The 496,687-nt window shown below is 40.9% G+C and overlaps 4 protein-coding genes across 15 annotated transcripts; 2 read left to right on the top strand and 2 right to left on the bottom strand.

Annotated features, from left to right (window-relative positions):
• Positions 1-728: 728 nt before the first annotated feature.
• On the bottom strand, positions 729-88,124 carry CDK8 (cyclin dependent kinase 8). 4 transcript variants are annotated; one of them, XM_075050697.1, is made up of 13 exons: positions 87,814-88,124; positions 59,955-60,030; positions 47,444-47,554; positions 44,135-44,275; positions 24,008-24,065; positions 21,086-21,217; positions 18,789-18,932; positions 16,638-16,707; positions 15,520-15,592; positions 8,423-8,520; positions 6,940-7,018; positions 6,662-6,817; positions 729-2,025 (listed from the first exon to the last, which is right to left on the bottom strand). In XM_075050697.1, exons 1-13 carry the CDS (start codon positions 87,939-87,941, stop codon positions 1,900-1,902), a joined length of 1,392 nt encoding a protein of 463 aa, XP_074906798.1. In that variant the 5' UTR covers positions 87,942-88,124; the 3' UTR covers positions 729-1,899. The 4 variants fall into 4 exon arrangements, with proteins under 4 accessions (XP_074906798.1, XP_074906797.1, XP_074906799.1 ...); XM_075050696.1 differs by having other exon boundaries at positions 6,662-6,820; positions 87,814-88,122; XM_075050698.1 differs by having other exon boundaries at positions 6,662-6,820; positions 87,864-87,909.
• Positions 88,125-95,497: 7,373 nt separating this feature from the next.
• Positions 95,498-106,333, top strand: RNF6 (ring finger protein 6). 6 transcript variants are annotated; one of them, XM_075050703.1, is made up of 4 exons: positions 95,498-95,580; positions 99,423-99,632; positions 100,196-100,303; positions 101,521-106,333. In XM_075050703.1, exons 2-4 carry the CDS (start codon positions 99,440-99,442, stop codon positions 103,254-103,256), a joined length of 2,037 nt encoding a protein of 678 aa, XP_074906804.1. In that variant the 5' UTR covers positions 95,498-95,580; positions 99,423-99,439; the 3' UTR covers positions 103,257-106,333. The 6 variants fall into 6 exon arrangements, with proteins under 6 accessions (XP_074906804.1, XP_074906807.1, XP_074906806.1 ...); XM_075050706.1 differs by having other exon boundaries at positions 95,518-95,580; positions 99,428-99,632; XM_075050705.1 differs by lacking the exon at positions 95,498-95,580 and adding an exon at positions 95,591-95,971.
• Positions 106,334-159,733: 53,400 nt separating this feature from the next.
• ATP8A2 (ATPase phospholipid transporting 8A2) lies at positions 159,734-466,405 on the top strand. The gene is made up of 37 exons (XM_075050583.1): positions 159,734-160,154; positions 160,332-160,476; positions 174,969-175,068; positions 175,697-175,795; positions 176,653-176,698; positions 181,669-181,709; positions 183,535-183,608; positions 186,589-186,658; positions 188,067-188,194; positions 189,236-189,347; positions 190,025-190,190; positions 192,629-192,756; positions 194,033-194,110; positions 196,197-196,285; positions 197,067-197,111; positions 198,373-198,448; positions 205,887-205,992; positions 207,320-207,402; positions 209,087-209,136; positions 211,312-211,381; positions 213,132-213,216; positions 214,503-214,642; positions 218,402-218,540; positions 225,836-225,900; positions 261,067-261,239; positions 313,658-313,841; positions 318,115-318,225; positions 354,276-354,350; positions 357,076-357,198; positions 358,237-358,315; positions 361,681-361,742; positions 362,087-362,143; positions 366,486-366,593; positions 435,980-436,068; positions 442,067-442,171; positions 457,576-457,667; positions 466,007-466,405. Exons 1-37 carry the CDS (start codon positions 159,734-159,736, stop codon positions 466,102-466,104), a joined length of 3,912 nt encoding a protein of 1,303 aa, XP_074906684.1. The 3' UTR covers positions 466,105-466,405.
• A 13,726-nt stretch (positions 466,406-480,131) lies between these two features.
• On the bottom strand, positions 480,132-485,925 carry SHISA2 (shisa family member 2). 4 transcript variants are annotated; one of them, XR_012653512.1, is made up of 3 exons: positions 485,376-485,925; positions 482,536-483,421; positions 480,132-481,212 (listed from the first exon to the last, which is right to left on the bottom strand). XR_012653512.1 is itself a non-coding variant. In XM_075050707.1 (2 exons), exons 1-2 carry the CDS (start codon positions 485,698-485,700, stop codon positions 482,868-482,870), a joined length of 879 nt encoding a protein of 292 aa, XP_074906808.1. In that variant the 5' UTR covers positions 485,701-485,925; the 3' UTR covers positions 481,417-482,867. The 4 variants fall into 4 exon arrangements, 1 of the variants encoding a protein (XP_074906808.1); XR_012653511.1 differs by having other exon boundaries at positions 482,110-483,421; XR_012653510.1 differs by lacking the exon at positions 480,132-481,212 and adding an exon at positions 481,417-482,406.
• Between the last annotated feature and the right edge of the window lie 10,762 nt (positions 485,926-496,687).

A 496,687-nucleotide genomic window follows, 5' to 3' on the forward strand; every position in this document is an offset into this window, starting at 1 on the left:
GAGTCTAGAGAGACTAAACAGGCAAGTTCAAGGCCTATATATAAATTATGGAAAGGACAAAAAAAGGCTTTAATCTGAAAAAACAAATCAAAAAAGTTTAAGGCACTCCTATAAACTGCACTCGGGTTTTTTCTTTAGTTTTAAGTCTCTATTCCCCTCAGATAATTTCATCTTCACCTCAAACATGGTTTGCATTTCAGGCTGGCTACCGATTTGGTTATTCTTTTGCCCCCCATCAGCAGCTCAGTGCATCTGAATGGATCATATTAGCTGATACTCACACTCTATGAAGCACTCGCAGAAAAAAATCCTGCATATATTGCATATATTTATGTCATAAAATCATGGAGCGGTATTGGATACCAAGATAAGAATGAGTTACAGAAACCTTAGAACTGTTCAGACAGCAACATCTCTAGATTTTGTAGATGAAAAGGAGCCGTCTGATCTATGAAACGTAGCTAGTAATAAACCCACATTCAGTGTTTCTCCAGCTGATCAGCTACATGTACACAGCAGAGGTAATGACATTTTACTAAGGCACTGTATTTTTTTCTGCTATTTAAAAAAAAAAATATATATCCTTCTCAGCAGTTAATGGAAGCCTGCCCACTTGCAAGAAAAATTCCTGTCAGATACTGTTTCTCAGGACACAACCTGGTGCAGATGTATGACGGGGGAGCGGGGTGATGTCGCTGATAAAAAGGAATACAGGCAAAGGTCATATGCAGATTTATGAAAAATAAATTTATTACATAACACCTTGTTTTAACAATGTTTGATTTTTTTTTTTATTCAGAATACTTGTGTCATTCATGTAAAATAGTTTGATACAGTACATTGTATGTAAGTTTTTCCTCATAAATTCTAAGGCTCTCCTAACACCTTGATCCTCTGCTGTAGGAATGGCACCCCTAAACAACGTGCGAACGTTTAAAAAAAGATAATTAACTGAACAAAATTTTAAATCCACTACACCAAGCTGGTTCTCAAAAATCATGACAAAATATCTGAATGGATGCCGCACCTTTTTAGGAAATATCATTCATGCTTTTTTAATCCCAAAGCATGCTCACAAATCATTAACACCAACAGGAAAAAAAAAAATAAAACACTGTCTATGACAATCATTTTAGTTTGTTTGCTGAACCAAACATGTTTATATCAATGACAACATACTTATTTTACTATCAAATAGCAGCTTTAATACCAGTCAAGTCATAGATTTAAAAACAAAACTAAAAACTTATGTTGGAAATTAATCTTTGGGACATTTGTAATTGCTGGAAAACAATGCAAACGTTTTCATGTTCTTAAAAAAATCTCATCGTAGCAATCGTGTCGGTCATAAAACATTGATCTAGGTGGAAAATGAACCAACCCACAAAAGTCACTAAAAATAAACGTCTATCAAAATTGTCTCAATCGGAGTCACGGTTAGTTTGCTTTTTTGCCATGGTAACATATACTGTATGCTTCAAGTACCAGTTCAAAGATGTTGTGTACTATTGGTCAGATAAAGTTGTTACATCAAGAGAATTCACCACATACGACAACAAAAATGCTTGCCCCTAGCACATTTCACAGCTTCAACTGCTACAGACTGTCACTGAAAAAAAATGCATCGGTCAGTCTGAACCATGTCAAGTAAACTATGGAAGTAGCATATCCACAACACAAACTGTGCTAGCACTTTCTTTTCAAGTCTAACCCCCAAAACAGGTACGATGGGGGAGCCACTACGCCGCTCTGTGGAAGGGGGTGGATCGTGGCGATCGGACAGGTTGGAGGTGCGGTTTTACAGTACATTCTCGTGGCCCAAGCCAGGTTCCAGGCAGGCAGCTGCGCGGCCGGTCCTGCAGCATTAGCAACAGTGCATTGACGTTATTGGGATGCAGCTCAGTACCGATGTGTCTGATGCGAGTACTGTGGCGGCTGTTGGGAGGTAGTTGAATATCCCATGCTGCTCTGTGGCTGTGATGTGCTTGGTCCGGGGTTGGGGTAGGCAGCATGGGGGTTGGAACGCTGCAGAGGGGTAAGAGCAGAGGAAACGCAATCTTTCATAACGGGTACACCGCAAGACAGTTTCACCTACTGATTTATTTCCTCGAGAGGTCCCGAGCACACGCAGTCTTAAAGCAGCTGCACTTCCAGGCTTCTTTTCCCTTACTCCGATTACAGCGGGTGCAGGTATGAATATCAGGAATACCAGATTAGAAAGTGACAGTTACCACCCTTCAGCTATCCATCCTAATTACCTCCTGTGAATCTACACCCATCATAGTCAAACCTCCAGCCAACCCTCTGGATGGCTACAGTACACCTGCATGTTGGACAAGGCTCCCACCACTCACGGCGGTGGTCTTCTCCGCTTGCTCCCTTCCCCTACCAAGAAGGTATGTTGGGGTGGGGCTCCAGACGGTGCATCTGACTGCTGATGGGCCACTCTGCATTATTCTGGAGATTTTCCTATACAAAGGATATGCTTGCCACCCTTTTGCGTGACCTAGGAGTAAAGGCTGACAGCACTGTGATTATTTAGGCTAAAGTGTCATCTAGCAGCAGCCTTACGAATGGAGAGAGAGTTAAAGACAACAGCCACACGCTTCTCAGTGGAAGCAGATATTTCAGGGGGAAATGGCCACAGATTGTTGCTTGGGAAGTTCAGGTTGGACATTGGGGGCGGGGGGGGAATATCACTAGGAGAAGAGTAGAGCACTAGAAGAACTTGCCCAGAGAGGCTGAGAAGTCTCCATCTATGGAGGTTTTTACGAGTCAGCTAAAGAAAGCCATGGCTGACCTGATTTAGCATTAGCAACAGTCCTGTTTCAAGTGGGAGATTGGGCTAGATGGTCTCCGGAGGCCCCTTTCAACCAGCATTTCTACAATTATTTGAGTGGAGCATTCATCATTGCAAGAAGCTCTGAGCAAACCAGCAACTGCCTACTTCAATTTTAATCTAAAAGTTAGTTATTTACACATCATGCATTATAAAGGAAAAAAGGACTGCATGTGAGATTTTCAAGCTAAGCATATGACCAGTAGCTTTTAACATTTAACTGAATTAACACAATTCCAGTACATTACTGGTGCTGGTTTACATTTATGTTAAGCTTTACACGCACACAAATTTTTGCAGTGTTTAGAGACTGCTGTGTAACTTCTGAACTCTCGACCTTGCAAGATGTATTAGGATTTTTAGAAAAAGCTGCTTCTAGTAAAGGTCTGGAAATATCTCTAAGGTGAATATTCCAGGACTAGGGTATTGCTACTGAGACCTGAATACACAAAACTATGGTGCACCAACATCCTGAAAAAGTAAAATATTAAAATAGCTTTACAGATTTTATAAGTCACAACATAAAATAATAAATAACAACTCCATTCTTTCCTGCCATTCAGCATTTAGAATGGAAGCTATCATCAGGATGCCGAGATGATGGCAGAAATGAAAAGGCAAACTCTACTTGTTAACATATGCTCACAGGACTGAGCTAATTCTCTAGGGGCATACAGTGTAAAGGGGAAGAAATGGCTGGACCAGCACTTAATGCCAGCAGCAACGAAGCAGCGCTGCTGAACGGCCCCGTTAACACAGTGACTGAACTTTGGTTACATTTGCCTTCACTCTTGAGAGATGGACTAAGTCACTTGTCAACAGAAGTGTCACAGCTCTGGGTCACCCTACCCTTCTCCACTTAAATATAGGATGTGCTTCAGAGACCAAAAAACCCCTGAATATTCTTTTTGCCCAAGCGTGGCTCCTGTATGTAGGAAACTATCACAAGTTTAACCACTTAAAAACTGACCATTCATGTCAGTTGTAAACACTTCCTGCACCCTGACTTCTAAGACAGTTCTTATTTTAAGACAGAGGCAATTAAAAATCATCAGATTCTTCATGACACCCAGCGCAACAAATGGCTTTTGATCAAGAAAAAATGTAAATATCCAATCCTTTCTAAATACCATTAAGCACCCAGAGGGTTATCACAAGCAAAAGCTCAGAGTAGTGGAATTGCTCCAGTCTGTTTAATCACATTGCCTTTGGAAGTGTCACACTGCAGATTTACACGAGAAGGCAAGGAAGTCTGTGTGCCACGTGTCTACTATTTTTGTGCGTGGCAGAAAAGGATACAAGGTCAACTTGCTTTGCAGAGAGTAATTTGACTTCTGAGTGGATGGAGAAACTGTCTTAGTGTGCCTTGCCCAGAAGATGGCAATCCTTCTTCACAAGCTTTATATGGGGAATTTGAACAAATTAAATGAAGAACAAAGGAACAGGTGTTTGATTAAAACAGAGGGCTGTATTGTAATATTTGTTTGCTGTCTCCTCAAGTTGCAGGATCAGAAGCAAAAAATGCATGGAATTTTTTTCAGGAAGACCTGCTTCTGTTCCAATGCCAGCAAGCTCAGGTCTCCTCCCTTTGATTACCATGTTCTCCAGATAGCTTAATCAGAACAAATCTACCCACTGCCTTCTTGCAAGACTGGGGAGGGGAGACTTTTTTTTGAAAAGCAGGTGGTTTGCCTCCTAGAGAGACAGCAAAAAGATTAGTCAGGAGCAGGCAAGTTACCAATAAGAGCTCCTGAGAAAGCAAGTAGCAGTTATCACTCTCTCAAGGCAAAAGTATTCTGAAATTATGTTTGTTGACAAGGGCTGCCGCCAGCTATAATCCTGGGATGGATGTCAGAGTACAAAAGTTTTGATGAGCATGAGCTGAAAACAAACCAACAACAACTCCTGCCGAGGCAATTTGAGTCTTCTGACTTCTCAACTAGCAAACCTCAGCTCTTGCTCCCAGAAGTGGAAGCTGAAGTTTGTTCAAAATGCCAAGCTGCAGCAGCAAAATGAGGTGAAGGGCATGTAAATAGGGCATGTAAATGGGGCTCCCTGACACAGTACATGCAACCTCTGCATCAATCTCCTTAGATATGCGACTCAACACGAGGGGAAGATTAAGAGTTACAGCTACATTTGCCTTCTTAAAAATACACACACAGAAGTGGCAGAAAGAGCCAGCTAGAAGGCCAAAACAGCGATTGACTGCAGCTTGCCAAATTGAAAGGGATGAAGCTCCTGTAAGAGAGTGCTCTGTGACGCATAATCTAACTAAAAGAAAGATGATGTTTATACTTAAAGGCACCCCACATTGCAGTACCGTAGTTAAGGCTGAACACTGTTTCAAACGGCTCTAAAAATTCACTGTGTTCAAGGAGAATGACTTGAGAACTAGTATGCTATTGATGTCCTGGAATAAGCTGAGCAAAGGCACTCAGGGACTATATGAAGGGTCTCACAATAAGGCTCCTGAAAATGACCTTACTTTATATTTTTCAGTACTTCCAAGTTTTGGCCAATGTTGGAAGTATACAGATTTATATAAGGATGAGGGTAATGCCCCTAGGCAGCCTTTGGGAATATCTGATACTCTCAGGAACAAACTCTGAAATGCAAGATTTCAAAGCCCATTGGTGTTTATGGAGAAACAGTGTCAAACTGTGAAAAGCAAGTTGACAACAGCAGTTTTACTGACACTGTTCTTTAACTCTCCCTAAGTTTTGCATAGCTAAGTAGGTTCCCCATATTAGGGTCTCAGATTTAGATATTAATCTTTAAAGTAACTGAAAACACTGCCAGCAATTTCTGACTTCCCCATCTTTTGATTTCACCCAAGACTCTCTTCCAACTGGCCTTCTGTACTACACATTCCATGTGAACCAGTATGTAATAGTTCCTTCAGGCTAACATTTCTACCAGCATGCCTCCTCTTGAAATCTTCTACTCCCTAGGCTTCCAAAATCTGCCACCTCTCCAACTGCTCCTATGCATATCATTTGAAGTCTTCCTTTCTCCTCTTTTGTAATTTCTTAGCTTGCATTAACTAAAGGTTCTGTCTGTAACCCTCTTCTCCCCAGTCTCCAAGAGTAACCTCATCCAAACCCACAAATTCAGGCATCATTCCCTGTGATGACTCTCAGATATTCTTCTGCTCCAGACAATTCTGATTTCCTAATGTCTGACCACAAGCTCAAACGCAGGAAGACTAGAACAGTTTTCAAGTTTTCCTCAAGCTTTTTTCCTACGCTCCTCCTCATGTTCCTCACTCATTGATTGCTACCACCTCACATGTCTCTTCAGATCTGTAATACTGGTCTTCCCCAACCTGGAATCTCCCTTTGTCTTCAAACAGAGATTATGACAGCATCATGTGAAGTCTTTCTGCTTGTCATCCAAAATACTGCTTTCCCATCCATCTGCCCAACTAAAACTTGTTCAGATTCTTATTTCACAGCTTCTTTACTGCAATATCCTTTGCTTCCTACCATTACAGGCTTCTTCAAATAAGGAATGGTATTTTTAGGTGATACAGAGCGCAGCACAACAGGCTCCTGGCCCACAATCAGCATTTCCTAATATGAAAGTAATAAATTAGTAAGTGTAATAATCTCTGATCCTAATTTCATTACTGCTAACCTAAAGAGCATCAGCATATCAATTTACACGCAAACCAGCAACTAAATACATCTGAGAAAACATCTAAAAGATGCCAAAAATACCAGTTAATACAGTGACATTTACAAAATGACTTTTTTAGCTTAAAGAAACACTGCTGTAAACATGAGAACCAGATACACAATATATGAATAAAACAAATACCTGATAGTCTGAGGTCATAATAAGTCCACCTGAGGTAGTGGTAGGAGGAACAACTCTCACTTTTTTCAGTGGGGGTCCCTGTGTGTGACTGTTGTCTTGGTTCCCTGGATGACCAGTTCCATTAGTATGGTTATTGCCCTGCTGCTGCTGCTGGTTCTTCTCAATTGTTTAAACACAAAAGAAAATTTCAACTCAAAAGCAGTACGTGAAATAACATGAAAACAGGAAATAGTGTGAAAGCCAGTGAAGCGTGATGATACTGTTCTTCCAGTACTTACTTTGTCTCCTTTATCATCTGGTTCTTCTTCTGTTAAAAATTCTCGTTTTGGGTAAGGGATTTGACAACCTGCAAAAACACTGCCCCCCAAAAAAGTCTATTTATCACTGTATTAGAACAGAAGGGTTAGACCTGTAAGATTCACACTTCACCCATGCTAGTTTCAAGTTGCCTGAGCCACAGCCTAATACCTGCAACTAATGAAGAAGTTTTCCCTGTCTTTCTTTCATCATATTCTAAACTTCGTAAACCTATTCACATTTATTTTTAATCTTCAGTTGCCTCTTACACACTCGTTTAAACTCCTAATAGTTTTCATGGTTTCTGGTAACTAGTGACCAAACTGGTGGCTGGAAAGGTACAACACCTGTTAGATACCTGCAAGAGCACAAAGAGCTATCTTAATCCAGCTATCGTGTAATTCACAATCTCAGGACTAACTAAAAATACTCCTGGAAACTCCACTGTCTATTACTAAAAGTACCTGGAACAAAGTTTAAAACTAACTAGAAGTTTCATCTGTCAGTTCATATCTCATGGTCTGCATGAATTTGCTACTGCTAGTGCAAGCTAATATTACCTGCCCTTAATTAGTAGAATGTATTTATAATAAAGTCTCCATACACCTGTTATAATTACTCATTGTGTATTCACACTAAAATGCCAACCTAAAGTTGAGAAAAGCGCCAAACACTGTCCTAAAAGCAGTTCCTGCAAAAGCAAATCATTCACATGACAACATTAAATCACAGAGACAGGTCAGGAGCTGTTATAAATAATTCAGTAGACTTTAGTGAAATAATTTCATTTTTAATTGATTGCTTATAAATATACATACTATATTTTATAAATTCTTCCCTAGATAATGGTAGAGAATCATACACAGGATGTACTAATAGCTTTCCTAAAAAGGTGTACAATCATGCTCTCTGGCTAGTCTTTTGGGAGGGGGGCTTAATTTTTAATGAAATCATTCATTGTCCCTAAATTTTCTTCCTTTTGTAAATCTCCCCGCGGAAACAAAAAAGAGGAGTGTCTACCGAAAATGGATTTAAGTCTTTAAGGATGACAGCACAGAGACACAGAGTTGACTTCCCCCACCCACTGAATTTACAACAAAGGCTAAGACAGAAAAATGTAAACTAATTAGAGAGTGTCATCTGGCATTCTGGAGCAGAGAAGTGGACCTGCGGGCACTTAGCAGTTGTCTACAAAGATCTGTAGCATGCATAATCAACCTGTCAGTGAATAACAAGATTAGTGCTGCGACTAATAGGATCAAAGTTCCATAAAGCAAAGAGATTAATAAGAATGCTACTTAATTTTAAAAACCACAAATGGCATTTTAGTGGTTATAGCTTTCTCTGGTTGTTAGACAGTAAGTATTTAGCTCAATACTCACAAACATATTTATAGCAGAGAGAAAGCATGCATTTCTAAAGCATCTCTGGATGTACTGATAGGTTAATAAACTGACCACTTACTCGGATGTGGGAAGAGGATCTTCTAAGAAATAGGGATCCTGCATAGCCTGTTCTGAGGTAATTCTCTTTATTGGATCCATAGTGAGCAATTTCTGAAGCTGCAAAAAGAAAAGATAAAAAGCACTGCATTACCAAAACTGTTTACAGAAACTTGACTGTATTATTCCTGAAAGACAAGCTGATACAAACGTGTCTGAACTCAAACCCCTGATCATATATGGCATAACCACAATCTTCTCTCTTGTTAAAATAGTAATTTCATTTCCCATCAAAAACCACCTATTTTTACTTGCAAAAGCCCGGGTCACTCAGTTCTAGTCACAAACATTCTAACAAAAACATTTAAAGAGTTTCCACAATGCACCAGCAGCTTTAATCACAGAATCATAAAATAGTTTGGGTTGGAAGGAACCTTTAAAGCCATCTAGTCCAACACCCCCTGCAATGAGCAGGGACATCTTCAACTAGATCAGGTTGCTCAGAGCCCCGTCCAACCTGACCTTGAACGTTTCCAGGGATGGAGCATCGACCACCTCTCTGGGCAAGCTGTGCCAGTGTTTCACCACCATCACCCTAAAACATTTCTTCCTTACATCTAGTCCAAATCTAACCCTCTTTCAGTTTAAAACCACTACTCCTTGTTCTATCATAACAGGCCCTGCTAAAAAGTTTGTCCCCATCTTCCTTATAAGACCCCTTTAAGTACTGGAAGGCTGCTATAAGGTCTCCCTGGAGCCTTCTCTTCTCCAGGCTGAACAATCCCAACTCTCTCAGCCTTTCCTCACAGGAGAGGTGTTCCTTCCCTCTGATCATTTTCAGGGCTCTCCTCTGGACCTGCTCCAACAGGTCCATGTCTTTCCTGTGCCGAGGACCCCAGAGCTGGACGCAGTACTGCAGGTGGGGTCTCACCAGAGCGGAGTAGAGGGGCAGAATCCCTTCCCTCGACCTGCCGGCCATGCTGCTTTTGATGCAGCCCGGGGTACGGTTGGCTTTCTGGGCTACGAGCGCACATTGCCGGGTCACGTCCAGCTTTTCATCCACCAACACCCCCAAGTCCTCCTCTCTTTAATGGTCTGTTCACTTCCCACAAGAAGATGTAACATGCACTTATTTAACCTGGTTTCTTCAACTACACTGCACTTAACAGGAAGCAACATCATATCCATCTAGATTCAAATAATTCTTAGCAATTAATAAACAAAAGTGATTCCATGTACATTTTTGTTCATTATTTAGTATCGTTGCATTAGTACATCTCCACTGTCATCCACGGTATTTTAAAGATGTTATATGAAGTCAGTCACTCCCTCCTTAGAAAATCTTTGTGCTGTAAAAGAATGTAATCACCAACACATTCAAAAAACCCACCTGGCCAGATAACTTTTTATCACCCACTCCAGTGTGTGCTTGTTTATTCTGACAAATATAGACTCTCAGACACACCTGTGTGCCACGTGCTGCTCAGAAGAGCACTTGTGCAAAATCTTGAATTTTAGTTGATTTTTTTGCATGACATGATGCAAAATACCCTAGAGAAGTCTAATAAGCTGCTTCCTCCATAAGCACATCAAGTCTGAGCTCTGGTGCTTTTGCAGTGTAAGACCTCAGCCTTTATCTTTGTAACAACTGATGAATCAGGTATCAACTACATGAAAAAAAAAATCTTTCCAAAATGCCTGTGTTGGTTAAAAACAATTAAAATGACCACAAAGTATAAATATACAGAAGACAAAGCAAAGTATAATGTTTTACAAAATAGTTGAACTCAGTTCAACTAAAAATCCAGCAAAACCTTACCCTTTGAGACAGCATCTCTTACCCTCATTGGGAAGTGTTAACAGAGGGCTAAGAAGCACGCTAGGTATTTGCTGCCCAATGCCCAACTTTAAAAAATGGCATACAAGATGTTTCAGTAACAGATAGCAGAGCAAGAATCCTAAGGTAATACACAAATGAAAATTTAAGAAAATAAGATCGACCTAACCAAAGCAAAGCGAAAAATTTGTATAAAAAGAGTTACAAACATTGCTACTTAGATGGACATGCTGAGAAATGCTTAGGATACATAGCCAGGAACTCCTCTTGAGTAACTTCAAATACCAATAACAGACACGAAGTCTAAATTCAGTGCAACGTTAAAGATTGAAAGGTAATTCTAAAAACCATTTTTACTGTTTGTACTGTTTTTACTCTTCCAATCTCATTTTGCACCTATGTAAAGATTTCAGAAGGTAGCTGGACTTTATACATTTGTCACTGCAGCATCTCAACAGTGATTTTCAATAAAAACCACACGAGAAACATCATGCTGTCTCCATGGGTTTGAAGATTTTTCTCTGTTTTACGAATAGCAGACCAGAATGATTTTATTTAACTCTAACACTGAATTGCAGTGATGCATTCTAAAAGTGTTTCATGTTCAAAAGGTCTGCTGTATGTGCATATACTTCTCCCCATCCACCCAGCAATTTTGTAGAATACAGCTGTGCTGGACAAGCAACATATACGCGCAGAACGAGGAAACCTTCAGATACTACACAGAAGAAGGAAAACAGTGAGTCTTCATGTTTCACCGCAGAACACATTGTCTGAGGCAAACCTACACCATGATGTATTGTCAAAGACAACAATCTTTAAAAGAAATGCTACACTTTCAGCCTATAGCTTTTTTTTTGGTCATGGATCTAACAAGATATGCAGAAACTACATATGCAAATAATATCCAATTTACACTTGCTATTCATGCTTTTCATGGGATTAAATTCACCTTTTTATAAAGATTCAGTGTCACAATCTATGTCTGAACTGGTCATCTCCTTTCACTAGCTATTAAGTGAGCAGACACAACCACAATGCAGACCTCCATGCTGCAGACAGTTGAAGTTAGGGAAGTACATTTTCTCTTCTCAGCCTTCAGCTTTAATGGCATGGTTAAGAACATAATAAATATGTATTACCACCATCAATCCAGTTTTGTTTTTCACATTGTCAACGAGGACTCACAATAAGTTATTTCAGCTCTCTGAGTCTGCATGTAGTCTTTGTAGAATATTAGTTTGAACAGAACAATTCCCATTCTCTCAAACAGCTCAAAAAGCAATTCCAGGAGCCAGAAAAGGGGAAGGCAAAAAATGAGAAAGAATTGCCAACATGCTGAAAAACATCACAATCAAAAAACGTTGCAAAATTCTGGAATCATTTCTCGCAATTCAGTTATAAAGCTGTCCATCACATGCTGACAAGATGTGAGCAAACTTGGTCATAATCAGCAACAGAAAACAGAAACCATGAGAAAAGTTTAATGATTGTGCAACCATTATCACACAGGGGATCAAAACTCCTATTTTGCCCCCTTGTTCAGGTGCCAGTGCAGAAGTGAATCTTCCACCTATTATTACAAGTATTTTCTACCTTAAAAACTGTTCAATTAAAAGATCACCTGGCCGAATGACATAATAAAAATGCAGTAAACTATGTATCGGCAATGAATGGGACAATCGCTGCAGTTGATACGGACCACGGTAACCAAATGAAAGATGACGCATCACTCAACCAGGAGCAGCAGCCATGTACCCATTTTCTAGGGCATAAACAAATAAAGGGGGTGGGGGGGAATAATCAGGGAAGTGAAGTGGAAAAAATGTAAGCTGCAAAAGCAGGAAGGAGCCAAAGTTGTCTCATGTAACACATCAGTTCCATGTGTGAAAAAGGACCACGTGCATGAATGTCAGTAAAGAGGGAAAAAGTCTGGTTAATTCAAGTTGGGAAATCAAAACATTTCATTTTTGGCAATAACAACAAACTCTGGATTTACTAGTCCTGGAATTATTAATTCTGGCATATTTTACAACAGTAGATGTAGACAGTTTATCTGTTCTCATGCAGAGAGTAAAAGGGCTGTGAAACAGATTGTGGAAAAGTAAGATCTTGGAGTATCTCTGGAAGAACTGGTATGAAGAGATTCACTGAACTTGTTCAGGCTGTGGTGGAGAGACCTAAGGCATTCACCTGCAGTTCAGCCTACCCTCAAACTGAATGCAAACCTAAGGCACCTTCCAATTTTGACAGCCTCTGAACAGAGTTTTAAGATGTTACTTTGGAAAGACCAGGGTTTTTAAATGGGATCTGATTTTCAGTGAATTGCCCTGACAGACTGCAGTGGGTAGAAAACTGAGAGGATCCTATTAGGGCTAATTAGCAATAAACTTCACAGTACTTCCCTCACAATCTGTATATATGGGAGGTACAAAAGAATAAGGCTATGTCTATACTACTAAATACCCTGCTTTTTAGCTTGCATGACACTGACACCATCCAAATTGCATGAAGTGCTGTCTCTCGCTACCAGTTTAGTTGAGGGGAAGGTGGGTAGAGGTTCAAACTGGAGCTAGTGGGAGAGGTAGCAGTTGAGCAGAGTGTTCAATCAGGACTCCATGCTCACTCACCTCCTGGTCCTCTTGTCTGGTACTAACAGGTATGACCAAGGATGGAGGGGTAGTGGCCTGGAAAAGGACCGTTCCTTCATTTTGCATTTTAATGTAACCACTGCTTTTTGGTATAAACACAAACATGCTGAACAGAAATGCTCAATACATTCAAACAGTTATCACCCTGTTGTGATACCGCAGGGAGAAAACGCTGTAGTAAGTGTTTTAAGCTATTCTCATGTGATTATTTTGTGTCTAATTTTGTTGTTCTATTGAAAACAATTTCTAAAATTTGCGAGACTGGGCACTCGCACCTTGTAAGAGAAACTAGTTCATTCAGAGTAGGTCTTTTTATGGACTGCCAAGATGTACAGCAAAGCCTGACCTACTCACTTCTACCTGAGCTTGGTGTTGAGCCAGCAGACCGGAGAGTGGTGAGAAAGCAATAGTTGGGGAATCAAGGGAGGGGAAAAGCACTTACGTTACTTGAAGATGAAGTCACTGGCCATGTTATACAGGTTATTGCATGGAAAAGGTTTTTACCTCAGGTTGCCTAGGTATGATATGAAAATCTAATGCAACTGATTTTAATAGGCAGAACTGACTGAATTTTCTCAGCTGTTCACCAGTAGTCATAATTAGCTACTGTCAGATTTTGGTACAGCAACATAAGCTTAATTTTGAGAGCTTTAGACTCCAAATATGTCACAAGTCAAATTTGTAGGTGACAAGCAGCACGTTTGTTCTCAAAGAAGGTAGAGTTAGAAAGGTAAGTACTGATGCACGCAGTTGCATAATTTTACAGAACACTGGCCTAGAGTGGCTGATGAGAAAGAAATTCACTCAATTTGCTTTACTTAAGAGTCAAAGGATTAGTTTTTATATCCAAACCCCATTCCATGCAAAACATCATATTCAACAGATACTTCATGTTCATTGTTTTTTGCTTGTTGAATTACTTAACATAATCTTCAGAAATACTATTTAGGCTTTGATAGGAATATGAGATATTCTCTACTTGCTATGTCAAATATATCTTTTTTTTAGAGTGTGTATTCTCATACTAAAACATTAGAACATCATGGTAAATACTAAAAATGCATTTATGAAGCTCTGTTATAAATAGCTACGTGGTAAAAACTGGGTTAATTATGAGCAAAATGGGATGGACTGTTTTGCCTGTGCATAACAGGCACTTCAGTTCTTCATATATCAACACAAACTATTTATGCAATACGTACAAATACACAGACTGCTCAGCAGCTTCCAGTTATGCTTGGATACAAAAATCCATAAAAAAAACATCAAAAGCCTCTACCATAGAAGACTAGTTTCCTTGCTTGAGTAAACACCTCTAGTATTTCACCAACTTTTAACTTTGGAGAACAGAGACACATCACAGTAAATTGATGCATAATGGTACAACTACCAGGTAATGTCTCACAATGATTACTTGATTCAGCTGGTTATACTTTTGGTTTTAATCTGAACCTTGAATATACATTCTATTTTAGACCAGCTGCAGTATAACTCATCTGCTTGGAAACCCCCATTCAAACTTGCTCATGTAGTATGCCAGAAGAAGAATATTGCCTCAGAGCTGCTGTGACTGAAAGATAAATTCCAAAATTTATATGGAGGAAAAACTACTGAACAGAAAAAAGACGGCTGCTTAAAAACCCTTGGGTCTGATCATCAGAGAAGGTACAGCTTCCAGTGACTTGAACAAAAGCCACATGGTCCTCAGACACCCAGGCCTCAACCACCTTCCCTTTTCTTCAATTTATTCCTCTCCTCTCCAAGATCAAAAAGCTTCCTGTATTCTTCCCTCACTTCTGCCCCCCCCGCCTCCCCCAATAATATATCTACCTTATAATTCTAGCCTGAAAACATTTCATCTGGGTTGGAAACATGAAGATAGGGAAAATGTCCATTCAGAGAGACTAGATATACTTAAATTTCTTCTTCTCTGTGTATATATTTTATTTTAGAGACTTGAATGTTCTTTAAAACACAGAAGAAATGGCCTAATATAGTAATTTCTGAAACAACATAACGCAGGCACTTCCAGGGCTAAACAAGTATATAATTTTAACTGGAGTCTTCATAAAAATACTTACACATTCTAGAGAGAAAATCATTGTTGTAAGAGTATTAGGATGTTTTCATAAGAAAGCTACGAAGGATTAGTGCACCAGAAGACATACTAAAATTTTCTCAACTACATGTTAAGTCTCAATTTTTTTAAGTCTGTAAGATGTAAGCTTAATAATGAATATGTAAAAAATTAGGCATTTAGGAATTTTTTAAAAAATAAAAAATAGGCTATTTAAAGTATGCAAAGCAGCAAAATGGCTAAGAGTTGCAGCAACACTGCAAATATAATTACAAACTAAACATGACTTAAAGACTGAAAACTTCTGATATACCTGATACAGAACCTAATCCAGTGAATGACACACAGAATCATTTTATCAACGTGAGAAGATAAAGTGGTTTTGCAAATCTCAGACTGCAGAATATCAGTTATTCCTAACTTTATTTATAAAATACAGTATAATATTTATAAGATAAACTTAGTCACAGAATACTTGACACTAGCTCAACTCTCAGCTTGAACATCTGGAACTTATATGAGGGTTTTGGTTTTTCATGCGTGCAGGAACTTACCAAGTGAAATGCCTTACTATCTGGTTTAACTTTATGTTTTTCCATATATTTGATAAGGCTGCAGTTGGTATACCTAGAAAAGGAAAAAAATGTGACATTTCTAATATGCAAATCACTGATACTGCAAAGCTTTCTTAGTAGTCACAAAACTTATTAATAAGAACAGTTTAGTCTCCTGCTAATCCACTAGGCAGGGCAAAACCACAACTACCAACATCAGAGATTGCTTAAAAATCAGACAGTACAGAAATGCATTTCTTTCCCTCACATGCTTGTAAAAACACATCACATCCACACAGAAAGAACACTTTAAACCCACATGCAAACAGCGAACTATCGTGTGGATTTAAACTGCCTTTTAGCAGTTTTACTACTATACAGTTTCATTCTGTCTATTTCTAAAGCCAGTAAACATGGAGATAAATACTAAGCCCATCTTAACACTCTCCTACAATGTATAGGTTGCTACAAGAACATCCATAAATTCACTTTTTTGAAGAGGAGCTCAGAAATAAGGTTTCTAAATGGTTACAATAGCATGGCAGGTGCAAGAAATGTATGTAACAGTACAGCTGCAAATCCCTCAGCATGGAAACAAGGCAACAGGGTAGGGTCTTAGGTGCAGGTATTAGACTTTGGCAATGTGACAGCAAAACTGAGAGGTATTCTTTTCTTTAGTCTTCATAAGCTACCCTAGATACCAAACCTGACAATTATACCCACTGTTTGCTGGAAACAGTATAAGGTCACCAGATCCCTTTTATGCAGCTATCACAGGAAAGTCGTTTCCAGTACCTCCAATTTGGAAACAGCTGTGACAAACTGTGCTTAGCAATCTTCAGAGCTGTGTGGGGTCTTACTGGCATCACGCATTTCACACCTGCCACCTTCCCATTTACAGTGTCTCTGGCTACTCTTCTGATTCACGCCACCTTGACAGGCCAAGTTCACCACTAAGAAACTACTTTATTTTTCTCTTTTCACAATCTAAGTCATAACCATTTCATAGTCCTTGTTTGGCATCTACATAGAAAACAACCTGAGTTACAAGAAATTTAGGGTAGAAGGGAGAAGTAAAACAGGCTTTCTTAGGAAAGCTCAACTCAAAGCAGACTTACGTGTTTCTCCGGAAATCTTTCATTAAAGTTGAATGTTCAGGCATCTTTTTTATGTCTTCCCAATCTTTATCTGCAAAATCAATATTTATTAATACTTTTTTTTTTCCTTGCCCCCCCCAAGTAAAACAAAGCCTTTCCAAGTATTTCCATAGCCTTGATTTGTTTTTGGTTTGTTTTTTTTTTTTTTAGTCTGCTTCTCTAACCTTGCAGTTACTTATTTCTTTGTACTACTTGGCTCATAGTCCTTCGTCACCTCTTCACAATATGAACACCTAAGAAGTTCCAGTTCAGGCTGATTAACTCAAGAGCTTTAAAAAAACCAGTTGCCAGCTACAGTGAAGATCACCATATGCCCAAAAGACAACATAGAAGAAAAACATGTCAGCCATTGCGCTTACAACCTTCAGGACTGTTACTTAATTTATTCAGGCACAGTCATGATCTTGGGACAGGAGTACACAAGACTCTCACAAATGTTCCTTCTAAGGGACTTCCCATTCTGACAGCACTGTCTTTAGTTACAGGAAAATGCCCAGGGGTACTGTGCAAATTTCTGCTGTCTCCATGTAAAGGAAATACTGTTAGCCAACAAAAGGTTAAGAAAAAGTAATATTTGCACACTCAAATTAAAGAATATTTCATCTCAACTTGTTTGTGTAGACAAAGCCTGAAACAGACTTAAAAATAAAACAAACAAAAAAATCACTACCAGCACCTAGCCTCAAATGTATTACACTCTAACTCCTGAAAAGCCTCTGTGGGGAAGTAGTTTGATTCAAGTCAAACGTTTACTAAGACTTATCACAACTGCAGAACACTGGGAGCTTAAAAAATATTAAGTGAATAAATAAATCAGAGACTAATTATTATTTATTTAAATAAAAGATTCTCCTCTTTCCCTATTCCAAAGACATGTGAAACTGTTTCAAATATGGCAAATGTCAATTAAAAAGCACAACATTTGCTGCAATTACATGAAAAACAATATTACTTGGTAAGAACCAAAGACCTTCAAAATCAAATGCAGACCATTAGAAAGGATTATTTAAACCAATCAGAAAACAATAATGAGAATATCATCTATTTCTGTAAGCTACACAAAGACAACGTAAAACCCAAATTAATTAAGAAAAACATAAGAAAAGGGTAAAATTCTAGACTAAAAGCAGAATAGGACAGTATTGCTTAAAGAAGCAAAATTAAGGGGGATTTTCAAGAAAACAAAAGTACTTCATGTGCAAAGGCAACACTTCCAGGAATCTCATACAGCAGTATAGAAACAATGAAGGACATTGCTTCAGGACAAAAAAAAAAAAAAGTCAAAGGGAAAAATAAGAGCAAATTTAATAACAACATTCTAGAACCACACAAACATAAGAGTCCACAAAATTCATGTGATAGGAAGAAGAAAGTCCACCAGAACAGTAAAGAAGAAGATTATTAACAGTGAATGGGCAACAGCAGGGAACACAAGCAGTGAGGAGAAAGATGACCAAAAAGTAAAAATAAGGCCCCTGTTATTCTGACATCTGCGATTGTGTGACCAGTAGAAGACAAAGCATTAACTGAAAGATGCAAGACAGCCTGTAGAAAAACAAGATATGACCAACACTGAGGGGAAAACGCAACAAGTGATATCCACATTGTAATTTGTTTTGGTTCATGCAACCTGTTCTTTGTTCTGGTTTGGAATAAAGAAATTTTCTCCATATCACAAACTTTCTACCAGGGAAAAAAGTAAAATACCCTCCCCTACTTCCAAATGCTATGTTTAATTTAGGATGAGTTAAACATCTGCATAATATTCACTAAATGTATAGATTTTTGCTTGGTTTCATCCAATCATCAGTCCCTTTCCAAATCTATAATCAGTACTGAAGAAATGCAGAAATATTTCTTCTGATTTTTAATCATCTACCATTAAACATGATATTTTAAAATTGTAAAACATTGGTACATGTATGCACAAAGATAGTCCTATCATTAATAATAGGAAAATTATCTAGTATGACCACTAGATTCTAGATTTAATGAAATAAAGACTGTGTTTGAACAGGTTTGTTGCTTTGATCAGCTGCCACCTTCATATGCGAAGAAAGCAATACAGATATCTTTCTTTGAACAGCAGTGTTAAAAAAATACAGTATGTACCTGCAGGAAATCCCATTACATTGAATATTCTGTCCAGCTGGTCATGGTGATAAGGATTACTAGTTTTGATATCTTCTTGTCGACAATGGAATATTGGCTCTGATGTTAGCAGCTCTGCAAATATACACCCTATGGCCCAAATATCTTTAAAAAAGGAGAACAGAAATTAAAAAATCAAATGGATCTTTCCAAAAGCATCTTAGTGAGGTAAAATGTTATTTTTTAGCTTATCAGAGATAAGGTACCTGCATTGAGTATTTCAAGTTTCTATTGTGGAAGTGGAACACTTCCTTGACTTTTCCTTTTAGCTACGGATAGAGGTACACAACTCAGTAACTACAGTGGAGCTGAGAGAGTATCAAACAGGTTTTTGTGTGGTTTTTAAAGTGTAGTTACCATTTATTGCTGTAAAAAAGTAATTTGATTAAGAAGAAAACCAAAGGAAACTATTTGGGTAACCGTCCACACATAAAATACAAATGAAGAAAAGCCAACCAACATCTTGCCCGTTCACTGCCATGCTGTCCCCACCAAGAAACGTCCCCTCTCTGATCACCCACTGGGTTTCATAAGTATTAAACAACCCTAAAAGTACAAGCTGAAAAGCACTGATAGTGGAATAAGATAAATGTTATCTACAAAATCTTGTAGAAAGAGAGTAACAAGAAAATTGCTCCATGCCCACGTAATCTCACCCCTTTTCTTGATCAACCTTCATTAAAAAAAACCAAACCAAAACAAAAAAAACCCAAACACCAACCCCCTTTAACTGTTGTGTCCCAATCTGCAAAATCAGATAGCCTGCATTTTCCCAGTTGTTTTCCTGATTTTTTTCCAGCATATACAAATGAAATTTTTAACTTACATAAAGTAATGCTACACTGAACCTTGAATGAACAAGAAAAGGTCATGAACAAGGACAAAAGCAAATGATGCAGAGAGCATAACCCCATTACTCAGTGTTTGTATACAGTCAGTTTTTATCTATGCTGAAAAAAAATTACGTACTAAAGGCTATGACCATCCATGCAGTTTCACATGCTGCAAGCAGAGGAAAATGTCAGTAAAGTGAAAGAACATGCAAATACAACAAAAAAAAGCAGTTTAAAGGAACGTATAAAGAAACATATTTAATCTATAAAAGAAATATAGTATTAACAGAAAGGTAAATGAAAATACGTTTAAGCCATAAACATTAGAATTTCTGACAAAAACACTGACACGATCTTAAAAAAAATAATGGCCAAGGTCTGAGGAAAGAATTTCAGGTTACAGAAACAACACCATGTACGCTGACATACAACCTCCACGTTTGTGCAGAGGAAGCGGAGTATTTCAGGGGACTTTATTCCCCCAGAAACGGTTGCCAGGCTTTAACATACCTTTTAAACCAGCCAGCAAGAGGAAGAACTTCCCAGTCCTCTTCCCTACAGTCTCTCTCCCTTCCATGGCAAAGCTGTTCACATCCACTAAAGGTGAACCTCCCTTGAAGCCTGCTACCGGGCTATTCCCCCTGTCCTACGGGCACAGCCCACACCGGCTCCTCCTTACCCCGAAACAGCACGAGCAGAGACTGGCAGAGCAAAGTCAACCGTGCCATGCCAAAGCTGTTAAAATTCAGACTGGTAAGTATGAATTAAGTGGTGAGGAGGATGTAGCATTAAGCTGATGTAGCCAATGCCATCCTCGCAGCATCCGCGTTCTGAGGTTTGGGTTGTTCTGGCTATGCCTGATGCAGCATCAAAGCCCAGCCTGTTGCATGACTCTGACCACATCTCACTACTTCCAGCAATTCCTGTTCACAATTGTGCTTTGAAAAAGACATAGAGAGAGGCTAAAATGCAGCTTATTTTTACAGTTTAGTTTCAGTGCAGCCAATATATTCTCCATTCTGTACATTCCTTATTTCACATATTTATTAGATTACGTAAAAACATCCACAACAAAATTAATGCAATGTGCCTCATCATCATAATATGGATTCTACTAATAGTTCGAAGATCCATCCATATTTTTTATTGCCTCTAACAGCATTTATAAAAGTCTTGTGTGAAAGCCATATAAATTTACATTGCATCCCAGGGCATTTGGAGCCAAGACCCAGAAATATTTCATTCCTATATGTAGCCAGAGACCACAGTGAACTAAACAATTTGTCAAAGTTTAATATTTCTTCAAGAAAGCAGTAACATACCTTTAACTCACCTACTGTCCTTTGTACTATTTATCAATGCTTCAATATTTGGGCATACTTTACATAAAGAACAAAACAGTAAGTTTTCATCCAATTTACTTACCAATAGCTTTGGTATAATGCCTTGCTCCCAGAAGCAACTCTGGAGCTCGATACCAGAACGTTACAACTACTGGATCCAAGTCTGCTAAAGGCTTCAGAGGTGAATTAAATAATCGGGCAAAGCCCATGTCAGCTGCAAAATTCAAAGAGAGATGCTTTAAAATTTGACGAAAACTACCAATTTTTTCTTTTCTTTTTTAAAACAGAGTTTACTTGTTAGCGCTACCATCACTGCTAAATAAAATGCAAACGCAGACTGTAGCAGATATAAATTCTGTGAGCATATTTTCTTAAAGCTTTTGTAGAAGTTACTGGATGTCATCACCTATAAAGTATATCATTATAAATCATTACTAACATGAGCCATTTAGAACAAAGAATTAACCATTGTTCTGAAAAAGCGCATCAACTCACTTCTCAGGACACTGGTAAATCCTGACTCATTATACCTGATAGTCTCCGGTAAAATATTCCGTTATTACAGGATGGTCTTTCAACAAGCAGCATTTTAAATGTGAGCAAAATGCAGGTTCTGCAAAGGTTAGAATGATTTATAATACATACGTGCACATCACAAAAGCTCCCTCCTCATGAAGTTAGCTGTAGCAAGATTTCCTTCACACAAAACCAGCAACTAGGCCTACAGCATCTGCCTCCCTGCTAATTTTCTGTCAAGACGTATTTCCAGTATCGAGATACCAGTACTAAATACCATTTAGGCTATGATTTTAAAATGCTGTTTGGGGGCATTATATCATTAAAAACTGCTTTTTAAAATTGGTAGTATACAACTGCCTAGAAAACTGTCTGAACTACCAAATGTAAGTGATACAGGAAAAAATGGGCAGAGACTAAAATATGCACCTTCTCCCACCAAATCGCTTTCCCGACCCACCACTCCCCAAATCCCAAGACAGAGAGACTCTGTGGTGCAGGGATATACACATGCTGAGAAAGACTCGAATGAAATGAGATGAGCAGCAATTCTGAGGGAAAAGGACCTACATGCTATAGCTCACTGGTTGAGGGAAAACTGCAGTGTAAATATAGGTCTCTAACTTGACTACACAACCCTTAATTTTTTTTTTCATATGCATTCCTATTTATGATTGTTTTAAGGCATTTAAAAAGAGAAACATTTTACAGTTTTCTACATTAAAATATCGATTACTCAAGATATGATCAAGTTGCTAGTAACTATGAAAAATAAGGAAAATTGTTGGCAGAAAGTGAATTTATGACTCAAAATGACACAAAAAGCCTATAAAAATTATTTTAAGTTAAATGCCAGTTATGTATTTTTTAGAAAAATTAGTTACACTGGAAAAGTGGAAGCCCTTGGTAGGGGTATAACTTCTGCATTCTTTTCCTGCTGTGGTAATATCTTAAGAAAATAATAATAATAAAAAGAAATCTACATTTTGATAACACACTTAGAAATCCAGGGTCCCCCTCCCTCTTCCACCGCTGGGAATGGATGGCTCAGAGGACTGGTGGTCCGATACAGAATCTTTCACCTGTCCATTAACAGAGTCTGACTAAATTTAGTTGTGTTCTAAGTTATTCCCAAATTAATTCAAAACTATAAATTAAGAAATAAATGGGTGGTCTATGTGCAATTACTAGCAAGTAGTTGTATACAGCAAATATCACCACCACAGTTGAAAGTGAACATGCCCAGAGGATGACCTACATTCTCAATTTTGGAAGCAACTGCTCCATGAAGAATAAGGTAATAGGAAGAAATTTTCCCTTCCGCTGTCCATGCTGTACCTGTTTTGTACGGAGAAGACCTCAATCTCTACTGTCAACCTTAAACCTCGGAAGGGCGTTAAAAACTTTCAGGGTAGGACCTGCAGAAGTGTTCAGCCCTGGCCCATCTGCTCCTTAGATTTCAAAGGGCGAGGGAAGGACTAGAGCAGGACTAAACACTCCAAGAGAATCCTACCCTGAATCATTATACTAGTGATTAACAATATAGTTCAGATAAACAAAACAATAAGAGTACAGAGCAACAATGCAGAAGAATAATCTCATAAAAGAAAGCCAGAGGGAAGTGAAAAAGATGAATTAGCTTTAAAAAAACCCTTCCAAATGGGGCTGCATTACCATAACAAATATAAGTAGGCTGTGCACTAGCAGTCTGCTACCAAAGCACTGCCACCACACTAATGCACAGCCTGGTAGAGCTTATTTCTGTTAGACTACAGTTAATTTTTATTTATTTATTTACTTTAATTTAAAACAATTGAAGTTCTACAAATTATCCTCTCACTGTGAACAGTAACTCCCACCAGAATATATTACAATAGTGGGGAAAGTGTTGGGTCCTTCCTACCCTGGTACACCCCAGTTTGAGCATTTAGCGGTAGTTCTCACTAAGCATTTTGGCTGGATTACTGCGTTTTCTGGACTTTTAGGATCCCTTGCGTTTATTTCCAAGGGACCTGTCTACCCTTTCAAGAATATTTTGTAGGCTAAACGCCACCTTTGATTCCATTATAAAATTTAAAGTTTGTAGTAATGAGTAGTTCCCTATTTAGATTTTTATAAGCAGCAGCAAGATAATGTCATGGCATTACAGGGGTAAATGGAGGACATTTTAAAATCCCCTTTCTCCTCCTTTCCCCCTAGCTAGCTGTCATCTTCATCCCCATATCAAAATCCCCCACCCCACACAAACACCCACTTAAACAAAATATAACGACATTTTCCACTTTTTATTGATGAGGCTACAGCATTTCATCGTCAGAACTGGTGCATGGGGCTAATATCAAGAAGCCAGTCACTCAGAAAACAGCATTTAGGCAATGTGCCCAGGCACATACTAGTATTACAGTGACTACTTTAGGTGGTACAACTGCACCTTCAGAACATTCTAGCTTAAATGCTACACTGGGACTTATCAAAGATATAAACATACCAATTTTTACTCTTCCTCGCTCAGGACCTTCACCCATAACTAAAATATTAGCAGGTTTCTGTGGAAAAAAAAATAAATATACAATACATATACCACGATAAACCTAAACATTAGTCTCTGAAAAGTTAGTTAAGCTTTGTTTTGCCAGTTTTAAACCAACTTTGATAAAAACGACAAGTTTCTCTGTCACAGTAAAGCTGTGCAAGGACCCAGACACAGGCTCTCCCTGACCGCATCTTCCTCACATTTCTTTTCGGTGTTTCTGTGCTCCAGCACCATGCTCCCTAACTGACGCTCCGGTGTCTGTCCTCAACCCGCATGAGCTGGCAGTTGCCGAGCCGCCGAGATTCCTACCGAAATTGCCCTAGGTCCCTTTGGTGGGAGGCAGTCCCATGGCTGCCCACCACCTGCACCCCCGGCACAGGGACGGGAAGCCAACTCTGCAACACGTTTTGCCCAGGGTCATCAGGCGCATTTGCAGACACATTTGACATACAGAATACCCGAGTGAGACACAGATTTAACATTACCATACCACTTTATATCAGAGAGAAAAGCCATCTAAATTATTCCTATTTACAAGTGTATATCAATTCAGACAGTTGCAAAACTGGAAAGCATTGCCTTTATATTATTTTTCTCTCCGTCTTCCCTTTCCTTCTTTTACTAGGGAGGCAAGTTAAAGAACCGAGCTAGAGGTCAGCTGGTTAGAAACATTACCACTCACTTCTTAATCCTATATTTTCTGCTGTCCTGTTTCCCACAGTCCAGTCTCGGCATCTGCAGTCAGAAGATTCCTCAAATGCTAACACTGTTTATATAAGTCAAATCTGCAGTGCTTATTTTGAGGTAAAAAAAATCAGGAAACTCACAACTAAAGATGAAAATGTATGCTAGACTAGTTTTGAACTGGAGTGATTTAGATACCCATTCATACTGTAAATCCTGGACAAAACAAGGGCTCCTATTCAGTTGTGAACTGTAAGAATTATAATACGGCTGAGTTACAGCTTTTGCTTTGCTTTCTCAGTTAAATTGATCTGAAGAAAAAAGTATCCCAGCAAGATAGTTTAGGCTACCTAAAAGTCAATATAATAAATTTTAATATCTTAGTGTGATTTACCAAGCATATATTCTAGGAAATTCTCAAGTCTTCCTGAAACTATCAGGCTCTGGTGTAAATGCATTCAAAGAGACAAAAGACCACAATTTGATATCTTGAGATCTAGAAGTAATTCATATTGTGTAAAACAAGGTGCAAAAATTAATAATCCACAAAAAATTTCCTTGAGAAACTTAATTCCTACTGCTTATGAAAGGCTCCAACATGGATTTCTGAAACTGTACAATACACGTACAGAATATTTAAAAAAAATTTGAGGTGTTGCATCTCTTCTCTGAGAGCAGGTTAAAGACGGAAGAAAATGTTATAGCTTGACCGTGACCAAAAAGGGAAGATATATCCCATTATCTTTCCAACAGCAATAACAACAGATCCAACTTGTGCTGCATTAGCTCAGACATATGCAGAAGAACTTGTGTCCCACACCACCACCATCCCTTTTTGGTTTTTATTAGTAAGTCATACACTCCAGGTAAATACTGCTTCAACAGAAAAAAATGCAGTATGTGGGCACACAGCTCACAAAGCATTCAATTTTGATTGTTTCTAGAAAAGTCCTAGAAATAAACAAGCAGCATAAATCTTTAAATTCAGAGTTAATGTAGAAGTTTAAAGCAATTCAAACTGCTAGATAAGAAAACACATAATTTCACCACATCAACCATTCTATTGCTATGTTGTGACTCAGAGAAAACATGCATATCTTTTACAAAAGCTGCTTCAGTATGTCTGAGGTGTTAATAAGCTACATGCCTAATTAATATTTTTTGAGTACAGTTAATGATACATTACACAGGCACTAAAATTTTTCAGATAAATAATACATTGACCTAAAGTATAATTTCCTCCCCCTGCATTTTCACAGGTTGATAATACTCTAAAAAAATGCTTGTAACATCCTCATGATGTTTTTACCTTAAGATATTTTACTATTTGGATTTTGATAGGGATAAGGAGCCATATTCACACAAAGACTCCATTATGCCAGATGATTAATCAGCACAGCACTGGGTAACAATTCCTGCCCCAAAGATCTTCTACCCTAAGTTCAAGGTAGGTGAGAAGAGAAAGCACAAAGAGGTAAGACAATACTGGTTAGCAACAGCTTGATTCACACTCTGATTTTTTTTTCCTCTCAGGATTTACAGAAAAAGTTTAAAAATACAGACAATTTAGAAATCCGTGTAGGAGTCTTCTAAAGCCGCAAAATGAGAAAAACCTCAGTCGATCTGGAATAACCATTCACAGCAGTTCACCTCTTCCTAGAGTCAAAGGCCCTTCACTGAAACAGCTCTGTTTGAAACAGAAGATTCTTACTACAGACAAAAAGACTTATATAGTCGCATCACTGTAAAGATACAACATCACAGTTACAGACTAAAAAATTTAAATTTAAAATCAGAGGTCTTATTCTGAAGGTTCCCATTCCTAAAATCATTGCATTAGTAGCCTGGAACAACATTGTTAGTTGAAAGAATTTTCGAAATGACAATTCATGAGTATTTGAATTCAATAGGGAAACATCTACCAGAAAACAGTACAGGGACAGTATTGGCGTTCCTAAAATATAAGCATTTTGAGGACTCCCTGAAAAACATTTAAGTCCACTTACAAAATTCAAAATGTGGGTCAGGGATTCTTGTTAGATATCTTTGACTCAAGTCCACCATCTGGAGAAAAAAAAAACTCCCCAGATTTGTCTCTTTGGACAACTCATTACACATTAGAAATTTATTTGCAAAGAAAAACAAGCCATCATTAGAAACAGAAGGGAGAAATCTGGACAAACTTCAGTTTGATTTGTTAAATTTCAGTTTAATTATCCAGAGGAAATGAAAGTTTAAAGTGCTTATTCAAATCACTTGGGCTGAACGAGAAAAATCTTTCAACAATTTTTCTATTGTGTTCTGAAAACACACTACTTTAAAACAGCTTTTTTTTTTATAACTACAAGTGATCAACTTTAAAAAGTCATTCATTTTTGTTCTAATTGAGGCATATTTCCTTTTGCCGCCAAGTAAAATAATTTGCTCATGCCAGACAAATGCAAATGAGAAAGCTGTTATGATCCTAAACCAAATGTGAAGAGCCATGCAGCGACGTACAGCTGAGTACTTCAGAGGCCAACAAACCAACTTTCTGACAACCCCACAGAACAAAATTTAAGAAAAATCACACCACCACCCCCGACACCCCACCTCAGCAGCAGGGGAATAACTCATTCTCATGGAAGAATGGCCTTGTGACCATGGCACAGCACTAAATCTTATGTAGTCCTAGATCTGGCTTTGTAGGACTCCTTGTGTGATTCCTAGACAAATCCTAATCATGTGCATTTAATCACTATTACTACTGAAGAGAGAAAAAAGATCTCACTGAAATACTTTTAAGTACTTCAAATGTAATCATTATTTGCAAAGTGCAAACAGAAATCCAAAGCAGCAGGCTAATTTCAAATAAAGGAGTTAAAAAAACCCCAGAGGCTAAATTGACAGGTTCCCAGATCTACGAAGGACTTGAGGCAGTTACCTTCATCCATCTGCCTGAGTGGACACAAGATACCACTCTCTGTTCACCCTGATCCTGAAGGCTGCACAATTCCCAGGCAATCTACTCCCTTTCACTCCTCTCCATTGCAGCGTTCTTCCTTTCTTTCTAACACAACAAATGAGGTTACTCCCATCACATCTTCTCTTATACATCAGCAGAAAGAGCAGACAACCACTCTCCTTCAGTGCACGGACTTCATACACTTTTGAAGATCTACCTCTCTTTTCAGTCCTATCACCTAGATCAAAAGAACTCTCTTCTGCTCAGTGTTTCCTGGTAGCATATTTTTTCTGGATGTACGATCATTCTTGTTGCTTCCCTCTACCTGTTCTGCCTTGGGCCACCTATTTGTTTGAACTCGAGTGTTCCAAATTACAGACTGCTCCTGCCGAGGCTTCACTAATGCTAAATACAGCAGAGGGCTTTTACATGCCTTGCACAGCATCTTCCACTTTATACAATCCCAGTATGGTATCTTGTTTTGCCTCACTATGTAAGGCTACTGATTCCTGTTGAGGTTGAGCTGTGCATTTTCTTCACATCTTTTCTGCAGCACTGCTCTTATTTTTATTTTTTTTTTAAAAATCATTGTTCCATCTGAACAAACACTGCAATCACATACTGTTTGTGTTCATTGAGAGGGGAAACTCAGACTTGAGAACTTATTTGGTTTTCTATTTTGAAGATAAAAATGCAAACAACATGAAAATTATATCAATCTATGTCTTGATGAGATGTGATCATATCAAAAAAAGCCAGCATTCCTGTTGCTCACAGCAAGTTATTGATAGGAGCGAGAGATGATTACTTATTCTGTGTCCACATACTAGCTGTCTGGAAATCACAGGACATTTTCTCATGCTCCAGGAAAGGTATTCTGCTGTTGGGTCCTCTTTCCCCTAAGTTTTAGTCATCAAAGCAGTGAGGAAAAAAACCTGGCATTTTTGCAGGGCTTAGCCATTGTGATCTTTGATACTTACTACTTTGAGCATCAAACCAGGTCTGTAGGAACTATTTCTCCACATATTTTTTGCTACTGGGCTGTTTCTGAACTCATTAGTTTTCAAAGGTTGATTTTAAACATACCTATCGATGAGTAACCAAAATTCCTTTGAATTATCTATGGTATTAGAAGGTAGATGCTACCTTTTTTCCCCCCACTTATAAACTGTTTGCAGTAGTCCCATGTATATTTATGAACAGACTCACCCTCTTTATACCTCCATTTTAATGCACCTTTTAATAAGGTTTTAGTATCGTCCTAACCAATTTTCATTTGGACAATCCTATACTTCAGAGTTAGGCTACTAAAACATTACTCAGTAGAGGGTTCACAGTGGTGGGGTGAGTCACACCAGTGACTTATGTTAACCACTCATATTTGTGCATCTTTAATGGCTGTGCCACCAATTTTCAGAACTGGCTGTCCCGCCCATTTCTACCTCTGATGAGCCAAGATAATTGAAAAAAGTGTAACACTGGTTTTAATTTTTAAAAAGCAGTTTAACTTTAAAAGAACAATACTAAGCAAAGTGCTTTTATCCCTAAATTATTTTGCTTTTGCAATCATGGCCTCAACAATGATGCTATTAAGATTTAGAATGAATGACTTTTTAATATTTTAGACTTTGAAACATTATATTAAACAATACAGGAACAGATTCAAATGCACAACCCTACAATCATACAAAAAAATTCCACTTCTTCAGCTGTATGTGAGCAAGTGCCTGAGAAGCACAAAACACAAGTAAGTTAAAAATGTCTTGCTGTGAAGTTTGTAATTCAATGGCATGGAAAAAAAAAACAAAACAAAAAGGTTTTGAAAGACAACTGCAAAGGCTTACCAAGTTGTAGCCTGCTTGGAAGAGCACTTTGGTGAAATATATTGATGTGAAATATATTATCACTTCCCAGTTAGGTCCTCTGACAGAAAAAACTGTGCAGCAAAAACCTACTAGCCTTTAGCTAGCCTTGCAAAAGCCACAGCCCATCTCAGGGTCTATGACGCACAAAACATTTACGCTTCTTAAGGTACATCTGTCTTAACAACCTTGTTGATCTTCAAGTAATTATAACATACACCAAAACACTTCCTTATTATCAAGGTGGGATGCTCCCCTATTGCATTCTTAGGGATTGGAACTGACTTTTTTGAACATTTTATGGTTAAAGAAAACAATTCTCTTCCCACTTTGAACAAAACCGACTACTTTATGCTAAATAGTACTCTAGCACAATTAAAGTGTCAATACAACCATATTCAAATGATAGTATCAGCACTTTTCTGAAGTTAATTTACTTCCTTGAATTCAAAGATGTGCATTCACAATTAAGATAATTTCAGATGCATTTATTAACTGATTCGGGGCTTTAAAATAAATTATCATCAAAAGACCACCACAAACACTGGTGAAAACAATGGCTCCACAGAACTCAACATGTATTAAATCTAAACATTTAAGTCATCTTTTTAATTAAAAAACACATGAATTGTGACAAGCATTGGAAAATAAAGAAAATCTATTTTAATTTAATACTTCTTGTTAATTATCTTCTTACAAAGAACATCTCAGATCTGTTTAAAAAAAAGTAAATCAAGTATCTAAATAAAATTCTCATTAAAACCAGAAACCGTTAAAATTACCAGTAACAGCCAAACAAAACCAAAAACCTAAATTATCAAAGCACACATGCTCAAAAAATTTTAAAAGTACAGAAAGTATTTGGATAAGATAGAAGATAGAGGGATGCCGTATCTATGCCAGGGAGGCCTTCTGCTAGTTACCATCACCATATTTTATCTCTGTTTCAGCCTGATGAAAGCTGTTGGCCTCACTGTTCGATTTTTATGCTCTGAACACACTCCAAGAATTTCCTGCCATTGCTGTCACTCAGTCACTGGCAACTTGGGGCAACGTAACTTATTAGAGCTTGTACACAGCCTAATACACAGGCTTTTCTACCACTTTCATTGGAATGGAATTAGAGTTGAAAGAAAAAAAAATTAATTAGACTTTCCAGGCCAACTCTCCCACTCCCTAAAAATATACATCAGGACGAGCTGCAGGGTGTGACTTTCTGTATTAAATCTCCAAGGTAGGAAAGGTGGATATCATGGGTAAAAACATTATTACAGCAGGAAATCTAACATGTCAAATATCATTAACACATCATACAAAAGTATAATAACAAACCTAATAAATTAAAACAAATAGTCTTGCAGAAATTTATTTCCTGTGGGTTTTGCTACACAAGTGATTACTTGTTCATAGCTCAGGATGACTCTGGATGCTGTGGACACATCAGAGCAGCATCAAATGCAAGAAGAGAGTGTGCACTGAAACTGGTTTTTAGGTACTGTGTTATTCCGCATATAATCCCATCTCCTTCTTCAATTCAGAGTTCTGCCTCACAACTGAGGATTTTGAATGGGTAATAAAAAACACTGAGTATCATTTTTGTTCACTCATTTTGTTGGAGCAGCTTCTGCAGATTGATAGGCATTCAGTAGTACTGTAATCTCATACTTCCTAATACTTTACCACGAAGGAAGAGAACTGCCTTATTTACTCTTTGGTTTGCATGCAGTTGTGGTAGCCAATGCCATTGTCCTTAACAGCGCTATTTTATTTTTGTTTTTCATTTAAACAGTACTCTCATCACTTCCATATCACCCTACTTGTACTAATACATAACTCCTCCTGCTCTGGACAAAGGAAAAAAAAAAAAAAAAGGTGAAAAGGCTACGCAATTTATTATTATGCACTTTCCAGTGGTTTGTCTGGGCCTTGTTTGCACTTACTTCTTGAAACACCTTTGTCCACAGAACAAACACAGTATTTCAAACAATGCCCCAAAGATTATCTTTTGTGTCACTTGTGTTCAGAGCAAGTCGGATAAAGTTGGGAGCTCATACAGAGCGAGGTTTTATATGGGATAAGTGTACCCTATTTGTAAGGTGAATTTTTCACAGGCTACTTTGAAACTGCTCAATTTAATCAAAAGATTTTCTTATCTTTTCAACTTTTCCTCTATATTATGAGTACAGATTACACAGAGATCAATGCATTTTCTTTCTACAGCAGGATGCAGACAAAACAATTATTATGGCTATTTCCTGTATTTTGAACAATTTATATTCCTATCTTCCACAGCATTTTATGCAGTGATAACTTTGCCACAACCTTAACAATGTATTTAGTACTAAAAAACCCAACAAAACTAAACTGGAAACTGCATCTAAGTGTTTCTAAAATCATACTCCAGGGTTTTTACTAAATCCTACTGCAGGATTTGCATTGACTAAGCTTACTTCAAAGATACATTTGTGATCAAAGAGCTTCTGGTCCTCCATACCTCTCTCATGTCAGAACCAAAAGTTACATTGATACTTTTTCCATCTGGCTAGTACAGCTCATTACCTTTACGACAGAAATTAGATCTCACATTTCTAGAATGCCTTTCCTCTGTAGAAGTCTTACCTCTATACTTGTATTTATATATCTGGCTATGAGAGGTGTCTCAGCCAGCTTACCTATCACTACTGTGTGGCAATGTGCTGAGATGACTAAACTGGTCTTCAAAGAGTGAAGGATTACTTATTCACGTTATTCTCTCTCCAGCACCATAATCAGGTATCTGGCCATCTTGGAAAGCCAGCACATTAAAAACCAAGCTAGTAACAAAAGAACAAGTTTAAAGTTACAGTGAAGAAAGAAGTCTAGCACAGTCTGCCTTTCAGTTAATGTATTTGCATTCCCAACATTTCACCTAACCCAGGCAGGACTTTTGCGGTAAAAAAGACAAAACCAGATTCAAACTACTTTAAAAAATCCTCACATATATATATATATATAGATAGATATAAAAATTATATCAGGTATCCATATATGAATTATATTCCTCAATATATTACACCCATATAATTCTCATTACATCAACCTACTTCAGGTATCAACCTACTTAAACGCCCTGGAATTTAAAAAAAATCAAAATATTTCTAAGCTTGAAGAAAGCAATAGCAAAAGTATTTCACCAAATCCAAATTTGGCAAAACAGCACCTTAAGTAATGAGCCCTCTTTATATAAAGAATGCTAGTTCTTCAGGCAGGCACCCTGCTTTCTGAAAAGTAGAGAAGTTCAAGACAGAATGATAGAGTAACTACTCTTGCTAGGAAGGTATCTCCTTTGCAGTATTCAAAAATCCTCAGCTACTGGAACTAGAAGAAAGCAAAATATTTTCTAATATTTCAATAAAAAATAGTTGGGAAATACAGAAAACTTCCAAATCTTTACTTTTGTTATGAAGACAGTGGCCATCTGACCATCTTTCCATAAAAGCAAACAGCTACATCCTGCTGCAGCTCCTCCTCCCCTCCTCTCCCATTTTTTTTTACTGCACAACAGAATGAAGTTAGCACAGGTTTTAATGCACATTCCTTCTGCAAACAACTTGCTTTCTTTTCTGAAGAGGGCAGTATACTGCGAGGGACAGTATAAACAGACTCTGAAATTGCTACAGTAACAACTACTAAATGAATTTAGGACTGACTGAAAATGCCAAGTTCGGGACATATAAAGTGACGGGATCTCTCAGCTGTCAGACAATTTGGGGTAGCTGACTAAAGATTTTCAGAACACCACACTTCTAAACACTTCCTTGTCAAAGTTGCTTAATAAAGAACCATTAATAGAAACCTCAAGCCTTTTGGACACTTAAACAATGAAAGCAACTTTTACAAGGAGCTCCTACAACTTCACAAGTAATGCACTTGAGTAAACCTTTCAAAATGTCCAAATAGTCCAATTTTCCTCACATAGTCAGAAATACCAAAAGCACTGTATACACTGATGTGAAATATAAGCGGTATTGTTTTTGTAAGCAATATGAGGATCAAAAATATCCCTCCCAAACCACTTTTCTGTATTAGAAAACCCCTTTTTTTCTTTCTATACATTCTTATTAAAACATTCATCACAAAAATCCTCGACATTTTCTGGTTAAACATGATGCTACTTGGGCAACACTTACACATTTTTCCAAACACTTTTTGTATTACTTGTGTAACTTTCCTACAAAACATTTTCAATTATTTGACTTTCTGTTTTGCTACATATTCCTCTGGCCCCCAATTAAATGAGTCTGCCATAGAATTCTCCATACCTTCATTCAGAGATCCTGCAGAAGAGATACATTGTCATAGAATCATTTAGGTTGGAAAAGACCTTCAAGATCATCGAGTCCAACCATCATCCATGCCCACTAAACCATGCTCCTAAGTGCCTTGTCTACATGCTTTTTTAATATCTCCAGGGATGGTGACGTCACCACTTCCCTGGGCAGCCTGTTCCAATTTTGACAACCCTCTCAGTAAAGAAATTTTTCGTAATATCTAACCTAAATCTCCCCTGCCACAACTTGAGGCCATTTCCTCTCGTCCTATCACTTGTTACCTGACAGAAGAGACCAGCACCCACCTCGCTACAACCCCCTTCAGGGGGTTGTAGAGAGCGATAAGGTCTCCCCTCAGCCTCCTCTTCTCCAGACTGAACAACCCCAGTTCCCTCAGCTGCTCCTCATAAGACTTGTGCTCTAAACCCCTCACCAACTCGGTTGCCCTTCTCTGGACACGCTCCAGCACCTCCATGTCTTTCTTGTAGTGAGGGGCCCAAAACTGAACACAGGACTCGAGGTGCGGCCTCACCAGTGCCCAGTACGGGGGAACGATCCCATCCCTGCTCCTGCTGGCCACGCCATTTCTGATACAGGCCAGGATGCCGTTGGCCTTCTTGGCCACCTGGGCACACTGCTGGCTCATATCCAGCCGGCTGTCAACCAGCACCCCCAGGTCCTTTTCCGCCGGGCAGCTTTCCAGCCGCTCTTCCCCAGCCTGTAGCGCTGCGTGGGGTTGTTGTGACCCAAGTGCAGGACCCGGCACTTGGCCTTGTTGAACCTCATACAGTTGGTCTCGGCCCATCGATCCAGCCTGTCCACATCCCTCTGTAGAGCCTTCCTGCCCTCCAGCAGATCCACCCAACTTGGTGTCATAATATATATAGAACTTTATATAGAACTTTAAACAGGCAGTGCCTTTTTGAACCTTCTTCACAGTTAACAGGAGCTGTTCGTAAGTTTGGCAGATTTAATCTTATAGGCTTCAAGATATTACAGTCTTATCAGCCCTTATTCTCTTAGGGAAGGGATAAAGGACACTTGTGAGGTTTCAGTAATTACAATAAAGAACAAAGATATGAAATCTTTGTTAAAAACCTTCACTTAAAAATATATTTTTTAAAATCTTTCACATAGTTCATGTATCAATTCACTCGTTCTCTTTTTCATCATGAAATCTTTCCATCTGGAGCATCTTAACAGGACGAGGTGTTCTCTGATGGCTGCAGCTCTTGAAGCCCACATCCTCAGCATCGAAGTCCTAGATCTTCCTCCTGCATTTCTCACTGCACATATTCCAGCTCCTTCCTATGCCTTTTTTCCCTGCATCCAGAACCCCCAAGCTCCTTTCCCACCTGCCATCTGTTTTGATGACCAACCATACAGGGCCAGCAGAGAGAGGCACGTGCCATGAATGATCAGTGAACCACTGTCTTTAGAGTGCAGACAAACCAAACTGAAATGGCCCTGGTGCAACTCTCAAAGCATTTCTCCCAGAACGCATGTCCTCCTCTATTTGACATCCGCTTTTCATGAAATTTGAAAGTATTTGACTGCTTTGGTACCCTATCTTTTTACCAAATGTATCTGAGATTTGCTAACAGATGCAAATGTTACTTGGGGGAACTAGCAAAAAAACCAGCAAGCCCAAGTACGCTTTGTCTCCTTAAGCAGCCAGGCTATGGCCACACAGTATCAGGAGACCAACATAAAGGGTTTTTTATTGTGGAACATGCAACACCATTTGCAGTTCTTCAGCTATTTTTCCTAGAGACTATAGTAGCAATGCTATCATTTCTTTGATGTAAAACTCTAAAGCACCACCTCGTTTTCAGTTTATAAATCAGTATGCAATATGCGGACACGTTTCTGGTGCTGTTATTAAATTTACATTCCACCAGGCAACGACAAACTTCTCAAAAGCCACTACAACGACATTAATTCTTGATGAAAGGCACTGAAAAGGCCTGCCCTGATTTGATACCTTCTAAGGTAAAGATGTAAATAGTTATAAAGATCAGTGCTGAAACATTCTACCTAGCACTGAAGGGCTCTAGGGGAAGGAGGAAAAAGAAAACAAAAGCAGTACTCTTCACAGTAGCATTTATAGCCACATGAAGAAAAACTACAAGTTACTTTCAGCCTCAAATTTGCAGTTCCCCTTTTGCAACAGTTCTTCGCTACCTGTTAACTGGTCCGAGATCACAGATTAGAAATTATTTAATTTACAATGACATAGAAATGTCAGGGAAAAAATACTCTGCTTCCATTGCTTCTTGTGTCTGACGGTTCTGCAGCAGGTAAGTGAAAAATATCTCACTAAAATATCAATAATCATGTAATGTAACTCCATGTCTCCAAATACTCATCTGTGTTGTACTTATCTGTCCCCAAGACATCGGGTGGTTAAATAAGCAGCCTTACTTTTTCCATTTCTTTTTTGCACCTTTTACTTTGATGTAGAAGTTTTCACTGACTATAGAACTCCCAATTCAGAAAATTTACCTGCATTTCCTCTAAGCAATAAGTCTAAGAGTAAGTCTGCTTAGATTTGGTCAGATTATTGGCTAGGTAAATTAGCAAAGCTCTTCTAATAATATATACATTGCTCCACCTTGACCTTACGTTTAAACTTTGGACAAAGATTGTGTTTACTGCAGTTTCAAAACAAGGTATGTTCACAAATAGAGCAAAAAAAGCACTGCCAGTATCACTGCCAGTTGTATATGACAAGGTTGTGGAATTTAGCTTTTACCACCACAGAGAATTAACTACTTTGAGAATTATTTATGGAAAAGAAATACTGGGCTAAGAAACAAGAAACTAAATTTAGGTTCCAACAAACAAAACAGAAGTCAGTACACCAGACAAACTGATATAGTCAGACCTTTTGGAAACACCTGCAGAAGATAATAAAAGGCTAAAAAAAAAAAAAATCACTTGTCTTTATGATATTCAGATAAGGTTGGACTTGATGATCAAGTAAATGGGGCTTTGAATCAAAGCAGTAGTCTAAGAGAGGTGGATGTAGAATATGTTCTTGAAATTGTGAGATTTCTGACCTTTCCTTGCACCCATGTTTTCATTTGCAATCAAGTTTATAAACAAGCTGTTTACTTGCAGTCAGAAAAGTATCTACCAAAACTTCTCCTATTCAGCACTTCATCTTACTATAAATAGGAATCTAACAGTACTGTGTGGTAAAAGATTATCAAGAACTTTTAGGATTGGTTTCCCATTTTTGCTAAACACTGATTGCTTGGATAAAAATTATTTTCAGGTGTATCTGTTGATCTCACATAGTATCATAAAACTTGGAGTTCTACTCTATCCTTTCACAATCCTTACTTAAAACTTGTTAACTGACCTTGCACTTGCTTAGAAGATCTTGAGGTTAAAGATGATCAACCTGTAAAAAGCTATGAATGATTATATTCACAGTCAAGAATTGCTTGAATGGAGGTGGTCTATGAATCAAAAAAAATCCATTCACTATCTTTAAAGATGACAAATTTACAAAATCACCAGGAAGTCTTGTAATGAAGACCCAAATACAACTGGAGAAGTAGACTGAATATTGTATTTTCATTTATATTTTCCATTTGTTTTCAGTGCTTCAGCACAATAGGAATAGCATTCCAGCTAAGAATACAAGACATAGGGCTAATCCAAGAGAGATCTAAAAATACGAATCTCCATAACATTTTAATCCCATAGAATTGACAAATTTTTTAATCTCTCAAGACCCAGGTATCTTTCTAGAGATACTGCCGTTACAGAAGCATTTCATACCCAAAGGTGGTTACAATTTGATGATCCAGTAGAAATAGATCTTTCATTTTAAGACCACACAGCTTCCAAAAAAACCTTCCAGGATACATCATCTTTTTTTTCCTCTGGAAAAGAAGATGGCACCATGTCCTCCCTCTCACCATGTTGCAGTCAAGATACATCCCCAAAATGTCCTTCACTGCAAAGGTTTTGTATTTTACCGCTTCCTTCACATTGTTCCTCATTCCATATGAGCTATTTGACCTTTCATATTCTTTTTACTCACACCTGCTCCCACTTCCCTGCTCCCACCCCAGCTTCTATTGATTTGTAAGGAGCTGGATTTTAGATTTTCAAAAAGGAGGAATTGAATTTTTCAAGACAAATCAAATGGTGAAGATACAACACATTCACAGAACAGCTGAGGTTGGAAGGCCCCTCTGGAAATCATCTGTCAACTTGTCAAGAGTATGCACTGTCCCATTGTCCAGGTTATTAATGATGATGTTAAACAGCACTGAACCCAGTATCAGCCCTTGGGATGCTCCACTAGTGACGGGTGTCCAGCTCAACTTTTTGGCACTGATCACAACCCTTTGAGCCAATCAACTCAGGCAGTTTTCAATTCACCTCTCTTCACTGTGCACTTACCTAGTCTGTACTTCATTAGTTTGTCTACATGGATGTTATGGGATGCAGTGTTGAAAGCCTTACTAAAGTAAGCAACATCCACTGCTCTTCCCCCATCCATCGAGCTAGTCATCGAAGGCCTTCAGGTTGGCTAAGCATGATTTTTCCCTTCATAAATCCATGCTGACTAGTCCCAATCACCTTCATGTCTTTCAAATGTTTGGAAATGGCTGCCAGGACGATTTGATCCATCACTTGCCCAGTGATCAAGGCAAGAGTGACTGGCACATAATTTCCCAGATGCTCCTTCTTGCACTTCTTGAAGATTGGAGTGACATTTGCTTTTTTCCCCTCAGGAACCTCCCCTGATTGCTCTGACCTTTCAAAGCAAGTGGCCTCACAATGATTTGCTTATATGAAGCTCATGATTTTATGTATCGCTATAGGCTTCTCTATGATGAATTCAAAGATCTCCAAGCAGTATGCCTTTTACTTTTCTGATTGGAAGGCTGGTAGTACTGCAGCAATATAACTCTGTATTTCTATCTTCAAATCTGCATTTGTACAAAGCTGACAGACATTACTCAATCAAGAGCTTGACCTAGCAAACCATTGCCAACAACAATGTCCAAGACAAAAGTAAGCCAAATGGAATCTCATTTGCACAGCAGTTCTTAAAAAAAAAAAAAGTTGGGTTTTTTTTTTTTAAAGTTACTGGCACAAGCATTGAATACTTAGTTTTGCAGTCTCTTCTGATCATTTCTACACTTTTATTAGTTACTATTTTGAAAGTTTCATCTAAAACAAAGAAAATGCTCAGGAAGGCAGGCAAGGGAGTAGGCATGTTCCCGGTAAACAGGAACATTAGGAAACACTAGATAATGTTATTTTAACTATAGAATATTTAGAATTACAGTAAATTACAAGTAACAGGAAGGCATGTTATTATAGCCTATGCAAAAAAACAAGGTTCTGCCAGACACATTGTTCTTTTCTGATCTCATGAAAGCACACACTTACATAATCAAAACCACCTTGGAAACCAAAAGCTTGGGAAATGCAACACCTGACAACCAAGACAGTGATTAGGTTTGGCTGGGGTTTTTTTTTCCTCCTTTGAAAGCAAATCACCAGTAAGTCATTACAATACCTTTTGGGAAATAATGCCTATTATCTGTTTATATAGTTAAACAGGGTAGAAGACCACCCTGCTTTTAAAAGCTGCTAACTTCTTTCTAGTAACATGCACAGCTTTTCCTACTATTTGTTCTGAAGCATTTAGGTTCATTCCTTCAAATGACCACACAGTTTTGTAAGCACTAGAGCAGGAATGAAGGGCATTCCTGTATTTCTGAAGTAATCCTTGAATATCGATGAGGGAGACATTCTTGGATTCAAGAGCTTTAACGTAGAAAATGGTAAACTGGCAGGGTAAAAGTTCCATATATTTAACTTTGCCTAAAGCACACTTAAGTGATTCATGGCTTGAGCCTGGAAAATGATTCAGATTGTTGCCTACAAAAAAATCACCCTAGCAGTGGCTTCTCCTCATTTAATGTTAAAAGAGTATCTTTAATGTTCCCGCTAATCCCAAACCTGGCAGCAGGTATCCTTGGGAAGAGTCCAGGTCCCAAGAAGCTACGTTCCAAATGTATTAAAGCTTGTCCGCCTCAAAGCTTATTAAAAAACAGTGTTCATCCACCGCAGCAGTTTAGCTGAGCTGCACACTAGGAACACATTAAATAGGCTGCAGTATCCTGTGCTAGTACTAGTTTGCAAATGGTCACATCCACAGTGACACAATCCCAGACTAACTAGGACACAGATGTTACTGACAAAGGCTAAGAGATTGTCATTCCTTTGGCAAGGGATAGGAGGAGGAGAACGGGAAGCAGAAGCCCAGCACTGTGTTACCCACTTCCATACCTGGCTTGCCAAGTCGCAATTCATCTGTTCAGCACCCACTCACACCATGCACAAAGAAATAGGCCAGGGAATTTGGTCTGAACATTTCATCATAGTGTCTCAAGCTGCAGTACTACAAGTAAGAGCTGTGAGATCTCCTCCGGTGTTTTTTGTTTGGGGGTGGGTTTGGGGGTTTTCTGGGGGGATGGTGGTATGTTTTTAAGCATTGCTGCACCACATGAGCACTTTAAATTGTTTCAGACCAAAATCTATTATTAATTTAAATTGCAGACTAATCTTACTGTCACCACACAAAACCAGTGGAGAGGGGTGCTCATCTCTTAGCTGAGACTGGATCCTGACTGTGTGGACAGGACTAACACAAACTAGTATTAAATAAAATGCACTTTTAAATGCTAACAGGCATGGCATAGAAGTTGCTGTACCATGCAAAGGGACCTCTATTTTGAGCGCATTACTCGAAGAAATCTTCCAAGCATGCTGCAAAGTCCATCCTCTCTCTTCTCTTGCTGTTGTGGTTGCAGATTGATGAAAACAGATCTATGGCCAGTCTTCTGCTTATGCTTATTTTTAGGGTGGAATAAGAACTTTGAGTAAAGGAAGAAGTCCAATAGCTGGATATGATAAAATGGAAAAAATACTAGGAAAAGAAGTCAGCAAAATGCAGTATGTTTCAAGCATGCTTGATAACTAAATTCAAAACATTATTAAAACTATAATTGATGCCCTTTGTGGTAATTACATGAAGTATTCTTATTTCCTTCCTGCTACAGTCAGAGCATGAATAAACAATCTGCTTTCATTTGCTCTCAGTCATGAAATTTAAAAAAGCTGAAGCATATGCAAGCCAAATAAGAAATTTTACAAGGACTGACATTTATTTGTTGAAAAATTTTACTGGTATGTTTCAAAGACTTACGGAAAAGCTAACTACTCAAGCAAGCAGCATTCAAAGATAACAAATACAATCAGCATTTCCCTTGCTCTGATGGAAGTGGTGAATTGGCTTTCATGTAACCAGTGAAAGGAGAAAAAATAGCAACAAGAGTTAACTATTTAAATAGTTGAGTTAGTGCTAAGATCTGTATGCATTTCCTTTGTAAAAGACAAACCATAACTAGAAAAAACACAACAGACAATTAATTGTCTTCCTACAGATTTTACTGTTTCATACAGAATACACTCACTTTATACAAATCTCACATGAATTAAGATTCTTCAATTCCACCATTAAGACAAATTTCAGTCTAAGTTTATGTGATTTTAATAGCCATTAAGTTTTACTGCCTGGTTTCTAGATGTTAGCAAGAAAGGAGTTACTTTATGCCGTATTTAGTTTCTGATTACAGAAGTCAAGATCTCAAAAAACTGCAAAACATTACCTACCTAAAAACTAACTTCATTAAGACATCTTAAAAAACTCAAACCCCTAAACCCAGAAAATTGCACTTAAATGGAAGATAATTAATTACTCTCCCAAGAGAAGAGCTTTCTTACCCTTTAAAAAACATCCTTATCCTATGAGAGAGATGTAGCAAAGAACAGACTTTTCTACTGAAGTACTGTATTCTTTACCTTCCTACCACTCCCAAGCACCATCACTCTTGTAATAGCTACTATATGAAATGAAAGCAAGCATGTTACTTAAGCAGCTCTGTGTATCTGTACACATTTAAATCTAGGGAAACATAAAACACTTCGGAAATACAGCAACACCTATCATTTTAAAGGCACAGTAGGAGAAAAATAATAAATCTGTCCAGCCGTCCAATCAGGACTGATGATTTAACACCGATATTCCTGAAGGCTAATTACAGGTATCCTGGAATAGAAACCCACACCTAAGAACAAGTATAATAACAAGAATAACGTCAGTTATTTTGCTTTGGATCAGAATATACATGCTATTGGAGTCCCAATTTGCAAGCTTAACTTTGCACCAATACGCCCCTGTCTGCTAAGACAAAACACTAGGCAGAACCCCTTCTGTTACTCAGGCTATTCCCAGGGATCCCGATAAAAGGAAGAAAATATCTGACAGATACAATTCTGTCTTTTCTCCTGCATGAAACACGTGCCTTCTAAATCCAGCTCATACTGAACAGTTTCAAAGCGACAAACCCGAAGGTTTCCATGGACGAGGCGGCACAAGCAGCCCCTGCACAGCTTTTATAGGATTCTCACCAACATGGCTTGACAAGGTTCCAGTGGGAAGACACCTCAGTCTCTGCCTCAAGCTTTTGGTCTCTTCCTCAGATTATCAAAAGATAGCCAATTGTGATGGTGGTTTTTCTGCTGGAAGAAAACTTCATGCTGGACTGAGACCACCAACTCATTTCACATAGGTCAGAAAATGAGATGGTAATAGTCTGTCGCAGTTGCCAACTTAAACTACATTTGAGCTACAGACCTAGATGTGAAAGGCTCTGTAATAAATTACCAATCTCCTGAGCCATCCAGTTAACAACATGCATGGTTTTCTTTTTAAACTCAATTATGCTTAAGTTCATAAATTTTCTGAAACTGTAGAAAGTAAAACATCAAAAAAATTTAGGTTCTTGATGACAGGTCATTTGTTTTCTGTACGCCTCTTAAAAACATACTGAGGAGTACTGTTGCAGGCAGAACATTAGAGTAAGACATTACATTTTGGTTTAAAACAAAGTGTGTCTCAGTAGTAGCATGCACTATAGATTTCTACATTATGCTCTGCTCCACTATTTCATGAGTCATGACAGAGCCACCACAATCTTTTTGACTTTTCCCCTCAGTGTTGAGGCTTTTGTCTCCTTTCTAAAACCAGGAGCAAAGTAGAAACAATATCCATACAATTATTTTAATAAAACAAAGCTTCCTTGTATTTCAGTTCTGAAAATGTTATTTATCAAAGATAAATCTTTTCACATCGGTTTAAACAGAGACTGGCACTCTGTAAAAGCATTTATTGGGCATGAAAATAGAAGACAAATAACTAGTCATTGATTACATTTCCAGGAACACTATTAAAGCTATTTCGAAGACAGAAAGTGACTCTGGAAGAGTAATAAGGAAGCCAGACTTACTGCACCAAGCATAGAATAGCACTGGTAATACTGACTTATGGGAATGAAAGGTCTAACTAATGATAGTCTCATGCACTAATGAAATTTCAGTAATTAGAAGCATCATATATAGATAGTATCATACTTTGATAGCAATTTTTTTCCAATTTACTTCTAAGAATAAGAGCTACAGACAACTGGGTCAGGAAAACTACCCAATTTTAAGACAACAGACAGAACCAGCCCAGCCAGCTATGAGCATATTTCAAAGGCAAATACATAAGAGTTGGTGAGATTCACCAATTTAAAATATTTAATAGAATTTGCTGGTTAAGAAACACTAACTCAGGTTCAAAATGTTTTGCTTATACTGTAGTTTGGATAAACATTAGTTTATTTGCAGAAGTCTTCAAAAGTTGGCATGGCTATATTTCTGACAGATTATAAATATTAGAAGATACTGGCCTTCAAAAGCTACCTTCGTAAGTAAAACTGATAATTTTAGGGAGTTTTTATTTTTTCAGCAGTTCTTACAGCCAATCATCCTCTCTCCCACCTACACATATGCCGTATTTAGTTATTTATCTTGCCTGCAGTGATACTACCAGAGGCATTTTTTGTACCTCAACAAGCCTGTTATTTAAATGAACACTTTTAGAAATAGTTTATTTAGAAAATCAAAAAAGGAAAACAGCCATCTGATATACTTTGCTGTCATAAGCATATCAGATCATAGCCAGCTTTTAAAATTCACTCTACTAATCAAGGCTGTCTGACTGCAGTATACAAAAATATATATTTATTAGTACATGCCCATAGCACAAAGGTTTTTGTCTCCCAGTGATTTTTCATAAAAAACAATCCTTGCCCTCAATCATCATCCCGGTGCTAAAACCCATTGCAGATCCACTTACCAAATCCCTGTGTAACACCCAGTTAGCATGCAGGTAGTGAATACCATCTAGGATCTGATATAACAGTGACTTCACCATTCCCCGAGGTAACTGAACTGGTTTCTTGTTTGCTTTAGAAGCCCTGTGAAACTTGATTATATGCTGTAAAGGGGAAAAAGAAATCAAAATAAAAGAAGTGTAATGTTTTGATCTACAGCTTTACACAAAAAGATTGCCAGCAATTCCTTACACAGATGTCTTGGGTGGTTTTTTTCAACCTTTCATCATTCATTTTCAAAATTAGAAACACGTACCTTAAGTACTAGAAAATTAATACTATACAAGGTAAAGCGATCACCGTCCCAAGGAAATCTCTCAAAAATGAAATCAGTTGTTGCTATGGTTTAACCCTGGCAGGCAGCTAAGCCCCACACAGCCGCTCACTCACTCTCCCACAGTGGGATGAGGAATACAAAACCAATACAACTGTCAAAGCAAATTCCCTTGCAGATCACTGATCTTGGAGGGTTTAGGGGTATTTTTGTTTGATGATTCTTTTTGTTAAGATAGGCTGACATCTTGTATGTCACAGCACAGAATTAAAAGTGCATTACTTAACTCCTATATTATTTTACTTTTAGGTTTTCTTCTACAGTAATAACAATGCTGTGATATTCAACACCTAACGACAGAAAGAAATTCATGCAAACTGTATTGGGAGTTTTAAACATTTAAATTAGAAGCCTAGATTTATTCCTTCTTTATTTACTATACCCTTAAAGCACACTGCTCTCAAAACAGAAGCTGTTGATAGAGCAAAGCTGAGTCCATCTGAAAGTCAGCCACCAAGTCAGACACAGAAAAAAACCTTTAACAATTATAAGTGTATACACAGGCAATGACATCTAGCAACAATGAGGAGTTCAAAAGGATATGTTGTCTTAGCACTTGAGTCCCAGGTGCCACTAATTTCAATAGCATAAGGTGTGCCACGGTCATGGTAACCATTTCCAAGTTTGTCTCCCTTTGAGAGAGAGGTAATTTCTAGAACAAACTTTTTCATGCATTCACACTTCTTCTCTGTAATGGCTCGCAGTGGTGTGATCATCAAAACAGCCCTGACCTTGTCTGTCCAAAACCTGGCACCAAACTTCTATCATATGTTCTTCCTACATTCCCAAGCTTTCATATTCCTGATGCCAATTAGGTACCCAACTACTCGAGCCCCCTTGGGAAACTGCCTTTCCTCTCTTGCTGCAGCCCAGCTCCATACAGCCCACCCTCCTTTGCTTCAGGTGTCAAGCTTGGCTTTCCTGGGAGGAAAAGGTACATCTCTGCCCTGCCAACGGTAAAAACGGAGCTGCATGGAGGAGAGGAGAGGAGAGAAACATTGATGAAAAGGTGACAGTCCCTGCCCAGTCAGCCAAGCACCACATGCACGAGCATCCCTCAGCCTGAGCCACAAGTTTCGCCTCCTCTCGCCTTCCACTGACTCCAAAGCAAATGTCACTCTTCATGCACCGGTCAGAGAGAAGTGAATCTTCAAAGACAGATGGCTCTTCTGGACTTTTTTGTTCCTGCTCTAATACAGTCTGTGCCCTTTTCCCAGCCTTGTTTGAGACCTGCTGCGCTAAATATGCTCAGTGCTGGAGGACTTGGTCCATAGCCAGCCCAGTCACTCCAGCTAAGTCTCTTGCATCCAGATACAGTGAACACCCAGGAGCTGGTACAGCTGGGGAGTTCTGGAGTTCACACAGGTACATGCATGTAAACATAAAGGTCAAAATTGAGGGTCATTCCTAAGTTACTTATATACAAGCCAGTGTTTCATTAACAGAAGTGCTTCTGCAGTGATTTTGGTTAAGTATGAAGCAATGCAGAAATGTATAAACGCAAACAAGGACAGGTCACTGCTAGTCACAATCATCCAAACAAACACAAAGCCTTGCAGCACATTTTGAAACAGAGAAAAACAAACTCAAACATTCCTAAACTTCTGTACATTAGCATATCATAAATATGGGGGAGCAGTGAAAAAAAGAATGTGCTTGTCTTCTCTCCATGTTAATAAAAACCTTTACTCCATTTCCTCAAGATTTTTTTGGTTTTGTTTTGTACATCAGCCTTTAGAATGTCTCAACATTTCACCTGTTAGGTAACTTTTTTTTTTTCTCTAATTTTATTTTGGTAACAAAATCTCAATACCAAGTATCAGAACTTCCAAGACATTTAACTGGGAGAAAATATCTTCAATTCTGCTTAGCTGAAAGAAAATTGACACACTAGTTCCAGGCAAATACTACTGAATTATTCCCAACTACAGGGAACACCATTTTCACAAAAGAAATTAGTTTTACTTTGGTTTGTGCTGCCTTTCTAAACTATATGCAGACAAAAAACCAACTGATGATCCATGCTGTGCAATTCTTACATGAACGCATACATCAAAATTTCCATCTCATTCCAAATGGCCTCTGATGTACCCTTTGATCTGAATCTTCTTAATATCTTTTAAGGTTAGTATTACAAAACTTGCTCCATTGAGAGCAATGCTCAAAAATGTATGTCAGATTTAATTTGAGGCACACATGTACCTTTTTTTTCAGGGAAGTCAAGGTTGCATGGTATTTTGGATTCTTTACAATGCTACTTTAATTTTTTTTTTTTTTTTAAGTATTCCAAATAGATGTTAAGCTTACAAATATTAAGTTAGCAGAGGAAAAGGGTTTACATCTTAAAATAAATTTACTTTGCCTCTAAAGTGTTTATATTTTAAAGCTGTATCTTGTAATTTGGAATAAACAGCCTTCTTCCCAAATATATGAAATTTCAGCAGATGAGTTGAGTAAAAAGCTCTTCCCACTGAAACACATGAATTAAATTTCAATTATATACACTCATCTCACATTATATACACACATCTCACTTCATGTGAGATGTATGGATGACATGCAATGTAACTAAGACTCTAAACTGTCCTGTTCAGCCAGTAATCTTGTCATTTTTCAAAGAAATCCACCTGCATAATCAATTACATTTTCCTGCACCCTACTTTAGCTGTAATGGAGGGTTATATCTGCATTTATTTAACTAGATTTCTAGCTACTGAGCTCTGAATGCAGATTTTTATCTTCTTAAAAGAGGTCACAGATTAACTGTGTAGTGTGCTTACCCAACATTTTCCATTGCTTTTCTTTTAGTACTGCAAATGTTTCCAGCAAACATGGAGTAAGAGGCTATGCTGTTTTTAAACTGATGTGTCTTCCCTGACCTTGTCCCTTTTCTGCAACTAAAACTCTACGCCTGGTACCTACAAACAATTCACCTTACCCAGAGGTCATGCTCAGCGTAGTCAAAGAGAAGCCACACTTTCCTGTCAGCATGAGAGAGAAACACCTTTTGCAGAGAAATGACATTTGGATGCTTGAGCTCCCGCAGCAACTGCAAAATAAAGAAAGTCCACAACAGTTACATCCACACATCCAGAGCTGTGAAAGGGCTGGAAAGATGAATACTTTCATGGTCTTTGCTATATACTCTACAGTACAAACAATAAAAGTTGAAATTTGCAAGTCACAGAAAACAGCACACATTTTTTTTAATGAAAGAACCAGTCATTAGTTTGAAACCAAAGCTGAAAGCAGGTCATATTACCTTAGGGCACTCACTTCCTATTCATTTCCTAAAAGTTGAAGTCTATGTAAACCTCACCATTATCCAGGATCAAGAAGACTCCGCAAACAGCCAGCTGTGACATCTGCCCTTTCCCATCGGCTCTAATCTTTGACAGAGCCATTTGGGGTATCCAATTTTCTCCTGGCTCCCAATTATCCGAAAACCCTGCATTTTGGTTGCAGTCATTCAAGGCTGAATGGGATGACTCATTTAGAGCCTGTCAATGCAGTCAGCTAAACGAAGATGTGGTTTGTAAGATGGAGTCAGCTGATCTACAAGGTCACCACCACCTACAGAAAAAGGTCCAACTCCCTCCCACAACATATATTACAACAGTTACAGCACTCACAGAAGCCATCCACAAAACAGCTCGGAGTTCAAGAGAAAAAACTAACCCAGACAGACAAAGGCAATAATTTTCTGCAGAGTTCCTGAGCTGAAATGACTCACGGCACTAACAGCAGACCCAGCACTAGTGAAGGGCCACAGCTAAGAGCAAGAACTTCTTTCAGCAGCAGTGAGCCATTAAGCCAGCTCAGCTGCTTTAGAAACTATAGCTATATGCACCACCAGAAGGAAAAGATAGCCAAGATATAGCACAAAAACTGAATGCAGACAGCATCGGTCTATTTGAGCTCTGCTGGTCACGTTACAATCATACTGTACTCACACAATTGCTAAGAAAGAAACAAAAACTTTATCTAAGCAAACTATTGTCAAGCATGGCTACACAAGACTAGACAAATTCTTGCCAGCTCAGTCTGCTAGAAATTATGACATTTTTAATAAAAGGAATGGCTAGGGTTTTTATAAAGCCAAGGGCAATTTATCTACTATTTGAATATAGATTAGAAAATTAACATTTTATTTCTGAGATTGAATCTATCTTCAATAAAATATAATTTTTCCACTACATAATAGAGGGAACAAGAAAATTCATTCCTTTCTACCGATACCTTTGTCACATGTAACATCTTCACTGCTACTCAGATAGTTAACTGGGAGTGGGTATCTGCATATGTTTTGTTTCCTTCTTTTCTATTTCATTTGAGACAGACTTCCATCCCTACTCTGACCAGAGTCTTCAGCGTGGCATTTCTTGAGCAAAAGAACCTATAACCCACAGAGCTTTTATCTCAAGTATGAGATCAAACAGGCAGACAGAGGTTTGAGGAGACAATGCAACATTACAAATCAACGCAGAAGGCAGTGGTTTCAGCACGTTAAACATCTTAAATCCTAAGATTTGTAAAAGCATTACACAGAGGAATTTTAAGGCAGGATCTGCAAGAAGTGTGGAATTCTGTAAATGCCTATAATTCCTACAAAGCATAAGATCAGTGTGGGGAAAACCAAGAAATACTTATTTGCAATTTTTTATCAATTACAGGTGGGGAGCACCTGTGGTAGGTTGACCTCAGCCAGCAGCTATGTCCCACACAGCCACTTGCTCACCCCCCTCAGTCAGATGGGAGAGGAAGAGCAAAAAAAGCAAGAAAGTTTGTAGGTGAGGATAAGACAGTTCAATAAGTGAAGGAAAGAGGAATTAAAAACAAAAAAACAAAACAAACCAAAAAAACAACAGAAGCGATGCAAAGGCTATCACTCAGCACCACCCACAAGCAGACTGATGCCCAGCCAGTCTCAGAGCAAAGGCTACGTCCCCAAAGGGAGGAGGGGCAGAGTGGAAAAAAAGGAAAGCCTGGACAACATGCAACGATTGCTCAGCAATAGCTAAAACACTGGTGGGTTATCAACACTGCTTTAGTTGCAAATCCAAAACACTGCACGATACAGGCTGCTGTGAAGAAGATTAACTGCATCCCAGCCAGACCCAGTACAGCTTCAATGACCATTAGTGGGAGTCAGCCTCTTAATAGCAAATGAGGTTACAGGGTTTAAGGAGACATTGTGCCAGTCCTTATAGTGAAGGTCTTTTTGTTGAATCAGTATGAATTGCCAGCTTCAATTTATGCTAAACATTTTCACAAATTAACTGTACCCAGAAGATTGCATGACAGTTCAGCAACTATGTGTCCATACCAAAATTTTATCAGATGTCCTGTGGCCTGATGACATACCTGTACCAGACACAACAGACCATTCTTTGATGAAAGAGGCAGATACTAGTCAGAGCTCTAGAAAACAATGTCATTTTCCCCTTCACCCCTTCCTGTTCCATGTTAAGTTCGTCCTACTCTTTATTCCCCAGGTAGCAGCTATCATCCACTTCAAAACCCCAACCTCTTCACATCAAATGTGATTCACCTTGGAGGACACACAGACAACCCATCACCAAAGCTGGTCAAGAACATGACACAAAGATGAAAAACTTGGAGTAATGCAGCAGAAGGCTTCCCTGTCTGTATAGCAAGACAACGTAGACATAATTCATTATTTGTTCTAGAGGTAGCCAATACTGCAGACTTTGAGATTCACAGCATCCCTCTTGGTCTGCTAGATGACAGGCTGCTGCTCTTCGCTGTTTTCAAATCCAGCCAGCAACAACATTGAAGAATAACTCCGAGATTTAGAATAGTCTGACTATTTTGTGCAATATGTATTTTGCATCTAACAAATTAACAAGTAAGGCCGTAATCAGAAAGGCACACAGTTGGCATTCATAGAGTAAGGACACCCTGGAACAATTAAGCCTTGATGTTTTGAGGATGCTTTGTGTGCATTGCCAACTTGGCAAGAATACTCAAGGTCCATCAGAGAGAAAAGAAACGTTAAGGATAATTGGACCTAAGAAATGTAGGCTGTGGCTGATAAAAAGAAACATTCCGCTCCAGAAGGTGCCAAAGGCCGGATGATTTCCAAAGAAACATGACCTGGGGGAAAGGTAAAGGTGGCAGGGGGAGACTGTGGCCTCCAACTCGATTCCAGGCTAGAAGAACTTGCCTCCCCACACCTGCAAGGAGCATGCATGCTAATCTACAGAGCAAGCAAAGCTAATTTAAATATAACAGTAGATGAGATGGTGACTACTAACCAATGAATGTAAATTTAGGCTGGTTTTCACTAATCACATAACAGAATAAATACATTCTCTCTCTTTGGTGTGGTGTGCTAGCTTTGTGGAATTACCACCTAGCACCCATCTTTGCACAAACATGAAATAAATAATGTCTCTCCCAAGTGTGTGATTATTAACTCGTTGCACACCAGGAAACAAATCTTTTTGGACAACAACAAGATACGAGTAACTGTGCATGCATTTTCTACAGGCACACACAAAATACAGACATGACCAGCTACGCAGGTATCAACAGAGGCAGGAGAACAGCATCTTCTTTCCAGGCACACACATAAACACCAACAGTACCTACGTAAAACTTGAACAACACAACAGTTTCTCCACTCTGGCTAACCATGCTTAAAGTTCACATACACGGACACCTCCACAGATCCCTCTGACTCCAGTGCAGACCTTACGTCTCTCCAGAATCCCAGCCCAGACACCATGCCCTTTCATCCAGGTTCCAGCTCTGACACCGGGTCTCTCCAGATTTTGGTCTCCTCCTGCTTGCTGGCTCTGCATGCTTGAACTTCACTAGTAGGACACACACACGAGCTACCAGGGAGAGCCGTGTGGGTGTTCATCTCCTGACCTACCTCTCTCCTGCATCCAGCTTCTACAAGACCTGTGGTATTCCCAGCAACTGGCCCCTGCAGACCTCGTCCTGTTCTCACCACCTAGTCCTGCCTGACATTTGCTAGCAGGTTACAGATGCACACACAGAACAGAGAGCACGCTCACACAGAGAATAGTCAGGAACGGACATCGGACAGACTGTGATGACCACGTACAGAGCTTGGCCAGACAAGCACGCTGCCCAGTAGCCTGCTTACATGAAACCTGCCTCTTATTCCCTCTCCATTTTCCATGCCTTTTCCTCCCCAATCTACCTCGATTACTCCCTTTCCTGCCTTTCATCATTCCTCTAAACATCCCACAGAAGTTTTGGAGTCCCAGCAGTCCTCTCAAATACCCAGTAAAACCTCTATCCTCCTATAAGATCCATAGCAATCTGCTTTTCTTCTCACCAGTTACAAAGCTCTGGTTGACTCTCTTTAAGGACACACCTGAGAGGTTCCTTTTGTGGCCGTCACCAATGTTTTAAGAGTTCTGGCCTTTGCTGCCATCCCTGATAGCAGCTGTTATTGTTTGTGCATCTGTGTGCTCAGTTTATCATTCTTGCTGGTTTTTGCCTTTGCCTTTTATGCTGAATAGCCGCTAACTACGTATTCTTTCAGTCTGCTTAAAAAACTGATGGGTTTGGTCAAAGCTAGACAGTTACAAGCACTCCAGTGAATAGAATGGCTAATATACATCAGCAAAACCATCAGAGTAAGGAAATGATTACTGCAGTGGTGACAGATGATCCCTTAATCACTGTCTTGGAAAGGCTGAAACGCTCCAGGACAGTGACAATGCAGAGCAACAAATGCAGATGCTGTCTGAAGGACAGAAAGAGCTCATGCAGATAACACATCACAGGGGCTGTAAACAGCATTTCCAGCAACCTCACTCTCCACAAACTGCGTCTCTCCAGCCCATATGCAACATGCCTTTCCTACCAGATGACTTGACTCGTGTCCAGCAGCTGACAGAGTTCACTGAAGACAAAGTACACTGCAAGAAACACAGTTTGACTGTCAGCATGATGCCTGCTGATGATAAAGGCCTTTTTTTTGCCTAGCGACTCTGATATCCAATTGCTTCTGCCTTAGTTCAGTTCTATAGAACACAAAGAGAAAGCAGACAAAAATTACGCATTCAGCTCTCAGTAAATTACCTTCCTTTTCATTTGCGTATCACATGATGATTCAAATCTATTTCTACAACCAGAAAGGCTTCCCTTAAATTAGTTGGTCTGGGTGCCCCTTATAAAGAAGGAAGGCCCAACTGATCATCAAAGACAGAAATCAGCAAATGATGAAGATGCTGATATATCTGGTTTGACTTGAGTGTTACAACCCCATGTTGTCCCTGGCTGGTCTTGCCCTTGCTTTCACATATATTATTCAAGACACAGCAAGGGAAACAGCATCCCTACTTGCAAGTCCTGGGCTCACACTAAGGTTCCTCTATCTCCCTCTTCAAATGCAGAAATACTCATTCCACAGCCATGAGGCAGCTGAGGGACAGTAAACGAAAGTGTCCTAACAATGCATAAAATTGTTAAATTGCTTCACAAACAAGGACAAAGTAGGGTAAGACAGGACGTTATTAAATAATCAACAGCAGCATTAAGGCAGCCTGGCAAACTGCTGCATGACTAAGGCAAATCTTTGCTTGCACAGGGACACTAACAATAATTACCTTTCACATCAAATATGAGCTGAACTCAGCACAAGTCTTTATGAACATGATCGCCTTCCTCCAGTGATGCTCCCACATTTCCCGTACAGCTCTCCACCACTACAGACGCTTCTCATAAGCCAAGACACTGCATTCTTCACGTAAGAGTGGATTTCTAGCTTTACTGCAAATGTCATTCCACCCCTACTCTTGATGCTTGCTACTAATTGTGGTCCGCAGGGAACGTAACCTGCTTAGTGTTGCAATACCACCATGCTTACCGCTATAATTGAGCGCAGACTCATTTGCTAGAGCAACTGGCCAGGTGTCCTGGCCCAGGAGTTTCTCTGATGTCCTGTCTCAGGGCATCAGCTGTTTTAGAACAGGCAACTTCTTGCTCTCACTGCCTTCCTACGAGTGCTATGCAACACGTTTCTCCCAAAGCTTAGGACAGTCAGAAAGCTGGCTAGACACAAAGCCATTGGCAGTATCAAGCAAAACATTCACTTAAGCAAAAATCACTATTGTGTCATCTTGCTAGTTTGATGGTGTAAATTCAAAATCTAATCATCATCTCATGCTTCAGAAAGGCTCACATCAGTTCCGCCAAGTGATCCAGCAACAAACATATCATATATTAATAGTCATGCTGTGGCCTTCAGATAGAAAATGGGAAAATAGGGACTTGGAACAGAAAGCAGATTGCGGCTGATGCAGAAAGAAAGGCGATTTTCAGACTGGAATACAACTGACAAAGATTTAGTGATCCTGTAACAGATAAGATACCAGTGGAACTACTGCTACAACAAATGAGTATATGCAGTAGTGAGACATTACCTGAAATGCTATGCGCAATTCTGGCCAATTCAGGGAAGATTAATTCCAACTGCAACAGGGCAAAGAAAGCCCAAGCCTACACCCAGGGGAAGGCAGAGCCTACTGCACAATGGGAAACCAGCCAGCCAAGCCAAAATCCTTACAGCCTGCCAAAACAAAGCCAGAGAAAGAAACAGTGTCTCTCTCTCTTTAAAATCAAAGTGGGAGAGAAGAACTATTCTAACTAACTGACAATATTATCATAAGTACAAATGGGTATGAACTAGTCATGATTAATTTTGGCTTAAAGGCTGAATAATGTTTATAGAGTCATTACTATAATGAGACTCAGGAACTGCTTTCAGAGATTCTTCTTTTCCTTACACGTTTAACTTGTAGTTTGCTAAATGTTTGAAGGTGCGCTTTGCTTGTCTGCCAGAGCAGGAGAAGAATATGACAACTCCAGAGGTGTCATCCAATTCTATATTCAAAGTTTCTAAAAAAAAAATTCAAATCACTATTCTTAGTTTCCTATCAAACATTGGAGCTCTACTCAAGTGCTTTAAACTTGTTATTTAAACTAAACCCCGAATTTTATTACATGAGTTCTTAAAACCCAAGTTGGCTTAGCTGCTATCCAGTAGATCGAAAATGTGTTTGTTTCAATGGAAATAAATTTTACAGTTTTATATTCTCATGAGTCAGATATTCCAAAGTACTAAACAAGAACAAAATACCTGCTGAAAGTACATGCTGGTTTCCTTTCAAGTGTTCAAATGAAAGCTTACAAAGGCAATGTAACAGAAAAAGTTGTAATACTGCTCACTCTAAGAATTTATTATGAAGCTGACAATACGTTTTTGAAGCTCCAGTTCTTCAGACATACAAACACGTGAAATCACTGCTTTAGTTTATTCTTTTGTTTTTATTTTTGAAGTCCTAAATGTTGCAAAAAAGAAGCCTGACAACACAAAATATCGAGAGAAAAAAATGTGCATTTGTTTTTCACTTCTGTGATTTCCAAAAGAAATGAGTCTTACATGATCACACATAAAAGTTAATCTTCATTAGCACCTCTTATGCCCAAACACATTCAAAGTATTAGAAGAGGTGTTATTAAAGGTTCTTGGAAAGCAAGGAGATGGATGAAGAATCCGTATAAGATGGACACTGGATGTCAAGCTTGGTCAAATTCTGCTGTTCACAGAAAACATTATGATTCCTAAGGATGCCAATTCCTAACATTTAATCAGTATCGTTGTCCCACTTTCACAGAACTGAAAATAATACTACCCTCCCTTTATGCAAAAATCTCTCAAGAATACTGTTTGTAGCCCTGTAACATAGCTCAGTAAAGTACTTGTCAGTCACAAGTTACATTTTACACACCATACTACTATTAAATTAAAGCATTTAAGAGTCATTAGACTTGCCAAAGAGGGTCAAATCAAACATTTGTCTTCCTCAATACCTTGTCGCCTTTCATGGAAAGACTGCTAAGAAACCATTACTTGTCTTCTGACATGAGGACTGTACTCATCTAAATGATTTCTGTGTTTAGTCCTGTGGGAAACCGCTTCCACTGTTAGTGTGGAAGAGACACGACACCCCCCAGAACCTGACGAACCTACACCCAAATACTGTTCCTTATCGCACAGCTGGTACAGGACCTCTTCCAGCAAGCTCACCGGGACAGTCATTTGTTCCTTCCCAGGGGAAGATGTTGAAGAGGGTGAAAGCCAGGGTGACAGAGCAGTGCAGAGGTGGGCAGGACTGCTCCGGAGGCTTTCCCTTTTGGATAAGGGCAGCACTCATCAACCAGCCGTCTCTCCGCTTATTCTCCCACTGCCTGGGTACCGTCCGCCCGCTCCCTGCAAACCCGGCCAAGTTCCTGACAGAAGGAGAGCTGGACCGGGGGCCCTGAGCCTCCTGCCTGGGAGACAAAAATCAATACTCCCCCTTCTTTTGTTAACACTCAGACACGTGAACCTTAGGGTACAAGTCTGCGTTATACCCAAACTACCCCTGCAGGTTCCTACCGCTTTCTGCGAGTTACATTAAGCAGTGGCGTGACCAAAGGATGGTTCAACTTGGGTTGCTCGCAACAACAGAAAACTAAAAAAACTGTTCACTTCCCCTTCGGTGAAGATGAACTTCCTCATCCTATAGCCACGCTATAGCTAGATCCAACACAGAGGACATTGCCTCTTGTGATGACAGCCTGCATTTATTACAATAGCAAACCACAAAATCCTAGGAATGCCCAAATGGCTCCAAGGCAGACCTAAAGAGTGGAAATGATCAGAGAAGCCAGCTACTTATTGTTCTGCAGTCTTCTGTCCCAGCCCCGGCAGACTCAAGGCTGTTCTAACTTGTACAAGCTGGCTATGGTGTTTGAAGGACACCACACAGACAGGAGACAGCCAGAGCACAGCATCATCCACCCCAGCTCTGCTTTGTCCCATTCAGCATTTCCATCACTGAGAGCGTCTGCCACCGTATCTACCTCTTCCTCTTCAAAGCCAAGTCAAAAACTAATGCTATCATATAAAAATACTATGTGGTGGTTTTACATACAAGCAAGCTTTTCAGGGTTATTTCTGTCAAGCAAACCAGGCACCAAAAACCCCAAAGCTACATGGAATTCCTGCAAAAAGTAAAAGACACCCCCCCCCCCAAAAAAAAAACACCAAAACCCCAACCCAAGCAGCTTCTCACTAGCCAAAGGAAGCAGAGGCAAGTGAAGTACTTGCAAACCTGCTAAAACTGAATGAAAAATGCTAATCAATGAGAAAAATGTCAGAAAGTCACTTGATTACTTTAAAACCTAAGACTTCTGTATAGGAAACTGCCCAACCCAAAATCCTGAAGGTCTATTTGAAGCCTGGTTAACTACGCCAGCTTCCTACAGCCTTGAAGAATTCTCCTGCTTTGCGAACTGTGAAATAGTATTTGCTGCACTATTCCAGGTGGATAGGCTTTAATGACTTTCTTCCTTGTGATTAAATCAGAAGACAAGGAATCGGGTGTTTGGGCTTCTACGTTTTATATATTTTTATAGAAATCTCCTCACCATTCTATCCCTCTGCTCTCCCATCTAATACAAATCCATTTCTTGGTATGATGAGCTGGCAGTTTTTAGTGCCTGCTTAAATCCTCAGAAGTCCAAGTGCAGATCACAAAAAAGATACCCAGAATCCCAGGCAGTACACACGTCTGCAGAGAACAAGAGATGAGCAGCCAAATGTTCAGTTAAGGTTCTGGAAGAGGCAGGATTCACAAACGCTTACCACAGTGGATGAATGGGAGAAAGATAAGCAAGAATATAACGCTACAACTATCTTGCCATTAAAGACACTGACTCAATTAGCATAATTCACACAATTACTGTTAATTCTATCGTTTAAACAAATGGTTCACATAAAATCATTGGAAAAAAACCCTCTTATTTCAACAAAGTAAGAGACTAGCTAGGTTCTTGAACATTATTAGGTCTACAGTTCTCATGCTGCAGGAAGTACTGAAATGTAGGAAGTCTTTCACATACATATATAGGTTGAGCTCACCCCATGACCAAGTCTGCCATTTCAACTCAGGTCTCTGACCTAGTTCAAACCTTTCCCTGTAATTGATATATTTCAGTATTCAGTAATTATTTTCTTTTTCTGAAGATCTGACACCGTTCTTCAGCTCAGGTGTCTGCATCAAATAAACGTCTTAGAAGAGTAGGCTATGGGCGTTTTTAAACATTTAAGTTACTCAAAAATCCAAAACTGAAGTTAGTCATCATAAACAAGACAAAAGCCATTGCAGAGTTGTAAAAACAATGAGAGTTTCACCAGGATTTATATCAAACTGCATTCTTCCCAGACAGTCACAGAGTAAAATATACTAGCTTCAGCTCTCCAGAGAGACTGAAATGGATATACCTTCTATGTAAACCAAGTCATCCTAGTTCCTCCTAATACCACCATGCTTGTAAAATGCATTAATTGGGGTAGTCCAGAATACCTTGTAACAAAGTGTGGCATTCAGCCTTGACTTTTTAAGTATGACAACAAATAATTTCATTAATTAGATGTACAGATGACATTTTAGGATACAACACTGCTGATTAGCTCAGTAGCATTTTCATATATACATTACACATACTCACATAATCAATATAAACAGTGTGGCTATTATCCTCAATTTGATCCATCTCCATATGAGGTTCCTTTTTTTCCTTTTACAATAGTAATTGGTTGAAAGGGGGGGAAAAATTCTGTACAACAGAATTAAAATAAAGAACACATTTTGGGGAAAAAATTCTCCTGTTACCTCCAAACAGCAACATCAAAAGAATGGTAAGGAAAACAAATTCAAAGCCTAGAAGTCCATGGTCAGTTATTAATTCAACTGCAGGAAAATTCAACCACAGTATCAGCAGTTGCAAGCCTGGAAGGATAACCAGAAGGAAAGTCAACAACAGCTCAAGAAATGCTGCTTCAGGTTACTCTTTCTACTACGCCTGCTTCTGGGCTCCACTCCCCTCTTTGCTCTCGATGCCTGCCTTCTTGGCGTCTCTGGTGTCTTCAGTACGTCCCCCTCTCTCCCCCACTAGCCCTGTCCCACATGGGTTCTGCGTTTTACTGCTGCTCTCTTCAAAGGGTGCATGCTGCAGCAGCTCAGAGCAAGGAGAAAGCCTCCCTGCTTCTTGCTCCTCTTCCATCACTGCCGGGGACCCTGATGCCCAAGAGGAACGACTACACAACACTCCGAGCCATGTAACGAGGCCAAATCCTTCCCAACTGCCAGCCAAGTTAGTGATTCTCTTTTAATAGATAGAAGTTGGGTTAGGGTCATACCCAGAGCAGAGAGACCTCCCTAACACCAGCCAAGCTTCTCCTGCCCAAGCTCAAGCAGAACAAACTCTTCAAAATTCTCTACGTAAATCACTGCAAAAAGACAAAGAATTTTCGCAAACCCCTCTGAAATGGTAGCTGACACTTCCGAAAAGCATTCAGCCTGAAAGAGTCACAGTATTTGGACAATTTCTGCCAAAATGTTTGAAATAAGCAAAATTTAAGACCCTGTTTTCAGCTCCTTTAGTTTGGAGTGGATGTCTATGACGGCAGGGAGGCTCAGCTTTCATCAATGGACAGGAAGAGCTTCTCCTGAAGAATATTCTTTGCGCTTCATTTTTTTTCACCTCACTCAGTTCAAAGACTAAAGTGTTCAAAATCACAAAGCCAACTGGAAGTTGACAAAGTAGGAAAGCCTGGTACTCACTTCAGTCAATAAAAATGAAATTAGGCAGGTGTAGTTTTACACTCTTGAGGAATATGGACTGAAAATAAACTATTTGCTTCCCACACACACATCTAACATGCATTTCCTTTTAGTAAGCAATTTCAATTGAAGCATTTCAAGAAAAATAAACCCAAGCAGCAGTATAACATAAGAATGAACAACAGTTAAACTTCAGAATACCAGTTTTACCAGTATTGCCTTGTAAGACTGTCACAAACCATAACTAGACCTATACGCTGGTTTCTAACAATATGGAATATACAAATATAAACCTGAGTAACTTAAGAAAAAGTTTGAATAATATCCATGGGTGTATTACAGCCTCTGAGGCAACAACAATGCCAGTTTATTTTGAAGTCCTCACTTAAATAGAAGCTAACATGTTTTAATCATTATGAGCCAGTAAGAACTAATCTCTTTAGGAAAATAACTGAAGTACTAGTGCAAAAGTCAGATCAAATATGTAATTTAAGCCACTGACTCTAATCATGCTTTTAAACTGCTGCATTTAAAGTTAATCTGCCCTGAGGCAGGCAGTAAATTGTAACTTTGAAACACCGTCATTTTTAGACAGCAAACATAACAGGTGTGCAAAATCTTCCATGACATTTGTACTTCTTTCATACCTCTATGATAAAAATACAGGACCCATAGTAGAATAACATGATTCAGCAAACAAAAACCAGCATGCACTCAAATCCATACTTTTAATAAGTCTGTTTGCTAGTAGAAAGAACTAATGTTACTTACTGCTATTTCTCTGCATGCAGACATAGAAATTCCAGTACCTTCTATTTGCTTTAGCGCATAATCTTTATCATCCTTCCTGTGAAAGAAGAAAATAAGTTTTTTTTTAAAATTGCACCATGAATTCAAAGTGAGCTCTTCACCACCATTAAGAGGACAGTTTCTAATTAATACAAATTCTGCATCTTATTTTCTTTTTATTCTTTCCTGGTTTAATGTCTGGATACCCAGCTAAACCATAAGCCAAGCACACCACCTTGACAAAGCTAAAATATAAATTTGTTCTCACTACGTAAATAGGGATTTTTGAAAAACTTTTTAAGTGCAATGATCGACATCTCTTCCATTCCTTCATTCTCTTTAGAAGAAAACAAAGCAAACATTTAATACATACTAGAAATAAATCTAGCTAGGGCTACATCTCCCATAAATGCATTACTCTGGGACACAGTAAGTCTCCCCCCATTTTAATCAATTCTTGAGTAGCCCAGAAGCAGCATCACAGTAACATCTTCTTTCCTCTAGGTCATAAAAAATGCCCTAAAATTTTGTTCCTACCAAACTAATAAAACTACCAAGATTAATAAAAAACCCACAAGGTATCTGTGCAATCTGAAGAATCCAGAGAAATGTTTGTTCAGCTTTAAACATGTATAACACTTAAAAACAACACCACCACCCCCTCATACTTTAGTCAGCATGTACTTAACAGTCATTTATTTAAAATGCAAGCCTATTAGTAACTCCAGCTACCAAAAGCAAAACGAAGAAGAGAGAACACTGCAGCAAAAGATGACACTGAACTCTTGCCCACGCTCAGTCTCAAAGAGCTCAAACGTTTAGGAGATGGAGTGCTTGTCCTTCCCACTTGTGGGCTGGCATCCACAGCGCTCCTGGGGGACATGGTACTTAACAGTATTGCCTTCAATATTTGGAGCACTCATATAGCCCCAATCTCCAAGTTACATAAGAATCCTTATTAATCTTTAATGAATCCAGCTTTCACAGCTGTTAAGAGCCACCTTGAAAAAAACGCAACTCAAACATCCTGAAGGCAAATAAAACAAAACTCTAGTTAAGCATTTAAAATGTATGCACTTGTTTCCTCCAGCTCTCACTAAACATTTGCAAGGCTTTGAATTACTGTATTTCTACCAGAAACACAGTTTCCCCTATTCATAACTACCTATTTAATCCCTCAAATTATCAGGTCCTGTCCAAGAGATTTTTCATTGGGTTCAAAGACAACCCACTGTTAGCAATAACCTTTCAAAACAGAGGAGAGAGGAAGAAGTGGGAAATTAACGGACAAAATCTGAACACAGTTAATGAGGAGGAAGAATGAAACAGCAAGTGGGCGAGAGCAGATTTCAGTAAGAGGGTAATTACAAGGATTCAGCAAGATAAAAGAGGGTAAAAGATACGGGATCTGACACAAATGGGGGGGGGGGGGGGGGGGAGAGTAAGGAGGACAACGACAGAAGGCATTAAAAAGCTTCCATATAATAAACCCCTAAAACTTCCCAGTCTGGAAGAGAAAGAGCCAGTGCTGAGCACAAACTCATACATGACCAAAACAAGGTGTGAGTAGGGAACAATCCCCTATTTCTCACCCTAGAGGAAAACAACTTCCATGAAGCCCGAAAACAAGAAACCATTATGCTATTAAACACATAATCAAACTGTGCAACTCATGATGAGATAATATTATAGGGACCAAAAGTATAAACAGATTTCAAATCAAATAACGCAAATTTATGGTGTGTAGGGGGGGTTATGGACCACTCCATGAGCAGCTACAGCTCCATGAGCGCCAATCTGCTTTCCAGCGCTGAGATTTCCTATGCTGCTCATAGAAAAAGATACAGGGAAATTTTCTCAGCTAAAAATCATTTTACCCTCTCTCTGCCTTAGCTAGCAATGGCTCACGGCCATTACTGGATACAAATATGAAGCAAAATGGATTGGACCAGAGGTTATTCTCACTGCCCTATGTGCTCACCTACTTAGTTTTCAAGGTGCTTGGAGAGATTCCTATTTCATGGGAAGTGCTATCACACAACTGCTACTGTTACAAGCATCACCAGGGACAGAATATGGAGCAAAACGGGTCAGGCTAAAGGTTATTCTCATTGCCCTGTTGCTTATCCGCTTAGATTCAAGGTATTCGAAGGAGAACTCAGTATAACAAGAAGTGCTACCATACAACTGGTATTATTTCAAGCATTTCTGGTAGCACTGTCTACAATGAAGCCTGCCTTACATTTAAGATTGTACAACTATTTTTTAATCAGTCAATTTTTTGCCAAATTAAGTCTGGACTAAAATTTTCCATACCAGATGGCAGACTTTCTCTGGAAATTTTTAGAAAAAATGTTTCAGCTGTTTCATAGAACAAAACTGGAAGAACACACTTTCAGTTGTGTATGTTAACCCTTTTAAAATCATTGCTTTAATGCTGAAATTTAACAGGGTTTAAGAACGTACCATTTGGTCTCCTCAAAACAATGGATGAAATAAGAAGTCTCTTGAAAATTAATCTTCTCGAATTAAACGGCAGTTAAAGAGTTGAGATCCAGAGATCCCATGCCCAACCTTGCTTTGCCCTTAGGGCAACCCCGGGCTGCAGGGAATTAACCACTCGCTCCTTTGCTCTGCTCTGGTGCTGCATGCAGGAACCAAGAGCAAGCGGACCTATCCAAGTAGTTTAGCAGAAATACAAGCATGGTAAAAAGAAGGAAAAAACCCTACAATTTAGGGATAAAGCACATTTTTAGCACCACACTACACTCTCCTCCAGAACCTGGAAAAATAACCCAAGGCTTCCAAGACTTAAATTCTCTGAATCGTGCACACACAGTCGAGATAAAAAATAATAAACCAATTCTTAACCCTCTCTAACATCTGTTCTGCACTGAGGCTGGTAACACACCACGGTTACCCATTACACCACAAGTACCAGCTCCTACTTCTACCTTTGAGCCAAGTGAGATTTTCTTTATAAAACTTAGTGTAATTTCTTGGGAACCAAGGGAACTGGGGGAATAGTTTTTTAAGGGAGTGATAAGAGTTTACAAAAGTGTTATGAAGCCAAAAGAGAGGCCAGAGTGACCAAACTTATTCTACAAAACTTCCAAAAATATTTTGCCAATAGTCTGTTTAGAATCATAACACAGCCCAAATGGCTTCCCTATGGTTTTGGATATAGGCAATTTCCTTCTCTGAAGATAAAGAGATGTTCAATGCCAAGATGGGAAAAAGCAAACAATAAGAAAAAATAAAAGGGGAAAAAAACCTGTTTATAAACATCTTCCACAGCCAACTGTAAGTAACAAAATTGGCCACTTAACAGCTTGCATTTTAAAGGCACAGTAAGACTCAAAGCATAATTCAGCTAAATTTCTTCCTTCTAACAGAGAGGTCCTGTTGGGAAAACCTGTCCGCTTTCTCTGCTGCCCGGGAATGAGACGTCAAGTAACGTCAGCAGCTCCTCCACCTACCAGCAGGCTTAGAAAACCTCGTCAATCTGCAAACTTATTTTCCTACCAATATATTCCTACTTTCCTGCACTTCAGTAGGCTGGCATCTTGAACACACTGATACTCCCCACTAAGTAACAGGCAGTTGTGAGAGCGGTAAGAATAAGAAAACTCACTTCATACACGGGTGCTGGAAATAGCAGTATTTACTGTAGCCACACAAAAACTACATAACCTTGCTTTAAAATGTCATTTCCTCAGAGAGACAACATTAACATCAGAGGCATAAACTCGGGGGAAAAAAAAAGGCGGGGTAGCTGCAACATCACTTCCAGTGGAGTTTAATGACAAGAACAAATAAATATATCTGCAAAATCACCATAAAAGAGCATAACTACCTAGTGTTGTTCTTACAGCTTGAATAAACTAAAACAAAAAACGCCATCTTAGAGGGTATTAAGCTATTATTGTAATGCTGCTTCAAAATATTATTTTTTTTTTAAAGTTCTGCTGAATCTGGAAGTACAACAGCACCATAAGAGACATACAGTCTATCTGAAAAAAAACTAAAATCAAAAGGAGTAGGAACAGATGCCTGCTGAATGTGAGCACATTGCAAACCTTTAGTATTAAAATGCCTGGTATTTCTGCTCTTTATTTAGAGGGATACTTTAAGCATAAATATGTCAGCAAGTGGGAGAAAATATCCTACACATGGAGAAAAAGGAGGCTTATTACATAAAAGGTAGTTTTAAAAAAAAATCAGTTCTACTGTTACTTCATCTCACATATCATGTTTTATAGAAACATATTGGCACAACACTAGAATATATCCTCTATTCAGATCACTAGATCAGTTTGAAATTCAATTGAGTAATAAAAACAGCAAAATAAAGTAACAAAACCTTAAAATCAGTGGTAATAATTCTAAATTCACATTACAGTTAAAAAAAAGATTTCATTCTAAATTAACAGGTCACAATTTCGGAATAGTTTTTTCTTTATAAACAAGGAAATGTAAAACTTGACTGTAGTTAAACATCTGAGGGAAATAGGCTCTACAGTCTTACAACTACCACAGGGAACTGTAAATGCAATGCAGCATCTCTTCTACAGAAAACTCTAAGGAATCTGTTAATTGTTTATGGTTCTTATTCCCTAAAGAATACAAAAAGCCTGATAATTAAAAGATAAGCCTACCAATAAAACACATGGGGTTTTTTTTTTAATTCTACCCTTGAGAATTCCATTAACATCAATAGTAGTCACAGTAACAGATCCTGAGTAAGCACAACTGTCACACTACTGCTGGAGTGATTCAGCTTCTGCAGTACTAACTCAAAATTCTCTGAATACATTAAATACAGCATTTTGATTTTACTAGCTGAAAATTAATTTGTGCTGTAGAGCACCTTCGCTTTGAACAACTCACCTAGAAGAACACTGAGTAACGCCAAGCCCTAAACTGTACAAACAGTAGCACATCTTCACTATTAACAGCAAAATATGGCCAGGAGCTTTCATTTGGGCTAGGGAGCCAGGTAAGGCAATAATACGAAATCCTTATTACCCACCAGAATGTCATGCAAGGAAATAGATGAATCAGAGGTTTTATTATAGTTTACTTCTAAGTATCAGAATAGTGTTCAACAGTTAAAGATTTAAACTACAAGTGAAGAGAAAGATAACATGAAGTTAAACTGTGGCATTCCCATTAGTTTTCTTTGTCGCTCCTCTCCTATGTGTTTTACTGAAATTTAACATAACAAATACATGGACACGCTCCACGTATAGATTTGAGGTGGACGGAAGAACTTAGCAAAACACACAGCTATAGGTTACAATATGAAAATAAAACACTTATGACAGCAAATTATTACATTTAGGAGACTTGGCATTTTCACTCTGTGGCATCATCCCCTGCCTCCTCCCCCAAGTCATAGTAGTGTTATTTTTTGGTTTTGTTTTTAAATCAGATTTTTAAAAAAATTAAAATCACCCTTGTCACACATGACATCCAGTGAAGCCTACTGGAAGAAGTAGTAATTCAGTTCTTTGGAAGCATATGAATACACAAATGCAAATTTTGAAGCTGAAAGGTTTTATGCATTTATACTAAATGCCAATGCTGTATACACAGCAGACACTTAAACACCCACCAAAACGATGCATCATTTTCTAGAAAGCACAGCAAGGTGAGGGCAGCCTCACTCTCGTGAGTACCCACTCAAATGATGACTTGGAAGAATAGAACCTCTGTTTCCTCCTTCAACACCACATTCATGGCACCAAATAGTCTTGCCAGAATAAGATATTTATACCATGAGTTGTATTTAGAAAAATGCTCAGAAAATGGGCATGGTGGAGAACCAAGTGACAAAGGACACAAAAGAAGCTGAGGTTCTCGATGCCCTCTTGGCATTGGTTTTCACATCACAGTCCACTTGCACAACTACCACGCTCCCAAGGCTAGAGGCACAGTCCTGGTGAAATGAAGTAGAGGAAAATCAAATTAGGGATGACTTCAGCAAAGTGGACAGACACACGCACAAGTCCACATGACCGGGTGGGCTGCATTCAAGGGTGCTTAACAGAGCCGGCAAATGTCATTGCAAACCCACTCTATCATCTGCGAAAGGCCACGGTGATCATGGCAGACTCCTGACAATTAGAAAAGGGCAAATATCAGGACCCTCTTTGAGAAGGGCAAAAGGTTCAATGATATTATAGGCCAATCAGCCTAACCTCAGTCCTTGAAAAGGTTATGCAGCAAACCCTCCTGGGAAGCTATTTTCAGGCCCATGAAGGAAAAGAAATGACTGGAAACAGCTGGCAAGGATTTTCCAAGGGTGAGCTGTGCCTTATCAACCTCATTGTCCTATACAACGAGAGGACTAGCTCTATAGACAATGGAAAAGCACTGGATGTTACACTGGCCTTAGCAAAGCTTGTGACATGATCTCATAGCATACTCACAGCCAAATTAGAGAGCCTGGACAGCTGAACTACAGAACAGATGAAAAAAATCGATTGGACTGCCAGACTTAATTGGTTGTAATCAATGGTACAAATCCAACAGGCTGCCAGTTACTAGTGCATCCCTCAGGGGCAGATACTGGGCCTGATATAACATCTTCATTAATGAAAGGACAACAGGATGGAAGGCGTCCTCAGCAAATCCACAGATGATGCTAAATTGGGGACAATGGTTGATGCACCGAGGAACTGAGTCGCCATTTGGACAGACCTCAACAGACAGGAAAAATGGGCAGACAAGAACCTCAGAAAGTTCAAAGACGAGTGCAAAGACCTGTCTCTATTTCGGAATAACCCCACGCAACGGGACACACTGTCAAATGGGTCAAAAGCAGCTTTACAGAGCAAGACCTGGGTGTCCTGGGGACAAGCTGAACATGACGCAGCAACGTGCCCCTATGGCAAAGGCAGCCAGCCAAATCCTGGGCTGTATGAGCAAGAGTGTACCCAGCAGGTGGAAAACGATGATTATTCGCCTATTATTCAGAAACTACATCTGGGAGCTCCATATTCAGTTTTGGGCTTTCCGGCACAAGAAAAACACTGACACACTGAGCAAGTCCAGCAGGGCAGCAGGAGTCTGAAGTACGTGACCCATCAGGAGAGGCTGAGAGAGCCAGGTTTGTTCAGCCTTCAGAGAAGACCAAGGGGGGACCCGATCGCTGCCTTCAGTCAGCTCATGGGCAGGTACAGGGAAGGAGTCAGACTCTTCTTGGAGGTGCCCAGCAAACTGATGAGAAGCAGCAGTCACAAATGGCAAAAAGAGAAATTCCAATTAGCTAGCATGAAGGAAAAAAAAACCCATGGCTAGTCAAAAAGTATAAGAGATTTGACAGATTTTTCTGTGCTAAGAGATATTTAAAACTCAGCTGGGTAAAACCCTGAGCAGCCTGAGCTAATTTCAAAGTTGGTCCTGCTTTGAGAGGAAGGTTGAACCAGATGCCCTCTAGAGATCCCTTCCAACCTGAGGTACTCTATGTGGGATTGTAAAATAAACTACATTGTTTTTTATTCCTCTCAGACTGTAAAGAGTTTCACAGTTGTCTAGTACATTCATTATACATTTTCAAGACACATAGCTAATTCTTAATACTGTTTTCCATGTCTGACAACATTTCCAAAACTTAGGTAGAAAAGAACAGGGCAATTCTGGATGCATAAATACATAACTTTGAGGACTATTTACTACAGAGAAATGTAAAACTTTTCATTTTCAATTTAATTTAGATTAGTGTGAGGACACAACTTTGAATTTCATGTCTTATTGGAACGCTAATCTTTCTTTATTCAATATTTAGAGTTTGTTCTAGTATTTGCAATGTGTGCAGCGGTAACTGTCTCCAAGGAAATTATTCTGTGACTCGTTGTAAAACTAAAGCAATGCACAGATACCACTACTTGTAAGCAGCATAAAAAAGAAACCCAAAGGTTACATTTATATGAAAAAGAACAAGCCTTTAGAATTACATTTTTCCTCAATAATATAAATACTGGTATCTGAACCTCCAGATCTTAGTATAGTCTGCAAGTGATTTGTATGGATGCCACACAAACCAAGAATAAATTCATTCTACCTACTGGATTTCAGTGGCTTTCACATACATTCCACAAACTTCCAATGTGCTTTGTGCTTACACACAGAAAACCACGGAGACCTACCAAAACCCCTTCACCCCTAATGGAAGTTGACTTATGTCCCCCAAGACCATTGCACCCCAACAAGATAAACGTATTCTAGAAGTGGACACTAGAGCACTGTACTGGTTTTGGCTGGGATGGAGTTAGTTTTCTTCATAGTAGCTCCTATGGGGCTACATTTTGGATTTGTGACCAAAATCACACTGATAACGCACTCATGTTTTACTTATAGCTGAGCAGTGCTTGCACAGTGTCAAAGTCTTTTCTGCTCCTCAGACTGCCTCACCAGCGAGCGGGCTGGGGGGGGCACAAAAAGTTGGGAGGGGACACAGCTGGGACAGCTGACCCCAACTGACCCAAGGGATATCCCAGACCATACGATGTCATCCTCAGCAATAAAAACTGCAGGGAAAAGAAGGAGGAAGGGTGGGCATTCGGAGTGATGGTGTTTGTCTTCCCAAGTCCCCGTTATGCGTGATGGAGCCCTGCTGTCCTGGAGAGGGCTGAACACCTGCCTGCCAGGTATTTGGGAATGAATTCCTTGTTTTGCTTTGCTTGCGTGCAGGGCTTTTGCTTTACCTATTAAACTGTCTTTATCTCAACCCACAAATTTTCTCACTTCTACCCTTCTGATTCTGTCCCCCATCCTACCCCAGGGAGCAAGCGGCTGCGTGGGACTGAGCTGCCTACCAGGGTTAAACCTCAACAAGCACATCCAAGATATACAGCCTTCGTAACTGAAGAATGCACCAAAGTATTGTTTAGTCAGGTTTATAGTCACAGTCCAGCTGACTGAGACTAAAAAAAGTTCCAAATTGTAAAACATCTAAATGCGTGAAACCCAGTGGTTATCATTGCATACATTTAAATGTACAAAGCTGGACGGGTATAGCTGTGCAGATTGAGATATAACAGTTCTGTGAGGATAGAGGGTAACAGCCAAATAGCAAAGATTGTGTGCATCAGCAGAAAATAAACTGCATAGGAAAAAAAATAGTACTAACAACTTGGTACACAGGCTGAGAAAATTGCATTATAAGCACCCGACTTCCCAGAAAGCACATTTTAGGTCAAAACTTTTGTCAAACTAATTAGTACACACAGTAAGTCTGATCGTTGACCTTGTATCTTCAGGTAAACCCAAAATAACGAGCAAAATCTTATAAATCATTCTCTAAAAAAAAGAAGTACCTGAGCTAACAGTGATGCAATGATAACCACTTCATCCTTTTGTAATTCCATTTCTACAAAACCTGCTGGGTTTCATACATTTAAATGTTTTAAAATTACGTTGATAAAAAGAACTGAAAACTAACAGTGAAGTTTTGCACAATAGCTTGCTTTGAGTCAACGGTTGGCTGCTGAAAGAACCCCATCTGCATCCACACACACACTCCTGTCCTTTGCGCTAGAGCCCAGGCACTCATCTGCAGATGGAGATGAGCTTATTCACAGAGTGGAAAGGTATTTCCAATTTTTTGTTTGGTACACTTTCTGCCACATTAGTGAGCTGACTGCTGAATGCTCAGATGAGCACTGGAGCTATCTAAAGGCAGAGAGCAGTCATAGCAGAAGCGCAGTGGTTTCTGCCCACATTCAGGATGAAGTTAGTTTATCTTCTAACTAGTACTTACTTTCCACGTCAGCTTGATGCAGTACACTCACCTTTGCCAGAAAGCTGCAGTTAAATGCTACAGCCACTGCAGAAATAATTCTGTTAACTGGAAAAAACTCACCACAGCTAAAGAAGTAGACTTTCTCAAAATATGGGAACAAGATAAACTAGATTTATGCCCTTCACTTATAGCTTTTTGAGGGTCACTAAAGTTATTTTACTTTTACGGATGCTCTATGCATTACGTATATATATAATTTCCAAAATGAGATTATTCTAAAATTACCTGATTTTCCAAGGGCCACTTTTTATTGGGTTTTGTGAGCAAACAAAAAACACATTTCAGTTATATTGGCTAAGACAAGTTGGATAAAGTAAGACCAGAAGATAAACATTAGCTCAAATTGCTGCTTCTTCATTTGGCTGAACTTCAAAACATTTTGAAAAATGGCCTAGTCCTATAACATGCATTAAACCTACACAAGAGAGGTTAACATTATCTTCTCTCTTATAAACTGCTGGCTACACAACCAAAGCATGACTATTTTTAAAAGTTCAGATTTATTCAAGCCCCAAGTATTTAAATGTATTTACAACCAGCTTAAACTTCATCCCATCATAGATTCTAGCTTGTTCCTTTCACAGAAGAAATCTGCCAAAAATCAGATAAAACCCCAGATTCTGTCATGAAAGCCTCTTATGTATTAATAAATGAGAACGGATCATGAATAATGCAACCCAGTCAGACAAGCTGGGAGTCCGAGCTACTTTGTCGAGGATTTCAGCTCAAATGAGTAGTTCACAACTATTCTTCTCTTCTCTACAAAGTTACCTGCGAAGACTTTCCAGGAAGAGGTGAAAAGAACAGTTGGTACTAGTTAATCTGCAGATGAGGATAAATACAGTTCATAAAGTAGTGTGACTTCTTCTGTATTTGCACTTGCCACTAGAAGCGGCACCTCGCACCCGTCCTAATGCGGCTGCCACCATCGGCACGTGCTTTACAGTTTCGCACGCTTTAACAGTGCTCGCTCCCAAAGGGGAAATTTCAGGCTGCTTCCATATTTCTACAGTAATAAGTGTTATCTACTTTTTCTCTAACTTCAAACATGAGATATGCAAGGAAAATATGAATCAAAAAAACGCACGGTAGCACGTTCAAAAAAAATACGTAGTGAGCAACTGTTGAGAATCAGCTGGAGCTGGATGGGGAGCCTGCACACAAGGGAGCATCCCTGCCGCACCAGACCTCCGCACACCGGGGCAGAGCCGCGCTGGCTGGCACACGGGTTTAACAAATGACCCCAGGCAGCGGGTGGGAAGGGGGGAACAGCCAGCTCACCCCCCCGTCCACACCACCAACCACCTCGGGAGTCAGTGCTGGTCCAGACCCACCCAACAGCAGCTCGCGCAACCCCGAGGAGCCGTCGTCTTCTCCAACAGGTACGTTTCCAAGGGCTCGTCCTCGTTTCCGTAGGTGTTGCTAATGGGCAGGGGCTCTCAAATGATATTAGTACGTAACTATTATCAGGAAGACCAGCTACATCTTGCCTGGTTTCACAGCAGAATATGACAAAAATAGAATAAAGATTAGTGTAAGGCAAGAAAAAAAAATGCATCCCATTCTTCATCTCCTTAGGTTTCTTTTCCTTTGTGTTTAAACAGTTAAAGAGCAACTACAAGCAAACAATACAGCAGAAATCCAGAACCCCAAATTTTAATTTCGCCTTAAGATAATAGTAGTTCTGGATACCAGACGAAGCAGAAATGTAGGAAAGCACTACTACATGCTTGCTCAAGTTTTGCCTCACGTCCTAAGGATACGCTAGAGTTAACTGTCAAAGACAGCTGGATAGGCCTTTCATATGAACTAGAGCAACCACTCCCATTCATCAATACAGCCCTTAATTTTATAAAGACGTGCCATAGATTACAGCTACATCAAGTTTCAATCAATGCGCTGTATGACTATGCTAAGTTTTGGTGAGCCTTAGGAAGTGTTTGCACAGTCATATCATTAAATTTAAATAAATTGCAAAACTCAGAGAAGTTCACAGAAACGTCATATTTAATTTTAATTACCCTGCTGTTCTCTCCTTTCCCTCTTTTTCTTCCAGAGAGGTAACACAAATATAATCACTGTCTTAATGCAAGGCAGTGATTATCTTCAACTTTGTCAGTAATTTCTAGCTGAATTAAAATTTAACTTCAAGAAGGACTAATAGAAAGATCACATTTTAATGTAAATACTAAACAACCTAGCAGAAGAAAAAATTTAAAGACTTATCTCTAAGGTAATATTTCAACGGATTTGCATGGTTAGGGTTTTTCTGCCTTTTAAAGATATGTACATGATGCACAAAAAAAGCAAACAGGTAAAAGACAGCATATTCCAAAACGGGGGGACTGCTAACACTGCAGTACGCCATTTTTAGATACGGTGTGCTTTAAGAAAAAGACAAAAACAACCCCTTTACAAAAGGATAGAAGAGTACAAGGAACTCGGTTTGTGACTGAAGCATGTTTCACGGACTTGGATCTAAATTTACAAGATGTCACATAAAAATAAAAAGCCATATTACTCACCACAGTGCTAACATAAAGAAATTATTGCAGGGGAAGATGCACTACCAGAACTGAATTTATTAAGGGTCTAACTCAGGCATTCATACTTTTTCCATCCCCAGAATACTTAAATGGCAAGATTGCTGTGCCAGAACAGCATCATTACTCTTATCAGATAGCTTATGCTGAGAATATTTTCTACTTCAAAACAAATCCTTCAGTAATCAGACCTTTTCACGGGTAAAGAAAAGGTCATTTCCACAGCTAGAGGAAAAACCATCAACAACAAGCCAATAAACACTTGGGCTTCTGATACTACGAGGTGAATGGCAATTACTGATTCCCTTCATTCCTTTTGTTCTTTCATTTTTTTTAAATTAACACCTTTCGCCATAACATGTAGTTTGGCAAGAAGTTCAAAGTAACCAAGTAAATTCAATGATACACTGTACATGTGGTTCTTCTGATCTAAGAATTTGCTGCTGTGGAAAGAAAAGCCTTGACTCCTCTGCCAGCTCTGATCTGTGCCACACTCCTCCATGGTGATTCACCTCCTGCATTTGGCAAAAAGTTATCCACTTCTTTTTTCCTGGATTAAGTATTTCTGTTAGCCTACAGTGGGGTATGATGAGTATCAAAACCAGCACTAAGTGTGCAGTAAGAACAAAAGACAACAAAAGAATAGGCAGAGGAGAGAGAAATGGAGGAGAAAAAGCAAGATGCCACTCACTTCACTCCCTGCTTTTTAGCGGTGGTGAAACCACGTAATTGAAGAAAAAAAAAAATTAATTTAAAACCAAGCCAACTCCCCCATCTATCCCTGAAATTAACTCCAGAGCAGAAGTTCCACAGAAGCAAGAATCCCTGGGATTTGATTAAGTATCTTCTCCTCCCTTCTCCCACAAAATTGTAATTTGACAGCCAGCCTAAAAACCAAAGTTTTAAAACCACAAAATTATGAAGATTGCTCCTATGAGGAGACTAGTTGATGGGCAGCAACACCCCACTCCAGACTCAAAGCTTCATGCTGCTTTATTAAAGGACATGGCAGTCTTACCAGTACTTTTATGTAAAGCAACACAAATTCTCTATAAAGGAGAAGATTGCTGTATTTCATTTGCACTTTCCTTCTCTCAAATTGCTCTTAAGTCACCTCAATATTTGTACCACTTCAGAAACTAGAAGTTGTATAAAGACAGCACAGCATTTCAAAGCATCTGTTCTGAAATGCAAACAACAAACAGGGTTAAAGCACTGGTCTAAACTTCAGAAAACCATGATTTCATTGGGTAACTTCTATTTTTGGTACATTTTTCTTCAGTAGTCAAATCTGTGAAATTATTTGGTTTAAATGGAGGAAACAGCATATTTGCTGCTTTGAAAAAAACTTTTATGATGAGAAGCTTTTCAAGTCACAAATTTGCCTAACAGTGACAAACATACTACTGTAGGAGCTACAGGTTCATAGATTATATTTTCTTATTTAATAGCCCTTAACGGATTTATCTTTCATAAATGTATGCAGTCGCTGAACAACTGTTTCCTATCTTCTCAATGACACTCAGGATTTCAGAGACTCTCCCTGTCCCTCACTCTCACAGAAGAGTCCTTGTCTATGGGAATGACTTAAATTTTCATAGACACTGCTCCACATTTCTGAGTGTCCTTGTTGGCCCTCCTTAGGTTTATTATACCCTGCGTGGGATGAAGGGATTAGAAATGCCTACAATACTGAAAATAGGATTTAAAGCAACAATGACACCATGTTTTGTGCTCCACTCCATTGGTAGTTAAGTCCTGTGATTCTCCCCGCTTTTTAGCAATTACTTGCACTGAGCTGGCACTTTCACAAAACTGTCCTTTTGAACTCCAAAATCTTTTTCTTAAATAATAAATTCAGAGACTACCGTTGTGTATGTAAAGAAAGGCCCATTTTCTTATACGTATCACTTCACATCAATGAGTATGATCTATTATTAGAGAACTTACTGATATTGAGGGCCAAGCCTGCACAATCAGTCCTTGCCTTCACCATCCCAAGTAGCACTCACTCATCAGCAAAGCTGTTGCCCAACTATTTAAGACAAGTGATTTCCAAACAAAACTTCTGAACAGCACATATTCCCGAGAGATACCAGTAATGACCTCTCACCGTTACTTCACATCTCTAACTAGCTTCTCTATCCAGAGAAGGACCATCTTTAAGTTCACTTTAAGTCTTTGATAGGGGACTTGACAGAACGCCTTTGAACACCTAGATAGATTCCATCAACTACGTTGCCTTAACCTGTATGCTAACTCCGTCAAAAGATTTTAATAGACCTAAAAGGTGTTGAATGCGTTTTATAAGGCTGTTGTCTCCTCACCTCAGCACCTTGCATGTGTCCACTATCTCTGCTCTTGGTTCAGCTTACTAGTTAGTAGTTTCCACTCTTCCAAAAAGGCCTTTTAAAAACTGATCTCACCACTGTCCCTTTCCAGTCTTCCGTGACTGGGACAATTTAAAGCATCGGGTTATACTTTCTGGTTAGTAATTTGCTTACTTCATTCTTGAACTCCTTCAGATGCGCAAACACATCTCATCTTGATGACTGCTCTTCAGTTTGTTCAAATAGCCCCTTCCCCAAACACTGCACTTTGAGACAGATCCCCCAATGCATTCCTTCACCTCCAATTCTTCAAGTTTTTTCATAACGCACAGACAAAACAAAAGCTCTTCTCCTGCTGTCATTTCATCTTCTCTAAACAACTCCTTTTATAGGTCAGTGGTGCCCTGCTTCTACAGATAGCATTGTGCTACTGATAGATCAGAAAATAGGGAGAAAAAGGAAGATTAATTTCATGCCTTTCTCAAGTAGTTTCTCAAGGCAGGGGGAGCTTGTGTGTGTGTTTTTGAAGGCTTATATGGGTTATATGGGGGGGAGGTTGCCAGGTTGGCTCTCACACTACAGTTTTACATTTAGCCTATCACTTTCTATTTCTATATTAATTTTTCAAAGAACATAGCCTTACTCCCAAGGGCTTCCTTTATTTTACTATTTCACCATGTCACGTTTTTTCAACTGATGGTTTTACAGCGTGTCCTGAGTGACACATACTCACTGAGAGCCCACTGAAGCTTCAGAAATGGTTCCCAAGCAGCTTGCAACATTTCACCTTCTCGGCTCTCTTTTACCTTTAAGAAGCCATCTCCTGCCATCACCACCCTTCTCTTTTTTTCTTTTTCAACTGAAGTTGCAGTACGTCAAGCAGATTTCTTAACCTTGTATAGATTCAGCATCCCTCCAGGAGCAAAGAACAAACCATGTTTGCCATAGACAGCCCTCAGCAGTAACAGTTTGAATCTGCTCTTTCATCCTACTGTAGGCCAAGTCCCAAGTCAAAATTCCCTTGTGGTGGCTGTCCTGACTAGCTGCTTCAGTAAGTAGCTACTCACTGTCACAAAGTTTTGCCTCGGCATGCCTCCCTGACAGAGGACCCACCTAAATGAAATGCAGCTAACGAGCCATTCATTGCTGTATTTCCTGCTTTGTAGCCTCTCTGCTCTCACACCGCATAGGCAAACTAGTCAGGCAGATGGAAATGAAGTCCTAACGCTATTTTTCCCCCTTACGTGTGTCTGGAATTCTACCCATAGAGTTTTCCGTGTTGCAATAGCTACTCATTTTTTGAGTCTTTTGGTATCTGACACTCATCTTGCAGATTCATATAAGCTTCCAGTTGAGCTTCTACGAAGTTGAACTAACATAACAGTGAATGGCACTGTTCGCACATGTACTTGTGAGAGGTTGTTTTGTTCAAACCTGATTAAACAGGATTGACATTCACCCCAGAAGAAAAGAGAGAGTTTGAACGCCAAGCAGTTCAAGTACAAAAAGTTAGATAAGACTGAAATTACACTCGGGGACAAATGTGCCACCTTGCTGTCTTGAAGTGTACCCAGGTAGATCTTGCTCCAGTTGCTTTTGTTATGCTCCATACCTTGCATAGTAGCTCCGTGAGAACAACAGAGTTGATGAAATCTGACTTTCCAAGGCTTCATTGTGGGATTATCCAGTGTCTGAACTCAAACTGCAACTGAAAGTACACCTGTAGCTAGGGCTCCCCCTCACAGGGGAAGGTGATGCTGCTCCCAGAAAACATCTCGGCCAGAAATACAGGGTGGAATCGGGTTTGCTGCAATTCAGATCCTTTTGTATTCCAAGTTCTCAGTCGCACGTATTATTCACACAGACAATAATGAATTGAGCCTTCATTTTTAGTGCAACTCTCAAGTGTCCTTTATTCAAATGTCAACATCTTGTATGCAAGGTGTTACAAGCACACAGCACGGAGCTTTCACAGAAAAACAGGCAGATTGTTTCAGTGACCTTTAATTGTGTTCTTCCCTGTTCACAAAACGTGCATTTTTTCAAGACTAATTTTAATTTTGGATGTTTAGGCTATCATCTGTAGTTGAGAAAATCATTATGTTCTCTCGAACATTTTGTCCTTTAAAGAAAATATCTACAGCTTTAATCCTGGCTTATAGTTCTTTTCTTTCAAATTCTAAACTGACTGCACAATATGTTTTGCCGTACTACCACTTAACAGTCAAGGTAGTTAAGAGGCAGTTGAATAGAAAATGTTGCCTAAACAGCAGTATCTTTTTGTTCAAGTATTGCATATAATTTTACAAGGACTCTTTAGCATCCCAATCTTCATATGCTTAAATCAGTCTTTAACTAGGATATGCAAAACACAAGCAACAGGGCAACATCAGTAGAATTCTCTGTAAAAAAGCAGAATATTAAATTGTCTATCCAGTACCTTTCTTATATAAGCTACTAAGAACTTCATATGCTTCTATAGAAAATTCAATATATTTATTCAAATAGCTATTTCTCAAATGGGAAGCCTACAATACACAAAAGTTCGGAACTAGTTCACAAGTGGCCTTGTACCTAACGAAAAATTGTAGCTATGAATAAAGCTATGCTGTAATCCCAAATGTGCTATTATGGGGGCTTGACAAGGTCTCAGAAACCATTTGTTGAGCCTTGGAGGAGACAAGAGAGAACAGCAGGCTAGCCAGCCAGAACACAAAACCCTCCTGAATGGTTATCAGCCTGCACGTAGCAGGAACACGCAGCATTACTTGCCAAGCTTGCAAAGAAAAGATGGGGGGCAGCAGGGGGGAGAGGAGCATGAGAGTTAGAACATTGGAGGGATGAAGCCTGAAACTGAAACTTTATTCCCATCCATTCATGCACAATGGGCTTCTCTACTCTAAACCCAAGACTGTTTTACAGTGGAAGGATACCAGAAAGAAAGCAAGCCTTTTATTAGCAGCAAAGTTAAGTATCTTGATGCTCCTGCCTCAGCTTCATTACCTTACTTGAACAAACTTAGTCTGTATTGAACCTTAAAGAGCATTTCCAAGACTTAAATTAACAGACGAGGGTGAGCTGATCACCATTATCTACACAAAGACAGAATCCACAATCCTGAGTATTTTATAATATTACAAAACAAACTGCTGGCTTACTTTGTTAATACTTTAAACAAGCATAAAAGACACAGCCAATTATATATTGAATGAACATAATCTTCATAGGCTTACTCAGTTTCAAAATGAGAATTTTGAATGAGATCTGACATCCCTTTAGCATGGGCCCTTTTGTCATATTTCAAATGTTTAAGATCTGGCACTTCCTCTTCCTCCAAGACACGCCCAGAAAGCACATTTTTACCACAAATCATCTGAGCTGATCGAATCTAAGATTCTTCACAGCAGCAGACTGGCAGAAGACATGCAGATTATTACTTTTGCACAACATGTTGTTTACCTTATCCTAGGAGAGAGTCCTAGCTACAAGTATACTTCCAATCTGAATTTGCATTTAGACAGTGGATAATTCCACAATAAAGCAAAGAGCCTTGGGGAGGAGGAAAAAATAAATAAATCAGGTTTCATAAATGCCATTATTCACACAACTACTGTGCAAGCTACAAAAAGTTGCAACCAGAACTAGTGCAGCCTACGTGACTAAGACAGCGAGGCTGCAAGTCCGTCTTCAATTTTCCAGTATCTCAAAAGCAGCTAGTACCTCAGATCTCTTTACACAAGGACTCTGTACAGCCGCAGAATTCTTTGCGTTTTAACAGTTTCAGAAATACAGAGGTTATCAGTATGTGTAGCTAGAAAATTAATATTCTTTTTTTCTTCCTTATGGTTAAGACATTTCTGATGTTTTTGCAGAAATATTTGAAAGCTGTATTTTCCACAAAACAGTTATCACATGCAGAGATCACAAACAATATTGTTTAAAATCAGCAAAAAGGTTAAGGAATACATCTGGATACTCATGCACTACAGGTTATTCTTTCAGAATCTGCAAAGGCCAGCGAAGGTCCTGCAGAAGCAAGAAAGCTGTTAGAGCCTCATCACACTCACCCTTAAAAGCAAGTGAGACACCACCACCACCCTTTTTTTTCTTTGTTAAAAAAAAAAAAGTTTATCAGATATGAGGAAAGGCTTCCTCCAAATCTGCTTTCAACCTGTTCACTAAAGAACTGCTACTGCACTGCAAATCACCTGCACTGCATGTACTTACCATTTACTTGCTTATCTACCTCAACTTCTGTTCTCTTAGTCCTTTTCTTCAAATGTACACAATTAGATTAATCCTTTAATGCTACTATTTAATCCTGCTCTTGGACGTAAGGGGGTCCTTCCAGGCCAGGTCTAGGGTTTTTCTATAATTTCTATCAGGATTCTCAAAACTCAGTGCTGGAAACAAGACCTGCAAGATCTGTCCTCCTGGTCCAGGAGACCTCCAGGACCCAGTTTCCTGACTCACCTCTGCCTCCATCCCCATTCCTCCAGACAGAAACCCGATGCTACTCTACACCGAGTTCAGCCCCAGGAAAGTTCCGTCATTTTTCTGCCAGTCTCCAGATTGTTAAAGCAAAGAAGAATCCACTGCCACAGCCCACACCTCGTTTCGCCGTACAAACAGGTGCTTTCCCATGCAGACACTGCCCAAGCTCTGAGCTCCTGCACCCTGCAAAGCCTCCCAGCCACCTCCACCTCTTCTCTCGCCCTCTCCCGAAGAACAGGTTAGCTCCAGGTCCATCTCCTCTTCCTTAGCAATGCACAGCCCACAGCATCCACCACTTTTTTCAGCGCACCCAACAACTGCACGTATTCTGCACTGCTGTCCCAGAAGCGGACAGCGCAGTACGTTGTTTCCAGCATGCCACTAGATATCTTGGTATCTGTGGATAGCTCATGTTTTGTCTTTCATCTCCACCACTTACTTCTAGTGCATAATGTCACCCCCAAGTCCACTCTTTTGGGCACCACTGATGACTGCATGCAGCCTTCATGTGGGTGGACAAGGAAATGGAGCAGTCCCTTCAGCCCTAAATTTCCCTCTGAATTTTTCAGAAGTTTGTGGACATAAACAGCATACAAAACCCCACAGGAATCATTCTCCAAGGTGACTGAAAAATGCAACACAATAGTTCCTAGCATATTGCAGCAGCCTATCAAAAATGCTCTTGCTTACTGAAAAGTACATGCACAAGAGCCCATTTTTAGCACATACAAGAGGGGACAATTAAATCAAAACAAACACCAGTACCAACTCTTCCCTACAATTTGCTTTCAGTCTTCACATTCTGCAGTCATTCACATTTACCAGCCATTTCCATTTTATTCTTTTCATATTCAGTTACATATTATCTTAATGTGTGCAAAAACTAGGATGGCATTAGGTTTGACGCTGCAAATGAGGAGTTTTCTTACGCATGTAGGAGTTCAGAGGGAAAAGGACTATTTGGGAAACTTCAATTGTCTGTCTGTAACCAAAGCCACTTCTGTTTTAAAAATTTTAAATTTTTAAAATTTTTTACACTCTCCAAACAGAATACAGTACCAGATCACCCTCCAAACAGAATACAGCACCAGATCGTTCAGTTATTTATGACCCTGCCTCCACCCACTCCCGATCAGCATACTCTATATGAGCACCGCTGCAACAAATAACTATCACACTTCTGCTGCTTCCAAGGCTGCCACAAAAGGAAGCTAGAGAAGTCCACCTATCACTCACATTACAGACTCTTGTAGGAAAATTCAGATTAACATCACACTTTGAAATGAAATGATTATTGTCTGGAATTAAGAACCAGAGCCAAGCTTGACAGACAGGCTGTATGGCAAAAATATAGACATGGCAAACATTTTATTCCAAGACAAAAAAAAAAAACAAACCCAGCACATCAGGCAAATGAAGACTGAAGATAGCACTCATTTTGTCAGCACAGAACAAAGGAGAACCTGTGAAGCGCATGAGCTGTCTACTTTTGGGGCTGGAGCCCAGCATTCTGTTAAAAAAAAAAAAAGATACTGGTTGCCAATTGTTAGGAGCAATACTCATGATCCTGCTTTCCAGTTCTCACTAAACTAATTTTACATTTAAATCCAAATAAAAGAAAATGAAAGGAGACTGCACCCTTCTGCAGCTGGAGCTGGACCTACCAGTATTAACCACAGCAGAGGTGGGACGACACAGTCCACGCCAGCAGCCTGTGCGCTGCCTCACATGCTCGGTTCATCGAACCACAGCAGCCCAGTCTCCACCGCACATATTCACAACTCCACAACGATAAGGGTCCATAGTAGAAAGAAAGAGTCCTGTTCCCAAGAAAGCCATTGGGGGGGGGGGGGGGGGGGGGAAGTAGTATTTTGTTTAGAAGATGCTGGTACCCAGACATTTGCAATTGATGTCCTGCTACTTGTCTATAGAAAATTATTTTGGTGGAAGATGGAAGCATCTTGGTATTAACTGGCTATTCAGAATCATCTGCTTCTATCGCTATCTCAGGCACACCAATGAATGGCTTAAAGTCAGTAAATTCAATAAAGAGCGAGATTTTTATAACCATTTTGATACTCACAGTGGCACAACAATCACCTTTTAATGCCAAAATGGACACATCTGGGCTTTAACTTGGAGGTCTTGTGCTCCAACAGTATGCGGCAACAGCCACCATGGTGATATGCGCTTCACAACCTTGTCATACACAAATCCGAGCCACTGTACCTTCATTACGTTTCCACCGCAGTTTCCAAATTTCAGCATAACTAAAAGTCTGTTCTCAAGGAACAAGAGATTTTCCAGTTTCTGCTGCAGCAGTCTGCAAATTACAGCTCTTCCGAGTCCAATGGTAATGAAGGATACCTCCATTGTTTTGTGGTTGGTTGTTTGGGGTTTTTTTAGAGCTTCAAAAAGACTTTAAAACAGAAGAATCAAAGAATACCCACCCAAGAGCTAGAGTGAACATACTACCTCACCATCATTTGGCCGAAAGCAGCACTCTCTGATGACATGCACCTTCTCTGTTATCAGCACCCTCAAAAACTATCCCCTATTCCCTCATGAGAAGTCAAGCACAGCAGCACATGCCCCCTTTATTTACATATATTATTCTAATTTATAAATCCAGAATAAAAGCAGATACAGATCTTTGGTGTTCTGCAACACTATCCTCACACCCTCCTCTCTGCACTTGTCAAAGGCTTCAGGTAGAAATGAAACACTAACTCACCTTTGCTGCAGGCTATGAAAATAAATCAACACATCTGTGACAAGATAACAAAATATCACACCAAATAAAGTCCAAGGGCCACAGGAGGACTCACTCAACTGCATGACCTTAAAAACCTATAAAGCTTGGAGCCCCGTTACTGGGTGAAAAGGGAAGGAAGCAGATGGGAAGATAGTTATACAAGTGGTTTACCAGAAAAATTAAAGAGCACAAGACTTCATGCAATACAGCACGCATACCTCATTATGCAGATACAGTTTAATTAAGAACTTTCTAACTACTGTGGTAATGGATCCAAAAGAGACTCAGGGCATATTATTTAAGAAGATAATACCGCATATTACATACATAAACAAAGTCTGTGGCATTTAGAAATTCCACACTATTGTTGACAGGAGTCAGAAGCCAAAGGCTTGCATGCCGACTCTGCGGCTCTCACCAACTGCCTGTAATCTGCACCAACTGCTTCAGTTCAAAACAGTTACAATCAACACACAAGAACATTCAGAAAAAAAACAACCACCCTCATCTCTATTAAACTGAGAGAAGACAAGAATTGTTTGGAAGTTTATAGTGAAAACTAACAGCATGAGCTTCACGATACAGGTCCTGCAAAGGCTCAATACAGAACTAATCAAGAAGCTGTAAGTCCAGAGCTGTTGTTTCACTTCTTGCCAAGTAAAATTTCTCACTGGACTCATTGCCTCTTATTTGTGGCACTCCCAAACTCAATGTACCTCTCACTAAAAATCAGTTTGATATAGACATTGACAAAACAAGTGATCTATGATCTGATGTAACTCAATCAGTACACACCCGTGAACACAAACTGGAACTAATCTGGTATCAACCTTATGAAGGGCCAAGTGTTTCAAAAAAAAAAAAAAACCAAACCAAAAAACAAACACAAAACCAAACCAACCCAAAATTCCTGAAGTAAACAAACAGGGGCTCTTCTGCATGCTCTGCAGAGCTTGGCCTGACCTCTAACAGAGCAGCCTAACTTCTAGAGGAGAAGAGCATTCAACTTGTTGCAACAGTTAGTCAGAAGTGACTGGGTTTGATAACATTACAGAGCAGACACTAAGCTCTTGACTTATCTTTTTGCTTTGATAACAGGTTAAGCAGTTTATCTACATTGCATTAAAACATTTGCTTATTGTTCACCAAAAAAATTCCATGTCCCCCTCTTCAAATACTGTGAAACAAAAATAGCACCAGCATCTTACACATGACCCAAACCACTCATTATTTTATCTAACTTAAACACATTCTGCCTTCTCTGTTTTTCCAAGGGAAATACTCCCAATCTCTTCAGTTTCTCTTTGTATAAAAGTTTTTGAGAGAGAATCATCATCATTCTTGCAATATCCTTTAAACCAGTAAGTAAAAACTATCACATACCATATTAGAGATTAAGCAAACCAGTAGTTTACTGGACATTCACTAGTTTTCCACCATTCTGTTTCTTATTCAACTCACACAGACCCTCAAGGAAAAAAAGTGGATATAGATTTGATTGTTTGAAGCGTGCAAGGAAAAGTCCAACACATAAATGTATTTTCTTCATTTCAATTGTGTGTCAGAATGTCCAAATAAAAGAATCTGTCCCTCCACTTACAGCAATAGCTTCAACACAGAACTACAATAGCTGAAATAAAAAAAAAAAAAATCTCCAACTGCACTTGTGTTTGGGACCTACATCACTTCTCGCAATTCTTGAGAGTGACTAGGTGAGCACTAGCTTGCTTACTGTTGGGTCCCCACCAACAGAGTCTCACCACATAAGTCTCTTTCTGAGAGATTAAGAAAAGCTTCCAATAAAGCACCAGGGGATGTTACTATAGTTGGAGATCTTCAATTATATCATTTTTTGCTGTTGTAATTAAGAAGTTAGGCACTGCCTAACAGTGACATTCAATAGTTTCTTATTCTCATCCAAACCACATCCTATAAACAGGAAAAAATGAGTATTTGGAAACACTCCAAATTCCCACTGAAACAGACAGCCTTGCTCTGCAGAATAGGCTTCTCTCAGATTTCCGACTGTAGCTGTATCATAAAAACAGAAGGGAGAGGACAGCAAACAAAAAAAAAAAAACAGTGCAAGATCAATCCATTAAAACTGGGTACCACTTTGGCATTAGCACATGCTGCCGGCTCCAGGAGAGCGTGTCCCTGCTGGGCTGCACTAGCCGGGCGGCCAGGCTTGCACACGCAGCCCCTTGTGTCCTGCCACCTCAGTCTGCCCGTATCTGGCACTCCGTTCCTAATGAGCTTTGAAGGAGTCTGGTCCTGTCAATTACAAAAAAATTTTTAACAATCAAATCTGTATGTTAGTCCAACAAACTAAAAACCGCTGGCATATTTTCCAAGTCCAGCGTAAGTCAAATAGGTAGGTTTAATATCTGGCTTGAGCAACATTCCCAAGGGAGCACCCAAATAGCATGCAAAACAGCTTTTATGCAGGAAATAACTGACATTTTCTGGACAAAAAAAAAGTAAACTCTCCTACCACCACTAGAGACGAGCAACAGTTTCTTTATCTGAAGACTGATGCTCAACGTGCCATGCCTGCGCTCCCTTCCCAGTGTCTGCCATTAGAGTCAATTCCCTTCTTGTACACCTTTCTGCTATAAAAAGAAACCCTATCAAATCACATAGAGTTTGTCCTAAGCAGGTTTTAGAGCCCACTGCAGGCCCTGTGCTGATGAAATAGACAGCACCATTCAATAAAAAGCCAGGAAGATTCAACCACAGAGATCACAGACTCAAAAATAAGAGGGATTAAAACAAAAACTTGAGAACAGAATGCAATTTTGCTGCAGGCAATGCACCAGGTAGAGCTCAGCTGCGATGCATGACATTGTTACTCAGCTGATTTGATGTTTAGCTGGTCACGTTTGGCAGCGAATATGTAAGAAACCTCCGTGGAGCTGTACCTGGTGATCCTCTAAGACAGCCCAGTGGAGACCCCAAGCCTCACCTCTTGGCAAAGGGCACTGCAGGGCTGGACTGGCTTTTTTGTTGGAGCAGGGCATGAAATCCAGGTCACACCCTCAGCGGATAACTAAAGCACACAGTCCAGAACATCTCTTTCGCTCACTAGAAGGATTCTCACTCCATCAAGATTTCTGTAAGACCGTCCTCTAAAACATTCCTGTGTAGTTTTAATGGCATACAATTAACTTCCTACAATTAGGACACGCAGCTGCTATCTAGTTTTGAATTGCCATACTGCACCTCAGAGGCAGCTGTAAAAGCAATCAAAAAAAAAAAAAAAAAAGGTGTAGACTGCAGTCATACTAAAGACACTAGCTCCTACTCTTAAACTGGATTTTTATTACCAAGGGCTTTTGAACGTACATTTGCACAAACCGAATTATTAAAGTTTAGTTATTTTCTGTGTTTTTTCTATTCATTAGACATCCGTATGTAGATGTCATTAAAGAAAATTTGCCTCAGTATTTTTAACAAAACATTTGCAGTCCTGCAGCCCATTCTTCAAAGTACTCTTAAAATCACGATGCATATTAATAGACTTAAAAGATTTGTGCTATTTAAAATAAGAATTAGAAACGTGTAACAAAGTTTGCTTTAAACTTTAAAGTTCAAGAGAAAAAATTATGAAAATTAACTACAAGATAGCAAACAACTTCATATGTAAAGAAAGTCTGAGCTGTATAGATACTACAAACAACTCAAAAAGCAGATTATTCATCCATCAATATGTACCATTTGGGAAATACTGGAACAACATAAGAGTATTTTTTTCAATATTTGCATATAACAATATACAAACATTGAACTCTGTTTCATACACCCCCCACTGCAAGATATAATGTCCACCCATACATTACCATAGCTTCAGGAAAACGAAATGTTATTACACATTTGCTTTTACAATTTAATTGATTACTTTGGATAATGGGATGTAAAAGGAACCTTTGACTTCAAGCCTAATTCCATCCATATAATTTAAGATCACATTATATACAAGTATACTACAAGCTATAAAAGCATCTACAGATGTTTCTATTTTACATATTTAAGCCATTGTCAAAGGCCAATTAGACAGCATATTTAAAAGAGAAAGTTTTCAGAAATCTCGAAGGGAAATGGGAACTACTAGGGAAAGGTGGGACTAAATGAACAGTAAGGCAAAAAAAGGAAACAATATACGTTGCTCACTTTTTTTTGCAAACTCTAATCAAATACCTTATCTTGATTCCCCCCTCACCAAGAGGAGAGAGGATTTAAAATCATACACAGTCAAGAACCAAGGGGAAATTCTACTTTAAAGCCACCTTTGAGTAACTATCCATTTTTAAAGCACACAGTTCCATTTTTCTGAAATTTCTCGAAATGACACTATCACCAGCAGCTCTAAACACACTCTCCCAAACACCATCAAGCAGACTGATGATTTCACCAAAAGATGTTTGAATATATGCTTCACCAGTGTCACATGCTGAATTCCCTACATGCTGCTGCAGTCCAACATGCTGAACAGCTGCACAGAGCCTGGCACGAACCTTAGAAATGTAGTCATGTCTTTCAGTACCTCAATCTATTTTTCATATTGCAGGTGTCTCTACCGGTGCTGAAACCAGGGCTGGCCGTACTAGCAAAGTCAGTACGTGCATATAAGGAGACTTGAGGCAATAGCTTATCACACTCAGAACAGTTTATTCCCCTTCCCCTCCCTGAAAAAAAAAAGAATTCAAGCAAGGTAAGAATTCCTCCTATGAACAATTTGAAGGATCCAAATGCAAAATTTGAGAAGAAAAGTAGTTAGCTGACTCATACCAGCAAACAAAATTCATGCTGAAGTAACTGTGCCGCAATTAACATCAGTACATTTAAAACACAGGCAAGGGAAGGTGTGACCAGTCCCATTACAACCATTCCATAGGTAATGGCTAAAGCATTTCTAGAATTAAAGCTTATGTACACAGAAGCAGATCATGTTTCAGCCATGACCGACCACAGCCCGCTTTAAAAGTTTTTTATTTATCAAATGTAAAAACAACCCCAGACTTTTAAAATACACGTTATCTGAATGACAACATACAGAGCACCACGGTGAGGAGACTGCAAGAGAAAAGACTGGATATAATTCAAAATTTAGGACCTGTTACAAGAACAGCCCGTGCCTCTCCTGCTTGTTCTGCTCCCCACTTCCTATTGTTCTGCTGTTCAGCAAGTGATGCCATGTCATGGACGAAGGAAACCTAAATGACAGTTTGCTAGATCCTTCTTTAAAACACTTATGCAAAGAAATTCATTTACTCAGGTCTGCACCGAGAACCGGTGACACATAAAGCTCTGTTAAAGCATTCTAAATCCCCGAAAGGACCAGCAGACTTTGGTTCCTGAAGCAGCCAGCAAGAATACCCAAAATGGTGACTACAAGTAATAAATCAGACAAAAAAGCATTATCAAGGAAAAAGAATCGGACCCCGTTCCAGGCAGCTGACGGTCAGGCTGAACATCGGTAAGCGGCTACTCATTTGCTGACGACGAAAACCCGCTAACTTGAGCGTTTTCCTCAACTACACAATTTTTTCCCCCAAACCCGCTCGTACCGAAACGAATGCTCTGGCATCGCGCCGAGGGGACGGGGAACGCTCGGAGCGACCGGCGGGGACCCCGGCACCGTCCGGACGGCAAAACCCGGGGTTTAACCGGGCGGGCAGCAGGAGCCACGGCCCCGGGAGGGGTAGGGAGGGCAGGGGACGGAGAAACGGCGGCATTAACGGGGGTTGGGGGGGGGGGGGGGGGGACACGGGGCCGTGGGGCCGGGGCAGGCGGCGGGCCAGGAGGGTCCGGGGGCAGGAGGGGCGCGGACGGGGCCGGGAACGGGGAACCGGGGTGGGGGAGAGGCGGAGATCCCGCGTTGGGGTGCGGGGGAGCCCCGCTTCTCACTCACCCGTCCTTGCGCTTGGCTTTGTAGACGTGCCCGTAGGTGCCCCTGCCCACCTTGCAGCCCTCGTACTCGAAGAGGTCCTCCACCCGCTCGCGTTCCCCGGTCAGCTTCACCTTGAAGTCATAGTCCATCTTCAGCGCCCGCCGCGCCGCGCCGCCCCGAGACCGCCCCGACAGCCGCGCTCCCCGCCGCGCCCCGCCGCCACCGGGCAGCAGCAGCAGCAGCAAGAGGAGGAGGAGGAGGAGGAGGAGGAGGAGGAAGCCCCCGAGCCGCCCCGCGGACCATCCAGGGGCGGGCGGGCGGCGGCGGGGCTGCTCCCTTCCCTCCCGAGCCCCGTCCTCCGGCTGCTCCCTCCCCGCCCCGCCAGCTAGCGGCACAACAGCCGGTCTCCCCGGCGGAATACGGCGGCCGCGCTGCCGCAAAGGAAACGTCGCAAACCGCGGGCACCTCCCCGGCCACGGGCGCGGCGGGCAGCGCACCACGTGGAAGGCGGCGGGCTGCGACCTCCGCCAGAGCCCCGCCCCGACACCCGTCCCGGCATGCCTCGCGGGTGCGGCAGCACGCTGGGAGATGTAGTACGGGAGGGGAAGGAGGCGGGAGGGGGGCGGGGCGCGATGCATGCCGGGAGTTGTAGTCTTGCCCGCGCCAGGCACGCTGGGAGACGTAGTCTTCAGCCGGCGAGGTGGCGCGCTGCCTGCCGGGAGGTGTAGTCCCGGGACGGGGCGGGGAGCGGGCCGCGGCGGGGCTGGGGAGAGCAGCAGGCCGGGCTCGGCCCACGGCCGGGGGGGGACTGGCAGAGGCCGTGTGTGTGGTTATTTCCTGGAACTGGCTTCCTCGACTGGGCTGCCGGCACCAGGCGCAGCACAGGGCCCTCACCTGCGGGCTGGGCAGCTGGAGCTGGGGCACGGGGCCTGCGATCAGCCGTCGCCACAAGCAGCGGTTGTCGTCATGGTGGGGGTCGGTTACGGTGACTGTCAGGGTCCCCAGCTTGCTCCAGACTGGCGAGGGCAGAGGCCGTCGGTCCTTGCTGGCTCTACCTGCCAGACCGCCTGTTAACAGCGCTGGAATTAAGACAATTCCACGACTTTGGGCATAGACACGGACAGACACCACAGCGCTGACGAACCTTCTCTGCATGGCTGCAGAGACAAATCGGGATCACGGGGCCTGGTATTTAATGCAAAAGCCGTTACGTTTAGCAAGGCCCTTGTGTGTGACCAGTAACCGGGCGCTTTCCAATTCCTTTCTTGACTGACAGAGCCAGAGTTACTAAGCCAAGACAAAGCCAGCTGGTCATTTTATAGGATAGAGAGCTTGTAACTAAACTAAAGCTACACCAATCTTTCTAATTACAGCCTGGCTTTTGGCATTTTTCGTAATCATGCACCTACGCTTCACATTTCATCTCAAGACTGCAATGTGGGTAAGTAAGCGGGCACTCAGATCCCTAACTTAGGGAGAAAATATCATAGAATGTGGGGGCTCCTGAAAGAAGAAACATTCTCTGGAACCGTATGAAAGCACCTGCATTTTCATTTGCACATTAAGGTTAATTCCTGAAAATTGGGAGTAGGGGTGTGTCAGCCTCCTGAGCTGGTATCACCCAATCAGACTGATGTCAGATAACCACAGTTTGACCTTGCTATGGTATGTTGCTATGTAATTGTTAGAGATATTAGATAAAGCAATTAGGCGTGTGTTAGGAAAAATACGTCCAATTGGTAGAAGCGGCAAAACTAAGTTTTATTTGCCCAGCAACCCAACTAAATTATACAAAAATACTGCCTGGCAACTCACTAGGCCAATCAACCAGAAACAGCTCAGGGCAGCCCAGCAGCCCGTAAAGATCAAACAGTCTGGAAGATGCCGTCCACCTCATAAAATTCATCCACCTCAGCCCAGAGCAGGGCAGCACGACTCTGCCTTCGGGGACACCTGGCTTTGGGGACTTCCAGGGACGCCTGGGACCAAGCTTGCATGGTCAAACCCACTACGATCAGCACCTCCTGCCTGGCAACAGCCCTCAGTCCTGTCAGCAAGGAGGGGGGGAGTAGAAATAACCACTCTTCTGTAACTTTGTACTCTTCTTTCTATTATTAATCACTCTTTCATGGAGGCAATAAATACCCAAACTCCTTCACACAGATCCAATTATTGCATGGTAATTAATGGGCGAGTTTAGTCTGTCCTGACCTAAAACACTGCAGGGGGTGGGGGAAGAACAATGTCTGCTTAGAAAGAGAAGAGGACATGAATAAAAACAAGAATACAGTGTCCAGACTCATTTTTCTGAGGACCTGTGCTATGTTTTACATGTTTACATGAATGGCTTGGAAAGAATTCCGTACTTTGACTAACTCTGAGAAGTCAAAACCACAACAGAAGTCACTTTTCTTCTCTTTCAGACTTTGGTCCTTTTGTAACAATGTTTAGAAGTCTGCTTTTCTGCAAATGTTTCTTTCATTAGTTTCTCATAACATTTGGATTATATGACTTCCAGATCGAGTGTAGCTGTAAATATGCTGCTTCTTCACTCTGTTTTCACTTCAGGTATTTGTGTTGTGGGCAACATTCAGTTTTACGAGTTCAGATAGATGGTCCCCAAGTCATAAGAGATTTGAAACAGAAGGCACACCTTGATTCTTTGATGATAAAGAAATGAATATTGACACTTCAAGGTCAACTTTTAATTCTGTTTCATGGAAAGTTGCATGCTTTTTGTGCTTTATTTTAAAATTCTGTCACTGTATAATATAATTTCAAGAAAAAGTTTAATTTTGGCATCCATTTTTAAAAAGAAAGACACGACCAGGTCATGATCTGCTATTCTTGACTCTCATGTTCCCACAGTGGCCTTTTCAATTGATAGGATTTCTTATCTCTTACTGCTTGTTTTGTATTCCCTCCTTTCATGCTGTCTCAGAAATCAATTTAGAAATGCCTAACCCATCCTGCTGAATTTGGCTCTTTGGAGTTTTCCTCCTTCTCTTTTGTATTTATGGCTCGCTTTATCATATCCTTCTGTTCTGAGTTTGTGTAGTTTCTAACGTTTCGTGTACAGACACACTTTTGACTTTTTTTGTTTGAAATCACCACACCTGTGAAGAAAATCCGAGTTCTCCATAGGGAAGTGACTGTTACTGTGTTAGCACCAATAATGTGCAGAGGGTTGGAGACAGTTATCAAACGAGCCGTGTCCTGAGAGGAAAGTAGTCAAGGAGGGTTCACATCATTAAACATCTCTGAATGTAGGGAATTGTATTTCAGGTGAAAGCCCTAGATTGTCTGGGAACTGGCTGGGTTGCGGTATTAAGCAGACGCTGCCTGTTGAGTCACAGCAGCAGATAAAGCGGGTTCTGTACGCGAGCTGGAGCAGAAGTACTGAAAGCAAACTTGGCTTTGTTGCGTGTGTGTGTGCATGCTAATGGCCACAGCGTCTGTGCGAGAATCGGAGTTGTGAAGCAAAGCTTACAGCTGGGGAACGTACAACAGGCTACACGCTCTGTGTTTTGCAGTCTTCTTAAATAGAGGAAAAGACCCACAGAAAAATGTCTCTGATGTTTTTGCTTTCTCATCTTTGTATTTTATAAGTGGGTAACATACAACGCTCAATCACATCCGCATGCCATTAGAATGCCTGCTTGCTCCACTTCCTAATTTGCCAAATTTGAACATACTTTTGCTTTTCAGAGAATTTTTCATGTAAGAGTAGCTACCTGCTAAAAGTTTTCCATATCCCCAAAGGCACATTCTTCAGCACTGTGACTAAGGTGTTCCCAGCTTGGTATTGAGTGAAAAAGGGCCAGTCCTGCTAAGTGCTATACACTTTCCACTTTTGCTTAGACAAGTGAAAGCTGAAGGCAAGAGAATAATATGCGTTTTTTTTCTATTCTGTGTGTAAAGAAAAAAAATCATACTTGCACAGTTTGAGTATTTTCCAGAAACCTTGCAGTTGTTAATGTGCAGATGAGTTGGTTAGCTGAATACTGGCAGCATTTAAGAGTGCAGTTTACTTACAGCAGGTGAGTAAAGTGCTGGTTCTACAAAGAGTTTTGTATGTAAAGCAATGTGTTTTTTTTTTATTTTGCACTTAACTGTACTTTACTGTAAAATCGATCAACTACTATAAAGTTGATCAGACTAGTGATGCGCTTGAGCTAACATGGCATCCTAGATTCTGGCAGGAGTGGAAGTTATTAACAATCATAAATCAGTTCTTTGGATCCAGGTGCTGTACAGGAGAGTCGTGCTTGCATCCAGTGAAACATCTGTTTGCCAGACTCAGGACCACCTACAGTCACCATCAGCCTGATGGTTTTATGCTCCCAAAGAAGCCAGAGAATCAGTTCTCAAGAGCCTTGGCAGACCTTGAAAATTCAGCCTATGAACGCCTGGTTACTTTTGTTATTGAAAAGAGCCCTACCTGACGGGAAATAAACCCTCATAGTGAATATTATTTTATTGCTTTATATTATTTCAGTAAACAGAATCATACAAATATTCAGGTTGGAAGGGGCCTCTGGACATTATCTAGTTCAATACCCTGCTCAAAGCAGGGCTGCTATTAAATTCAGGTTGCTTGAGGCTTTGTCTTCTCAGGTCTTGAAAACCTCTATGGAGGGAGATTCCACAGCTTCTCTCGACCTGACTGTCCTCAGGGTGAAATTTTTTGTCCTTCTATCAGTAAAAATTCTGGAGCTCTCTTCTCAGTAACCTCCTTGTTGGTACTGGCAGGCTGCCCCTTCTCCCAGCGGAAGAAGCCCTGGTGCCCGCAGCCTCTCTCACATGGCCAGTGCTCCAGCCCATGACCGTCTCAGTGCTCTTGGCTGAACTCACTCCAGTTTGTCAGTAATTTTCTGTACCAGGATTGTTCTACCGGAGACCCCCAAACTGAGCATTGTATTCCACATGCAGGCAAACAAGAGCCAAGTAAGGGGAAATAATCACTTCCCAATCACTTCCCGATAATCCGTTGTCTGTGTTCCTCTTGATACAATGCTGTTAGCCTTTGTGGCTGCCAGGGTGCACTCTTGAATCCTGTTCAACCGCTGCCCACCAGGACGCCCCATCCTTTCCAGCACATTCAGTATTGTCCCAGAGGGCTGGTCACTCCTAGAGGGAGGACTTTGCATTTGTCCTCGTTGAACTTCGTGAAGTTCCTGATGGCCTGCTCCTCCAGCCTGTCCAGGTTCCTCTCAAGCACATCAACTTAATGTCACCACTTTGGTGTCATCTGCATGTACTAAGATCCAGTTTAAAAAAACTGATTATGAGGTTCTGCCTTACTTATATAATATCAGGTAATGAAATATGATAGAATAAAGTTACTTTCTAAAGAACTTAAATGACTGAACCAGGGTTACAGATTTTCTGTTATTACAAAACTTAGTAATTGCCTGAGGTTTGCTGCCCTCCACAGGCTATTTTTATTATTTTTCCAAAGATAGTATTTTACTGTGGAAAGCATTGCGACAGTGCAGTAACAATATTCCAGGAAAGATCTACTATTGTTATTTTGTATTAACGACACAGCATAAAATAAACAAATATCATACTTAGTTACAGTGTACTGTTGTGAAACATCAGTACGAACAGGACGTGAACACAAAATTCTCCATTGGAGGACAGGTCACTGGAAAATAAACTAATTCAGTATAAGGCTTCAGTATGGAAATACAGGTTTATTTATCTATCTAAAACATAACCTTCTTCCGGGTGAGCAGCCCATATGTGGGCTTGATACCAGAGAGGATGTTGTGTTTGACTGTGGAATAATAATTACTAAAAACAGACTATGAGAGGTAAAGATTTCAAAAACAGGACAAAAAATAATTGTGAGAACAGACTTTTCAAGGGATCCAGGCACTACTTTATATACTCTGACTTGTATTAGGAAAGTAAAAGTGATCTTTAGGAAGGACATATTTTAATTGCTCCAGGCAAAGGAAATCATATTACAATACTAATTATTCATACTGTGGTGAGGAATGTGAATAACGACGAGGGTGCCATTTTTTTAATACAGTCAGCAGGAAGGAGTAGTCCCTGGTCTGCCCTCAGTGCTAAAAATGTGTCCCAACGGTCAATTTGTCTCCTGGAAACCACGTACTGGCACAAAAGGAGAGTAAACTAACACGGAATCTAAACGTAACACTTGTGTAAACTTTTTTTCTCAGCCAGAATAAAGAAATCCTGGGGTGCGTAGTTGAAGTAGGGAGTGGAGGTATCTTCCTGGACACTGGCCCTGAGCCCTTCCTACCACCTCACTCATTAGTGAGGGTTTGCCTTTGCATCGAGACCAGTTGCACAAAAAATACCCAAACTTTGTTTATGCCTGCAAGCAAGTTTGAACAGAAGTGTGAGCAGTTCGGATATTCTAGGGATGAAGTGCTTTTACATATTTAAAGCATCCTTCTTGTGAAATCCTCTCGTTTTGCTGATTTGAATAGTTTATGTAAGATGTGAAACATGCTCCTCTGTCACAGCCTGCCAGCTTCTGCCATGTGTTGAAAAAATCTGTAGAAGCAACTTAGAAAAGAAAGTTTGTGGATGCTATCAGCATATCAGCAACTAGCGTATGTGAAATTTGTAAAAGGGTTCACATCTTGCGTGAAAAACTTCTAAGGCTCTGCAAATTGAAATTACTAAAATCACAGCTTGAAACCCAAGTTTCTGTGACGGCACTAAGCAATTAATGGTTTATTTTAGAAAATTAAGAAGGTGAAGGGAAATTCCTGCAAAAGGAAGGGTAAACAGAAAGGAAGGAAGGAGAGGCAGATAGTCATGGAAAATGGGAGAAGCGTCCCATTTAAAAATCCAGGCCTAAGAAGGCGAGAGCAGGGGAAGGAGAGTGATTAAAATCTTATTCCTTAGAAGTACCAAACGGCTAACTGAAGCTGCCGTCTTACGCTGATTGGGTATAACATAATAATGATCATTGATATTATGAGTTTAGTGAAATCCTCTTTGTGCGAGTTTATCTACCTTTACAGGTAAGGCTAACACCCACCAGGGCGGTGATAACCACACAGATTTTGACCAACAATGGGCTTGATAACAGAACGCCGCACCTGAAACGACTGCCATTACGTGTTTAAAGTGAAGAAGGACTGTGGAGAACAGCAAGTTAGGCAAAACGAAAACCCCCAAAGCTTTAGCGAGAACATGCGAAGGGAGAGCGCACCCAGCACCCAGCAGGGAGCTTGCGGGCTGCCGGGGGACCGCGACAGGACCAGCCGAGGACGGCGGGCTCCACCGGCCACGATCCGCCTGAGGAGCGGCTGGAGACGAGGACGGGCCGGGGGAACGCTGGTGCTTTGCCTTTTCCTCAGGGTGTTTGCGCTCGTTAACCCCACAGCCGCTTCAGAGACCTGAGCCGCAACCCGCGGTTCTCGGCGGACGGCGGCGAGTGACTTCGGCCTGCTGGAAGGGGAGGACAGCGGGTGCCCAAGGGGGGAGCAGCGGCCCGGCGACAGGGACGGAGGGAACGGGATGGGACGGAGGGAACAAGCCGGAGCCGTCGCCGCCTCACGACGGAGCCACCTTCCCGCCCTCGCCGACCTGCTCGCGCGGCGGCCGTTGACCCCGCCCCGGCGGCACGCGGACCGCCCAACGGCCGCCCGCCCGCCCGCCCCGCAGCCGCGCGCATGTGCGGGAGGGGCGGGGCTTGCCGCCGGGGCCGCCCTCGCGCGCTCGGAACCTGCGCTGGCGGCTGCCGGCAGCCGCCCGGACCGCAATCGGGGCTGGAGCGCGTCGCTCGCACACCCAGGGGTCGGTTTCGTTCCGGCGTTAGGCGGCGGTTGGTCTCTGCCGCCGAGGGGGGAAGGGGAGCGCGGAGCTGGGCCGGGCCCGGCCGGTCGGTCGGCGCCGCGGACGGCAGGGCAGGGACGGGCTCTGGGGTCTCCCCGGCGGCGCTCTGGGCAGACTCCCCCGGGGCTAGGCGGCGGCATGGACGCCTCCCCGGTTTGTCGCAGCGGGTGACGCCGCTCCCCGGCGGGCAGGGGAGACGGGGGGGGGGGGGTGCGGGCGGCGCTGGAGGGAGTCGACCCGACCGGCGGTGGTTAGTGGCGGGGCCCGAGCGGGGAGTCTGGGGAGGAGAGAAGCGGGAGGACACGGGCTGCCCTGCCCTGTTGTGATTGGTCGGCGGCCGCGAGCTGGCCAGGTGATTGGGCGGGAGCCGTGTCAGTCACTCCCCTCGTCCTCCCCTCCCCCAGGCGTCTGGCAACAGGCGCTGTCTGAGGCGGCGGGGGCGGCCGGGCCGGGGGGCTCGGGGCTCCCGGGGCTCCCCGCTCCCGCCGGGGTCCCCCGCGGCTCCCCTGCTCCCCTGGGCGCCGGGCTCGGCCCGTGGCCTCCCCTGGGGGTGGGCCGGAGAGCGTGGGCCCGGCGCGGGGCTGGGATCTGCAGGCCCTGATACTGGCCGGGGGGCGGGCGGCCTCAGGCCCCGGGCTTGGATCGTTTTGGGGTGTCCTGCGGCCTGTTTCTGAATTAGCTTCGGATTCTTCCTTTGTCTGCCTTGCCTTCCCCCTCCCCTTCTTTCTCAGGCTCTGTGGGGTTTTCTTTCTGGGTTTGGTTTGGTTTTTTTTTTTTTCTTTTTTTTTTTTTTCCAATTCGGTGAGATCATCTCTCTTGGAGTCTGCAATGTGACAGAAATGCTAAACAGCCCTGTCGCTCGGGGAGGCTTCCTCATCTAAACTCCGTAGTCGTCTCGCTTGCAATCAGGTGGTAGTCTTTCCGAAGATGAGTACCTAATTGAATTGGGGGCAGCAATTCATGGAAAGAGGCCAAAACCTAAAAGCATAAGGTATATATTGCTTAGATAAAAGCGAGTGTAAATCTTCAAGAATGGGCCAGAGTAACTATGAATTAAAAACTAAAGGAGTTAGTCTTAGGTTGAAAATTCTAGAAAATGTAGATAAACTGTTGGCATGTGGCCCCTGTTCCTTTGCAAAGGAAGAGTAATCCTGAGTCATAACTGGATTTCGATTTCAAGTTTTTTACATCTTAGTAGTTAATACCCTTCAACTTTTCAATACTCTGAAATATTTTATGTGCCAAAGTACTTCACTTTGATGCAGTTAATACCCTTCAACTCTCACTACTCTGAAATATCCTAAGTGCCAAAGTACTTAGTTTTGATGGCGTTTGATAAATATGGATAGTAGTTGTCATCCGTGCAGTTATGTTAAACAGATGGGACAACCAAACACTTCACACTTCTTACTGTTTCTGAGTCATTTAAAGAGTGTGACTAATCATCCTACCATACAGTTGTCAACAAAACAGTAATTTTTTTCTACCACCCACGAAATCTGAAGAAGAGACTTCCAGATTTTCTATGGATGAGAAATTAAAAGTAAAGAGCCTCTCTTTTGAACAACAGTTAAAATTTAGATTGAAGGGGACTACATGTGATGGACTTTTCATCTTAAGAATTTATATGTCATTTTTTCTGTGGAGCAATATAGTGATATACCCAAAAAGTCAGTTAACTCGCTATGACCATTGTCGGGCAAACAGTAACACGTTAGTTGTTTTAAGGCTTGCATCTAAGTAGCAACCTTACCTGAAACTAAATTAATTTTATCTGTCCTCTTTCCCTTGCCTCCTGTGCCTGCGTTGAGTTGAGTGTAAATCATCGAGGACAGAGGCACTTTAATATTCAGTGCAGTATGGATTGGGCATTTTCATGATAATAGTCAAGTGACGGGTGTCATCAGGGTAATAATAGTGCTAACTGTGTGTTGTTGGCGGGGTGGGTGGGAATTGCATTTGTTTTGAGGAAACCAGGGTAGTAAGACAAAGAGCTGGCTGAGAAATTTGTGTTTAGAAATGTTATATGAGAAGTGACCCTATTTGAACATAGCCCTTGTGGGAAATGGAAGTCAGCAGTTACCTACACCTTGTGCGGCTGAGCCAAGAGGGCGACAGTAATTTTTAAACCCCCACAAATATTACGGTAATAGAAAAATTCTTGAAGGGGAGATACTCAGATTTGATTTCTTTTAAGTTAAATAAGTTAAAGAGCTGGGAGGGAAGTATTAAATACATCAAAATGCAGTATTTGACAGAGGAGGCAAATGAGCGGAAAGGTTGATTGGGAAGAGGTGTTTAGAACTGTACTTACGGGGGGGGGCGGGCAGGGGGAAGATGGGGAGAGAAGTAGCATATGGGGTGGAAAATGAGGAGACCAAGAATGCATCAGAATGGATCCCACAAAGAACATAAGAAAGGTATATTAAATGTATGCCAGCTTCTGCTGTTGGCAAATACATTTTCGGATTCTTTGTATCTGTTGGCAGCATTGATAAAGATTTGCTCTTTCTTGACTGTATGTCTAACAGTTAGTTGGTTTGGTCTGTTTTCTCATCGCCTTTCTTGTGAAGACTAATTACTGATTGGGAGTGTGCTGAGAATGCTGTTCTGTGTTTTCCGCATAATTCATACTTGAAGTGACTTTGATATGTTCATGAATTGACCAGAGGAAAAAAAAAAAAAAAGGAAGTATTTACCCAATAATTTTCTCCTCACACAGAGGCAGAATGGTGCCATACGTACGACTGGGTTTTTTGGCCTGGTGATCTCCTCTTTAGAGAAGTGATCTCTTTTGTCAGGTGTCTGCCTCAGCAGGTGTTACAGACGGCTTTTATTAAACAGGAAGCCCTGTTGAAAGGATGACACTTTCTCTTCTTTCAAACTGAATGTTGAAGAACAGGTTTTCTTTAGAAAATAGAAAAGTTGGGGAGTGGTCTGAGAGCTGATCTGCCCAGGATTGAGTCCTAACCAGAGAGAGGTGGTAATGGCACAGAAGTCAATGAAGATGATGCCTCTTCCTGACACTGGAAGGTTATTCATGCCTTCTAATAGTGTGGTCCCACTGGTTGAATATTTGAAAAGTGATGAAGAACTGTGGGTAAAGTATAGCCCTTTCACACCAGTTCTCTGGAGATGAGTATCCCTTTGCTAGCTAATCCTTGGATTAGAGAGCACAAGGAAAGTATACAAATAATGTAAGAATGTCAAAAGAGCCAGTTCCACCAAAAATGAATCTGTAGGCTTTGTGCTATGTGAGGGGTAGTACTGACGGAGATACTAATGTAGTCTTACCTGCTTATCAGTGAGTGTTTCAAGTGGAAGATAGTCTTCTCTAAGCAGTAGTTGTGGTTGTCAGGAGTCTACACTGGATAATTACAGCCCAGTAATTAAAGAACAGTGTTTTCAATGACATTTTAGCTTTAAAAATACTCTCCACTGCTGTTGTGTTTTGCCTGGGAGAAGGGAAATACATTTTATGTTATTCCTTTAACTTTCTAGAATATCCTTATTTAGCTAAAAAAATCTGTCATTGCTTTTTTATTTTAAAGTTGCTGTACCAACTTGTACATCCTTTCAGTGAGCAAAGGGGACTTCTAGAGGTTTTTCAGCAAGCTAGAAGCAAAATACTTACATAATAAACTACACTGTTGACTTGGCAAATAACATGGAGCTTGGCTCACCTTAATCATCTTTAGCTATTAATAAACTAATTTCATTGAAAATGCTGGGAACTCTTTACTGTAAATTAGGTAAATTCTTACTGTGATTGCTGTGCAGTCTAACCTTCTGGTTTCGTTCAGGACAGCCTGGCATTATTATGGATCGCTCTCGGCACCGTGCAGGAAATGGCAGTGAGCAGGCACCTTCACGAGAGCATAGTCATGGAGAAGATGAGAGACAACGACAGCTGGAACGCCTCGGTAGGGAAGAGGCGTATTACCAGTTCATTAATGAACTCAATGAAGAAGACTATAGGTTAATGAGAGACCGCAACCTGCTTGGCACTCCGGGTAAGATGCGGATACCTTCAGTAGGAAAGATGTAATGTGAAGTAACACTACTGCTGTCAGGCACTGCATGTGGTTGTATGACTCAAGTAGCCTGATTTCTGTGGCTTTGTAGAAAGGAAAAAACCCTCCATTTCCATTCAAAATTAATGATGTTGAGTAAAAATTAACAACTTAAGTAGATACTAAAGCTGGAATAAAAATATAACTCTTTCAAATGCAGCATGTCCATATATAGATAATATCCAAACCCAAATAATTAACATTTGGTACACTAAAGTATATCTGTTGGTATGTGGCAATTTTGGGGGCCTCTGGAAGTTGGCATGCTCTTGACAGACCTTCAGCGTCTTTTTTTCCTTCCACCCCAGTACCTATTTCCTCTTTTATCTGTGTACCTGCGTTACAATCTTACACTAGTGCTGTTTTCTTTTTGGTTTCATTAATTTTACCTTATTTCTGAGGACTTCCATTCAAGATGGAAAATATTGTTATTTCTGCATGGCTGTGTTGAGCCAATAACAATGTCTTATCTAACAGTGTTATTAAAATGTAACTTATTTCAGGGGAAATAACAGCAGAAGAGTTGCAGCAACGCTTGGAGGGGGCTAAGGAGCGCCTGGCATCACAGACTGATCTGGATAACAGAGAAGGTGAAAGTAGAACTGTTGGAGGTAAACATCATTCATATATATAGATACACATAGCATGTGATGCATCAATACTGTTCTGTGCAGCTATTTAAGAGAAATGCTGATAGATTTCAGTACCAGCCATTTCAAGTCTTGTTTTTGCATTGTGCCTCTGCATTGTTTGAAAAATGAGAGATCCTAACAATATGAAACCAAACTTGAAATACTTCATGAAAACTGATTTATGTCAACCACAAATTACTGTCTCCTCTTTCCCTGGTTTCTCTTGGCTAGTAAACTTAATAGCGCAAAAATAATTTTCATTCTTCTAATTCTTAAAAGGTTTTATCGTGTATTAGAGAAGTTGGAACAGAGGTTAACTAGGAAACAGTTATTCTTTCCACTGTTTTGTTGTTTTTGTTGTTGCGTTTCCGCTTGTTTTAATGGAGTGAGGTTTGTATTATGTGCACTGTCTGTCTTCACTTCCCCAGCAATATTGGCTTCATCATTTGACCAATTCTGGTCATATTTAGGAGTGGAATAGGCAACTTGGAAACGAAGATGCCAAAGCTTTTGCAGGTTTCATGAAAGTAGGGAGATGGTGAAGTAGGGAGAGCTTAATCTGATCCCTTCAAGGGAAAACCTTCACTGTGATCATGACCATTGGCTTGCTTTATGCACATAGTTAGCACTAACCACAACAATTGTATCTGTTCTTGTAGTTGGAGGAGATTTGGGAATGGAGCTGTGGATATTGCAATAGGAAAAGAGTATATTTACACAAAAGGAGCAAATCTGTCGAAACCATGCATCATTTATTCCACTGCTTATAGAAAACTATTTTTATTTTTTTTTTCCAGAAGATGACAAAATCTGTCATGCTTTTCCTTCCTTTATCAAAATTAGTTGACTAGGATACCCTCAAGTTGATAGCTTAAGCAAGGGACAGATATTGGACAAATACAACTAACTTTGGACCACCTAAATCTGAACACTTTCTCAGAAGAGGCCATCTGTGCTTATTAATTTCTCTGTGTATCTGCTGGTGAGACAAAAATTCTAGGTTGAACTGTTGAGTTTTGTTGATGTTTTCACATACAGCATATTTTCAGCAAAATTATGTTAGCATAGCACGCTAGCTGTCCTGCTACTGTGTTGTTTCTGAAGTCAGGGCCTAGCAAGCACAGAGGATTTGGAGTGCATCATAGTATGCTGAGCGTGCAGTTGTATGAATGTTTGCGCTTTTTTGTTTCTCTCAGATTCTGATGTTCTTGGAGAAAATTCAAATGGTGACTCTTTGCTTGAATGGCTGAACACATTTCGTCGCACGGGAAACGCCACTCGCAGTGGACAGAGTGGGAACCAAACCTGGAGAGCCGTGAGTCGAACAAATCCAAACAGTGGGGAGTTCCGATTTAGTCTGGAAATCAACATAAATCATGAGCATAACAGTTTTGAAACTGCTAGTGAGGAGTATGTGGGTATAGATAGTAGCAGAATGTATTTAGAAAGAAGACATCAAAGAGCTGTCAGTCCAGTAACCCCACGAACGAGGAGCCGGACTGCAAGAGAGGCAAACAGTGAGGCTTCAAGCACTGCAAGGACCAGGTCTGTAAGAAGTTCCGTGGCACAAAGCTCTGAAGCAGCCTCTCGTCCAGTCTCAGGGAGGCTCAGGAGTAGAACGAGGGAGTTGACAGGTGTTTCCCAAACAAATACTACACGTAATAATTCTGCAGCTACTGGTGAACAAAGGGAAACACCAGAAAGAGGTACTTCTACGGGAGTCACAAGAGGTAGAGCTAGAACTAATGTTCGGAGGAGTACAAACCAAAGACTAGAAATTCTGCGGCTGAGGTCTACTTTAAGTAGTCGAAGCCGCTCTCCGCTGCAAAGGCAAGGTGATACTGCTCATTCTGAGGAACGTGGGCAGAGGCAGGAGAGAAATGCACAGCAAGGCAACAGAAGTAGAAGACAAACAGCTCAGCCTTCTCCACAGCCTGCCGAAGAACAAGCAAGAGGTAACACTCAGAATCCTCAACTTTCTGGTGTAGCCCCATCCTTGGGAATAACTTTGGAAGAGGAGGAATCTAGTAGGCCAGTAGCTGCTGTTAGAAGGCATCCAACAATTACGTTAGATCTCCAAGTGAGAAGAATTCGTCCTGGAGAAAATAGAGATCGTGACAGTATTGCCAGTAGAACTCGTTCTAGAGTAGGAATGGCAGAAAACACAGTTACCTTTGAAAGTGACAGTGGGGGATTTCGACGTACGATATCACGATCAGAACGTGCAGGTATTCGAACCTACGTTAGCACTATACGGATACCTCTTCGTCGGATTTCAGAAACTGGGCTTGGTGAACCTTCATCAGTAGCTCTTCGATCAATCCTTAGACAAATTATGACAGGCTTTGGAGAACTGAGTTCTTTAATGGAAACTGAATCTAACTCAGAAGTGCAAAGAGGTGGTCATCACTTACCAGATGTGCAGTCAGAGCAGAATAACTCACGTTCAGCAAACAATAGCAGTGATCCAAGTGAAGTTTCATCTAGAAATGGGCATGCAGTAGAAGGCAGCAGGGAAACAAATGGACAGAGTGATGATATTCAACGCTATGGTCGCAATAACGAAAACCAAGATAACAGGCAGTCTCAGGATGCTAATAACCTAGTAGAAAATGGAACGCTGCCCATACTTCGACTTGCCCACTTCTTCTTGCTGAATGAAGACGATGATGACGATCGTTTAAGAGGTTTAACCAAAGAGCAGATCGACAATCTTTCTACCCGGAACTATGGGGATATTCACACTGAAAATGAAATAAGCAAAACATGTAGTGTTTGCATTAATGAATATGTAACAGGGAATAAGCTAAGGCAGTTACCTTGTATGCATGAGTTTCATATTCATTGTATTGATCGCTGGCTTTCTGAAAACTCCACTTGCCCAATTTGTCGGCAGCCTGTGTTGGGGTCTAATGCCACAGACAATGGCTAGAATTATTTATACTGCTCAGTACTCAAGGATTTGCTTCTGCTCTATTTATGATGAGCCAGATGGAATGAGTTGACTTACATAGGGGTCCATTTGTTTGGGGAGTTTTGTTAAATTTCTTTAAAAATACTAGGAAACTTGTCTAAATCTAGCAATGTAAATACTATTTTTCTCCGAGTGCAGATCTAGGAGTATGCATAGAACCAAATGATATCGGTAAAGTTTATATTTTTTTAGGTAATTTTGTTATGCTAAGCACTTTTGTAAATACAGAAATGCAATAGTTAATCAGTCCTGCTTAATGTATGTTTTTTTAACCGTGTAATGGACTCACTTTATTTAGATTACGAATTATTTCACACAGACCCATCACTGTGTTGAAAAATTAGTGTCTAAATAGCCATTCACTAGCTTTTTGTTCTAAGAACAATTTCTTTTACAGAGAGTTTCTTGCTGGACATGTTTGCTAAAGATATTTAAGTTACTTGAAGTGCTCATTTTAATAGACTATATTTTTTTTAACATTGAAATATCCTTTCCAAAAACTTGCCAATTTGGTTCTATTTAAAAAATTTTATGGCAATTTTTGCATGTGGTTTTACACAATGCTTAATGCTGATGAGTTCATATTCAAAAGTGGATGGGTTAGTGACATTACAAAATGTACATAATTAAATGCTGTCTTTGACAATCTCTGTCTTTTCAATGCAGACAGCAATCAAATCAATAATAATTCTGAGAGGCTGTGTCTTACTGAACATGACATTTGCTCAAAGAACAAATGAGCGCTGAGGAAGCCTTTTTACTGTTCCAAATTACTTGGTTGATATTCATGGGTTTTTAACTGCCTTAGTTTAAAGAGGGAAATATTTCCTTGACCATTATGTTGTCTACAATATGCATGATTTGTGCATCCTACTCAGAAAAACGAAACAAAGGCTTGAAGTGTTTTTGTACAGAAATTTAAGGTACACATATAATATTAGTCCTCTTAAAACATGTCTGAGGACCAAATGGCAAAAGACACTAAAAAGGACAAAATAAGCTTCCCTTAAAGTCCCCAGATTACTGTATAATTAGATATTAAACTTTATACCAATAACTTATAAAGAAATAAAGTTGCACAGTAAGTAATTGAGGCTTTGTGTGAATTACTGTTGAGCTGTATCCTGTAGATTGGTAAGATTTATCATTCTTGATGTTCAGTCTCAGTTCTCACTTTATTCTTTCCCCGGTTTTCCCCAGCTGTGTGCTTGTGTTTCCACAACGTGTATGAGCTGTTACGGTAGATAAAAATGCAAGGCAAAGCACTCTTGAGGCTTCTGAAGTAAGCTGAAGGTTATAAAGCTCATCTGAGCAATATGCATCTCAATCCTTAGATAAAGGCAGAATTGTCTAATACTCTTATGTGTGTGTATTCTGAGTGGTAGAAAGAATACTTAAAGTGAGGAAGTCCTACTGACTTTCTCTGCCTACAGATGGCCTTGACAAATGCACTTCTGTGCCAGGTGCTTCAATTAAAACATCTGCTTATGACATCCTTGAAGGGAAACTATAAAATCCTGTGTTAAGCTATTGGATGTCTACTTCAGTTTTGCAAGTGAAAAACTTGTGAAAAAAGTTCCAGAGGAGTGCTTCTTTTTATTCCTAAAAGTAGCTCTAAGAAATCCTCTTATGAGATTTAGATGAGTTTAAGGATATGATTAAGATATCTTCTGATGTGATTTGGACTGCTAATTATTGCAAACACTGTTGACACTTTTCTTGAGTGCCTCCATAGCCATATTAAAGACTGAGGAGATGTAAATGTGATTGTCAGAGCTAGCTTATATTTACGTTCTTTTTTTCTGTTACTTCTGTTAGCTCCTGATGTTGACAGTATCTAAATACTTGGCTGCCTTCTCATACTTCCTTGTCTCCTTATGGTTTTTCTTTACATTTGAAAGCTGCTTTACTCAAGTGCCACATTTGTAGAAGCCTGTCTTTGGCTTACCATTGCCTTGCTGGTCGGTTCTTTCAAGGTCAGTTTTAACTTAAATCCTTATTGTAGGGGATTTTTTTTTTTTGTACTGCATTTTTTTAACTAAGTGGTTGGAATTCTGCTTGACTGCTACACTAATGCACTAGGGGTAAAGGAAGATTCCCTGTGCCTTCTTTGATTCAGATGGGATTTTACTGTGTAACCATAAGAGCATAGTTTCGTACGTTACAAGATCCTGTATGACAGGGTACTTGTAACTGAGCTGCTGTGGGGGAATATCCAAAAGTACAGTGAGAGCTTTCTGTAGAAATCATAGGCTGTTGGATAGGAAACATAAAGTGTCCCATACTGTATTTCTGTCCTGCTGCATGTGAATTGTCAAGTACTTACCCTCCATTGGAGGGGTGTGTCATTTGTGCCTCAACTTTCCCAGCAAATTGTGTTTATAGGACCAATTACATTTCAGTGGTTCAGTTTGGTATTGGCTTCTGTTACCTGCGTTTCTGTGACATTCCTTCAGTTCTACATATGCACCCCCAAATACTATTTTACCTTGTCCGTGACTGGGAGTTTCATGTTCCAACAGTCATATCTGTGTTCAAGATCTTTGTTAATTTACTCTCCATGCATTTTCTATCACTTCTCAAAGCCATCTGTGTTCTTGATCTCTGTAGCTGCCCATTGCAGTTACACAGTTTGTCTTCTGTGAGCAGTACTTGTTTTATACTTGCTTTTTAGTATCTTATGATCCCTAGTTCTTGTACTGTAAGAAGCAGTGTCACCATAAATGACACCTTTCCATTCACTTGCTGGTGACTTAGCCCATTCTTTTTTTTTTTTTTTTTTAAATAATTGAGGAGTCATTAATTATTATTAATCGCTTTTTATTTAGAAGCTATTCTTTCGAAACTATTCTTGTTCTTTTGAAGTGGGAGGACTTGTGCTCATGCACAATTCAAGATGTGAATGCACTAGGCATTATATGATGATATAACAACTTTTTTTTCTCCTCTGTCATCTTCCAAATAATTCCTAGTATTGTAGAGTTACTTTTGATTGCTGCTCAACACTGAGCTGATACGTTAACAAGTTATGCAAAAAGATTTCATAGTCACTTTCCTGAATGTTAATTGCTAATTTAGCATGGATTATTGTATGCTTTTTTTGTGTACTATTGTACACTTTTTTTTTCCTCTTGGATTATTTTGTATGTTGTGCAAGTCATATTTTCTCATTCCGGGCACCCTGCATCCTGTGATTTGTCTTAGCTTTTAATACCCCAATAATTCTGTACCATTTGCAGATTTTATCACTTGTTACTTATTTCTTTTTTTCTGATCGTTTGTGAGTATGTCACATAGCACAGGTATTTCAGTAGCAATGCCTTCTACATCATAGTTTAACCATTTATTTCTAGCTATTTAATCAGTAATTTCTGAGGGGTTTTGGGGGGTTTGTTTTTTGTTGTTTGGGGTTTTTTTAGTACAGGGGGACTAGAGGTAAATACATGAAGAATTTCAGAAAATAATATGGTAATTGTCCTTAAGCTGATACTTGTTGAGGAGAACTTGAAAGCTAAGTACTTAAAAGTAAGTACTTGAAAGTACTGACAGAGTGAAGCTTGTTTGTTGATTATTAAATTCCTTCAGTTATCCCTGAATTCCATCTGATTAGGTGAGGTAATAACATATTTTATCCTTTCTTTTGCTTGTAAAAGGGCTGAGGACAGGAGTAATATTTGCTTACTCTTTGTATATTTCATGTAAAGGTGCAATAGCCTTTGCCTATATCCTCCTTCACAGGACAGCTTTATAATGTTACTACATGTCATTAAAAGAAAATCTGATACATAAATTAGCACAATGATAAGATACTTTGTCTACTCTGTCTGTAATATTAGGAAGGCATCAAAGTATATTTGTGCATCACATTCTTTGTCAAGAGCAAGATGCAGTTTGTGTTGCTGTCTGCTATTGCTGGAATAAGCTGAGGTCAGACGCTAAAGCAAGTGTGTATGAGTAACATTGAGATCACTCGCTTAGCTATTAGCTTCATTTTTGCAGTTTCAGATGATTTTTGAGTGAGTGAGTTTAGATGCTTAACATTTTGAAGTGGCACAGGATAGGTTTATTTTTAAAGAGCTTTTGTAAACAAATATGTTAAAGGTAGAGATGTCTGGAAAATGGGTTGAATACAAAAGTGTTTGAATCCCATTTGTTACTTAGAATGAGATCAGCATTTTGTGTACTATCCAAAATGTGGTTTTGAAAATGTCAGTTTCTAACATGTTATTCGAGTTTGGAGATACCAATATTTATAGCTGGGTTTTATTTAGTCCTTTTCCACAAAAAGAAATAATGAAGCTTAATGTTCAAATTCTGGAATGCCACAGGTTTGTTCTGTTCTTTTTTTGGTTGATCTCCAGTAGACATTTTCTATTGGTCATCTCCTGCTCCAGGGTGCACAGCTATAGGTACTGGCATCAGGCTAGCTTTATCTCTGGAAGAAGTAAGTGACATGTTAAATGACTTTTACTGGTGACATTGAGAAAAGTAATTTATTTCTATGGAAATAAATAGAAAAATGTGGGCAGAAGTTTTAAAAATAACAATTTATTTAGGTTGACATATTCAATTCACGTCAACTGGCAGCACTAACCCAGAGCCTCTCTAGAAAGCCTTAATGCGGAAAATGACCCGGAGAGCTGGATTGGACAGGGCCTTTGAAATGATATAGAGAACTATCAGGCTGAGTTGATAGGTTTTTCCATTTCTTGCATGTGTGATGCTATCAGTGACTTTCTAGCTGCTATTGTGGCCCTGTATGCCTCTCTAATAGTGTCTTCTTTAATAATACATGATGTAGAAATGGATTCCTGTGTTACCAAATAACTGCAAACTGGGCAGAAGTGTTTTAATTTCATTCTGTTCCTCTGACTCTTTCTAACTTCCTTTTCCTTCTCTTCCATATTCATTAGATCTTTTTGTACACCTGTAATAATTTCCAAGCTTTTTTCAATCTTTCATCTTGGGAACAGACTATTTCCGCAAAGTAATTTCCGCTGGCACTACTGAAAAGTTATGTGAATCATGTACATGTCTAGAAAGGGGGAGAGATTTGGGATAATAGGGGCATCGCTCCTCCTGGTTTTCCTAGTCTCACTTTCAGAGTTTATTGAACACAGAGAATAGCTCCAAAACTAATACAAGGGCATCATACTGGTTTTGTGTTTCAGTAGGTCTGTGACATATTTGTACCCTAACAGTGATGTTTGCTTTATACTGCACCATAAACCAGAAAAGCAACAGCAGAGAACTGTGAAAAGCAAGATGTACAACTTTTATTCGCAGTGCTATGACCCAAGAGGTTTGTCAGACACTCTAATCTGAATTAAACAAAACAAGAAGTTATGACTTTTGCAGCAGCATTCCCGTGATAGGTTGCGCAACCTCTCTTGGCTTGACTCAGTGTCAAGTGGTCATTCTGTTCATGTTTTTATATCTTTAGAAATACAATGAGGGGAATTAGTTAATGAAGTGGTTTGTTGTCTGGTGTACAACTGAATTATAAATGTAGCCTTTTAATCTAAAAACAACAGCTAAATGGAAAACAGAACGCGAAATATGATAGTTTGCCTGGAACATACACATAGGTTATCAGGCTGGTTTTGGCATCGAGCATCTTGGTAAGCCACAGGCATGGTTAAATTATGTTAATATATATATGACAGTAAGGTTTGGCTTAGATGTGGCATGAACATGGCTGATTTGTACAGCCAAACAGAGTTGCACAGCCTAGTTCTATTAATATAAGGCAGACTGTTAATTAGTATGAAAAATAAATATTTAAGTACATAAAGAAAGGAACCAGAGGCATGTGTGAGAGGACAGTTTCCCAGAGCTGCTGACATGACAATTAGCAACATGCAAGTTTGGAAGTATGAAAGGAGATGGTAAATTATAGCAGGCTATGTTCTGCCGCTTAATGCCTTTGCCTTGATGGGAAATAACCATTCTGTTTTTAAAAGCAGATGCTGTTTCCCTGTGCCCAAGCTCCTGCTGAAGTAAGCCTGTGCAGTCATGTAGTAACTACCAAGTGACTGATCAGAGCCCAACCAACCTGGTGAGGAAACCAACCTGAGCACCAGGCCAACTAGGAATGACGAGGAGAAGGACACGACAGCCTGCAGCCAAGTGAGGACGCGGTGGACCAAGATGATAAGCAGAGTGTGCAGGGCAATGCAGACAGGACAAACCGCTTAATCAAGAGAAGAGAGTTGAAGTGGGGTCACTCCAGGTGTGTGCACACAAATAAGGAAGGGCCTACAGGACAGGGTGGTGGGGACAGATGTCTTGCGTTCTCTGGGAAATCAGCATTTCAAGTGCCTGTAGACCCGTGCACACAGCATGGGGCACAAGCAGGAGGAATTAGAGGTGTGTGCGCGGTTACAAGGCTATGATCTCATCAGGATCAGAGACGTGGTGGGATAGCTCACACCACCAGTGTGCTGTAGTGGATGGTTACAGGCTCTTTAGGAAGGACAGCCCAGGATGGTGATGGGGAGAAGCTGCCCTTCGTGTGCGAGAGCGGCAGGAATGCGTGAGCTTTGTCTTGGGATGGATGAGGAGCTAGCTGAGAGCCTACGGGTCATGACTAGTGGGCAGACCAACATAGTCGATGTTGTACTAGGCGTCTGCTATGGACCACCTGGTGAGGAAGAAGAAGTAGATGGGACCTTCTTCAGACAGCTGGAAGAAGCCTCATGGTCACAGGCCCTAGTCTTCGTGGGGGACTTTAACCACCCTGATGTCTTGCTGGAAGAGCCACGCAGCAGGGCACAAACAGTCCAGGAGATTTCTGGATTATCATTTCACAAATGATGGTGAGTATTCTTGCCAGTTTCCTCATCCCATCAAAATTTAAGGACTATTTCTTTCAGTATACACCGCTGAAAAGAAACACTGACGTTAAGTTGATGGAGGGGTTGTAGGATTTACCTCTTCCTGAAGAGGCTTTGAGACCTGCCTCTCCTTTTGAGTGCATTGACCATACATCAGTGCAGTCTGCAGGATTTTAAGAGAGAGAGGGGGCAAATGGCAGAAAGCTCTGCATTATCGTTATCCAGTCATACACTGTGGTTATAACTATGGAGCTGCACGTACCCAGCTTTGATCAGAGCGGCATACACAACAAAAGAAATGGGCACACAACGGTGCAGCATGCAGAGATGACTCTTTAAAATGAAGCATATCATTTGCCCTCCTGAGATGCTGTGCAGCTAATCTGATTTCAGCCTGTATGCAGAAACCATCAACAACAGGCAAGTACTGCCCAGTGTCCTGCAGCCTTCCCTCAGCCTGCTCTCATTACAGCGGCAATGAGGTTAGCCCACCTTTTGGATGTGCAAGGTATCGCTGGACTTCGACCAGTCTAAACGAGACCTGGAGCACGTTCACCAAATGCCAGCTCAGTGCAAGTTGCTCCTTGGCATTCACACTTACTCCAGAAGGTGTTTATCCCACCATTAAATTTATCTTTAGTGTAATGTAAATTGCCTGAAGTGCAAAAAGGAAACATATACACAATAAAACAAAACAAACACAGCTTTGATTTTCTTCTACAAGTTGAACAGCTATAATGGGATATGGGGGATCACTTTGTCCTGTTATTTTAAGCAGTCCTTTATGAAGGCCTAACTTCAGGCATTTATAACCCACAGTTGGGGTTCTTGTCTTGAGTAAAGTGGGACAGATATAGTATATTGCTTACTTCTACTTCCAAGAAAAGCACTTTCATTTTTGCCTTGAACCTTTCTGCCTCATCTTTAGTATTAAGCCTTCATCTAGGCCAGTTCCATTATAACGTACTTCCTTACGCAACATTGCTTTAACTCTGCTGAACATTTGACATAATTTATACAGACTGTGAGCTCTTTTTGCAGTTCACAGGGGTTTGAGCTACCTTAATAATGGCTCATCCCGTTACCTTCAAGCATGCATGCTCAAGAAAGCATTCTCTGTTGCTATTTTAATACAGAGGTCTTGCCCTTATCTGAGTGATACATTAATAGAGCACTGTGGTTGCTGGTACTATTCCTTTTACTGATTCTTGAACACATTTTGCATGCAGTTTATTCCATTTGTTCAGTGTTAATACTGTCCATATAAACACTGAAAGGATAAGAAATGCCAATATGTGTATGAGCATACAGTTAGTGTGTAGTTAGTGTGCGTGTGTGTAGCAGTTAACTTCAGTATGCACACAGTCAGAGTAAAGAATCGTATTATTCCTTGCCTGACACTGTAGGTTGTGTCTCTGTGTACAAACACACACATACACATATATATACATAAGTTGAATTCTGTAGGAAAAAGCATGTATTCATAAGGGGAAAATACAAGCATCATAGCGTAATAATCGATTAAGTTAGAATTATTGCACATCTGAATTCAGGTCCTTCTGTTGGGCTACTTTAGCACTGTGTAGACACAACAGTTGGGGGCTATCCCCAGTATCATGACAGCTGAGACCTTTTTCCTATTTAGACTGTTTCAATTCTGTTTGCTTCGTTTGGGGTTTTTTTTGAAATTTTCTGTTTGATGTGGGACTGGAGTAAAAAAGCAAGTTTGGGGTTATTTCAGCAAAAGGTTTCTAATTTTTTTTTTTCCTTGTACATGCATCTGGCCTCCCGGCTGATTTCAGTCACTCAACTCACATCACGCCCCTGCATCCGTACTGCGCTCTGGCCCACCACGTGAATCAAGTTATAGCTCCTTTCCCACCTCGCCATACCAACCAGGTTGTGAGATGCCCCTGAGAGTAATGCAGTTTGAGACACCCAAGCCCCCAGGAGACACCGTGATGTGATTCCTTCTAACTTCCACGGTGGCAGAAGTGGGGTAGGCAGGACAATTTGAATAAGATGGACCATTCGGGAGGGAAGCGCGCTGAGAGCCCAAGCCTGGCCGGGTCTCTCTGCACTGCCTGGACCCGTTTAATCCCGATTCAACCTTCAGTTTCCAGGATGAAAACGTGTCGGCCAGCAGGCGAGGGCGCCAGACGACAAGGAGCAAGGACGACAAGGAGTAAGGACGACAAGGAGCAAGGGCTGCCTTGGCGGTGCTGCTCGGAGCACAGACCCGTCTCGGAGGAGGAAGGTGACCCGGCGGTACGGCCCTGGGGGGTGGGAGGGGGGGAAGCACGTTGCTCCTCCCTCCGAGCCGCAACTTCTTCTAGCGGGGAGGGCGAAAAATAGAAAGATTGGGGAAGAAAGGTTTCCCTTCCTGCGCTGATGGCCGGGGCGGCCGTGGGAGGGAGGGGAAGGCAGAGCCGAGTTCGGCATTACGGGGCTGCCTTTGTTTGGCTGGGCGTGGGAATACTGACGGGGTGAGCGTTTTAAATGAAACTAAGCAAAGCCAAGTGCTGAATTCGTCGACTGCAGTTTTACTGGCACAGCTCTCGGGCGGTTACCTGGTTCTTTGCGCCCTTTAGCAGGCGGCGTGTCCCCAAGCCCTCGCCCACCGACGCCGTGCCAAACAAAGCGGCCGAACGCCGGCAGCTGCCGAGCGGGCAGAGCCCCCGCCGGGAACGTTTCGCCTTCCCCCCCGCCCTGCAAACCACACGGGGCGACGAGGGACAAAACCCCAACCGCGGCTTGGGATTCCTCCCCAGCCCCCGGAGGGAGGAGGCAGACGCGGAGCCACGGCTGCGGCTCGGCTTGGCTCGGCTCGGGCTCGGCTCGGCTCGGCTCGGGCTCGGCTCGGCTCGGGCTCGGCTCGGCTCGTCCCCGGCGGCGGGAGCTCTCCAAGGTGCTGAAGCGGCGGCGCCGCTGCCCGCCAGCCCCCGCGGGTGTTTGGCGGCGGTGGCCGCAGCGGCACGGCGGTTCTGTGTTGGGGGGGAATCGGGGGTCCCCGTTAGGGCTTTGTTCTCCCGGATACCCCGGCCGAAGTCACCGCCTGTCTCTGCCCGGGGAAGAAAGCTCAGTTTGCTGGGCAGGAGTAGGACGCGTTCGCTGAAGAGCAGAAGGGCAGAGAGCAACTTGCCCTTTATCCTGGTCAGCCAAAACGCTGCAAACAAGGAGTGCTGGGAGTTCTGGTTCCTAGAGTACGCAAAATGCCCCTCTGCTATATTAAACTATATTTCAGTGGTTTGAAAGTTATTTTTTTACTGTGGTACATGACATTTAAATGTTTCTGGTATCTAAATATTTTAAATAGTGTCTAAATCACAGGTACACTATACACTGAACTCTATTTCCACTCAAATGATGGCCTGGCCATAATAGCTGGTTCGAAACCTATTTTGGAACATTTACACACTTGCTGCAGAGCATGGTTTCATCTTAACAAGTTCTCTCCAGCTTCTTTTCAGTCTTTCTGAACATATCTGAATGGGACCAACTTTTGCTTTTCTGCATTTTTTACAACAGTACAAAGTGAGCACCATCAAATCAGCATGGCAGTATTATATGCATGCCCTGGATTCCCTTTGCACCAATCTCACTGATTACAAAGCCAGATAATATCGGACTCACAGCTAGCAACCTAGCCGTGGGACAAGGAAGTGATCAAAAATAATGAAAATACACCCCATGCATTTTGAGAACTATTTACATTCTGGAAATTAATCTCATCTTAAACATTTCTTCATTAAGCTTTTCATTTCTTCAGTATTATCCTTCTTTTATTAAGAATACAATTTTTTCTTCATTACTAGTTAATTACAAACTTGCTCAGTATAATGTCTAAACTACGGTCTACTGTACCATATGTCTTTTCTGTGCAAAGCATTTGTAAGGGTTGTTCTACACACAGTTTTCCATCAATAGCCAGCCTGATTAATTCCTTCTGTGGACACCATTATCATAGAATAAAAATTACTTGTTCCAATTTAGCTCACTGCATTTTGAATGTATGTTTAAAAGCATACAAACTCAGAGTTATTCTGGTAAAGTAATAACACTGATGTTTGTTTCCTGAATTAACTTGCAAGTATGAAGAAGCTCCAACAGTTGTTATGATAAGTACTGAGTCTTGAGTATACTAGAAAAAATTACATTTTTTTCTTTATTTAGTTTCATTGGTTTTGTTAGTGTTAATATAGAAAGGGCTCAGCATTTTTCAGTTTTGCAGTATTTTTAAGGCAAATCACAGATCACCACCTGCTACAAAATGGGTACCGATTTCACTTTCCAACATATCAATGTGATTATTCTACTTACTACAATTTTGTTTACATGTGTCATTATTCAAAAGTCATCTGGAAAATCTTGATGTGCCTGGCCCTGACTATCTTCCATTGGACGGAAAATTTCAACTGGAAGTAAGATGAAAGAACTGTGTAGCCTTGAATAAGATTTGAATGGGACTTGAAAAATGAAGATGGCTACATTTCCAAATCTTTGACCTTTTTTCCCACCATTGCGCTGACAGTTAATGGTTTACCCTTCCTCCACCCTGCCACCCCTTTCCCATGCACCCACTGCATGTGCAATTCATCGTAATTTTTTTCCACCTTTAGGTTAAATCTGTGGGCTATGGTTAACTCTAAGAGCAGTGTATTGTTGAGTAAAGTCCCTTCTGCACTAGAAAGTAGAGGAGACTACCAGATCCTTTAAGAGGTTACAGGTGGGCCATGCATACATTAATACATATTCATGTATTAATGGTCACATCCCATATCAGTCTATAGAGGTACAGCCTCTCTGTGAAGAAGATCCATAAATGATTTCACATGTTTTCTTAAGTTGAGTGATGCTAAGCACACTTTCTGTATCTGGAAGTGGCTTCCTCTATGAACCTAGAAACAGAAAGCACCGGCTTTTTGACCTTTTTTAAAATGTCATGATGAGTGACAGAGAACCTCCCATGTACCTCAGTATATAATTAGCATCATGCTCATTTTGATCCTATGCACGTAAGCAAGGGCAAAGCACCACAGCACAAAGATTTGGTTTAAGAGGAAGACAGCCTGTTGTGGTTTTTTTTAAGACAGCAGAGTTAGACAAGCAGAACTTGCATGCGATTACTCTAGTCCTGTAGCCCAATAACCAGCATTGCTGGTAGGAGGCCACAGGCTTTATACTGACTTTGCAAGGCCTCGGGACTGAGACTTGTTTTGTCTGAGATTTTCTCAACCTGTCTTTGGCTTTCTTCTTACTTTCTTTAGCTGTAACAGCAACATCTCTAGTGAGCAGCTAGCTATGTCTAACTGTTTTACTTTTGCTTAACTTTGTATGGTACAACTGTAGCTTTTATATGGAGAGTGACAAGAAGTCATACTGTGTAGAATGAGATATTTATAACTAGCATAATGATGTAGTGTAGAGAAATACAGGCCTGGTATGACAGCAGAGTGCCCTGAAAGTGGGGAAACAGGACACTGTAGAGGAGGCTTAGGATGATAAAAAAAGGGGCATAGCCTTGGCACTGGAGAACTTGGGGCTATAAAGAGCTCTCCAGCAGTCAGCTAAAGCAGTGCAGACCTGGGAGCTGGGCAAAACTGGTCTAGGGATAACAAAAAAGAACAAACAACAAGTATGTAAAATACATAAATGGCATCACATATAGTAAAATTGGATGTAACGTGGAGCTGTAGACAAATGAAGAAAGAACAAGGTGTAAAGGTGTGTTAAAAACCGTATAAAAATAGCCCCATAATAGTTCTTTGCTTTTCTCAGCAAAGAACTTGTTGGGAAGACACCGATGGCCAGCTGCAGCCCCGACAACCACTGCTTGAGGAAGGCCGGCACTGCCAGCCCTAGGTCCCAGAGGGGCAGCAGAAGGGTAAGCACACCACCAAAAAAACGGCAGACAGGAAGAGTGTGGCTACAAAAAAATGAACAGTATTATTTCTGATGTTTTTTCTGTAACGGCATTCTTTGATTTCTTTCTTTTTTTCTTTCTTTTGCTGTAGCAATTAGCTCTCACCTAATAGTTCTTTGATTAGACTGTCAAGTTTTGCGCTATACTACTAATAAATTCTGAGTAAGGTCTGTTTCTTTTGTTTGTTTGTTTGGTTGGTTTTTTTTGAACCAAACTCTGTGTATAACATTAGTAATTGGAGCAAAGGATGCATCTTTTGGAAATTTGGGCTTAACAATCTCTCCAAGGTCCCAGACGGTATCTGGCACAGTCAGAAATAGAATAAAGATATCCTGTCTCCCAGTCTGGCACATTAACCACAGGACCATTCTTCCTGCCTTTGCTTTATTTATTACATTGAAATAATTATTATGCATACTGAGCTCTTTGAAAGTACATTGCTATAAATACTAGAAAAGTGAGCACATTGTAATTTGAAAAATACCAACTCCTGTTTTTCGGTACATCATTCAAACCATGGAGCCATTACAACAGACCCCAGGGAATCATACTGCCATGACTCAGGGCCCGATAATACACAATTTAGTGCACATCAGCGCTATGACAAAGACAGGCATTGCATAACAAAATGACAAAGGTGAGTTCTGCACAGCTGAACAAGCTGTTTCCTTTCTCAGAACTCAGGGCTAACCTGCTACTTGTCAGCTGGTTACTAGTGAACGTGAGCTTTCAGAAACACAACCAACTCATGTTCACCTCCGGACTGCACACTTAGCTTTCCTGCGGGCCCTACTCTTAAGCCTGCTGAGCAGGACTCAGGTTCTTTCTCAGTTACTGAGATTATCCTGCACACCCGGTTTCCTTAGACACTTTTGCATCCACTTTCTCCCCTTGACTTCCCATTAGACTGCAGTGTACGATTATATCAACTTGTGACTGGAGACAGATACTGCAGGCAGGTCCTCTGATGCTCACAGTCTATGCAGGGGCAAAGATGTTTTTTCTTTCTTCCATACCATTAAGCATCACTGAAATGCCTGGTCGCTAATGCTCAGGGATCTGCCCTCCACAGGGATACATCTCAGGCTTGTTGTGGTAAGTGTGGGTTGGGTAATTAAATGTCTTTGAGGAGCTCGAGTAGTCAAGTTTATGTGACAGAGTAGCCCTGCATAGATGCAAGCCAGATGGCGTGTTAGCTGGAGCACTCTTTGAGAACACTGAGGGCACGGAGGTGAAAGCAAGTGCAGCGTATGAGAAGGAGCAAATGCATTTAGCTGCTGCTTGGGCTTGCAGGCCAACAGGGCTGACGGCTTACAATTGACAATACTTTTAGTGTACAGTAAACAGTTCACCCGAGGATTCATTTCTGAAGAAAAAGTAAACATGAAACCAGGAGCTGCCATTCTTTTTTGGTCCTTTTTTGGAGCACTTTCCTTGACTTTGATCTGACATCTTGAACCCAAAGCAAACTCGACTTTAGTTTGTCTACTAGCTAACAATGTATGTGAATTGATTTTCTTTTCTCCAGGGAATTCCTATGGGTGCAAAACCACTGACCACAACAGAAAATAATTTGTGGAGAGGCGAAAGAGTAAGCTGATGGAGAAAATCATGTTCATGAAAATAACCAGCTCCATGTCATGGGCTTAAAATGGGAAAAGCATGCAGGAACACCAGCATTTGGCATTGCCCTTACCAGATGATTTCATTCACAAAAGCTCTTGGGCCAGCCTTCTCCCAGAGTGCTAAAATCCACAAGACTAAAAGCTTCTCACAGGCCAATAACATGTCTGCAGCAGTTCTGTCACAAAATGAACATCTCTAGGTGGACTATGATGCACTCAGTGAAGTGAGTGTAAAATGCCGCAGTTCTATGCTACTTTGCATTTATGAAGCACAAAGTGATTTTTCAACAAAATTTCTATTTGCAACTTTTTGTGAAGTTGTAGCTGGAAAGTATCAGTTTCCATATTATATGTGAGGACACCGAAGTACAGCGAGGTTCAGTGGTTTAGCATTATTTATGACCTTTGAAGCAACACCCAAATTCCCCATCGTGTATGCCAGCCAACTCTGTATGGTAGAGTGGTTTTGATACAGATTTAGGGCCATTTTTCACAGACCGTCAAGGTACTGGGGACCATTTCTTATGCAGTAGGTCTTCCCAAAACTCAATACATCCTCATCCCGTGGGAGCTTCTGCCTCATTTAAACCATCCTACCTCGAAGCTCACCTAGTAGAGAAGGCAACCCCTTACGATGTAGCAACCACCGGTAGCTATGCCTGACTGAGACCAGCATCTGTAAAGATCGAGAGGCTTCTTTTTAGTTGTTTTTTGCCCTTCGATTTCTTTGCTTCTTTGCCTGTCCTTGGTAGGTAAATTCTCATGGTTGCAAACGCTTTGCACAGAAAGGTGATGTGCTGTGAGATTTAGGTGGCATATTGATTAATCTTTCCTCTATTTCTTTTTTTATCCTCGATTTACCAGATATTTTAAGTTGAGAAGGAACTATACCTTTTGTGAAGAGGCTGGCAGCATGCCACAGTGATGAAAGATGCCCTTGTAACTGGAACAAAGAAGCCCGCTTAGGGATCCTGATCCCAGCGGCGGCTTTCTTGGGATGCTCTATGTGCCTAAAACGTCAGTAAAACACAAGTTTCAGACAGACACCTCAAAAAAACCCACCCGTGCCCCGACTTCATCGCACCGCATGTAATGATTCCCGCCGGGTACATGGAGTTGCGAGAGGCTGCGTTACCAGAGGAGAAGCACTTTGCTGAGGGACAGATGGCTGCAGGGACGTGAGGCAGACCGAGTCCGTTTATAACCTACGAGCGGGGACAACAACGCCGGGCCGGGCCGGGCCGGGCCGGGCCGTTCCCTCTGCCCGCCGGGAAGCCGCTGTTTCTGTGAGGAGACGGTCCGGACCCGGCCCTGCGGCCTGCCTTCTCCCCGCTGGCGTTAACGGAGGAGGCCGGCCGGCGCCCCGCGGCGGTGGGGCCGTCCCGGCCCCTCAGGCCGGTGTCCCCCGGGCCCCTCGGCGGCGAGCCGCGGGCCCGTCCCGGGCGGGAAAGGAGAGGCGGCCCCCGCTGCCGGAGGGGTTGCCTGGGACCCCGTCCCTGAGGGAAAAAAAGGGCTGGAGGAGGACGCGGCGGGGAGCCCAGCCCGGCCAAGGGCTTAGCGCCTCGCCCGCCCCCGCAACCGGGCCGCGGCGGTGCCAGCGGCCGCCGCCGCCGCAGCGCGGCGTCTTGCGTGAGGGGGGGCCCATGGCCAGCCCGCCGCCGCCGCCGCCGCCGCCCTAGCCGGCCGCGGGCTTCGCCTGCCGCCCCGGCCGCAGCATGCCGAACAGGGCCGGCCTGGACACGGCGCTGAGGATGTCCCTGCAGCGGAAATCCTCCAAGATCCACTCCTCGGCTGGTGAGGGAAAAGGCGAGGCGAGGCGGGAGGGAGGAAGGAGGGCGAGGGGAAGGGAGACGGCGCCTCCATAGCCCGGCCCGGCCCGGCCCGGCCGCCCGCGGCCTCGCCTCCTCCTCCGCCCGCCCTCGCCGGGCTGTTCCGGCGGCTGCGGCTGCTGCAGCGGCGGCGGGGAGCCCGCAGAGCCGCCCCCGCCCTCGGGGTCTCTGCGTGGGAAGGAGGCGCCCGCCGTCCTCAGGGGCCGGCCGGGCCGCGGCGGGGCCGGGCAGGGCAGGGCAGCGCTTCCCGCCCGGCCCCCGCGTCCCGCGTGGGCATCGGGCGCCATGTCCCCCTCTCCACACGCCGGCCTCGGCACTGCGCCCCTCGGGGCCTCCCCGCGTCCCCTCCCCTTCCAGTCGCTGCACCCCACGGGGGCCTTACATCCCACTGGGCACCCACCCCCGCGGGGCCCCCCACGTCCCACAGGGCCCCCAGCCCTCAGGGCTCCCCCCCACAGCCCAGGTCGGGCCGCCGTGGCCCGCTGCTGCAGAGGGATCGCCGACCCCTCTCCCTGAGCCGCCGGGGTCAGGGCAGGGGGTGGACAACCAGCGGGCAGCTTGGGTGCTGCCTTCTGGTGATGGCACCCCTGAGGGGGCGAGGCGGCGTCCCCCTTCTTTGTCTTGGTTCTGATGGGGTTTGACTGGAAGATTTCCTCGGTGCGTGTCTGGTCGGAGGGTAATGGGAGGCAGGGGTGCCCCGCACCCCACCAGCATGGTCAGGGGGCTCTGACTGGTGGTGAGGAGCGGGGAGAGCACCGGGCACTGCTGTGGGCTTGCAGAGAGGTAAATTAAGAGGTTTCTCAAGAGGTTCGTTGAGGAAAATGCTTTCCAACTTGTTCATAAGAGAATGGACAAAAATGGAACATTTTGAAGGTGTGATTCTGGTCCCAAAGGATTTCCATTGACCTCTGTAGGACCAAGGTGCATTCAGAATTCGCTTGTGGTATCTGTTTTACTTAAGGGTAGCCGAAGCCTCAGTGACATTGTCTGTGACTTAGAGACAGGTCCAGGAAAAGGCTGAGACACCCGTTCCGGTGCAAAATATTTAGGTGCCTAGTACAATCTCTGCGGTGAGTAAGGGTGCAGTATGATGCTCCTTCAGCACTTTTTATTTGAATAAGGAATGTGCTTTTGAAGCACTTTTCCTGATAAGCTCTACCTTGGGTTAATTCTCAGAGCACCTTGGAGAGCATTTGCTGGATTGCTTTTGGATGATGCTGAACTGGAAGATGTCCTCCAGCCACTCGTGGCTGTTCACCACATGGAACCAGATTAGAGCTAGCTTGAAGGAGAAGCCACCTTCCCTTTGGCTCCTCTGCACAACCTGGTCACTCTACTAATATTCCCCTGTTTGGCCTCATTACTTGCTAATAAGGACAGAACCTGAGGCACCTCTGCGTAGCTGCTGAAGTAAGCAAGATGCTAAGCAAAGAGGTGTGTAATGCTAGCTCATAGGAAATGGTAAGGTTTCAGAGTAGGATTTAGCACATTACCAGCTTTACTTATCTTTAGCGTAAGCTATTGAGATGAAACAGTCGCAGTTAAGCAGATTCCACTCTCCAGTGCTTGGGGTGGTATCCACTTCTGCAGTCTGATCTGAAATTCTGTCCTGTGACAGGGAGGCTCCTTTCCCAGAAGTGCAGTTCGGCAGATCTGTTTGCGACCCAACATTTGGAATCCAAGCCTAGGTGCCCTTACCCATAACCAGCCCTTCAGATGCTGAACACTTGGCACTTGGAGAATGTTCATCATGAACATGGGATACATAAGGAGTTTGAGCTTCAGCTTTTGTAAATTGTACTTGTGGGTCTAGGTGGTTAAGTTGCACCTCGGTCATGCTCTGGATGCCTCAGGCACCCAGATCTTCTAGCTGGGATTTATCTATACACAGCTTTAGACTTTTACATGTTCCCTTCATTTCACATAAGTGAAATCCAAACTAGATGAGACTTTGAAGAAAGATGGGGGTTGCTGGTTAGCGTTAAGATCACTGCTGCTTAGTTGTTGAACAGTGTATTTCCTATTTAGAATATTTTTCTGAAGGATAACAGGAGTAATAGCTAATATAGGTATATATAATGCCTATAAAAATACATAATAGAGGTTTGTGTAACTTATTACATAGGCATATTAAAGGGTATGATTGTAGTTGGCTTAGGACACCAGAGCCAATCTCTCTGCCACCCAGAGAGAAGGTCCTGTCTTCCCCCTTGCTGCGTGTTCCCATTGCTTTGCTTGCGTCGACATTAGCCATCAGATGGTTACATGGTCACCTGGATCAGTGCTGCTGTGGCTCATTACCAGCCTGTATGATCTCAAATGGCAGCAGGGAACAGACACAGAAAGGCTCAGGAGCGCACAGCAGCATGCTGTGGCTCGGTGTGCAGACCTGCTGTCTGTGTGAACCAAACAGGTTCTTACGAGGGGCTCTGGGCTGTGTGAATCCAGCTGTAAAAGCACGCGTTTGGAGACTGAGCCACTGTCAGCTGAAAAGCAGTTCAGATGTGGTTGTGTGAAGCAGTTCAGATGTGGTTGTGTGGTGGCAGTGCAAAATCTGGAGACCCGTCTGAGCTGAATGGTGTGGAGGGAGGAGTGGTCACCCTTTTGTCATCCTTAGTTAGGGTAACCCTGTCTTCATCCACTGTGGTTTTCTTGGCACCTATGTATCAGAATATTCTACCTTCTTTTCTTTTTAGAAGAGAAGATATTTCCTGCTTTAAATTCTTGTAGTTTGTTTGCTAGTCCTGTTTACTTTTGAGGGAGTTCTAGTAATCTTAAAGTATTAGCTTTTAGTTTGGGTCACAAAGATTTATTTTCATACTGTGTAAAGTATTTCAGTAGCTTATAGGTGTTCTTCTTTACTCAAGACCACTACCTCTGTGATGGTCTAATGATGTCTTTTCATGTCAGACCCAGTTGTGATTTTCTACCCTCCTGCATTTTGTAGCATGGCTTCCACATGTGCTAATACAGTATAAAATGTAATTGGTATATTTGGTAGAGTTTTAAACCTGCTTAGCACCGGGATAAAGGACTTCATAGAAGAGCAGATGATATGAAGAGGAGAATTTAGAGATGGCAAGTCACCTCCTGCCACTCAAATGATAAGTCCTCTTCTTTTTTATGCATTTGCTCATTAATCGATCTTTTTTTTTGCTTTGTACAACTAAATCTTTTTATTGCTGTAATGTTGTACCAGCTGAGCTAAATTGATTAGATTTAAATTATTCTCAAAGAGGTCTCCAGCCCTTTACTGTTGGAACCACACACATCAAAGACTAACTTCTCCTTCTCCTTCCTGCCTCCTTAAAGTCACTAAAAATAAGCAACTGTCAATAACACATTAGATGATTATACAATAGCATTTTTATTTTTAGGGGAAAAAATTTCAAATTCCGACTTTAGAATAGATTAAAGGTACAATCATTTACTGTGGTCTTTTTCAACTGCTCAGTGGTGCACATCAGCAAGAAGAAATATTTTTAGTGTAAAGGTACTGACAGAATCTTCTCCCGGGATATGAGGAGCTGAAATATAAACATAATTTCATTGTATGAAACCGTACTCCTTTTATACCTTTTCCACCTACATTTTCCCTGAAATATTTGCTTATATTTTGTGCTGTGCATCTGGTCTTAAGAACAGCGACTGTCTCATAGAGTCTTACTCCCTTCCGACTGACTGTAAAGGATCCATCTCTTTCTTTTGTCAGAGGAATGCCTATGTAAGGACCTCTTTGGGCTAGATCCTATTTTTGTGCTGTGATAGTACATTACAACGATTGCAACTGTTGGGAAATGTCATACCGAGCCGTTACAATTGTGCACAGACACTTGTATTTTGCTCAAGGCTTTCATCTGTAGTCATTCACAGGTTAGACATAATTCCTATAGATCTATGTAAAACACACAGTAGCTATAGGTGAAATACTTAGTCAGCTTTGCACTATTTACATATCGCTGTTGCCACTTCAAAGAATGTGTATTTTGGTATTACGGAGGTCAGGTTCAGTGTAAGCAGCACGGTGAAGGCTAAAGCTTTCGCTGTGAAGCTCACTCGAGTCACCTGTACTCAGGGGATATCTACATCATCTTTTGCAGGCAGATCAGCAGTTGTCCTGAATGCAATTTTAAGCAAACAAATGCTATGAAAGGGGCCAGCACAGTGCTGAGCTAACAGATTCCTAAAATATTAACATTTAAATGAGAGCAAAAGAGCACAAGCCCTTTTCTGCTGTGAGAAATGTACCTGGCAGGTGTAGTGGCAGTGGGCACTAAACAGAGGGGTGTACTTCCTCAGCAAATGCATTTAATGCCCATTAACATTACCAGGAGTTATAGAAACATCTAGCAAGATGATTGCAACCATAGTGTTGGCACATAGAAATTCTACCCTATGATGAGAAATTTTTCCAGGTGAAAGACTAATGTACATGTGTGTTTATGTGCACACTCAAAGTGTGTGGTGGTAATTTTGTCTAAGTGTTACGGAGCTCCCGTTTCTTTTCATCCATGTTTAACTGGCACACAACATAGTATAATGTGCAGTTTATTCAATCACATCAAAGGCCCGATCCTATTTCCATAAACACCAGTGGCAATTACGCCTTTACAGCAAGACCTCATCACAATAAACCCCATGTTTTACGTTACTACATTTCTATAGTAGCACAAAGCGGAGTCTTCTCAAGCAAACTGATCTTGCTCAACTGTGAAGTGAGGTGATGACAGTGACGGGGCTAACTGGAGGCCAGCCTGAACTTCTGCTGTCTTGGGTAACTCCCTTAAAGCTTGTCTGGCTGTGAGAGTTAGTTTGCATTAAGTTAGGAGCGAATTTAAAATACATCTCCTTATGACACTGAATTGGAAAAAGATATTCTATGCATAGTTACTGTGGAATAACTTCATAAATAAACAAGGTCCTAAGTAGTGTGGCAGAAGAAACACTTTTCTGCCTTACTGTGATGGGAGAGGTGAGATCACGAATAAATCCGTTAAAGACCAAACCACTCAGATGACACGGAACATAGTTATTTAGGAGTTAGTTGAAGAGATAAGAGATTTAACTAACCTTCAGTTTTTAAATTAAATGAAATGTATTTAATAAAAATAAAAATTTCCACCCCACTGTATAGCCAATATATGAACTCTCTTATTTTATGCTATTTGAGTATATTCATAACTGCATTGAAAACAGACACATGTACTGTCTATTTATAGGAACTATTTTATTCCTTCTCTGCTCCACTCTCTCTCCACAGGATTTCTGTTTCAGATTTTAGTTCCCCAGCAGTATCTGCTTTTAGTGTACTTCCCTGTGCTGGGTGAGTCAGTGTCCTTCTCATTTTCTGGGTAGACGTAAAAATACTGCCCTGCTAGTGTGATTTGGCAGTAATGCTGTTGTAATTCCACACAGGATTAAAACAACTGACAATAAAATGATTGCAAGGAAACCTGCTTGTCTGTTTAGGGTCCTAGAATATCTCCAAAGCCATGAAACTGCACTTACTGGATACAGAAAGAATAGTCATTTAGTATTGCATTTTCATTGTCACGAGGCTTGAGTATAGTCTTGATCTCTGCCAACTCTGTAGGGAGTTTTTATGTGGAAAACTACAGCTTCAGAAATGGTGCTGATTTAAAGCATTCCCTTCTTTTTTTTTGATGATGATTAACTCTTCTTCCCTCCCCAAGAAGTTCCAAGCTGGCAGCTCCCATTGATTCTACATGGCATTTTGGATGATCATCTGAAAATTGATGGCAGCATCTCAAACTGATCACTCTTCAATTACTTACCAATTCACAAGACATTTTTATTGTAGTGAGGACTTGCTGAGGGCCCTATAAACAACCATGTCGCCCGTTTCTGCTCTTCTGGAAGGTTGTCAAGTGATACTTCATAGACTTGCTACACGGTGGTACTCTTAGCAGGTTCATTTCCCTTTGGCCATTCTTCTTTGAGCTGTCAAGTATACCATCTAAATAATCTTTGAATCTGAGAGGACTGATTTGCTATTTGTGAAGTAATATTCTAAGTGCCTCTGTTAGCTTTATTACTGTAATAGATTACTGTTTCATATTTCTTTTCCTCTACCATGTTGCATTATGGTACATTTTAATTAGTTTGTAGTAGTACAAATATCAGAATATCTGATTGATTGTTGACATGGTGGAAGATTGAGGGGAAAAAAAGTAAAACTGTATGAAGTTTTGGGTTTTTTTTTAAATGCAAAATAAAAAAATGGACTGTCAGTATTGAAAACTTCTTATTTGAACAGTTATTCCAGTATTTGTTTGGAAAGCTTTCAGATTTTTGATTAGCATTATTGCCACCTTTTCATAATGAATTCTGTCTACTGGAAAAGTTCTGGGCAGTTTCTTTCCACCCTAAGGAGTGGATAGCTGCCTGCCTGTTTGGAAGCTCCTGGCTCTCAGACCACTGGTTGAGACCCGTGTCTTCCCATGGCAGTAATTCTTGATTCTGGACATTTTTAATGTGAATACTGGAAGCTAGAACAGAGCGAGCACACCTGAAAACAGAAGATGCTAAGTTTTGTATTTCAAGCCAAGGCATGGTAAGGCAAAGCTGACATAGTACAGATTTTAATGAATGACCCATTCAAATTACCTATTTGCATTCCTCAGAGAAGCGACATAATCCATATAGTTAGAATGTCACATACATGTATATGACATTCAGAGGAGGCTTTCCAGACAGCTAAAGGTGTTTCTTAACAATGTAGTTATCCTTGCAGTGAGCCCTAAAACCAGTTTAAATTAGAAGGAACATGAAGTGTCGGTAAATTAGTCTCAATACCTTCATGTTGTGATGAAGAATCACAAGACATACTGTGGATTTTTTAATATATTTCCAGCGCTTTCCACCCTCACATAGGATTTTTTTGTTATTTTTTGTTCTAATTAACAACTTGGAAATCATTGCACTGGGGCATCAGTGCTAAGTGCAAATAAATGAGAACTTGTCTTCCACTTGACTAAAATGGAAGAGCCATTATTGGGTCAGAGTTGTAATTCGTATTGTAATTCGTAATAGATCCAAGAAAGTATGTCAGTTTGGTTTAGCCAAGGGTTTGGTCTGATGAACTTCTTTTAGAGTATTGTAAATCAGGATTAACACAACTGAAATTAGTGTATAGGTTCGATAAGGGGCAGAAGGCAGCTGTTTAAAACTGACTGGAAGGTCTTGATTTTTAATTCCTAATCTCTCGAATGCAGATGACCAAACCCATTTATTTGATTTTATTAAATAAGTAGGTAGTCATAAAGAGTGAAAGCAAAAGTGTTTATCTCCTTACAATACCACCACCCTGACTCATTTGCTTCTTTGAATAGAAGGAGGGCTCAGGTGTTATCTCCTGCTGACCCAGCACTGTTCTGCCTATTCATACAAAGCACAGTGAAGGCAATCTAACATCCTGTGCCTGTGAGATCTAGGAACGTTCAACCCGATGCTTATAAAAAGGATCTATGAAACAAATGCCCCAGGCTTTTGTGTGCCTTTAAATACTCTAAGCAAACGTCACCTTAACTTAATAGGTGCAGTTTATTTGTAAGCGGGAGACAAAAGATGCTGAAAGAATATGTGCAAAGTCAACAGCAGCCATCATAACTCTGAAACAGATACAGAGGCTACATCTGCGTTTGTCTTATCAGTTACACAGATGGGAATCAGGACTTAACCTGGAAGCCTTAAACTGAAATCCAGTTGTCATTTACTCAGCATTTCAGCATCACTGGGAAGGCTCAGCATAGTTCCTGCTTCAGTGGTCCAGCAGCTACTGAACTGAAATACTTTGACCTCAATCCTGGTGCCTTGTTTTGAAGAGGGACAGAAAGACAGGGGAATTAAGGTATGTGGGTGCTCCCCAGACTGGGGAGAGGACCAGCCCAGCTTGACAGATTAACAGTCAAATCTTCTTCCCAGAGTTTCATTAATACAAGTCTGCACCTGGAAACCATCCTTGTGCCATTTGTCTGCCTGGTCGTAGGGGGGAAAAAAGAACTTTCATAGGAGCTTACCAGACAGGCAAGAAGAAAGAGTGGTATCCTTCTCCCTCCCTGTCCCCAGTCCCACTCATCCTAATCCTGCTCTGCCTGAAGAGAGGGGACTATTCACTCCTTAACTAAAATCCTGACCCTTGCTGAAGTTTTCCCAAAATCTTCAGTAAGTAAAAAGGTTCTTACTCTCTGTTTTTGATGAAAGTAATTTTATTTACGAATCTGAAGTTTGCTTATCCAATCTTTCAAAAGATTTTAAACCCTGCAAATCTTCATTAGGGTAATGACAGGGGGTGATCAGTCTTGAGAAAGAGGAAGGAGTGGCTAGAAAGATCTGAAAGATTTGAGGAGAAAGAGTTGATTCCTTAAAAAAAAAAGGCAAAAAGATTTTGGGAATTGGGGTCGCGAATTAAGACACTTAGGTAAGTGCAATTATTGGTAAATTTATTAACATGCAAATGTGCAAAGGAACTTGTTACTTTAGATATGTTCCATCTTGAGAAATTGGAGTTGGACATCATTTCAGGTCTTTATGTGTTGAGCCCCTATAATAGGAAGAATTAAAAATACATTTTCTGGAGAGGGTGAGTGCAATGTACTCTTATAACATACCATATAGATCCACATTACTGAAGGGGCCACTACAGCTGATGTTTTGAGTGTGATGAAGCTCTTCAGGACAGAATATGTTGTTTCAGTTTGGCCAATACTTCTATATTTACTGTGAGCTTTACAGTATTTTGGTATTTTACTTACCAGCTACCAAACACAAGCTTCTGTCAGCCTAGCTATGACCTAAGCAGTTAAGTTTCTGTACGTGTAGTCAAGAGAGGGAAAAATGATTTTAACTAGAGGATTGTGCTGGTGCAAGAACAAACTTTCACAGACATTTAATCTGAAAGTAATAAGCATATTTCTAATCATCAGACAACTGTTCAGAATAGCTTTCCAGGAAGAGCAGTGTGAAAAAAATCGAGCTTGATCTCATAACTGAATTTGATTGGTATAGGTAAAGGACTATAAAATAATCATCTGTGATAGGGGAATCTGAACTTTTAAACAGGCTTTTGCTTCTAGGTCTGTGTTTTTAACCACCAAGTAGAACCAGGAACTTCATGGGCAGAAAATAGACTGTATACACTGATCTTTCCAGGAGCAGGTTGTAAAACAGCACCTGTACTTAATATCTGGTTTTGACTGAACAATAACAACCATCAAATGCAGTATATTCCAGTACTTCCTTTTTACCGTGCTAGGATTGGGATGATCTGTGATGTCTGCTGTCATTAATTTCCTACTCAGAAATGACCAATAATTGTTTTGGAAAATAGCAAAAAGTGCATAAAGGCAGTAACATGAGAACTGTAAAATAATGGAAGAGCATGGTGGCAGAGGGGGAAGGAGGGAGTCAGTATCCCTAAATGTCCTGCCAACAGAAACAAAATAAATCGGTTTCTCTGGAAGCCAAAAGAGGACAACATGAAGTCACTACAAGCAGCACAACCATGACTGTCCAAGGGAGTAGTCTGAACTGATAAAAGAAAATGTGTATGTCCCTACAAACCATACATAAATAGAGAACACCTGCCTTTTGATTTTTTTAGTGTGAATCTGTGCAGAAAGAGCTATAAACTCTGACTGTGTCCTGCTGCCTGGACTGTATTTTCTGACATCCTGAATTCCAGTCAGTGTATTTTTTTCACTCTGGAATATGCACAGCCTTTAGATACAGCTGGCGATCAAATCACAAGGGAGTTTTATACATCACCTACTCAGGAGGTAGGACAGCACATGTCTCCCAACCTTCCTAATGCCAGTTTATCAAGAGCTTCCTCCAGTGAGTTGTAATGTATGCTGTCAACTGAAAATTGCCCAATAATACAGATGATGCTTTCCCTAAATGCATGCCAGGGAGCCCTTCTGTCACAGGTCTCTGTTAAGTGGGACTATGTATGCAGCATCTTCCATACGCAGCATCTCCCTGTTACCATTCCCTCTCTTCTGACAGAGTATCTCATAGGAGATCTGCAAAACCCCAGATCCTACAGTAGATCCAAGAAGGTCTCTTTAATTGCAGGATCTCTATTGAAAGCAGCTGACGAGGAGGTCCCTTTTGTCTCACAGGAGATGCACCTGCCATTTAAATCACTATCCATTTCCATCACTAATTCCATGCCATCTCCCTTAAATGTGCTTACCCAGATTGGTTCTGGTAGAGTTTGAGTTAGATGCAAAGAACTGTGTCTGGCAGGACATGGGAGAAAGCACTAAGTGGGCTAAGCCTGAACTGCAGGAAAGATCTCAACAATCCTCAACTTTCACCGTCAAGAAAGACTGTTTATCCAGGGCACCAAAGAACATTCTGCAGTCCTCAACACCGGATGGTTTTGTTGAAGTTTTGACATGCCTGCTGATTACCTAAGCCATTTTCTTTGAGGGCTTTTTGCCAAAACACCAAAGAGAGAAAAATGGGAATAAAAGAGCTGCAATAATAGGTCTAATAGGATTTCGTTGAGACAGTGCAGTTTTGTATTAGTGCTAAACAGCATGGGATTTAAATAATTTAGTACTCCTTTTGGTACTTTTTGGTTCATTAGGCAGCCAGGTTCCCAGACTGTGCACTGGCCTTTCCTGCTATGATTGCTGTTGTTTAAAGATACATTAAACTCTTTTATCAGGCTATCAGTGCCATCTCCTATGTAGAGATCCCTGACAACCAGAGGCAAGAGGTAATCTCATACCTTCTTCCTACTGGCTTTAATTTAAAAACAAACAAACAAACAAAAAAACTCAAAAGTCCCTTGTAAGACAGCCAGCACTTTACACACAAACATCTTGCTGAATTTCTGCCTCATTCTGTTACAGGCTACAAATCAAATCAGAACATCAGTTTTGCCCACTGATGAGATGATAGGATTTATATTTCTATGGCCCAGTTCATGTCTAGACAGGGCAGATGGCCCTATTGGAGTGTACACCGTCATTAATTTGGGCCTCAGCAACTGTAAACAACCATATTTTTTATCTTCATCAGAATTAGTGCATGAACTAACATTCAGTAATGAAATATTAGTACCCTAAGCAGAAGCCACAAAATTTACTGAGGTGGAGAAGGACAACAGTGATGTGGTAGCTTCTGTCTTCATGGGGAGCTAAAGCTGTTTCACTTCAGTTCCAAGTATTTTGTCATCAGTGTCTCCGGAGTGAGGGAATAATTTCAGTTATCTGCTTCATAGGGTCAATATGAAGATTACAGGCAGCTACACAGTATTTTTATGGTGCTGGGAAATAGAAGATGGTATACAGAAAGGTGTTTTTAGTCAGGTAAGCTTGCAGCCATCAGGGTTACATTTTTTTCCGTAGTTGCCATCTGGCTTTGGTGGTGTCAGACCTCATGAAACCAAGTCCACGTGGATGTTCTGGAAAAGACAAACAGAGCATGACCTTTTATTTAATCCTCTATTTCTTGTAAAGGTTTATTTTTACAAGGGCATTTTATAAACTATATTTCTGTAGTTTTTAGGCATTATTTCTTATTGTTTAAATAGCTTATTAACAGTGATTCTGCTCCTACATAAACAATTCTAATAAGAAAATTGATATATCAGTTTTTGTAGACTAAAATTTGAGAAGAGTGATTAACAACCTGAAGAAGGGGGAAGGGAAGTCCTACATTAAGAAGATTGGCAGTGCTTCAACTAGAAGACTATGCTGTGACTGAGGCTGTAGCCAGAAATAGAATTGGATTAACAGAAGAAAAGCAAGTAGCTCAAACTAAGGTCAAAGCAGAAATAGATGCTTTAGAATTGTCTCATACACCAAAAGATGGGAGAGACATTCAAGGAGTTTTTCTGTTATACATATACACCTGTAAAAAGGAAAATCAGCTCACACTAAGAGGAACTGTGAAAGAAGACTCAGATAGTAAGAAGCCATTTAAGAGGACAAAAACTAAGTTTTAAAATATAAGAAAAAAATACAATAACCTTTTCTGGTTGTTTATACAGGTTTTAACATATACACTATAACCAATAAATTAAAAAATAAGCTATAAAAGACACCTATAATAGTACCAACACTTACAAAATCAAAGGAACAGTAAAAGTAAGTTGTCCAAAAACTCTCATTCTAGTGGGGCAATACAGTGACCATTCAAGCTAAACAGGTTGGGCTTTAACTACTCATCAGAAAGTAGGCTTAACTAGATACAAGTCCTACCTGATACCAATTATTACAGCTCTGTTTACATTGATGAGCCCCAGCCCCCTAATTTGTGGGTGAGAGAAGCTAATGCATGCAGGTAAAAAAAACTTTAAAAGAGGAGAAAGGAAGTAGAAAATTGTGTCTGTAGAGGTTTTGGTAGGATAAGTTGTAATATCTAGAAGGCTTGTTTTTTCTTTTAGCTTTGGAGTTCAGGTAAGTTTATTTTAGGGTTTGAGGGGAGGGAAGGTTGTATTTGTCAAAAAAATGTGTTTTTAATGTGTTTATCTCTAGTGCTCTGAGGTAGATATTGATTATCCTTACCTTTTTCTCATTTTCCTATGTGGAAAAGCTGAAAGCCTGTTTTCCTGATAGGAAGGTTTACTCACAGGTATAAAAAGAGTCTTGTAATAAGCAAAGTCTACTTCTGCTTTTACTGTAATGGTTTTGTTCTTTTTTCTGTGATTAGATACTGCTTGGTAAAAGTATAGCTAAAACTTAAACCTGAAGAACAAACAATTATAAAACTATATCAGAATAATGCCTTTTTGTAATACTGTGTTCCTGTTGCTGTTGTCATATGCACTTAAACTGTGTGATGTGAGCATTATAGTGGTGGTTCTTAACAACTGCATAGTAGGAGTTATGTTAAAGATGAAAGCTATACTTAATATGAGAGATCCCCTAAAATTTATTAGGGTGTAAGGCTGATTAGTGGTGAGGAACTGTTGTTTTAATAGTGAGCTCAATATTAAGACAGTAACTGAATGGGAGGGATTTCTTTCTGTCAAGTAGCTCTACTATTCACAGCAAAGTAGAACAGCTATGTCAAAATAATATGGTAGTAATATTTTTTAAAACCTCTAAACACAGTATAGCAAACTAATGCTTACCAGCTGGGGACTTCTGCTTATATATGAGCAAATACCTTCTGTAATAGTTTGTGGAGGGAAGAGAAAGAAGGCTTTTAGGCTTTCAGAAAGAATTGCTATATGAAATTTGTCCCCAGTAGTTATTTGAGAGAACTGGTTGCTTGCTTTCATCTTACATAAAAATAACCAAAAATGTGAAGCTTATACTGGGAGTGGGAATTACTATTTCCCTTTCAAAAAGTGTCTCCTTCTTCTTCGTGAAGGAATGAGGAACTTGAGCAACCTGTTACCTAATCCAGGAATGGATACAGCTCAGCACTGTCTGAAACTCTGTACTGAAGAGTTTAGAACTACTTTTTGGCTCTGCATCTTAAACCACTCCCAGCACTGAACAGAAGGAAAGAGAAGAGTGACTGAAGTCTAGCTGAAAAGACTTTCTTAGGAATGAAACAGCAATGCTCGCTGTACCTGGATGGATGCACTATCATTAGAAATTGAGTCAGCTAGGTGGTGATGCTCAGTTTTCAGCAGTGGTTGGTTGGTTTGGACTTTTCTTCCTCTCCTCTGTAGGGCTACTTTTTATGAAAAACTCTTCCAGTACTAGCATATGAGTCATAAGCATAATTTCCTCTAAATCCACAGCAGCCTATGTAATGCTAGATAATTAAATATTGAAAAGGTCTGTGATTCTTGTCTTTGCCCATTCTGGTAGCAGTTCCAATAAAATTCTGCCTATTGCAGACAGGTACTGGAATGTCTCTGAAGTGACAGATGAATACAGCACAAATGTACTTAATCCTCAGCAATTATGGAATAGGTCAAGCTGAATCCTGATCTGATAGAAAACAAACATTTAATGTTTTGGCAATGACAAGCCTTGCGTGAATGCCCGTAGGAGACCTGGATGGTCATAGCCCCAGCTGGTCCGGTTAGTGTAATTCTGCTGAAATCAAACTCGCTGTCACCAGTCTGCAGCAGTTCAGGGTCTGATCTATAAGCTTCCCAGAAGAATCTGTAGAAGCACCATAACACATCTTTTAGAGATCAAGCTGCTGAGACTATTATCTCTCTTTAGGAGGAAAAAATCGTAGGGGAAGAGAGGAAAGAATATTTCTGAACCTCAACCAGTATGGATGCTGCAGACAAGATAGCTGTTCCAGGAAGAATAACTAGCATAAGAAGGCTTACTAGGTTGGGATTTCTCTAATAAAAATACCCTATTGGGGAAAACTTCTCCAGCTATGCTTATAGTATAGGACTTTAGCATAACAGTAGTGGGTGGATAAATAGTAATTATTACTGCAGCATTAAAGTAACTGGTAATTGTTAGTTTTCATATAATGTGCTTCAAAGGGAAAAGGAAGGATCCACATGAGGTTCTAGCTCAGTAAGCCTTCTTCTCGTCCCTGACCTGATCTTCTGACTGAGGCTGTAGAGCAGAGATAAGACTGGCTGATACTGCAAAACCTGTAAGCCTCTCTTATCTGTCGGTATTGCTCTTTGCCTTCAGGGGACAGGCAGAGGCATGTGATGGCAGCTTTTCTCTTGTCCTTGGTTAAACATAGAACTGCTGTTGGATTTTCTGTTTTGGAAGTCTGTTTATACATCCATTAAACTAAAAAATAAACCTGCCCTACACTGAAGATTTTTATTAAGTTCACAAGTCTGTCCTCAGCTTTGTGCAGATGTATGTCTTCATTAAGCTGCCTTAAACATTAGCTGTGTTCTGGTTTTGCCAGTCCTTGGTGATACAGATCACTTAGAAGCTACATGAGAGGCTCTGCACTGGATTCTTGACCCGGTGCTCAAGGTTGGGAGCACAGGAACTACTCTTCTAGGTGCAAATACAAGCCTGAAATGCAGACACCCACTCCTCTACCCCCTTGCTGTAACTCTTCTCTTGGGGAGGTGGTGGTTTCAATCTAGCCTCCAGATCCTCTGGAAACTGCCAGCTGGCGGGGATGGCTGTTAATTCTCACATCAGCTTAGCTACTCCTGGTTTAAGGTGCCTTAAAAGGAAGAAAATGTCTGTTAGTGCCGGAAAATGCATGTCTGAATGTGCTACCTCTCTGGATGCCCTATCCATGTTGTGATGGTGATGTAGGATAGCAGAGTCACTCTGCAATGTATCTGTTGTTACTCCCAGAGCTCTGAAATAGTTAGCCTGAGGTTTATTTCTTCTTCCTGCTGTTAATAGTCAATGCCACGTTGTCCACTCTGCACAGAGGATGGCATTTCTTGTTTCTCTTGCTGGAGCAGAGTGATGGGTCTGCATGGGTTATGTTCATAGCTCTGGGATTCAGTGCAGTCCTGTACATGCATGGGAGTGTTCCCTTCACCATGCTGGGATTGCTGAGCAGTCCTTGGTCTGAACATGGAGGGCTAAAATATTCTGTCTGATTAACAAGACAGTATTAATCTTGTTTCTGCATTATGTCAAACTTCAACATAGTTAGTAGGTATCACATTAGAAAAATTAGTATAAGAGTTAAATAAAAGCAATAGCCTAATTTTATTAGTTATTACACTATGCAGTTACAAAGACACTACTTTCTGTAAGGCATTTGGCTGCTGTGTGAGATAGCTGAAAGTATGTTGCAATTAGTGAGAATGAATTGGTTGCCAATTTCCTTTCTTGAATGGTTCCATTAACAGTCCCACTAATGGTTGTAGTGAACCTTTAATGAATACAATAAGCCACATGACCCACATGAGCCTGCATGGCTTAGTACATGGTGTGTTCTGTAATGGTACCATGTAGTCAGGTTTTCCATCTGATTTACTGAGTACTTCATTAACAACTTGGTATGATTTTTATTTAAAAAATGTTGCCTTAGTGAGGATAATAGACTATAAGTTCTTTTTTTTTTTCCCCCATTATTTCTTTTGTATCTACTTTGTTCTGTGTTAAGCACACTTGAAGAAAGGTGAAAGTAGCAGAGTAGTAAGGATAGAGGGAATTAATAATGTGCTGTTCTTCGTTTAACACGCAATCCTTAGAACTTGTAGTATGATGTTGGAGCACCCTTTTGGTTAGGATCAGTGCCTCACAGAGGCATTTTGGGGGCTTGTGCAAGCAGTGAAACCCCTCAGCATTGCAGACAGTATCTGTTCCATGCCCATTGAAAGGCATATCTGTGTATCCAATATGACTACTCAGACACATAAGCCTGTACTGAATAGCAGGTCCCTCATCTAACAGAGGCAGGATGAGGTCAAGTTAGGTCTTGCTTCTGCAATAGCTGAGCCACAATGAACTTTAGAAGGTTCTAGTCTCTTCGTCCTGCAAGTGATCCTTCCCTCTTGTCTTCTGCATTACATGTGACACAGCTGCCAAGCAGAGAGAAGTGGTTTGAAGGAATGCTGGGAGGGAAGACTGTGGCCGACTGCTTAATCAGTACCCATCTGTCAGTCCTGGGTGATTGAACAGTTCTTCCTGATAACTTCTGGATCAGTCATGGTAGTCTTTCTCCCCCTGCCCCTCGGAAAAGAAGGGATATGTGGATTTGAAACCCTGGGGTTCAAGGGAGGTTGTTCAAACCTTAGTTCCCTACTTTGTAGTCAGATGTCGCCTTGAAAAGGCTGTGTTGTGTGGCATATTGGCATGCTTGGGCTATGCCCACATGGTCATGCTATTTAAATGTGTTTTCCTCAAGATTGGTGTTCTGCTGACATCCTCTAGAGCATGAACTGATGGGTTTTGGCATGTTATGTTGCTGTTTTGGACGAATGTGTCGGTAAAAGATGAGACATTTGGGGGATTTCATAGGGGTGAGTTGGGAGTTGCCCTCAAGAGTGCTGGGGGAGCCCCACTGTCTTTGAGAGCTGGTTCCACTTTGTGCAGGGCCATTCCCTTACCGTGCCATAGCTCAGGTCAGCATTCAAGATGTGGCTCTGTCTCAGCTGTCAGTAGTGCTGGTAAGGAAACAGGGTTCAGTAAGACATGGCTGGCTTGCTGCTGGTTGAGCCCTTTCCAGTGACAGCAGTTGGCAGTGGTGAGATGAAGACAGTGTTGGAATTGTGCTTTTGCAATAGGATCTGTCATAAAATGCAGAGGGACCTGCATTGGTTAGGTTGGCATTAGGGCTGCAGTCTGCTGTGTTTTGTTATTAACTGTTAAAATTCACCCCAATACAGTTATCACCTATGTCTGATTAGGGTAAGATATTCATCCTTGTGTCTGCATAATAGATGAGATGCTTTGAAGAAACAGTGCTGCTCTTAATGTGTTCTTCTGCTGAGCTCTTACACAATACCTCCACACAGGTGTACAGACGTGAGAAGAGAATAAACATGACTTCCTGAACTAATCGTTGTTTTCCCAGTGCTCTTAAAATTTAATAAAGCAGTGGGCTTGTCTTTGTAATCTGATTGCTGTTGACTGATGGAAGTTTAGCAACTCTATTGATCGTGCCTGTTGCTTTTAGCTACAGGACTCTTACTTCACGTGATTTAAGGGTAGGAGCAGTTCTGGCCATGTATCTCATGGCTGCTGCATAGTGCTACCTAGTGAGCAAATGGCTGGTCTAAGCTGGTTTTGACAAATCCAATGAATTATCTGCAGCCTAGCTCATTAACCAAGTCTGAACAGTGAACATCGTGCTATTAGTATTGCTAGTGGTGTATCTTGTGTGCTGTCTTTCATCTTGCCCTCCTGCTGCCTCTTGGTCAGTACTTAAGTTGTGAGGGTACGTGCTAATGCCCTGCATGTGTAGAGCAGGTGTGCAGTGTAAATAATTAATAGGGTTTACATGTTTCAAACAAGTCTAGTTAGTGGGTGAGGGAAACTAAAGCTGAATGATGATAGAAGGTATATAGTACTGGATTTTCATCTAATGCAAACCTGGATTTTGTTAGAGCTATTCTAGATCTCCTCTGTGGTAGCTGAAGCCAGCTTTCCCCAAGACTTGGTCAGACTGATTATCTGCAGTTGCCAGAACAGAGCTATCCCCACCTTACAGCCTGTTTGCCTGCTGTGGGTTCCTTCGATTTTTTTTTTTTTTTTTTTTTTTTTTTTAAACAATTGTTGTTGATACGTAATGAGGATTGCTCATAAGGGAGTTCCTATGGATCCACTAATCATTAGAACTTCTTTCATGAGAAGTCTCAGGGCTGCATTAAATCTGTCTTGAGAACCTGTAGGGAAAAGGCTGTGCTTGGTCTCGGTGCTTACAGCGATAGCATATCATCTTTGAATCCTTAACTTCTCAGATGTTAGTCAAAGGCCGTAAGTTCGGCCACAGGGCTTTGTTAGGCAAGAATTGCTAAGTGATGCAGTTCCGTTTTGGATTAGTGCATGTGTGGCCTTTTAAAAAGTTTTCAAAGGCATTTTTGTACAGCGTTTCAGCTGGTAAATGAGTTCTCTTTTGGCCTGTTAGAAGGCAGCAGTCCCGGGCATAGGCCAAGTGCTACTGCCACAGGGTATGAGCAATGCATTTCTTTGCTTTATCCTGTGACTTTAGGAAGACTTTAAAATGTTTTTTTTTCCCCCTTTAGAGCAATCTAGCATTCTTGCCTCTAGAAATAAAAAATGAGCTAAATCAACTCTATAGCATTGTTAGTGCTGTGTTAATATAAGTGCAAACAAATGCAAGAAGCTGTACTGGCTTCAGGCTACTTAAACCAAACTAAAATTATCTTAACATGGTGAATACTTGACTTTTGTTGGTGTTTACTCAAGGGGATATTAAGAGTAAAAGGTTGGAAGAAAAATGCCTGTTCTTTTTATTGATAGTACTACATTGTTTGCAAGTACTTCATCTTCTTTATCTATGTCAATATTTTAGCTTTCTAAAGTAGAAAGCCTGTTTAACATGGAAGCAACTGTATTGATAACATTGAGACAAAAGCATTGATAACTGGATTGCAAGGATTACCAATTAATAGTCATGCTTCTTTAGCTTGTGTTTTCATGGCCCAAGTTAGTAGTAGAGCACAAGCTAGGTGTCAGGATATTAGTTCACAAAAATTGAGAATAGTTCACGACAACTATTCACTATTACTTTCAGATAATAGATGTATGTAGGCATTGTTCCTGTTTATTTGAAGGCTGGGTCTCTGCGCGTTGGTTTTTATGTTAATTGGAGGGGAGATTGAGTTGGGATGAAAGTGAGTGAGAAGTTGGTTGTCCTGCTAGTGAAATCTAAGACCCAATTTGTTTTTGCTGCAAGTTGGGTTTTTTTTTTTGGTGCCCCCCCCCACCCACCCCCCGAAGTGTTTGTAAATCAGTATTTAAAGAACTGTTTTCTGGTAGTCCTGGATGTTTTTGTGGAAGTTACAGTCATAGATTACTTCAACTGACAAAGCTATATTTCTGGTATACATAGCAGGGGTGGTCTTGCTGCACAAGTACAAAAGCAGCTTTGGAGTTGCAAGGAGGTCCTGTGTTTTGTTGTATCATATGCTGGCAACACTGTGAATGTGGACGTGTTTACAATGAGAATATATGTGATCCTGCATCTCCTTTATTTCAATGCTAGAAGACTGCTCTGGAGTACTTAGAGAACAGAGGTTCACTCTGTGATAACTGTTCATGTCTGCCTCTGAGTTTTTCCAGCCACTAGTATGGGAATATGAGTGACTGTTATGTTCTTTCATCTTTTCTATAGAGATAAAGTTGATGGGGTTTGCATTAATTTTGACTGTGGTTACTTGATGAATAATTCTTTATGGAGAGGAAAGCACTTTGTAAATGTCAAGGGGACTTGCTGTAGATAGTACCAATATAATCTAGGAAGAAATGTAGCTTTGTGAAAGCTTGTTCTCTCTTCCTTTGCATGCCAGGTATCTTAGAAAATGCATTTTTTGAAGATGATCTCTGCATTTGAGTATGTGTAGATGGGACAATGTTTAAAACTCTACCACAAGAAGCCTCTAAGGATGCATACCTACATAGTGAGTGGTAAGCAAGCAGCACAAATTTGGTGGTAGGTGAACAAAAGTCTTGTTGTTATCTTCAAAATTTACTTATTTTTATGCTGCACTTCTGTTTAACTGGGAATAGTTGTGAAAAATCATACTTCAGCAAGATGCTCTTATTTCACACAAGCTGTAGGGGCTTCAGGCCACAGTGCTGTCTCTGTTTTGGGACTTGCTGTGCTCCTTTGCTATAAACCTTGAGACTGAGGCCTGAAGTCAAATTCTTGAGGTGAATTAATGTTTCAGTACCTTCCTGGATTTCTGATCAGAGATGTCAACAATTTGGAGAACTAAGTTCTTGAAACCTGGAAACTTTTCCAAGCTGCAGTCAAATTTTTTTTTTTTGAAATTTACTGGCGGAAGTGTGTACTGGAGAAGCAAAAGCCCTTCCTTCTATATGCTAAGTCAGTGAAGCTGCATTTTATGCTTTTGAGCCACCTCTGGCTTATGGGACAATGGTATTGCTCTCCACATCTGCTGTGCTTGGGGAGTCTAACAGGAAAGCCAGGACTGCACAGTCCAAACTCATTCCCATTTGGGTTCATACGGGATTGATATCAGCATGGGGAGTGGGGGTGTGCAAAATGTTTCTGCATAGTTGTTCTCAGTTATACTGTGGCAATTTCTATTTGTAGAAGTCCCACAGGGTTTTTGCTTTCTTACCAGCAGAATTCACGATGGCATCAGGTTTCTCATTCTGGGATGTGTGTACTGAGCATTGGTCTCTGGAACAAAAGGAGATTAGGGAAAAGAGATCTTGCTCTGAGAAGTCATAGCTATTGCATAAAACTATGGAAACCATATTTCTTTATCACATCTACAGCTTCTGGTTGTCAGATGGACTGCTTTGTTTAGATAGCAAAGAGCCCCAGGTAGTGGCTGAAGGGAAAACTTCATGCAGGAAGGTAAGTGGAATTGAAATAGGGGAAAAGGATGGTGTAAGACTACAGCAAGAGATATGAACTGTGAGAAATGAGACAGTCCGGGTCTCTTTCCAGCATGAACTTGGCAGTTTTGGGTACAGTCAGAATCCTCACTCTGTGGGGCAAAAGTGGTTTGTGAAGAGGGAGGTTTAATTGGGACTCTAGAAGTATAGCTTGTTTTGCCTAGTAAAGAGAAGCTTGTGATACAGGAGCTGGCTTCAATTGTGCCTGTTTGTTTTAAACCCCTTCATTTTCAAAAGTTGTGATACTATGTTTTGTGACAACCTTGAATACAAAACTAGTTTGCAAACATTTTTTCTCCTGTAGAATGCAGCTGCAAAGGCTGCAGGGGAGCAGAAAAGATGACTTTCAGTCAGGTCTGCTGTAAGACTGATCTGAAACAAAGATGGCTAGCAGGTGGGACCAGCTATCTTAATGCTAATCAAGGAATGCCTCACAAAACAGGAGGTCGCTCAACCTGGCTGTCTTTTAAGGCTCCACTTTGCACTGGGAAAAAAAGCGCTTGCAATTTCATTTCTTCCCGTCACCTTTTGAAAAGGAAGCAGTATTTGAAGTAATTTTTGCGGAGAAGAGGAATAGAGGAAGGTCTCCTTTAGAGGGTGTTGCGGTTCCAAAACCAGCACAGAGTGTTATAGATTGTGATGAACCTCACGTTTACTGATTTTTATATATTATATTTAAATAAAAGTAATAGATACGTAGAAAGTCAAGTTCTCTGTAGATCCTATAGCAATATGGGCTTTGGTGCACAATTATGGAATCAAAAATGTTAGTTATACTTTTTTCCCATTAAAATTCCATAAACATGAATTGACTCACTCATCACTGGAGACCTTAATCTTACTCAAATAACATTATAGCACAGAATAAGAGGTTGGAAATTGATTTTTCTTGTTTGTACTCCATGTGTTTGCATGCACGTGCTTCCTATTTCCTGACTCTGAGGCATGCTATCAGCAGCTTGGAGATGATCTGATAAAAATTAACTGGAAACTGAAAATTCACTTACTAAATTATTAGAGGTTACACTATGGTCTCCCTAGCTGCTGAGCTGCTCTGAGAATTAATTCCCTTCCCAGTCTTTGGTAGAGAACATGAATCTTTGATTATACAAGCTAGGGAAATATACTTAAAAGAGAACCTACAGCTACTGTTTCATTATTAACAAATGCCTGTTAGAAGAATTGTCTTCCTGACCCTGCAGGCAGTTCTAGACACATCTGTCAATGTTTGCTATCATGAAAACATAAAACTGGTGCTCAATGCAAGTGTTACCTCAGGATTCTTTTGAACAGGTGCTTTATACAAATCTTCAAGGGATAAATCCTGGAGGGGGGCAAAGAGCAGGTTTCTGAACTTGAACAAAATCCAGCTAAGAACAAAGAAACAAAAATTGGTTATGGCTGAACTTTTGGCTAGAAAATACTCTCAAATGGAAGTGGCTGTAGCAGTTACTACCCAGCTCATTACCTACATTTGAAAAGTTGATTTCGTGATTGGGAAAACTGAGCTTGAACCAGTGGGGTTTGATACACCAGTAAAATGATCTTAAATTGCTTGAATATACTGTGTGACAAACTGATGGTACAAGAGCTGTGTTTTCAATGTTCAAGCACTGTGTCCTCTGAACAGCAGCCTCAGGGAGAAGGGATTAAATCTTTTAATTAGATGCTACCCCCACCAATCTGATGTGTTTTGAGTCACCATGCTAAAGCTTTTTAACCTTTTAGAATGAAATAGCAGGTAAGTTAATACTGGATGGGATGGTGAGGTGTAATGGGTGGAAAACTTCTCAGTTCATCCGAGCAAAACTCCCATGAGCTTCAGTGACACTGACTCTATTTTGAAATTACTCAAACACAGGCTTTCTAACTTAGTGTTTAAGCACTAAATGGCATATTTCTGTTGTAAGGTACTAAAAATCTGAATTGTTATATAACAAATACAATTTATGCCTAAGTATAGCTGCAAAGGACTATGTTCAAGACTTTAGAAATCATTAGCTGCTACAAGACTTGAGTAATTGTTAATTGGTGTGGTTTGTGGCCAGTACTCATTAAGTCACCAGAGCAGGAACAAATGCACTTAAGCCAGTTGTGGTATTTGGTTTCTGGCTTGTAGTCTTTCTCATTGGCTTGCCATAAACCTGGCCTATATATTTACTTGCCTTCCACTTTGCAGTACAAAAAAATGAAGAGATATTTGCTTTATTTCTCATTAATTTGTTGGAACTCTTAAGTTTTTAACAACTTGCAGAGTTCTGAGCTATGCTTGTGGCTGTGGGCGCTGCACTGGCTTTCAGTGCTATGCTGTGTTTATCTTTGCCTGTCCCACTGGTAGATATACATTAAGCAGTCACTTTGTGTGGAATGAAGGTGCTATAGGTGCTCAGCACACAGTGAAGTGATCACGTATTTGAGGGCGTAGGCACAGGAGTGGCTTAAAATCTGAACTTAAATAGTGTTAAGCAGTTTAAACTTCTCTACTGAGTCTTACTCTTTGAGGAGCACAAATCTCTTGCTGTCTACAGAAGGAAAATCTCTTTTTACTAGGACTCCCAGCAGTGAATGTGATGTTGAACAGTGTCAAAAATATATTTCTGCCTCCAGAAGTATTTGCATTTCACAAATAAAAATGAAAGCATGAAGATGCAGTAGAAAACTTCCTTAAAAAAAGATGACATCCTGGTGCTCAGCCTGTGTCTTTAGATCAGTCTCTGCAGCCATCGGTCCCTAGGATATGCTGACCACTTGGACTCCTGGACTTTGTTAGCTTGATTATTTGCTAAGAAAGAAACTTCATCATAGTAAAACTGTATTATATTGAGAGTAGATTGTTAAAGAGAGTACTTGGTAGTTGAACAACATGCTTTGAAAGAGGCTTGCATAAAACTAACTTGAAACAACTCTGTTCAGCTGTGGCCTGTGCTCTTGCTAGATGTGTAGGGACCTGTCAGAACTTGAGAGCAAGACATAAGCCTCCTCTTTAAACTGAAGATTTTCCATAGTGCTCCACTCAAAATCATTTATCCACTTTTATTCCTGAGCTGTAAGTATGCTGGGAAAGGGCCAGGGCTAACTACTAGGGCAGGGGTGTCATGTCTAGACAAGCTGCTATTCAGGGGTCCCTGACAAACAGCCTCATTTTTGCTCGTATGTGCTTTGACCAGCAGTAGCAGTAATTCAGGCCCCTATTTCACTGTTGGGCCAGCATGTTTAGATACTTTCCTAACATGCAATGCCCTTGAAGTTTCATTTTGGCACAGTAAGACACTGAACTGTAATATCCTTCAAGAAAAACTTAAATTAGGCAAGTAAGAAAAAATTATTTTCAAGTTTAAAAAAAAAAAAGACGTTAACTCTGGCTATGTACATATGTGCTGTTGGACTGCAGTTTTGCTTTGTAATTCTTTAACAATTTTTTTTCTCCTTTGGAGACTTGGAACTGTAGGAGCGAGTAGATTTAGACTTGAAAATCCAGAATGTATGGAAGACTGTCAGAAATCCCATATTTAACTTCAAATTATGTTATAATAAGGACAGCTGCAAAGCTTTGAAATCATTCTGCTTAGTACTGTTGAAAAGTCTGATCACTGCTAGTTTACAGTTCTGTGCAATGTGAGGTTATGTTAGGAATGCACAGTAACTGTGCAGTGGCATTAGAGGATGGGAGCGATGCCTACAGTTTCATGTCTTTGATGGAGTCAGCTGTCTGCACAGCTACACAAGTGCGAGAGGAGTGGAAGTTTGAATGCAGAACTAGTGGCAGCAGTACTGCTGTTAAGTGTGGTGATGTCTGTTCTAGGAGGTTTGGCCCATGGGGCCAAAAAGGAGCTGATGCAGGCTCTTGTGGGGAGTGTAGGCTACCTTAGTGATCAAAATCTGGGAGATGGCAAATGGGGAGGGGAGGAGGCTTGTGTTCTGCCTGATAAAGAATCACCCTTTAAATGTTTGTCTGTTCTGGTCAATAATATAATGGTAGAAGATGTATTTTAAAAAAAAAGTGTATCCCCAAAGGGTATGGAATAATTACTAAGGGATATAATTGGGCTTGTAGGGAACAAAGGCCAGGGAAGGCTTAAGACTTGCATGAATTCTTGGGGCTGAGTTCTTGGGAACCCAAAGAGTTCAGAAGTGAATTAAGTGCTGTTGGTGAAATCTGTTAATTAAAGGCCTATTTAGTAATAAAATACTTAATGGTATCTGTGACTTAAAGAACAGCTCAATTTTATGAATGGCGATGTACTGATCTCAGAGGCAAGAATGCTGGAAATGAGCGAGAAGGGTCTGGTGCCTGTTACATGAAGAAGTTCTCCTGTGCTCCACAGCTCCAACTCTGACTGTAGCCAGCTGTGCCTAATGCCCTGGCTGCAAAATAGGAAACCTCTGGTGGTGACTGGGTGTGCTGAGACTGAATGAACACTTGGGAATTAGGTGGTTAGAGATTTCCTTGTGATGTGCTAATGTTGGCGACTATCTAAAGTATTTGCTGTTAGCTGGTACTTCCTTATAAGTGATTTAGCTGTGCATTCCTGGCTTAGCCTAATGTGTAGTTCTGATTATTAGGTTGAACAAGATGATGAAAATTACAGGGTGACTTGAGGAGCAGATATAAGTAATACTACAACTGACCTGGTGTTTAGTCACTCTTTAGAGTTGTCAGTACGTTTGTTCAAGGGTGAGCGGTTTCCTTGGGGAAGAAATGGGGTAAGGAATTTCCTGTCTTTCTGTTCTGTTTGTAAGTTTGTGGTGTTAATCAAGTCCTTCCTTAGTGTGCATATGGAAGTGGGATACTTGGTGAACACTAAACTGGCAAAAAACTGTTAGGGAAGCGTACACAAAAAAAGAAACTTATTTTCAAGTCTCCTGTTATTCTAGAATAAATGTTGGACTCAAAATGACTTGTACTTTGAATGTCCTCACTGAACCTGATGCAAAAACATCTATTACGTTAGGGCTGAACTTTATCTTCAGCATTAAAGGAAATTCCTTGTGCTTGCAGCTTTTGTGATACTTCTGATCAGCCTAATGTTGACCCTCCACCTCACTTTCAAGGTAGCACATAGGGAGATGAACCTGCACTGCAGAACAATCAAGCCGCAATTGCAGGCAATCCTGAAAATGTGACCTGTGTTTACTATAAAGGGTCAGGGGTGAGAAGATGAAGTTTTTAAAAGAACAAAACCAAACCTCAAACCCTGTTGTGGTACCATGCAGGCTGCTTGCTCGCTCACTCCCACTCCTCCCAGTGGGATGGGGAGGAGAATCGGGGGGGAAAAGTGAAACTTCTGGGTTGAGATAAGAATGATTTAATAACTAAAATAAAATGTAATACAAACAATAATATAATAATAATTGTAATGAAAAGGAATATAATAATAGTTAAAAAAAAAAAAAAACCAAGAAAAAAACAGGTGACACACATTGCAGTTGCTCACCACCTGCTGACTGATGCCCAAGCAGTGATCCACCCTTCCTAGCCAACTCCCCCCTAGTTTATATACTGGGCATGGTGTTCTATGGTATGGAATATCCCTTTTGGCTAGTTTGGGTTAAGCTGTTCTGGCTATGCTTCCTCCCAGCTTCTTGTACAGCTGCTCAGTCAGCAGAGCATGGGAAACTGAAAAATCTGTAACTTAGTTGTTGCTAAGTAGCACTTATCCTAAAACATCAGTGTGTTATTGACATTATTCTCACACTAAATTGAAAATGCACTGTACCAGCTACTAAGAAGAAAATTAACTCTAGTCCAGCTGAAACCAGGACGAAGCCCAAGATTCTGAACATCATGATGCTTAAAAAAAAAAAAGTTTTGTGATGTTTTGATATCTGACTTTTTTGTGTTAATGCCTGGCGCTGCCAGTACAGAGTTGCTGGTACTCAGTATTATGCATGGAAGGATTTCCAATAATAAAAAGCAGTACTGATACAAGGCAGTACACAGTTGATAGTAAATATGCCAACAGGACTGACCTAAAATGCCTCCTACTGGTTCGAGTGTAGTGTGACATGGCTTATGTATGTTCTACTTGCTCTGAGAAATGCATAGAGGGGTCTGCACAAGCCACTGAAGGATATATGAAGCTGTAGGGTCAGGCAAGCTCGGAGAGAATTTGAACTGGATCACTTTGCTTGATGAAAAGTACTTTAATTTGGGTGGAGGAACGTGTTTTTTATCTTGTACAATTTTGGAATAGTTGCAAAAATCCTGGAGGTTCATGCTAAGTATCTGTTGTGAGATACTTTTGTTTTATTGATGTGTTTATAAACAATGTGTAACAAGTTCATACTTGGCTTCAGGACAACAAAATAAAACTAATCAATATAGAAAATGTCATGATAGCAAGGTTAAGTCAGTGTGTCTACCCCCTCCACTGAGTATACTTGTCATGTCTATTATATCTGTCAAGGAAAAAATAAGCTGTCTTGAAAAATGTGAAGGTATGGTATCAGTGCAGTGTAAGCATTTAGATGAGGCTTTTTCTCTTTGAAAAGAAATAATGAAGTTAAGAGTGATCTGATTGTATCCTAGTATAATCCCTTATTTTGATCGAGGACTCTTCATAGCAGATTTCTGTCACAAATATATAGCTTGGGCTTACTGATCCAAAGGTGGACTTCTTGTCTGGTGCGTGTGTGTAAGTTACCAAGTTTGGAAAGATCCAAGGGGGCATTTTTGGGGAGCATGCAGTACAAAGTCACGGTACTTTTTATGTAAGTATAACTTGTGTGGTGCTTTAATCTAGAATGACATTAGGCAGATGTTACCCAGACCATGCATTACAGCAGCAGCTGAGCCTTTGAAATAAGGTGGATTCGGGGGTGGCTGTGATGAGGTGGTAGAGGGTAAGTGGAGCCCAGGACAGAAAGCAATTGATGCCTGGCCAGTCCGGTACTATTGGCTTACTGGTCTCTGGATGTGATAACAGTGCTTTTGCTGTCAGATCTTGCTGGCCTGGAGAAGGTGAGATAAGCAGTTTTGGTTCAAGACAGATCATTCATATTGACCTACAATAGGGAACCACTAATCTAGGCTAGCCTAGTTGGATGGTGAGCTTTTACCGTTTTTAGCAAGAGAAACAGAGTATAGCTTTATGCAGAGGACAAACGGATACAATACTGTCTGCTCATGGATTCATCCGTGTAGGGAATAGATAATGTTCTCTAACATTGTTCTCAGATGTTTTCCTCATGCATTATGCAACATGCTTCCCTAATGAAAGCTGGATAAGAGCAACTAAAATTTTGAGTTACCTTCCTCTCCTGAGGAAAAAGCACTTACTTGTAGCTAGCAGTGTCTTCCATGGTTTCCTGTCATTGTCTTGCTCATAAATAATTGATACCCTTTACATGCTTATCTCTTAACAACCTTAGTTGTGCCAATTGCCAGGTGATGTTCTGACTTTCTGCTCCACCCAGCTTCCCCTTGGTGGTAAGAGATAGGCTTGATACACCCCTCTCAGCTGGAGCCTGGCTTTGCACAGGCATGAACAGAACTAAACCCTGAAGTTGGAGGTGTAATGTTAGTGTGCTGGTAGCTTCGCAGAGACTGAACTGACCAAGCTGCAGTTGGTGGTTAACATCCAGTGGTGGTTCTTGCCTTCTTTCCCTGCTAATGAGGTCTGGCTTTCTCAGAGCACACAGCTGTCCTACCATAACTGTACTCCCTTGCTAAAAATAGCACACAGCTGTCCTAGCATAACTGTATTCCCTTGCTAAAAATAGCTGATGTATCACTGAGGTGAGCCTGGTGACCCCAGGGAAATGTTCTGCAGATCCAATACTTTATTGGGGTGGTAACTTCAGATACAGGCCAAGAAGTCAAATCCTTGCCACCTCCTATGGCTGTCTTGTGAGGCTTTAAGCAGGCTGCTGATGTTTCCTTTTCTATTCCCCATCCAAAAAGCAAGCAAATAGTGTGGAGGGGGGCAGTGGGAGGGAGGACCCTGCAAAGCTGCTGTAAGGGCCATATAAGTAGATGTGACTCTAAAGAGAGGCTCATACTGCTGGGGTTGCTACAGGTGAAAAGAAAATGAAAGCTACCCTTTCCTTCCTTAAAGGAGAGGGATTTTTTAGTTGAAGTGATGGCTGAATTCATTTTTAACCTTTTTATTTGAGAGCCAAAATACTTTGCCATTAAACCTGTTCAGGGGCAAGGAAAAGTAAGTTTAAAAAATAATCCTTTATGCCTGCAGAGAAGAATGGATCTCATGACCCGTAACATCACAGACAGCATGTCCAGCGGGAACAGAACTTAAGTTCTTCTGTATCTTTCTACTAGGATTTCGCTTGAGAAATTGTACTTTGAAACCCAGTATGGGGGGTCAGAGTCCATGAACTGGGCATGTGGTTGTTTCAAGTGCTGAAACACAGGATGATGCTCAATTTCCCTTTTTTGCTGAAATGTATTAGAATGTTCCAGTGAAAGCCATAGCTGTCTGTGCATGGGTATACACAGGCACCTACTGCACACTTTCCTTCTGTGAATCCAATGCGGGGCAGTTTGAAAGTGCAAACATATATTTCACAGATTACCATGGGGATCACTTTAATCAGCTTTGAGACCTGCTAATGCTGTAGAGATCTTTGAAGGACTACTGCTGTTTTCGTCTTTGTGCAGCCAGTGCGAGAAGGAATGAACATCATGTCTCTGTGCCGTCGCTGGAAGAGATGCTTCTGTCTAGGTAACTGTACAATGGGCAGCTGCTTTTTGTTGTGCATTACACTGAACTGTGGGTGGACAGAATTAACAACAGCAGCCTTGGGAATGCTTTAGAGTAAAAGGTCAGTATGTATTCAGTAAGTCTTTCTAATCTATTGTTGGCTAGAAGCCAGCGTTACAGGCCTCTGGGCTTTTAGTAGAAGAATACGGATAACTTTACATCATGAGCATATAAATGGGGAAACATTTCTTTTTCTTGTTTAAATTGTTCTCTTGGAAGTCAAGATCAGCTGTGCTTGCAGCTGATATGCTTAAAGCTGTTAGTAAATTGTTATAGGAACAGATGCATTACAGAAATGAAAAAGAGCACTTGTGTGCAAGAATACTAATAGAATTATGATGTGCCAAAGATATTTTTAGCTTGAACCAATATTAATACAGGGAAGCAAGCCTCAAAGGTGGGAGGAGAGAAGGCTGTAACTGCTCTCTTCTAAGGATTAGCTGTGACTGTCAGTTGTGCTAAGGAGATTTCTGATGGCCGTTTTTTGAAATATTCTACTAATCACCTAACAGATTCACTATGCTTGATAGTTATGTAGATGGCCCTCAAATAGGATTACTGGTCATGGTTATCCAAGGTGTATCTGACAAAAGTGCTAGAATTCCAGGGTCTTCCTTGAGCAGTGGGATTATTTAGAAGAGAGATGTTTATTCTTGTTTGAAGTATAAGAATCCAGTTTAGCTGTAACTGCTGCTACCTCATGTTCACTTTTAAAAATTGCTTTAATAATCAAGTCTCTGATAAATTCCAGGAACTGCAAATAATGATACTGGAAGAAGGGAGTAGAATTTCCATTGTGCTTTGTCAAATGCAATGGTTTCTGAGTTAAACTAAGTTTTCCTTTGTCTAGGAAGATTTCTTGAGCTGAAAATTTGAAAGGAACTTCTTAGTTAACTTACCTTCATCTTAGAGGCTGCAAGTGCATGCAGAACAGACACAGTATGTGTTTTCATGTGTTTGCACAGTGGAATTTGCATTTACACTGTTGCCTTGCATATAAAACGCTTCTAAGTTATTGTTAAATAAGGAGCTCTAAAACCAGTGTCCTCCAAACTGAAATGCTGAAGATTTGTTCAGTGCTTTCTAATGTGTACAAATGTGTTCTCAGCTTGACTGGTAGTTGGTAGGCCATGCTAATCCAGGAGCTTAAAAAAAAAAAAAGTAAAAAGAGCAGTGAAATGCTGATGTATGACATCACCAACAGGTGAGCAGAAAAATAGTTCTCCAAAGTCTTAAAACTGTGTAATGCCCAACAGGGAACACTAGTGCTTGGTATATCAGGTTCTCACAGAACCAATGCCTCCATTGCCTCCCTCAAAGCTGCCTTACTGCTGCTTCTTATGGGGCTTAAGTTATGTGCTGTTAGTTGGAAAAAGATGCTGACATTTCTTGTAGGATACCTTGCTGCCTTTATAGTATTTGCTGAGTTGTTGGAAACCTGGGGCATATGGAACTCATAGGTGGTTTTCAGAGTTGAATCTGAGTTTGAGAAATGCCAGTTGTTCGGACTAGCTCTTAGAAAACCTGTTGCACGTGAAGGGTTTGGTTTTGGATTGGACTTGAAGGGTTTCAGGGACAGGTTGGGAGGTTCCTCTGATTTACTGGAGCTGCAGTACTTTCATGCCTATTTAAAGTTCTGATGTTGAACAGTAGCTGCTGAAGCTGAGCATTCAACTTTGTGTCAGGCTATTAGATCTAATTTATCTGCTACCTGAAACTTATTTTTTCAGGCCCCAGATCTATCATTGATTCTCATAAATAAGACACAACATTATATACTGGAAAAAAACACCTGCTTGAAGTCCAGGTTATGGTGACAAGCTGCTAGCAAATACATGAGTTTGGAGAACAACTAAGGAAAGAGTCGAATGGGAGCGAAGCTTCCAGAATTGCCACTTTGTCCAATGCAGTATATGAACTTAAAACCAACAACAAACCACTTGTTTTAACTGGTGTTAATTACTAGTGCCCCTAATGTTTTTGTAAACTCAGTTTGGAAGCTGGGGCAGGGGAAGAAGGGGCAAACTTCTTTTTACTTGGTGATACAGGTTCAGCCTTGGAATTTAGCTGACAGGCATGGCTATGAAGCATGAGGCAGCATAAGAATAGATTATGTTTGTCTCATGCAGCTTTATTAGCTCAGTGTTACCAGCAGAAGCTGCTTGTTTTTGACATTAAGTAAGCAGGTACAAAATTACTTTGGAGATGGAGAGGAGCTATTTTAGGCAAAGTGCTATTCTGCTCGTGGTCCCACTGAGGCTGCATATGAGGCTTGTTAGAGGGAACAGAAACATCAGGCCTTTATTTTGCCATTGAAAGAAGCAAAAAGAAATGGCACAAAGTAGACCTGAACTCAGACCACAGGCAACCTTAGGCACCTTTGCTTTCCCATACCTGAGTGTTCTGCCAATTCATTTTTGCTTTGAATAATGTGGCTGTCCACTCTTCATATAGAAGGAAGTGAATTTTATTGGGTGGACCTGCTTCTTATCCCTTGCCGCAGTAAAAGTTCTGTCTCTTGAAATACACAGTATTTGTGCATGATCATGCATCTGAATCTTCTCTGTGTATAGTTCACACTAAACTCTATGCTCTGTTCCTGCAGTAGCATAATCCTGGTTGCTGCTTCTTAGTTCTCTGAAGTGTCTCTAGCATTCTGCTAGGAATCTGTTCAGTTTGTTAGTGAACATTTAGCTGCTTCATGCAAATCAAATTGGGCATATGCATCAAAATCCAGGCTCCAGCTGTCTCTGTGGCATGCAGTTCCATTCACAATCTGATTGAGGCTGTTCTTCAAAACAAGCTGTGTTTTGTGCCTTGAACTTCTTGGAGTTAAGAACTTTCTAGTTTGTAATCTAAGATTATTCAAAAAAGACCTTTTTCAGTGTTGCCCAATTTAGCTTAAATCAGGGATAAACACATGAAAGAAGCGACTTAACTTCACAAGGCATATACTATTCCTGTTCAGGCTTACATTAACAGGGCCAAGCAAAAGGAGTTCTTGTTCTCGTTTCTGTGATCTCAAGAGTTGCTTTTGTATCAGCTAAGGCTACAAGAAGTCCTTCACAAATGTGTGCGCTTCTAGTCACCTACTGTAAGTGAGAGCTACTGACACTGTGTGTCTGTTAACCTGATTGATCAATCACCTACTAACTACTGACCTACCTAGACTGTGAGTATCTCTGCATCTATCATGACAGTGCAGTTCTTCTGCACATCAGTCCTCCTTGGATTGACCAGTATATCCAAGCTTTTCTTTTGGCTTAGCTGAGCTCCCAATTTATAGCAGCACTTTTTGCACTGATCCCTGAAGTGCACTGTTAGGTGTTTGTACTGTAGGATTTTTAACATTTGTATGTTCCTGAAGACTGGATTAATGTGTGTCTTTAAGACTGACACTTGTAAGCTGCATGTAGGTCTCCAAAGTAAGCAAGCCCAAACCAGTGGCCACTCACCTGTCTTGTGTTTTTGACTGACTAAATGAAACTGTCCCCAAAATTGGTCTCAGAGTAGGTTGACAAGTGACCACTTCTCCAGCATGACCACTTCTTCCCGCATGGCAGCTTCTCTCGCAGAACAATTCACTGACTACTGTTACAGGCAACTACTCTTGAGTTTTAAGCAACTTCTGAAATCAATGAACAATATCACATTGTTTAACTTTCCTGCCCAACAATATCCTTCTTAGTCTTGTTAATTTTGATAATCTATACATGTTGCATGGCTATGAAGAGAAAAGAAGTTACAGACCTGTGTTGTCTTAATTTCCCTTGTGATATCTGGGTTAGCTTGATTGATGACAACTTTCTCCTTGCGTCTTGGAGTTCAGAAAATAAGCTTCCTTTGCTCAGTCCTCTGTCATGCTTCGGAAGCTTTATTTACTCATAATATCCTTTTGGGGGCTACTGTCTTCATCTGAGTCTCAGTTTCTTTATTGGTCTGAAAAAAATTCCTATCTTCAAATCTCATTTTATGCTGTATATAAAACAGCTTTTCTTCCTTGCTGTGCATCTCTAAAATATCTGCTACGTGGGTATGGATATCTTTTTGTGTTCTGACCTGAACAGAGGGGTTATCTGAGAGCTTTTAATTCCCCCTGTCCCAAGTTTGACTTCTAGTAGGATGGTTCCATAGTAATCTCAAATTGCTTGACCTGAACACAAGGTTTTTCTACTATAGCTTTAGCTGTTAACAGATGTAAATTCAGGTCAGCTTTTAGGAATAAGATTTTGTGGAAGAGCTCTAATCTGATGCTCTTTTGCTCACTCAGTATCCTGGTAGTTTTGCTGGACTTTGCAACTACTAAAAAATAAAAATGAAACCCCAAAACAACAGTAACAGACACTTGGAGAATGTACCTACAGTGTCAGAACTGAGTTCACTTCCAACTTTTGTGTTTTATATTGTCTCTAGCCTGTAAGAAAAACAGTACCTTTGCTGGCACTGCATATAATGCTGCTTGTGTGTGTATTAGTGCACAAGCTGGTAACTGGAGGGGCTTGATTTGAGTAGTCACCCAATTACTGAAATGCTAATGCAGACATTTAACTGTACTAATTTGTTGTCCAATTTGTTAGTGTTGCATGGTGGCAAGCATTTAATCTTATTAGTGTTTAGGGCCCATTGCAAGGTTCCTAATGCCTGGAATGATTTAGATGCAGGGATAGCTCTTGCTTCCAGTGTCACAAGCATTTCATGATGGTACTCTGAAGGTTGTGTACATGTGTTCTGCGATGTATTGTCTATGTTGTAGCTAGCAACCATTTTCTGTCACTAGAATTTGTCATGGCCTCCTTGTTATCCTGGACTGAAGCACTGAATGTTAGTATTCAAGTCTAAAAAGACTTTAACTGCTTATGCATAGCCCTTGTGTTAGCAGAACTGACACCATTCCCTTTTCAGGTAACTCTTTGCCCTCTAACCTGATTAGACACTAATAGAAGCTCAGTGCTACTGAAGTCCTAGGCTAAAATATGGAGTTCTTTACTGTCCACTCCTTTTTCCTACATACTATTTGCATTCCTGTTGAGATCTTATACTTGTTACTCTTACGTGTAGAAGGTTGGTTTTAGTAAATAGCCTGTACAGAAGTTCTGGTTGGCCTCGAACCCCAAGGAACTTCCTTGGGAAAGCTGAGGAAAGATATCCTCTTCCCCTTTGCTTTATAACTGCCTATTAAAATTGACGAGATTGATCATGTTTCCATGATCAGTTAATTGAATACCAGACTTCTTAACTGTACCTGCTTAAAGCTTGAAGTTCCTGAAAGATGCGTGTTAGTAACATCCATGATGCTGTTTACAGAACTTAAACAGCCTAAAGTAAAACAGATACAAAAATACCACCTACTAAATACATATATTACTTAGCAGTATTTTTTTTTTTTTTTGAAATAGCTTCTTTTCTTGATGCAACTTGCTTTACTGCTAGGATACAGGGTAAATGTCATCTGGGCAGGAATACTGTGCCATGTTTTCTTCTCCTTTAGCAAATGAAAGACCCATTATCTCTCCAGTAACTTCAAGTAGAGGAGCTCTTGCATAATTCTTGAGAGAAGTGAGAAATGTTTTGCAACTGCAGTATTAACTTCAAGGCTGTTGCTATTATGAACCCTGGTACTTGCATGCGGATGATCTAAAGACATCTTACTTTGCAGGACATGTATCTACGAAGAAGGAAGCATGTTTAAAACTACTCTTGATAATAGAAGAGCTAGAAAATAAAAGCTCCACTGCGAATTATTCTAGAGCTTCCTTTCTTCCGACTTGAGTATGTCGGAACATTTGCCTACAATCTTACACTGTTGAACGCTGTAGAAGGTTTCTAAATTCTAAAAAAAGAAAACCTTAATGCTGTTCATCAAGTTTTTTCACATGACTTGGTTATAACTCAAGCTTAAGGTATCCCAGTCCTGGTGGGAGCAAAGTTTTCCTGGAGGACCTGGTAGCTGAGTTCATGCCCTGCATCTCCTGTGAGATCATGCTGTGCTCTGCCTGTTTGAACTCTTACCTTTATGCACTTTTAGATTCACTTTCAAGTGCATTTCTGTTGAACCGTGAAGGCGGCTAATGAAATAGCGCAAGAAAGAATGTATTTTAGATTAAAGCAACTCGCTTAACCAAGTTTCAGAGTCACTGTTTATATATGAACTTGTTGAAAATTCTCAACTGCAGAACTTCTCATTTGGTGTCATCTTTGGTACTTGGTTTGTAAAGGTAATGATGTGAAAAGGACATTATCCCAAGAAATGACCTGGTGAGTCACTGAATCTGGGGTGGCTCCCTAAGAGCAAACTTTGTATTTCAGTGCAGGCAAAAGTCCAAACTTGTCTGCCACCTCTCTAAATATGGGTCTTCTCTGATGTTCAATTTGCTAACTCTTTATTTGAGACTAAGCCTATAACAATAACATCAAATGACAAAGTTTGGAGGCTTTTGGTGAGGTTTTCTTTTTCACTCTGAGGAAAGCTGTCTTTCAAATGTCTCTTAATTGAAAAATGCCTCTTAAAACAGTTGGGGGGACACAAGGAACTCTCTGGCTACTTAAACTTTGACTTGGGATTGTCTAAGCTTAGAATCACAGAGTAGTTGGGGGTAGAAAAGACCTCTAAACACCATAGCCCACCTCTGCTGAAGTGGGGTCAGCTTCTTTAGCTCAGTGTCCTTTCTTCTAGATCCCAGTCCTGCAAGCAGTTTGTGAAATCAATAGGATGATTCTTGGCTGTGACCTTTCTATTGCTTTAGGTTCTAAACTTGACATGATGAAGCCTGTCTGGTGAAGTTCTCCATTATAAACCTGCTGTTTCTCATAGCTTGTTGCTTTGCTGTCTTGGTGAGGTGCTTAATTGCTCTATTATCACTTGTTCTTAAAAATGGAACACATATTAGAGCAATCAAGCACCTCACCAAGACAGACTGAAGTAGTAACTAGCTGGCTAATCTACTTCAGAGAAAAGTGATACAATTTCAGTAAGAGTTCTCTTGTGGCTCCTGTCAGTTGGCAAGCATCTGAAGTGACTCATCTTTAAAAACACTACAGAATTCACAACACTTTATTTACTCAATCATAGAGAAGCTATGATTATTACTGAGCAGACATTAAGGAGACAGATATACATGGAAAATGTCATCTTTGCAGGCCCAGTGAAGTAAGAGTACTAAATTATAATTTGTTGCTTTTCAAGTGATAACAAATGCAATATGAATTTGTCAGGGCATCAAGGCTGGCTTCTCTTAATGATGAGAGAAAGCTATAAAATCTCTTTATTTTTGTCAGCTTTAATGCTATCTTTTTTAGAAAATCGACTTGTTAAATAGTGTGAAGCAAGAGCCTTGAAGAAACGAATGGGCTCTATAAAAGGGAGTTTATAGCTCAAGTCTGACTCATGGAACTTGTAAAGCACAGTAGGAAACAGTATTAGACTCCTGCAGCAAATGTCTCATGCATCAGAGTTGAAGCCAGATGTCTTGGACACTGTTTAAATCCTGTAAGGATCTAAGTGCCATAAAAACAGGTAGTAATCATAGTGTTTTACTCTAATAATCACATTGTTCTACTAGCTCTTTAGTACTTTCACAGAACACCTATGGGTAGACTGGCTTGCAAGTATCGCTTGAGGGTTTTTTATGTCAGGCTCTCATTTACTTTTTGATGTTTTCTGCTCTACTTAAGCCACCTAAGACTTTTCAAGGTTTCTTTCCTGAAGATGAGTGGGAATAATCACTTAATGACGTGTTTTCATTCTATTCCTGACAACTTTTGGCCAGTACAAAAATCCTGCTTTCCCTTCTCCCTGAAGTACAACTTACTAAACTGAGAGCAGAGTAGCTGGTGACACTGGCAATGGATTCTCATGATTTTGAGGGCAGGGGAAACACTGGGAAGAGGACTAGGAAAACCAACAGCAGAGCCCAGGGAATATGAGCTGAGCCAAATGACATCTCTAGCAAGTGAATAGAGCTGCCCTACTAGCACACCAAAACCGTGCTAGGTTATTCTTGCAGAATCAGCTCCCTTTTATGAAATTGTCCTGACTTCTGAACATCGTACTTGCAATGAATTTACATTCATCTATACACAGGATTTAAGCGTGAGATGATAGACATAAGATCAATGTAGTTAGAAGATCTAAAATCTGAGGTAGCTAAACACACTAAATGAACAGGCTATGAGGTACAATGGTCTACCATTAATATGGTCCTTGAAGCATGAATAGTTTTATCCAAAATAAATTGCGTAGCAGTGGTCCAAGTCTTTGGGCAAATAACAGAAAACATGCAGGTCTTCTGGGAGAGAAGCCTTCCCAGAGTGAAAAGCTGGTGTGCCCTAAAGTGAAGTCAATGAGTCTGATTTGTTTGGATACAGGGAAGTAAACGCTACTGAGTAAGAGCTGCTCAGCCTTCAGTTTTAAGTTCTACTACTGTTGGAAGTGGTCAAATTTGTGCTGTATTTATCCATAGCCTTTCTGAAGCAAGAAGCATCCTTGAGGGGGATGCCTTCTGAAGGTGCTGTAGCCTCTGGGACTGCTGCCCACCAGGAGCCCTTCAGAAGCTCAGGGCTTCTTAATTTTTCTAAATGCAGGCAAGGAGAGCATCTAGCGCCAGTAGCATCGGTCACTTTGTCTGCAGGCTTCTGGGTGTGATCTGCTTAGAAACAGGAGCGGGAGGTAGAAGGCATTCCTGATGGGCAGGATTACTAGATAATCTTCCAAAATGAGGCTTATTCCACTAAGAGTTGAAGCAGCTGACTTGAGCCACTTTGAAAAATGAAAACCTTCTTACAGTACAGCTGTTTCTACACACGCACAAGTCTGCTTTGAAAAATATTTCAGTGCCTCTAAACAATAAGGCAAGTGCTCTTGTCCTTGGGGCACCTTTCTTGGAGAGAGCAGCCAAGAGCATTAAGTAAACCTAAATACTGCTCAACTTTATCAGCTGTATTGACTCAGTGAATCCTTAAAGTTGTGGGGCAGCTTCATGATACTTGGCAGTGAAGAGAACTAGTCAGCAGGAGGATTTCAAGCATCCGAGGGAGTTATGAGAAAGTGAAACAAAAAAGGTCTTTGAAAAAACAATTTTTACAGCATGTTTGTTCTAGAATAATTGCACTTCTGTTCTGGAGCTTGACTATGAAAACAGATGAAAGCTGCTTCCTTGCACTTAATGCTCTTAAGAGTACTGTTGTTTGATCTGCTTTGCAGTTACACAACATGAAATCAATGGGAAAGAACAGCAAGTATCCAGTAGTGCTCTTAGCTCTGTTGTTCTGAAGGGGAAAATAACCACTCAGCAAGGTTGAGCGGTCCCCTGTGTTGGGGCAAGCTTCTTCAGGCTGAGTAACCTAATATAGTATTATAATGGCATAGTCTTGCATAATGTGTAGTCTTACATATTTCACTTCCTAAATTTAGTCCTTTTACACAAAGTAGATAGTATCAAGTTGGCTATTTTTGTTGTCTGAATTAGTGTTGACTGAAATGAAAGAAAATCAATTCATTAGCCTCACACTTACAAGTTCAGCTTAACGTCTCCAAAGTATGAATTCACAATGTGCACCACTTGCCTTGGGCAAGTGGTGGTGCTGTTGAAAGCATGTTAGTTTGTTAATTACATTAGCTTTATTGGCCAGCTACTAGCATGGCAAAGTTGTTTGGCTTTTTTTGTACACCGGACCATGTTGTAAGATGAATGGGTAATGTTGCCCTCCAGTGGCTAACGTCTAGAGGATACAGAGCCTGTTTGCACTAGTGATAAAGAACCAGTCGTTGGGAAAGTCTGGGATGAAAGGGTAGGATGTTAGCTTAGACCTGTAGTCTATTTAAAAGGACAAGTGCTGATAGTGTGTGAGAACGTAAGTGTTCAATATATTGAAGGTTGTATTAGGACTGAAGTTTTTCCCTCAAGCCGTAGTGAAGAAGGACGTAATTTCGGGGGGCTCTCCTCTGTTCACTGAGAGAGTCCCTTTTAGCCACTCACGGTCTGATCAGATCAGTTTGTTGCAGTACGACCTTAGCTTTGTACAGAAATCAGAAATAGCTGCTGGATTTGGCTTTACCGTAGCAGTTTCTCAATGTTAATATTTGAATGGACTTTCCAAAAACCCCCAAAATAATGTATTTACTAGACTCTTACAAAACAAGATGTCTTATTCTTGTCTAGAGCCACCTGTGCTAGCTTGTAAATCCATGGCTTATTTCATAAACTGATATTCTTTTCTAATATATTTACAGCTCAAGTGATGTAAAGTATCTCCATGGCTCAGAATGGAAGGGGAAAGCAATAAATCTGTCTTCAACTTTGGTAATATGTTGAGGCTTGATGGAAGGAATAGCCAGCTCCTTTCCATTTTGGCTTTCTTTTAATGCAAAGCGAAGCAATGCTTCATAGAACTCGATTCACTCCAGCCCAGCCGGAGATGAAAATGACTTTCACGTTTCATCTTTGAAGCCGTAGGCGTAAAGCAAAAAGTTTATTTTTGCTGTTTTCAGTGTAAAACCGAGTCTTACCTTCGGGTACAAACCCTCTCCAGCCAGCCCCAGCCGTGCCCGGGATGCTCGGCGGGGAACTGCGGCAGGCAGCTTGCCCAGCAGCCACGGAACTCGCCGTGCCCGTGGCGAGGCCAGGCCAGGGCTACCTTGCTCCGTGGATCTTGGCTTTAGGCTGGGCCGTGCGGGTGGGCAGCACCGAGGAGCTGAACGGAGCCCCGCGGCGCTGCCCGGTGGGCGTTACAGTCGTGTGTGTGTGTGTGTCCCCCGCTTCACCCAGTGGGCTGTCCCACACCGCAGCCCGCAAAGCTTGGAAGCGGGGAATCCCGGGCGCGGCGGGGGGGGAGCACCGGCCCCTCAGCCCGCCCGGTAGCGGTAGCGCTGCGGGGGCGGGGCGGGGTCTGCGCCCCTCCCCGCGGGCCCCGGCGCTCTCGCCGCTGGCAGCGGGCGGGCCCGGCCGGCCGTTATTTACCAGCCGCCGCTGTGGTAAACGGGGCGGAGGGCGCGCTCCTGGTCGCCGTTCGCCGCCCGCCGCCGGCCCTGGCCCTTCCCTTCCCCGCGGCGCGGCCCCGCCGGGAGCCGCCGGGCCGGCTGCGGCGGGTGCGGGCCCTTCGGTGAGCGCGGCCCCTGGCTGACCGGCTCCCCTCTGCGCTCTCCCCGCAGGACCTGTCTGTTCCCCCTCGGGCTACAAGAAGGCGGATGATGAGATGTCCGGAGCCACGTCCTCGGCGGATCTGGACGAGGCACCAGCCCGCACCATTTACTTGAACCAGCCCCAGCAGAGCAAGTTCCGCGACAACTGGGTCAGGTACGGAGCAATCCCCGCTTCTCCCCTTCCAGGCGGCAGCCGCGGGGGGGGGGCTCCGGTCCGTGCCCCTGCCCAGACCTGCTTTCACCACAGTAAGTCGAGTCTCTGCCGAGGCAGCCGGTTGTTTTGGCTGCGGTGGGCACCGGGGTCTGGGTAGCGGGGCAGGGGAGAGTCGGGGAGGAGGGAGGGATCCGGCAGCAGCAAGGGGTGAACTTCTTGTTTCAAGGGTAGCGAGAGCAGGGGGCTCGTAGAGCTGCACGGGTAAGAGGCATCAAAAAGCCTTTGCTTCAGTAGGGCCACTGAGGTTTGGGATAACAGGACCTCATCTAGCACTCCTGGACACAAGGGCTAACCCATGAAAATTTAGTGTGGGATTTGGATAGAAGCCGCTACGTAAACTCCATGGAGGGTTCTCTTAAAAAGTAGCATCCAGCTGTAAGAATAACTAGACTAAGTATAATAGAAGTACAGAATAGGAAGGATGAAAAGAAAAAGTCCAACAGCACAAGGATACTACAGAGTTTACAAACTCACATCCCTGTGTATACAAGGCTACGGTCCACTTGTGGTTTTTAATTGAAGACCAGAGGGAATTTTCTTCGGCATTTGGAGCCTTTCATTGGAAGGGGGTGTGTTTTAAGACTTCTACTGTATGATTAATGCCGTGCTGTTGCAGTTTGGAAACACAAATAACGTGCACTGAAACACGGAGTATGAGGATGAATAACATAAGCAAGTTGTGGCAGTGCTTGCCACGCTTGCCTGGGGTTAGCTAGGTGAACAGATGGCTCTTGTCATGACTAAGGAGGAGTGTTATTTAGCAGGCTTCTGTTAATGCAAATGTTTGGGTGGTTGTTCAAAGAATGGTTTACATGATGAGTGCCTTTATGAAAATAGAGGAATTTTTATATTTGCCTGAAATAATGATTTCCATTAGCTGGTTTATTGTGTGTATTATCAAGGGCAATTCTAAGAATATCCTCTGGAAGCATGCTGGTGTTCCAGGTAGCACAGCAACTTATTCATACAGGATTTTCTCCTCAACTTTGACTTATTATATACTTGTCTAGGAAATTGTATGGTTTAGGAGCAGTTAAAATGACAGATTTGCTTAGTGTCTTGCTTTTTTTATGTGGGCAGAAACACTGGATGTTTTCTCACTTTATTTTTGTTTTTTTGTGACTAATTATGAGCTGAGTTTGACCGTTTTCTATGGATAGAATACTTGTACTTTCCCTGCTGTACAGAAGGAAAAGCAGGCAATAGAGGGTTGGCAGAAGTGGTAGTTTAGGTTTTCCAGAAGGGATTCTGTTCTCATCTGGCTTAATCTTGTAGAAAAGTAGTGTGTGGCTCTGCTACCAAGAACTTGTTCTGATAGTGCTATTACCAACACCTGAGAGCTGTTGTGTCCAACTCACTGTCTGGAAGCCATGCCCTGGTAGCTGTGAAAGTTTTTTCAATAGCTTTTTGCAGCTTTGCCTCCTGACAAGGGCAACTTGAGTCATGAGGAATATTGGTATGTGAGGGATAGGACAAAATGCAGGTAGTGTTGTGGGAAAGTAGAGATGTTTGCATTGGCTGATTAGGGATCTTAGCTCCGTAGTGTCACTTGGAAATTAAGTTTACTTTATAATAACTTGCTGCTGCTCAATAAGAAAGCTTTGATCTCTCTGACTCTTAAAAGAGTGACGGGCTTTGTCTGTGCTCTCTCCAGCCTCTGGATTAGCTTTCTTCCCTGAGCCCAGTGGAAATGAAGGTAAAGGTGACTCAAGCTCATAACATGAGTAAGGGTGCCTTGTGTGGAGTACGAGTGGTGGTTTATTTACTCGCTTGCTTATGTGTATTGGAGTTTGTCTTGAGGAACTACAGTTTTGTATTGCCCTTGGACTTTCTTACTTACTGCGTTCAGCTTCTGGATTTCTCAGTGCCATTGGATTTGAAGATGTATTGTCTCCATACAAAACATCGGTGTACCACAGTACAGGGTCCTGTGTAAGAGGATAAACATCTGTACGTAAGGGCTTATGGAAAAATTAAACTGAAGGAGATAATAGAAAAGGTTGTTGTAAATCATGTGATCTCTGACTGTCACCTTTTTGGTAGTCATCAAGGATTCTCTGAACGATGGTGGGAATTTGTGAATGCTCATAGGAAGTCTTCCAAATGAAGGGGTAGTGTGGAATACCTTGCTCAAAACTAAGCAAAATACAGCAAGAAATGGAGGTGCAGGGCTGGGGGAAGGTAGGTCAGTGGTATGGCTTTTCATTTAGGATGTTCTAAGCATCTTGAGCTTTTTAACTTTTTGGGGGAGAGAGGCACTGTTAAAAGTGAGTTCTTATGTTTGTTTGTGGGAGCAAAAGGAAAAAAGTGGTAAGTACCAATGTTGTTTAGTTTTGGCCAAGTTAAGCAAAATTGATTATTCCCTAATACCACATCTAAATAGTTTTGTCGTGGTTTAACCCCAGCCAGCAGCTAAGCACTACACAGCTGCTCACTCACTTCCCCCCACCCAGTGGGATGGGGGAGACAATTGGAAGGAAAAAGGTAAAACTTGTGGGTTGAGATAAGAACAGTTTAATGGAACAGAAAGGAAGAAACTAATACAGACAGTAATAACAATAATAAAATGACAATAATAATAGAATTGGAATATACAAAACAAGTGATGCACAATGCAATTGCTTGCCACCCGATGACTGATGCCCAGTTAGTTGCTGAGCAGTGATCCACCCCCCAGGCCAGGTCCCCCCAGTTTATATACTGGGCATGATGTCACCTGGTGTGGAATATCCCTTTGGCCAGTTTGGATCGGCTGTCCTGGCTGTGTCCCCTCCCAACTTCTTGTGCCCTTCCAGCCTTCTTGCTGGCTGGGCATGAGAAGCTGAACAATCCTTGACTTAGTATAAACACTTAATTAGCAACAACTGAAAACACCAGTGTGTTATCAGCTTTCTTCTCATACTGAACCCAAAACATAGAATCATAGAACCGTTTAGGTTGGAAAAGACCTTTGAGATCGAGTCCAACCATCAACCCAACACCACCATGCCCACTAAACCATGTCTTGAATTGCCACACCTATGTGTTTTTGAACACCTCCAGGGATGACGACTCCACCACTTCCCTGGGCAGCCTGTTCCAATGCCTGACAACGCTTTCAGTAAAGAATTTTTTTCTAATACCCAATCTAAACTTTCCCTGGCACAATGTGAGGCCATTTCCTCTTGTCCTATAATAGTACTCTACTAGTTACTAGGAAGAAAATTAACTTTATCCCAGCTGAAACCAGGACAGTATGTAGTGCTATTGCAAAAGCTAAGTGGATGGCAAGGTGACACTAACACTTCCAAAAGTCTTAAAGTGTGAGGATGCAGAAGGAAGAATTGTTTTCTCTTTCCCCAGGCTTTCTGGAGTAAGTGAGACTGAGAACTTGGTAGAGCAATGGCTAAGGTGTTTTGTTTTGGTTTTTTTTCCCTCTTCAAACTTTGTTGCAAACTATTTCAAAACCTAGTGCTGTAAAACTTTGTTGTAGGCTGGGTTTAGCTTTGTCCTTTACATGTGCATATATATGGCTGTCACCATTCTTTATTACACTGCAGCAGCAGTGATTTGTTCTGTAGGAACGTCTCTCTTTTATCTGTATTAGAAGCTGTTTTCATCCCTGCTATGTTGTTTGAAAAACTTTGTGTGTGTGTAACTCTTCGGACTTTTAATAGAAGGTAAATGATGTTCCATTTTCAGCTGAAGCATTTTAGAAGCTTTGAAATATGTAGAAATGGAACAAATACAATTACTTTGTCCAACACAGCTCTAGTTGTGGTATTAAGTATGTTTGCTTTTATGAAAGCTAACTAGTACTTATTTTGACTTGTTCAATATACTTAAATATGTGTCTAATAGGGGCATTTCTGTACTTAAATGTTACATTTCTTACTGAACTTAATGTCCTGAAAACTTCCAGCCACTCTGTACACAGCTCTATGCCACTTAAAGTCAATAGTTATAATCTACTCTCGGGCATTCTACATTTGGGGATTGAAGTCTACTAACAGTCATCAGGTTTAAGACATCCCTGGCTACAGACAGTATGGGATGGTAGTGAAGCTTCTACAGAGACCCCAGCCAGCATATATATATAGATAGATAGATATTGTTGGGGTTTTTTTAGCCCTTCCTTCCAAGGTGCTGTGAGAAAAGGCTTTCTTTGCACTTCTTTAAAATACTGGATTTTACTTCTACCTCAGGTGTGAAACACAAAATGTTATGGATCATTAATGTTTTCAGCCTCTAACTCTTCTACTGTTGACTTGATTCAATGTGAGCAATTATGGTAGTTTGTACACTTGTTATGTAGTGGATCAGCACAGCGTGAAGATAACTGTTTAGCGGAAGTGCCAGCTTGTCTGGTGGTTTTGACTTGAAATGGTTTTTTTGCTACCTGAGTTTGCCTGAGTGCTTAAACCCTAGCTCTTTCTTACAAGTTCGATTTATGTGATTACCTGAATGGTGAGGGAGGTGACTCAGAAGTCTTTATTTTATAGTTTGAAAACAAACTTGCCTATTGCCTTGTAAAAACAGAGATACAGGTGGGGTGTGATGATAGGGGTTTGAATGCTGTGTCAATATTTCTGAGATTGCCAAACCAATGGCATGAATACTTTTCCAAATATATACTCAGTGGAGACTGGTTTATTTTGCTTAAAGCGAGAATGTTCTACAGATCTGGCTTTCATGTAAATAAAATTCCTTGATGTTTCTTATTAATAGAGGAATCCACTCTGACATCAGTGGCTTATACCGAATGTATAACAGTACTGTACTGAAACTTTCTTCCAGTGCAGGGAGTAAAAATCACCAGTTAAGTGATTTGAGCCCCTCACTTGCTGCATGTGTTAATGTTGATGCAGAAGTAGTTGGGACTTCTGGTTTCTTGATCCAGGAAGCACAAAAGTGCTGAAATAACTTTAAGGACATCAGTAATTGTCTCCAGATTTTTGAAGTACATTGCAGTTGCTGTTGTAACTGTTGCTCTATATAATATTCTTATGTTCAAGGCCTGGTAGTGCGTCCTGGTGCAAGTCTGACTTGCATCTGAATCAGGACTCCCAAGTTCAGCCTCAGTATGTGGCTTGAGTGGGAGGTCAGGGGCAGAGCAGCAGTCAAGAAGGGCAAAATTCTACTTGTATACTTTTAATGTTCTTGTTGAAAAGCTTTTCATCAGAACAGAACTTGGTGGCTTGGTCTATTAGGGATGTCCCAAAAGATGCATTCTAATATCCACAAAATAGAGACCGGTCTTCCATACAGGCAAAAGTTAAATTCTGCTAGAAAAGATAATGAGCAGAAAGCCTTCATTGTTCACTTTTAAACTGTACAGGATCCTAAAACTCAAGCAAACTGGTGAGTACTAATTTCTTGTTTCATAAGACAGATGCACCACCACCAGGAATTTACCACTGAAGGCTCTAACAAGGCTTCTAGTAGCACCACAAGTCCTTAAACAGGCTGTTTGTATCTGTAGTCCCAGACTGTCCCATCAGTGTCTGCAGGATGCTTGCCGGTGACCAAATCGTAGGTACAGTCTGAATTCAGCTGTATGTTGCATTTAAATGAAGCTAAGTGCATTGCTTTTTTGGCTTGTAAATAGGTACTGTAGAAGTCATTTGTGGTTTAGAGATGTTAATGCTTTCTTGAATGTGTGGGGAGGTTCTCACTGGTGCGTAGTAAGTCGCTGCTGCTGAAATAGCCGTTGCTCGTATCACTAGCCAGTTAGTATTGACCCTAGTAACATGAATATCCCCAGTAGTGTTCGTTATAATCTGCAGTTGAAAATGTGAATGGTAGTCTGCTATGCGCAAGTACGCTTATCTGCACTTAACACTGTAGACCGGTATTCCTCTTGCACTAAAATGTACCTTTGCTCTTTAGGTAAAACTGTCCCTACTTGTGTTTGGTTTTTTTCCTTGGTGGAGTTCAGACAGTGTGGCTATTTGTACTAGTGGTTGTGTTACATTTGGAAATCTCTTTTGTTGTCATGTGAACAGATCGCTTCCTGACTGCAGAAAAGCATTTTGGAATTCTTCAAAGAACAATTCTGAATGTTACAAGTCTAATCGTGTATTAAACTAATCCTCCAACTCTTTTCAGTTGTAGGTAGATAAAGTTCTTAACTGAGAAGAAATACGTTTACATCTTGTAAATAAGCAAAACCTTAATTTTCCTGCAGTGCAGCTGTTACTGATACTGTAATCTATCACAATGAAAAAGGCTTGGGTACAGCTATAGAAAGATTCTTTTAGCCATTAGAACTTGCTGGTATTTTATGCCTGCTGTTGATATTGTGTTTCCAGATTGTGCCAATGTATTTGAAGTTGCTGCATCTTTGGTCTTAGTGGGCTGCTCCTAGGGTCAGAGTCCCTGGACAGTTTAAGTGTTGAATTTTGCCTAGATGAAATGTCTGGGTGAAAAAATTTGTGAGAGTTCTAGTGCCCTTCCACCTGCTGCATGTTGAGCTCTCTGGCATACTGAACTTGGGTTAGGGTTTTTTTTGGCTTTGTGATGGATTTCATACATTTGCAGTAGCAAAACAGCAGGGTAATTAAACCAGTTTTTCTCCTTTTTAGATAAAGTCACTATTTAAGTGACTTTCAGACACTGGAACCAAAGCTTATATGCAGTCTGACTTCATGCAAACAAAGCTGCTTCCCCACATATTTGTTGAATAAATATTGGCTCATATTCAGCAGTGTGTATTCCCTTGTGACTCTGCATTTCTGCTTATTCCTCCACTGTTGGTAATCTCTGTCCAGAGAAATATGTGAAAAAGAAGAGACAATGTTCTTGGTGATTCCTTGTGTAGTTTGAGTGAGGGTAGAATCAAAGCAGGTGTCTTTAAGGACTTAGAGGTGTTGTGTACAATAAATCACACTTTCTGAAGTATTTTGCTGTTTACAGTTGTGTGTATAGCCTTCTGCTCAGTGCTACAGACCTCACTGTCTGATTGCTGGTGGCCTGTGGAAAAGGGTAGAAGAATAAGAAATTCTCTTTAAGTTGACCTAAATAGAGCTCAAGAACTCTTAACAACTGCTTTTCATATAGTTTGTGGACTGTGAAGATGCTTGTTCAGTTTTGAGAGAAATATAAGTATTCATTTCTTCTGCCACCCTGTTGCTTGTCACTAGAACAATAGCTGCATAAGTTGTGGTGACACTTGAAATTAAATAATGGCTTTAAAACTGAAGTTAGCACTTGGGCTTTTAGACAGCTAGCTATCTTATGTGACTTGTTTTGATATTTTTTCAGTCATCTTCATATCAATGCTGTGTGTTTACTGTGAAGCCTATTTTGGGTTTGCACAGTAACTAAATGTGATATTAAGCTTCCTTTTTTAGACAGTAGTATTTCTAGGTTAATTGTTCTAGTCAACTCTGTTCTGTTGAGTTGTATTTGCCAGCAGGGCTACTGAAAAGCAAGGGCCTATTTCTACAGTGATGACCTGACAATATTGGAGTGTGCTGAAACAACATCATGCCTACAGAGCTTTTAGTGCTGTGTCTAAACAGTCTTTGTCTAATGTATTTGTTGTTGAAAAATAGCCAGGAGTCTGTTCCCCTTTCTGTAGGGTTTGCATGAATAGAGAACAAATGGAAAGAACTTTTTTGTTTGCATGCTTTAGGAAAAGCCTCCAGGGTACAGGATTTGGAAAGCAGAAGTGCTATCACTTGTATTAAATGTGACCACGAGGTTTTGTTTTTAAGTTAAACTGAGCATAAGCAGTCGTGCTAATGCCTGTTTGGTATTAAGATTGTCATGAGCTCTACTGTAGGAGGCATTTCTAGTGGAAGTAATACTTGCTTTGGCAACATCAGTTACATGAGTTTTTGCAGTCTTTCACTGCCAGTGTATGGTAGAAGTCCTGCTGATACTGGGTTGGTTTGGCACAAGATACTGTAGGTTAGAAATTCTGAAAAATCCTTACACAGTTAGGAGTTGATCTTACTAACTAGAGAGTAATAAGACTGACATGCTTCAGCAGACAACAGTTCATAATCCATTTTCATGTACTTTAGTTTTAACAATGGTCTGTACAAAGGTAACCAAAACGAGGATTTGAAGATAAGCTTGTTGCTGATGCAGCTTCTGAGGAAGTGCAGATAGCTCAGCCAAGCTGGGTTTGTCAGCCTAAACATCTTACTCCTGAAATGGAACTTGTGTGTTAGGATAGATAACACTACTTGCCAGCAGAAGCAACAGTAATCAATGAATTGCACTTACCACCCTGCCTTTTTATTGGGTTTTGGTGTAGGACATGACACTAATGATGTGCATTACTATAAAATAATAATGTAAGAATATATTTGAGAAGTCTGTGCTAATTTAGATTTCCCCTTGTGTAAAACACTCCTAAACTTTGGTGGTGGGTTGTCTAGCTGACAGCTGTCTGCTTATCATTTTTTTTGTTTGTTTATTTTAAATTTAGTTATGTATGAGGTCTTGAATTTAACTTGAAGTAAACTCTTCTTCAGAAGAGCTTCAGTGTCTTATTACAGCAGGCCCAAACCATTCTGGCCGACAAAACCCACAAGTTCTGGTGGAACTCGACCTGCAGGGGAGTTAGGCTGGCTTGATATGTCTTGAGTCTTTTATACCTGTATGAAACAATCTTTTTCTCCTCAAATCATATGATTTGAGAAAAGAGGGCTCAAATACTAGACGTGATCAGCTCCTCCTGTTACAAAGGAGGGGAAGAACAAGTCTTCCAAACACACAGTGGTGCCTTTAGTTGCTTCTGGTGGGAGCCCGTCCTATAAATGAAGGAATCCTTGTACTAAGAAACATGTGGGGAAGTGGTGAGGACCTTCAGATGAAAACTGTCCCACTAGTAAGAGTTTTCAGAAGTTACTGGGGACTGCAGTTTGAAGCTGCTAGAAGTGTATTCTGCCAAAGTTCACATGGATTAATTCTAATACATCTGAATACTCCCAATCAGTTTCATTGTGTGCATAATTTAGGACAACAGATTTATCCCTTTTCTACAGTATTGCAGCTTGTTGGGAAATCTTTCAGGATCTGATATTTTGCTGGCTAGGCAGAAGAACATCATTTAAACAAAGTTAAGACTTGTTTTATCTTCTGACAATATATGAACGTGTATGTGTTAGATGTCATTGCAATTATAGAGAAACTGTAGGGGAGTGCAGGAAAAGATGGAAACAAACCAGGCACTTGGACTATGGTCGCTCCAGAGCTGGGTGACAGATATTCTAACATGATGGTTCTTGGTTCTTTGCCTTGCTCTGGCAAGCTTTAAGCAATAATATCTTGTAGGATTCAAGTTTTGCACTCTACTGTGCAAGAGTCAGTCTTGCTTCTTGTATGCTCCTTTTCTGACCTGAGCTCAGAGTCTGTCTCGAACTGTTCAGAGTATTTAAGCACCAGATAAGCTTTTCTTAGCTGATGGAAGCATACAGGCCATATACAGGGTGGTGAAACCCTTTCTGGCTGGAGTCTTCTTCTGTAGCAACTAGTCTCAAGGATTCATCTGGCAGAGCGAGGATCTTTGATTAAATTGGGGACTGCATTGGTTCAGGCAGAAATTGCTGCCTGCTGTAATAAACCAACACTGGTTGTTTAGGACCTAGTTTCCAGTCAACCAATAATCATTGCATAGGCATATATTAATTGCTTCTTATAAGCCTTCATGATGTGTTCTTTGGAGAATTTGTAAGCAGTTGATTTTTATGTCTTTAGTGAGTTATGTGATGAAAATACACTATCTTCTATATGTGCAAGGAGGTAGATGATATTTCACTGTCATTTGCGTGCAACTGCTAAAAGTCTTGTTTGTGACACTTGGATTTGTAACAGCCTAGCCAGTGTTCTGAATGGCAGTGTTGTTGGTTGATGAGATACTCCTATGAATGAGCTTTCTCTGTACCCAGTCTAATAATTGTTTGTTGGTTTTTGTGTTAATGTGGTTAAGTATCACTTGAAATATGTAAAGCTTGCTGCTGTGCCTCTCGCAGCAGTGGTGACTGGAGGTAGCTTGTCTTCATAGTGCTTCTGAAGTTGAGAGCTACAGCAGAATGTCTGAAGCTGATGTCAATCTTGCCATTAAAAGAAGTCATGTGCCCGCAGGACCTTAGCACGCATGCACTATTCCACTGAAGATGGTACTTGAGCCCTTAATTCAAGCAGATCATCTTGGTTTTTAATTAATTTTTCTTCCTTCTCTGTTACAGGTCATCTGATCTTTTGTACGTGTTAATGGAAATAAAGCCTGTTTGAGAGAAGGCTTCAAGTCCTTAATATTTGCTGTAATTACCCAGCCCCTCTGCTGTGGTTCAGATGTCTGTGCCTGGCTTTCTTAGTAATTGATCCTGTGAATTGGTGTGTGTTAAAAGCACTAACATCAAGTAGTACGCATTCTTTAGCTCTCGGATTTGACAGTATTTCAAGTATGTGAACTGTGGAATGGATAGCTGTGGGTGAATGCTGCCCAGGAAAGAACAGTTTGTTGTGCTTATCACCCCTGGAAATGAGACCATATGTGTCTCAAGCATGTCCTGTTTTCTTTATCATGATTAGCCTGAAGGTGAAGTTCATCTCAGAGCTGTCAATATTAATTCTCAAGAAAGGGGTGGAAGTCCTTTAGATGGCTGACTGAGAAGATGTAGAGCTGTGTTCAGCTGCTCATTGCCAGCACATACACACTTCTCAAGGAAGTAACTTCTCTGTCTCTATTATTGGCAGTCTTTGCCTCTTCAAGGATGATTCAATAGAGTAAAACTTGACTTTATGGAAGTTTTGGGGAAATGGGGAAAACGGTAACTACGGGACCCGTAATGCAAAAATTCCATGTTAATAAATGGAGGAACTATACTGGAAAACTGCTACTGTTTCTTGGCATGCTATTTGCTACTTTTCATTTGAATGTTATCAAAATAACTCATCCTTGGTACTCTAGTAGCACAGTATTGAGTTAAGGTATGTGAATGACACTAACTTTTTTCAAATTATACAGTGATTGCTTTCAGAAAAATCTCTGCACTGCCCTAGAAACAGTGGGGCAGATGCTTTTAGCTGTACTGATGTGTATCCAAATTCATGTATTAAACAGGGTTTAGTAGTGTTCCTCCTGACTTGCACAGTGGTGTCATGTGAAACATGACTTATATGAATTAAGTTGCAGATACAGAGAAGACATCTCTTCTAATATTTGCACGCCTGCTTAAACATCGAACTTGTTAACTATGAAAACCTTGCTTAACTACACAACTGTTGCTTAAGGAAAAACCAGTTTGTTGTTTGGTTTCCTGCATGTGTTTCCCTCTTCCCCCTGGCACAACCTGTTCTGTGAGTTGCAGACCTGGCGTTCTTGGAGTTAGGTACAAGGCACTTCTTTAAAGATAAGATGGCTCTGTCTGGGGCTTTTCAGAGGGCTAACCTTTGCAGGTATTTATCTTTAGTGACCAAAATTGTGTTATGAGCGAGCTACCTGAATTTTCTACCTGTCTGTCATCACCATTAACTTCTTTCTGAGCTTTGATTATTCTCAAGTCACCTACAATACATCTCTCTGTTGGCAGGGAGCACAAAGCTTTTTTTATTTTTAAGTATTGTATTTGCCATTTAGGCAGCTGTTCCTCAGAGCCAAATTAATCAAATAGTCCTGCCCAGCTTAGAGTATTAGTTAGCTTTTCATAAGAAGCTTTTTTTTTAATAATAATATGCACCTGCTTTTTAAACACACACATGATTACTGTTCCTGGTCTGCATGGTAACAGCTTAATGTGCCCCTCTAATTAGAACTGTACCTATTTTCTCTAGGCATCTGTCATGTTACTTAAGCAACAAAATACATGGCATGACTTAGCATGTATAACGCTCATTCAAAAGAGCCTTATTGTGTTGGTATTAACACGATGATTAGAGTAAGCATATTGTTTGGATCAGTTAGCTATAAAGTTGGTAAATGGTAGAATGTTGTTAATAAATGTCTCAGCTTGATTGCACTCAGACAAATTCTTGCTTTGATGTAGTCATAGCAATGTGGTATCCAGGGGGATGCTATCTTGATCTAAAAAAAATCTGCTAATACTTGGTTTCTAATTAGTATTGCTTGGGGAATTCACTTGTAGGTCTAAACTGTTAACTTGATTAACCTGTATTTTTTAAGTCACAAGGTACTTCTGAGACGCGTTTAATTATGTTCTGTATTAAAGGAAGGTTATTACACATAAGACCAAGCAAATGTGGCTTAAAAAAAATACTTAGAGTTGGAAGAAATTAATAGCATTTCAAGGAAGTAACTTCATTTATACAATAAATGTACTATGTTACATGCTTTAAACCTGGATGCATGTTTTCACTCTAATGGCTTAGTTGGTATAACTATGTTGAAGTCTGACCCCTTGAAATTTCTGTAAAATACCGCGTTGAGTATTTGAATACATGATTTTGCTATGCAGCAGTAGCAATAGAAAGTCTATAGTCTGTAGCACTGGAAATGCTGTCATGGTACCTTTTTTTAGAGTTCAGTTCAAGTAATAACTGATTGGCATCAAACCTAGTAGTGGTTTGTAGTTGCTTGAAGAGGAAACTAGGTGATAAGATGGGGTCTTAATTGTTCTTTAATTGACCATTTTGTTTAACTTGCCCCACTGATTCTGCTCTAGTGTCCAAAATAGAGCTTTGTATAACAAATTGTACCATGTTCTATCTTGTTACTGTTTGATTCTGGAAGATAGAGCACTATCTCATTAGGTGGCTTGGAGTTGGGGATGGGGACGCTGAGAGGGAGAAGAAAATGGTTAAAGCAAGTAAGTGGTCTTGGAGAATGCAGTTCTTTAACCTTGTACGTACAAAAATAATAAGAGAACCCTATTGAACTTAACTGCTTGTGGATCAAGATTGTAGTAAGATTTTTATGCCTAGCAGTCCATTGTAGAAGGCAGATCCTGTAGATAAAACATCTGATTATACTAGTTCTTCATGATCTGTGAATAGTAATGCCATGGATTTCAGTTGATCTGGAAGGCTTATTGGAGGGAGAAAACCAGAAAAGCATTTCACATCGAGAACCAGGCTTAATGGAAAGGTGCTCTTGACACTTCTAGGAAACTTCAGTAAAACAGCATCTTGTCTGTGTTCAGAGTTGTGTTATTAGTGCTTCAGGAAACAATTTTTTTTTTTCCTTGTAAGGGATATCTCAGGGTTCTCAGTTCCTTGGAAATATAAGACTTAAACACCCCACCCCCACACACCCCCACAAAAAAAACCCAAACCACAACAAAACCAAACCAACAACCAAACAAAAAAACACAGCTCAACAAAATGATGCCCCAACAGACAAACAAAACTCCTGTCACAGGTTGTCTGACTCTTGCAGAGCTTACATTCAGTGTCTGAGGGAAGACACCTGAACTACAACTGCAAGCGCGTGGTTATTAAAACTCCAACTTGGGCTGATGCCTGGTAGTTAACAGTGGGGGAAGATGCTGTGCTAATTCAATGGGGGAAGTAAGGCAGAGTTGCTATTTCTGCTCTAAAAATATTTTTTTCTCATCTAATGGAACACTACATGCTACTGGATAGACTCAGTCACTGGTACAGCTCAGAAGTTCTGCAGCATGAGGAGTTTCTTTGCACTGTCTCGAGAAGACGTGTAGGTGACTGAGTTGTACCTAATGTGTTCAGGGAGTGAGGACTTTGCAAGGTCAAGGGTATTAGTCTCTTTTAGGTTGGTTTTGGTAACTTGACAGCATGGAGGTGGCTTATCCAGCTCATTTAAAAATTGAATGGTTAAATCACCTTGTGATCTTGGACACTTTTTTTCCTGAAGTTGTATTCATGCTCGTCATGGCTTTGATGTGAGGAAGACAAGAAATTACATAGATTATTGAGACTAGTTAGTGCAGTTTACTCTTGTTTTAAGATGGAAGAAATAGTACTGTAACTACTCAGGAAAAATAGCTAGAAAGATTCATCTGAAAAAGTGTGTCTTGTTCTAGAGGATTATTCATAACTGAGTGTAGAGTGGTTCTGAACTGGGAAATGAGGCATTTTTAAAATGGCACCACAGAATTTCTAATTTATCCCATATTCAGCTCTGCCTCCCTTAACATTAAAATTCTTTGTTTTGATGAGGGGTAGGCACTTGATCAAGTGCTTGGAACTGAGGTGAGAGATTGCATGTTCATGGTGCTGAAGTTTGGATGGATAGTAGACTATCTGATTGTTAATCCAGTAATAAAGGCACCAGTGATTAAAGTGGGACTGTGAGACTTCTGGGTCTGTGTGATACCTCTTTTGTTCAGTACAGGTCTTCCTCATAACACAGACAACTTCCTCCATATTCTATATGTCTTTACTGTGTCATCTTTGAACCACTTTCTAACACTGGCTTTTAGAAGCCTACTTGAAACTTTTTGGTCATAATCCCTGTGTGATATTCCGATTGAGTACTAAAATAAAAATCTTCTAACCTCCAGCACAGCCAAGTACAGTGTGGTGACATTTCTACCTCGATTCCTGTATGAGCAGATAAGAAAAGCTGCAAATGCATTCTTCCTCTTCATTGCCTTACTGCAGGTATTGTTTTATTGGTTTGCCTTGATTGTAAAATGGAATTGTAATACAGTAAGAGTTGTTTCAGTTGTTATGCTTAACTGCAAAGAAATCCTTAGACATTTTAATAGCAATACTTCTATACTTCTGTGGATGTATAGTACTTCTGTACTTCTTTGTATATACTTTACAATTGAAATTAGAAGGCAACTTAGAGACTTCTCAATGTGGTTTGTAAAATCAAGCTACTTTTATTCTTAGTAAGACCAAGAAGTAGTACTGTAAAATATGGAGCTATTGACCATACTGAGAAAAGCATGTGTGGATTCTTGTGAAACTGCTGACTGTTTAGATAGTCCAGATTATCACTGCTTCCAGGTAAATTACATCATTTGAATGCTTTTCTTGTGAAGAGAGGAGAAATAGAATAAGACATGTACAACAACTTTATCTTCTAACTTTATGGTAGTAGTTTCTTCAAACCTACTGAGAGCTTAGGCTACTTTGCCCACTGAAATTGGATGTCAGTCAGGCACAAATTAGAAAACTCTGCGTTCTCTTTTCTGAGAGCTTTGCTTAAAGTTCTAAATCTGCTAGAAACTAATTTTAAATACCAATATAAAATGGGTATCTCTTTTTCCTCTGTTTGCAGCAAATTCCAGATGTCTCTCCAACAGGAAGATATACCACCTTGGTGCCATTGCTATTTATTTTAACAGTTGCTGGCATCAAAGAAATCATAGAAGACTATGTGAGTATGATTATGGGGAAGGCTGTGCTAAAGACAAAGTGTTTCAAAAAAAGCTGCAAAATGCCACAAAGCTATGCATCTATGAAGTCAATATTGAGTCATTGCTGAGCAGCAGCAAAATATCCTTTTGATTTTCAAAGCTCTGAACTTGACTAGAATTTCTGTAGCATGTGGAGATAAATCAAGCATTTTTGTTATAGATGGTGAACAAGGAAGCAGTAGAAGTCAGGAAACTTGTTTCTACCTCTTCAAACTTGTTTATTTGTGCTTTTAATAGAAAGGCCTGGCTAAAAAGGCACTGTAGAGTTCTGACAGATACGTGGCCTTTTCATTGGTCTTGAGAAAACTGGGGCGGACTGGGGGTGGCAAGCAGCTTGAGCATAGAGCAAACTATTTGGGGGAAAATCTGCACTAGCTTGCTTGGATGCTGTTTAAAATGAAGAGGTCTTTCTGCTTTGCAAAGTTCTGATGAATAAAATAATTTAGAAATCGGTCTAAACAAACAGCACATAGAATGTGTAGTGCAGCTGTCATCTAAATATACTGTTCCTCATTGTTCCTTTTGTTTTTCTTTCCAAAAACTAGTTTTGGAGACTTAAGTTTTTTTTGCTGATGATCCAGGTTTGAGCCTGACTTTCAAGATGGGGACTCTCACGTTAAAGTTACATTGTATTTTTACAAACCATTTGGATTTAGATGATCTGTATGGCTTTTTTAAAAAAAATGTAACAAAGGCAAAAATGACCCAGTATATCATTTTGCAGTTTGTCATGTTTCTAGCTCTAATGGTTTTGGAATCTGTACTGAAGTGTAATGAAGTGTAATGAGGTGTAATGAAATGTTTTGTTTCCTTGCAGAAAAGGCATAAGGCAGACAGTGCAGTGAATAAAAAGAAAACAATAGGTAAGACTAAACAGTCTTTAAGTTTAAATATTTGAAGTGCAAATAGTGAATACCAGAACACTTACTTTTGAATAATTCTGTTGCTTAAACAGTCATGATGGTGGGGAATGCATGTCTTTTTGGAATAGGTAGTTACTGATATGTTAGGGTTTTACTTTATCCACATCAGTCTGAAACATTTGGTAGTGTGACACTTGAGGGTGAGGCATGGGGGGGATTATTAGAATTTATAAGTTCATGTAACTTAAAGGTTTTCTGAAGTTAAACAGTTCTGAGCTCCTCCAAGGAAACCAAGCAGTCTTCTCCCCTGCCAAACTCTGTCCTGATTATTCTAAAAAAAAAAAAAAAAAAAAAAAAAAAACCCAAAAAAACAAACCTCAACCAAAAAAACCAAAACAAAAAACCCACTGAGAACAAAAACCCCACAAAACAAACACACGCCCCCCCCCCCCAAAGCCCAACCAACAAAAAAAGCCCAACAAACTCTTGAAACACTAAAAGTTGGTGTCAAAGGAATTTTAAGTCATTTTTGTAACTGTTTCTGCCCTTAAAATATAAGAACAACTCTGAGGATTTTGTGCATTTGCTTTCCTGAAGTGTCAGTAAAAGAATTTAACAATGATATTCTCTGAATGCCTACATATATCCCTGAGATATTGACACTACTTGGTACTGAATACCTGAAGACATCATATTCATTTTCTTCATCTCTCTTAAGTGAGAACCTGTGCAGAAAATTGGAATTGTTTATTGAAGGCTACCCTATGATCAGTCTGTGCTGCAGTCATGGGATCTCTGCATTCCTCTGTTGGATAGCTCCCCTCCTGCTCTGTGGAGATCTGTAGGTGAAATGGAAAACACAGGGACTTGACATCTGAAAAGAGCACCTTCCTCCCAGACACATTTAGTTTAAGTGTCAAAAAGCTAGAGAAACCCTTAAAGGACAAGGGGAACGCAACAACCTGCTAGCTCCATCCTTCAGTTAATAGGCATAATGTTTGCGGGACTATTTTCAATGAGTTGTTTTTCTTTCATCCTTGAGAAGTTAAGTTGATCATTGAGACTGTATATTAATGAACATCAAAAAGCATTGCTTTACCAGTTCAAGGTAATTTTGCTACAAGAGTCTGGGAAGATGTTTCAAGTGCAAGAACACTGTATTTATTAGTCATGAGAAATCAGCAATTAACTGGCTGTAGCACAGCAGGCCTTGTTATAGGTAATGTGAAAGACTGTTCTTTCAAAGGTCATATAGGTGCTTCTAATTCATTTGTAGTTAGAGAACATGTGCTAACAAACACTTCAGGGGAAGTTTATCACAGTAATTGTGGAGAGACAACCTTAAACACCACGAGGTATTCTTATGGAGCTAAGTAGCACTTTAAATTATTTTAGTTCAGGTTTTGGTTTTTTAGTATGAATACTCTAAAATAGTTTTCAAAATAATACTTAAAACTGTATCTTCATGTTTCTTAAGAGGAAAGCTAAAGAGGCTCATTCTTGAGATTTGTATTATGAGAATGAAAAGCTAACTTATTTTCAAGGTGGGATTAAGATGAAATAAATTTAGGTTCTGTATGTGTCTTTAGGTTCCTCGTATAGTCAAGTGAGGTCTAGTCGAAGCAGTCAGTACAGAGAGCAGTTCAACTCACTCAAAAATAGACATGTACTGGCTGCTTGGCTATGTTCTGAACTCCAGTGCCTGCAATGACCAGATGCTTGCTTCAGTAGCATGCATGTAGGCTTTGCTTTTATATTCATGCTTAGTTTTTTGGAGCAGTAGTGTATCTTCAAAGCGCATTTCCTATATTAAATTTACCATTGAAAACACTGGCTTGCTTTGCAGAGTGGCTTTGGTATGTAGGAATTAAAATCCCTTTGGAGAAAAGTAGATTGAAAGTTCTGCTCCAGGTGAGCAGTGTACATCTCTGTTAGGAACTGGAGCGTGTTAGGCTCTGAGCCAGTGTTTCATGTCTTGGATGGCTTCACATGGTGTGTACCGAGATGACATTGACTCTCCGGATCAGACTAAATGTAATCCCAAGAGAAGCCCCTGAGCAGCATATTGCATGGATGTAGAGAGCTCAGTAATAACTCTTCTGATGTATTGATCCTCTTGTTGTCAAATGATAGAATAAGCTGCGAGCATTTAATACTGTAAGGGATGCACTCTAATAGTTTGCTAGCCCTGTGCTTGTCTGCTATTGCACAAGACTGATGGGAAAAGCTTGTCGTTCAGGACCAGCACTTTAAATGGCCCTACACACTGAGGTGTGAGTGACAGCATTAAGTCTTAGATCCAGAACATCAATACACTGGTTTTTAGTCTTAGAAAGTCTTAGGTAGAAGGTTTATATTGAAACTCCTGTTTTTGAGTAGGAGCAGTCTTTTTAGATACTTGTTCTTTGTTACTTTAACCAAATACCTTTTGTCAATGAATAATTAATCATTTTCACCCTCCTATAAAACTTTTAGAGAAGACAGTCATTTCTGTCCTTTGGAGTACTCCTATAAAACTGGGTTAAGCATAGCAGAAGGTGCAAAATTGTAGCCCCAAAATTTCTGAACTGTTTTATGTCTAATGGAAGCTTTGTCTTTTGACCGTGGGGTTATGAGTTTAAAAAAAAAAGTAGCTTCAGTAACTTGCTTGACTAATTAATTTCAATACTTAAATTGATTTCGATAAGCATGGAAGTTAAATTGTTTTCTTAAGTGAATTGTCTACAAGACCAAGTTCATGGCACTTGAAGCTACAAAATGCCTTCATTGCCTGTGAACGTGCAACAATGAACTGTGTGCTGAACCATCTCCAAAATTTTCTGTTGCAACAGGGAGCTGTTTAAAGCAAGGCACAGGATATGCTAAGTGTTGCAATTCCTCTGAGGGTTTGGGTTTTTAGTTAAGGCTGAAGGTATGGCTTTTTCACATCAGATTCTGGGCTCAGGCTTTCTCCTGAGTTCTGAATTAAGCAGAGTTCAGTTCAAGCACAGCTTAGAAGAGGGAAGGAAAGGGTGCAACAAAACTGTTCTTCCCCTAAACTGCATAAACTTGTTTGGGTGGAAGCTCAGCAGTTTAGATGCATCACTAGCAGTGCTTCTGCTGCTGCCCACACATTTTTTGTGCACTTCACTGTGATCCATCCACTGTATTATTAAATCTCAGGATTCAGCGCTCTAAAGTGTGCGGCCTGAGGACAGGAATCAAGAAATAGCTTTCTTGTGCTTGATTTGGTCTGAAGAATCTTGCATTCCTGTTTGTAGAGTGACCTAACCTGATTAGGGGGGGCTGAGGCTGTATTCAGCAGAATTGTGTCTTTTGGGAACTTGGTATGGTTTTCAAATGAGCTATATATGTGAATTGCTTAGAACTGAGGAGAAAATTGTTTGTATTAAAAGTAGGGGGCTGGTCTTTTCAATTTTCATCTGTTGTTAGAAGTGTAGCATACATCTTTGAAAACTGGCTGCAGCTGCTTTCACTGAAGTGTTTGTTTAGGTATACTTGGTGTGCTCACACCTGGACTGGATTTGGTTACCCAGCAATGACTGGGCATAAATTTTTGACCTTACTGTTTAGGCTGGGGTAGTATTAAGTATGTATAGAAGCATCTATAAGAACTACCTGGGTGGCAAAGCATGTTCCAGAGTAGATGACCAATGAGTGTGTTAAGACAGCAGTATAGGACTTAGGTGCTACAGAAGCCAAGGCCTGTTTCAGTACCTTGTTTTCAAACTCTTTTGTTTTAATGTGAACTTCAGCACTTAGGATTCATTCTCCTTCAGCCAAAGCTGATGTCTGCTTTTCAGTAGGAGTTTGAGGCTGTCTGACGATTAAGCCTCAGCCTTTGTTAAAGAATTTTCAAACGTGGGTTTCACTAGGTTTGCTTTATTAACAACTCGGAGTTGGGCCACCACCACGGTTAATGGCGAAGGACAACTCAAACACCTTCTATATATACGATTTTACAAAATAGTATGCAATTGATGATTTGTCAAGAGAAGTTCTTGGTGGTCGTCCACGACCTCTCAGTTCTCTATTCTCCACTGGTTTCAAAAGTCCAATACATTTTCCTGTCTCAACTGATTCTTATTGTCTCATCTTGGTTCTTCTGAAGTTGGTGGTCGTAGGCAGGTGTCCAGTCACCATAGTCACTTACCTTCTTACACGTCAGAGATCACCTTTGAATTTCTGAGAATCACTCAGGCTGTTTTAGTAATTCATCTTACTCTAAAGTTAATCACTTACTCTTATCTATTCTTATGTCTTAGGTCTAAGATGTATGATCCTTTTTTTGTTGATTCAGCTTGACTGGGTTCTAAGCCAGCCATGATGAGGGCTATACAAGGGACGAATAAGCAGTTTATGCATATTGTTTTATGAGCACCCGCATTCTATTAATCATATCTAAAACAATCTCTAATTCTTAGTTATATGTCTCATATGAATAGTCTTAGAAACAATGAGGCTTAAGGCCTAATTCCCTTTACAGGCCCTTATAAGGGCAGTTGATGCGGTAGTGAAGTTGGATGTGTCAAAACATTGTGAACAAAATGCAAGGAAAAAGGTGAGAAGTGAAAATTCTGTGGTTAAATCACATATAAAGATGCTTCCTGGTAGTGAATGACAGTGGGCAATAATGCCCTTTGTTTTAAGGAAGTTCACTTCCCAAACAAACAACAACACTGCCCATTTGTGGGTTAGTATGAAATGATGCCAAGAAGAAATCGGGCCACCAACTGTTGTCTAGCAGGTGATAAAAATGATACAAATCCTAAGGGCAGATTCTTCTTCTTTCTTGGATGCACATGCCTACAGCTGTGGACAAAAGTGTGATCCCAGCTTCTGAAAAGTACTTTTCTGATCTGTGTGTGAGTTCCTATTCTGGTCAATGTTTGCTGCTGCTGATACAGTTGTTTTGAGATTTGTCTGAATCTTGGCTATTTATTTAATCTAACTTTAAACTTTCTTTCCAGTTCTAAGAAATGGGATGTGGCAGAACATTATGTGGAAAGAGGTAAATAAAATTGGGGTGGGCGGGAGTGGAAGAGGGTGTTCAAGAATTACTCTTGCCAAAATAAATTCAGAGGCCTAGAATTAATGTATGCTATGTGAGAATTCCCTGTGACTTGGGGTGGGAGGGATCCTTTCTGTTGCAATAGTGAAAATTGCCCTGAGCAAGGCACCTGAGTACCCATCTTTAAATCCTAGTACTATGCTTCAGTCAAACGCTTATGAACTGTTCTAAGTGTTTTTGCTTGGACAGTTAATAGGCTCCAGGGTGTAAAGGGTATTTTTAGTCCACATCTAGAAGAGTAACTTTCACTGCAATGCTGTACCTCACCTGAAAGTCAAACAGAGACTTATTTTGCTTCTTGTGCTAAAAAGTACTTGGGTTTTGAGGCTAGTTAGTAAGCTGTTTTCTCAAGTAAGGAACACAAGCCCTGCTGCTTCCTCAGGCACTTGGGACCCATGTTCTGGGAAGCCCTGTGCGAGGATGTGGTGAGCTTTATTTCTAGAACTTGCTGAAATCCCTCAGGATGTATTGATCTAATCATGGCTCTTAATGCCTTTTTAATGACAAAATTAGCCCTGTTACCTAATAAATGAGGGAAAAAGTACACCCTTTTAAAACCTCTGGGAAATGAGACCTGCTTCAAGAGACCTAAAAGCAATCCTACTCAAATGTTAGGCTATAGTAGAAACTACAGATTGCCAGGGATTCTTATGGTTAATGCTGATGCCTGTTCATGCTGTTCCATGTCCTATTTGAATTGAAAGATATTTAAAGCTGAGCCTGGTATCTGGTTTCCTTACACCCTTAAGCAGTTCTTGAATTGGCCTGTGTCCGCATCTGCATATTGTCCAGGCTCGCATTTATTGTTAGGGAATAACAGTTCTGTATTATCTACCTTGTTTACTTTAAGGCAGACTTCTGATCTTTGTCTTGAAATTGGTAGGGAATTTGTCTTCAGTGGGATCAGAGTAAGACTAATGAATCTGCCTGTTCAAACATGCCATCTGTTTCAATTTTTATAAATTAATGTGTTAAAAATATTTCAAGCCCATTTCAGACTCTTAAGCAGTGCATTGGCGCTAAGCAGCCTGATAATCATCAGGCAAGCCTGGCTTACTGTGTTGAGAGTGCTATTTGGTCCATCTTAGAATGGAAAGTCCCATGCATGTGTGACTCCCATTAAATGTGCCAGAAGCTCTTAGGTCTCCTGTGTTCCAGAAAACAGGACTTGGCACATCTCAAGTGACTATAGGTCAGGGAAGAACTGGTTGATACTATCTATCTGTAGTAGATACTGTAGAGACAATACTTCTTGCTAATGACTACTACAAGCGGTGCATCTAAAGAGGGCTAAGAAAAAATGATAGTGCTGACTGGATAGGTAAGTAGTATGGAGAAGGAATAGGAGAAACTCTTGATACTTGAGGGAAGGTAAATTTTAAGATGGCTTTTGTACTAGGAAAAAAAAAATCTTTCTGTAGGTTTAATAAAGGAAAAAAACCCTCAAGTTTGGTTAGTGGCAGGATTATAGAAACCAAGTAATCTTTACTAAATATAAGCCACCGACGTTCACACTTTGCCACGGTGTGTATCTATTTTTTTCTATAGAGAACTGTTTACTTTGCATTCAAAAAAGGGAATACTTTGATACTTCCAAACTTGCAGTGAAAAGTACTCTGACTTTCAGAAGCACTGTCTGTAGCTGTTCTGTGCATGATGCTGTTCTTTTGACTGGGTGAAACAAAATAACAAACTAACATTCTAGACAAGCGAACTGTTTGTTTTTCTTTTCCATGCTACTGTACTCCTGCCCCTGACTGAACAGGTAGCAGTAGGCGATATTGTGAAGGTCACCAATGGGCAACATCTTCCAGCAGACATGATCATTATATCTTCCAGGTATCCTGAATGGGTGTGGAAGTGATGTGTCTGATGAACTGAGGTGCAGAGGACTTGAAACTCTGTATTTGCTATTAACAGAAACAGACATCAGATGGCACTAATTCTTCTCCACATTTAAAATAAAATTTCAGCAATGTCAAAACAGTGCTTTAGTAGGCAATGATTCATAGATCAATGTAGATAGGTTCTTAAGAAAGAAGGCTTCTTTAAAGACTTCATAGTATTATGTACCTGTAATTCACAAAGTGTATCCCTGAGTTTGTTGGAAGACTGAAGGTCTATTACACAAGTTTCATACATTCAGTTGCTCTTGCTGCTTTCTGAGGATCCCTCCATTTAATTAAGGAAGCTTAAGTTTTTTTCCAATTAATTCCACTGAGTTTCCAGCATATTTTCCTGCCTCTCAGAAAAGATTTCTCTTTCAAACAGTAATTCTAAAAGGCTAGCCCAGCTGGCATCTAATAAGTAGCCTGAAAAATAGCTTTTGGGCTTCATTTGTTTACTCCTTGTCTTTGATACAGCACACGTATAGCCCATCCCTAGCATTGTAGCAGCAGTGAACTGTTGAGCCCTCCTCATTTTGGTTTGTGAAATACAGGACAGTTTCTTTATACTGGCAAACAAAGCTTGGTTGTTAGTTCCTGAAAGCATTTGAGTGGCACTTGGCTGCTGATCTAGATTCTATATTGTGTTGAACAACTTCAGGCCAAATCAAGACCACTGTCCACTTAGATGAGATTGAAACAAGAGACAATAGCGCAGTTCCTGTTGTTGAACATGCTTTTTTCTAATAGCCAAACCTTATGACATCTTGCTCTTCTCCATAATTTCCTTCTGTCTGCATGCTTTTCAACAGTGACTGCAGGTTGCTCTGGTCTCCAGGTTACAGTTCTCTTAGATGACCCAACTTCTGAGGGAACTTGTTTTCTAAGCTGCTGCATTATATGCTCCATCATCCTTGTCTGTGCCGTTCCTGGGAGGTTTCATTTTTTTGAAAGCTGTATAGGGAAGCTCAGTCTTTTTGAACTGTCATGGATTAAGGATAGAGGTATCTTCATTCCGTGGTATACGATATTGTTTGGTTTTGGTTTTGGTTTTTTTAAACGAACCCCAAATTTTAAATAAGCAGTTGTCAACCTTAATATGCAGTTAGCTAGGCTACACTTGAACATCAATAACTTGCTGTTTTAGCACTGAGAAATATTTGTTCTACTTGAGAACTTCTCTAATGTATTATACTAAATACCTTCTGATTTATTTCTTAACTTTCTTTATTTCTGCATGGGTCAGCTTTTTGTTATACATTACTCTACTAACCTTCTGTCACTGATAATCGCATAACTGGAGAATTTAACCCCAAGTATGTTGATTTGGGAGAAGCTTTGCTTGAATTAAATAGCAATTTCTATGGCAGTTCTGCTTTACAATTGGTATTATTCCCATGATTCTTTTAAATTACAATACTAAGTGTCCTCAGTTCACCAGAAGGCTTTGCATGCTCTGAAGGGGTGGGGTCTTTTGCTTGTATGTGTTAATTTTCTGTGTCTGAGCTGACTGTCAGAGGTGAAACAGTTGTTTTTATCTTGAGTCTTTTTTTCCCCTCATAGAAGAAAAGTGACATCAAATGAATTTTACAGAGAGAATAAATATACATGAATGACAAGGTATTTGAATCAAAGTGCGACTTTATATGGAAACACTTCCACGTTTCTGTGGAAACGAGAGGAATTGTATTGCAAGAGGTCTCCCTCCCAAGTTAACCACTTCAGTTGTAGTAGATGAACTATTTGTGACAGAAGTAAAATAGGAATCAAGCTGGACTTAATCTGTGTCTTTCTCGGGTTCAGAATTCAGATTGCCCATGTAGGAGACGACAAAGAGCAAACTCTGAACCTTCTTTTTTTTTTTTTTTTTTTAAGAAAAATTCTCTGGAGAGCGAAGTCTAGCTTCTTACTGTGTTACAAATGTACCTGTCTGTTTATTAACAATTTTTGTCCTAAGGAGCCTTTATTCCTGACTCTTCTGCTGGTTAAGTACATTTGCTGTTAAAGCAGTTGGTTACGTTGAAAAGAAGTAGCAACATCTCAAGAATACCAAAAGTGATATGCTGAAGAAGCACTTGTTTGAGTCCAGATGGGAAACTGCTACTCCATAGTAGCCTGAGAAGACAGTCAGGAAAAAATAGTTTTGGTGGTGCCTTACAGAGGTTTTAAATCTTAAGGGGCATGTTAGGAAAAGATCTATGATGAAGTACCTTTCCTTATCACAGGTGCTACTCATGCAGAGCTCCTCCATGGTAGATGTAGATAAGAGCTTGACTAAGGGAAAACTTAGTTCTGTGAGGAAGTTTGGGTGGTTGGTTGTTTGTTTTTTTGCCCCTGTTGTCAGGGGCAGAAGGATCTCTGGAAGATGCGGATCATAGCCCTCAGTTTCAATCTTATTGTACTTTTTTGTGATTCTTAAAAAACCCAACTGATTAGCAGTGACTTCAGATGTAACTCCCCAAGTCCGTCAACTTCAGGGTGATATTGTGGCCATGACCCTTTGTGTGTGCAGTTTGTCAACAGAACTCAATAGCAGAGAACACTACCCTCTTCATCCAAGCACATCCCCATTCTACACTGTTCAATATGTAGTATTTTATCTATAGCTCTTGACATCTGAAGCAATTTTATGGATCACAACATAAAATAGTCCACTTCAGGCATCTAAGCTTATCATGACCTGTTAAATTCTTATTAACCTTCTGATTTAGACTTGACTTTTTTTCTCCAGTTTCCTGTATGAAAGTGTTCATATCTAAAGACATCCCTGGAAAATGTGTACTTTAAGCTGGCTCTTTCATGGTCACATACCACCAATATGGATTTTTGTCTTCTGCAGTGTATTGAAGAAGTGTATTGTGGACCATTGTACTGCAAAAGTAGCATACAAAAAGTACTGAGTTTTAATATTGAAAATCTTACGCTCCTTACAGTGAACCGCAAGCCATGTGCTATATTGAAACAGCTAATCTTGACGGGGAGACGAATCTTAAAATACGACAGGTAAAACAAACTGAATTTCACCTTTTTTTTTTTTTTTCCCCCATTTAGGTGTCTAATATTAGCTACAAAGCAGAGTCTAGCTTGCATGACAACAACACAAGTACTGTTTTTTAAAGAAAACAAAGCATATCTCTTTCCAGGGGACTGTAAGGTACTTTTTCAACAGATAAAAACCTAAGCAATAATGCTTCATGTGCAAGTGTAAGGAACTAATCTGGAGGAAGCCTACAAAGGCAAATAAAGCAGACCTTGGCAGTGTTTTGCTGAAAGTCCAGTAAGTGGAACTGGAAATGGTATATTAAAAAAAAAAAAAATTAAAAAAATCAGCTGTGCTTGTGATGAGTTGCAGTTTTTGCTGTCACAAGTGCCAATCTGTCTGCTTCTGCCTCTCGAGTGCTGAAAAGGACCTTTTATATGTTTAAATGAATTTGTTCTCTCTTTGTGGTTAGTAGAATTTATTTGGATCTTTCTAGTTTTGTTGAAGAAATACTGTCAATTATGATGTTTAGAAATAATTTAGAATACTTGCCTCCTTTCATTACAAAAAAATGAATTTGGATTAGGATTTTGACATGCAGATTATTTGTTTTTAAGAAGCTGTACATTAGCTGCTTGTTTACTACCGTTGTAGAAATGTGATTTACTGTTGGATCAGCCCAATAGATCAGATCTTGAGTTCCTGTCAGATTTTGCTCGCTTCAGAACACTTGCTTAAAATGCACAAATAAGGTTGTGGAGACTTTCAAGGTCTTGTTCTGGCTTGCAGTGCTGCAGTCAAAATCTGGCAAAAGAAACACTAAATGGATCCCTCTTAAAGTGGAGGTTTCATAGATGAAAAGCAATTGAGTGTTGCATGTGCACTGTGAGATGGAGTAGCAATGCACTAGTTAGAGTTGCATGATGGGTTGATAATTAACCTTGAGTAGGATCAGAGCATAATGGCTGCAGTGACCCAAGAGAGACCACACTTAGGAGTGACTATATTTGGCAGCAGTAACACATCAGCGAGATATACTTTGAGAGAGAAGCCAGGCCTGTTTGTACTGCTTGTCTCCTACTTCCTTCCTCCTGCACATGTGCAACTTCGTCCTTTATGGATGGGACTTTCCTCTTGGTTACCGAGGGATCATATAGGTAATATAACTTTCTTGTGTAGAGGGATTTAAACCAATCCTATATAAGCAGGTTCATATGTGTCCGTAATGAATCTTCCCTGCAGGGTAAGGTTATTGAATACCTGTTTAAAAACAAACAAACAAAACAAAAAGCCGCCAACAAATCCAACAGAAAACACCCACATGTTTAATTACATTTGATATCTTAGATGTTGGCAGAACACACCATTTTCTGAGGTTGCCTTCTAATAAAAAATTTTTGACAAGAGTCTACTTTGGGTTGATTTCTGCAGGGATTGTCTCAAACTGCTAGTCTCCAGTCAAGAGAAGAATTGATGAAAGTTTCTGGAAGGATAGAATGTGAAGGACCCAACCGTCATCTTTACGACTTCACTGGAAACTTGCGCTTAGATGGTCAAAGGTATTGACTTGACAACAAAGCCATAAATTCATTAGGTTAGGAAAAAAGCTTCCTGTGTGCTTTTAGTCTGCAACACTGAGCACGTGGATGTTTTTGCTTGGGAAGAGGAGGGTAATAACAGTTGTTAGAGCATCTGCCAGTATAAGATAACATAGTTCTGTCTTCCTATGGAGTCATCTGCTTGTTATGGGAGAGTTAACTTCTTTGGAATTGTAGTAGTCTTTTTTCAAAAGTAACATCTAAAGAGAAGGAAGAGTGGGGGGAATGATTGGGGTTTTCAGGGTCTTCTTGTTACAGGAGTTACACAGAAGAAATGGGAAACCGTTCTCTTTCAACTAGAGCCAAAGGCTGCACCAAGTGCAGAGCTATAGAGAAAAATGATCCCAGAATCAGGAGTGTTTATCAGTGTGACTTTGATCTATTGCAACTCCTGAAAGAAAAAACTTGGTTTTAGTACTTGAATTGACAGGTCGTTAGGAACACACAGGTTTCATCTGGCTGTACCTGTTTCCTGCACAAAAACTGTATTCCTTGGGCAACGCAGCTGAATTGTGACAGATGCAAGAATAGTAGATCACCACTGGCATCCCACTTGAAAATCACACGGGTAGTACAGTTTTCCCGAAACACTTGTTTAATGGCATATGGGAGGTTATAGTGTGCTTGGAATGGATGATCTGTTTGCAGGCGTGATGCTTCTCTGTCCTTAATGTGAGAGAGAACATATTAGCCAAGGTGAAGTGCAGAGCAGGCTTATGGCTACCACATAAGTTCTCAAGTTTTGGGTAACTAGAGCAGCTCCCTTGTATCACCTTCATCCTACTGTGCTTTAGTAGGGAGTAGACTTGCACAGGTTTCAGTGGTCTCTTGAGTTGTGTGGACAATGTAAGTTCATTATATTACTTTCCTCCTTTTGTGGTTTGTTGTTTTGGGGTTTTTTTGAGGGGTGAGTAAGGCTGAAAGGAGAGCTACTTTACTAAAGCGTTATCAAGAATTGAGATATATATATATATATATATATGTATATTTTTTGCTTTGCAGCCCAGTTCCTGTTGGTCCAGACCAGATCTTGCTAAGAGGTGCACAACTGAGAAACACTCAATGGGTCTTGGGTATTGTTGTTTATACAGGACATGATACAAAACTCATGCAGGTAAAGTTTTTAAGGAGGTCTAGAGCATGTTCCGATAAAGCTGGTCATTTTTCCTGTATTTTACTCATCTTTTGGATTTGAGTTTATGAAATAGTTTGATTCATTGTAGCTGTTTTAGACCTGAAGGCTTTGAGGAATGTAAGGATACTGTTGTACTTGAGATTGCATATCCACATGTGTAAATACTTATTGAGGTATTTATCTCAAAACACTTCAATGTGTAAGCAAAACTAACTGTATTTTATCTTAATTTATCTGGTGGCTGGACAAACCTTAAAACTGAGGTTTAGCAGCTGAGGAGATAGTAATGACCACCTACAACTTTAGCACTTGGAGATAATTAGGTTAAGACTGCAGTCTCTGTATTGCCTTAATGGCAGGGAGTGTCTGGAGAGGCCGGCAACGTGTATGTTTTTCTCACTTTTGGTCTCATTGGGATGGGTAGCCAGGAGATGAGCATACTAGGTCTTTAAAACTCTGATCTCCTATCAGTTTTGGAGTCATTAGAAGTATTCGCTGCTATTACTACATTGTTGAGCTTTGTATACCATATTGAGCTAAATAGAGTTGAAGTAGCAAGTTCTATAATGGATTCTAAAAAGAAAGACTGAGTTTGCCTCTGCAATTTTCTCTTGTATAAGCCATTGCTAGACACTTTTTTTTCTGCTGCTGTTCAGAATTCAACCAAAGCGCCTCTGAAGAGATCAAATGTGGAGAAAGTGACCAACATGCAGATCCTGGTTTTGTTCTGTATTCTCCTGGTGATGGCCCTTGTGAGTTCTGTAGGTGCCTTATTATGGAACAGAACACATGGCGAAGTTGTCTGGTACCTTGGCTCCAACAGTGAGTATGCAGGCAGCGTACTAGGGATGTATCAGACTGTAGGGCCAGCCAGGCCCTTAGCTTTGCTAAATGAATGAATAAAACAAGAAACAATCACAAGAAACAAAGCCTGTTGCTTTTTGGTAGCCCAATTTTTTTTATTTTTTTTTTTTGAGAATGGGCTTGCAAAGTTAAACTTGCCAGGGAGGCTTCTGTTAATAAAACCTTCTAAAGGTTAGGTAAATATCACAGGGCTACCATCCAGGGAGCAGGGTGGAAACAGAAGAGGGGCAAGAGTTATTCTTGGATATTTGGTGTTCTTTCAGCTCTGTGGAGATACCATGCATGAATTTATTTTCAGAGCAGGTTGTGTACTGCTGCCTTACATATCATGTCTTGACTGTACCTGACTGCAGGATAGTAGGGATCAGTTTGATGCTGACTTCAACTTTACTTTCATGTATAGAAGCAAAGGATTTCTTGAGCTGTTTTTCAGTCAGAAATGTTGATCTGCTCTTGTTATAGAGAAAACTGTGAAATGCTAAATGTTGCGACTTTGTGTTTATTGGATAAAGTTTCAGTCTTTGGCTTCTGACTTCTGTTATTTTTAATGAGAAAACTGATCTCTTAGTGTGCTTATTAAAGGGTTTTATTTGATTTCTTTCATACTCCTTGAATTTATTAGTTCAGGTATCTAAGATGGGTCTTATGCAAACACTTAAGGATGAAGTAAATTGCTCTCCAGTATATTTCTGACTTGAGGGGGTTACATTAGTTAGCTATAAAATGTGTTGTTACAAATATCTTGAGATGCAGATCTGAAAACGATTCTCTCAAACTGCAAATGGTCTTTCTGTTGGTGATCGCAAAACAGATGGCAAAGGGTGTCTTCTGCAGTTAAAGAACTGCAATTGTGATAGTAATGAAAAAAATGCCTGCAGGAAGAGCTTAGAAGCGCTTTATTGACGCTTAATTTTTGGTAGTTGTAATGTCTTCTAGTATCAGTATCAGCAACTTTCAAAGTTTCTTCCCTACCCTGCCCCTTGCTTTTTAACGAGGAAGCTTAAATTGGTGTCTTCCAATGATGGAAGTAATATTGGAAAAGATGAATGGAAGAAACTCTTGAACTTGTGCTAATATAAAACAGGTGCAACGTGTAATAAATGAGGATGATACAGTAGTCTGTATAGATGCTTTCTTGTAAATTGAACACAAAATTTCTGTCACTTCTGTTAACTGCCACACATGGGAAAGACACTTTTTCAGGCTAGGCAGGTAGATGTTAAATTTTTGTTAAATATCTAATTTCTATAAAGATTGTATTGGAAACACCTTTTCCAATATCAAGTGTGCTTCTATTCTTTCTGTAAACTGATCAAAGATATGGAATTAATGTGTGCCCAAACTTGGAGGTGCTTGGGTGTTACGGAGGTGTTTCGTTTCCTCTCGGAGGGGGTCTAGTGCCACACAGGGTCAAAACTTCAAGTCTTGCTCCGATCTTCATTAGGCTTCAGCAACTTTCTCTGGCTTTTCTGTCTTCCTACTTTGTTCCCCTGCCTTCTTACTATTTATTTGTAATGCTGAAAACCCCATAGTTGTGGGCTGTGACCCCATTGTGCTGGGTGGTGTGCATGCTGACTGAAGTGTCTCCCTAAGCTTTGAGGCAAGTGAACAGACACATGCGGAGACTTTGGATGTGAAGAGAGGCTGTGGGCAGCACCACGAACAGGAGCCTTCATCCCATGTCTCTGCTGAGGCTTGTCCATTCCTGCCTGCTGTCTGTAAATGATTCCCCTTCCCTTTAGGACCAGTTGTGCTGGCAGATTTACTTGGACAACTTGCCCATTGTCACCATTAATAATAGCTCTTCTGCTTAAGCAGGATGCCTTAGTTCATTTACTAGGTGCTTGTTTAACAGTCAACTTGTTCTCTTAGATTTCTTTAGTGTGAGTTAACTTCTCAATTCTGCCAGTACTGGCAGTTTTTACAACAAATTTTAGTCTTCATTTTTCGTTTTCTAACTCCCCTGAGACAAGTAGGCACTTTCTGAAAGGTAAAGTTATGTTACTAGTGATATTGGTGGCTCTTAATTGGGGCAGTTGAAACATCAGATAAATCTCTAAATTTGGGTTATAATGTGGAATATCATACTTCTCACCATCTGTTTAGCAAAAATGGTTCAGAAAGTGTTCTGTTCTCAAATATATAGCCTTGCCAATCTTGCCCTTCTTCACCTGGCATAATATGCTGTGTATCCAGGCATGTGTTCTGTGGGTGTTTTATATATGTACTATTGAAATCAATATTAAAAAGCCCCTTACACTAGGCCTCAACACGCTTTGTGATTAGCACTACTAAATCTGATTAGGCCACCTGCAGAAAGATGATTGCCCCTATACTGGTACCGCTCAGACTTCTGCCTCCTGTCTGCTGATGTCTTTATGTCTTTTGGTCCACAGAAATGCTGTCTGTCAACTTTGGATACAATCTGCTGACATTTATAATCTTGTACAACAACCTTATTCCAATCAGTCTTCTGGTGACATTGGAAGTTGTCAAGTTTACTCAGGCTCTTTTTATAAATTGGGTAAGTAACAAGAATAAATGTGTTAATGTCAGTTTTGGAAAGTGACATTAAAAAAAAAAAAAAAAACAAACCACCCTGAAGTCTTTACCAGATTTTCTGATGAATTTTCTGATGCAGCTTCTGGGAAAGGCAGGGAGAAGTTCAGAGGGTTTATTCTGTATTAATTCTGTGTTCCACAGGAAATTAAAAAATTTAGTTCTTGGAAGATCCCTTGTGCAAATGATCACTCTTGTATATTTTAGGCTTTCAGTATAAGAAGGAAGGCTCAGCTCTTTTGGTTGAAGGGGATCTCTCAGCTGACTCATGTTCAGTAAATATCTTTTGTAAACTCTTCAGTACTTCATAGCTTCTCTCTCAGCCACAACAGAGGGAAAGACTAGACTACTTTGGGGCTGTGGGCTTTTGGGGGGGGGGTCTGGTGTGGGTTTTTTGTGTTGTGTGTTGTGTGGGGGTTTTTTTTGTGTTTTTTTTTTTTGTTTTGTTTAATCCTGAGGCTGGCCTCAAGGTCACCTCTGGTATGAATCGTAGTATTTCTGTAAAGAGATGAGTTGGTGGTGCCTCATGCAACAGAACAGTGATCCTTCTGTTCAGGCAAGCTTTGACTTCAAAGTGTGTTTCTCTTTAGTTGTACACCAGAAATACTGTAGTGATGCCTCTTAAGCTGGACAAATACAAGAGGAACACCTTGTCTTCGTATGCATTAGTCCTTGGACTTTTGGTGAAGTTGTAGTGGTTCCTCTAAAATACAAATAAATAAGGTCTAATGTGTCTGTTTTCTGAGCTGCTTACAATGTATTGGAGAGTCTTAGCTTATCTGAGAAACTGTTTTTGTTCATATAGCAGCTGTGTTTTGTTTACTTTCCCAATTAAATCTAGTAATAGAAGGAGTTGATTTCAGAGTCACTTAAATTGTCTCTTCAATCATGGCTGTGGCTAGAGTTAATTGTGTTGTTGTGACTGAAGACCTATGATTAGCATGTCTAATGCCTATTAGAACTTCTTCCTACTGTACTGAATTCTTGAACTAGAGATGAAATGAAGAAAATTATAATTACCTATAATTAAATCTGGCTTTTCTCATGTACATGTAGTATGGAGGTATACTTTGGAAAGGAGGCATGCCTGTTCAGCCTTCGATGCTATGTGTGTCTCAAGCCTTCAGAACCCCCACCAATGGAGTTAAGTTAATCAAGCCAAGCTGGAGCTGACTAAAAGAAGACTGGAGACTTCAGTGTTTAATTTGCATAGCATAGGTATACTTTTCCTCTCATTTCAGGACATAGATATGTATTATCCTGAAACAGATACACCTGCAATGGCCAGAACCTCAAACCTTAATGAGGAACTTGGGCAGGTAAGACAACATGCTCTTAAGTGTCATGTTTGTGAGATGTTCTGGGAGGATGGAAGGTATGAGAGCATGCTGTACAAAACTACTTTATTCTGTTGCTTGGTGTTTTGGGTTAATGTGACAGCATTACTTTCATTAGTCCAAGTATTACAAGTAAATAATGAGAGATCACAGGATTAAATATGAGGTCATAGTTTTAAGTCTGCAAATTGAATCTTTATTTCTTACATTATCACTAAACTGACCTTTTCCTCAAGGGTGTTGGAGAGATGCTATGTGGTTGTGACTCTGTATACCAGCGCAGAATGTACAAGACTAAGTTTGGCTGAAGAGCAGGCCAACAGCCTCAGCCTGTGTTCTTAGTTCTTCATATTTCTGACCACCTCACAGGAAATGCAAGTCAAAAATGCACTTCTATTCCTAATTTAGATTGTGTTCCTTCAAGCATTTCCATTTGCCTTTTAAGTAAAGACAACTGTCTATTAACTTGTAGTTGTTATAAGAGATTTGTTATAAATTCTGCAAATGAGTTCTTTTCAAAATGGAAGGGCTTCCCAAAACAAGGTTACTGGAAAACACAACTTTGTCATTGGAATTATTTAGTACCATTGCGAAATCCTAGTCTTTTTTCCTTGACCACCAGTCATAAGTATGTAACTCAACCACATGAACTTCATAATTTGTGTGAATTTAGTGTTGGTGACAATGTTTATGTATGTAAAATAAATAATTACTATGTGCTGCTCAGCAGGGTGATAGTCAATATTCTTTCTGCTTAATCTGATTGGCCTTTTCCTTAGGACTGTTAAAATTTGATTTGTAGTTAGATTGCTTTCATGTGAAGTTATCAGCCTCCAGATTATGGTAGTGTTTTTGTCCGAAGTAAACCATATTACGTAGCATAATGTATATTGTTGGCCAATATGTTGTTTTCAGAAATGACTTACTAGTGATTCCATGTAACTAGGCTGAATTTTTTGATACATTAATTGAATTACTTGTTCACAGGTGCATCTTAAGTTTTTGTTATATGCTAGAATTATTAATGACTTGAAGTTCCTCAGATATTTGGGTACCCACTTTGACTTCTAATTTACACAGGCTCCATTTCCAATGCTGTATTCAACAGCAGTCTAGTGCACAGCTAAAGGATCCCTTAACTGATAGTGTAGTACACTCTCTTGAACTGAATTGCAAATATTGAGGAAAAGCTTTTTGCAACTCTAGACAAAATATTCTGGTCTTTAAATTGGCTAGCTCCTATGTTAGCACCATCCCTTCCCACCTGTTGCTGGCTTAAAATCTTACCTAGTGCAGAGGTGAAACAGTGTGGAATTGAGCTTGCAATTAAGTTTAGTCTGTTGTGACCTGCTGAAGGTGTGAATCTTGCTCCAAGAAGTTGTGTTGCTGTGTTGGCATTGTCTCCAAGTTGTAGCTAAAAGTCACTTGTTTACATTAAGGGATTATTAGCTTGGGCAGCGCTGACTGGCTATGTGTCTTGCACTTCAGGACTGCTCATGACTGGATACCAGAAAAAGCAGCTTATGTTTGCCTGCAGAATACCACTTTGGCTTACTCTAGGATATTTCTTGCACAGGACTGCTTATGGGGGGGGGACGGGACGGACACAAACAAACAAACAAAAACCCCAAACAAATTCCTGGTGATTTTTGGAACATAGAATTTCTTCAGTGTGTTAAATTCTAATGATTCAACAATCTTGAGACTCTTTGTTTTAATTTCTAGTCTTGCTGTTTGATGGTAGTACAGTTGAAAGATTTGGTGAATGTTAACATAGCACAAGCAAGTACATCTGTGCTGACCACACTGGAGCCTTGGCAATTAATACCTACTATTTGAGCCTTTCTGCATTTAGAGATAAAGAAGAAATAATGCCATTAAGTAACTTTACTGATTATTTTCCTGTAGCTTTGGTAAGACAAACCAAGCTGTAATAAGCCTGCATTGGCCAATACTGTGACATTTGAGCCATATGTCTCCCAGAATTTTCCTTATTCCTAATCTGTTTTCCACTTTTGAATTTTGTGATGTTGCAAGTTGAAAATTAGACTTTTTTTTTTTCTTCCAGGTAAAATACCTGTTTTCTGATAAAACAGGTACTCTAACATGCAATATCATGAACTTTAAGAAATGTAGTATTGCTGGAGTGACGTATGGGTAGGTATGACTTTTTTAGAAACTCTGTAGTTTAATCTGTGCTTATTAATGGTACATTTATATCAGAACAGGATTACAACATTCTGTTCTTCAATTTGTATTTTAGTATACTTTGTTGTCTCAGTTAATAGCTTTCATTTTCATGTCCTCTAACACAAATTACGAAATGCAAACCTGGGGAGTACTTTACATGTAGTAAAGAAAACTTGCTTCCTAACTTATCTGATTTAAACTAAACCAGAAGTGTTAAATAACCTCTGTCCTTTCCAGAGGGAAAAAGATGCAGCCCAAGGGTAGTCATGTCAAACATGTCAGTCATGTTTCTTTGACTTCTTCAGATGAACCAGCATTTCATTACAACCATGTAGCTGTAATTGTAGTTGTAAAGTTAAAGATTCCTTGCACGGGAGGGATACCCCCTTACTGGCTTTGTTCTGTTTCTGTCAAAAGGATCCCTTTGAGTTATGCCGGTATTTTGTAGCAGTTGGCCTTTTGAGTCTTGAATACTAAATCTTTGTTTCTGCTTAGTTTTAAATGGGTAGTCTTAAGATCTCTGTGCAAGTTAGCTACCATGAAATTCAAAGGTTAAATTAGTTACATCAAAAGACAGAAAACTGAGTTCAAATTTCTGAACAGCTGAACCCATGGTTACAGCGTATGTTTGTATGTGTGATGACTCATTGATCTTCACCTTCTACCTATTTTTTGGCTTGGGAAGTGGATTAAATGTGGTGTTTTGGTTTTTGGTTTGGTTTTTTTTTTTCCTTTTTCTACTCCTCAGTCACTTTCCTGAACTGGAAAGAGAACGTTCATCAGAAGACTTCAGGTAAATATATTCTAAGATGTTTGTTTTCTGTATAGCAGAATGGGGACAATTTATATAAAGACTTCTTTCCAATTTGGGACTGGAAGAAGCTCAAGGGAGCAATGTGTTTGAGTAAAATGCTCTTCCAGCAGGAGCCTAATGCAGAGCTGGTGGGTGGTGATGGATCTTCTCTTCTGCATAGAGATGGTGGGTGAGGAATAGGCAGTGGCTGGGGTGGCTTGGATGCATGTTAATGTACTGCTTATTTATAATTGCAGACAACCAAGTTGGAAGCTAAGAGTAACCTTTACAGTAACCTTACCTTTAGCTAGAGACTGAATGTCGATCTTTGCAATCACTAAGTTCAAAACTGACAAGGAAAAGAAAAGGAACTTCTTTATTAAAATGCTATGTTTTAATAATTAAACCAGGAAGGGGCTTGATTTGGAGGTGTCGCATGTCAAGAGGACAACTCCTTTTTATTCAGAGATTTAATGAGTAGAGGTGATGGGTCTGTCCCATTCTACAAAAAGGAGTGGAAACCCAGAAGTGTTACGCAGGTGTCACTGTAGCATGTTCAGATTAACAGGAAGGGGGGAAGAGCCAGAGAGGGCTGATGTGGCTTTGGCAAATACAGTGAAGTGAGTTCCCAGCCAAGGAACAGGTGGACACTGCTGTTGGCCACCTTCTGATGAACTAAGTCAGGCTTTTCCACTGGTCCGTCTCATTTTTATGATCACCTTTTAGGAAGGTGATATGATATGATTGTATGTTGCCACTTTGGCTGAGATGTGATTTCTACAGATGCCTCTCTTCCTTTCGGTATGTTGCTGTTTCCTTCATGGTCATCTTTTCTCTCCTTGTACGCTTCTTTTCTAGTCAGTTCTGTGGAGGAGCTTAAAATTCTCCAGGTATCAACTTGAAGCAGAACTCTCTGACTAGAGAGGGAGCTTAGGGATATTGATCTTTGACCTATCTTAAAAGCAAGTCACCTTGAAATCAATTACAAGCTGCTTCTCTGTGTCCTAGGAAGCGTGTTGACACTTGAATCTTCTCAAATACACTTTCAAGCATAACCATTTTGGGTTTCTTGCGGGTGTTCTGAAGAAATTATTGCTCATTTTCAGCACTTTGTGCTTTACTCATATGATCTTTTCACAGTACTTTCAAGGACAGTGGAATCCTACTTTGTCTTTCCTTTGCTTCCCAACAAAATGGATGCAGTAGTAAGACTGGAAATGTTGCCACTGTTATGTTTTAATATGCTTGTCTTGCTCTGCAGCCAGCTACCTCCTTCCACTAGTGAATCGTGTGAATTCGATGACCCAAGACTGCTGCAAAACATTGAAAATGACCATGTGAGTCTACTCTTTGAATATCATGTCTCTTAAACGCCCTGTTCTAGGCCTCTCTGGAGTTGAATGCTAAACAAGTCTAGTTGAGTGATCAAGTCTGCTCTATGGGTGTCATGCAAGCACAGAGTGCAGAAAAAGAAAACAAAAGAGCTCCCCCAACCCCATTCTGCCCACTTGTCTTACTACTGAATTAAAGAAACAATGGCATTGCTATGGGCAACAGCTAGCTATAAAATAGCTTCATATATGCTAGTGTGTATGGAAGATAGTGTCTTGTAGCAAATGATGGTAGAAATTGTAATTCTTCAAAAGAAAAAAATACTTGGAGTGTTCAAACATACTTACAGTTAAAATACCATTTTTAACGGTAATCCAGAGCATTGTAAGGAGGTTCTAGCGTGGAGATGCTTTAAATACTGTAGATGTTGGGAATTCCAGTTATGTAAAGGATGTAAGAGATGGGACTTAATTGCAAGCTTGAGCTTAGCCTGGGACTGAGTGATTAGAAAACTTAGCCTAGCCAGTTGTGTCATGAAGGGACCTAGTCCTTAGAAGAGCGTCAGTTCATTGCTTATTCAGAAGCCCTGCAGCTATGAAGTGTCTGACTGGACATCAGACAATTTAAATCACTTGCAAAAAACCACAACCCTTCTATTCTGCAGAAGCTGTTTTATAGTAGGGGATCTGGGCATTGGCAAGCACAAACTCAGATGACAAACTCAACTAGCTGATTGCTCTCCTTAGTGTGACTTCTGTAACTGGGCAGGTTAAGTTTAGTATGAGCATCTAAAATGTCGTTATAACATACTGGTTTTGTGCAGCAAAGCTTTACTTTCTGTTTTGCTTCACAGTACTTAAGAAGTTGAAATGCAGCATGGTGTAAATGCCTGAAGGAATATGTAATTACTTTGAATGTCACTACGTATTCCTCAGGGTGATAGAGCCTAAAGGTGGCTCTTGTGCTCTAACCTTCAGGATGGTGCCCCTTCCACAACAACATACTGGTTTCCTGTGTGGCTTTTGTAATCGTCTGTACTGGAAGAACTTTCCACTGCATGTCACTTGCAGTTGGGTTGCTTCCTGTTCTTTTGTGTTCTGTTTGTTTATATATGGCTACAGTTATGGTTTATGGCAGTTGCTGACGCCAGGTACTCCTTCTGAATGGGAGGCTACTGGTTTAGGTGCAGGCTACAGGTAAAGTGTGTTTGAGCTCTTCCTCACTGGCTGTTGCTTTAGGCATCTATACAGGAAAGTGCTTTGGTACGCTTTAATAGACTCAGCAGAAAGGACATGTACCAAATGGTCTGTGAGATAGGGTTTCTCATCTAGCCTTGAGATGGCTCTTCAACTTTGGGATATCTAATTCTTTGATCTCCTCTGGGTAGAGCTTCTACTTTGGGAGATAGAATATTTGCTGTTGTAGCAGGTAAATAAAGGATGTTGGTAGCTTCCTTAGGTGTCTACACAGCTCAGATAGAAGTCTTTGTTCTTTACATGCTGAACATTTATGTATCTAGTTTCTTTTTAGCTGGCAACTTGAACCAAGTAAATACTGTTGTCATTGCACAGCTGACTAGGGCTGAGCACACTGTCAACTCAGCCCTCGGAGAATCAGTGGGGAAACTTCTGGCTGATAAAACCTAAGGTGTACCTTGTGTAGGCCAAAGATATCTTTTGGAGCCTGACTGCTGGAGAGATGGATGCCACCCACTGACAAGTGGTGTATTTAGCACAAGACACAAGAATGCAAGGGCTACATGTGACAGCTTGCTTAGGAAGTTAAGATCCATTTGTCAAACTGCATCAGTAGGATGAGGGCTGGATTCCAGGATAGTGGGAGAAGGGAAGTCGTGTGTTTCTAGCCCACTAGCTTTTTGCATGAGGTCGGCTGTTAAGGTGCACAAACGGCTTCCTTGTACTTCAAGCTCCTTAGCGTCTTCGTTTTCACAGCTAGTAGAGAGCTGTGAATGCCATTTACAGATGGCTGACAGTCTTTACTCATTTAGTGAACTAGGTGTTAAAACTGAAGTGTTGTAGAACAAGCTGCCTTGTGGGGTCAGATGGTGCAGTACTCAGCTGGGCAATGAATTCCCTTTAAACATTTGCCTTTTGCATCTGCAGTTGTCGATGTGCCATCTCTCACAAACACTCAGTAAGTACTCATTGCTCTGGTCCTGAAGATTTTATTTTTTTCAGTCCAGTCGCAAGTGTTAGTTTAGAGCTGTCTCAGTGCCAAGTAACTTTTTTTCCAGGTTGAAAACAAAAAATACTGTACTTGTCCTCATGAGACTGTCTTCCATCTGCTAGGAAGGTTTTTAGCATCCTGCATTGCCTCTAAATTTCATAGCTCTTCTGGGCCACTGTTGTGTATAGAGTGACTGGTGGCCAAGTCCACTCTTGAGTAACAGCCAAAGAATTACTGCCTCGCAGGAAGTGTTCCAAGGAAAAATAACTTGTCTTGAAAACACGGGGAGCTATTGCTTTGCTTCTCTGGGATTTTAATGTGGAATTAAGTACCTAGGTTTGTCTGCCTATGCTTTTTCTTTGTAACAGCTTCTGTTGGATGAATGGTGCAGCAGTGCCAAGAGTATGATGCTGACTTGTTTCTATAAGGAAAACAGTGTAAACTCTTATTAGAATAAGAAAAGATCAGTTATTTCCAAAAACTTAAAAGAAAGTTTGGTGAATATGCTACATGGTCTTTATCTTGGTGGTTGTGAGTTGCACATGTGCTGTGAATAAACTCGCCATGGGGATGCAAGCCTATTTGGTGTGGGGTTATTTTTTACCCTGATGATACGAGTGCAGGGAAGTAGGTCAAGAAGCAAAAGAACTAAAACTTGGATCTCATCCTAGAGTTCTCTATCTCCCTGGATTCTCACTGAACTTTCTCCACTAATTCCTATCTGTATATCAGCTATGTTCTGTGGCCCACAAATTAGCTCTTGGGCAAGAAGCAGCAGGCACGTTGTATAGCTGCAGATGCATGAATTGATGTAGTATGTGTGATGAGTAGTTAAGCATCTGGTCAGGCAGAACAGATAACAGTTGTGCTCATGTTGAACCTTTACTGCAATGAAAGTGTTCAGTTACGTCTCCAGCATGTCTGCTTTTTTCATGAAGTGTGTGGGAACTGAGGCTTTTATCCCATCAAGCTTTGAAATGACCACTATAATCAGCTGATTTTTTAATTCCTTAGGAAAGCAGAACAAGAAAAACATATCACTACTGGAATGAAAAACTGGAATTTAAAATACAGTAGGGGAAAATACATTCAGGTGGTGAGAACCTCTGGGAGGCTTTGGTTCAGAAAGTAACTGTTGCCTGAAAACTGTCAAAACATACTGTTTTATAGCTGACAATTAAATTGTTATAGCTTGGTGAGAAACAGCTTTCACTCTTCTGCTTTTGCCCTTAATTGTGCATGGGACTTTAGTACTTTAATTTTGCTCAAGTCCAAGGCAGTATCTTTAATTATAGGTCATATTTCAGTGGCTTTGGACAAGATAAACTTGCATTTAACTTGGTTGATTCTCAAACACTGGTTAATGTTTTCTTTGAGTCTGTGCCTGAAATATCCTGATCCCCTCCAGCCTTACCAGCTCCATTATTCTAGACATGTCCAACATGGACCTATCCTCACATTGTTTTCCAGGTATTTGAATGAACAAAACAGTAGGAACTTCACATTTCTAAGATGGTGAATCATAATTCTCCCTGTTAATGAAGTAGATGAGTATTCTACTAGCTGTCCTTGGCAGAATGTGCCATATTCATGTAAGATAGTAAGCTCAAGCTGTTAATGTGCCTTAATAGCCCATTGGCCATTTTTAGGCCATTTGGTCAAAAAAACTTGTCAGTCCTGCTCATCTGGAAGTACTCTAAATAGAGGCACTGATCTGATACTGCTACAAGTGAAAGGAGAGACGAATAAATATCTTCAACTTCACATGCAACTTCCTTGTAATTTTATCAGACTGTGACCAGTTGGCTAGAATAATGCAGTTTCTGTCTTTAGAGTGAGGAGGCCCAGATAAGGACATGCATGACAAACGTGCAGATATGTAGCTCTGCAGAATGCAGCTTGCTCCCCGAAAGACTGAGTTTAGACTCAGTGTTTTGTTCCCTCTGAGTAAGGGAGAACATACAGGGATGAAAACTTGTTACCCAGCTTCCTGATCAGTGGTCTGTGCCCTGCTTGATAATAGATAATGTTGTGCCTTCTAGATAGGGAAACTTTGCTTTCAGTCTAGATAATGCTTTGCAGATAACAATTGAGAAACTGCTTCCAGAAATATGAGACTATGTCTCAGTGTGTCTGTAGTTCTCAGCTTGTTGGGCCAGTGTGCAAAGTAAGTTTAGCCAGTGGGGTTTATTGCTGGTGTGCAGGTGTTGTACACCAGATGGTCCATGGATCTTTGGAGATGACAGAGAGAAAGAGAAGAAATTGCTTTCACCCAGAGCTGTTGGCACACAGGGAGAAAAAATAGGGGGAGAAGGCACTTAAAATGAGAGCTACCTGTGGACAGATGAACAAGAGACTAAAATATGCCAACTTTGTTCCTGCTACAGATAAATAGAAAAGGAGGAAAATGGGGCGGGAAGAAATAGAGCTGAGCTTATTAAATGAGGAAGCAAGGAATGTCTCACAGAGACCATCAGTAAGAATTGGAGTTCTAAAATGGCAGAGACTTGCTTTAATAGAGGAAAAGAAGCAATAAAGCAGAATCGATTAACCTGTGGGACTTCTGTCTTTTGCTGGGGTTAAACTTGGCATGGTGCAAGGGATGTATTGCCACAGAAGCTATTAATGATATTTCTGTTCACAGTTCTGAAGCAGGAATTTGAATGGCCTATCCTGATTCATGCCAGTGCAACAAATATTTTGTCAGTGCTGGAACAATACAGAAAGGAAACAAATGACAGCTGTGTGGAGGAGCTGATGTGATAAGCTGGGTCTCTGGTGATCACTTGCTATAGAATTGGAAGATTGCCATTTTATACATTGTGAGCTGTGAAAATACCAAGACAGCAACAAATTACATTGCTGGCTTGAAAGCAGAAATAAATACATAGGAAGGATTAAAATCTGTGACATTACCGGAGACAGGTTGTTTCCAGCTGATAGAACATGTACTATGAAAGTGTGTAAAGGGCTAGGTGACACAAGTGTAAGGAGGACAACAAAGGTCTGCAGCAATGGATGCTGAAATAAGAATCTGGCAGGCTGTGCATTTTGAGATGGAGATAAAACTTTCATTGCTTTCACTGGAAATAATGGAGCAGCAGTAACTTCCTGACCAGTAATTTGCTGTGGACTTAACATTTCGCACACTATTCTCTGATTATATTCCATCTGTTCACTTTCTTAACACAGCCTCTGCACTCCAGCATGTCAAAAGCTACAACTGTTGTTATTGTAGTGGTGTGTGACCATACAATTCAGAAGTTTCTGCATGCAAAGATAAAGGTCCTGTGTGGAACAGTTATTTTGAAAATATTCATGATAAAGTACCTGAAGTAAAACAAGAAAATAAGTATTGCATCTTTAGTCTCTTTATTACTTTTTTCCTGATATGCTTACTTTTTGTTTGTGTTTAACACATTTGCCAACTGACACTGTTTCATTGCTTTCATAGTAAATCACTTCCTACTAATTAAACCTTGCTATTGCCAGTGCATCCTTCTGTTATACAAGTATGTAGGCTGTGTGCAACACATTGAAAAAACAAACAAACTCAACAATTTTTGCCCATTCTTGGTCTTGGCCCTGAAACAGGACCTGAGATAGAACAAAACTTTGGTTTTGTTTTTGTCACATAGCTTGGCTTGGGGAGAGAAGCATTGATGTGTCAGAGCCAGTTGGGATTGTGCTCATCTCACTGCTAATTGTGAGAAGTTGAATTTGAAGTGCCCCTCTAAGAGTGGGAAATGGAGGAATCTTTAATGTCTTGGTAGTTATGTGTGATTAAAGGGTTTTCTAAAATAACTGTGTACTGCATGTACTTTTAGAAAAATACATATAATACAAGTTTCTCACAACAGAGGATTTTTGGAGGCATGTATTTTTCACTTGAAAAAGTTTCATTTGAACATTGTAGCCTTTTTTCTGTTGTGAAACATTCTGGTGTACACTAGCAGAATAAATTGTGTAGAAGCATCTTTTAATTAACTCTTTAAAAAACCCGCAAACTTGGATCCTGTTTTACTAGAATCTTGTAGGATTCTTCATCTGATCTTGTTCTTAATATTACAGTAGTGGGGTTTTGGCCTGACCTTGTGCTAACAGCTCTTGTAATCATCTTGAACTTGTAGTAGCTCTGTGAAGACAGAGTATATGCAAAATACGCTATGCTAATGAAAACTTTGGAATCTAGATGATACGTTCATATTGTGAGGGTTTGCCAAGTCAGCTAAGGCTTCTGTGAAGGTAGAACTGCGAAGTTCATGTCTGACTCAGTCACTGAGCAAGCAACTGCTGTGATGTAAGATACTGATGCTACCAAGTGTGGATGTTAGGAATGTAGCAAAGTTGAACATCTGTTCCCTTCAGTTGTTTCAGCCAAGCGTCTTAAAGATCTGTGTGAACTGTGGATGAATTCAGTATGGCAGGTTGTGAGCTGGGCAGCTGAGTACCATTCCTGACTGCTGTGAGACCAGAAATGCTGTGCCAGAGGCAGGAGTGGAAAGGAACGAAGAATGGGATGGGGGATTCCATTTCCAGTCACTATAGCTACATTTGCCACAGTTTGCTGATCAGGGACCTGTGATTTACGTGCCGTAGCACCTTCAGTGAGCTGTAGACCTGGTGTCTCTTTAAGCACTTTGGAATGGCTGGTGACTATGCAGTATGTGCACAATATTTCATACTGTGTGTTCTCGTGATGCTGAATGTGTAGGGACCATTGATCAAATTTCTGCTTGGCTGGATGATGTGTTCCTGTGGAAGAGCACATGATGTTGCCTTCTACTGGCTCATCAGCTGCTGTCAGCTTGGATGTTCATCACTAAGGGTGCAGTTGCAATGAGTTTAATTCTGGTGTGGTTACTGTCAATCTGTTGAAAGCTGTTGTGGAAGCTACCAAAGTAGTATTCCCTGTTGCTTGATTATCATCAGCATCCTGTGGCAGTCATCTTTGCCTATATAAAGCTTGGGGTGATACAAAACTAGTGCTTTTATGTTTGGGGGGGATGGGGGAATATTCTGGCTTCCCAGCTCTCTGCAACTTAAGTGAGGTCTTCATCATTAGCACTCTACTTTATTAAAGCTGGCCCTTAACTTTGCTGTATTGATGTTCTGGGACCAAGACAACTACCGTAAATAGAGAACAGAGTATTTTTTTTTGGTCTGTGGTACTGAAGAGGTCTTCTCAAGTTAGTGAACAGCTGCCTCCCAGTCTGTGTGCAATACTAAACCTGACTCTTCTGATGTCCTGTCTAGCCCACAGCTGTGCACATACAGGAGTTCCTCACTCTGCTGGCGGTGTGTCATACTGTTGTTCCTGAGAGACAAGGAAATAAAATCATCTACCAGGCCTCCTCTCCAGGTTGGTCATTGCTTTCTTTTTTGTGAGGGAAGGAGTGAGGGAGTAGGTGGAAGGAAGGTCCAGAAATTTCCATAAAGGTCATGGATTTTGAAAGCAAGATGTCCCCCATGATGCTAGCAGTAGATCTGGCATCTGCTGTCATTAGTGCACACTGCTTTCGAATGTCTCCCACAAAATGTCCAAGTCCATGATGATTCTGCAGAGCTAGGCTGGCCTTATGCTCCTTTCTGCTCTCATGAGACCTTGTACTTTAGCCTTTCTGCAGGGGTGAAAAGCAAAAGTAAAACTTCTAGTGCATAGGGCTGATCTATGGAAGTACTGATTTATTTCTGCAGGAAGAGTTACTTGCTTTATTTGGCATGAGTGTAAACTGTTTTTCTTGATGTAGTAGATTCCCATCTTGTTCTGTGCACATACAAGGTGCTGATACATGACACAATACAACCAAGAGTAGAGTTGTTGCCATATTTGGGCCTGCCCTTCACCCATTTCTTCCTTCTTTCAGGTAGCACAGAGGTAGCAAAGGAGGTAGGCAGGCCCAAAATGCAGAACAGCAGGGCCCTGCTCACCATCAAATTTATCTCTGTTACTGAGGATGTTTCTAGAATTGTTGTAGTGATGTATTAAGTGATGGAGGAGCATCATTTCTGATTTATGTCCTAATAGAGTGCCTGAAGAGCCCATGTAAGGCAGCTCTGGTCACAGTTCATGAGCTGTGAGGAGACAAGGGAGCTTTAGAGACATTAGGGTTGCTTGAGTTGGGCACTAAACCCACCTATATGGTGGCTGTGCTTAATGTTGCTTGCTCCTTAATGAGGCTCTATAACTACCTACTAGAGGTAGAGGTGTTGGCTCTGGTTTCAGCTGGGTTATTTGACCTCTGAATGACACAGCCCAGTTCAGTCCCCAGAAGACAATGCTGTATTTCTATAGCACCTGATCTTAGTGCCTTTACAGCAGGAAAGGGATTAAATGTATGTTTTAGGAATTCAGAATAACATAGCTTTGATCTTGCTTTCAGAACAGGTATTTCCCCCTTTTCTTGTAGAGAAGTATGTTTTGTCCACAACAATAGAGTTTAATGCTTCAATAATTACAGCACATTTTATACAGGTTGAATATGAAATTTGTGTAGTTGATATTGCACGGCCTTTGTAGGACTAAAATGTGGATGTTCTTCTGGAAGTGTGTGCGGATCTACTCTACAGGTGGCAGAGTACATGGGAAAGGGGGCTTCTGTGTTTTGGCGGTGCGGCAGATTTAAGTATGGGCTTTACAGGCCTCTTCTACACACCAGATTAAACCTAAGCTTTTCTTGTATTGGCAGATGAAGGGGCTTTAGTGAAAGGAGCAAAAAAACTTGGTTATGTCTTCACAGGACGGACTCCACATTCGGTTATTATTGATGCGGTAAGTAGTAGATGCATGTGGCACAGACTGCCAAGCTCATGCAGAGCATAAATGTCTCCTATGTGATTCTTGTAAGTTACCCTTTATAGGGCCTTTAGGGTGCTACATGCAAAAGGCTTTTGCAGACTGGGAAAAGTTGTCTTACTCTGTTTTTTAGATGCAAAGCCCTTTGCCCTTTTGTGTGGCATGGGCAATAGGAAGTTGCAAGCTTGTATGACAAGTGACAGCAGTTGTGCCTGAAGAATATTTCCCTTGTCTGGGAAGCACAGATGAGAACAGTCACATTAGAAGGAAACTTACATGTCTGGGAGACTTTCTATTATGTTTAATGGTTACTGTATTTCTGAATGTTTGATTTCTTGTATTAAAATGTAATTTTTCTTCTGAGTAAGATCTTTTGTAGAAGATATATCTGCTTAACAAGCTCTGTATGCAGGGGTGTATAGTTAATAGATTAGAGTTGACATAGGCAGTCTCAAACCCACAGGGTCACATTCTGACTTAAGTTGCAGTCTAAGCTGAAGTGGCTCCAGATTTACACAGGTGTAGCTAGTAGGGTGGTTATTAAGAATAATGGATGTATTTTTGTCCTTCCTCTCAGGTGCATTCACTTTCAAGTTTCTTGGTACACTACTAAGCCTTTAAGCACTTAAAACATACATCTTCCTGGGACTTGTCACAAACTTTTTACAACTTCTCAGAAAACTGCTGCTTAGTTTAAAGGGGAAAAGCTTAGGATGAGCAGTGTCATCTAGAGCTATCTAGGCTCTTCTCTTTTCTGTGGGAAGACCCAGGCCCACCTGGCCCAGTTTTATACTCATACGTGCCAAGTTGGGAGCATGGTCAGTCTCTAGCCAGGAACAAAAGCTATCATTCCCAGAGGTTCCTGTCTCTCCTCATTGCCTACGTCAGTGGCAGTACATGTAACATGGGTTTGAGGTGGCTTTTCGTCTTGGGGTTATTGCTGAATTGATTTGTGCCTTGTAGGACATAACTCTGTACTGCAATTAGTTTTTGCTACAGCCCTTTCTTTAACCCCGTGCTACAACTACCACTGGAGTTTCAAGACTCCAGTAACTCCTACTGCTCCTTCCATCTGTTGTGCAACAAGAAAGGCAAAGACAAGGTGTTTTGAAATCCTTTTCCTTTCTGAAGTTGCTCATGTTCAACCCCAGTAAACAGTTGTTGATGATAACAGGGATTACTCCTCAGTTAATAATTTTTTGCCACAAAAAAAAATAATCCAATATGCTTGTAAACTCAAGTAAAAGAAATGCTAAGGCAGTTCAGACAAAGGTTATTGTAATACCAGATCTGGATGGCATGTTTACATTAACTTGGAATAATGCTCACTGTCTGTAATATGTCTTTTAGTTGATAGCTGTTAGAAGTAAATATGCAGCTTAACTTTCAGAGCATGCTTACCCTTCTGGAGTAAGATATTCGTTCCTTGAAATGGTGTAAAAATGGTAAATGGAGGATGCTGCAATGCTAGATATTCAAGTAAGATTAGAATGCCTTCATTGAATAGGGCTCTACGTAATTTTTACCAGCAGAGGGAGCTATTACCACATTGTATGTACACTGGGATGTGTGAACCAAGGTGTTTAACCAACTTGCATGTTTGCACATGTAACAATATACTACAAATTATACTTATAATAGTACGTGCTTGCTTTTGTAGCTGGGAAAAGAAAAAACCTTTGAAATTCTTAACGTGCTGGAGTTTTCCAGGTAAGTTTTCCTTTAATGTACTAAATACAGGGTAACAAGAAAACCATTTTGGAAAACATGTTATTGATAATAAAAAGATACAGCTGATGCAGTAGGAAAGCTGAACTTCCCTAATTGTGTCCTGCCCCTCCTTCTCCTCATTTCCAACATAGGACTAACACAAAGCTTCTTACAAACTGGTGGCTGCGGCACGTGAGTATGAAGCTTTCCCCTGCCACTCCAGCTCTGTTGGCTTACTGAGAAATTGCTGCCCTGGAAGTGTCATTCTGTGCCTCATTGATTTCCTGATGTGTCATTTGTCTACTTCAAGAACATGCTTTGCGACCTGAGATTGCACTTGTCTAGTGCTTCTGTAAATTACTTGGTTTTGAGTAGGTGGAATCTACAACTGGAGGACTTTTTGGTGCCCCTTTAAGAACCACTCTAGCTATGAAAAACTAGACCTTGCAAACATTCTTAACTTGTCAGGCTAGTTAAGATGAGCAAGGAACTTTGTGTGATGAAACAGGGCCCTAAATGACTGGAGATGATAAAAGGTGCTTTCTCCTTTTCAGTCGATAAAGTTTTGTCCGTTTGAATGGTGCTAGTCAGCAGGCTTTTTTACTGTTTTTTCTACTGTTACTGTGGCTTAAAGCCTTGGAGTCTTGTTCTCTGCTATCTTTAAGTTGGCTGGTTCTGCTCAAAATGGAGTATGTAAAACTACAGTCAGAGAATATTTGGGCAGGTAGTTTTTCTTGTCTTCTGGCTTGCTTTGAAGATTCCTCTTGGCTACTTTACTCTTTTCATTCAGAATATAGCTACTTAGGCAACTTGTGGGGATATCTAAAATAGTACTAAGCCTTTTAGGGTTTGACAAGTTGACCAGTACCCTGGTGTCTGTAGACAGGAGTAGCTGTAGCCTTCATGTAGCAGAAAGAAGCTGGTTTAGCTCTTGCCTCTGTGTAGCAACTTCCCACTTGACCAGGGAAGGGAGTTCCGATAATTAGATTTCAAAAAGCACATGGAAGTTTCTTAGTGTCATTAGCTTGCTGCAGAAATTTTGGGCACAGCTAATTACTGTCCTTTCAGACTTTCTTTAGAAAGTCTTAGAGACTGTTTTGTCTGACAATACGTGCCAAGAGCTTACTTTCTTACACATGGCTCTTGAGCCCTGAAAAGGGGCTAGATTTCCCAGAGCAACTTCAGAGCAGGAGGAAGATGGCTCTACACCCTGATCTGTTTGTACATATTGGCAAGCAGGCAGTGAGGAAGGAGGCTGCTTTTGAGGTCTCCTTTCACTAAGGAAAAGAATTCTATGAAACCACATGTTCTTAGGGTTCTCTTGATGAGAGTTGATCTGCCTCTGCCTCTTACAAGCTGCATTCTTTTCCAGTGGCTCTTTTAAAGCCACTTGATTGATAAGTGAAATGCCAAAACTGATCTTGTTAAAAAAACAAAACAAAAACAAAACAAAAAACCCACGAAAAACCACACAACAAAAAAACCCCAAAAAACAAACCTTGCCCACCTTCCTTTGTTAAACATCTGTGTACGGTATGCTGCTGTTTACCTTTATTTAAAAAAAAATAAAAAAATTTTCCAACTTGACTGTCTTAATATGCAGCCCTGCTCAGAGGGTCTGATTGTTCTATATAATCTCAACTAAGTAGGTCTGATTAGACCAATATAAAGAACCTATAGGGAAGCCAAGAGCTGGTGTATACCATGATTCCTTTCTATGACATTTCTGCTTTCTTTTGAGTTAGGAAGTTAAATATCTGCCTTTGTCGGTGGATTCTTATTCCAATGTCTGTTATGCCTATAGTAATGATTCCATTTCTAGCCTGAGTCCCCAAAACAATTTTGCTTGAGGAATAAGGAAAAGCTGAGAAGAAATGTGATGCATCTTCTTTTAAGAAGATTTTTGTGCTATCTTTCTCTTTTCCAAATTCTTGCTCATATTTGGGTGCAAGTATGTTCTCATTGAGTGCCTGCCAATGGGAGCCATAGGGCTAAAGCTGGAAATGGGCAATTTATTTCTCCTTGCTGTGAAGGATTGTGGGGGTCTTAAGTTACTACTGTTACATCTCCCCTTATTTCAGATGCAGTAAATGCATCTGAGAAAATTCACTGGCTAGAACAGGACTTACTCTTCATCACTATGACTAATGAAAGCAAATATTTTTCTTTCAATAGCAACAGGAAGAGAATGTCAGTGATAGTTCGAACTCCAGCAGGACAGCTACGTCTCTACTGCAAAGGGGCTGTAAGTAATTATGTTACCTAATGGAGAACTAACACTACCAGTTATTGTTTCAACAGCTGTGGCTGATGCTGGCATTTCATGTCTCATACATAATAGTGGTTGGCTTTCTGTTTAGGGCCAAGTGATTTAAGAGATCTGTCATTCCTTCTCTGACTTTTTGCAGGCAGGAAGGTTGCTAGGCTTTCCACTACTCAGTTGAAATCCTGAAACTAATGGGAGCAGTACCCTTTACTCAAAGTCAGCATCTCACCCAGCTGTGTAGCAGCAGTTCAGGAGCTAGTCTAAATGCTGTTGTCTGAATCTGTAATACTAAAATCTGTTCTCAAGTGCTTGGCTGTTGATACGGCTCTGTCACATCTCTGCATTTGCTCTTATTTGTCATCATGACTTGCACCATGTTGTGCTGCTGTCCTCACTGACAAGAGCAATAACTTGCCAAAGTACAAAGGCTGCAAAACTAGCATTGGCCACAGCCAGAGAGTGGTTCTAATTTCAATGGAAAACTGTGGAGGTGGCTTTTTGCAACAGGGAAAAGTATTTCAGACTTCTGTAAGGATCTGGTTTACTTGAATTTGTCCTGACACAGAGGTCTGGGTGCACTGCGCTGTTGCTTCAGTTTAACTCCCCTGATTTGATTAAGATGTGCCAGCTTCATGCTGTTGTGGTGGGAGTGAATTAAGCCCACTGTCGTGTGCAGTATTTCAAAGTTGTATGTGTAGTAGGACTGCACAGATCTGCAGCTGCTTGTTGCTCGTACCATGCCTGAGTTGATACTGTTTCTTGGAGTGTGGCACTGGAAGAGATGGAGAACAGGAAAGATTGTAGTAAAAAATTCCATGCTGTCTTCCATATGAGGCTTAGATGTCTAACAGAGCAAAAGGGTTGTAGTAATTAGTGTAATCTGGTGTTTTGTCATGTATGTTCTGCTGCATCTGCCACTCATCTGAAGTGCAAGTTCACTGCCTGTTCTATGTGAACTCTTCCGCATTCTGATAGTGATCTATCCTGTCACTTCTATCATAAATTACTTGTTTGTATGCTTGTGTCTAATCAATGATAGGTGTAGGCCTGTTTACTTAGCTTAAGAGTACGTGTTTGAGCAAAAGTAGGGTTTCTGTATTTTATGTGTGTGTAGCAACTTGTCGTGGTAGTTGCAGAATAAAATCCTAGATACAGAGGTGATGGTGCTGTATTTTCATTGCAGCTGTTACCTGGGCCTTTTCAATTGCTGTTTGATTTAGTGATCAAGAAAGTTGCTGCAGGAGGAAGGTTATTTCTGAGAAAATTTTGTGGTAGAACCTGATCAGTGTTTCTGCCTTTTTTTTTTTTAACATCGGTGGAAATCTTTTTTAGAAAGGATTGCCAGAAGCTCTCCTGCACGGGACTACAATGTGTACTGAATAAGACCAGACACTTGCATTCTCTGAAAATCAATGTATCTGCTTAGTAATTCAGAAAGGAGTGTTCTGTACTGCCCAGTAATGGGCACCCCTTTATGGAAAGAGGGAGGAGGGCAGAGTGTACTTCCATCCTCATTGTTTTACGTGGATGCAGTATCTCTGCTCTTGGGCACAATCCAGATGACGTACTCAAACCAGAGTCTCTAAACCCCAAATGTATTCCCTGTAAATATAGTCTTGGGTTCTGTTATTAGCAAGTCCACTCAGGTTACTTCACTTGAGCTTGTAAATATACAGATGGAAACTTCATATGTAGACTTACTCTGTTGTAATGAATTTGGTTTTAATAGGATAATGTAATTTTTGAGAGGCTTTCAAAAGATTCCCAGTATATGGAGCAAACACTGTGCCATCTTGAATACTTCGCAACAGAAGGTAAGAGAAACAGCATGTCACAAGAATTCAGTTTATCAAATTACTTGCAGCACATTCTGCATGGTCTAAGCTTTGCAGTGCTAAATAAGATGGTTATGAAGATAAATTAATACGTGGTGTGTAATCAGCATATTAACAACTCTAGGATAATTTTAAGCTTAAGGAAGTTTGTGCCCTGCTGCTGTGCAATTTCAGTAGAGAAGTGGAATTTAGAAGGAAAAAATGCGGTTCTGTGTGCCCATAGCGAAGGGAAAGGGTATGACTTGTATTGCCTGGAATATGTCAATTAGATTGGAGTTAGAGGTGTTCTTACCAGTGTAGAAATCAGATGATAAAGTCCTTGGCTTTACGAAGCAGAGTGGTAATCTGAACATGCTGAAAAGCCTGGAAGACCGAGACATCAAAGATGACCTGAAATGGTCTGTAAGGCCTTTGACTGATGTAATGCCTCTGTTCACAAGGAAGTACTTAGCTTTGTTCTCTCTTCTGCAGCAACGTAAGATATTTGCATTCTAGTAAAACCATGAACCACTGGTTTTCTTCCTAAATCTGGAAAAAAAAAAAAAAAATAAAAAAAAAATATTATTTTTTTTGCAGACTGCCACATTCCCAGTAATGAAATGTTTGTATTTTATGGCAGAGACTCCTTTCTGCTTGACTCAGGCCAGAAAAAAAAAAATCATTACTTCTGTATGTTAATTTTTGTCAGTGGTCTAATAAAATGGTTTTCATACTTCATGGGCCCTATTCTCTACTCTTTTGTGCATGTGTAACTCCCATTAATAATGTGAGTTAGGTATATACACTGAAGGAGGAAACAGTCTTTCTAAGAGGAAATGTAGACTGTGCACTATGTTTGACTAAGTAGTATCTCCCATCACAATATATAGCCGGTTCTTTAATTTGATCTTCTTGGAAATACATGAAAGCCAAGCTTGCTTTCATACTCAAATTAAAGATTAAAGATGACACTTTGTTGCTCTAGTATGGCTAGATTGCAATATTGAAAATCAGGGAGAATTTTGTGCCCATTAGGGTCTTTCTTGATTTGTACCAACTTTAGTGACCTAAATGAGCTAGACTTTTTGTTTTACATTTGTAAAAACCCAAATGCTTTAAAAATGTACAAGGAGATTTTCTCAAATCCAGAGTTTAACAGTGTGCATGAAAAGCTACTGTTGTTCCAATGAGAGGGTTACAGTCTAGCATTTGTTAGGGCGTTAATGATATGCTGATACTCAGTATAATTTTACTGTGTGTAATGGCTGTTGTCTTCTGATTTGTAGGTCTGAGGACTTTGTGCATTGCTTACGCAGATCTGTCAGAAAACTCTTACAGAGAGTGGTTGAATGTCTACAATGAAAGCAGTACAGTTCTGAAAGACAGAACTCAGAAGCTGGAGGAATGCTATGAGATCATTGAAAAGGTAAGATGCATACTTTTTTGATGATCAGATACAGATTCCCTTACATGTCTCTTCCCATGGAATTTGGGCTTTATACAGTAAAACCAACTGTTGATTTCATTAATGAGAAACTGAAAAGGTATTCTTAGTTGGCAACCTGTTCAGTCCATAGACCTCAAGTTTTAATTCATAAATCCGAGACAAACTTATGTATAAAAAGGTCATTGCTACTTAAACTCTTTTCTCACATTCTTTTTATCTTGTTGTCTTGTGTAAGGTTGATGTAACTTGATAAAGATAACATATAAAATCATCGTGTTGCACAGAGTTCCCATGTACTACTACTATATGAAGAGAAATTTGTTCTTCTTTATACAGCAGTCACAGTTCAGGTTTTCTGAAAGGTGTTGTATTCACTGTAGATGAAAAAAAAGTGCTCATCAAGGCCTGTAGTCGCATGAACTGAAAAAAAAGTGAAAAACCGTGTTCCATGCAAGTTGCAGAACTCATAATTCTGGAAGGGGAGAGCAGGTATCAGAGAACCATTTTGAAATGCTGTAATCCCACAATGAATGAAATGTTAAAATATCAACACTAGGGGCCAGTGTTTCTTTGATAGTTGCTGGTTTTACTGCTTTCTGACATGCTGGTAGTCACACTTCTTACCTACGCTTGTTCATGCTCTTTTCCTTTGGTTCATTCACTCATTTTATTTAGTGGTTTCTTTAAAACACTCTTTGAATTTCAGTCTCTTCTTTAATTAATATTAACAATGCAACTTAAGTTCTGGAGCACTGTTATTTATGTTATTTGGGGCAGAAGAGGGAAAGAGGTCAAGACTAGGATAGGAGCTAACTTTCATGGGGTAACAGAAGAACTCCAAGAACTCTTTAAGAGCTGAAGTTTGGGTCTTGCTTTGTGTTGGTCGGTCAGTAGCAGTGTGGTTATCTAATCCTTGGTTTTGTAGGTTTGCAGAGCTCCTTTCAGGTTTCTGCTTCCTATACTGTGTTGTCATACTCTTGTATTTTCACTGAGGTGAAAAAATGAACATGGCTTGATTCTCTTATTTAAAAATGTCTTCTCAAACCTTAGATCATTTTTGGCCATCTACCTCCTGCCTATTTTCACAATTTTAATATCTTGAAAAAAGGGGACCCATGAGCGGGTTGTAGAATTGGAGTTTGGACTTAGTGCCATATTGGTAGGAAGTATCCCCTGTGTTTCTTTACTGCTAATGTTTGCTTTCTGGTCATACCAAGGAGCAGGGAACTGTACTTGAAACTTAATTTTTTGTTTTTCTGTAGCTGGTGTTTCCCAGGTTAAATTCTCTGGTCTGTAGGCATTTCTAGATAATAAACTGACTTGTGGCTGCAACATAAAATATAATGTATTTTAACAGGCTGTTTTTTTTCATCTAAGGGCTCAAACTAGAGTGGGACAGCTACTTTCAGTGTCATGGTTTAACCCCAGCCAGCAACTAAGCACAATGCAGCTGCTCACTCACTCCCCCCCTCAGTGGGATGGGGGACAGAACTGGGGGGGGGTGAGCAAAACTTGTGGGTTAAGAACAGTTTAATAGAACGAAAAAGAAGAAACTAGTACTGATGATAATAACAATAATAAAATGTCAATAGTAATAATGAAAGGAATGGAATATACAAAACAAGTGATGCACAATGCAATTGCTCACCACTTGCCAACCGATGCCCAGTTAATTCCTGAGCAGTGATCCCCCTCAGGCCAACTCTCCCCAGTTTATACACTGGACATGACATCACATGGCATGGAATACCCCTTTGCTCTGGCTGTGTCCCCTCCCAATTTCTTGTGCCCCTCCACCCTTCTTGCTGGCTGGGCATGAGAAGCTGGAAAATCCTTGACTTTATCCAAATGCTACTTACACACTGATGATTTCAGTTGTTGCTTATCAACATTCTTCTCATATTGAACCCAAAACATAACACTATACCAGCTACCAGAAAGAAAATTAACTCTATCCCAACTGAAACCAGGGCAGTCAGTCTGAGCGTTGAGATCACTAGATCATAGTCCAGGTGCACATGTAGAGACAAACTTAAACTGGCTTCCTTCCCCACCAGTACACTGGTGGAGGGGGTTCAGCAGGCACAATAGTAACTCCCCTGCTTGAGTAGGTCAGCCATGCCGATCCCTTTCTGTCATGTTTAACTGTTGTAAGTGATTTTAGGAATAAAAGACAAATCTACAATTGCACAGTTGGATTGCATTTGTAACCTTCAAATGTTGGCATTGATAGGGCAAACATTTCATCAGGAGGCTGTAGGGTGCTAAAGCACATGACTTATGTAAGTTGTTTCTCCTACCTTTACCAGCTGAATATCTCATTACAAAACTTAAACTTTGTAAGACCTGTAACTCACTCATACAGGTGCATAAGCTGGCATAACTCCTCCTTCTTTATGCATGCAGAGATTCATACAAGCAGGAGCTGCTCAAGATGCCCTCTTTGTAGAATCATAGAAGGGTTTGGGTTGGAAGGGACCTTTTAAAAAAAAATCATCTAGTCCAACCCCCCCCGCCATGGGCAGGGATATCTTCCACTAGATCAGGTCACTCAAAGCTCCGTCCAGCCTGACCTTGAACACTTCCCATGATGGGGCATCCACAACTTCTCTGGGCAGCCTGTTCCAGTGTCTCACCACCCTCGTTGTAAAAAAAAAATAATCCTTCTTTATGTGCAATCTAAATCTATCATCTTTCAGTTTAAAACCATTGCCCCTTGTCCTGCCACTGCAGGCCTTGGTAAACAGTCTTTCTTCATCTTTGTTATAAGTCCCCTATGTAAAAAGGCCACAATAAAGTCCCCTGGAGCCTTGTCTTTTCTAGGCTGAACACCACCAACTCTACTTCTGTTCATTTCATCTGTTTACGCTTGTTTTGAATAATTATAGTCCCTACAAATAGAAGCTGTTACTTTTCATGTGCAATTCCTGAAATGATACAGTATAACTAAACTGAGTTTGTATCCATTTCTTTTTACATATCTAAGGAATCATTAAAATGCTTTTAAAGTTAAAATCTGCTGAGTAGATTGTGCCTTTGACAATGTTTATTTCTTAGGTATTTTTGTCTGTGTGACCTTTTTTTGGTAACATGGCCAAATCTCTTCAAGCAATTACTTTAGAATTGCATAAGAATGTGGCTAACTCTGTAGTATTAAATTTGTTGTACAAGACATGTTTTCCTGGCAGACATCTGTATGTAGACTAGAGATACTTGGATTGATTAATGTTCATACCACTTGTATTATATAAATGTAGTGATTATATCCATAAATAGCTGCAATAATTTTTGCTTTGAGTGATTGTATCCAGTTTGTATGTGCATTTTATGGGGGGGAAATTAGTTTAAATGATGTGATGCCAGGTGACTTTTGTTTTGTGAGCTTAAGAAATACATTAACTGTGACCACTTGTTATGTCGCTATGGTGATTAGTGAATACTCTAGTATATATGTTCATCCATAGGCTAGCTTTGGAGTTGTATAACTTCAATGAATTGCTCTTGAAACTTTGCCATCTTTTTGATCAAAAACACACTGTTCCATTCTGTACCTTTTGAAATGTGAATTGTGTGCAGAGGAAGTAGAATAGCCACACCAGAAATTTACTGTAGTGTATATTGCTTGTCAAAAAGTTGTATTAGCAATGAGGCACAACATGTTGTCCTCGGTTCCTTTTTGAGTATATTCCAAACAGATGTTTATATTAAGAAAACAATCCCTCAAATTCTTTTTTCCAGGATTTACTGCTTCTTGGAGCTACAGCCATTGAAGACCGCCTGCAAGCAGGTGTTCCAGAAACAATAGCCACGCTAATGAAGGCAGAAATTAAGATATGGATTCTGACGGGGGATAAACAGGAAACAGCTCTCAATATAGGTATCCATCTTTCTGGTTACTCTGAATTTGTCTGAGATGTAGCAGGTTACATACTACATCTGTTGTGTGGGGTCTAAAACAAAATTAGGCCTGCTTCTTATAGAAGGGTTCCTTGATAGCAGGGAGGCATGTGGTAGCCTTCCCTTTGGAGAAGAGGGGGGCAGGGTTTGGAGTGAAGTCTTTGCTCTGAGTGTCAGGCTATATTCAGTTTTTCTTAAGGCAAAAGGGACACTTCTGCTCTTGGTTAAGTGAAGTTCTTGTACGGAGTGAATATAGATAACTCTGCCTTCTGATGGAAACTGGAGAGCTCAACCAGACTGTAATGTTTCAATTATGATGTGCATTATATCAAACTGTTACAGCTTTTTTTCTTTCTTACTGATTGCCATGTCTAGATTTTAATGCAGTTTGGGATATGATGGGAAATAGGGTAATACAAAGCGTATAGCTTACAAATTCTTGCAAACCTTGTCTGTGAAATAGGCGGAGGCTTGAACATCCTGCTGTCACCTCATGGCACATGTTAGTCAAGTATGTCATGATTGTCAGTAGAATGTGTTGCTGCTATTGAGTATATGGGTAGAGTTTCATGTGGGTTGTTTTATCAAGGCACAATGCGGACATCCTTGTCTCAAACCTGTTGATGTATATTAACTTACGAACTACCTTCGTTGTAATGCAAAAGAAAGTCTTGCAATGATGTGAACAAAAAGAACAAATTATTTATCAGACAGGTGTGCTTGGGTACTGATGTAGTAGAATGGTAACCTTGAGACATAGGTGTTTATCTGACTACCTGATTTTGCAGCATAAAATTGGAAAGTTTTTAGCACTAAGTTTTAGGTTTGTTGTTAGAAGCAGCACCTAAACATTAGGTTTCCTTTCAGGTTATAAATGTATCTGATAGAATCAGTTTATATATCCAACTCTATCTGTAACTTGTCAAATACAAAGATTTTACTGTAAGGCTGGGCTGAACTGGAGGTGCACAATGTAATTTCAATCCTATAGCAGCTCAATGTAGCACTGCTATTCTGCTAGCCTTGCATTGCATATCCCACATGAGTAGGTCTAGTAAGTACTCAAAACTCAAATCCTTCACCCTTTTTCTCACTGTGAATGCTTTGCAAGGTGGGCAACCTGAGTAGCAATACCTTGTGCTGTCATAGAATGCTGCCATGCTTGAAATGCTGATTTGTGAGCTGTACCTATGCTCCCATCGTGCCGTTGCCCTTCACACTACACTAGTAGCCTCCTAGGAAGGGGGCTATCCAGGTATTAACTGAGTAATAAAGACTTGGTAAAGGAACAGATCCTGATACAAGCATACCTCCCCTTCATGACATCTCTTATCTCCTAAATATAGCATCCTTGGCAGTATAGTGCCATGATGCTCTTGTATTCTTTTTGATTATTTTTCTCCCTATAACTGGTAAATCTGCCCAGAGGTGGCAAGAGGCAGAGTGGCACTCTGGTGATCTGATCTCTTGCAGAAATGAGTGATGCTTTCAACTTGTTTCTTAAGACTATAGCACTGTGCTTATCCCCACTGTCTCTAGTGTGCCCGTGTAAAGTGCCATCCACAACTGCATTCAGATTTGCAGATTTTAGTCTGTTTAGATGTACAGATGTAGGTTAAGGGGATCCTTAAAAGCACGGGTTGCCTTCTGTTGAAGGAGCTATTTCTTTAGCCTTCTCAGGCTCATGTTGACCTCAAGATTTTCTAACTATATGAAGAATTTGACCACTAAAGCTTTTTATATGTAGAACTGCATGTAGATGGGTCTGGGTGTATTTCAGGCTCCCCCTGGCAGAACTGTGATGCTCTGTAACTGAATTTGTTACCTTTAGCGAAACTTCGGGCATTTGCTATTTTTTGTCCCTTTTTTTTTTTTCCTGCTTTAGTTGGTTTAGTGGAATTTAAGAATGTGGTCTGCTTGACTGCCTAGAATTTTTGTTTATTTAGGAAAACTGATTAAAGTTTCATGGATCTTTGTATGTCAAAGTTGGTATCGAGGTGAAACAACTTGCTGAACTGATACAGTTGTAGTAGAAATAAGGTGGATGGCTTAAGTAGACAATTTAAATGGTAGTTATCTGGTTTGAATCACTGTCTGCAGTTTTTGCTTTAAAAGCAGCAGTCAACCTGAGAGGAGGGAAGCATCATCTTTTGACAAATTAAGAAAAAAACCAAACAACCTCCAGATATTGGCATAAATACGTAAAATAAGTTGATATGTTAACTGATAGCAGCTAACCTGAACACAAGTAAATGAGCTTTACAGAGATGGCTTACTGTGAAGGCTGTGAAGGACACCAGCTTGTCTTGAAAGCTGGGGGGTTTTTTTTGTGATAGCAACTTGGAAAAAATAACCATCTCCCTTAACTTCTAAATTATCACTTTGTTTAGTGTATAATTTGTTAATAAAATTTGAACTTAATTAGCTTCATGTTCAAGTTGTCTTGAAAGTACAACCATGGGGCACCATTCCAGTTCTCATATATAACCCATTAAAACTGTAAAAAAAAAAAAAAATCTAAAACCCAATCCACATGTACACTTTATGCTTCAGGTGCAAATATGCTATCTGGGGAGTAAAAGGTATTTTCACTTTCTCATTGTGTGTGGAGCTTGTGCTTATGGACTCTGGCTTGCTGTATGGCTATGCATATGTATTGAGGTGTATTTGAGCTCTTGGCAGGTGCCCTGAGGAGTTGGAGTAGTTTGTTCTTCCAGCTTCCTCTTGATTCTTTGGCCTTCAGAATTTGTGTGTGTGTGAGTGTCTGTTGTCTCTTAATAGCATTCTTGACTTTTCTGAAGAGTAATTATTGACCTTGCTCTGGGGGGTGGTTGCATGCCTTCACTCAGCCGTGTGCCAGCCAATAATTCTGCAGCTGCAGGAGATGAGAGTGTTCCTCGTAAGCTTTAATACTGATCAACCATTTGAACTGTCTGCTTATAGAACATAGGAGTTCCAGGTTAGAAACATCTTTGAGCATAACATATGGTCCTCAGTTTTTATCAGCTGAAACTGTCCTTAGCGAGTGTCTGCAAACAACTCTAGAAGGCTTAACAGTGTTCTTGTAGCTTCATGGTTCTCTTAAAACAGTCTGCAGACTCTGGATCTTCTTTGCCTTTCAGTGAGTCAAAAAAAAAAAGGCAGATTTCTGTTTACCACTATCCTGGTGCTCAGCAGGCTTCCGGAAAATCAGAATTGATGGATTTCCAGCCAATAACTTCCTTAGTAAACAGATTGTTTTCTGGGAATGGGAATGTAGTGTTCACTGAGCTGTATCTGTCCTTCAACAAGAAATCAATTCCTACAGTTGAGCTAAGTGCTCTTACATAGAGTATGCATTGATAGCTGCAAGCACTACCTTACAATCACAGAATCATAGAAGGGTTTGGGTTGGAAGGGGCCTTTAAAGGTTTAGTCCAGTCCTTCTGCCATGGGCAGGGACACCTTCCACAAGACCAGGTTTCTCAAAGCTTCATCCAACCTGGCCTTGAACATTTCCAATGATGGGGCATCCACAACTTCTCTGGGCAACCTGTTCCAGTGCCTCACCACCCCATCATAAAAAAACTATTCCTTATATCTAGTCTAAACCTACACTCTTTGAGTTTAAAACCATTGCCCCTTGTCCTGCCACTGCAGGCCTTGTTAAGAAGTCTTTCCCAGTCTTTCTTAAAAGTACCCTTGCTCTATTGAAAGGTCTTCCCAGAGCCTTTTTTTTCTCCAGGCTGAACAACCCCAACTCTCTCAGCCTGTCTTCCTAGGAGAGATGTTCCAGCCCTCTGATACCTTTTGTGGCCCTTCTGGATATGCTCTAAGAGGTCCAGCCTGTCTTGTGCTGGAGGCCCCAGAGCTGGACACAGTACTCCAGGTGGGGTCTTGTGTCCAATTTTTCATCCGCCAGTATCCCCGGGTACTTCTCAGTAGGGCTGCTCTCAGTCTGTTCATCCCCCACTCTGTACTGATTGATACTTGGAATTGCCACAGCACAGGTACGGGACCTTGCACTTGGCCTTGTTGAACTTCATAATGTTCTTATGGGCTTGCTCCTCAGGCCTGTGAAGGTCCCTCTGGATGGCATCCCTTCCCTCCAGCTTATCAACTGCACCATTCAGCTTGGTGACCTCTGCAAACTTGCTGAGAGTGCACTTAATCCTGCTGACATTAATGAAGATGGCAAATGGTATTGGTCCCAGGACTGACCCCTGAGGGACACCATTCGTTACTGGTTTCCACTTGGATGTTGAGCCATTGACTAACACTTTGGACGCAGCCATCCAGCCAATTCCTTACCCATCTAACAGTCCATCCATCAAACCAATATGTCTCCAATTTAGAGGTAAGACCACTTCTGTTATGGGAAGCTGTGATTTTTTTCAATTGAGGGAAGTGAAGCAATGCCAGTATGCTTGCCTGTATCCCTATGCGAAGTTTGAGCAGGGCATATGTGTCCTCTCTAAACAGAGGATAATCATTCTTGCCTGACATGATGGATTCTGTGGGCTATGATCTTGAAGTCTGGTTCAAGCAATCTTTCTTCCAGGACACTTGAAGGGAAATAAGTGCCAGAAGTTCCTGATTCATCTGCTTCATGGACTTTTAGTCAGGCTTTTAAATTAAAGAGCTAGATATCAACTTACAGGTGTGGATTGACATTTTATACTTAGCTTTGAACCAGCAGTTGATCATATTCTGCTCAAAAACATTGGCAAAAATATGCCGTGATCTTAATGTATTTTTGGTTGCTATCTTAGTACTGCCAGTAATAACTACTACAAAACTATTATAAAACTTGAAAATATGACTACAAATGTTACTTGTAATCTTACAGTTGCCAGTTCATTTGGTTTATACTAGTGCTAGATTTTAACATCTTCATAGTCCTGAAATTGTACATAATGTATAGATTTCCTATAAAACACTGTTAGGCTTGACTTATATCTTCCTATTCCAACCTTGATCTCTTTTCTGTTTAATGTGATGACAAGCTGCAAAATGGCCTCAACTGCAGGATTAGTTCTTCTGACTCTGTGACTTCCAAGATGCACAGCAGAGCAACTCTGTTTTCCATAGTTGTGGTTTTTTTCCAGCTCCACTTGTCGAGTAGCATCTTGCTCTTTTTGAAAGAGGCAAAATGAAACAGTGAGCAGTGGTTTAGAAATTACAGCTTGCTGTTGCACCTGCTGTTCCAATCAAATCCTACTAGAAAATCCTTTTGAATTAGTTATACTGAATTTGTAACAGCCTACGGCGCAAGGCTGTTGCCATTCTCTGGGGAAAGAATAACTGTGATGTGGAGGGAAGTGCTTAAGTTTGTAGTGTTCTCTTTCTCTCCTCAGTAAAAATAAGGAAGGGGTTCTTCAGCCCAGGACTAACTTCTAAAAATGGCAAACTGACTTTTTTACCTAAGTCAGTGTTTTGTCTATACCTGCTGAAGCTTCATTACTCAGTTCTGTATTGCCATCTAAGACGTGTTCACAGGCAGAATCAGAGGCTCTCTGCAAAGCTTTCATACCTTGTAGGCTGTGCTTTCTAGAATATATTTCGTCCTTTTCCCAACAGGTGTGTGTAAGTTCAGTGTTCTTCTGTGTTGTTCTCTAAAGCAGAAAGTAAACCTTAGCTTGTTAACACAAATAAGATGAAAATGTATGTGGAAGGTTGCACCTGATACTCATATTCCACACAACTGTGAAAATGGAAGAGAAATGAAACTTCTGCAGGTAATCAAACCTGCTGCCTGAAAGTGCCTCTATGTGATAGAAGCATGCCTTCCACAAAGGAAGATGAGGGATTTGCTTTCTTGATGGAAGTCATTCATGCAGTGGGCATGTTAACCCTGGATTGTACCTACAAAGCTAGCCCAATTACAAAAATTCTGTAGCCTGAGGAAGTGATTTGCATTGCAATTGGTGAGCCAGTATAGCCTTCCTAAGGAACTAAGAATACCACAGAAAATAAATTCATGCCTCAGTTGTTCTCTTGCTGTTGTGAGATACAGAGAGAAACACTTAATCTTTTTACATTGACTACGCTGTTCTGCTTTTGAACCTGTCAGCCTTGTAGTGGTTCATTGCTGGGCTGTTACTCTTATACTGCAGTAGCCTCCAGTCTCCATTTTAGAAAAGTAAAAGACTTCTGAGACCTCATTTTATTTCACAGCAATTTCTTAAACTTGCTGTGATTCATTTGTATGCAAAAACATAGTAGAAATACAAAATAATTCTATTGTATTTCCTGCTCCTCTGTCACTTAGATCAGCAATAAAAGGCACTTGCTTCAAATAATGAATTCTGTGCTGTTTTATGAAGCTACATGACTGCTAATCCCAAGAGAACTTGCATGAGCTTTTAGGATAATGCAGTGGGGTCAGTCTGATGTGAGTCTGCATTTGTCTCTTGCCATTCATATGAGCTGGAATTAAACTGTTTATTTTGTAAGCGCCAAGTACGTATATCCTGATATGACTTCATCTCATGTCGGTGACAATTGTGTGGCAGAGGAACTGCCACTTCAGTGGCATTGATTGCTACTGCAGTCACTGGCTTTCCCTATTACAGAAATAAAAGGCTTTTTTCAGTATTTTTGCTTTGAATTTTGGTGTCCTGGCAAATGTATAGAACAGCTTTCCGAGTGCTGCTCCAGATTATGGCAACTTGCTCTTGTTCTTTCATGCCCCAGTCCTACACTAAGAATAATTGAGTACAATTACATGATACCTGTAGAAGTTGGTAGGGGCTCGATGTCATTGATCTGTAGTTTTTGATGAAGCTACGGACCTTCCACACTAAACACTCAGGAGTAAAAAATGTTCACGTAACCCAGGTGTGGGCTAAGGGGACTGGGTGGCACCAACTGATTCGATGTGTGTGCTTCCAGTCACGTGGCATAGCTGCAACTGTGCATTCGGATGTGTTCCTGTAATATGTTGAAGACAATTCTGCCCTCATGCAGATTGGAAAAAAAAAAAAGTATAGAAATATTTAAAGTTACTTTAGGGCTATAGCCTGTATTTAATGCATCTAGCTCATACAGTGTTTTCGTTAGTTAAAAAATCTCAAGTGATGTATCTGGAAACGCAGATAAAATGCAGCCTGTGTTGCTAGTAGAATTGTCAAATTGGAGTGTGTCCTATACACCAATGTTTCCATTAGCCTGCTTCTTAGGGGTAACTGCTCAAAGTAAATTGTAATCTGACCTATCAATGCTTATCTTTAAGGTTTAGCTAAATCTTAAATATTCTTCTAAAAAGTAAATTCTTGTGGTTTATTTTTCTTGCAGGGTATTCTTGCAGACTCATTTCACAGAGTATGTCTCTCATCCTGGTCAATGAGGATTCACTAGATGTAAGTAAGCAATTTCAGGTATAATTCTTGACAGAAGGAGGTGTTGCTAACAAAAGGGAAAGTTGTTGAGCTTGCTCATTTTATTTCTCTCACTTGCCTTTAGGGGTAGCAACATAAACAATTCATGCTTAAACAGGGGTGGGTTGTGCAAAATGTACTCCTGAGGTCTCCAGTCACAAGCTGTACAGATCAAACTATAGTCTCAGAACAAGAAACTAATTAGGTCCATGGGTTTGATTCTGCTGCAAACTGGTGAAACCTGCAGTATGTCATCAGGAATATGGTTAGGCTCTAAGGTATAGTTATAGTAGTAATATATTTGAAGAAAGGAAAAAAAAAACCAACAAGCTAAGACTCATTTCAAGATAATAAGCCATCTTCAGCATTGCATGGAACAGCTGTAACCAAACCTATGCCTCAGCAAACTGCATTGTGAGCTTGTCTGTGTACAGCTTTTGAAACCTAAAAATTGCCTGCAAGTGGTTGCCATGCTCTTCAGGTACGTACAAAAATTAACTAGAAAGATCATATACTTGTACGTGAGTCTTCCCAGCAGATCTTTTTTCCAGTTTGCTTGTTTCAGCATCAATACCAGCATTTGATATCACTTGATCATCTGGTTGCTGTTAGAGGTACTTGTAGGACAGATGGTAAGATCTCTAGTAGGCAGCATCTGATACTTCCATTTAGAGTTGACAATTCATCCTGCTTGATTGGATGGGAGGTGTAAAGCCTGTATCTTTGAGTATCAAAGTTGTTACTGGATGTCTGGAGATCTCATAGAAGAGAGGAATACTACTGTAGCAAAGTAATCACCTGATAAGTGTTATTTTCCAGTTGGGTCTATGTGATTTAGTTAACAGCAGCCTTGACAGTGTGTTCAGCTTAGACTGAAGTTCTCTGTATGTGGTTGTGGCATCTCAAGGCCTAGTGTTCTAGCTCACGAGAACTCAGGAGATCCCAGTGAATCCAAGGGGAGATGATCTATCTGTAGAGGCTGGATTGCTAGTTTCTGTGCAGCATAATGCACCCTGATGGGAGTTGTCTCACTGCTGCGCTCTAGCAATGAAGACCGTGTTAGTTCTCTTGTACAAGTTAAGTTTCCTGTGTTTCTGCAGAGTTAAGAGACTAGCTCAGGTAATTCTAGTGGGGTAAGATGACTTCCTTTTTTAAAAAATTTTTTTCAAACTGTTAACTGTGTTAACTGTGTAGATTGGAGTATATAAATTGTTTCAAGCAAATATCTAAATGCCTTCCTGAACACTCATCTGCTGAGACCATCTTCTCCCATTTTTCCACTTCTGTGTGGTCCCTCTTTAAGGGAACAGTTTCCTTATTGTGGGATCAAAATACTGTGCTTCTGTTGAGCTTTCTGCCACACTTGGCTAACTGGACCTCTTAACCTGAAGTAAGATGCAGAACTTCAGCAGAAAACAAGCAGCTGGTGGTCTTTGTTTCCCAAGGCAGGAGGATTGGTTGTTTTAGAATTGTAAGAATAAGAAAACTTTAGGTTTCTTTTTTTCTGAAAGTATTGTGAACTCAACCCAGAAGAAGGAAAATGGTTGTGCTTTGTTTTTATTTTAAAAAAACTTCTTACACATTCTGAAGCCCTGAAGTGTTTTGACCCTGGAAGTAAGGTTCTTATTTCAATCTGAATTAAATAGTAGTTCCTCTAAATTTGAAGAAACAAATTATGTGGGTTTTGTGATGCCTGTTCAGAAATAATAAATGATAAAGATTCTCTATGGCTAAAGCAAGAGGTCCAAACTGAAGATTGGACGGAAGAAGTTCCTGCTAGATCAGAGGAAGAAAATGGAGCTAGCGATGGTTGGTGTTTATAAACATCTGCAAGTTGAACAAGATAGTCCTCAAGCTATGTTAACTTGACTTTTTTGCTACTTCTGGTTTTGAATACAGTGACATAGTGAGAGAGAGATTTTTGAGTACCTCTGTTTCTAGTGAATATAATACAGAAGGTGCTGAGTAGTACCTAACAACTTCAGCACCTGCTTTTAAATTGTGACTTCAGTAATCGGCTGAAAGGACCATGAGAGGACAGGATGAATAATGAAATGGTTTACTACGTATGCCCAAATGGCAAGTGCTTCAACCATGGAGTTTTCCTTTAAATGTCAAACAGCGGTATGGGTAGAATGATTCAAGGAGTTTCAGGGAGAGGCAAAAAATGAAGTAGCTGGTTTTGGGATGAAAGGCTGGTCTTTAGTAAGTGACAAAAATGTGCTTAGACCTCAACTTTTTTTTTTTTCCTCCCTTCCCATCTTCAACAGGAGGAACAGCTTGGCACTGAACTATGTGTAGAACCAGCTCTGGGTAACTGGTGTGATTGCAGTCCTATCTTGTTTACAAAACTGATGTAGACTTACTGAAATGCGTATCATGTAGCTGTACAAAGGAGTGCACTTACATCTATTACTGTAGGATTTTTAGGCCCTGAAAGGCTTCTGTGTTTTATTTTTAAAACTTGGTATGTTTTTCATTGCTTTAGGAAAGTAGGGGGTTTAGCTAATTTTATCTATGCACTTGATGTTCTTGAAGTCCTGTTAGATCCTTCTGCTTTTTAGACACGTCTTTGATTCTTCTCTTGAAACAAGAGAAAATGGAGGCCTATGACAGCTGGGTTTGATTCAATAGACCCTATGTGATGTTGAAAGTGCTGCTTTAGCAAGAACTCGTTGTGAGGCCATATCTCTTCAGCTTGATCTGCTTGCAGTTGATGGGCTGGTATGTGGGTTTTGGGGAAGGCATGCTGACAGTCTCCTTACCCCCCCACTTTTGAGTTCCTTTCAGAGGGTCAGCTGCCTATTTGACAGCTTCTGTTGACAACCTCTGCCTCAGTATATACATTAAATGCCAAACTAATTGTAAAAAGTGAAACTTGTTCTTCTTATTCTTAACTTGATACAGATCTACAGAAACAAAAATGGCTACCAAAGAGAAAATGAAACTGGAGAAAGAAATAAGAGTTAAAGAATGTGGTACAGAAAATCCTGAAAGATAGGAGGTAGTGTACTCCAAGAAAGTATAGAGGGGATCTCCTAATTTAAGATACTTGAAGGCTTATTTTAATTCCTTTCTGTACTTAGCATATGCATTTTGACGTTTTATGTATTCAGCTTTCCCAAACTTTAGCCGAGAGGTATGAGGGAAAGATAATGTAATGTGGGAACTGAACTGGGAGAAAATGTCATTGACCAAAGCATTTTTTCTCACTTTCCCACATGCCAGCTTTGCAAATATGGCGGAGTGACAAAACTTCACGTGGAGTGATAGACAGGATCTCTGTGGAAAGAAATTAATTTAAGTTAGAGGAGGCTAAGTAATCCTTTCCCCATCAAAGGGAGGCTATAAAGGGAAAAGGTGACAGATCCAGCCACCCACTTGTTGAGTCCTGAATCCATTGTCCAGTTTCAGATGGAAGTCTTCTGAGGCAGTGGGAGGAGGACAGGAATGAACAGTCTTCTCTGCTGTTTAGGAGATGGAGACTAGAATCAAGTGAGGAATAGTAGGGCAAGCAGTTATTTTCATAATTTTAAAGCTTTCTTGTAAGTAAACGTTGTGCTCCTCTTTTGAGGTATTCTGTTAACTACTTGAGAAGTAGAAACTGGAAGTCTGGAAAACTGAATACAGAAGTATGTATTTTTGCAGTGATACCCAACAAATAAAAATTAATCTCTGGGTCTTAACTCAGGGGGGTTAACTTTTAATTTCTAGAGAAACTAGACTTCTTAAACAGCTGTATTACAAATGAGAAAATGGATAAAGATAAAAAAAGACAGGGTAATAAACTGAGAAGCTGAATGGCTTGAACAGTCTCAGAAGGTTTGAGGTTGTATTGGTCTTCATGATATGGATTAAGATAAGGAGAAATTATCAAGACTACTGTTACAACTTCATTGGCAATCTGTCATCTTACTATGGTGAAGTGTTGGCAGATTTAACCAATCAACAGTCTCCACTATGAACACCACAGGTATATTGACAGACCCCATGATGGTAAAGGGGGGTCACTGGTCACATGTAAAACATATGAAAATATTACTGGAGTTTCCTACTGTCTCAATGCCAGAAAGCACTTTGGTCAGCTGGATGGGGGTGTGGAGCCTGTATTAAGACCCTTGAGGACTCTGTACTTGTCTTTAAAGAGTGAGTGGGGATGGGAGACTTACTGACTCTACAGAATACTGGCTGTTAAGATGGATCTGTTCCTGAAATAAGAAAAAAGCATGAGAGGTCAAGGGATGACACCATCAGAGCCATTTCATATGCATCTTGCCACATGGCTAAGTCTAAGGATACACTAGAGTGAGAAGCCCTGATCAAACATGGGTTGACGTAGAATGAAACCCATCCCTCACCTCTTTTTGCCTGACCTCTGCCAACATAGAAAAGCAGTATGCAATCAACTTTCAGGCATACTTTAAAATCCCTGGATAAAAAAAGGAAACTCTTATCATCATCTTTTCCCACCTGCTACTTCTAGTTATGTAGCTGGATGAGGAGTTCTGTGGAATACAGTTAGCGCAGCAGCTGCTCCTAAATTTTTAAGTTGGAATTGTAGTGTTGCTGATGGCTCATGTTGAATTGAATACCTTACACCTTCATTTTGGTCTCAACTGTGTTGATCAGTAGTATCACAGTACACTTAAGGATCCACTTTTGCAGATAGCTGAAGATACTTTGGAGAACTTAATGCTAAATGCTTACCTTGGTGAATTAATGTTATGTGGTGCTTGGTGTGCATGAAGTAGTGATGTGAGAATGGGAAGTGGGAAGAAACAATAGACGGGCTCCACCTGTGCATAGCAGTATATCTTCCACACTTTCCAACTTCAGTTGATTCCTTCTGGTTTCCCTTTCATGTGCCAAAAATGTGAGCTAATACTATAACAGTGCTAAAAAAGGTAAAAGGTTGGTGTCTTTAATTTTCATGCTTTTCATTTGTGTAGCTTTACATCTTTGAAACAGCATCATCTAAATTATGCAGTTATAAAAAGTGAGGACATCTCTTTTCTGGTCCTGCAACTTTAGATAAGTTGGAGTTGGAGATGAAAAACTTTGTCAGCTGTACATGTGTGTGGCAGAGGTTCTAAGGAAGGGGTCATGGCTGCTGTTGGAGTGATTTGAGTTTGAAAAGTGATAGTTGTTAAACAACATCCCCTGTGCAAAGTTGAGAATTTACTTCAGACATACCATGCGTCGGTATTCTTGGACCATTTCAGCATTAAGTGCAGACTTTATACTTGAAATAGCCTGTAAGACATAACCATGGTTGATTCATGTTGAGCAATATCAGAGTCCTTAAGCCCCTAGTAAGTGGATAGGTTTTAGCATAAGCAGCAGGTAAAATAGTATCTATTCTTAGTTTATTCAAGTTCTAGTTAGACACTTGTACATTAAAAGAAAGCTTTGGAAAATGAGTGTTGGATGTTCTGCCTTTCCTCTGCTGCCTGCTCATCTAGTAGGTGTTGCAATAATTTCATGCGTGGTACACTTTGCTTATAGAATCCTTCTGTAAACTAAGAGAACAGTATTAGAAGTTTTTCAGTAAACCTAAACATCAATGGAAGCTTTTAGAACACTAAAAAAACCCCCACCCCCCCCCCAAAACAAAACCAGAGAAATGGAGAACCATGGCATGTCAGGCGAGCAAAAAAAACCTCTATTGATATATAGTTGCTGGTCTTTTAAGTGAAGAAAATGGGTGATTACATGGTACATCATGAAGACATATCTAATTTTGAAGGTGACCGTGATGCTTTAGCTCAGATAACATGTGTTTTTTTCCAAAACAGGAGCACAAATTTGTGGCGTTTCTGAACTAGTATATTAAAAATGCTTTGTATTACATCAGTCTTGTTTTCAAACCAAAGTAATTCTGTTCAAGTACTCTCATCACCATTTTTAATGTAGAACTGAATTTTGTGTAAGTCTAAACATAAAACTCTTACATGTTTTGTTAATAATTGCCACTGGTTCTTTTAATTCTAAGGTAATTGTCTGTAGCTACTTATCACTATTTTTTTGGTGTTGGGTCTCCATAGGAATACTTACTTTGTATGTTGCACCTGTAACAAATTATGACTTCTGTTCAACTTAGCCTAAAATCTATCGATAGAAGATTCTCACACTGAAATTCTGTAGCATTATATTTAATATATTCTACCTCTGAAATCCGTTAATGCTAAAAATGAATGTTTACAAGATCCAAGTTGAGCTTAGAGCCTTTAAATATTGATACACTTTCCCCTTTGTACGGTCCCTGTGTGACTTCCCCCCCCCCCCCCCTTCTGCTCCTTGGCATGCAGCAGCAGGTGAGATGTGATCGAACAACTGTCTTGGCTTGTTTTTGAGAGCTAAATTTTATTCTAAATCATGCACTTCAGGGAAAAATCAATCATTTCTGTTCTCTTCAGAGAACTACTGGGAATAGAAAAGACTAATCCCTAGCTTGATTCAGCTGAATTCTAGAAACTTAGCATAATAATCTGCAAATGTTTATCCCTTATAGACTTAGCTACATGCATACGTATGCTCACTTGGTTTTTCTTTCCTTTTCCTAATAAAGCTCTTTTGAAGTGAAAATATTTTGAGCACAAGATTTATTTTGAGTGTAATTCTTAGATTCAGTTAAATTGAAAACACTGTGAAGTCTTATTGTGTGGCTCTTAACCTGGACAAATTTCTTTCATTGTTATCTCATAGAAGTTGACTTGTGAGGGCAGTGAGAGGGAAATCTGAAGAAGGGCAATGTGATGACCCAGAGAGACCCTGAAAGCCTCAGATGAGACTAGTGGATATCACAGCTGAGGAGTGTTGGGCGTGTTCCCCCCCCTGCCTTCAGTGCTGTAGAAAGGAGACCTGGGAACTGTATCAGTTATCACATGGGGTTGTAATTAACAGTAGTGGAAGGGCAAAATTGGAGGGACCCAATTCTGAACACGTGCATGGTATTTTGCTATAAAGTATTTTTGTTGATATAAATGGAGCTACACAGTGAATGTGTCCTGCTGAATGCATGTGCCTGGACTGATGATAGTCATCATCCTGTGTTATACATAGACATGTAAATAACAACAAACTGATACTCCAGTATAAGAACTCTCAATGCCAGTGTTTATGGATGATAATCTGACTAAATGTGTAAGTGTAGACACAGAAGCTGGGCTCCCTCACTTCTCTGCTTGCGCAGCTGTATCTTTTTTTATGCTTCATTGTCTGGATGAGCGACTGAACATGTGCATGGATAAAACTATTTGTGCTACCATGGTATTGTGTAGTATTCTTAAAAAACAAACCAAACTTCACAGTGTTATCTGTTATCTGCTGTTAGTGTCTTGATTGCCCAAACTGGGTCTAAGTACCTGCAGGGAAGCTTTACATGCAGTTATGTTGTGTGTTCTAGTGGTTAAGAGTGAGAACCTGGAAAACTTGGCTATTTTGTTGTTATTTTTGCTATTCTGTAGGGTGGCATTACTATGAAGGTTCTATAACCTGTAAGCAAAATCTCTTAAACATGAGAATATTAGTGGATTTATCCAATGACTTTCATGACATTCTTATGGGCACATTTCCTTCCCACACTTATGAACAGAGTTTAAAAAAAAAAAAATCTATTAAAGAGATCTTTAACAGGCACCATTATTCATTTTATTTAAATACTTATAGATTTGTAGATCTGGGATTACCTGGGAATCATGCATCTGAACTGCTCTGGATCTTCTAAAAAGTAGAGCTCTGATCTGGTCATTGGATTTACCCATATGCTAGAAACAAGCAGGTCATGCTGGGTTGCTGCTTAAAACTTTTTCTGATAACCATTGGGAAAACTCAGCCTGTCTGTGGAAAGGAGGAAAACCTGAGGAGTAGGCCATTAAAAAATTGTCCATCAGCGTGTTTGTCTTCAATCAAAGAACATGGTTCCAATAGTGTCTTCTGTACTATACTTATCAGGACAGAAAGATTTGTGTAGCGTTAGGAAAGGTATTAGCTTTAGTACAGGAATTTTTTTATCATACACAGTATGTGAGTTGTTTTATATAAATGTGTATTTCAAATTATTGAGCACTATAGGAGACAGTGCTTGTGAAACTCTGAGAAACTTTAAAGGTGCTGCTTTTTGGATCCTGATGCTCTTGCTGTTGGAAGAAAGGATGTCTGTGCCTTGTCAGTGATGTCATGCTGATTACTCCCAAGGAATGGGGGTAAAGTCATTGTCAGCTTTTCAGACTAAAACCAAAGTTAGTTACTACTGGGAGCTCCAAAGCATTGGTGTGGTATACTGCAGTCCTATTAAAAGCTAGGAAGGTGTACAAGTAACTGCTGGGAAGATGAGAACAAATCCTGTACTGCTAAAGCCTTGTAGATGCTTTGAAGATTGTATCTGGTCTGTTGCACAAGAGGAAACTAGGATTTTTTTTTTTCTCCCCTGCTATTGTCATCTGCCCAAATGCTTTCAGACAGAGTTAGTATTCTGGAAAACTGATCAGTGTGGACAAGCTCAGTTGTAGCCAACAATCAGCTTGCCTTCAGAGAGGCATCTGGGATGCTCCTCTGGTGTCTTGCGGCTAATAAGTTACTTCAATTACCAGTCAGCCTGGAATTGTAATCAGCTCTTCTGTGTAGTACTGGGAATTTGCAAAGGAAGCTAATTAGGAAAACTAGGGAAAGACTACCTGAACTAAATTCTTTTTATTGCCCAAATTTCATTTTTCCTTAATCTAGAAACAGACAGCAAGCTAATAAGTAGTTACACAAGGAATAATGTCTGGTAATCAGATAGATCTTCAAAAATATTAGGTATAAGAGATGTAGTGTTTTTTCTTGTTTGTTTTTGAGGAACAAGTAGAATCTTTGATAATTACAGGTATTTGATAATCTGCATAGAAAGTTAGTTGTATTGATGTGGAAAATACACAGCTCTTCAGTGAAAAGCTGCTTTGATTTGAGCCCACTGCATAGAATTACAAATGAAAGAATATAGGTGTTACCTGGACCCGTAGGTTTAAGTACACACAGAACTGTGTAACTTAAGTATTAGATTACCATTTTTTTTCAGGAAGTAATACTAATAGGTTTGAGCTGTGAGTGGTGAATGAGTTGGGCTGGTATTTTTGTTTCATCCTGCTTTCCCTTTTCAGCATTCATTAATGACTGTTTTCCCTTATCTGTGGTGCTGTTTTTTCTGTTAGTGTTTTCTGGCACTGTGGTAGTTGGTTTGGAAGAAGCGGGGGCAGTTGGACCTGAAGGAATGCAAGGACCTTTAGGAGTCCAATGACTAGGGTTCTAACTAACTCTTCTTTCCATAACTGGAAATGGGGGGCTGGGGAGGGCTATTAAAAAAAAAAACAAACCAAAACAAACAAACAAACAAAAAAAAACCCAAAAAAAACAAAAAAACAACCCCCTCTTCAAACATAAAAGCTTCCCCCCCTTTTCTATGCTACTTTTCCCTTTATTTCTTAAGTTCTAATAGTGATCACGTTTGACAAGACCCAGAAAAGATATTGCAGCTTTAGGCTGCAGGTATTTTAGCAGCTGGAGGCTCATCCAGCTAATGCCTTGTCCATGCTATAGGACAGAATAGGTCATATTACATAAAACTGGAAAGGAAGAGTGTGTGTTTCTTGAATTCCATCTAAAATTTGCTGTCTCGTTTGTAAGAGTTCTCATGTGTTAAGGGAGAAATGATTGGGGACAAACACTATTTCTCTTAAAACTCCTAATGATCTTCACATATGTGAAGGATTATCTCTCAATAAATGATCCCTGAGTGTTATCCAGATTTGTTTTCTGTTGGGTAAGTAAGAATATAATAATGGCTTCAGCTGGATGGTGAAGGAAGCATCTGTACGCTTTGAAGATTGGATTCTCTGCAGCAGACTGATATACTTCTTCCTAATAAGCATAAGAGACCATGGAAACATAAGGATGCATAAGGAAGTGACAGCAGCATTTTGCTAAATGAGAAGCTACCCATGAAATGCAGCTTTTTGCTTATGTTAAAGCATGATGGTGTGTTTTTTGGGGGGATAAGACTAAGTGTCTGATCTGTAGGTAAATGAGTTGTGGATACTGATCCTCTTGATTGTGATCAACATGGCTGATATCACACATGTAGAAACAGTTCACATTTGTCTTTTGTATTGAAGGGTAAGAATGAAATACTCCTTTCTTCTCTCAAGATACTTATTTTTGTATCTAATCCCCCCCCTTTCATTTAAGGAGAGTGCAAGTCCTTGTTCATGCAAGTTTGTGTGGGTTTTTAAGCATAAGTAGTTTTCCTTTCTTGGTGCGGAGCCAGCCTAAAGCAATAGGATTTATTCACTTGCACTGTTAACTTAATGAAGATAGTGGACAACTACTGCTTCAGGGTAAGAATTAGGGTAGGTCTTCATCACATCTTCAGAAGATGGAGCTAGAGAGATATAGGTATCTACAGAGTCTTATTTTTGTGGTTCCTATAATACTAACTTACTACTTTGTTAAACACTTTTCTGAAGATTATTTCCTTTTTTTCACAACTTAGAGAATAATTTAAGGAAAAAGATTTTATGTTTGGTTGAAGTTAGAAGTCCCACTGAATCTTTCTGAGCTGATTGTTCTGTCGGAAACTAGAATTAAGCAATTCTCCAGCTGTATGAAGTTAATACCTGCCTATGTATGTGTTCCTTCTGTGTAGAGTAGAACTGATCAGAGAAATCTTTTATAAACTTCTAGTGTTTTTACGTGCCTTTGCCACAATGATGTATGCTTATTTTTACTGAAAAATGTGTCAAGGTATGTTTTTGTATATGTAGCTCCAGTCATTTCACTAAGGTAGTGATGCTAGAAGGGTCAGTTTTGCTGTTTCATATTTAGAAAGTGCTTTGTTACAAGATGTAAGCTAATTGAAGCTAGGTAGTGAGTGCGATCTCCTCTCCATACTTTCAAGACAAAACTGATTTGGATATCTTGTATTTTCAAATAATTGCCAAATCTTAAAATTATCATAACCAGTGTTCTAAGTAGGCCTAAAAATCACAGTTATGAAATGTCATAACCTAATGCTTTTTTGGAGAGCTTTGGGAACATGAGTGTTAATCACAGCTGAGGTGATTCAGATGTCTCCTTGAAGCTTCCATTGTGCTGGGTTGCGGAGGTATGTATGCTTGTCATACACTCTGGTTTTTCAAGCTAGTCAGGCAAGGTAAGAGTGCACCTGTGAAGCTCCTGACAGCCCTGATGGACACCAGGGCTGTGGTGGTGGGGAAGACTCTTGGAGATATTACCTCATAAGCTTAGAATTGGTGGAATCTCTTTAGTTCTTGCTAACCTGAGTCTTTTGCTCCTCTCAAGTAGTCCTTTTTCCTTCTACCCAGAAATAGGGTAGTTTAGGAAGAGAATCAATATCCATGGAAGTCTTAACTATTCAATTATACTACTGCATTCTTCCTCTTACCCCACTGTGATAAAAGTAGGTAGTGAGTTTCTGATTTGAGCAATGGTAACAAGTTCTGTGAGCATGTTTCTTGGGAGGCTGGCTGTATTTCATGGCATGGCTTGCTTAAGTAAAATGTGTGTCAAAACAAATGCAGTTTAATCACTGAAGCATGCTCCTCAAGCTGCAGCAAAGCCTCCTGTTCCAGCTATCTGTCTGTTGTTCTGCTGCAAGATGTGCTTATCCTGGGAGTGCTTCAATTTTCTCCCTTCTATATCGTGAACTTTTTTGCTAGTGTTTTTCTAAATGCAGCGTTATAAACATTTTGTGACAGATTATTTGCGTGGCAAAACTAGCTGTGGAGAACATAATAGTGTTCTGAATTGGTAGTTTTCCAACCTTTGCACTGCCTTCCCTTCCCATCCTCTCCGTAAATCTCAAATTTGTGCATATACAGGAGTTGTCATTCAGTTTAGACTTTGCAGTTTGCCTTTGAATTGATAGAAGAAAAGTATATTCTTGCAAAAGCAGAGTGTTTCCATACATCAAGGCAGCTCTCGCATCCTTGTTATTTGCTTAAATAAGCATTGTAAGATATTCTGCTTATTTGACCCTGTTAGTCTTATGGGAGCAGGGTTAAATCTTAAAATTTTCAATCCAGTCAAACTTTAAAGCAAAAAGACTATGGTATAGTCATGTTGTGATGATGTCTTTCTACGGCAGAGTAGTCCACCTGCGTTATCCTTGTTGAGGAATGTATTGCTAGCTTATCATGAACAAGCTGTGTCATTGGGAGAAATCTATTTTTATTTTTTAACAGGCTCCTTAAAACTTTGTTCTTTGGTTTGCTGCTAATTAAAAAAAAAAAAGAAATGTAACAGTTTGCAGAGTTACTTGGGGAATTCTGTGGGTAAATGTTTTGCTGTTGACCCAAGTACAACCACAATAGGGTCCACAAACTAGATGACAAATAATTTCTTTGCAAGTAGGACTGCTGTAAGCTGTGGCTGCATGAGTACTTGTGGAATGGTTGTGTATGTTCTGTGATATTGAGCCATGGAAAAGTCTGAAGAAAAAAGTGATGTATAATTAGTCTGTTGTCTTTACAGTGGCATATATCCTGGAAGTATGATGACCCACAGACAACCTGTGCTGCACAGCCTCTGACAGTTTCTTACTGCATGCTAATAGTCAAAAACAAAATTGCCGATTCGTAAGCTCGGTTCTAATAGCCCTTGCTCGTTATGCGGAGCAACTCCTTTGCTTCAGGACTTGAGAGAAACTGGACCATATCCTCCTGCCATTTACTGCAGGATAATGCTGTTGAAATGATTAGGAATTCCTCAGACACAGTACTGAATTTTTTTTAGAAAATTGCTCGAACCTTACTCTTGCTTGCCAGAACAGTGCTGATACAAGATACTGGTGCAAATTTTCTTCAAATGGCAAAGTGTATGCCACAAACATGTGACAATCTCTTAAAAGACTAACTTTTTTGGTCACTGGATTTGTTAACCATTGATAGCTTCTGCTGGCTGAGATGAGTGCAAGGTGCTTCTAATGTGCAGTTAATTTCACCCTGTGCATTCCTGTTCCATTAGGGGTTAATTTGATGCAGGTCTCTTGCCTTTCTTGAAAACCTGTTTTGGGAAGCAGTTCTGTCAAAATGGCTGTAAAGCCTGGTTTTGCCTGCCCTTCAAGCCTGACTTACTCTTTACTTTTCATCTCCTGATGTGCTCCCAATTTATGGCAATGTCTCTGAGATTGAAACTTTGTTTTGTAATTAGGGGTTTGCAGTTCCATATCTTATAAACTGGGTTTAATAAATGTTCCCTAGGGAGTAGACTGGTATTTGGGATCACTGTGTGCACTTAGACACTGAGTTTTCTGTTCAAGTGATATTGCAGCTGAGAGGGGGGTAGGTGTGTGGAATGGCCAGCTGGGTGTCTGCCTAGTTGTATCTGCAGAGATTCTGAAATAACTAAACCAGAAGTGTTTTCTAGGTGTTGTGGACTTCAAGTCTTTATCGGGGAAACTGCCTTTCTTGTGTTTTATAACAAGCATCTTTGTCAGTTTATCTCACCTTAAATTGAAGTTTGCAAATTATAGCTTTCTCTAATTAATAGATTTTTATTTTTTTAAATAGAGCTGATTATGCTGGAAATTCAGTGTTTAATAATGGTCTTCCATGTGAACTAGCTGCTGATCTGGTATGAAGGGAGTAATGACACTTCTTTGATGAAAGGCTTTATGGACAAATACTTTTAAGTGATCCAGCATGGCAATTCATGTAACGAAGCCCTTAAAAATCAAAGGTGAAAGCCTGGTTACCTAGTCCATTTTGCTAATGTGTTCATTCAATGCATGTGTCTTTGCATGCTTTGGTGCTCCTTTCTGGTCAGGTAAAGAGCATTGTACAATACAATTTCTCATTTCTCTGAAACATTAAAAATAAGTAAATTCTTCATCTTGAAAGGGTTAACTGGATGTTAGGTCAGTCCACTGGCATGTTGCTCTTGTTTGAAGTATGACCATAGATAAATCCTTGTGAGTAGATCTTGTGTCTGAGGCAAGAACTGTTCAGCTGTGGAGTGTTCTACTTTGGGGCCTCTGCTAGCTCATGTAACAGTGACTGTAGGGTAGAAATTAATGCTCATACAGACCTTCTCGATTTAAGCATTTGCTTCATCTTTAGGCTAATATGTACAGCCTGTATGCAGTATTCAACTCTGATCTGCTGTGCCACTCCGGAAAAGAGAAAGTGACCCCGGAGACAAGTAAAGGTAGAAGTGTTTTTCAGCCCAGCTTTATATCGGTAATGGATTGACAATATCCAAATTGCACTAAAAGACTGAGAAATGATGGTGAGTACTTAGTGGGAAGCTGGACATGAAATCTTTGTCCATTTTCTTTTGTCCAGCAAAACCAATGCATCACGAAGAAGCTTTCCTCTGTTTTGAAAGATTGGAGGAATTTGGTGTCTGTTACTAATTCAAGTTCTTGTAGCTAAAGTATAGAATTCACTGAAATAATAAGATACAGCTATTTGTAGAAAGACGTGGTATCAAATTCTACAGTATGACTGGAGACCATTTATATGGCTAATGGTGACCAAAGTTGTCTGGCTTCAAGAATTCTGTGTTCACAGTGGGGAAAAAGGTCAGCAGAGCGTGTGCTTTTGGATGTGGAGTTCTGTAGTCTGTGGAAGTCTGGGGAAACGTAGGTGAATAAAACCAATTAATACTTAAGGGGCTTTGCAAGATCTAGGTTGGTATAGTAATATTTATGTCTTCATTATAGAATTAATATTGCCCAACTTACCTGTAAATAACATAAGGAAAGGTGGGATGGGTTAAAAAATTAACTAGCTGATTTCTTTGGAAACCTCTACTTTTTTCAAGTTATTAAAACTTAATTTAATTGTTCTGTCTATATTAGGTTTAATATTATCAAGTTCTCAAGGGATTTGTAGTTCTATCCGGAGCTTGACAGACAAACTCTACAGTTCAGTAGACAGAGTTAATAGTTTTAGTAAATATTAATAAAATAAATCTATTGTACAACTAAATCTTTAGGGAAATTACTCTGGTGGTTTAATTTTAAAAAAGAAACATGATCTTGATGATTTTGTGGAGTTTTCTTATTAAAATTATTTTTAGTAATTGAAGTGGGTATCATATTTATTAGATAAACTTTAATAAAAACTTAAGATGTACACATGGGGTAAACCGATAGGGAGCTAAGTGGTGTGTTTTTAAAACTCTGGAAAAAAAGGTCTTTGAAAGTTAGTGTTCACCTTAGGGAATGGTGTTTATTTGACTAGAAAAGAGAAGTATGCCTGGGGCTTTCTTACATAGCACCTTTATATTCTTGGCTTTAAAAAAACCCAGTAAAAATACAGGAAACCGTCAGGATGAAAGCAAATCAGGTGTTGTGTCCAGCTTCTCGGTTGAGTCCATACCAGTGTCTCTGCTGGGCAACAGTTAAGCAGTGTTAGTAAGATTTTTTTCCTGTTCTCTAGAATTGGATAAAAGCAGTCAGATGATGAGCAGTGCAGCAGCAGAGCTACTCTTGCTTCCTGAGCTACCTGTGAATGTCAAGGAAATGTCAATTTGCACCAACTGTAAATGGGAATAGAACATTTAAGTTGTTAGGACTAGGATCTGGAACGTTAAAACTTTGATTTTGGATGCAGAGATGCTTCTGAGCTTATCTGAAATGCTATTGTAAATCACTAGTTTATAATGCATTATAGAGTAGTTAAATTCAAACAAGAACAGCATCTACATAAAGGCTGCCCTATGACCTCTATATGTATTAATGCAATGTAGTCATTCCTAGCTGTGGCAATTGCCAACAAATACATGTCAATTTTAGTGTTTTTTGTTGTTTTTTGAATCTGCAAGGAATAAACAAACAAGTCTGCAATAGAGGAAGGGGATAGAATGGGTTACCTGTGTGAGTCTGGCAGGGTATAGGGTAACTGGATTAAGGTGCTACTTCCTCTGTGGTTCATCACCTGCCATTAGCAATTTTACTGGAATTTGTATTGTAGGTGGACAGAGTATTTTGGAGAAGTCAAGGACAGTGGAGCAATTCAGTGTGTTGGTTTTGGATGGAGAAAAGGCAGCAGATAGTTTAGTTCATTTCATGGGGTGATTGTGTGTGGGGTTTTTTGTTGTTGTTTGTTTTGGTTTTGTTTTTGTGGTTTTTTGGGGGTGGTTTTTTTTTTTGCTAAGAAATTGAAATAGTTTAGCTACTTGACATTGCAAATGAAATGGACCTTGTGACAGATTATTTGACTCATGGTTTGTCCAGCACCCAGGAACCACATGAACCTTCAATAAGGAAATATGCAAATCAGAAGGATTATTCTGGCAAAAAATGTTAGAAATTGTTTGCTGAGAATGAGTCATTCCTGTATGTCAGTACACTAGGAGGGTGCTGTGCTCAAGGAAATAAAAAGTTGTTGCTGTAGCTGTTGAACAGAAGTGTAGTAGATTTACTCATCTCCCAGGAGCAATACAGATACTCAGTATAACTTTTTGTGGTGGTCACCTACAGGAAATTATCAGTATTATTCAAAATGCACGTTGAAGTAAGTGGTAGTCAAGTAGAACCAAACATGTACCTAGCACAATCTCTTCTCTTTATAAGAGATGAAGCACTCCTACTCATACTGCCTTAATCTCTGCACTGGGAACTTAGATCAGTGGACAGGCAAGGTAACTAACTGCTGTGTATTGCCTACTTGGTGAATTTAAAGTGCTGGAGTGCCTCTGTCTACTTTTCAATCATAGCAGTATCTACCAAAAAATGGCCTGGTTCCTTATTGGTTTTTTTGGCTATTGATATGCATACTGTCTTTGTTGCTGTCATCAGTATTCTAACTTTTTTTTTAATGGAGGGATGTTTGTTACATATGTGCGCTTAACAGAAGGCTGGTGTTAATATGGGTTAAAGTAGATCATGTATTTTAAGGACTAAATAGGCTAAATAACATGGGCTAAAATGGGGGGGGGATAATCTTGTATTCCAGTAAGACATCAAATAGAAACATATTCTGCTGGAAAAATTGCCAGTGTTGTTTTAAGACCATGCCTACTGCCTCATAAATGCTGTTTCAATGGTCCTAAGTTTGGGTTCACATGTACAAATGGCTGGGTACAATATTCTTTTCCATTAAGCTTTTTTTGAAACACATGATGCGTTATGAGCAAAGGTTAACTAGGGCCTGAAGGAAGCTTGGAGCAGGAAAGTACAGATGTATTTGTAGCAATGAGGACCACTTGCCAAGCTCAGGATTATTATTGCTACAGATTATTTAAAGGTAGACTCTCTGTTGTTCAACTCTGCCAGTGTCTTCCAAAAGATGGTGTTCTGCCCTAAATTTCAATGTCAAAGTCTTTGTGGATAAATCCCGAATTCCCACATGATACAATTTCAGTTCACATGTTAGAAAGGTAGCCTGTATGATATAAGAATGAATATTTTTCTCTTAGGATTATGAATAGTGTTACCTTAACAGTGTGTTACTCTACACTGGAATTAGAGCTCTGAAAAATCTTTATGGTGCTGCTTTTTTGCAATTGTGCATTTGTATAGAGTATTTTTAGTAGTTGTACATAGTTATCTTGTCAGATAATGGAATAAGTTGTGGGAGGAATGCAGTACCTGGAGCCTTGGGAGGCTGCGATAATTGAGGGTTCAGCATCCCTGTGAGTTTCAGGGGTCTTGCATGCAGTCCGAAAAATTGCTGTGATAGACTTCATTATTTTGGGTATTTCTGATTCTTGTCAGAATTCATTGCCCCAGGTTAAGCATTTATTGACTTCAGCTGGGAGAAGACTTTTTGTGGATTTTGTTTTATATTTAAAGTATCAAATTGCTGAAACTGGTTGTTACGTGATGTTAATATAATTTTAACACTGTTTCAGTGAGTACTTACCTGTTTGGGAGCTCTCCATAGATTCTCATCAGTACTGGAATTTCAAGATTATTAAAATAGTTGTGTGAAGTGATTTGAAATTTAACATCAGGGTCCAACATCAGGACAGCTCTTTAAAAATAGTCCTTGGATGAACTGTTCAATCACTGAAGTAAATGTGTTTCACCTCTCCCCTTCAAACACATTACCTGGGATTGCTGTCTCTTGTGTAGCTTTGAAAATATGAAGACACTAAATTGTCAACTGAACACATGTAATCTTTCAAAGTTTCAGTTTGTCTGAAATATCAGTGCTAACTGTGTACTATGGCTGGTGAAGAAACTGCCTTAACCATTCAATGATGTGATGGCAGGGGCAAATGACATTTTAATGTCCTCCTTATGTCATCTTATGTAACATTAAATAGGACTGTGTTTAGCGAAGGCCACTTTTCTATTCCTGTGCATCTTGGAGATGCTTGGAATGCTGAAGACTTTACTATAATTTTTTAAAACAACCGTAGTTAACAAAATAACTAGAAATGCTGTTTAGGGAACAATTGAGTGGAGGCACTCACTTCCTTTGATCTGCAAGGAGGCCAGTGGCCAAGCTGCCCTTGTTCTTGCTTGTATCCTTTTCCACAGCCGTGTAAGGATGTTGCAAGGCCAGACCGTCCCCAGGCAGTGCCTCTCTGATGCTGCTGTAGGGAGACCCATGCCTGTTCATGCATGTCACCCTTCCCCAAGGATATAGCTTGTGCCGTGAAGGTAATGGTATTTAAGGGGGTCAAGTAGCATAAAGTTATCTCGGGCTGCTGGCTGACATTCAGGAAAATCTTGGTGCCCTCTATCGTTATCATTTAAAAAAAACCTGAAATTTTTATGTTTTTCCTGTTTTAAAACTCTCTAGACAAGGCTTCAGGCCCTTTAGGAGCTTCCAGCCATGCACTTTTATCACTAAACCTAATCTCTTCTGAGCCATTAAAGCTGTGGTGTAATAGCAAACCTTTTTTGAAAAATCTGCACAAAAATGAATTAAATTTGACTTAAAACTGAAATGAAAATCAACAGAAAGTGACAATTTTATTTCAACTTCTGGACTAGCTGTTGTGAGCTACTCCATACCCCCAGGCCCCACTTTTGAGACAGTGAACCTCGGGAGGTGGGCAGCGACTGTACCCTGCTGCTGGTTCACGTGCCATGTGGCAAGAGATGGGCCGGAGGAACTGGTTGCCTTGTGCCCAGTTTCGGAAGCGGAACTGGGAGCAGGACAGGGGGATTCGGATCTGTGCCACATCCTGTTTGCTGTTGCTCACACGTGTGCTGCCAGTTGAAGTAAAATCAGTTGCTCCAAGAAAGCTTGCTTGTATTTGCTTTTTCAGAGCTTTCTATTTTTGTTCCTTTCTTGCTCGTTAATCTGCTGTACTTGCATTTCTTTTGGTACTTTGAAGATAAACAACAGCATTGAGCATGAATTGATCTTTGTAGAACTCTTAGAAAAATCTACTCTTCCGACTTCCTCTGACAAAAGGTGTTAAAGCTGGACAACCTTAAGGTATTTACCTGGTGTTATTGTTGTGTAGTACTAATTTTGTAATCAAACGGTGGCAGAAGAGTTGGCATCGTGACCAAATCTTATTTGAGCAAAACTAGTAAGTTGATTCAACAGGCTGGCTTGCATAAAACCAGTTGGATAATTTTGCCATGCTTTTTTCATTTCATGATCTAATGCTCTGCAGGTAGTTCAGCTATAGGTCCTGTATCAGCTGAACATGTATATAGCTATCTGCATTTCCGGTATTTGAGTGTCACACTAACTTCTTCAGTTTTCATTATTTTTTTACATGCTCTGCCAATGTCAGTGTTTTGGATAGCTCTTCTGTCACTAATTACTGAGTGAGAGTTTTTTGATCCTATAGATCCAGCAAGTGTACAGATAGTGAAGATCTTTGCTGCTGATGTGGCAGGGATGTTTCCTAGCATCTTGCTTGTTGAATGCAGTAGGGTTTCTCTCCTTCCCTAGTGTTTGCATCTACTTCAGCACCGTAATTGATGGGTTTAAAAACTGTAATCCAAGGTAGACTTTTTTAGTCCTGCTACTGTTCTCTCCTTGAATGCTGAGCTATAGAGCTCTTAATTTTAGTTTTGGGGCATGACAGAAAATCCAGTTTCCCACATCTTTGCTGTTCCTGCTTCCCCATCTCCACTTCTGACAACCTGTTTCCCAGGTGCAGGAGTGTCCAGACTGTTGCTCTTCAGGATATGCTCGGTGTTTTCTTCGCTTAGGCTATTGCTCAGCCTTCACCTGCCCTTGTGGGGCAGTTTAGGCACTGTTTTGTCTTTAACACAAGCATTGTCAGTCTTGAGTGTGATCTTTCCAGTTGCTTGCTGAAGGGATTAGCTTAGGCAGGAGAACGTTGCCTCACTGTCTGCTTGCTGGACTCTCTTTCATTAGAAGTCCTGAGAGGGTGCAGATGGGACCGAGGCCAGGAATGAAGTGGTGAGGACAGCCTGTTGCACCCTACCTACTCTTGGGCAGCTGCCAAAGGGCAGGAAGCCTGAACTAATTCTTTAATGAGTCAGTGATGTTCTGGGACTGTAAATGAGCTCAGGAGTCCTTACAGCAATCCCAGTTGGATGGGAACAGTCAACAAATGTGCGTGTTCCCCATTTCCAAGAGGCTGTTGGGAAAGAGGTAAGGTCATGGGAGTACAGCTTGTATCAGATCCTTCTGAAAACACCTTTGTGTGTTGCTTTATTGCCTAGTCAGCCATAGGTAAAAAGGAAAAATATATAGTCCAAGGAGTGTGAGTAACTTCTGATGGTTGTCGTGCTTTAAAGGTAGAAGTAAAATCTCAAAGGGTGTTTCAAGAACTAACTTCTGTCATATTTCTGTTCAATACCTGTATTGTGTCTAAATCAAAACCAGGGCTTTAAGAAAACAAATTGGGTTAAAAGCAATTTGCTGCTTAAAAGCCAGTTTTATTACAGAGCTTGCTTGTGCTAATCAGCTGCTCTGGAACTTTCTCAGCTTCACTGGGAGAAACAGATTTGATAGTACACAAGCACTTGAAAGGAAGACTAATACGACAGGTTGGCTTGTTGCATGAGTGGGACTGTCCTGAGTAGCTTTGAGTTTATAGTTTGCTATTTGGCTTAATGCTCAAAGCAGTTTCTTTACTTAAGTACTGGAATAACTTTGGCTATGAACTCTGACAGCGGTATGGCCTCTGTTACTTACACTAGCATGCAACTGAGCTATTAACTACACAGATGCTAATAGTGATTTTTTTTTTTTTAAGGGGGATTTTGGAGAGGAAACTGAGTGGAAGACTAAAACTAATTGAAGCCTCTGGCTTTCCCTAGCCCTTTTTTAAATTTTATTAGTCTGTAGAGAGGAAAATTCTGTCCTTCCAGCTTTATTTTGATGTCTTACAGATTGGCATTACCTTTTCATATAAGGTAAAACCAGAATGTTTTCTTTTGCAAACTACAGATGTAGTATGACTTGAAAATAGTAAATGATTTTTTTCGTAGTGAACGCTATTTTTGGAACATGCTTATGTCTGTACTGGCAACAGTGCAGCATGGGAAAATCATGTTGAGGCAGTCCTGTCTTGTACAAATCAATCTACTCAATACTACGTGTTTCCTGTGTATAGCATTCTTCTGGAGAAAAGGTGGGTTCTGTTATCCAGTCTATATTTCATTGTGGCTACTGTTCAGTCTTTTATACATTAATAAACATGGATTCCTTACTAGCAGTGATAAAACTCTGTCAGTATTATCTTGGCTATGTTGTTGGCTGTTCTTTCTTTCTCCCTTTCAGGAAAAGTTGTTCTAATCTTGTTGAATCAGGATGGTTATGTTTTATATATATCAACCAGGGTATTATAATAGTAATAATACATATCCACATTAATTTGTATGTTTTCTTTTATAGATGCACACATGTGAAAAAGTCAGGATCTCTAGCTGACATCTGGGTCTTTTAAGCACCCTACATGTATATAATGAGAAAATACCACTATTTTTTTCTGGGAGTAAATTATTGGCTGACTTGTATGTCCACACACTGGTGTCATTTTTTGGCTGAATTCTCTTCAGGACTTTGTGGGCATCCATGTGTACTAAGAACTTAAAGCACAGAAGCATGTGCTTAAGACACTGTAACACAGAATCCTGTATCTTCATGATCTAAAGCAGAAGGTTGTGGTTTCTTCTTGATCTGAAGATTTACCCAGTGAGATGAAAGGTTGGCTTTTATCTCTGGGAAATTACTTAGCAGAAACATAATTTCTTTGGAGGTCTAAACAAGAGCTTGTTCTTGCTCCGGAAAAGCTGGACTGTTACTGGAAAGAGAAAAAGCAATTGGGACTTGTTTGACAGAAGTAGAAGGAAATAAAACAAAAAGCCTACTCTGTTGAATGAATTTAATAAAGCTAAAATATCAAAATATAAAGACACTGAGATATTCTAGCTTGTTAGCGAAACTAACAGACTGCTTCCTCTTGGCAGAGTACAGTTGCTTTTAATAATTAAACAGATGTGTTAGTGTCCAGAACAAGCATTTCCTTCTTGCCCTTTCTGTAGTATGAGATACAAACTATCTTATGTGTACCATAAACTGTTCTGTGGTCAAACATCTAAGATGTATTCAAAGCGGTAGAGAGATTGTCCTATGTAGAGCATTTCTGGAGTAAATGAAAGTCATGTAATAAGCCTAATCCTGTTCTTAGTGTGAAGAGAAAAGGATTTTAGTTATACTATTTGAAATCTGTAGTCTTCCCACAGTACACGTGTTTCTTGCTAAAGTTAGAAATATTTAAAAATGTCAAACTGAACAAATGTGGTATTTTATAGCATTTGAAGAACATTTGATGATGAATCATCCCTTTGACTGTAGTTGTTTCTACAGTTCTTCTTTATGCAGTAAGCTTTGTTCTCTGAGAACTCAAGGGTTGCAAAAGGCTCATGGGTTTCAAGATGGTGTCTTTGGCAGCCATGCTGCACTGGGTGACTACCTAGGATGTCAGTTCTTTGGGTTGAGAATGCTGAGACTTGTGCCACTTTCCTTGATTTTTAAGAAATAAATCTAGTATTTTAGTGAGGGTTTGCAGTTAAGATTGGCATTTTGAAGATGCCACTCCCATAATCAGTGTCTCTCTAATCTGAGGGAAAAGTAATGTTGCAGGAACCTGGAGGTTTTATTTCAAAAGGCTAAAATGCTAGGACCACTGCTTCTGGCAGCACACACTGCCATGATACTTGGTCATCTCCCATCTTGCAGATTGGTTAGTGAAATCTTGAACAAATCAGTTATACCTCTTAATTTGGAAAAAGCCTCTCTTTGTACTTCTCTCCCTCTTCCCTCTGAGCCCCCAGCTCATGGATTGCAGGGTTCTTCATACATACTCCTTTATGAAGACACCACTTCTTTCTTCACTGAGAGCCTTAAGTTTAGCATGCAGCCATCTGGCATTCTGCATTAAGTTGGAGTTGAACACTTAACCATGTACTTCTCAAGCGGTCAGCTGTTTAGTGCTGTACTCTACCGTGTACTTGAACTACCTGCAGTGCTTTATACAGGATATGTGTTTGAGATAGTATGTCTGACTGACATATTTGGAGATGACTTTTCAGTGATCAGACAAAGCTTGTAAAAGACCTACTTCATTTTTCTTCTTAAACTACGTGGAACATGCTTGGAGATAAATGTACTGCTGATGGTTTCTTTAGGGTGTATTTTCTTCATGATTTACCAAGTTCCCTGGCTCTTGCATAATCAGTTTGTTACAGAACTGAAAACATCCTTGAATAATTATCTACAGCTCTTGCTATAGCTGTTGATGGTCCAGTTCATCTGGACTTTCAGCTGCCACTGGAGACATAGAAGTACTGATATGATCTGTTTTTCTAATTTTTTAAGGCAAGATTTGGTCTGTATGTGTGATAACCTGAGACTTGCTATGCAGATTAAGGACTCTTTGTATGTAGATGTTTTAGATTCGTTGGCTTACTGTGAAGTAATTTCAGGTCGAAGTTAGATTGAAAGCTATGAAAATGATCTGAGTGAGGCCATCTAATATCTCTGGGTCCTCCATATGATATTTTTCTTGGCATGGTAGGAGATCATATTCATCAAGCAAAATCATGGTGCTATGAAATAATCAAGTACTGCTGTGTAGAATTAGTGAGTCATTTGATTAACGTGTTTTATGAATGGGTTCTTGTTGTCTTGCCTTACATTTTTAGTGATACTTGCACTCGCTGTGTAACAATATTTGCCTAATATTTTATATGTTGTTGTTCTTTAAACATTATAGAATTACAGAACGGTTTGGGTTGGAAGGGACCTTAAAGACCATCTAGTTCCAACCCCTCTGCCATAGGCAGGGACACTTTCCACAAGACCAGGTTGCTCAAAGCTCCATCCAACCTGGCCTTGAACACTTCCAGGGATGGGGCATCCACAAATTCTCTGGGCAATGTGTTCCAGTGTCTCGCCACCCTCACAGTAAAGAATTGCTTCCTAATATGTAATCTCAATCTACCCTCTTTCAGTTTAAAGCCATTACTCCTTTTCTTATCACTACATGCCCTTGTAAAAAGTTCCTCTCCAGTTTTCTTGTAGGCCCCTGTTAGGTACTGGAAGGCTGCTATAAGGTCTCTCTGGAGCCTCCTCTTCTCCAGGCTGAACAACCCCAACTCTCTCAGTCTGTCTTCATAGGAGAGGTGCTCCAGCTCCCTGATCATCTTCATGGCCCTCCTCTGGACCTGCTCCAACAGGTCCATGATGTTCTTATGTTGGGGGCTCCAGAGCTGAAGGCAGTACCGCAGGTGCGGTCTCACAAGAAGGGGGTAGAGGGAATGTCACCTTCCTTGACCTGCTGGTCACGCTTCTTTTGATGCAGCCCAGAATGCAATTGGCTTTCTGGGCTGGGAGTACACATTGCTGGCTCATATTCAGTTTTTCATCCACTAATACCCTTAAGTCCTGAGGTGACTTATGGTGAACTTACTCTCATAAATGGGTTTGGATGAACAGATGGCATATTGCTGGGATGGTTTGTGTGTAATTGTGGTATCTGAGCTTATTAAATACTTTCATGAGACAAATGCAGATTTTGCTTGATCAGCTTCTCCAGACTCTCATGGGAAGGCAGATCATGACCGTAATAATACCTTTTGGAAAAATTATCTACTCGTATCACTCAAAGTTAAGCTTCCAGGGGCTTTGTGAGGAATCTTGCTGGGAATGATTTTAAAACTGCAGGTTTTCTTTATGATACCTGCAGAAATGGTTCAGAATATGCTATTTCCCAGCTATTGTACATACATGCTCCTGTTCTCACCAGGCTCTGAGAATATTAAACTATCTTGGCACTCATGTTAGAGGAATCTGGGATCAAATGTCTTATAACTAGTTCAGGCTGAAGTTTTGTCAAAATCATGCTTGTTTTATATTAGAGAGGAAATAATGGCACACTTTATACATTTCAGTCTTTTTTTTGGAGAATTGCTTCAAAGCGGTGAAGTCAAGTAATTGATTGGGACTTAGAGGATCAAGTTAGGGTTTGTAACTGTGAAGTGTCATTGGAGTGCTCACACAGTGTGTGCTCTTACATATCCCTTCAAATCGACGTGTGACGTAGGCTGAGCACTGCAGTAATACTGAGCAACAGCTATTGATGACCCTGATTATTTTTTTTTGGTTAAATTTTGATCATACTGAAAAGAATAAATTGAAGGTAGTCAGATGGGATCTGATCTTCTCCCATGATCCATTTGCTGAGTGGTTTTGTGTGTAGAGGTTGAGTTTGAACTGAGTCATGTATTTTAAAGTATTCAAGGTTTCCTAAACTGGGAGGTGCTCATAGTATTTGTTTTGAAATGTGAAGTAGTGAAGTATTCACAGTTGGAGTCTTCAGCTTTCAAAGGATCTCTTGGCTTTGGAACTGGAGGGTGTCCTTATATTCTGTTCTTCCTGTGAAGCTAGGAAATAGATGGACTCTTAAAATTGGGGTTTAAAAATGTGTAATCTTCAGAGGCATCTCTGCATAAGGCTCTTTTCAGTGAGTTAATAAAACAACCTCACTGCTAATATTTCTACTTTGGGTTTTACAAGAACCTTACAGGTGATGGGTTTTCTTATGGAGACCCATAGTTTGTCTCTTTGTGTATTATTGAGATATATTGGTATATAAGTTTTTCTAGGAGTCATCTTAGTCTAATTTCTCCTCTTGGCTCCTCTGCTATAATCCTGTAGCTCATAGGTCCCAATATTACTGCTGTTCCTTCAGGTGTATTCATCTTGTGAGACACTTCCAAGTCTTTCATGAGTCTCAGAACTTGTATGAGCACCTGATCACACTTTTCTGCTTTTCTAGTCCTTTATCCTGGTCTCTTCTAGAAGAAGCTATAAAAAAAAAGGGAAGATGCAAGATCATATTCTTGCACAGGAGTGCTCAACCATGAGAACACAAGATGGGGGACAGAAAAGGAGTTGGTGGGTCACAAGCTGAATGTTAGTTAATGGTTATGCTGTGGTGAAAAAGGCAAAAGGCAAGAAAGTATGGCAGAGGAATATAGCCTACTCTGTCAACACATACTGCCTTACCTGTTGCACTGTGTAGCTAGGTGGTCAGACTAATGTCCATATAGCTATAAAGTTTGATTATTTTTTTTTAAATTGTGTTATAGTTTTAAGAGTAGAAGAAAGCCAGGGTAGTTTAGTGGATGCTCTTAAGAACAGCCTCATAGTTAAGAAAGTATGCAAATGTTTGCCTGAAAACTTCTGTGAGTTGAATATGGAAGTCCATGTTATTGTAGAGTTGATTGTATTAGGCCATGCATATCCTCATATTAATAATCAAATATTTTCAATTCTAATGATGTTTTGAGTTTCCATTTAATTGGCTGTAAAGCAGGGTGTTGGGATCAGTTTTATGTAAGCGGGTGACACTGCACCTAGCAAACACTACTATGTTTGAATTTGTATTTGCATCCACAATCTAACTCTAAAAGTACACAGAAGCAGTTAAAGTATCAGCTGTTTGAAGACAGATCAGTTGTAGGAAGTCACAAAAGAAGGGGGGCAGAGGAACCTGACCAACAAATCCTGCATTTGGCCTCTTTCTGTGCGCAAGAAGTCATTTTACTTTTGTGGAAATGTACTTCACACACTTGCTTGTAACTAGGTCTTTGGAACTTGCCTGTTTGCTTTCAGAAATTGAAGTTGTTTGCTGTCCTAGTCAAGTTTGGGTTAACTTGGAAGACTGGTAAAAATGAGTATTTGCTCTGTAGATAAAGTGGTATTTCTTCCTTGGTTTTAAGAGAGGTTTCAAGGTTAGTACTTGTCCATGTGCTATTTATTGTGGAAAGCACTTCCAGTGACTCTTCTGCCTAACATGTGTTGCTCTAAATACTTGTATCGTGTTTCACCAGCTTTGATTTAAACATTAGTTTGTCTTGCCTTTATGCTCGTTATCCCTATTCTTCTGCCAGATGTCCTTACAGATTCCTCTGGTGCAGCAACTAGACAGTTTGAAGTGGAAGACTTCACCAAATGTGGTGGAGTTTGAGTTGCAATTAAGATACAGTGGAATATTTTCTGTGAAGTAGGGCTGGCAAATGTTACCTTGAATGGGGTTATGCAGTAAAGTCCTTGCTTGTCTTAAGTCCTCCTTGGAAGATTTTTTCATTTAATGCTGAGGGAGGTGGGGGACATGCCTGGTATTTTGACTTGAAACCACTTTTTCAGCACAGTAAAGAAGTTGTTACATGTGATTATTCACATTATCTATGTATAGGAAGGAAACAGCGGGAGTCATGAAAAGTAAATTCTTGGATTAGTAAAATAGGTTGAGCTGACACTTCAGTATACTCCAGAACAATGAGTTAGCAGATTGTGTAATTTGTATCATCTGACAGATTTAGTGGTTTGGAAATGAATTATAGGATGATGGAAGAAGTTAACTTGGAAAAAATCTTTAAACTGCTGTAGCTAGCAGAACTTCCTAGATTTATGATAAATAAAGCAAGAAGTAGTATGTGCAGTTGACTTACATTAGTTTAACTGTAAGTTAAGTGTTAGTTTAATATCTCTTGTTCTGTGAGGATCACTTTAGCCCTTCTGTGATAGAGGAAAGGCCATACAGGAAGAGTGTGTGAAATGTAGATGCCCAAGAAGGCCCAAATGTAAGGCTGATTTAGGCTTAATGAGTGCGTGCGTGTGTGTGTCTCAGAGGTCACAGGTCTGGGAGTGAGTAGTTCTTTTCAGCTAAACAGGCCTTCTTGTCTACGTGATGTTATTTGCCATTTAGTTTTCTTCCCAAGACCTTTTACCTTGTGGGCCATGTTATCAGTCTGGGCTTAGAATGAAACATGAGAGTAGTTGCTATGCAAATGAGGCTTCGTTTCTTTCTCCTGCTATCATTTCAGTGATTTTGTGAGCCTTTCCAGGGAGAAGCAGGGGAGGAAGGGGAAGAGGAGATTTGGAGCTATTATCTTACAGTAAAATTGTCTAGCTTTTCTCTAGGTATCAGTTTATTTGTAAGATAAACTTAGGGAACGGGTGTTACCCTGCGCAAGTCTTTTGCACCCAAAGTTTTTGCAAGTCCTACTGACTTTTTTTTTCCTTGGCAAGTATCTGGTATTGTTGTTCTGTATTGGATACCAAATTGCTTCATACACTAATATTTCTTGCTGTAGCATGCAAACTTAAAGCTCTTATGGGAGGGAGTGGGTTGTATCGTGTGCAGCTGCTGTTAAAAAAAACACCACCACAACCTCCCCCTGCCCCAAACACCAAATCAAAACACCCAAAGGCACACAAAACCCCCTCTCTTAATGTCTTGTTATATAGCCTGTGTAGGAATGTTTCTGATGGTTTTTATTATGGTATTGAGGAGTGAACTCTTGTTCTCAGTGAAGTCAGAAGAGCTTTGATTCACTTAGCTCTGATTGCATTGACTTCCAAATTCATTCTAAGCATCATGTGAAAATTAATAGTATTTGCTCTGTTAAACTACAAAATAATAGCCTGGGAAATCCCAGAATTTATTTGTCAGTTTCATTATTTCAATACAAAGTTGGACATAGCAGTGTTTTTCTGATTTCCAGCTTTGGAAAGTGAGAATATACAAACATGCTATTAAAAGATTTGTTAAAGATCCTGAGAGTGCATTCCAGAGAAGACCACACAAACTCTGCTTCAGGATGTTTTTGTTTTCTGCCTGTCAACAAATTATACTTTGCTATGGAGATTTGTAGTAGTGTACTAATAATGTTACTTGGTGTTCTGAATGGAAAATATACACACACAGAAGAATAAAATCTGAAAGTTTAAGACAGTAATGCAGGTAAATGCTCTGCTCAGAGTTTGTATTTGTGGTTGTGACTTGTTGAAATGGAAATGGGAAAACAAACAGGAAAAGCAGGTGGGGTAGGTTTATTATGGAATATACCACCATGTCTTGAATTTAACTCAAGCACAGACACCCTAACATTAACCCTTAAATGCATTTGTGTGAGTCAGAATTGTTGGTATTTTTAGAATCAGCTCCCCCAACCATGTCAAATGTGCAAAAATAGAATAAAAATAAATGAAAACCTAATTTTCTTAGTTGCCTTAGTTTGAGCTCTGTGGTTGACCTTTGCAATGTAACTGATTTATTTTTTTTTAATGTTTGTGCTGTGAAGCTTTGATTTAGTTGGTGGTCTTGTATGAATGGATTCTTAAGCCCCTGTAAAGCTCTAATTAAACTGATAATGTTGCTCTGATTCAACAGACAGCTTAAGCATGTGCACGTGTCCTCTACTGACTAATGAAGTGTCTGTGTTTATTTGAATAGCCCACTGAATCAGGGCTATTAAACTGATGGACTTCTCAGTTGATGTACCTTCTAACCTTTAAGTAAAACTGTATCTGTATTTTTAGTATTTGGTGGAAACTTACCTGATATGCCGGTATGATAAGGTCTGATTGGCAGGCACCTCTCCAGGTTTTCCCAGAGCGGTTGGATGCTCTGTGTATCAAAAGGAAATCTTGAGGGAGGGAAAATGAAGTGTATTAGGGATAAGTGGAGTGCTTGTAATATTCTCCTCTAATATTCTATTTTTGTCAGAACTCCTGACAAACTTTCCATTTACTTTTGTTTGGTACTCAGTAAAAATGGCAGAGGTATTCCACATGTCTGAGTTGATCCAGAAAGTTTCTTGGGACTACTATTGATTTCTGCTCCATCATGCTTGTTCTAGTAAAGGATTGATTTATTCTTGCTTGATGTGACTCAAAGAAGAAACTTATCCCTTGATGTCAAACACAGAGTACAAGCTAGGTATCAAAGTAGAGATTTCTACTCTAGTTATCAGTAATGAGTTGCCTACAGAATGATATAGTTCCCCATGGTTTCCAAATGTTTGTTCCTCTGCTTACTTAGGAAGTCTTTATTATATACCCAGTGAGATTTAGGACTAGCTTCTTCTGCTTAATTGCACTGGCCTACAGGAGCAGTCATTTGTTTTTGGTTTTTTTTAAACAACATTTTTAAGTAGTTGGAAAAACCAGAAATAATAATTAGTGCTTTTTTACTGTATAAGTTATTAGGTTGTAAGTTAACCATGCATATGGAAGAATATATCAAGAGCTTTACAAAATGCTGTTCAAACAAGGTGCCTGATTTATAATCCTTGTTTGATAGCTTTTTGGGGTATTATTAAGCCTGTTACTAATTCTGTGATACCTTGTATATAAGATGACTAAGTTCAGTGACCAGGGCATGAATTGGATGAGGCTTATGCATAGCCATGTTAGTAACCTATGGAGACTAGCTATCTCATCTGGTGAGAAACATCACCTTTTGCAAGTCGTCTTCTTGCCATGTGACCTTTTCTTTTGGGCAACAGATGATAGATATTGAATAATGCTCCTGAACTTGCCCTCAGGTTCTCCTCTGTCTCTGCAGGAGAGGATGGTTGGGCCCTGACCCTTCACCTTCTTTTGGGTCCGGTGAAGAACCAACAGGAAAATGAGGGTGTTTTCTCTGAAGTGCCACAAGGGCTACACTGGCAATAAGGATAGGGACTGTCTCCCTTGGTTTCAAATAGTCAGAAGTTTTTAATCCTGTGGGTGGATTTGGGAGAAGGATGGGGAGTAGTTCTGCATTTGAGAGTAAGAAAAAGGTTTGAGCAAGACTGAGAGGAAGCGGTAAAGAAAAAAGAAATGACACTTACTCCAAGATCCCAGGGGCAAGGGTTCTTGGGTTAAAAGTCTATTACTGAGGACATTACCTAAACTGTATCCTTGGGATTTCGGTGAATGTTGTCACTGCACAGTGTTGAACTAGATAAAACAGCTTTCTTCCCCCCAGGACATCCCCTTGTTTTCCCAGCACTAGTCTGTAATGGTTTAAGCACAATCATCTACTTGGTGGTAAATTTTCAGGTACAGTATAAATAAAGTGTGCCATGAAGTCATAAATCTAATCCCTCACAGCTTAACAGGGAAGCAGGGAATGGTTCAGTCATTCTTGCAGTAAAGAATGTGCAAAATGTAATCTCTCTCTAAATGGCTGAATTGCATGCTCTGTCATACTCATTAGCTTACTCTGTAAATTTGTCTCCAGTTTGGGGCTAGTTTCTTAGTGAATCGGAGTGAGTTTGACTACCATACCATGAGTGGGGCAAGAGAAAATAAATTGCAAAGCAACTTCTCCCTTTTTTTCCTCTACCCTTTGTGTCAAAATGGCCTGATTCTTCTCACAACTATTTGGCCCAGGAAAGTTCAGTCATTCTGGCTACCTGATTCTCCTCCTCTGCTCAGTAATGCTATCTTGACTGCTGTCATGTCCTCATCTTCTTCACCACCCAATAATTATTTCATCTCCAATGTTTCTTGGGGTTTTCTCCTTGCTGGCATGCTGTTCTGCACTCTGATTTACCCTAGAGGAAAGGTGACCTCTCTTCCCTTGCTAGCTTTTTGATCCACTTCCCACAGTTCTTGATGGTAACTGGGATCGAGGGCTCTCCCATAACAGACCCTGCACCTGGCTCAGGAGGTCCCTGAGCTGCCAGCTGTGGGGGTCCAGAGGCTCTTCTGGGAGTGCTGGTATATGCTTGCTGTATTCTTGGACTCATTCTTGGCTGGTTGCTTTTGGCCACGGATGTGGCCTGGTTTGATTGAATATGGCTATTTTTGTCTTTTTATTTTACTGGCTTTATTTGTGTAGAAGTCATCTAGGCAAACTACAGAACTTTATGCAGCAGATGGCTGGAATTGCTGCCATGTTTAGCATTTTTGTGATACGTTTCAGACTTGACTGTGTTTACTGAGTTTTGTATGAGAAACATGATTCAAGGAAAGCAAAAATCTGTAGCCTCTAACCACCACAGTATACTCAATCCTGCTGCTCTGTGTACTGTGGTGGCTGCCTGTCTTGACAGAAGTCAGATCAAGTTCACTCAGTATTACACATGGAAAACATTTTTTAAATTAAATAATCATTTAATTTGGTAAGCTAGTGTATTTTTCTGAAACAAGGTGATTGTTGTTTGAGCTGGAAATAAAACGATAAAGGAAAAAATACTTTACCATGGTCTTAGGAACATGGGCATTTAAATGTCATTGATGTAATCCTGTAGTAGAAATCTTTGTTTAAAACAACCAACCAACAACAACAACAACAAGAACCCCAAAACCCCTTAAATCAGCAGAAAGGGAACACTTTTGTTGCTGATTATTTCAGTAAAACATTATTGGAATGGTCGAAGTCTAAAGTATTTGGGATGATCCTGCTGTTACTGTGATGGAAGTGAAGTTTGGACTGGTTGTGGTTGCTGATGGCTATGGTCAGGATACCTCTAGCCAGGGTAAATATTGCTATTGCAACCTTGTTAAAACTTTGCTACCAAAATTGGAGCTGGGGGAAAGTGAGAGGAACAGAGGACAGCGTTGGGGTGGGCAGAATGCGGCCCTCCTGAGGGCTGCAGTACAAGATGCCAGAGGTGCTGTGGTGGCTGACAGGACCTCGGCTGTTGGGAGGCTGGGAAGCACCGACAGGCTGTATAACGCCTGAGCAGCCATAATTTTATTGGTGCTTGGCCTTCAAGTGTGAGATAACTTGGGTTAGTGTGGTCTTACTGAACTGTAGGAATAAGGAAAAAAAAAAAGGGGGGGTGGGGGAGGTGGGCTACCATAAACCAGAAGGAGGGCCTGTGGTTCTCCCTCCTGAAGGGTGTGGAGTGGCTCTCAGTCTCCAGTATTTTGACATACTGAATTGATTTACCTCAGCTTCTCTGAACGCTGTAGTAGTGCCCACCGGTCGGGTGTCCTGGGTGTCCGTGGCAAGGTGTCAGGGGGCTGCAGGGGCCTCGGCGAGGAGGGGCTGGGGCTGCCTTGTGCCGGACACAGCCGGGGCTGCCGGGCACTGCTGAGCCCCTCAGCCAAGATGGCGGCACCTCTGGGAGAGCATGTTCACGAAAGGACAAAACACCGCACAGATGGCGAGGAGTGAGGGGGGAAAAGTGAGAAACAGCCCTGCAAGCAGCCGGGTGAGGGGAGTTTCCCATCACTTTATTTACAGAAGAGAAACCACCTCAGTACGACACTTCTGTTCTTTAGAGTGCACAGAAACAGCTTGTGAAAGCTTAGATCAAGACATCAAGAAGCCATGGTGCTAGGAAGTTTTTTGTGCTATTTTTCCCCATTTATTTCCTTCATGGATAGATGCCGGAGAGATCACTGAATGAAGTATTTTAGGAATGTAAACTTGTTTCCCACCATTTCAGTAGTGTGATATGGAACTGGAGCTTTTTGTCTCAGATTCTGTCTTTAATGTGAGAGAAGTGCAACTTTAAATACTACTTTTGCTGTCTTTGTAAGGGGGTTCATGTATAGAAACCTGCATACATCTTTGGTTGTTTGCTCAACTATGTGTGAAAGTGCCAACTCCTGTTCTCAGTTTAATTTAGAGAGAGAAAAATCCAGACTCACATCACTGCTGGCCTTCATTGAGGTAATGTGTTCCTCGGGACCAACAGGTGTGTAGTCCAGAGTAACTAGTTTACCTACCTTCAGGTTTTTTTCTTTTTTAACATTTGTCTGTTAAACTCAAGGTGCAAATAGGAAGTGCAGCATTTGGCAACAGTTTGTGGCTTTGCAATCATTTTGAGAAATCTGGATCTATGAAACAATGAATGTGTTGCAATGAGGCATAAATAGCATGTTTTCATTTCTGACAGTAAATAACCGTTCTTTTCTTTCCTGTTATATAAAGAAAAAAAAGAATATATGTTTTATTTAGACCAGTGCAGACAGGTCACAAAATGAGTAACTTTTAAATATCAGTAAGCAGAAGCATGTGAAACACTTGCTTTAGCACAATTATTCAAAGCTGCTCAGTTAAGATGAGCAGGAGTACTTTTTTTTTTTTGGTTGGCTTAAGAATGGAGAGAATTCTAGACAGGAAACTGGGTAAGGATTTGCTAAAACACAAAGAGGTTACTTCTGCCCGTGCCGCTGTTACTGTTTTTTGAACAAAGGGAAAAACTGAAAAATTATATAATCTAGCAGTTAGTGATCATTCATCATCTAAAAGCAGTGTTTGACTAGTTCTGGAGTCTTTGCTTTTCATGTTCTGCCATCCAATGTCCTGTGTGTCAAGACCTTCTCTGTCAAAAAGAGTGTATACGCTTCAGACAACAAGCAACTTTTGGAACCATTTAGCAGTGGTTAACTCAGCTGGAACTGATGGTTAAACTAACCTGCATGGGAATGGAACAGACTGCTTTAAATGTGAATTTCACTGCAGTAGGAAAGTTGAGATATTTGGGGTGACAGTGAAACATGAACACTTGATTTTTTTTTTTTTTTATTTTTTTTTTCCAGCAGCAGCTGTCAGTGAAAAGGTTTTTAGGGTAGGGAATACTGCTTGAATAAATAGTAACACTTTGAATGGTCTCAACAGCCATGAAAGGCATTAGGTTATACCTGCCCTGTAGTTGGAAGGATGTATCGCAACTAGTGTGGGCACGTGTGTCATACAGCAGTGTGTACTGGAGATGCCAGAGTCTGCACTGAAACAAAGCATGCGTTCCTAGGCAACCGGCTGCAGCTTTTGCTCATTTGTGACCCAAATAAATATGTCTGCATGAAGTCCTGTTAAAACATTAACTTGTGTCAGTGCTAGTTTGGATGTGTGCATACTGTGCTCTGTTGCATCGTCCAGAGATGCCTTGCTGTGGTTTGGATGCACTTTTCTTAAATTAGGAAGAAACATGATTTCTTTCTGTTTATTCTTTAGGCAACAAGAGCTTCTCTGACTCAACATTGTACCAATTTGGGGGAGTCACTGGGCAAAGAAAACGATATTGCTCTGATTATTGATGGCCACACACTCAAGTATGCCCTTTCATTTGAAGTCAGGCAAAGCTTTCTGGACTTGGCACTCTCCTGTAAAGCGGTCATTTGTTGCAGGTAAGAAATTCTGGGACTTTTTCTGATAACAAAACGGGCACAAAACCTGTGAAATGTTACCTAGTATGTTAACTTCCCTGTCCTGCTTTTAGTGCTCACAGGAAATATATAAGTAGGGGAAATAGTGTGATGTTCAAGAGGAGGCAAACTGCAGTGGTAAGGCACTTGAAAATATAATTGATTTCTCTGCTATGGAACTACTGTGAAGCAAGGTAGTGCTGGGAGCAGCAAAGGAGGACTGGAGAGAGGTATTCTTATACTACAAACAGGTCTGTGAAAGCGTTCATAAGGCTGACTGATAGGCCAACAAAGTTTAACATTTTAGTTCTTCCTGTCCTACAGGATACTCTACAGTGAGCAGTAGAGCTTGTACGCCTTCAAGGTGAGCATTCAATCACCTGCATGTTCCCTTCTGATGGTAGAAGTCTTGTTAGCTGTGGAAGCAGTTTCATATGTGTGCTGGACTTGGTTAGTAGCTTCTTTCCTGCTCTTACGGGGGAGGAAGCAAGTCCTTCACTAAAATTAAGTGCCATCTAATAATGCAGTTCCCTCTGCCACAGTCAGTCTCAGCCAAGTCCAATCTCTTTTATTCAGCGATGAAAGATCATGAGAAAATCTGCCTGATTATAGAAGACACTGATAAGGAGGAGTGGTATGCATGTGATCATTTGTACGCAATAGGAATTGGGTAGCAAGAAGTTTATGTGACTTTTCAATTTGGCTCTAGAGAAGGTCTCTGGATGAATTTAAATTGTCTTATCAATTATGTATGCTATGCAAGAGTGTGTGTAACTGCAATTTGCCCTATTTTAGATGTTAGACTACCGCTTGCTTTACTAGGTCACAACAGAATTTGATGCTGTTTGTGGATTTAGCTATACACAGATGTGGTCCCATGTCATGACTACTTCTCCAGAAGGAAGAGCCTCCAAAAACTGAAAAACAAAATCTGGCCTGCTTTACTTTCTGTATAGCAGGAAGACTGCATCATTTTTAACTTTGAAAGATTATGCAGCTTTGAGGACTGTGTGTGTGTCTGTGTTTGTGCTCGTTGCTGGTATTTGGGGAGAACTGTGACCTAGGAGGGATTGTTGGTTTAGGTGGACAGGAAGTTTTATCTGCATTCCAGAAGCAAGACCTGCTTTTGGGAGGAATGACTATGTAGAGATCTCGTAGTGCTGTTTTGTTGTCTTACTTATTTTTATATATGTGCACGTTAGCATACAAATATTGCATGGCAAAAGCAATTGCAGTCTATGCACCTGAAGTATAGATGAACCCATTCGCTTTTTCCATCTCTGACTAGTTTCTTTCCAAGTGCTGGAACTCTTGGACTGCTGTACTGCAGGGTGCAATACTGGGACTAGCACTGTTCAATATCTTCATTAATGACCTGACAGTCAGATGGTGTACACCCTCAAAGTTTACAGATAATACAAAACTGTGAGGAGCGGCTGATGCACCAGATGGTTGTGGTGCCATTCTGAGGGACGTTGACAGGCTGAAGAATTGAGCAGAGAGAAATCTCATGAAGCTGAGGAAGGGGAAATGCAAAGTCTCTGTGTTTGCAGAGTTACAGCCCCATGCACCAGTAAATACTAGGGGTTGCCAGGCTAGGAAGTAGCTTTGTCCGGAAGGATCCTGGGGAGCTGGTGGACAAGCTGACTATGAACCAACAATGCACCCTAGTGACAAAGAAAAGGCCAACAGTGTCCTGGGCTGCAGTATGAAGGGCATGGCCAGCAGGTAGAGGGAGGTGATCCTTCTTCTCTATTCAACACTGGTGAGCTCATATCTGGAGTGTGGTGTCTAGTTCTGGGATCCTCAATGTACGATACAAACAGGTTTAATGGAGAGAGTCCAGTGCAGGGCCCCAAAGACAATTAAGGGACTGGAGCATCTTTTGTACAAGGAGAGGCTGAGAAAGCTGGGAGTGTTCAGCCTAGAGAAGAGAAGGTTCAGAGGGTTTCTTATCAATTTGCGTAAATATATAATAGGAGTGGATGAAGATGAGGGAGCCAGGCTCTTCTTTGTAGTGCTTAGTGACAGGACAAGATGCAACAGGAAAATTAAAACACATGAATGTCTGTCTGAACACAGAAACCCCCCACTATTTTACTGTGAATGTGGTCCAGTACTGGAATGGGTTTCTCAGAGAGGTTGTGGAGTCTGTGTTCTTGGAGACATGGAAGACCCAACTGGATGACATGGTACTGGACAACCTGCTCTAGCTGACCCTGCTTTATCCAGGAGTGTTGAACTAGCTGATTTCCAGCAGTCTCTTTCACCTTGGGTGATTCTAGGATTCTGTCACTGGGGACAAATGTCTTGTTTTTTCCAGCCAGTGCTCTTTGTCCTTCTCTCAAGTCCTCTTCTAAATCATTGTCAACTGTAATGACCTTCCTAAATTGGTTCTTTAATAGCAATTTTTTTTGCTACTGCTGATTGATTCCCCGCCCCGCCCCATATGTATTGGGGGGGGGGGGGGTAGAGGGAGAGGACATGAGGTATTAGAGGAGTGGTCTTGCTTTTGCAGCCGTTTCCTGGGAGTGGACAAGACTGTTATACAAGAGGGAGCTCACACGGTTGCAGCAATCTTCTCTTGAATGCAACAGGCCCAGATTCAGGGCCAGAAAGCAGCTCAGCATTCTATTCTTTGTGCAAAGTTATCTTGGGTTTAGAGAGCATCAAGTGCCCAGGAAGGGAATTGACCCTATGTGGTAGATTTATGCTGTTGTTTTTGTGGGGAAGTTAATAAACACTGAGCAAATAGAAAGCTCTTACTTTCATACTTTATCACAATACTTTGGTAGAGATCCTTCCAAGGCAGTTTGTTAGTTTATTTCTCAAAGATTTGACAAGCTAGGTCAAAGACGTATGTAGCTGAAACAAATCATAAATTGCAAATTTTTAAAATTATACATTAACGTACGTAACTAACTGAAAAAATTAATGGTCCTGTTTTGTGAAGACATGAGTAATATTGGACATTTCCTCTCCCGTTACTTCATGACTGAGCCAATGGCAGTTTTATTAGTGAATTAGCAAATTGAGGAACAATGCGGAAAAAATACTGTAAAGTGTAAATCAAAGGGGAAAAGATGATGTAATTTCATAGGCTTAAAGAGGAATAAAAATAACTGAGCTTCAAATCCCCAGGGGAAAAGAGGAATGCCTTTAATAGCCTTTAAGGCTTTGCAGGAACCTTCCATTTACTTGCCAGGTGCTTGATACTGAAGAAAGAAAAACATTTTTTTTTTTTCTACTCTGGGTTGTTTTTAATAGTACTTTGTGTGTCAAATAAGACAGTGCACTTAAACTTCACAGGAAAATGTTTTAAAATGTAATTGGCGTAGCAAGAGGAAATTTCAAATTAGAGTTAGTCTTCAAACAAAAATGTTAATTGGGAGGGGGATCTGGGTCTTTAAACTTAGTGTTATGATGTTTAACAACTCAAGGAGTTGTGTTGCTATTCTCCATGTAGCATAAATTTGTGGGACTTAATACTTCATAAATTTACTACAACATTTTCATCTCCTTTGGGGAGTTTCAGCTGCATTTGCCATTGAAAGATATTTTTTTAATATACTTATGATATACTGTATATTCATTTGCTGGGCTTTAAGTATAAACTGTAGCTGAACTTGATTCTCAGGGGTGATGTCTTAAAATGAAACTGTAGTAAACCTGGCCCCATTTTGCATTAAGAAGGAGAGATGGTATCTTTTGATGGGGTTAAGTCTTCCACTGTTACAGTGTCTCTAACAGGCCACTGGCACAATGGATCAAAATACACCCCTCAGGAGACTTGGTGAAGCTTGCAAAATCAAACTAAACAATTCTTTAAGAAAAAGCCTTGTTTGTTAAAAGTTTTTCCAGAGACTGACAGATCTTATTATCTTCCCTCACACTGACTGGGATGTCGGTATGTCAAGAGCAAGCAAAACTTAATTTCAGTGGAAGTAAATGTAGTTTGGAAGGCAGTTGAACTCATGACTTCATTTATAAGATCTGAGCTGTTGATTGCCTGTCTGGTTTTCAAATGTTCCTTTAAAGGACCTGTTTTTATGATGATTTGTGAGAGCAAAATGTTAAGGCTCAGGTAGAATTGAGATTATTATTATTTTTTTCTAATAACAAAATGGAGTTTTATCATTCATCTAGTGTTTATATCTCTTAGAAAGCTAGTTTGTACAGCAGACTGCTGCATTTGGCTTTGAATATAAAAGTAGCAGAGAAGTATGTAACTTGCATGTTACAACAGCATATTTAATTCTCTACTGAAGAGCCTGACTTGAATTGAAGTATTTGTAATTGAAATATGGGGTGTTCAGAAATACTTTTTTATGACTTTGTATGCTTAGGGAATGATTTTTTTGTCATTGAATAGAACTTTTCTGCAGGTGACAGTGACTGTGCCTTTGTATGGGTTTAATGCCTTATTAACAAGACTTGTATCAGGAAGCAGCAATTCATTGGCATTTTGTAGATTAAATCCTTCCAAGCAGTTTATAATTACTTCAGTACTTAAAATTAATTGTTGGACAGTAGTAGTCCTTCCTTTAATTTCCCTCACAGATATAAGCACAATGAAGCAAGCATCTCCAGAGATGTGTGGCATGAGGCTGGGACCACATCCTTCTTTGGGCTGCCTCAGAGTTTTGGGGTTTTTTGCTCTTTTGCTTATATTACTGGCCATTTCTGCAGTACTGCTTGAGGTGATGGTGCTGGGATGTTGTCTGAGTGGAGTATTACTCTCTTCCACACACTTATCTGCAGAGCCAGAATGTTAAACTGAGCTTTTGTACTTAGATCCTGCAGCCCTTTTCAACTGAGTGAAGAATGAGTTGATGCCCTTATAGGAGAGGGTTTGGGACTTTGTGGTGAAAGAAACACCATACCATCTGCCTCCCCTGTCTGAACTTTTATATTCCTAAATGGAGATCAGCTGGCATACAGTGTTTGGATGGTAATCACTCACCTCAAACATCTACTGTGTATAATTTGGAGCAGAGGCCAGTCAAAGTTTTATGTAGCTATTTCATAGCAAGTTGTGAAAAGTTGCTTGTACAGGGAAATTCTGTTGCTCTATCCTGTCCCTTTAAAAAGACACTGGTGCTGCACTGGATCGGATGACATATGTTCTGCTTAAAAGTAATTAAGTTGTTTTGACTAGTCTCTTTTCCTATGCTTCTTGCATAAGACCATCTCTATTAGAACACCTCCTCCCCTTCATGACGTGCTTGGGTTTTTTTTCAATGCGGTATTCATCTGCTCCTGCTGTTCATGTTGTGCTGGTGGAAATCAGTATAGCCGTAGGGAGTTCAATGAAGCTACGATGACTTCATCAGCCTGTAGCCTGCTCTGTTAGTAAAATATATTGCATTGTCTGTTTTGAGCAATTTATTTTTCCTGAGGTTTTATCTTGTTGCTGGATTTTGGCTTGTGACAAAGTTCAGGCAGTAGGAATATCAAAAAAAATTCTCCATTGCTGTCATTTTTCTGCCCTGCTTTTATCAAATGTCCTGTTCTGCAGAGACCTATGAAGGGGCACAACATTAAAAGAAAATGAGGAGATCCAGCAACAATGATTTCTATGGACTCTCTGCTATTTCCACGGAGGCACTTGCCATTTCGTGGCTACTACAGCAGCATGATTTTTCTAGCTCTTGGGTATTAAAGGTGTGCAGTTGTTGCTCAGTATCTGAGCATTGACTGCAGGACTTCTGCCCGACCTAACCACCTAACTTTGTTACCTCATGATGGTGCAAACTGTTGCTTGCAGTACCTTGAGCAATAGTGGAGCTGTAGTGATAATGGTTAGGAACTGAGGAAAGGAGTAAACAAGGTCAGAAAAGGCATGTTTTTTAAAGAAACCTCCAATGACAACAAAACCCCGATTGTTTTCCCACTTGTGTTGTTATTTCAAATAGGAAGTAGAGTGGGTGGGGTGAGGATGTGAGCCCACAAACATCACTCTGAGAACAGACATGAAATGTTGTGAAGTGAACATACCTGTTGACTGGAGTGTGTCTGCTGGCGTGTTGGAAGGGATTTAATGAACTAAAAGCAGAAGGTGGGAGAAGGGAATGAAAAAAAGTAGCCTGTGAAGAGTACCTGTTGCTCTTTGTTTGTTAGGTAATGAGAAGAGAGATGAGGAGACGAGAAAAGTTGTCTTGGCACTGAGTTGTAAGGCCATAGCTTGGATGCTTCTGGTCTTGCATCATCATTTGGAGGAGACATTAATAATATAGCTCACAAGATGAACATCTGGAATACTTCTTAAATATTTATACCCCTAAGTCTCATATTGTTGCTGGTGTTAGTATTTGACAAAGTGATTATTCTGTGCTGTATTTGAGAATGTATTTATTTATTAAATCAAAAAAGTGTCTTGTTGGCTTTCATTAGAAAAGATTCCCATTCTTGTGACAGAAAATTGCAGCACAATTCTGATTAAGAGCATGCAAACTAATTCTAATGTGAATTGGTCCCAAAGAAAATTAGGCATCATGTGTTAATCTTTCTGTACGTACATCTTACGTTTTCCCTCATCTGTCACCTACTAAATTATCAATGCCCGTTCTCTTGTTCTATTTCTGACAACTCATGACAGCATTATTCATCTCAAGACTTTGAAAACCATGAAGAAAGAACCATTCTAACACCTTTAATGATTGTAGATAATTGAAGTGGGAGGAAAGTTTAGGGTTGCAGCATGATGTGGTGCTCTCTGCACTCTTGAATAAAGAATACTCACAGACGATTAGAAATGATTGCATAAACTGTGCAGTGTGTATGTAGGTATGTGTAAAGCAATCCTTGGAATTTTTCTTAAGGTTACTTTTCTTAAAAGCTTATTGGCTGCCTTTTAAGAGCTAAGTAAACGTGCAAAATGCCACTAATTCTGTGTTGCAAAGCCAATATGGGCAAGCTTTAGGAGAAGGCTGGTCTTATAAAATTTGGTAATTATCTTGTCCTTTGAGTGATGGAGTGAGTTTCTGCTGAATGTTCTGGTTTCTGTTTGTTCTTGTTAATCAGTGTCCTGAGCTATGACAGTTCCCAAGCCGCACTCTCATAGTTTAAATCATTCAAACACGTAGCTAGTGTTTAAAGGGGAAAAAAATTACTGTTAATTCCAGTCACTTGTCTGGTCAACTAAGAACCCAGAAAGCGAAGACTTGAGTGGAATCCTAAGTGTATTAATGTTTCTCCAAAGTGTTGCTGTATCAATTAGATGCATAAACCAAGGTAAACATCCCAGACTTGGGGTAGTCCTCTTACAAGGAAACATAAGCCTCCTAAATCAGAAACATCTGTGAATCACTTACTTTCCTAGAATTATTTTTGTTTACACTAAGTACTTAAAGATACTCTTTTGACTGGTATTGTTTGGTTTTTAAATGACACAGGTGAAGCATGTTTCACTCTTTTCCTTGGGTAACTATTCAGTTGCCCGACAGCCTGAACTTCATGATTCCTGCAATGTGGCCAAAGATTTCTTTTGCCTAACTTCATGCCTTTATTGTTACCATGACTATACTTAGAATTATTTCCCTTTTCATGTTGTGTATTTGAGATAAGGAAATAATTCAGCCAAAGTAATCTCTAGGTTGAACTGCTATTCCGGTTTCCATTGTAGTTTGCAACTTGGCAAAATATTTGCTTTCTTGAAGTTATTAATGAAAAATACCTAGTTAATTGAGTAAATTTGTATTTTGGTTTTGGAACTTTTGTATGCTTCAGTTCCCATTAGGTACCCGGTTTAGTGTTGGGTTTGTTTTTTATACTGGATGACCAATTGAGTGATTTCTTATGCCTGTAACTAGGATTGTGAATGAAAAATTTGTTCCTGAAATTTTCTGCTACATTCACCTGAACTTCCTATTTCTGTAACCATTCTTACTAGCAAATTCACTTACCAGCATGTATTTGGAAAAAGTTGGAGGAAAGGCATGAATACAGCTAAAAGCAACTGACTTCTTTATTTTTCTTTGGAAACAATTTTGTAGGAAAAATACTGTATGTCCCAATAAAAACTAACAAGTTTCTCTTCCAAGTACTGTTTACCCTAGCTTTATTTTTAAAGTTCATTTGTTGCCTTTTGCATTCTGAGCCTAGTATTTAGGTGGACAAAATCTTAGTATTTGCCTTGATGTATTTTGTAAAATGCAAGTGAAATTTCTGTCCGGAGCAGTGGTGTGATAACTCTTGCCAACAGTTCCAAACGGTATCGGTATCAGTTTCTTTACCATGCTACAGGACCTTGTCCAGATTGCTACCAGTCTTTTCAGTTTCTGAGCAGGAGCAGCCAGCAATGGTATGTTTAGTGCTACACTTCCCAAATTGGAAAATAAACATTCCATAGATACTGCACATGAGAAAACACTGTGCTGCTGGAACGTGTGCTATTTTAGAAGAAAGATGAAACTGTGGTTTGGAATACCTTCTGTTCCATGCGAAATTCATAGTACTAGTATATTTATCTTTCCACAAGCGTTAGTGTGTTAACCCCTATATTCTGGTCAAGTTCCAACTTGAACAATTACTTTCTTCTCACTGAAATTCCCCCTGCCTTCTCTACTGAATATAATATTCTTCACATCCTATTAAAAGCTGTTCTGAGAGTATTGGTGTGAATGCCATAGGTTGCCAGGTTTTAACCCAGAGGTACTGCAGCAAGGTCCTGCTTGTGAAACCCGGCTCTGAGTATTGGTGAGCCTTGGTTTAGCTTTTTGGCTTGTAAAAATAATTTTGGAAGCATAAATGTTATCACCACTGTCTTTAAACAAAATGTGTAGGGTTTTTTTTTTGGGGGGGGGGGTTTATTGATGGTTATTTTAATTTTTTTTTTTATTTTTTTTGTACAGCTGGGAGATGGTGCATATGTTGACCTTGGGCTTACTCAAGTCCTTCCAGTTTGCCAGTGCAGTTGTAAATTCACTTTCTAACTTAGCCGTCAGTAAAATGTTTGAGCTCTTTCAAGATGGCTTATCGCATATGTGGTCTCTGACAGGGTGTACAGAAACATTCATTGGTGTATATAATTCCATATCTGCTAAGAACAGTTTCTTAATACGATGAAGTGTGTAGGCTACCTGCAGCTTACAGTCCTGTCTCAGCTGAAGTTTCCCCCCAAATCAAAGTTTGTCTCGGACACTCTGATTCTTCATTAGATCTCAGTAATGCAGAATTTTTCTTTTCAAGCATTCTGGCACAATTAGATTCTTGACATAGTCCTCTTATTTCTTAGTGCTTCTTGCTTGTTGCACCAAATACCCCTTTCCTGAGTTCCTGGAACAGTATGTCACCTGCCAGGGAGTGACTCAGTGTTTCCTCTTATGGAATTCCCTGCTGGTCCATCAGGTTGGATGGAGGCCAAGGGTCTAGTACCTTTCTACAACCTTGCAACTGGTTTGTAAAGGCTACTGACCCCTCACCAAGTTGCAACTACAAGGAAATATTTTTCCTTTCTGTGTTCTTCTAATGGTTTGGAGAATGTTATGACGGAATAGGTAACTCTCCTCATGTTGACCACTGCTTAGTATTCTGAATTTCCTTGTCTGAATATTGAGTAGTTATAAAAGATCTCAAAACTTTTCCTGAGAGGAGAGAATTTGAGGATACTCATTGCTTTTATTGAAATACTTATTTTTGTCTTCTAAATTTAATATTTGAGTTTCATTAATACCCAGATATGTGAATGTACAGAAGCTGAGGGCCTCTAAAGAATATGTGGTACTGCACTGCATTCAGAAATAAGACACTCAAAACAACTGTCATAACGCTCCTTTCATGAGATCCAGCAAAGTCTTGTGCTCTGTCCCACAGGACCAGCTTAAATATTGTATTTTCCGTTGTTAAAAGTCCCAGATATAATTTTACAGAGGCAGGAACAGTCTGTTCTGCAAACTTCTTTGGTACTGCAGGGAATTAACTTGATGAGAGCTCTGGGCTTTAGTGCACCGTAGTAATATGCAGGACAGCAAACTGGTAAAATGGCTCTGGTTGAAGTTTCCAAAAGTGCTTAGTGTTGGTGGATGCTGACTAGAGTATGATTAAGTTCAGGAAGAGCGTAGCTGAATCCATACTAGATACTTGGAAAAATCTGACCTTGCACTGAATAGAACGGCTAGGCTTCAATGTATTTCTCTGCTTTTCATATCTCTGAAGTAATGGTAATTAAAAACAAAACTATGCTTGAGGGATATGTAGTAAACCTGATTTGATTCAATAGGCTAGAATAGGAGGCAAACTCTTTGGGTTTGTTCATGTGAGCAGAAAGGTGAAGAGACACTGGCTCCAGTTGGTTATGCAGTTTTTGGCATACTTCTGTGCCTGACATGTGGCAAGATCTATTAGACTTGCTTTTTCTTTAACTGTGTGAGTAAATCCCACCATGTTCTGTAGGGCAATCAAGGCTGCTCAATTGGAAGCAATTTAGCAAAATAGCCACCCCTAGTTGATGGCGTGATAGCTTTGGGGAGATTTAGACTTTCCTTTGCACAGTTGCCCACAGACAGCAGCAATAATTCTTTGCAGGATCTCCTATGTATTGCGGCCTGCTAACAGTCCTCTGTAAGCGATGCTCACCCGCTTACGCGGAGCAGTACTAAACTCATTGTTCAAAAAAGAAAAATCTTTCTCTCCTTGCCAGTAATTCTCCTTAGTACTTACAAGAAAAGGCAAGCCAACAAATGTGCGAGGAATACTTGGATTTGCAAAGATATACTCCAAAACTCGAGGAAAACCCCATTTTCTACTGGAGTTGAACCACCATTCAGGTGGTGTTCTGAACACCACCAGTGGGGTTAAAATGGTAAAAACTTGGATTCACCTTTAGGCTTTTCTTGTGATTTCTCTGAAAAATCAGGTTTAGATAGCTCTGTCTTATTCTGGGAAGGCTCTTTTGATACATCCTTTTGGCATCTGGGTTGCCATAAGTTTTCTTCTACTCTTTTAAACTTGCTTCTCCCGTGGTGTCTAGAATAGATGATACAGTGATAAGCATTGAAAAGTGATAATCTTTTTTTAATCTTGCTCCTTCATATCTCTTGTCTCTTACTGTTTTCCATGTCACAGCACATACTTAGACTTTAAATTGCTCCATCTCACGAGTCTTCTGTCAAGTGTGTCACTTCATAAAATATGCTGTCTTTGTGCATTTCTAGTATTGGTTTATTTATGTACTACATACACCTTTTGTGTACAACACACAGAATCTCAGGTTCCTACAGGGAGCTCTTTGATCAGAGCTTCTAAACCTGTGTAGGATGTTCCCTGTGGTTATTTGCCTACATGTGATCTCCCAAGAGCTATTACTTGTCGGCCCTAGTAAGGAAGAACCAAAAAGTCTTAAACAAAAAAACCCCTGTGACGTAAGTGTGTTAGGGTCTCAAAATGAAGACAAACTACTAAATGGATGCAGGTGGGATGAAGATATCTGTTTGAGAACTCAAATGCCTATAATCTTTCTGCAAAACAGCATCTTGTTCTTTGGAAGCATGTGCTGAGCATTCAGAGGTTGCCGGCTGAAGAACTGATCATCCTGAGTGGAAAGGCAGGATTTGGCAGTCTCTGTGAAGGCTGGAAGGTCAGAAGAACTTTTTTGCAGTTCAAGAAGGGCTGCTTTGGTATGTATGTAGAACCATTTGCTGTAGTTCACTTCTCTGATCTCTCACTTAGCTTTAGTCTTTCATCTGGTGAAGTGTTAAGCTCAGAACCGTCTGTACTTGGAAAGTGGTGGGCCATTTTTGCATGTGGTATATTCAGTGTAAAAGTTGGTGCCAAAACCTTCTACCTCTGCGCTGCTCATACTGCAAGTGAGGTACCTCTATGTGTCTTGGCACTGGGTTGTGCGAACAGACCATCCAAACCCAGCTTGACCTGTGTGATGCATCTCTCGGAACTGTAGGTCAGTGATTTTGTCCAGGAGGTGGAATGACTTTGTACTCTGCCTTAGTGATAGGAGCGTGTCCAAGGCGGAACTGTGATGACAACAAGATCACTGCCCAAGGATCAGATGAATACATGTCTGAGCTCTGTTGAGGGATATTTGTGGGACCTTTGTGTGGTGGTGTTCTTCTCATGCCCCAACGAGTACCCTTAAAAATGACAAAAGTAGCAACCAGTTCATAAAATCATCAGAGTCGGTGTAGACGTGTTTTGAGACAAGATTTGGCTCTACAACTTTTATAAATAGGAAGCAGCTGTACTATTGGATTTTCTGCTATTCAGATCAGGTCTTTATAGACTGTTGAATACTGGTTGGTATAGCAGGAGCCAGAACATGACTAAGTTAAACTTAGAGTTGGGGACAACCTCCAGAGCAACAAGCAGCTGCTTGATTTTTTTGATACTCTGCAAGATGTTGTTTGTAGCTGCATTACTGTTGGTTAAGAAGTTCCAATTGCATCTTGAAAGGAAAAAATTGAACAACACTTGTAAGCAGTTCTCTTCGAGGTATTTGTCTCCATTGTTGTTAACCCCTGGTGCTTGTGATTGTCCCTGCACTGGTGCTGGGTGGCTAACTTTTGTTTTTTCAATACAACTGGTTTTAGGAGTCTAAGGAAGAAACGTGCGCAAGCTTTCTCCCTCATTGTTTCTCATGTCTGTTTCTTTTGATAACCAACATGTGTGGGCTGGAAATCTTAGCTGTTCAGGGATATTTTGTTAGGGTAGACTTTTAAAAGCAACATAGAACTAAGTTTTATCCTGCCCAAGTGTAAGTATCTAATGAATGTTTTTACTTTAATTGCTGAGCTCAGGAGTTCTTAGCACATTCATGGGATTTGTTGGCTTTGTCTGGCTAGTTGAATGGGTGAAATAAATAGTGATGACTTAAGAAAAAGTGGCTACGTAGCCCACTTCATGCTTGTTTACAACACCAGAGCTGTTTGGGGAGACTGTCTTGCTGTACCTGGCCAGCTAGAACTCTATTCAGCTGTTTTGGCTATGTCTTCTACTAATGATGGACTTGGGGTGATACCTGGTGATTTGCTGTCCTTTAACTGTCTGCTACTGCCACTAACTTTTTTGCATTTTGTTAAGTCAAAGATATGGTGAAGTAATTTCAAACGATTGAATAGCTATTCTGAAAACTGCACACTGCTTTTGTGAAAGGTTCAGTACTTCGTTGTATGACAATGCTTAGAAACTTTGAGAGTTTTCCTTCTCCCCATGACAAGGTCACTATTGTTCACATTTTGAACTTCAGTTTTTAGAGTTTTAAAATATCAAGTTATCTTTACTTTTAGAGAGTAAATATTTCTTTTTTTTAACAGATGACTACATGTGATTCTCTGGTTTATAAGAACCTGATGTGTATATATATGTATGTGCAAGGTTCATGCAGGTCATATGGACATAATCCTGTGACCACTTAATGTTTTTTGAAATGCTGCGGCTAACCTGGAGATCAATATGGACAGGACATAGGCATCACATTTGGGCTGGCACAGCTCAGAAAAGCGGGACATGTGCCAGTGGAGGCTGGTGGACCCAGCAGCTACTCTCCAGTGTGCTGCTGTGGCAGTGAGCATGATGTGCTTGTGGAGGTCCTGGGTTATGAGAAACTGTATGCATTAAGAAGTTGAATCCTTTCTCTGCATAGTTTCTAATGTTTAACCAGTTGTTTTGAGGAAGCATGTGAATCTTTAGTCTTGTGGATTCTGATCAGCCATCAGGATATTCTGTCCAGAGAAGAGAGTGCTTAATTCATGTCCTTAGCTGGGGGAAGAATTGGTCTTGAAGTGCTGTGTGTGCTCTTTGAGTGTCAGTGCCTACTGTCACTTACAAGGTTTTTACCTGGGCTTTTAAAGCATGATGTCCTGATGGGATTGGAGAGTGTAAACTACTTCTGTCAGAGCTGATAATCTAAATTAAAGTGTAAGTGGGTGAGGGAGGTGGAGGACATTTTTGTAAACAATAGCAGGTGGCTGAAGCCCCCTTAAACATAACACAGTAGTTGTAGCCCTCCTCAAACCAAGCACTGCACCTGATTTCAATTTAAAATAGAACAGCTGAGCTGCTTAAACAATTACTCAGTTTTTAAAAGCCTGTTCTGTATAATTATTGCTAGTATCTTTGAATTATTTGTTTTGCCCATCCAAAAGACTGATAATTTATATGATGTGGACAAAATGTATTGTGGTTAGTGGGGTCCCTGCCCATCTCAACTGTGCAGGGTGAAGATCTGAGGATCAAAGGAAGCCTAGTACTTGACTGTTCTCTCCTCTTCAACCACCACCTCCAAATCATTGGTATAAACCAGAAATATGTGTACTTCAAATTGCAAGTAGTAAATGAATTCACATTAAACTGGAGAGTAGCCACATGCAGAAGAAATTGAGTCTGATTTACATGGCAAAAGTAAAGAAATGTGGAGTTAAGTTTAAACTCAGCCGGCCCATGACACAATTTCTTACCGTACCACATGTTGCAAAGTTTTGGAGATCCTCACAATACTCAGAAAAAGAGTTGTGACTAAAGGATGCAGTCCTAGTTTTAATTTTTCTGGTTTTAGTTTCCTTTTTTTCTTCTTTTTATGGTATTCTAGAAAATAGCAGTTGGTGGGGGTAGGGAGAGGATCATATAGAAATGTCAGAGTCCAGAAAACAGATGGCAACAGTTTCTTTAGAGCTTTTGTGGTTTATTATATGAATAAGCACTTAGGGACCTTTTAAAAGCATGTATCCTGGACCCAATACCATATCCTTAGTCCTGAGAGCTCAATATTAATGTTTTGCTACAGTTGGGATCTATTACAGTACATAAAAAGCTCCACTGATTCGGAGCTCTGTTTTAATGTGTATTTGTGCCTATTATCAAAGGTTGGCTCCTGATGTGCAGCTCACGGCTGTGCTGAAAGGGGAGGCATTATTCCAGGAGCTCTGGCTTTTTCTCAGAGTCTCTTGGGGTAAAATTAGTGCTTGGTCTCTGCAGGCCCTTGTTTAAAGGATGGGTCATGTGAAGCATCCCAGGTAGTACAAGGGGTCAGACTTGTTGCTCTTTCCATGGTTGGCAGCTTGAAAGAGGCATGTTTTAAGGTATGTAAAGCACAGAAACTTTTTCTGTACCTTGGCATGTTAGGGCCTGATGAAGTTAATATGGGAAGGCAGGGAAGAAGTTGAGCATTTCCTCTTGGTCCCAGGTGTTGTACGGTGTGATGGAGGCAGGTCTGTCATTTCAGTGTGTGTTCCACAGCAGTGTGAATTTTCCTGGGCTTTCTTAATGTAGAGGGAGTTGCAGAGAGCCTGGAGAGCTTTGTTGAAAAGTGTAAGTTGCTGGGGTCGTGGCAGGGAGCTTTGAGAGTGGAGAATGCAAGGGGGAAAGGGATTCCTTCAGCCTACCTGGGAGACTTGTTTTGCTTAGTTTTTGTACTGTTACAAATCATTTTGGTTAATGTATGATATCTTACTCCTTTCTGCTAGTCATCAAACTTTCTCTGTGGTTTTGTGTTTAAGGAACAAGATTGTTTTTATTGTGGGATTCCAGCATGGGTCCTCTAAATTAATGATGATTCTTTAAGATGTGCAGGCATTTTATACAAACACTTGACTACTTTCTCATCTTACTTGTTGTTGACTACTAAGTGCTTTGGTTGTATTTATAACTATTAAACTATTCAGCTCTTACGCCAAAATTTCTCAGGGCAGGTGAGCATGATGGAATCGTAGAGACCATCACTGGCTATCCTGTAGAAATGCTGATACAGGATACTGCTCTCTTATTACGCCGTTGTAGTAAGATGTAACAAACTGCATCTTTCACAATCATAGTCTCCTTTTCTTGTCTGACTTTTCTCTGTTACAACCATTGTTTGCATTCCCTTTTTTCCTATACACCTTCCCACCTTCTTCACATTGTGTCGTCTGTTCGTTTTTTGATGCTAATCTTCCATGCCAGGCTGATGGGCTGATGTGTGATGTTGTTGCCAATTTGCTGTGTCTAGGGGAAAATTGATTTTTTTTTTTCCTTTACCTGGTATGTACTGCAGCAATCAATATTTTATGAGATGGTAGAGAGCAGGAGCAGTGGCGGCAGCAATTTAGCTGAAGGTGCAGCAAACAATCCCAGTGTGCATGCTCAGTATTCACAGTCTAAGTCCAGAATGGGAGGATTGGAAAGAATTTTGCTTTTGGCCTGAGAACAAGAAAAGGATTAAAACACCACTAAACTTATTTTAAGTTTCTCTTTTGAGAAAAAGAAGGAACTGAGTGCAGAATGGAGTACAGTATGGTGTTTTATGTAGTGATGACTGAAGATCATAAAAAGACTTTCTTCTATTGTCAGTCCTAATTGGCGGCTGGCACTGATTAGCAAGAGGAAAGAAGTCTAGGGAAGGGAAGACAAATGGGGAATTTTCAGTGGAAAGCTGCTGAACAAAAGAGCACTGCTGTTCCTGTACATTCTAGTGATTTTAAAGAAAGGAGCTTTCTGACCTTCAGACTCTTAGAAATATAGCTTGGATAGAGTTGTACAGAGATCATATTTTTCAGTTGTTTAACTTGTTATGCTCTTACATGCCTTGATACATTTTGATGTCTTAGTGTGAACTCAGGGTTTGCCTACAAACTGTTGATAGTTCTTTCTCTCACCTGCTTAAAAAATAAGAGGGGGGGGGGAGAGATATAAGGACCAAGTAACTCTTTTAAAGATGGTCTGTAGAATGGTTTGTTAAAAATTCCTATACTGTGAGCTTTTGTCCTACCATTCATGCTGTGCTCCCAGTGACGTGAATGAATGTTCTGCCTCAGACTCTTTAGCAATGAAATCAGAGATCTGGGACCATATCTCCTGACATTAAAAGAAGATCCTGTTGGAATGTCAAACATTAACTGCTAGCAGCATGAAGGCTGTATTTCTGAGTGTAGTGCATTATATAGGCCTGTGAGTAATATGTATTTGACTCTTAAGTCAGTGCAAGTTGATGTGTCTCTTGTAATTTAACGCAGACTTATAAAGGTGGAGTCTGCATGTGGCTTAGTCACACCTTAATTAAAAAAAAATGAATCACAACAACGATGTGAAAGTCAAATTATAATGCCTAAGTTCTCAGGCTGCAGGAACACAGATCCTGAGGCAGAAATGCCTTCTCTGGAAGGAGACAGGCTGAGAATCTGTTTCAGGTTCTTGCCTTTTACGTTCTGAAGACTTGTCAAGAAGTAACTGGATGGCTTTGCATCTGTGGTGCTTGTTTTGGAAGTCTCAATACCTGATTTGTGCTCCTAATTTGCTACGGAGACTTGAGACACCTGATCTTCCTGTAGTTCAGCTCGCTGTCTGTAAAATCAGGGTTATGTATGTGATGATGCCTGTTCCTGAAGGCTTTGCACTGTAATAGGCTGCATTAACATCTTGTGTGTTCCAGGATGGCTTCAGATGATGGAGTGGTTCTGCAGATATGTGGGTGGGAATCTATGTTTCACAATAATAGTGAAAGGACATCTGTAAATGAAGAGTAGCTTTATTTTTAAACATAGAGGGATTAGGAATTAGCTACTGAATTTACAAAATCAGGAGGGTTTTGAAAGGCTGATGATAGTAACAGATATGAAAAAGAAATGTAGCACCAATATGTTAAAGTATAAGAACAAACTGCTGTTTAACTGTGGTATTAATTAAATGTCTAACTGGCTTAGGTGCTGAAAGTAGTTTAGTTGCAGCTGCCACCAGCTTCTTCAACAGGATAAACTGCATAGTGCGAAGTCTCGGTTTCTGTAGCCAGGCTGTGTGTATCTGCTTGCCAGAGTGTCTGCTGCGAATAATTTGGCTCTGTATATGTCTGTTAACAGTAAGAGTTCTCAATGTTAATTCTGCATCCATCCTTGCATAAAATATTAACACCAACACTGGAAGGCACATCTCTAATAGACTTGAAAATAATAGCGCTGTGACCGATAAACTGCTGGTATGTGTAAATGAGAAAGCATACTCTTTCCTTCTAAAAAATCAAGTTACAGTTTTTTGCAGATAGAGGAATACTTTATGTAGCGAATACTTCAGCAAGCCATTTGGAAGAAATTCCTCATAAAACTTGGGGAAAAAAACCTTATTGGCCTAAATATTGCATGGACTGGAAACTTGCTGAAGGACCTTAAGCAAAAATAGTAGATGTGGCAGTAATCTGAGCTGCAGGATAGGGAATGGTGCTTGTAGGATAAGCGTCAGGTTCAGTTAGATTGAATGTCTTTATTAATGATTTAAAGGAGGAAGCTAAACAGCTCATCAGTTAAATTCACAATTTGATGCTAAATGGGGATTTTTTGCAAGCTCACATGGAAAGAAAACATGGAGTACAAAGTATGGAGTGGTTAGATCTTAGGAGACAGTATAAAAACAAGCTGAAAAAGATGTGTGTGTTTTAGCGGAGAGAGAGAACTGCCATATTTTTATATGGGAGAAGCTTGTTCAGCATGTTTTACCTGGCTGTATGTATGTCTCTGCTGTACTAGTTCAGAGATGTGCTTTGGCAACTGTAATTAGTGTTGAGTTCTTAGTCATGCTGAAGACTGTGGGTAGGAATTAAAATTGGGTCATAAATACTGTAACAAATCAGAGGCTATTGTTCATAAGACCATGCTTCTCTAAACAGCAGTATGATTCTGCAAAGATGCTGAGGGGCTGTGTCCCATAAGACTTATAACAAATGAGGACATTTAATACTTTATAAATCAAACTAGTTTTTAAGAGTTTCTTTCACAAAGAGGTAGTTATCGCAGTTTATGCCCTGAGCTAAGCCGCAGTTCAGCCTATTGTTACTTGGTGTTCATGCAAACTGTTCTCTTCTTCAAAATATTTAATAGTAAGTGGCTCAATGAAACAAGTTTTGTCCTATTCTGTCTGTAGGGCACTCACTGGAGGGGGAAGGGAGAAGCCAATTGTTTCCCCCTGCCCCCAATCCATGTGTGTGGGTGTGTGTATGGTGCCTGTGGGGTATTTCAGAGAAGCAAGTGAATGATCTCCAGTGTATTTTTACATTGCAACACACTTGAGCTGTGTAGGCAAGAAGTAGGTGACATCAACGTCCTTTTCTGTGCTACGCTGTGTAGAGTCAAGAGCACTGATATACTTTCAATAGATCCTCTATTCAGAACTTCATTAGCTTTAAGGGAACAGAGCAATTCTGGATCTAATAGTGCTATACTTGTCAGTCTTGCCAAAAACATTTTACTAGAAGCTGTTGTAACTGATGCTTGATATTATTACAACTTGGGGAACGCATTGTTTTATAAATGACATTAATAAAACATGGAATGCTGAGGAGCTCCGATGTTAGCAATTTTTAAATTGGTCATGCTCATTATAAAGAAAAGTTTAAGCTCCCTAATTGAAAACATTGGACAGTTTTCTCCAAAATGTTCACTGACACATTCTGCTTGATTTAATGTAGATAATCAAGACAGACAAACGTGAGACAACATAGTTCACATTTGTCATTACTCTTTCGAAAAATGACTTTATATAAATTTTTTTCAAAGCCTTCCATACTTCCTATCAAATAGTTCAAGTATTTTGAGTACTTACTGCTATTAAACCTTTCAAATTCCTGGTTTGAGTTCAGTCCTAATATCATCAGTTTGCCTTACTATTGGTTCAGAACCTTTCCAGAATATTTCTTTGTCTTGCATCTGAAAAACTGTCCGATAATTTTCATAACAGTGCTGTGATACTGAGTTTTGTCAGTACTGAAGAAGGGAAAAAATCCTTCAGCTAACAAAGGATGGAACCTGGGTGGGTTCCAGCAGGAAACTTTGCATCAGACAGTTCATAAACTTCTGCCAAGAAGTCAGTCCTTGAAAAGAGACAGCCAGTGTATGTGATGGGTTTTGGGCTGCTTGTGGTTGTTACAGGATGACTCTGAATGTCATCGTGAACCCTAGTTACTGTATGCTTAATCACTAAAATTTTCTGTGCATATCACCACAGAGCGGTTGCTGCACTGAAAGAGAAAATCTGGAGGATGGAGTGCATTCAGAGATGCTTATGGAACGTACAGAGAGCAAAAAGGGAGTAAGTTCAGGAAAACTCATTTTTGGGGAACTCGAGAGTTTAGTGATGAACAGCTGAAGTAAAGTGTAGGCTGCTTGGTTTATACATAAGATCTAATACAGAAGCCAGGAAGAATATTGAAAATTAAATTAGTCTTAACTGAAATCACAGTTTGATCATGAGTAGTCATCTCTTAGAAGCAGCATTTTATATTGTTGTGTGGAAAGGCAGGGTTTGTAGAAGTAAAAAGGATTGCCGAGAAGCCACAGTACATTTGAACTGAAGAAGCCCATGCTACTGCTTAATAATCTCTTTATGATGAACAAACACTTTTTGAATAAGCTTCCACAGTTCTGTATGTAGCTTGTACGCTCTTAGAGTGGGCAGGGATTTAAAAAACAGATTGAAAGTATCTCATACAGTGGCGTGGAGTATTTCTGGTGCCTGGGATCTAGAGGAGAGGTCCACTTTCTACAGTCTGGGGCCTGTCATAGATGTACTTGGCCATCAGTCACAGGAAGCAACAGAGGGAACATGAATTGTGAGTCATATAGTAGACATAGCTTTTCTCTGACAAGACATATGGAGAGCAGGCAACACCATTTCCTTGACTTATAGAATGAGATTTTTGGCCCAGTAGAAGTGTTCCTGTTAAGTTAAAAGGAAAATAAGAATTGAGGTTTAAATATGGATTTGTTGTCAAAATGTTGTTCATTCTCTGTGCAGCGATATCTGGGTGATGAGTAATTACTGAATCGGGTAACTGAGTTGGAATGCCTCTTGGAGAAAAAATCTAGTATGAAATAGTGGATCTATCACAATCTTAAACAAGTCTTTTTAGTAGCTTCTTATGCTTACTGTTCCTAGAAAGAAAAAATCGTACCCAACTTCACCAACTAGACAGTAGCTCTCCTGTGACCTCTGCCTGCCTAGATAAAGAAACGGTCACCTTATACAATAGTAAAGAGAACTTGTCCCACTGTATAACAACTGTAACTGAATGAACCTTGATGCATTAAAATTACTGAGCTCCTCAAGTATCTTACTGTAAGTAAAGTTCTCTGCAGACTGTCACCTCTGCTGTGACTTTTGCATTTTCTCCTGTACTGTTAATTCCTTTTAGCTTAACAACAGATACCTTTGGAAGGCTTGATGTAGAGTAAATAGTTTGTCTGCAGTAAATGGATTATCAGTTTTGTGATTACATTCAGATCTGTTGCCTGGGTTTTGCTGGCTAGTAAATCACAAGTTATAAATTGGGGTCTGTGATTGTTTAGGTGATGGTTGGGGTTTTGGTATGTCAGTAGGTAATTGTGAATATCATTAGCTTGAGAACTTATCATGGGAGATGATGGGAAAAATGCCTTTTTTTTTTTTTTTATAGTAACCTTTCTCTTAGACTTGTGGTCTGAACTAAGTTCCACATTAATTTAACCCAGGCCTATCTTTGATTAAACTGATTAGTTTTTGATGGGTGTTTGGCCACAATCCAGTGGTGAAATGTCTTTTTTTTAACTTGATTTCACTAACCATTTCTCTCTAACAAATCGTATCATTGTCTGGAATTCAGGAAGTTGAATATTCCTGAACAGCTGGTCTACTATGTGTGTGAGCATGTCTTTTTTTCTCATAAGCAGCTTATTTAGGGGTTTTTGATTTCTTCCTGTGTTTTTCACAGACTTCCATGCTACACAAGTAGCATGAAGAAAAGTAGCATAACAGAATTTTTAAATCAAGTTTGTGGGGTCTCTGGTTTCCTTCTCCTGCACCAAAAGGAGCAATAGTTAAAGTGGCATAGAGGCTATCTTTCTATACTGAAATAGAAAAACTATAGAAGTTTGTCTTAAACTAATGCGAAGAATCTTTAAGATGAAGGATATACTAGAAAAGAAATTAATGGCTTGTGTGTGAGACAGTAAATGTAGGAACCAGGCATGAAATTGTCTGCTACTAGAAGATGTGAAGTACTGTTCACAGCTGGCAACAGCGTGCCTTTGGGGAAAGGAGCTCTGCTTTGCAGAACCTGGATGAATCTTTGAAAGTCAAGACAAGAAGGGATGGTTCTTCCCAGAAGGCTGATCCCAAATCATGACAGGGTATCAAAAATGGTTAGAATGGTCTTATTTCTTGTGTCTTGTCTGCCGAATTATATGTAACATTTAAACCCTGATATGATAATATGCTAGTACTATTTTTGATGGTTGAAAGAGAAATAATTAAGTATACCTTCAAAAGTTAAGAAGCTTCCATTTCTTTCTCTTGATTTTACTGCTAGTTGAGTTGTGTATATAGTTGTCAGAGAACATATTAAAGAAACTTGCTTCTAAAACGTACTGGAGAACTTTCTGCATGGTGCTATGACTAGAAGGCTTTAATGACCCTGTAATTTGGTTTTAGTCTAACATTTGAAAACGGCTGTGATCAAGGAAGATAACATTGAAGACAATTTAAGGCATCCTGATATTTGGCTTCTTAACCAGTTCTTGACGAATTAATTTACTTGAGTTGTTCTGTGGAGGTTCAGGCATAAATACTTTCTAGAAGTCAGCTGCAATAGCTCCCCAGTCCCCTGAGGATGGCAGCCTCGTCATGTATATGGAATTGCCAGGCATAGTATTTATCTGAAAGTAGTTTTCCAGGAGAGAATAAATCCCTCCCTTCTCACTGGCCATGCCCTGGCTTTTATTTCTTTGTTTTCTTAGGATCTCTGAGCTAAACCCATCAGTTTTTCCCAAGTACTGTGTCTTTCAGAATGTTTATGTACTACCTTCTTTGTAGAAGCAGCAAATGCAAATCTGTCTAACCCTGATGAATAACCACTTAAAACATGAAATTGCTTATCAGTGTTCTTGTTGTTTAACCCTAACAATCTAGCTGTATTTTCCCAACAAATTTGAACAAGAGCAACTACTCAGTTTTGGAAGTTTTACAAAGCTCTTTCCCAAGAGGTTTGATATCAGAATACTGTGATTTACCACAGTGGTTTGAAAGGCTGTAAAGGAATTGTTGCTTTATTAAGGTTTGTCTTTGCCATGTGTAGCTTTAAGATATTGTGGGGCTGTGGCAGTTTTTTCATAAACTCAAGAGAACTAGCCTGCGCCCTGTTGTGAATGCAGCCACTGATACATAACCTCAGACATGGATTTACAGATAGTACCTACAGCTGGCAGGGACTAGAGGACATTGAGCAAGGTGATTCCCTAAAGGTAACAGATATACACACAGATATGAGGAGTAGGTGAGCATTTGATTTTTTTCCTCTTCTGCTCCTGTGCTATGAAGCAGAGTGAAATATCTGCACAGGGGAAGGCAGTTGTGTCCTCTCTCAGAATGTTTGAAATTTCCTTGATCTTTGGAATAATAAAGCTGTTAGAAACATCTGAGGACTTCCTTCCACTGTACAACATGGGGGTAGCACTCTGTTTGGGTGGTACTATGTTGGGGAAAAGGCTACATGAGTGGTGGTCTAGCAAGGGACGTGGGCTACTATAGAGCAGTAAAATACGTTCCTGTTTTAAATCAAGTCAACAGAATAATGAAGGAAAAAGCAGAAATTGCCTGGTGGGTATGTGTGGTGTCTTTGTCCTTCCTTGTTCTCCCAGTAATTTGCAGTATTTTCCACTTCAGTCTCCTTTGTCTACCAGGTGCCAAATTGTGTCTTCTGGGGGTGTAACTTTGGCTGTAGGTGTGGTTTAAAGACTCTCTAATAAAACTCTCTTTACAACTTGATTCTGTGAGGTGCTAAATGCCTCCTATTAGATGCTGAGTGCTTGACATGCAATGCGGGATTAGGATTTTGAGTCATGCTTGTGCGGTGATGGTCCTGTGATGCTTGCATTAATGACAAGTAATGCTAAAAGGCTTTGTAGAATGTTTGAAATGGCAAAAAGGTGGTATGTAAGGGACAGACTACTGAAATTTGGGTGTCATTTCAAAGGTGTTTACAATGGTGAAAATGAGATTTGACTCTGACTTCAAGTCTGTGGATGTATTGTAAAAAGTTACTCACCATCTAAAGAGTTACTTGGTTTTAAAAAAAGTCAGAATGAGAGTAAGTATTAAACTGGCTGAGAGATTTGTGTAAGTTCTCATACTGTGTGGTCTTTCTGCACAACGTATCAAGCACTATGACCGGCATGTTTGTTCTTGCTTCTCTCCTTAAAAGCAGAAGCATGTGCAGTAGAAGGCTTGGTTCTTGTTTTTGGGATGGTTTGCAAACGTATTGTGCAAGTGAAGTTTAAGATAATGAGGCACACTGAAGTGCCAAAGCAATGAAATAATGGATCTCTGCATAAATGTTTAAGAGCCATCCAAGTATGTTGTACTGAAGAAAATTTAAGGCACCAATTGAAACATAAGCATACAAAGCGGGAATACCTTCAGATGGTGATAAGACTTTATCTCTGAGGTCAAATTCAGCATGGTACTTGGTGCCTTTGGGATGAAACTGAATACTCCACTAAAAGCAAGGGAACTTGGGTTTGGGATGCTTGTTATTTGCAGGCTTGAACCTGTTTCTCTGTTATAGATTGAGCATGACTGCAGTCTTTGTAATGGGCAGTTGGCTACTTTAACCATCTTGAATAGTCTTAAAGAATTTAATGCTCATCCATTTGAAAGCTGATAGTCCATGTAATAGCTTAATACAAGTATTTGATACCGCTCTCTTGACAGTAGTAGCGTGGCCCCTATAACATACAGGACCACGCTAGTGCAGAGACGCTAGCCATTCAACAATATCAGTCTTTAGGTGCTGCTTAACAATTTTTCTTTATGTTTAAATGATTTTGACATAAGTCCTTTATTTTGTACATCAGTATTTTTTACTTCATATTAGGACATAACTTTAATAGAAAAAACCAAACTTCTATCATCTGTTAAGAAATTATCAGGAAATTCTGATAGGCACAGTTTCTTACTGTAAATTCCTTCTATATTCCTTCTATGACAAGATATTGTCATCAGATTTTTAAATGAATGTGGAAAACTACAGTAAAACATTTCATTACTGAAGTGTAGTATAAAGGTGGGGTTTGTATCTGTTTTCCAAAGCAAAAGCCTTGCTGTTACACAAGTATCATGTTTGCTTTGCTTTTATGGGGAGGTCTCCTCAGCATCTTGTTGTAGGCGGTGTTGTATAAACTCCAAGAAATTGTCTTGTTGGAGAGTATTTGCTGTTAGATTATACTTATTTGCAAAATTACTTGCATTGTGTGTTTTCTGGATTTAACTATACTATTGTTCCATTATGTCTGGGAATTAAAATAAATATATCTAGTACTTCTTTTTACAGTCTGAATGGACCTTTAGAACTCCATATTTTTCTCTTCCAATGAATGATGATGATTTAAGCATGTTCTGTTGTAGGATTGGCTGAGTTCCCGAAATTGTTTGTGTAAAAGTGGTTTGAGAGCTGTCAAAAATGGTTTTGCTTTGTGGGTTCCAATAATGGAATCATTTTGTTGCTGCAGCTTTATTCATAGCAAATGAATAATATTGTTATGAAAACCTGTGTAAACTAATAAGGTAGAATGTGACATGAAATTCCTGCCTTCCTAGTATATAGTTTCCTGTTGTTGGAATTGGCTGTCATATTGTATTGAGTTACAGGAGTAATATAAAATTTTGCTAGAAGTTATTCATAGTTCTCTGTAAGCAATTGTGCTTTTGCCTGTTCCTTCAGGATGGTGAAAATATCTTTGCTTATAGTATAATGAAAAAGCTTATGGGTTGTCTTGCACCCACGAGGAGAAAGACTGTCAAGGTCTGCCTCGGTTTCTTGGGAAAAAGACACTGAATCCCACTTACATGCAGTAGGGGCAGCTGTATGCTATGGAGTGAAATGCAGAGTACTTGCTTGAATTTTATTGTAGCAGTCAGGCGGAATAGTGGGCGTTTTGTTTTCTTTCACCTGGAAGTTGCAGTTAGTTCACAGTATAAAGCAGTGAATTTGAAGCACAAGCTATAATTCCAGTTCCCCTTCCTTTCTTCCACTGCCCTCAGCACCCAAAAAATCCACCCCCCCAACAAAACCCGAAGGAAGCCCCCCCCCAGCATTGCAGTCTGAGTTAGATAGTAAAAACAAAACAGCATCTGTGCTTGAGATGGCCAAGATGGAATTAAATTATTACTAGAGAGTAAACATTGTTCTGTTACCTTGAGGGAAATAACCCTCAGCAGAAATGTTTTGCTTCCTAATTTGACCAGTTTACACAAAGCAGTTTAATGTGTCTTTTGCCCTTGGTGTGACACTTGCATTCTCAGACACAGAAGGTCCCACCAGTGAGGGGAGAGAAGGCAGCCAGGCAAGGGGAGGGATGCTTGGTGCCAGCTTCAAATACTGGGAAATGTGAGAACTGACATCTGTCCGAGACAATTCTTCTCAAACACTGTGACATAGAGCAGTGGTCTGTGGGATTTGGCGGGGGGAATGTGTTATGGTATAGTAACAGCTGGCTACAAATATGGATAGCAGGCCTGAAAACACAAACAAGAGAAAGCCCATGCCTAGGTCAAAACAGGGAAGGGAAAGAATGTATTCAATATACATTTGCTAAACTAGCTACTGTTCTCTTCCTAATACTTCTCAAATAAACCATATGGGTAAAAGTAAGCTCCTTGGTTACTCCATTGGTTCTTCTGGTCTTTACACTGTCGAACTGTTTTATTTAAGCAGTTTTTGTTCTTCATTCATTACAAGTATCTGTCCCACCCCCCACCATTTCTTCCCCTTCCAGCCCAAATATTCACCAGCTTTTGGAATGAGTTTGCATTTTTTTCTCTAGGTTTGAAAAAAGAATAAGTTCCTATTTTGCTTTATGCTGTGATAATTAGATTGAGTTAATGAGGATCAAGACAGGGTCGTAACCAGTTAAGAGATAATACGCTTCTGAGCTGGAAACGCATTAGAGCTTAGTCTAAATACCTTGCTGTCATGTAACTTTTTAGCTTATTCTTGCTTTGTGCTGAAACATTCTACCAATTCTCTACCTGTTACGGTGAAAAAAAAATATTTCAGACATATTTTGTGTCATATTCTAACCAGTTATCTTCCCTGAGGATGAATAACAGCTTTGAATAGTGTGGAATATTAAAAAGACAGTGGAATATTAAAAAGGCACTTAATACTTTTCCATTTTTAAGTAATAAATTTTCCATGATAACAACAGTCACTGATTCTGCTTTTGCAGAAACAGGGATATGCTCATGGAATTAGTGCATGCAGATGGTATGGACCAATAGAAAAAAAGAGGAGGAGTAAGGACAACTTTCATTCTAGAAACATGAATGAAGAACAGCTTGTGAGATACTTCAGTCTGGAAGAGAGTTCAGGGATGTAAAAAGCTGTTGCAAAGAAGAATGGAGTAACTTTGTTCTCCTTGTCAGAAGTGAAGATTTAAATTGTATTAATGTGGCTATGTAAAATGCTGGAGGAAAATGGTAAACCAAGAGGCAGTGTGGAGGAGTAATCTGGCACAGCTCTTACTGCACTGAGAAGAGTTGGTCCTATGAATTTTCCTGTCATGTTCTTTATGGCCAAAGAGCCAAGCCTGGACTACCACGCAGGAGGGACTGGGTGAGAAACTCCTTGGAGAAGGAAGGAAGCCTAGCGGGGGGCCCATGAACCCAGCCTTGGTCCAAGTCATACAGAATAGAACCAGAACCTGCTCTCTTGGAATACATTCACCACCAGTTTCAAGCTTATGAGTTTCTTCATATCACGTGTAAGAGGTGGGGCATGGGGGGAGGGTGTGTGTGCAGGCAACCAAGTGGGCCCCTACCAAATCTTTACCTTTTCTGGCTCCTGTCCAACTCATGTACGTCTTCAGGTAGGCGTGGCTACCTGGTGACTCTGCTGTGATCTTTGGTGTTTTGGGATAACGTAAAGGTGGACTGCGTAGCCATGCAGCATGCTTCTTGAGAGACTGTTTCATGAAAGGCTCTGGAGCTGCAGATAGATGCAATCAGATGGCTCTTTCAAGTTGTACTGAAGGGTTAAATGCTGCTGATAAGAATTCATGCGACTATGCAGAAATACTGCAAATGAGATAAATTTCAGACCATTGGGGCAGTGTCCCTTGTAACTGATGCTTCAAAGCCTTCCACGAAGGTGGAGATCAAAAGTTGTGAAACAGCCTAGTCAATAAAAGAAATGAATTAAAACAGAAGAATCTCAGGAAGGCAGGGGAAAAAAGTGTATTTGGTATGCCACAGTCTAAGGACATAGAGCCTGGGTGATGGGCTGTATGAAACGTCAGGCTTTGAACCAGGCAGTGTTTCAATGGAGCAGTTGCTTTGTATCCCCTAGTGTATTTGTGTAAAAATGAAAGTTGGACATCAAGCTGGAAGATGACTTGCTTCTAGACATTTCCTTGACCTTGAAATCTGTATGTAACTCTAAACATTTCTAATAGTTTTCAAATTTTTTGCAAACAAACTTTTAGTCAAGAGAACAGAAAGCCTGGCTGAAACATTGAGACCTGAATGCATTCATATGAGTGTGAAAAATATCTGCCTGAGAACTGAATAATAAAGAGCATCTGTTTTAATGGTTGTAATTAATGTTTATAAAAATGTAGGAAGGATATTTCAGTAGGAGAAGTAAGGATCATAAATGCTTGTGGGGCTTTTGTTTGAAATTTTTTTTTTTTTTTTTTAAGAAGCAGGTATTTAATCTTGCAAGGAACAAACACTGCTTTACCAGAACTTGTTGCGTTCTGGGATGGAAAGTGAAGGTGTGAAGGCTTCTGAAAACCAAGTACTTAAGGAATTGGAAACTTGCCCTTTTTAGGTCTTGAGTATTTGTAATGATTCTGTTCCAGCAGAACTTATATTAGCCAAGGGAGATTTAAGTTGGACAGAATTCCTGCCCTTCCCCCAACTTGCCCAAATCTGCAAATCACTGAAGAACAGATTTCTTTCCACACAGTTTTAAGATGTGTGGACCCATCATGTCCATAAGTTACGAGTGTTTGTCTGTGGCTTGATTTGGGTCTGAAAAGCTTGCTGAGCTCAAGCTTTTATGCCAAGCAGTCTTAGAGGTAAATGAGAGGGAAAGCAGACCACAGGACTGAAGAGGTGATGTGCAGGTCAGGCATCCACATTTCCTAGATCTGTGGTTTATAGTGTAGGGTTAACTGCGCAGCGCGACACAGGAATGTGCTTCTACAATTAGATCTCCCCAACACACCTCACTTCTGCTACGAAACTTAAGACAAAATGTGTTTATAGTTGCTGTGGATCAGAAGGCAATGCGAGTGGGTTGGATATGTGGCAGGGATTAAAGGAAAGAGCTGTGGAGCTGTGTGAGGAGGGTTCTTCTCAAGTACATTCATAAATGTCACTTTGCTTATCAAAATGAGCTAGTGTTGAAGGAGAGGCAACTTCCTAAAAGAGTTCTGCTTTATTTGTGAGATTTGGGGAGTTCACAGAGGCTGAGTTAAAGCCCCATTAGCTGGAGTACAATGTGATAGTCTGTGTTGGCTAGTAGCAGGTAACAGCTTAAGGCGCGTGATGTTAAAGCACTGGAAGATAAAAAGACTGAGATAGTCACAGATGCATTGATGAAAGTGTTGTGTGTCAGGCCACGAGCTGCAGGGCGCAAGAGAAGAGACTTCAATCACCCGCAAGGAGGCCTGTGGACACAGAGAGGTAATTTGCCCCAAGGTCAGTGTTTTACACTGCAAATAATGGAGGAAGGACTTGTCTGAGGAGAGTTAACTGCAGTTACATACCAGACTGGAGACCAAACCTGGGATTACTTTGGAACATTTAAATTGTATTTAATTTTATATTAGCAGGTCACGTAGCAAGACACTGAGCTCCTTTTGGAGCTATGATATATCAAAATTTGAGAGTTTATGGGATCGTATTCCTCTGAAACTGAAAAGGATTAGTCATAGTCAGTAAACAAAAAACATCTCTTTAGCGTGGGTGATATGGCAAATGCATGGGGCTAAAAGGCTGCTGTTAGTCAAATGTGTGGTGGTGACTTGTAGTGATTGAGGAAAGTCTTTGTAAGTACTACAGTGCACTTAATGCAGAGGAAATCACGCTGGAAGAAGCAGGCACTAGCATTGTTTCATGGAGAGGACTGGCAGAGATGCAAGGTAGACAATAAGTAGCACATTCTTTTAAAAACTCTTAAGGGATGGGACCCAAAGCAAACAACCATATGAACTCAGTGTTGAAAGTAAGTGTTTAAAAAAAACTTCCAGTGTAAAGCTATTTGCTTGTGTTTATTTTTTTCATGTACAAATGGACCTAAATTAAAGAAAAAGATGAAACAAGATGGAACATAAAAAATAGAGCACTGCTTGCCTGGAAAAGGTGTGTGCTTGGTTTGTGGGTTTTTTTCTTTCATTTCACTGGAAACTGACTTTGGGCTCACTGTGATGCAAAAGTCTCTTAATTTTGTCTTTGCCACCAAGATCCCTTTTTTCCTCTCAGGGAAAAAAAACCTCAATCCCTTTTCTGCTTCTGTATTAGGCTAAATGTGTTTACCCAAAGCTATTACTGGAGGGGGGACAACACACCCAAAAACCAGAACCCCACCTTTTTCTAAAAGCTAGAACATTCTCGACATTTCAACTCTTGAAAAGTTTGATTTACGTTATCCTAAATCAGTTTCCTTGATGTATTAATCAATACTTTCTCTCCGTTTTAAAACAGGAAATAGCTTCAGTCTGTGTTTAAACCCTGCGACGTCTCATGTCGTGACCTTTTAGTAGTTTGTTCCTTTTCTGCCCCTTCCTCTGTTTTTCCTTCTTTTCCTTCTTACAAAAAGGCCCCTCAGCCTGTCTTTGGGTTTTTCCTGAACAGTTGGAGCTGTAGATACTTCAGTTTCAGTTCCTGCTTTGGGTATGTGTGTCTTACAGGCTTCCAGCACCGACTGTCTCACTCTCTTTGGCCTTTCCCTTTGCTTTCCTTTCCCTTTCATATCATACTGTATTCTTCCCAACTCTTTAGCTTCTTGCACCCACTTCAGCCCTGGGGTGTAGGCTTCTAGTAGTGTGAAAACCCTCTGCTCCATCTGCAGAGATAATGAACTTCTTGACACCAGCTGTATAAATCACTGTTGTAAATGGTGTGTCAAGTAGGTAGGAGCATATGGGAGGCTAATCCTGCTGTCCAAACAGGCAGTATAGGCATCCAATGATACTGTGCATTAGGAAATGGAAAGCCTATATTTTTTTGTGGCATTCTGTTCGGTAATTCTATAGTGTTAAATCCGTTCCTGAAGGGGTATGGGGACACTTAGTATCTCTCCACTGGTTTTCATTTGTTTCATTTGGAGACCTGACAAACCAAAAGTATCGGAGAGCTATTAGTCTTAGCTGAGTAGACATGTATTGAGAGAACCCTGTACATAATTTTAACAGACCTTGGCATAATTAACAGGATCTTCTAGGAGGGGCCCCAGGACTAAACTGGCCAGGATATCGTGCTTAACTTCTGCAGACATTGAGAGTGGAGGCTCCTGGCAGGGCAGCTGTCTGACAGGACACCGGTGCAGGGAGGAATGCTGGTGTTAACTTATCCATTCATGTACCAGAATAAACAGATGGCACTGCTAGACTTCTGCATGTTTTCTTTCCTTTTGGTGCAGATATTTAGTGTCTTTATGAACAGAAAAGTTTGTTGGTTTCTTTTTTTTAAAGTACAGAAGAAATGTATGCTAGCTTGCTGGCTGCTTTATTCCTTTCTCCTTCCCTACAAGATACTTTTTTTTTTTTTTCCCCTTAAAAGAGACAAGTCTCATGAGTGCTGTCCTCAAGTTCAGTTTCCTGGTTGAAAATCTGCATACGGTAATGCAATATTCCTCTCCAGGAAAAATTTTTATGGCATATGTAAATGAAATAAGACCAGCCCCTAGTGGTATTGACAGGATGCTGAGAAGGAAGCTGACTGTGTATTAACGTGCTTTCAGCTTAGGTCATTCTCACCGAACCCTGCAGCTCTGTGAGGTTCAGCTGCTTGGTGGAGATGACTTCGCATTCTTTCAGTGACCCTTTGTGAAATACTGTTTCATTAATGAGAAATATTTTGTTTTAGAGACATGTCTCCCTAACTGTAGATGGTACTGCATCGGATGTGTAATAGCTCTGTTTATACAGGCATAATTAAAGAAGTATGAGCAGGAATCTGGCCAAAACCTGGTGTAAACATAGTGGGAATAATTACTTTCTTTTGTGATCATTCAATTCTCTGGATCAAACTGGTCTCTCCAAATTTTAGTCCCTTTGGGACTGGTGTAGTTTCCTTTACTTAAACTTCCAGAGAAACTTTGATTTCTATCAATTTCTTTGTTTTCAAAAGCCAGGACTTTTAGTGGGAGTGGAATGAGGTTTCAGCAGACACAAAATATCACTGGTACATGGGTGCACCAGAGCAGTTTCCAGGCTCACTGTGGCATTAGATATATTGCCCTTTTAAAAACAACTTGGATTGAGGAGACTTCATAGTTCTCTTTTTCAGGAAAAAGAGAAAAATGATGTGGACAAAACTGATCCTCAACATCTTACTGTGTACTTCCTAAAATATGGTGTTAGTTGGTGCATTTCTTGCAGAAGTCATCAAGTTGCCTTATTTCACAGCTGGAAGCTTCCTTGGGATGCTGGAGCACTGAGAGTTTTTATTTCCTATGTTCAGGAGGCAGTAGGCTTTTTGTCTGCTTCCCATAGTGCTGTGTTCAAAGCAAAGCTTCACACGTGTTCTTTTCCCTTTTAGCAAATCTGTGCAGCAGAAGGAAAAATATCCTTCAATGAAGTAATTGGTTGTTTCCACCAAGTGTTCTCTGTTTAGAAGGTATGTTGTTAGTAAAGCTGAGGAGCTTCTGTCAAGCAAAACACTAGCAAAGGAGAAAAATAGCAGGAAGTTTTCTGTAGCACGAAAATTGAGTTTGTGTGATGCAAATTTTGTAGTACCATGTCTGATTGAAGAGTCCTCTGACATCTATTTGAATGGAGTAATGAGTAAGTGCAATTATCCAAACCAAGGTAGCTAGACTGATCTCTAGAAGTATTTCCATTAGACAGTGGTGGCCAACGTTTTGTCACAGAACATGTAGTACAGTTTATATTGAGACACTTGCAGACCACGTGTTCCATGAGTATCCTCTGCCATGTAATGAAACCACTGCCCTCTCGTTCTCTTGTCCTATAAGTGGTGACTCTTCCCTCCTATCTGATCAGGTGAGCACCTGTATTTGAGTCACACCGTGCATTTGCTTTTCATGTTCACTTCCAGTAAGAATAAAGGCATTACTGGAGGTAAATGTACTTTGGCAAAATATTGTTTTAATGTTTTGGCTAATTTTTTGAGTTTGCTTTTTATATTAAATGAGGACTCAGGAATGGTTAAGGAAAAATACTTGGTGTCGTCTTGCACGTACGCTATGGCTGACTGAGTCTTTGGGGGGAAATATCGTGGTGTAATAACATCTCCCAGTTTGTTATCCTCTCCTGGTGAGAGCTCCTTGGGATTTTGCTCTCTCCCCCTTTGTCTTTTCTCTTTGCTTTGCCTTCTGGAAGTGCGTTAGCTGAATTAGACATGTAAGACGATCGGCCCCAAAGAAACAAAAATATCAGTAAATACCAAATTATGTGGATGAAGAATTTAATTCTCCCTGTTAGCTGTCTGACATTTTAGGAATAGCAGTAGCTGTGTCGTCTTATGTTTTTTTCCATGCCTCTCATTTCTTGAGAGGATTTCATTAGTACTACTGGTTAAAAATCTGTCAAAGGCTGAATATTCTTCTTAATGTTCCACTGCTGTTGCATGTTCTTTTTATTTTTGTCTCTTACTGCTGAAGTAAAGAAGGAGGAGCTGTGGTACCTATGCAATGAAATGAAATTAGATCCTTTAATTTTCTTTGCAGTTGATTTTTCTATTAGAAATTTTTATCTTGCGATATTTTTTTGAAGATCTATATGATCGTGTCATGAGAGTTGATTCTTAAAGGTTACTGCAACCTTCAGATATGTGATTTACAAAAACTGAAGAGTTACTTAAGCCTAGAACAGAACAAAAGCAAAAGGGACCCTGCAATACAGGAGTGTAATAACTGACCTACGCTCTGCCAGATATGGAAAAGGCCAAATCTGAGACAAGGAGATGATAGCAGACCAAGCAGATTAATGCCTAATGTTCATGAAAAGGATTGCTTCTCTCTTTTGTGAACACCCTCCCTTCTCCTAAAAGAAATAAGCAACGAGAGTAGAAACTTTAATTCTCAGTGTTCATAAATACTGTAACTTTTCAAAATCTCAGGTACATTTCAGCTTTTCTACAAATTTTTCAAGTTGTTACTGTACGTTGTTAGTCATAACTGATTTTTTTTTTTTTCCTAGAAGAAAAACTTGCAGAAAAGCAGGTTTACCACTGTCAGGGTTTCCATTCAGAGCAATAAGAAATAATTACTTGGCATGACAGTGCATTATGTTTCACTGCATAAATTGCGATCCAGTTCGTTGCGCTTCTAGAATTAGAAGGTGAGCTGGATTCTACCTTATCCCTTCTAAGAGATTTTTAGTCGGACATCTCCAAACTTAGTGGATAATACTGCAGTATAGCTGTTCTTTGACTAGTGGTAAATCCGTACAGAAACTTAAGTTTGCTATAGTTGTCAGTTAATGATCTTAAGCCCAGTTTCATCTATGAATGTCTGTGTTGGACCAGACCCAATCTAATCCCATTTTTGGTTTCAAACAGTGACCAGTAGTAGCTGCCTTGGGTATGTGTATATAATTAGTGAATGTGAGACCTCTGCTGCCAGCAGCTGTTTCTGTATCTTGTTTTTATAATCCTAGATTGATTCCCCCCCCCCCCCCGTCGTTAAATTTTAAATCTTTCTCTCTGAATGTGTTTAAATTCTAATCTCAATTAGAGAGTGGTCTGTAATCTCAGCCTGGACAGAGGGTGTTACATACTGTGCAGAGAAGGTATTTCTTTTTGCATTTAAATCTGCATGGTAATTTCATTCGATGCCATCAAGTTCTTGCATTTGAAGAAATGATGAATAATCATACTCTGCCTGCTTTTCTTTCCCTACCTCATCAAATATGCCTCTAGTATATTGACTTCTAGTTGCCTTTTTCAGATAAAGGGTCCTTATTTGAAAGCACTTCCACATATTTGATCTTCCCTGCTTCTCTTTTTTTAGACCTCTTCTGGGTCTTCTTATCTGTTTGGGAGAGAAGAGCTGCCTATTGAAGAGTGTTGATGCACCATGGTTTTATTTTATGTGCTTACACAGTGGGGGGTTTTGTCATTTATATTTTGTGGATTTATAAAGTTGTTTCCTTTTTGGACATAGCTGAGCAATTTCTTTATGTGGAGCTGAGATTCCTAGGTCCAGGAATACAATTTACTCCAAAGCCTTGCCTGACAACTGATTGGCTGAAGGTCTGTAAACATGTGGCTTCTAGCTAGTCATGTCCCAGACAAGGGTAGAAGGACTGAGACAAAGGGCTGTTGGTACAGCTGACAAGTAGCTATAGTGCTTGAATTTGTCTGAGATGCATGAAATAAGCCTCCATATGTGTAAATAAATGCTTTTAAGGGCTGGCTTTGTTATGCATACTGAAGGTACCCCATGAGCAGGCTTAAGCTAAGTGTTCTCTTTAGACTGTGGGAGTTTAAAACCACAGCTACTTTTTTTTTTTGGAGATCATGCTTAGGTAAGGTGTGCTACCCGTCACCTGTTGGGCTACTTGAAGAGGACAGAAAAGTGGATCCTGATTTCTAAATTCTATCCTTGTTGTTACTTCCACCAGTTATCCAGAAGGCAAAATGCCTCCATCTCCTCTAGCTTTATCCCTGCCCCCTGAAGTGGACTTAGTCATCTGTCTGTACCTAAAGGAACAATTTGGTTATCCTTATGTGTTTTGTGCATCTGGGACGTGGTCATTTACATCTAACCAGAGATTTGTATTCCTAGCAGTTAAGTAACTTCTAATTATAGATCACTGCCGCAAATGAGATTCTGTTATGCAGCTTTGGTTTAGCAGCAATTTAGGATTTATTAGTATTTTTGAGACAGATCACAAGATTAACAATCTAATTTGCGACAAGTACACATCAGAAAAAAAAGGAGATTGTGCTGAACCCTGGGAGGGTAAAACATAACACACTGCAGCCAGAGTTTGTACTACTTGTGGCACACTTGAAAAAGTCACAGACCATTTGTTCAGGTTTATTTTTTTTGTGTGTGTCTTAGTGTTCTTCTGTAAACACTACAGCAGCTTTGTAGAAAAACAAGGTATTGGGACTAGTTGAAAATGTCTTCAGTAAAGTAATGCCAGAGAAGTTTGTCACTGGAAACTCTCCAGTGAAAGGATGTTGAAAGAAAGGTGAGTCAGTGAAATGGAAGACTGAAGAAGGAATTTTAAGCAGCATAAAAAGGAGAGAGAGGTCATGTTTGTTTTTCCTAATTATGATTTCAGGAGAGTAACTGGCTGCGAAATTACTTAATTATCTTGTGTTTATTGTAAACTCCTATGCTTTTTCTGAAGACACCAGAAGTGCTTTTGCTTCATAAATCATGTTAAATCAAAGCACTTTCATTATATTACAGAGCTCTATAAATCGATGTCACAACTTGAGAAAAACACTTTTATCTGCAAGCACTTAAGAATGCTGCCACTTTCAGAACCATGTAAGACATTAGTAGCTGGCTTGTTCAACTTCTTTCAGCTTTCATGCTGACACGTACCATATTGAAGACATTGGTTGTTTGTATAATACTTGGTTTGATCTTTTTTCCTGGTACTTCCCGTACTGTTGAATCAATCAAAGGAAGTTATTGCTCTGTTGGGCATTAGCATACATTTAGATGTTTCTGCATTAAGAACTGTTCACAGAGGAAAATGCTTTTATGTCAAAAAGGGGAGTAAACAGTATGACCGCAGCTGCTTTGAGCTGTGCTGTTATTTTACCCATGTATATTTGAATATGAGCCTGTTTGTACTAGCAATTATTCCAGTTTGGGTTACATGGTTGTGAAAGGTTCCCTTCTCCCCCCCCCCCCCCCCCCCCCTTTTTTTTCTTTTTTTCTTTTTTTTTTTTTTAATTTTAATTCCTTGAGTCTCTAGCAATGAGGGAAATGCTCATTGCTTTTGATGGGGAGAGGACTCTGTGGCTCTTGTGACGGTTTGCTTCATTTATTGATTAGCATGCACAACTGAGTTGATTTCTTTATCTGCTGCTGTGTGATGTACTGGAATAGTAATGCAAAGACAGTTGCTAGTGCTAAATATTCAGAAATTCTGCATGACATATGGATGTAACTTCCTTTGGAAACTTTTTAGGTGAACTTATTGGGAGAACCCAAGGTCTGCAGAGGACTAACTGATATCTGGACCTTATTCAAGCCTCATTAAAATCTATGGAAGGACTAGCTTTAGACTGGGCTCATAGTGATTACTGTCAGCTGTTAAATTGAGCAAAGAGCCACTTAAAATGCATCTGTGGTTTTCCTAATTGTCTTATTTATGCTGTTCTATAGATGTCACAGATATGTAGTCAAACATAGGAAGGGATAAGGAGGAATAAAAGTGTGGCTCAGATATAAAAGGCTGGGAAATCTTAATGTAGAAGTTAACATTGACCATGATAATTATGGCACAAGGCAACTGAAAAGGGTTTTGTTTTTCTTAGAACATCAGTGTCTTCAGTCAGACCCCTTCTTCACAGTAAAACACAAATATATGTGACTTAGCATTTACGAAGATTCCAACTCTAATACATATGCTGAAGTTTCATAGCAACTGTTATACAGAACTGAGGCTAATAGTTCTATTACTTACTCCTGATTAGTTTTCTTAAATTAGGAGAATTAGATCTAGTTCTCAGTTTCCTTTTACCTAGCAAAGGTGAGGGAAAGAAACTAGAAATACCTGTTACTACAAGGTCTGACTTTCTTTGAAGACTGGGTTGTGATCAGACTTCATGCACTAATGAGATGAAAATGTTAATTTTTGCTAGATTTGGAAATAGTAATGTGGAGACTACTTCTAAAAAATATAAGTCTTTAAGAGGTGACCCTTTTGGAAGGAATCTTTCCCATGTGGAACTTTTTTGTTGGATCAGAGCAGTTTCTGTTGAGTCTACACTGGCTGTCTAGCTTCCTCAAGAGATCTGTTTATTTCTTTTGATGGATTGGCTTTTATGCCAGATGTATTTTTTTTTTTTTCTGAAGAGTCTGTGGCATAAAAATAACCAAGAAATTTTACAGCGTCTACCCAAAGCGTTTTTAACTTAAAGTTGCCAAGTCTAATGTATCCACTGTTAAAATACAAAAATCTCAAGTTAAGGAAATGATGAACAAAGTTATATAAATAACTTCAACACCAGTGGGTTATTCAGGCAAAAGAAAGGGAATGATGTGATGGTGAGAAGAGTCTGAAGTGCTGATGGATGAGGAAAAGGCAAGGCTGGAAGGAGAAGACTGTTTACCTGGGGAAGGTGCTCCAATAACATCAGATGATGACTACACGCAGGGGAAGGAGATGAGGTCACTTCTCTACTGCAGTGCCCAGTTATACTGTGCCTCACTGGAGACCTTTAGCACATACAGCAGCATGTGTAGTAAGCATACTTGGTTTTGAAATCCAGGGCTCACTGTGTGACAGAACCACGTGGGAACCCTCTTCAGGGACCATATCGGTCCTTTAATAGCGAAGTGCCTCCATTGTCACTAAACTGAGACTTCAGGTGTAGAACAGTGTAGATGGAAGGGACCTCTGGAGGCCTACTCCAACCCCTTGCTCAAGGCAGGGTTGTCATCCACAGTAGATCGTGTCAGCCATGACTTTCTGTAGTTGAGCCGTGGAAAGTGCTTATGGGCAGATTCCACAGCCTCTGTGGCAAATTTTTTCCGTTGCTTAACACCTTCATGAAGATGTCTGTGATATCCAACCTGAACCTCCCAGTTTGCAATCTGTGGCCATTAGCCCTTGTTACATTGTTTGACATGATGGGAGAGTTTAAATAACTCTGTTAAGCAGTAGTACAGTGTTGTTGTTAAACTACCCCTTACCTGCACAAGCACAGGTGACACAACCTCTTCTTACAGGTTATGTATTTTAGGCCTTCTCTTTGTGGCCTTGTAAGATGGTCTGTATAGAAATATTTATGTATTTAGATCATCTTACTTAATTCTCTGATGGACTCTTCCCAGTTTCTCTCCTCCTTTTTTCAACTTGGGCTCTAAACCTGGACATATTATAGATGTTGCCTCACCTGTGCTGAGGAGAGGGCTGATGATAACATCTGTCTTTGTCCTGGTCACACTTGTGTACTGCGTCACTACCTGGTACACAATGTGCCTTGACCACACTGTCAGAGCACCTTTGGCTCATGTTGAACCTGATGCCCACCAGAACAACCAGGTCCTCTTCAGCAGGGCTCCTACTCACTCATTGCCCAGCCTGCACTAGTATGTGGGGTTATTTTGTCTGAGGTGTGGAGCTTTGCCTCTCTCTGTCTGAATTTGATGAGGTTTTTTGGCTCGGTCCCTGAATTTCTCGAGGTTCCTTTGAATAAAAGCCCCGCGATTCCTTGTAATCTAGTCCTAGTTCAGTGTCATTTGCAACTTGCTGAGGATATCCTTTTTGTCAGCATCTGGGTTACTGCTGTTGAGCAGGATGGACCCTCACAGTACTCTTGATCATTGCCAGTTGGACACTGTATGTTTGACCTTATTCCTGTGAACTATATTTTTTACAAAGAATGATGTATTAGTTAATGTGTCAAGTACATTAAAACAGTTGGATCCTCGCTTGAGCTAATCCCTCTGCCCTGCTTCAACGTATTGGCTTGTGTTTGGGGTGGGTTTTGTACTGGATATGAACCATGTGAATGAGAATAAAATCTGTATTCCTAAAAATTAAACAGCAGGGCATCTACAGTACTATTATAGCCAAGTGCATTTAGAGAATAAGCAGATTTTCTGTTCCATGTAAATTGTTTAGGTTTTTTTTTACATCCAGAAGATTTAGTAATTTACTTTTTTTGGCATTCAGTCTGTTTTTATGGAGGTTTTTTTAATCCAAAGTGTTAGCTGTGATTTTTTTTAAGTCATGATCAAGTGTGAGTGTAAGGCTATTAGTAGTCTGTAATCTTGATGTTTTTCCATGGGAGAGCTGCTCATGTAATGTCTTCATGAACTGAGTGTTTTGACCACTTTCATGTTAGATGAGAGTTGCTGACTTCTGGAATTTTGCAGTGGTAATATTTGACTATGCCTTGCATGTCACTGCCAGCAAACTTCTAGCAAGGCTACTCTGACCCTATTTAGAGAAATAGGGTGTAGAGAATTGTGTAGTTGTACAGTAAGTGAAGCGGCTTTTCAAAACTTACTTTAAGAAATGTAGTGCCCTGAAGATGCATGCTGGCAGCGAAGCAAGACACCTTCTTTGGTGGTTAGAGTACAGGCTGTGCCACGTGAACTCTGACAGCGAATGCCCATACGCAGTTGTTGTCACCAGAGCAATTGGCACATCTGATCTGAAGAGGCTTGTGATCAGCCTCTTGCATATTGTTGCCATCTCCCCCTGCCCCCCCCACCTCCTTCTCTACGTTCTCTTGGCCACAAGATAGTATGTACGTAAGTATGCCTTGTATTCTGCTGTGTAGACTAGCTTGTAGAGCTAGCAGGAGCTTGTAGAAGGCACTATATGTCTGCCGAGTCCTTCGAACATTACAGCTTTTCACATTATCATATCTATGTTTGGCTTCTGCAGCATGTCTGAAGAGCTTTCCAGTTGCCAGGTCATATTTAAAAGTAGGGCTCACTTTTTACCTCAATAGCCTGTTTGGCTGAGTTTTTTCTGTGCATTGTATTTTGAAAATGAATTGCTGTTATTTGAATTTTGCTGGTGTGTTAAATATACAAACTTATAAACTTCTGATATATAGTAAACAGGTTTATGTGAACTTAGGCTTCCAACTTTTAGCTTGTAACTAAAAAAGTAAAATTTACTGTGTAAATTGAGAGTAGACTACATGCTGCTACAAAAGCCATTTTATTAAGTCAGGTGAGCATGTATAGGCTCTAAGCCTTTCTCTAGACAGAAAGCACTGTAAGCTGACTTGCTTTTAATGGCTGAATTTGAAAAAGAAACCATCAACATAGCCATACTGATACATTCTGGTACATGTGGAGGGTTTCCTATCTGACTCACAAACGCTGCCTTCCTGCTTCCTATAGAGCCCATGAATTTTTAAGTACTGGGCAAGTAATCTTTTTTCCTCCCACATTTTTTATTTCTAATCTCACTTGAGTCATGAAGAGTGTCAGTGAATACAGTTCAACTTCTAGCAATTCCTTTTTTGTTTCAATTTCCATAGTATCTTTTTAAGAAGATGTTTCATGTGGTCTGGCTCATTTAGCTCTTCCAGTTGTAGCCTAGGCTATGGGTGATTTAAGTTACCTTAGCAATAGTAAGGTACCTCTGTCTGATACTTCAAATTCCATTGGCACTAATGACTTGGACGTGCTCAAATTTGCTGTTACTATGGCACTAATGGTCTGAAGCAGCTCAGTGCTTAAAACCACTGTAGCAGTGAGAGCATGCCTCTCTTCTTCTAAGACCAATGTGGTATAAAAGTGGACGTGGAAGAAATCTGTTCTCCTCTGCCCCTAGTAATGGGCTGGTACTTTATGCTGTGTCTTAGTTGCCTAACGGTTCATCTTGAATGACCACAAGTTAATAGAAAAGGGCTCATTATAATGCCTGTGGAAATGTTTCAAAGCTGGTTTTCTCTCCAGGAAATAAGGTCCTTCAGGCAATATCCTTCTGCTCGCTTTCAGGAAAAGGTTAACTTAAATGCACCTATCGTCTCTCTGCTGTTCTAAAGCTTGTTATGTGTAATTGTTCAGGTGTCTCTTTATTCTCCTTAAGTAAAAGGGGTGGTGGAAGGGAAGATCTGTCCTGGCACCTATTACTTAGCACTAACTAAGCATGTCCTGTGAAACCTGGGCATGTATGTTACCAAACTGGAACTGCAGCATTTTGTGTCCTTTCTATAAAGATGCAAAGGTTTGATGTTGTGAAGACTTGGCTCCTAGTTCTGTATTCTTAGTCTAATTCAGGAAGCAAATTGTTGGCCTAGTTTGAGCTATTAAGCAAAATATTTGTGCTTTTTTTGACTGTCTGTACTCCATGGAGCACTGTCCTGTGCAAAGATCTGTCTGTACTGGTATGACTGATCCTGTGGTCAGAAATATGGATGATACCAAAATTATATGGGCAAAAGAAAATCAGCTCTGAGTTGAGATGCATGCAGAAAATGCAAACTGCAATTTCTTTGATGCCTTTTTTTCAAAACCCCTGAAGATTCCTTTCAATAATAGCAAGGTAGCCAGCTTGGAGCTTTCAGAAGAGGCGTGATTCTGAAGTCAGTGCAAGTTTGGAAAAAAAACAGATGGAGTTGAGTTTTGTGAGGCTTTTCCTCATGTGTTACGCACTTCAGGCTGCACATAGACTGTTAATAAGAGTGCTAAGGAGCAAGCATGGACGCTGGACTGTGATTGTCTATCCTGTACTGTTAAAGTACACCCTGACTTTGCCTGGACTGCCCCAAAATGCCTGGACAAGCTTTTGGGGACAGTCAGCTCAAGCAATTACTTGCCGAGTTTGGCAGGGGTGCGACCAGACCAGGTTGGTCTCCTCTTGCCTGATAGTTGCCAATTCTATTCCAGTAGGCGGTGTGCTCAAGCCCTGTGTTACAGCCTGTGACGTGCGGCTTCGGTTTCACGTGCTCTTCTCTGCCACGGGGTCCTCACACTTGAAAGGCACTTGAAAATCAGGGGTGCAGGGGACCAACGTGTGTTGTGTTTGTTCTGCCGTCTGGTTTTTTCATTTTGCTGTTACAGAAGCAGCTGCTATTAATCAGTGTTGTTTTCACAAACCTCAGGGCATTTCTCTGTCTTAAACCTGAATACGGAAACATTCACCAAGGTACAGATATGTTGGAACCGTATGTTTGAGGGTTACAGGTGCCCTACCAACATGGCCATGTTAGTGGCTGGCCATGGGCAGAGATGCTATTACTAAACCTTCTTGATGTAAATTTGATCGTATTAACTTATAGCGTAGGTGGTGACTGAACACAGCAGAAGCACCCCCTTACTCTAGATGCCATATTGTAATGCTTCAATTTAATCATGAACTTGGAGTATAACTGACTTTGTTCTAGAATATTACTCCCTTCTCATTCCTCCTTCCCTTCAACACTTCCAAGAAAAGAGTGGGGCTTATGTTGAGTCTGAGGTTAGAGGTTGATGTAAAGATCCTTTCTTGCAGCTTGTGTTTGGGAGCAGTGAGCATGCTGTGTGTGTTTTTCTGTAAGTTAATACTTAACCTGGCTGTGAACAGAGCACACATTTAATAGTTGACCAAGACTGAGCTGCTCCCAGTCAGACTTCCAGTTGTCAATGTCTTTTCTATCTAAAAGTGGTCTGAATTTTTTTTAATCTTGGTGGGAACACTCTGGTGCTCAACTTCCCTACTTGTGGAGGGAGTGTGAAAACCAGAAGTTTGGTTCTTTTTTCCTAAATGTCTAAAGATTTAGGGACTTCACCACAAGCATTTTGCTCTTGTTAAATAGAGACTGGACTTAAAGGGAGGGTGGGAAATAACTTGTATTTCTGTGGTGTTGTCATGAAAAAATTTTTTGGGAGCTCACCTTTCTTCCCTGACGCAATATAACGCTGCCTTTGCGGTATACTGATAATTCTGAAATTGAAAATCTTGCTTTTTACAAGTAGGTGGTACTTTCATTTTGGGTAGTGAGTCCTCAATATGATATACTGGTACATTGCAGCCCTCTGATGATAATTACTGGGTAAGATATCCTGCTTTGTGGATTGCCTGTGTCGATCATTTATATGCATTCTCATTTTCTTTTTCATAGGGAGAAAAATAAATCATGCAGAGTTATTAGAACTCTGAAGAAATAAAACTGTTGGTGTTTGTAGCACTGCTGAAATGGCAAACTATCTCAAATTTACTAGCTACATCTACCTTCATCTTCCTCCCACATCACTGATTGTGGTTTGTTTCATATGTATGTGATCCTGGATGAAGCAGTAGTTTACAGTAGTAATGCTGTCTGAAGCTGCTGTATTTTGTATTTCTGAGCTGTAGTTAGCGTGGAGGAGCAGATCCTGCCAGGTGACAACGCTGCCCATGTGGCGTGGTCGATGCTACCACAGTACTGCTGTCCTGCTTCTAGGGGCAGGTGCTCACCCTGGCTCTCCCAGTTATCAGGTGGCTTCACTGCAGGGCAGAGCCTTGCTAAATGTGCTGACGTGCTTATTAATGGCCATAGGCTCAATTGTCACTTAATTTCACCAGGTGTTGCAGAAGTCTATAAACAACTCTGCTGTGTGAAATACATGGCTGCTCGCTCTCTGTCCATGTCCTCAAGGTTATAAAGGCACTAATCTGTACATTATACAGACTGAAATTTTTTTGCTCTGTCATTAGAAAAAGGCAGATTCCTGTGTTGCGTGAGAACTGCTCAGGCTGATTAGCATGGAAATGAATGTGCCTTAATTAGCTTGGGGTGAGGGAAGCTCAAAATTAGATACGTTAGTTTCACTTTAAAAACTTATTATAGCTGTTGCCACTAGTGACCATTATAGTTAAAAATGCAAAATAGTCTCCCATTCAACACTGTGTTCATGCCAACTCATCACTTTCAAAATAATTTGTTTTCTGAACTAGATTTTCCCTATTTAATCTTTGCCTCATAAAGCAGGTTGGGAGAAGGGCAATCAAGACAGAAACATGCAAGGAGGTATATCAAAGAGGAAGAAGATGCTGACTTGATACTTAACCCTGTGTTCACTGGGGTGCGGTGTGTTATATCACACTGCTTAATACATTGAATCCAACTTATAAAAAGATTGTTTCGTAGTGCTTGTCCTCTGGAGATTTCAGTGGCAACTGTGAGTGGCAAATGAGTTTTTAAAATATGGAATGCAAGTGAGAAATTCTCTAGTGATACATGTATTTAAAAAAACCAACATATATAATTAGAAAAAAAAAAATCTTTGCTTTTGTGATAAAAAGGTACTAAGTGAATTTGGATTCTTCCTTTTCAGAAGACTGTATGTTTCAGTGGCTTTATAACTACAAAGAGAGCTTTATATTAAGAAGGTATTTCTATTATACCTGAAGTGATGCAGAAGGGACTATTTTGGTAACAAATTAAGAACTGCCCCATGTTCTGTGAACATGTATGGGGGGTGTGTGTTATGAGTTAGAGCCATGCTAGGCATCAAAAATACCCTCTTCTGGATAACCTGAAATTTAGATGTAATATATGTTGCTCAAAGTCAAGTGTGTGACTGGCACGTTAGTGAGGCTGAAAAACTGAAGGAAGTTTTTTGTTTTGTTTTTATAACAAGATGAAATGAGAGTCCTGATAAGTGCAATAGGATGTAAAACTGATTTTGAAATTAAAAAAATAGACCTGAAACCAGTCTGATAAGTTTGAACAAGTGAAGCAGTTTGGAAGATGGTCTGCTCGGGAAAAAAAATGAAGAAAGTATGGAGAAGTGAGATTGCAGCTGAAATGACAAAGGGTGATGAAGCTGTGGTTGTTTTTATGGAAGAAAGAAGCAGGAGTTTTAAGAGAAGGGAAGGAGGACATGGTATATCAATCAGTTCAGCATCGGGTGCCTGTGTCAGGAGGAAGCAGGCATTCTACCTTGCCAGAAAGCAAGAGAGGAAAAGCTTGTGTGCCTGATGAATTTGAAGGTATTTAGCACTGCAGTAATGTAAGATGGGTTTCACCCTGTGTAACTTTGCATGTCAGTAGTAGGCTTTTTCATGTGAACTAGTTACCTTCAGCCCCTTTTACCTTGGTGGAGAGAAAAGGGCACTTGTAAGAGGAGATGAACTATACCCTTAAAGTACATGTCTAAAATAAGCCAGATGAATTGCACTGCAGAAGTGCCTGTTTCTCTCCCATTGACTATAAAAGGAGCGTGGTGTGATTAGTGCAGATAGAGATGTCTCCATTGGAGGCGCTTATATTTAGTTGGATGAATTCCTTTGGTGCTTTTCATGAACATTAAACTATCCATCAGTTCACTCAGCTGTCTCCACAGTTTTAAGTACTGCACCAGAGCCAGTCCCTGTGAAATTTTGGTTGTCAGCAGGTGAAGGAGATTCAGAGCACATGGTAAATTAAAAGCATTCAGTGTAATGCACATTTTGAATTGATATGATGTGTGTGTGCTTTTGTTCACTCTTCTTCTGTGTGTGTTACTCTGTCATCATAAGTCGGTCCCAGATATCTTGGAGCATCATGACTGTAATTCAAGACTAGCCCTTGTTTGGATGACACATGGTTGAAATCTGCACCCTGGTGTGTGTCAGGAGAAATCAGTGTGTAATTAAAAACTGCTAAATATGATGTCATGGTAACGTTCTTTGCTTTCTGAGTATTACTTCTGGTAGTGTGTTAATTTATCTTGCTCCTTTTTCTGGGGACCAAAGCATACGCTTAACTGTCAATATTATTGACAGCTCTCAGCTCTTTGTGGGCTGTCTTCCATCTCTGCCTTTTCTGAAGATGAGGTCACTAAGCATTTTAAAGTACTAGTGTATTTTATGATATAACAGGGTAAAATCATGTTTACTGCAGTAAAGGTGGGCTCTTAAGGGTCTCTTGTGTTGCATTAACAAGGCATTTCGAGGAAGTAGAATATCAAATTAATGTTTCATGTTAAAGACATTAATGTCTTTTGTGTTTAATCCTTGTTACAGCATGGAAGCAGAAGGAGGTAATGCTTGAAGCAGCTTCCTTCCTTGCCTTCCTCTTTTTACAAATGAACATTAAAAATTTATAAGGGTGGGTAAGAATGTCTTAAGAGTATTTTGTATCGACTTGGGGGTGGGGGAAGTATGCAGTCTTCAACAGAAATGCTCCAGTCTCTTTGTTTTCGGCGAGGGGACCCACGAACAAAAAAATCCCCACAAAAAACAACAGCTGTAGAGGGAATGGAGGAGAGTGCTGAGAGTGTGTATCAAGCTGTGCCTTGCTCAGGTGTGGAAGAGCTTGTGGGGTTGCCTTCTCTTTGTTGCCTTGTAAGATGGTCTGTATATAAACAGATCTCTTGGAAATTACTTAATTTTTTCTGTCTATGTCTTATAGATAAAAGGACTCCGACAAAGTTTACTTATCTTGTTCTTCATTAATCATGTCTCTTTTTATACACAGTTGGTAGTCTCAGTTGCTAGTTCTCGAGCAGAACCCTGTCTTCATTGGGTCCTTTAGACTCGAAAGAATAAATAAAACTAATAATTTTCTGAAATACTGCATTGTAATTTCCCATCTGTGGTTTATGTCTGTATACTTTGAAGCATCTGCAATGATGCAGCTGTAGTTTAAGGGCCTGTGTAAGAAGTATTATTTACAATTGCCATCAGTTGCGCTCATGCATCTGTAACTGTGCAATAAATACAGATATGCGTAGGGACAGAGTTAAGAAACTGTTTCTCACTTCCTGCTGATAGTATCTTGTGGAGTGTAGCTGACCTATGTGACACAGGACAGGTTGTGCTGATTGTGTCCTTCCCAACTCATTTGTGACTGCATCCACCTTGATACATTAGATGGAGTCTGGGAATAAGAGGGGTAGCTGCCTTGCCAGATTGCAAGAAGTGCAGTAAAGGAACTGATTTGATTTAAATCAGTTGCACAACATTAAAAATTGAAGTTAAAGCTGTATTGTATTGCTTTGCTTTGTTAAAATGTGTATTTTGATGTTTTGCTTCTACTTAGTTTTGAGGTTTTAAAAAATTTTGCTACCAAAATGGGTTTCTAAATAAAATGTTTGCTATTTATTTTTTAAAATATCACCACTTCACCAGTTGGGTGTTGGGGTTTTTTTTTGCGTGTGTGTGTGAAATCTTTCACTGAAAGATGACAGAGCTGATATGAACTTGTGAATTGCTCTGGTTGTCCCATAAGTATTCCCAGTGAAGAAAATTGAACTGGAAGATTTTCCATCTGTGCCTGAATTCTCTTCCTGAAGAAATAAAGTAAGCCTGAGCAAACCTTCCAGCAAAATGCTGAGTAGAATCATAGTATATTTCAAGTTAGAAGGGACCCATAAGGATTGTAGAGTGCTCCTTGCAGGACTACCTAAGACTAAACCATATGACTAGAACTTTTCTTAACAGGCAAAACATATCAGGTAAGCAGTCTGCTCATGAACGTGTGCACCCAAGCTAAAGAAGTAAATGCAGACTGAAGGTTTGAAGCCATTAGGAGCTCATCTGCAGAAGTCAGTGGGAAGCCACTTAACATCCTCTGTGGAAAGCAGCTGTGTTCCTGCTCTGTGCTGTGCCCTGTGCTCTTTTTTTCATGAGCTTCCTTTAAGTACAAGAGGGACCTTTAAAGTATTTACTGATAGTAACAGTGTAGTACTGCATTATCTGGAAACCACTTACCTCTGCCTCCTTCCACAGTTTCTGTATGGGTTTAAGTGACCTGAGGATAATTGGGCCCATATCTTTCTGAGGGTTCTGGGCTCTGGGCTGCATTTCTCTCCCAGCTTCTTCCCAAGGTATAGTGCTTTGTGCCCTCTCTTGCTTCTACACACACCATTACAGAGGAGGCAATGCGATATCAAGGCATCAGTCATCTCCCTCGGGGTGGAAACTGCTTTCTGTATTAATCTGTTAAAGGTGCTGATAAAGACTAAGCAAGTTTGAGACTGAGGAGAACCTTCCATTTTTCCATATCAGTTTTTACTCTCTCAAGAGCAAGGCTACTAGAAGGAAGTCCCAGAGGTGGGCAAGTAGCAGGTCTGTTCTATGGCTGACACTTGACTTTATGCATCGCTTCCATCATCCATAAACACGTTACGTTGCACAGCCAATTGTTGAATGCTAAAAACTTTATAAAGCTGCAGTCTTCACCCCAGGCATTCTGCAGCCCAAACAGGTTAAATTCAGATTCTCAAGGAAGCATATTGAGCAAGCATCTGATGACTCGACCTGGTCGATGTAACCGTGGTATTTGAAACCTGACTTTTTTTTTTTCCAGGAGTATGCATAAAAGAGAGAATCAGTCTAGACTAAGTTGGTTGTATCTGTTGTCAAAGATGCTTTTGAGCGGTGACAATAAAAATAACTGATCTGTAAACCAACATTCCCAGTGAACTCTTTTGAGTTGCACTCTTAAGAACCTTTATAAGAAGCACTGCTGTCTGACCAGTGAATGAATACATGAGTAAGCAGAATATTTTGATGCAACTGATGTCTTGCTCACATCTTAATTCTTATTTGGGTGTATATCAAGGCAAGGCTTACATCCTGATATTGCTGCAGTGAGCTCTGCAGTGAAAGCCAGGGATGTTCCACCAAATGATAATTACCAGTAGTTGCCTGTCGCTGCAAAATTTTTCTCCAAAGTAGCTAGTTCTTTCCTTGTGCTTTTTACTTTGAACTTATTCATTTGTCCAGGAATCTTTGTGAACTTGGCTATTCTTCCTCCCCTTCCAAGATACCACCTGGGGGAAGCTGCAGGTTAATAGTGTCCTGTGCTATAATCTTCCAGTAATTCATGTAGACAGCCTATCAAATGTGCAGAAATGGGCTGCAGCTCTGATCATCTGGCTAAGGGGATTAATGTCATCTAATGCAGTGTGTTGGTCCCAAATAGATTACAAGGAGCAGAAGAGGTAGGGAGGCTGAGAGTGTGAGTTGGAAGAGGAGAGGAGTAAAACCCCTCAGGAAATCAGTAGCCATCTCAATTTGCAACTTTTGTATTTCATCCTCTTTGTGCAGCAAAAAGTGTTCTCTGGAGTTTGGGGCTGTACTTGATGGGAAGGTGTCAAAGAGGATGCTTGCTATAAAGCTTGTGTTTAGATTAAACACCTATAGTCAAGTAACACTTTGTGCTGAAATATTGTCTTTGATTTCATCTTCTTAAATCAAGTGCAGAGATATTTTTGGTGTTTAAAATATAGATCTAGTGTTTCCTGTAGCTTGTTTAGTCTTACTAGGAATATAAAGGTGTTAGTCTTTAACTGGGTATTATATAACTGTGGGTATAATTAACTTTATTTGGTCAAGACAGTAAAAGCATACTCTGTGTACATTATGTACTAGTTGATAAATGAGTTTATATTGAAGCATTCCATTGATTTGACAAATAATGGGTCATTAATGGCAAAGTTGACTTAAAATCTGAAGCCGCACCTATACTGCAGGCACACAAGTGAATACAGGATATATTAGCTTGCCTGACATGTCGCAGCTAAACTGCACTAGAACAAGCTTGAGCATCTCTGCCACATTCTGGTCATGTCTGAAATGTCTGTAGACAAGCTGCTAGTTTAAACTACAGAATCAGAGATGCTGTTCACAGTCTGTCTTTTTTCATTCCCTTGTTACTTTAAGCCTATTTGAAACCAGGGAACAACTTAGCTATTTCTATTGCCACGTAACTGAAAACTAAATGAACGCAAACTGGACTTCTGAGACACGTGTGTGTCTGAGGAGGGTGTTAGCAGATATGCACAGTGCTCAGCTGCAATGAAATAATTGCACAAGGGGACTGCCAAAAGTATATGGTCCTGTGCACTGGAGGTGCCCCTGGGGCTGGTAATGGGGGTCTGTGCACTTGTCAATCCCATCCCTCCAGCACTGGCTCCAAGTCCCTTTGGAGTTCCTATTTTATGGTTTGTGGTCCTTGTTGACTCCTTGCTCCATGCTTTAGTACTTTATTATGTGAATATTGGCGGGGGGGGGGGGGGATATGTGTGTGTGCACATGTATGTATGAGAGAGAAGTTAAAATTTTATGTAGCTATATTCAGAGCTGCTTTATAACTACAAACCAACACCTTTCATGCATCGTATGTTAGTTAGTGTGTTTGGGGTTTTGTGTTGGTATTTAACTGGGCCCCTACAGTGCCAAGTGGTGTTTTCATTGCCAGGTAGAGTGCTTAATAAATCTATCCAATGGTATTAAGTAAATTTTATGGCCCAGTCAACTTTTTCCTGTTTTCAGCTTTTAGGAACAGGACAGCTGCTAGACTTTTCAGGTGGTTTAGTTCACATGTGAATTTTGAGCCCAGCAAATTTTTCTTAAGAACTCTTTCTCCCCCAGTTACTCATCAAGTTATTTTAAGAGGTGATCAGCACTAAACAAAATCAAGGCTATAAAGCAAAATGCTGAACAAGATAACTGCTTTTTTTTTAATCAGCAGTAATCCAGCTGGGCGTATTAAAAAGCTGTGTAAGTTGCTCCCAGAGGATGTAGACTCTGGAAAAAATGCCATGTAAAAAATCTCCGTCTCTGCCATTCCCCAAGCTCCCCATTCTCCCCCTATCTTAATAATAAAGCTTTTAGATCAGTTACATTTTATTTTTTTTCTGAGTGTTATGTGGCTGATTTGAGATGTAGAAAAGTTTTGTCTAAAGCTTTATTTAAGGGAATACAAAATAATTTGGAACTTGAAAACTGATGAGGAAAGGAATTAGGGTTGTTTGTACAGATGGGGTTAGAATGGAAATATTTAATCTACATGTAGGTATTTCCAGAATACCTCATATGATTTGGTAACCTGATCCACCTTTTCCATAAAAAAGGGCATTTTGGGTGTCTTATCCAATTTAGTAACCTAGTCCTGAGTATTTTTCCACTTCTCCCTGGTTTAGACGAGTTTAATTCTATTGAATTCCATGAATTTTTATCAAACTGGAACTGATGTTAAATGAGAGGGGGATTTTGTTTTTGAATTGGCATTCAGTAATGTCATCACTGAAGTCAGAGTTGCACCAGCATGCAAGGTGTATGTGAGATCAGGGAGAGGTCTTATTCTTTCTAATTCTAACTGGATAGTCTGAGATTGGAAAGATGGCCCTGGCAAGTGGGGAAGTAAGCTGGAGGAGGAAATAAGGTAAGCCTGCAGTACCTTTTGCCAAATCACTGAAAATGTGTGATTGATTTACTCTCTGAACATATTAGTGGTGTTTCTCTTCCTGGATGGAGATGCACTGTTGACAGCGGATAGGGAAGCCTGCACTGTTAATCTGTAAACCATTGTAGTTGAAGAGGTAAATCCCTTCTCCGGTGTTCCCAATATAACATCATTGGTGTATGCCAAAGTGTATCGCGTGGGGCTGGGGGAGGAAAACAAAGCTTTAAAAGCTTTCATATCTATTTGGTCTCTTTTGTATAAAATATGAGCAAATAATAAATGTGAAACTATTTTTAAAGCTACTTTCTTCTGAAATAGTTTGGCACAGGTTCTGAAACTTAGTTGTTGAATAAAGGAACTTCCCAGCAACTGCCCTTTGATTACTTCTAAATGTAGATTACAGCTGTTCTTTTGGGAAAGGCACATAGCTCAGCATGTGAGAAACTGACACCTTTTTCTCTCCTTTTCAGAGTATCTCCTCTACAGAAGTCTGAAATAGTAGACATGGTCAAGAAACACGTCAATGCCATAACACTTGCCATTGGGGATGGTGCCAATGACGTAGGAATGATCCAGACAGCTCACGTTGGAGTGGGGATCAGTGGCAATGAGGGCATGCAGGCAACCAATTGCTCGGATTATGCTATCGCACAGGTCAGAGGCAAAAAAGAGCAACTGCCATATCCTGTTGTCAGAAACGCGCTGTGTGGCCACGTGGTGCTTGATGGCTTCTCCTAGCCTTCGAGCTAGGAGCATCTCTGCTTGTTTCCTTTTCAAGGCATCTGTCTAAAACAGATACCTTGGATGTATTTGGGGGATTCGTTATTACAATATTGTATTCTTCAGGGCAAAGCTCCACCTCCCCTCAAAGTTTCAGTTTCTTCCTGACAGCTGCGCAATGTCCTGGCTCTTCAGTTATCAGGAAGAGGCGCTTCGTGTGATGCTGATGTTAATATGCTTTTATGTGTAATTTATCTCTCTTGGTGCGAGCTGTTTTCTCTTACTATGAGTAGGCATTATAACCAGGTGTGTAACAGTTTGGCTGTTTGGAAATACTTATTTTGAGGTGTCTCCTCCATTTATTTTTGTTTTGTTTTTTTATTCGGCCCCCACGCCCCCCAGCATATCCAAGAATTGGTCAACAGTTCTAGAGAGCTGGCCAACGTTTTCATTTTAGGTATGTTATTTTGAATGTTGTTTGGGTGAGTGCTCCCAAACTATCCCATCAGATTCAGCACTGATTACTTCAGCTAAAGAGAAGAGTAAAAAGCCTTTTTTTTGTTTTACTGAAGAAACCAAGATGTAGAATAAAGATGAAAAAAAAACTATAAGAAAGGAAGGAGGTGCTAGAGTTGCTGCACATTCTCTGAATACTATTTACAGCTGAGGTGCTCGGTGTATGTGTTTAAGGCTGACTGCAGGGCAAGAACAGGCAGAGCTGACAAGAAACAGAGATGATTCACTGTCTCCTCAGTGATCTGTGAGCATCAGCTGATGTTCCCTTCTGGCAGAGTGTAGGTAGATTTGCTCTACCAAGTGATATGAAATGTTACCATCTTCTGATAGTTTCAGTAGAAGGTGAGGTTTTGAAAAGGCGTGGATGATGCTGCTGTTTGCACAGATAGCTGTTTATTGTGTTAATCCTGCTGTGAAGCAAAGTGGTGGTCTTGTATTGCTGCTCTGTTCTGCAGTCTGATGAAGCACCTTCGGTTTCAGGCTTGAATGAATGAGATCTTTCGCCAAATTTATCTTGAAAATTTTAGACTGTTTTATCAAGGGTTTTTCTGTCATAAACAGTGGCATATTCCAAATACACAGCACTATAGGAACTGCCATAATTATAAAGTCCATAGTATCTTGTAATGACTTTGTCATTTTTAACTTCTGTAGACTATATATTGCTTCTGCTGTGTAACTTAATTGAATGCTCTTTGCTTAGACTTCCTCAGATCATTTATTACTTCAATTTTAATAAGTAAGCATATAAGCATGGAAAGTTTTGTCCATAGAGGGCCCTACACACTTAATTCCTTCTGTGTTAGTTGCAGTAACATTAAATTGAGGAAGTAATTCCATGTCCGTGTGTTGCTTCTGCATTAACAAACCTTCTGTCTTTGGATTTAGTGTTAGAATGTGGAAGTAAGTTGCCCTTGTTTTAAATTCCAGTCAGGCAGTTACTGACAATAGTAATGAATCTTCCTACTTCAATATGAAATAAAAGGTTGTCACCCAGCACAGAGTTTTAACTTAAAAAAATTATTAAAACACTGTGGAACTGTGTTTTTTGTGATTGTGTAGAGGAGCTTTGTGCTGACTAGAAAACGTATAAAGGAATCCCTCTTGTAAAGGAGACTAATATTGTAGGGTAATGTGTGTTTTAAGAAAAGTGTTCAAAAGAAAAACTTGATATCTGTGGGTTATATTTCTTTCAGTGAAGACATATAACTCCCACTAAAGCATTACTGTATGTGCATGCCTTGAAGGCAGAGTATGTTCTTATTGAGTAATTTAAGACAACCACTATAATGTGGCATCTCATGTTCAAATGGTATTTCAAACACAGTGGTGCCAGAAGTAGGCACTTATGGGAGAGAAAGTCTATATATAGGCTTGTTAAGGATTCCAGGGGGAATCAAAGCATAAACCAAACAAAAATAAAGGTAACTGTGTCTGACTCTACTCCAAATAGTGCAAGGAGCATCTGTTTGAATCATCCTTTTCCATTGAAATGACACTGCACCAGTGATCCATATTTAGAGAATGGCCAAATCAAATGACCTGTTTAGAGAGACAATAGTAGAATTCAATAACTTTTTTCCTCAGTTAAAAGGCTTTATCATCTTAATCCAGAGAGCAACAGGTGTCTAGGGACGGTTTCATTTTCTTTGCTAGGGAAGCTTCTTTCTTAAACAAATGTTCACGTTTCAGGTTGTTTGGGGTTTTTTTGTTGTTGTTTGTTTGTTTGTTTTAATTTGGCTTGCATTTTGGGTGCATTTTGTTCTCTTACCCCCCCATCTTGACTAAAGGATGAGGTGATGCCATGTTGGGGGGGGTATCTTTCTAAAAGATAATCTCTATATAAAAAAAGTTATGCTAGGGTTGATACAGAGACAACTGAAAATTTACAGAAACTTTTTTGCAGGTAGGTTGGCCAGATGATCATGATGTTCCCTTCTGATTTAAAACTCTATGAATACAGTAGTGTCCAAACAAGGGTAATGTCTTAGTAGATCCCTATACCTACAGTTGCTCAAGTATGGCCATAGCCGTGCATTTGCATAATTTCAGTGACCAGCATCAAAACAAATCAATTCCCTGTGACGTCTTAATGGGACTCTTCACCAGTGTGAGCAGGCTCAGAACTGTGTTATTTAGGTTACTAGTATCTTCCTTGCTGTGCTATGCAGTTCATTCATTTTCGTAGGAGTACAGATAAGAGAGTGATTACTGGTAGGACTTTTCTTGCCCTGAGCTCCAGAGAAGACTACGTCTGAGGTGGTCACTTATTAGACACAGCAGAGAGAAATTTTTAGGGTGTGTCTTAACTATTCTCTACAAGAGGTGTTTAGGGTGACTTGTCAGGACATAGTGGCAAGTTTCCCATCGCTGCTGATATGTGTTGTTAGTGAATTTTGGTGAAGAAAGTTGTAGCTGTGTTGCGTATTAACTGAGGCATTAAGTGTCTAGTAGGTCAACTACTCCCTTGTGAGTGTCCCACTTTCAGTCCTGACTCAAGTTAGGCAGAGACTGAACTGTGAAGCTTGGTTCACTTATATTTTTCTCTCCTCCTTTCTTCCTGGCCTATCCTAACAAATCTGAGTTGCTCGTGCATGGGAGAGCGGCTGTTCTTAAAGGATTTGTGGTTCAGTGATTTCAGTGCTGGAAATCATGGGAGCAGAGCTATCTCATGACAGTCCTAATTCATTACTGTAGCTTTCAATTTCAAATAAGTTTCGGTTAAAATACATGATCTAGAATCCAAATTTAGGAAGTCAGCCTTTTCCTATCAAGTCACTCAGTGGAAAAGGAAGCAAACCAAACAATGGTCCCACCTTAGTGTCCAAGAACCCTTCAGGTATACATGTGCTGAACGGTAAATCTAGTCACCAGTTTGAGCTGTCTGTAACTGGACAAAAGAGAAATGGTGCAGGCCATAAAAAAACTTCACTGACAAAGCCAAGACTAGAAAATTACGTGTTTCCTAGGCTGTGTTGTGAGACTGTTTCTATAAAAGTCCGTTTTCAAAACTGCTGAATTGAGAAGCTGAATTTGAGCTGTAGCTGTGGTTCAAACAAGCATTAAAAGGTATCCATTTTTACAAGATTCATTTACTTGTCATTTCTGGCAAATGCTGCTTCTTAATTTATACAGTATTTTAGGTGCTTTGTATAACACACTTGCACACATTGTGTGGGCTGAAAATGTAAGTATGCATTGTCTATAAAAGACTGTATGCATCTATTCTTTCACTTGTGTTCCCACCTTGTACATTTCATTTAAGCTCAAGACAGTTCTAACTACCAGACTGTTCATTTAACAAAGAGAAAGGAGATTCTGAACCTTGTAATCCCTCTAACAGGAATCTTCTTTGACCATGAAAAGTTCACATTTATATTCAATCTACAATCTATGTTAACCTTGCTTGATTTTGCTATCGGGATAGTAATACTAATTGAAGACTACTTGCTGTTTAAAGGCAGTGAAGACCACTTAAAAACACTCGGAGGTTTTGCTACAAAAAAAGCTTTTCCTGTAAATATTTTAAGTGTTTTTTGCATGTATGTTCTGCTAAGCTATTTAAATAGTGCACTTGAAGAACAGCTTTCATAGCTGATCTGAGTGCTTTTTCTGAGGGCAACGGTTTACTTTAACCAATTTTTTTAAAATTGTTCTTCATATATGTGAAAACTTGTTTTCTCTCTTTCAGTTTTCCTACTTGGAGAAGCTGTTGTTGGTCCATGGAGCTTGGAGTTACAATCGAGTTACCAAGTGCATACTATATTGCTTCTACAAGAACGTGGTTTTGTATATTATTGAGGTAAGAGTAACTAAATGAATGGGTCTTACTGGTGCTTACTCCTCAGATAATTTCTTATAAAAAGAAAAACTCATCCAAATCGATTGAGCTAAAAGGACTGACTCTTTTTTTCATGTTTAACAACTTAAAATTCTTGTTTCCTTTCTCAGATTGTTAGTTCACTTGAATCTTTTAACGTTTGCAAAAGGAAAACTGAAGGTTTCAGTACAGTGAAGCCTTGGATATGAGATGTCAGGGGCAAAGTTCATTCCTTCTGTGCAAATGTTCATACTGAAAGCTTCTTTGTATTCATGGAAACACTTCTATTGGAGCTTATATTTATAAAACTTGAATTTGGGGATAAAATTAAATTAAAAGTTCATTTTGTAGACTTGGGAAGAACTCTATAGGCAAATAATAAACTCGGCAAAAACTGTAGCTCTTGCTTCCAAATTATAAAGACCATAGCTGGAACTGAAATTAGTTTGCCTTGTTTTTCAGAAACAGAGGACATAATTTTGCCCTACAGTGCCAGTGAAATTATAAAATTAATCAGGGTCCTTGATTTAATAATTCTTAAAATGTAACTGTTTTGAAAAATGAATTGCCTGAACATGTCAAGTAGTGAAACTGGATTTTAAAGAGGGCTGAATACGGTTATGAACATTAATACACTGCATTTCAGCCTGCTTAGATAGGAGTGTAGTTCTCATGCTTCAGGATATAGCCTTGAATTTAAGAAGGATCAGGAAGAGATGTTTATCTTGTGCCGTTGCCTATTTAGAAACACATGACAAACTTGAACTCAATGAATTGGTCACTTGAGTATCAAGTGATCACTTGGTACAGCAATTTCCACATTGTTCGTCAGTTTTATATGTTTGTGTATGTATTAGGTAGGTTTGCTATTTCTTTTTACAATTAAGCAGACATGAGTGAGGTTAACAGATAGGAAAACTAGAACATTTTTTATTAGGCAGCTAGTTTTATCAATCACAGGAGATGGTGGTTAAGTAATGTTTTACTATTCAGTGAAACATATCGTGGTCAGTGTGTGTATACCTGACTCCCTCAGGGTCTGATCATCTTTTATGCATGATGTTAGGCTCTTAGAGAACAAATACGCTCCACTAACTTGCTCCATTTTTTCCATGCTAACTATTTCTGAATTAGCTGTTGGCGGTTACAATTTCAACACAGATTAGTCTGTTTACTGCAAGAGAGTTACACTATGCCATCAAAATAATGGCAGTGTTTTGCTGTAGTGGGTGAGAGTAGGATAGTTGAGTGATATACAGTATGCTAGCTTTGTGAAATAATACACGAGTTGATTCTTTTTTCTAAACTTTAAGCACCCAAATCTTGACTGTGCTCCAACTCTTTAGCCAGATTCTCTGCTGAATTTAAAGCAGTGTTCTTGAGATTTCACAGGTGTGTTCTTGTCCTAGTGTAGAAGCCACCTTCACAGCTCTGAGATGAATTTAGCATGCTTAGATAATTAAGATTTGGTTCACGTTTTACTTTCTGAAAGAGTCCTTAATTTGACTTGGTCTGGTCATAACTCATGTTTTTAGTAAGGATTTTCGAGTGCTGTTGGAGATGACAATAATCTTCATTATTGTCCAAAAGAAATATAAATAATTCTAAAAAGTTTTCTAGGTCTTTCTTACTGAGCATGGGAATTGCTGGGGTTTTCCCTGAATTGTTCAGAAAATGCTTAACAGCTTCATGATTGCCTTCTAGGATTTCTTTCTCCATTTGAAAATTAGTTTTGAAAGCCCTGCTTCTTGCCCATCGTAGCAGTGTGTGTCTTTGCTTCCTTTACTGTCTGACAAGTAAATTAAGTTCTGTATCAAATGTTGTATGGCAAAATTATGCCTTCCCATGTGAGCAGCTGTGGAAGGGGTTGAAGACAGGTGAAGGCCTCTGGGACCTCCAGCCTGAGGTACCTTAATCATCTTACCGTAGGGAGGAATTTTATTAGCCACAGATATCACTAGATGATACGTAAAATGCAAGTCTGCTCCGAGAATGTGAGGTCAGATGTTCTTTTCACTGTATTAGTCTGTGTTTGGTTCTTTCTCCATACTGTACTGAAGCACATGAGCTTTTGCATCTCCTGATGCCCATGACTGAGGGTGGGAGTCGGTTCCGTCTAACACCTGAGCACTGAAAGCTTCAGCCCTGTACCTTGGTTACCCCTCTGTGTTCACGCTGCACAGAAGTTGGGGGCAAGTTTAAGGCTTAAAGGAGGCGAAGTGACAGAAGAAATCTTGTAGACCTGCAGCAGTGGGAAGAGCTCAGTTTGGTTTTAGTTGCCCTGGTGAGTTTCTTTACTAGTGGCCTTAAGGAACTTCCCCTCCAAAACTGTATAAAACTAGCCAAATTGCCTGGGAACTGAAGAGACAACCAATTTTGGTATCCTAGGGATGCAGAGAAGAGAGAGAAGAGGTCTCTAAATCCCTTCTTAGCTTTACACAAAGAAAGCTGAGTTGTTTTGTATTTCTGCTGTGAGGCTTGGGAACACTGATCAGTTTGTGGTTATGGAGTGATGCTCATGAAAGAAGTTCCATGAGGGAATAAATCCTTCAACTTGAGAGAATGGTAGTTGAGTGCCCAGCATTCCTGCACTGTTGCTAGTGCATATGGTATGTTCCTGATTGTTTCCCAATGCTCTGGACAAGTTTAATATTTACCTGTGCTTCCTGCTTGGATCTGTGGTGTATGGGGAATATTCTTTTAGCATTGTAATGAAATGGGGATTTGAACTTGAACTACTTTCTAAGTAAATCTTCTGAAGGATTGCACTGAGTAAATATTTATAGAGTTGAATCAAAAAGCACATCGGTGAATACGACTGTCAGTTACACCTTTGTTACTGTATCTGTTTTATTTCAATGAAGCTTTAACACCTGAGGAATAACTACAGTAAGCCTTATGTAAATGGGTTTTGCAGCAGTGAAGCACTGGGGCTCATCATATATTTTATTCTGTGATACTTTCCAAATATCAGAGATGGTACTCAGGCTTAGCACACAGAATATCCGGACAGAACTTGCGCAGACATACATTAAGATTAAACTTACGTTAATTAAACAATGATTAGTGCTTGAGGAGAACGTATTGCTGTCTCTTTTCCTAGCATTCCAACATTGGTATATTACAACTCCTGAAGTTCATCTTGATACCGATCACTTTTATACCAGGAGGATCCAAACTGTGGCATCTCTGAAACATTACATTTCATCAGCTTTCCTTTGGCTTCTGGGAAAAGCAGTAATTAAAATACAGGATTTGGTGGGAAGTGTACTCGAGTGACTGGCATCACGGGCTTTACTCCTAGGAGATGCTGCTGGGTTAAGGCTGGTGCTTACCTTCCTGCAATGGCTGATTCTTTGTGGAGAGACAGGGAACTGTGTTTTCAGTTGCTTTGACAAGACTAAAATGTGCACCCATATTGGGACAATTCATGGAGGTAGAGAGCTAATATAGCAGAAGGCAGGCCTTGTAGTTTAGTGATTGCAGGGGAAATGGAGATAAGAGTCTGTTTTCCTTCTCCCTTGATTAGGCCTTCCTAATAATTTTTTTAAGAGGTGAATTTTAAGTCATCAAAGTGATAAAGCTTGGTGAAGTCTGAGGAGATTTTGGGTTGGCTTAACAGCCGGAAACTTGATGTTGCTCTTCTTTCTCTGACCTGATCTCTCTTTCCCTTTGCATTTCTTCATCATCATCTTCCTGCCATTCTGTTAATTTCTCCCCTTGATTTTTGAAAATAGAAAACTCAGTGAAATATGAATCGAAAGCAGAAAGAAAAGCGGGTCCTGGAAATTCAAGTCCTTTCAGCATGATTCTTAGCCTGATGCTTGAACCCTTGCATGTCACCACTTCCAAGATGCTTCAGGATGTAAAGTTGGGATACCCATACTTACAGCCTCACTTAATGACAGGGCGGTGCAGAATCAAGCCTTTCCATCCACAGAGCTGGTCGATAGATGAATTTCTGCCCTTTCCCCACCCTTGCTCTGCTGGGTCTGTCCTAACAGTGGCAAGGGAATCTACATAGAAGGCTACCGAGATGGCTGCAGGGATGAAATGCAAATATAAAGCCTCCTCTTTGGTGTCCATTCCTGTATTTCCCATGTCTGGTTGCAGTAACAGTGTGCACTAAAGCTGTTGCTGAGGAAAGCCAATAGTTCAGCATCATCCTGTAGTAGTAGGTCAGTGACAGGGTTTTGGGTTTTGAAGATTGACAGACAAATACTTGGGCATCATTACAACACACCATCTCATTCAATTATTTATGTAGCTGGCTTTAAACTGAGTAGTGGAACAAAAGATCTGTTTCACAGCTGTTGAGCAGATATATTTCACTGGAGATGATACAAAGTTGTCCTGATGACATCAGAGCTTTGAAATATAGCTGATTTCAAATGTAAAAGAATAAAGGAATGTTGCTTTCATGTCATGCTTGGAGAAGGAGAAACACAGCAAGATCAAAGGCGATGTAAGAAATATCAGGTAAGAGTTCAAGGCAGTTGGGAGTGGTTCTGTGGAAACAGTAGCATGGAAGATAGCTTTCAGGCCAACACAGTGCGCAGGAAAAACGTGCTCAGTGCTTCACTGGAACGTGTTGTTTATCTGAAATGTACTTAATATGAATATGAGCTTGTATTATATATTGCAGAATTAGGGGGAAGGTGGAGAAATAGGTAGTCCCTGTGTCAAGGTCTGGCAGTGTAGGGCCATGACAGAGAAATGAATGGCAAGTGGGAAGGGGAGGGTATAGTGTACATATCCTGATGGTGCGTTATTTGCTCTTCTGCCTTGAGAATCCAGAGCTAAGGTGTAAGCACAGATTGGAAAGCTGTTTCTTTGTGGAGGCTGAGGGAAATCGTACATGTGAGCGGTGTTAAACAAACAAGATAAATGTACTAAAAAACAAAACACCAGGATCATAGTTTCTCTTTTAGAGCTGAATTTTCGAGTCTTAAAAGCTGAGTAAGCACAATGCCTAGATAAACATGCTTTTAAGTAAGTGGTGATTTTGTGGGTCCAGCAAGGTCTGGCAATGAGAGCTGTGAAGTGCTCCACACACTCTTACTGGTCAGTACTTCAGACTAGCTGATAGCACAAGCAGTGAAAGCACACATGAAACACTGCTGCATGAGACCTTTACTTTGTTTTTCCCTTTTTCATGCTTTCCTATCAAACACAACAGGTATTTTTAAAAATATGGAAAGCAGACATGGGAATTTTAGCCCTCTTATCCAAAAGGCATGCAGAATTGAGTGTATCTGATATAGTACTAAAAAATATGTAGCTTTAACGCTTCTGTGTGCTTATCCCTGATTTATGTAATCTGACTTACCTACATCCCTGTACTTTCTGTTTCCAATTGACTTTGCAACTCTGAGGGTACAACCAGGCAATAGAAAACCTGAAGCATGGGTATTTTTGCAGTGAGTTGAGAACTGAAGCGTAGTAACTGTCCTCATAAAAAGCATCTTTGTTAAAGGATAAGAGCAGTGTTTTCCCCCAGTGTTAAGAATAAGAACATCTGGTTGTAAAATTCTGTAACAGGGATGATAATACAGGCAGCTAGCTGTCTTGTCATTCTTATGTATTCAAATGATTCAGTTGCCTGTTCAAATACTTCAAATGCCAGTCGGCATTTAATAGTCGCTACTTCTGTGTGCATGTACTCAGTTGGTGTGGTAAGCTTAAAATACTTTTATGATGAAGCAAAGTAGGAACGTGTGTGTGATTTCCATTTTATATAATTTGGAAACCTGGCTTTTGAACTCTCACAAATGCATGCGTATCCTGAATGAGTAACTTATTCTCTGTGGACAGGTACTTTCAGATGGGTAAAAGGTAGGATTCAGTGTCCTTAAGGTTGGTATGAGGTGTAAATTTAGCTGCCTGAGAGAAACCAATGTAGTGTCCGTGTAGATGGCCCTTACGGATGCTCAGCTGTATGGGACTGGCATGTGTGCCACAGGACCTGCCAAAGACCTTCACCTGTCCGAAGCAGCAGCAGCATTAGTAGTAGTAAGAGGTTTATGTTGAGGTAACTCAATCCTATCCAGAAAGTGAAGGAGTTTTGTTTGGGGATTGGGGTTTGTTGTTGTTGTTCATTTGTTTTTGAAACATGTAAAAAGAAATTAATCCAAACCCCTCAGCTTGGGTAACGTTAATCAGTTCAAAAAGTGCAGAATATTTATGGAAATTATAGTACAGAAGTTGCAGACCTGGAAAGCACAGTAATGGACACAGTGTGAGGAGCAAAGCATTTGAGACTCAGCACTGTCTCTTGGTAATTTTTGGAAAAACAGGTGCTTATTTTTCTCTTGCATTGTTCCTTACCGGCCTCCTACAGAGGTTTAACATGCAGAAGTAGAAGACGTAGGGCACCACAGAACGTTGTCCCCTTCCTGCCCACCAAAAAAAGCTAATTGTAGGCTCCAATTCAATAAAATATTGTTTAGTAGCAATAGTTACAGAAAACAGATCCTGCAAATAGCCTGCCAAACTTCTTGGAATATCATAAAATACAGTTAGCCAACCTAATCCAAAATTGTCTAGATAGTGCTTTGCTTTTTGTTCTTGAAAATATATCCTAATTCTTTCTCAGTTCATTTACAGTGCCTAGTTATATTGCTACCACTGACAATTTATTCCATATTTCAACCCCCTTGTTGTCTGAAGAAATTCAGAATTGCGTGTAGGCTGGTCTCGCAAACTTTAATCCGTGACTGACTTCTTGTTTTTTTGGATTTGTAATTGAGTATGTTAATCCCAAGAGTTTCCAAGGAATTGGTCACAAAGATAAATCCATGCTAATTTTCCTTTCATTTTTAGTGCTGTGCTCTGCACAGTGAATCATTAGAGAGTAGTCCATCTTCCCTGAAAACCAAATTGACTCAACTATTAAATGGCTGGTTTTGAATTTTTTCCAACCTTTTTTGAAAGTACCAGCATTGTTCTGACTTCTTATGAACACTGCCTTGATTACACCCTACAACCAACACAGCTTGTAATTTTTCAACATTCCAATTATAAATGATAAATTAGGTTCCTTAGCATGGTCTCAAAATCTCTAGGTGAAGTACCTACCAGGTTCAATATGTGTTGAGATAGACTACTTCAAGAAGATATCTACTGTGATACTTTATTGGGCAGATACATTCAGAGTGCCTGGATCCATTTTTTGTGTATATTTATATATATAAGGGGTGTATGACAGGCACAGCGATTTTTTTCTTTTCTCCCTGTAAAATATATGCTTAATTTGGTATGAAAAATCTTAATTTCATATTTGGAGGGTTTATAACAAAGCAGTAATAATGCTGTTCTTCAAATTTGAGGCCATTAAATGTGAAATGTTAGCCATCTCCTGAGCAGTGTGTTCATCAAAGCCAGAATTCTGTCATCATTAAGTGTTTTTTCAGTTTAACTGTGTCACCGATGAAAATACAAGTTAATGTTTAGAAGGGAGATAACCTAATGTGAGGAACCTTTTAAGAGGGACGCTAAACCTGTATTATGAAAGTTGGGAAAACCCAAACCTAGGGGTTTTTTTAATCAAACAAAACCAGCTTTGAAATTCAAGCGTTTATTGTTCTTGAATTCAACCCCACTTTCTTTCCAAAAGCCAAACCTTTTCCCATCAAATATAATTGTTCTCATGGCTTTGAATATTCAGACTTGAAAAATATTGGCGGCCAAACACTGACCCAATCATACTGGATAACCTGCTGTTTTAATAAAAATAAAAGGGAACAAATCCTACTTTCCCATCCACCTAGGCCAATTCAGTGCATATGGCATTACTTGTGGGTACAGAGAAGGCCAAATTTAAAATTTGTATTAATGTTAAAAGAGTGCAAATAAACCTTATCAGGGAATGATCTGTGCTTAGCACATTCATGCTGAATTTAGCAATGTATGCTGTACTGCACTGAAGGGGGTAATTTTGAGAGCGCTTTTTTAAAATCCAACACCACATATACATAGATGCATATATGGTAATACAGCTTTTCACAAATATATCCTTTGGACCTGTACTGGTTTTCTTTATATCTCGCCTATACCTGTATAAATAGACTTCCTTTAGTAGAGACATTCCTGATTTACATGGGAATAAATGATAGTGGAGTAAGGTTCTATGCATATCATATGTGTGAAGAAGGGTTTTTTGTCGATTTTGCTTTTTACTAGACAAAAACCATGGGGTGGCATGTTGAAGGTGTGAGGGTTTCTTCTTTTTCACCTGTACCTCATTGCTCTAAATATCTATGTTCAAAATCCATTTCTACAGCAATTTAATTTCTTTTGAGAATGGTGGTACAGATGCTTTCAAATGAGGCTATGTTTTGCCAAAGAGAACTTGGTGATAGACCCCGGCCCCAGTGACTGCTGGCAAATCAGAACCAGTGAGTTTAATTCTCTGATTTAGAAACGTTGAGGCACTTGCGTTAAAACAGCCGTATAAGCATGCATGTTCTGTAACTTAATGCAACTTGGAAGACTTCAAGTCTTCCAGGGGAGAGAAAAGCAGAATTACTTTTACTCAGTTAGCTGTATCTGCTGCAGTTAAACTCAGATGTTATCCTGGTATTTAAAAGCACTAGTTAGCCTAGGTGTGAGGAGGGGGTTGCAGTTCTTATTGCACAGCTCTTTGTAAAGCATTTTTAGGTAGTGCCAGAGAGTTTGGAAATGTTGCAGACAAGGTGTAGTACTGATTCACGGGTCATGCTTTTGTGCAATTTCACAAAATCCTTTAACTTTTTATTTAAGCCCAAAGTACTCTGAAATTTAACTTGGAGCCCACTTTTGGAGATGTGTGGTGGCTTGCCTGTGGGCAGTCCCACTGAAGTCACTGAGTAGTAACTGCATTCTCTGCTTTCCTGGCAGTTCTTTGGTATAAAATGAGTTTATTTGTTCCAAGCTGTGCGCTGGGATGTTGTTTGTTGTTGGGTGCTTGTGAACAAAAAGCGTGCTGGTCTGTGTGAGCTGCTTTTCACTTGTCTGAACTGAGCAGAATTCTGCCTGGCTGCCAGCTGCTTGCCCAGCAGTAAGGTCAGGCTATATGGCTTGCTATTTTTTGAGCATGAGTAACTCGATCATAACACTGAAACATTTTGTTTCAGTGTTCAGTTTTATCATCTTGAAGCATTTTACTAGTACTCTGTCCCTTCATTTTTAGGAAGTCAAGCAAAAAAGATATCCTTACCTGAGCTCCTCTGTCCAACAGGAGTCTCGTTGTCAGCTTCTAATTTCTAGTTGTTTAAGGGTATTTCTGTGGCATGTTTGGAGGCACACTGGGATATGTTTTTAACAGCCACATTCTCTAGTGCATCCTGTAGCACAGATGCACGCAGTTGATGAGTTCGTAACTCTTACTGTCTTAATACTGCTTCACAGCCAACTACAAAAACCTTCTGAGCACTAGCTCAGAAATGTGGTGTCACCAGATTTTTCAATATAAAATTTCTTTCCAGTATCTGCATTGTGAACTGAGCTGGTCCTGATTATTTTGAGGTTTCTTGGGTTTTTTTTAGGATCATGACCCAAAGAAGCTAGGGCAGAGATCAAATTTAACTGAATACAGACTCCATTTTTAAATGCTGCTAGAAAATAATTTTGCCATCTCATTTGGATGAGCACTAATGATAAAAATACCTCTATCCAGTTTCACTAATTAACCACTAGAGATTGTTTTATTTTGGGATTCATAAAAGGCATCTGTAACCTAGTTTAAGTGCATGTACAGGATTTAAAATAAAATATATATTACGTTTGTGAAGGAATGAATCTAGAATATAGATTTGCAGGTTTTGTTTGCCTGAGTTCAAGGTCTTGAACCAAATTTTTTTTTTTAGCACAGCAGGGTCAGAGGTAAAAAATATACCATATCCTCCACGATCGGTCCAGTTCCCAGTGCAATTCTGGAGCAGCATAGGTGGTGTTTTCAAATGTGCTTTTACAGCCTCTTCTGCTGTAAAACCACTGAAGTGATTTGATTGCATTTGACCCAAGGGATATCTGCCCTGTAAGGAGCTAGAGCTCTGTGGCTAGAGACAGGAGAGTAGGAATTGTTATCACTCAGTGCCCCCGAGAGGCTCCCTTCTTGCGTGGGAATCCTGTGTCACTTAATTGAGCTGGCATTAGGATGCGTTGGACTGTGTAACAGCTTTGAGTAACCTGTCCAGAACAGGTTATTTTTTCACTTTATATTGAGATGCTAAGGACAATGCAGATAGCTATGACTATTAAAAAGCTTTTGGTTATTTATATGCTCTTTATATATATATATATGCTTTTTATATCTCCTTGCTCTTTTCAACAGAATCATTTAGAACATATTAAAATGCACTAAAAATAGAAAATCATGCTAGCTAGTGATAGTATTACTTCTGAGTTACACAGTCTGTTTTTCTGAAAAGATGTCAAAAATGAGTCAGTTGCAGCTTTTTAACCCCCCCAGATATTCTATTGCCATTCCATAACGTTTTCCAATAGTTCTCACCTTCCTCATTGTTTTGAACCTGATTCTTTTCTTGAACCATTGCAATTTGAATGTAACTGCTCTGAAGTAAAGGTATCCTGGACCAATGTCTTTTTTGGTATTTCTGGACTGGGGTTGACAGTTCCTTGTCTGACATAGGCCCAGTTGCAGTGAAGAGGAGAATCAGGACCAATACTTAAAGGCTGAGACCACCATAACCTTAACACATGTTTGTGGGTATACTTGCATGCATGTTGAATATAAACATCAGTATAGTAGGTAGTTATGGGCTTGAGCTGAACCCCCAGAACTATACCCCAGAAGGCATAGGGGCCCATTCTGTGGAAACGCAAGAGCTAAGTGGTCTCAATGCATGTTTGTGTGGGTTACAATCCAGTTTTGCCCCATGGAGACAAAGACATTAGTAACTACTGATGACTTTATGCTGTCAGAAGAGTGAAGGAGGTCAAAACTTGGTCTGCCAGCTTTTAAACGTGACAAAGTTATTTTGCTTGCTTTCTTCTTGCTGGATTTCTTTGCATTCATGCAAAAGCAATTAAGGATTTGGAAAGCGAGAAAGTGGAATATATTAGCCTTAGCTTTATCTAAGTTCTGCAGGGATTCAGTGAAAATATATATATTTTTGTATAAACTACATAAATACTATGCATGTAAGAAATGAAATCTAATACGGTATATTCTTACCCCAAAACAAATAATGCTGTCTTTATTAATAAATGACAGTGCAGATGGATTTTCTTAATGTTAACTGACTAAAATATGTAGACGGCTCGGTAGCAGCAGAAGCGTAAGCCGTCAATAACCAGTAACACCTGAACCTCTCAGCATTATTTGTGATGATGGTTCCTGTCAAGTTCAATTTTGGTAGAAAAGTGAGTCTCCCTTTTGGGTTTACTAACGGCGTCTTGACCTTTTCTCCCTTTTGTTGCCAAGGAGTGACAGGTGTCTGGAGCAGCTAAGCAACATGACAGTCAGCCTGTGCTTTGTGTCAGCTGGCATTCATTAGTGTTAAAAATGACATGTGGTTTTGTACTACTCAGAAATGTGTTTCTGTGTATTAATACATCCTGATTCTTGGACAAGATAGGGATAGACTATTGAGTTGTGTTACTTTCCCCTGTTTTATTTAGTATAGTGATGGAATATGTAAATGCATAAAATCTAGGAAATTTCAAGATGCGACTTCCGTAGTGGCATCGTTAATCCTTGTGTGCCTGCTGCGGTCTGGTTTGATGGCACCGTGCCGTGCTGTGGAAGTGGGTCTGGCAGCTTTCTGCACTGGGAGCTTTGTGCAGTGCTTGCCTTCAAAGCGCCACTTCGCTTAGAAAGTCCAAGTCCCTGCGACTGTGTTGTGTGTGTTGCTATACCCATAACTGGGCTATGCTCTCACCATCACTTGAATCAACAACTGAGCTGTGCTTTAATCTGACATAAATACATGCTGCCATTAAAAAGGGCAGCCTGATCTTCATTTCTCCCTAGGAGCGTGTTCTTTTCCCCCTTCCTTGCCAAGGCACTAGTGTTTGCACAGCTGCAGGATGAGCTCTTTAAGGTTAGAGTTCAGCCAGATCATGTTCCTGATGTACACAGAAGTTCTTGGACAAGAAGCAGGACCAGCTCTTCTGATAGCAGTGCAGACGTTTGTCAGACTTAAGTGTACATGTTGTTTTAGTAAACTAAGGTGGGAGCTTTTCCTTGTGCATCTGCAGAGAAGACAAAAAATTTTGAAGGTAGAGCAGGTGAAGGGCATGAATTGGTGTTCCTAATATCCCTAGCAATCTTGTGGCATAACTTCTTGGGGTTTTACTAACCAATTTTTCCATTTTGGGCTGTTTGGGTATCTGTTACTCAAAGACATCCCAAACGTAGAGTTGAGGAAGAGGGAAGGAAGTTGAGAAGCAGTAGTTGATCCCAAAGGCACATCTGAACAAAAACCCTTTTCCCTATGTCGGTCATGTGTTTTTCACGTGCACAAAGCAGCTATGATCTCTCAAAAACTGAGAATACATTGGAGACCATAATTTTAACAGAATGTGTGCACAATTACTGGATTTTGTGGTGTGTGATTTGTGGTATATGATGGGGGGATCTTTAAAAATGTGCATTAGGCCATCTAGGCAGCAAGGAGGAGCTGGCTTGTGCTAAAATACAAAGTATTCCTGCAATGGAGGAGTGATAAAATGATAGCAGTGAAAGTCCTGCCAGACTTTGCATCTCTGGAAGCAGTTCCTACTATTTTTCAAGCAGTTCCTAATTTATACTGAGTTAAAATAAGAAGGTGGGAGCAGTAAATCTAGGGGAAGAAGCAGGAATGTGTTACCTAAAACTAGGATAGTGCTTTGAGGGATACAACATGTGACAATTACTACTCTCTTCAAGTTGCCCGATATTGCTGAGAAAACATTCTAGGGAAGGCATGAGAGAAAAGCTAGAACATTTTAAAATATGGATTAGGATTGGAAATCTGTGTGTTTGGCTTTTGGCTACATAAAAACTTATAAGTAAGCCTGGCAAGCCCCCCATTCTTGGGCTTGGTGAAGAAAGGGGAGTGTATGCTGGTGGTCTGTGAAGGGTCTCTGGGGGGTTTGTAAAGCCTGCTTTGGTTGGGGAGGAGGTGGCGTTTGGATAGGCATGAAACTCTCCCCTTTTAACGTATCTCTCTCCCCGAGGAGAAGGTTTGTTGTCTCTCCAGCAATGAAGTTGTTACCTTGGTTGCATTTTAAAAAGGGTAACACAAAATAATGCAACTTTTAGCGTGTTGATTTTGATACTCAGATACTTTGCTGGTACCTGCGTGGTTTCTAATGATGACACTTACTTCTATGGCTTGTTTCTGCTTACTGTCAGGATAGCTACACCCAGTGAGAACTACTCACGAGCATGAAGATCTATCTGCCTGGATGCTTGGTTTTGGGAGTTTTGTTTTGTTTGTTCTTCTTTCTTTTCAGTCTGACTTTGTTCCCTATAGAGCAGGTTGTTGGATCAGTAAATGATGGTGTGCTGAGAGCTCTCCTCTTCAGAAACTCAACACAATTCCTCTGGTCATTGCCTGTCACTCTTCACATAGCTGACCACGTTGTAATGTGAGTGTTGGTGACTGACTGCAGTTTTTTGGGTGGGGTTTTTCTGGTTGCGTTGACTGAGTCTGTCTTCCTATGTATTTTACTGGTGCATCAGTGGGGAATCATGCTCCTGAGAAGTTTCTAATGTTCCCTTTAACCACACTGGTATTCATTTAAGATTCATCACTAGATTTGTTATTCCTTTCTTATGAAGAAGCAAATCTACAGGTTGTTATTGCAGCCCCAAAGCAACGTGCTTGGGGTTGTGCTCGGGCATTTGATTGAATTTCTCATTTGCAAGGAAGGTTGGGGCTGCATACACATCTATAATATAAAATCTAGCAGTACTCCCGCATCTACTGTCACATTAAAAATAATGAAGATAGATGAAACTTTAATTTTCATATTTCTCCATTTGGAGGTATAGCTGGAAGCCACTCTGGCGGGCAGGAAATGTCTGCTCTCTTCTGTTCAAACAAAAGTAATTACTATATAATTGTAGTAAAGGGGGAGAAACAGACCTTCACCTGCCAGGCTTCAGTTATTTTCAGCCCCTATTGGCATCAGTCATGGTAAACTACTGCAGTGAGTATGTATCCCATTCCAAAAGCAATTTTGGCAGTTGTCTGCCTGCTTAATGGTATACAAAGAATGATAGCCTAAAAAATGGGGGTTTTATTGCATTTAAATAGCTCCTGCTTCCATTGCAAATATTAAGTTCTCTTGGCCTTGTCTTGTGGAGTTTGGTACTGAGAACAATCTTTTGAGGTGTCACTGTAAAAATAAAATTTAAAAAAAACAACTATCTGTTCTTGTCAGCACTTCTGGAGCTGGTACAAATTTTGAGGGTTGGCCAGTTCCTCCACTGGGTGCCTGGGTCCTGCAGCAATGTCATTTTGTGGAAGGCGTAGGCTCATTCCAAGCCAGTGCTGTTACGTGTCTGGCACCTGTGCTGGGAGCTGCAACACTGCACAAGGGATAGTCCTCATTAAATCTTTTTTCCTTGAATCACTGCTTAGACAGTAAAATACAGAATCCCTTTTTATTTCACGGCTCTGCCTCTCTACTGAATCTTTCAGCTTTGAAAAATAGTAGCAGAAGAAAAAGTAATTTTTTACGTGTTGTAGAAACTATATGAAATCACATGTTTGTTTTAGAAAAGCTGCTTGAGTTGCAATCGTGCTTTGGTATCAGTAAGGGGAGTGGTAATGTATCTTCTTATAGGATTTCATGTTTGATTCCTTAGGTTTGTAGCAATAGACAAAAAAGTATTCTAATTGATCAGTTCCATCAGCAGAAAGCCATTTAGTATAGAAAGTAAAAGCATCTCGTTACATTTGAAGTTTCTCTTTCAATATGTTCCCAAAAATCATTAATTACCTGGTTTTGCCAAACTGTTCTAGGAAGTTCCGTCCCCCAAAAATCTTTTGGAGTAATATCAGCATTGTTCAAGTGCTCTCTGCTGCATCAGTAAATCAGAGAAGAATTAGAAATTTTATGGCATTTTCCTAGAAACACACATTGTCCTGTAGCACTCATAGGTTTTTTCCTTCCAGTCCATGAAAGGCTTCCTTCTAAATTGAATGTGCATGTTTGTGTGTGCACCACCTGAAGGTGTCTTGCTTTACCATTCATAAAAATGTTTAGTGTCTGCTGCAAAGCAGAAAGGGTACCTTTATAAAAGTTGTCAGTCACAGATGTTCTACTATGTTGGGGAAGAGGAATAGGGCAAAAAAAGAAAAGCATAAAAATTGTACTAGTACCAAAATGAAAACAGACTTCCAGGTTTCTCTTTAGTGTTTAAAACAGCTGGAAGTCCAGCACAGTTCCATTTGACAATTAATGGCTTAACATACTCTGTTAATGATTAGTGAGTTTCAGCTATTTTCTGACAAGCATTTTTGAACTGACTCACTTGGATGCGCGTGTCCCTCTGTATCCTTGTTGTATTTCTCAAAGAGGAGCTATTTCTATGTTTGCATTACTCTTGCCTAAACCTGTTTCCCAAACTCTTTTGAAATCCCCATTGTATGTACAGCAGGAGGCTATATAGCTGCGGTGTCAGACTTGGTAATTCCCAATGTCCCTCATCTTTAAAAGAAACCAGTTGCTAATGAAAATTTAAAAGGAATAGAGTAGAACAAGGGTGTTGCAATTAATTTTTTCAGTATTTGAATTTGTGGTGGTGGTTTTCCAAAATCTGAAACAAGAATTTAATTCTTTACTGAACTTTGTGATATGAATAATATCTTCTGAAAGAGTATCTGTAGCCTTAAGAAAATGAATCTGATGGAGCCAAATCAATTGCCTTTGTAGTATGAGCATAAAATGTTCGCACTTGGTGCTGCTGAAAAGAAAGGCTAAGAAATGAAACCATCTCACTGTTTCCTTTTTCCCTAGAATGACAACTTCCCTTGCAGCAACAAGTCATTTGTGGTTGTTTTTCCAGTGTATTGATACCTGCTTTATGTAGTAATATGAAGTTTCAGGTAAACTGCTGTCACTTCTTTTAAAAGTTCAACAACAGGTTGAAGACACTGCATTTGTTTTTTCTAGAAAATATGCATGTGAGTGAGATGGTATTGATTTAATGTTGGAAGGCAAAGTTTTGTTGAAAGGACATCTTGTTGGTATATGTAAGAAAACCTGTCCTTGGTACTGGTTGTTTTCTGTAATCACTCTTAAACTTTACTTGGAGCTGCCCCTAAGAAAATCTACAGTGTATGCAACTTATTCTTAGAAGCCAGAATTTACAGCAAGGTTAAGTCATTCTTTTCTGCTGCAGTTTTCACCTCTACCATTCAGGTCTCCTTGGCTTGTTCAGCTTTGAGCATGATTGAGAAGACAGAAACCTCCTGTGGGTCAGTAAGGGTGGGAGCAGCAGTGGATCTACTGGTTGGACTCGATCTTGAAGGTCTTTTCCAATCTAAATGATTCTATGATTCTATGAAATAGCAAATCTGAACTGGACTCAGATCATCTTGTTCCCATGGCCCACTTCTATATGAAGTGTGGAATCTCCCTATCCTTATAAAAGAAAAGGTTGGCCTTGCTTTGATTCATATTTAAATAAAGTAACTTAAGCCCCTGTCTTCAGCATCATTGTGGGTGCCTTCTTGCTGTCCAGAGTAAGTCAAGTGGATTGAGCTTCAGTACCAATTGTAGAAAGTATTCAAAAACGTCATTGGCAAGCACTAACAGCCCAGGGTCTACGCTGGAACAAGGCTTTTGTCTAGACAAAATGGGACAGACTAAGGTAACTGTTAACTAAATACAATCCAGTTTCATTATAAGCAGGTCCTGCTTTCTGCTGAGAGCATTCTTGTACAAGTAATTAATAGATCTACTTGAGAACAAAACTCTAGCTTGAAAAGATACAGCTTAGTGAGCTGACAACTTTTTAGCTCTCCCAATCTATAGGTTCTATGTAGCATTTCTTGCTGCTGTGCAGGTTGGTGCTCTTCATTGCAGAGTTAGATGCCAGCTTGGGGGTTCAACTGCCTATATTCTCCTTTCCTTCCTTTCCTCATCTTCTCTCAGTTGGGCACATGCTGGCAACAGCAGTCAGCTGTGGCTTTAGACATCAGTCCAGTTCCAGCCATAGTAGGAAAATTTCAGCTTTATCATGACAATCGTTTCTTACCCCTCACAAGCCAGAGCAGAAAAGCCTGCAGTACGGTTGGAGTGGTCTTAGTTCTCTCTCACTCTTTCCAATTTAAGGAGCAGCACTAACTCCTGTGGCACTTCTAAAGTATGTTCACCCTGTGCAGCTGTCATATACTTAGTGCATGGAACAGCTTTCAGCTCTACTATTAGTGTTTCTTTGAAATAATTCATGTTTTGTTGGAGTAAGAGTCAAGTTATATATCCACTGACTGATGCCCTGAAGACAAAATGGCTAGGAAGCAAAAACAAACTTAAAAAAAAAAAAAAAAAATCCTGAAACTTTACCTGCATGGACAGTGGTTCTAGCTGTATTGCTGATGCTATTTACATTGGGTGCCATTAATCACACTTTGGCACTTCCTGCTGAATGTGCTGAAGTCATACCTATGATTTACTTGTAGACTTTGATTATATCTATTTTCTTAAAGGTTTTTGCCATGAAAAGCAATGCCTGGCTCCCAGGCAAAGGATCCAGCAGGGTTTGTCACATTAGTCATATGTGCTCTTTAGCAGAGATCAGCTATATCCACAATGTGTAGGTCTGTGCTCACCTCTCTTCTAGGCATCTAGCAAGTCTGACGAATTATTTTCAGGGTATTTTTAATGTAAAAGTATCTGCAATAACTTGATGGCTGTGTCACTGCTGTCAACCTAGTGATTTTAGCCTGATGGTAGGTATGTGCTGCACACAGAGGGGTGAGATAAGGTGCATGGTGTTACTATTGGTGGGTCAGTATTGGAGAGAACTGAACTTGGCATGTTTTGTCCTGCATTATCTACGAAGAGCAATACCTGAAGCAAGTTGTCTACAGAAGTGGTACCTGCCTTTTTCTGTAAAGGGAACAAATACCTCTTTCCAAAAGAGAGGCTGTTGAGCTCCTCCCTTTAGTGTGGATGACTGGGGACCAAGAACCCAGTTTGGACTAGGGAGCTGAGATGTTGACAGTTTGGACTTAGCCCTTGCACATTTACCCAGGCCAATTTGCCATGTACAACACTGGTGATGCTCTGGTCATGGCGATTAGACTTTATGGTGGCCTCCCAATGTGTGCTCTGGCTCCCTAAAGGAATCCTGAACGCTGTCTGCTTTGCCCCAGAATGTACTCAGCTCACTAGTCCTGTCCCCGTCTGTTAACAAAATGTATTTGCTCTGATGTCCTGGAGATAAGCAGCTGTCTATGTGACACAGCATCCACACAGGTATAATAGTATATTCTTCAAAGGTCTTGCAAGGATTCATTCGGATGGATGGTTGCCTCTGGAATGCAAGCTGGGTGTCAGACTTTTTTCTTACTGGGATACAGCTGGCGATGATATACAGCTCTGAGTGTTCAGGTTGTTTTGACAGGAATTGAATCGAAATTACTAAGCTCCTTAATTTCTACTCCAAATTGCTGTGCAGTGGTGACATTTTATGTCTCAGAGCTGCCTGCCCATCCTTCTGTTCTATTTTTACAAGTTTACATAAAAAACAATCTCTTCAGCAAAGAAGATAAAAACCTAATGCACCTGAATACAAGATCTTATTCCATAATGTGTTTCAGTGCTCTAAAGGATTTAACCAATACTGGTCAAAACTGATAACTGGGGAATGCCTGGAGGATGACAGATTGTCACCAGGGTGACACAGGATGCGCTGTGTGTGTATTTTTAGTTAGAATGAGTCTCTTTAGAGCCCAGGAGTCTTAAGAAATGCAGGAAACTTGAGAAGAAACTGTTATCCTGGTTAAAGCCTACAGGAAAGCAAGCTCATTGTCTCATTTGTGATAGTTTTTATCATGTTACTCTCGTTTAGAGAGCCTCCTGACCCTTACCTTCAGGAGGGTGTTTTCCAGGGGGTCATGGCTTATGTCATGATTATGAACACAATTCAGAAGTGTAGCTTATGCATCAGTAGTGTTGGTGTACACATGTCCATCTTTCCTATATGAAGGGAAGACATCCTTGTTCTGCACTTGATTTTTCTCTAAAGTTATTCTTACTGGCCTACCACAGGTGATCCTTTTTTCTTCACGTTATTTCTGTGTTTGTGATCTAGATAAGCTTCCATGAAGTGATCCTGCTTGTGTTGCTTGCTCTTTCTCTCAGAACTTGTTATAAAGTTGTTAGGGACTTATATGCTGTCTTGTATTATTTATTTCTATAAAATATGAGCACTGGAAATGGAAAAGTAACAATCTTTATACTCCCCTTTAGTCTTCTGCTGCAATGTCACTGCAGAATTGAGAGGTTAGAGTGAAGTCCCAATTCTGTCTCAGGCTTGGTGTCTTTGGACCTGAACGCAGATTTGCAAACTGCCAACTAATTAGGGGGCACCTTGTTTAAACAGGCAATTCGTAAGCTCTAAAGGGAAAGATTTCAAGTATTTGAAAAGAAGAGAATACAGTAAATTATTCTTATAGTTTATTCACAGAAATACATAAAAATGATTTTTTTAAATAGATTATAAATGATACATACCATATGTGGTTCTTTTTCCTTAATCTACAATTTACAGCATGGTGTTCCAGTAGAAATTTGTGTGGTGTGTAATACAATGTATACACTGAAGTTTTGATTTGAACCTGAATAACCTACACTAAGTTTGATCATGTGTGTGTATTAAAATGGTTTACAGTAAGTAGTAATCAATCATAATAAATGACATATGTTGATATGAAGTTGTAACTCCACGCAGTGCCCACAGCAGTGTTCTCATTTGAAGTAACCTATTGCAGTTAAAATGAGCACTTACACACAATTGGCTGAATTTAATTGACTGGCTGTTCGCTGTTTGGTTTCATGGTACCACACAAGCTCTGAGTACTGGAGTCTTTGAAAAATGAGGTGTCCAAGGTTTTGAGCTATTTATCTGTCAGACATGGTGAGGTGAAGTGTAGAAGACCTTTAGAGAAAAGACTGAGAGGAAAAAACAGTTTTAAACCACTCCAGGGAGAGCTTCAGAAAAACAGAACCCAAACCAGTGCTATTCTATTTTCAAAGCAGCATATGCAGGCGTAGCTGCATGAGTCTCATTAAGTTCATTTGAATCGTGCAGCTAAAGCCCCATGCAATGTTTTGAAAATGTAGGAAATAAAAATGGTCTTAAACCAGACATCAGGGCTTCTATCCAGTTTTCCGGTGATAATGTCTGATGCATGCTGTTAATAAAGCATCATCCATGGGCTGAATTATTAAACTATAGAATTCTTTGCATGAAGGCTTATAAGTCAGTTTTATTTAAAAAACAAAATAAAGCAAAAAAAAAAAAAAAAGCCCAAAACTTCTGTGCCGTCTTCAGCAACTATTGCTAACCACAAGGTTCTTTTCCTTTTCCTTTTGAAGCGTGTTAACCTTCTCCCCCCCGCCCCACTTTTCAATTGTCTTTTTGAGGTTTTCCCCAAAGTTCTCACAAGGTACCCATCTGAAGTCCATATTCTGCTTCCTAGTAGAGAGTAAGTGCCTTCTATTTGCTGGTTCCTTTAACTCAGGTGAAGTTCTATACAATACAGGTACCAGGATGAGAGAAACTCACCTTTTCAGAGGTGAAAACACTTTGCTGGTTCTCTGTCTTTTGTATTTTGATGCTGACAGTAAGGTAGCAATGTTAGTAAGTCTTTAGAAGCTTAATCTTAAAAAAATTCTTAGCGAGAGAGATGATCTAATTAACTAGTTCTATAGGTGAAGGTTTTTGAGTGAGGTTTCATTTTGCCTTCAAATATCAACACTGAGCTGTGTGTAGTTAACAGGTTATTTTAAGAATTCCAGAAATGTAAGTAGCTTAGTCATTTCTCTACTGTAGTCTCAAGTACGTTACCATTTCATAAGTGTTATCAGTTTGACAAGGGTTCTGTTTTGCCTTAATCAGGTATAAGTGTGGGAGGAATTACTAAAATTCTTAATTGAGAAAAGATGAGCTACTTGCTCTGCTTTTACACAACTGTTTTCTGTGGGGTTTTTGGAACACTAGAATCTAATAACTTGCTTGTGAAATCTGTAATTTTGGTAAGCTGATGGCAATGCATGCAGAGCAGGCTAAGTGAAATACCTCTGTAATGGCTTTGGGCAAGTAGAAACACTCTCAGCCATGAGAAATAGCCTGCAATATGCTTTTGTGACGTACTTATGTGTTGGTTTTTCTAAACTAGCCAAGGTATAAATTATTCTGCAGCACTGGATTTGCTTCAAGATATATGGTTCATGTTTGTGTAAGACATTGGACTTGTTGGTTATGACTCTGAAGGTAGTGCTGTCTTGAGGAGAAGCGTTGTGCTGTATTAGAAAGAACCTTGAAATGTTTTAAAATTTCCATACAAAGCGAGACAACTTTTCCATGGGCTGCATGTTGTACCTTCTGAGAGACCTTGACACTGAGTGCAATTAAAACCTGTAACTACCAGTGTTCTTATTTGTCTTCTGTTAATTTGGGGGGAAAACTAACATAGCAGTTTTGAGTACAGTATCTTGCTTTAAATACAATTTAACCTGCAGATTTATCCATAAGAATGAATGTGAGTTTATTTTACAGTTCAATACTGTGCATACGTATGTCATACTGTGAACTTGCCATATAATGCTCTTTATGTGCTATGTGGGTGCTTTGTTCTCCATTTTTTAATCGTAGATAAATCAGAGTTCCCAATGCTCAAAAATATTCATATAAACTGATATCTTCAGAGAAGCGCCCTGTTACTTGAAAAATTACACAACAGTAGCCCTTCTAACTTCTCACTTCCACAAATCTCTGGTTGCATCTCTGACACTGGGCAGAAGGTAAAAGCTTTTCTAGAATACAATAACCTGTTTTCTCATGTGTGGTCTGTTTCTCGGTACCTGAGCTTGAAGTCTGGAAACACGTAAAATGGTTGCACTGTAGTTCTGGGGCCAGGGTGGTGATTTCAGCTGAAGGTTGAAATAACTTGTGCTCTGTTTCAGCAGCTTGAAAAATATTTTGACCCAAAAGAGAGCATGTTGATTGTGGGTTAATTGTGATGATTAAAATCCAGCTGCTGTAACTTACACTTTAGGAAATTTTTCCCAACTTGTCAAATCCTCTTCCCTTCAAGAAGAAAACATTCAGTAGTCTTCAATTAGGACATTGTAGTATTTGAGCGAAAGAAACGTGTTCGTGCTAGAACCTGATAGTAATAAGACAAACAAGGTAGAGAATAGCTCCCCGGGAATGACTGAAGGCACTGAGGATGAAACATTTTGTGTGTCAGCACCTTACAAGGGACTTCCAGCCTAGTGCCGCCCGGGAATTAGCCACGTCATACGTGTTCTGAGGCTGGGGCTTTTCCTCTGTGTGCTATTTTCAGCACTGATAGAGGGGAAAAAAACTTTGAGTGGCAACTTTTGAATGGCAAGATGACTGATGCAAGTGACCAATTGCCATCTCAAAATTATCTGGAGAGCTAACATTTTGATAGTGAAAATGGATTGGATAGTAGTTTCTGGGGATTAAGCAAGATTAAAAGAAAATTTGGGGGTTAAAAGCATTAGTTATATTTAATAATTTACCTGAAAAATGCCTAAGTTACTATGGGTAGAAGATCTGACGTGAATTCTAGATGTATTTCCCCAGAAGCGGTTAGATGCGGCTGTATGTGGTGGTACATTCTCTGTTGTTAGAATTGAGTGACTGAGACAGGTCCTAGTGTAAAGTAGTTTAAGGTTTCTTCTAATATTTGAGTAGTGCAAGCAAAATAATAAGCTTTTTTCCCCCACCTTTCAACCTTCAGTGCTGAAATTCCCAAGCCGTGAAGCGAAGGCTATTTCTGACATCCTCTTTCTCCTCATATAGTCATCCAAACTATAAACAAATGTTCCCTTGCTTGCCATACAGGCTTGCCTACACAAGGAAGTTACAGTGGTTTAACTGCAATGTGATTGTAAATCTACTTAAATTGGTTCCAAATGTTCTGTGAGCACTCTAAGCCTGATTTAAACTGAAATGATAGCCTGGATAGGTTGTTCCGCAGACTTAAATCCTGCATTTTGAATTAATTGAGTTTATTGTTGTGCTGCGGTATGGAAGGCTGTCTTAAATGAAACATTAATTTACTGTCTGTTGTGATATCCTATTTGGAGTTGAAATGACTCTTTCTGAGAAAGTGTTCCTGAGTGACTGGAGGCTGGGAGAGCCCCATGCAATACAAGGGTTGTTTGCTTTGTCTAATTCCAGATGGGTCTCCAGTGTCTTTTGAGGGAGCAATAGCTATGCTGTGTTTTTCAGTTCTTCCAGAGAGCTGACTATCAGGCTTATAGAGGTGGACTGGCTTGTGTCCGTATTGCTCAGTGTTAACACCTGGAGGAGTAGTAGATTGACTATCCTGTGGCCCTTTGTACTTGGTCTGAGTAGACCAACTGTGTGTGGGTTTTTTAAAACTCTGAAGTGCCCTAAAGAATGAGTTCTGCGCTTATAGTATTGGTGAGGTCTCATGTTGTGGATATAGGGCAAGATAAAAGGATATTTGAGGGTACTAAGTCTGCCAAGGTAGCTTAAAGGACTGCATGGGTTGAGGGTGCCAGATTTCGGACTAGCTGTGGGCCGTATGCAGTGAAAGGCGTTTCATAGCTTAAATGCTTTTGCCACTGGAGAAATCTTTCTGATGCCTAGATTAAAAGACTACTTGTCTAACCTCGTAGCAGCATTGTTTAGAACAAGTATTTTCTCCCCATCCTGGCCTGAAAACATCTGTAGGTGATCTGGGGTACCACTGTTTCATATGTATTGGTTACCAGCTTTATTCTCTAGGAAGAGTTGGTAAAAATCTGTTGTTACCAAAGTGTTCCATATTGCTTATTAAACAGCACGTCGAGTTGTTGAAATTTGTGGAGAGGCATTCCTTCAACCTTACTTGACTCACTGGTGTCCTGTTCATGATGTTCTTTCCCCTTGCTAGTCAGGTAGGTCCTAAAAAATAAACCTGTCAGCTGCTGCTCTAGCTTTCTGCCTCACATAAAGGTTCACACTTGAGCTCAGTGTTTTGAACCCTACCTAAAACTCCTTGTCAAAGGATGTTGTGTTGCAGGATGTTTACAGGGGCTTAAGAGGAAACAGGAAAACTACCAAGAAATAGAGCTGTTGCAGGTTACTACATAGGCAAGGCACAGGAGACTTGGAAAATCCACAAAGCTGGATAGTTGCAGATACTGGGTGAGTACCTGGAAATTGGGTGGTTAATACTCTTCCCTAGGGCTTGGCATGTGTGCACTGTTAACGATGGGCAACTAGCTGGGGTGAGCCATTGGCCTGAATGGGTATGACTGTCCTGATACTCTTATGCAAAGTTACCATCTGCAGGTCTTTCTGAAATTGAGATGCTCCTTCAGAGAGCTGAGCACTTTCTCCAGTAACCAAGATCTTATGAGGGCCGGTACATGCTTCCAAGGAGAAAAGAAATGGTAATACATTTGACTTGAACAGGAATCTCCCCATACAGCTGATGACTCTTATTTCCTGGTTGCCTTCAATTTATATAGTGCTGTGCTGGTTCTCTCTCTCTCTCTTTTTTTTTTTTTTTTTTTTTTTTAAAGGTCTTAGTGTGTCTTAACTCAGGTGTTAAATGGCTACATTCTGCACCAAGGAGAACTACTTTTCTAAAGATTTATGCTGTTCCTGTCTAGAATGAGGGGAAAATGCAATAGGGGGAAAATGGTTACTGTGTTTTATTTGGACAAATTTTCACATAATACATGGGTTTTGTAGAGAACAATGTCTTTTGGAGCCTCTGCTGTGTCCTCTGAAGAGGTCACTGTCGCAAAATTTTATTAAAAGGGATTAAATATGCATCTCCTCTGCATTTAATTCATTTGGCTTGGAAATGGAAAACATCTGTCTTGCACTCTTTAGGTGCTTTTCCACACCTGAGTCTATTTCTGAAGTACAACTACTGTTGGAGGACTAGAAGGAACTTGTACAGCAGCTAGAGTCATGCTGTTGTGTGTAGCCCAAGTCAATCATGGTAGGGATTCTTTCTGTGCATGTTTCCCTGCCTCCCACTGTCTGCTGTATTAAAAGTTAGCAACACTAGTGCTCTTTACTGTAGTTAGTTTGTGGAAATTCTACTCAGGATATAAACTGACTTTCTGAAATAACTTTGGGATCTTGTATAAATAGAGTTTTTACAGTTCATATGTATTTGCCTCATTTTCAAGTAAGTTTGTGGTTAGTTTTTCTTCATAATTTTTTTCTATGTTGCATAAAAGATGACCTACATATTCTGAGAGTTGCTACTTAGAGTATTGCCTAAGCTGAAGCCTCATTTGTAGACCTTATTCCTGTGAGTGTCGCCTCAGGTGCCACCTTGGATTTTCATTGTGTGTAACCACTTAGTCTTACTGTGTTTTTGTGGAAGTTGGTTAAAAGCTACAGAAACCAGAGGTATATCCCTGGCCCGTGTTCAGAGGCAATTTGGCAGTCATTTGTCATTAAGGGTTTTCCCAGCAGGAAGGGGGTGGTGCGAGTTAGCTTGCTCGGGTTAAAAACTCATTTGCAAAATGCTGTGAAACTAAGAACCGGTTTACAGCAGGCATCGTCAGTCTGCCATAGTGTCTCCTTTACTACCCAGCCTTTTTGGGAGAGTCATTCATAAAAAGCAGCAGTCTCTGCTGCTTGCTTGGTGTAGTGAGTGAGTGTACAATACCCTCCTAAAGCCACGTAATGAAATCTTGGATTGAATTCAGGAATCGTGCGAATGCATTGCTCCTGTGTAAGAACTTCTAGGTTTTTCTTGTCTAAGGTATTTTTCCTAGCTACTTTGATTTTCCTTTGTACGCAGCTCTATCAGAAGATACAGCAAATGCTTTAAAGGCACAACAAGAATTTCTTTGTATGTATTCCAGTGAAAGAAAGCTAATCGCTTTCCAAAAGAAGTTCAAACATTATTTCTTTAGTGAGAACTACATCAATAAGTAATTTACCAGTGAAATGATTGCACGTCCTTACTATGTGCTGCATAGTTTGGCAAAAGATGTTTAGGATCCAAGTCTTTTAGCTTTTGCCAGCATGTAAAGGAATGTATTTAGATTTAAATTACCAATGTTGTGTGTATTTTCCACATGAGAGAAGTGGCAAGGAAAGCAAGGGAGAGACCTTTTGTGAACTAGTCTTGGAGCCTTTAGGGAAGGGGTAGTATGTTTAAAAGCAGCTGTGTAAAAGAGAAAATGGTAAGTTCTGTCTATTTTTAGATTATCCCACTGACAAAGAAAATGGTTGTGTTAATAAATAAAAATGGAGCAAATGTATGATAAGTACTAGGGAGCTTTTTCAATTGCATCATGTGTCCTGGTAGTTTTGTGCTAGAATGCTGTCTCTGTGCTGCAATGCTAATAGAGGTGTGGGTAATGAGAAGCATGGGCTGCTCCTGGGATTAACCACTGGAAAGGTTTACTCTTGTCAGTATGACAGAAGATGAGCTGCAGTTTCTGTAGTGGTCTGGCTTTTTTGTTGCTAATTTTGCTCTTTTCCTTGGGTTCCAAGCTGTCAGAAAACTTTATATAAACTTCCTGGATAGAAGTAGCTTAATGCAAAGGCTAAGAGGGACTGAATTTTATTTCATAGGGAGGAACAGGGGAAAATAGACTTGCAAGGGGAACCAGGCAGTTCATGTAGCCATAATAGGGGATCCTAAGGGGACTGCGTTTCCAGACCTAAAATGACCTTGCTACAGAACTGCTCCTATTACACTTAATTCAGCAGCTCTGCGGAAGGATTCCTTTATGTGGTGACAAGAAAAGCAAAATCTGTGAACCTGCATTTATAAATGTAACATAAGGGACTTCTGCAAATAAAAGTAAGAAGGGAAAGGATTGAAGTGAAATGTCCTGTAAAATAGGAGCCGAATAGTGACAGTCAGGGTCTTGGTGACCATCAGCTTTATTCAGTCAGTTCTTGGAATGCATTTGGTCCTTGGTAATCTTAAAATAGTTTTGATTACTGTAAGACATTGTGTAGGTTCATATCCAAGATATAAGAATGCACAATTGTATGTTAGCTACATTAGTAAATACTGATCTCCTTATCACTTTTTATCCTAGTGGCCTTTATACCGTAGGCAGGTATAAGTGAATGCACTTGTATGTGGATTAGGAACTCCCTGCTACATTAAGCTACATATAGGCTAATGGAAACAGCCAGCTCCATAATGCTGCAGGAAGAAGCAAACTAAGAGCAAAAAAAGTAGTACCGTTTTCTTAATAAATTACAGCATTCTATACAGTCCCTTTTCTAATTCAATTCTATCTTCCTCCATCCTGATAACCGCTACCCCCAAAGGGTTAGTGCTTCTATATTCAAAGAAATCTTTGCTGTATGTTCCTATGTTCCTTTGATGCCATCCCAGGGTACTACACGAATGAGGTCTGGGTTTGGGATTTTGTCTTTTCAGCTAAGTGGAGGTAAAAACAGGATACTATGACTTTAGAGAAACAGATTGCTTGTTAGTCACTTCAGGGCATGTACCTACATGTACGTGACAGAATGTGTTACGGTGAGGCCACCTCCAGCTTGAGTGGGACCAGGTGTATTCCACCAGTATCCCACAGAGATACAGCTCCACAAGGCTATAGGGTCCCAATGTGGGTATTTAGATACTGGGTTTTGACATTTATACTCTCCCCTTCCCAAATGCACACAATGTTGGGGTGGGTTTTTTTGCATTTGTGTGCTAATTTCTGGGGCCGGATTTCTGTTAAAGCTTCCGGTCTCTGTATGCTCTTGTTCTGGTATGAGGGGTGTTGAAACATTTTGTTGTTACAGGTCTCTGATGTGCTTTATTTAGGCTGCAGTGAGCTTTATGCCCATCCCAGGTGTGAAGAGTCTTGCTGGGTTTAGCCTCACTTTTGACTCATGGCATTATCAGGCTTCACTCATGAAGCGCTGTGTGTTTTGTTGGCTTTCCTTCTGCTCGTACATCCAGTACCAGACTTGCTGGCCTGTTGATCTTTTCTGTAGCTGTTTCTGTGTTTTTCTTCTTTCACTGTCCTTACTTGTGTAGTAGTAGTAGCATCCTCTTTTTTTTTTTTCCACAGTTCCCTAAACTTCTATTTCAAATACTGCCTTTTTTTGCTGTCTGACGCAATTTTTGATACTGGATTCTAAGTGCTTGGCAAAATTGCAGGTGGATAAGCTGCGTGAAAATGTTAATGTTCCCTTACCTGATAATATAAATAGTTAAACTTAGGTCTTTTTTTATCCATTTATTTCAGCACTAGAGAACAAATTAAGAATAACAAACCCAAAGCAATTCTGTTACTTTATTGGTTAAAGATACCACTTAGCTTCAGAGAAGCCAGCAGGTCATTTAAAACCATGTAATAGCATGTCCGTATCTTTTTATGCGAGATGTGGATCAATTACACAGTTGTGAAAGTTGTATCAAGACCAGTCTGGAGTGAATACATGCTGAGGAGATACCATAACTTCTCATTAATACATGCCAAGCTATTAATAATCATATTGTACTACTTAGTTCTACAGTGATGTGCTAGTACTCAAGGGCAGTTCAAGAAGTTGAATAGGCAAATCTGGGAGGCAAAAAAAGAACACCAAAAAAGACCCAAAATGTTAACATTACTGAATTGTCTGCAACACTGCAGTCACTGCTGCTGTGTGCATAAGCATGTCTTCCACGTTGATGGAAACCTTTCTTTACAGGTGTTCTTTTTTTGGTCAAGAAAGGAGTGTTAGAAGTAGTGTTTGTTTTGTATAAGAAGGCTGGTGGACCTGGGAGTTCATAGCATGAGTTTCCATTGCTCAGCAGCAGACAGTGACCTGGCATGATGTTTCCAGCTTGCCAACCAAACAGCTGAGCCCACCTCACTCCTCAAAAAAGGGATGGGAGGAGGATGTAGCCAACAAGGTCTTGCCTCGTTTCTTCTTGCCTGGTGTCTTCCAGCCTTCTCGGCCTGACTTCCAGCCAGAGCAAGATGCTGTGCTGGCTTTGTAGGATAACGATGGGAGACTTCCCAGTGTCATCAGTCTTGATAGTCTTGCTCTGGCTGTGGTTTGGACCCCTCTGACCATGCAGGCATGCGGAAACTCTGCATCCTCATGGGGTTTGAGAGAACTGCCCCGAGCCTTGTTTTTTTCCATATGATTTTTAAAAAGTCAGTGTGTAAGTCCTGTCACCTCTAGGGTGTCACATATATACATGATGAGATGATTCTAGTGTAGCAGTGTCAGCTTTCTTGGTACTCCAGAAGACTTAAGGAAGGATGAAAAAATAAACTCAGAGTAGAGCTGGCTCTATTTCTACAAGGGAAATGTTCTGAGGAACTGCTAAGTTTAACCACATCTTTTGGCAAGTACATCTGCCCTTTGGCAACATGGGCCATTTCTAATCATGTTATCGTAGGCTTGCTTCTGCAGCAATTAGTGTGCTGGAGAAATACTAAGTCCCTGGAACGCTTCACACCAAAAGAGCTGGAGAAATATCTTGCCCTTTCTTTACTTGGTTTCATAAGATTAAAAAAAAAAGTCAGATTACAGAGCTTTGTTAAATTTGTTCTAATGGGCTGCGTGTTCATTTTACCAGTGACGTAAATATTAAATGCATAATTTGGCATACTGATTAGATGTTCATGTAATTCAAGGAACACAAAAAAAGAAAAACACCACCCCACTGTGAAGAGAAGGAATTTGCATGGCCTGCTATGTTTTGTTGGGTTTTTTTTAAACACATTAATCAGTATATCAGGGTCAAATGCTGCTGGAAGAGGCAATCTTCTCATGTCTTAATGGCTAGGTCCTTTTACGTATACTGCGGAGTCATCTGCAGATGTGGTATCTTTCCACAGTATTCAAAACTCCCAGGGCAAGAAACATGATTGCTATCTAATGATAACCACTGAGAAAAAAACCAGAGGGTAGCTAATTCTTATTTAATTTTGAGGTCTTCAGCATTATTCTGAGGATTTAAACTGTAAGAATTGCTAGTCTGTGGAACTGTGGGGTGATGTTCCTCTTGGCCCTCAGGCCCCCTCTCCCTTCTGTTCTGCTCTGTGCTTGCCTCTCCTGTTGAATGCGAGCTGTGCTTTGGAGGAAGGATGTCAGCAGTTGATCAGTTAGAGAAGAGGAGCATGGAAACAACATGTATAAGGAAGAAATCAAATTTTCTGCATATGCCTCTTCTATAAGCAGAGAAAGACGAAGCTGATAAAACTGTGCTCTTTAGTGTGCTGAAATATAAACTGTCTATCTGTAGTCAGCAATAGAAGAAATAACTGTTCAGGCTTAGTTAATAAATTAGTATTTAAGGCCAGGAAATCTCTCTTTTATTGGTTGTTTTGATATCTGTTTATCTGATCAAGCTTTGCAGTAAATGCATAGGGGGGTTTTAATGAGACAAAAGCAGCATGAAACTTTAAAAATAATTGCTAACACTTGGGGAGAAGATGGGAGATGATTTTTAAGCTTAAATGGGCAGTTGTTTGGGGTGCACAAATCTAGAGCAAATGCTTTTCAATTGAAAAACATCAGTCTGTTTTCAGCAAAGAGTTAATAACAGTGGGGGGAATAAGAGGAGCAAGGGAAATATTCTTGGCAAATCAAGTGAGTCTCAGGCAGCCATGCCTACCCTGTCAATTCTTATTAATAAAGCTCTTTACCTATATTATAAAATTGGTGCTGTACATTCTCTAATGAAGGGATTATTTTAAGACTGTGTGCATTTGGACAGGAGTAAGAGCCCAGCATTGAGAGAGACATCTGTAATGAGAGATTTTTAATCGGGATGCATTATTAATGAACTGCACAGGAGATGCACAAACCTGCTTTATTAGGCAAACTGTAAATGAGCCTATTTGGTAAGGACATGCAAAATGTGTGTGTGCTGAGAGAGTATATTTTAAGAATTTAACTCATTTCTGAATAGTAAAGGCATCTAGTCTGGCGATAATTGGTGCCTGTGGCAATTGTTGATACCCTGACTACATTAGCTTTCTGTGCCCTTTAGCAGCATTGGGAAAACATTTCTAGTACTCATTAAGCTGTCTATTATCAAGACTTCATAAATATACACATTTAGAATAGATGATTTGCTATCCCAGTGCCTTAGAGCACTTAAATAAATTAGTTCCTGCTATTTCAGGCATTAATGTTGTGGTAATTATGCATGAAGCAATAATGCAATTAAAATTGCCTTCCGAGTTGCTCAAGTGGGAATATTTTTTGAAAATAATACTTGATCTTTTCTCAGACGATACTCTAGAGCAGGTGGATGGGCTGTGTAGCTCAAAATGGCAGTGCGGAACTGTTTTACCTCGAGATCCTCAGTTTGCCTGCAGGTCAAGTCAATATTAACCAAGTATTACCATCTGTTGGCTTTTGTTGACCTCTGGAAGGAGGCAGCAGTCTGATTGCCGCACCCCCTCTGCCTTCCCTAGTGGCAAAGTGCCCACATCACAGCTGGCATCAAGTGTTTCAGCAGTGGGGTTTTTTTATTTAAAGAATATGGCCACACTTCAAGGCAGGAAACATGGACTACAACATGTTTGCAACATGTTTCACTTTCTTTGTGCACAATACCTCCTGGTTTCAGATCTTTTCAATATCTGCTATAATAAAGCTCAGCAATATATCAACCCAGATTTCAGCCTTGGGTCTGAATTTCTTTACATTTAAATTGGACCTCTTGTTCCTTGGGAGAAAAATATATATATTTTTGTAGCTGAGTTACAAATAAGCTTTTCCAGCTTTTTGGCAGTCAGGTAATAGTTAAAGTGAAAAGGTTTCTTTTTTCCAGCCAGAAAGGCAGTTTAATAACTTTTGGGTCCATTTGTTCATAGCAGTACTGGAGTTGAGCCCTGCAAACCCCTGGAGCTTGGCAAGCCAGGCAGACTTGGCAAGTTTTCCTACCAGCTTACCAAGTCTGAGTCAAGCATGGGTTGTTGCAACTTCAAATACATTTAGTACATTTTGTTAACAGGAACATTGAGGTGGAGGGGTTGTTTTGATTTTTTTTGTTGTGTGGTTTGTTTTGGGTTTTGGGTTTTGGTGTTTTTTTTTCCTTTGCTGACCTGAAAGAATACCATACTCTCTCTGCACACAGCTGGTCCTTAAACCATGCATGACAATTTAAGGCTTGTGTTAAATTTGAAGTAAGTGTATATTTTACGCAGAGTATCTGATTTATTCTTGACATTAAGATACCGAGGAAGTATATGACTTTCTGTTGATTGGCATTCAATACTGTGAATCTCTGGAAAAGATAACCATAGCTGTTATTTACAGTGCCTCGTAACTGTTACAGCTTTTGTCCTCTGTTTGGAGCGTGTGGTGCACGCAGACTTGCATAAGCATTGGGAATGTTCTCACTTCTAATTTTCACCTATATGGATCCTGCCAAAAGAAAAATAGCTCTAATTTGGTTTTTGAAATAGCAGAACATCGAACTTTCTGAATGTTAGTTCTTGCCCATCTAAATCATACCAGCCTTGAAATAAGGAGAAAAATTTTTTTGTAGAAAATTCTTTCAGTGTTGAAAGGTGCTGCAGAAGACTAAAGATAGTGGCGCCTAGATACCTATTTACCACAGTCAGACGCATTCCTCTCAATATTCTCTTATAGTAATTGACTAACCTCAGGGTGGTTTTGGCAGGGTCTTTAATGAATTCTGCATCACCCAATTGTGGCAGAGTAGGAACCTTGAGTAGAAAGAGTTGGGTTGTTGAGGCAGTATTTTTCACTTGTACTTTGACAGTCTGCTGCTTTGTGAGGCATCTTAATAGCTTTGCTCTTTCCAAGTTTTATCTGATTGTATCTTCACTTCATTACTATGCTAATAATTTTGTTGGGAAATGTGAATCTAAGACGTTAGCTTTGCCTGGTTTCGGGCTTTTCTTCTAGTCATGGGCCAGCTACAGAAAGCCTGGCTGCTTTGTTTTACCATCTTGATGGAAAATCAGAACAGTCTGTTGCTGGAGGACTAGTTGTGGGAGGCTATGGTTTCAGAAAGCAATGGTTTCCTAAGTAGCATGAGCCAATGTCATAAAAGGCCTTAACATTTGCTACCAAACCTTTGAAGTTTGCTTTGCCCAGTGGGATCTAGAAAACGGAGCAGAGCACAGGCTGAGGTTGCCAGCTAGGCAGACAGGCTTCTGATTTGTGAGCTATTTATGTTTTCTAGGATTGATGCCCTCGTTCATAGTTGCAATTAATTGCAAGAAGCCTGGAGATGATAAATGCCTAGAGCATCATTGCTAAGTGTCTGGGAGTATGCTTGTTTAAAGCTCTGTTTCTTCCTAGGAGAAGCAGCCCTCAAGTTCCTTACCTGACAGCCCCAAATTAATTGTGGTTTCTTTTTGGGACCTCAGGCTTTGTGCCGAAGATCTTTCATATCTTTCATTTGAAGAGCTGAGGCATACAAGTGGTTGAAACTCTCCACATGTGAGAGTGGTCTGTATGCTACTTTGGGCCATTAATTGAGTGATTACAGTGAGATTTAGAGAGCAGTGATCATTCAAGGTATCAATACAGTAGAAGTGATGAAAAAAGTTGGGATGTACAATTGTCCTTTTTCTGGACAGAGCTGGGGAGTTGAACACTTAAATGCTTATTTAATTTCAATTAGTGCATGACCGACAATGTGAAAGAGGAAATTTTTTTAGGAAACTGGAGAAATATTTTGCAGTTTATACTAGGGCGATGCATTTCAACTATATGGAAATAGAATGAAATTGCTGGCCTTTAAGAAAGCTTACAAGGGCATTTCTAAACTACATGCTGCAAGAAGAGCAGCAGGTATAGAAAAGTGCAAACTCAGAATAATGTAGGGTGAAAGTGATAGAAACTCCCTACTAGAAGGAGCAGCTGAAAGTTTAAAAAATTGTAGGAAATAAGTTTAAATAGCTGGCCTACTGTGCAAGGCATATCTATAAGCAAATGAGTTGATATCAGTGTCATTGATTCTCGCTTGAACAGTGAGAGTGCATTAGAGTGATGATTCATTTTAAACAAGAGTAGTGATACAACAGATGTAAGAACAGCTGTAGAGGTTCAGAATAAGAGTCCAACTAACCTGGTCTCTGATCTGCTGTGAACAGTGACAGTTCTCTGGTAGACTCATCTGCTGTCCAGTTTTCCTTCTGTGATTTTTTTTTTTTCCTAATTGCTTTTTGCATCCACAGCATCGTCTGGCAGGCAGTTCCGTAGATCAACCATGTATTGTGTGAAAACATTTCACTTTTTCTTTTTGTGTAGCCTGTTAATCTAGCATCTTGCAGCAGTGCCTATTTGAACAGCTATTTGTTATTCTTGTCAATCTTGTAAATACTTTAATCTTCCCTTAAGTTGCTGATGTCCCATGTTGAAGAGTCCCAGTCTATTTAGATATTGCATCTATGAAAAAATTTGTAGGTCTTGATGCAGTCTTGTTATCTTCTCTTGTCTTCTTTCCTAATTATATCCATTTTGTGTGGGAGCAGAGAAGAGATCAGATGACATACAGTTATCTGAAGTGTTTTGCTAGGACACCAATACTGTGCAAGTGAGCCAGAGAATAAATTATGCTGGTAGGGGAGTGCTGCTCTGTATGAGTGACAGAACGATGTCAGAAAAGGTGCTTGGCAGTGAGTTCCATGGGCTCTGAGGCGGTGAGAAGGGAATAGGCGCCAGCATCACTTGACTGCTCTGCAATACCTAGTGCATCCAGTGCAGTGTGAACTTGTCAACTAAATGCAAGACAAAACATTTTGAAAGGGAGTGGGGAGGGGGAGTGTTCCCACACACAGTGTTGAATTACTTTTGAATGAAGTGCTGTGGTGCAGTGTTGATTTTAAAAGGGACTATAGCCACAAATTCACAGAAATGCTTTGTTATCTATTAAGTGCAATAATTGACATGCAAACTGTTTCAGGATGCCCTTAAACTGCTGATTATTCTTCCAGTTTCCAGTTTACTTGGGAAAAGATAATTCTTTCCCTTCTTTCTTACAGTCTTTCCTAAGCTTCTTTCAGTGCCCATTGACTAAAACTTTGTTCTAACCCAGTAAAGCAGCTCTTGCTTCAAAAAGCTGCTTAAACAAGATAAGAAGTAGTCTCAAGGAAGCTATGTCCAAGGAAATGCTGAAAAGAGTTTTACCTACGCACTGCAGCTAACAGTGGTTTTCTGGGATTGTGGCGTTACAGAATCCCCTTAGTTGGAAGGCATCTTGGAGGCCATCTAGTCCAACTTCTTGCTTAAAGTAGGGCGAACAGTGAATTCAAACCAGGTTGTTCAGGGCTTGCCCAGTTGGGTTTTGTAAACTTGTAAAAGGATGGAGACTCCACAGCCTCTTTGGGTGACCTCTTCCAATGTTTAATTATTAAATTGATAGTTTATTAAACAGTAATATTTACATCATATGGACAACAAAAATCATAATATGATTATTTAACTGATAAGTTGGTATCGCTGTAATTCTGGGACTGTAAAAATAGGATGCAAGTGAAGCACAGCATCCATCAAAACATGCTTACCTTGAAAATTCTGGTCTTTGCCAACCATGATGGAAATGAGGTTGGCTTCTGGCTTCAAGCATGTTAATTTGCCAGCAATAAGGATTTTGAAATAGTTTGAGGCCATTTGTTTTTTTTAGAGTAATGATGCAAATACAGCAAATTGCTCCATCACCTGAGTATTTTATTTTAAATAAGCAGTACTCTGGCACTATTTAAAATGTAAGACTTTAGAAGAGAGTAACTGCCTGGCACTGCTGATAATTATTTTTAGAGCATGACAAGCAGCTGTCTCCAGATAGTGGTCTGTGTTCCACATCCTTCTCCTCTACTGTAAATGGAAACATGTACTGCAGTAGTAATCTAAAGCTTCTTGTAACTTGTCTTTGTTTCAGCTTTGGTTTGCTTTCGTTAATGGATTTTCTGGGCAGATCTTATTTGAGCGGTGGTGCATTGGTCTGTATAACGTGGTAAGTGCTACATGTTTTGACTTGATAGTGCTTGGGACTTTTATGTTATTTTGCTGTCCCATTTCTCACAGGTAACTGTCTTGGATGTAAGTCGGGAAAGGTGAGTTCATTTGTAAAATCCATTTTGGATCCATTCTGAGGTAGGAAAAAAATGATTCATTTTGGATAGTGTTTTGGTCGCAGAAATAGATTTCAGAAAATGCTTTGGAAATACACGTTTGGCTTAATATAACTTCCATAAAACTCTGCAGCTTTTAGATGGGAATTTAATTTCCTCTTCGAAAGCATATTCAGTCTTTTATACTGAATATTTTGGTGACTGTTCATGTTCAAAATAGATACAGAGCCTTAATCTTTGAGTTTTGGTTTGGCTTTTTTTCCTCAAACCCTGTAACAGATCATCAGAGAAGTGTCATGCAGATGTTTTGGGTTGACCTATGCTACGTTAAGTACAGAACGGGAAGTAGCATCTCTGTGTCACCAGCATTTTTCACTTGAACCAAGAGCAGGATGTGTCAGTCCAGGAGTGATTTCTGATTTTTGCTGCGCTCTGCAGAGTCCCACACTGTGCCATGGTGACTTTATCACTTGAATCAGTAATATTATTTAATCAATAATATTGAAGTCTGGAGGATCTCTGGGACCAAGTTCCATAGCATACCATAGACCTGTGCTGGTGTTTTCAATGGTGTTACCTTTGTAATGTTACTGATGAGTGGCCTCATGTCTGGATTTCTAAGCCATTAGGACGCTTTGTCAGTGTTGAAAAATCCTTTGCATTTCTCTTCGAAGGGAGGAAGTTTAATTTTTTTTCTTCTTTAAGGCGACTTATTCCAAATATATGGTAATACAGAAAAAGCCAGCAAATTATCTCTATCACCAAGTGGTATTAATAGAAACACTTAACTTCTGTCACGTTAATCTTAAAAATGATGGCACAAACCCTCATATTCCGTCAGATTTCATATTCTCTGTGGAAGATACTTATTCAGGGATTTTCCACTCCCTTGATTCTCTTCACCCTAATTTCCTGAATGTTACTCAGTTTGTGTCATTTGTGTTTAGATATTTGCATCTATTATCTTTAAACCTGATTTGATGGATCTACCTACCTTACATAAAGCTCATGGATGAAACTCATCTTCTAGAATCAGTGATGTATAAACTCACCCTTGTTTTATAAGGTCGGTATTTTCTAAAATTAGAACTGGCTGCGTGGACTCATGAAGAATCAAGTGCTAGTGGGATATTAGGGACTTCCACAATTTGAAGGGGTTAGATTTTTAAGTGGATTTACCTCTGTCATTCTCTTCTCTGCTGATTAACCCCTCTATTTCATTAGTAGTCTCACTAAAATATTAAGTATAGGAAACCATCAGAGCATTGTAATTCCTACTTTTGCACTGGTTCATACTGGAGGTTTACCTTCATAAACAAAACCACTAGAAGATTTATTCAAGTGAGAGTGTAAATGCCCCTATAAGCATGGGAAACCTGGGGAAGTATCTTTAAAGCTGTATGAGAACATGCCCTTTTTTGAAGTATATTGGACCAGTGGTCTTAGTTTCAGTTCCCTACCCCTAGCCTGCTGCTATTTTAACCATCTGGTTTATCACTTCATGAGCAAAAGCAGCACGTTCCCCATTGGATCTAGGGATGTAACTCTTGATTCTCCCTAGTCTCTAGTCCTTTGTGTTGCTCTTTTTTCTACTCCCTGACTGCCGCTCGCTGCTGGTGGGAACCACAGCCCAACTTTTGCAAACATGCCTACGTGCTAGGAACAGTACGTAACTTCAAGCTGCTGCTTAACTTCAAGAACACTTCTCAAACTGTTAAAAATACATGTTTGTATAGGATTAGAAATTATTTTTCCGATATAAACTGTTGATGTAAAAGGAAGTGAATGAAGTTTAGCGTTCAGGCATGCACATTGGTATTTTCACTCTGTGCCTGCACTGTAGACTGCAAGAAACATGGATACCCAAGCTGGCTTTAAATGAGCTGCCTCAGATCCTGGAAACACTTTAAGAGCAGCAATGTGGGACTCGGCAGAGGCTAATTTACTCTGCTTCTGGCAGAGTGTCCTGCTGCCTCTCCTGGAAAGCTTCCGAAGCTTGGTCATCTAAGCGTCTACCCATAGCACAGACACATACTGCAGTTAATTTCTTCCTATCAGTTCATGCCTGCCTGGAGAATCCTCAAAGTACCATAATACAGAATGGCCCTTGTCTTTCAGTGTTTTTTCTTTTTTTTTAATGTGATTTCCACATTTGCATTGTCTGTAAACTTAGCTTTGGTTAAGCATATTACATATTTGATTATGGCTACAACTGCAGGTATATTTGAACCCATTCCCACAAGGCTTTTTTGAAAAAGGATGTGTTGTCTTTCCTTTGTAGTCTGATGTGTTTTACCCTCGCTAGATTAGCTGGTACATCAGAAGCTAATGATGCTTAACTTCTTGGGTTTAAGCTAATTGGTTAATAGTCCGAATTTTCTTTCATGTTTCTTTTGTTCATAAGTCAATATTTGAGAGTTATGAATTGCTGAAATTCATGTTTGGACTTGTTTGGAGATTGGAAAATTATGTCAAATAACATGCTAGTTGGTAATATGTCTTCACTGACGCCTGTGGGAATTTTGCTATTGTCTAGATACTGAAATATTATCTGAGATCCACTTAAAAGTAATAGCTGCTTTTAATTAGTATTTGCTTTCCTTGCAGATTTTCACAGCGCTGCCACCCTTTACTCTGGGAATTTTTGAACGATCGTGTACTCAAGATAGTATGCTTAGATTTCCACAGCTATACAAAATTACTCAAAACGCAGATGGGTTCAACACAAGGGTAAGGAAAAGTCTGTTTCTTTAAGAATAACCATACGCATTCTGATTTTCCAGGTCTTTCTCTTTAGAAAATTTACTTCTGCTTTATGCTAGCCACTGAGATTAAGATTGTTCTGCCTCCCCGTTCTTTTCAAGGGATTAAATTTTTTATTTTAAAAAAAAAAGGTCCTTTTTAAATAAGGATTTTCTGCTGTGGCTTCAACTGAAACTGGTCCTGAAATATCCATAAATTTCAATTCAAAGTAAGATTTGTATCAGAGTATGACTTTTCAATTCACAAGTACTGGTAAGTGGTGAGTTTACCACTTTAACAGGAACTAGATAACATCACCTGGATTTTATATAATATACAAATTGTCATAATGCTCTTTACTAGAGGGCTTTTTCACAAATAGTATAGCTCTATTCCCATAGTTCTTTTGGAAAATAAAATTTGAATTGGTTTATTTGGACTTTGAGTTTTGAAGAACACATTTTGCTTCATTTTGCTATTTAAAGACGGAAAATGCCATCATTCGCAATTCTGTTGTTATTCCATAACAGGCACATCTAAATGTACTTCTGAATCGAGGAAGCTGTATGATTGATTTGTTTAGAGAGGAAATTGTAGAGTACGTAAAGCTCTAGTTTGTGCAAAACAGCATTATCTGTAAGTGAAACATTGTGGGGCACAACGTATTTGCCCGTTATAAGAAAATAGAACATGTCATAGTACTGAATCAATCTTTTAATATAATTCTTTGAGATAATTAAAGAAGGGTGACTCCATCTGTTTGCTGTATTTTGATAAAGATCTTAAATTGCAAGCGTGCTTGCCTGTTATATTTTAAGTTGTTAGAATAAAACTATCCAACTGGACCAGTGTTTTCTTGTGAAAGAGCAGAAAATGTAGGAGCAAATAGGTCCTGCAGAAGTTTAGGTATTTCACTTCAGGACAAACATTGTGTGACTTTTAACTACACAATGAGATGTTTGTTAGGAGTTGGAGAGAGGTCAAGAGTTTTGGACTTCACTGACAACTTGGTTTGTTTTCCCTCAGGTTTTCTGGGGTCACTGCATCAATGCCCTGATCCATTCCATCATTCTCTTCTGGTTTCCACTGAAAGTGCTGGAGCATGGTAAAGGCTTCATTATTTCTTCCATCAGTAACTGATGTTCAGTCTCAGAGAGCCAGTGTGTTTGCAGAACAGGAGGTCGTGACAAGTCCCAAGAAAATAATGCTGACAGACAGCTCAATAGGCTGTAGCTGCTGAACTTGGCTAGTTATCTAGTGGCTTTCAGAACTTATTCTAATTTAACATAATTATTGTTCATATAGTGAGTTTAACACGTGAAAAATTAAACTGCTGCTTTGCCAAAAAGTCTTAGTCGAATAGTGAATAATGTTCTGTAAAATGCCTTTTTTCTTTTTTTTTTTTTTTTTGGTAGTGGGTTGAGATCTAAACTTTTTACTGTATAATGTTCTTACAGCAGCTGTATTACAACCATTTGCTTTATATCATGTTGGACCTTTCCCATTCCATAATACAGTACTGTAAAATGTAGGATAAAATAGAGAGATTTCACTACTGTTGAAGTCTGTGGAAAAATTAATTGGCTGGAATGGAAGTAGACCAGATCAAGAGTCAGAGATATTAGGGAAATGAGACTTTTTCTTGTACAAATTAGTCTTATTAAATCTTGCTTTCCATGAAAGGTAATGCAACTACATGGTATTTCAGGGAACAGTAAATCCTATATGGTTCTTACCTAGCTTTGCAATATGGTTGTGTGGGCAGGAAGAACCATGGGAAATCTGTTCTTTTACTGTTGTAAGAAATAGGACTAGATCAGATGAGGAATTTTGGGGCAGGGATGAATAGTATTTATCTAAAATAATGAATTTTTCGAAACTGGAACTCCTTCCTGGAAAACACTAATTTCAGGACAACTTTCTCAGCTCCAGGATGGGTTAATTGGGGAGGAGGTGAAAGAAAATGGAAAGGGAGAGAACATGAGTGCTCACATCAGAGGCATGATGTTAAAGATACTTGTGGGAGGCAGGTTCACGTTCCTCTACCTGACTAAAGTCTCAGTATCGTATCCGCAGTGGTGGCTTCACATGCTGTCTGATGGACAAGACAAGAAAGGGACTTCCCTTTCCTCCATATGTGGGCTGGGAGCTCGGTTCAGTTTTGGGGAGAGGGTTTTCATGGTTGATTGGGTTTTGTTTTGATTTGAGGGTTTTAGATATTTTTATGTGAAACAGAACAACAATGTGAAATGTTAATCTCGACTAGCTGCTCTTTAAATCCCACTTCAGAAATTTTAGGCTGATGTCTGTAGTGGTTACAGTTAAAGAAAAATACAGGTTTTGTTTTAGTCTTCCATAAATGTTTTTCTAACTAATTTCTAAATAATGTAATTTTAATTTCAACAATTAAAATAAGACTGGAATACTCACCCGCTTAAATGGTAACTTTCTGAGTTCCTTTGAATAGGTTGCTTAGTTTGCTTTCCGAAGAGGAATGAATATTGAATTTTCAAGTTTCTTTGTGTTTCCAAGGGGAAAAAGGGATTTCAGTGCTAGAGACAAAAATGCGCCATTCACATTGGGATGTTTTTTAACCTCTTGAGTTCCTTAGAATGTGAAGTGCATATAGTCTATGAATGGGCACTTGTATGGCTTTAGAAATAAATGTTCACTGAGCGTCCTGCTGTTCTCATTAACAGAAATATCATTCCTTTCAGGACTGCTTAGCCTCCCAAAGTGGAAGGTCATGGAAATCACTGGAAAAAGGCATTAACTTAATGCAGTAAAATGTAACTTTAAAAAAATTGAGATTTACACCAAAATTATTCAATTATTTAAATATGCACTGTGTTGTTGCACTACAACAATATATTAGCAAAGTCATTAGGTCAGTTTATTCTAGATCTAGCAAAACCAATATGTATTTAGGCATGCCTTTTTCTTAATAAACTGAGACTGCTGGCATCAGCAGTGTTCACTGGACATGGAAGGCTGAAGTCTCTGGTGCTCTTCACCTTTTTCATTGACACTAGAGGAAAGAGCAACTGAAGTGACTGTTAAAACTTGATGTGTATTTGTGAATGATGTGGTAAACGCCTGAAGCCACAGAGTACCAGGGGAGGAGTTGGGCTGATGGAGATGCCAGTGGCTGGAAACAAACCAGTTCCTAACCAAGCTGTCTTAGGCTTTAGCTCCTGTTGCAGTGTTAGTTACTAGTCTATCTGGTGCTGTTTCTTAGGTTTTGGGGTTTCAAAGAGAAAAGAAAGCAGGGATATAGAAGCAGCAACTTCTGGAGAATATTCATAAACTGTCAGTTCTTTGGAGACAACCACATCCAGCCATTGTAGAAGAAAAACGTAACAAGTAGCTTGGGGTAACTGCACTGACTAAATATATAGTCCTTTTACCCATAAGCCGAGCAGTCTTCACCACAGAGGTCAGGGTGTCAGGGACTCTTCTCTGTAGACTTAATGACTTACTGATCCTGGAGACCTATGTTACTGGAACGTAGTTAACTAAGTAGATGACCCTAGTTTAAGAATGTCAGACCCAGTTTTGCAAATAAATCTGGCAAAATGGTGCCCTTGTAGTAGAAGCACTGTGCTAGGCAGTATGTGTTTAGGAACAGGTCCAAGGTCTTATCTTAAGCCTTTTTCATCCCTGCTGTTTGTGTATTTCTCTAGCAGTTGTCTTAAAACCTGTGAAAACAGCACTACTTATCATGCTTGAGTAATGCTTGAAAGCTCCTGTGAGTACAAGTTCATTTGGCATTAGTGTGGCTGTCGAATGTGCTTTCATGGTGTTCCGCTTTTATTCAACAAGGACTAAGAAAGACTAAACAGACATTTGAAGTATTGCCACGGTTGGCACTTTCAAAGGATAGATTAACATGTACTTACCCCTTGCGTGTGCTTGAGTAGGGCAAGGGTGTGTAGACTGAATGCTGCTCAGGTACAGAATTAACCTCCAGTAAGATATTTTAGATGTTACACGTGTCCTTTAGAGATGGAACCTTTGCGGCTTTTCTTACTTCAGCTCTATTTCACCACAAATCAGCTGGTGTTTTACAGGCTTTTTCTTCACAGGCACAGCAAATAATGGGATTTGTTAAAGGTGTCAATAAGTAGTACAGAACAGATGGTGACAGAACAAGTGACGCTGACATACCTCAGCTCTTACGGGCAAATTACACGTTACGGTCTGGCAAACACTTCCCGTTTTGCTAGAGTGGCTTCTGGCAACCAGGACTATGGATATATGCTCTACCCAAGCATTGTGTCTCAGTCCTGGCTTACGACAACTTTTGCATTACCATTACCTCACAGCTTCTAAAAGTGCTCTTAAATGTTCTAAAAGGCAAGGTTGGGACCAGTTATTTTCTCCTGAAAATCTCCTTGTTATTTCATCTATTCTGTTAATAAACTGATAACAAATGTGATAATTTTTCTTTTTTTTTTTTTTTCCTTTCAGATGCAGTATTCACGAATGGCCAGGGAATTGACTATTTATTTGTTGGAAACATAGTTTACACTGTAAGTTTGTGTATCCTAGCAATTTTTGAGTGGTAGAATTTCTTTACAGTTTTTTTTATCCCATCAGAAAATGATGTAAACCAGAAGAAAGTGTACAAGTAAAATAGAATCAAACTTATGCTGTCCGCATGATTTCCCTCCTTCTTTTTTCATTTCTTTCTTTTTTCCAGACATGCACCAACAGTATCTTCTGCTCTGTCCTTCCCCCATCCCACACTGCCAAGGTCCTGGGTTGGTACCTAAGTGGTAGTAACTTTTAAGGTGTAAAGGGGAGATCGGGCCATGAACACCTTTGAATTTGAGAGTGTTAGTACTGAAGGTGTCTCTTTCTTTTTTCCTTGCAGTATGTTGTAGTCACTGTTTGTCTGAAAGCTGGCTTAGAAACAACTGCGTGGACTAGAGTAAGTACTTTCCAGTATATCTTATTTTATTAGAACACCTTCCTCCACAGTGAGTATTAATACAGAAAAAAAGTACTAAAAATCATTTGAGGCTTTAGTGTTTTAATTGGATCTTTCTTGTTAGCACAAGTTGCAAAGCTCTGTAAGTACTGGATGTGAGAGGAGAACAAACTCGTAGATCCCATGATATGTGTGATGAAAAAGGGCAGCCTGTCAGAAGCAGGAGGAGAACACTAGAGGTATATTGCCAACATACCTATTTAAAATTGAGTAAATTTTGCATGAAATCAACGTACTACCATAATTGCTTAAGGAAATATATCAAGAACATCATCTTTGTACTCTGTAGCCCCTTTAAAAATCAATGCAATAGGGAATGAAAGGTGTCTGCGCATAGATAAACAACTGGGCTTTGAAAACGTTTTTGAAGCTAGTAAAAAGCACTGGTGACTTCACATTGGATGAGATTTTTTTGTTTGGAAGCTTAGTGTAATAAGGGTGTTAGTCAAATGATTATGTTGATTCCTAGATTGAGACATTTAGTTGCAGTGAGAGCGAGCTCTGTTACTGACAGGTGTCAGAATCCAGCAGGGCAGTGACCTCTGAAGAATATGGGGGGTAGGAAGGTTCCTGTGTTGATCAACCTTTGACACCTTTCTCCCCTTCTTTCCCCCAGCTCCTCTGAAACACTAATCTTTTGATTTTGATGGAGTCCCTGTTTCTCCCCACCTGTGAGATGCCTTACGGGAATCTAGTTTTCATGACATACTAAGACGCTGCCCTCAAAACCAAGCTGTTTTGAGGACTCTCATATTCTTAGTTTAGCAGTTTCTTTGAGGGGCTGGGCTTAAATCTCCTAACCTCATTGCTTCTGTTAGTTGTGAAATGTTTTCTTTCATTCCTCCCAGAGGAATTGTTAAGATTAATGAGCTGATGTCTGTTCTGAATTTTAAAGATGAAATACTATCTGTATAGGTTATTTAATTATTAGGGAGATGCTAATATTCTCTGCCTCATTCTCTCATGTGAAAATAAAATCTGTTCTTTTTTTGCTGTTGCTTATGCATAAGTTCTATGTTGTGTACCAACATTTTAAAATGCAAAAATACTTAAATTAATCCCTCATGCACTAGAAGAGGATGTATCCAAGTCTGCACTGGAGGCACGTGAGCCTGTTTAGATCCTGTTATGTTGTGAATTATTTGATGGTTCCTCCTCTCTCCCCTTCCCTGGGTAATTGGTGTCTTTTCAGTCACTTGGGAATAATTATGATCCCCTATTATCTAAATTTTATTTTAAAAGATACCATAACATTTAGTAGATCTCAGTTTTCTTTAACACTGGCATTTTATGGAGAAATTATTGTTATGCATAAAAAAGTGATAGTGTTTAGAATCAGTGTTTTTCCATGTACGTTTCTAATTCCTGTCCCATTGCCTGGACCAGTGACTCTCATCATCTTGGAATCTGATGTTGATTATAGTTATTGTTTCAGCTGTGAGTGAATCAACACACACAGAATCTTTAGGTTACTTGAAGAGTATTAAATGTACAACATTGAGTTAAGCCTCTTCTCCATCATCAAGTGGATTGGTTACATGCAATTTGTTCTTGAGAGTGAGAGGGATGCTGCCACTTGGGAGAACATGATGGGTTTAGCTGAAAGCTTTAAATAAATAATGCAGATTCGAAGTGTTTGGGAGCCTGGTATATCCAGTAGGTAGTGTGGAAAGAAAGGCTTCCGTTAAAGTGGTAACGTGCTGCATAACAAAATCCGCATGTTGGAGCTGTGTGAAGCAGCTTCATGTTACGTGTTACCTATCTGGAACACTGCACTAGGCTTTTTCCCAAACACGTACAGCTTTCTTCCCTGCTTTACCATGCTATATGAACTATTTCAGGTAAATAGGATGCAGAGGATAGCCTTAGTGTGTCTAGTTTTTATGTGAGAGCCTTGATTTCTTTTTTCTGACTCTCATTCATTTAACACATCTGATGGACTCACTTCTGCTTTGTACATGAATTCTCCAGGGGTAAATGACAGAGATCAGTGGAGAATCAACAGTGCAAAGGTTGGTGGGGTGAGAGTATAAGGAACATTTTCAAGCAGGGCAAGAAGGGCTCTTCCTGAAAGCAGAAGCTCTTTTAAATATAGAGAAGCCATTCAGGCAGGTACAAGCCTGTGATAAAGACATGATTGGGACAACCATGAGAGAAGATAAAGACAGCATTAAATGAGCAAAGTCTTTGTTGAGCTGGAAAGGGCAAGGTGAAAAGCTTTATAAAGTGAAAACTCAAACTGTCCTACCAGCAGACAGGGAAGAAAATGAGGAGGGAGACGAAAAAACCAATGTAATTTCAATAGCATAAATACATCTCTTAAAAAGATAAGACTGTGTCTTGGACTGGTTTCCCTGCTTGCTTTTATCGTTACTGGTTTTAATCATAAAGTCTGTAGGAGCTTGCAACTTGGAAGCATCAGTCCAAGCTATCCAGAGCCTTCTGTCGACTTGTTTGGAAGGAAGGCTGTGTGGGTCAAGAGAAGGTGTCACATCCTTTGGGAAAGCGGTGCTGGTGCTGTTCTGCCTTTACATGGGGCTGGCTTTTCTTAAAGATGAGTTCTTGCAGCAACCTTGCAGTACTTGTGTTTTGGGGAGCTGAGCACTACAGTTGCTCACTGTGGCAAGGCTTTATTTTAGTCAGAATCTTGACATGAATTGTCCCTAGTTTTCAGAAAAGCAAGTAGACTGAAAGGGTAAAATATCCCCCTTCCTCCAAGTGTTAACAAAAAAAAACCCCCAAAAACCAACACCCCCCCCCCCCCAAAAAAAAAAAAAAACAAACCAAAAAAACCCAAACAAACCAATAAAAAACCAAAACACCAAAACCTTCCAGTCTCTTAGTTTTATTCACATTAAAACTGAATCTTAAAATGTGGGGGGTTTAAAATAAAGCAGTTCTGGTCAGATCTCCAGTTGAAAATAAATCTTCCTGCCCACTGTGTCTATCCATGAAGGGGCCTACCCTATGTACTGCTCATTAGCCCAGCAACTTTTAGGGCTGAACAAAATTCCAGCTTTCTGAGAGTGCCTAGAAGAGTGTTCTTTCCATCGCTTCTGATGTTTTGCCATACGAATGCTTCTACTGTAAGGCAGCTTCCAGTTTCTCCCAGCTATCTGCCAGTCTGCACTGTGCTGGTGCTGCAGACTGTCCTTGTTTATTTTCACTGCCTGTGCTGGAGAAAGCTCTCCTTTCTGAGGATGCTCAGTGCTTCCAGAGGAGGAGCAATTTTCTCCTCCTTCCCGAAGTTTGTGTCTATCTCACAGCGGGCAGAACTGCAATACTCAGACACTTTGTTTCTTAGACATACTGTTCAAAAAGTCAACAAGTACAGTCATCAGATAGAAAGTATAAAGCTGAGAACTAAACACACACACTGGGTCCACCACAGCAACCAGTGTGTGAATTCATTCCCATGTTCCTATACCCATATGTAATTAGCAATTAAGATTTATGCAGGTACTTCACTGAATTGGAGCCAAAGTCATCAGCCACGGGAGTCGTTGGCATCCACAAAAGCTGGAGCCAATAATGAGGTCAGTTGCTTGTTACAACTGAAATTACTGATTCCATCCACTGCAGTGTAAAAGTAGAACAGCTTAAATCATCCTAAACAGCAAAATAGTTTGGGTACATAGGAAAAATTACTTTATTTAATGCAACTGAAACGAAGTCTGTTCTGGACATGCTCTTGGTCACTTTAATACTACTTTTGTTTACTCTTAGTGAGTCTACAGATTCAAGATATAAACTGCATCACATCACTTAGGACACCTTTAAAACAAAAAAAGCAAAGGTGATTAGTAGATGTTGATTGTGGTAGTGCATTACGCAGCACTGAGTCTTCCTCTGTGAAAGGTCAGCGAGCGGTGCACATGGCTTGTATGTGTGCCCTCTGCCATGAGGGATTGGTCCATGTGAACTTTAACCTGAGCCTTTGAAAATTTCTACCTTTTGATGTTTGTGTTGAACCTGGCATGTGCACAACAGGAAGCAGGCACTAGGTGAGAGAAACCAGAGTACCAAGGAAAATCTGATGAGATTTTGGAGCTCCAAGAAAGACAGATTGGCTGAGAGGACTATCTGTCTGCCCTGTAGTGAGGCAAAAATTAAAGAGGAGAGCTGGTTTATACTGTTTAAACAATCTGTGCTACTGGCATGAAACCAAGTGCGGTAGACAGGCCTGAGAGAGACCGACGGAGACCTGAACAGAGAAATACCAATGGGTTAGGTGGATGGAGAAGTGCTCTGTGTTGACTCTCCTTCTTTCCCTTCTCGACAGTTCAGTCACCTGGCCGTCTGGGGAAGCATGCTGCTCTGGCTGGTGTTCTTCGGTGTCTACTCAGCCATCTGGCCCACATTCCCCATCGCACCAGACATGCTGGGGCAGGTCAGTACGAACGTTCAGCTGCACGGTGAGCTGCTCGGTGCAGCGCCGCGCTGTCACCAGCGCTGCTTCTTGCTGCTTCCTGAACACTCACACAATACTTGGAAAAGAACTGCGCTTTAGTAAGAGTGCTTGTACTTAATTTTAACCTTTTTTTAATCTCTGCATTCATTTAGCTTAATCTCCTCATTAGAAGAGCCTTTTTTCTCCCCAAAAGTGGTATCATATGTGATTATATGCACTGTGGATACTGTATAACAGTGCTTAGTTCACTTGGATAGCAGTGAGACTGGTTCTTTCATTAGTGCTTTCCTAGTAAGACTTTGTGTGTTTGACAAAATGCTATGTAGAAATTTAGTTTATTTGTTTTGAGGTTTTGGTTTTTTCTCATGGATTCTTTCTCTTCCATATATTTTGCTTTCATACTCCTCCTTTTTTTCCTGCGTTCATTTAAAATAAACCAGATTTTACTTGAGAATAAGATGAGATGGTCAGAAACAGAAGGGAAGCTGATATGTTACTGGTCCCTTTATAATACTAGAGGAATTTTGGATTTGCTCCTTCAGTGTCAGCTGAGTTCCAGGTGGTGAAATTTTCCCTTCGGTGTCATTATTTCAACCCATGGTGAGAAGATTGAGTCATGAGCCTGTCAAAATCACTCAAGAGCCTTGTGTGTATTTAAAATAGGGGTTTACCATGAACAATGAAGGACTTAATAAACGTATGTTAAAAAGTTATTCTGTAGAAGTGGAACTGCTGTCAAAATGACCAGAAAAAAGGTATTTTGTAGTAAGTTTAGAGTTTTCCTTAATGCAAAGGTGCTGTTTATGGTACAGGAAGAAGCAAAGCAAACTCATTTTAACAAAGAATCTAAGCATATTTAACTCATGTCACCCTTGTGTACTAGAAAATAATAGTTAGAAAAGCTAAGTGTTGGCAAGCCAGTTAGAGATTTTTGAGGTTACTCTCATGTTTGTACTCAACAAGAGCAGTCGGGCATGATTTTGTTACTGTTCTGGCCCAATACATATTTTATTATCTTGTGCTAGAACAGTGGGGATAAGGGAGGCTATGGTAGATTTTCATGGACAGCTTTTTACAGCAGAGAGTGACAACTGACAGGCTGGGATTAGCAAGTAAGTGATAGACAAAGCCTCGGTCCTCTGATAGTATTTCATGGTGCTGTTTGTGTGTTTCACAGCACATACAGCATCAGTAGCTCTAATTCACGTTTTCACGTATGGAGCAGAAATTTGACGAGTATCATGCAGAGCCATGAACTACTTGTTCTCAACAGCACACTTGTAGTGCTGCCATTAAAATGTCAGCCTTCTAAAACACAAACAATAAGGTGAGCTGTTCCTTCATACAAGAAGGGTTAGGCTATCAGCTTTAGCTTGGTGTCGCTTTTTTTTCTAAAGTAGCTCCCATTATTTTTTAATTGCAACTGCAACAAAATTCATATTGTGTTGGTCATCAACATTTGCTCCAACATAAACCACAGGTCTCAGAACAAAAGCTTCATTTTAATAAGGTTTTGGTTTTACTTGAATATGTTTTTAGATAGTGTTTCTATTTAAACTTTGGGTTTATGCTCTGGCTTTCTGACATTATGACTTGAGAAGTGGTACTAATATCTTGTTGAGATGAAAATAATCTCATGTACTTTTTTTTTGGTGGAGAACACATTTACTTCGATTGTCTGGTCCAGTACTTGTGGAGCTGTGTCCCTGGGTCGGTAATCATCAAAGATGTTAAGGATTGTTCATTATTCTAGAAAGATACTTTATGAATGCAAGCAGTCAGAAACAATCTGTTGTGTGGCTTTCAGTGTGTGTGTTGGGGGGATCAATACTATTCTATCACTGTTTCTTTGTCTTTTTGAGAAAAGGAGCAGCAGTTGGAGGAGAGTGGATTTGGGGTTTTTTAATCCTTTTTTAAAATCAAGGAAAGCTCCCAAGGTAAACGGAAGTTGCTTACCACTTGCATTAACTTATACAAAGTCTGTTGAGTAATCAGTTGCTGTCATAAAACCACCACGTGGTGAAATGAGCTGGGATCGTGTTAGGCTGTGTTCAGTAAAATGAATTGCCTTGCTGCTTCCCAGACTTAAGTTATTTCTTTACTCCTGCTATCTTCTTTTCTGCATTTGCAAGTAATCAAGGTATCTTAAAAGCTTTGTTTTGGTTTTGAATCTCGATAGTGTGTTTATCTTCAAATAAACTGAACTCTAGAACATTTTAGATCCTCATACTATGCAAATCCAGTAGCACTTGAAGGGAGCTGTTTTTCACTGTAGTACTCACCTAGCATCTGTGCCAGCTGGGACTTTTTATGCTATCTGTAGAAGGCATAGGAGGTGCAAAACATTTTATTCCATCCATTCATCAAATGTCAGCATGGAGCCTTGCACATTTTTAAGTATGTGAAAAGATGCTTTGTTTCTGCTGGGATTTATTAAACCATTTTCACTAAGTATTTCTTTCTCTGGCCCATTGTATCTTGAGCATTCTCACAGGGAAAATAATACCTTTTTTTTTTTTTCTTCTTGAGGGCAAAGGGAAGCAACTTAGTTAATCTCTGCTGTCAGAGAGTCAACATACTTCTTCTGTTTCTACTACAGTATTCATAATGGAATACATGTAACATAAGAAGACAAAGCTGTGATAAAAGTCTCAGTAGGCCTTAACAGAAGTTTTCCAATAGTATGACATCTGGTACTTTGGAAATAAACTCTCTGGCTGTTTTGGGGGAACCTTTTCAGACACACAAATAGTATTTTCCTTTAATAGTATCAGAAGCAATAATGTGAGACCAAGGAATGTACCAAAGGAAGCCCTCTGGTAGCTCTCTTGGCTTTCCTGAATATTTGTATGGTTTTTTAAGAGAAGTTCTTTTTGTATTTGCAGAGAACAGTGACAGTGAGCAAAGTCAGTGCCTATTTTTTTGTCTTGCCATAGGAGCCAGGATACGTGAATGGGAGCTGACTTTGGATGAGCACTCCCAGAGGACAGTATTTTGCACAATATGTAAATCCTTACCCACCTTCCAGTAGTTATGACTTCCTGCCACAGATTGTTGGAAACAAGTGGATGCCTATGTTTTTAAAAAGTGCTAACCACTTTGATACTCATTAAGAGGTGGTACAGAAATGTGCTGCACTAAGGATGTGAGTGCCTTTCAAATTATCTTTTTCCAGAACTTTTGGGGCTCATGGCTTGTAACCCGGTGGTATTTTGTTGATCAGCACATTAGCAATTCTTAGTTAGTAATTCTGCTCTCATGCAGTCTTGGGTATTCTGTTTGTCTGGCGGATCGGGATTTCATGCCCCGAAGAGAACAGTGAGCAATATCATTTGTGCTCATTTCTTGCATATGTCATACAGGTGTTGAGTGAAATGCTGCTCATATTCTTTTCTCTTATGGATTTCTTCATAGGAATTGTAGCATACTTTAGGTTTATGGGAATAATATTACATGGTATGGATCAAAGTCTGTGTGCGGGAATTCCCACCCATGCACACACCTAGATACCTGTACCTGAAAGCATTTGTATGTATACAAGATGATGTTATATATGTATATGAAAGTGATCACACTTTGAGTCTTGATCCAGACATATCTAACATGAAGAACAACAGATGTCTTACTTGCCCATCCAAAGCTAAAATACTGTATTTTTAGTGTTTTAAGGGAGAGTGGGGTGGCAGGGAAGGGGTGTTCCTGTCATGTCTCTGAAGCATGTTATTGGTTGTGGATGAAGAAGGAACTACTACTGAGCTGTCACTTCCTCCCCTTAATTCAAGTGTTGTGTTTTGTCTCTGCCTCATTAGTTGTTGTTACCATGAAGGAAATGTCTTTAGAAAGATCAGTATCAGTCTCATTCTTCCAGCCTGGAGGGGAGTGGGTAAAAGAGTGGGGGTTTTAATCTGCTTTCGAGAGGGTCATGTGTCGTGGTTAATCCGAAGTGCAGGTTAGTCATTTCCAGGGTTTTACTCTTTTGCTTTGTGCTGTATGTGGGCATATCTCAGAACTGGGGTTTAAGAATCATTTTGGGTTTGGAACCCATTAATTTGATCTCAGGACGGCATTAGGAAGCCCTTTCTCATCTGAGGCCTCCAGCTTCCTCACGGCTGGAGGTTTTGAAGTTGGAGCTGCTGCACTTTCCAGTTAATTTTGTTCAACTGCAGTTGACAGAAGCTTCATCAAAATCACAATCCAATTAATCATTGTACCACCAACTCTGCTTCTGTTTAGTGGAAACAGCTACATGTAAGAGCCGCTTTCATAGCTGTAGTGGCAGGCGTGCTTTTTGTTTCCTTGTGCTGCCCACATACTTGACAGAAGATACTTATTTTCTTCCAGCTAAACTGTCAAATTCTTGCTAGGTTATTTGTCTACTTGCACAGCTTCCTTAAAGTCTGTACGTATCAGCTTTGCCTGGATTAGGGGTGCTTTTTTAAAAGATCCCAGTAATTGAGATCTCTGATCCCATGTAATGTGACAATAGCAGGACTTACTCATATTAATGGTTTGTCAAGAAAATATCTAACCCTCTTTTAGCAAAGCTTCCCATTCTTCTCTGTGTGCATGCCATTAGCAAGACAGTTTTACCTTAGCTTTTGCACTACATCATTGGTTTTTGAGGGCAGGAGGTGATGTAGAGGGTCTGATGGACTCTGGTTTCATGGCCAGTTTTGTAGCTGGCCTTCGGTCTGAAGCTCTCTTAAATCTTGCTGGTTCAGTTCTTGCCAAAGCGTGTGAGAAAACTTCATGGTTTGGAAGACTTGGAAACAACACAAAACCAAAAAATCCTGGAGGCAAGATAATAATCATTATTGCACCGTAATAAACAGGTTTCACGTTACTGCTCTTTCAAATCCACGCTGAAACACTGACAGCTTAATGTACATTTTTGTGTTTTCCAAAATGTTTTTGCCTTTCTCTCTACATTTGAATCTTTTTCCAGAGATCTCAGTTGTTGTTCTTTCTGGCTTCTCATATTTCCGCAGTTTGGTGCTAGTTAGAAAATCGGCCGTTCTGATTGTGGTTGGTTTGTCTGCAGCCGGTTGCGTATTACATTGTGGTGTTAATGTTTTGGTCTGTGGAAATGCTTCATCCAGCTGTTAGGCAGAAATCAGAGTTTGCCTGCAGATTGATGTCCTTAATGCCTGCTGATCATGTTTGTTTTTATTATTATGCACAGCAGTCTCCATGGCACTTGATGTGGTTTTGGAACTTTTTCTGCAGTTTTGGACTAGGCTCTGAGCAGACAAATTAGAATAATGAAGCATGCATATATTTTTAAGCATCTGTTGAAGGAGTGGGTTTGTTGTTATTATGAACCACACATGGCTTTCAGAACTGAATCTCTCACTTCTAGATCCCTGGCGTGGTGGTGTTCTTTGTCATACCCCAGAAAGATGAAAAAACTGAGATAAAGAAAAATAAATATTTTAGTAACTCCTGAATACAAAACTAATAGATTAAACATGCTTATTTTCTGGAGGCTAACCCCCCAAAACATGCTACTTTACCAATTTGGCAGCTCTGCAGTGAACATATCCTAAATATTTCTAAAAGATGTCTCAGAATCATTTCTTCTTCAGAAGTATTTCATGAAGGTTTTAAAGCAGGACTGTATATGCAGCTGTGCCCAGCATTGTGCTGGCATTTCCTATATAGAGCCATATGAAAATAGGGTTAAGCCCTGAGCGTAAAAACTTGTTCTGGTTTGGGAACTGGCAGTGCAGAGTGAGGCAGTCAGCTGGCCTTCAAACTTCTCTGAAGTTTTCATGTGCCCATCTTCGCTTCGGTCTTTATTCGTTCCCTGCAGAAGAGCTGTGGCTAATAGGCTAGTGTGTTAGATGGGGGAGCAACAGGAGAGTGAGTGGAGATAAATGGTTACCTGCAGGTTGTACAGATGGTGCATCGGGTGTCAGCTGGTTTTCCTTCAGTGTTGCAGTGTAACCTGGATGCTAGCCACACTGTCTGGCCAACGTCTGTTTGGAGATCATGTAGCCTCAACAAGTTGAAATGCTGCTCAGTAGCTTAAATAGAAATACAGTGCACACAAAGAACACTTACTCTTCTGCGTAATTGGCAGATTATCCAGATTTATTGGTTTTGGAGTGGGGTATTGCGGTGTCCAGGAACAAGCTCCTTCTCTCAGGATAGAGTTATCGTTCCATGGTAATGGACTGTGCTTCAAAAATTGCATCTTTTTTCAATTTGGAGTCCAGGGTTGCTCAATGTTCTTCAAAATTTCCCCAAATCACTTTTTCATATATTTAAAAGTAGTGAAGCCTTGTTGCATGCTCATGGAAAGATGTTTGGAAGATACCCTATTCAGTATTTTTTTAATTAGAAACAGCTGGTTTTTAAATATAGAAAAGCAGCTACTGTATTGTACCAGAGGCAGTGTGTACTAATACTCATGTCTACAAAAAAAGTCTGTTTTTTGAGTCCCGTTGATGAGCAAGGACAAAGTAAGAATGTATGACTTGCCGTACTGGATCAGAGCATTTCTGATGTAGGCTGCGTTCTAAATCAGAAATTTAAGAAAGAAAATCAAACAGCTGTGCAATGTGGGTTTGTCATGACAAGGGTTTGTGTGCATCTCGATAAAAGAAAAAACTTTTTTTCTGTTGGATGGCATTACTGGAGAGTAGCCAAACAGTTTTTATGCCTCTTGTGAAGCACTTGGCCTCTGTGGCATCTTGTGCAGATCAACTTTGTAGGCTACCAGTGTGCTGCGTAGGGGGTGGGTAGGGTGGGCTAGAGGGCAATGCAAGAGGCTTCGTAGCCAAGAGATTTGGGTCTGCCTCCGCACGCGTTCACTGTTCAGCACTCCTGGCTGTGGTTGTCATATGTGAGAACCAGCCACGTTTCCAGGCAGTGTGAAGGCATCAAGCAATATTCTGTTCCTGTGTGGAGTTTATTGCCTAAATGGTCTGGCATGGTGAGGATGGGCAGGAGAGAGAGGACATGAGAGTAGAGAGATCAATATGCTGTTTTTTCTATATTTTCTAGGACACAAAGAAGGGAAGGTGGTAGGGTAATTGTGTATGTAAGATCATTTTTAAAAGAGCATTTAACCTCAGAGCAATGAAGCTGTGGATCTTCTAGAAAATAAGAGCAGCAGATGGGATCTATTCCAGAGGGCAGGAGGTGACTGTCTGTGAGGTTGGAATTAGTGGTTTTATAGCTTGTTTTTGTCACACTTAAGTTGCTTTGTTTTCTGATGGATGCAGGAAAGCCCAGATAGCAGATATTTGGGATTTGGTTGGGATGTTGTTTTTCCCTTCATTCCTTGGGGGTAGGAGGGTCATGTTGTGTTTTTATTCAAATTTACATATTATAAAGGGGCTTTGTTTTGTGGGGGATTTTTTGTTTGTTTAGCTGAATTTGTGCTGCACACCACTGTTTCTTTCCTACACTGGTTGGATTACATTTTTGTAAGAGACAAGCATAACTATTTCATATGGGAAAATATTTCTAGATCAATGTGAAACATACCTTTATTCCCTTTCCTCCCTACAGTATGTGTTTCATGAGATCATTTTTTCCCAATTGTATTATGTCAACATTTGATCCAAAAAGCCCTGAGGAGTGGAAATGATCTCTCTTATATTGTTCTAAGGCAAACGTGGGTACACAGGCTTCAGGAGTAGTGAGGCTGGAAGGAGCGCAGCCCTCCCCAGTACCCTGCTGGCTGCTGTGGGTCAGCCAGTGCAGTCTGTCCTCTGCGGCTTTCGTGTTGACAACTGGTGGCAGCAATGGTATCTTGTGCTGCTTCTCTATTGGCAGATGTGGCCAACAAAAAGCAATTCTAATCTGAATGCTGTAAGTTTTGGGAGTGCCTTTGGGTGTCTGTGCGGGAAGTCAAACTGTACCATTTGACTTGTAGAGCGTAATTTCTCATTTGGGTATGTGTATCACTTGAGCTGGGGTTTCTATACCAGTAACCTTGTCAGAAGGCATAGGAAGGAGACTGGGGAAAAGACTAACAGTGTTATAATAGCGGTGCTAAACAAATACACAAACTTCAGAGAGCTGTATTTTCTTTAGAGTAGTATGTGATTCAATAAGATTGATAGGTAACAAGGACAGAGAATAATACAGGTGTTGTATTGTTGTATAACCTGTATTGTTATGTTTCCGTAACATAATGCCTAAAGTGTGAAGGAGCCACTCATGATTAGATGTGCCACCATTGGTCTCTGCATCGTAAAATGCAACAACGGCACCTCTCAGTAGCTTGATGTTGGGCAGCGAGTTTCTTCTACCACTAAGAGCTGCAAAGCATCTTGCAGCGCTCCATCTTGCAGCTCTGGACACATCTCCCTTTTCCAGTATATGACTGAAGGCAATTTGATGCATACTATAGAGTCAGCAGGCCAATGCAGAGAAACCTTGGACAGTAGCATTGTCACACAAAAAAGATAAGTAAGTATATGTATCTTTTCTCTATAGCATGGAGTGCATTTTGGAGGATGCTGGGGAAGGAGAAGGAAGGGTTCAGTACAGTGGCTGAACTGTAGAATAAATGTTAGAATTCACCCTAAATGGCTTTTTTTTGTTTTCAATAAATCAGCCCAAATTCATGGTGTCAAACAGCATTTCTCATTTCTCTGAAGGTACTTATTACCTTGTTCAGCAACTGGGAATTGCCAGTCCATTTCAAGGAAATGAACCAGAACAATATTATATGCAAACTTATTTCCTTTATCCCGTTCTCTAAACTGATGGACTCATCTAGATTGCAATTGTGTGTTTGGAGTGTTTCTCATTTTCAGGTTTCTGGGAAGGAAGAGAATGAACACCTACCAGCTATCAGTTCCACCTGTGAGCTGCACCCAGTACTAAGCAAAGGAGATGCTGAGGGAGTGGAATTCTTAGTTGGAGAGAGGGCAAGGAATATAAAGGGTAGAATGAAGAAACATTGGCTTTCAAAGTTTCCACACTGTACTCAATTCATTGCTTGCCATTGCATGGGTGTGCAAAATGTGTGAGTGACTAGAAGAGAAGATAATGTGGTTAGCAGAGTGTAATTTTAGACTCTATAAAAAAATGACTATAACTTTTGCAAGGACTTCTTTTGTGCGATATTTTGGAGTAAGCATCTGTTTCAGTAAACATCTGAAGGATTTTATTTTGGTATTTCTTTTATTAGTCCTATGGTTCCTGTATCTATGAAAGCTGTTGCTTGCAGTGTTTTATCCAACAGTGTATGTACATACACTAGAACAGCCAATGTTTGGCATTTCATTTTGACGTTTGAAGAAATATTCTTGTTATGGGGTTCTGAGAGAATTTCTAAGAGAGATGTACCAAAAAGGGATATTTTTAGGCTATTTCTATTTCAGAGAAGCATGAAAAGCAGGCACTTGAAGCTTTGCTTCAACAGAAGCTGCATTCAGGGAAGATCTTTCCAGATTCAAGTGAAGTTTCTCCACTCTAACGATACAGAAGTCAGAGGATGCGACGGTGAATTTCTTTGATAGTGTTAGACAGTTGACTTTCACTGTGCTTTTATAAAATTGAATGCCAATATAAAAAGAAATTTTTAAAAATGGAGGAGGGAGAAGTGAGCACATGGAGTAACAAGATAGGTATTTGGTGGGGAGCAACAAAAAAAATAAGGCTCTGTCAAAAAGTTTTCCTAAGGCGCTTATAGAAAGTGCTGTTGTCATTCAGGGTTAGGCAAAATCTCATTGAGCTCATGGGTCTCACCACTACTGCTCATTCAGAATATATGTGAAGAGCAGTTGAACTCCTCAATCACTGGCATCACAGACCAAAAGATGTATGAAAGGCAGCCACAAAGTCCAAAATGCTTTCCAAGGACCCAGTAAACAGTTAGCGTCAACTGTATTTGATTTCAGCTGTGCGTAAGGGATAAAATATGACTGAGGGGCATGGAATTTTATTGAAAAGTTGGAAATAGCCAGAGAGGGGACTGAGAGGGAGCTTTTAAGTGAACTTGGTGGCTGGCTTTAGAGCTAGGCCTATGAAGAGCAGTGTGTTCTGGTCTTTTGACGTTGGAAGTCCGAACAATAAGTGTTTATCATGCTTTTCCTGTGCAAGCAAGTAAAATTGTTTTAAAGCCGTAAGTCTGCATCAGTTTCTAATGGCAGTGGCCTGCAAAGACTCAAATTTAGCCAAGTGCTGGCTGTCACAGGCAAGACCAAGTAAATGGCAACCTATAGTGGATCTGGATACTGGGGTTTATTTCAGAACCAGAGAGATTAGCACTCTTACCCTACGTGTTCTCATTTGTTTTTTCCTACCACAGCATTATGTTCCCTATGTCTTGACTTCCATTCCCTGCAGGGAGGTCACTGCTGGCCTGGGAAAGCTGGGCAGAGAGTTGGGTTGGTTCCTGCTGTGCCACTGCTGTCAGCATTGACCATCCACAAGTCTTACTGGTCAAGGTCCCTAGCCGTTCCCCAGCATTTATTTCTATGCGTGTCCCTGTTCTTTGGGATCTTCTGCCACTTCCACCATCTTTCCTGCAGCCAGCATCTTCACCACTTTCTTTCCAGATCCTCTCCCCCACTTTTTCCAAGACAATCACTTTTCATGGACCGTTCTTTTTGGCATGGAACCCCAAGCCCCTGGTTTTCCTTATCTAAATAGTCTATATGCAGAAGCATAGCACATGATCAGCCTTGTAATTGGGGGTGGAGTCTCATATCTCTCTATTAGGCAGAGGATTCAGGACATGCCACTTCTGTTCAGTCCAAGTGTTACCAAAATTTACAACCAGCCTGTGCCAGTTGCAGCTAGAGCAGGCTTGTGCTCAGGAGTTCAAAATTTCAGTTTTGGACATTCAAAGATGCACAGCTACTTTCTGCAATGGGGTGTCAAGCAGTTTTGTATGTATTGGCTTCTGATTTTGTATATGCAGAAGAGAATTGATACATGACTCAAAATCAGTCTTAAACTCTCCAGCAGGAGTAAGTTTTTCAGGAGAGGCTCAACCTGGGATGATGCTTTGAACTTTTGCCATCCCAGAGTGCCTGCCTGCTCTGTGAATGTGGTGAGTCTCTATGTCTCTCTCAGTCGTCCTACTGATTTTACTGGAACTACTTGAAGAGTGTCTATTTGTGTAAGGGTTGCAAACTCAGGCCCATAGAATTTGTTGTGGTTTTAACCACAAGTCCTGGAATATATTGATTTGTCACTGAAATATTCTTAAGGATCTTGTCAGTCTTGTTTAGGGAAAGGAAAATCTTCATGAATCAACCTAACTGGATAGATACGGTGTTGTGGGAGCTTCACAAGAGAATACTCTTCCCAGAAAACCAAACTGTTGTGTGCCAAGCAATCTTGTTTTTTCTTGTGGATCTAGGGGTTTAAAGTGTTGCTGAAATCATAGAATCATAGAACCGTTTAGGTTGGAAAAGGCTTTTAAGATCATCGAGTCCACTAACCTAATACTGCCAAGTCCACTACTAAACCATGTCTCTAAGAACCACATCTGCATGTCTTTTAAATACCTCCAGGGATGGTGACTCCACCATTTCCTTGGGGGGGCCTGTTCCAATGTTTCATAACCCTTTCAGTAAAGAAATTTTTCCTAATATCCAACCTAAACCTTCCCTGCCACAACTTGAGGCCATTTTCTCTCATCCTATCTCCAGCCACCTGACAGAAGAGACGAGCACCCACCTTGCTACAACCCCCTTCAGGTAGTTGTAGAGAGTGATAAGGTCTCCCCTCAGCCTCCTCTTCTCCAGACTAAACAGCCCCAGTTCCCTCAGCCGCTCCTCATAAGACTTGTGCTCCAGACCCCTCACCAACTCGGTTGCCCTTCTCTGGACACGCTCCAGCACCTCCATGTCTTTCCTGCAGTGAGGGGCCCAAAACTGAACACAGGACTCGAGGTGCGGCCTCACCAGTGCCCAGTACAGGGGACGATCACCTCCCTGCTCCTGCTGGCCACACCATTTCTGATACAGGCCAGGATGCCGTTGGCCTTCTTGGCCACCTGGGCACACTGCTGGCTCATATCCAGCCGGCTGTCGACCAGCACCCCCAGGTCCTTTTCCACCGGGCAGCTTTCCAGCCGCTCTTCCCCAGCCTGTAGCGCTGCGTGGGGTTGTTGTGACCCAAGTGCAGGACCCGGCACTTGGCCTTGTTGAACCTCATACAGTTGGTCTCGGCCCATCGATCCAGCCTGTCCAGATCCCTCTGTAGAGCCTTCCTGCCCTCCAGCAGATCAACACTCCCGCCCAGCTTGGTGTCATCTGCAAACTTACTGAGGGAGCACTCGATCCCCTTGTCCTGATCGTTGATAAAGATATTAAACAGAACTGGCCCCAGTACTGAGCCCTGGGGAACACCACTCGTGACCGGCCGCCAACTGGATTTAACTCCATTCACAACCACTCTTTGGGCCCAGCCATCCAGCCTTTTTTTCACCCAGCAAAGAGTACACCTGTCCAAGCCATGACCAGCCAGTTTCTCCAGGAGAATGCTGTGGGAAATCATGTCAAAGGCTTTACTAAATTCCAGGTAGGCAACATCCACAGCCTTTCCCTGATGCATGAAGCAGGTCACTTTGTCATAGAAGGAGATCAGGTTAGTCAAGCAGGACCTGCCTTTCATAAACCCATGCTGACTGGGCCTGATCACCTGGTTGTCCTGTACGTGCCGTGTGATGGCACTCAGGATGATCTGCTCCATAACCTTCCCCATCACTGAGGTCAGACTGACAGGCCTGTAGTTCCCCAGATCCTCCTTCTGGCCCTTCTTGCAGATGGGCGTCACATTTGCTAACTTCCAGTCAACTGGAACCTCCCCGATTAGCCAGGACTGCTGTGAAATGATGGAAAGGGGCTTGGTGAGCACGTCCACCAGCTCACTCAGTACCCTTGGGTGGATCCCATCCGGCCCCATAGACTTGTGTGTGTCTAAGCGGTGTAGCAGGTCACTACCCGTTTCCCCTTGGATTATGGGGGTTTCATTCTGCTCCCCGTCCCTGTCCTCCAGCTCAGGGGGCTGGGTACCCAGAGAACAACTGGTCTTACTATTAAAGAGTGAGGCAAAGGCAGCATTAACTACCTCCGTCTTTTCCTCATCCTTTGTCACTATGTTTCCCTCTGCATCCAATAAAGGATGGAGATTCTCTTTAGCCGTCCTTTTGTTACTAATGTATTTATAGAAACATTTTTTTGTTGTCTCTTATGGCAGTTGCCAGATTAAGTTCTAGCTGGGCTTTGGCTCTTCTAATTTTCTCCTTGCATAACCTCACAACATCCTTGTGGTCCTCCTGAGTTGCCTGCCCCTTTTTCCAAAGGTCATAAACTCCCCTTTTTTCCCTGAGTTCCAGCCAAAGCTCTCTGTTCAGCCAGGCCAGTGGTCTTCCCTGCCGGCTCATCTCTTGGCACGTGGGAATGGTCTGCTCCTGCGCCTTTAAGATTTCCTTCTTGAAGAATGACCATCCTTCCTGGACTCCTTTGCCCTTCAGGACTGCCTCCCAAGGGGCTCTGTCAACCAGTCTCCTAAACAGGCCAAAGTCTGCCCTCCAGAAGTCCAAGGTGGCAGTTCTGCTGACTTCTCCAAGAATCGAAAACTTTATCATTTCAAGATCGCTGTGCCCAAGATGGCCTCCAGCCATCACATTACCCACGAGTCCTTCTCTGTTCACAAACAACAGGTCCAGTGGGCTGCCTTCCCTAGTTGGCCCACTCGCCAGCTGTGTCAGAAAGTTATGTTCCACACACTCCAGGAACGTCCTAGACGGTTTCCTCTCTGCTGTATTGTATTTCTAGGAGACATCTGGTAAGTTGAAGTCCCCCATGAGAACAAGGGCTAGCAATTGCAAGACTTCTCCCAGCTGCTTGCAGAATATTTCGTCTCCCTCTTAATTCTGGATGGGTGGTCTATAACAGACTCCCACCATGGTATCTGCCTTGTTGGCCTTCCCCCTGGTTCTTACCCATAAACACTCAACCCTATCGTCACCATCACTAAGCTCTAGACCATGAAAACACTCCCTAACATACAGGGCTACCCCATCATCTCTCCTTCCTTGCCTGTCCCTTCTGAAGAGTTTATAGCCATCCATTCTAGCACTCCAGTTGTGCAAGTCATCCCACCATGTTTCTGTGGTAGCAACTATATCATAGTTTTCCTGCTGCATGGTGGTTTCCAGCTCTTGTTTGTTGCCCATGCTGTGTGCATAAGAGTAGATGCACTTCAGTTAGGCTATTGATCCCACCACCTTTTTGGGGGGAGAAGCCCTAATCCCTATGTGACCATTGGCAGGTGCTTCTGTGGTTTCTAACACATCCATAACCCTTCTGTCTTTGCTGCCGCGTGGACCTCCATCCCCTACCTCTACTGAGATGGCAGACTGAAGGCTCTCACTAGTACACGGTCCGTCAAACATTGGCGTGCTGCCTTCGGGCTTATCTCTAGCGAGCCTGGTTTTATCCCTTCCCCCTTCAAATCTAGTTTAAAGCTCTTTCAGTGAGCCCTGCTAACTCCTGTGCAAAGATCCTTTTCCCCCTTTAGGACAGGTGTACCCCATCTGTCGCCAGCAATGTTCTTGTCCATGATGCTGGTGAAGTGCTGATGTAGCAAATGTATTTATCGTTAAAGGTTTTAGTTCCTTTTCTCCCACACTCTTCTAGTAGAAGTATATGGCTTTTGTTCTAAGTCTTTCAAGCCTCATAATATACACAGTGTGTGAGACACACACACACCGTATGGGGTGATAATAGAGGGGAGAATGGGCTTTGTTAGTCATATGGGTGTGAGTATTTGGAGAAATATTTCAGTGCTCTATTTCTGACATAACACGTGGGAAACACTGCATTGGTCTGGTTAGTGGCATAACAGGAGCTTCCTGTATGTGATGTGTCTGTACAGCACCCACAGGGCTTGTTAGTGTTCGACCCCTTATGCTGTGGATGCAGAATTTCAGATTTCTGAGGGCAGAAATGGGCTGGAGACCTGTGTAGAAAAGATCTACTAAATATAGCGTATGAACGTTAACATCTGTAGATATGTTGTAGCATCAGCTGGTCTCATCTGTTGCATCAGAGCTCTTGCCAAGGTTGGGTCTTTTGTAAGTGATTAAACTGTGCAAGCTTGTTGCTAAACTGACAAACTTGGATTGAACAGAGCAAATAAGTTCAAGTTAATCTTTTGGATACTCATTAAGGGGATCCTAGGCTTCCCATAAAGTAGGCTGTAAGCAGATATGTACAAGTTTATCAGCTCAAATGCATCTGCAATTACTTTTTACACCAGAATCACTCTAGATACTGCTTTAAGACAGACTACAAGAGTGGTTTTGTGAGAGAAAGAAATGTCAAGAGGGGCAAAGAGAAACAAGAGCTGTGGAGGACATTGCCTGAGTTAAATTATGCTCATTAATTCAATTTGAGGCAGGAATGTGTGTAAATAAACCCTGGCAGCTGCAGCAGCTCTCATTTCTGCAGGGCTTTGGCAGGAATGCAGGGGCCAGTGGACATGAAATCCTGGCGCTCTTTTGAGAAATTGCAGGCAGACAGCTCTGCAGCCAGGAGAAAGAACAATCCAAGATTTACTGAAAAGATGTAATCACTTTAAACAGACCCGAGTGTGGAGTTTCAGACATGCAGATTTGGAGGTAAAATTAGTGCAGACAAAAACTAAGTCATTGAAAAACCATGGGGCTTACCTAATTCTCTTGGGTTAATGGCATTATTGATGTTCCAAATGTCCAGCCTCAAAATGGAGCACGAGAATTGTAGCTGTATTATTCAGTGTCTTCAGAGTAACTTGAGTCTGGGTTTTCACAAGCAATTGTCTATAGGTAGCGTAACGGTTTGTGCTGTGTACTGAAAGTCAAGTTATACTGGCCACATGAAATAAAGTGGTTTGTGTCCTGAGGAGTTTAGTCTTTGGTCCTCTTCCTGATACTGGATCCCCACGAGTGCCTGTAAGAGCATTCCCATCACTACACGTGGTCCCAGAATTTGCTTTCCCTGCCCCCCACCTTCCCAGATATTCAGAGGACAGATATCTTAATGGGTACTGCAGAGCTGGGGGTGGGAGAGGGGCAGTTCTGCAACAGTTAACAAGCAATGGATGGATTCTCAGATCAGTGGATTTTTCGGGGGGGGGTAGCAGTAGCAGTTGCTATTTGTCTGGAACCAATTTGAATATGAGCTTGATATATCAATGTTATATAAAAAATAAAGAAAAACTAAGTGAACAGTCCCTGACCAAAGAAGAATCCTTGGTTTTGCTGGCTTTAACCTAGAATTTTAAACAATATCATCACCTAGAGCTAAACCGGTTTGAATTTTAAAGGCAGACAGATGAACACTTTAATAACAGTGTTTGATGCAACTATTAATTGATTATATTTTACCAAATACTTGAAATCTAATAGTTACTTCTACTGCTACATGAAAAAGCAAGGGGTTTTTTCCTCAAATGAAAACCAACTTCAGCATAGGTCTTGTTTTTATCTCAATTCCATTGTCTTCAAATACTTGCATATCTGAAAATGTCTTAAAAGTGTGCTGGCAAGGGAGCCTGTATGAAAATGAGGTCTAGTGAGGTCAAAACCATAGAGCAAAAGCTGCAAATGGAAGAACTTGACACTAGCAGTGATAATAATGGATGTTCATTGGGTTTCGAAGTAGCCTCTAGCTTTGCACATTAGAAAAGCCTACAAAGGTGCATATGTATTTACTTGTAACTTTTCAGATGTAACAAAGTTTGTCAATAGCACTTAAAATTTCAAAGTAGGTTTCTTAAACAGCATTTTGAAATATGTATGTGCTCCGACTTTACCACTGTCTTTTTCTGTTAGATGTAGTACAGGCACCTATGCATGGCTGATGATAAACCAGGAGATACTCGGGGAGTTTCAGAAACAAGCAGATTAGTTGTTCAAATTCTGAACTGGCTGCTATTTTGTTAAATAGCTGTGTCTCAGTAGCAGAAGCAGAGCTGCATTAAAGACATTGACCGACATATTGTAAGTTTTTCTTACTGTTCTGCAAGAGAATACATGAACAGACCAGAGATTTTGTCTGTCAACACTCCAAATTCAGTGGCACGTTTGGAAATGTAGGTCATAAAAACAGGGAACTGGGAAAAGGCAGCCCAGCAGTCAAGCAAGGATAGACCCAGTCACGCATAACACTGGCATTGTTTTTGTTGAAAGTGGCATAAGAACAACAGCATACAGAAGTTTACTGGTCCTTCAGACAATTTAATTACCAGCTTGTCATAAATTTGTTTCTTTTAACATGGAACGTGTCTGCCTGAGTAGTGGTGGTCAAAACTCAGGGCAAACTGCTGAGACTTTCCTAGTATGTTATCTTATGCCCCCCCTTTTAAGTTATCGTTTACATCCAGTGTTGGTTTTGCCCCTTTCAGCCTAGCTCACCCTCGACACTACTAGCTTCAAACATCATTTAATGTGAGATTTAGCAATAGAAGGGCAACAAGATCTCTTCACACCTGCTGTCTTTCAATAGCTGCCTCTGGGTCAGTAGCCTCTGGCTGGCTTTGCTGTTCTTGGGAAACTTGAATTTAAATTATTTGCTCCTGTCAAGAGCAGCATAAGGAACACTCTTCAGTCTTGGTACAGTGAGTCTGAACACATGTGTGCAAGTCCCCTGGAAGTCTCTGCTTGCTGTTAGCTTTGGCTGGAATAAAATCAGTTGTGATTTGTATTCTGCCTCTTGCGGACTTCCCTTGTTGATACACAGAGGGGCATCCAGTGTTTAAAATCTGCACGCAGCACACCCTCACTGGCGTGGTTGCTTCCCTCCAGCTTCTCTACCCATTGCTGCCCAGATGTGTACAGCCAGCACTGGTGTATATCCCCGCAGAGGTGCGCTTGGGTGCAGCCGCATTCGTTCCAACTCACAATGGTTGCTGCCTCCACCATGTGCTTTTGGTGTGTGCTCGGAGGCATGCACCGCTTCAGAACTTAATTTCTACTAATGTACCTGCATCTTTTTGCAGATGAGACTTTCTGGTTATTTCTCATATGTCTTGGATTCCCACCGTTTCCTCTCAGGCTGCTCAGAGACAGCTGAGGAGCAGCTTTTGCAGCTTCAGGTTTGATTCCTTTTCTCTTCGGCTGGCTCCTTCCCTGGGCCCCCAGCACCTCTGCAATTAACCACCTCGAGGAAGAGCCCGTCCACTGACGGCTGCTCCCTTGCCCCAGACTGTGCAGTGCATATTCCAGTAAGGCTTCAAAAGAGCAGAAGGGACTTGAGGGAGAAATTTTGTGAGCGGTCCAGCAGTCACAGCAGGGGATTGAAGGGCATTTTCCAAAATGCCTTCAATTAATGAGCGTCGCTGTGGCTGAAGACTTAACTGGAGCCCAGGTACAGCTTTGCCAACGCTGCAGGGAAGGCCCTGAAGAGTCATTTCAGCCAGTTCTTTGCTTTATATTTGATTCCATCCATTTTCCTTTTGCTTCCGAAGGGACTCAGCTAGGACAGGAGTCGCAGTCTGAAAGGGAATTTATCACAGCAGAATACATTACTGAGTTAGAGCCCTTTCTCCCTGCTCAGCTACTGCTGGCCATTTGTGTAATCTGTTAAACAGTTTGGAAAGTTTTAAATGTCTGTGCCAGAACTCAACTATGAAGCATAAAAAGCAGCTAGCGCCGTCTTAAGCTGAAAACTCAATTTGATAGCCTACAATGTGGCTGCATTGCTGTGCTGCGGTCATCACAGTGACTTGCAGAGCACTTCTTTGCCACACCTGCACTCTGCAGCTAGGATTTAGCATTCCAAAGCCCAATCAACCTCCTGCATTCTGCCTGTTTGGGGGATTTTTATTTATTAAATGAGACATCCAAAGAGGTTTCCTCTGTGCATTTTTTTTTTTCCAAATGTGGAACTTCCTCCTTCCAATTTATACTGGCCAGCATCTCAAATTAAGTGATTTTTTTTTTTTTTTTTTAGCCTTGAGCCAGTGATGGGTTTGAAATCTGTCTTAAGGTCATAAAGCAAAAAGCTGAATTTTATAGCACTGGAGAAGGAAGAGACTCCCAGAATCTTATCTTACGCATGGGCCAATATATGCTTTCTACCGCATAGTGTTTAAAACACTTGATAGGGATGTTTTTAATCCAATTAATTCCATTAAGAGTAGTCTTCATATCTACGAGGGAAGGTGGATGCTTTTATTGTTGGAGCCTGAGGCTGGAAGGCTGAGAGGATGGGAATGTTAGTATGTTAAAGTAATTATTGCTGTGATTTTATAGACTAGTAGGTTGTGACCTTTCTCTGCTTCTCACTGGAAAGCTGGGCATTTCCCCCTCTGTGGTAATCTAAATCTCCTATTGTTGAATTCTTATGGTGAAAAGATCCCAAATGGCCGTCAGATTTCCCGTAGATTTTTGCTATGGGCTTGAGCTGCGTCCCTGTGAGGCTTGGGTGGGTTTTAATGTGACTTTAATTCTGCCATCGTATGTCTGCTTTACAATATGACTGCTACTATAATTGCATATTTGCCTTCAAACAATAGCTTGTAGGGCTGTGTAATTTCTTTCATGACATGGGTACGTGTGACATGCTTGGTGGTGCTACTTACTGTGCTGTGTGCAAGATGATATATCCCTTGGTATCTTTTGGGGGGGGGGATACAGTAACTATTCATACACACTAAATATGCCAAACTGAATACTAGAACATAGGATAATTGTGGAAATGTGGTAATTTTAAGACCATCTAAATCAGCTTTCTAGCCCACTGCATCATCCCCTGAAGTCAAAGAAATGATGCAGTACAGAGCTGCCATCTAAATTATTAAAACGTGTTCCTTGGAGAAGAGATATGTTCATATATGAAGTGTAACTCAAAGATTTATTGGATTTTCTGATAGTGGGAACTGAGTAAATAGACAAGAATAGCGGGGGGGGGGGGATTACAAGGGGCTGTATACCAATGATCGGGTGGTTAAAAAGAAACCCTTGTGATGAATAACATTTCAATTTAAGAAGTATGTATGAAACCTTTTAATGACAGTATTGAAATCCTGTACTTCAGGTGTATAATACTATTCCTGTAGGGGAACTTCACCAGTGCTAGTTCAAGGTGATTTTTTTTTTTCTTTCCTGGCTGTGCCATTTCCCAGCCTTGAACTACTTGAACTACTGCTTCAGTTCCCAGTTATTTTCCCATCCATCTGTTGTCTACCCATTTGTCAGTGTTGATTTCCATGTATTCCCTTCCACTTTATGCAAGATCTTTAAGGGGAGGAGAAATCAAGATCTGATGTAGCCACTCTATCTGCTTTTCTGTCTTCAGCAGCATTCAGGATTGTTTTCTTCTGCTTTTTCCAGCAGTCCTGCCCGCCCCCCCCCCCCCCCCCCCAAAACACATCACACTTGCTGTGTCTCAAACTCTTGCATCCATTCTGCTTCTTTTATTCAGTAAGCTATTGGTTTCCTCTGACGTCTAGCAAATCACACTGTTTTTCCTACCTACCTCACTAAATACTCCCCCACATAGTTGCTGGGTTTTTTCTTGTTGTTTCTTTAATAACTGTAGCGTTGGTAACCCCTTGTGCAGTTTCCACTTCTCTTCAACCAGGACTGTCTTCAGTCCAGTTCTGCTATCTCCTTATCACAGACTGGCACCTTCTTGAGTAATTCTCAAGCCACTGGCTTTTTTTGTCTCTGTTGTTTGACAATGCTGGTATCATCTTCATTGTAGAAGCCACTTCTTCTACCCAAGTGGGTAGCAGCTACCATGTTAGTGTTGTGCTATCTCAGTTCATATGGGAAAGAAAACTGATCATACACAGCAAGTTGTAGTTATCTTTTAATTATACAAGACATTGCTTGAGAGAAAGCAAAGTAGGTCCTGACCACAGTGTCCCAGCAGAATGGTGACAGAGTAACGGACAGAGCAGAAGTCTGCAAACAACTATTGAGTCTTTTTAAACAGTAGTGGTGTTTTGTTCTGTAGAAAGCACATGGCAGATACTACTGTGATACAGGGAACTAGTTGTATTAGTAGACCATGGTAACAGGTACCCTGCAGCATCATGCTAACATTTTTCAGTTACACGCTCTGATTCAGGAAAAGCAGTGCAATGGATTTTAAAATATTATTTCTCTGTACTTAACTTCAAAAAAAATACATGCTAGGCAGTTCTTCATGCAAATGCATGGTTGACAAGTACTTATAAGTAGCGTTCAAAATAGATGTGCAACTGTGACATCTTACTAATAGGCTTCACCCCTATTTTGGTATAAAGATGTGTGTGTGAAACTTTGTCAAGGGGAGAAGTACATCAAAAGGGTTAAAAATCCATAGAAGAGATTAAGGATCAAATGGCTCCACAGAGGAAGAGGGAACTCAAGATTGAATAATGCTGTGAGCTTTCTTGGAACAGAGCACTGTCAGCTGCTGTTATAATCCCATCACTCTCAACAGGCACACAGCGAGTCTGGGACAATTGTGTCTCCGAGTTCAGTACTAAATGAGCTACTTCTGAAGCTGGCATGCAGGGTTATGTCATCCTCTTGATGAAGTGTCCTGTAGTGTGCATCCTTACACATCTGTAACCACTTAAGAATGCCCCTAAAGTTTTCCGAACTGTTACAAACCACAGGATGAACAAGAGTAGAGGAAGGATAGGGGAGAGGGAACACTGTGGATTTTATAATGAATAAGCTTCCAGTCTAGAAGACAGTAAATAACTTTGGAGGAGAGACTTCTGCTCTAAGCGCTTTGCTTTTTTTGCAGGGGGTGGGTGGGGAATTAATCTCTTCAATACCATGTCACTGGATCTCCTTTTGCGTGGCTTGTACTGAGCAGACATCTGGATTTACACCTCTTACAGAGAGCATGCAAAGTCAGCACAATAGCAGTAGGTGCAGAATATAATGTTCATACAGTTGTTGGTCTTCTCACTGTTGCACTGGCTAAGCTGAGTGATGTAGGTAGTGACAGAAGGAGGTAAGTCTGAACACCTGAAGGGTTTACGCTTTCTTTTTGAAAATCACTTCTCCCCACTTGATCTTTCCCTTCTCCACCCCTCATCCTCCCTTTGTCCTTCTCGATGACTATCTGCATTTTTTGGTGCCTGCATTCCTTTGCTCAGAAGAGATCGGGAAACAGGTTGCCATTTCCATCACACTTGAATTACAGTAGCTGGTCTAAGAAGTATAAGACCAGAGGCCAGCCCATTATTCAAGCTTGCAGGTCCCACTTGAGCTTCCATGGGGACTGTGGTCCACCTTTTAGTGCAGCAAATTGTAATGTGGGAAGCACTAGTGCAGAGTAAAGAATTTAAGAACAAGGTCATACTTTTAGGCAGGTCCTAATATTTTTACTGAAACTACCCATGTGTATATTGTAGATCAGACTGTAACACTGACTAGATCAGTATCGCTTTTCCAAGAAGAGTCAATAACAGGTTGTTTTCTTGATGCTGAATCCTGTAATTCCAGTGTGGCACTAAGGTTCTGCGTTGGGAACTGCTAGCAAGTTGAGAGGCCTTCAGCAGAGCTGTGAAAGGGCGTCTGTCACTCACACAGTTCTCCTCTCCTGTAAAACCATAATCCCTGCCTCCGTCTGAGGTGCCAGCCTCCTGAAATGTTTCTTGTTCTGGCAAAGAGTCCCCTTCCCTTTCCAGTACAGGTAGAAAAGCAACTTGCTGGTCTGACTGGAGCCATCCTGGGTCTCTACATGTGTGGGCTGAACTCTGCCAGCACCCTGTGTGCCAAAATTTCTCTCTTTCTGACTTGCCATCAGTCAAGAGCAAGGATGTAGTCTAGCACCCAGCTGCCTTTGTCCACTCCAAATAACCTCCCACACCTATTCTTTTTAAAATAGTAGAATGGAAGGGATTCATTTTAAAAGGAGATTCAGGGCATTATTCCCTGAGGAAGAACAGGGTTTTAACTCAGACTTGCAAATGCATCTTAGAGTTAACAAGCATTTTTGTATGCCCTTGTGTCTGTTGCAGAAAGCTGTGTTCTTTCTGTGCTAATTAACTCCTTCCTTGATTGCTCCAAACTCCTTTGTTTCGACATCCCTAATTCCCAAATCATACTTTCAATCTTTCCAAGCTTCAGCAACTAAAATTCTTTCTAGCCCATTAATCAGACCCTGCATCATTTCAAATTCCTCCTCATGCGCTGCTTCTAGTGATGCCAATTCTTGCCAATTTATTACAAGCAATGTGAGCCTGGCCTTCGCTCAGGAGGCCATAGCAACAGGAGAAAATTTGCAGCATACCCCTTCTGCTTTCATATGCTTTGGAAAAAGAGTAAATCTTCACCTGATGTAGTATGGCATGAAGGAAATTGCTCTGTTCTTTGGGCAAGGATCCCATATCTTCACAGTTGTTAGTGATAAACATTGAATATATGTACGTCTCTCAACCTTTTGTACTATTTGGTGTTACTTTGGGCAGATAACCCATTTAACATATAAGACAATTAAGCTGTTAAGGGTGGTTTCAAGCCACGCTAGGAATAAAACCTGTCTGTATAAATATAGATAGAGAAAAAATGTTCTTCTTGCCATATTGCTTAATGAAGAAACCGCTTATACTGTGAGCTTAGTTAACCCACACTGATGTCATAATGCTTTGCATTCACCCAACACACAAGATGCTTAAGAATTACTGCTCTTGTCTCTGTGCTAGTATAGAAGCCCACTTTCGCCTCTCTAATATCCCACATCAAGTGCTATTGTGTTTCATTTCAGTCCCTGGTAACGTTAGTACAGAATACTCTGCTGGTGCACCTTGAGTTAATCGGTGCCAGTATACCTGAGATGTGAGATTAAGCAACTGGAACAGTGGAGGAAGGTACTTCAAGCTTACTGGCATCTTGACTTGGCAACATAGGTGAAACTTTCCAATCTGCTCCCACCTTCTATGGCAGGCCTATTAGCATGCTAGATCCGGTTTCCAGTTTCTTTTTCTTAAGCTTCCTTTTGTGTTGCAGAAGGCTGACAGCTCTTCAAAGTGTAGGATGTTTGGTGTTAACCTTCTGGCACTTTGGAGTCCTGGCTTTAGTTAGGTCTTCTCCGAAGGAGTTCTGCAGCAGTGCACAGCATGTTGCTATATGTGATAAGTTTTGTCATTGTTTTTGTGCTTCTCCAGGAGAGAGTCCAGAATGAGAACACAGACTTTACTTATATTTTATTTGTCTTTGAACTGACTCATGATTTTATAACTGATCTTTAAGTATTGCTACCCTCTTATTCCTTGCTGCTCATCACTAAGGTCATAAGTATTTTATATTTAGTTTTATAGCTTGTGAAGCTGAATAGTCAGTCCATCCTAGTGCTCCCTAACCTTTCTGGGGCTTAATTTGGTATTAAGCATAATTTTGTAAGAAGGAAAAGAACATATTGTGCAGAACGTATGTCATAGACAGAATCTACCACTCCTTTCTTTTAAGATGGTTTTAATAAACAGTTGAATGTTTGGTGGCCCCTGCCTGGCTGAAGAAGTTGTGGTTGTACGTGCTCATCTATAGAAGATGACTTCCTGCGTAGTTCTGTGGAAGCTTGTCTTTCCCAAATGCTGCACTAAAAATTTGTTGGATAGGGAAGCATCAAAGCAGACTTGTGATGCTCCATTCCTGCGGTGTTCATGGGAAATGAGACTTTGTGAATACTCCAGAAATGTCTAATTACGCTACTGATTTCTTTCTTTAATACCACCCAAGATATTTCCAACTTTCCAACTGAAACACATTTTAATAAAATTCAGCTATGAATGTGGATTTCTACTTTTGTCTGTGTTCCTAAAGTGTGTTGCAATTTCAGTTTATGCAGGCATCAGGTAAGCTCCTCTTTTGTTTAGTCATTATAGTTTTGTCTTGATCTCAGATAATATTGCATGTTCTTCAATCTGTGGCCTCTTCTGATTGGTTAGGGTTTGGGGGTTTTTTTTTCCCCCCCTTGGTCTCTTTTCACCATCAGATGCTCAGTGTGAATTTGCACAAGGCAGTTGAAAGTCTGACTGAAATAATGTTGAATCACGGACAATTTTAATTCAGAAAGAAGCACCTTTGAGTGTCAATAATCAACAGCCAGCTCGTGTGAAGTCAAACCAAGGTGAGATCTGACCACTTATTTGCAGGAAGAAAAGGCTAGTGCATGTTCTCACCATGTCGCCAGTTCTTAAATGTTTTAAAGACAAATAATATGCACTGCAAAGATTTTATTTTCAAACGGATATTTTGGGACTCAGAGGAAACTCTGGCAGCCAAGGTTTATGGTGTTTTGAAATAGTCATGTCCTGAAGCAATTTCTTTATGGAACGGGCTTCCTCTTCCTGTTTTTCAAATGAGATTTTTAAACATTTTTCTTGAATTTATTTTGGAGAACATTATACCTCATCTTGAGTGAGCAGGTAATAATGCTGAGAGAATGCAAGAAGCCTTTCTCTAAGCCCAAATCATCATTTTGCAAAGACCAGCAGAAGCTCCCAGCATCACTAGTTTTGTAAAGGCACCAAGAAGGAGAAAACATTGAGACCAGCTGTTGGCCCAAGGTAGGAAGGCAGTAGACTGTTTGCATACAAATGTTAGTGGAGCTATTACTTTGGTTGAACAGAAGCTTTAGCAGAGCCCAAATAAGAGCCAGCCATCTGCTGCAATATCATTTCCACTGTGGTCAAACCCCTGGTTTATACCCGGGTCACTCTCCTGTGGGTTATTTGTGCAGCACATGAATCTACCATGCAGCTTTTCCCTTCTCAGGATACTTAAAGGGGCACTTAAGATATCTCTTCTTTATCTGTCTACCTTCTTCGTTTGGTGAAATTTGAGTGAACTTAAACTAGTACTGAGACAGGATCTTCTGCCAAACTTCTTTGAATTTGGCCAATATATTCCAAAGTTTAGGAAGAGTCAGACAGAATAAGGCATGATAACCTAATCCTTATTCTTAACACAGAGGCTAAAAAGACACTTCTGTTACTTGTTTAGTGCAAAATTCTGCACTTATGATTTGGAGCTATGATGTTAGAGTAGTTCAAGAGTTGCATTCTTATACCAGCACAGTATGATGTACGGTGAGGAGTCTGCCAGAAGAACAGGACTGCATCCCTGCAAATGAATGATCTTTCTTTCCCTACTAGGATATGCTGCTGACCTCGGCATGCCTTGTTACTGTTTTCATCATCTTCTTAGACCAGGGTTTGCAAAAGAAATAAATACCTGACTTAGCACATCCCAGATGCTTTTATTGATACTTTTGGTGGGTTCAGAAGCGCAATTGCATTAAGTGTATGTGCCTTGAGGGATTCTTGGCCTCTTGTGTCCTGGTACTCCTGTCAATCTTCGTATTGTTTAGAGATAAAATATGTTGGTGAGAAGTCAGGCCAAGCTAACAGCCCTCCAAAGAGGGAAGTCGTTATCTGAGCATGACCTCACCCTATAGCATGGACTCTGGATCAGGCTGAATGTATTGCAGCCCAGACTCCTGGGAGGTGCCTGAAATCTTTGAGTTCCAGCATGATCCAGAGGAGAAGCTTAGACAGGTCAGTAGCCTGTAGTGCAGAAGGAGAGCAAGCAGGTCATCAAATTTAACAAACCTACATGAATTGCTGAGCCTATTCTTCCTGTACAGCTTAGACACAGCCATTACCTCTACATGGGAGGTGCTCTTGAAGGTCACAGGGCGTCTTTAAGAGTGATACTGTATTTTCTCAGTTTGACAGAGTAATTCTACCTGTTCCCTTCCATATATTTCATTTAGTTCAGTTGCTCCTCAGGTGGAGGTGTTCACTCCTCTATATCGCAGAGAAGGAGTGGTGTAGCAGAATTTAGTTACCAAATCTGCTAGTAGTGCCCCAAGTTGCAGAAGCACTTCTTTCTCAATAGTTGTAACAGCAGTACAGTACAAGCAGGAGCATGTAATACTTGCAGCCAGATCTCTGGAGCACTTTGTACAATCACAGTAAGTAGGACCTTACTCCAGTAGCAACAGGATCAGTTTGCTTGAGGAAAATGCCTTCTGCACCACTCTGCACAGAGTGGTGTGTCTTTTTGTTAATTACTGGTATTTATCTTAATCTTGAATTCTGTCTTGCCATTTGATTTTCTATGTAAGTTTTTCATTGACAATTGTTAGATGTAGTGATTTAATGGCACTGTTTCTTCAAGAGGCTTTGCTCTAGCTGCAGCTGTCTTTTTTGAGCTATATTTAACTATAAGATAGTCTACATTAATCTTGAAGGTCTTTTTTTGGGAAAAGCACCTTATGCTTAGTTTTATCATTATTTGTAAAACCTGGGAATACTTTCAAATGTACTTTAAAAGTGATAACGTTTCTGCTTCAAGAATTGAAAATCTCAGGGCCTTATTTCTGCCTGATACTTCTGTAGGCAAGATATAATTAAAGTCACTAAAGATTCTTGTTTAAAAAAAAAAATCCTCTTTATAAATACAAAGAACTGAGAATGAAGGGATTTAACTGGCTTATTGTGAAAGGATATGGACCTATTGAGTGCAAAGTTGGTAACCCTTTCAGCTCTGTACTCTATGCTTTATGTAACTTCCCAGAGACTCCGTATCATTTAGCTGACATCTTGCCCTGGAAGAGGAGGGGAATAGAACAAGATCAGAGGTGGGGTGAGGAAAGCAAGCAATAACCACGTGTCTTTGCCATCACAAGCAGGTTTCTGCATAGAAAGTTTCCTGAACCTTCCCTCGGGGGTGGCTTTAAATAAAAGGTGGGTGGGGTTTAGGGGATTTTTTTGGTTTTGGTTTTGTTGGTTTTTTTTGGTTGGTTTGGGTTGGGTTTTTTTCATTGGGAAATTAACTATCAAGTCTAATACAGTTGGTTTACGGGGAACTTTGATACGGGGAATCCTCTTCCAAATTGTTTGCACGTTGTGTAGCGTTGATTGTGGTTTGTAACAAGCCTTCAGTTATTCACAAGGCTCTTCAATTGATGTCCTCTCTAATTGCATGTCCCCCATCAGCATAAGGCCCTGGATGTGGACCATATAGCTTTTTTCTTTCTTTTCCTGGGCTATTGTATTTAGAGTCAGAGCTGAAAAAGACAGCGTAGTCCAGTGCCTGATGGACTTGATCCCACAGGCTGCCTAGGACTGAGGAATTCCAACCTTTCGTGCAGGGCTGAGCCGTTCCGCAGTGGTGCGGTGGTGGATGAGTGCCCCCATCGTCTGGGGGTGGTTCTGCGCTGCTGCAGCCCCGGGATTTGTGTGGTTAGGTGTGATGCTGCCTCACCTGGGGTTTACTGACATTGTTACTGTTAACCTTGATGTTCTGCTCCAGAGAGATATGGAGATGGTGGTGACATCCAGTTAGTTGACATATTGACATTGCATATAGTTGTGTAGGCCTTCTGCAGCAGGGCTAATTGTGTTCATATACACACTTAAACTAAGCAGGAGAAATATGTCTATTGTAAGAGCACCTATCCAAAATTTTGGCAGGTTTATTTACTGTAGTGTTTTTAGTTTGCAAATCTATTTATGTGGTGGTTTTCATAGCAAAGAGAAAAATATCTCCTACCTGTTTTACTGGATACTTGTTCTTAGAGCATCTGTCATCGTTTTTGGCTAGAGTTAACGGGTAAAACCTCAGGAAAAATAGGAAAGCGTTAACAGGTAAAACCTCAGGAAACAACTACTTCAACATTTCCAGAAGTAAAAGAAATAATTATTTGGATGCCAAAGAAAATAACTTCTTATTCCTATGAAAAATAAGGGGTTTTAATAGAAATAATTGAGTCCCATGACAAATCTGAATTATTCAATCAGGTTTGCTTAATTTGATCTTTAAAACCATTTCCTTTCCTACTTGCCAACTGTCAGATACAGAAATGCTTATGATTTTAAAGGAAAAATGAGTAAGACCCTAACTCGGGACAAATGGAGCAAGAAGGGCTGGAGAACTCAATTTAACGCTGTAATGTTTGTGTGTTTGAAATTCCCTTGAATAGCTTATTTGTATTTTTTGCTGTTGTTTGTCAGAAGAAAAAAATGTTGTAAACAGGAAATCAGGAATCTTGAGAAATAAGCACATATTTTGTGCTCTGAATTCTGGCTCTCCAGATGTGTCATTATAGTGTTCTATTTTTTCATGTTATGAAGAAAATACTGTGAAAAATGAAACTGTGTGAATTAGTGACACCTTAACAAATGATAAGGTTTCATAAAGGAGCTTACTGGTTAAACCACAGAGTCAGGGTCTGAGAAGCAAAAATAGCCTGTTGGCTTGAAAAATGTCTCAAAACAGGTTACTTACAGTGTCTGCAAATCATAATTTCTCTAGCTGGAAATAGGTTACTAGTGGCATACTCTAGGGGGCTGATTTTTTTAATAATACATACATAAATAATTTGAATGAGAATATCAGATGTAAGATCATAGTAAATGTTAGTTGATGATGCTGAAGTTAGAGGAAGGGAATAGCAAACACTTAAGAATTTATGCAACCCTATTCAGAGGGATTTGGGATCTTTTAAGTGTCTGAGTCATTCAGTGGAAAATGCACTTTAATGCAAACAGATGTAAAACAATGAGTCTAGTGGCAACCACAAAAAAGAGTATATATTGAAGAGAACAGTCATGAAGTTCACTGACCAGACATGAAACTGAGGTTTACCTTACAACTATGTAGCTGGAGGTATAAGCCCAGTATAGCTGTGCAGGAGAAAGTAAGAGAGGGGATTAATACTAAGAATGAGAGAGGAAGAGGAAAATGCAGTACAGATCCAAAGAGGAGTATCATGATTGTACAATGCATTGCTGGATCCCAGAAAAGGATGAGACTGGCTGTGGGATTCCATGGGACAGATTTCATTCAGATAATACCAATGAAACTAAAAAACCTCAAGTTACAGAGCTCACAGGATTTGTATCCGGGGCTTTGTTTCAGTAGGGGTTTTAGCACAGTAGGGCTGAAGGAACAGCTGGAGGCAAAAATCATCCATTTTTGTTAACGAGAGGGTAGAGCTCTAGGCAATTGGGCTTGGGGTTTTTTTTTCCTCTCTCCCCTGTTTGGTTTTTTTTGAACCTTTGACTGAGCAATTCTGAACCATGAAAACAACTCCAGGAGACTTCTAAAAATTGAAGGCTGACGCCTCTGGATACCAATGGATGTTTCCTCAAGGTCATAGGCTAACTGAAATACAGTGAATCTAGAAGAATGCTTAGAACAGCAATGGAAGCAGCAGAAATACCCAAAGTTACCAAAGCTCAACAGTAGGGACTAAAAGAGATGATTCACACTCAAGTGTGTTGTGGGACAAGCACGAAGGTTCAAAGAGCTGCTCTTCACTTATCTTTTTTAGCGTGATTTCCAACTACAACACTTTGCCCTAAAGAACTGGAAGTTCAGATAGCATCACAAGCATCGAGGAACAAGAGCTGAAAGTGTGAAGCAAATACATAATTGGACAAATCTATAAGAAGGAACCTAGTCCAAGATAGTTTTAATATGGTGAACCTAAGATGGAAGACTGGTTTTTGGGCATCTAAAATGTGTTTATTAGTACTGAATGAGTATTTAAGATACTACTTCAGTGGTCTGTGACAGGGAAGGAAGATGCAGTTGGCTGAGCCATCTTAGAAATAGAGCCATCTGTTTCCAGATGTGCCCAAAGCAGGCATTATCTGTTTGGATGGTAGGTGACCAATATGTACTGTAGTAGCTGACAGAAAAGGGGGTTTGATTCATTCCCCCTCTGCTCTGAGATGACCTACCTGCCCCAGAAGTGAGGCGAGTGTAGTGGTTCCTGAGAGGACTCTCCAAGAGGGAGAGGGATTTTTGTGTCGGGACTGTCTCTTTTGCTACAGGTAAATCATGAGGTAGAGAGTAAAGCCAAGCTCTGGAGCAGAACTCAACTTAATATTGTCTGTGGCTTGCACATACCTGTGTCTTGATGCATCCAAATTAGGATCATTTTATCCTCAACCCTGTTGCGGCAAATATTACTGTTACGCCTGCCTGGCTGTGTTTTAGTCCGTATTAGTCCATTAGGCTCAGCTTCCCCTGTTGCTTCTTTCTTCCTTGCTCCGTTAGATGTTCTTATTATTCTGGGACTCCAGTTTCTTACTCCACCTGAAAGAGTAGGTTATTCGTGAGCTTGGGAAAGTAGGGCTGCTAATTCATAGTGTTCCATGAGTGAGCGTGTCTCAGGATATAAACCCCAGGCCAGAACATCAGTAGAGGGTGGCATTGTATGCTGCTGAGAATCATAGCTCATAGGAAGAGCAGTGGAAGAAAATTTGGCCAACCAAAATATCAAAGGTAGTTGTGAGAGGTAGGCAATGGGATTTCATCCACACAGCTAAATTAGAAGTTGTGGTTTGGTTAAAAGAAGCATCTACAAGCCAGTATTGAGCTTTGGCTGAAGTGGGGCTGATGATCTGTTGCAATTATACCCATGTTTATATAGGCATAAAAGTGTTTAGAGGCAAGTGTTTCCTGTCTGGTTACAGATTTGTTTAATCTTTGCAATATGAAGTTTAGAGAGAGAATTTGATGTATCAAAGAAACTTAAGCAAGAAATAGTACCTGCCTCTGGTGGATGGAAGAGGTTGGTTGCAGAGCCTGGCAAGTCTCTGGGTCACCTGAGTGAGCACAGGAGAGAGCAGAGGCTGCGGGGGGGAATGTCCATGGAAAAGAGCACTTTCTGATGACACTGGGCTATGTCCGGTGCTGTGCATCTGTAAAAATGAAGCTGTCTTTTCTCTTTTTTTAAATAGAAGTAGTTCTTATGATTTTCCCACCAGAACTAGAACTCATCACAGTTATATGGTGGGTAGACAGTAGTCTGATTTATGAACACAATTCAGTCGCAGGTACAAACTTTGCAGATGCAGAATGCATCTGTAAATAAGTATTTCCTCTCTTTGTTTCCTCTTTGTATTCCACATTTGGTCTTGATTGCATATCCAGTGAAATCAGTGGGAAATCTGCCATTGACTCTGATGGGAGCTCAGACCCCTGGGTCTTTGTGCTTCTGGTTATTTCCACTCTTTTATTTAGCTAATAAGAATTACACAAATGCTTCTCTTAGAAAAATATTCTTTCTGGCAGTAATAAGATATATTTCCCCTGAGAGCTATTTTTGCTATATTGCTATTGCTTTTTGATCCTTAACAGCCAAATCCTGGTTGAGCCCCTCATGAAACTAGTCTACAGGCTCATAGGCTGTATAGTCAATCAGAGAGTAAGGGAATCACGGCATGGCCCAAAGACTGTCTTAAAGCTTTTACTAAAGCAGGGTGTGGGGTGGGATGTGGATTTCTAAAATGCATGTTTTTAAAATGGACATACAGATGTGTTACACTAAATAAGTACATTTTGTAGATTATTTAATCCTATGCACAGTTAATGGCATGAAAATGAACAGAAGCCATACAGATTTCTACTTTACTGAGCAGAGTGTTCTGGACCCTTGTATCATGTAACTTTACACCTAGAGATGGGAGCAGGGTAGCAGCAAAAGCTGTTCATATCAGGTTGTAGATAAGGGTGTCACTGGAGCCTTTTGCCCCTTTAGGTGTCTTGTAACAGCCATTCACGACAGCTGTTCCATTTTAAGGATGAGTGCACACAACAAATTCCAGACATCCCATGGCTGGTGCAGTTGCTGAATGGTGAGTTTAGGCTTCATTTGGTACAGGCCTCAAGAGGGCTGAGACAGAGCTGTCAGGGCTTATTGTTCAGCCTACAAGATCTAAATAAAGAAAACATTTCAAATTCCAGTTGACACTGTTGTTTTACCAGTGAGAAATAAACATAGAGAGTATAGGTTTTTAAACTAGTCCTATCCTTGTTGCATTTGTTTTATGTTTTAATTGCCTACAATATGCAGAACTTGGTTTAGTATCTTTATAATATCTGACGGTTAAATAAAGGAATTAGAAAAGCAGATTTACCCAGTGACCAGAAATAAATGAATACTCATTGTTGAGGATAAATAGACCTGTATGCTTTTCTTCATAAACTGTCTTCAATCTCTCAATTCCATTCGAGAGCTCTAAGTGTAACTAATGCTGCTTTTTTGAAGTATGCTCTTAATAAGTCAGCTTTTGCTCATATTAGTAGTTTATATGTTTATTACTACAAATAACTGCTAGTAGAATGTTGGCTTTTCATCATTATTTAAAATAACTTTGGGCAGAAACAAAGGAACAACTACACAGTTTAGATGAAAAAATAACTCCAAAGAATCAAAGGACAGCCTCAGCCTTAAGATTTATTAGAGAATTGGACTGGCACCTACTAGTGCTTTTTCCTGTAACTTCTTACTCTTTGTTAAGCAGCTGTATTTATTCTTTCAGAAGGTCTTGTATAGATGATTCCTCCACAGCTGTGGGGGCTTTTTTAAAATAGGATTTTTTTTTTTTTTTTGACTAACACAAAAGCCTTCTAAATGTTCCCCAAGAAAACAAAAAGCTGCATAAGGAATGTCTGGAATGAGTGTCACACATGCTGGTGGAGAAGCAGAGGTAAACACTACCAGTGGTATTGCATATTGCAGCAAAGCAACACGTTCATTTGTGACAGGAGGATTAATTTTAAGAAAAAATGTAGTAGTTGGATGAATTTCCCCATCTTCTTGCACAGCAGAACTGGTCGTAAGACTGCATCTGTGACTTTGTCCGTGATGGTTCATCTGTGGATGGATTTCAGTGTTTTCCAGGGAGTTGCACCCCTGTCTCAATCCTTCTCCAACCATAAATCTTCACGATGCATGCAGCTACTTAGAAGTGAGTCCAAAATGTGTTGCTGTCTGACCAAATGGTAGTGTAGCTCTCCCAAGAGAAAGAACACATTGTTTTTGCAGTTTTAAATAGACCTGAAAGTGTAGTTGTAGTTAGCTCGGCTATTGAATTACTTTCTCAAGTGTGTTAGGAAATATACTTACTTGATGGTAGGGAATATGGAGGGAATGTGTAGTCACTGGAGCTAGACAGAACCATTTCCAAATGTCAGTACCAAAGAGTACTTTAATGCAAACAGTTGTAATCATTTTATATAGGATTTATTCTCTATACAGTACTAAGGGAAACTGGACATGGTGTATCAGTACAGGAAGGTACTTGTGTGCATGCATAAGACTGCAAAGGTACAAAGAAATAGTATATGTTAAGGTTAACTGCACATACATATAATGGTGTCAACTATTATATCTGAAGCTCTCCCAAGAGATAATAAGCAAACATGCTGTAGACGAATGGTCTAACTTTTTTCCTCTGCTCCCCTGTGAGGCAGTCTAGGGTTATAAATGTTTTGATGATTTATTTCCTTCTCCCTCTTTCTTCTCCTGCTGTTCTTTGTTCTCTCATCCTACTCGCATCATCGTTTTATTCCTCACCCCTTCTTCCTCATATTGAGTTAAGAAAAAAACTTGAGTCTAAAGTAAGAGTTCATTTTGTTCTGAAAACAAGTAGATCTGGATTTATTTTCACGCACCCCATCCGACACCCATTTCAGCTTTTGTTTCATGGTGCTAGTTGTTTTCACTTTGAAGAGCTTTGTTCCAGCTGTAGGTGGTTTGTTTTAGGAACAACCCAAGGCAAGTAAGTAGCATGCTCTGATCATCAGGTATCAGTGATCTAGGGAGAATGTGCATAGAAATCATCACCTATATCATCATTGTTCCTTGACCTAATTAACTCAGGCATGCTCCTATATTATAATATAGAATAGTTTTTCCTTGGATGATTCCCTGGGTGGTAGTGGACTTGTGCAGTTATTGAGATAAGACACTAGAGTTCCTTTTCCAAGGTTTCGGTCTTCCCCACTGTATTGCAGCAAGTCCTGCAAACTGTAGGTTGTGGCTGGTCTTTCTTTCAGGATTTCTTAACATGTCCTGTTCCATACTGTGTGCTGCCTCTTGGAGGGAGGAAAATACATCCCCTTGTGACATTAGTATTTCTCTACAGAGATAATGTTCCCAAGGTAGGATGTTGCTTTACCTGTGACCTGTCTTAGGCAGAACTGGAGAAGTTTTGGGGCCATAGCTGTATTGATCTATGATAAAGAGATTCTCTGACATTTAATGATGCTGAGGAGGATAGGTATCCTATCCTCCCCCCCACTTTGTAATGTTTTAGGGCTGAGGAATGGGGAAGGAAAAAGATAAAAAGATCGTGCATTTAAGTGTCATCAGGTCAGTAATAGTGACCAGACATGTGCCTGCAGCATGTTTGGTGATCTTGAGAATTGGGAACAATTCATGTTTGCAATTGTGCAGTTCAGCTGAGTCAGCTCTCTGAGAATGCATAGTGATGGCTGAGTCCTCGACTTGTTTGTCAGTCTCTGTTCTGTAGTCACCATCAAGGAAGTCATAAGTTAGTGTCTCTACAACTAGGATCTTGTTTGTGTGCTAAGCAAGAGGTAAAAGGAATTATACACTTGTCTCACGGTTCACCAGTCCACAGACCACAAAATGCAAAACACTGATCTAGCAAATGACTTGCATGTAGGACTTCAAACTGACTTTGGCCTTTCGTTTCCAAATAAGGTGGACATGCCAAGTAGATCCTACTTTTTTTAGCTTGTGTAGAATCGAGGTTGTCATTCCAGCTCAGCACTCTGCCTTGTGAAAGATGTGCATGCATCAGTTGCATCTAGAGGTATAAAGTATGCTGGCACCATCTCTAGAGTCTTTGATTAACAGCTTTCAGTAGAACATCAGCTTGTTGATGATGAGCTCAGATCTAATATTGAGCCTCATGAGTCTGAGAAAAAGTTTAGTAGCTGGGCTGAGCATGCTACAATGCCTAATGATTTTTTAAATTTTTTTCTGGGGCCAAGTTGGCCTTCCTGATGTTTCATCCTCTCATTAGTAGGAGGTTGAAGAGGACTGGTGGTTGGGAGGTTGTATTTGAATGCAGTATAGTGAAACGTGACGTATCCAGGGAACAATGTAATTGCTTAACCTCTGTGATGACTTACCAGCTGCATCTTCTCCCAGACCTTGTAGAGAGATCAATTTTTGCAGTACTCAATTAGAACTGAAAAAAAATCAGCTGGCATTACCCTCTGTCTTCTCCCCTATTGTTTTCCTTCTCCTTTGCTGTTGTAGGGTTACCCCCAGCCCAAAGCAGGGTAGCTTTCCAAAAATGAAAATCTTGCATTCTACATGGAGGTGAATAGCTTGCCTGTGATACATCAGGTCATTGTGAAGCTGAAGTACATGTTTTCCTTACTCTTTACCCTGTGCCCTGCAATCTCTGTAACTTTAGTTGTTGTTTCCAGACTGAAAGAGGAGGAACTTTTTTCATTTTATTCTTTTTTTGCTGAAGCAGTGGGAGGTGATTCGCTTCTCTGTCAACAGTGATGGTTCTAACTTCTAACAGCCTTGGAACAAAAGAGGTGGATATAATAAGGTACGTAGCGTTACTTGTGTGTTGGAGGTTGAGCCTACAGTTGTGTACAAGAGCTCTCTTACTGGGATGCGTCCCAGGAAACAAAGTGCCAGTGGTACTCCTGCAGAATTTGGTGTGGGTTGAGTGTGGGGTTATTTACACAAAGTTTGTAGGACTGGGGTTCCTACTGTTGTTAAAGCTGATGCCAGTACACTTTGTTACCTTTGAGAAGTGGATGTTCATATTTCTGCTGTAAAGGCAGCATTAAAAGGATGATCTTAAACACTGATATCCCCAAATATTATACATTAGCATTAAATGAGCTTATAATAATAATGGGAAAACCTTTAGGAATCACGACCTTTAGAATCATTTGAACCGTCTGCTTTCTGTCAATTTTCGCCTTTTAGAAAGTGCTAATTCTTGTTAAGTCCGCATGAGAGACTTGTTTAATGAGCAGATTAAATGGGTGATTATATGTCTTTTAAAAATGTTTTTTGTGGATGGGCTTCATGATGCCACTCTCTCATTTGGCACAGCAACATAGCGCAGTCTTTTTAATTACCCCTGCAGGGTCACTGGGACCCAAGCTGTTTGCTTTATTAAATCCTGATGGCGCCTTTGGAGCAGCTCCTTCTAAACTCTGCTGTCACAATTGTATCTAAATTAGCATCTGAGTGACCCTCTTTTCAGGCTTTCCAAACCCCAGCTGACAGGGATTGCCAAAAGATGCTAATTGCTTGGGCCGGGCTAGGAACAAGGGCTTGCCAAGATAACAAAAGGACTAATGTTTCTTTCAATATGCATCCAGATTCACATAAGTACCTCTTTTAATTACCAAGAATTATTGTAATGCCCAGTCAATGGAATAATTGACCCTCAACAGGGAGAGCTTATTATGAAATAAATAATGGCGTCAGCCGTGTCAGAGTAGCAGGTACCGAGGTGATTTGCTGGACTGAAAAGAGCTTTTCTCAGCAAGGGCTCTGGGATAGACCAAGGCATCCCAGTAGGAGTCCAGCAGAGGGGACTAATTTGAGTTTAACTGAGAGGAAATGCACTGAAAGCTTTTAGACTTACCCTTATGATGACAAAGGAAGAAATAAAAAGGATTGGGTTGGTAGTTTGGCAGCTTACATCGAGGGAATCTCTCATTGATGAGGCAGACAGTCAAGTGTTTTGCAGCTATTTCTAGTCTATGGGATTTTTAAGAGCATGTTTTCATCAGGGATGCTGGGGGATAACGAAAGAGGCGTTTTACTGTCTTTATATCTAATTTATATCTCTGTCTCAGCACTGCATATATTCAGTGTGCTTGCACACGAATAAAATGACAATATTAGAAACAAGCAGTTGATACACGTAAAATACACAGGTTTGTGTTTGGGGTTTTTTTATGGGAAGAAACAAATCCAGCGTGGTTTTGCCTGCTCTCCTGTTCTTATATCCACCTCCCATTTCAACTCCTAAATCCCAGGAGATGCTGCAGACTGGAGGGGTTAAATCTGTTCTCAACAACACTGAAGTAAAACCAGGGTTCATTTATTTTGTTGGTATGCCCAGAATAACTCAGAAATCAAGATCCGGCCTTCTATTCTGAAGTCTCCATGTTCATAAAGAAAATACAGTCTACAGTAGAGCAGTTATCCCAGTGTTCAAAGTAGGCTCTGGGGATAATCTAGCAACTGTTGGCAAATATATATGGAAAACACATACAGACATGGAAAATCCCTTGCCCTCCCCCTTGCAAACATGGAAAGAGGTTGTGCACACAGCATGCTCCTGGGGGAAATGTTTGTAGTCTCATTTATGACAGGGCTCTTGTCCTTTTAGGTCAGACTATTGCAAGTTTGGCTTGAGATATGTTGGCAGAGCTACTTGGGGAAATCTGCATAGTGCCTGCCAAAACAAGTTTTGGACCAAACCATGCTTTTTAGTGCCTTGCTTTTATGATTAAGGTCACTCCTGCAAAGCATGCTTAAAGCAAGAAAATAAATATTGACTTGGCTAGGTGATATATGAATAGCACTTTTTGTTGTGTTTATAAGGTCACGAGAAAGATGTGATGGAATTGCCTCCTTCTGCTGAATTTCATTTCAGTTTATCCATTGTTCTGTCTTCTGGGAATATTTTGTTGTGATGTACGGTACATCAGTATTCTGAAAAAAACATATTCTAGTTCAAAGATGTTTCCAATATGATACTCCTTTAAGTAGACACTTCTTGCTTTGCATTCTCCTTAACTAACAGCATGGGCATCCAGCGGAGATTTAGCATAACAGAAGAAATATTTCAGTTGAAGGCTGATAAGCTGAGTATGAATGGAAAATTAATGTTGTAGATTAATTGCACGTAAGTCATCTTAAGCTCTTTCCATTTAAATGTGGTCTTCTCTGTTCTTTCTAATCTGTCCTTATGTGTCACTCAGACTCAGCGTTTTCAGATTGCCAGAGCAGGAGAGGAGCAGGCCTGAGGATAAATTTTGTCCGGTAAACCCAACCATATCCTTCCCAAGAGCTCCGTCTCCTCTGAAGAGGCTTTAACATCAAGATGGGCTGCCAGCAGAGCAGCAGTAGTGGTACTGGGAGCTAGCTGTGCTTCCCATCATGTGATCACCAGATATAAATGTCTTCTGAACTCTGAACCAAATTTAAGCTGTACTTTTAGGATGTATCAAACGCCTACTGAGGGTATGCATGTTCTGTCAGTAGAGAGTTTGAGCTGATACAGTACACCTGAGACATTTTGAGCATCCTGGCCCTTTCACCCTTTCTTTTTCTCTCTGAACTATGCACCTACTCGTGCTGCTGGAACTCTTGAGAGCCTTCATGGTCCTGCGGTTAGGCTTTTTATGGAAAAATCTCTATCCCTACAGTGTGCTGTGTATATTCAGCACCAGAGAAAAAGGGAGAATCAAAGTGAATGTGCAATATTGCACATCATGAGAGGCATCTATACATTACTGAAGTGAGTACATAGATCTGGCAGGAAAGGGAGTTCTGAGGTGGAATAGTGAAGGGAGAGAGTGAAATAGCTTTGATAGCATTTTCCGAGAACCATCTTCAAAGTAATTGAAGACTTTTGGCTGAAAGCGGGAAGTCTATGATGGCCAACAGCTTCAGATATTGTTGAAATCTTTTAAGATAAGCCTTAATTTTCACCCTTTTCTACCACGATTTCTTTGCTTCCTTGATTTCTGTGTTCTTCCCCCTACCTGTTCCCAGCTATTTTTTTTTTCCCCCTCTTTCTTCCTTTCAGTGGGGCTTGAAGCAGCGAGGGAGATTGGGATGTGCCCGCTCTGATGTTTGAATGAAGTGGAACTCGTGATGAGTTAAGGAGATCAGTATTATAAAGCTTTATTTTCCTTCCTGTGTGCTCTGTAGGCAGAAATATCAGCTGATCATTGTGCTCCTTTTATCTGTGACTGTAGGGCTAGTCACTCTAACGCACCAATACTTGAGTGATAGCTAAAGTAGATGATGAGGTGGCAGGGACGTTATGAATTATTATACATCTATTTTCATTATAGAAGATGAAGGGGAAATTATTATTCCAAGGGCATTTTTTTATGGTAATCAGTGTGTGACCTTAGCAAATCTTAATGTTTTAGGAGAAAGTTAGACCTATTGAAAATTCAAGTGCAGTAAATCACTCAGATGCTATAGTGGAGATAATGAAAAGATAGAACAATCAATCTGTACCCAGTAAATTCCTTGATAAAACAGTTACTGTATGAATGGAACATAGTAAGCACTTTGAAAATCACTTCCTGTTCTTCTTTAAAAAGTGCTCCTGGAAACCTTAAAGGTATGCAAATGAAGTCTGTCTTCAAGGGAGAGCCTAAGAATTAGATATAGCTTAATTTTACTTCAGCTCTTGGAAATGAAATTGAGGAATGAATTTTCCTATTACAACAGCAATAGCCATGGATAACTCCATCAATTATCTTTGAAATTTTTCCTGATACAGTTTTATGTAAGTGAATATGGAGTTCAGCCCACAGAGATTTCATACATGAAGAGCATAAGGAGAAAATTAGGTTAATGTAACTTAAGTCAAAATGACATGGCTTTGGTGAGGAAGTTGTAGTTCTTTACATTATCAGCATTATTGAAGAAGTTGATGGAAGATAAAGGCAACCTGGATGAGACAAATTACTTGGGTTTTCTAAAAGCTTTCCAAAATGCCCCTCCTAAGATTCTATTGAGGAAAATAAATAGCCATGTAATCCAGGGCAAAGTGCTAGTGTGGATTAAAAACTCTTCAGGCAGGTGTGTACATAGGAAGCAGCATTGAGACAAGGTCAGTGAAGTGACCTAAACACAGCAGTGCTTTAAGGCAAAGATGATGGAGGATGTAGAAAAAGAGGGGAGGAAGCTTCTGTCAAGTTTATCCAGAGGGGAGACTGGAGATCCTACAAGAGAAATCACCTGTTCTTGAGACTGGTGATGAGGAAGAAAAGTTTAGTGAGGGGTTGATGTGTGTGAGGCGTAAAAAAAAAAAAAAAATTTCACAGGCCTTATGAGCCTACATGTCAGGGAAACTGAGGAATGGGAGAGAAGAGTGAGCACCAGTTTGTCGAGGGCCGCTCAGGAGGAACTATCAGACTAACAGACAGTGCTGTGCAGTTAGAAGAAGCAAGCAGGTTCCTGGTAGATTTAGCTTGAATATCGAAGCATAAAATAATATCTGAATCAAGGAATCAGAAGTTGCTCGGAGGATTAAGATGATTTGACCTAGAAGACAGCTTTCAAAAGAGCATTTGGCATCAACCAGGATGGGTGGCCCAAGTGTAGCTTCATCATTTAACATTGCTTTATCAAATGTTAAAAACAATACTATCAGAACTCACAGTTCTTGCTGTTCTTTAGGTTTCTGATTAGCATGGATCCTAGGCCATAGCTCTACAGTTGTCACCACTTAGCTGCTGAGGAAACATAAATTTTGTTGGGCTTTTTTTGAGACTGGTTCATTAGAATTTAATCCTCTTGCAATGAAATTTCTAGTGAATTGGTATTAACTTAGTTAAATGGTGTATTTACTAACCCTGGCTGAGAATGTATGGTCAGTCTGTAAATTCTTGCAAGGATGAATATTTGTCTGTAAAAAAGACTTTCAAGAATGTATTTGATTATCTAGCAAAGGAGCTCACTGTTTGTTTTGTTGCTTCCTTTGTAAACTAAGCGGTAGCTGTAGTACAGCAGTTATGGTAGCACATATTATGGTTTACAGAAATGCTGGACTACCACTGGCCTTCAATTATACTAGCCTAAGCAAGCAGACAAATTCTCCAGCCATCAGTCTTTTCACAGTCTTTGACCAGTTTCCAAGCAGCAGTTACCTCAGTTTTTCCTTTTCTTTCCATACAAGCTGCGCAAATACTCTGGTACTTATTTTAGACAATATCCTTAACGGACTTCAAACTTCAGCAATTTTTGTGGTAGCTGTTTTCAGAAAAGTATGATTACATTTTTTTTTTTTTAAGACAGGGCAAGTAGTTCTCGTGCAATCACAACTTTGCAAAGTGTGGGAGGTGTTGCTTCAGCTTTCTAGGAGTAGTTTATTTTCCAGCAAATACATTTTTTGCTTTAGATTTAATATTGTATAAAGCTGTAAATGCCAGAAAATTACTCAGAATTAATTGTTCCTTATTATGGTTGTCTTAATGTAGATATAATTTGGTTGACATTCTTTGTTTGGTTGGGTTTTTTTCCCCATGCTATGTCTTTACAATGTACCATTCAAGTTTTCTGCCATGTAAAAAGGTCTGAAGGTTTTCTGTATTTTTTTAATATTCTTCAAATGCTGATTTCATTACTTGACTACCTTGGTAGGTATGTTGGCTTGCGAAGTCTTGGCAATACTGGAGAGCTCTGAAAGTAGGAATGGATAGGGTTTTTTAATCATACTGGTTCTAACTTTTTTAGTGAGCATTTATTAACACTTATTTTATTATGTTGCCTGACTAAGCCTCTTGGAGAAGGGATGTCTTTGTTTCATTCACTGAATCTTTAATGTTCTGGAGGTAACCCATTAATTTCTAAAACTAGGGGAACATGCATGTGGTACATCTAGTATTTCTCAGGTTAAAAAAAAAAGTAAAATTCAAAAGAGAAAAGCCACAAATTCATGGGTTTTATTAAAATTTAAACACTTTGGAGAAAGGATATCTTCATTAGATATTTTGCTTAGCAAATTTTTCTGAGATACTCAGTCATTTATCAAAAGTTAAGGAGGCTGTTTATAGCAATGATTGGATTCCTCGGATGACAGAAAGGCATTATTTAATGGGATGAACCAAGATCTTTAAAATACAACATAATGAAATGAAGAGGCCAGTTACTTTCCAAATAACCTTTTGTACTAATATTCCAGCTCACTAATTCTGTGCATCAGATGTTCAGCTGATATTGAGAAAGCAGGTGAGCATAAGGAAGTTGTTCTTGTCACAGGTATTCCTTTAGAAGAGGATTGCACTGCTTATTACTCTAAGCTGTTGATACTAGTTATTTTTTTTAAATGAAACAAACTTTATGTACAAGAGAAGCGCAAACTGAAAGCTAAGTAACCGTCTGCAGAATTTTTTTAAACTTGTTTACTTGCCTGCTGAGCCGTACCATGAAAGGCTTAGCTGCAAAATCTGGCTTACACCGTTCTGGATTAAGTGATGTATCACTGAGCATTAGAAATATGTGCTATATTTACAGTGTGGAAAATATTTATTTCATAGCTTATTTGGGCAGATGTGAGCAAGTGTGGGAAGTATGTTAATATATGGAAACGCGTAACTCTTTAAGTCAAATGTTTCCACAGTTGGTAATATCCCTAGCACAGATTAAATTTCCACCTAAAGCACAGCCATGTTCTTCACTGCCCTTCTCAACCTTGCCAAGTGAAGGCATTTCTCTTCGGCAGGCAGGGATTTGGTTTACTCAGGAGTGGTTTGCTCTGGTCGCTTCCATAACAGGCCAAGCAGGCTGAGGGTCACTGACTGTCCAGCTTTAAGCAAGAGGATAGTGTTTAAGCAGGATTTATGGCAAGCCAAGCCATACAAATTGTTGCTGTATCAGGTCACTAATCCAGTTAGTCCTCTCTCTTCTCTCAGGTTACACGTAGTAGTAGTCTTTTTCAAAAAATAGGAATTGGACCATCAAGGATTGGCTGAAACATGAAAAGCTGCTGATTAACCATAGTAATCTGGATGGCAGTGGGGAGCACCTTATGCTCTGATCCATGAGGATTTATACCCTAAAAACTGTAATCCCTGACTTGGTGCTTTTTGTCATGTCTTAGAGGGCTTATGGCTGGTTGGTAGAGCATATGTTACTGATCCATACACTGGTCAGCTTGATCACACAGTGTTGGCGCTCTTTGAATCCAGCTGCTAAGCTACAATAAAAGAAAGCTAAAAATATATCAAATATTTTCCTAATATTATGCTGCCATGAAAGCAACTGGGTAGTTGTAGAAAGTCATTATGGAGTTGCAAATGGGAGGAGCTGCCCCCTTTAAGCAGTCACTCTAATTACATGGTGCATTCCAGTAGGAAATCTGAGGGTCCGCTTTTGCTACGCGGTCTCATAGCGGAAGAGCCAGTGGGGGGAGGAGGGTTCTTCCGTGGTTCGGTAGGTTGTTGGCTTCAAAGGGATCTTGCTGCAATGTGTTCTTCAGGCTCTGCAGCAGGGATTTCCACTTTTAAACCTGCTTCCTCCTTGACTTGCAGCATCCCCTTGTCCTTTCTTTCCTCCTGCCAAGGGTGATGAGCAATGGGAAACACAAGGCAGGCTGGTGATCTTGCTGGCTGGTGATGAGCTTGGTCTGGTTTCAGACACCCTGGAAGTGTTTGCAAAGTAGAAGGATCCTGCTTGTGTTCTCAGACCCTCTCATGATGATGAATTCACATCCAGGGCCATTACTTGAGCCTCCTCTCCGTTTACTTCATTATACGATTGACAGCTATATGGCTGTGAAGATGGAAAGTTCCAGGATTTTTTGCGAATCAAGAATATTCCAATTAGTATCTGAAAGGGCTCTACTGGGTGCATTTATGAAGCTGAGCGGGCTGGATTTTCACACTGCCTTTTATTTAACACCATTCACGAGAGTTAAGAGATTCTGTTCTGTCTCGTTTGCATCCACAGAGAGGAAGGTCTTGGTTTTCTGCCAGCCTGACAGGTTGATGTTTACTGAGCCCCTAAATGTTTCCTCACTACTTCTTCTCTTAACCCAGTGCTAATATCCCAGATGTGCCCATCTTCTGAACATCACCACTTGCTTTCTCCTTAACCTTTCTGTGAAAGTAGTGCTCTTGATGGTTTTCAATCAAGATGACGGGGGAAATACAGGGAGTAAAGCTGCTTTTGGAACCATAGATTTCCACCAAAGGACTTGATTGTTTTGTTACAGTTTAATTCCTTTACGATAAAACAAACTGTCCAATAAGCCTCTCGCCTTTGAATGAAAATGTCATATCCGATGCTGTCGTCATCCAGTTAACTCTTAAGTTTGAAAAATTGGAGCAAAAAGTTTTCCAGAAGAAAGTATCAATTTTTCAGTTTATAATGTTGTTTGTGGTTCTGGGCAGTCTCATGAAAAAAGAGTTCATTCAAAGGCTGCAAAGGGTCACTACTCAGATTCTTTGGGAAGGCTGAAGAGGTTAAGAATTTGCCTTGTACCTTGCAAGAGAGCCAACATGGGGGGGGAGATACTATTTAAAATATAGTTCTACTATTATTACTTCTACTCAAAATATATATATCTGGAGATGCAGCACCAAATAAGGAAACATGTTATTAATGCTAAAGGTTGGTGTTGATGCAAAGGAATCTAAACAAGCCCTGTATAAAGTTTAGCTGAAGAGTACTTGTGAAGAGCTGCTTTTTAGGGTGGGGAAGTTCCAGGACAGCTTTCCAGTAATAGTAGCAGTAGTAAGATGAGAGGGGAAAAAAAACCAAATTGCTTTGGAAGGAGGAGATAAATGTTTTCATGAGGTGACAAACTGACAGTAATTTCATACTGAAAAAAACAGGAACTGTCTGCACTTGAAGTGGTGCACCAGGAGCCACAGGAGTCAGAGCAGAGCACTTGGCAGCTCTTAGAGAAAGCTTCCTAAATGTGTACTTGAAATGACACTTTGCTGCCCGTGTGAGTTCAGTGACCGGCAAGATAGCTTCCAGCTGGAAATGCCCATGAGTCTGTTGTAAATTCTCAGTTATAGATAGGCCAGTTTGGCATTTTAATATTATGATATCTTTGGTATTAATTTTTAATGTTTTACTGCTTCAGAAGAGTTGATTTAGGGTTCTACACTCTTTCTCCTGTGCGTTACATGCCCAAGTAGTGTGATGACAAGAGCTGAGGTCTTCTGGATTTGGTAGACCCAAGACACATGTCGTCTTTATAACAAGTCCCACATGTGAAGGGTGTGTATTTCCCTGGTAATTCCTTTTTTGCATCAACTCAGATACTTGGCAATGAAATAAACAATGAAATACATATGTATGTAATATTCTCTTGTTCAACCTCTGCTTCAAAACTCATGGTCAACAAGATTTCCAGGAGGTAGTAATCAAAGTTGTGCCAGCCAGTCACCTTTTGGTAGCTATTGTTATCCTGTTTTTCCAAAGAAAGCTATCAGGAGCCATAATTGTTTTTAGTTTATTTGCTGTTAGAGCAGAATCTGACTATTCCGTTTTGAGCAATGTCTAGATTGCTTTTTGGTAGCTGTGTTGATACATACCAAATCTGAAGAGCAATTTTTAGCAATCCTTTTGCTTTAACTACTACTGTAGTGCATAGCCAAGAAAAACATAGGCTTTTTGTAATCCTACAGATCTGCTCAAAATAGTGAGAGGAAAACTAATTTCATATAGCTGACTGAGGCTAGGGGCAGTACGTACTTGATAGTTCAGACCACACAAACTCTAGTCTGTCTTGGAGCTGTTTAATTACAGATTCTTTCAGCCTTGTATATAAAATTATAGTAGAACTGGAAACCTTACAGTTTAATGTGTTACTAAAATTCATCCATGTTCTTCGTAATACAAGTTAGAGAAGATGCTTAACATGACTATCATATTATGTGAATAGAGCTCAAGCTCATGTTCTATCTCAGTAGTCATACATTCTGTTACATTGGGACTGGGTGGTTTTGGGGGGTGGGTTCTTGTTTGTTTTGTTTGTTGTTTTTTTTTTTAACAGGAATTCATTTAAGGTGAATAACAAAAGAGGAAGTCGGGGACACCTGTGTCTTCCTCATCTTTGTAGTTGAACTATTGTGGAATTCACTCTGCTAATTTTGGGGGGTGGAGGTGGTGGGCGTCTAGTATGCTTATGCACATCTTTGTGTTGCTTCTGCACCCCATCTTCAAGAACAGAGTTTTTCGGAAAAGGTCAATCTGCAAGCATCAAGAAGCCTTTGACAGATAGCGACCACATGTTGTCATTACTGTCGTTTGTGCAATGACCTCATTTACTGTATGTATGTACAACTGGGGAGAGCAGCTGTGAGTTCAACAGCTAAATGTGGTTAGAAGCCAGTACCAGTCTGGAAGTAGCCTGGATGTGTTAGTACGTTTAGTTCCATACTACATGTGCTTTGCTACCACTTCGTGTCTGTGCTTATGTAGCTCCTGGCTGTGCTGGCCTGAGCCTCAATGGTTTGTTCCAGAGGAAGCCTCTTTACTTAAACTGTAGACTGAGGAAGGATGGTTATTGTTCTTCTGGGGAGGACTTTTTTTTTTTTTTTAGACTTCCCCCCCTCAGAGACAGGGTTGGCCTGTGCAAGGCTCATAACAGTCTGTTTATTTGTGCACTGCTAGGCTGGCCTCACTTTTGGCTTTGGGAACCTCTGTATTTCGTAGATGTGTCAGATACAGAGTGGGTAAAGATTGTGTACCTTGTATGCCGGGTCTTCTACTATAAAGCTGTACTGCAAACCTGTGTGGTCTTGGGGCTTTTTGTGTTTGCATTAGTTTAATTGCCTCTGTGACCCCTCTTCCTCTGTTGGCCTTTCCAAGCTCTGTGGGCTCTTAGCCTCCCTGGTATCTTTCCACGGGATCTTTGTACCAGGAAGCATCCAGGCTTGCCTGGAACTCCCTCAGCCCTGCTGTCCAGTTAGAGCCAGCAGTTTCTCTGGCTTTTATACTGAACTTCCGATGTTGCATTTTTAATACTTGTAATTCACTTCCTTCTGTTCCATTAAGCTGTGGATGAGGAATTTATTAGTTTTAGCTCTCTTCATAATACATCTGTTTCAGCATCTGACTGCTCTTTCATTTCTTTCAGAAGCATGGTATTTAGTTGCCCTCTGAGAAAGGGGAGTAATTTATAAATATCCTTCTAGACCAGTTCTTTTATGCAGCACTTCCAGTTATTTGATTGCCTGTGTTAATTTCCTTTATTGTTTCCTTTTATTTTTTTTCCCCTCTGGGTTACTAAGATTAATTACTTTTCCATACCGTAATTCTTCAATGTATTCCAGGCAGTGTTTTTAAATTTCAGTCTTTATCATTACAGTCTAAATAGAACGTATTTTCTGCCTTAACGGCATCCAAATTAATTTTAATCCTACATTAGGAAATTGTTCAGTGTCACTGTATCTGTTGTGTAAAATCTGAAGGGGTGATCCATGAGTTAGAACAGCAAGAGATATGGCAGTGTGAACAGAATGCAGCCATGTGACTTTCCACTATTCTTTGATTTCACTGACTGTGTCTCAACAGACTCTTGGGAGTGCTCTGCAGGGAACCCTGACTGGCCAGGTCAGGAACATGTTGAAATAAGCTATGGCTCCATTTCAGCCCCCACACCAGCATTTCTTTTCCATGAAAATTACAATGTAGGACATGTCACCTGTGCATTCGTGTCTTATCCCTGTATGGACTTGGAACGTGGCCCAGACGCGCCCTCAAACTTAATGGTACCCCTGCATCAGATTCAGATGCATGCAGTGATTCTCACTTGGGTTTTTATTTGTAGAGGTCTACCTCTTTCTATTCAATCTGAATTTCCAGATCTAATTTTCGTGTACATAATACCTCCTTTGGCCCTCATGTATTTAAAGAATAATCCATTAAAAGCCCTCATTGATATCTGCATTACCTCTTTCTAAGAAGTGAGGACAGTAGTTACTGTTCTGCGAACTCTTTGGTGGCTTGAGGCTGCCAGGGTCAGTAAGATTTCTAAAGATACGACAACCTTCCATGGTTCAGATCTCCACCTTATTTCTCTCAAATATTCTGATGTTGACAGTAATATTGCTGGACTGTCTTATCTCTTGGTCTGGATTCTCTGTGGGTTTGATGAAAAAGATCTACAAGTTCTTGTGGTGTCTTGAGTCAGAAGGGGATAATGCACTTAGCTGAAAATAGGGCTGTTCTGTTTGGTATTTGTTTTTCCATTTATAACTTAAAAAAAGAAGGTGGAAAATGTTTCTCTTTTAATTCCCATACATGTGTGAAGTTGTTGTTGTTGTCTGAATGCTCTTAAGAGTTAAGGTGGTCCTGGGGGAATAATGACATATGTCGTCAATGAAGAGAGGCATTATAGAGAAAGACCTGTCAGAGGGGGATCTTGCTTCTAGATTGCTGAACTGTGAGTATGGCAGAAAAGAGTCTAGGCAGTCTGGCTTCCCTAGGCAACGGTTTCTTGGGAGTTCTCCTACTTTCAGGTACATCAGACTTGCTGAACACGTGAACACTTAGTTGATCAGCTTCTGCTGCTGGAATGTGCTAATTTAGATCTTGTTAAAGCCTTCCCATGCAACACTGATAACTGTGTTGTGGACAGGCCTAACCAAGAAGCGTACCAGGGTCAAGCTGACAGCTAAGCAAGCGCTGGAGTTTGGCCCAAGTAAGGAAAGGTTAAGAAAACCTGGATTCTGTCAGTGGGACTGAACTCAAGACTGATATGTTTTCAACAGCAGAAGCTTTGCCGGGGATTGAGAGCAGCGATGTCTCTGAAGGAGGTTAAAGCAGCTGTCTTCTGGATATTTCATATTTGGTTTAGCCTTGGAGAGCTTCAGGTTTGCTTCCCTTTTGTTTGCCAGTTCCTTTCAGTACGTGAGCTCCCCTACATTACACTTTCCTGTTTGTTCTCTAAGGAGCATTACTATTGTAGTAGTAATGACGTGATGATACTATCTATCCTACCTTCTTCTGACCTGACAGCAAGTCCTCTCATTTGCACTTGACTGTCAGTCAAGTGAAAGGCACTGAGTCGTGTTCCTAGATGATTTTACTGGAGTTGATTGATGTCTGCTAATTATTGTAATTTTTCATTTATTTTTTGCTTATTTTCAGTGCTTTCTCTTCTGATGACCAGTTATGATTCATAACTGATTCTGTTGCTCCGTGTGTTTTGTGTGTGTGTGTATATATACATATAGCTACAGTTTTATCTGCTGTTTGGAATCCACTTGGCAGAGAATCACTTCTTCCATAAGCAGCTATTTTGTTTTGCTTCTCCAGACTTAGGACTATTGAATGTCTAGAACTTGCAGTTTCAGACAGTGTTAGGTCTGGACTATCATACTTCAGCTCTCAGCTTTGTAAATAAGATGCAGCTTTTTCTGTTGCTTGGTAAAATAGCTTGGATATGGTCTTTTCAGGCTTCTAGGAAACACCTAGCTCCTATGAACATGCCCTGGAACTTGATTACCAAATGGCAGATGGGGTCAGGTTATATTGTTTAGTTTGCCAATTTACGTTTGGGCTTGGTTTCCTGTCTTCATAACTGTGTCAGGTAAAACACAGGATGTCTGGACTGGAAAATGAACAGAAGGCATCTAACTTTTGAAAATGCATAATCAATATATGGTGCTACAGTCATTTTCAGGAACTTTATTGGCATGCTAATAGCTGTCTTAGACTGTAACCATGTTAGTCAGGGCGATTGGATGTGGAAACACCCTGAATCTGACAAAACAGATACAGCAGCTGACAGTGTGTAGAAATCAATCAGTTGATCTCTTTGCTCAAGTGATGTGTGAATTGTGCATTTTAATAAAAGTAGGCTTGAACTCCTGAACTAAGGTCTGTGACCATATCAAAATTAAAAATACAATAGACCATCATTTCCTAATTACTTCAACAAATGGTTTTCCTAATGAAATGACAGTGGCAATTTTAATCCCCTAAATTTAAGAATTTTTGGCTTTCTGCCAGAGGAGAGTGTAGTACTAGTAAAATAGTGAACATTTCTGTAGCATGTTTCATCATTGGATGAGAAATCATTTAGAGGCAAGCAAGTATCTTCATGATCATTGTATCACAATTTCCATTCTGTGGATAAGGAAAGGAAATTACAGCTGGGGGTGGAATGGGCAGGGTGAAGTTACAGCTGATAGCATGGCTTTTCAGTAAAGGTTGTGGAGGAGTTGACATACTCTTAAGTAACTGTGTTTGTTGTGGCCTCTTTCAAATCAGCATAAAAGCCTAAAGTTTACACTGAATTTTTTTCCTGGCTACATTTTGAATGGTTTGGGAAAGGACCACAAGATGCATGCTTATCAAAATGGTGGGGGTGGGTGTCTATCTGTAAAGGGAATTACAAACGGAAACAGAAGTGATTTGGCTTTTGTTGTTCTGCTGAGATGCAGGAATCGGACACTGAACCTGACTAAAGTGTAAGTGGAGTAGTGAGCTTCCTGTGCCAAAAATGAGCATAAAGTAGAAAGGCTAAATATGGGTTAGGAAAATCAAAACAATGTAAATATACACACACGCTGCTGTCAGTAACATAGGAGAGGTTAAAAAAAGAAAAAGCAGAGATTGTTGTGTGAGGAAGCACCACTGTCATGTTAAATAGAGAAGAATTTGGCTCGTTATATTTAATGTCACATCACTCATTTAGAGCCCTAAAAATAGTGTTTATAATAAAACCCCTGACACAGCCATGTCTACCATGATTCAGATGGCCCCTTTCCTTTTTTAATTTGTGAAGAAAGCTTCTCCTTTGAAGAGAAGTGTTTGTTTACAAATGTTTATCAGAGCAGGAAATGGATCAATTAGATGTAACTTTTTAAGTTAATTGACTGCCACTACTAAAACCACCTGACGTTGTGCTGGTGCCAGCAATGCCAGATGAGAAATCTCATCACTGTTGCTGTGGGAATGGCAAAGACATGATGGGAAATGTTATTCTTGGCACTCGAAAGATTAAAAATTTTAAATATTTATAGAGTCTTATCTAAAATACTGATTGGTTATTAGTGCCTTGAATTGAGGCAGGGATGTGTGAATCCCTAGAGCTTTATGACCTTATCCCATCTGAATTAATCTGAACCATTAACAGGGAATTGGCGCTCTAAATCTTCCTCTAGCTATATCTTCCTTTCCACACTGCACTGCCTTTATATTTACTTTTTTCTCTAGGATTGTTTCATTAATGATCAGGAATGTAATAACAGCACACAAAAAAAAGTTTTAGATTCTTTCCTCTTTGAAATACTTGGCTTCAAAGCTATATTTGTATCTCTTTTTTTTTTTACTGCTGCACAGGCTTATGATCCTTTTTGCCTGTGCAAAAGCAGAATGACTTCATTAGTGTGGTGCTACCTTGTTGCTATACTGAGTTTAGCAATCTTGTCTGCTTCAACAATACTTCCCTGCTGACTTAAGGGTTTTTTGGAAGGGGGGGGGGGGGTTAACATAAATATTCTGGATTACTTTTTCCTGGCAAATTCCTGGCCTGTTTGGAGACTCGAGAAGCTATTGGATGTATTTGCTGGTGTTGCAAACCCACATTTTTCCTGTCAGTTGCAGAATAGCTCCAGCTTTTGACGACTGTAATGAGGTCTTTGATAATGCTTCTGCTGCCTGTAGCAAATGAGCTTATTGTGGGAGCCAGGAGCCCTTTCAGAAAGCCCCGGGTTCAGAGCTGAGAGAGAAAACAGGAGAGCACAACCTATAAGTAAAGACTCCTATCTCACCTAATCTTGAGCCTTGCAGGAGGACCCCTTGAGTCTACAAGTGAGGTTGAAACTATTTGGTGTGGATAATGTTTATCAGCTAGTTTAAAAAAAAAATTTTAAAAAAAGGATTTCCATGTTCCTGTCCAGCCTGTGGTAAAACAGTAAAAGAGAGTGAATGGACTTGGGGCGTAAGGGCAGAGCAGGTAGGAAAATTCCCCAGGTCAGTTATCTTAAAAATAAGTCTCAAATTCAATAGGCTTGTGAGCCTAAGGCAAGCTTAATTAAACTTGAAGGAAAGCAAAAATAAGCATTTAAAATGCTGTTTTGGTTCTCATAAACCTGAGTAAGCCAAAATCTGGATTACTCAATTATGTATGGTTGTGGGATTTGTTTTGTGAGCATTTTCCTGCACAGCCCAGATTCTCAGCATCCTTCGCTTCCTCTGTATGTGGGGCTGTCTCCGAAGGAGGAGAGGAAGGGACTTCAGGTTTTGATTTGGGGACACACAACGTGCTCCGAGTCACCCCTTTTCATATCAGGCTGGCCCCAGACATGCTGGCAAGTGTGTGTGTAAGGAGGAGGTGATACATGATACTCTTCTGAGTATTTACCCAACGCTGTATCTCTGCAGCTGTGTTCATGTCTGTGCCTTTGAAAAGGGAATAGTTCCCTGGGAGGGATTGCAAAGCCTCACTTTGCAGTGCAAGTCTAATAGGAAGGCGTAAGCTGGCCACAGCGTGTGGTTTTGTGGGCTGAAAGCTTGTCACTTTTGAAGGAGCTGAACCCTAGAGCCTGGCATTCTGGTGTTGATTTTCCTCTGCTAAAATGTTTTTTAAGGAGCTTTACGTAACACATGTTTGCATTGAGTTATCTTTCTCCCTTTCACTTCATTGAAATGCACATTGCTTTATCATCAGATTAGTTTAGTTTAGTTGTCTGTTAAGCAAAATGAAATGCTTTGAGGAACTCCTGCAATGGATTTAAGTATCACTGGGACCAGTGGCTACCTTTCCTCTCTGTGAGAGGAGTTAGTAAAATTCCAGCTCTTATGTGCATAGGTCCTTAGTTTCCTCCACCTGACAGTGAGGGAGAAAGGAGTAGTGTGTAATTATGTCACCTTGAGACAACAGGGTTATTCACTAGAATGTCTGTTAGGTACCCACGCAGAAGACCTTATCCATGCTCGGTGGGTTAGAAGAAACAGATCAGATGCTTTTTATCATCATTTGTCTTTGGAAACCAGCATCCCTGATAATGGCTGGTGACTGTCCCAAAGAACTATCAATTTTGTTCATCTTCACAAGTCAGGCTTTCCAGCAGGCTGGGTCTCACTGAATGTCACCACCTGACAGACGAATACAAAATTATGAGACTTCAAAATTTAATGTGAGAGCAATTGAGGAGTGGGTTCTAGAAGGTAGAGGAAGCAGGGGAGATCTGGGAGATATAAGAGGCAGATGGGTAGGGGTCAGTGCAGTGTCAAGGGGATTGGGCCCCTCATTGTTATGTATCCTCTCAGCCTTGCCCAATTGATTTCATTTCATGATAGAGAAAAAAATGTTTTCTCCCTGGCGCTCTCAGTATCTTCTTTATCTGCAGCCTCCAGCTAATGCAATCTAAATAACATGTATTTGGTCCCAATGTAGGTATCTAACCTACTGTCTTGGCTGTGACAATGCCCAGTGGCAGATGATTAGGAAGAGTATAAGAATAGAAAAGGATATAATGATACTTCTGTGGTGTAATCTCCCAGCTCTAAGCAGCCCAGGGATTTCAACACCCAGAAACAATACCTTTGTATTTATTATACCTCTATGGGTTTTTCTTCCAGGAAGCGGTGTAATTTTAAGTTCAAGGTTTGCAAGTAATGTGATCTCTGTGTGGTCCACAACCTGCATGAATCCTACGCTATGTATGTGAAAGCATATTATCTCTAACTGGTTTTAAACCTGCCACTGGCTGTCTGATCCGGTGTCCCCAGTCCTTGTACTGGAAGAAGAACGGAGTGATAATTCTGTTTACCTGCTTTCTGCTGTTCTTGTCTTTACAGGCCTTTATATAGTCTCTCTCTTTTCCATGTTCCTAAAAAGGAACATCATTGCATTAGTCATTACTTATAGTGAAGCTATGTCATATTCTGATTATTTTTGTTGCCTTTCTTCTCAACCTTTTCTAATTCTCCAGTGTTTGTTTTGGAATGAAGGGAGCATGTAGATGAAGCACAGGGGGGTTATAGCAGCAAAATGCTCAGGTTTCTTTTATCCCACTCCTAGTAAGTCCTAACACTCAATTTGCCCCCCCCCCCTCCCTTTTTTTTTTTGACTGCTGGGTAACAGGATTGCATCCTTAGGCCTTCGGCTGACTATTACTACCCATGTCTATCACTTTTCACTTAAAAACATTGAATTTTATTTTATTACACGACAAGTCCTTTTGCCATTCTTTGTTTGGTTTTTATTATTTTATATGCTGAGGGAGACGGTATCCTCTCAAACAGTTGCCTTGCTATTCACCCCTTTCCTAGACCATCTATGAATATCTTGGTTGGCACAAATCATAGCACAACTGTCTGTAGAACTCCCCAGGTGATCTCTCTCCATTAAGAATACTGCATTTGTAGTCCTGCTGGCTTCGTGTTATCTAACTTGTTATTCTCCTGTGCAAGGACCTTGCCCACTTACCCTGTGGTACCTTATTTTCTGAAGCTCTGATAATGAACTCAATCATGCTGGATCAAGCAGAATTTGGAAATCTGAATAAACAGAGGTTATCTGGTGAGGAAGTCTGTTTGACTCAGGCAAAGAGATTGATTGTGCAACCCACTGTGCCGTGCTTTTCTGGCTTTGACTGGGATAGAGTTAATATTCTTCATAGTAACTAGTATGGGGCTGTGTTTTGGATTTGTGCTGGAAACAGTGTTGATAACACAGGGATGTTTTCGTTCAGGGATGTTTTCCCTACGGCTGAGCAGGGCTTACACAGAGCCAAGGCCTTTGCTGCTTCTCCCCCCACCCCACCAGTGAGCAGGCTGAGGGGGCACGAGAAGTTGCGGGGGTACACAGCTGGGACAGCTGACCCCAACTGACCCAAGGGATATTCCAGACCATAGGATGTCATATCTAGTCTATAAAGCTGGGGGTAGAAGAAGGAAGGGGGGATGTTCGGAGTGATGGCGTTTGTCTTCCCAAGTCCCCGTTAGGCGTGATGGAGCCCTGCTGTCCTGGAGATGGCTCAACACCTGCCTGCCCATGGGAAGCGGTGAAGGAATTCCTTGGTTTGCTTTGTTTGTGTGCAGGGCTTTTGCTTTACCTATTAAACTGTCTTTATCTCAGCCCACGAGTTTTCTCGCTTTTACCCTTCTGATTCTCTCCCCCGTTCCCCTGGGGGGGAGTGAGAGAGAGGCTGTGTGGGGCTTAGTTGCCAGCTGGGGTTAAACCACGACCCAAGCCCAGAGTTTTTCTTGCTCTCCTCTGGTGTAGGCACAGCAACACAGCGATGGGTGCCTCCTTGCAGGCACTTTGTGCCTCTGGCAGTCTGCCTCCCAAGGAAAGTGCTGGTGGAGCTGGCGTCACCTGCCTTCGGCCCAAAACTGCTGCATGATGTAGGGAAAGCTGCCTTAATTGCTACGAATGTTAGTTTTCCATACCTACAGCATGAGAACTAAATTTCCTACCTCACAGGCATGGTATAGTGCTCAAATTAGTAAGCAGCATAGTTCTTGCTGGAGAGCCCTGGATAGAAAGAAACCGGGAAATGCAAAATATTGCAAATATTTGATCTAGTTCTCCTTGAACATTGGTGTGACCCATCCTCCAAAGTCGCTTAAGTGTTCTTGAAAAATACCACAATCGTTAGTGAGTGGCCTGCAGTGTGATCGCTGGTCAGATGTGTACACAGTGGGGAGGGGAAGGTCCCCACCGTTGGCCTAAGTAAACCTCCAGAGTCCCTGAAGGGGGAAAACAATGGTTCAAGTGAAAAGATTGCTGGCAAGCTTTTTAAAAATGCTGGTTGTCTCTGATACTCAAAAGTCTTGAAAGACTTTGGGGTTTGCTTCCGATGTCATTGATACGGCTTTGGACTATCTCAATACTTCTACTATTTTAACGTTAATTCTCAAATTACTGATTTTTGTTTACTGTACCTTGCAGGCTTTAAGCAGAATATCACTGTCCACCATTTTCACTAGCCAGGCAGAAACTGTTTTAAAACTGTTTGTGATGATATACTGCTGACATGATTTTAAAGAGTAACCGTACGGGAGTGTTTCTTTTAAAACTACACCCAACATGGCATTGTAGGATTTTTGCACACAGAAAAAAATAAACCAGGTCACAATAGGTCAAACTTCAGTCTTGCAGTGTGAAGAGCATCTATTTTAAGCGGAAGATGAGAAATGAACTAGTAACTGTTACCCTGAAATGAAAAATGGTGCCGTTCATGTATTTAATTGGTCAGGGTTTGTAATGGGGCTTTGAATCCTGCTGCTGTCGGATCTTGTACTGCTGCTGTCAGTCACGTTTTTTCTCTTTCTTAAAAGACTCACGGTAAATTTATTTTGGATAGTTTCTTAACAGGTGTTTCCTCGACGTGAACGGATGCTTCAGATGAGAACCGTGCTCCATGTCCGGAGTTCTCAGCTGAAATCACACGGCGGCCTGACGCGGGCGCCGCTGTGTTTGCTCATCTGCGGCCACGCTGACAGCAGGCGCTGGCGGGTCCCCGCCGCAGCCCGGCCTGGACGCAGAACAGATGTCGGGGATTAGGGGCGAGGATTCGGGGAAGCTTTCGGCCTGCGCGTTCGCGGAAGTAATTCATTGTGGAGACGCGGACGGGGCCCGCTGGACCCGTGCTGAGGAGCCGGCTGAAAACGGGTCTCGGTGGGATTGAGTATCCGAATCAAAAACAAATGTTTTCTTGGTGCCTTTTAATTAAAGGGAAGGCATAAATCAATACCATAAACTGAAGTTAGTGCACCAAACGGTGTCGTGCTTGCACAGCGTCCTTCCCAACGAAGGAGCGGGCGATATGGGTCTCCTAAAAATAGCGCTACCTGGCACGCTGCGGGTGGAGAGGCTGCCTGGGCTGCCTTGCTGGGAAGGGCTGTGGAGGCAGGAGAGGTGGTTGTGCTGCCAGCCCTGGGACTGGGCGTCCAGGAGAGCCTCTTCGCCTTGGACTAGCACTTGTGGTCATTTTGTCGATGTTTTATGATTAAGAGAACGTTTCCTGTGGGACTGTCTGTCTTCAGCTGTTAGGTCTGTCTCTCGCTCTTGTGTTTTCAATGTCACATACTCAGAAATTAGCCATCTGCGGAGAAACGGGGGTGGCACAAGGTGACCAAGACCGAGTGGTGCAGAAGATCTGCCGTGGCACTAGTGTCCCCTACAGACATCAACCACTGCACCACATACCCGTCACGCTTGTCAGGCATATCTGTGGGCCAGGAAGCTAACTTTTGGCTGCAATTCATTTATTTATAGATTCCGAGCGGGCATCTGTAGCTGTGATTTGCAATGTGATGTGCAAAGGACAATTTATGTAAATCGCTGCTATATTGTGCTGCTGTTATGAAGATGCGAGTAAAGGGTGAAAGGAAGAAGGGAGAGACAGGCTGTATCTCTAGGGTTTGGCAAGAGGCTGCGTGGGAATCATTGCAGATGTGCTTGGTACATGATAATATAAGGCACAAAGACGTGGCAGCTGGATGAAGAGGTCATATGTGCTCAAGCAATGAAATAAATCACTCTGGGAATGAAAATGAAGGAAAGAACCAAGATTTTATGGGGGAAGGTACCCATTTGTGGTAAGACTCCATTGATCTGAGTTGAACTGCAGTCATGCTAAAATAACCTGACGTCTTTAGGGCCTTCAAGAGAGACAGTGTGACAGTAAAGAAAACTTTGAGCTAACTGCATTCAGAATATGCTTTAAGAACATAACCATTGAGTGAAGATAAAATCCCAGGTGATTATGTAGTGACTGAGCTAGTAAACTACTCTTCTGGAGAAATATAGTGTGGGGAAGTAATGACTTACCTGATGCAAGTCAACCATTGCTATAACAGATTAAGAACAGATAAAGATCTATAGCACTGACTTTACAGGACATAGTTTTGCAGAACGCAGAGCCTTCTCTATGGAAGTGACGTACTTTCAGCTGCTATTGACTTCAGTAAGAAATCAGCCTGCTCATTGATTTATAAGCCTATACCCCAATTTGAAAAACTGGAAAGAGATTTACTTCTCTGAGCACTGCCGTTACTAGATCTAATTTGTGCTGTATGGTTATCAGCCATTTTCTGGAATTCTTGAGCTATTGAGGAATCTGCAAGATGTGAGACACAAAGAATAGTGTTATCCTGGTACATTTAATCTCAAATCATATCAGGAAATAAGTTAAAAACAAAATATAAAAAACCACAGTGCTTTCCAGTTGTGGGTTTTAATGCTGTAGCTCTACTGCAAGCAGCAAATCATGTGTAGAGTCACCGTACTTTCTGACAAGCTGCCTGCAAGCATAGGTGTCTCCATGCCCCATCTAAATTGCTAGATCAGGGCGCTGGAGAGCAGCAGTCTTGCTAAAGTCAACTTAATTTGCCAGATGTGGGGATAATGTGCAGAATCTAATTTAAATTAATATCGATGAAAGTTTTGTCATTGGCCATTCCAGATCTTTATCTGTGCTGTGGAACTTGAGTTTTGGTCAGCAGCTTCAATCAGAAGACAAAATTGTTTAGATGGTTCAGGCGAGTGGATAGATACCTAATTATACTTACCTGAAATATTTAACAGTGTAGCTCAGTTAATGTGGTTTATGTTTTCTTTTTTAATCTGTTCTCTTAAGATGGTCTATAAAAGCACATAAATGCTTAGCACAAAGATACACTCAGTGGCATAACAAGTAGAAAAGGAATAAATGCAGACTTCAAAGGTGATTTTTAAAAAGTTAGCAAAACAATCATGTGAGGTGGGGGAAGTGTTATTTGATACTAATATAAAAAAAGCTATTTTTCAATATACTACTTACACAGTTGTTTAAAAAATTATTTTCAAAACACTCCAGTGAGCTTGACTGTATTTTCTATGTTTTCTTTGAGATTAGGACACATGCCCAAACACATACCATGAAACCATGGCAGAGGTGGAATAAGACCAGAGTTCCTGAAAGTGATCTTTCTGCTCTTGGTAGAGCACCTTTTTACTTAGGGATGCTACTTTGGTAATACTGGGGAGGAGGGAGTATCTCGAAACAAATGTGTTTTATGTGAGGAAGCCAGTGTTGTTGCAGTAGCACAGTTGGAAAATTTCAACACACAAAGCCAGGAAATTCAAAGGTTCTGACTCTTTGTAGGTGTAACTTGGCAGGTTGTACAAATATCTTACATCTTCACTGGCAAGGAACGGCTTCTGCTAAACATAATTACTCCCTTGGAGTTTTAAATTCAAAGGTGGGTTCTGTAAAATTTAATTTTTTTCCCCTGCAGCTTTCATGATAAAGGCAGTTATTAAATAAGGGCAGCTACTATACAAGAGTGGTTACTATTAAAACCTGCACGGAAAAAGTTATAGGCACCAAACAAGAGTGGTTACATGCTGAACATGACTTCAAAAGGAAAAACATCATGTAAAGTATACATTTATTTTTATATGCAGAGTAGAAGTTTATACTAAAGTGCATGAAACAGTGAACAAGACAAACTGTTTCATTGTCAGGTCTATGGAAGTTACTGTTTCAGATTTACTTTGCTCTTTCTATTCATGCCTGTGTTGGTTTAGTTTGAGGGGGAAGGAGAGGAAAACTAAAGATTCTAAAAAAATGTCTATAGGGGTGACTTTGCTTTTATCCGGAGCAGCACACTTTCATACAGATTTTACTTGGGCTCAGTGAAGTTACAGCACCAGAGCAGGTCAGCACCCATCAGCAGGTGGGTCTACTCTTCCACATCCTCAAGAGTGAGTTCATCATAAACTGAAATATAAAAGAAGATTATATTGCGTTGCACAACCATCTAATTGGACATATCTCAGAAGACTCAAACTATCTTATGATTCAGAAGTAGTATCAGGCCTCACTCGTGAGGAAAAATAAATGTTGGATGCCATCAACAGCGTCCTCTACATCAGTTTTTTCAAGGTGTTCGTGGTCCACAAGAACACGTGTAAAGGAAGGAATTCCTTTTATTCAGTAATTCTAATTTGTGCTGGGGGAGCTCAGACTAATACAGAAAGATATTTTTATGTTTTTTTTAACCAGGGAGAATAATTACGGCTTGGTGCCATTTACGTAAAGATTTATTGAGATATTTTACCCACTTTAAGAAGCTTCTTTGCTTAATGAAATCTGTGTTTTCTAATAAAATTTCAGGAATCCACTTACATCCATTCACATGGAGCATGATTTTACTACCAATTTTTAACCAACAGTGTTCTCCAAATGACTTTGAAGAAACATTGATTTACATTTTTTGTTGAGCTTAATGTAACCAATAATGAAAAAGAAATGATAGGCTGCATGAAACTGCATCAGAGTTTACACTGCCAGTGGACCATAAAATCAAATTAAAACACCATCTGATTAATTTTCTTAATTCTCTGCTATCAAAGTAGTAATGGAGAGTAACATGGGCAGGCTCCTTGTTTAATTGGTAGTGTTGTGTACTAATTAAGTAATGAGATACAGTAATTTTTTTCAGGCGAGGCTGTATATTTAGAATATATTTTTAGTTAGCAAAAGACAGCTTATTAACACCTTCTGAGACCTATTTGGCCAATGATATATTCATTTATGAATCAAATCTTAATTTCTGTAAATTACATTAAGAAATAGAATAAAAATAGGTTGCTAACTTTTTGTGTTCCTCCATTATGGAAAAATAGTTCCTAACAAGAAAATAAAAGGGAGTAGAAGATCTGAGGATTTCACTGTGCTCCTATGGTGTTGTAGATCTAACTAGTTTCTCCAAAATCATGGCAGTGTATGTGAAGGGGGGGGGGCTGTTAGGGGTTTTTTACCTCCTTGAAGATACTGATTTTTGGTTTTGCAGCTTTGTATTGCTAATTCCTGTGATTTTCTAGTCATGACAGAACTTCAAGCAAGTGATTTGTCTTTTTTGAGTTGCAATTATGTTTTTCTGGGTTTTCTGTACTTTAGTTTGTATTCTCATGCTTTCTTTTAACCCTTGTAACTAGCAACTTCTTTAATGAAAAGCTTCTTGCCTGAGACCTATATTTCAAAATATCTTGGGCTTTACTAGGAATGCTGAATATATGCCTTTGTGATATTGTGTTGGCATTTTTCTTTTCGCTCAAAGTACTGCTCCTATCGTACCTCCCTACATTTATATCCAGCTATTACAATAAAATTACCAATAAGCTTGATAACTATGTCGTGGAAGCTGGACAGTGGATGGACTTCCTACTCTAGACTTCCATATGGTTTTAAGTATGACTGGCAAAATTAAGGAAAAGGGGTAACATATCTGAGTGAGGTATCTGATTTTCTCTTTCCTCCTTTTATTGCTCTCAAGGGGATATGGCTGTATGAGTGGAGACTGGAAGAGGGAGGAAATAGGTTTGAGACTGGACCAATGTGTCATTGTGTTAAATCCAGCCAGCCAGTGAGGTCATTGTTTTCATCTGAGTCATTTTAGAATGAAAACGCTTACATTATGGAAAACATTGCACATCTTTATTTCAGACATGGAAATATCCAGCCAACCTTTCAGTGGTAGAGCTCTGCTGATTTCATTTGAGGTACTCCTGACTCCCAGTGGTGTAAGCAGGAGGGGAAAACAAATTCTTTTGCCTCTTTTTTTAACACTTTGCCACTAACCCAAAGGGGTTATTCTTTAGGCACGTTTCCAGCCAAGATGCTTGTTGAAGAGGGAGCTGGTAAATCTGTTGATCACACCTGTCAGCCCTGAGTCTAGTAAATCTGTCCAGCCTGGAGCTGGCTACAGTTATATTGGGGGGGGGAAAGTTCTTAAGCACCGACTCATGTTGAGGCTAGATTATGTTCCAATGTGCGCGGGGAAAATCCTTGAGACTGCATTCTTGGATATTGATTATATTTCATACTCGAGCTCCAGTAGGCTCAGTCTCTGTGTAGTGTGATTTAATTGAAGGACTTGGGCAATCTGCCCAGCTCTGCAATTGATTTGTGTGACCGTGAGCAAACCCTGTCATCTCTCTGCACTTGGGTTTTAATATATGTAGTCTTTAAGGTAGGTCTGGTATTTGTAGCACTTTAAGGATCTTGTATAAGACAGTAAGTATTACAGAATTTCTGTGTTTTGTACAATATAACAGCATGGGGTGGAGATACTGATCATTCCACATAAGCTAATAGAAATAGTAGGAGGTTTTGACTGAATCTAACAAATGCTGGTTTATCATTTAAAGTGGGAGAAAGCCATTTCTAGTTGACGCCTTCAGAATAAATTATGAAAAATAGATTGCTATATGACACAAAGTCTTCCAGTTGTTGCATGGCATGTGCCTACAGTGTTAGCATGTGGCAAGTCCTATGTCACCTTAAAGATCTATTCAGCAACTTGTTTGATAAGGATTTAATATTTTTGCCCTTTTCAAATTTAAACTTCCAGGTCTTTTGAAGCAAGAAAACCACCCAGCGCTGGCACTGAAACATTTGGTCTTAATAGGACTCAGATCACGCAGGGAGTGCATGGTGCAGTTCTCTGAAGGAAAACAGGGCTGGGTAATGGTCTGCAAACTGTTTAGATGCATCAGATATTTGCAGAGGAGTTTGCACTGTGATGTGGTTTGTAATCTGTGATCGTTTTTTCATACATGGAATCTGTTCCTCTTCCTACTGAAGTTAGGCTTCAAATTTACTCATGGAAAGCATTAAAAAGAAAAACCCTGCAGCAAAGATGTCTAAGCTGCGACATCACTAAAAGTGCAACAATTTCAAGATTGGGCTAGAGTGTGTTTAACTTTCTACTGAAAATATTTCCTAGACCTTTAAAGCAGTTTCTGAATTAGCCTTATTGCTGCAGAGCAAATGAAAGGCAATCTTTCCCAGGAATCTGGGACTTTGCAGAGTAAAGTAGGAACATTGCTGCGATGTGTCCCAGTGTTAATGCCTGAGCTTCTCATGAAGAATCATATATTTGTCCGTATACCATGCTATCAGGTGTGGCACTGGGACTTCAAGACAAATGGGATGGAATTGTTTGCCCAAGCTAGCAGCACCCTGTCATTGGTGGGAAAATGGCCGAGACTGAGACCCTAGGAGTGGCACCTCCAAGTGGTGGGCTGAGGCAGGCTTTGAAGACAACTATCCTCATTGACTGAATAACAAACATGCTTCTAAGTGACTCGCCTAACGTGGGATGGGAGCAAAGTGACCAACTGGGATTCCCCTGCCCCAGCTTTAGCCCTTCTCAAGTGATGTGCTCAGACCAAGTCACTGGTCTAGAACTGGTGGAGGAGAGGTATGGGCAGAGATGTCTACCTAGTGCATCTCAGTTGACTACCTTAAGGTGGGGTTAAGTGCCTGCTGGTGATGCACAGCGTTCTGCTTTGTTTATTGAGGCAACGCAGATGGAGCAGCAGGGCCAAGGCTCCTAGAGTTGTGTTTGGGTCTCCAGCCACGTGTCTCTCATCAGCTGGATCGTTCAGTGTCGCAGATGTCTAGACAATAGTATCTCAGTGAGGGCAGTGAACTTTTCTTGTGCTGGTATCTTATGTGAAACCCTCACAATAATAACATGGCCATCTTCTTCCTTTCTTCTCCTTTCCCAAGTGCTGCCAAAGGCAGTGCCATGCCATCATCCATGTTTGACTAGTTGGGACCAAAGTGATCTGACTGATCACCTGACTGCAGGTTGGACTTGGATCCCTAATGTATAAAGCTGGAATCTGAATGAGTGTGAAACCATAATTTAGCAGTTTATTGGGTCCTTATCCATGTCTCGTGGAGAGAGCTATGATCAGGATCCAGACACGCTTCCAGTAATAATTTTTGTCATGCTGTAAATACAATGCTAGCTGTTTTCATTGTGATCTTATGCTTCTGCTGTCCTTTTTTTTTTTTTTAATCAGAGTTAGGATGCATGGGTATATGAGGAAATAAAGTAATAAACAGCTTTTATTATTCAGAATACTAATTTAAATTTTGTCTCACTTTTCCTGAATGATCAAAGATGATTGAGACCCGTGTTTGGTTTGTCTGAATCACTTACTGGTCCCTAGTTGTTGTCTAACCATGATGTGATAAGAATATGAAAACAGTCTGGATATCTGGCTTCCCATCCCTGGGCACTTCTGGCCTTGTTGTTCGTCTTAGAAGTTGTTGTTGAAAATAGTGGCACCACCACTATTGGGTGGATGTATTGGGTTTGCGTGGCCAGGTTTTGGTCACAGGGGCACTACAGAGGTGGCTTCTGTGAGAAGCTGCTAGAAGCTTCCCTTATGTTCAACAGAGCCAATGCCAGCCGGCTCCAAGATGGACCTGCTGCTGGCCAACACTGAGCCCATCAGCGATGGTGGTAGCACCTCTGGGATAACAGATTTAAGAAGGGGGGAAAAAACTGTGCAATTTTCAACTTCAGCTGGGGAGAGGAGTGAGAACATGTGAGAGCAACAACCCTGCAGACCCCCAGGTCAGTGCAGAAGGAGGGGGAGGAGATGCTCCAGGCGCCGGAGCAGAGATTCCCCTGCAGCCCGTGGGGAAGACCCTGGTGAGGCAGGCTGTCCCCCTGCAGCCCAGGGAGGTCCACGGGGGAGCAGATCTCCACCTGCAGCCTGGGGAGGACCCCACGCCGGAGCAGGGCGATGCCCGAAGGAGGCTGTGACCCTGTGGGAAGCCCACGCTGGAGCAGGCTCCTGGCAGGACCTGCGGATCTGTGGAAAGAGGAGCCCACGCTGGAGCAGGTTTTCTGGCAGGACGTGTGACCCTTCAGGGGACCCACACTGGAGCAGTTCGTGAAGAACTGCAGCCCATGGGAAGGACACGTGTTGGAGAAGTTTGTGGAGGACTGTCTCCCATGGGAGGGACCCAACGCTGGAGCAAGGGAAGAGCGATGAGTCCTGCCCCTGAGACGGAAGGAGCAGCAGAGACAACGTATGATGAACTGGCTGTAACCCCCATCCCCACATCCGCCTGCAGTGCTGTGGGGATGAGGTAGGGAAAACTGGGAGTGGAGTTGAGCCAGGAAGGAGGGAGGGGTGGGGAGAAGGTGTTTTTAAGATCTAGTTTTTGTTTTTATTCTTATTCTACTCTGATTTGACTGGTAATAAATTGAACTGATTTCCCCAAGTCAAGTCTGTTTTGCCCGTGACAGCAATTGGTGAGTGATCTCTCCCTGTCCTTATCTCGACCCACGAGCCTTTTGTTATATATTCTCTCCCCTGTCCAGCTGGGGGGGAGTGATAGAGCAGCTTTGGTGGGCACCTGGCATCCAGCCAGGGTCCACCCACCACAGTGGAAAAGGAAAACTACGAATGATGCTTATTTGCATACTAAGAAAGAATAGTAAAATGGAAAAAGAAATGTATTCCATATTGCAATTTAAGATTTTTTTTTAAAACAACCTATTTCCTGTTTGATATGCTTGTGTAGAGCATTTCCTTGATTTAAAACAAACAACAAAAAAACCCCGAACAAACCCCCAAACCCCTTAACCTAGGCTTTCTAAAATAATAGTGCAGAGCAGATTTTCTTAGTCATTCTGACTGGCCAGTACTACCGCTTTTTTTGCTGTGTTGCAAAGGAAAAAAGAAAGTACCCACTCTTACAAAACCAGTTTACAAGAGGTTAAAGGTATTGGGACCTAAATTGCTCCTCAGTTGAAATAACTGGAGCAAAGCTTTTTCCTTCTTTTCCTGTTCCCATTCTTTTGTTTCAACAAATGTTATCTCTGCTCTAAAATGAGCTATTTTACTGTGGCAGCCTCCACAGTGCTTGGAAGACAGTCTACTAATGGCACCAGTTTAAGTTGCGGTGTCTTCAGCAGGAGGACTTCCATTAGTCTCAAGGGTTTTTTGGGGGTGCCAGGTGATGAATGGTTTCTGGTAGTTGGCTTTGGATGTGCTAGTCACTAATGTTTACATCAGTAGACAGAATAAAAATGACTTAGTTGCATATTGTGGGGCCTGTGTGATGACAGAGCTGGTCAAATTTTGAATTTGTTTAAAAACCAATTTCTTCTCCTTCTCCCTGTGATCTTCTAAAAAAGAAAAAAAAAAAAAAACAAACGGTGGTGGTTCCCGTTTAGTAGCTCTGCTTTTCTTATCTGGGGGAGATAACTGATAGGTGAAGGGTGTTATTCATTGGGACTGGGTCTGGAAATGCCGTGTTTTGCTGAAGATGTATTGCAGTACTGTCTTCGCTGCTCTCGTGAATAGCTGAACAACTGGAATGGAGCACAGCAACAGCTGTGAAGCCTGAGGAAGGCTTTGTTGTGACATATAGGTCTTCTTACTATAGCTTCTGTTCGTAACCCAGTCCTCTCTGCCACAAGTTGGACAATATCCTAAAAATGCTGCCTATGGATGTGCCCAGAATGTGTTAGGTGGTTTCCAGTGAATCCTCTGCTGAGGAGCTCCTGTCCTGTGAGCAGATGGTGGAACCCTGCTGGAGAGGAGGCAGAGTGCAGAGGCAGAGCTGTGCATGCAAGACAAACCAGTTCACTGTCATGCAGCGTAGCAGTCATATAGCTCCAAGAGGAAACTAGAGATGTGCAGGGAAGAAACCGTCCAGGTGAGCGTGGAGTGAAGTGGAGTAAAGTCTTGGAGAGGGTTGTGTGGAAAAAGGCTTGCTTGTGAAGTGACTGTGTGACAGGGTTCAGATGTGATGAATAGTTTTACTGTTATGGTGCAGGTTTTGGACAGAATAATACTTGAGTAAAATGCATAATTGCAGGCCAAAAGTATTTGGCTTGACATTTTTTTTGGTGTCGAACTCAACATGTGAAATGTCCAAATTCATAGCTGTTGATTGAGATGTCAACATTTGTAACAACAATAACAGCATTTAAACTGCTGCTGAACACATACTCAGATTGTTCTGCACTTTGAAAGTGTGTTGAGTTGCTTTCAGCTAGAAAAGCAAAAAGTGGAACGTAAAATATTTGAAGCCAAAATAGCAGAAAATGCATATAAAAGACTACAGCCCTTTTTTAGCCTTCATTAGCACAGGCAATGGAAGGATGGTCAGTGGAAATGCTGATGAGATTAGACTGCTAGCACTGGCAGGGTCATAGCCAAAGAAAAGCAAAGCAAGAGGATAAATCTCGTTATGCTTTGCCACTGTGTTATTACAGGTCAGCTCTTTGGCTAACAATAACGTTATGATTTCTCTCTTATTCCTGTACATCCTTTTCCTTAAATAAGCATAAATCAAAACTTCCCTTATGCTTCGGGCATTCTCATGTGAAAGCAGGCTTGAGGGCTCACAAGTAACGGAGAGCTGATTCTGGGACTGTAATGTGTTTGCTTACTGTCTGTGTGGGTGGCAAAGTGTCTATAAATGTTTTAGCACAGTCTAGATTGCTCTCGGTTTCAGCACAAGATTTACCGCTGATCTGCCAGTCCAGCAATGGCATGGAGGATTTAACATTCAAAAGTGAAAAACGCCTTTGGAAATACTCCCTACTTGGCAATCCAAGGGCAAGCTGCTGCTAAATATGACTTGAGTTGTGAGGTGGACAACTTTTAAACAGAGATCAACACTGGGAGAAGATGCTGGGTGCTGCTGGTGGATGTCCTGGCAGTGCAACGTGATGGCTTTTCTCAGTGTTAAAGCTTTGCTGTAGTGAGTGGTGGAAGTTCCTTCTGTTGTGATCAACCACCTTTGTCTTTCAAAGGGTATAATTACGATTTTGTCTTCTCTCGGTGTATTTCAAAGGCTAGTAGATGTTTTGTTTGGTTCAGTGTTCTGCAGCTCAACTTTGTCTTTGCCTGTAAAATGCCCTGACGCTTCAGCGTTGCAGGCTGCTGCTCTCTCGTGTGCTCCAGCAGCGAGGCACAGCTGAGCCAGCCAAGCCTGTGTCACCCTGCTCAGACAACTGCTTTAGTTCGGTGTCCGCAGGTATAGCCCTCCCTGCCTGTGGCGACATCACGCGTGAACGTCAGTAGGGGTGTGTGTGTGTGTATCGTACGTGGCGTACGAAATACTGAGAAGTAAAGGTTTTGGGGAAGGGCCATGGTAGTATCCATAACTGGCAAGGGAGCAAAATACGGCTAGCCACTGGGAACGTTGTTGACACCTTTCAGCCTCTGTTGTAGTTGTGTGCTGCATGCAAGTCATTACAGAAGAAAAAATCTTTTCTATTTCTAATGTACTAGAGAACTTAAATGGTTCTCATGGGAGCTGTGTGTGTGTGTGCATGCAAGAGGTGGTGAGGTCGTCTCAAGTCTTCCGTGTAGCAAACCCAGACCTTACTCACCATTCTAATTGACCTAAAATAACATTTCTGTAAAAAGTGCTATATTTCAATTTTGTTCCATAACTATGTGTGTATGCTGGGACTTGTAGGGTTTCCAGGTAGCTTCCTTCTCAAATAGTGCTGAGCTTTTTCTTCAAGCGTTACAACAGTGAGAAAAACACAAATATACGCTTTGAGCTTTTTGTTTGTAAAAAAAGCCATTTGTGTGACAGGAGTGAACCTTTCCCACCCGGGTTTCAGGCAGCAGTAGTTTGAACAGGAAGTGCTGTATTTAAGTGGAATATGACTGAAACATTTTAGTGCGAAATGTATTTTTTTTTCATGTCAGTTTGATGCTGCTCAGGGATCTAGAACAGTGGGTAGAGAGTAAGCAAAAAAGATAGTGAAAAGCGCAAGCTAAATATACTTAAGTTGCACTTCTCCATGAGTGAAAGTGTGTCTGCCTGGATCCACAAATTAGTATCAGTGGAGGATTTGGTCAAAACGCTTGATTTTTTTAAAAAATTTCTAAGGAGTTTGATATCATAAGGAATGATTGCAATGAGAAATGCCATTGCTGTTTGTTAATTATAGGCCTAACTTCTGTTAAGAGTTGATGAGACTTCCCCCCACACACCAAATTTCAACATCACTCAGATCATGGATGCGGTACCTGTTTGATGCCATCACTCTACCTTTTCCTTGTAAACAACCACTTAACATGTAATGGCTTGAAAATATTCATGATTTATTTCTTTGTTTTCTTCACAGGCTGGAATGGTGTTGAGATGTGGATACTTCTGGTTTGGCCTGTTTCTTGTGCCCACTGCATGCCTTGTTAAAGACGTGGCATGGACAGCGTAAGTCCTGAACCAGTCCTCTCGCTGTTATAGGAATTATTCTGTATGCACATGTTGTCCAGTCCAGTATTTTTCTGTAAAGAACTATGAAGCCTTTCAGTGAATGCAAAATGGTGATATTTGTTTGGAAGGCCTCTGAGCAAAGTGAAGCGGGAGTCATTTCTCATCTGCCAATGCAACCAGCAATGTGAGAGAATGAATTATTAGTCCTGAATCTGAAGGAGGCAGCCTTGCCTGAGTAATGGTGTGTCATCTTATGATTATTGGTGTTGTCTACCCTTTAGTTAAGGGTGAATTTAAATCAGACATCAGAGACTTCCTGTTCCTAGAAAGGAGCACGTAATTTGTTCAATTTTACTAAGATTAGGTAAAGAGTATATATGTGGCGCTCTAATCCATACCCAGTACGCTCCCAGTTCTTTGTCAGCTGCTCTTTAGATTCTCCTTCAACAGTGGGTCTTCCAAGACTTAACTGAGAGAAGAGCAGTAGTTGCGCTCTGTGGTTGAAGTAAACTCCTAATCATTCCTTTCAGGCCCAGAGAGGGGGAATAACCCTTGTGAAATACAAGCCTGTGTAATCAATCCCCTTCTCTCAAAACTCTGTGGTTTCAAAGCACTGTGGAAGACAAGCAATTTCAAGAGTTTTGATTTAAAGAGAAGCTACTTACCTTCTCTACCATTGCAATTTGAAAAGCAGAAGTATTGTTTTCATTTAGAATTTCTGGTGATTTGTTCAGCTTGCTTTTAAGTGTTTTAAGCACCAAAGCTTTCATCCTTTCCCTTCGAAAGCTGTGTTACAACCAAGGTGGTTTTATTACATGAATATATAATAACCTCGTGCAAGGAGGACTGAGGGCATTCCAACTCTGGGGCAAAAAGGCAGATCCTAGCTGGAGTGAACAGGGAATATAGGTTAGCTTGTCACTTTTCACAAAGGCTCAAAGTGAAAGCATCGTAACACGTAACGCTTTGCTCCAAGAATGAGCTGTCGGTCAGCAAAGGAAGATTCTTAGAATCGTTTAGGTTGGAAAAGACCTTTAAGATCGAGTCCAGCTGTAAACCTAACACTGCCGAGTCCACCATCTTCTTTACAGAGATATGCAGAAAATACTGAAAAAAACAGGAAGTTTCCCAAACACAGGCACATTTCAAACACTGGTTTAAAGGATAAATCAGCTCATATGCATATATTTGAGAATATTTTTTTCTTCCTACGGGATTGATAGCACAGCTAAATTAAACTGGTAGTAGGCAAATCTACCAATCAGTAAGTACTTCTTAAATGCTTTCCTATTTTCTTCCTCAGCTTAATTTTCACAAGCTACACTGCTAAAATTAAAACTATGTATCATAATGTATAATTTCTGTTCAGGCCAAACTATGATTTAATAGTCTAGCACACTAGAGGGTTTTTTGTTACACTTATTAAATTTCTCCAATTGAAAATTATTTTAGAATTCTAAAGCTTGAGGCCAAAATGTTTAAATTTAGATACTTAGCTGTGTCTATGACCTGCTTTTTAAAGCTCTGGAAAAAAAAAAAAAATCTTTGAATTCATTTAGCATAACAGGCCCTGCTCCTGTGTCAGGCATTATTTAAAATTACCTGCTTAGAAGTCAGTGGGACTACTTTTGTGATTAAAGACAAATAGGAGCTGAACTGTTTGCAGCATCAGGGATCAAATAGGTATTTAGTTGTCCAAGATTACGCTTCAGATTTTGAAATATTTTCATAATAGTTGAACGTCCCAAAGTTGTCCTCTGTTCTTATCAGTTCTTGGCAAAAATGACTCAAGAATTGTAAAGCAGGCCAGACCAAGGCAGGCTCATCCTCAGCTATTACTCATTTAAAACTCTGTTACTGACACAGCCTGTTCTTTAATATTTCTTAGAGAAATCTCAGCAACATAATCCTTCCAGTGGTTCAGAGTAAGAACATACGGAGATTGTGAAGCTCTCAAGACAAACGTGTATGATTGATACACTGGCTATTTTCGCAACAGATTTTAAACAGAAGGCTCCTATCAACTTTAAGCAAAAAATCTGTTCTCTGTGCAGGGCTGCTTTTTTTTTTTTTTTTTTAAACCCATCACTGAAAAATTAACACCATTAACATTTTAACTAGGATAAATGAAATGACACAGCTATCAGCACTGCCATATGGAAGGAGTAAAGGTCTGTTTCCTTTCCAAGAGGCTTGCCATTCAAAACTTGAGCCCAAGGCCTCTGGAAATCAGCCGGCACATTTCCACAGCAGTGGTTACACCACATTGCTGTCTGTAGTTCAGCAGAATCTGGTTTTGGCCATAAAATTCCAGCAGCTCTGACTTCTCATGGTTATGGAATTTATCCCTTTCAGTTTCTTTTGGACATGAAGCATATGTCTGCTAAAGGAGCATCCATGTGACCCAAAAGGTGTATGCCTAATTTCAGTACAAAATAATACCAGAGAACCATAAATACAGTGTACAGTTTTTGTCTAAAAGAAGGTTAAAAGGGATAGGAAAGCGTGTTTCAAACCCAGACAAATCTTTGTTTCTAAACTGCTGTGCTGCATCCCCTATCAAAACTTGTAGTGCTGGAAGCAAGAGCTAGTTTTACATGTTCCTATTGTCACACAGGCTACAATTGTCAACGCACCTCTTATCTTCCATATTCTCTGCAGCTCCAGGCTTTTTTATTTACTTTTTTTTTCTTTTTTAAGTGAATCAAGGAAATGTGGAAAACTCTCTTTAAAAAGAGAAGGAAGCTTATTACTAATACTTGGCTGCAATGCCACATTGTTAACTTTGGTTCACTACCCTGAATTCAGTGGCTTGGTTTGGATTTGGGTTTTGCCTTATAAAAGTTCCAGTTGTGCTGCCATTGAAATGAACAGAGCTTTATAAGGTGAGTGCTTCCTCACAGTTGGCACGTGTCAGTTGAATACATGTCACTGGTGCTAGGAAGTCTCGAAATAGCTGAGCCACAAAGCTATGTGGGAATCATAAAAACGCAGAGTGTGTTCCAGCAAAATTAGGCAAAAGGGCAAGAATTTATTAATAATTGGTGTAGTACTTAGTGTTACAGTGAAAAAATTTCCTGAACCTTCCAATCATTACCAAAATCTCCATGTACTTTTTTTACCGTGGGGAAAGAAGCATGTTGCACTTGCCAGCTCCATAGTGTAAATAAGAGAGAAGGTGTAAGGAGCTCTTCCCATCCTTGCACACGCTTGCAGTCCCTGGAGCACAAGACTCCTAAAATGATGTTGAGGATAATGAGCCACAGCAGAGGTGTCATCATGTTTGAGAAACGCTTATGAATGTAACCATGCTTCTCCCTGGCAGATTCTGGCCTCCCGAACCCCCTAAATATCCTCCTAGGGCAGTGAAGTGAAGCTATGCACTTCACTGGCTTGGAAGGGAAAGGGCCACCCAAAATACAAAGATAACCCTTTGCCGATTCTTGTGGTCCATGATCTTAATATCTGGGTGTGAAGGAAAGGTGAGTTTGTTTTTATGTAATGCATCAAATTTCAGCTGAGCAGTAGCATCGACCACAGCATCTCATAATTTATTGAGGACTGGTGGTGCATCTACAACCACTTGTAAAGTACAAGGTAAAAGCTAAGACTTCTACCTGTATTTTTGTGTATCAAAAGTTAGTAACGTGCCGTTGTGAAAAAGTCATGAAGCATCCAGTCCTCTTGCCAGCAGTCCATGGAATATTTGTAGTTCGCTTTGATGGGAGCAAGCCCAGATTCTGAGACAATTGTAATACCATATTTTAGTGTTTGTTTTTGGAGAGACATGTGGATAGGTTAGCTCAGGCCCTTTTCATAAATACTTAATTACTGATTTTTCCATGGATGCTCCTGCTTCCAAGTGAAGGAGTGACTCAATGCATACCTATTAACTGCAGGTTTATTGATGCTTTAGGGATACCCAGCCACAGCACAGCCCATATATTTCATCATTTCACACTGCTTACAGAATACTTCAGTATCCCCAACTTGAGGACAACAGTATTTTTTCCATATTGTGAAATATCAGTGCAATGTCTCCTTGTGCTGTGCTGCACTAATTGGACTCTGTTGCTCAGGCTTCATTCTGTTAAATTTTGAGTTCAGTATTCACTCTAAGGGAAAAGAAAAACATCTCTCATCTCTTATGGGGTATGGCAAGATAAACATGGAATCTTGGGAGAGATTGAATAACTTGTAGATTTCTGTGTTCTTGTCTGTGAGAAAACTGGTTATAAAGGATTTTAAGAGTTCCAAACATGCTCAGTCTTCAAGTTTGCAATAGTAAGTATGGCCTCTTTAAAAGGTAAGAGATGAGTTCAAGGTCAAAATTTCAATGTATTTACTAAAATTGAAGAGTGTGATAGTGAAGTCAACTGTAAAGATTATAAGAATTAATAGCTCAAAGCTTTCTCATTTTAATCACTATATTTTCCCTTCCTCAAAGAGGAGACCAGTCTAATCATTAGCCTAACTAGTTATAGGAACTTGAATCTAATTATTTTCTGTGCAGCTGTTGGTAATCTCACATTCTTGAAACATTATGCATTTAAAAAATATCCTTGCTACTTGATTTTTTCTGTCACAGTATGTTGGTGTTCCCTTGCAGATCATATGCCTTTGGTCGTTTGTTTTAATAGGGTGCCCTTCTAAGTACATCCTGATACTCTACCTCCAGATTTTGCTATGCTTCATCTTTTGTTTTTCTCTCTTCTTTTTTCCTCTTAAATGCAGATGTGTTCTGAAAAGTAGTTTTCATTTTAGCTTCTCATTTTGAGATACTTGGGGCCTAACTCAGCAACACAAAGACCAGAGGACTTGGATAGCCTAGTATTACTATCAGGGCACTTTCATCTAAAATAGGATCAGCAAAGATTTTTGTGGTCTTTATTTCTTACTGCCCAGACATCTTCATTATATTTTAATTACATATACTTCAGTTACTATTTTTATGTTAGAGGGGGTTTGACATTGTTTTACAACACTGGTTAAAGATTATAGTATCTGCATGTAAGATTTTTATGAAACTTGTAAAGAAATTTTTGCTATCTCCAGAGTTGAAGAATATTATTTTAATGCCATGAAGCATAGTGGTGTCTCAGCCGACTTGGCTTCATCTTGTTTTCAGGCTTATTGTGCAGTCACTTGCAAATCAGTATTATCTCGTGGGACACATGTCCTCCTTTAAGTGATACAAAAGAGGAAGCTGATCAAAACCTGCCTGTTGGAGAAAGATCCCCACGTTTTGTATTATTGCTTTGTACTTCTCAAGACAGAGGGGACTAGATTTTCTCCTTATATCAATGTAATGTAGGTATAATAGCACTGGAGTGGTAGGTGAAACTTGGAAAAAAAAGCCCAGGTCTCTTCATGGGGGACATTGCTCTCCAAATTTTGGTTGCACATGTGGTACATGGATTGCTCTTTGAATCCCCAAGCCAAGAAAGTAGGACACAGCCAGTCTTGTTACTGTCACTTTGAAAGCTCAGTGGAGAGAGAATCCAAATCATGTGAGACTGATAAATGAAAATAAAGGGGCTTGAATAGCAATTATTATCGGAGACTCTCCTCAGGTTTTCAGAGCAGTGCCGCGCATAGCTCAAAAGACAGAGTAGAATCAGGTTTTACTGCCATGAATATTCAATGAATCCCAGCTCTTTTGTCTGAATGCCCGGGTCCCGAGCAGTCCCATGGCAGCGGTGTCAGGTCTCCATAGTCCTGTAGCTTTGTTGCTTGGTTAGATTTTGAGGGTTGTGTTGAGGCAGTCAAGCTCTGCTGAATTTGAAGTCCTTCTGATTTCTCATTTCTTATGTAATATTTCCCAGGTATTGTGAACCTGAACTGACATGTATACGCTGTGCCTTGTTTTGCAAATCCTTCAGGGAAGGCCCTGCGCCTCTCATCTGAGAGGTAAAATTGGGGGTTAGTAGCAAAAACAAATGTTCACGTGGCTTCTTTGTTTTGTTTTTCTTTTTATCTTTTCCTTGTGGTACAGGGCCAAGCATACCTACCATAAAACTTTGCTGGAGCAAGTTCAGGAGTTGGAGACGAAGACGAGAGAGCTGGGAAAAGCCATGCTTCGTGATAGTAATGGAAAGAGGTGGGCAAGCCTATGTTAATGTTTAAAACAGACCCTTCTTGTCCTCTCCCCTCCCTATTTCTCATTCACCATTCAACTCTGATTCCAGACAGGGTAAGAAGGCTTCTCCTGTATTAATCATTTATTGTTGTTCCTTTTCATATGTCTGTTGCCCCCCCAAAAAACAGCCCTTCCAGTTTCATTTCTCCTGCGTTATTGCTGTGAGGCTGTATTGGCAATTGCTGCTCAGTCTCCTGCCTGGTAACATGTAGTGCTATTATCTGGCCACTGGACCAGACTGGTTTTGAAAGGACTTTGTTGTATGACATCCAGGAAAAAAAAAAAAAAGTCAATCTGATAACCATGTCAGGGGAGGGAACCGTCTGCAACTCAGGATATGAAGACTAGCTAAAAGGGGAACTGGCTAATCCAGTGTGCCCTACAACTTTATTCAGTCTCACGTTAAGGGGGTTTTTTTATGCTTTTGCTTTTTTCCACTGCAGCTTACAGGACCCCGCTTTCAGGGTTCTCAGTTTCTCGTTGTGCCTCTCCCTTATATCCACACCATATGGACTTGAACATATTGCTATTATTGAATCTTTCATTGTAAGGGGAGAGTATGTGTTGTGTGGGAACTTTTGTCTCTTCTGAAAGACGCTAAAGAAAATCATAGCGAGGCTTTTCCATCCAACAGTTTCATTTACCATCTCAGAATGTGGTTCTGCATCAGCTGGTCGGAAAAGCTTCCTAAGTTCAAAAAGGTTTTAGAACTAACTCTTCTGTTCCTTACACAATATGGCACCACATGACTTGCTAAGAAACTACATGATCATTAAACTGGATTTTAGCAAACCTTATAAACTAGCAAACTGAGTGGAATGGGGCTTTTAAAAGATTTTGTTCTTCTGGGGCAGGGTCATCCTTTGAGCCTTTGATGTCTATTCTAAGGTAAACTAATTGCCATATTGTAGCTGCTGCTGAGACGAGCAGATAGTAGATTTTTTCAATTCAACTTGTGAGTTAATAAGCACTATTTTTAGGGAAAATTATCAGGGAGTGAGTTTACCAAGTTTATAGTAAACTGAAAAGCTTTAAAAAATGCTTCTGTGAACTTTAATGTGTTTATAAGATGTCCTTAGTGACCAGAGTTTGCTTCTCAGAGGCCGAGACAAAGTAAACACAGTGTTATTGATTAAGATCACTTCAAAACACTTGGTATGCTCAGTTTTTATTTTGAGTCATTTTTCTGCTGTGACATTTGGATCTTACAAAACACAGTTCATAATTTGTGCTCACTTGCAAAAGTCACGAACTGCACATCAAATCATTTAAAAAGAAAAAGCAAACTTTGCAGCACTGGTCAACAAAGGCAACCCTCTGTGCCACAATTAAAACCAGCAAAGATGCCTGAAATCAGGCGTTTAATTAAAAATGGGCCTTGTTTTCAGAGGGCTGAGCAGTCATCTTGAAGTCAGTTGGAGCCAAAGCGCTTGGTACCAAAATCAGGTCAGCTTCCCAGGCAAGAAAGGTGTAACTTGGTGTTGTGAGGTGCTGACTGACAGACTGATTAGATGCCAGGAAAGTAGAATCCAGGCCAGCAGAAAACTGGCTGTGCCTAGGCACATGGCTCTGCTCGTATGAGCCCCTTGGCTGTTGCTGTCATTCCTATCCACGCATAAGATGTGAAGTTGCATTGGTGTTGGTTTGTAGCATTTGTATTTTCCTGCCAGTATTTAGTGCCAGTTATTGACAGCTGGAGAGGAGAGTGAGTCAGCTTTTTGCCTGACGAATCCCTGGGTTGCAAAGCGGGTTGACGTACTGTTAATAGTGAGAGACACAGCTTTTGATCTGTTTATATGTGCATGTATGTGTCTCCAAGAACTTGATGTTCTCCGTTTACACACTGTCCTGACTTTCTGTAAATTTAATGGCCGTGTTGTAATTCATTCGTACACTACATGTTTTCATAGCCTTTTATTTTATTGCATTCTCACTGCAAACTCTTTCATCTGCGTTCCTCCTCCATATAGCTTCACTTCATTCTCGAAACGCTTGCATGGAGATGATGTAAGGAATCCCTTCTGGCCCTCCTTCCCATTCTCCCTCCCCCCTTCTTTCCATGCATTTGTTTGTTCTCCTTCCTAATTGCTCCCAGATTTTCTGGGTGGTCCATCTGTGAACTAGATAATGGTAGAGTGCCTCTGCCTGCTAGGAGCTGGTGTGCTGTGCTTGTGATGTGGCCTCCTGAGTGCTCTTCAGAGTTGTTCTGTCTTTTATCTCTTTTTGTTTGTCTCCTGGCTCTTTCACACCTGCTAGAAATCGTGTGCTTGTCCAAAGGGAAGGGTGAGGGTGGGAAAGAAGCAGAGTGGGAACTTTCTGCAGTTACAGCCTCTCTGGGTCATGTTCTTTATTTTTTAAAAATGTCCTTGAAGCCAGTGGAAATGAGTGCTGAGGCGCACACGTTGCTCTCCCCTCCTGCCCGCAGACCCATTGCTCTTGGGATATTTCTGGCAATGTGACACTATGCAGGAAGGGAAAGTAACCGGAGTCTCCTCATTTCTAATGGAAAGTGGAGAGCTGCATTAAAACTGCACGGGTCTGTCCATCACCTCCAAGTAACAGTGTTAGCTCTTGGTTGGAAGTGTTCCTGAAATCATATCCATTAGGTGTTGGTTTGTTCAGGCAGCTGTGGAAGATAAGCTGGCTGTCATCAGGGTCTATTTTCCTGGCCCACATAGTGCACACTATTATTGTTCAGTGTTTTTCACAAACAAACAACAAAAAATCACACCCAATTACCGATAAGAGAAGGATTTAGGGAGCTAATTGCTTTTATCATTGCCTAGACCTTAGACAAAAAATGAGGTGCAAGATCTGAATGTTTAGGATTAATCTGCTAAAACAAAAAGAAATTCACAAAGCCCAGAAGGCAGCGAGTGCATCTAGGCTTGCACAACAGGATGCCAACAGTTTGCTGTGGCTCAGCTGAATTTCTGTAAAATGTAAGCAGGATAGCACCAGGGTCCTCACTGCGCTTGGGGAAGGAGTGCTGGGAGATCTGCATGTGCCACTTGATACCTAAATAAGCATATCCCGTCTTAGAGGGTCTTCACCCTGCCAACTGTTCTTGCTAGACACATTTTTCCAGGTTAATAAAAAATGTCTTCACTAGTGCTCATTACATCATTCTGAACCTTAGCCCCTTTGAACGGTTTCTAAAATTGAATTTGCTTGTATTGATCTAAAAGAGCAGGTGCAAATTTTTGTCTTACCAACGGCGGGGAGCAAACAGAAAGCCAAGTGGTAGATCAGGGAGTGTCTGGTCTGCACAGGGAAGAGTGTCAGCACCCTGAGCACTACAGCTGGGTTCCCAAAACCTTGCAAATAACATTAGAGTGATGCTTGGAGATTCTATCAAGTGTATTGTTTTGAGCTGTAAAGGATCATGTTCTCATTTCTCTGTATATCTCATCTAGACAGCTAAAAACTTACTTTTCATGGAAGCTGCGATGATCGCAAAATCAGATGATTCCAGGAGCAGGGGATTTCATCAGGGGAAACAAGTATCTGGAAAGCTGGCAACTCCAGAAACAGCTTGAGAAAGAGAGGAGGGAGCGCACAGTAAGGGGCTGGCGATGGATGCCGTGCCATGCTCACCTGCCTGCTTGAGGAAGATGAGTACCTGCGCTTGCCCTCCCCAGCCTGGCGCCCAGCGGTGCTGGGCTGGACTCCAGCCCAGCTGCAACGTGAGCGAGCCTTGGTGCGGGAAGGGAGAGGGGCTCCCTGGCACTCTCATGTAACAAAAGGCAGGATTTAACACTAAATTTACATGAATTTGGAGAGGTGAGAGGGGCAGCTTGTGTGCCAAAGCAAACATGGACATGTGGAGACACCTGCCCAGCAGACCTAATCATGTTAACATGCAAGATTTACACAAAGAAAACAAACAGTTTTTCTACAGGTTTGTGTTCAAAAGTGGCATTGAGTTCAGCTGCAGAGATTCTTGTGTCTTTAAATAAGTTTACAACTAAGTCTTGGCTCATAAAGGGCCAAATTTTCAAGTCCTCATTCACTTTTCACTCCATCTAACCTCTCACTGAAGTCAGCAGGAGTTCAGGTGGAGTAAAGCCTGATTAGGGACCAAAGCAAACTTTACTTTGGAAACCCATGTCACTTTATTGCTCCACTGGCCAGCGAACGGAGAGCAAGCAAAGCTGTGCAGCACCCTCTTTGCGACAGTAGATTTCCTGTTTCAGAGGGTTTCTCTGTCTTGGAATTGCCAGAGAGCTCCCTTTGAAAGTAGCTTTTTGGTTGTTTTTCTGTTCTGTTTTTAATCAGTTGGAGGCCGGGATTAGAAGATTATTTGATACTGAAGAACAATGTAGCTTTCACGATTTACGTACTTTACAAGGAGCTGAAGGGCCTGTCTGGGGTGTTGCAGAAAAGTGCCTGCATCACTGAAGTATTGGGAAGAATTTCTTCGAATTATTCAGGAATCTGGGAGGCAGTGCCTTGTCTTTAACAAAGGTGAAGGGAAGTGACTACAGAACTAGCGAAGTATAGCCGCGAGTGACGAGGAAGCACCGCGTTGTGCTTTTGCGCAGCGTTTTTCAGTATGCCTTTTTACTCTTGCTGCTTTCAGACACCCACTAAATGACAGCTAGCCACCTCTTTCTTTCATTTCCATTTCATAAAACAAATACTGTTTTTCAGTGTACCTAAAACAGCAGTTCCCCACAGTCTCTCCACTGTCTGTCTTCAACAAGAAGACGCACTGGTGGAGATTCTCTTTCATTTAAGTGCTTCTCACCAAATCTAACTTTGTTGCTTTAGTGAAATGTGCATGACCAGCTCTCACCCTGAGAGTGAGCTGTCTTATTTATCTTAGCCTTGGTTTTATTTGTTGGGTGAGGGCAGATGCCTATCTCATTTCAATAGCTGTGTGACCCGGTGGGTAATCGGCGAGCTGACACAAGTACCCGTGGAGACTTGCCCACTCCACAGGTCCCTGGGGAGGAGCAAGAGAAGAACACGGGAAACCTGACTCAGGCTTGCGGCTGTGCACGGAGCCGAGAGCAGCAGAGCGCTCAGCCTCACGCCAGCAGAAGCAGAAATGGTAAAACACACTTAACTTTTCTCTTAACAAAACCATGAACGAGCTGAGGACCTGATCTCACGATTCCTGAGGAAGAGGCAAGCTTTTTCATTAAGATCAAGAGGAATGAGGTTTGGGCTCATTATATTTCAAAGCACTTTGTCTCTTTATTGATGCATTTCAAATTATATCTATTTGAATAGGGAGACTGTGCCAGTAGGCCCCTTCACATCAGCACGTACAACGAATCTTATTTGAAACAAACTCAGTCTTGTGTTTTCACCTGGTTAAACGGCATTGGACGTTTGGAGCCAAATTCTTGTTTCATGAATGTGTTGACTTGAGCGTATTTACTCAGGATACGCATGACTGTGATCTGAATCTGGCCCATCCAGTGCAGCTGAGCGTAAAATGAGGTTCAAGAGGGGAGGGGTGTATTTTGGTTTTTGAGGTTTCAGAGTCTTTTTATCAATTTTTCCAGATGTTCTTCACACCATTTCTGGGAAGCAAAGGCAAGATTTCTCCACCAGCATACACAACAAAGTGACTGGCATATTTACGATTTTTCCTTGCAGCTTTTCTAGTAAAAAGATATTAGACTCCTTTTACTAGCAAAAGGCACATAAAATTATATCAGTGGGTTTTTTTTAAATTCTTTGATTCCATATGGTAAACATTCGTGTATGGTAGGTGGAAAATGCATAATTTTGTTTTATTTTACACTTGTCCCTTTCTCTCTCCCTCCTGTCCCGTATCAGTAAGGAATCATCACATTATTTCCTCATTTTAATATGTACCGTTAATTTCCGGCATTTCTAACCCCTGTGTGTGAGGCACTTGTTAAATTACTAGGTTTGATTCTGCTCCGAGTTGAGCAGTGGGGAGGCCGTGGGGCAGAGGTGGGAAGGAGCAGACGGCAGAGAGGGTTTCAGAAGCTGGCCATGGAGATGAAAGGGGAGTTATCATGCTGCCACTGGCACTGAGGACCCGAGTGCCCAGCTGCTAGCACCAACCAGTTGGAGCTGACACGCGCCTTCTCCAGTGCAATTAATTATTTCACATCCTGATTGTGCCCATCACGTAACCTTGAGGGAGATCCAGTGCACAAATAGGGTTAAAACCTGGTGACCTGGAGAAGGATTTAGAGCTGTGATCAAATCTGCTAGCAAAGTCGAAGTTGATGGAGGTACAGTATCAGCACAAAGGCCAAAATGAAGTTGTAAATTGAAAGAAAAGATGAGAAAAAAGAGAACGTAACAAGATGAGAGTTAAAACTGATTAAGGGGCCAATCTCTCTAATGCCTAATCCTGAGCTACTGGGTTGGGTACCGGGGATCTCCACAGGGGAGAAAAGAAGAAATCTTCCCTCCAGGCTGCACAGCAGGAGAACTGTTCCATAACAACTATTCCAGCCTAATGGCTTCAGCAGTCTGCTTTGGCCTCAGCTCCTCCGCTGGCTAACCCCACTGGCTAACCCCATCTCGGAAGAGAGGCAGGGCAGCCTGCATTCACGCCTCTGATTCGTGGCAAAGGATAAAGTACTGAGTTACCTGTAGCAAGGACAAGAAAACAGAAGTTATACTAGATACTAAATTTTTAGTGGACAATTACAAAATACTTAAAAGCTTAAAGAAAAGCAATTTGTTTTTTTTGCAGATCAACCAAATGTCCTGGGCTTTGCTGTAAATTGTATCTACACACTTTTAAAGTTCATCAGTTTTTGTTGTTCCTCTGAGCTGTCCTTTAGCTTTTTTTTCTCTAAAAAAAGGAAGAAAAAACCTGATAAGAGAAGTTTAGAGTTTTTGAACACAGAATTCATTTTAAATTTAGTCAAAGTATTTAAGTGGACTTTTTTTAAACCAGGAAGTTTGGTTTTTAAAAAAAAAAAAACCAACACCCAAAACTAATCAAAAAATATCTTTACATAGAGACCAAGCATGGAAAACTTCAATCTCCAAGGGGACTACTTCTGAAAAAATGAGTCAATAGGAAAAGAATGTTATAATTGCAACTGCATTGCCACCTTATCTGTAGAGGATACGACCAAGCACCCACTAGAGTAAGTGCAAAGTGAGGCACTTAGGGACAAGAAGTAAACAGCACTGATACCGAAAGGAGGAGAGCTGAAAAGCAGCAAGCCACGCTTAGCCTTTTCTGCTTCTCAGACGTTTAAATTGAGTCAATTCCCACATTTTGGAAAGGCTGAAGGCAAAACTGGGCAGCTTCAACTTTGTGTTTAGTTAGTTGGCTTTGGGACAGCTGACAATGATGCCTACCCCCTGCCCCTCCGCCATGTAATGAAATGCATAAACACATGCTTAATGTTTGCAGTGCTTAGAAATGGAAGGCACTCTAAGAGAGAGATCTCATCTATTATTTTCTTAGGGTTGTTGCTTTTCAGAGAGGCATGTGATGTTTAGTGTCTGCTTTTTTTTTAGATGATATTTTTAAAAGGTGCTTGGTAATACTGTCTTCTGTTCAAAGAAGCAGTCTTGCAAAGAAGTTTAGGAGTAACAGCCTCAAAAATGAAGATTAGAATGGATTGTCCAGGTGATTTTTAGGAGTCAAAGGAGGGATCCGTTTGGCTTTTCTGCCTTAGGATGTTGTTAATGACAAAAGGAAATGTAAATCATCCTTGCTTGTCACCAGAAGGAAAAGCTTCCTTCTGTTTTTAGCCATACAACTTCAAGGACCAACTTGAAGAGGATTTTGTGGGCTTAGAGTGGAGAATTCGGTCCCAGAGCTCTACATACAGTCCGGGTGCTGCACACAGGGCTGGCCGAAGCTCGCGACATGCCTCGGCCCCTGTCTGCTGTCGCAGGGTGGTTCTGCCACTGCCACGGGGCGATGTGGCAACACGGGTGGACTTGCATGTACCCGACACGGGGCCCACTGCTGCATGCTGGCTGTGGGCTCTTCTTCATGCTGGGGTCCTGCGTTCAAACCTCTGAGATGTAATGGGCAGGGAAAGCTGCTCTTCTGGTGAAGTAGCACGCTACCAGTAACACGAGTGTTTCTCTAGGGCATTGGATCCATGGGGTTCTGTTGATGTGGCTGTAGGGCTGGTTTCAGAGTTTCCCAGACCATTCCTTACCAGCCGTGGTCATATTGGCCCACCTTTGCCCTGTCTCCTCGGTTGGATCCGCTCAACTGTTTGTTGGTCAACGTGCTAAACGAGTTGAAGGAAGCCGGATGGTGTGGGGACCACTGTCAGGTTCTTCGACTGGCTGGGAAGGGCAGGAACTGCTTTAGTCATCAGTCACCACAAAGGGTGTCCATGGAGCTGCTGCTGCTCCTGGAGTTGTGTGACACTCAACCTTCTCACATCCAGGTGGGATAAACGACTTGCAGCTGTCTGTGAGCTGAGCTCTCTACTCCATGTTGCAGGCCTTGAGAGCTCACTACTATATGGCTGCTTTAAGTATGCTCCAAGTCGGTCTTGCAGGGCCACATATCCAGATGCATTTGATGCTTAACAGGCAAATGTTTGGCTGAGTAATGTCAAATATAACCCTTAAAGAGGGAAAGTTCCTTAAATAGTTGCCCCCTCTCTAGGGAAAGGGAGTTTCTTCTCTGTGGCTGTGGCATGGACTTGGGAAGCAGCTAGAAGGGAGCTGCTGCATTAACAAGGCCTGGAGATGTTACACCATGGCAGGGCATGCTTCCCTGGAGAGCTGGCTGCTGCTGAACCCTCAGCCAGGACACGGAGCTCCCTAAAGTTTGGTTATCTTGGCGCAGGAGTCACCTCTGATAGGGAACTTCTCATACTTCTTAGCCTGCAAGTGGAACAGGCCGCACGTCTGTTTTCATTTCCCTGTGGTTTGTGCCTGGTGACCCTTTGGTCTTCTAGCCATGGTCTGGGGTTTTGTTGATGAGTGTTTACAGAAAAATGCAAAAGGAGCATGGATTTGGATGTCTCTCTATTTCAGCTGGATCTTGAGTGATTAAGGAGTAGCGTGTGTAGACGCTGACTCTGCAAAGAAAATGCTGATTTTTGTTTTACTGTTTATATGCCTCAGACGCTTCCTTGTGAAATGCTCCGGAGATTTCCTTTGATTACACTGTAGCTTCATTATCAGTAGTGCCTGTTTGCCTTTTAAATTAAAAAGACCTCCTACCCTGATGGACCTCATAGTAAAACATTCCTGCAATCCAATGCTAGATAACCAAAAATAACATTTCGCCTTTGTGGACCAAAAGAGAGAAACCAGCAGAAGCCTACGGTTGCTACTCTTGCTGTTCAGTAGGAGGGTGATTCCTCTCTGCGATGTCTCCAAAGCCCAGAGGATGGAGGTATATTTGCTCACTCAGCCAGTCAGGCCTTTATTCTACAGCTCTGGGTTGTTCTGGGTATTTGAGCATACAGAGTTTTGCTGAACCCTCAGCATTAGCGTGGCTTGCATTTGAGAGGATTTGCATGCTTTAATTTTGAGTTCCTGGTCTGTAAGAATGTTGTTTGACGTTCTGCTTACACCAAGTCTGTGTTAGTTGTCAGCTCTCTTGCCCGCTGCTTAACTCCAACTCCCTTACGTGAACTCAAGTAATGCACTTGAGTCCAAACTAAAAGAAAACAAGTTAAACCGAGGGCTGCTTCTGTGCTAGGGGAGTGCACTCAGCTGGCAGGGAGTATCTGAGGAAGAAAACCAGGTCTCCTCTGGCTAATTACAAAGGTGCAGCCAGAGACTCTGCCTGGATTATGGTACTCGCTCTTTGTCCACCAGGACCATTATGGATGCTGTAAGGCTTTAAGCAGCGTTATGCTGCATGAAAGATGAGAGATGGAACTTGTGAATAAATGCTCAGGAATACTTGGGTGTCCTAGTAGAGGGATCCATGAGTCCCCTCTGCCAGGTCATACTTGGGGAGAAGTCATAGTGCTCAAACCTCTGGTGGTTCTTTAGAAGAAACTTAATGGAGTGTGAGAACCAAGAGACTGAAATGAAAATCAATAATCTGCTTGTAAACAGTTTGGTGATTAGGACTGATCAAAGCTGGAGAAGTCTGTTTCAGACCTTTTTTCTTGTTCTTCCTGTTTTATGTTGATGTAACTTTCAGTGACAGAAGCATGTCAACAAAGAAACAGCAAACTTTCGTGGAAGTTACTGTTTGGAATGTATGGACGAAATAAATTATTATGTTTTAATTCTAAGTTTTAAAAAGGGAGAGAAGAGTATCCTCTTCTCCCTTCAAAATCTAATCCACAGCTAAGGTTGACTGGGACAGAAACTTCCTGATCTTTTACCTTGCGTTTAGCCACATTGGATATTTTGCAGAAATTTTTTTCTCCCTTCCCTCCCTGCTGTCGCAGTGTGAGGACAATGTGTTGCAAGACGTTTCTTCCAACAGGAGAGGAATGCAGGCCAGCCAGGGTTTCTCAGAAAACAACATATTTAACAAGAATATGTGACAGTGGAAAGAAAGAGGCTGAGCAAGGGTTTGTCTGCTGCTCCATTTGGAAATGCATATGGGTAGGAGGGAGGCTGTGGAGTTAAGGGCGGAATTTCAGCCTAAGCTTTGGAGGGTTTTCTGTTTCAAACCAAGCTGTACAATGATTTACCTGTTGCTAATTGCTGCGACAGCATCCTAGGTTAGAAAAAACAGTGACACTGCACCTGCAGGCAGTAGGGGCGAGAGGTTCATAGCTATTCAGATGACAGGAAAAACAGCCGCAAGCTTTCTTGTCCTCTGGGCTTACCCATGGACATATGTATCTTGCTTGCTCTCTGGGCTTGCCCATGGATGCTGGGTATCTTGCAGTGGAAGAACCATGCCTCTGCCACGGGTTCTTTGTGTGGTTTTAAGGCAGAGGGATAGCAGCTGGGATATGTGCTTCTGTGTTTTATTTGCATAGCCGTGGTAAGGCTTCACTAGTAGCTCAGTTCTTCCTCCTAGAAAGTGGAAAAGCAGGAACAAACCCAAATCGTATCATATGTGTGTATCTGACTAATTCTGAATAATCCAGAAGGGCGGTGAGTTAAAACCAATGGCAGCTAAGTGTCTTTGCCCATTTGGTGTGTCTGTGCTCTCTATCTCCCCTCGTAAATCGTAACAAAACACAAACTCATTTCTTAAGAGTTCAGTTCTAAGAGAAGGGGGGCCCTGAATTATTTTTATTTTAACTGAGCTGTGTGTGTGTTTTCTCAGGGAAGATCCAATTTTAACACACCTGCATCCACTTTAACCTTCCCTTCTTTGTGAGCCCTGCTTTTGCCACCAGCCAATTAGTGGACTCAGGAGGACATTCTGGGTCAAGCTATACCAAGTGCTGCAAATCCTCATTAATGCTAATTAGTGCTCAGTAGGTTAATTGGTGGTGAAGCTCATCTTTTTTTAATTATTTGAGCAAAAGAGCCAGTGGGACCTTGTGGTCAGCTTTGAATTATTCTGTTTGTTTTGATGCACCTCATTTGAATGTGTAAAGCCAGATGTTTGTTGCCTAGATTTAAGGGCTGTTTGCTTTTGTGAGGGATGAGAAGAAGAGAACACAGAAAAATAAAATTAAGGTCTCTGTTGATACCTTAGAGCAATTCAGATACAAAAATGGAAGAGTCATTTTATTCGTGGAATGGAAAATATTGTTATGAAATAACATGTTGCCTTTAGTTTACCTTTTGATTTGTCATTCACTTAATGAATTAATGTAATGTTAGCGCAGACTTCCAGGCAGACAGAAATCATTTTGGCCCTCTTAGGAAGCCATTGCAAAGCTATTCCTGGCCCAAGGTATTCTTCATTATTGATAGCAACTGAATCTGATTTTATATGACTTGAGTAATGACTTTTTTTAATCGTTTTTTCATAGTAACCCTCAGAATTGGGACTTTTGTAATAGTTTTTATTCTAATCTACTGTTTGTTTTGTTTAGTTCAAAGCATTTTGTCTGTGTCCTTGTCCTTCATATAATTACAGATAGATGGCTTCTCTCCCTTACCCCTTCTGAGGTCACTAAACCAACTTAAGCATATGTCACTGTCACTTTCCAGGTCGCTGACTCCCATAAGGATATCTGGGTTTGTGACTTTTTCTATTCTGATACCATTTTTGAGGACCTGGGTATGAACACAACTATATCCAATATTCAGAGTATGATCTCAAGATCTCTTATCCTTTTGCCTCAATGCATCTTAAGATGCCATCCTTAGACCCTGTGGGAGGACTTAGGCACAGGCTCTGAGTCACTGGAAAGCAGAATTAACACTTAAAATCATGGCTAATACTTGGGATTGATTTACAAGCAATATTTCTGTGAGCAAGGCCTAACCTGGTGCCTGCAAGTCTGACGTCATTGTTAGTTTTGCATCAAAGCGTGAGAGAGATTGAGAAGTCTTCACTTTGTTATCTGTTGGTAGAATACAAAAACCTTTGTGAAAGCAGGGACCCTGTATCAGTGCAAACACTTCAGTCCAGTTAAGAAAACCACTTAACTTTTCTTTTCCTTTCAGGGCTTGTATTGGGAGATCTAATATCTGTTAATAAATCAAATACTCATCCATTTCAGAAGAGCTGTGTTGCGTTCTACCTCTTTGTATTAAGAGCTCATTTTATAGCACTTGACTGGTCTTGACTTGCAGTCTATTTAATCATCCCTTGTACTTAAACCACAAATGCTTTACTTCTTCTATGAGTTTTTCTTTCTCTGCATAGATACAATCCATTGTAATTTCCCAAATGGGAAAGTCGGATGTGACTTCAGTTTTGAAATTGTTGATTATAATTAGCAATATCAAAGATAGTCTAGCTTTGGCTTCCTTCGAGCTGCAGTGTGTCCCTCCTGTTCAGAAGTCCCTTGACAGCACGTTTTCCTCCACACATTGCATGTAGAAGCCTGAGGAGGTAACCAGTATCAGCCTGTAGCAGATACCGTCCTGCGCTTCCTCTGTTGCTGTGTGGTAGACAGGCAGATGAAGAATTTGTTCCTTGTGCCTTTTGCTGCTGTGGTTAATTCCAATCTCAGTGTAAGAATTTTGTGGCAGATGTTGCTTATTTGTCCCTTAGAACAAGTATTTTTGATTGGTTCAAGATTTCTTTTTTAAGCCATCTGTCCAAACCCACCCTCTGGTTCTCCTGCTGAGATGGGAAAGACTCTATCTGTATGTCCTTTACCTGCAGAAGATGAACAAGTAGTCCACTTCTGTCATTCACAGGACAGCAGTAGATGCAGTGTTTCGCTACACTTACCAGTCAGTGGATTTACAAGGTACTTAGCAGTCCTCCAAAATCAGCAGGAGGTTGCACAATACAGCATTGCTAGTTTGCACATGCGCTGGTAATGACTGATTCTGCAGGCTGTCAACTTTGTAAGCCTTTAAAGGTTAGAGGAATCTCATGTCTTGCTTTGTGCCTGCCATCCCCCTAGCTGGTGATTCCTTGCAGTACATGCTTTCTATTATGCTGCCTGCTTTGAGCAGTTGGAGATTTCTTTGTGTAGGTACTTGATTTTCTTACAGTTGGCTGGTCTTTGGTTTTTTAACCAATTGGATCTTCCAAGATTTTTTAGAAGCTTCCATGCTGTAACCTTGGTTTTAGTGGAAACCTGTGATCCTTTCTTCTGTGAACGCATGCAGATCTCATGATCCAAGAGCTCTTAAAGATTGTTTGACACTCTCGGTTGGTGTTTATAGTTTTGCTTCCAAACCTGTTATCAACTTCTATTTTATGTCGAGGGAATACTACTCACTGTAGGCAGGGAAAGCAACCTGGCCTATTTGTTGCAGGAGTGATTCTGTGGTGCCAAGGGAAGGAGGGGAAGAGACCAAGTGTCTGAAAATGCTGACAGTTTCTAAAGATTTTAAGGAGGGGTCCATAGGCTGTACAAGTTTCTAGTTCAGGTGTCTGAGCTTAGAGACCACAGGAAAAAGAGAAGGATTCCTCCCTTTTGTGGACATCTCATTATGCACTGAACAGAGGACTGTGAGCCTGGATATTACCCTAATGGACTATTAAGTGGAATATAAGCCTGTATGGCTGGATTACATATTATAGGCATCTCAGAGTTTCTTTGGTTACTTTCTTGTTTGAAGTTAGCAAACTGCTTCAATGAAAGGGAGTTGTTTAAAGCTGTTGTAAGCTTGTTGACAGCAGCAGCTGTGCTTGCTGGGATTTCCATTCCATATACCAAATGTATGTGAATTTGTAATCTAATCCAAGAAAGATATCAGCATTGGCATTTAGATGTGTACCCACATTTGCAGCATAACCAGTGGAATTACTGCTTGTGAATAAAGATGTGAAAAAACAGGCAGACTGTGAAAATGGAAACACAGTGTAAATGTGGTGCAAATGGGATAAAGATACTGCAAGGAGCTGCACTAGCAAACAGATCCCTTCTATGCACTGGCTCCATCTCAGTGTTGAACAAGGGTGAGATGGGAAAAACCAACCGAATCGCGGAGGAACTTTGAACTAAAATAAAGTGTAGTACCTTTTTCAAAATAATCTGATACGTAATAGTCATTTGAGGCTCCAGTGCAATGAGATTTGGACACCTACGTTATTTTAAAACCCCTTTGAACTTAGTGGGACTTGTATACGTAATTAAGTGCTTTGAAAGGTCAGGACTTTAGCCATCATTTGTTAATTCTGGGCATAAAGTTGTTGATGAAATGAGTTGTGTTTTTAATAAAAATCAGAGTGGAGAGTGTCTCTAATGATTTTAAACCTATTGTAAGCATACTGTATTTTTCCTCTTAAGTTTGTATTTTCACTTTCTATACATTCAGTAATAAATTTTCAGGCCTTTGACAGGAACTGTGTAAATCAAAGGGCTTTTTAACCAAAAACTGGATAGAAAGTTTTCTTTCCAGTGTGGGAGGTGAAAATGAGAGTGTTCTTTAGAAGACAGAATTAACAATGAGTCCCACCTTTGGTTGCTTCAGGCCGTTTTGCAGGTGTGATAGAAGCGTTTTACCGTGTGCTAAGCCACAATGCTTTGCTCCTTCTCTCTAAGGCAGTTTGTGGGTACCCTGATTAATGTACATAATACTAAAGAAAAATCTCCTTTTTAATGTTACATATCACTTGATGTCAGACTTCTGATATCGCTTGTAATAATTTATAGGCATTGGGCATTCAGAAATCACAATGATGGTAATATCAGGGATAGATTAACTAAATGGAAACTTGAACAAAATGGCCTTAGAAAGGAGGAGTTCCCATTATTAGAGTTCCTTTGATAATGTGCAGTTTAAAGAAAGAGAAAATTATTTTTCATGCTACAACCATCTTAAATACTGACAAAGTCAAAGCTGCCAAGTACTTTAAATACAGTTGACTCTTACCTTGAAATTATCTGGTTACTCACTGGTATTTTTTTTTTTTTTCCCTCCCTCAGCGTGAACGAACGTGATCATTTGTTAAAAAGGCTCGGTAGGAAAACTCCTCCGAGCCTTTTCCGTGCTCATTCTGTCCAGCAAAGCGTATCACGTAAGTAGCGGATCATGTATGCATGTGTGTTTCACAGCAGTCAGTCCCAGATGAGTGAAGCGAAGGGTGATTATTTTTTAATTAAATTGTAGGTAGAGATAATCTAGCGCAGAGGCTGAGCTGCCAAGCAAGACACGTACATTTGGAAGTGGAATTAGTGTTATTCGGCCCTAGGCAAGTGGATCTCAAATGTGGATAATTCCCTAGGATCCAATCAACAGGCCCAAATGACAAAATCCCAATATGCAGGTTCTCTAAATGTAAAATCCTGATAGTCTCAAGAATACTGTAAAATCAAAAAACTCTGCAGGATAAAATAAATGTTGTGATAGAGCCTAACTTAAATAGAAATGGTTGCTTTATGGAAAGTCGTATTAGCTGTGGTTAGCTGAGAATACAGCGATATTTCAGGGACGCCACTTAGGGATTCTGTTTGTTTCTGATGAGGAAGGCCATGGCGTGCAGAGCTACCTCTCCCTCCTCTCCCTCTTTGTCCTCTGCCGGGAGAAGAGATGCACCATCACATCTTGCTACTGCTGCTATTTGGAATAAATTGCATTTTTTTTGTTGGTGTAGAGGTCATCCATTTATTCATCTTCCTAGAGGAACATGTGACACGCCTTGATCTGCTGGACCTGACATTTTTTTGTCAGTGTTAGAAAGGCTTCCATAGCATTAAAAATAATCAAACAGCTCTGTAGTCCAGATACACTGACGGGCCATGCTGTCTCAAGGGACCAGGGAGTCCAGTCAACCTGTTCTAGTGGTAAAAGGCAACCTCTCCTGTGATTAAGCTGGTAGTCAAAATATGCTCATCTTACTAAAGAAAATAGCCCCCCAGCGTGCAGTACTGTTGCACGCAGGGCAAGGAGCAGGCACTCAGGATTTGGGTTTCATATTGCCGTTGCAGTGAGAAGTGACGCCCCTGACGGTTAAAGGATCCTAAGGAAGTCAAATCTCTGTGCTGGCTGTCGTCTTCTGCAGCAGAACTGTTAGGGTTCAGGCCATGGGATTTGAGAACCCAAATGCCTTACGTATGCTTATTTTCTGTGGGGAGTTTGACTAGAAGGGGTGGAACAGTGACGGATCTGCTAGTTCTTGTCCTTCACAGAGCCGTTGCAGGGCCATCACTGTCAAGGGATGTAGGGTCTTCAGCGGTCAATCTCATTACTCCTGCGAAAAGACCGATGCGCAGAGCAGCCCTGTGGACCATGTGCTCCTGCCAGGATTTAAGCCTTTGTGTCAAGGAGCCAGGGATGCTGATGGCAGCGTGGCTTTGGGTATGCAAACATGCTTTTTGAGGAGATTCCAAAGGCGATGATTGGCAGAAGAGATCCGTAAAACGCTTAAATAAATTGCTATTAAAGTAGTCTGCTGTAGAGACTTACCACAGTGCAGAAGGGAGATACACCAGTGGTGACTAGTCAGACTTGATATATGCTTTTAGTCTGGTAGAACACATCATCAGGTTGTTAGTAGGTGAATAGCTATTGGGAAAGAAAAATGAGATATCAGAATAAATGCTAATTTGCATAACCAGCTTCCCTATAAATGCAAATCATTAAATGCTAAATGAGTCAGGACAGGTTACAATCAGCCATCTGTTTTTCACATGAACGTAAATTTTGATTGCGAAGCTGTTGCGACTGAAAAACACTTTTTGTGGCATATCCATGACTCTTTAAAAATTCTGTCATCTCTTGTTAGATGTTATTTTCCAATGTTGCATAGCTGCTATATGTACAAGGCCATGTGAAATCCAGGGAACATATGTGCTGTTTTCACAACCCTAAATTGTAGAACTGTTTACTAAATGCTAGAAATCTTCAAAGCGAACAGTTGATGAATAGGGCAGTAGCCTTGACATGCTGGGCCAATATCTTAAATCACACTACAAGCACTCTGTTTGAAGTCTTGAACTGTTCATATGTTTCCACCAGGCTCCAAGTTCCCAGCCTGCGAAGGCCACTTCTTCCAAAAATTGCTTTGTGGCTTCATCTCAGAATCTGACGCTTGCATATAAAGCAGGAAAATGGTTTGTTTAGTTAGAGCTGACAAAGGCTTAAGCAAATCAATTGCCTTAGTCCCAACAAGGAAGGAAAATGGGATTAAATTTCCTAGCGCAGATTGTAAAGATGCAGTACTGGTTTGAGAGTCACATTATTTTTGACAACAACTGTTTCCAAAGTTTTGGAGAGGAAACAATGCCTAAATAGCTTTGTTCCCAATCTCATGGAAAGGAGAAGAATCTCATGGGGAGTTTCCAGGCTACTACTAGTGGTCTATGGTAGGAGGAAAAAGATGGCTGAGGTAAGTCTGCAGAGCTGTCTATCGAAAGTGGGGGGCAGAGCCACACAGCCGGTGCCGTGTCAGTGCCATACAGGAGTGTCAGCCAGGATTAATCTCTTAAACACCTCCTCCCAGTAAAGAAACTAGCTCAGAGTGACTGCCTTGGAGAGTAGCCCCTGTCTATCTGGAAGAGTATGCCCTTAAAGTAAGACCTTCATGGCTGTTTTTCTTGCACTGGCTTTGTTTTTGTGTTCCTGAATCATGTAGAGCTGTCAGAAGCATGAAGGAAATCTATCTAGTAACTGTACTGTCAAAGATTGTGTGGTTCCTTCCTACCAGTATAACTTCTGGAAAGCTTTATGAAAACTTGAAAAAAAAAAAAAAAAAAGTGAAGTTCCTGTTGGATGGCATTGTCATGAGGCTTTAGTGGAAGAGTTTTATGTGGTTGTCAAGCCCATGTGCTAACATAAAACCAATCTCAGTGGAATCTTGTAGGCAGTGGAGACAACGCTGGCCTCTAGGCTTGGCATAGCTCCTGGTGAAATTGGAGATTGCCCGTTGCCATCTGCTTTCTAAAGCCTCTTAAGAGTGAGCGGGAGGTGCCACCAGGCTCCTCTCAGATGTGTGTTTGGCCCCTTCCCTTTAATGTTCTGTGGGATTCATGCTTGAGGGAAGGAGCAATAATGACTCCCAAAAGCTCTCCCTCTCAGAGGGTTTGCTGGCAATGAGGTTTTCTCCAGGTGAACTTTTTCCAGGTCTCCATCAAAGTTCATGTCTGTCTTTTTTGCTGTGACTTTATGAAGGTAGCATCTCCTTTAGACAAGCTCTGTAGCTACAAAAGAGGGTTCTTGACCTCCCCTTTCTTCCTACACAACTGACCTGTATCACCTGTGCCCCCAGAGCCTCACCAGCAGGGAAGGGTGATGCTTCCCACTTGCTTAGGTACCCTCAGACCTGTCCATCTTTAAGGAAAGTCCCATACCATCCATCTAGTGCAGTTTCCCTCCTGTAATTCAGAATACCCCCTGCCAGTGTTCAGTTGTCATTTGTCTCAGCATGCTCTTAAAAACAGCTGAATCCTGCTCTTGTTAAGCACTGCTCTGGCAGAACTCCCCCTGAAACGCAGAGAGCCTTGCCTGAATGAGGATTACTGCACTTGGCCCAGATTTCCTATGCTAGCAAAGAAAATCCCTCTTCCTTTGACAGAATATGGTGATTGCATAGAGTAAATCTGAACGCAGAGCGTATGGTTTGCACCTTATTAATCAATGGAGAAAAAGCACCTGTCATCTGAGGTTCGTTTCACAGTATAGGGCTGGCGAATAATAAATAATAATAATGTGTTCATGCTGAGGGCTCTAATCCCACCATTTATTCTCCACTAGCAGACACCTTCTTCCTCTCACTTTTCTGCTGGTGCGTTTTGATTTGAAAAACAACAGGGTAGCTACTTGAGATGCTTTTTAAACTCCATGTCCTCTTATCTGGCATGTGTTTGAAATATAGTATATGTTCTGTATTTTTTCCAAGCTACATATTTGTTGACTGTCAAGTAGAGTTGCAATCTTTTAAAATCAACTTAAGAAAAAGAAATAGGAATAATTAGTTTAGAATCGAAGCTGTGGCATCTGGTTCCGTTTTCTACATGCTAATACTGGTAGGTTAGTATCTGGGACAAAAGAGATGGGACCATTTGTCAGGGATTCCTCTTGGGTCCTTTAGAAAACACAGGCATAGTTTATCAGCAGAGAAATGAATGATTTCTGTAAGCATTAGTCAAAATGTTCAAGATTTAAAGCAGCTCTCACTTTCCCAGGATAAGTGGAAGAGGGTTGCCAAAGAAGTCAAAGCTGAGTTAGCATTTACTGTTTAATTGGTAGATGTGAACTGCAACATCATAGCAAATCTCCTTAAAAACTGTGTGGAACCAGACGTTTGGCCTGAGAGAGAATTTGGCTGGCCAAGTGATACCCTAGTGTTGATTTTTGTTATGTCAGAGATATCTTTGGTATCTAAGCAGCAACATTTCCTAAAAGATTTTTTTTTTTTTAAAAGCCATTCCCATCCCCCAAAACCCTAAAATTTAGTTTTAGTGGATTTGAATCTGGGCATTTTTCTCTGAAGGCAAACAACATGATGGTAAAATGCTTTTTGTACTTCGGACTATACTAAACCATAATACCACTGCCCATATGAAATAGTGAAATGCTGCAGAAGGTAAGGTTTCCGACCTGCTTCCCGTGAGAACTGCCTTCTTGCTGGTTGGGCTAAACAAACCCCAGGATGGACAGTTCAAGTGTATCAGAGGAGAGTGCAAGGAGTAGGAGGCCTCTGAAATAAATCCCTGAAGTGTCTAAAACTGTACGTGGTCCTTCCATGAGCAGATTTTCTGGAATAAAAAGAGCACTCTGGAGCCTTTCTGGTCCTGGTCTTGGAAGCTGTGAGTGGGCTGTTAAGCTTGCACAGCATTACTGTCTGTGTTCAAGATACATACATGGAAACGGTTTCTTTAGAGAAAGAAATTGCATTGCACAGACCAGAATAGTCATTGCAGGGAACAGAAGAAGAGTGTGCTAAATTAGAAACCTAATGGGAGACTAGATTCTGATCTACTAATAGAATATCAAAGCTTTAAGAAAACCCAACAGGATGCTTTTAAAATTCAGTAGGTTGCCTGATAATATCTGGTGTGAGTGAAACCTTAGATTTGATGAGAACGTGAATCTCCTCTTAACAGATGAGCTCCACTGACAGATACTCAAAAGTGTGCCTTTCCTCCATTAATAGAAAGTCTCCGAGTACAAAGGTCCTTCCTTCTGCGACGGCCGTGAGTGGGTTGTGCCCATAAAGCCCCAAAGAAAAGTGCTCCTTCCTTGGGCTGCTGCAGGAGAGCTGAACAATGAGGGCCTTGTTCCCAGGGCAGGCTCATAGGTGTGGTTTTAAAACTGGAGTTAGGGGAAAAGGTCAAACTTCCGAAAAGTTCCCTAGTAACCGGTAGATGGAAACTTTCATTGTTTTTGGATGGGGTCTGAAAAGAGTGGAAATGTAGAGCTACTCGGGGAATGCGGATGGGACTTGAGCATTCACAGCGTTCTGACTCCACAAGGCACAGTCAGCTGCCTGAACAGCTTGAAGCTCGATTTTAATTGTAATGTGAATAAAAAAATGTAATATGAACTCATCTTCCTGTATAGAGATCAACAGGGAACGTTTTAAAGAAACTGCCAAATGTTGAGCTTCAATGAAGCAGGGCAGTGTGCAAGTATGGGGGTCACAGCCTTTCCCACGACGTACGCACAAAACCCTCATTGCTGATATTTCAGGATGGATCAAGAACATGAGGATGTAAGGATATCCCTGGTATTCTTACCATTGATTCAAACCATACCATTCAAACCATTGATTGTCTTAGCTTGAAATTTTTTGCCACGTTCAGGTGTTTTCTACTGCTGTGAGAGTGGTGAAAGTATTTCTTTGATTGCATTTTGCAGTGGCTTTGCAGAGTGCTTGGGCTGCCTGGCTGTTTGTAGGCCTGTGCTAGCACTGGAAATAAGCAGGTCCTGGGAAGACACCTGGGGTTGACGGGCTCCGCACACTTGTGTGGTCAGTGCTGGATTTGCAGTAGTTATGGCCATTGAAGGATCTGCTGTGCTGAATGATCTTACTGGATAAGTAAATATAGGAAAGCCATCTTGATGGAGACCAGGCTATGGGGTATGGACTTCAGCCTTTCAGGGCTTAAGCTTGTGGTCTTTGACCAAGTTGAGTTTCCATTGAGAGTTTAGCCAAAAAGCTAACAGTATGCTGGCCCTTAGCGTGGAACAAACCCACTGGAGGTATTTGTTTAAGTGTGAACCTACCCTTTTTTAAATGAAAGCTTGTTTTGTAAATCGTATTTCCTTTGCAATTATTCAGCACGCGCATACTTTTTTCCAGAAGACTGTTCGCATTTTGTGAATGTATTCTGTGAACCTTCCGCTAGAGGCAGGAAAAACCAACCTGTACCTCTGTAGCTGTATGTATATTGGCATGGAATTGCTTAGGGAAAACAAAATGGGATGCTGGAATGGTCAGTCACATAATCAAATCAAAGTTCATACTGTCCTGCAATCCTTCCAAGAGAGAGATGTGACTGGCGTTAGTTCTGGGTGATGTATTTCTGTTCGAATGCCCTCCATTTACTGGCAAAGATTTCCTACCATGCATGTGATTTAGGTCAGCTAACCTGGTGATAGCGTGCTCTCCTGCTAAGGGAGCGTGAGTTCTGCCTTAAGAGCTCAAATCTACAGCAAAGTCCCTGTGGCTTCAGAGGTGACATTTACCTGCATTCTGTGAGAGAGGAGACGACCCTCCGCGTTAATTGAACAGCAGTCATCCCTAGTGCTGTGGGACTGTCTTCCCAGCAGTTTACGGCTGTAAAGGAGTTGCTGACCACGCTCCCTGTGCAGGCGTCAGCCAGAGGAAAAGATCTAGGAGTGCTTGAGCATCTCTGTGCTCAGCTCACATGGTCCCAACTTGGTTGTCAAGGTGAAGGTTTAACAAGCCTCACTCAAGGGTATACGGTTCATTTCTGGGCTTCTGGCTACCAGCATCAGTCACTTGCTTCAAAGCAAGCTGCATTCAGGCCCGTGGGGAGCAAGTTCAGTCTACAGCACCCAAGCTGCTTAGGGGCCTCTTGTCCCTCCTGCCTTAAGGAGGTGTTCAGCTCCGTGTGCCTTTCCGTCACAGGGTCCCTCTGTGTTGTGCTGCAGCCCTGTCTCACCTCGGTACCTGATCGAGGGGGGGAATATCCCTTAAACCTGTTAAGGGAGGACTCCTGAAAGACTTTTGCTGGGTCTGTGCGTAGTAATTGGGACATCCGTCCTTACGTGATGCTGTGTCTTTCAGTCTGGGGTCAATCTGGAGCAGGATTTCAGAATTGATAAACTCCTGCTTCCGGAGCTGCTCAGGAGAGATGGAGAGTTGCCCATGGAGAGTTAGCCATGGTATAATTCTTGGTTTCTCCCAGGCAGTGTTCATGTCTGCCAGCTCTTGCCTGCTTTCCTACTACAAAGCATTATCTGGTTCTGTATAGCCTGTGACTTTCCTATTTCTCCATTTTTGTAACTATGCTAATCTGCCCTTCTCCTTTCTGGTTACCCATTTACACCTGAAAATCACCTTTTGTTGGTGTCACAAAGTCTATTGTCCTTTGCTGTAGTTTTCTGTTCAGAATTTTATGTAGGGTCATGTCTGCTTTAAATATTGTTTGGTGTTTCACCATGTTGGCCCATTAGCTTTTGTGACTGTTTTACCGGTAACGTGGTGTTTTGCAGATGATGTCAGAAATGTCACTTGCCTTGTCCACAATACTTTAAAAGAAATCAGACACATGGTTATTTTCTTCTGAGTAATTTCTAGGGAGACCAAAGGATTGTGCTAGCTAGCAGGATTAACTTGTGCAAAATAGAGACCTCCAGAATACGTTTAAGTTTGATCTATTCAAGATACGGGTGACTGGCCAAGACAGTCAAGAATTTCTTGGTGTGATTGGTCAGATGCCACCTGGAAACTTGTAAAAAAAAAAATAAAAAAATCCTGAATGGAGTTAAGAGGAAGATGTGACTCAGATCCAGTTGTGCTCTAGACATTTCCATGTTCCTCCAGGGAAACTACTGGTATCAAGCAGACTGACTATAGAGAAGTTGAGCCAAAATGCAAATCTCTACCTGTCTGTTAAGTCTTTAAAGAAGCTCTGCCACTATGGGAGTACGCATGGTGTCCAAATCAACCTGTAGTTTATTAGTGAGGCTAACTCAGAGGGATATGTTAAGTGTTTACACTAACCTGGCCTGGGGAGGGGAGCAGGAGGACAGAGCTGGCAGCAGACATCCTTTCTGTGCGATGTGGGCAGTGGGGTGCGCAGCTGTAAATGTCAGAAGTGCAATACAGAAATGAAGTTTGTTGCAGTCTGTCATGTAATTCTAGTGATGCCTAAAACTGTTCCTAAAAATGGGCTGTGCCCTTGAGCTGGACTTCAACTTTTTTTTTTTCTTCCTTTACTTTTTCAGATGGGTATGCATTTTCCCAAGAAGAACACGGTGTTGTTTCTCAGTCGCAAGTTGTTCGATCCTACGATACAACCAAAAGGAGGGCAGAAATAGAATAAATGGTTCTTCACTTGATGGGTGGTGGGAATAATGGGATTTGGATCAATGCATCCGCTGTTAACAGGCAGCAGCAGCCAAAACACCAGAGAACTCATTTCTGTGGCCTTAGCCAACAAGTTTCTGTATTCTCCCTGCAAACCTTGAGTACATATTGTGGGGGGAAATCATTGTTTGAATTCAGTCGCAAAGCTCTGCCTGAAGTTTTGTTTATGTTGTTATGAAGCATTTGACTGTGCTATGTGAGGTGTGAAATTAAAAACAATGTTTTACCACTATTTAAAACATCAGCATAAGATTGTTCTGGGAGAAAAGTAGAAAATTTATGTTCCATGAGAAATCAGCCTTAGCTTAATTGGAACGGGGTGCTGAGATTTCCTGTTTTGTTACACACGGACCAAGTGCACACGGCTGCATGCGGACCTTACTCCCTCTTAATATTGACTGTTTACTAATGTGGCTGAAATTTTAACAGACAATTTGGCATAAAACTTTTGATTGCAACACAGTCTGTAGCTAAAAATGCTTATTTGCCTTCTTATGACAGAATAACACAAGATAGCAATGAATTACTTAGAGTATCTTTTGCCCTCTTACAGGATTTATTAGGGCTTTACCTTAGCTTTCTAAAACCCAATTAATAGCTTACTCACAAAGCCAGGATGTCGAAGTCAGAGAGCTCGGCAGGGCAGCTGTCTTGAGTGCACGGCAGCTGTCTTGAGTGCATGGCTTTGTGCACAAAGATGAACTCAAATAGGTGCCTCCTGGTAACTCTTCATGATGTATTTGGACGTGCATTTCAAATAGAGCCTGGGATTTCCCTCCATGATCCATTCTCACTTTAACAATAGAATGAAACACTGAGAACTTAAAAGGTACAAGCTTGTCGGATGTTAAGAAAGAAGATCGGATGCACACAGGAGACCGACGCTGTAACCCCAAAGAAGCATTCCCATGACCAGGTAGGATAGATTTGCAAAGGCAAGTTAGGAAGGATTTACACACGTGCGTGGACACACAATGTACACACACAGAGCTGGTCATTGTGAAGAGAAGAGAAGACCTGCTGTTTGTTCAGCCAGACTAGTCACTCTTCTAGATCTTGATCCATCAACAGGCTTCCCGACACACTTGGACCCGTGAGCCCTGGAAGGAATGCTGGCTCCACGGCCTCGCTGTGCCAGTAGGACAGGCGTGCTGCTGCATAGATTGGAATTTTGGAAAAAAAAAAAGGCAAAAACTGGGGCATAAGTTAAAGCTGAAAGAGCTCTTAGAAAGCTTATGCTGTCCTCCAGACAAGTTCTATTAATTTTAGTCGCCAAGACACGTTTCTGAATAGCATAAAGTAAATACTGCTGTGTTTTAACCAGGTTTTATGGCTAATGTGTATACTACATCTGTGCATTTAATAAGTTGGTGTTGTTTTTTGCCCTGTTGACCATCTTCCAGAACTTTTTATTGATTTAAATATATCGGAAAGCAATTTGAATATGAATATTTATGTTTAGCAAGGAAAAGGGAAATGCCAGCCTGGCTCACTGGCTTAATCTTCCTTAAGGGTTGTGAGTAAATGCCAGCGCTCAGGTGTCATAGTTCAATTCCTGGTGCCACCTTGGAGACTCGGTGTCCCCTTCCATGTTAAAAAGCAAATTTTGCTCCTGCAGCACCAGGCAGAATTGCTCTTGGATTAGGCTAATGGCACAGAGGGAAAAGTCATCACCTTCTTTCTGCAGTGCTAATGAGACAATTATGCAATAAGGAAAACGTGCAAATAATTTTGCCATAGGCATGAATGTCAAGGGGCCAAGTGTGGGTGTATATATTTTCTGGGAGATGAATTTTGTTTAAAGGCACAAATACTAGTGCAGAGAATAAATAAGGGGAGGGTAGACCTGATCCCAGGAGCTTTTAAATCTTAATGCTGATCTAACCTGTTAAACACTTTCTTTTATTTAGAAACAAAATCTATTTAGGAAATGTGGGGTGTAAGCCTGTCCTCAAAACCGCTAACTGTTTCTTCCTTTTGTAACAACACAAGGAAAATTAACTTCCCACCGAGACAAAGCGAGATCAGCTTAGTCTTTGTACTCTAAGCCACACAGTAAACATTGGTATGTAAACAATTTGGAGGCTTTTCATGAGGATACAGAAAAAAATCTTCTAAAAACCTCTGGATAATGAAGAAGGGCAAGTAAATGTGTCGAGCAGAGAATAGAAGGGATCCTGGAGTCTTTTCTGTTCTCAACTTAGTGCAACAAAGTTTTACAGAACATAAGGAGAGATGCTGGGGAAGAGCAGCTGTCATCTAATGTGATTTATTTTATTAGTGCAGACTATGGGCTGTATCATTTTGACCTCTCTGTAAATTGAGGTCAGTGTGTGTCACAAACACAAACCCTCCCTGGAGTGAATAGTGGCTTAGATTGAGGTACGTGTGTTGGATGTCAGCTCAATGGGAATTACACATGGGGTTTGTCACAGGGCTATACAGTATGTGACACTGGGGCTAGCAGGTCAGACTTTATCGTCACTGTAAGGCCTTAATCTCTAGCTGAGTTAATCCTGTAGAGCCCACCCAGGTCAAGACCTGGCATTCTTCTTGTTCTTTGGAGTCATTACAGGAATTAATGTATTGTAATATGCTGTAGCCTGACTGTTGGAGTTGCTTGTCTTGGTGAACAATGATGAGGTGTATTCCAGTGGTGTGTTAGCAAAAGGAGAACGGCAGCTGCTCTGCATCAACAGAATTCCTTGTTCATTAACACAAATGCACGTAGCAGGAACAGCAACCTTTGAAAGCGCTATGTGAAAGCGTTACCAACTAGACAAGGTATTGGAGCAGAAGGAATGGGAGATTTCTGCTTGACCATCCAGACTTAACTACCTAGGGCTGATCAGAAAAGGGTGTTTTCGGGCAGCATTCTGCACTGACCAAAATGGTGATGGGGTTTTGAATATTCGGAAGGAAGTGGCGATTTTCCTGAATTAAACCTGGATCTGGTTGCTTCTTTTTGTAACACCGTCATCGCTGCTTGCATAGAAGCTGCTGTTCCTTTAACGATTGCCTAGTAGCAAATTAGAGCTGGCGTGCGGGAGCCTGAGCTGAGCACTGCTGAGAAGTCTGGTGACATTTTCTTTTCCTTGACAGGGCTTCAGGTCTTGCTGTAGGGAGCTAGCATGGGAAGTCAGTAATAACTTGTCAAGCAGAAATGGCGAATAACCAATAAAAGTATCGGAGTCAAACTAAGCTGCTAATGTATCTAAAAATGTATGTGGAGTTAACATGAACTATATGGGCTGTAAATTAAGATAACAGCCAAGCCTCGCTAATCTGCACTTCACTAGACCACATGCCTCTTAGTGCACGCCAGAAATGTGAAGTCTCTTCCACTGCCTCAGCCAGCAGCTAATAGCAGATGCTGCAGGGAAGTCTTCTGTTACCAAGATTACATTATTTTTACAGCATGTACTGGAGTGTGTTTGCTGGGAGACAGTCAATGCTCATAAATAAAGAGGAGAAAGCTCAGGTGGACCAGAATAAGTGAAATGCAGTGACTATAACATGGTTGGTGGGCACACGGGCTGCAGCTTGGCCCTCCGTGGACAACCCCACGAGCTTGGGAGGTGCACAGTCCTTACGCTGTCCCTGTCCTGCAGGCTTATTTTGCCCTTTTGGGCTAACTCACCAAATCTGCTGTTTTGCATTGCCTCCAGTCATCAGTTCAGACTAGTGATGCCCTATTTACATTCTCCCTTGGTTTTATAAATAATGACTTAATTTCATTTTTAAATACTCTGAGGACCGTACTCTTGCTGTTAAGCCTCACACTTCAAGTTTGAAGCAGAGCAGCCCTTGAGCGGGTGTTCACCCCCGAGAAGCACTTTGGATTTGTCAGATTTCTCCCTAGTTTTAAGGGACTGAGGATATTTTACCTTAGTTTTAGATCATCACACAGTATCAATGCCTTAAACTTCAGTCGGTTTGCAGGGAGAGCAATTCGTGTCTTGTTGAGTCTTAACAATAAATGGTCATGACATGAAATGCCTGATGAGTTGGAGAAGAATTTGGCTATGTCTGTCATATACCTGATGCATCTGGGTAGCAGTTTGCTTCTGAAACGTGGCACTGACTATGCGTGTTCCTCAGTCTCTAGACAGTTGGGCTCCTTCTGTCCTATCAGTCAGGACCCTGGTATTCGTCTCTCCCGGAGCCTGTGTATGCTGCAGCTCCATGCCTTGTTGAGGATGCTGAGCACCAAGCAGACCCAGACCCTCTTCTCTACCTTCTACCTGCAGGGTCCCCTGGGCACGGCCCTGAGGCTGTCCCGCAGGCGGCTGTTGGAGGCACAGCCGAAGTGCCTATCGAATGGGGAGAGTTTTGAATTCAAATCCAAGTATCGTCCCTAGCCATAACTCATAATTGTCACTGCAGACAGTGTAGAGAGGTATACAAGAGATGAAGACTCAGCAGGTTATGAATCTGGTGACTGGGCTTGTACACGGCCCATTCTCATCCCGCTGGTCAGGCCCTGTGTGAGCAACTGTGTCACTTGGCGAGCGAGTGAACGGGCAGTGGCACTTCTCTTTAGCGCGTTGTTTATTTGCAGCCACGTCACTGTTCCTCAGAAGCCCTCTCTGCAGGAGCTCTGTCCCAGATGCCACTCTGAAGGGCGGCTCTCCAACCATTCCCTAACACAGTGGCCCGGTTCTCTTTGTATCGTAGGTGGTGGCCGGTGGGACTCTCCCAGCAGCAGCAGGGGTAAAACAAGCTACTCCAGGAGCACAGCCCCTGCTTCTTTGGAAATGACCTTAGTGCTGATGAGGTCGGGCCTTTGACATGACCTGAGCTTTCAGATGGATGGTTTCTAGAGCTTATTATTCCTGGTGCTGAGACTTGTGGGTTGACTGCAAGCAATTCCTGTTAGAATAGAGTGAAACATGCTTTTACCCTTTTTCTTGTACCATACATGAAAGGCTCAGTGCTTTGTTCGGTGAAATCATACACATTGATTATTTTCTTAGAGCTTTCTCCTCCTGTGTGGCATTGGGGAAAGTCTCCTTGGTTTGATTACACAGTTAACAGCCCTGTTCCCATTTTATTTTCACTAGTCTTATGATATTGCTTACACTGACTTCTCAGAACTCAATAGCTCCAGGAGGGGGAGAGCTCAGATCGTCATACCCGAAAGCTTCGTTATCCTCCAGACACCCAAGAGAGCCTCCGCTACCGTTCAGCGCTTGTGACCAGAGCTGTGTGTCTGGAGACCACAGGACAGGTCAGTACAATAGGTGGCAGCAAAAGAAATCTGTATGGATGCAGAGAATAACTCTTTCCATACCTTTTCATACCTAGCAGCAAGATTGATAGAGGCTTTGAGCCTTGTTTGCAAATGAAAACCAGAAACTGCCCTGTGCTGCTTAGCCACATAAGTGAATCCCAAAGGTGATTGATTCTTGGTGACCTGCAGCCTGGCCAGGTTTATGTGGCCGGGAACGTGCTCTCGGATGGGCTGTCTGGAGGGGTGAAGGGGCTGGGAAACGAAATAGCTTGGCCGAGACCACTGCTGCTGTTAAAGAGCTGTGATGAAGCTTACTTCTCCGGTTCCTTTCTGTGGCTCTGGGAAGGGAGGAGGAGAGCTGTGTTATGAGCTTGTGAAGCTCCGTTGTCTCCTGAAGCTGAGCTTTCTCAGGCACGTTGGAGAAAGGGAACATGTCCTTGCCAGAAGCCCCCCTGCTTGGCGTCCCTTGGCTCTAGCAGGTTCTTTTCTGGGTTACCACAGGTGGCTAAATTGTTTACTGGCTGCTGTTTGCCTCATGGACCTACAGGAATTGAGCACTAAAATTATTTCAGTCCTGACAGGGAACGTCTGTCTCGGAGAGTTAACGGGACTTCTCCTTGGGTGTTGCTCCTGGCCAGGTTCCTAACTCCTGGGCTGGTAGAAGGGGCTCGTTAATCCGAGGACCTGGGTCTTTTTGTGATAGAGCATGAAGCTGAGGGGTTGTTTTGTTTGGATTTGTGGCTTGCTCGTTTGTGGTATGGACAGAAGGTAAAACAGCTGAGTGCTAGCGTTTCTCCAAAACCTTCCTTTATTTATGAAGAAGGTGAGACAAGTTCTCCTGAATTCTGCCACGAAGGGGTCATTCTACCTCAGCATCTCTGTAGCTACGAAAGAGAAATAGAAGTGGGTAAATGACAAATTGTGTGTGGGCAAGCCCAGGTCTGGGAATTCACGCAGAAGTCTAACGATGAAGAAGAGGACTAATATGTTGCCAAACTGTCACTGTGCATAGCCAGGAGGTCAGCACCCTTGTAATTATGGAGCGATGAAGCCAAGGGAAAAAGCCAACATTAACAGAAAGACGTGATTGTTTTAAATTCTGACCACCTTACTGGGTGGCTTCCCTGCGAAGATGTTCCAGATGTCGTCTTGGCATAAATTAATCAATTTCAAAACATCTGCAGGGTTTCTTAGAAAACATGGAATTTAACAGACAGTGAATATGCTCTCCTTTGCCCTTCTGGCTGATACTTTGATTCAGGAAGGGAATGCAGGCACTTGCTGTTCTTACTATCGAGAGTCCTTAGACTGAAAGTTGCTCAAAGTTGTTTCTCAACTCTTCTTTTTTTTTTTTTTTTAAAAAAAAAAAAGGGCTCCAGATAATATAAAGCAATGAGGCAGCCAAGCCCTCTGGGACTGTGTGTGCATGTGTGTGTTGGAAGAGTCACCCGACTTGAAAACCTCCCCATGTCCCTCCTCCTGCCCCTGAAGTGCAGCCCATTGCGCTGGGAGGTCAAATATTCAGCGGCTTGAGTGACAGGAACTTTAACGGCATCTTTTTCATCAGCGAGCCAAGTCATGTGCCCGCTTGTCTGTCATATCTGTACTCGAATTGCTTAAATATTGTTTCAGATGGGGAGGTTTTAATCTGGATATGCAGAGAGGAGTAATGCTGTGGGGGGATGTTTAATTGGCTCCCAGCAGAGCAGCAGTGGTGTGTGGGTTTTTTCCTCTAGAAGTGTTACCATTTTCACGTCCTATTAATGTCCTCTGGTAGTTTAAATACAGCATAGCATTACAGTGGAGTTTGTTTCCCTCCTAGACTGAATACAAATGAAGGTCATTTACTTGTATTTTTAGAAGGTTTGGAAAACTTAGAAAATTTGTAGCTTTGAACAGCATTGTTGACTGTTGTATGTCTGCACAAAAATATTTCCAATAAACCTTTTATTAAAGCAATCCAATGGACAGAAGCTTGTTTGTTTTATCCCTCCCACAAGTTTTGCAGCAAGAGTTCAATGTTAAATGCATTTGAGATTTAGCCTGCAAAGCTGGTGAGTGGATTACTTTTATTTGTTCCTGACCTTTTGGGTGTGTTTTAAGGGTCTGCTTCTGTTAGTGCCAAGGACACCCAAGGCTTGGGTGCCTTTAGTGGGTCTCAGATCAGGCCCCAAATGCAAGACTAGTATGGTAAAATAAGACTGGTACTGGTGAGCTTACAGCAGGTACCTGATCTTTGAATAATGTCTCCAGGGGAAAACCATCTTTTTACATAAACTAGATGGACAGATATTCTCCTACAAATAATACGTTTGATCTCACCGAGGCTTCACCAAAATAAACGTTGGGAATCTTTTGTCCCAGCTAAGTCACGTAGACACAGCAGGGGAAAATTAAGCCCTAAAATGTCCTTTGCTCCTTTCTTGCATCTAAATTTGCAAGAGGCTTTTTTAACGCTGGGCCCACACGCTCTTGCGTTTGTGGGGGAGAGCGGTCTGATGACGCATCGAGATGCGCGGTGATGCAAGACCACGAGAGATGCCTTTCTCCAAACCCTCCTGAGCGCAGGGGCAGGATCTCTCCTGCTTCTGCCTCGTCAGGAATATCGTGTCCAGTCTCTGCTGACGGCGCTCAGCCGACGCTGCCGAGCTCGCTCGCGTTGCCTTGCCCGGAGAAGCACCCCTCGAGCTCGCTTGCCTCAAGCAAGACCGACGGCACGAAGCACCACACAAAGGCTCTTGTGTCCCCGGTAGCTCTGCATCCCTGTGCTCCGGGGGACGTGTGCTGTGATCCTCTCTGCTCCGATATGTTCATTCTGTTTAACAAATATTTTTTCACAGGGAGCCGTGAGCCATCTTGTCCCTCGCGCTGGACCTGCTGGCGAGCTGGGGGTGGCACACCGGAGAGCTCGGCTGGGCGAGCCTGGGCTGTGAGACCTCAGGGCACAGCCAGCTCAAGGCAACAGCAGCATCCTAGTGATACTCCAGTCACGGCTGAAGTTAAATTTGCAGAGAAGATTGGCCTTACTCGATTTTTTGGTGGGGAACATGCATTACAAGACCCCTATGAAAGTAAAAGTGCATGAGCCTTAACAAAGAGATCTTTTTGTCCAAATATTGTTAGATACTGGAATTAAACAGATTTTATCAGGAACAAAATGCATATTTATATATATAGTCTGGCTAAAACTTTTCTTCCTTGGGGTGCTATAACTTGATGAATGGTTTTTTTCGGTATAGATTGCCGACAGAACCACTTTTAAGAGCACAGAGAGACTTTTTTAAAACAACAAATTACTTCTGGATTTTTAAAATTAGGAAACAAAAAGGAGGTGTAAGCCAAATTTCCCCTCTTCCCTTTACGAGTTACTGCTTGAGCGCATTTCAAAACACTTTTATCCCAGAAGCCAGACCTAGTACCTGCTTTTCCTTTGCAGAGAAATAAAAAGCCAGCGATGAACTCCTTGCGTATCCCTGTTGTGCAGCGGTAAACGCCTGCTCCTTCCCTGGGCCTCTGTAGCAGCAGTCCAGCCCTCAAGTGTGTAGCAGCAGGAACTTCGCTGTATGTAAAAGCTTCTCACACATCTGGGCAATCAATTATGCCAAAGTAAAATTGATGGTAAGCTTGAATAAGCTTTATTCGGTTGGTGGTGGGAGAACTCGATGCTTAGCTGACTGCTCCCTGCACTGTCGTCTCTTGTACAGCGCACTGAAAAGGAAATGAATCTCAGAATTGTTAAATATAACAGATTGCTGCTTAAAAGCCTTATTAGATATATTAGTTGACTAATCACCTCAGAGACTTTCCCTCTAGCAGTTTGACGGGCAGGGCTGTGAGACTGTCTAGTGCTCACGTCCCAGAGCCAACTATTTGCCAGAGCAGCTGTTAAGCCCGTTGCCGGCAGTCTTCGGTGCCTCATACCAGACCAAAGGAGAATCAAAGTCCCTAAACCTGTAGGTTAATGCTCAAGTCTGAAATGGGAGCATTTAAAAAATAAGTGTAACTGAGAAAGGTCCTGTTGAGGAATGTTAAGTAAGAAGATTTCAGAAACGTAATCCCTTTCTGTGAGCGCTGCTGCGGCAGTACCCAGCCTCCCAGCGCAGCCCCGCGCCTCTTCAAGCTCCCCCAACTTTTGGGGTGCAGCAGGTCCTCAGAAACTTGGAAGGAGTTTCCTCCTGCTTTCTCCTCGGCAGAAATACGGGGCTGCAGAGAAACGAGCCTTGAAACATCCCCGAAAGCGGCTGCTGGTTCTTGGCTGCCCACGCTGAGGAGGGAGCTCTCGGGCAGATGGTGAGTGGGCTGCGTCCGACGTGGGGGAACGGTGAACCATGCTGGTGAGACCTTGCTCCGGGGGACACGCCGTGACGAGGCTTGATAGGAGGGAGCTCATCTTGCATTCTTCATGTCGTGACTGCTCCGGTGGACAGCGGGGTGATGGCGGAAGAGGTGGTCCCGGTTCCCTTCTGCATTTCCCATGGTATCGGGTGCTGCCCCTGAGGGTGTCGTGTTGTTGGAGCGGTGGGGACGCTGAGCTTGCTGGGTCACACGAAGCAGGACGAAGCAGACCCTTGAGTGCTGAAGCTGCAAGCTTTCGAGGCGTTTTGGCACTTCAGCCCTGCGGTGGAGTGCCTGGGAGCCTCAGCGCTCGGACCACCTTGTGTCTGATGGCTTGGCTGGCGCGACCTGCAGCCGGATCACACGTGTCCAGCACAGTTGTCGCAGTAAAACAAGACTGGTTCGTTGGTCTCGACGGTTGCTGTGGAGCTGGTGGTACTTGCTGGGAACCAGTACAGGCAGCAGGAGCACCTCCTGGTCCGTCAGGAGAAAGAAGACTGGAAGAAGGGGTCTGTGGGTTGGGCTGGGTTTGTATAATGCGCTGGGTGCTGTGCTGGTCCATCTCCCCCCTTCCTTTCTCCACGTTGTGGAAAGAAGTGCCTGCAAGCCTGCTAACACAGGTCTTTGTCTGGAAAAAAATGTAACATGGTCCTAGTGTCTGTCCATTTGGACATGCCCAGTATCAGAGTTTGAGCTGCATACCTATTTCATACACGTTGATTAAATCCTGGATAATGACTGTACGTATTTATCCGTACGTAGCGAAGGTGGCATTTTAGCTTTTAAACTGAGAGCCTGATTCTGACTGCACAGGAGGTCTACAGCAGTTGCTTTTGGTTTGCACAGATGTAAACTGAGAATCACTTTTCCCCCCATAATGAGACATTTACAATCACGCGCAGACTGTCTGATGTGCGAAGTCAACGGAATTCTTCCTCTCAAAAGCAAATATTGAGGGAATTAGCAGCTGCATAAGCCACTCTTTACTATTCAGGTAATAAATCATAGCAGAGACCGCACAACACGCTGGCATCCTTGTCTCGGAGGAGCAGTGTCCTGTAAGGGGTCAGACTTGTCCTGGGGCGAGTGGCCGCGGTGCCATTGAGCTCCAGCAAACCTCGGCTCTGCCCGGCAGGATTGAACGCTCCACCAGCCTGTCCCCGTCAGCTTTCAGAGTACTTTCCAAACCTGATTGAAGGAAGTTGCTCAGTATCGTGGAAGGGAGATAGATGAGTAATTTTATTTTATTGTTGCGTTATTACTGCTGTGTGACACGATGTTCGCTTGCCCTAGCTGAACAGGATTGATAGGATCTGAAGCGGTGCCTTCCTGCTTTTTTGTTTTCAAGTTAACCTACAAAGACAAACCAGCGTGGGCCGTGCCCTGAGCTGCTTCAGCATTAAACACGAGGAAGGCTTGATGGAAAGCAACTCATCTTTTGAATTAAACAACATTTTTCAGCTTGATGTATCATTGTTTGCCTTGATTTTCCTGGAGGTTTTCTGCAGGACTGGTAACAGTAAATAAGGGATTGCTTACCTGAAAGTGAAGGATTATCATGTTGCGTGAGAAAGGATGTTATTTCTATGCTTTCCTGAATATTTGAATTCTACTTTTGCTACTACAAGCATAGTAAGTGGGTGAAAAGAGCCTGTGATGGCAGACACGATTCTGTTTTCAGTTTAAGGTGAGTTTTCTTTCGTGTTTCCTGATGTACTGTCAACAATGCAAACGAGAGAAGGAAACGATGTCTGTCCTTGGCGAGCTGCGTGTACCCACCAGGCCTTGCCCAGTGCAGAAGGTTTGAGTTGTTACCCCTGTGGTTTCCTCTCATCAGAAATAACCACCAAAACTGATAAATATTAGGAAAAAGCAAATGAACCTTCTTTTGCCAAAGCCAGTGGCCACTACAATGCTGGAGGCACTTGGCAGTCTGAGAGCTGTGATACATGTTACACTCCAGAGAGGTGTCTCTCCCCTCTTTTAATGAAAATCAGGGAGTAAGCAGACACTCACCCTCTGACACACCTAGCAACTTTTTGGCCATGCCTAGTGCAATGTTTGCCTTCCTGGTTTTCCAAATATTGAGACCAAGATGACTGTTACAGCACCAGTGACCGGTGTTATTTGGCCATTGAGGTTGCACAGAAATACTGCCACAGGGATTAAATGCTCTGCTACAGGACAGGGGACACTGTGAGCCCCCAGGGAGGGCAAGGTCTTGCTGAACTGGCTCCATTCGGTGCGGAAGGGGAAGGGGAGAAAGGATGTCATAGGCTTAAGTGACTTGTTCAGTCCATTTGCAAGTGATCCTGGGCAGGAAAATGTTGCAAACCCCGCTGAGGACAGAGAAATAATACAAAGGGACCTACAGAGAAGCAAGAAATATGAGCAGGAAACAATAAAATGAGATTCAGCTTGGAAAAATACAAGGGAATACATGTGGGGAATAATATTTAGTAACAACTTCAGTGGGAGGAAAAGAACAGGAAAGCAGAAAATCTGGAGGGGAAAGAAGAGCTCCAGTAAGACGAAAAATGAACAGCAAATTAGATATTTTGAAAGGGAGGTGCTGAGGTTAATGTGCTGAGCTGGGACCCAAACCCAGCTTCCTCTCCTGTGGCCATTACAGGCACATTTAAGCGACGGCCTCTAATCGCACCAAGGTCTGCTTTCCCCTAACGAACGTGGCGCTGGCTGGTAACAGCTGTATGGGGACACTAAAATCTTGTGCTGGTGGGGAAGAATAGGCTTTATCCTCTGACCATGCCCAGCTAGTAGGTTAGACATTTCAGAGCGGTTCTCCGTACGAGTGTTGTGAGGGTGTCGTGTTGCTGGTGAGAATTTTGTGCCGTTCCCCCGCCCGGCTCAGTTTTGGGCACCATGGGTCAGCGCTGGCTGCACCCGGCGGGATGAGGTACGGCTGCCCTGGGGACACCGAGGCTGTGCTGGCGTGTGCTATGGGCAAACCAGTGCCAGCCCAGCCTGTATGGGTTTTACTGGCTTCTCCCCACCATCATTACTGCTTACTGTGCGCACCATCCCCGACATGGCACAGTACCGAACACTTCAGTGCCTTAGGTAGCAAGGTATTCAGAAACAGGCACCGAAAAAGTACGCCATATACTTTAAACTGCAAGTTTAGGGGGTGTAAACAGCAGGAAAAAAGAGGAATTGTTTAGGACAGTCTGGGAAGATAGGACTGAGTAATGGGATGAAATTGAGCAAGAAAAAAGGCGTACAGCCTCTCAGGGTGGGTTTCCTGAGCCATGCGTCATCCCGCACCAAGCTGCATGACCGGCCACGGAGAGCCCCATGGGGAGCACTTGGCCAGGGCTGCAGGATGGGTGAAGTGACTGCAGCAGTGTTTCCATCGCTTCTTACAGCCATATAAGGCTAAAAATGCATTTACGGGCCATGCAGCAGGTTTGGAAGTGTGGCTGTGATTTTTTAAGCTTCAGATTTTTAGGCTCTTGTATTATAAAGAAAAGGAGAAGCCTGGCTCTCCTATGGAGCAGATGCATGTTCACTGGTAGGACCCGAGAGCCGCCATGCCCATCCTCATCCATAGTCTGAGCTCACCCTTGGGCTGCCACGGCACAGTGCTACGCAGCAGCACCGCACCAGGCTTTTCCAGTTATTGTATTACACGTGGGACTAGTCCTGCTGAGTTGCAACCAAATAGAGCCTGCTCTTAACTAGCACTGTAGCCTGTAAAAAGTAAATAAATGCATCTTTCCTAACCACCACTTGAGCTTGCTTGGAATTAATCAGCACCACTTTCCATGCTCCCTTTCCCCGTGCCATCCACAGTCGCTATGTGCAGCAGGAAAAACCCTACCCCTCTTGACTAAGGGAAAAAACTGCCATGGAAAAAAAAAAAAAAGAAACAACAAACCACAACCTATAAAAATGAGAAAAAGCTTTGACACAAACTATTGGCCTCTTGTGCTGTGAAGTGCTTGTCACCTCAGCACATCTGCTCTAAGCCATGGCTGACCCCTTCCTTCCCTGCCAGCTTTCCGTGGCGTTTTGGGATGTGCTACGGACAGACTGACCAAGGCTATGTTTTTTCCCAACTGTTCTTTCCTATTTGAGTCATAACCAGGCAGATCCAACAAGGCCCAATTTCCTATCCTGGTAACCGTGAAGCCAACTGAAACCAAAAATCCTCTGAAAAAATGCCATTTGCTGCAGAGTGTTTGACATTATTTGGAAAGGGGAAGCCTGATGGGGCCGCGGGCTCTGCCCATTCTGCTCCCCCACCTCCCTGCGGCCGCCGGCACATGAGGGTCCCCAGCTCCCCCGATGCTCAGATGCTGGCTCCCTGCTCCCCTCCAAACGTGCCCCCTCAGACGTGCTCCACCCAGGCACAGCCTTCAGCCATGTAAGGTGGTGTTTTTACTGTTACTCTTTAAAAACAGTCAAAAAATCCTAACTATGCTCTTTGCCAGGGTCTGGAGAACTGGGCTGGTCAGATGTGCTCTTGTAGATGGAAGAAAGTAAAGCATTAACTGAAGGAAAACCTATAACAAAGCAAACAAAAAGTCACACCATAAAGTATTTATTAAGAAACAATGGGGGCTTTTTTCTTCAGTTATAAGAAACACTTTAAAGCAAGTGCCCTTTCAGGGATTTAAAAGCTATATCAAATGGTAACATTGGTTTTACATTATTGTACATGACATTAAAAAAAAAAAAAAACAAACCACCACATCTCACAAACTTCCTTTTATTACAACTCAGGTTTCTCTGCCTTCAGTTGCAAATTATTTTCTACAGACTTAAATTTAACTTATTCTTTTTTCTTTTTAACCAAGTAAACAATATACAAAGAAGAGCTTCACCTGAATTTCATAGGTCAGAGGAGGTATCCTTGCCAGGGCATGTGCAAGGCAGACAGCATGCGCTGGGGGGGGCCAGTGGGGGTGAGAGCTGACTTGGTTCACAGTTGGAAAAGATCACAAACGCATGGATGGGCTTGTTGTCTGGCCACACAGTAACAGGCCAGGTCTCCCCTCGGGCGAAGCACCTCCAGCTCCTGCCAAACCCACGAGCAGCCAAAGGCACCTGAGCCCCCGCGCCCGATGCCAACTCAGCTTCGGAACGTTGGCACAACCGAGCTGCAACAACGCGGGCAGGTAGAAAACTCAATTTCCCCAGGAGACCCGAGCACGCGTTGGGTCCTTCGAAAGCCCGGCAGCACCCGGTGCCGGAGCAGCGGCTGCCTTGGAAGCTCCACGGCAGAGCCAAGCAGCCGCCCCGCACCTCCAGCCTTGCCAAAGCCGGGCTGGAGGGGAAGGTGGGTTTCCTAAGCCAAGCTTTCTGCCCAGGTCCTACACGCTGAACGAGCGATCGCAGCCAGGAACAGCAGATCCAGGATAAATTACCTATTCATTTTCCTGTGTCAGTGGTCAAACCATTCCTGCCCGCTGCAGACTGCCTGTGTGTGGCATGTTTACGAGTAAGCCATTGGATTTGGCACTGCTTCCACACCTATGTGTAATTTAAAAACAGACATACAAAAAAAATAGTAGTATCACAGTTATTGCTACATACTGATACAGTATCAGACAATAAGAAACCTTTCATCAGCTCTGGTCTGGTTACAGTAATTGCCCGGTTTTGGTTTATGCCCTCTGTTGCGGTGTTTTGGCTGAAGAACAAATGGATGGAACTGCAGAAACTACGGGTTTTGGGTTTGTTTTTTTTTTTTTTTTAAGAGACAAAACCCAGCCTTAAATAGCTTGTTGCATTCAGGCTGATATATTACAATTAACATGGTCTGATAACTCCCAGAATGCTGTTGCCCCTTCAGCCTGGAGAGGTATTTTTTTCCCCAGACACAGCAAAGCAAGACGGAGCCTGCAGCTCCAGTGCGAAGTGTCCCCCCCTCCCCTCACAGCATCGTCCCTCCTCCCTGACCCCCGTGGCATCACCGGGAGCTGCAAGCACCTTCATCCTTTGGTTGGATTTTTTTTTTTTTCCCCTTATTTTTAAATATAGCTGTGCCTTCCTCGTCCCCTGCCCCATGAGTAAAGAAGAAAAGGGGATGGGTTTCAAATCTTCACCAGCCCCTCTGCATCCAGGTTGGGGCAGCTTTGTGTGACCCCCACCACCACCACCCCGCAACAGAGCAGGGCTGGGGACTCAGAGGGGGCTGGCGGGGGAACAAAGCCCGTTTTCCTATGGTCAGACTCAATCGCGAGCAGGGTTTGGGGCTGACAACTTCGCGCGCATTCACACGGGTTTACTGTTTCATGGCAAGTGAGGTTAAATCAGGCGTGTTCGGAGTCACAGTACGACCTTTCTCTGCAACGGCAGTTTCAGCTCAGATGCTGCTAGCTGCACCAAAAGCTTTGCTGAGCGTCAGGAAGAACAAGCACCTCGTACCTTGTTTTTAGTAAAAAGTTCACAAAGATAAAGTCTGCACAAACCACCACTGCGTCCTGATCTTGAGGCAAAAGCAAATCAAGAAGGGTTTCAAGTGCACTGGAAGGAAGAGCCAAATAATTCACACTCTTCTAATTTCTACATAAATACCAGGGACAAGGAAAATTGGTCTTTGCAAGACTAAGCCTTTCATGGCACTTCACCCCAAACCGGGGGTGCATAAGAAGCCATGGGGGCTGGTACCAGCGCCCGGCACGCAGGGATTGCACTGTTCGGCTCTCGGTTGCGACTGATTGTCTGTAAAGCAACGGGAAATGTCATTAAGGAGCTGGGAGAAAAGAGGTTTCTTAAGTACTGCGGTCTTGTACAGTGTAACAAAACTCTTTCTACGAATTAATTAGGCAAATACTTCTGACCATGTCATACCTGAAGGGCACTTAATGGCTCCGGCATTTATCTCGCAAGTACAGCGATCTGAAATACATATGCATTTTCAGCGTAATCCTTCGCCACTGTAAATCATGCACTGGAATGAGAGCGTATCTGGCAACGTTAATTCAGAGATATCATCCTACAGTTTCTGGCAATGGACCCCGATGAAAATAAATGGTTTATAAACACTGTCTGACATGCATGAGCCTTTCAAAATTATTTACAAGCGATGTTCTGGGAGCTTCGTTCCGAGGAAGTATTTCTCCTCCGTTCAGTTTAGACATTAAAACCTGCCATGTGGGGAGAGGGGGAGGAAGGCGCCGGCGCTACACAGTCACAGCCGGGTACATCTTCTGTTCACTGGTGGCGTGCGGGTAGGGAGACTGGATCTGCCTGTAGCCGCTCTGCAAACCATCGAGGAAGGGGGGGACCGGGGTCAGCGGCATCGAGTCGTGCTGCACAGCGTAGCCCACGTACTGGGGGTGCAGGTACTGCCCCTGGTGCGGCACGATCTGGGTAGCCTGCTGGCAGTTCAGCACCGAGAAGTTGGTCGGCATGTTGACATAGACGTTATTCATGGTCCCTTCTGGCAAACAGCAGTTGGTCTGGGACCTGGTCGGGGGGGCTCTGGCCCCCGAGTTGGCGCTGGAGCTGGAGCTGGCGGCGGTGCTCGACTGGCGGGAGGAGGAACCCCGGGAGGTGCTGGCACTCGGGATCATGGGGATCGTCTCCATCAGGCGGGTGCCCCCGGGGGCTCGGCTCTGCTGGGGCTCCTGCTTGGGCCGCAGGCATCTGCAGCAGCAAGCCGCCACCAGCGACCCCAAGATGATGAAGGCGACAAATACAGAGCCAACGATAAGGAACGGCACGTAGATGGGCACTGCAACAGCAAGGAAAACATCGTCACTGGGGTCAGGGACAAACCTCAGCAGCTCCGGCAGAAGGCCCCGACCCCAGCCAAGCCCACCTCCCCCCAGCACAGGTCAAGGGGGGTGAGCACTAAAAGCTGTGTCTACAGCTGAGCGTTTTACACAGGGAAGATGAAAAGGGCTACTAAAACCAACGGCTGGAGTTTCCAAAAGCATCTTTAAAGTTATTAGCAGAGAGGAAAGCCCACACCCCGTGCCTCGACAGAGGACGGCTCGCTCCCATCGACAGTGGTCAAGTCCACATCAACCACCGCTCCACATTTCACCAGCTCTTGTCTCCGATACACTCTCCTAGAAAAATGAGGCAAGAGAATGCCTGGTTTGAACAGTGCCATAGGGAGATACTTCGGGCAGGATACCTGCCCAGGAGCACAGGGCGGTCAAACCCCGGTGCTGCATCGCATCCCTCCCCATCACCAGCCCTCTCTGACTGCTGGCACCCCTCGGGGCAGGGAGCGAGCCAGGCGGTGACGAGGCAGCCGTCACAGGGGCTCTGCCACCCCGCAGCCCCCAGGACGAGCGTCTGGCCGCTCCACGCTTCAGCCCTGGGTTTAGGGAGAAACCACGCGCCAAAGGTTCACTATCAGCAGACCTTGTGAGGCTTCGAGAAGGGACATCAGGGCAGGAGGAGTGAGGGTGGGAGCAGAAGGTTATGGGTAATGCTTTAGCGGTGGGGTCGGGAGCTCGACAAGGCGGACGGTGAACACCATCCTCAGAAGGACCTGGGCTCTGATTGCTCTGCACTCCCAGGGAAAAAGCTGTTTTCTCTGCCTCAGTAAGATGCATCAATGCATCTGGGAGTTAAGGAGGGGAGAGTGCCTTCCTCCAGCGCTCGGGAACGCTCCAGGCAACATGCCTTGGGCTTCATCATTTCCACTGAAACCCGGGAGCCTGAAGACCCAGGTAGGGCTGCAGACCCCTGCCTGACCAGCACTAACGCGGCTGCTGCCAACGACGTGCCCTGGCACAGCGGCTGCTCCTCCTGCAAGTTAACCAGCGCAGAGCGACAGCTCCTGAACCTGCTGAACAGTAACTATTAATGAAGAAAATTAGTTGTTAAGAAAAATGGCTTGTCGTCAGAACTGCAAAAAGGGGTTTATCTGTCCGCTCAAGTCGGAACACCTCCTTGCACAGCTGATTACACAGAGCAAGTTATAACCAAAAGGCCACATTTCCTCTATTATTTTAGCGCTTTTTAAACAAAAGGCTTGCAAAGAACTGTCGCTACTTCTGCGCCTGGCGCTGCAGCAGCTCTTGAGCAGGTGCATGCACTTGCTACAGACTGCAACACGCAAGTTTTCCGAGAGCAAGTCTGTCCTAATTATAACATCACTTCGGGCTACTCCTAGTGCGTTCAGCACATGTGGATGGCAGCGAGGGCACTGGGAAGCCGTGGAGGCGTTTTTTTTAAACAACAGCAGTGGAAAGACCTGAGTTTATCCTCAAAACTCAACTGTCTGGTAAAAAGCAGTCCTAAGCGGGGAAGGAATGTGCGCTGGAAGAACATACACAATTAGAGCGGGGGCCGGCTAGAAATCGTTTTGAAACGTGACGTTACCTTTTTTTTTTTGTTTCGCTTGTAGGGGTTGTTTCTTTTTTTTTTTTTTCCTCCCTTTTCAACCAGGAGCCCGAAACGGGGCAGAGGAGCCGCACAAGCCCGAGATGGTCGGAAAGCGGCGTCGCCTACTTTTAAGAAAGGCAGGGCTGCGCTTTGGAACACCAGGCAGGGAAAAAAAACCAAACAAAAACCAAGCCGTGGCCGGGCGTGGGTACTTCTCCCCGTGCCGGGGCCGGGCTGGCCCTCGTTCCTTCCTCCCCCGGTGGAAGGGAACCGGCGGGGAGTCCGCCGCAAACCCGCCTAGCCTCGGGGGGGACCCCCGGGGCCGGGGTCCGTGCCCGCCTCACCTGCCGCGCCGTCGGGGCCGTCCTTGCCGGGCCGGCCCGGCTCTCCGATGCCGCCGACGCCTCCTCCTCCCTGCCGCCGGTCGTTGTGGCAGTCTCCCTGGTCGAGCCGAGCCTCGGCGCTGGAGCAGCAGTAGCGGAGAGCGCAGCTGCCGCAGCAGATGGTGGCGTCGCCGCCGTCGAAACGCTCCGGGCACTGGAAACCGTCCCGCCAGCCGCCCTGCCCGTCCAACCAGCCGTGGCAGTACTCCCCGCTGGCCGCCGCTCCCGCCGGCAACAACCAGCCCAAGGCGGCCGCCAGCAGCAGCCAGCGCCGCCCGCCCCGCATGCTGGGGTCGGTGGAGGGCTCTGTCAGAGCCCCCCCGCGCCGGGGCAGCGCCCGCCGCGCCGCGGGGACTCTCGCCGCGGGTCCTGCCGCCTCCGACGACGCCGCATACCCGGGGCCGGCCCCCGCGGGGTGCGGAGCCGCCGCCGACGCCGCTTACTCGGCTCTCCCTCCCCTCCGCCGCGCCGCCGCGGCCCGGCCCGTACCCCGCGCCGCGCCCATGGGCGAAGGGAGGCGGCCGTAGCCCCTCCGGCCGCCCGCCCTCCCGGGGGGGGGGGGCGCTGAGCCGCCGCCGCCGCGGTGCGCCCCGTCCGGCGGCGCCGCTGGGCTGCGAGGCGGGGAGCGGAGGGGAGGGGGGGGCGGGAAAAGCGCCGCGCCCCGCCCTTATAGGCAGCGGCGGCGGCTCAGCGCGCATGCGCCCGCCCCGCCCGACGGGGCGGCCCCGCGCCCCCTGCCCGCCGCCGCCACCGGGGGGGGTGTGAGGGGAGGGGGTGTCTGTGAGGGGGGGTGTCTGTGAGGGGAGGGGGGTGTCTGAGGGGAGAGGGGGTGTCTGTGAGGGGAGGGGGGGTGTCTGTGGGGGGGGGTGTCTGTGAGGGGAGAGGGGTGTCTGTGGGGGGGTGTCTGTGAGGGGAGAGGGGGTGTCTGTGAGGGGGGTGTCTGAGGGGAGAGGGAGTGTCTGTGAGGGGGGTGTCTGTGAGGGGAGGGGGGTGTCTGAGGGGAGAGGGGGTGTTTGTGAGGGGAGGGAGGTGTCTGTGGGGGGGTGTCTGTGAGGGGAGAGGGGGTGTCTGTGAGGGGGGTTGTCTGAGGGGAGAGGGAGTGTCTGTGAGGGGGGGTGTCTGTGAGGGGAGAGGGGTGTCTGTGAGGGGGGGTGTCTGTGAGGGGAGAGGGGTGTCTGTGAGGGGGGGTGTCTGTGAGGGGAGGGGGTGTCTGTGAGGGGAGAGGGGGTGTCTGTGAGGGGAGAGGGGGTGTTTGTGAGGGGAGGGGGGGTGTCTATGAGGGGAGGGGGGTGTCTGTGGGGATTGTCTGTGAGGGGAGAGGGGGTGTCTGTGAGGGGGGTGTCTGTGAGGGGAGGGGGGGTGTCTGTGAGGGGAGAGGGGTGTCTGTGAGGGGGGTGTCTGAGGGGAGAGGGAGTGTCTGTGAGGGGGGGTGTCTGTGAGGGGAGGGGGTGTCTGTGAGGGGAGAGGGGTGTCTGTGGGGGGGGTGTCTGCGAGGGGAGGGGGGTGTCTGCGAGGGGAGGGGGGGGTGCAGCGCCGCCGCCGCTTTCCTGAGCCCCGCGGTGCCCGTCGGGCGCTACGACCCAAACTAATTTCCCCACCACGGAAAAGCTAGAAGCCGTCTGACACCCCCCCCCGCCGGGGGTGGGGGTCCCGGTGCTCCCCCCCCCCCCATCCACCCCCCTCACGGGTGGGTGTGAGGCCGCCGCCGGGAGCTCGGGCCGGTGTTTCTGCCTCTGAGGGGCAGCGGGGGCTCCAGGGAAGGGGGCGAGGATGCTCTTCCCGACAAAGAAAGTTTGGGGTTGTTTTTTTTTCTCCCTAAAAAAGTCGCCTCGCGTGCTGCTGACCGAAACTGCTGCTCACCCCCGCGCTAGGTCAATTAAAAAAAAAAAAACAACTTCGTTTGATAAAAAGGCAGAAGCGGGGCAGCTCTGGTAGCTGGCGCTGGTTTTAAATGCTGCTGCTAAGTCGTTTCGCTGCAAGGAAGGTGACCGCAAAGTTCCGTTTATTTCTCTCAAGCTTTTCTTCTTCAATTAAACGATTGTCTTTCACCAGCAACGTGCCAGTCCTTCCCCCTCCATTTTCATCTCCCTCTTTTGTTCTCTTTTCAGCTGCTCTTAGACAGCTGCAGGCTTTCACAGAGGTATTAGGCTGGACCAGCAGCTTCTGGTCAAATTACAGCCCAGGTAATTGCATTTTGCCCCCTCGGCTCCCAGGGAGTTATTTCCCAGCCCCAGCCCTTTCACAGCTCAGCCCGTAGCCAGAGCCACGCCACGGCAAGGGCAGGGTGCTGAGGCGGTTCCCACGCATCTCGCACCTTACCTCAGAGACGATTAGTAACCCGGAGCAGCCAACCTTTGGAAAAACTCGGAGTTATCAAGATGAAAAGCGGGATTGCGGGGCGACGGGTTCTGCGCCGCCCGTATGGACCCAGCTGGACAAGCGAGAAAAAAACTTGCAGCGATTTGAGTGATGGAGCGCGAGATGCTCCGTCTCAAAACCTGACCAGCAGCAGCTACCCAGAGCTGTCAGCTCCAGCGGGTTGGGTTTGGGGCGAGGAGCACGACACGGACAGTCGTGACCGATGACGGATTTCACACAATCGGCCCGCGGCACCCAGAGCACCCATCGCCCAAGACACCCCGGGTGAGTGGCGAGGCACGGCGAGGGACGGGGATCGTCTGGAGAAGGAATTAAAACCCTGAGCTCCTGCCAGTGACCTGTCGGGGTGGGTGTCTGGCAGCCCCGAGTGACAGCAGTGAAATGCCTACATTCACAGAGGTCTTCCTACAAGATCATTTTCTGTAAACCTGGGTTGGACTGACTTTTTCATAATAAGAAAAGCAGCTTCTTGGTTCTTTTATACGTGGCAAGCAAAATACTTTCCCAGCCCCATCCTTTGAGTCGATGGTTCCACCGATACTCGGTAAGGTGGACCTCTTCCAACAGCGACAACAGACGATGAGCAGATAGTCTGCTTCTCACCTACCTTCTAGCCCATATGTATTCCCAGTTAGGAGCCTGGATTAAAACAGAACACCAGCACCAGATCCCCTGCAGAGATTATCTGTAGCAGGTACTTAATATATTCAAGCTCAGAATCTGTCTCAACTTGTCTGGGTAAAACCAGAGATAATAGCTCACCTCATGATGCTTTTGTAAAACTTCTTAAAACATTTGGCACTTCGCAAAGTGCTTCAGAACGTATTTGGCAATAGACTAATTAGCAAAGATATTTTTTTTTCCTAGCTGTTTTTACAAGCTGATCAGGTAATATCTGTATGATTTAAAGTCTAAAGCACACAAAAAAAAACCCCCAAACCAAAATATGTGAAAATACATGGGCAACAGTCTTTTCTACTCTGCAACTTTTCCCTCACTTTCCTGTGTCAAGCAATCTCATAACATTAGCTCAATCTATTTCAATATAAACTAAACCCATCACTTAAGGGCCCAGATCCTGTAGGACACCAAACTCACGGGGTCCCGTCAAACTGAGCATCTTGCGGCTTTTTGATATAATTGAAACATCATATATGTGTTAGAGTGGGCAAAAAGATGTTTAAAGCCTAGAGATATTCCATAATAATCACATAGTCTATTAAACTCCATTATCTGCTTTGACTTTGTTTTATTTTTTTCTAAAAGTCTCTGAATTTTTACTACTACTACTACCAGGTGTAGTTTTCTGAGGCCTTTGGCTCAGTAGAAGTGTTCTTTGCCCTTCTCAAGCCAAATACATGATTGCAGGAAAGCAAATACCATGTTTCATTTCAGTCATTTGAGGAGCTCACATGCTGTTCTGTGATTCCTGAAAAATATTCCCACTTAGAGCAGGGAAAATAAGAGTTAAAATTACTTTTGCTAGTTGTCTGAAACTGATACAGTGCATTTTCCATATCATTTTTAACACTCTGAACTGCAAACTGCCTGTGCAGCAGTGTAGGGGATAAGTACATTTACAGCACATCACAGCTTTTATAGGACCCAGCGTCCAGCCGTCGCACTGGCTGTGCGAGAGCGATCCCTGCACATGTGCGTGCCCCGGCACGGAGGTGAGACGCAGCTCCCTGCGCAGGTGCTGGACCAGGATGCTGAGCCTTGCAGGCAAAGCTGCTGCAGGATAATCGCCACCGTATGCTTAAGTGACTGCCTAAGACTGGTATCTTCTTACCTGGTAAATTCATGCAGTCACTGCATTGACAGGTATTCTCCTTATTAGACTAAAGGCATTTTTGCTGTTTTACTGCTGCACCCCTCTACAGATGGGAATTTTTCAAAAGTATTTATGTGCCTTCAGAGCACGGTGCTTTGCTTTCCTTCGGTTTGCAGGCCTCATTTGCTAACGCTCCTTGCAAACGCAACTACTACTTTTTTTTTTTTTTCCCCACTTCAAAAAAAAAGGCACCAGAAATAGGAAAGGCATGAAAAGAGGGATGATACAAAAGGATGTCCTTCATCCTTAACAGCTCCCAGTTGAACAGGGGGAAAACCACCCCACCTTGAGTCTGAGCTGCCGAACCGGTCACAGCAATGTACCGCAAACGTTTGTCATGGCTGGCTGTGCCGGCACGCGTTGGAAAGAAGAGAAAGGACAAATTAGAGGAAACCGCAACAATAATAAGTAAGAAACAACAGTCCCTCTCCCTCCCCCTTGGGTGTCCATCTTACAAATTTTCTAAGATAAAGCCAGAACACAGAGCTGTCACCTTATTCTGTATCTCTGTCTGTTTTGGTTGGAACCTCTTTAGAGCCAGGCGGAGGAAACCCCTGTGACGCAACTCTCCAAGCTGCTGTGAGCTTCTGTGGCACATAAGTGGCCCTCGCTGTTAGGGATGTTTTGCTTTCCCTATCGTATTTCCAACCCGTGCTCTCTGCAACTTGCCACATTCCCTTGATGGTAAAAGGGACACAAAACTGGCAGCAACTCCTATACCCTTTTCCTTTCAACCCATCGGAGATAAACTTTAGATGGCAGAGGGATGCTTTCTTCTCTTCCCCTTTGGGATATTTGGTTTCATTCCAGTCACTTGGGTACAAGTGAGATTACCTGCTTTTCATTGCCCAGCCCTGGATGCCAAACAGGTTTATGTACCTTTCTCCTTATATTTAGCTACTGTATCTACCATTACATCATTACTGTCAAATAATTTTGCAACCTCACCAGAAACCTTGAGAATCTGAATTCGGGAATTATTTTGGCTCTGCAGTTGTGTCCACAACATTGCAAATCAGGAATGTAAATTAAAACTCGTAACCTGAAGTCTTCTCCCTCCCTTCTCCCAGAGAAAAAGCTAGACTTCATCATCACACTACTATCATTTAGATTACTTGGCATGTAAAAGCCAGGCCATGCTTACCACAAGAGCTGGATTTTATTGCAGTTTGTACACTTACATATTGCAGCTTAACACTTCATCATCAGAGATTCCTCTTTCTGGTAATATAAAATAATGGAGTCAATTCCCATCTGAAAGCCACACTCAGTATGTAGAGGTTTAGTTATTTAAAAAACTGTTTGTTTTGTTGTTTGGGTTTTTTTAAACTTATAAACAAATCACCTTGGAGTCAGAAACCCCTGCATCTTCTACATTTATCCTGGCAAAGTCGCTTCTCAGGTAAAACCATATTTCTCGCTGATAAAGCAATGCCTTGCTGCCCCCATGTGAAGTTAGTGGGAAGGGTAGTGGTATTAAAACCGTCGCTACGGGTTTTGTACAGACAACTGTTGTAATCAAGAGCGCAGTCCTTACTGACAGGTTACACTAACATAATTTCCCAGATGAGGATAGTTACCAGAATATATGAACTTAACTTAGTCGGGTTTCCTTCTCTTCCCACCCTGCTTATTAGCTACCTTTTACACTAGTGTAGCTATCTATACCTGCAGTAAGTATTATTTAAACACCGGTGATGTATTTAAAGGCCCAAACTGCTACTCCGATTGTGGTATTACTTGCATAAGCCGGACTGGTTTTTATTTCTACTTAGGGAACATATTTAATATCTACATTTTAAAATACACGTGTATTCATAGCAGAAAGGCTTTCTTTTATTGGCTCTCATTTCCTGGAAAATAATTAGAACAAGATGACTCAAGGAAAAAAAAAAATATCTCACAGAAAGAGTCAAAGGACTGTAAAAAGAACTTTGAATGAAATGATAGGAAGTTCGCACACTCCTCAAGGGCTGGGCTGGGAATCTGCAGCGGCTGCACCAGCACCAAGCACAGCAACAGGCAAAGCTCAGCTTCTGCTATCGGCGCTCGCTGTCTCGGCGTACGCAGCAGTGACAGCAGATAATCAGCGCTGGCACCACATTATCACCGCCAGTACAGACACCTCCGGTATCGCACGCCTGGCTCCAAAACGCACCGCTGTCTCGATACCGGGGTTAAGGGATGCAGGCTGAAGGGAGGTGACCGGGTAACAGTATCTGTAAGTGCTGGCGGACATCTCCCTCCAAATTCACAAGGGCGAGATTGCAGCAAGTTAAAGAGGAGGCTGTTTCTCAGAAAACATCCCCCGGTTTCAACACTGAGCCCCATCGGAACAGGGCTTCAGGGAGTTTGTTAGCAAAGTCCGACTACTCGGCCGTGATCGATACAACAGTCATGCTCTTCTCCCAGGAGTCTCAGTACATTGATTTTTTGGAGCTCCTGTTTACTGAAGACACAGTAGATTGCTGTTACAGTACATAAAAGCCTGGAGACAAAGCCGATATGCACATCTTCAAATTGAAAGGGGTGCTGTTTCCCAATTAAATTATTATTTCTGCTCTAACCAACCACTCCAGCGACTAGCAAAAAGAAAAGAATTTTAGGTTTCTCCCCCCTCCTCAGACAAAAAGGAAGGAAGAATTACTTGTTGTGGACTAAATCCATCTTCCCACAACCTGCCCTTCCAGTGAGACTGGCCAATTTGACAAAGTATCATTATTATAAAGTTATTTCAATTAAAAAAAAGAAAAACCCCAAAGTACAGGAATTTTCTACACTCACACTCCAGTTAATGCCACTCAGATCATAAAGCATGAGCATTTTATCAACTGCAGGAAAACAAAACTAAGGATAATTTCAAAACAGAAATTTACTGTTGCTCATCTCCTAATACCATAGAGCAAGACAAGGATTTGGGCACCATATAGTGAAAGCAGCATCACTGTGCAGCTGTAGCCCAGATTGCTGCCTGTACAGACTAATGAGCTCCAGACAAGAAAAAAGTGCTTCTTCTCTTGGTAGGGTTCAATAGCACTAACTACAGCTTAATTTGCAGGTTTGGATTTTATATAGGGATTATTAGTGCAGCAACTTGGTGCACAAAATTAACTGTTTAGGAGAATATTTTCTACATCAGGACATTTTTTTATACTGCTTGCGAAAGAAGTAAAAAGGACTGTATATGCTTCCATCATTGCTATTTTACTTGATGTCAGTAGCATAGCTCAAATACGACTTACCTTAAAGATGACGTGACTAGCAATGAGGCTTTGGAATTCACCCCCCCCGACCCTCCCATTCTCAGGGCTCACTTTAAATGATACATCCACCACTCTGCAACCCTGTTTGGTTTTTAATCTTCCTATTTCTGTCACTGCTGGAACACTATCACCATCCACCTGCCCGAGCCCACAATCTTACCCAAGTACCCTTTTGCCCCCGTGTTTCCGAGCAGGTCAGAAGCCTGGCAAACCCCGTCACCACCACCGCGCAGGTATCACCGTGACAGAGCAATAAATAACAGCTGTACCGGCTGCTGCGGTGCTAGAAATAAAGCGCAGGGAGAGGTGACGAGGGAAGTGACAAATTACTCAGACGAGCATTTCTAGCTAAATATTGTTATTAATCAAGTATAAATTTAAGCTAATAGGCATTTGCATTAGACCTACATCATCAGTACAGTGATTCTTGCCCCGCGCAGGGCGATCTGGACGAGCTGCCGCAGCCTCCCCGTGGTTCCAGCCACTTCTGCACATCTCCGATACAAGTAAGAGGTTGCTATTGGCACCGACAGAGCATTACCCTGCTTGAAGCCAACATAAACGTTAAACGCATTCCCTCTTTGCTCTCGGAGCAGAGCTCAGCATCAACTTCACTTTGCTACTGCAGGATCAAGCAGGAGCTTTGCCCTTTGTGGTCTGTACCACGTAAGCTTAGCGAACAGCCAAAGCAGGTCTTGCCCTCCCCAGGGAGAAGGCTTGCTTCTGGTTTGGCTGCCGGAGGTATGCAAACACCTGCCTGCTCCTTGAAAGCTATTCTTGTAGTTTAAGCTTTACACTGCTACCATGGGGGTAAGCAATGGCGATGTTAGCTGCGCTGAGTTCCTGCAGGCAGCCACCAGTTCCCTTAGTCAGCAGCCAAAATAAACGGGAAAAGAAAAAAAAAAAAAGACCGTTCCTATTTGAAACTGATATAACGTGCTCTGCTAAGACTCATTTCCCTGGCATTAAGGCTAGCATGTTCCTTTTGCTATCACTTCGGTCAGTTCACTTTCTCCGAGCTGACGCTCAGTGAGAACCACCATCGCTGCCTTCGGCATTGCTGCCAAGCGTAAAGGAGGCAACTCGCTGGAGAGCCGCACCAAGCACAGCTCCACGAAACAACAAAGGTGGCACACGGGTAAGATACAGGTATGCTCACCATCACTCCTCCTCCCATCTCCAGCAGAGATGGAGAGATGTCCCCACACTAATTAGGACCTGGGCAGTGCTGGCCTCACTGCCATCACATCCATTTAGTGTTTGGGCGCATCCAGCCCAAGCCTTTTTTGAAAGGTGGACCTTTTTTTGGTAAGGACTCCTTTATCACATGTACCTTACCTTATCCCAGGATAGAACAACAGCAAAAGTGTTGATGTTCAAAGGTTCGATGCCTTTATGTGTATGTTGATTAGAGGGTTTTGGTGTTTTTTCAGTTTAGAGTAGCTTCTGCTTAGGTACTTAACTATGGAGTTAATAGGCTAGCTTTAGCTACCCAACTGTACATAATCTGTGCCTATTTTTTTCCCCAGGGTTTCACCCAACTGAAAGTCTTCTCAGTCTACTGTCACAATTTCCCCCCCATGAGAACTTACCCCTTTCTTCTCTTATTAAGAGTACATGGTGTTTTTCAGAATTTCAAGTTTCATATAATAAATAGTTTGATTTTGAATACTTGATTTGAAATATTTGTCAACTCTGCATTTCTTTCCCTTTTTACTACACCATAGTGTCTGATCAAAACCTCATCATCCTAGCTTGCTTTTGTGGCTGGGATCATCACCTCTGCAGCATACCCTGTTACCACATGTCACATTAAAGACACAGAGCCAGCAAGGGATTTATTGCCCAGGAGATAAACACCAGCCTTTAATCAGAACTGGATTTTGGAAGCAAGTACATGTTCTAGAAAGCTGCTGTCCTGCTGCTGCCCAATCACACGCCGTAGAGTGACACCTGCATTGAAGAGAAATGAAGGAGGGGAATCCATCAGTCTGTGAAACATTAGTTGAACAAAAAAGTAGAATATCTTTTGCCTGTTCAGCTATTGACCTGTTTAGGACAGGAGTACGTATTCCAAGTTTTCCATGCAAGTGTTCCACAGAATTGACCTGATACCTTGGTAGGGACAGATCTGTGCTCAAACAAAAGTAAAATCAACCCAGAAGCTTTTCTCGTCTGTAGAAGCTTCTAAACTTAATCATAACCTGTTCAAAATAAGCTAGAATTGCCTTACTTCTAGAAGGTGAGAAAACAGAAAGCAAACCATTCTTTGGAAAAGTTACCAAAGCTGACGTAACACGTAGCCTACTCACCTCCTCACGCAGGCACTTCAACTGCAGCAATGGGCTATAAAGATTAAATTCCCGAGGCTCAGTAAAAAAGCATTAAGTAATAAACCCCATAACAGGAATCAAACGGGTCAGAAGGATCATTCAAATATTGAAGTTTAACAAAATCCTAGTACCTTAAAAAAGTGTAAGAAAACGTGAGTGACCTGGAAACAAAAGGTGACATGCTGCATGACAGCTACACCTGCCAAGGGCTTTGCAGTGGCAGTATGTACCTGGCAGCCTCCTGCCACCTGGTGAAAGCAGCATTCCCCAACAGAGCTACTGGACTCCTGACAGGACTCCCTTTATTTTATATTTTTTAAAATTCCTTTGCTTATGGAGTTAATTTATAATTCCCCCCCCCCAAAAAAAGTCACCCATGTAGAAAATGAAACTGCTACTATCATCTATTTCTACCTACTAAACACAACATTCAACCAATACAAAAAATTATATTACAAACTCAGTTGATTTAGGACTACAAAAATACCAGCATATAAATATTCAACATTGAGTTCAGAAGCAATGATCCCAAACTGAATTAAAATGAGTTGCCCCGTTCACAGGAGGAAGCCTTGTACTCTACATCCCCTCATCCCTCCCCACCCTTCTTGTCCCCACTCACCATCTCCATCCTCCTTTCAAGCAACCTACCTGTCTGGGCGGGTGGAGATCGAATTTTAGAACTGGGCTGAAGCTCCACGGGTACTGTCACAGCGGGTGACCACTGCCTTCCAGAGCTGCTGCGGGCACCAACTCAGTGTCACTCCCCTCCCCAAGCCCAACTGCTGATTTTCATGAGAAGTTGTACAAATCTACTACTGTGATACTTTAACCACCCATCAGCGTCTGGGGATACTAGCTGCAGCGTTGAAAGGTACTTAATGAGAGGGAAAAGGGAAACAGCATGACAGCACAATACCAGCAGTTAGTTCAAAAACTGCATTAATTTATTGCTGGAAATTTTTTTGCACATGGTCAGTTCTTTGTTCTTATTAACTTGAATAAGAGTTTTAGGGAAACAAACATATAGAGCATAAGGCATTTACACTGTACAATCAGATGGATTTTTCTATAGTTACTCTTGATTTCTCACTAAGAACCTACAAGGTGCTTCTTTCCCACCTTCTGCTGCAACATTCCAGGTATTAGAACCAGTAACATGTAAGGGCATGACTGACTGTGGATTATTCCTACTATTAACATGAGTAGCATACTGGAGAAAAACAAAGAACTCCCACTGATGTCAAAGAAGGAAAAAAAAGAGGCCACTAAACCTGCATTCCTGAACTTTATTTTCATTTTAAAAATTATGCTATAAAAGCAACTGAGGTTCAAAATGCAGTTATGTTATGAATACGCAGATTGAGGGGGTATAGCTGGATTTGGATTTCCTGTGGTAAGGAAGATGCATAAACTCTACCCAACTCCACCTTATTTCAACCTTCTCCCTCCCAGTCTGCAAGC

The sequence above is a fragment of the Buteo buteo genome, chromosome 18 (assembly GCF_964188355.1).
Source record: "Buteo buteo chromosome 18, bButBut1.hap1.1, whole genome shotgun sequence".
Taxonomy (NCBI): Eukaryota; Metazoa; Chordata; class Aves; order Accipitriformes; family Accipitridae; genus Buteo; species Buteo buteo.

Bases quoted from the DNA above. Each gene is read 5' to 3' on its own strand.
- CDK8 (XM_075050696.1), bottom strand. From the start codon at position 87,941: ATGGACTATGACTTCAAGGTGAAGCTGACCGGGGAACGCGAGCGGGTG. The intron at 24,066-44,134 runs GTAAGTGGATCT...TTTTTTCCACAG, and splicing joins GGGTGTTACACAGGGATTTG to AAACCTGCTAATATTTTAGT. The intron at 18,933-21,085 runs GTAAGTAAATTG...CCTTTTTTAAAG, and splicing joins GCATTATACCAAAGCTATTG to ATATTTGGGCCATAGGGTGT.
- RNF6 (XM_075050701.1), top strand. From the start codon at position 97,976: ATGGGGTGGAAAATGAGGAGACCAAGAATGCATCAGAATGGATCCCAC. The intron at 98,040-99,422 runs GTATATTAAATG...GGTTTCGTTCAG, and splicing joins CCACAAAGAACATAAGAAAG to GACAGCCTGGCATTATTATG. The intron at 100,304-101,520 runs GTAAACATCATT...TGTTTCTCTCAG, and splicing joins TGAAAGTAGAACTGTTGGAG to ATTCTGATGTTCTTGGAGAA.
- ATP8A2 (XM_075050583.1), top strand. From the start codon at position 159,734: ATGCTCGGCGGGGAACTGCGGCAGGCAGCTTGCCCAGCAGCCACGGAA. The intron at 160,477-174,968 runs GTACGGAGCAAT...TCTAACCTCCAG, and splicing joins TTCCGCGACAACTGGGTCAG to CACAGCCAAGTACAGTGTGG. The intron at 176,699-181,668 runs GTAAGACTAAAC...CTTTCTTTCCAG, and splicing joins GAATAAAAAGAAAACAATAG to TTCTAAGAAATGGGATGTGG.
- SHISA2 (XM_075050707.1), bottom strand. From the start codon at position 485,700: ATGCGGGGCGGGCGGCGCTGGCTGCTGCTGGCGGCCGCCTTGGGCTGG. The intron at 483,422-485,375 runs GTGAGGCGGGCA...TTGCTGTTGCAG, and splicing joins CGGCCCCGACGGCGCGGCAG to TGCCCATCTACGTGCCGTTC.